The 550,119-nt window shown below is 35.7% G+C and overlaps 79 protein-coding genes, 3 long non-coding RNA genes and 2 other non-coding genes across 144 annotated transcripts in view; 49 read left to right on the forward strand and 35 right to left on the reverse strand.

Annotated features, from left to right (window-relative positions):
* Positions 1 to 2,051: 2,051 nt before the first annotated feature.
* LOC140802231 (glutamine-dependent NAD(+) synthetase) lies at positions 2,052 to 11,682 on the forward strand. 2 transcript variants are annotated; one of them, XM_073157675.1, is made up of 15 exons: positions 2,052 to 2,165; positions 2,462 to 2,673; positions 3,071 to 3,376; positions 4,580 to 4,803; positions 5,058 to 5,161; positions 6,091 to 6,225; positions 6,416 to 6,584; positions 7,530 to 7,665; positions 8,038 to 8,176; positions 8,314 to 8,490; positions 8,806 to 8,973; positions 10,170 to 10,265; positions 10,766 to 10,894; positions 10,988 to 11,257; positions 11,356 to 11,682. In XM_073157675.1, the coding sequence occupies exons 2-14, from the start codon at positions 2,480 to 2,482 to the stop codon at positions 11,216 to 11,218; spliced, it is 2,208 nt and encodes a 735-aa protein (XP_073013776.1). In that variant the 5' UTR covers positions 2,052 to 2,165; positions 2,462 to 2,479; the 3' UTR covers positions 11,219 to 11,257; positions 11,356 to 11,682. The 2 variants fall into 2 exon arrangements, with proteins under 2 accessions (XP_073013776.1, XP_073013777.1); XM_073157676.1 differs by lacking the exon at positions 2,052 to 2,165 and adding an exon at positions 2,235 to 2,303.
* Positions 11,683 to 14,049: 2,367 nt separating this feature from the next.
* Positions 14,050 to 14,472, forward strand: LOC140802193 (uncharacterized). Its single transcript, XM_073157636.1, has one exon. The coding sequence runs from the start codon at positions 14,050 to 14,052 to the stop codon at positions 14,470 to 14,472; it is 423 nt and encodes a 140-aa protein (XP_073013737.1).
* Positions 14,473 to 15,571: 1,099 nt separating this feature from the next.
* LOC140802278 (uncharacterized protein At4g08330, chloroplastic-like) lies at positions 15,572 to 17,858 on the reverse strand. The gene is made up of 2 exons (XM_073157747.1): positions 17,652 to 17,858; positions 15,572 to 16,229 (listed from the first exon to the last, which is right to left on the reverse strand). Exons 1-2 carry the CDS (start codon positions 17,675 to 17,677, stop codon positions 15,842 to 15,844), a joined length of 414 nt encoding a protein of 137 aa, XP_073013848.1. The 5' UTR covers positions 17,678 to 17,858; the 3' UTR covers positions 15,572 to 15,841.
* A 2,404-nt stretch (positions 17,859 to 20,262) lies between these two features.
* On the forward strand, positions 20,263 to 20,387 carry LOC140802467 (small nucleolar RNA snoR86). Its single transcript, XR_012111655.1, has one exon. It is a non-coding gene; the product is annotated as a small nucleolar RNA snoR86 (small nucleolar RNA).
* Positions 20,388 to 22,177: 1,790 nt separating this feature from the next.
* On the reverse strand, positions 22,178 to 23,645 carry LOC140802277 (shewanella-like protein phosphatase 2). The gene has a single exon (XM_073157745.1). It carries the CDS (start codon positions 23,479 to 23,481, stop codon positions 22,312 to 22,314), a length of 1,170 nt encoding a protein of 389 aa, XP_073013846.1. The 5' UTR covers positions 23,482 to 23,645; the 3' UTR covers positions 22,178 to 22,311.
* Positions 23,646 to 25,332: 1,687 nt separating this feature from the next.
* On the forward strand, positions 25,333 to 26,335 carry LOC140801960 (uncharacterized). Its single transcript, XM_073157360.1, has 3 exons — positions 25,333 to 25,542; positions 25,645 to 25,782; positions 25,910 to 26,335. The coding sequence occupies exons 1-3, from the start codon at positions 25,414 to 25,416 to the stop codon at positions 26,087 to 26,089; spliced, it is 447 nt and encodes a 148-aa protein (XP_073013461.1). The 5' UTR covers positions 25,333 to 25,413; the 3' UTR covers positions 26,090 to 26,335.
* An 813-nt stretch (positions 26,336 to 27,148) lies between these two features.
* On the reverse strand, positions 27,149 to 29,522 carry LOC140802042 ((+)-neomenthol dehydrogenase). The gene is made up of 4 exons (XM_073157451.1): positions 29,456 to 29,522; positions 29,080 to 29,341; positions 28,356 to 28,538; positions 27,149 to 27,646 (listed from the first exon to the last, which is right to left on the reverse strand). The coding sequence occupies exons 1-4, from the start codon at positions 29,506 to 29,508 to the stop codon at positions 27,251 to 27,253; spliced, it is 894 nt and encodes a 297-aa protein (XP_073013552.1). The 5' UTR covers positions 29,509 to 29,522; the 3' UTR covers positions 27,149 to 27,250.
* Positions 27,426 to 28,746, forward strand: LOC140802043 (uncharacterized). The gene is made up of 2 exons (XR_012111575.1): positions 27,426 to 27,536; positions 28,340 to 28,746. It is a non-coding gene; the product is annotated as an uncharacterized lncRNA (long non-coding RNA).
* Positions 29,523 to 35,890: 6,368 nt separating the features above from the next.
* Positions 35,891 to 39,352, forward strand: LOC140801716 (large ribosomal subunit protein uL18-like). Its single transcript, XM_073156963.1, has 9 exons — positions 35,891 to 36,050; positions 36,702 to 36,771; positions 36,858 to 36,949; positions 37,040 to 37,166; positions 37,263 to 37,342; positions 37,427 to 37,543; positions 38,208 to 38,342; positions 38,635 to 38,804; positions 38,962 to 39,352. The coding sequence occupies exons 1-9, from the start codon at positions 36,048 to 36,050 to the stop codon at positions 39,074 to 39,076; spliced, it is 909 nt and encodes a 302-aa protein (XP_073013064.1). The 5' UTR covers positions 35,891 to 36,047; the 3' UTR covers positions 39,077 to 39,352.
* A 1,084-nt stretch (positions 39,353 to 40,436) lies between these two features.
* On the forward strand, positions 40,437 to 48,359 carry LOC140801810 (uncharacterized). Its single transcript, XM_073157109.1, is given in 14 exon segments — positions 40,437 to 40,508; positions 40,738 to 40,859; positions 41,082 to 41,272; positions 41,274 to 41,534; positions 41,719 to 41,904; positions 42,163 to 42,255; positions 42,450 to 42,488; positions 43,507 to 43,596; positions 43,977 to 44,079; positions 44,197 to 44,277; positions 46,182 to 46,258; positions 46,441 to 46,521; positions 47,123 to 47,214; positions 47,904 to 48,359. Coding segments are annotated over 13 exon segments (1,527 nt in total). The 5' UTR covers positions 40,437 to 40,508; positions 40,738 to 40,750; the 3' UTR covers positions 48,028 to 48,359.
* Positions 48,360 to 48,545: 186 nt separating this feature from the next.
* Positions 48,546 to 52,519, reverse strand: LOC140801882 (uncharacterized). The gene is made up of 10 exons (XM_073157237.1): positions 52,105 to 52,519; positions 51,944 to 52,018; positions 51,355 to 51,422; positions 51,145 to 51,261; positions 50,717 to 50,811; positions 50,493 to 50,629; positions 49,454 to 49,527; positions 49,248 to 49,336; positions 48,978 to 49,134; positions 48,546 to 48,782 (listed from the first exon to the last, which is right to left on the reverse strand). The coding sequence occupies exons 4-7, from the start codon at positions 51,239 to 51,241 to the stop codon at positions 49,455 to 49,457; spliced, it is 402 nt and encodes a 133-aa protein (XP_073013338.1). The 5' UTR covers positions 51,242 to 51,261; positions 51,355 to 51,422; positions 51,944 to 52,018; positions 52,105 to 52,519; the 3' UTR covers positions 48,546 to 48,782; positions 48,978 to 49,134; positions 49,248 to 49,336; position 49,454.
* Positions 52,520 to 53,931: 1,412 nt separating this feature from the next.
* On the reverse strand, positions 53,932 to 61,565 carry LOC140801881 (integrin-linked protein kinase 1-like). Of its 3 annotated transcripts, XM_073157236.1 has the most exons (13): positions 61,458 to 61,554; positions 60,875 to 61,348; positions 60,701 to 60,775; positions 60,479 to 60,583; positions 59,592 to 59,677; positions 58,697 to 58,817; positions 58,275 to 58,354; positions 57,742 to 57,804; positions 57,510 to 57,625; positions 56,727 to 56,812; positions 55,626 to 55,750; positions 54,716 to 54,847; positions 53,932 to 54,134 (listed from the first exon to the last, which is right to left on the reverse strand). In XM_073157236.1, exons 2-13 carry the CDS (start codon positions 61,298 to 61,300, stop codon positions 54,128 to 54,130), a joined length of 1,422 nt encoding a protein of 473 aa, XP_073013337.1. In that variant the 5' UTR covers positions 61,301 to 61,348; positions 61,458 to 61,554; the 3' UTR covers positions 53,932 to 54,127. The 3 variants fall into 3 exon arrangements, 2 of the variants coding, with proteins under 2 accessions (XP_073013337.1, XP_073013336.1); XM_073157235.1 differs by having other exon boundaries at positions 60,875 to 61,565; XR_012111543.1 differs by lacking the exon at positions 55,626 to 55,750 and having other exon boundaries at positions 60,875 to 61,565.
* Positions 61,566 to 66,052: 4,487 nt separating this feature from the next.
* LOC140802116 (acetolactate synthase small subunit 1, chloroplastic-like) lies at positions 66,053 to 74,042 on the forward strand. Its single transcript, XM_073157552.1, has 12 exons — positions 66,053 to 66,322; positions 66,828 to 67,047; positions 67,988 to 68,071; positions 68,518 to 68,586; positions 68,709 to 68,792; positions 68,879 to 69,025; positions 69,189 to 69,275; positions 69,738 to 69,842; positions 69,922 to 70,044; positions 70,129 to 70,281; positions 71,190 to 71,255; positions 73,683 to 74,042. Exons 1-12 carry the CDS (start codon positions 66,084 to 66,086, stop codon positions 73,764 to 73,766), a joined length of 1,461 nt encoding a protein of 486 aa, XP_073013653.1. The 5' UTR covers positions 66,053 to 66,083; the 3' UTR covers positions 73,767 to 74,042.
* Positions 74,043 to 75,063: 1,021 nt separating this feature from the next.
* LOC140802062 (2-alkenal reductase (NADP(+)-dependent)-like) lies at positions 75,064 to 78,060 on the reverse strand. The gene is made up of 5 exons (XM_073157477.1): positions 77,741 to 78,060; positions 76,767 to 76,944; positions 76,000 to 76,166; positions 75,789 to 75,871; positions 75,064 to 75,603 (listed from the first exon to the last, which is right to left on the reverse strand). Exons 1-5 carry the CDS (start codon positions 77,789 to 77,791, stop codon positions 75,177 to 75,179), a joined length of 906 nt encoding a protein of 301 aa, XP_073013578.1. The 5' UTR covers positions 77,792 to 78,060; the 3' UTR covers positions 75,064 to 75,176.
* Positions 78,061 to 78,329: 269 nt separating this feature from the next.
* On the reverse strand, positions 78,330 to 80,817 carry LOC140802061 (2-alkenal reductase (NADP(+)-dependent)-like). Its single transcript, XM_073157476.1, has 5 exons — positions 80,509 to 80,817; positions 79,656 to 79,833; positions 79,332 to 79,498; positions 78,937 to 79,019; positions 78,330 to 78,869 (listed from the first exon to the last, which is right to left on the reverse strand). The coding sequence occupies exons 1-5, from the start codon at positions 80,740 to 80,742 to the stop codon at positions 78,488 to 78,490; spliced, it is 1,044 nt and encodes a 347-aa protein (XP_073013577.1). The 5' UTR covers positions 80,743 to 80,817; the 3' UTR covers positions 78,330 to 78,487.
* Positions 80,818 to 82,466: 1,649 nt separating this feature from the next.
* On the reverse strand, positions 82,467 to 88,284 carry LOC140802284 (2-alkenal reductase (NADP(+)-dependent)-like). The gene is made up of 5 exons (XM_073157753.1): positions 87,888 to 88,284; positions 85,629 to 85,806; positions 84,846 to 85,012; positions 84,367 to 84,449; positions 82,467 to 82,999 (listed from the first exon to the last, which is right to left on the reverse strand). The coding sequence occupies exons 1-5, from the start codon at positions 88,119 to 88,121 to the stop codon at positions 82,621 to 82,623; spliced, it is 1,041 nt and encodes a 346-aa protein (XP_073013854.1). The 5' UTR covers positions 88,122 to 88,284; the 3' UTR covers positions 82,467 to 82,620.
* A 1,839-nt stretch (positions 88,285 to 90,123) lies between these two features.
* Positions 90,124 to 93,312, reverse strand: LOC140801697 (2-alkenal reductase (NADP(+)-dependent)-like). The gene is made up of 5 exons (XM_073156929.1): positions 92,878 to 93,312; positions 92,194 to 92,371; positions 91,687 to 91,853; positions 91,482 to 91,564; positions 90,124 to 90,630 (listed from the first exon to the last, which is right to left on the reverse strand). The coding sequence occupies exons 1-5, from the start codon at positions 93,112 to 93,114 to the stop codon at positions 90,252 to 90,254; spliced, it is 1,044 nt and encodes a 347-aa protein (XP_073013030.1). The 5' UTR covers positions 93,115 to 93,312; the 3' UTR covers positions 90,124 to 90,251.
* A 9,500-nt stretch (positions 93,313 to 102,812) lies between these two features.
* On the forward strand, positions 102,813 to 108,051 carry LOC140802386 (FRIGIDA-like protein 3). Its single transcript, XM_073157894.1, has 4 exons — positions 102,813 to 103,037; positions 104,417 to 105,454; positions 106,655 to 106,824; positions 107,414 to 108,051. Exons 2-4 carry the CDS (start codon positions 104,428 to 104,430, stop codon positions 107,822 to 107,824), a joined length of 1,608 nt encoding a protein of 535 aa, XP_073013995.1. The 5' UTR covers positions 102,813 to 103,037; positions 104,417 to 104,427; the 3' UTR covers positions 107,825 to 108,051.
* Positions 108,052 to 109,428: 1,377 nt separating this feature from the next.
* Positions 109,429 to 121,744, forward strand: LOC140802097 (vacuolar sorting protein 3). Of its 3 annotated transcripts, none has more exons than XR_012111593.1 (14): positions 109,429 to 110,690; positions 112,094 to 112,369; positions 113,899 to 114,095; positions 114,252 to 114,393; positions 114,618 to 114,896; positions 114,992 to 115,064; positions 115,799 to 115,847; positions 116,966 to 117,254; positions 118,314 to 118,369; positions 118,488 to 118,556; positions 118,659 to 118,770; positions 119,593 to 119,645; positions 120,628 to 120,798; positions 121,129 to 121,744. XR_012111593.1 is itself a non-coding variant. In XM_073157527.1 (14 exons), exons 1-14 carry the CDS (start codon positions 109,572 to 109,574, stop codon positions 121,219 to 121,221), a joined length of 3,015 nt encoding a protein of 1,004 aa, XP_073013628.1. In that variant the 5' UTR covers positions 109,431 to 109,571; the 3' UTR covers positions 121,222 to 121,744. The 3 variants fall into 3 exon arrangements, 2 of the variants coding, with proteins under 2 accessions (XP_073013629.1, XP_073013628.1); XM_073157527.1 differs by having other exon boundaries at positions 109,431 to 110,690; positions 119,556 to 119,645; XM_073157528.1 differs by lacking the exons at positions 119,593 to 119,645; positions 120,628 to 120,798; positions 121,129 to 121,744 and having other exon boundaries at positions 118,492 to 118,556; positions 118,659 to 118,774.
* Positions 121,745 to 122,281: 537 nt separating this feature from the next.
* LOC140801663 (la-related protein 6B) lies at positions 122,282 to 128,930 on the reverse strand. The gene is made up of 10 exons (XM_073156884.1): positions 128,388 to 128,930; positions 125,467 to 125,548; positions 124,670 to 124,764; positions 124,445 to 124,516; positions 124,278 to 124,357; positions 124,098 to 124,194; positions 123,770 to 123,817; positions 123,611 to 123,679; positions 122,927 to 123,073; positions 122,282 to 122,833 (listed from the first exon to the last, which is right to left on the reverse strand). Exons 1-10 carry the CDS (start codon positions 128,796 to 128,798, stop codon positions 122,567 to 122,569), a joined length of 1,368 nt encoding a protein of 455 aa, XP_073012985.1. The 5' UTR covers positions 128,799 to 128,930; the 3' UTR covers positions 122,282 to 122,566.
* A 4,848-nt stretch (positions 128,931 to 133,778) lies between these two features.
* LOC140802014 (uncharacterized) lies at positions 133,779 to 136,038 on the forward strand. The gene has a single exon (XM_073157421.1). The coding sequence runs from the start codon at positions 133,806 to 133,808 to the stop codon at positions 135,744 to 135,746; it is 1,941 nt and encodes a 646-aa protein (XP_073013522.1). The 5' UTR covers positions 133,779 to 133,805; the 3' UTR covers positions 135,747 to 136,038.
* A 4,244-nt stretch (positions 136,039 to 140,282) lies between these two features.
* On the forward strand, positions 140,283 to 145,594 carry LOC140802399 (diacylglycerol kinase 2). Its single transcript, XM_073157914.1, has 8 exons — positions 140,283 to 140,410; positions 141,117 to 142,356; positions 142,843 to 143,218; positions 143,334 to 143,410; positions 143,847 to 143,966; positions 144,056 to 144,220; positions 144,411 to 144,548; positions 144,954 to 145,594. Exons 2-8 carry the CDS (start codon positions 141,220 to 141,222, stop codon positions 145,101 to 145,103), a joined length of 2,163 nt encoding a protein of 720 aa, XP_073014015.1. The 5' UTR covers positions 140,283 to 140,410; positions 141,117 to 141,219; the 3' UTR covers positions 145,104 to 145,594.
* Positions 145,595 to 147,782: 2,188 nt separating this feature from the next.
* LOC140801843 (uncharacterized) lies at positions 147,783 to 149,227 on the reverse strand. The gene is made up of 3 exons (XM_073157179.1): positions 148,648 to 149,227; positions 148,489 to 148,555; positions 147,783 to 148,271 (listed from the first exon to the last, which is right to left on the reverse strand). Exons 1-3 carry the CDS (start codon positions 148,729 to 148,731, stop codon positions 147,991 to 147,993), a joined length of 432 nt encoding a protein of 143 aa, XP_073013280.1. The 5' UTR covers positions 148,732 to 149,227; the 3' UTR covers positions 147,783 to 147,990.
* A 141-nt stretch (positions 149,228 to 149,368) lies between these two features.
* Positions 149,369 to 153,272, forward strand: LOC140801844 (uncharacterized). Its single transcript, XM_073157180.1, has 9 exons — positions 149,369 to 149,519; positions 149,684 to 149,768; positions 150,073 to 150,152; positions 150,264 to 150,366; positions 150,455 to 150,611; positions 151,181 to 151,309; positions 151,506 to 151,592; positions 151,879 to 151,923; positions 152,768 to 153,272. Exons 1-9 carry the CDS (start codon positions 149,441 to 149,443, stop codon positions 152,900 to 152,902), a joined length of 900 nt encoding a protein of 299 aa, XP_073013281.1. The 5' UTR covers positions 149,369 to 149,440; the 3' UTR covers positions 152,903 to 153,272.
* Positions 153,273 to 153,386: 114 nt separating this feature from the next.
* LOC140801840 (ubiquitin-like-conjugating enzyme ATG10) lies at positions 153,387 to 155,684 on the reverse strand. Of its 14 annotated transcripts, none has more exons than XM_073157172.1 (7): positions 155,563 to 155,684; positions 155,052 to 155,192; positions 154,887 to 154,937; positions 154,743 to 154,802; positions 154,267 to 154,369; positions 154,067 to 154,167; positions 153,387 to 153,679 (listed from the first exon to the last, which is right to left on the reverse strand). In XM_073157172.1, the coding sequence occupies exons 2-7, from the start codon at positions 155,094 to 155,096 to the stop codon at positions 153,485 to 153,487; spliced, it is 555 nt and encodes a 184-aa protein (XP_073013273.1). In that variant the 5' UTR covers positions 155,097 to 155,192; positions 155,563 to 155,684; the 3' UTR covers positions 153,387 to 153,484. The 14 variants fall into 14 exon arrangements, with proteins under 14 accessions (XP_073013273.1, XP_073013270.1, XP_073013276.1 ...); XM_073157169.1 differs by having other exon boundaries at positions 154,067 to 154,164; positions 155,038 to 155,192; positions 155,563 to 155,678; XM_073157175.1 differs by having other exon boundaries at positions 155,052 to 155,204; positions 155,563 to 155,677.
* A 497-nt stretch (positions 155,685 to 156,181) lies between these two features.
* On the forward strand, positions 156,182 to 160,007 carry LOC140802038 (6,7-dimethyl-8-ribityllumazine synthase, chloroplastic). Its single transcript, XM_073157447.1, has 8 exons — positions 156,182 to 156,392; positions 156,474 to 156,592; positions 157,029 to 157,124; positions 158,108 to 158,203; positions 158,448 to 158,526; positions 159,152 to 159,198; positions 159,572 to 159,631; positions 159,718 to 160,007. Exons 1-8 carry the CDS (start codon positions 156,257 to 156,259, stop codon positions 159,754 to 159,756), a joined length of 672 nt encoding a protein of 223 aa, XP_073013548.1. The 5' UTR covers positions 156,182 to 156,256; the 3' UTR covers positions 159,757 to 160,007.
* Positions 160,008 to 160,242: 235 nt separating this feature from the next.
* On the forward strand, positions 160,243 to 162,897 carry LOC140802037 (adenine DNA glycosylase). Its single transcript, XM_073157446.1, has 7 exons — positions 160,243 to 160,899; positions 160,982 to 161,041; positions 161,153 to 161,269; positions 161,348 to 161,445; positions 161,693 to 162,243; positions 162,341 to 162,447; positions 162,580 to 162,897. The coding sequence occupies exons 1-7, from the start codon at positions 160,366 to 160,368 to the stop codon at positions 162,667 to 162,669; spliced, it is 1,557 nt and encodes a 518-aa protein (XP_073013547.1). The 5' UTR covers positions 160,243 to 160,365; the 3' UTR covers positions 162,670 to 162,897.
* A 300-nt stretch (positions 162,898 to 163,197) lies between these two features.
* LOC140802110 (2-dehydro-3-deoxyphosphooctonate aldolase) lies at positions 163,198 to 172,618 on the reverse strand. 2 transcript variants are annotated; one of them, XM_073157543.1, is made up of 14 exons: positions 172,543 to 172,618; positions 172,165 to 172,222; positions 171,209 to 171,306; positions 171,025 to 171,121; positions 169,817 to 169,882; positions 168,540 to 168,599; positions 168,314 to 168,388; positions 167,367 to 167,451; positions 166,835 to 166,893; positions 164,410 to 164,454; positions 164,105 to 164,203; positions 163,710 to 163,757; positions 163,573 to 163,620; positions 163,198 to 163,486 (listed from the first exon to the last, which is right to left on the reverse strand). In XM_073157543.1, the coding sequence occupies exons 2-14, from the start codon at positions 172,198 to 172,200 to the stop codon at positions 163,430 to 163,432; spliced, it is 873 nt and encodes a 290-aa protein (XP_073013644.1). In that variant the 5' UTR covers positions 172,201 to 172,222; positions 172,543 to 172,618; the 3' UTR covers positions 163,198 to 163,429. The 2 variants fall into 2 exon arrangements, with proteins under 2 accessions (XP_073013644.1, XP_073013645.1); XM_073157544.1 differs by lacking the exon at positions 172,543 to 172,618 and adding an exon at positions 172,390 to 172,540.
* A 773-nt stretch (positions 172,619 to 173,391) lies between these two features.
* On the reverse strand, positions 173,392 to 179,796 carry LOC140801790 (uncharacterized). 2 transcript variants are annotated; one of them, XM_073157072.1, is made up of 6 exons: positions 179,511 to 179,796; positions 179,170 to 179,201; positions 175,685 to 175,873; positions 174,513 to 174,563; positions 173,818 to 173,882; positions 173,392 to 173,712 (listed from the first exon to the last, which is right to left on the reverse strand). In XM_073157072.1, the coding sequence occupies exons 1-6, from the start codon at positions 179,561 to 179,563 to the stop codon at positions 173,638 to 173,640; spliced, it is 465 nt and encodes a 154-aa protein (XP_073013173.1). In that variant the 5' UTR covers positions 179,564 to 179,796; the 3' UTR covers positions 173,392 to 173,637. The 2 variants fall into 2 exon arrangements, with proteins under 2 accessions (XP_073013173.1, XP_073013172.1); XM_073157071.1 differs by having other exon boundaries at positions 173,807 to 173,882; positions 179,511 to 179,793.
* Positions 179,797 to 183,828: 4,032 nt separating this feature from the next.
* On the forward strand, positions 183,829 to 185,112 carry LOC140802094 (uncharacterized). Its single transcript, XR_012111592.1, has 2 exons — positions 183,829 to 184,043; positions 184,425 to 185,112. It is a non-coding gene; the product is annotated as an uncharacterized lncRNA (long non-coding RNA).
* Positions 185,113 to 185,727: 615 nt separating this feature from the next.
* On the reverse strand, positions 185,728 to 192,980 carry LOC140801811 (ankyrin repeat protein SKIP35-like). 2 transcript variants are annotated; one of them, XM_073157110.1, is made up of 5 exons: positions 192,699 to 192,980; positions 192,213 to 192,379; positions 191,324 to 191,998; positions 190,688 to 191,120; positions 185,728 to 187,021 (listed from the first exon to the last, which is right to left on the reverse strand). In XM_073157110.1, exons 3-5 carry the CDS (start codon positions 191,983 to 191,985, stop codon positions 186,233 to 186,235), a joined length of 1,884 nt encoding a protein of 627 aa, XP_073013211.1. In that variant the 5' UTR covers positions 191,986 to 191,998; positions 192,213 to 192,379; positions 192,699 to 192,980; the 3' UTR covers positions 185,728 to 186,232. The 2 variants fall into 2 exon arrangements, with proteins under 2 accessions (XP_073013211.1, XP_073013212.1); XM_073157111.1 differs by having other exon boundaries at positions 192,581 to 192,980.
* Positions 192,981 to 199,234: 6,254 nt separating this feature from the next.
* LOC140802056 (MLO-like protein 1) lies at positions 199,235 to 202,680 on the reverse strand. The gene is made up of 12 exons (XM_073157468.1): positions 202,452 to 202,680; positions 202,199 to 202,315; positions 202,038 to 202,089; positions 201,858 to 201,949; positions 201,702 to 201,776; positions 201,533 to 201,621; positions 201,368 to 201,417; positions 200,794 to 200,834; positions 200,437 to 200,646; positions 200,223 to 200,290; positions 200,066 to 200,126; positions 199,235 to 199,596 (listed from the first exon to the last, which is right to left on the reverse strand). The coding sequence occupies exons 1-12, from the start codon at positions 202,590 to 202,592 to the stop codon at positions 199,369 to 199,371; spliced, it is 1,224 nt and encodes a 407-aa protein (XP_073013569.1). The 5' UTR covers positions 202,593 to 202,680; the 3' UTR covers positions 199,235 to 199,368.
* A 7,021-nt stretch (positions 202,681 to 209,701) lies between these two features.
* On the forward strand, positions 209,702 to 211,753 carry LOC140801976 (F-box/kelch-repeat protein SKIP20-like). Its single transcript, XM_073157380.1, has one exon. It carries the CDS (start codon positions 210,392 to 210,394, stop codon positions 211,505 to 211,507), a length of 1,116 nt encoding a protein of 371 aa, XP_073013481.1. The 5' UTR covers positions 209,702 to 210,391; the 3' UTR covers positions 211,508 to 211,753.
* Positions 211,754 to 212,218: 465 nt separating this feature from the next.
* Positions 212,219 to 215,415, forward strand: LOC140801975 (uncharacterized). Of its 3 annotated transcripts, none has more exons than XR_012111561.1 (13): positions 212,219 to 212,527; positions 212,672 to 212,809; positions 213,010 to 213,091; positions 213,232 to 213,308; positions 213,635 to 213,750; positions 213,857 to 213,974; positions 214,068 to 214,184; positions 214,267 to 214,358; positions 214,436 to 214,502; positions 214,610 to 214,691; positions 214,765 to 214,856; positions 214,933 to 215,086; positions 215,173 to 215,415. XR_012111561.1 is itself a non-coding variant. In XM_073157378.1 (13 exons), exons 1-13 carry the CDS (start codon positions 212,357 to 212,359, stop codon positions 215,317 to 215,319), a joined length of 1,443 nt encoding a protein of 480 aa, XP_073013479.1. In that variant the 5' UTR covers positions 212,219 to 212,356; the 3' UTR covers positions 215,320 to 215,415. The 3 variants fall into 3 exon arrangements, 2 of the variants coding, with proteins under 2 accessions (XP_073013479.1, XP_073013480.1); XM_073157378.1 differs by having other exon boundaries at positions 214,943 to 215,086; XM_073157379.1 differs by lacking the exon at positions 212,672 to 212,809 and having other exon boundaries at positions 214,943 to 215,086.
* Positions 215,416 to 217,825: 2,410 nt separating this feature from the next.
* On the forward strand, positions 217,826 to 220,053 carry LOC140801998 (uncharacterized). Its single transcript, XM_073157402.1, has 5 exons — positions 217,826 to 218,040; positions 218,130 to 218,400; positions 218,955 to 219,113; positions 219,224 to 219,373; positions 219,689 to 220,053. The coding sequence occupies exons 1-5, from the start codon at positions 217,967 to 217,969 to the stop codon at positions 219,806 to 219,808; spliced, it is 774 nt and encodes a 257-aa protein (XP_073013503.1). The 5' UTR covers positions 217,826 to 217,966; the 3' UTR covers positions 219,809 to 220,053.
* Positions 220,054 to 222,035: 1,982 nt separating this feature from the next.
* On the reverse strand, positions 222,036 to 226,743 carry LOC140801693 (E3 ubiquitin-protein ligase CHIP-like). Its single transcript, XM_073156925.1, has 8 exons — positions 226,372 to 226,743; positions 226,118 to 226,185; positions 225,980 to 226,043; positions 224,152 to 224,223; positions 223,023 to 223,156; positions 222,741 to 222,894; positions 222,539 to 222,649; positions 222,036 to 222,442 (listed from the first exon to the last, which is right to left on the reverse strand). The coding sequence occupies exons 1-8, from the start codon at positions 226,486 to 226,488 to the stop codon at positions 222,317 to 222,319; spliced, it is 846 nt and encodes a 281-aa protein (XP_073013026.1). The 5' UTR covers positions 226,489 to 226,743; the 3' UTR covers positions 222,036 to 222,316.
* A 672-nt stretch (positions 226,744 to 227,415) lies between these two features.
* Positions 227,416 to 232,677, reverse strand: LOC140801694 (glutathione S-transferase zeta class-like). Of its 2 annotated transcripts, XM_073156927.1 has the most exons (11): positions 232,620 to 232,660; positions 232,429 to 232,513; positions 232,254 to 232,310; positions 232,094 to 232,179; positions 231,914 to 231,985; positions 231,217 to 231,270; positions 231,032 to 231,107; positions 229,574 to 229,635; positions 228,317 to 228,399; positions 228,164 to 228,223; positions 227,416 to 227,816 (listed from the first exon to the last, which is right to left on the reverse strand). In XM_073156927.1, exons 1-10 carry the CDS (start codon positions 232,635 to 232,637, stop codon positions 228,184 to 228,186), a joined length of 633 nt encoding a protein of 210 aa, XP_073013028.1. In that variant the 5' UTR covers positions 232,638 to 232,660; the 3' UTR covers positions 227,416 to 227,816; positions 228,164 to 228,183. The 2 variants fall into 2 exon arrangements, with proteins under 2 accessions (XP_073013028.1, XP_073013027.1); XM_073156926.1 differs by lacking the exon at positions 228,317 to 228,399 and having other exon boundaries at positions 232,620 to 232,677.
* A 1,326-nt stretch (positions 232,678 to 234,003) lies between these two features.
* Positions 234,004 to 238,429, reverse strand: LOC140801696 (glutathione S-transferase zeta class-like). Its single transcript, XM_073156928.1, has 10 exons — positions 238,355 to 238,429; positions 238,172 to 238,238; positions 238,032 to 238,088; positions 237,872 to 237,957; positions 237,692 to 237,763; positions 236,994 to 237,047; positions 236,803 to 236,878; positions 235,309 to 235,370; positions 234,758 to 234,817; positions 234,004 to 234,415 (listed from the first exon to the last, which is right to left on the reverse strand). The coding sequence occupies exons 1-10, from the start codon at positions 238,370 to 238,372 to the stop codon at positions 234,311 to 234,313; spliced, it is 657 nt and encodes a 218-aa protein (XP_073013029.1). The 5' UTR covers positions 238,373 to 238,429; the 3' UTR covers positions 234,004 to 234,310.
* Positions 238,430 to 241,297: 2,868 nt separating this feature from the next.
* LOC140802426 (ferric reduction oxidase 7, chloroplastic) lies at positions 241,298 to 245,455 on the forward strand. Its single transcript, XM_073157950.1, has 10 exons — positions 241,298 to 241,400; positions 241,534 to 241,828; positions 241,915 to 242,005; positions 242,088 to 242,285; positions 242,407 to 242,641; positions 242,893 to 243,220; positions 243,307 to 243,553; positions 244,006 to 244,261; positions 244,378 to 244,810; positions 245,123 to 245,455. The coding sequence occupies exons 2-10, from the start codon at positions 241,597 to 241,599 to the stop codon at positions 245,290 to 245,292; spliced, it is 2,190 nt and encodes a 729-aa protein (XP_073014051.1). The 5' UTR covers positions 241,298 to 241,400; positions 241,534 to 241,596; the 3' UTR covers positions 245,293 to 245,455.
* A 766-nt stretch (positions 245,456 to 246,221) lies between these two features.
* LOC140802432 (protein FAR1-RELATED SEQUENCE 5-like) lies at positions 246,222 to 249,947 on the forward strand. Of its 3 annotated transcripts, none has more exons than XM_073157962.1 (3): positions 246,222 to 248,465; positions 248,742 to 248,964; positions 249,231 to 249,947. In XM_073157962.1, exon 1 carries the CDS (start codon positions 246,485 to 246,487, stop codon positions 248,459 to 248,461), a length of 1,977 nt encoding a protein of 658 aa, XP_073014063.1. In that variant the 5' UTR covers positions 246,222 to 246,484; the 3' UTR covers positions 248,462 to 248,465; positions 248,742 to 248,964; positions 249,231 to 249,947. The 3 variants fall into 3 exon arrangements, with proteins under 3 accessions (XP_073014063.1, XP_073014064.1, XP_073014062.1); XM_073157963.1 differs by having other exon boundaries at positions 248,854 to 248,964; XM_073157961.1 differs by having other exon boundaries at positions 246,223 to 248,465; positions 248,867 to 248,964.
* A 2,146-nt stretch (positions 249,948 to 252,093) lies between these two features.
* LOC140802425 (PHD finger protein ALFIN-LIKE 8-like) lies at positions 252,094 to 255,575 on the forward strand. 4 transcript variants are annotated; one of them, XR_012111650.1, is made up of 6 exons: positions 252,094 to 252,456; positions 252,571 to 252,603; positions 252,889 to 253,117; positions 254,733 to 254,856; positions 254,946 to 255,330; positions 255,525 to 255,575. XR_012111650.1 is itself a non-coding variant. In XM_073157949.1 (5 exons), exons 1-5 carry the CDS (start codon positions 252,354 to 252,356, stop codon positions 255,219 to 255,221), a joined length of 765 nt encoding a protein of 254 aa, XP_073014050.1. In that variant the 5' UTR covers positions 252,133 to 252,353; the 3' UTR covers positions 255,222 to 255,575. The 4 variants fall into 4 exon arrangements, 2 of the variants coding, with proteins under 2 accessions (XP_073014050.1, XP_073014049.1); XR_012111649.1 differs by having other exon boundaries at positions 252,154 to 252,480; XM_073157949.1 differs by having other exon boundaries at positions 252,133 to 252,456; positions 254,946 to 255,575.
* Positions 255,576 to 257,134: 1,559 nt separating this feature from the next.
* Positions 257,135 to 258,567, reverse strand: LOC140802424 (putative clathrin assembly protein At1g33340). Its single transcript, XM_073157947.1, has one exon. The coding sequence runs from the start codon at positions 258,488 to 258,490 to the stop codon at positions 257,315 to 257,317; it is 1,176 nt and encodes a 391-aa protein (XP_073014048.1). The 5' UTR covers positions 258,491 to 258,567; the 3' UTR covers positions 257,135 to 257,314.
* A 4,541-nt stretch (positions 258,568 to 263,108) lies between these two features.
* On the forward strand, positions 263,109 to 271,720 carry LOC140802452 (protein STICHEL-like). Its single transcript, XM_073157992.1, has 8 exons — positions 263,109 to 263,237; positions 263,327 to 263,460; positions 263,961 to 265,944; positions 266,388 to 266,607; positions 267,424 to 267,996; positions 269,750 to 270,545; positions 271,129 to 271,198; positions 271,286 to 271,720. The coding sequence occupies exons 3-8, from the start codon at positions 263,968 to 263,970 to the stop codon at positions 271,382 to 271,384; spliced, it is 3,735 nt and encodes a 1,244-aa protein (XP_073014093.1). The 5' UTR covers positions 263,109 to 263,237; positions 263,327 to 263,460; positions 263,961 to 263,967; the 3' UTR covers positions 271,385 to 271,720.
* A 4,973-nt stretch (positions 271,721 to 276,693) lies between these two features.
* LOC140801973 (GDSL esterase/lipase At3g26430-like) lies at positions 276,694 to 278,612 on the forward strand. Its single transcript, XM_073157376.1, has 5 exons — positions 276,694 to 276,973; positions 277,212 to 277,421; positions 277,516 to 277,676; positions 277,743 to 278,013; positions 278,222 to 278,612. The coding sequence occupies exons 1-5, from the start codon at positions 276,736 to 276,738 to the stop codon at positions 278,482 to 278,484; spliced, it is 1,143 nt and encodes a 380-aa protein (XP_073013477.1). The 5' UTR covers positions 276,694 to 276,735; the 3' UTR covers positions 278,485 to 278,612.
* A 1,455-nt stretch (positions 278,613 to 280,067) lies between these two features.
* On the forward strand, positions 280,068 to 283,722 carry LOC140801932 (NADH dehydrogenase [ubiquinone] 1 beta subcomplex subunit 3-B-like). Its single transcript, XM_073157323.1, has 2 exons — positions 280,068 to 280,351; positions 283,406 to 283,722. Exon 1 carries the CDS (start codon positions 280,129 to 280,131, stop codon positions 280,324 to 280,326), a length of 198 nt encoding a protein of 65 aa, XP_073013424.1. The 5' UTR covers positions 280,068 to 280,128; the 3' UTR covers positions 280,327 to 280,351; positions 283,406 to 283,722.
* Positions 283,723 to 289,571: 5,849 nt separating this feature from the next.
* LOC140802337 (methionine S-methyltransferase) lies at positions 289,572 to 299,362 on the forward strand. Its single transcript, XM_073157834.1, has 12 exons — positions 289,572 to 289,963; positions 290,833 to 291,026; positions 291,510 to 291,716; positions 291,849 to 291,944; positions 292,803 to 292,991; positions 293,205 to 293,393; positions 293,485 to 293,721; positions 295,169 to 295,303; positions 295,456 to 295,776; positions 296,114 to 296,293; positions 297,196 to 298,167; positions 298,655 to 299,362. The coding sequence occupies exons 1-12, from the start codon at positions 289,729 to 289,731 to the stop codon at positions 298,943 to 298,945; spliced, it is 3,246 nt and encodes a 1,081-aa protein (XP_073013935.1). The 5' UTR covers positions 289,572 to 289,728; the 3' UTR covers positions 298,946 to 299,362.
* Positions 299,363 to 299,650: 288 nt separating this feature from the next.
* LOC140801567 (B-box zinc finger protein 23-like) lies at positions 299,651 to 302,866 on the reverse strand. Of its 2 annotated transcripts, none has more exons than XM_073156733.1 (3): positions 302,718 to 302,866; positions 302,376 to 302,599; positions 299,651 to 300,419 (listed from the first exon to the last, which is right to left on the reverse strand). In XM_073156733.1, the coding sequence occupies exons 2-3, from the start codon at positions 302,574 to 302,576 to the stop codon at positions 300,015 to 300,017; spliced, it is 606 nt and encodes a 201-aa protein (XP_073012834.1). In that variant the 5' UTR covers positions 302,577 to 302,599; positions 302,718 to 302,866; the 3' UTR covers positions 299,651 to 300,014. The 2 variants fall into 2 exon arrangements, with proteins under 2 accessions (XP_073012834.1, XP_073012835.1); XM_073156734.1 differs by having other exon boundaries at positions 302,376 to 302,595; positions 302,718 to 302,856.
* Positions 302,867 to 309,906: 7,040 nt separating this feature from the next.
* LOC140801620 (22.7 kDa class IV heat shock protein-like) lies at positions 309,907 to 311,394 on the forward strand. The gene is made up of 2 exons (XM_073156818.1): positions 309,907 to 310,363; positions 310,954 to 311,394. The coding sequence occupies exons 1-2, from the start codon at positions 310,129 to 310,131 to the stop codon at positions 311,262 to 311,264; spliced, it is 546 nt and encodes a 181-aa protein (XP_073012919.1). The 5' UTR covers positions 309,907 to 310,128; the 3' UTR covers positions 311,265 to 311,394.
* A 9,552-nt stretch (positions 311,395 to 320,946) lies between these two features.
* LOC140802331 (zinc-finger homeodomain protein 2-like) lies at positions 320,947 to 323,665 on the forward strand. Of its 2 annotated transcripts, none has more exons than XM_073157826.1 (2): positions 320,947 to 321,421; positions 322,395 to 323,665. In XM_073157826.1, exon 2 carries the CDS (start codon positions 322,457 to 322,459, stop codon positions 323,366 to 323,368), a length of 912 nt encoding a protein of 303 aa, XP_073013927.1. In that variant the 5' UTR covers positions 320,947 to 321,421; positions 322,395 to 322,456; the 3' UTR covers positions 323,369 to 323,665. The 2 variants fall into 2 exon arrangements, with proteins under 2 accessions (XP_073013927.1, XP_073013928.1); XM_073157827.1 differs by lacking the exon at positions 320,947 to 321,421 and adding an exon at positions 321,528 to 321,784.
* A 623-nt stretch (positions 323,666 to 324,288) lies between these two features.
* Positions 324,289 to 330,202, reverse strand: LOC140802336 (uncharacterized). The gene is made up of 4 exons (XR_012111634.1): positions 330,064 to 330,202; positions 327,192 to 327,569; positions 326,610 to 326,962; positions 324,289 to 324,641 (listed from the first exon to the last, which is right to left on the reverse strand). It is a non-coding gene; the product is annotated as an uncharacterized lncRNA (long non-coding RNA).
* A 519-nt stretch (positions 330,203 to 330,721) lies between these two features.
* LOC140802332 (CLP protease regulatory subunit CLPX1, mitochondrial-like) lies at positions 330,722 to 338,938 on the forward strand. Of its 2 annotated transcripts, none has more exons than XM_073157829.1 (15): positions 330,722 to 331,847; positions 332,105 to 332,163; positions 332,285 to 332,385; positions 332,553 to 332,636; positions 333,975 to 334,021; positions 334,752 to 334,826; positions 334,909 to 334,986; positions 335,641 to 335,697; positions 336,745 to 336,815; positions 336,907 to 337,006; positions 337,156 to 337,260; positions 337,668 to 337,730; positions 337,810 to 337,932; positions 338,133 to 338,291; positions 338,633 to 338,938. In XM_073157829.1, the coding sequence occupies exons 1-15, from the start codon at positions 331,014 to 331,016 to the stop codon at positions 338,702 to 338,704; spliced, it is 2,028 nt and encodes a 675-aa protein (XP_073013930.1). In that variant the 5' UTR covers positions 330,722 to 331,013; the 3' UTR covers positions 338,705 to 338,938. The 2 variants fall into 2 exon arrangements, with proteins under 2 accessions (XP_073013930.1, XP_073013931.1); XM_073157830.1 differs by having other exon boundaries at positions 332,553 to 332,632; positions 333,971 to 334,021.
* Positions 338,939 to 339,377: 439 nt separating this feature from the next.
* On the reverse strand, positions 339,378 to 344,487 carry LOC140802333 (uncharacterized protein ycf45). 3 transcript variants are annotated; one of them, XR_012111632.1, is made up of 10 exons: positions 344,235 to 344,487; positions 344,050 to 344,112; positions 343,766 to 343,843; positions 343,380 to 343,600; positions 342,387 to 342,459; positions 341,994 to 342,278; positions 341,297 to 341,440; positions 340,368 to 340,418; positions 339,997 to 340,120; positions 339,378 to 339,670 (listed from the first exon to the last, which is right to left on the reverse strand). XR_012111632.1 is itself a non-coding variant. In XM_073157831.1 (9 exons), the coding sequence occupies exons 1-9, from the start codon at positions 344,427 to 344,429 to the stop codon at positions 340,049 to 340,051; spliced, it is 1,182 nt and encodes a 393-aa protein (XP_073013932.1). In that variant the 5' UTR covers positions 344,430 to 344,487; the 3' UTR covers positions 339,882 to 340,048. The 3 variants fall into 3 exon arrangements, 1 of the variants encoding a protein (XP_073013932.1); XR_012111633.1 differs by lacking the exon at positions 339,378 to 339,670 and adding an exon at positions 339,741 to 339,875; XM_073157831.1 differs by lacking the exon at positions 339,378 to 339,670 and having other exon boundaries at positions 339,882 to 340,120.
* Positions 344,488 to 345,329: 842 nt separating this feature from the next.
* On the forward strand, positions 345,330 to 348,946 carry LOC140802335 (uncharacterized). Its single transcript, XM_073157833.1, has 4 exons — positions 345,330 to 345,403; positions 345,482 to 345,695; positions 346,499 to 346,673; positions 348,601 to 348,946. The coding sequence occupies exons 1-4, from the start codon at positions 345,332 to 345,334 to the stop codon at positions 348,689 to 348,691; spliced, it is 552 nt and encodes a 183-aa protein (XP_073013934.1). The 5' UTR covers positions 345,330 to 345,331; the 3' UTR covers positions 348,692 to 348,946.
* A 1,009-nt stretch (positions 348,947 to 349,955) lies between these two features.
* LOC140802334 (chlorophyll a-b binding protein CP26, chloroplastic) lies at positions 349,956 to 351,733 on the forward strand. The gene is made up of 6 exons (XM_073157832.1): positions 349,956 to 350,212; positions 350,304 to 350,388; positions 350,530 to 350,580; positions 350,703 to 350,823; positions 351,117 to 351,251; positions 351,335 to 351,733. The coding sequence occupies exons 1-6, from the start codon at positions 350,017 to 350,019 to the stop codon at positions 351,593 to 351,595; spliced, it is 849 nt and encodes a 282-aa protein (XP_073013933.1). The 5' UTR covers positions 349,956 to 350,016; the 3' UTR covers positions 351,596 to 351,733.
* An 847-nt stretch (positions 351,734 to 352,580) lies between these two features.
* LOC140802118 (uncharacterized) lies at positions 352,581 to 369,316 on the reverse strand. Of its 2 annotated transcripts, XM_073157554.1 has the most exons (18): positions 368,948 to 369,316; positions 368,768 to 368,873; positions 368,503 to 368,610; positions 367,398 to 367,579; positions 366,994 to 367,189; positions 365,997 to 366,254; positions 365,698 to 365,844; positions 364,977 to 365,055; positions 362,944 to 363,057; positions 362,666 to 362,835; positions 359,109 to 359,227; positions 357,549 to 357,672; positions 357,381 to 357,452; positions 355,220 to 355,346; positions 354,888 to 355,002; positions 353,567 to 353,757; positions 353,380 to 353,492; positions 352,581 to 353,089 (listed from the first exon to the last, which is right to left on the reverse strand). In XM_073157554.1, the coding sequence occupies exons 1-18, from the start codon at positions 369,280 to 369,282 to the stop codon at positions 352,823 to 352,825; spliced, it is 2,823 nt and encodes a 940-aa protein (XP_073013655.1). In that variant the 5' UTR covers positions 369,283 to 369,316; the 3' UTR covers positions 352,581 to 352,822. The 2 variants fall into 2 exon arrangements, with proteins under 2 accessions (XP_073013655.1, XP_073013656.1); XM_073157555.1 differs by lacking the exon at positions 357,381 to 357,452.
* Positions 369,317 to 369,790: 474 nt separating this feature from the next.
* On the reverse strand, positions 369,791 to 379,465 carry LOC140802351 (agamous-like MADS-box protein AGL11). Of its 2 annotated transcripts, none has more exons than XM_073157852.1 (8): positions 379,317 to 379,465; positions 378,282 to 378,487; positions 375,300 to 375,381; positions 371,033 to 371,097; positions 370,799 to 370,898; positions 370,490 to 370,531; positions 370,350 to 370,391; positions 369,791 to 370,261 (listed from the first exon to the last, which is right to left on the reverse strand). In XM_073157852.1, exons 2-8 carry the CDS (start codon positions 378,461 to 378,463, stop codon positions 370,067 to 370,069), a joined length of 708 nt encoding a protein of 235 aa, XP_073013953.1. In that variant the 5' UTR covers positions 378,464 to 378,487; positions 379,317 to 379,465; the 3' UTR covers positions 369,791 to 370,066. The 2 variants fall into 2 exon arrangements, with proteins under 2 accessions (XP_073013953.1, XP_073013952.1); XM_073157851.1 differs by having other exon boundaries at positions 378,282 to 378,492.
* A 4,950-nt stretch (positions 379,466 to 384,415) lies between these two features.
* LOC140802350 (monooxygenase 1-like) lies at positions 384,416 to 388,076 on the forward strand. Its single transcript, XM_073157850.1, has 6 exons — positions 384,416 to 384,970; positions 385,080 to 385,226; positions 385,364 to 385,414; positions 385,545 to 385,713; positions 386,268 to 386,496; positions 387,373 to 388,076. The coding sequence occupies exons 1-6, from the start codon at positions 384,897 to 384,899 to the stop codon at positions 387,921 to 387,923; spliced, it is 1,221 nt and encodes a 406-aa protein (XP_073013951.1). The 5' UTR covers positions 384,416 to 384,896; the 3' UTR covers positions 387,924 to 388,076.
* A 436-nt stretch (positions 388,077 to 388,512) lies between these two features.
* LOC140802268 (GDSL esterase/lipase At1g33811) lies at positions 388,513 to 391,830 on the reverse strand. Its single transcript, XM_073157734.1, has 5 exons — positions 390,007 to 391,830; positions 389,769 to 389,893; positions 389,432 to 389,680; positions 389,055 to 389,331; positions 388,513 to 388,961 (listed from the first exon to the last, which is right to left on the reverse strand). The coding sequence occupies exons 1-5, from the start codon at positions 390,245 to 390,247 to the stop codon at positions 388,738 to 388,740; spliced, it is 1,116 nt and encodes a 371-aa protein (XP_073013835.1). The 5' UTR covers positions 390,248 to 391,830; the 3' UTR covers positions 388,513 to 388,737.
* On the reverse strand, positions 389,769 to 392,991 carry LOC140802269 (glucuronoxylan 4-O-methyltransferase 1-like). Its single transcript, XM_073157735.1, has 2 exons — positions 392,024 to 392,991; positions 389,769 to 389,893 (listed from the first exon to the last, which is right to left on the reverse strand). Exon 1 carries the CDS (start codon positions 392,912 to 392,914, stop codon positions 392,024 to 392,026), a length of 891 nt encoding a protein of 296 aa, XP_073013836.1. The 5' UTR covers positions 392,915 to 392,991; the 3' UTR covers positions 389,769 to 389,893.
* Positions 392,992 to 396,240: 3,249 nt separating this feature from the next.
* On the forward strand, positions 396,241 to 401,145 carry LOC140802353 (putative methyltransferase At1g22800, mitochondrial). Of its 3 annotated transcripts, XM_073157855.1 has the most exons (12): positions 396,241 to 396,520; positions 396,593 to 396,673; positions 397,211 to 397,289; positions 397,655 to 397,796; positions 397,943 to 398,012; positions 398,102 to 398,166; positions 398,260 to 398,338; positions 398,575 to 398,662; positions 399,912 to 399,976; positions 400,093 to 400,182; positions 400,396 to 400,541; positions 400,643 to 401,145. In XM_073157855.1, exons 1-11 carry the CDS (start codon positions 396,326 to 396,328, stop codon positions 400,507 to 400,509), a joined length of 1,068 nt encoding a protein of 355 aa, XP_073013956.1. In that variant the 5' UTR covers positions 396,241 to 396,325; the 3' UTR covers positions 400,510 to 400,541; positions 400,643 to 401,145. The 3 variants fall into 3 exon arrangements, with proteins under 3 accessions (XP_073013956.1, XP_073013957.1, XP_073013958.1); XM_073157856.1 differs by lacking the exon at positions 400,643 to 401,145 and having other exon boundaries at positions 396,252 to 396,520; positions 400,357 to 400,485; XM_073157857.1 differs by lacking the exons at positions 398,102 to 398,166; positions 398,260 to 398,338 and having other exon boundaries at positions 396,255 to 396,520.
* A 771-nt stretch (positions 401,146 to 401,916) lies between these two features.
* On the reverse strand, positions 401,917 to 406,494 carry LOC140801589 (probable serine/threonine-protein kinase At1g54610). The gene is made up of 8 exons (XM_073156764.1): positions 405,852 to 406,494; positions 405,386 to 405,670; positions 404,982 to 405,299; positions 404,365 to 404,592; positions 403,809 to 403,909; positions 403,554 to 403,656; positions 402,612 to 403,016; positions 401,917 to 402,312 (listed from the first exon to the last, which is right to left on the reverse strand). Exons 1-8 carry the CDS (start codon positions 406,347 to 406,349, stop codon positions 402,154 to 402,156), a joined length of 2,097 nt encoding a protein of 698 aa, XP_073012865.1. The 5' UTR covers positions 406,350 to 406,494; the 3' UTR covers positions 401,917 to 402,153.
* A 2,604-nt stretch (positions 406,495 to 409,098) lies between these two features.
* Positions 409,099 to 411,457, reverse strand: LOC140801720 (uncharacterized). Its single transcript, XM_073156967.1, has 3 exons — positions 410,919 to 411,457; positions 410,273 to 410,533; positions 409,099 to 409,450 (listed from the first exon to the last, which is right to left on the reverse strand). Exons 1-3 carry the CDS (start codon positions 411,315 to 411,317, stop codon positions 409,256 to 409,258), a joined length of 855 nt encoding a protein of 284 aa, XP_073013068.1. The 5' UTR covers positions 411,318 to 411,457; the 3' UTR covers positions 409,099 to 409,255.
* A 134-nt stretch (positions 411,458 to 411,591) lies between these two features.
* Positions 411,592 to 414,014, forward strand: LOC140801719 (pentatricopeptide repeat-containing protein At1g71460, chloroplastic). Of its 2 annotated transcripts, XM_073156966.1 has the most exons (2): positions 411,592 to 412,755; positions 412,855 to 414,014. In XM_073156966.1, the coding sequence occupies exons 1-2, from the start codon at positions 411,764 to 411,766 to the stop codon at positions 413,798 to 413,800; spliced, it is 1,938 nt and encodes a 645-aa protein (XP_073013067.1). In that variant the 5' UTR covers positions 411,592 to 411,763; the 3' UTR covers positions 413,801 to 414,014. The 2 variants fall into 2 exon arrangements, with proteins under 2 accessions (XP_073013067.1, XP_073013066.1); XM_073156965.1 differs by having other exon boundaries at positions 411,592 to 414,014.
* Positions 414,015 to 416,648: 2,634 nt separating this feature from the next.
* On the forward strand, positions 416,649 to 417,558 carry LOC140801721 (ethylene-responsive transcription factor ERF022-like). The gene has a single exon (XM_073156968.1). The coding sequence runs from the start codon at positions 416,869 to 416,871 to the stop codon at positions 417,391 to 417,393; it is 525 nt and encodes a 174-aa protein (XP_073013069.1). The 5' UTR covers positions 416,649 to 416,868; the 3' UTR covers positions 417,394 to 417,558.
* Positions 417,559 to 419,788: 2,230 nt separating this feature from the next.
* On the reverse strand, positions 419,789 to 426,775 carry LOC140802172 (uncharacterized). Of its 6 annotated transcripts, none has more exons than XR_012111598.1 (13): positions 426,533 to 426,764; positions 425,648 to 425,732; positions 425,476 to 425,546; positions 424,831 to 424,945; positions 424,568 to 424,647; positions 423,616 to 423,700; positions 423,438 to 423,518; positions 422,438 to 422,532; positions 422,254 to 422,304; positions 421,342 to 421,444; positions 421,075 to 421,147; positions 420,228 to 420,305; positions 419,789 to 420,005 (listed from the first exon to the last, which is right to left on the reverse strand). XR_012111598.1 is itself a non-coding variant. In XM_073157614.1 (13 exons), the coding sequence occupies exons 1-13, from the start codon at positions 426,637 to 426,639 to the stop codon at positions 419,973 to 419,975; spliced, it is 1,035 nt and encodes a 344-aa protein (XP_073013715.1). In that variant the 5' UTR covers positions 426,640 to 426,775; the 3' UTR covers positions 419,789 to 419,972. The 6 variants fall into 6 exon arrangements, 1 of the variants encoding a protein (XP_073013715.1); XR_012111600.1 differs by having other exon boundaries at positions 421,364 to 421,444; positions 422,254 to 422,315; XM_073157614.1 differs by having other exon boundaries at positions 421,364 to 421,444; positions 426,533 to 426,775.
* Positions 426,776 to 430,101: 3,326 nt separating this feature from the next.
* On the forward strand, positions 430,102 to 440,423 carry LOC140801923 (uncharacterized). Of its 10 annotated transcripts, none has more exons than XM_073157298.1 (20): positions 430,102 to 430,195; positions 430,766 to 430,877; positions 431,954 to 432,058; positions 433,304 to 433,360; positions 433,506 to 433,576; positions 434,189 to 434,288; positions 434,960 to 435,030; positions 435,189 to 435,289; positions 435,377 to 435,480; positions 435,571 to 435,624; positions 435,750 to 435,805; positions 435,921 to 435,959; positions 436,071 to 436,215; positions 437,025 to 437,206; positions 437,283 to 437,350; positions 437,509 to 437,581; positions 437,647 to 437,708; positions 437,785 to 438,709; positions 439,058 to 439,348; positions 439,936 to 440,423. In XM_073157298.1, exons 2-20 carry the CDS (start codon positions 430,800 to 430,802, stop codon positions 440,207 to 440,209), a joined length of 2,856 nt encoding a protein of 951 aa, XP_073013399.1. In that variant the 5' UTR covers positions 430,102 to 430,195; positions 430,766 to 430,799; the 3' UTR covers positions 440,210 to 440,423. The 10 variants fall into 10 exon arrangements, with proteins under 10 accessions (XP_073013399.1, XP_073013404.1, XP_073013405.1 ...); XM_073157304.1 differs by having other exon boundaries at positions 430,148 to 430,195; positions 435,206 to 435,289; XM_073157308.1 differs by having other exon boundaries at positions 430,148 to 430,195; positions 434,194 to 434,288.
* A 451-nt stretch (positions 440,424 to 440,874) lies between these two features.
* Positions 440,875 to 448,641, forward strand: LOC140802387 (tubulin-folding cofactor E). The gene is made up of 16 exons (XM_073157895.1): positions 440,875 to 441,241; positions 441,340 to 441,510; positions 442,648 to 442,694; positions 443,407 to 443,553; positions 443,643 to 443,717; positions 444,604 to 444,725; positions 444,833 to 444,969; positions 445,113 to 445,174; positions 445,663 to 445,770; positions 445,868 to 445,902; positions 446,062 to 446,130; positions 446,804 to 446,895; positions 446,974 to 447,050; positions 447,693 to 447,770; positions 447,903 to 448,009; positions 448,181 to 448,641. Exons 1-15 carry the CDS (start codon positions 440,935 to 440,937, stop codon positions 447,999 to 448,001), a joined length of 1,626 nt encoding a protein of 541 aa, XP_073013996.1. The 5' UTR covers positions 440,875 to 440,934; the 3' UTR covers positions 448,002 to 448,009; positions 448,181 to 448,641.
* A 1,789-nt stretch (positions 448,642 to 450,430) lies between these two features.
* Positions 450,431 to 453,235, forward strand: LOC140802230 (probable protein phosphatase 2C 74). Its single transcript, XM_073157674.1, has 5 exons — positions 450,431 to 451,008; positions 451,658 to 451,840; positions 452,109 to 452,279; positions 452,374 to 452,553; positions 452,639 to 453,235. Exons 1-5 carry the CDS (start codon positions 450,496 to 450,498, stop codon positions 452,786 to 452,788), a joined length of 1,197 nt encoding a protein of 398 aa, XP_073013775.1. The 5' UTR covers positions 450,431 to 450,495; the 3' UTR covers positions 452,789 to 453,235.
* A 594-nt stretch (positions 453,236 to 453,829) lies between these two features.
* LOC140802041 (uncharacterized) lies at positions 453,830 to 454,551 on the forward strand. Its single transcript, XM_073157450.1, has one exon. It carries the CDS (start codon positions 453,944 to 453,946, stop codon positions 454,409 to 454,411), a length of 468 nt encoding a protein of 155 aa, XP_073013551.1. The 5' UTR covers positions 453,830 to 453,943; the 3' UTR covers positions 454,412 to 454,551.
* A 392-nt stretch (positions 454,552 to 454,943) lies between these two features.
* Positions 454,944 to 455,016, reverse strand: TRNAK-UUU (transfer RNA lysine (anticodon UUU)). The gene has a single exon. It is a non-coding gene; the product is annotated as a tRNA-Lys (tRNA).
* On the reverse strand, positions 455,017 to 458,509 carry LOC140801548 (glycosyltransferase BC10-like). The gene is made up of 3 exons (XM_073156701.1): positions 458,064 to 458,509; positions 457,261 to 457,896; positions 455,017 to 455,994 (listed from the first exon to the last, which is right to left on the reverse strand). Exons 2-3 carry the CDS (start codon positions 457,783 to 457,785, stop codon positions 455,353 to 455,355), a joined length of 1,167 nt encoding a protein of 388 aa, XP_073012802.1. The 5' UTR covers positions 457,786 to 457,896; positions 458,064 to 458,509; the 3' UTR covers positions 455,017 to 455,352.
* Positions 458,510 to 459,626: 1,117 nt separating this feature from the next.
* Positions 459,627 to 468,000, reverse strand: LOC140802346 (uncharacterized). The gene is made up of 12 exons (XM_073157842.1): positions 467,848 to 468,000; positions 467,321 to 467,467; positions 467,051 to 467,233; positions 466,131 to 466,213; positions 465,790 to 465,988; positions 464,816 to 464,937; positions 463,307 to 463,373; positions 462,987 to 463,037; positions 462,721 to 462,773; positions 461,299 to 461,509; positions 460,354 to 460,524; positions 459,627 to 459,875 (listed from the first exon to the last, which is right to left on the reverse strand). The coding sequence occupies exons 1-12, from the start codon at positions 467,905 to 467,907 to the stop codon at positions 459,801 to 459,803; spliced, it is 1,422 nt and encodes a 473-aa protein (XP_073013943.1). The 5' UTR covers positions 467,908 to 468,000; the 3' UTR covers positions 459,627 to 459,800.
* Positions 468,001 to 468,698: 698 nt separating this feature from the next.
* LOC140802347 (uncharacterized) lies at positions 468,699 to 478,585 on the reverse strand. Of its 3 annotated transcripts, XM_073157846.1 has the most exons (13): positions 478,454 to 478,585; positions 478,185 to 478,266; positions 475,282 to 475,392; positions 473,927 to 474,013; positions 473,492 to 473,545; positions 473,201 to 473,346; positions 472,968 to 473,121; positions 472,755 to 472,892; positions 472,429 to 472,500; positions 472,273 to 472,346; positions 472,047 to 472,188; positions 471,337 to 471,415; positions 468,699 to 469,066 (listed from the first exon to the last, which is right to left on the reverse strand). In XM_073157846.1, the coding sequence occupies exons 3-13, from the start codon at positions 475,381 to 475,383 to the stop codon at positions 468,969 to 468,971; spliced, it is 1,146 nt and encodes a 381-aa protein (XP_073013947.1). In that variant the 5' UTR covers positions 475,384 to 475,392; positions 478,185 to 478,266; positions 478,454 to 478,585; the 3' UTR covers positions 468,699 to 468,968. The 3 variants fall into 3 exon arrangements, with proteins under 3 accessions (XP_073013947.1, XP_073013945.1, XP_073013944.1); XM_073157844.1 differs by lacking the exons at positions 478,185 to 478,266; positions 478,454 to 478,585 and adding an exon at positions 476,647 to 476,877 and having other exon boundaries at positions 472,429 to 472,497; XM_073157843.1 differs by lacking the exons at positions 478,185 to 478,266; positions 478,454 to 478,585 and adding an exon at positions 476,647 to 476,873.
* LOC140802345 (auxin response factor 7-like) lies at positions 478,322 to 485,425 on the reverse strand. Its single transcript, XM_073157841.1, has 14 exons — positions 484,274 to 485,425; positions 483,664 to 483,779; positions 483,253 to 483,348; positions 483,061 to 483,117; positions 482,704 to 482,856; positions 482,490 to 482,574; positions 481,772 to 481,862; positions 481,454 to 481,618; positions 480,954 to 481,073; positions 480,795 to 480,870; positions 480,397 to 480,565; positions 479,439 to 479,923; positions 479,134 to 479,324; positions 478,322 to 479,056 (listed from the first exon to the last, which is right to left on the reverse strand). Exons 1-14 carry the CDS (start codon positions 484,338 to 484,340, stop codon positions 478,921 to 478,923), a joined length of 2,007 nt encoding a protein of 668 aa, XP_073013942.1. The 5' UTR covers positions 484,341 to 485,425; the 3' UTR covers positions 478,322 to 478,920.
* Positions 485,426 to 488,419: 2,994 nt separating this feature from the next.
* LOC140802389 (CRM-domain containing factor CFM9, mitochondrial) lies at positions 488,420 to 491,419 on the forward strand. 5 transcript variants are annotated; one of them, XM_073157901.1, is made up of 6 exons: positions 488,422 to 488,579; positions 488,992 to 489,170; positions 489,259 to 489,577; positions 489,774 to 490,175; positions 490,288 to 490,775; positions 490,908 to 491,419. In XM_073157901.1, the coding sequence occupies exons 2-5, from the start codon at positions 489,064 to 489,066 to the stop codon at positions 490,726 to 490,728; spliced, it is 1,269 nt and encodes a 422-aa protein (XP_073014002.1). In that variant the 5' UTR covers positions 488,422 to 488,579; positions 488,992 to 489,063; the 3' UTR covers positions 490,729 to 490,775; positions 490,908 to 491,419. The 5 variants fall into 5 exon arrangements, with proteins under 5 accessions (XP_073013999.1, XP_073014002.1, XP_073014000.1 ...); XM_073157899.1 differs by adding an exon at positions 488,687 to 488,731 and having other exon boundaries at positions 488,431 to 488,601; positions 490,288 to 491,419; XM_073157900.1 differs by adding an exon at positions 488,687 to 488,731 and having other exon boundaries at positions 488,433 to 488,579; positions 490,288 to 491,419.
* A 511-nt stretch (positions 491,420 to 491,930) lies between these two features.
* On the forward strand, positions 491,931 to 501,032 carry LOC140801747 (uncharacterized). Its single transcript, XM_073157018.1, has 12 exons — positions 491,931 to 492,259; positions 492,921 to 493,067; positions 493,181 to 493,295; positions 493,372 to 493,463; positions 493,617 to 493,714; positions 493,792 to 493,829; positions 496,124 to 496,359; positions 498,789 to 498,882; positions 498,970 to 499,160; positions 499,443 to 499,662; positions 500,050 to 500,217; positions 500,549 to 501,032. Exons 1-12 carry the CDS (start codon positions 492,056 to 492,058, stop codon positions 500,719 to 500,721), a joined length of 1,776 nt encoding a protein of 591 aa, XP_073013119.1. The 5' UTR covers positions 491,931 to 492,055; the 3' UTR covers positions 500,722 to 501,032.
* Positions 501,033 to 502,615: 1,583 nt separating this feature from the next.
* Positions 502,616 to 512,824, forward strand: LOC140801920 (protein SUPPRESSOR OF GENE SILENCING 3 homolog). Of its 2 annotated transcripts, none has more exons than XM_073157292.1 (6): positions 502,616 to 502,851; positions 505,383 to 506,417; positions 507,883 to 508,177; positions 511,159 to 511,403; positions 511,809 to 511,966; positions 512,425 to 512,824. In XM_073157292.1, the coding sequence occupies exons 2-6, from the start codon at positions 505,410 to 505,412 to the stop codon at positions 512,645 to 512,647; spliced, it is 1,929 nt and encodes a 642-aa protein (XP_073013393.1). In that variant the 5' UTR covers positions 502,616 to 502,851; positions 505,383 to 505,409; the 3' UTR covers positions 512,648 to 512,824. The 2 variants fall into 2 exon arrangements, with proteins under 2 accessions (XP_073013393.1, XP_073013394.1); XM_073157293.1 differs by having other exon boundaries at positions 502,618 to 502,826.
* Positions 512,825 to 519,852: 7,028 nt separating this feature from the next.
* Positions 519,853 to 523,427, forward strand: LOC140801966 (protein NRT1/ PTR FAMILY 4.3-like). The gene is made up of 5 exons (XM_073157366.1): positions 519,853 to 520,456; positions 520,639 to 520,856; positions 520,961 to 521,401; positions 522,154 to 522,308; positions 522,413 to 523,427. Exons 1-5 carry the CDS (start codon positions 520,330 to 520,332, stop codon positions 523,293 to 523,295), a joined length of 1,824 nt encoding a protein of 607 aa, XP_073013467.1. The 5' UTR covers positions 519,853 to 520,329; the 3' UTR covers positions 523,296 to 523,427.
* Positions 523,428 to 524,410: 983 nt separating this feature from the next.
* On the forward strand, positions 524,411 to 525,332 carry LOC140802194 (pentatricopeptide repeat-containing protein At3g03580-like). The gene is made up of 4 exons (XM_073157637.1): positions 524,411 to 524,592; positions 524,634 to 524,795; positions 524,871 to 524,950; positions 525,088 to 525,332. Exons 1-4 carry the CDS (start codon positions 524,411 to 524,413, stop codon positions 525,330 to 525,332), a joined length of 669 nt encoding a protein of 222 aa, XP_073013738.1.
* A 1,129-nt stretch (positions 525,333 to 526,461) lies between these two features.
* Positions 526,462 to 531,927, forward strand: LOC140801967 (uncharacterized). The gene is made up of 5 exons (XM_073157367.1): positions 526,462 to 526,609; positions 526,807 to 528,020; positions 528,102 to 528,224; positions 530,249 to 530,467; positions 531,354 to 531,927. Exons 2-5 carry the CDS (start codon positions 527,856 to 527,858, stop codon positions 531,762 to 531,764), a joined length of 918 nt encoding a protein of 305 aa, XP_073013468.1. The 5' UTR covers positions 526,462 to 526,609; positions 526,807 to 527,855; the 3' UTR covers positions 531,765 to 531,927.
* Positions 531,928 to 533,352: 1,425 nt separating this feature from the next.
* LOC140801971 (phosphoribosylamine--glycine ligase-like) lies at positions 533,353 to 537,322 on the forward strand. Its single transcript, XM_073157373.1, has 5 exons — positions 533,353 to 533,577; positions 533,740 to 534,030; positions 535,147 to 535,520; positions 535,961 to 536,491; positions 536,775 to 537,322. Exons 2-5 carry the CDS (start codon positions 533,757 to 533,759, stop codon positions 537,177 to 537,179), a joined length of 1,584 nt encoding a protein of 527 aa, XP_073013474.1. The 5' UTR covers positions 533,353 to 533,577; positions 533,740 to 533,756; the 3' UTR covers positions 537,180 to 537,322.
* Positions 537,323 to 537,844: 522 nt separating this feature from the next.
* Positions 537,845 to 540,978, forward strand: LOC140802150 (prohibitin-1, mitochondrial-like). Its single transcript, XM_073157592.1, has 5 exons — positions 537,845 to 538,140; positions 538,721 to 538,837; positions 539,108 to 539,278; positions 539,408 to 539,620; positions 540,577 to 540,978. The coding sequence occupies exons 1-5, from the start codon at positions 537,958 to 537,960 to the stop codon at positions 540,775 to 540,777; spliced, it is 885 nt and encodes a 294-aa protein (XP_073013693.1). The 5' UTR covers positions 537,845 to 537,957; the 3' UTR covers positions 540,778 to 540,978.
* Positions 540,979 to 541,776: 798 nt separating this feature from the next.
* Positions 541,777 to 545,920, forward strand: LOC140802400 (transcription factor GTE1-like). Its single transcript, XM_073157915.1, has 8 exons — positions 541,777 to 542,115; positions 542,290 to 542,541; positions 543,162 to 543,239; positions 543,609 to 543,833; positions 544,016 to 544,114; positions 544,318 to 544,376; positions 545,008 to 545,158; positions 545,561 to 545,920. Exons 1-8 carry the CDS (start codon positions 541,963 to 541,965, stop codon positions 545,723 to 545,725), a joined length of 1,182 nt encoding a protein of 393 aa, XP_073014016.1. The 5' UTR covers positions 541,777 to 541,962; the 3' UTR covers positions 545,726 to 545,920.
* A 3,773-nt stretch (positions 545,921 to 549,693) lies between these two features.
* LOC140801962 (uncharacterized) overlaps positions 549,694 to 550,119 on the forward strand; it is a 4,790-nt gene continuing 4,364 nt past the window's right edge. Inside the window, exon 1 of the mRNA XM_073157362.1 lies at positions 549,694 to 549,858. The gene's annotated coding sequence lies outside the window, so the exon portion shown is untranslated. The remainder of the gene's footprint in view (positions 549,859 to 550,119) is intronic.

The raw sequence follows: 550,119 nt of genomic DNA on the forward strand, positions 1-550,119 counted from the left end.
AGATTAAATTTACCCCCAAGTTCATTGTAGATGTGCAAAAATACTAATTTAGTTGTAGTAAAATCTTAATCTATATGAAAATTGGTGGCAATATATATATATATATATATTATTATTATTAATGAAGATGGTGGTAATAGATAAGATGTTTTAAATGCTTTTTTTTAATAAAAAAAAGGATGTTTCCAAGTATTTCTTAATTGATATTTGCTATTTTATATAATGGTCTTGTCTTTTCTAAACGCTTTGAAAGATGACATAATTTGGAGGTATATTTTATAAATATAGAATGTCATAAGTATTCATATCCTCGAAAATTATAGATGGCCATTTCCAAGTATCCTAGAAAAAAGGCATGGAATACTTTAGTTATGTTAGGTATTTTAGCACATTTTAGAACAATTAAAATAATACAGCATGATTAAAAATATATGATGAACGTTTTAGCCTCTGTTTAGTATCATCATTTAGCTTAATTGGTCTAATTGCTTTCGTCTATAGATCAAACATACCTAATTGTTTTGATCATTCGAGAGTTCGAAAGTTAAATATAGACTTAACAAAGGTCCAAACCGTTGAGCCGAGCCATTAAATCATCAAATAATTTTTTTCATAATAATTATTTGAAGTCAATCTTATGACCTTGTTGATAGTAGGGAAGAGTACTGTAATTATAACCTTATATCGTAATGAAAGATTTGAGTGTTGAATATTGGGCTTCTGAAAAGCCCACAGGCCTAGCTCGCTCGAAAAATAAATGCAAAGCGCTATTGGAATTCACAAGTCGACGCATATTCAATGGCGTGCTTCGACCGATTCGATAATTTTAATCACTTTGCTCTGATCCTACGATTTATCTGAATTTATTTTTTAAGTGCAATTAGGACTATCAGATATACATGATTGATACATCTGTGTACATTCAAAAGTGCGACCGAAATTATCCCGTTGTGTTTTATTTCTAATTTGTATCTACTGTTGTTGAGCTATAAAGTGCTAATCATTTTTTTAGGATTTTTATAAATCGCACTTTGTATTTTTATTTATTTTATAATTTATACTCTATTTTTGTGGATTTTGTAGCCCAACTCCTTATTTTACTCTATAATTCTTATTTAATATTCTAACATTATTCTAACTAATTAACGTCGACTAAGTTACTAAAATATATCTACTATTTCCTCTTATTTTAATAACCCCTCCACCATTTTCCTCGTCTACTCCCCTCACCATCACCGCCGCCACATTTTCTCATATTCCCTCTCCCCCTCCTCTTCCTCCTTCTTTTCTCTGGGAAGGAAAAAGAAAACGAAGAAGACATGGGTAATTAAGTATTTATAAATTATTTCATATATTATAAATAAATATCCTTTTTGTAGTACCGTCTAAGTTAACTCATGGTGTTAAATGAGAAATATTAGGAAAAAAAATAAGGGGACAAGTTACAAAATCCTCCGGAGTGTGAATTATAAAATAAGTAAAATTTAAGGTGTGATTCATAAAAATCATTTTTTTTTTATTACGAAGGAAGAACAACAAAAGTTTTGGCCCATTAGGCTTTGGGCTTGGTCAGAACCCTTTCTGAAAAATATTTTCTACATAATTACCATTGTATAATATTAAAACTAAACTAAAATTGGTTAAAAAATCATTTTACCCTTATATAAATTACGTCTAAAGCTGCCAAATATTACCTAATATTATAATACAAGAAAAACTAGATATAGATATTTTCACTCATATATATGTATATTTATTAACTTTAACAACTATTTGTTATGAATATTTTATAAATATTCTATCAAAAACTAAACACAGTGGCAAATTATGAAAGAGAACGGATTCAGGGACAGTCATTATAATATTTAAAAAAATCAGTGGCGATTATGTAAAAATCCATTTCTGAACACATCTGACGATAGATAATAACATTAGTTCAAGGATCAAATTAAAAATATGAAAAGGAAGTTATAAATTATAATAAACATATAATATGAGGTGCAAAATGAAGAGGATAACCTTTTCCACTTGGAAGAATCTTATATATATATATATATATATATATATCCTTTTCTCCGCTCATCGGTTCCATTTGGATTCTTCTTCCCATATTCCAATTTCCTACCAGTCCTCCTCCTCCTCCTCTTCTGCGGTGCTTGGTAACGGTATGATGTGATCTATTTTTACCTTTCTTTTCACCAATAAAAGTCACAAATTTGGGGAAAAATTCGCGCTTTGATGCGTTTTCTGGTTCTAGGATTGCTTGCTAGTATTCAGTTTGCTCTTTTTGTGATTCCGAATTAGTACACTCTTGCTCTTATTTCTTTTTTTTCTTTTATCTCGTCGTCAGATTCTTGATGTTGGTAGAAGAGCCTTCTGAATTGAGAAAAGATGGTTTGACTTGTGTTCTTCTTCTTCTTCTTCTTCTTCTTCTTCTTCTTCTTCTTCTTTTGTTTTCCAGAGGAGGTGATTAGCGAGGATGAGGCTCTTAAAGGTGGCGACTTGTAATTTGAACCAGTGGGCAATGGATTTCGACACTAATCTGAAAAATATTAAAGAGTCGATCTCTATGGCTCGAGATGAAGGAGCTGTGATTAGGGTCGGGCCAGAGCTCGAGATTACCGGTTACGGTTGCGAAGACCATTTCCTCGAGCAGGATACAGTGACCCATGCGTGAGTTCTTTTTCGATTGGATTCACTATTTTGGATTATTACGTGTTGTTTTCTTGGGGACATCAATTAGACAACCATAAGAGCCGTTTTAATAATTTAAGATTTACTAGTGATAGTAATTGGAATATTAATATAGTAAAATAAATTAGCTGTTAGTTGTAAAGTTTAACATGTATGATTTGAGATCATAGGATTGAACATTTACTCTACTAGTGCAAATAAGATAACGAGCTATTAAGTTTGAAGAATGGATACAGTTGTAGTGCTTCTACTAATGTCTTTTTGTACCTAATTCTCCTCTTTAGATCCTTTAAAGCATTTTATTTTACCTACTTATAGCCTTGATATGTACGTAACATAGTGCTACCTCTAATGCCTTTTAAACATCTTTGTGCAGATGGGAATGCTTGAAGGATATTTTACTGGGTGATTGGACTGACAACATTCTATGTAGCATTGGAATGCCTATTATTTATGAAAGTGTGCGATACAACTGCCAGGTTTTCTGCTTAAACAGAAAGATAATAATGATTCGTCCTAAGATGTCCCTGGCAAATGATGGGAACTATAGGGAATTTCGGTGGTTCTCTGCTTGGACCTTTAAAGACAAGCTTATGGAACTCCAACTGCCAACTGATGTTTCTGAGGCTATATTCCAGGACTCTGTACCATTTGGTTACGGATACATTCAATTTCTTGATGTGTAAGCTCTAGTTACTGAACTGAAATCATAAATTCTTTGGTAACACCAATTGTAGAAACGTCCTTTATAATGCGTGTCATCATAGCTAACATGGTTTAAAATTAAACCTTTTAGGAGGTGAAATAATCTTCATATTAAATTGTCAAAATATGCTTCCTAATAATAAGAGGAAAGTTGATATTAGAAAGCATGTCCTTTTTTATTTCAATGATTTTTTGTTGATTGAAAGAAATTGAGTCAAAAGAGGTTGTTAGAATAAATCCCAGATAGAGGCACAGGTGTACCTTCAGTTGCTACGCAACTGTGTATACAAGATTGTTCAGGTGGAGCTACGAAAGTCCCTCTTGCCTTGTGTTGTTATGAGGTTATCCCCTCTAATTCTTATTTTTAGTAGACTGTGATCTTGTTCCTGGCCTTCTTGGGTATCATCTTCCTTATGTGTCTGCATTGTAATGCTCTCATGGTTCATAGGGAGTTTGAGCTCTTTAAGGTGAATTATGATATTATTGTCTTTGCAGTTGAATAAAATTAGCTGTTAGATAACATAGCGGCTAAAGCTTGAAGTTTCAATTTAAACAAAACATGAAATTATACTGGTTGATATTCAGTAAAGACAGACAGGTGGTATCTTAGAATTAAAGCACTGGTTTCCTGAGATTCTTTCTAACTTTGGTAACAGAGTTTCTGAAAACAAAGTTTGCATAATATAATTTAAAATTTGAGAACGTCAAGATATTATCATCACTTAACCTGCCAAGTTTATATTGAACCTTGATTAACTTTCTATTCATAAGCGTACAACTTAGGGATAGCTGAGACTCATTGAATGTGTGACTTTTAAGAACTTTAGTATTTCTTTTTGTATTTGGAGAAGCCTCTTCTATTGCTCTTGTAGGTTTTTGAAGATCCAACTATATCTTGGTCAGCAAAAGAAAAACACTTCTTATTTGCTAAATGCCACTTTGTAGCTATTGCATACGATGGGTCCTGGATTAGGATGACAATAATTTGGGGAAGTAGCTTGTCATGACAATCTATCCGTTGGTTTTCTTCCTACTTTCGTGGTATATGAACCACTCTTATTTGTAATTGCAAATTCTGGTTTTAATAGCCATATAGTGTATATTTTCTACACGAAGACATGAGTAACTTGTAGGCATTTTCTAGTAATTAATCTTGAACTTCTTGTTTTCGTCTTCTCAGATCTGTTGCTGCTGAAACATGTGAGGAGCTCTTTACTGCAGATGCTCCTCGTGTTGCACTTGCATTAAATGGTGTTGAGGTTTTCATGAATGCAAGTGGAAGTCACCACCAACTAAGAAAGCTTAATCTTCGAATTGATTCATTTAAAAATGCAACTCGCTTTTGTGGAGGTGTTTACATGTACAGTAACCACCAGGGATGTGATGGTGGCCGCCTTTACTATGGTATGATTGGGTGATTTGAATATCCATTATATTCTTGTAAACTTAAAATGGGTCTGAAACAGAAAAACCTAATTTTTATTATATTCATTTCCTGTCATTTTCTTATCAAGTTGCATATCTATTATAATAGAAATGAAGCATGACTTTCTGCCTGATTTATGAGATGTGGCTCATTTTACTAGGCCGATGTCTATCTCATACTAAATGATCAAATTAACATCTCACTTCTTATCTTCATCATTGATACTGACCAGATGGATGCTGTTGCATTGCGGTGAATGGAGATGTGGTTGCACAGGGATCTCAGTTTTCCTTGAAGGACGTTGAAGTATTGACCGCCCAAGTAGATCTTGATGCTGTGAGATATATGCCTCGTTTAAATTCATACCTGAAGAATTTTTTTCCAATAAATCTAAACTGAAACAACCTTGAGTTATTTGTGATAGTTGCATCTAGCAAAAACATGCTTATTTTTCTTTCACAATTTAACTGTAGTTGTACAAAATTGAGCTGCAACATTGATTTGTTAAGTTTTTTTTAATAATTTGTCTCTGTCTCCTTTATCAAATAATTGGAAGGAAGAGATGTAAAAAATATATGCTTAGGGACTGTAGAGTGAATGCAAAAAGATGCTAATTATTGATTACAGTAGTTGCTGAATAGAAAATCAAAAAGATATTAGATGGAGAAAGATTAAACTTTTCATGAAGTTTCCTTCAGGATTCTATTTTGAATTTTGGGAAACCTGATGTTTTTTACAAAGCAGATATCATCCATGTGAATTAACATTGAACTATAATAGTTTTAACTTTGTAGCTTTTAAAGATCGGTCATTTTTCCTTTTCTCGCTCCATAAATGTTCACTGATAGGTGTTAATCGTGCTTTATCTTTGCATCTGGCAACTTTATTCAATTTACTATAAATTTCATACTGGGAGCATATCTGTGAAAAATGTGGTTTCACAAGTTTTTCTTCTGTTAATTAAGCCTTTCTCTATCTTATTAAACAATGGTATACTCTCTTTTGTTTCTTTTATTCCTTTTTCTTGCCTAAGCTGTTAGTAATATGTAGTGCTCTATTGAAGGTAAGCCAGAAACTTTGGAGCTACTTTTATAAATTTTGCTGTTGCAGACCATGGAATAGAAGAATTCAGATTTTCAGACACAAGAATTACAACATTAATGACAACAGTACATAGTTGAACAGATAGTGATGCCTTTTCTTCTCCACAAGCACCTTATTAATGCATTCTTCTTTTTGTTCTCTTTTTTTCTCCATGTAATCAGGTTTCTAGTTATCGAGGATCAATAAGTAGTTTCAGGGAGCAAGCAAGTCACAAACAAAAGGTTCCCTCAGTAAAGGCACCATTTAAACTTTGTCAACCTTTTAAACCTGGAACTTCTCCTACTATTCCAGTTGAGGTTAGCGTTTCCTTAAGTTTTGAATTTAGATGGTGTTGATATCAGGCACAGTTAACCATGTAGAAGTAAAATCTGAACTGCATGCAGTTATCCAATTTGAACTTGTACTAATTGCATATGTCCATCCATCCATTAGTTGATGTTCCTAATAGTTGCTGATTATTTTGTTTTGACCCTTGGTCATATACAGATTAAGTATCATTGTCCCGAGGAAGAGATTGCATTTGGACCTAGTTGTTGGCTATGGGATTATCTGCGAAGAAGTGGAGCATCTGGATTTCTGCTTCCTCTATCTGGTGGTGCTGATAGTTCATCTGTTGCTGCAATTGTTGGTTGCATGTGCCAGCTCGTTATAAAAGGTCGGCTCTGCACTCTGTTTGATGTATGAGAAGGTATTAATTTTGGTCTGAGTGAATTAAACGTAGTGGCATTTGCAAAATTGGAGACTTCATTGAATGAATGAATTCTCTAGAAGTGTATATTATTCGTCCCAAATAACTGAAATAAGTCATCTTTAAGAGTGAATAGCTAAGTTAGAAATGCCAAACTTTGATTGCTGGATTTGACCTTATTTTAAGATAGTAAAGACCTGTTTATCATGTAAACTTTGCTATTTCTGTGAGTATCTTAAATCAGATAATAATAAGGCTGCACCAGATGTAAAATAGGGATCTGACATCATGGATTTGATCAGATAAACCACTCTACGGTGCTTATTTCTTGAAGTGTTACAAAGCCACAGCAAGTTATCATTGTCACCCCCATCCAATGTTTCCTTCTTAATAGTCATCACAGATTTTATTTTTTACTGGCGTCGCTTTATTGATGTATATTCATGTATGGTTTACTAGTTGTGAGGCCTTCAGAGTATTATTGTGAGACTTTTTCAAAATTATTTTCTTTTTCTCACTCTTTTAGAGCACAACCAAAAGCTCCATCCTTTATCTTCTGAAACTGATTCAATTTCCTTTTGTCAGTGGTTTGATACTTTAAGTTCTCTTCCTTACCCTTTTAAAAGATGCTATCAGTTCTCTTTCAGGAATAAAGTTATAGAATGACAATTAGTACTTGATTCTGTACTGCTGTTATTTTAGTTTGTGCAACTTGATGCTTGATCAGTTGACTAAGTGATACACGGTAATGAATATTTATGCAGGTATATATTATTCCATAAAGCTAAATTTCAGTTATTTTTAACAAGCTCTCTCCTCATAAGGTGCTGCCTTTTGAGTATAAAATATTTTTTTTTGGTGTACCCTTTTGTTGTCATTATACTGACCAAAATAATTGTGAAACTTATACAGATATAGAGAAAGGAGATGAGCAAGTAAAGGCAGACGCTCTTCGGATTGGCCAATACAAAAATGGAGAGCTCCCAACTGACAGCAAAGAATTTGCTAGGCGCATTTTTTATACTGTTTATATGGGAACTGAGAACAGGTAAGTAATCTAAACTAGTTGGAGAAATCATTAAGAATCAAAGCTTTGTCATAAAGTTACTTGATTTATAGTAGATAACTTTATATTTGATTTCTTGCCGTAGACTAAGAACACTTTTGCATCTAATATCCTACCACAGTGTTGCATTTCTATCGAATAAACTAGAATTGGAGAAGTTTGAGTCGTTTGACCCATCACATGTAATTCACGCTAATATGGGCTCTCTAGGTTCCCTTATTTATGAGTACTTTTTTAGGTGGCTTAGACCCCTGCTAATAAGTTCCTCTGCTTCAGTTGATGATAACGTCATTCTTCCGTAGATGTTTTACACGTTTACTATTGTTGATTAAACTGTTTTGTGGTACTTTTCAGTTCCGAAGATACTAAATCACGTGCAAAGAGGCTAGCTAAGGAGATTGGGTCATGGCACCTAGATGTGCCTATAGATAGTGTTATTTCTGCGTTACTCTCATTATTCCAGAAACTAACAGGGATGCGACCACGTTACAAAGTAAGTAGAAGTAGATTATTCTGTATGTAACATTGTAACTACTGTTTCACAATTACATGTCACTGAAAAATGCAGTTATTTTTAGTAAATTAAGTTAATACAATTCTTGTGATGGTAACTACACTGGTAAAGCATAGGTCGATGGAGGATCAAATGCAGAGAATCTGGGGTTGCAAAACATTCAAGCACGAGTTAGAATGGTGTTAGCCTTTATGTTGGCGTCTCTTATGCCATGGGTTCAGAATAAATCTGGATTTTATCTTGTATTAGGAAGCTCAAATGTGGATGAAGGATTACGTGGTTATTTGACCAAGGTAAAAGCTATATTTCTACTTGCTGCATGCTTATTTTATCCTGTTTGTTTCATTACTAACTTTGATAGACATGTAACTTTCTTTCAACTTTTACAAAATTATGTTCCACATGAGGGACAATTCTGGCATCAGGTGCATTGATAGTGCCAGATTTATTTATTTTTCAGTTTTCTTTAGTAATGACTGAATGCAAAAAATTTCAAATAAATTAATGCCCTGTGATAGTACATTTAATACATAATTAATATCTTATATTGATACAGACATCATTAAATAAGTATATTCAATATGCAAATATTTTGTTTGTTTTTGTAGTATGACTGCAGTTCGGCGGATATAAATCCCATCGGGAGTGTCAGTAAGCAGGACCTCAGGGCTTTTCTACGTTGGGCTGCTATTCATCTTCACTATCCTTCTTTGGCAGAAGTGGAAGCAGCACCTCCGACTGCTGAGTTGGAGCCAATCCGTTCCAACTATAATCAGGTAGTACTTTTCTCCTTAAAGGTTTAGAAAGACAATATTAATCATGTATATTTATAAAAGGAAAAAAGTGTGCATTTGAGGTTTTCTTTATATTTTTCTACAGTTTGATCCTATTATTTTTGTTGCTTCTAATGATTCTTGACTTACATCACCTTAACTGGCATATATGAACTTGATAGCTTAAAATATATCACCTTAACTGGCATATATGAACTTGATAGCTTAAAATATATCACCTTAACTGGCATATATGAACTTGATAGCTTAAAATATATATGGCTATATGCTGCCTCGAATTTGGTCCTACTGCATTGAGTTACATGAATAATGGTTGCAAGACTCTATGGATAGAGTTTTTATATTTGCTAATACGGACAAGTACTTATTTTCAGGGAAAATTATATTTAACAGCATACATTAGTGCAGTTATTACAATACACCCTATGTTTTTGACCTATCCAGTTCAAACCCTACATTTTTAGTTTATTTAGCAAAAACATGCAGCGAGTTAAATTTAACCAAATAACTCTTAACAGCTATGAATCTAAAAATTAACATTCCTAAAATACCCTTACGGTTTCCCTTCTTCCCATAGCCCTATGCCTACATTCCCTAGCAAAAACCTACCACTCCTAATCTTCTTCTTCTTCCCCACCATTCCTATTCTTTTTCTTCTTCTTCTTCCCTCTTACCACCCACCATCTCTCTTCTTCATCTTCTTCTTCCCCCTTAGTACCCACCATCTCCTTCTTTTTCTTCTTCTTTCCTTTTTGTCATTAAGGAGTTTTAGTTGAACAAATTGAGGGTATTTTTGTACGTATGATTAACTAAACCAGAGACTGGTTACTTTTTGTTTGATTATCATCAGTGTGTTTTTGGTGAATAAATTGTAAATATAGGGCTTATTTTCAGTTGTGCCTGAGTTGAAATGATTTTTAAGCTGTCTGAAATTCCATAAAGTTACATGGCTAATGCTTGCAGGATTCTTAGACGTAGGTTGCTTTGCCAGTCTCTTGAGATGCAATTTTTTGTTTGATAATATGGACAAATAGTTATTTTCTTTATGCCCTGGGAATATTGAAGTGATATTTATGCTGTCTGAGATTCCAGTAAAACAATTCTACTCTCTAGCTCGTCTAAGATTTGGAGATACAGAATCCTGCCTTTAATCCAAGTTGGCTTTCTGTGCATTTCAGTTAGATGAAGTCGACATGGGAATGACCTATGAGGAATTGTCTGTATATGGAAGGCTGAGGAAAATCTTCCGCTGCGGTCCTGTGTCTATGTTTCAGGTTGGCCACGAATCTTAATTTTCCTTTCCAAAAATTGAGAATCATAAAGAATTACCTTCTTTCGTTACTCATTTTGTTGATTTTTAAGACCTTTTTGGAAAAAAAAATTATACTCTTGAATGATAGATGCAATGCCCACCTCACTTCTAAATGTTATTAACAACAACAATGTGGGCACAAACTTTCAAAAAGAGAGACAGTAAGGTAGTTTGTTGGTTTGGATTTGACAGCTGCTGGTACTAAAGATTCAGTGCAATGGGACATGAAATTGTAAACGTTCACACTTCTTCCTACAATATCCCTGAGTAGTCATATATTCCATCTTTCACGATACATCTGCAGATTGTGAAATTGAATCTTTAATATATTAAATGGTGAAATTTGAAAATTCATGTCCTTGGTTCTGATTTTTCTCCTGAAATTGCTAGCAAAATTCTTTTTTGACAGTCCCTATCAGTTCTAATCATATTTGGTCCTCCTTATATGAATGTATGTTGCAGAATCTGTGCCATAGATGGTGTGGGAGATTATCTCCAACAGAGGTAGCAGATAAAGTGAAACACTTCTTTAAGTACTATTCGATCAACCGACACAAGATGACTGTCTTAACTCCATCATACCATGCTGAGGTATGTTCTTCCTTCCTGGGCTTATTGTTGTTTCATTTACTTAGCAGGAACTTCTAATTTCTGATTTTGTTGAACTATTCCTCACTTTTGCAGAGCTATTCACCAGAGGACAATAGATTCGATCTTCGCCAGTTCCTATATAACTCGAGATGGCCTTATCAATTCCGCAAAATTGATCAACTCGTCGAAGGGATGGATAAAGATTGTAAAGTTGTTAATTTCCCAGAATTGCAACAGAGGATAGACTCAGATGTCACCTCCGGGCAGGGTAGCGGCATGGGAGTTGTGGCAGCAGGATCAGGCAATCCTGCTGCTGGTCTTTAAAATCAATCACCACAGGAAGTTGATACAAGATATCACCAGGTTATTCTTCTTGTCCATCACATTGAGGTTACTGAGGTGAACTACACAAGAAGAATCTCTTGCCAAAGTTTTGTTAATTGGCTATACTCTCATTTCAGGACACAAACTCATCCTCTGGCTACAGAAGAATCTCTTGTCCAGTTTACATCTCTTTTATAGGTAATTGGTAATTGTATATTTTCTCCTCAGTCTTGTCTTAAGAAAAATCTGTCAGCCATGCTCTTGCCCCCTCTGCTAGATTTTTCTTGCAACTTATTTTGATCCTCTTGGCCTCAATGCAACATTTGATTTGTGGTGAATGTTCATAGCATTCTGCTGATCAATCGTTCTCCTCCTGTTGAATAAGTTGTATTCTGGATATCAGATTGTTACTTTAAATTGAAATATCTAACAATAATCAGTACCTACTTTTTGTTTCAAAATAATTAGAGTTTGTAAACTTCTCTGGTGGCACGTGCCGTATGATCAGTACGGTACTGTCGCTTCTCCGTGCTCGCACGTGCAGGTGCTAATCACATAGTGATTCGTGCATGCATGCCCCTTGATGATGGATGCATTAATTGTATCTATTTTTTTATTTTTTAAAATAATTGCCACGAATTTTCTTGGAATATTATTTTTTAAAATTATTGAGTTCTTTTAAAAATGTTCACAATTAAAATTAAAAAAAAAATGAAAACAAAGAATCATTTTTGCCCTTGTAAAAAAATATTTAGAAAAATGTCTGTGTTAAATATTTTAAAAAAAAAATAGAATCTTAGCATTTACAAATATTTATTAATTTTCAATAACATTGGCTCAGGTGGCGTTTCGTTGGCGTTAATATTTTCTATCAAAATAAATTATAAAGTGACCAAACTATTATTCCTACTAATTTCAAGTCAGACCAATATTTTTGAGAGAATAATTAAGCCTTCTTATGTCCAAATTAATAGTTGACTAATGTTTACAATTTAATTTGGACCATAGTAAAATTAAATGGTTAAATTTCAAATATAGAAGATAAATTAAAACAGAGCCAAACCACATATAAATAATTTATAATTTCTCCTAACTTTTTTTCTTCTTCTTCTTTTGAACATTATAACAGAGGAATTGCAGGTTTTGAAATGTCCTACATAAAGGACCCAAATGCATAATAATCATGTCCCCTTTTCCCTTCACTTTTTCCAGCCTTTAGACATCAGCCAACATCAATTTAATCATGATGCCATCCATTGGCAATTATGAATGCCTCAGGCTGTACAATATATCAACTCAGTGTATAGTGTTTTTGCCTTTCTGGTGGTCTTCAATCTTCCCAACATTTCCTACCAAAGCAATCAAATTGTTCCCCATAACTAGAGAAGGTTCAATATATACACACACACACACACACATATATATATATATATAGCTTTAGAGTTTGCTTGTTCAAATATCACTTCTTAAGGCTCTTTTAATCTTTACTTCCTATTATCTATTTTCATGAAGTATGCAAGAGTTCATATTTTTATTATTTTTTATCTATTCATATTTAATATATAAAACTGTATGTTACTCCACTTTTAGTTTTCAGATCAATTGATTATTTAAAAGAAATTAGCTTTTTAATCCTCCACCAATCATCCCTCTTACAGCAGTTATTACTACCATTATTCATCATGAACAAGTGGAGCCACTAGCTCTACTTATTGCCTTTTGTAATTCAAACTTAAATTTATTTGAAGTTATAATTGTTTTCAATCTCTCAATCTTAACCAATATGCCCAATTTTTTTTTCTTTTAATTTTCTTTTTTTTTTCTTCTTATCAAAAGGAACGACATTACTGCTTGTAAGATTCGAGCCAAAGTGGCTCCAAATTGGTCAAAAAGAACAAAATCTTTTAGATGGACAAAGCTACTCTCTCATATCAATGCCCAAAAAAAAAAAAAAAAAAATCTCTCTATATTGGGTGCCCAATTCACAGCTTTCTTATCTATAGGTAGGATTCAATTTGGCGTTTACAAAACGTATGTCTTTTATTTTTCTTTTTCACCAATCAAGATTCAAGATCAAACAAATAAAAAAATCTGTGTCTGTTGTTATGAGACAATGGGTCAATGGATTGACCCACCCAAGTACTTTTGTGGTCATTTCTCAACCAAAAAAAAGTACTTTTGTGGTACATTATGAGATCAAAATTCATCAAATACTTGTTGTATATATACTAATTTGGTGACCTCTTGTGTATTCAACTTTTTCCTCTTGGAGTTCAAATTAAGCTTCCTCTCTCTCTCTCTCTCTCTCTCTCTCTCTCTCTCTCTCTCTCTCTCTCTCTCTCATTGCAAGGAATCCTGCCAAAGCAAAAGCATGCTACAATAAAGAAAAGGAAAGCCAGGGAGGGGAAAAAAAAAGAAAGAAAAGGACCATATTGCCACTCTAGAGTCTGTTAACAAACTCTGGTTCTCAATATTGGCACACCACTCTCTCTATCAGATGATCTCCATTGTTCTCATCCTCCAATACCCACATGTTTCTCCACTCCCTGTTGATGCAAGAGCCCAAGAATCCACAAACAAGGCAAGCAATCTTCTCCATCTCCTCTCTCTTTCTCCCCCCCTCTCTCCCCCTATATATATGTAGTCCAGTAGTTATGCTTCATGACATGGTTCAGTATTTTGAATTTATTTGCGAGTATAATGTTCTTTTCCCAAGTGTTGAATGGATACAAGGAGTGATTCAATGTACATGTTAATCGTTCAGAAAGCCTTGGTATCAAAGAGCAGTAGAGGTTATAGTGATTCTATGGAAGCCTGCAACAAAGCCATCCATGAGCAAACATAGAGTGATTCCAGAGTACTGCAACAAACCAAAGCTAAGGAAGTGCACTTCTCTAAGGGTGGCTTCTTCATTCACTCGAGTCTGCCTCTGCGTGCCTATATCTTCGTATAACGAGGTTTTTCAGGCCGACGTGCCGCCTAGGAGAAGCTATAGCTATCCAAGATCGAAGTCCTTTGCCGCGCCACAAGATAGAATTGCAAACACAAGGACATCGGTCGAGTGTCGAAGAGTCTTCAGAGGGAAATCGCTGACGGATGACATACTGATGAGAAGATTCGTCGTCGAAGAGGAAGCAATGATGCAGCTGAGGAGGAGGAACCAGATGGAATTCATAAGGAGGAGGAATTCAATGAGGAGGAAAAAACTTGGGCCTAGTCCTCTTAGTAGGATGACAATGGCAGAAGAGGAGTAGCTCTTAGCATTCAAAAGGCATTAATGGTTGTGACATTTTGTATCCTTTGATGAGTTTGTAATTGCATATTTTGCAATGCAGCAGGGGCTTGTTCTCATTCTCAAGATTTTCTCTCCCTTTTTTTCATCAGATTGTAGTATAGAAGGTGGAAAGCAGTGACTGTATGCTGATGGCTTTCGTATGTTTCTAAGACTTTAAATTTTGAAAGCATAGAAGCAAATGGGGAGTGCCTAACCTATCTAATAACACTAAATTTGCTGATATATAATTTTGGTGAGTGCTGTTTCTTTAATTTACTTCACCATATATATATATATATATATATTTACTCTTTGGATAGATCCCTTCAGATCAATCAAAGTTGCATAGAGTAATAGCTGCATCATCTCTTCTCTTAAAAGCTTTTGGGTTGTAATGCTAAAGGTGCTGATCTCTTTAAAGGCTGTAAAAGTTAAAGGTCTACCAATCTGAGCATATGGACCATTGCAGCAACCAATGGACCAAGTTGCTGAAACCACTAATTAACTTTGTGGTGGGTTCCTCCTCATTTTGTTTTTGGCACCCCTGAATTAGGGTGGATGTATGCACTGGTGGACAAAATGAAATTTGACAACAAAATAAAACATACTAATCAATAATTGAAGTAAGCAAATGTGACACTACTTGTCAAATTCCTTGCATATGGTACTTTAACAAACATTCAAATCTAAATCAGCTCATCAGAGAAGAAAAGATAGTAGTCTCACTGAAGAGTAGGAAAACAAAGAAAGGAAAAGAATGGAAAAGAAAAACTTTGCCTTTGTGAATTCCTTGACTGAAATCTCTTTTCACTATATCAGCAGATTTCTAACTGAATTCAAAACATGTGAGATCTGTATGTACCATTGACTACGTGCTTTAGAATTAAATGATTGCCAATGCTTTTCACCGATGTTCATCAATCTCAATATGTCTTCCTGAAGAAAATGTAAGATCTGTGTGCGACGCCAGAACAACAATATAAATAAGGAAAAATAACCCTTGATCTAGAACATCTCAGATGGTTCAAAGCAAAATCAGGTAGCTGTCTGCACCAATATAAAGATATTGAGCCAAGATATGAGAAATGAGCAAGTAGCCTTGGTGATAATGGAACATACTCGTGGTAAAATTTTGGATCACAAGAGAATTGAAATTGTAATGATTTGTAAGCTAGACTATGAACATAGAACCAATTATGACAGGTTAAGTCAAGAGTATTTCTGCCTGTCTTAGTCTGGAGCTTCTGTAGTACAAGGAGCAGAATACGTTTGTGTGGATAGCTGTCGATGCAGTCCAAATGATTTTCCATTTCTCACTCTATACAATTACTACTACCAGTCTGCTCTGACTATTGTAGACCGCTACTAGTTTGCTCTGACTGCTGTAGACCACTACTAGTTTGCTCTGACGGTTGTAGAGCGTGGATCTTTATTGAGTACTTTTCGCAGGTTGAAGAGGACGAACTTGCAGGGTCAAAGCTACATAAGATAGGTGACTCACCATATCCATAGCCAATGAAGGCTCCACACTTCCGGCAAAGAAGCTTAGTTTTTGATCGATGTCGACCCCAACTAACAGGAAAACATTTCACTTCATCTACCTGTGTAAATCGACTGAGGTCCACAGAAACAAAGGAAATCACACCCTTCTTAAGAGACTTCTGATACTCGGAGCCTATGCCAGATGTAACTCGATTAGAAGATGCCAAGTTCAACGGGTACCCACAAGACCCACAACTGCATGAAGATAGACATGATTAAGTGTCAGTTCCTCATTACGCTATTAACATCACAAAAGCAGTAAATTGACGACTCTGGAGAAGATATTAGAGATCTATCATAAAACATTAACTCATAATTATAGGATCTCAATAACTTTCCGAATAAGAATATAGCCCATCAAATATGAAAGTTCCATACAAAACATAACTTTGGTGTAGACATCCAAAAGGTATCTGAAATCTTACTCTAATAGTGTAATTACTGCATGAAAGGTGAAACTACAAAACACTGTCATTTTTCATTAATTTCACAAGCACCAAGATATATTTTAACAGTGGAACCAACAAATTCTAAAGGTAGTTCATATTTGGAGACATATTGCAGACATAATCATGATGTCTTGGAAGTAGAGAAGGCAAGTTATGAAATCAACTAATCGGAAGACCATCTGTAGCATAGGTATATCAAGATCGGAAACCGACATGTGCAGTGTCTAGGAATTATTAGGATCAGTGGAACCTCTTATTAAGCTTATGGATCACTTTACTATTTACATATGTGTAGCTAAAGAATCAATTGAAAACCAAATATTAGTCAGCATAATGCTCCACCACTCCGATAGATTATAGAAGGGATACTACACTTAACAAATTCAGAGGTCTCCATTCTCATCTCTTCATCTGCCAAAGCTCTCTCATACTAAATAAAGATGACTAGAGGAAAAGGACATATAATTCTAGCCACAAATAAATGGGACTAAAGGCTTGGTTACTTTTCTTGCATAGAATCACAAAGATGGAGACTCCTACAAAATGTATTAGCTGCGTATGGAACATCAACGAGTCATTGGTTCTCCAATTGTAGCCTTTTCACTTCAAGTTTGCAGTTGACCTCTAAGAACTCACCTCAAACAGTATACGCTACCTAAAGAATCAAAATTAATGCAACGACAGGTGATTCCACTGCCTAAAGAATGATATCTAACGAATATCCAATGCCATACCTTTGTTGAAAACATTTTACAAAAATAAAATAAAAAAAGCAAATTGACGGCCCTCGAGTCTCCATCTCCTCACCTCAAATTCCTTAATACAACCAAAAAGCAACATCAAACGCATAATATAATCAGGTCCTTTACTAATGCGGCAAACTAACACGAAGCCAGTCAAAGAACTAAGTTCCGATTTCCACACTTCGACACAAACCCTAGGTCCTATTAAAATATCTGTAAATCACACCAAAATAAATAAATAAATAAATAAATAAATCTCTAAAGGTAGCAAAAGCCATTACCACAAGAACTCGCATCATAATCTCAATAACACCAGATAAGGATCAAGACCCAAGAGAACCCAACCCAAATGGATCCCAATCAAGTCAACCATCCCGGATCAAGACCCCTCAAATCAATGCCAAAGAAGGAAAAGAGAGGCATACCTGTACACGACGTCCGCCTGGGACATCCTCGAGCGCCAAGATCGGATTTTTATGCAGAATTACCATCGAATGATCAAAAATCCATCTCGAGCGCGAGGAAGAACGAGGAGACAAAAGATTAAGCGGAGTAAAGATGTTTCGGTCGATGAAGGGGAGCAGTTGAGTAGGAGAAGCGAAACGGAAAACCAACAAAAGAAAGTTGTTTCCTTGGTGGTTGCGCTGTTCACTATTTATAGCAAGCTATTGCCCATTGACTGTATCAAGATTGAGGAAAAAAAAGAAGTCATTTTACAAATCACACCCTATGATTTCTCTATTTTCGGATTAACATTCCGTCGCAATTTTATAATCCGACCCCTTCTTTTATTTTATATTTTTTTAAAGTAATCCAAATATTATTTTAACTACTTTACTGATCAAATTACTAAAATTACCTTAAAATTATTTGATCTAATTCATATTAGTAAAACTATCTTCACTAAAACTAAATCATATCATACAAAATAAATTTTACCTCACAAAATTAAAATACCTTCCTAAAAATAAATCTTCTTTCCAATCAGCAACTTTCTATAACCTTCGAGAACAATGGTACAGCTTAGAAATAAGCAAACCAGTATTTTATAAATTACTTACCATTTTTTAATAAAATATTTATTTGTTGATTCTCATTTATTTGGTTATAGTTAAGTAAAGTTAACTCAAGCAAGTTATTATATAAAATTTATAAAAAAAATAAGGGATTGAATTGCAAAATTTTATGATTGTTAATAAAACAAAATATAGGGTGTTATTTATAAAACCCCTAGGAGAGAGAGCGAAATTGGATACTTTCAATCTTGGCCGTTCTTTAAGATCTAAAACATTTTGGATGGTGAAAGATTCGTTGGGCTGCCATAAGTCTTTGGTGGACATCATTATCTAAAATGTCAACACTCTTTGATATTTTTATTTTTTGCTTAAATTTGTGTCAACTTAGCTCTTAAATGTGGGACGACAGACTTTAATGTATCTTTAAATTATCATCATCGTGTATACGCTCACATCTAATATGACAGTTTTTAAAATATAAAAAAATTATAATAATATTGTATAATATTAGTATTATAATATATATTAATAATCATTGAGATTTAGCTGGACCTCCACTAAAAATACTATTAATATATTTGGGAAGAACTGATAGGAGCGAAACTCAGATAGACCTTTTTGTTTTAAACTTTTTTAATTCTCGCTTTTATTATTTTAAATTAGCTAAAAGATTATAAATACTAATTTTTTTCCCTCTCTCTATCCATTTATTGAGTAGATATTATGGATTGAAATCTTTTATTATGCAACAACTACATAACCTTGATGGATTCCTCCATATATGAGTTTTTCTATCTTGAACAAAATTGAAGCAAAAAAATTAGGTAAACATCCTAATTTGTTCTTTCCTAGAACTGGGATCCTCTCCAGGTTGGAAGTGGGAACAAATGTGAATTGAGTGGATACATGATGTTTAACAGTTAAGGGATTAGGTTTGAATCAACACTCATTAATAATTGATCATGAAATCATAATGTAATATCTCTTTCATGGAGTCCAGCCTTTTGAAATTAGGGCATAGACCAAGTAAACAAGGCTGACATTTTTGTGATCAAGTTTGGTCAAAGAGGGGAAGCACTTGGTTTCATAACAAATAATAGAGTCTGCAAGCTTTTAATTAATTTATTTGACTAATTTTTGTGGTATTAAATTCAAAATTATGATCCATATATAATTTAGTTTTTTTAATCTATAATCTAAAATTAAAAACTTAAGCGCTTATCTCAATGGTCTCAACTAAGTTATAACCTAGTCAACTATTACCTGGGATGTAAAAAAACTTAATTACTTCCGACAAAATATAGCTCAATTTGAAGATGATAAAAATAATTTAATTATGTTAGAATTATTTATACAAAGAAAATATTGGTGCTCTTTTGATAAAAAAATCTAACAATTATAATTTAGTATGAACAATAAAAGAGTCAAGTGCTTAAATTTGAAGTACAAGAATGTATATTTAAATCGATTTAAACGGTAAGAATAAATTATAATTTAATAAATATTAAAAATAAAAAAAAATATAAAAGTAAGTAAAAAAAATCTTCTCCTTTATTCTAGAAGATTTTGTAGGATAGGAGCTGGGATTAAAAAAAATTAAATAAAAGAGATTTACTCCTTTATCTTTTATCTCATATTTTAGTTGGGATAAAAAAAATATCTCACTTTTATCTATAGAAGATTAAATTATAAATTAGCGAATTGTAATATATTACCTATTGAGAGGGCATTTTAGTCATTTTAAGGTTGCTCGGAGCCCCAAATTCTACTTCTCTAGGGTTAGGGTTTATTTCCCCCATCTTTCGTCTATAAATAGAAGGCGATGTGTTTACCAAACCATATGCCTCCTCTGCGCATTCGTTTCTCCTCTACTATCCTCGCAGATTTGATTTCTTTTTCCCCTTTCTATTCGCGATTTGGTTTTAATTGGAAGGATTTCGGTAAGGTTTTTGTTCGTTTTTCTTCGATCTATTTGTTGTTTTGAGAAAGAGAAGAAGGAACAATAGAAAGCCAATTTGCAGAACAAACTCACCGAATCGAGTTGGTGATCGTTGGATTGAAGGTTGGCGAAAGCGATCTCTTGCAGTTCTCCGTGCCTCTCGAACTCTTCCGTTTCGAAGACGGCCTCGAACAAGCTGCTACAATCCCCCTCCTCTCTTTTCTACTTCTTCTCGTAATCTTTGGGATAAAACTAACCAAATTAGTTTGATATCAGGATTCAACCTCCAAAACCTTTTGTTTATATTCCTTATATCTTCTATACGTATTTTGAATTTTAGGAGAATTTTTTTTTTCTATTTTGATCCCTATTTTTTCCCGTAACTTCCAAAACCTTTTGTTTATATTCCCTTATATCTTCTATACGTATTTTGAAATTTTAGGGGAATTGTTTTTTCTATTTTGATCCCTATTTTTCCCCGTAACCTCCAAAACCTTTCGCTTATATTTCTTATATCTTCTATACGTATTTTGAAATTTTAGGGGAATTTTTTTTAATATTTTAATCCCTATTTTTTGCCGTAACCTCCAAAACCTTTTGTTTATATTCCTCATATCTTCTATACGTATTTTGAAATTTTAGTGGATTTTTTTGTATTTTGATCCCTATTTTTTCTCGTAATTTTTGTTTCGCCTATCTAGAAAGGCGTAGATCAGTAGTTTCATAGTATTTCTCAGATAATTACTAGAAGGTAATAGATAAAAAGACGAGGACTATGCTGCAAAAATGAATACTATGTCTCAAAATTTCCTAACTAATAATATTGGAGACGAATCATGCATTATAATGAGAACCAACTAATTACATTCCTAATGCAAGAAGCACTTGCATTAGGAATTGTTGCAACTCTGATTTATTAACACCTAATGATTAATTTTCATGGAAAGCAATTTGCTTTTGTTATTGGTGGTTTTTATCACCAAGGACTGATTCAAGGAGAATTCAGGTTACAATCAAGGTGTGGTAATGGGTTAAACCAATCTGATGGAACTTGAACTATTCCCTAATTTGAGTTTAGGGACCCCATTGAACTGGTTTAGGGATTCCTAAATTGGTTTCATAATTAAATGTTTACTTTTATCTTTTTTATATTTAATTAAGGTTATTTTTTTTTTTAAATTAAGATTAAGATTTCAGTTCGGGATTTATCCTGAAACTAAACAAAGTCAAAAGGCTTAGACTCCCTGGAACTTTGGATTATATACCCTTTGAAAAGGGTATTTGCCGATCTGATCTTTTTATCTCAGTTTAGATTGGAATTAAAATAAGATTCTACGATCAATTATGGTACATATTCGCCAATGGTCAGTCTCTAATTTCATACATCCAAGTAAGTATATCTAGTGGGTGAAGTTATTTAACACGGTTTTAATCTCTAGACTAGGCTATTTATAGGAATAGATTTTTATTTAATTTTATCTAAGGCATTATTTTAGTTTGAAGCTAAGTTTTAAACTTAATTAGTTAGTTTTAATTTTAAGTTTTCACTTTTTTAAAAGAAAATTTGATTAGATATAAAAAAGATAAAGTGACGTTTAGTTATCGAACTATTTTTATTAATTTAATTAGATATGAAAAGAATTAAAAAAAGTTTAATATACTCATTTATGTCCCTAAACATAAAGCAAACATGGCTAAAGGATTATATCAATCCATTAATTTATTTTAGACTAATTAAAAGACATAAAATTTAATATCAAACAATTTGCTATATATAACTTGAAAGTGAATTAAACAAATTGCTCAAGGCCATGGCAAGGCTACTATAATTTGATGAGTTTTGCTCAGTTTTGAAGAGTGCTAGTCCCTTATATAGCCAATATTTAGTTTATTGATAAACTATTCTTTTTCAAAGTTTGAAAATATTAAACATTTTCTAGATAGATAATTGTGAGATTAATAGTGTTATAGTTAAACAGATATAAAAGAAACAAAAGATAAAACCTGTACCTTAATATAACTATAAAATTATATAATTTTATATGCTAAATGGACAATTCCAAGGCAAATAAATTGCAAAAGCCAAAGTTTTATGATGAATTTTGATACACCCCCAAGAAAATATTTGTCTTAAGCTTTGACCTCCACTTGCTTCGTTCCCCCTTCTCTAACCAACCAACCAAGCCCTGCCTTCTCCTTCCTCCTCTCCCCCTCCCCTTCCTCCTTATTCCTCACATCAAACGCCGGATTCGCCGTCAAAACCCTCATCTCCTTCCCCCCTCCAATTATCTCCAGCACCTCCGGGATCCCGTCCCCGCACCCCTTCGACAACCCCACGTCGATCCTCACCGCCCGATCCTCGCACACCGCGTTGATCCCTTCCGTCTGGATCGTGTGCCCCATCACCATCCTCCTCGCCCCCGGGATCATCTCCAGGACCCCCGCCAGCTTCCCGCAGTCGCACTCCGGGCCGTCTGAGAACTTCCTCAGCCACACCACTGATTCCTGCCCTCGGACGTACTCCGGCGTCTTTGGGGTCGATCCCAGGATCCAGCTCCTCACCTCGTCGTTGATTTCCTCGAACCCGTGGCGGACGTGCTGGTGGAGGAGGCCGCCGTGGACGAAGACGGAGTCGCCCACGACTGCGATCGTCGGGTTCGGCGCGATGAATCGAGTCGAGATCGGGCCGGAGGGGCGCAGCGCGGCGATCCGGGCGCGGATCCCTTCCCAAGATTCGACCTTTGCGCCCGGGAATGATTTGGGGATTCCATCGAACGGGTCCTTGGGGGGTTCGAGGCCAAGGCAGAGGCGCTTCATGGCGATACCGGCGCGGTACCAGCGCGCCCAGTTCTTGAACTCGTCGAGGGCGGCGGCGGTGGCGTAGCGGAAGTCGCCGGCGACGTTCATGACCTCGTGGTTGCCGACGATGGTGAGGAGGGCGCCGCCGGCGTTGGAGGCCTCGATCTTGAGGCGGTGGAGGAGGTAGAGGAGGCGGATCTCGTCGCCCCCTCGGTCGACGATGTCGCCGATCTGAACGGCGACGGCGGAACCGCCGGTCCACCGGCCGGAGACGGGGTCGACGAGGCCGGCGAGGGAGAGGGCGGAGAGGGCCTTGGGGAGGTCGCCGTGGAGGTCGCCGATGGCGACGAGGCGGTCGGTGGCCGGGAGACGGGTGGGAGGAGGGGAGGGGTTAAGGTTTCGGGGGAAGAAGAGGCCGCTGACGGAGAAGTCGACGAAGGCGTCGACGAAGGATGAGACGAATCCCGGAAGATCGCTGCAAGTCCGGTCGGACGATTCCATCTTTCTTTCCCCCTTTCTTTGGGTAGAAAGGCCAATCGGTTACGTTTTTGTCATTTGAGTTTGGGACCGAGAATTTCAATTTCATTTAAACCCTTGCATTTTTAAATATTAATTTAGACCCTACGTTTATCACTATTTACGAATCAAGTTCTTTGTCTTTTATCGCTTAATTATATTTTTTAAGGTCTTAGTTTGAGAACTAGATTAGCTATTCTTATTTCTTAGTTTTGATCTTGAATTAGGTTAAGAAAATATGATATTTGATTATTAACTAGGCTAAAATATAATTATTAATTTTATTGTAATGTGAAAAGTAAAATCAAAAATATTTTGTTTCAAATGTATGCAATCAGATCACTGCCAGATCTGATCCATAGCAGATTTGGGCTAAAAATATTATATAACCCGAATATAGTTATATGTCACCAACCAACCAAACTCTAATACCCGGTCATGGGATCGATTTCAACCCCAATATTGAATATTGATTTGGAGCAGGTTTCGACAGCGTTTGATTTGAAGTAATTGTTCGGCCTCACATATGGCTCAAAGCCTAGACTATTAGTTGGCCATTTGTCCAGCCCATTAGCCTTCAAGCTTATGAATGATAAAAAAATAAAAATATATAGATAGTTTTTGGCAACAAAAAAAAAAAAGAGTAATAGGTAGGGTAGAATTTTTTTTTTCAAATATAAATAGCGGATATTTGTAAAGAATAAGCCTATAAGTTAAAATTACATAGGTATACAATCCTATGACCTAACCTATTAATCCAAATATATAAACCTCATTGTATTCTGAAATTAAAGAGGGATTTAATGTGACTTCGTTAAGTTTTTACTTTTGTTTTATAAAAAAAAAAAACATTACTCCCTAAGTATTATATTCTATTCAAAGGGTTTAGTCTCTTCAGTTTTAACCCACGAGACACGACCTTCGACCTCTTCATTTTCGTATGCTAGTGCTACCTTTATTGACTCCCTCGCCCTTCACCTCCTAGTTGCCATTTTCATTGATCTTTTTCGCCTACCTTTGTTGAACGTCTATCTCAGACTTTCTAGATCTTTTTTTTTTTTCTCTCCCTCTGTCTTTTACATCTAATTAAATCTTTCTAAGCTATTGTGAGTGTTTTAAACCTAGTTAAAATCATCCAATCTAGTTGACTACCAAAGACTTAACTTCTTAATAAGGTTTTTGTAAATTAATTTCTGAATGGAATTTTTGTAAATTAAATTTCACATAATCTATGCAACTTTTGGAGTTTTTATAAATTAATTCCTATAATATTTGAAATTGCACAATTTCTGCTATGTTTGCAATTGCATTATGTATCAGTTTTATTCCTTTTTTTTTAACCTATTTTATGAGATATGCTTACATACTAATGTACAGTTTATTGGAACCATCCTATCATCTTTAATGCAATATTGCATGTGTAAATCAAAACTTTCATTTATTGATAAGTTTCAATTTATAGATTTTTAGTTCAACAATATTTATGCACCTTAATTGTATCTCTTTTATATGTAAGATTATATTATGATATAATATAGGTAGTGAAAAGTGAAAATGTAATTAACTCTTTGTAATATTGTAATTGTAGGAGGACTTATATGAAAAATAACCAGTTCGCCGCCAAAAAGACTGGTCCGATGCGGCGCAAATTAGTCTATTTTAAGTCCTCGTCGCAGCTGTCAAAGTCATCTTGGCCGTCCAATCCAATCAGCGGACTTCATCCTTCTGTCACTCGCTGCATGTCACCAAACGCCAAACATAGTCCTTTATCGTATCAATTCGTTCCACGCGTACAGCAAAGGAAGACCACCTTAAACCCTATTTTACACCCCGAGAACATCGCAACTCGTAAGCTAAAACCCTTCTCCTTCTCTTCTCGGCCGCTGCGGTACGAGAAGCGAGGTATAATCGGCGGACATGGATCACCTGGCGGCGGTGGAGGAAAAGATCGTAACGGATAGAATAAGAAGGAAGCTGGAGGAAGTCAACGCAGAGGCGCAGAACCAGCTCGCCGTCGTCCAAGATCACGTCAATTTCACTCTCCAGGTGATGAGACGATTCTAGTGCTCTACTTGTTAAAATTTCTTGCACTTATTTTGGGGGGATAATTTGTTATCATCTTGGGGTGTTTTTATGAAAAAATTGCAGCAAGCGTACTTCAGATGCGCGTACGAGTGCTTCGATAGGAGGAGAAGGCAGGAGGAGATTAACAATTGCGTCGAGCATTGCAGTGTTCCGGTGCTGAATGCTAATAATTTTGTCGAAACTGAGATGGCCAAGTTCCAGGTGCGAATGCTTCTTGTGTTATTGTGTTTCTGTTCATCAAAAGATGCTTCTTTTGGATTTCCATTTGAGATGGAAATAACTTATCTTTCTATTTCTGAGAAAATTAGTTCCTTTATTTGTTCTTCAGGAGCGGATGAATCGTTCTCTCATGGTATGCCAAGACAAATTTGAAGCAGCAAAACTCCAGAAGATCAAATCTGATGCTATGGATGGCCTGGAGACCTGCGTAAATCAAGCCATTGATGACAGCATTGGTGTCCTCCCTCTAATTGTCGATCGTATCAAGTCCTCCCTCTCGATCAACTGAGCGAATTTATAGAATTTGATTCTATGTACGATAAATTCACTCCTTACTTTGGTGGAAACTGACTGGCCAAAGTTCCATGGCTTGAATAAATATCATTTTAATGCCGACTGGCCATCTTTATAAACCTGGAGTCTTTAAGTATTGTGCCTTTTGTAATATTCCATCCATATATTTCACACAAACATCTTTGTAATCATTTTATTTCTTCTTTGAATCCTTATAGAATTCATATTTATTTTCTTGGAATAGTTATGGAGATTGTCTGCATACTACTGATGCGTGTTCTTGTTATAAACAGTATAGATATAATATTCTTCTGCAGATTGAATCTTCTTATACTGTTGCATTGCACAAAATTCAACTATTGCAACTCATTTGTGCTCACACTATATTTTACTTTTCAAACATTTGGTAATGAATCTCTTTATCTTTGAGCACGAAATAAGTTAGCTTATATAATGTGTCAAAAGGAACTATTGTACATTTTGAGCTTGGATATTTCTCAGCGAATAGTAAATATCAGACTTCATTGTTTCCACCTATATACTCAAATTATGGTCCTTAAAGATTGCACAATACTGCTGGATGCAAGTGTTCATATTTTCTAGAGCAGCACTTCATCTCATCGTGAAATTGAACTCTCAGAGAGAATGATCACTCTGTATTTGGATTGTTGCCAGAGAATTTGTTTGTCAAACTGGTAGAACAATTATTAGTTGAGATTTCCTATATCTCCTTGACAATGTGCAGTTGGCAGGGTTTGGAATTGCATGAGATACTGCTGAGAACATCGCGTCCAAGGAACTGAGCATCAAGAATGGTGTTATGCATCAATATCTGTTGTAGCTTTTCTGATTAATATAATGGTTCATTTATGGGAATTCAAATGTCAATTTTGGATTTGCAGGTTTACGATATTTTTGGGCAGTGGAGATAAGCTTATGTGGGCAAACCCCTGGTGAGTTGAGCATGATAAATGTTGCTTTAGTTTGACATGAGCTTTTGTTGTTCTATAAAATCATCAATAGGAATTGATTGCTTCTACTCTCTTTACCAATATTTACTTAGACACTCTCCAAATTTTCATTCAGTTATTTTCTTGTCACAATAGATGTTGCTTTACTATCAAGCGACATCGAGCATTAGTGTAACTACTATTTCCTACAACTTCGAATACAGTATAGGCGTAGACCATTTAAAGAACTTCCCGGTCGGTAGCTTGTCGAGAGGAAGCAATGCAAGCATGGCACCAACCTCTGCAGCCTCGTCTGCGGTCCGGGAACCCTGCCCACGAGTCATGGCTGTCCGAGTGAAGCCCGGGCAGAAGCAATTCACACTCAAGCCACGCCCTTCTTGTTGCTTTGCTAACCACCTTGAATAAGCATTGAGTGCAAGCTTTGACACAGCATAGTCAGTCCACACTTTTGGCCATCCTTCCTCTTTCCAGGTTCCATCTTTCACCTGACTAAGAAATTGTAACACCATCTGCTTGATCTTGTCTTCAGATAATTTCTCCTCGTCTTGAAGTAATTCTCTCAAAGCAGAATTCCTAACTTTCTGCAAGGAAGAAATATTAAATATATTAGCAACTAACTTTATTGAGTGCAACAAACTGATTGCAAAATAGAAGTCTCGTCCTTGTATGAAAAAAAAAGTGGTTGGAAGTAATCATCCTACAAAGTAGGTCAGCTTTCTAGCCATGTGGACTTTGTAAGCATACATGCCTGGGCATATTAGAAAATTATCATGTTCTCCACCTAGTGCAATAGTGATGCATGGTAATTCGCTTAAGGAAAAAATAGCACCGAACTTGTTTTGATCTTGGGTATGTCTAGAAAATTATAATGTCCTCCACCTAATTCAATAGTGATGAATGGTGATTCGCTTAAGCAAAAAGCCACAATGAGCTTGTTTTGATCTTTAGTATTGAAACAAAATGTTAATAGTGACATACAATCATTTAAAGTTCTCCCTTGTGTTCTTATCATTCCAATGGGCGACGATAGAAAGCAATAGGATATTTACCTATTAGTCTGTTCACATGGTATCAAAGTCCTAGGTCATTAAAAGAAATGTTGCCTACTATATTTGAAATCCATGTCTTCATGCTATAACTCCACAGATTGGAAGTTAAATGAGCTCTGATACCATATAAAACAGACTGCTTTTCATATGCGTAAGTAAGCTGTAAATTTGACATGTTACATATCTACTGAGTAAATTATTCTTGCACTTGATCTTCTTTTCTAGAAAGAGGCTTGCTTACATTGAGAAGGCCAAGCTGAGAGCTGACGTTGAGTATCCTGCTCGTCGCCGTCGATCGTCGAAACAAGGGCAGGAGGGCTTCAATCAGTAATTTGGGTCCAAAGAAGTTAGTCTGGATCACAGTTTCAGCATGGTCTACTGAGTTGCTATCTATCTCATTGAAGGAGACTGCAGCATTGTTTACCTGCAAGCATAACAGTTAAGACTTACGAGTATTTTAGATCCTACATGACCATGGCTAATATTTGACTGCCAGATTTGGTGGTGTATATACTTACCACAAGGAGTTGATTATTTTGTTGAATTAATTTTCTGATATACAGGAACAATCTTCTATAGAGCTAGGAAGGAGGGGGGAGTTCGACCTTTTGTTTTCCTTCTATCTAAAACAACCTCTATAATCATCTAACTTCAGACTTCAGATATTCTATTGTTTACAGAGTCATACTTCTCTAATAAACGTTTTTTTTCTTCTTATTTTAATCTTAGTCTTCTGAGCTCTGCAAACTGATTGTTCTCCCTTTAACCAATTCTAAGCTAAGGTATTTTAGTAGCAGTTGGTTTAGTAGACAGAATTGATCTAAATAACCCACAAAATAGAGGGGTTTACATTAGATTCTGTCTAGAAAACAATAACTTTTCTGACTAAATTGCAGGTCTAGATCCTCTACATCTAACATTTACAGGAGCAGAGAACAGAGGAAGGTCAAGCTAAGCAAACTCACAAGAATATCCAACCCTCCAAACTCCTTGCGCAGCCAAGAGACAAAGACGGCGATCGAAGGCGGATCGGAGATGTCCAACCGGCAAAACGCAACACTGAGGCCTTCCCTTCTAAGCAACTCAACTGCTTCCATCCCCTTCCTGCCATCCCTTGCAGTGAGCACCACCGTGAGCCCGAGCTCCGCTAACCGCCTCACGAGGGCGAATCCGATCCCTTTGTTCGCCCCCGTTACGACCGCCACCGTCTCCTTGGACCACCACGGCCTGCGAAAACGCAATCCAAGGCATATCAAGGATTCAATCTCGTAAATCAATTGCTCCACGTTGAAAGACTATATATATATATATACATATCACATGCATGGTTGGTATCTTTACATGCTACGTGAACAGGAGTGCTTCTTAGTGGCCATGCAATCCATCCAATGCATTGCCGAAATTTGTTGTCGAATGTCGAACTTGGAAGAGGAAATGCGGTTGGTTTCTATACATTTATAGGGAGCTTAGAGAGATCCAGAGAGAGAGAGAGAGAGAGAGAGAGAGAGAGAGAGAGAGAGAGAGAGAGAGAGGAGGGTGGTGGAGTTCCACTCTCCATTAATTAAAAGATTAAAGAATGAGGGAAGTGGGTCTTTCTTTATTTACAACTAACAGTTTCAAATTAAATAAAGTTGGGGTTGTGTGCATTGAATTGGTCTTCTCTCAAAGAGGTGGACTTACGACTAGTGAATTGGTCAATCAGGGGGGGCTCTGAGGGAGTTTGTAAGCCAGAGAAAATTACAATTAATTTATATTATTTCCGGAAGGAGATCATCTTTCTTTCTTCTTTTTTTAAAAAAAAAATAAAAATAATATCAAATGACTGTTTATTCTCACTTCTTCCTATAGCCGCGTAATATATATATATATATATATATATATATATTTATCTCTCATATGCGCGTGTAAGTTATATACAATTCAACAAAGAATTTTATGTCGATCAAATTAGAGAAAAATTCAGTCATTTTTTTGATTCTGTCTGTGATGTTAAATGTCTGAGGTATTTTTTTATAGTTCAGGGAATCATTATATATCAAATAATAATTCAGATGGTTATTATGAAAAATAGCAATAATTTAGGAGATAAAAGGAAAATTATCCTTTTATTTGTGTGAACAAAGTTGGTGTTCAATTAGTAAAAGTAAACAGGAGAATACTTTATTTGTAAAATAACCAAAATGTAGGGTAATATTTATAATTTTCTCTTTAAAATTGGTGCATGATTGATCCACATTGGGGCCACTGTGGTGGTGGGTGTTTGTTTACTCAATATAGCAGGTGGGATTAGTCTATAAGATGAAAGATTAAATATGTGATTAAAAGTCTGTAGGTCTGGAAGAGGGGATGACTTTGGAATCTAAGGCATGTGATTTACGTGATTCTTGTGCAAGAATTAGTGCTTAATTATGGGCATTAATTAGAGAGGAAGTCATAAGCATAATTAAAATACTCTTTTGAATGCAAGAAAAAATTGGACCTCACTCAAATATTAGACCTTTTGGGAATTCCATCAGCTATAGCTAATCATATTTTAAACCAAGGTAAAAGTCTTCCATTTTATAAGAAATAATTGCAGTTCTTCTTCATTCAAATGTCATTTTAAAAATTTATTAGTTATATGCAAGAAAGATTATCTCACATCTTAAGCTTTTAGATTAACCGGTTATCTAATAATAATATAGTCATAAAGATAAAAAATAAGATTTTCTTTGTAAAAAAATTTGCGCCGCTTGAGATTTATTGCAATAAGATAGAAATTTCTAGAGTTCAAAAAAATATTATTCTTTATTTTTTTTTAGTACAACTTAGAAATAGTTATTTATATCCAAATGTGAAACGTCTCTAGTATCAACCTAGCCTCCTCTTTTTTGTTTGTATACTAAATCAAAGCTATATTGCCATTAATTAAACTTCAAGTTGCAAACCCTAGGCTCTAGGTTTGGGCAACAAGTAATATTATCCTAAGTTGGTCGAAGGAGTGCTCATTTGGACACCGACTACCTCCCTAAAGTCGAAGATTTATAATCATCTTATTACTACCTTTTTAATGACGGCTCCTTGACCTTTGTGGTCAATAAAATGTCAAGAAACTTATGTCAATTTGTTCTGTTGTCACTAGTTCAAATCATGAAAATAACCCTTTCGGTAGATGCCTTTTTCAATATATAGTATTCTTTGCTCTGTAACTATCGAAATGGTAAAAATAAAAATTCATCTACTAAAAAAAAAGATTTAGTAAAAGTTCTAAATGAGACAAAATCTTCATGGGATCTTGATTCAAAGTAGTAAATAGTTCATGTCCTTACTAATCTTGGACATGAGGACCAACTTGTGGACCTAACCCTAGAAAGTTCTGTGTTTCTTGTCCTTCTTCTAATTTTTTTTTTTGGTCCTACCACTGTTGTCTAGTTTAGAGGTGTGAATGGATGGAAATTAAACACATGCAAATTATCATGGATAGAGACCCACATCAATTTCATAATCCAATTGGGATCCTAGTTTTTAGGAATATATTTTATATAAAAAAAGAGTTTTGAATGTAAAATGATATACATATTAAGTTTTTTTTTTAAAAAAGAAAAAGATTAAAACATAAGTGGTGATATTCCCCCTAAAAGAAATCTAATATAATTATCTAGGTGAGGTATAGATCCAACATCATAGTAGAAAACCAAAGTTAGCTAAAATAAAGTAGTTTATTATGATTATAACATCCACTAGGGCATACATGTCCAACATTATTTGAGTGATTGATACCTTCAGCTTGGAGTTCTAGTGCTTCTGGACCTTAAAAAGTTGAATCATTTGTTAAAACATGCTCATGTGTTACATGATCAAGAATAAATTGTTTTTTTAAGAAAGTGGCTAATTCCAACACTTAGAGAGAGAGAGAGGAAGATGGTAAAATATGGGCAATTATGAAGTTATATCCTTGTATAATTATAGGCTATGACTTTCATCACTTCTCAATGTTTGGTAGGAAAACAAGAATCTCTCGGATAGTTGTAATAATGTATAATAACTAGTGTTTGAGTTAGAATAAGAAGTTATCACCATCAGATTGATGGATAACCCAAAAATTAGGTCATAACTTGCTTGACTCTATGACTCCGATAACCCAAAAATTAGGTCATAACTTGCTTGACTCTATGACTCCGATAGTAATTTCCATCCTCTCTTACACTCTGTTTGAATAGAAAGAATATGAGAGAAAGGAAGAGAGGAAAAAAAAAACAGAGAGGAGAAGAGAATAGAAAATAACTCTTATCTCATTTTTTTTAATATAACTAAAATAATAAAAGAGAAAAATAAATTTACTCTATTTGGTTTAAGAAAATAAAAGAATAGAAAAGAATATGTTTACCATTATACTCTTTATCTAATCTATAAACTAGCACAAAGAAGTGACAGCTAAAGGCTATTTTTTCTTTTATTTTTGCTCCATTTTCTTCTAAAAATTCAATACAAATATGAGAAAATTATTTTCTCCCTAACTTTCTCATCTCTTCTCTCCCATTCTCTCTATACAAACAGGGTGTTAATAATTTTAGCTAAAGTAAATAGAGTATTATCCTATTCTAGAAGAAGAAAAAATAAGAAGGAATTTTAGGATTATTAGTAGATAAATACACAGTTCGAACGAAACAAAATATTCTCTTTTATGTTATCGATTCAAACAGTGTTAGTGTTAACCTAATTTAAAATATATTATGCAAATAATTTGTAAAATGCAACATGCAATGTGTAATTATTATGATGCAGGGTGTAAATTACAAATATGTAGAAAAAAGTCGAGCGTTAAATATATATATATATATATATATATATATCTTATTTGTTAATATGTGATTAACTAATAACATAGAGCATTTGCAATAAAGCTCTTTAGTTTTAAAAATAATAAAATTGGTCATTATGCTCATTTTTCATGAGAATTATATGCACTTTATTATAAAAGATGTGCATCTAATGTTAAAAAAAAAAGGCACATTTAGTTTTAGTGCAAATATCCCGAATAACACTTCACAATTTTCTAACAAACGAGATAGGCATAAAAAGCATCAATTATGTTATATTTTTCTTCTTGTAAACATATTAATAAATGTGATATGTGACTATCGATTAAATGTTACTTTGAATATTTTGATATTAGAGAAAAATATATATTTACCCCTTCATAAAGTTATAGTTGGACTAAATTTTGAAGTGTCTCTCTAAATTTTATTTGTATTATTTAACTCCTATGTAGTTCTAATATTTATGTATCATTAGTTTTTTTAATCCAAAACTAAAATAATTTCTTTATCAAAGCTGTTTGAGCTATAAATATTATGAAAATTTGCCTATGACACCCGGCCTTATAACAAAATTATGGTTTGCATTATATATTTTTACTATTTGTAAATCGAGCCATATTATTTAGCGAATGTATGTAGAAAACATAACTATTAGATTTGTTAGCTAAACTTAACGAAACCTCTATGTTAAATTATCTATACTAGAAAGATTATGAAAATACACTCAGCTAAAATTATACTTACCCAACATATATTCAACTCAACTCAACTAAATCCAATCTAATCTAACCTAACCCAACCTAATCCAATTTAGGGTGTAAACGAGCCGAGTTGGACCCAACAGGGCTCGACTTGCTAGTCATGGGTTGATTGAGCTTGGTATAATTTTATGGGCATAAATAGAGAAAAAAATAACAGACTTTGAAAGTTTGAAGTGAAGCTTGCAACAAACTTATAATGATAATTAAAAAATAAATCATTGATCACTTACCTGCAAGTAATAAATAAAAATACTCCTACAAAGATTACAAAACCATTAAATCAAAACCAACAAAAAGTTACCCCCACAAGAGTTACAAGCAAATGATCGCTCAGAAATTATTTCCATAAGGGTTACAACTACAAGCAATTAATTATTTAAAAATTATTCCCGCAAGGGTTACAAACAATTGATCATTTTAAAAATTTCTTACATGGATTACAAAATAAGCAAGACTCTATTACACATTTACACTCCATGATTAGTAGTGCTATCTTCCTCTACAAGTAATTGGAAAAAGTTAGTCAAAGAAAATAATTAATACGAATATAACCTAATTAAGCATCTAGCCGCACAACCTAATTAAGCACCTAGACCAAATGATACTGTGTTCCTTAATTTGCCCTCTAATGAATAAGAACAAATCTAAATCTCTTATCTATGATTATCAACTGTAAGATCCGTATCTAACTAGAAATTTTTTTGTCGAGATAATCAACTGACCAACTTGCTAGATTATTAACTAACTTTGGGCATTGGAGAATGAGATGGATTCAACGGTGAAGATGGAGATGGTTGCCATCATTGTCGCCTCGGCGGTGAAGGTGGAGATGGTTGTTGTTTGTGTTGCCTCGATGGTGAGGATGAGATTTTGGTGGAGATTGCAAAGGGTTGCCATCGATGCCTCAGTGGTGAAGATGTAAATGGTCGCCGTTGGTGATCAGTGGTGAGTAATGAGTTGGTGACCTGTGAAGATGAGTTTCTGTAGAGACTGGAGACTAGAGAGGGTCGCTGTCGATGCCTCGATGGTGAAAATAGGGATGGTCAGCGTTGGTGACTGGTGGTGAGTGGTGAGTTGGTGACCGGGGAAACTAGGGTTTCAGTAGAGACTAGAGACTAGAGGGGATTGATGTTAGTGCCTTAGTGGTAAAGATTGAGATGGTTGTTGTCAGTGATTGGTGGTGAATTGGTGACCGATGAGGTGGTGAAGATGGGGTTCCGATGGAGACTAGTGAGAGTTTAGGGTTGGGAAAGGTTTGGAATCCAACACCGATGGGAATGGGTAATGGGTTTAGGGAGAAGCTAAGGGTTTTTAATTTTTTTTTGTAGAAATCATATCAACAGTCAAATCTAAAATCCAACGGTGCAAATTTTTCTAAATATTAAAATTAAAGAAGCATAAGATGAAAACTTTCAAAAAAGAATTATGAGTTTTTACATAATTGTCACTAAAAGCTTTTAAAGTATTTATATTTTTTAAATATCATAATTATAACTAAAATACTTCTGCTCTTTCAAATTATCATTATGGTTAGTTTTCATCAAAATATTTCAAATAATTTAATATTAAATTTAATAAACATCTATACATAACTAAATGCTTTTTATTAATTTAAAATTTAAAATACTTATCAACAACTTGTATCTCCCATATTTAAAAAAATATTTTCATTGTACTGTGACAGTGGGGGTAAATATTGATAGATTTTAGACATGATTATCGGGTGGGCCGAGCTTTTTGGGTTAATCGGGCTTAAATATTTGTTCACAGCCCGACCCACCAATCACTCGGGTCGGACCGGGCTAGAATAATCTAGCCCGTTGCTGCCCGTCGGCCCGTGAGAGATCGGGCTAGCCGGTCGGGCCGGGCTGGCCCAACCCACCAATCATTCAGCCCAACCCACATTTTAGCTATTTTTAAAATTTTTCTTTACTATTAGCTTATTTTTTAAAAAATATTTATATTCCTCCATTTAAAAAAAATAATAATAAATTAAAAAATTTAAATGAGTGCTTAAAAAATATATATATAACGGTACAATATCAAAATTTTAGTTAGTTTTTAGTGTATCTGTAGCAGAACGGGCGAGCTTAGTTGCGAGCCAAATGGGCAGGTTTTTGGGCCGGGTTAGGCGGGCCCGTGCCGCCCACGGGTAGTTCGAGCTCGGGCTGGGCCGGAGGTGATTTGTAAAATTCCAAGGAAGGGTGCCAGATGATGTATTATCTTGATCCGAACCGTCCGATGACTTTAAGAAACGCTGACCGTCGATGTCGTCTTTAGGGTTTATAAACAGAGACCAGCAGCAGCCGTAAAACCTCTCTGCCTTCCCCTTCTCCGCTGTTCCTCGAGATCGATCTCGGTCGAAGGTGCGAGATGGTAAGAGACACTCATCTCTACACTCTCTCCCCTTAGCTTTCTTCGATTTGTGTGCTTTTTTTTTCCCTCTTTCAATCCCTCATCTATCTGAAGATTCTAGGTTTTTAGGTTTTGCTACTCTCCTTATTGCGAAAGATTCGTCATTGATCTATTTATGTGCAGTTCTATAAGGAGTTCTAGGGATTTCTCTTAGATTCTGTTTACTGCTGCTGTTGGGATCTGTAAGTTTAATTAGAAGGCCTTGAGGTTATGCGGAATCTAAGAGATAATCTAATAATAATATATTGCATGACTGCTAAGTTTTGTAATATTTTGTGAGAGTTGTGTAATTTGTTTGAAATATATGTTCTTATTTTGAGGCATGGATAGTTGCTTCGCATTTCCCTTACTTAATTGGTGAACTAAGAGAGAAGTGCTTCAAATTTTCTATGTGCATGTAATCTTGAAAGTTATCTATTTGTTCCACTTACACACTCCTTTCTTGCTCACCCTTAGCTAGTTATCTTTCGGAAACATATGATTAGCTTCCTTTTTTTGTTGTTATTGATAATTGATAATATGTGATAAATGTGATTTTATGATATGTCAAGACTATTGATAATCTGATACCTCAGTGGCTTTTGGTGACACACTATCGTATCTGCATGCCAGGTTTTTGTCAAGTCCCAGAAGAGTAGGGCTTACTTTAAGCGTTTTCAAGTGAAGTTCAAGAGAAGGAGAGGTTAACATCAGATTGTACTTGTTTCTTGTGTAATGTTTAATATTTGCACTACATTTTATAGTGACATTATTTCTTTTATTTGCCAGCTGGAAAAACTGATTACAGGGCAAGGATTCGTCTGATAAATCAAGACAAGAACAAATACAACACACCCAAATATCGTTTTGTTGTTCGATTTGTATCCTTGATGCTTCTGACTTTTTTGTATTTGTATACTGGTACTAATTGTTAATTAGAGAAAATTGCAATCCTTAATATGCTATGCCAGACCAACAAGGACATTGTTGCACAAATAATATCTGCAAGTATTGCTGGTGATTTAGTTCTCGCAGCAGCTTATTCTCACGAACTACCTCGTTATGGGCTTGAAGTGGGTCTTACAAATTATGCTGCTGGTACTATTCCACTGTTAACTTTATCTGTTTTCTTCTGTTATTTTATTTAGGTTGCTTATCTGCATGCCTCTATTTTGCTGATGTTGTAAACATTAGCTTATTGTACTGGACTTCTCTTGGCTCGACGTGTATTGAAAACACTTGAAATGGAAGATGAATATCAGGGTAATGTGGAGGTACAATATCTGCATCTGATGTTATTTAATTCAATATGTTATTACCTTTTACTGTATGCCAATATCCTTTTTTCTGGTTGTCAGGCTACTGGTGAAGACTTCTCTGTTGAACCAGCAGAAAGCCGGAGGCCTTTCCGTGCTCTCCTTGATGTAGGCCTTGTTAGGACAACAACTGGAAACCGTGTGTTTGGTGCTCTTAAGGTTTGTCTTTCTTCATTGACCACTCTGCTATGACATTGTATAGCAGATTTAACTTAGAAGTATACTTAAACATCTGTTGAACAGATCTTCAAAAGCAAGGTAAAGGATCCTATGACCAAATGCTTATGCTGCTTGGTTGCTTATGCACTAACACTAGAACTACCTCTCTCTCTCTCTCTCTCTCTCTGTATATATATATATATATATATATATATATATATATATATATATACAACTATATGTAACCTATGTTAACTAGTCTACAGCCTTTGTGTTCTAATCTTCTAGATGCAGTAAAACTCACATGAAAAGATTAGAAAAACAAATGATTACCAGACTCAAAGTAATATATCATAAAAAAAGGTGTCCTAGTGCACGAGGCTCCAACCTATGTGGGGTTTGGGGATGGGAGGATATCATTCTGAGGAGGCCAGCTTAAGATTTGGACTCGTGACCTCTTGGATGCGAGGTGCAAGCTTATTGCCATATCAAATGATGCCCTTGTCAATATATTATGTTTACATTACAAAATGCTTCTCTTTATGATATATAAATGTATGTAAGATATAAGTAATCATAAACAGAATGGATGATTGCTTATTGCTCTAAATTCATAACACCTTTTATACTTTTTGGCAAGTTAATTTACTGGTTATTTCTGCAGGGAGCATTGGATGGTGGTCTTGACATTCCTCACAGCGATAAGAGGTTTGCTGGGTTTAAGAAGGATGAAAAGCAACTGGATGCAGAGGTTCACAGGAAGTACATTTTTGGTGGACATGTTGCTTCTTATATGAGGGTCAGATTATAATACTACTCTGCCTTATTATTTTTCCCCTTCCTAGGATAGCATTAATTAAACCTAATTCCTAGGACTCAATCATTAAATGATACATGTTTAGCTGCATAGGTTGTATTCGTTGCCCCTTGTGTTGCCCCTTGTTGTTAAAGATCTATCCAGAGAAATATGAGCATTCCATCCTAATTTGATGAACCCTTAGTTTTAAGCTATTTCCCCAATTTAGTTGCTTATAATACTAATTGCCAGTTGGATTTGTATGCGGCTCTCTATTCACTGTGTAAATTATCAGATGCTGATGGAAGATGAGCCTGAGAAGTACCAGTCACATTTCAGTGAATATATCAAAAAGGGTGTTGAACCTGATGACATGGAAGAACTTTACAAGAAGGTCCATGCTGCCATTAGAGCAGATCCGACAGTGGTAAAATCTACAAAGCAGCCTCCAAAGGAGCATAAGAGGTAAGACCCCAAGTTGGCAGGCTCCATAAGCTTCTCAGTTGTGATGGTACTCCTTGCACTTGGTGCTTTAGAAGATAGAAATTTGGAAATATTCATACTCCTTGAATGCAGTTGTACATTTTCTCTTCAGCTTAACTAATATTAGTTTGCCTACTAGGTATACCTTGAAGAAGCTTACTTACGAAGAGAGGAAGGCTAGCCTCGTTGAACGTTTGAATGCCCTTAACTCTAATGCTATGGATGGTGATGATGATGAGGATGATGATGAATGAGAAGCTGCAACTAGCATAAAGAGATCAGGCTGTATTAAGCTCTATCCTCTTAAACCCGCAGATTCCTGGGTATTGCTGTTAGGCACATTCTATCCTAATGTTATAAAGAATTACTGGACCTTATCCTGGAGTATGTCTAAGTTGCAAGTTTTGTTCTCAAGACGATTAGGATTTTGCTTGTTTGTGAATTGTTAAAACTCAAATTGGCTTTTTGTCCTCTATTCTGGTCATATTACTTCTTATGATGAGTAATTATATTTTCAGATTTTGGTGAAATGCCCACCTGCTTTATGTGAAACTTGTTTACAAAGTAGGAAATTTTCATGACTCAGTAAGTGTTACCGGCGTTACTACGAAGTTTAATTGACCTGAAAATTTTAAATTGAAAACCAATTCTTGGACTTGGGTGATGAGCTAGAGTCCAATTTCTAGATTATTCTCATCAACCTCTTTTAGCTATTTTAATATAAAATACATTTGAGCATCATTGCATTGAAGATTTTCATAGTGGCATCAGTAGTTTATTCATCGTGTACCTTAGCATCTCGTGTGGATTTCGTTTTTAATTATTTTTAAGATTAAGAAAGGAATTCTTGAATGTTCCTATCCAATCCATGTGTTTTTTATTTTTATTTTTATTTTTATTTTTTGTGAGAAGTAATGGGCAACTAAAGGTAAGAATAAAGAGCTTCTTTCTTGCTCTTAAGAGTCCAACAACTCTAGAAAGAAATCCTGCCAGGGTCAATGCTCCTTTGCTAAATTTTTCTTTGTATGAAGTTTGAGAAGACCTTGACCTTGGATGGCAGGGAAAGTCTCCAAATGTTCAAAGATATACTTGATCGGAGATGGAAGAAGTTGAGAAAGTCATAGTATTGTTTGACCCCAAGTAAGAGAGAGGGAGAGACGATGACTTTGATTTCTCTCAGCTCTCAGGACTGCTCCAAAGCGACGCCCTCTAAATTTTCAGTGCAATTGCGGTTGTAGCCATCTAGATTCGACTTTTTTTAGTCGATCGGCGATGATCATGGCGATATTGAGTGATCTCTCCTCCTTTCTCGCCACCGATACTTAGCATTAGCAACCAACTCGCCATCTCTCCGGTCTCCGACGACCGTCGTCACACCGACCACCAGCACCTCTTTGATATCTACTTAAATAAACGTTAATGAGAATAATATATCGAAGTGAATGGATAGACACGATTTTTTAGGGCGTTACCGGACAAATTATCCGCATTATCCAATTCACTATCCATTATCCAATCCGCTTTCCTCTCCTACCACGGTGGCATGAGGATTATAATAATAATAATAATAATAATAATAATAATAATAATAACCGAGAAATTACCAAACTACCCTCGTAGGGTTTTTGGCGGCCCCTTTTCTTTGGCTCTCTCCAGCTTATTCGAGAACGCATCCGATCTAAATCCGTAAGAAAACGATCTCTTATTCCCTTTAAAATTTCTCCCGTGCTGTGATTCGAGCGAACGAGCTCTTCCTCTCTACCATTTCCCGGGTCCGTTTAATTCCTTGGACAAGGAATCAAGAAAACCTAATATGGAAATGGAATTGTGAAGAATTTGGTTTCGTTTTTTCGCTCTTTCTTAGAAATTTGTCTCCTTTATAAGTCTAGTGAATTGGCTCGTTGCTGGATTCAAGGGTTAATGTAGATATGGAGAAGAACGGTGAAGTGAATCATGCGGCGGCTGCCGAAGTTGGTTGGTATGTACTTGGGGAGAACCAAGAGCATGTCGGTCCGTATTCCTTCTCAGAGCTGCAAGGCAAGCTATGTTATTTTCTTTAATTTCTTAACTTTTAGTAGCCAACTATCTTGATTCATCGTGCACATGAAAATCTTGAAATCAAGTTGGCCGTTTGTAATTTGATCATTACGAGCTGTTTTTTTAGAAAGGACATGAAGTTCTTGTTGTAAGTAAATGTTGCATCTTTTTGGGGGGAATTATTGGTATTTGCTAATTGAATGCATTTCTTTCATTTGGCAGAACATTTTATGAATGGGTACCTCACTGAGAACACTCTCCTGTGGTCTGAAGGGAAAACTGAATGGTTGTCACTCTCGTCGATCCCGGAGCTGTTCACGGGGATTACAAATCAGAGAACTGACCATTCTGCTGGAGGTTTGGGACATAACGTTTTCAGAAAGAATGTTCTGAGAGCATTTTATGAGTCTTATTATTATTATTTTTGTAGATACACTAGAAAATGAGGATGATTTTGTGAAATGGCAAAAGGAGGTCAAGGAGGCAGAAGCGGAGGTAGAAGCAATGAAACATGGTAGTAGAGCTGATGTGTTTGATCAAGAGGTAGAGGGAGGAGGAGCAGAAACTGGTCTTGATGATAGACCAGCAACACCACCAGATGGTGAGGAAGAATTCACTGATGATGACGGAACAGTTTATAAATGGGATCGTGGTCTTAGGGCATGGGTTCCTCAAGTAAGTATGTGGAGGTCGTCATCTGACATCATGTAGATGCTGTCCTTGTATAACATGCCAAATTGATGTTTGGGAAGATATTCATGTATTAAATATGTCGATATATACCTTGTGCTAACATGTCATAACTTTGAATCTCTGATCACTTTACATCTTTTAATCAGCTGATTTATTTATTTTGCAGGACAATTTATCAAGTAAAAAGGAAGAATATGGACTTGATGAGATGACTTTTGCTCGTGAGGAGGAGATGTTTCCAGCACTGCAGGTTACTGATCTCTCTATACCAGAAGAAAATAATGCACCCAGTGAAATAGAAACAAAAAATGAAAAGAAGAGGAAGTTACCTGAGAAGCCAACCGAAAAGAAGGTATATTTTTCTTGAATTTTGTTAATCTATAATCTTTTCTGCTAGTTCTTGGAATCTTTGAAGAATATCTTCATGTTCACTTCATAAATTACTTGTTGGCTTAATCTTATTGTCTATTATATTTCTTATTCTTTTATTCTTTAGCCATTCTGGAAAAGGAAGCCAATTTCTTCAGAGTTATTGACAATGATAAACGACTAGTTAAATATAAGTTTCTTTAAGAGGTGCTGATGCTTTTCCGGACTGATACTTTGATAGGAAGCTGATAAACCTCCAGAAAGTTGGTTTGATTTGAAGGTCAATACACATGTCTACATCACTGGCTTGCCTGATGATGTTACATCTGAGGAAGTAAGTGCGAAGTTGACAACTATTGTTTCTTCTTCTGTTTGTCCATTATGTTCTAGTTAAGTTTTTTTTTCTTGCCTAGACAACAGCCATTTGTTGGGAAAAAAGGCCGATAATACATATAGAAGTAATTGAACTTCATATGCAGAATTTACTTCCACAAATTATGTAACACTGACATCGAACATGTCTGTCAGGTAGTTGAAGTATTTTCAAAATGTGGAATCATAAAGGAGGTGAGACAATTTCTTTGAACTTTCTATATATTTCTCTTTTCCACATGTTCATGATTTATTATGAATGAGCATGTAGTTAATTAGTACTCCCGATGCACAGGGACCTGACCTCTTTGCTTTTTTGTATGCACTAGCTTCCACTCTTGATGCATGAGAATATATGGGTTTTCTGTTGTTATATATCACTTTTTCATTGACCTAAATTAATTATGGTTATTGTATCTTGCTGGATATTATTGTAATTTGACATATTATCAAAGGACTTAGAAATGTATTAGACAAGATCATAAGTATTGACAGTTTGACACCTCATATTTTTTGTTTAATACCTTGTGTATTACTTTCTTTATGCGGTGGCCTTTTGCACAGCCGTGTAGTAGAAGATCCTGCTGTGCTATGCTTAATTACTCCATCTCTTACCCTTGGGGTTAGTAATTCTATGAACTAAAGATGAGCTAAATAGTTAAAATCATGTAGTTGTAGTAGTTCAGATAATATGCTTATCAACTCTATGTAATGACAGCTGTAAGCAGATACCAATAGCTTGCTCTTTTCTGACCCTACTTTTAAATTGAACTGTCCATTTTCAAAAGTACACAGCTTCCTTCAGCAATTAATTGCAGTTTGGGCTCTCGTTCTAATCATGTATTATTTTTATCCCTTCTACATTTCTGATGTACATTGGCTGTATAAAGTTCTTCTTCCTGTTAAAAGTCACCTTAATATGAATCTCTTTTCCGCTTACAGTGACATTTCTTCCCATCAGACATGACTTTTCCCACTCATTTCTGATGGTTTGTCTTGGATATTGTTGTTGAGATCATCTTACTATCATGTTCATGAGTGTTTGGCTTTTCCATTGTGCTGTTAGATATCCATTGCTTGTCTGGAATTAAGTATGGTGGAAAGCTTGTCATAGTATGTTACTAACCAAATAGGGTAACAGAAGATTAAAATAAAACTATTATACCTTCATTATTGGTATTATCATTCTGATTGTTGTTTTCATTATTTACAGGATCCTGAAACAAAGAAACCTCGTGTGAAAATTTATGTTGATAAAGAGACAGGTAGAAATAAGGGTGACGCACTTGTCACATATCTAAAGGTAACTGGTTCATCTCCTTTTAACTAGCAATATCAAGATTTTGCAAAATCATGTATGGGCCTTTTGGTTTCATGTATTTCAAGATGTATCATCTATAGTGTTAAATAAGAAAGTAATATAAACAAAAATCTTATATCTTCTCTTTGTTCTTCTCATTAAAGATTGAGATAATGTGTTTTGACCTCCACCTAATTGAAGTGGATGTCAAGTTGTTGCATGTGATACCATCTTAGTCTATTGAAAGGATATTTCATATGATCTATAAGCTAAAAGCTGATTTCTATATTACGCTTTGTCTATATAGATGTAGTCCTTTCAAATTCATGAAGCCAAATGGCCTTGTAGTCAATAGTTCATAACTTCTTCTTGTTCTTTTCTAGGAACCTTCTGTTGCCTTAGCAATTCAAATTTTGGACGGGTCGCCATTCCATCCTGGTGGGAAGATCCCTATGTCTGTAAGCCAAGCTAAGTTCGAGCAAAAAGGTTAACTATTGACCAAGTTATATGTCACTTATTCTCTCTTCAAATTACCCATCATCCTTTTCCCTGAAAAAGTTTACAACTTCTGGGAAAGGACTTACTTGGACATCTTGTACACAGGTGAAAAATTTGTAGCAAAGAAGCAGGATAAACAAAAAAAGAAGAAATTCAAGAGGGTTGAAAATAAGATTCTTGGATGGGGTAATTCAAATCTTGGCTTTCTAATTACTTGCTTCTCTATATGGAATTAGCTGTAGTTTGTGTACAATCATTGATGAGGTAAATGTCAAAATTCGAATGCATATTAGGTATAGCTTGTGTACAATCACTAATGAGATGAATGTCAACTAACTAAAGTTGGAATTCAGATATATCTTTTAGCAAAATGATAATTTCGTGTAATGAAGTACAATAAACTATATTTTTTTTCAAACTACAAATGATTTTAGAATTGTGGTCATCCCAAGTTCTAAAATGCTAAGCCCTTGTTCACTGCAGGAATAACTTTATTTATTTATTTTAGAATACAACTCTTTATTCCAGAATAATAACTTTTTTTTAGATTTGAGTTGTATTCTAGAATAATAACTTCATTATAGAATACAAATATTATTCATCAAAATTACATCTTATATCACACACTATTCAATTATTAATTTACCTTTAATATCTATCCCATCAACCTACTTTATATCAAATCAAAGGGTAATCATGGTAATTTCATAAAAAATAAAACACATTTTTTTTATCCTTTCATTCATTTTATATCACATCAAAAGTAATTACTACACCCTTATTTTAGAATATAAATGAACATATAAATAGTTATTCTTGGAATAAATATCTCATTTTGGAAATAACAAAGATGAATACATATTTTGGAATTCACCTTATCTCTAAAATAAATAAGGCCTAAAGTGCATTCCATTGTATTGGTGTTGAATAATTGATAAGAACAATGTATAAACAAGAAAAAATTGGTTTGGTGAATGGTTATTAACAATAGAAATTGAATATCTAGTCTTGAATATTCATGTGATGGCCTGGATAAGAATATCTCAATATAGGTTATGAAGAAGACTAACTGTTTACTACAGGCAAGTAAAAAACTACAACTAATAAATGCTCAATATCCTAATTACAATGTACAGATCTGTTTCTAAGTTGTGAACTATTGCTGAGTATTTTATAGCCTGAATACCAAGGGAAGGGGGGACCACTATTAGGAGAGCATAATTCGTAAATGCCGATGCCATCTTTGACTTTTTGGATGGTGGGTGGCGTTTCGTCGAGCCCTGTTTTGGTCTCTGGTTTGATGGTTGTGCATGCTAAAAATCTGGTACATTCTGTTTTGTTTCCCATCCCAGTCTTTCGCGACACTTCAGGTTTACTTCTTTTGTTAGGTCTCAAACCCATGTCATTCTAGTTCACTCCTGATTCCGGGGCGGGGGTTTCCATCCACTTCTATAGGTATAGGGCAGCCCATAAGCCATCTTCTTGGCCGGCGCCGCTAAACAAACGTCGTCTGCACATTGTTTTGACACACGAATCCAAGAATCTGGGTTGGGACTTTCTCTCTGAGGACGGTGATGATTTTTTTATTACTAGGAGATGCTTTGCTCCGAGTTTTTTTTACTACTATTTGTCTTCGTAACTTTCTCCTACTCAAAAGTTGAAATAGTTTTCAACCTCTCTCAGGAATTTCAATAGAATCTCTTCATCCTCTCGTATACAGTTTTCAGCCTTCTTCTTTAGAAAGTCTGGTGTTATTTTGAACTGTACTAATTCTTTTCAAAAAGTCTGGTTAGACATTTATCTTAGGTACCATCTGGAGATATGTCATATGGCCATAGTGACTATTTGTTAGGCCCATGCCAGTTTGGGTAGCAGCTATTCCTTGGGGATTAAAGAGAGTGGGAGTATTTTGAGAAGATTGGATTGGTTTATGAATAGAAGATGCATTTATTTATTTCTTTGTTTTTTTCTTGGGATCAGTATATTTTGCCAGTGCATGTTATCACTCAACTAGGGTCTTATTATAATCATCAAATTTTTTTATTAGTGTTTCTGGCTGTTTAATCTAATGTTGCATCTTTTGTCATTAGGTGGACATGATGACGCGAAGGTAACAATTCCAACAACCATCGTCTTACGGAATATGTTTGCTCCTGCCGAATTGAGAGTAAGCAGTTGAAAGCCTGCATTATTCTAAGGACCTTATGGGTTTATCCTAATTCAATTTACTCCTGCTTTTGCCGTGTAATTTTGTTTGAGGTTTATGCAGTAAATTTGTAAAGCGTGTATAAATTCTTTTTGTGTATACATATGTTGTTTATCTGAGTGGGCTTGTCTTATTATTTGCAGACTGATGAGAATCTTCTTCCTGAGCTAGAGGCAGATGTTAGAGACGAATGTATGAAGCTAGGTACAGTTGATTCTGTAAAGGTACAAACAATTCCCACATATGCTTTCGCTCCCTGATTTTGGTTGGTTGTAGTCCTCATTGTTGGATTATGCAATATAGCTCAAACCTAAAATTTCCTTTCATCCAGAAACTAGAAATTCAATTATTCTTCTTGTTAATTGATAGAGCTATCTTTTTTTGACAAAGATGTTGATACAGCTATGTTTTGACAAAGATGTTGTACAGCAGTTCTTTTAATCTGATCACATACTCAATCTGGTATGACAATCTGTGGGATCTTTTAATATATATCATCACAGCTACTTGTAATATTTTTTTCATTCTATCTTTTGCTATAATCATGTAGAAGGTTTTATATTAGTATGTCAATCCCATACTAAGGTATCAAAGTATACTGATTAGATAAAAATGTGTTGCATTGGTTGTGAATTTGTGATATGATTACTCACAAGCAATTAACATGTAGATTGCACACATTATAAGAACTTTGTGTTGTGTACTTGTGTTTGTTTCTGTTGGTAGATTGCAGCATCTAGAGGTATCTGGCAAGGAAGTTAATGGCCTTACAGTATTCTTCACTTCTAAGTTAGCCACTTTTTGTTTATTTAATGATCCGTGCAGGTGTGTGAAAATCATCCACAAGGTGTTGTGTTGGTCAAATTTAAGGATCGAAGAGATGGGACGAAGTGCATCGAGCTGATGAATGGAAGATGGTGCGTTCTCTATTCTATTAGTATTATAAATGTGACTCCTAGGACTAGAGAAAGTACCAACTAACATGTTTCATGCATGTGGGATCATCAGGTGCTTTTCAAAACAATCCTTTGCTGTCAAAAGAAAAGTACTATATGATGACAAACAGTAGTTTAACCTATAGATTGAGGGAGGAAGATCTTTATTATTATAATTCTAAAATGAACAAATGACCAATCTGTAGCGTAATCCTATGCCTTTTCCTGAAGGATGCGGCACAGTTTGGAGGCCGGATGGGCTTTCTTTGTGTGATAAAAGGTCAAATGGCATCAAAATGTTGGAAATTATAGATTTGTATTTCCCTCATCTTTTGCATATTCAAGTGCAGTCAAAGTTTGCATATAAATTTTCGCTTTGCAGCTACGATTTTCATAAGTATAATATTACTTTATTAGTGAAGAGGCTGATGTTAGATGAAATCTTAAAACTGAGTGTTCATCTAATTTTTGACGTTATCACCCAAAGAAGAATTTTATCACATCATAAATGATAACTAGTTTTCTAAAATCAAAGCTATCATACCGTGAAAAATATTTGGAACAATGACAATTATCATTTCGCATGTATTTGTGGGCATTTTCAAAAATTGTATATGTAGCTATCATCAATCTGTGCAGAGTTCCCAACTTATTGTTTTCTTGTCATGTAGGTTTGGAGGCAGACAGATTCACGCAGCCGAAGATGATGGCTCCGTTAACCATGCTCATGTTCGTGATCTTGATGAGGAGGTGTCGAGGCTAGAGCAGTTTGGTGCAGAACTTGAAGGGGACTGATGAAAATCCCCATTATCGCCCAATCGGCCCCTGCACAGCTAAATCTTACATTTCATTGCACAGTTCTCATTTAGCCCCCATATGTGGGTCCTGCTAATTTATATGTCTTAACACAATTTTGTATCATTAATCGACTCACTTACTTCAAAGTGGCTGTAGTGCAGTGAACCTTAGATAGCCGTTTCTGAGTAGTTCATTGCCCTAACAGTTAGCTAGTCCTTGCCTTCATGTAATTTATTAGATATAGTTACTTTGGTAATTTTCTATTCCTACTGCATTGCAAACATGTAGGATGGATAAATATGTCTCGACTTCTTTTCTTTTTTTTTAAATGTTTGTCTTCTATGGTTGTCTTAGATTCCACTGATCTTTAAACTTCATCTTCTGACTTGATATCAATTGCAAAAGTGGGTTATGTAAAACAAATACTTCCAGTTTCCAGGATATGAGTTGGGGAAGCTTAGATGTAAAGAAGTTTTAATTGGTGCTGAATTTATTCTAGACTAGAAATTACGCAGGATTGGATCATCTATACAAGCAGGCCAAAATCAATGTAAACTAGGAGATGTTGCATTATGCTGTTTTGTTGCACCGAGTTATGGTTCAAATCATGATCTAATTACACCCATTAAGGCTGCAAGAAGCTAGCATACTTGGTGCCAAGAATCTCTGGTTCTTCGTCACCTCTGTTTTCGTGATTTATAAACTTCATAATCTGATCCATAAGCAGCAAGCGAAAGTTGGAGATGAAGAATCTGCAACAGAATATGCAGGAGTTCATGAGACATATAAATGCACCTGACATCATCTCTTCAAGTAAAAAAAAATCTGAATGTAGATTGTGAAGAATAAGTGTCAAGTTGTGTCAGAAATCAGTGATCAATAATCATGCTAGCATTTGGTGTAGGACTGCACAATTATAACACAATGAGCAGATTCCGCGGCAATACCTGGAAATTATTCTCTTCAAAATTTGCAACACTTTCGTGCCAGAATCTGGGATCCTTGTGCATGGGGGGCCAACCAAGATTACCACAGAAGAACCTCCTGCTTAAATGTGCCGAAGGAACTTGGCCGTTGGATGCTATTTTTGAGCCCTTCTTCTAGCTGATTCAGTGCATCCAGCAGATGAAAATATATTGTTCTAATCATTAAACTTCTATGTCTCCATAGAGGAATGAGAAGATTCCATCAAGAAAAGGGAGTTCTGAAGTAATCACCTTTATGCCATAAGCCATTAAATTTGTTAAACAAGCATTAGACCATGTCTAGAGTCTATAACTCGTCGCCTCACCTCATCATTCCATACCTTTGGCAAAAACCAAAATCGACCATTTGAGTTCCAAAAGACCTCTTTGATAGCAAATTGCAGAAGGTCAATAAGACGATACTCACAACCTATGCAAAGTACAATGAAGTTTGTTACCTTATCTTTCCCGGATCCTTTTACTACCTCCATGAGTCTTGGTATTAACCTGGTAGTCTCCGAATAGGACACTGCTGCATCATAGAATGACAAGAGCCATATACAGAGGCAAGTTTCATGAAGGAGCTGGAAAGAATGATTAAAAGAAAAGCTGCATTAGGACAGTACATGCATCTACAAACAAGAAAGTATCAGTGTAATTCTGGGCCTAGACATCAAGCATGATAAATTACTTTGCAAACATAGAATAAGAGGATGTGTCTTAAGAAAGTGTTTTCCATCCATTTCCTTTAGAAAACTACAGGAAGAACTGTTGGACAAACCACCACATACTAGCGAGTGAGAACATCCATAAGTGGGGGTTTTATTATAAGAGCCCTTGCATTTTTTCCAGATAAATAAGAACTTAATGGTATCCCATTAAATACCGATATAAGAGCCCTTGTTAGGTCTTATATTCCACAGTATTTTGGAACGGTACCTGCATACTAATGAAATGTGTATGCATATGCGTAAGGTGATAACTAAATAAAAAGAAAAAAGATGCAGCACAACACTGAAAAAAACAGAGTATGTAAGTTTTATAAGGCATGTGAGAAATTGTCCATTCAACCGCAAAATAAAAGCAACTTTTCACTTTTTCAGACCTGATTTTACATCATTATCATCATTCAGATATGAATAATTCTACTTCAATCATTCATGCTGTCAAACATGAGGAAAAATAAGTGACTAACCGACATTCAAGCTTCCAAGAACTTATAACTTGTCGGAAATCACGAATTATACATGCAAAGATTTTCCAACTCAGGCTTCAGGAAGTCTAAACAAAAAAATTACACATATTTTGTATGCTTAAGGAGTATTATATAGAAGGCATTCAAAATTCCTAAGTGAAGATGACCAATCATGAACTAATGCACTATAGTTATGAATACTAAATAGCAAGTGAGACTTACATTTAGAATGACATCCTGAAATACACTTTAAATTAAAAGAAATTGGAGGACTGCTAGCAGGAATCATGCAATATGCTCACCTGAAGTTCTGAATATCCCTACACGTTACGTAACCAGGGTGCATATAGGTAAGGCCCTTCTGCGAGTTGAACTGATTGCTATATACAATGCTTCGTTGAATCTTGTAACTTTTAAGACTTTTCTGGAGAAGGTTCAACTGGAAAGATGAAAATCACAAAAGAAACCACAGTACATCACCTGAATAGAGTGCTGGTAGAGAAATCAAGGGAATAAGAAATTTTACACCATCTGTCCTAACGCAGTTTTCTCTAAGAAAATTGGCCAAGCCGATTACAGCCACTAGGATTGAACGCAGCTGTGATGAGATGGATTCCTCATCTGCAAAACAATATAATATTTTCTTATCATAACAAGAAACATATTTATTTCAACATTAAAATTTGAAAAGGAATAATCATCCGACCAAAGCCATAAGAAATAATATTGGACAATGGACATTATGAATATAAAAATAAGTGCAAGCTATTACAAAGTAACTAGACATGTATCTCCAAGATTTTTATTGTCCATATGTTTGATAGATCAAATTCTATCGAGTTATCAGGTTCTGGATGCATGATCCCTAAAAATGATTATATTGTTCTGTCTATTTCATTGAAATAGCATACCAAAGAAAATGGGCATCAAAATTGCAACTTACGTAAGAAATACCTGAGAACATAGCCACTCGACCAGACCCTTTAGCACATTTCCTGTGGTTGTAAACTTGCTCTTTGATTGTGAGATTCCCCATTTGGAACTCCACCATCTTGACTTTTGGGTCGAACACTGAAAACAGAGTAATTAGAATTTAGAAGTTAGATCATCTCATTTCCTAAGAAGGTCTACAATATTGGTGTTCTCAAACTGAATAGAAAGTACCTCGCGAAACAAGATAATATTCCACAGCTTTTTTCTTATCTTAACCATTTCTTTTTCCCGAAAGCAATCTGAAAAAGAACACGAACTATGAATATGCTTCACTTTTGAATGAAGATATGTTTAACTATCGAAAGAATAAGACAGTAAATTTCACTGCTGTAAAAACAACATAAAAGACAAGCTGCATGACCATCAATTATATGAACAATATAAGGTTCCAGATCATGTAAAAGGAAAATGACAATGAGGTACCAACTAGCAACTAGACTCCAAGGCCTTAAACAGACATCGCAGGGCCCTTTGGTAATACAGAAACTCATCCGAATCATGAAATCCGAAGGAATCTGATAGCCTACTATAGCTTGCTTAACTTGTAGAAAAAATTTAAAATGTTGAAGAAGATCGAGGTAGATTAATGAGAAATAAAATTTTAACCAAAGACGCCCTGTCAGAACAAACAACTTTAGATGCAAGGTAAGGCCCTAGACATCCTTGTCTGAATGTAAGACAGCATCTCGCTCCTAAAAACATTAAGAAAATAGAAGATGAGAATCTACAAAAACTCAACTGGGTTCCATTGAGAACTCAACTTAAGAAAGGCTCATAAAGATCTGAATTTAATAGAGAATTTTCATTGGAAAATTCATAGCCCATCTGAAACTTGCTGCAAAGAACAAGAAGAACTCAGTCATAGTGCTGAGTGAAATAACTCGTGATCCAAATAAGTAAATAGTGCATAGTTTTCCTAACCTGCAACCATTTTGTCAAGAAGAACAAGCACATAATATTCAACCGTTTCCTCCTTTGGGATGTGATTGTATGCAGTGCAGGATGCAGGAAGTTCGGTGCTTCGGGGCTGGTGGCAGTTGTGAATGGTGCCAAACCGGTTAAAATTTACCAGACGGACGATCTTGTCGTGTATAGGGTTAATTTATTTGTTTCTTTATTTATGTGTACTAAGCTGTACTACAAAAGCACTTAAATAATAAAATAATATCACTCACGAGCATTACCTAAAAACAAAAGTAATAAAATATTGGTGGTAATATGCAAAATAACCCTGGAAAAAGTTGACCAGGATAAAAAAAAAATTCAAAAAAAGACGCCACTCTTTCTTCCCTCTTTCTAAAACAAAACACCCAAAATAAACCCACTCAACTCTCTCTCTCTCTCTCTCTCTCTCTCTATCTCTATCTCCCTCTCTTCTTTCTCCGTTTCCCTCCTCCCTCGCGAATCACGATGCACTCCCGCCTCCTCTTCTTCTCCCTCTTCTCCTCTCTTCTCCATCCCCAAGTTTCCCCTCCTCCTCTCCTCCGCCGCAACCGTAGAGCTCTCCACACCTCCTTCTTCCCCAAATACCCCTCCTCCTCTCTCCCCCCAACCCAGCCCCCTTCTTCCCCGTCATTCCCGAAATATCCCTCTTCTTCTACTTCTTCCTCTGCCTCCACTTTCCCTTTCTTCCCAGTCTACTCCTCCCCTCCCCCTCCTCCTCCTCCTCCCCCTTCCCCCACCTCCTCCATCCCTACATTTCCCGCCAATTTCTACTCCCTCCCCTCCCCCTCCCGCCAATCCCACCCCCACCGCCTCTCTCCCGCCATTTTCTTCCCTCTGCTCTCCCTCGCCCTCGTCGGCCTCTCCCTCGCCCTCCTCCTCCACATCCGCCGCCGCCGCCGGGCCGCCGCCGAGGGATCCCGGGGAGAAAGCCTGCACCTTTTCCCGCCCGGCGCCGCCGCCTCCGACGGCCTCAAACCCCAATCCAACCACAGTTCGGAGTTCCTCTACGTGGGCACCCTCCTCAACTCCGCCGGCGTCGGCGCCGGCTCCCCGGAGCTCCGGCCGCTTCCGCCGCTGCCGCCGCTGAGGAAAGCCGACGTGGGTTTCTCCTCGGGGGAGGAGAAGATCTCGCGTAAGTGTAATGAGGCCCCGACGGCGATGGGTTCGAGCGAAGAAACAGTAGGAGACTACGCACGCAACCCGTTTGTTGTTGGTCCTCTTGAGAGGCAGAATTCAAAGTTGAAGCCTTTGCATTGGGACAAGGTCAGGGCGAGCTGCGACAAGGAAATGCTTTGGGCTGCTCGATTCCAAGAACAACTAACCAAGCCCCAAGACATTGCAAAGTGAGAGGCCACCTTGTTAGGGTATTACTTCGTTTTAGTTCTCTCCAAATCTTAATGTGCTCTTAGGATTTAGGTCGAACAGGTGTAAGGCACGGGATTAAATGCTACTCTTTTTCTTGTGTCCTTTTATTACTCTACTAGAAATTTTGGCTTCCATTTCCTGTTAAACTTGTTATTTTCGACTTGCATTAGAATGCAAGAACAATTTCGTTTATAGCTAGATCTTCAGCTCATATTGATAAAGCTCTTACTCAGTACCACTTTAACTATTCCTATTGTTCCTATTAATAGTGTCTTATGCGATATCCAACTCCTTGCTAATGTAAGCACACAAATACCAAATTGCAGATGGCATTTAGGACACAAGATCTAAGACTAACAGACATAGAGATTTGATGATAAATTCCAACGTGAAAGAGGAAGTATCTAATTTGCAACAGAGAAAATTTGACAAACTAAGTGGAGGAAAAAGTACCGAATAAAGGTTTATTAAGACGCGGTTTATTCATATAATACAGGAACATTGCCTGTTCCATAACAAGAAATATTATTGTCAAGATTCCTCATTAAAACAGGAGAAAATATATATTTTTTTTTTCCTATTAATGGTACAACAACGTCAGAGATGATTGGAAGACAGTCCATCCGCCTCAGCATTATTTCCTGTAAAAATGAAAACATATAGCTTACCTTAAGAGAAATAGTCACTGTAAACATTCTCAAGAACCAAGTTGTATTTTAAGGGAAAAAAAAATAATAACAAAAAAGATATAGCCAAGTGTAGCCTTTCTAATCCCCCTAGTTTGGAAGAACACTACAGCTGGGACACATGAGCAATTTGTGATGCTAAGTTGTTCAATAAGCAGCAGGATTATTGGATACCATGAATGGGGGGAACACAGAAGGCATGACAATTGCAGTTTACCAACATGTTTTCAATAAATTCACCTATATATTCATGTTATGGAGTACCCCCAGTATACTTGATATTTTATTTATCATGTAGGAGGAGATTCAGGAAATGAATGTACTAATGATTATTGCATCACTATATCCGTTTCAACAAAGATCGTCTGCAATGGAATGCATTTATACTCCTAGACTCCAATTCTATTTTGATGCATTTCCTTCTAATGTACGGATTTATAAAGAGTATCATTAATGTTTCAAAAATATTTAAGAAAGCATGAGGGCTTAAGATAAGCTAGGTTGTTTTAAGGATGAGTTAATAAAGAAGCACATACCAGGGGAACTTAAAGTTGTCCTTCCATCGACTCTGTTTGGCGCAGTTGGCATAAATTTTGTTCAAACGTATAATTATCTCTGCAAAACCTGGCCTTACTGCAGGCTGTGGATCCCAGCACTCCTCAATCAACCTGCATGGAAAGAACCATGACTGTTAATCTGAGTTCATTTAGCACATGTTCCTTGTTGAGTGGTGCAACAAGCTACTCAAATCAACAATTTGATGAAGGGTACATTTGCACTTGCAGAGACTTGAAATGCAAAGTTGACCTTGAAAACAGATATGTGAATCAACTTTCTAAATAAATATGAATGACGTAAGTTTATATAGGAACCCAAAAAGCTGAGAGTGGAGTTCACATTTTTATATTAGTGGTCCACTGTCCATACCATTTAGCAGTCCGTTAAGAAGGATCAAAGGCATGCCCACTAATTAAAGGAACAGTGAGAGTTGAATTTTATCGAACATAATAAAGAGACAACAAAAGCAATCTTCCTTCAGAACTTCAGTGATCTGGCGTCAACCTTAAAATATCAAGGTCAGACAAGCAAATAACTGAAATTTCATACTGATTCTTAAAAGACTTCAATTACACCTCTATTAGAAAGAAAGATATGGACCAGACACTCATAAGACACTGGATTGAAGATTTTGAAGGATCTTTTCCATCAAACTCTCAACTACGGATAAATTTCATTCCACTGGAAGTAAAAAGACACATCCAAAAAGTTAAACAAGAAATCTAGAATAATGCAATTTGGTCTTGTGACAACACGGAGAACCACTAGGGTGACAGTTCCAATAACATCTCAATTCTCAAACAAGGTCACCAAACTAGCACATCTTCACATGAATAACACTCCTAAGACATCAACCTCAGAGAAATGAATAACAAATTAATGACTTACTCCTTTAAATAAGAAAAGTAGCTTTTAGATTTATTCTTTATTGGTGGTCTCATTCCTTCCAAGCAAATCATCTTAGCAGCATCTTCTGGAGGCTTATCGTGGAAAGCAGGTGATCCATCAATCATCTGAATTCACAATTACAATAGAAAAAACTCAAAAAGAAAGAAATATTAGAGGAAATTCATTGCAGTCAAAGTGTCAAACCTCTTGGGATTGGCTATATGGATCCTTCTTCTTTCATTCAACCATATTTAATGTAAGGTGTGTGTGTGTGTATATGCAGTAACAACAAAGGTGCCTCTTGGAAGCACAAGTACTTGCAGTAACTGCCAAAGATAAATAACAATTGTGTGGCACGGAGGGCTACTATAAGCAATTGGTGGTGGATAAATGGAGATGGAGAGATATATGGAAGAATCCCTGGGAGCAACTAGGTGGCATTATCAACAGGGGGAACATTTTACGGGTAGATAAAGTGCAAGTTTGGAGGTGAGCTAATAGATGGATGCAACGTCTTCAAAGTTTGCAACAGAAAAAAGATGCAAAGCCAAGAATAACGGTTGAGGGTGGGTAAGCAATGACAAATAGGGCTTCAGGAAGAAAGAAAAATGAGATGGGAGCAAAGCTGCCTTCAGGGAATGAGAGTATTAGTCAAGTTTGTGATTCTGAATAATTTTATTTTCTTGTTTAGGGCGATCTGAGCCATGAGAGGACTGACTGAGTGAATATCTTCTCCACTTAAGAAGAGAGAAACCAATCTCTCCATCTCTTCCATCTCTTTATAGAAATTTTATATTGCAATAAACATACATAAACATGCTTGGCCTGACTTATTGCATCCCTTTAAGAAGAAAGAAAACTAAAGGAAACTTCACTGAATAAGTGTATAATTTGAATCACCTTTTACAATCATGAAATGCTTACTATTCCAAGAGAATCCCATAAATATTACAGTTATGTTTCAGTGACTGTTAATTGCACCAGAAAAGTAAAGGGTCCATAATATGCCTAATATGCACTGAAATAATTTATGCTTCAACTGTAAATGCATCAAAAAAGGGATTCTGAGACTCATTGAACAATGGGAAGATTTGGTTTTACCTCGTAAAGAATTAGACCAAATGAGAATACATCAACACTTCTGTCAAACTCTTCATTCCTGTAAACCTCAGGTGCCACATATGAACCTAAATACAATATAAAATTATCAGTGTTATAATGGTTAAAAAGTATAAAGCATTGAAAGCAAGACAATGAATATTGACATGAACGAAAAATCGGAAGAGATAATGGGAATCAAAATGGACCAAAAAAGACAAAGCAAATTAAATTGCATAGTTTTCTCTAAAATAAAAAGTGCAGGTCCTTACGAAGTTGATGTTTACACCAACGGCGACTCACTACTCCCTTTGTCCTATAATCCTCAAGTGTCTACCTATTTCTATTCAGTATGAATTAGCCTCTTTAAGGCAATGAAGAGTACCACTATCTTGATGATGAAATATTTAGGCTGACACATCAGAGTAGCAATCCAAGTAATATCTTAAAGCTCATCTACCCAAAGTCCGACTAAATCTGCACAAACACATCTCAACATTATTGGAATGTGAAGATAGAAAAGGGTGTCAAATTGGACGAGGCTCTCACCTACATAGGGTCTGAAGAGAGATTACATAGCTTTTGGCCTCGTTTCTAAAGAGGTTGTTTTTAAGAATCAAATCTATGACCTCGTGGACACAAGAAGCAAGCTATTTTTAATACCTAGATATGCTTCTAATATTCTTTGTTAGCCAGCATAATATACTCTTTGTATTGCAAAAAAAGATGGGAACATTTTCCACAAAACTTAATGTCAAATTAAAGGATGCAGAAAATGTTACTTACTATCATTATCAGGCATGGGATGCATTAGCTTAAATTTGTCTGGTGATACTTTCTGAATATTAATCAAGCCAAGGCCTGCCACCTTCAATTGGCCATCATCACCCCGAAAAATATTTCTGACACCTTAGCAAAAGAATCATAAATGTGGTACATAGCCAAACAGGCACAAAAACTGCAGTCTAAGAGTAACGTATGATGTACAACAACTAAATTTGTAACTTGGCCATCTTACTTTGGCTTTAAATGATAATGGATGATCGGGTCCGGCTTGCATTCATGAAGATAGTTCATGCCCCTGAATACAAAACAATCAATACTTCAGTGAAATACTCTTTTCTAACTTTAAGTAAAACTTTCCATCTCAGGGCAAGAGACTCCTGCCAATGCAGGAGCCTGGAGGGTGCTGATGTATGCAGGCACCAACTGTGCTAGAGTAAAATGTCAATAATATGCTTCAATGTCACCAAAAAGGAAGGTATGTTTCACTGATATGTTAAGCTGACGGGTACAAAAATCAGCAACTGCTTTTTTCTTTTTAAGAAGACTTGAGATATTTTAAGAAGACTTGAGATATATCGTTAGCATAAATCAGGTTATTTCTGAAATAAGGAGTAACATGTGATATCAGCATCTCACCAACTCAACAAATCACACAATTTCCCATAAAATGGATAAACGTAAGCTTAACTTCCTTAACAAAGTCATGTTGTCAGAATCACATCAGATTGACACAACTTAAAATTTTGCAAACCTATCACCACATGCCTGGCAATATCAAGGGCAAATGTTAGAGCTTTAATGGTCGGTATGCGTCCCTTCTGTTGGAGATAACTTCCTAAATCACCCTGAGTTGTCACAGAAGCATGAAAAGCCACAAGGTTTAGTCATAGTCTGCAAAAGCAGGATTTCTACAATAGATTGGCATTCAAGTATTTACTGAGAATCTATGGAAGCAAATGAATGAAATATATGGATGAAAAGCGGTTTAATAAAGGTAAAAGACAGAATTAGTGGATTGGGTATTTGGGTAAAATATATTGTTAAAATGACTAGACAATAAAATGATAAATTAATGCCGAAATAAATAAAGAGAGTTAAAAAGATATTGGAGAAAAAATATTATAGAACACAAGGGAAATGACTGCTTTGCCATAAATCATGTGATATGAATGACATAAGATACTTACTTTTGGAAGGTACTCAGAAACAATCATCATGGGTTGCATTTGGGTAATAGCTCCCACAAACTGGACCACGTTAGGATGACGAACCTTCTCCAAGAGAGTAAGCTCGTGCTTAAAAGCATTTCTATAACAGAAGAGAAAATGGAAAGGAGAATATTAAAGAAGAAAACAAAGATCAAAGAATGTAAGTTCAATAAGATAATTGCTGAGATAATAAAAAGATGATGCCACTGTTCAATGCTTAAGAAATTCTTAAACAGAGAAAATATTCCTATCGGGAAAATGGCAATAAACTTTACATTTATCTTTGTTTGTATTTTGTTGACATAACCTCCTATGAATAAAAAAAAATTAATACTGGAAAAAAGAAAAAGAAGGTAATGAAGAAGTTGCTTCAGCATAAGTTCTTGGTGGCAGCAAAATCTTAGTTAAAATTTTAAGGATACTTCATTGTTGTTTCTGTCGATGGCCAAACACACATGCACACACAAAAAGACATACAAAAATAAGGCTCTCTTGATTCTGTATTTGTTGGCTGCAAATATCACTTCAGTCACAAAAAAGAAGGAATAGGAGATAAGGATACTAATACATACATAGTTACATTACGACTCCTTGAGCAAGTTATAGTTATTATAATAAAGAATTCGACAATTCCAATATGTCGGGCAGTGAAATTATACTCGGTTGGCCAAACGGAGAGGTTCAGATGGTAATAGATATACCTGGTCATCTTGGCTGGCATAAAAAAATTGATTTGATTTACATCGTTGGTACAATAATATGACCGATGAAAAAAAAGTTCAATGTTATATCAGAAGTAATATTACCAGCAAAAAGGTCAGCCAAGAATCTACAAGTTTTTAAAGCACAAAGATTAAAAAGGATAAGCAGTTACATGCTATCTGGATCTGAATAGGCCTCCTTGTCAAACATCTTCACAGATACCCTTGTTCCATTCCACTTAGCAACTTGATAAACTCCCTGCCAAGGTTACAGAATTGGAAAGCACATAATAAAAACTATTGAACAAAAGAAAAAATATTGAAAGAGTGTCGATAAATTTCATAAGATGAGCCAGCAAGGAAAAAGATAATGAAAGAGCTCCTGCCGAATTCATGAATGGGTGAATCCGAAGATCAAAGAGATAGCAGAAGTTCAGTTTGCAGTAGGCATGCTGGGCTCAGATCAAAATTTCATAAAGTCATCTTAATTTTCTAAGATGAACATATAGCACTGAGTATTTGAATGGCAACAATCATATATACGGCAACGGTGAGAAAAGCATGTAATAGAGCTAATAGTACTTAAAAAAAGAAACAAAGACTCTTAAAGTTGTCCTTATAAGTGACACAATTTGGAGGTTAACTGAAATTATATGATCTAAACTATGGGATGCACTATTTAGATGGTCAAGAACCACATCATAGTTATGAGTGGAGAGTTTAAATGTTTTGTTCAGAATTATGTGGTTCCACTTCAATATATTTAAAAAAAGAAAATTTGTACTGACAACAAATTAGGAACAGCAACAACAAAGAGGTGGCAATAAAAATGTCCAATGAAGAATATGTTCTCCACTGATGAAATTGAGTTATCAGATCGCTGCACAACATTAAGAAGTACATTAGGCAGGTTTTGAAATTGTGATTGTCCCTTATTTCCAATTAAAATCACATTCACAATCATGTAAAACAATGACAACAGTAACATTCCAATTCTATCATTAGCAAATTCTTAGTAAAATTAGCCAAAATAAATTATAATCATTTCATAAGGACATGCCTTTGGGGTCTCCGGTCCTCTCCTGACCTCCAGATCTAATGGATTCAGCTCATACTCTGGAACATCGCGAGGATTAGATACAGTCATAGGAGTCCTTCTAGTTTTCTGGAGAACCCACCAATTTAAAAAAGAACGAGGGTTAATAATAATGACAGAACTTTCACATTCCAAAATTAAAATTTCAAGAAATCCAAATTATGGAGATGAAGTGTCATAGAATACCGGAGCTTTGGCTCCTCTAGATATCAAGAGGTTGTAAACTTCGGCATTTCCATAATGCTTCGCATCTGCTGCTGCCTGAATTCAAAAATAGAAAAATTAAACAATAGTCAAAGAGCTTAAATGATGCAACTTTGAGATACATGTAAGGGTGTAAAATCATAAGAAATTTTTTACCGTGCTTCCCCACCGATCCCTAGCGTCGATATTAGCCCTCCAACCGAGCAACAACTTGGCTACATCTGCATGTCCCTCGCACGCCGCAATATGCAACGCAGTCCTTCCATCAAGATCAATGCTATTCACATCGACGCCTTCCTTTAAGAGGTCTTCGACCCCTTTCACTTCCCCCCGGCACGCCATGAAGAGGAGCTGCATCGTGGCGTCCAAATTCTCCGGCACCGTCAACCCTGGCTCTCTCGAAGTGCTCCTCTTGTTAGGATCGAGCGAAGACTGCCGCCCAAAGCCGAATCTCGTCGCGTTCCCCCGCTTCGGATCGAGCGATGGCTGCCGCCAGAACCGGAAGCTCCCGGGCTTGTCCAAGGACGTTCCCAGCGAAAATTGCCGCGAAATCCCCCGCTTCAACTTCCCCATCGCCTCCATCTTCCCAATACCTCAAGAAAACACTCGATTGAACAACACGGAGGTAAACTACAACAAATTAGGCTTACCAAACGAGAGCAGAGCTCGAAATGGAGCTCCCGAGATCCCTAATTCGATGAGAACTAGATCCAATACACGGCTCAGAGATCTGGCTTACAGAGAAGAGTGCGTAAGAAGAGAGGGGTTCGGTAGACTCTCTTGAAACCTCTCGTAAGTCCTAAGGAAGCAAGGAAGAGGTCATATCTTTTTGCCACTTTCTCCTAATATTTATATATATATATATATATAACACAAAAAGGCGCGGTAAATGGGGAGCAATCAATTTAAACTATGAGAAAATGCGTCGGAGTCGGTGCGAATTGTGATTTTACCAAAATAGACATATTTTTAATTTTATTTATCAAAAATCCATTTCTCATTATAATCCTAAATAAAATATTAAACTAAGCATTTTATCCGGCCAAAAATAAGACGTTGATCAATATTTTTACTAAAAAAAATATTAAATAATTCAGCAATTCATTAGAAAAAAATAATACACAAAAATACTAAAAATTTAAGCGTTTTATTGTTACATATACTAAACAAGAAAGATATAGGCAAAAATATATTAAAAAAATTTGTCATGTAGTGATTTTTTGTAATTAACTGTGCTTAAAATTGCAAAAAAGAAAAAAAAACATAGCTCCTCCAAATTTTATTTAATTTTTTTTTATAAAACGTTCAATTTTTTTGGCGTTTTCTAAACATAAAGTGATGATTATTTAGCATCTTCTAAAATAAATAAATAAAAAAATTGGCATTTAAATCTAAAGGTAAAACGCTGAACCAAGGGCTACAGTGTCACGTGCCTATTTTGGTAATTAAGCTTGTGGTATTGTTTTCGTGAGAACTTGCCTAAGGACGCCGTTATTAATTATATATAATTTCTTACATAGTGGGGGTTCAAATAGTAAATAATTTGTATCCAATTCCGAACTTTTTTTTTCAAAGTGGCCCTCCCAAAATTTATTTTGACGCTCTAGTACGCATGGTGGGACAATTGAGAAGGATGGACCAAGCCCATATTAATAAAATATTCTGCAATCTTTCTTCTTATCTTTTTTCAAATCCGTCCACTCGATCATTGCCGACGTGATGTAGCTGTCGGTAGATTTTACGTCCATCGCGACGTTGTGATTTGACTTTGCCATCAAAGTCAAACACGAGTCTGATCAAACGAACCCTCACTGACTCTTTTCCACTACACTCTAAAATCTTAAATAGAGAACTAATTGTCTTTCATTACATCAGTAAAATCGCTGATGGAGATCATTATTTTTAAATAGAAGTCAATTTTTAAAAAGTAATTTATAAAAAAAGTTAATTTTGAATTCATATAAAGACTTATTTTTTATGATTTTTAAATTTTTATATTTTACTAAGGTGGCAAAATACACATAGGTTTGTATTTAAGCTTTGAAACTTAAACTAGACATGTAGAAGAATAACTAAAAACTCTATCCATTGTGTTATAGTTGACGTTCTTCAAACATAGAAAAAAATTAGGGTGAGAAAAAAAAGAGTAGTATCTCTGAGAGCAATTCCAATCGGACTCCATTGCTAGCAACAATGGGCTCCAAATTTCAAGCCCCACAAAAAAAAATAGAGCCAGGCTCCATTTTGTTTTCAACTTTTTAAAAATTTTAAATTTGCTCAATAATTATTGTATTCAATAATTTTAATTTTATCGGTATCTTTTATTAAATAATCTAATTAGTTAAACTAAGTATATAATTAGTTTTACTAATTAGTTTTTAAAAAATAGTACTATTGGAAATGTCTCATGGAGACCTTTAAATGAGTCTAATATTAAATTATTTTTGAGTGAATTTAAAATTTAAAATTTATTATTATTTATAAAAATGAGTATAATATTTTATTATTTACAAAAGAAATATGTTTATTATTATTTAAAATCAATGTGTCCTAAAATATAATTATTCAAAATTATTTCCCAATGTAAATATTAAATATTAAAATATATCAGATATGAAATACATTAAATATGAAATACATCAATATAGAGTAGGTGGCTACGGGACTGGAATTAGTGACTACGCAACCGGTGGCTATGGAGATGACTTACCAGACTATTAAATATCTATTATTTTTATTATGAAATATTAATTTCTGCTTATTTTATGTAATATATTTTTGATATTTTTAGTTAATGACATACTTATTTCGATGTTTATTTCATGTAATATAATTTCGATACATTTAATTAAAAAATTAGTAATTTAAAATTACTTCTAAAACTATTAGATATTAGTCTTATTTTAAAGATCTCGATGAGAGTTTTCTAACCATACATTTTTTATTAAAAAATAATAACATTAAGATGACATAATAACTAATATAAATAAATAAATATATATATATTATTTTAATAAATATGGAGCAAATATATGCAACGGACTCTTTGCTCTATATTGACTCCATATTTAGAGCCTTCCGTTGGAAATGCTCTTTTACCAAAGTCAAAAGGACGAGAAAGAATCGAGACCAAGTATGCCAAGTAGGAGAATGAGGAGGCTAAGGAGAGGAGATAAAACTCTCACGGGAGGTGGGAAGGAAAACCTCTACCCAATTGGGCTTATGTTGTACTTTAGTAGAGTAGTTTTTTCTTTGGTTGTAAATAAATAAAAAGGAGTAGTTTAAATGTCCATTATATAGCGGTGGTAAAAGTTAACTCAACTCGATAACTCTGACATGTAATCAGACTTTTAGACGGGTTTGGGTCATAACCCGACTAACCCTCACAAAAAAAAAAATATTTATAACCCGAATTAAATTCGTTTATAATCTGAATATAACTGTTGATAACTTGAATAACTTATAAAATTTTAAATATTTTTTGTGTAAGTCAATAATCCGTGTAACCTGTTTAATAAACGAGTTGTATTTGTGTTTAAAAATTCTAACACATTTAATAAATAAGTTGTGTTCGTATTTAGAATATCGTGATCTAGTCTAAAACCTAGCTTACATGACCCAATTACCACTTACACTATCATTCAGTAGGATTAGGCTCAGCTCGAAATTAGTTTCGAGCCGAAATTTAATGTTTAGGCTTAACTCGAGCCAAGCCAAATCAAGTCCGAGTTGAGCCTAAGTCGAGCCCAAGCTTGGTTAGAGGAGGAGAACGAGGCGACTTGCTAAGGGAGGAGGAGGCGGCTGCGACTTGCTGATAGAGGAGGAGGAGGAGGAGGAGGCCTATGAGGAAGAGAAGAGTAATGATGGCTATGAAAAATAAAGTGGAGGTCATATCAAGAGGAAAAAAAAAAAAAAGGAGGTATAAGCATTTAAAACGGTTTTGTACACTTAGCCGTGTGCATTCAATAGATTTTCTTTGATTATGTATGCGTGACTAAAAATAGCTTGATAGTAGATTGTCCCTATCATCCATCATTACAGGGTTGGCCATTTTGAAACTTGTGGGGCCAGTTAGAAGTAATATAGTTTATGGCCACTACCGACGAAACTGGAAAATAGATGCACAATGTTGGATGTAGTTATCCTTAATATCATCATATTGCAGGGATGTATTTGTAAATGAAAATACCTCTACTTTTACCTCTAAAAATTCTATGGTGTAGGCATGCATGGAATTTTATGGTAAGAAGGAGCTTTTGGAACATCTTCACTACGTTTTGGTATCTTCCTTACTATTCTACTTCTATTACATCCATTGAATTATCACTACTTTTTTAACATATATTTTCTAAATTCTTTTATTATCCATATACACTTTGGTTCTATTTCATCTCTTCAATAAGTTTAGATGGAGGGAAGAACTTATAATTATTATTTTGAGAAATTTCTAAACAAACAATTTCAACAAAATCTTTTAATTTTTTATTTTACTATGTTCAACTCTATATATTCCTCTATCCGGAGTACACTAAATATACATAAATAGCTTTAAATAAAAAATATTTATATTATATTTATATATATATGCACCCCTCACTTATTTATTTTTGGGTTAAATATATTTTACCCCTGTATTTATACCTAAAATTACTTTACCTCTATGTACTTTAAAAAATCTCAAGCAAGTCATTATACTTTTGACTAATATCAAAATGACTAAAATGCTCCTATCGTGTTTGTTAGAAAAGACAGACATATTTTAATATAATATAGCAAAATTATAAAAATAGCCATAGTACGCGGTTAAATTTAACAGAAAAATTAACAGTCTCAGTTTAGTCATAAGTATAGAGACTACTTTGAGACTTCGGGAGTAAAGCAATTTTGGACATGAGTACAAAGCGGTAAAATATATTTAACCTTTATTTATTTTTATCTTGTATCTATAGAAAAGGTATTTTTGGTAAAAATTGATTGTCATGTGATTAATTTTAGTTTTTATAAAGACTATTTGTATTTTTATTTTTGAAGGGAAAAAGTAGAATAAAGTTGTGATATTTTCTATGGAGACTACTAGCGGGTGAAAAGGTTGCACGTGGAAGTAAGTAATAATTCATTGGATCTAAAAGTAATAATCCAAAACATAATACATAGCATGTTAGCAGCCATACCCCCTTCATAGTTCATACTCTGCACCGGACCACACTAATTAAATTACTCTTTTATCCCCCAAGCTATTTCATCATCTAGCAACAAACACCACATCTCCCAAGGGCAAATTAGTCATTGACCTCTCATAAACCCTCTTCTTAATCCCCTACCACCCTCCATCTTCGTCTCACCACTCTCCTTAAGCTCCTCATCCATGGCTACAGCTCCAGCTCGCCCTTCCTCTCTCACGGCGGCGGCGGCGGCGAAGCCCTTATTTCGCTCCCACCGCGACGTGGCCTTCAATCTAGGGCTTTCGAGGGCGGCGCTTGGATCGAGGCCGAGGCGAAATGGAACCCTGGGAGTCGTCGCGAGCAGCGCAGAGAACCCTACTGGAGATGCGGCGACGAAGGCAGTCTCCGTGAGCGCTTCGGATGCTCCCAAGTCCAGGAACTCGTAAAAACTCTATCCTTTTGCCTTCTTTTCTCGCAATGCTGTTTAAGTTATGGATAAATCGTGCCTCTCGAGCTTAAAGTTGTCATTTTTTTTTCGTACACGAGATGAGCCTAGCCTTAGTCCTCACTGTTTATACCTGCTATTCTTGTTGTATTTAAGTAATTGCTATATGCTATAGAGATTTGGGCAATTGATACACGTGGATCGTGTTTAGCAGGAATTTATAGGGATAAGTTCACAAAAATGCTCTTTAATTTACCACTGCTTGATCCAGAAATCTGTCAGGCCACTGGCCGTAAACTTGAAACTATTATGAACTTATTGTCCTGTAGTTCCTTCATAATGCTGCTAATTTGATTGCATGATCGCGATCTCCTCCATCTTTGTACTTGTAGGAAGACCACGTTTGTCTATTAAGTGATACATTTACAGCATGCTTGCCTTTTATTTACTACTGTTGCATCAATTGTTAACATTGAATATACACCAATTTTCTTTTGAACAGATCTAGGATAAAGCGCCACACAATATCAGTTTTTGTTGGTGATGAGAGTGGGATGATAAATCGAATTGCCGGTGTTTTTGCTAGAAGAGGATACAATATTGAGTCACTTGCTGTTGGGTTGAATAAGGACAAAGCATTGTTCACAATAGTTGTTTCAGGGACTGAGAAAGTATTGCAACAAGTGGTGGAACAACTTTATAAGCTTGTTAATGTTTTGAAGGTTAGTCTTCCTCCATCGACGATCAATTGCATCCATCTAATGATGATAAGGCAAGCGGGATATGCATTTTATGTAGGTTTATTCTCATTAATTATCGGTATATACAGTTCTCTCCCTTTACATAGAGAATGGTTCTTCTTCTTTTTTTAATTTTTTTTCTCATAATATGGTAATAGACAATTCATTTTAGCTTTTGTTAAGTTTAGTCTTTTACTAAGTTCAATTGTGATTCAAAATGGATTTTCCAATTGACTGATCGACATTCATTATAAGAAACAGTAAAATGTTAATAAACAGGTGCTCTTCCAATATTTATTTTTTCTCAAAATTCTTTATCTTTTTCTTTTTGCTATGTTAAATACTTAGAACTACTATTTCTAATCCATTTTAGGAGTCTTCTGTCATACTCATGTAATTTATTAAATAAAAGGAAGTTTCCATTAGCCTAGATTATATTGTAAATGATTTGATGGTTGATGACTTGCAGGGATTGTTATTTTGGATTTCCAATCTGAGATTTAGATACTAGGAAGTAGGAACAGCAAAGTTGATGTCTTTTGATTTCTAACTTACTATATTAACTTTTCTATATACATACATATATACATTCATACAGATAGAAAATACATTTAAAGACCTTTGCATACATGTATAAACTTACACACAAATCTAAATCTAAAAAAAAAATTTATACAGCACGGGAAACAGAAAGTCTAATATATTTCATATTAGCAAGTTCTAAATCTACTAAGTTTCTCCAGCAAGATTAGTTACTAGTTACCCATCAGACGAATTCATATAGTTCTACATCTATGATTTCCAGATATCCTCCAATGCAGCAATTTTGAATAGCATAGAAATCTTTTGTCACATTTTGATCATCACATTGTCCAAATGGCTTCCTGAATTTGTGTACATAATGGTCTAATATGATTATCAGGTTGAAGATTTGTCTAGGGAACCACAAGTTGAACGAGAGCTGATGCTTATAAAACTTAATGTGGAGCCAGATAGGCGTCCAGAGGTAAAAGCTCATTCTGTGATTATCTCTTCACAAACATCCTTCTTAATAATTTTAAGTTTTTAACATCTTGTAAGCATCTATTCAACTTTGAATGTGCAGTAAGAATGTTTGAAATATGAAGAAATTTTGTATTGTGATGTAAAGCTGCTTACTGCAAAAATCTTGATCTGAGTTAAAAGACAATTATCATGTGTAAAACATTTGATGCTTAAACTTCAATTTGCTCCTTTATGAGCTGTTTTGGTTGAGAGTTAAGAATTAAGATGAGCCTAAACTTCCCTTCTCACAGGAGAATAGCTCTGATTATTTTATAGTAGTCTGTGACTGATAGTGAAATTGAGATTGAGCTTGGATTCCAGGCATCCACAGGACTTTTCTTAGGAACTAGATAGTTTCCATTTATCTTATAGGGCATGCTGCTTATGTTTCTCTATTTCAATCTTCAGGTCATGGGTCTGGTTGATGTTTTCAGAGCAAAAGTAGTTGATATTTCAGAAAATTCATTGACCATTGAGGTAAAATTTATGAAATATTTTATCTTGCATGGACCTGATGTCTTCGTTATCCTGATTTTTGCTATTGCCGCTATTTGAAAAAATAATGCCTCTTTTGGATGTTTGACGGAATGATTATGCAGGTAACTGGAGATCCTGGGAAAATGGTTGCTGTTCAGAGGAACCTGAGTAAATTTGGGATCAAGGAGATAGCTAGAACTGGCAAGGTCTTTAATATGTTTTAATTTGTCAAAACTACCTTATACAAGTGTATAGGCATAGATATATTCTCCTATGCTTTTCATTCTTACAGATTGCTTTGAGGCGTGAGAGGATGGGAGAGACTGCCCCTTTCTGGAGGTTCTCTGCAGCTTCATATCCAGACCTTGAAGGAAAAGTTCCTGACAGTCCCGTTTTAAACAGTGGGACTTTCAATGGCAACATGGAACAATCATCTGGGGTATGTATAAATTGTTGTTGTTTTTCACTTTTTCTTATAGTGAATGATTTTTGAAGTGCTGTTGTTGTTTTACACATCTTTCACATGGGATCATTTAACTTTGTACTTCTTATCATAACCTTTCATCCCATATGAGATTCTTATAGTTTCTCTTCATATCAAGGGTGATGTTTATCCTGTGGAACCTTACGAGAGCTTCTCAGTGAGTCAAGTTCTTGATGCACATTGGGGTGTTCTAGATGATGAAGATGTAAGTTTTCCTAGTCTTTTAGGCCTCATCAATTCATAAAAGTACAAAACCATTTGGTTCAAATAGTTTCTTGTATGATTTAATGTAATCTAGAGTTTTCCAGAAACATTTTACTTTGTGCAATATTTTTGAAGGTTTCTCAGTTGTGCTACAAATTTGATCTACTCTGAAGTTACATCATTTATACAATGCTCAAATATTAGAAGAACTTTCACATTCTAGATTTTCACTATGCCCCAGAGTAATTAACTTACTGAGTATAAAAGTTGATTTTTAATTTCATTGTGCACTAGAACTAATTTCATCGATATAGATTCTCCTATTGTTTGTTATAGTTCTTTACTATTGATTTACATCTATCTCTGCAATGTTTGGGTCTGTAATTTTGTCTCTTGTTATTAAAATGCAGTTTGCTACACATACAAATTACTAATGTCTCACGACTGTTTGCTAATTGGACAGTCAAGCGGACTCCGTTCACATACTCTCTCCATCCTTGTAAATGATTCTCCTGGTGTCCTCAACATTGTAACAGGGGTGTTTGCTCGTAGGGGCTACAATATTCAGGTTTCTCCTATTCAAGTATTCTGTTTCTTTCATTTGCTTGACTAATGCTTAACTTCTTGATAACCTAATAAATTGACAGAGTCTTGCTGTTGGTCCGGCTGAAAAAGAAGGTATATCTCGAATTACAACTGTTGTTCCTGGAACTGATGAATCTATTGGCAAGTTAGTACAACAGCTCTATAAGCTTATTGATGTTTATGAGGTAAATCACTTGTAGAAATTTTATGCAATTCTTTTATGATAAACCAGCATATAACCTGAAGACCAAGTCACATGGCATTGTCAGGTCCAGGATATGACTCAGTTGCCTTTTGCTGAAAGAGAACTAATGCTTATAAAAATTGCTGTAAATACTACTGCTCGGAGGGATATCCTAGATATTGCTGACATTTTCCGAGCCAAAGCTGTCGATGTATCTGATCACACTATTACTCTTCAGGTAATTGTTTTGTGTATGGATTCAATATATTATATTTTGGGAATTCTCATAATTGGCCTTATCTAATCTGTGTCACATCAAATCAAACAATAGCTTCTATTGCCAAATGAATGTGAAAACTGTATAACATATTCTGATAGTCTGGTGCTATAGACTATTATCTGGAAACTAATCTTCCAGGTAACTCTTCTACTTTCAATTAGAATTTTGACACTGAACTGTTAAGATAATATGACGCATGTTCTCTGACCTCTTTTCTTTGTTTTATTTTCAAATAAACTCTAAACAAAAGCAAGAATTTTGATATTAGTTGGTCGGAGTAATGAATTGCATATTAAACTAGTTAGCAAACTTTCTGCTTGATCTTGTAATTGTAAATGATGTTTCTTTATGAAACATCTTTATCCTATGCCACTTCATGTGCTGTTGTAGCTTATGCTATTCATTTGATTCTAATAGGTGACTTCCCCATCATCTTTTGTTTGGAAAACAAAGTTGTTAACCATTATAATTTATAAGATTGAATCTTATTGTAATATTCAATTAAGCATTAATAGTGTAAAGAACTAATATTATTTAGTGTTTGCTTTGGCTCAATGCACTTGCCATCACATGCACATTCTGCCATGTGCCATTAGACTCTGTTGCTGCTATTTACTTGCTGATTGCTATTGCAATACTGTCTGCAACACTACGGAACAACTGCACTGAATTACCATAATGGTTTGTCTAGTTCAGCAATCCCATATGCCTGTGATAGCGTGGTTTTCAATTTTATTACCCTAAGCTCCAGTACCAAGTATGGAAAACTTGCAGGATGAAAGCCTACCCTTCTCTTTAGTTTATGTGCTTTATATTATCTTTTGATTTGCTTAAGGCTGCAAGTAAAGTTTGGTAATTGAGTGCAGCTTACTGGAGATCTTGACAAGATGGTAGCGTTGCAGAGATTATTGGAGCCATATGGCATCTGCGAGGTTTGTTTATAGATTTGCAAGTTGCAGCATTTGAATTCATGTTCGGTGTAAAAATCAGTTTTAATCAAAGAATGCTCATAACTCAGAAAATACTTTTTTTCATTCTAATTTGCCTCTAACCATCAAACTGGAACTTGGTTAGCTGAGTTAGGAAAACAAAATGTCAAACATAAGATCAACCACCCTTTTGAACTCTTTCCTAAATGGTTTAGTACTTGCATTATAAGTTCCTTAATTGTTTTATCGTAGAATATACAAAAAAGGTAGTAGAAGCACCATAGCAGATCTGAATGTGGAAGATTCACCTAATCAAGCCTTATCAGTTGGGATATGTTTTCTTGTTGACTTCTATTTTTGTTAAACTTAGTGATGTCTGTCGTCTATGCTGTAGATTGAGGTCTAAAGTGGAGAGTCTGTTCACAGATTTATCTACTGCATATCGCAAATACTTCAATACCCCTCTAAAATTTATAATCCTAATCTAATGGCTATAATAAACAGTTTTCATATTTGATACTGGTTCCAAAATCACATTACATAAAATAAAGGTATATTAGTGAAGAAGATTAGATTATGTGTGCGAAACTTCGGGGTTACACATTCTTTTCTTTCATTAGAATTTTTCTCTCTAAGATATGATTATGATAAATATAACTAGACCTTAATTATAGGAGATACATTTAATACTAGATAATTTAAATTTGATTATTAACTTTTATAGGAGATATACTTCAATTTAAATTTGATTCTTTATCTCTGTATCAAATTTTAGTTTAAATCAATCTTAAACTAATAAGAGATATATGTAAATAACTAAAAAATAATTGACGAGATAGAATTATTAAGATATATGTCTTTCAGCAAGTTAATTATAAAAAGATATGGATATCCTAATTCTGATATATATACATTACTCTCAGTTAATGATATATGTCTTTTATTTGATAAATTATTAAGATAATATAATTGTCAAAAAATAACATGCAGGTAATATATTTTAAAAATAAATGATTACCTATTAAACCTTAAACCGGTAATACTTTCTAATTTTTTTGCATTTCTATTATACCTCTGACGATCTTAACCGTTAGATCCCCATTAGGCCGATTGATAAACACTTACCCCTATGGCACGGAAGAGGCACTCATTGCATATTCATTAACTTTAATAATGCCCAGAACATTTTTGTGAATGTTCTACAGTACATCTAAATTTAATGCAATTTTATGGAGGAAATAGACCTTTGGCGGTCCTGACTTGCCTTAATGGTGAAAAGAAGGTATTTGGAAGGAACATCTTAGTCTCAAGATAAAATGAGACTTGTAAATTCCATGCCGACATAAACTGGAACTTTCTGAAACTTTACAATGCGGTGTCACTTCTAATTTGCAGAGAGGCTTTTGTTCTTTTCATTATCATCTCATTCACATATTTGTGCACTTTAATATCAGCCTGTACCTAGCCTGGATAACTTGCATATGGACAATTTGCATTTAGAAATAATGGATACAATGAAAGAATTTAACTGTTGCAAGTATCAGTACCATATAGAACAGTTTTATGCCAATGCTTCCAAAGCTAAATCTGGTGATGCAGACATCTGCCAAGATCATCAGCAGAGTCCTCAAAATTCTCTCCACACCTGACAAGTTTATTACTGTTTTTGCTAGCCTACTGCAAACATCTATGTGTGCCAGACCTGGCATTGTGGTGCTAACCTTTTTGTGCAAGTGTTCAACATCAAGTCCTACTAATACCTGATGCAATACTTGAATGCCCCAGTTCTACGAATCTTTTTCTGCTTCTGTCCTGCTTTCTATGGTCTGAGTCCCTTTCTTTCTCCATATATACTATAGGAGCATAGTTCTAGAATTAAACATCATGCTGGTAGAGATTATAGTCCATATATACTAAGTTTATGGCATCCAACTCATTAATTTGTACAGATAATTCTGATATATGCCAGATGAAACTCTTGTTGACATGGTTGTTCAAATCTAAGGTTTAAAAGTCAATGTGATAGATGGTGTATAGACATTTAATATTAGGCAATAGATGGTTATTCTGGACCAATGTCTAAAAGTCGAGGCAGCTTGAAGTAAACAATGTAAGAGATGTGTGAACTAGAAATCCAAAATTAATTGATGAAACCCAATATTTAAGTCGTACTTTTCACTGGGAACTTAGCAAGCAACTACAAACCATTCAAATGGGAACATCTAGACATAGAATCCACTTATCTATATTATGGCATTTGAATAGTAAGAACGGATTACTTAATGTCCAAAGAGGGCCTTAATCTTAATCGGTTTGTAACATTGTTAGCCTGCTTATGTTTTAACTAATAAGCACAAAATGGCAGTTAGTCTTCCATGCAGAAGAAGCTCACTAGAAACTTTTTTCTCTATTCTATGGCATCAATTTCAGGTTGCACGAACCGGCCGAGTTGCACTGGTTCGTGAGTCGGGAGTGGACTCCAAGTACTTGCGTGGGTATTCTCTTCCAGTGTAATTTTAGAAGGGCCAACTTTCTGTGAAGACAGCAAATGCATTGTTGCTCGCTTACCTTCTTTTTTTAGTCATGTTCATAGCTTAGGTTTCCTTTTTCTTTCCTGGATTGGTTATTGCTAATTTGGTAGACTACAGACTGGAACATTTATATCTTCCATGCCGGCATGATTCCTGTATTCCTGCGTAAACAACGTCTACATGTTCTGATGTCCTGTTTCTTTCTAATGTATACAGTTGCAATGTTGCTAGTTTGGAAGATATCCTTTTCTTTCGCTGACATAGATCCAGCCATAAAAGTAGCAATAGAGTGTTTTAGGATCCAAAGTAAGATTTTCAATCTATATTGCAGCATTTATTCCAATTATACTTCCGCTGTACTTGACCTATTACTGATGTGGTGGTGGATATTTTCCAAGGTTGATTTGCCGAAGTGTGGTAACTGTTACATCGGATCGATACATACTTAATTTTCGCATCTTAGCATAGCACTGAGCTGTATCATGATTCTCAAATACTTTTTCCTTATACTTTGCATTTTTTTCCCCTTCTATGCAATCCACCTCCGTAACTATGATTAGCATCTTTTGTTGGTTATTTGTTTCTTGTGTTTGCGAGAGAAAAGATTGCAATTCAGTTTTTGTTCAGATTTGCAATTCCACAACCATTATCATTGGGTCATATTTGATCCGAAAGAACAATGTTTTCCTTGAGAAAAACTTGGTATTATGTGAAGGCAGGGGTTGAAATAGAAACTTCCATATTAAAAAATTGTAATAAATAATATATATATATATATATTTTAAATTTATATATTCAATGCAAGATTATAAATTCGCACTCTTTATATAAAATAACTATATACTAGATAAAGAGGCATTACGAGTTAATACAATGTTATAAGTTTGCATTGCGGTGTAACGTAAGGTTATGAGCCCTTAATGTGGTGTAATACGAGATTATAAGTTTGCATTCTACGTAAAATAACCATACACTAGAAGAAATAAATAGACACTATAATTAATACAAGATTATAAATCCGTACTGCGGTGTAATATGGGGTTATAAATTCGCACTGTTGCAAGGTTATAATCTGTGCGGGCTTCATTTTTATTATTTTTATTTTTACAGAATTTATTAGTTAAAAAAAATCTAAGATGACTAATATTTAAAAGAAGAGATAGATGAGAGATAAAACATAAACTGTAGTTGAGATGACTGATATTTAATAGAATAGATAGTGGAGAAAGAGAATCTCAATTGTAGCTGAGATGATGCGTAATTAAATATTATCTAATCTATAGGCAAAATAATAATTATGAATTATTATTTAATTATTTTTTAAAAGTTATATAGAATATCCTGATTATTATAACATCAGGATAAAAAGACTTATTTTAGAATAAACTTATTTTTATTCGATAAGTGAACTGGGGCTTACTCTTTTGCAACAACTAACTAACTGTTTGCCAACATTGCGACCTTCAAATAGCCCAACAAATGCAGCAGGAGCATTCTCAAGTCCTTCAGCAATATCTTCCACATAAGTGATCTTGCCTTCCTTCAGAAGTTGCACAACCATCTCCTCAAACTTCCTGTAACTGGAGATGTAGTCATAAGTCATGAAACCTTCCATTCGGATACGCCGTCCGGTGATGCAGAAGAGGTTATGCACGCCATCGCTGCGCTTCTTGCCGTCGTCCTTGTCGTCGTCGTCATTGTATTGAGAGATTGTTCCGCACGCCGATATCCGGCCGCGGAGCCTCATGTTGCGAAGAACGGCATCGAGCATTGCTCCACCTACGTTCTCAAAGTAGATGTCGATGCCTTCAGGGAAGCACCTGGAGAGAAGTTTCCTCAGATCATTGAGTGAAAGAAAAAAAGAAGTGATGTTAAGATGTAATCAAGATCCATGACATCATAACATGTTGCAAGATCCTAATTAGTAAGAGTGAAGCATAGATCTCAGTTGGTAGATCACCAAATCACCCATTTCAAAATAATTACCAGAGATAAAATTACCAACCTTTTTAATGCCATTTTCAAGTCCTTCTCTTTCTTATAGTTAAAAGCATCATCAAAACCAAGCTTATTCTTCAAAAGATTGACCTGAAAGAGAGCATTAATGCATCACAGCATCAGTAAGTAAAATACACCAGGAAACTACTGCAATCTTCACCTTTGTTTTAATCAATTTCCACCATGACATTTCCAAAGTTGCTATTGATTATACAAACCTTGTTATCAGAACCAGCACTTCCAACCACATAACATCCCATAAGTTTTGCAAATTGCCCAACAATTTGGCCAACTGCACCTGAGGCTGCTGATATGAAGACATATTCTCCTGTCTTAGGTGAACATATCTCATAAAATCCAGCATATGCTGTAAGACCTGGCATGCCTGGATACAAATGTTTTGCATATATAGTTAGAAACCGGAGTTTAATTAAACCTACTAATTAGCAATAGCTTCCTTCTTCACCTAGTTGGTAAACTACTAGCCTCTATCACTCTCTCTGTGGCTAGTTCTCATTCATCAACGGAGGATTGCTCCAAGTTATCAGATTATATTTTTGTAAGAGCTACTAATCTCTTTCACATCTGCTGACTAACTTCTAAGAAGATCGGGGTCGACCAAGTGAGGGGTTCTCACTCGTTAGCTTCCTTGCACCTACTGGATTTTCAAGTCCGTCGACTTGTAAGCATCTCAGACTCCTTCGTTTGTGTTTCAAAACAGATCAAATGAGAAGCTAGTAGGCCGGTGCCTAAGGCGCGCGGGTACCCCTAGGGGCATGCACGGAGGAGGGTAAGATTTGAGTATAGAGAGGTAAATTTGAACCGGGCTAAACCATGGAAATTTACCATATATACATTGTTGTTCAATTACTTAAAATTTCAAGTTTTTCCACCAGTTGATTACCTAACAAGTATTAGCTACAAAAATAGCTTGCTATGAGAAAGGAGATATATTTTCCAAAAGAGAAGATAAAAATGAACTCACCAAGAAGGCCTGTATAATATGAGAGTGGCACTTCCTGGTGATTGATCCTAATTAGACTCTCTGCTTCTGTGATGAGAGTGTACTCTTCCCATCCAGTCAATCCAAGAACAAGATCACCTGCCTTGAATTCTGGATGCCCAGAATCTATTACTTTGCATACACCCATTCCAGTTATAACCTGTTTCAGGACTTAGATTACAATTAAGCAACTGAAACATATAATCTAAAGAGAAATTTACAAACAATATATGCTCTTTTTGCATGTATACCTTTCTAAATTTTTTTTTGTTTGTTTGTATATTTCTCAAAACAATTTTAATTTTTGCATCGATACCCCTCCCTTAAAACATATAATCTAAAAATTTCATCTAATTGAATATGCTATGTATATGTTACTCTAGTTAAAGTTTTTTGTTTTCTCAGCTAAATTTCTAAGCTCTCGTTTATTTGTGAAATAAGAATAAGCTTTCTTATTTTGATATTATAACTAAACAACATATTTCTATTAGATAAATATATATTTAAAGAAATAGTTTATGATAAATTAGTGATACATATTAAAATTATTAAAAAGTAAACTAATTTTTGTTTAAACAGGTCAACTATTTTGAAATTAAAATGACACAAACACCGTTAACATTATATAGAAAGTCTGCAACTTAGTTAAAAGTGTATAGAGACATAGTGATACAAAATAATTATATATATATAGTAAAATAGGGTTGGGATTTTATCCCGGTTGGTCGAGGTGCATTGTCAAACGCAGGCCTCCGACGGCTCCATTAGGGCTCGCTCATAATTGAGTTAACGATCTAATTATATTCTTTTTCGTGCATGATCGGCCAAAAAGAAAAAGAAAAGAAAAAAAAACCTAATCTCCTACTTGAACTGTAACCTAGGAGGAATCAAGAAAGATAATTATTGAAAAGAAAAGGAAAAGAAAAAAAGTTGGGTGTTTAGTAATTATTGGGTACCGAGCCGGGGACGAAGTCGGGGAAGTAACTGGGCTCCTCGTGCCTGGTCATCTGAGACGCATGTACGGATCGCACGAGAGGTACAAGTTCTTGACCATCACAGCCGTCGATCCTTCGGGGACTCTTAATCGGACGGTGTCAGTGGCCACCACTTCCATGTCGCTCACTTTCGGGAACCCGGTTACGTAGTTTCGCAGCACCACTTTCTTATTCCACTTCACTTCCTCCCCCATCTCGATAAACTCTCTCTCTCTCTCTCTCTCTCTCTCTCTCTCTCTCTCTCTCTCTCTAGCTTCGGGTAGCATACCATGAGGTCGCCTAATGCCTAATGCCTAATGGCGTGGTTTTATAGTGGGAGAGGGGGGGAAGATAATTTGCGATCAGAACCCTGCATTTTCATTATTTACATATCACACCCTATTATTTTTTAGTATAAAACGAAAGGATTTTTGTCATTGTGACCCTCCATTAATGAGTGTGTTAGTTCAGATGTGCCATCAAATATGTTCCAACCTACACTATCCATTCCGACCTAAAGGACACTGGTGTACCATACTGTCTACTGATCACCAACAAAGACATAGGTGAGTGATCTTGACATCGGTGGCCCTCAGAGATTCTCAAACTCTTATTATCTATCAGTTGATCTGATTAAACTTACTAACATTATGATAGTAGATGAGGGACTTAAATAAATACTATGATATCATTTTTCTCCAACAAACAGATGCATTAATTCCATGGAGTTTACTCTTCTTTTGCAACGACAACCAACTGTTTGCCGAGATTGAGGCCTTGAAAGAGGCCAACCAGTGCAGCAGGAGCAGCCTCGAGTCCTTCAGCGACGTCCTCCACATACGTGATCTTACCTTCTTTCAGGTACTGCACCACCTCCTCCTCAAACCTCCTGTAGATGGAGTAGTGATCAAACACCAAGAAGCCTGCCATTTTGATTTGCTTCGTGATGAGGCAGAAGAGGTTGCGCACGCCCTCCGGCGTCTCCTTGTTGTACTGGGAGATCATTCCGCACGCCGCGATCCGGCCGTGAACTCTCATGTTCAGGAGAACGGCGTCCAGCATTGCGCCGCCGACGTTTTCGAAGTAGATGTCGATGCCTTCAGGAAAGCACCTGGCAAGAAATTCTATGGATTAAGTTAATAGATATATAGGACACGTTTTGCCATTAGATTGCAGACCTTTTCAATGCTATGTTCAAGTCCTTCTCCTTCTTGTAATTAAAAGCATCATCAAAACCAAACTTGTCCTTCAAGAGATTGACCTGAGAAGAAAGTTCCAATGATGAGCCAGAAGAACATTACATTATGAGACGCTATGTACGTATTTAGGGAAGATATATAATAGAGTCCATTCTATAGTCAAATAAAGATGAGATGATCCTCTTGTAAGTTCCAGACTTATATCAACTGCTACTCTTTAATCTATGTTAACCATATGACATAAAATTAAATAAAAAATTTAAGGAGAAGCTTTTCTATCTACCCATCAATAGTTTTCCTGAAAAGATCCTTCACCAAACATCTATTTCACCTACTAAAGAAAAAGGTAGTTTTCTGTTGTACAAAATGCAAACCTTGACATCAGAACCAGCACTTCCAACTACATAACATCCCATAAGTTTGGCAAATTGCCCAACAATCTGGCCAACAGCACCAGATGCTGCTGATATGAAAACATAATCCCCTTTCTTAGGTGAACACACCTCATAAAATCCAACATACGCAGTAATACCTGGCATCCCTGGACACAGATGTAGTAGTAGCCTTAAAAAGGTTGTCAGAAATCAAAGAACAAAATCTTCAAAACTTCTATCTCTAAATATTTTGTCGTAAACTTTTAATCATGGTTTCTCTAATAAAGCAGCTTGTTAAGTGATCAGATATATAAAATAACTTACCAAGAATACCAGTATAATATGAAAGTGGTATTTCTGGATGGTTGATCTTAAATAAACTCTCTGGATCTGTGATGAGACTATACTCTTCCCATCCTGTCATTCCCCACACAAAGTCATCTGTCTTGAAATCTGGATGCGTAGAATCCACAACTTTCCCCACGCCATAACCAGTTATAACCTGTTTATTCCAAAATATAGACTAAAATTTCATGAACAACTAAGAATCATAAGTCCACACAGGTCAAAATGTAATGATATAGGCCTCTAAACTCCTTTTCTTCTAGTTCCAGCTACAGCTCTCAAATGGAAAATGGGCCCATTTCAAATTTCTACCTTGGCCTCAATTCGTTATTGAGACGATCTTGTGGTTGACCTATGCTTTGCAAGTAGGAAGAAAAGAAGAAAGAATAAAGGAGTTGACTTATTGCCTGTGTACGGGTAAAGACATGATGTGATGTATCTATCCCGAGAGATGTGTATTTAATTACGATTAATTGTCGGTAACATTCCAACTGTTGCAGCATTCGAATTACTCAATGTGATACATCAAATCTAGTATACACACTTGCACTTTGAACCATGTATTATCATAATTTACAAATCACACCCTATTTCATCAATTTAATTACGAAAAGATAATTAGAGAAAAAATAGAATAAGGGAACTGATATTTACACAAGCGAAATGACTATTACTCCCATACTCTGTCTATCTGAGAGATTTTTATGCTCGTTTTACAGCACAGGTAGTGAATCACCAAAAGTGCAGGGTGTCAACTGTAAATCTCCATTAAAGAAGAACAAAAAAAAGAGCAGCAACGAGAAGAGAAGAGAAGAGAGGAGGAAATGGGTACCGATCCGGGTACGAAATCGGGGACGTAGCTCGGCTCCTCGTGCTTGCTCATCCGGTTCCGCATGTAGGGATCACAGGAGAGGTACAGATTCTTCACCATCACAGCCGTCAATCCCTCCGGCACTCTCAATCGGACGGTCTCCGATGTCACCACCTCCATGTCGCTCGCCTTCGGCTCCCCGGTCACGTACCCCGGCAGCACCACCTTCTTATTCGACTTCACCTCCTCCGCCATCTCTCTCTCTCCCCTTCTCTCTCTCTCTCTCTCTCTCTCTCTCTCTCTCTCTCTGTGATGGAGTCTTACCAATATGCAGCAAAATGGCAGAGTACTTATAGGATTTCAAACACATTTAAAATAATATTAATAAGATTCTAGATGGCATAGATTATATAATAAAAAATATATTTAAAATTTTATTATTTAAAAATTAGATTAATATTGTTTTAAATATGTAGAAAATATTAATGATTTAATATTTAAATAATATTTTATGTGAAAAAAGGTAACATGCCATAAACGTTTTTGGTGGATTTTCTACATTATTATGTGTTTATTACTATTTACACCTTGCTTTTCTCGCTATTTTTAATCAACCCCTGCAGTTGTTATTAGAAAAACAAAAGTACTAAACAAAACCTCAACTAGCCGTATATTTGTCGCTGGATTCTCAGAAAACCCTCAACAATGTTCCAAAATTTCAAACTCAGTCATCATCTTGCTGAAAATTCGCAAAAGATAGGGCGCAAACTGAAAATAAACACCAAATGTAATGGGAGGGAACCAGGGGGCCACTTGACAGTCGACACGTGACCCGCTGACGCCTTAATTATTGCTTTATCTGCCTATCATCCTCACCTCCTAAAAATTTTGACAGATATACCCCTAAATTATTTTAAGGGATTTTTACAAATTACACCTTATATTTAATTTATTTGTAATTCATACTCCGTCTTTAAAGATTTTTGAAACCTTATTTTTTTTCTTATGATTCTTATTTAATACCTAGATATTATTTTGACTAACTAACTCCCAGTCTTTAGTGCCCCCTTTCTTCATCTTCATCCCTCCCCTCCTCCTTTTCTTCTTTTCTTCTTTTTTTTCTTTAGGAAGAAGAAAAAGAACGAAGAAGGCGTTATTTTATATATTATAATAAAATATTTCTTTTTTAGTATTGTTTAAGTTAACCAACAGCGTTAAATGATAACTATAAGGAAAAATAAGGAGTGTAGTTAAATACAAAATAAAATAAGGAGTGTAGTTAAATACAAAATAAAATAAATATAAGGAAAAATAAGGATTACAAAATCTTTAAATACAAAATGTAAATTATAAAATAAATAAAATATAAAGTGTGATTCGTAAAACTCTCACTTATTGTAAACTTAAGAGAAGAGAAAGTAGGCCTCAGCGTAGGAGGGCCAACTAAAAAAGACCCTTAATTTAAACATGTAGTTAAATTTGCTCCCTAAATGTTTCAATCTTTCACTATCTTTCCATTATCTATATCATTCTTCTCTAATTTTAAAATTTATTTCTAACGAAAGAGAAAAAGAAAATAACAACATTTTTATCTAAATAACTAGTTAATTAGAATTTTAAATATATTCTAAAGTAAATTTTAAATAAAAATTATTTTTTAAAAAAAAAAGTTTATCTATTATCGAAGGGGAAGCCCATGCTCTCTTCACGATCTCACCGTTATAATTGTCTTCACGGATTGTCTAATAGTAGCAAAGGCTTGCAACTGATTACAGGAAGATAAAATTCCTTGGTCCATACGGCCATAGATTCTTCAATGCCAAATGTGGTTACATCTTATTCCTAATTTTTTCTCTAAATAAAAAAAAATATCTATTTGTCTGGATGAGATTATCCTCTTGCAAGAGTATCTCCAGAAGAATATTAAAAAAAAAATCTATTGAACCAAAGAGTATCTCCAGAAGTTGCAATTTCTCATGTAGAAGAAACAAAAAAAAATAAATTCTATTAGCATCAAACTCATGTCCATCAAACCAAATAGTCTAAATTTTTTAAAAAAAAAAACGAAATTTAGCACCATTTATTTTCTCAACCATAGATGCATATATTACACATATATATATTCCATGGAGTTTACTCTTTTGCAACGACAACTAACTGTTTGCCAACATTGCGGCCGTGAAAGAGGCCAACAAGTGCAGCAGGAGCATTCTCAAGTCCTTCAGCAATATCCTCCACATACGTGATCTTACCTTCTTTCAGGTACTGCACCACCATCTCCTCAAACTTCCTATAGATGGAGTAGTAATCAACCACAATGAATCCTTCCATTCGGATTCGCTTCGCGATGAGGCAGAAGAGGTTGCGAACGCCCTCCTGCGTCTCCTTGTTGTATTGGGAGATCATTCCGCAAGCCGCAATCCGGCCGTGAATTCTCATGTTCAGGAGAACAGCGTCGAGCATTGCGCCGCCCACATTTTCGAAGTAGATGTCAATACCCTCAGGAAAGCACCTGGCAAGAAACTCCATGGTTTATTCGGTGATCAACAAGGCAACTCTGCTAAAATCTAAAGAACAATTAATTTGCCAAAAACGAATGCAAAGATCATTGACGTATAAGTATTTTGGAATAATTAGTAAGTTAGACATAATTTAAAGCAAAGATTCGGAGTTCGAATCTCATCATGCACACCTCTTGGACATGCTTTAATTCTAAGTTTATTTTTTAGGCTTCAATCATTATTTGAGAGATTTGGAAATGACTTCCACTAGTAGCAAGTTATGCCTTAACAGGGACACCCAGAGGCTATTTAAGCACATAGCTGGAATTTCCATGCATCATAAGAAAAGAGTTTGCCAGTATTATGTAAGTGACCTAGACCTGAATACATTCACAAGTAATTTTGTGATCTTTTTCTTTTCTCAGTGTTGGATAGTTTTGACCTTCAAGCATCTGTTTAAAATTTAAACACATTTTAAACACACACACACACGCTAAGTAGCAAGGCATTAGTAACTATAGATAAATTGTTGCACCATTCTAAGTATCGGGATTAGAATTAAAATCGACCGTATGAAAAAAAAAAAAAAATTTGCATCGACTGTATCGGCGATATCAACTATCCATACCGGTCTATATTTTAAAATATTTTTTAAACTATAAAAAACAATAAAAATTTAGAAAAAATAATAAGATATAAATATAATTTATTTATATATAAAATTTAAAAATAAAAATATTGTTTTCTACCACTCATGTACTCTCTCCCCTCTCGTACAAATATTCTTTTTTCTAATTTTCTCACTAACTCTCTAACTCTATCTCCTATTATCTTTTCCACTAACTCTCTCCTACAAACTCTCCCACAAACTTTCTACTAACTCACTCCTATTTACTTTTCCACTAACTCTCCCACTAACTCTATCTCCTATTAACTTTTCCACTAACTCTCCCACTAACTCTACTAATTCTCTCTCCCATCTTCTCATTATCTATATTCCCAATCCCTCCCTCTCTCTCTTTCTCTCCCTCCCTCCCTCTCTTTCCCGTGCTCTCTTCCACGCACTCATCTTACTATGATGAGCTTTTCACTTTTTTTTTCTCTTTTTCTCTCTTTCTTGCTATCTTTCCTCTTTTTCTTCCTTTCTCCTGATCAATCTGGTTTGTTTCGGCCCGAACAGCCAAAACTTGGCTGATTTGGCCGATTCAACTATGACTGATCCCGATCCGTTTCAACTGATTCAGATCGTGATCGGCCGAAACTGGAAACCATGTGATACACAATTAGTGATACTAAAGCCCAAAATGTCAATTCATAAATTATTAATTCACCCATCCAGAAACAATTAATAGATAAGACATGTCATTAGATAACAGACCTTTTCAATGCTATGTTCAAGTCCTTCTCCTTCTTGTAATTAAAAGCATCATCAAAACCAAACTTTTCCTTCAACAGATTGACCTGAGCAGATAGTTCCAACGATGAATTTTAGATTGTGAGACATGATGTACATAAAGGGAAGATAAAAGGAGGAAAAGTAATATGAGAATATGCATGTCCATCCTTAGTCAGATAAGATGAGATGATCCTCTTGCAAGTGCCGGATTTATATCAACTGCTACTCTTTAATCTATGTTAATCATAGGACGTTAAAAAAAAATTCAAGGAGAACTTCCAAAAAATTTCAATCTACCGAAACATATAGCACTGGTCTCATAAATTTGCATAGGGAAAGCCATCAATGGGTTTTCTCGAAAAGATCCTCAACCAAATATCTATTTCACCTTCTAAAGCAAAAGTAAGTTACTTTGCAAGCTTGAATTTGCAACCAAAGTTTCTGTTATACAAAATGCAAACCTTGTCATCAGAACCAGCACTTCCAACTACGTAGCATCCCATAAGTTTAGCAAATTGCCCAACAAGCTGGCCGACAGCACCAGATGCTGCTGATACGAAAACATAATCCCCTTTTTTAGGTGAACACACCTCATAAAATCCAGCATATGCAGTAACACCTGGCATCCCTGGATACAGATGTAGTAGTCTTAACAGATTGTCAGAAACTAAAAAGAAAAATCTCCAAAAAAAAAAACTTTCTCTGAACAAGGTATTACCAAGTTGATTCTAATCTTAATGGAGTCAGTGCTTTCTGGTAGACCTTAAGTAGCTATCAGATATAGATCACATCGGCTACATTAGAAACAATATTTGGATACAATTATTACTTCTTGTTCTTATACAGGTACCTCCCATGTATATCTTCTGCGATACATGATGATAATAGATGAGAAATTGTACTCTAATTAACAAAGGCATAATACACACTGACGATACTTTCATGTTATCTAACATACTACAGGATAGCTCTAGAACACATGATATAAAAGCTACTAATAAATAAAACGTGATGTTACTTCTAGATTAGAAATGTACAACTTTGACCTGCCTATCCCTGTATTAGATCAACTTGTAGTAACAACTTATTATCATGGCAGTTTTGATTTGTAATCTTTTAATCGCGCAAACCAAATATTAGCAGCTTGTTAAGTGATTAAATGTGATTGTCTGGACAATTTCAAATAGTATGCTATTTACTATTTCTATGCAATTTGCCTTGAAAATGAAGATAAATCAACTTACCAAGAATACCGGTATAATACGAAAGTGGTATTTCTGGATGGTTGATCTTAAATAAACTCTCTGGATCTGTGATGAGACTATACTCTTCCCATCCTGTAATTCCCCACACAAAGTCACCTACCTTGAAATCAGGAAACGTAGAATCCACAACTTTGCCCACGCCATAACCAGTTATAACCTGTTTATCCCAAAAGATAGACTAAAATTTCATGAAGAAGAAATAAGAATCATAAGTCCCTAATAAAGAACTGATCCAAAACTTTGAACCGGTCTCAAAGCATAGTCATGCAAAACAATCACAAGTTCCTAAGGCCCCAGATCCAAAAATCTCAAAAAATAATAATAAAAGTCTCAATCATAAATAAGGCCCCTAAATCCAAAATTCCTATCTATACCACCCTTTTATCTAGTTTCCAGAGCCCCTAAATGAAAATATTTGCATAATGCCATAATCATATCCAAGATCTACCCTCCCTGAATTAATCTCTTCTCTACTCATTCCCACTCATGTTACACTGAAAAAGAAATCATTGCTATCAAAAATAAAGAAAAATAATATTTGAACAGACTTAAGATAAAATATAAATATTAATTATAACGTAAATGATAATATCTTTTACTATTAAAAATTTCTCATCTGAAATTTCTTGCCCAGGGCCTCAAAGATCACCTTGTGGTTGACCTATGTAGAGATACGCCTGATTGCATGTAACAAAAGAGAAAAAGAAAAAAGGAGTTGACTAATGCCTCTTTATGCCTATGTATGGATAAAGATATGATGATCTATCCTGAGAGTGTATGTTTTAATACAATTGTAGTCAGTAAGCTTGTTCTTAGCAGTTGTTTGTTATGTTCTCTATTCCATGTATTGCAGCACTCGAATTACTCAGTATTACATCAAATTGAAAATAGAAACCAATTATTTCATCCTCCCCAGCTTCCACCTTCCATCATATCATATATATTTGGCAAATATTTCAATACCCCTCTAAAGTTTATAATCTTAATCTAACTGTACCGATTTTCCTGTATTGTTTTCATATTCAGTACCGATTTTCCTGTACTGTTTTCAAAACCATATTAGGTAAAAAAAATACATATTAGTTAATAAGATTTAATTACTGGTATCTAACTTCCGGATCTTTTTTCAGTTAAAATTTCTCTCTCTTAGATATGATTCATGAATCATGATAGATATAATTATGCCTTAGTTATAAGAGCTATCATTTAATACTAAATAATTTTAATTTAATTTTTTGGAGATAGACTTTAATTTAAATATGATATTTTATCTCTATCTGCTACTAAATTTAATTTAAATCAATTTAAACTAATGCTAGATATATGTAAATAATTAAAAATAATCAAAGAGACAAAATTTAATTAAACTTTTATCAAGTTAATAAAAAGACATCAATACTCTTATTCTAATATATGTACATTACTATCGGTTAAAGCTATATATGTCTTTTACTTGATAAATTATTAAGATAATATAATTGTCATAAAATAATATGCCAAGTAATATATTTAAAAATTAATTATTATCTATTGAACCGGTAATATCTTTTAAATTTTTAGCATTCCTATTATACCTTGAGCATCTTAATTATTATATAATTATCATAAAATAATGTACAAGGTAATATATTTAAAAAATAATAATTATCTATTCTTCTTATACCTTGAAGATCATACAGTTAGATCTTCATAAAAAATTTAAACCTTTCCATAATTTACAAATCACACACTACTTTGCCGTAAAATAAGGAGAAAAAGGCTCTGATATATATACCCTTCTGATATTTGCCTGTATACGGTCAAACCACGTCTTTTCTTACAAAGATACCCAATACAATTCTCGTTTTAATTTGATCAATTTAACTTTAAGTTGTTCTTGTTTCTTCCTCTGTTAAGGGTATATTTATCATTTTTATTAAATAATCGAGATTTGTCCGAAGGGTTTCCACTTTTCACCCAAAAACCTTGACTTTGGGTGGGGGCGGAGGTGGGGGGAGATGCATGCAAATATAAAATCTTGAGCATTATACAGTAAATAAGAGAACACCCCATTAGGAGTTTTCAGAAGAAGCCAGGCGATTTTATGCTCATTTTAGAGTACAAGTAATGGAAGGAAGGGCAGGGAGGCGTGAATCACAAAATCACCAAAATGCAAGGTGTCAACAGTAAATCTCCGTAAAACAAAAAGAGTACCAAAGAGAAGAGAAGAGAAGAGGAATAAAATCGGAAATGGGGTACCGAGCCGGGCACGAAATCGGGGACGTAGCTCGGCTCCTCGTGCTTGCTCATCCGGCTTCGCATGTAGGGATCACAGGAGAGGTACAGATTCTTCACCATCACAGCCGTCGATCCCTCGGGCACTCTCAATCGGATGGTGTCGGATGTCACCACCTCCATGTCGCTCGTCTTCGGGTACCCGGTCACGTAATCCCGAAGCACCACCTTCTTATTCGACTTCACCTCCTCCTCCATCTCTCTCTCTCTCTCTCTCTCTCTCTCTCTCTCTCTCGGTCGGATAGTGCACGGTGAGGACGGATAAGGGCCTCATTTTATCGGGGTTTACGGCACTATCCTCACGCTCGTAAGTGGAATCGATGGGTTTACGACAATCGGGAAGGTTCGCGCGAAGATGATTGTTATGCGAAAAGAGAGTGTGAGTATATCAAGTGTTGCATGCTTGTTAATTAGCAATGTGGACTCTTATCTACCGTCCACGTGTCTAAGGATATGATTCGCCGCTTAACAATTTTGTGTGTAAATTGTAATGTGTATGTGTTTATTTCAGTTTACACCCTAATCTTTAGGAATTTTCAGCAAAATGATAAAAAAAACAATGTCCAGGGAAAGCTGTCTTTGTGCCTCCCTCACTTTTCTACTAATTCTAATTTGAACCCTTGCTGAGCGTTTTCAGTTGCGGGTGGTTCAGGGTGTTTGTTAGCATTTCTTTTGACAAATGTAAGTGTTGGATTCAAATAATAAAAAATATGGGTGTAAATTATAATAAACATAACGAAAAAAAATATTTAAAGGAAAAGTCCACGATTTTGTATCTCTGCAACATCGATCGGTGTGGGCGTAATAAAAATTGACGTGATAGGGGATAATTCCATTTTGAACCCTTAACTAACTATAGAGCAAAAGAATGTGCAGTCATCCAAATTGACTTGCAGTTGAAAGATATATTTAATTGTAAATAGTGAACAAGTTTGGGTTTGAAGCGAAAAAGTATGGGTTCGAATTGTAAAATTGTGTAATAGAATATATTAATTACCAAGCAGGATTGGAACACAATTTTTTTATGGGAAAACCGTGGATAAGATAATTCATTAACGACCGACGATTATAATAGAGTATGGGAGATAGAGCGATGGCTCTTTTAACAGCTTAAGAGATTCCTAGGAGCAAAGAGCTCATGCTCAACGTTCAGCCTAATAGCTACATATTTTGTCAATTGAGTAACCCAAGACATGGCTCTAAGAATCCATAAATGCAGAAGAGGCGAAAATTACTCACCTAAAACATAAATTAAAAAAAATGATCAACAACACCGTAATACTATTGTAGAGCAAAACAATGTTATATGGCTAAGAACCACCAAAAATCAAAATATCTGGCATTGTAGTGAGGCTTGTCAGGCATAGGGCACTAAGAGCGAGAGAGAATCCCTAATGGTTGAGCTACTATACTAACAGCATATCGAACAGAGAATTAGTGAAAGGGTGGTGACAAGTTTGGAACTGGCAAGGAAGGGGAGGATAAGAAGAGTGGCAGCAATGGTGGCGATAAAGAACGGTAGTAGGGAGTGGCAGCAGCAAAGGGGTATTGGGTAGATTCTAGCCTGTATGGGAGGTGACAATGGGTAAGGATGCAATAAGCTCAAATCTGACAGAAGGGTGGTGACCAAGCTCGGATCTTGTGAGGGAGAGAAGGAGAGGGTTTTGGTGATAGGAAACGACAAAGTTGAAATGGCGACGTCGGGTGTAATGTTGAATATCAGCGGCACTATCTACAATGTCGACCTATGTGAGCATAATATTATCGATCTCCATTCCCACTAGGTACATATTACGGCTTTCTAAAAAAGAGAGTACATATTATGAGGGATAATTTCATTTTGAACCCTTAAACTATCTTAGCAGTTAAAAGATATATTTAAAGGGAATTTGTATATAACACTTTACTTTTTAACAAAATTATAATTTATACCGTATATTTTTACTATTTATAAATCGAGTATTATAATTTAATAAATTTGTGTAGAAAATACCATGCGTTAGATTTGAAAACATCGTAAAAATATTTAGTTATATAGAAAATATTTTATTTCTAAAATAACTAAAATGATAATTATGTAAAAAAAATTTAACATTAATGCTGCATTACTTTTGCTAGATTATAATTACTGAAACATTTGTACAAACAATGCTATCAAACAAATCGAACCCCTCAGATAATCTGAAATCTGCATTCAAAATCACACAAACAACTAATCTTTAAATTGAAAAGATCAACATTCTTATTTCAGATATCACTTTATTGATATTGGTTGAAGCAAACCAATAAAGCAAATGCAGAAAGGAGAAAGGATAGCTACTCAATACATCAGTCGCGAGCGATGAGGACAACCTGTTTACCAACATTACGACCTGCAAAAAGACCAATCAATGCAGATGGAGCCTGTTCTATGCCTTCGATAACATCTTCGACATAGACAATCTTCTTCTCTCTGATGTACTGAATGACCAACTCTAAGAACTGAGGATATAAGTGCTTGTGATCAGGTTCAATGAAGCCTTGCATCCGAATTCGTTTTGTCACCACGCAGAACAAGTTGTGCACACCCTCTTGCTGGGTGAGATTATATTGTGATATTAATCCGCAAACAGCAATTCGACCATGATTTTTCATGTTTAGGAGTACTGCATCAAGCATTCTACCTCCAACATTCTCGAAGTAGATGTCAATTCCATCAGGGAAGCACCTAGTAAATGTACACTCAAGTTATCTGAATTGTCACAGCTACAAGGACAGAATATGATTGAATATACCAATCAATTAGATAAAAGTACTTAACTGTGGGTATGCACAAAGGAGATACAAGGATCCAAATGAAACCAAGAGAGATTTACAGTGAAGTTATCTGTTTCCCGTTTCTCTTCGTTGCAAATTTATTAAGGAAGCGTTCAGAAATTTATTTTTAATTGTTAGACATCGCTCACTCTAACAAACCCTTTCATTTAAGGTATTTGGTCTTATTCGTACTACCTCACAGCATTCTGGACCTTCTGGCATTTTTGGCATAATCACCATCTCCAACATGTTTCCAGACGATTTTTGGTATGATTCCCCAAAATTCATCTTGCATCATGTGAGAACTTTTGCTAAAGCCCTGATACGTACCCACCCTTATTATGTCAACCCTTTGAATTAACAGTTACAAACTGAACTCATCAAACAATCAATGACCAGAACATTTACTCATCACCAGAAGAAGTTTAAGGAGAAACTGGGAAAGGTTGGAGCATCAGAAATTAACAGTCCTACCTCAAAGTTCTTGTACATGGTGATATGGAGTTGGTACAAGAAGGCCTTAATTGTTGAACAAAGAAGTGGTTAATGATCTATCTCTATCTAAAATATGGAAGAGATATGCCGAATATAAGGACATGAGCATGCTCAGATAATTCCACCTAGTTTATTCTCACAAAGTTCCTTCTGATGCCTGTGTAGTATAATTTGTGAGCTTCACTCACTCAGTCCCGAAAATGTAAACAGAAAATTTGAGGAGTTGGAATAAAGATGGATAAGTGCACATTAAAAGTTTCTCTTCACCTTTTCAAGGCAGCAGTGAGATCTTTCTCCTCCTTATAGTTAAAAGCATCGTCAAAACCAAACTTGTTCTTTAAGAGATTCACCTGAACAAAAACATCAAGGAAAACAAATATTCAGTTCTTTTCCTTTGATTCTTTTGGACAAAGCTAAATAACCAAATAAGCATCATGATTTTAGGGTAATACACTTCTCACGTGCAGCATACCTTCTCTTCACTACCAGCACTCCCAACAACATAGCATCCCATCAACTTAGCAAATTGGCCAACTAACTGGCCAACTGCTCCTGATGCTGCAGATACATAGACTGTTTCCCCTTTCTTTGGAGAACATATTTCATGAAATCCAACATAAGCAGTGAGCCCTGGCATTCCTGAAAGCATTGCATAAAAAGTTTTTTAAAAAAAACGCATTTCTTATAAGGAACTTAATGACATATTACCAGAAAACACTACAGAGTTTGTATTCACACTTCACACATGATTTACTCCTGTTACATCTATCATGATAGCAACCAAAATGCTTTGGAATTTGGCCAATATCAGTAACTTATGTCTCAACACAAATAAATTATAAATTTAACACATTAACTTCCTTCTGAAGTACCCCTGGAAATAATTCTCTTAACTTGATTACATTTATCAGAAAATAATTGTATTTTTGTCATTCAGTATTATCCAGCTTGTTAATAAGGCTGATGCATCAGAAGATACCTAGAATTCCAGTGTAATAAGAAAGTGGAACATCAGTATATTTGATCTTAGTCAAGCCTTCAGGAGCTGTTATCAGACTGTACTCTTCCCAACCAGTTACTCCTGAAACTAAGTCTCCGGCGCTGAAATCTGGATGTCCAGAATCAACAACTTTGGCCACACCATAACCAATGATGACCTGCAGATTGATCAGAAGATCAAATTTATGTTGGATTTTGGAAACATGGATATAGAAAAAGGGAAGAATACTCCACCATAACTTATAAAAGGCTTCAATTCATTGCATTGAACAACATCATCCTTTGAACGCTAGTTCGGCCTAAAGATTAAACTAAACAGCTCCATCTACCAACCAATGAGTATGATTTGTTTGCTAACTTCTAAAGTTAGAATATTACTCAAACTATATAAAGCTGTTAAAAAATTCCCACTTTTTAGAATTGTTAATCAACTTAGCACAACATCCTAATCAGAGCAAGATAGTGATGCTCACATAGCAGAAACACACCCAACCATACATTTCTTAACATGACGAAAATACCCTTTTGAAAGGGATCTTTGTTCCCAAAAAAAATTTCAAAATGTCAGCATCAATTACCAAGACGTAATCAGAGGAAAGAAGGGTCTCTCAAGAGATCTAACAGGAAAGGCCAAAAATTAGAAGATTAGAGAAGGTGATCTCACGGATCCGGGGGTGAAGGAGTCGGTGTAGCTCTTGGTGATGGGCTTCGACATGCGACCTCGCATGTAGGGGTCGCAGGAGAGGTAGAGGTTCTTGACGAGGACGGCGGTCGACCCCTCGGGGACCTTCAACCGGACGGTGGAGGAGGTGATGATCATGTCCTCCTCCTTGGGGTAACCCACCACGTAGTCCTTCAGGACGATCCTTACGTTGCTCATCTCTCCCATCTCCGTCGCCATTCCTGAGCTTCGTGATTGGCAAAGAGGGGAATAAAAAAACCAACTTTTGACACTCCTCTCTCTCTCACACACTCTCTTTTATAGAGGCCGAGTGAGATGTAGGCAGCGTACGTGGCAGTCCATCATTGGCAACCAAAACCCACGGGAATCGCGTGGCACTTACATTTACAGTATATTTACTACATTCCAAATTATATCAATCTAATACGCCGGCGTAGCATTGGATCTTATAAACTCATAATTAGGGGTGAAAACTCGTATAAGCATGGTAACGAAGGTCGAATAGTGCTCCCGATCCATATTTTTAGTTCGGATACGAATTTGAATACGAATATTAAATGAATAGTAAAATTTAAAACTATATACTAACTAAATAGATAGGAATAATTTTCGGATAGAGAATTAAATCTTAAACGGATATTGATTGAATTTAAAAAAATTATAATATTTTATTTAGATATGATTAATATAAAAATATTAAAAAATTTATAACAAATACATTTTCTATATGTCAATTATGTAAAATCAGATAAATTAATTTCTATAAATAATCTATAACATATTAATAATAATAATAATATTTCTTATTTAAATAAGCAAACTAAAAACTGTAAATTATTCTAAAAAATATGCGGGTAAATGAATATTCGATATCCGTATCTGAATCCAAAAAATATATCCGACTCATATTCGAATGCGTATCCAAATCGGATAAATTTTTTTTATTTTTTTTATTCGAATCTGATCGAATATTCACCGTACTCATAACGAAGGCTATGGATTTGATTATTTTGTAAAATGTATAGCGTTATATGCCCAATGGTTTTTTTAAGGTGGGAGTTAACCCAATTTATTTTGCTATAATCTATATAAGTTTAAAATTAATATAAGATATTGGAACAATATCCTTTCATTTTCTTTAAAATAAATTGTTTTTATTCTTCGGACGAGATCTGAGCAAATATTTAATGCAAGGTAACTTTAGGCTCTACACGGAGGAAAGACATTTGTACATATCAGTGTATCAATTGTGCGTATCTGATGATATTTATCGTTCTCAAAATTAAATATATAAAAATATATAAGATTAGAGTAAATGCACACAGTTCTTATCGTGCTCAAGATTAAATATGCAAAGGAAGGGTTATAAATTAGAGTGAATACAATTAGTACTGTCGTATGTGCGTAATTAATAAACAAATTGGCAAACACAGGGTTAATAATCAATTATCATAAATCTTTATATTGTCCTTAAAAGACTGTTTAAAGTAAATTTAGAATTTGTCATTCTGATAGCTGCTAATAAACCAAATGCCAATTGCCTAGAAAGACCAAATTAACAAGTGATTGGATTTGTTTTTTTTCTGAATACTATATATGATAGATACTTTATTGTCTGATCTGATCAGCACTTTGTTATCCTTCTTTTCTTTCATTCAAATTATATCTCAGAAAGATTCTTCTGGTCACCCACCTACTTCAATGATCACCGAGTATATAACCACATTTAAAAGATGATCAGATATCAAGCATCCATGTGTGGGAATGAAGGCTCTGTTTCAAAAGATGTACATAATATTTAATTTTGGGATTCAACTAATTTAAAAAATTACTCCTTTTCATATTGTAAAAGCTCTGGATTCAAGACCCAGCTCATCTTGTTTGAGGTGGAAGCATGGTAACAAGCTCTGCTACAATACATTAATGTAAGTTATAAAACAAACAATATCTAAGTTTGGCTCGGCTCATTTAGAACTCAGGTCAGATCTCGAGCTCTCTGCGGCTTAGCATCTAGGACTTGTGGAAAGCTTGATTCTCAAATACTATAATGAGTTTTTTTGATGAAATTTGAGTCAATGATATTAGACTGTTGTATTAAGATTTTTTGATGAACAAACTATGCATGCAAATCTACTTGAAGTGGGTATATTTACTAATACTTCTTTTGAGCTGGCCTAGCCCAGTCCATTAGCATTCTCTTGATGGACAAGCCTTAGGTATGTTTTCCAATACTATTAATCTCTATGGATTAATGGGCTCACTGATGGACCTAACGGTATCGATTGCATGCATCTAACGACGAGCAAAGATTTAATGTGAATTTTCTTTTTGCCTTTTTAAACATATGTTTAAAGTTGTGCATATTGAGAATATTTAAGCATTGGGAAGAGATCTTAATGAGATAACTTTTGATATTAGGCCAAGTAATGATCTCCAAGTTCATAGAAAAAAAAGAAGAAAGAAAGAGAAGATAATTATGCTCTTAATATGAGTGTCACTAGTCACTTAAAAAGTTAAATGTGAACTATACAAAGTCTACCTTTTGCTTTAATATCCCTTTTAAGCTTTTCCACTACAACTCTTCATAGGTTTTATAAGTCATTCTACAATAGTTGTTCACTTGTTTCTATAATCTTTATATCATTTTCCAAATCTATTGCAACCCAAAATTCTCATCTGAAGATTTAAAAAGAATACAATGATATGATTTACTATTTCAGGATCTGACAAATAAAATGAGCCATAAGTGCATAATATTCTTGCAAGCTGCAGCAATCAAGATCTTTGATATCCACTTCAGATTACCCTGAAGAATCTCAAATATTCTACTGAGATTACCCCCCAATTAATTGGTTCTGTCAAATTCCTGAACCCCATAATAGAAAGTTGATAGGAATCAAAACTTTTCTCATGCCAATTGAGTTGACTTAGAAATAGTAGAATTCAAGTGACATCCTAAAATTAATGGAAGGAGCTGTATCAAGTTGGCACATGAGGAACTCGAAGTCGAAACCGCAGAGTAATTATCATTCTTTCCTTCATAAATTCTTCTCCACTCTGAACCTTCCAGAAATATATTCTACTTGAAAAAGATCGCTTCACCTAGCGGTCGAAAAGTAAGGCTGAAAAAGGCCAATGCAGGCGTTAAAGAGCGCGTTTAAAGCACTGTCGCAGACCGGTACAGAGCTAGATATGTGGCAAGAACTGTCTGATCTCTTCCCTTGCCCACATTATAGATACATGTGAAGCAAATTAAGCATGAGCAACACAACCTGAAGTCCAGAAGATGAGTAGGGAGAGGTCTTACATGGAGATTAGAATCTATCTCTGGTAGCCAAGAATGACTTGCCTATGTCCTTCAGTAGGTTTTCAGAGCTTGGAAGCTTGATTTGGCTTCATGGGCCAGTCTTCTTGGCTATGCAAAGTGACTCTTATCTCTCATGCTAGACCTATTTCACCTTGCTATGAGCCTTATGTGCATCTCCCTAAGCTATGTAAGTATGCAGTGATTTGATCTCAATATGTCTTTTGGTTGTCTAGATTATTATGAGTGCAATATATATATATATATATATATATATATATATAGAAGGATCTTTCATTCACTGTATGAGTGATCCAACTATTGCAATTTATTCACCATCAAGAAAGTGATGTGTGAAAATAATTCTCAACTTCCACTTTCACTTTGATTATGAAAATTTTGGATATCTCAATCAAGCTTCAATTATCAGGTAGTTTAAACATATTTAGAATAAACTTATAATACTTAATTTCCTCTTAAGATTGGATGGCAGATATTAGTGATATTTATGAATATTCTGAATCCCTAAATCCGAGCTTAATTAGGTCTACATTGATTACTTGGATAGTCCTATTTGTTGTGGATAACAACACCTAGGTTTTAAAATTATGAATACTCTGCCGAATTCGGGAGAGAGAACAAGATTCGGCGCAGATGGTGCCTCAATTGCTACCAAGGGGCTACTTCGCCGCCGACTTCAGGAAATAACTGAGAAGTCGGATGCACGCGGCCGTCTTCTATGTGGTTCGTATATGAACGAAGTCAGCGTAGTCCCGGTATACGATGAGAGCAAAATTTTATTTCAAACCCCACATTTTCATGAATTTATGATTCACACCTGACCTTTTTATGAATTTCTACAGATCACATTCAACTTTTCAGTATTTAATTTTAAGCTCTCAGCTTTGGACTTTATTCAAAAAAAAAAGCTGCTTGTAAAATAAACAAAAGTTTAGAAAAAGTTATCAAAAACATAATATTTCGTCAACCAACGCATACTTTTTGTTGATACCTTTTCATTAGCAGTATATATATATATATATTTTCTTTTTCTTTTTCTTTTTCTGTTCGTGTAATTTCTAAGAATAAAGTTCAGAAAATAAAATAAAATACAAGGCTCGAGGTGTAAATACTGAAAAGAAAAGGCTTGAATTGTAATTCCTGAAAATGTAGGGTGTAAAATATACTTTCCCGAATAAGAATTAATTCACCCTACAAACTCCCCCATTTCTTCCTCTCCTCATGGTATCAGTGGCATGTAGTTCATATATTTATTATAAGAGTGAAGACAAAAGATTAGTAAATGGAAGCAAAGGTAAACAAAACTTGTTTTTTTTACACATCTTAAAGAATGTTGTCCAGTTTCTGGGATTCAAAGATAATGGTTTAATGATTATTTATTATAGAGTTTATTCTTTTTAACTCTTACCTTCTGGTATAAAAGGATTTTGAGGTTCATGCAGATAGGTGAAGTGGGTCTTGATGATTTTTGTTGGCTTTCATTTCTTTCATAAAATACTTATTCTCATATCTGACTACTGAGTACTGAGTATTGTTTGGTTCTTTTGGGAGAAAGAAATCTTCTGAGCTGACCAATTAAAACTACCTTAATTATTAGCATTACAATTTAGATTTATTAGGAGATCACTGAGAGTAGTCAGTACTTCTCTTTTAGGATGATTCTGATGGATTACACACACACACACACACACACACATATATATATATTGCTTTTATCTAGAGTATTTAGATTGAAAAAAACAAAAGAATGTTCCAAAGCATAAATAAGAATTGGAAAGCTGTGACTTATAACATTAAATCTTTATTTCTTTGCTGGGCATGTGTTGGGGGGGAGGAGGGAGAGGAGAAGACTAGGAGTGACTTGTTTTACTTATCAGGTGTTTGTTGTTGCTTGGGTCAAGTTTGCTGATAATTAATCTATTCTAGAAGTAATCTTTTGCTGAATGATTATGAACATGTCTTGCTTTATGAAGGTGATGTAGTCTTTCTGGCTCAGCAAAATATTAGACAATTTCTTTCACTCCTTTGGCAGTAGATATTCCACAGTAGTACAATGTGCTTATGAAATTGAAGAATTGTTTTGGCTGATTGACTTCAAGTCTTCTGCTTGTGCTGAAGGATTTTTCTCATTTCTTATCTCATCACACTAATTTCCAATCTGGACAGTAGCCAAACACTTGGGCTTATAAGGGCAGATTTCAATATAGACTTGGTCAATTTTTCATACTGAAAACTAATGCATTCTAATCTACGAAACACTGTTACTTCTGTACTCTTACTGTATTCATATTGGATACATATTAGATACTTCCTTAAAATATCCAAATTATTAAAAATAAAATTAATATCTTAGATACTTCTCACATACTTCTTGATACTTCCGATATTTAAGTCAAATCGAAAGAGATTACACTTTTCATTTCCTCTCAGATTTTAAATGTTCCTTTTTGTAAAAAGATTGAGTTTGTTTGTGTCACGACCCAAAATAGGAATCATGACCGGCCATGCATCTCAATATGCTTGAGATGTACGGAGCCTTATTAATACTCTCTACGTGTACGATGGCAAAATAAATAAGCAAAATAAGAATGTGCTTTATTAAATTGTATAACTAATTACAATAAAGATAAAAGCAATGTTAAAATTTTTGAGTCTCTAAACTAAATAAATAAAACTTCTAATCTAAAAGAGCGGAAAGGTAAATAGGTGAATCCTAAGTGGAGGTGGAGTCCGGGTACATCTCGCTCAGTCGCTCCGCTGACTATTACCTGAAATAGATAAACAAATACAAAAACAAAATAACCCATGAGCCAACAACTATAGCTCAGTGGGTGAAATCCACTCACTAACTAAATAATTTTAAATCATATTAATGCTGAATAAATTAAACTAAAAGCAACAATATCCATGATGATACGCAATAGACATACTCTCTAAATAATAACAATAATAACAATGGAGAGATGTCACAACTTGTAACCTTACACGGTTTCAACATATTAATATATTTTCAATATTTATGCTGTCATATGTCTCAATGGGTCTAAACCCTGTGGATCCACATCAACTAGAAGTCACCTCGAGATGACGCTCGGGACTTTTCTTCATAGCTGATCCGGTTAGGGTCATCAGAGGGTATCACCCTGTGATCAACACACTCTGCCTTTTCCTCTAACCGTTGAGAGAAGTTAGAATCACCTAGGAAATTTTCTCATTCATCCTAGGACTATTCCCTAACCCCGCCAGAGTCACCTAAGAAAGTCACCGCAGTGATCTAATTTAGGACTTTTCCCTGGACTTCCAGATAGACTTGAGTCACCACGGAAAATCGCAAGCGATTTATACCGGGATTGTTTTCTAAGTCGTACAAATACTAGTCTCATTTTTTTCTTTTCACAATTTTCAATATTTGCACGAAGTATGGTGATGCACTGAATATAATAATTAAATGTACACATAAAATATAACAATTAAATTTTCGCATGTACGGATGAAATAAATAGATTTGCACACAGAAATTGCAACAATTTAATTTTTTTACACGTAAGGGTGAAATAAATAAATTGCACACAGAAAATTTATATGGTCTGACTAAGATACGAAATACAATAAAATAAATATGTGAGTGAATCCACTCACCTGAGTCTAGGTAAGACAACCGAAATCTCAAATCTCTAACTCACGTACTAAAAATCACCACCTTAAATAATAAATAATAATCAAAATTTTAATTTGAATAATAATAATATTTCTAAGATTTAAAAAAAACTAAAAGAAAAACTAAAATGGGTTTTAACCCACCCATTGGATTGGGCTGGGCTGCTGTTGGCCCGGCCCAATCCAAAAAGAAACCAATTAAATCGGGTTGGTCCGAGGCCCAGCCAAATTAATTGAATTGGGCTCGGGCTAACCTGCAGCCCACCAAATAAGTGGTTCGGTTCGGGTCAGGTTTGTGGATCCGAAATCCAAACCCGAATCGAACCCGACTTAAAAGGAAAAAGGAGTTGGCTCGGGTTTAACCCGAGCCCAGCCAACCCTTTTCTTCCCTTTCACGACCTACGCGAGAAGAAGACTGAGGGAGAGGGTGACCACCGGCGACCCCTCACCGGCGACCCATTCTCGACCACTTTCAACCTCTCCTCTCCCTCTCTCTCTCTTCATCGTCCTCACGAGGTGGAGGAAAACTCATCACCGACGGCCGACGTCGAGGTCGGCATCGATTGGAGCCACGAGGGCTCCCAAGAAAACATCACCGACACTGGCTTGGAGCACGAAGCCTCCGGTGATGATGCGATTGCGACCCGAAGCCGCCGACCGGCCTGATTTGCCGACGAGGCCGAAATTCCTCGAATTAGGTATTTCTAATCTATCTCTTTAAATTTAAATTAAACTAGAGGGATGAGAGAGGGCTCACCAGGGAGGAGTGTGGTGGTCCTAATTTCCTCCGGCGATGCTCCGGCGATCCGATTCCACAGCAACAACTCCGACGGTGAGAGCAAATAAGAAAACAAAGGAGGGGAAGAAGGAGGTTGGGGGGTTGAGGAGAGAGAAAGAGAGGATTATGGTTTTATTTATAGATTAGAATGGAAATCCAGACCTAATCCAATCCGGATTAGGTGCGATTTCTCTCCGCGCCTAGTCGCGTGCCGGAGAGGGAGAGGGGAGGGGTTGCACGTGCAGAGCACGTGCACCCTCCTCTCTCAACCCCAAATTCTTTTTTCTAGTTCTGACAGTTTGTTTCTTTTATTATCTAAGGAAATCATATTACAAATTATAATGGCTAATTTCTTTTGATTCATAGAATGGATTGTTTGTTTCTCTTACATCTTATTTAAGAATATATTACGTAATACTAATTCTTTGTTACCTTCTAATAAATTAACTATATATCTTCTTGTATAAACTATCATACAAAAAAACATCAATTAATAAAAATATATATATAAAGAGCTACATATCCTAGCGTATCGTATCCTTATTTCTAAACATTTATTGCATTGGCATATTCGTATGGTATCATATTTGTATCCTATAACTATGTCTGTGCTTCATAAATTTTGATTTCCTTCGTAAAAGGATATCACAATTTTGTATTATATGCTTATAGAAGTCAGAGTAAACTGTAGTAGAACTTTGAAAGAAATAAAATTTCTTCTCACTGTGCATATCTACGACTGATCTTTTCCACATTTAATTCTTCAGCTTAGTTACTAATCACTACCTACTGTTATAACTCAGCCTTATTTACCATTAGATTCTCCTTTATTAAGCTGAAGTGCAGTTCCAATGTATTAGTCCTTGAGTCTGTCATATGGTTTAAATTCGCATATACAAGAGGAGATAACCAATTCTTGTAATTCTTTAATATTTTTACTAATGCTTCCTTGTGTGTTCTTCAGAGGTGTTGAAAGATCTCTTGCACTTGTTTCCCTGGACTAGCTATGACCACAAACTCATTAATCTTGCTGGTAGTTGTTTCATATAGTTTTTTTTTTCCCTAGAAACCTATTGCCATATAAACTTGAGGCTTATATCTCCATCTCATAGGAGAAGACAACCTATCTGACAAGAAGATGAATCCATGTCAATAAGCTTAAACACTGTGACTGTTGACACCTTGAACATGAAAAGAGAAGCTTAGTTTTGGGTTTTCAGATGATTTTACTAGTCGATTTTTGTTGGATTGTGTTAACTCTCTGTCTTCATGTTGATCAAATTCACTGAATTCATGGGATGCTGTGCTTTATTGTGCTCTTCTCCTCTTGCAGATACTGCAGGCTTTAGTATTCAATGCAGTTAACAGAGTAGGTGATATTAAAATTAAACATGGGGTGCATTTCCAACTCTACATAAAATCACTTTCAGGTTCAGCAATTTCTACATACATTATTAATTGGAAGATTGATCTATATGAAAACAAAATTCCCCTCAAACTCAATAATTTTTGAGTGATTTTGAAATTTTCACATAAGTTGCTGAATCGAAAAATGCTTCTACTTGAAAATCGCCGATTAAGACAGTAATTTCAAAGCGCACATAATTTTGTGAGAGTGTTAGTTTGGTTATTAGAAGTTGAATTGTTTAGGCCTAAACAATGCAATCAATTTCTAATATAATGATTGCTGTGCTCATTGTTACTATAGCCTTTGCAGCAGCTATATTCACCATAACAGATGATTTAATTCTCGGTTAGACCTACATCGCAGATAAAACTTCAGAGGCGAGAAAAATATAAAACACATTGATTTCACTAAATTACGAACTTCCAACCTATGATAAAGATTATATGGTCGATACTCCTAGAATATTAGAGTTGATATTTAACGAAATTTTCATCAATGCATCTATATGGGTGTAATTTAGCGAAACTATTTAGCCTATTTTCTCGCATTATTGATTCAATTGTCAAAATTAAATTAACAGAGCTCTTAATCTATTAGAAGAGAATTAATCCATAGCCGGCAAAATTTATTTTTATTTTTTTTCCAGAAAAGAGAAAATTGTAGGCTACTAGACCTCCACCACCATGATATAGTCCACTGTTATTCTTCCTGTACAGCAACTGCATATAACCCGTAGATGCTAAAGAAAAGGGAGTGAAGATATCAAAGTAGATACAACGCTAAACCGGTGTGTAGACGCTTTATATTATATGCCCCAGAGAAACTTTACTCTTTTTTTCTTCCATCGCGCTATCTTTTCTCTCCGTCTCTCTCATCCGATTCGATGATGCTGTCGGCTCGCTTCCGCTCCCACTCCCCGCCGCTTCTCCTGCTCCCCTAATCCCCAACCCACCGATTTCCTCTCGCCAATTCCTGTAAGATTCGCGCCCAAGTCTCCACCTTTATGTAGATTCGTGCTTCTGTGATGTTTTCTGAGCTGGATCCGTCTTTTCTCGCCAAATTTGTTGAATTCGTGATGATGGAACGAAAAATTAGGGCGCTTTGGTTGGTGGGTCTTGGTTCTTATGATTCGCTCTTGTTGTTTTGGTCTCATGAGTCGGATTTGGGTGAGGGTGGGGGGATAAAGTTTGGTTCTTAGTTCTTGGTGTTTCGATATTTGGGGGTTTTTTTAGGGTTTTTAGTGTTTTCCCTGTGAAATGGGAGTGATGCGAGTGTGGGAGGACGGATCTGGACGCCGGTGGATACGTCTTTGTGACTTCGTTTTTGAGTTGGTTTTCTTAAGAGAAAGATTTGCGGAAATTGAAAACTTGTATAGAGGGTTTAAAAAGAGAACTTGGAGAGAAATAAGGGTGGGGAGAAGATAGAAAAGTGAGGTGCGATCTACTAGAATGCTACAAGATTTCCTAAAATGATTTATTATTCCTTAAATGAGAAAGAGAGACCTTATGATTTGTCATATTTAAGGGCGTTTTGATCTTTCGCAAAGGTTCTTATTTGCATGACATCAGATGATTGTGATCTACCTTCTATTTTGGTTGCTTATCTACATGCCTTTCCTCACATACCTTTGCATCTATCCAGCTCGTTTGTTTTGTAAACTTTCACAATAGTTCCTATCTAGAGTAGTCCACTTATACTAATTATTCATATGAATCTTATTATGAGCATTCGCATAGTTTCTACGTGGAAATTGTGCAGAATATCAACCTGAGTTTTCAATATTTTCATGTGTTCTTTTATTTATCTATCATGTTATCTGGTAGAAATTCTTAAAAGCGTAGATCTTTAAAACATCTTTGCATTTTTCAAATTTTATTGTTATTTAGTTGAGTAATATAGCATCATTTTTATCTCTTTTCCTCCCTCACTAATTCAAGCTCATAACTGATATGTTATACCAACAAAGCTTAATGAATTTGACTGTCACATTCACTTCTGAAAATCATAAAGTACAGGCTGCTTGTAGATACTGACCGGCATAGAGAATCAAGACATCCGGATCATATGATCTGATTCTGGTAGAAAAGCTGTCAGTATAACAAGCAGTCCTTATTTGTTAAGCCTGCTAATCACCAAGTGGAGTTCCTTTGCATTTGAAGTTATGGCGCTATGACAATTATCTATGGTATCTATGGTTATTATAGTAATAGTTATTTGGTGAACTTGGAATCTTATTTTTAAATTGTCAATCTGAGGAATATCTTGAGATGTATTTTGAAGAGATCAGTTATGAACGATCTTTCTTTTAGCCAAATAATTGATTCATGATCTAGCCTTAACCTCTTTTTGCTAGAGACTTTCGTCATGGCTGATACACAGTCAGTTGCCACGCTCATCGATTCTACGACCTGGAAGATACAACAACTTCAGCAAGCATTTGCTGAACTTGAAGGCCACAACGCTGTATCCTTGAATGTAAAATGGAAAGAACTTGAAGAGCATTTTCACGGGCTTGAGAGTTCACTGAAGCAGAGATTCAATGAGTTGGAAAATCAGGAAAAGGAATATGTAAGTAAGGTCATAGAGACAGAGGAGATGTTGGAGAAACAGGAGGCTGTCGTGGTGGCTAAGGAACTCGCTTCATTGGAGCGACTCCAGGAGAAAAGAGATGCTGCACTGTCTGAAATATTTGGGAAGTACCAGGCATCTCTTTCAGAACCCATCTCTTCTGGCACAAGCAGTGGCTTGACTGATGCAACTTCAGAGGAAAGTTCAGATGTTACGGCCGCCAAGTCGGATCTAGAATCTGTTGAAAGTGCTAATACAGATGTCAAACCTCAATCGGAACTGATGACTCTATGTGAAGAAATGGATGCTGAAGGGCTTCACCAGTTTATATCGGACAACCGCAAGAATCTGACTGTCATCCGTGAGGAAATCCCAATTGCATTGAAAGGTGCACCTGACCCTTTTTCTTTGGTACTGGATTCCTTGAAAGACTTTTACTCTGGAGAAATTCTAGGATTAGCTGGAAAAAAGGATGGGAGCCTTCTGGGTATGCGTAGGACTTGTCTTATGTTAATGGAGTCATTGGAACAACTTTTGGCAGATGTTACTTGTTCCCTTTCTGAAAATTCAATGGTTACATCAAAAATAAAAGATCGAGCAAAGTTGATCGCATCAGAATGGAAGCCAAAGTTAGATGCAATTGACATTGATGCCAGTTGCGGGAACTCGTTGGAAGCACATGCATTTCTCCAGCTTCTTGCTACTTTTGATATTGCTTCTGAATTTGATGAAGATGAAATCTGCAAATTGATTCCAGCTGTCAGCCGGCGTCGACAAACAGTTGAACTATGTCGATCGCTTGGGTTGTTACAAAAGATGCCAGGTAGGCATTGATATACCTTTGCCCTACCTACTTCTCATACATATTTCACTGATTTTACTTATACTTATATGACAGATATGATGTATGCAATATATGCCTATTATATCCAATTATGTTTAACTTGATTGACCTTATTCTTGAAGTTTGTCATCAAGTTGCTAAAAGTAACATAACAGGCAAGTTTCATATTATTGTAATTTTGGACATGGTTTGTGTTGTCTTCCATAGATATGCATATCATCCAAGTGGTATGTGCCCTCCTCTTTTTTAGCTTTTCACTATTTCAGTTTTAGCATGACGATTCTCCAGGAAAGGATGTTTTAATCTATGAATGGTGTACTGAAATTATTGGACTGGTCATCGCTTCACCTTACATATTTGACTTTGATTAATCTTTGCAGGCATCATTTCCCGTAGGAGTTTGCTTTTTGTTGGAGTTGCCAGATATTTACTGATATTGCAATGCCATTTCTTACACCAAATTTTGTACTAAGGAATAATATATGGATGATTGCAAAAACATTTATTGTAATTTATATTAGAAAGTGTGGACTGTTGGAGGGCTTGCAGTTCTATATAATAGCTTCTGCATTAGTTCTTGATGTAATTATGTATTAAAGTAGAAGAAGGTCATGAACTCCTACAGACAGACTTATGTATAGTAATTTCTCGAAAATTAGGTGAATATAGCTAGGAAATAGGTGTCATTGTGTTTTGTTTTGCTTTTAGTTTAAGATGAACATGACTTCATATAACAAAAATTATATTCTTGCTTTATTTAAGTCCTTTCATTGTCTTAGGGCTTGAATTGTTACACCTTTGTTAGATAAGTGTAAGCTGCAGCCAGTAATTTCAATCTTCCTCCTTGCCAGCTGATCTTATAGGTCTGATGTAGTTGATGTAAAATTGCAATCTTGTGATTTTGCACCTCTGTTGGATCAGTTCGTCTGCTTGACTGTCAGAACTTTTGTAATGTCATAAGCTTGTTTCAGCCTTTCAGCGGTATATTGCAAACCTTGATATCCGTCCATTTTCGGGATTTTTTTTTGACTAGTTTCCATATGTTTGCCTGAAGTTCTGAAGTATTTCAATTTATTTCACTAACTCCCTTACAAATAATCGTTGCACTTTTGACATGCTTAACATGCTTCTTTTTATGTTGCCTTTTCTTCTCTTCTGATTGAATTCTTAATTCTTTAGGTGTTATAGAAACTCTTTTGCATACTGGAAGGCAAATAGATGCCATTAATCTGGCATATGCGTTTGGTTTGACAGAGCAATTTGCACCTGTCCCATTACTTAAAGCTTACCTGAAAGAGGTAAGAAAAGTATCGCAGGTCAAAGCTGGAAACATGTCTCCCGGGGTGCAGGTGGGTTTTTGATCTTAAGCAGTTCTACTTATTACCTTATTAATTTGTCACTATCCTTATAGAATAGGTTAAGTTCTTATTATAGAGGATCCCAATCCTTGTACAAGATCGTCACAAATGTCTCCTGTGTCCCCAGGGGAATTATATTTTTCATCTGGTTGTATGTACTTTTTCCACATTTTAGCCAGTATTGGTTTTAGTCTCTGCTCATAGATTTGGCACTAAGTGGTGACTTATGGATCAGATTAAACTTGGAGAGTTTGCATTTGCCAAATGTTGGAATATCAGTTTCCATGCTTGTTTTCCAATTTAAAATATGGATCCTGTTCTTGAACCAAAGGGTCCCCATAGTTTGATCAATTGTATATTTTAAGTCCTGCATACCTAACAGTACCTTTGGATATTTCATGGTTTCCATTTAGGCTTATTGCTATGAGGTATGACCTCTCAGTGTCTAAATAAGTAGAATATTTTGTCAACCTAGGATAATGTAAATATTTATGTTAGTTTTCTTTTGTCAAGGTGATAGAGTTTCTTACTTCATATTTCAAATGTTGTTCATCGCTCTATTGATGAATTCTCTCTTCAGAATGAGGTAAATGAACGCGAGCTGTCAGCCCTTAAAGCTGTTATCAAGTGCATTGAGGAGCACAAACTTGAGGAGCAGTACCATGTAGATCCACTTCAGAAACGAGTTCTTCAGCTGGAGAAAGCCAAGGCTGACAAAAGGAGGGCTGCTGAAGCAGCAAAACCGCAGTCAAAGAGGGCTCGAGCCAATGGGGCTACTTACACTTCCCGTGTTACCAACTTTCCTGAAAAAAGTTTCTACCGAGCAACACCTGAAAGATATTCATATCCTTACGACAGGCAGTATGTTTACCCTGTGGAAAGTCATCATCCTACGATGATAGGCTCTGCTCCATATACTATCTCTCCTCCTCATACCACATACTATGGAAATGGGTACCAGGTCCAGTACCAAGCCCCCTATTTACACTAATGGAGAGAGATGAGCAGTGATATTTCCTAACTGCTAGCTTTTAACCCACTGGGTACTGTAATTTATGGGTAACTAGTCTGCCTAGCTTAAAGATGATCTGTTTCTCACTTTGTTGTGTTGTAAGCTTTTCCCATGACGAGTGGTGAAAGGCTATTATATTTTATCCTCTTGACTGATGACATATGCTACTAATGTTTAGTCATAATTTCACTGCTTTTGCTTGTCTACTTTCATGGCATGGTGCACCTTGTGCCATTGCCGAAATGCGACTTACATGATCTTAGGGTTCCTATTTTGTGAGCTTTGAAATATTTTGGCAGTTTCTTTGTTGCTCAACATCGGATTAAGCTGCTGGAGTAAACCAAGGATGGTTTTAAATCTCCAATATCCGGTATAATTCCAAGGAAAGAGGCTTGTGCTTTCTTGAATAGTTTACGGATTTTATTTCTGAGATGTAATGAGGTTTTCGGATGGCACAAGATCTTTCAGTATTTGACTAGCAGATGTTTGTTTTCCTTTATTGGGATGATCATCTGTGGCAAAAACTAAATCTCCTGGTTTCATCTGAAGATTTTGAATCAGCTTCTATGTTCTTGCAGTTCTCTATGAGATTTTAAATCAGTTGCTCTTCAGGTTTTGTATTCTTTGGGGATGCATTTCCCTCACAAAATTGTCTTATTTTATGACTGGAATTCTTTGTACATTGCAAAATGTGCACTCTGGAATGATATGCCTGATATATTAGAATATTTCAAAACCTTCAAAATTGTTACATAGCTTTTACCTGATTTCTTCATATCCTTCAGGTGGGTGCAGTTTGAGTGAGAGATTTTAATCTTATAAAGTTATTATAGATTGCATCAAAATCCCTGTTGTTTGCTTCTTGCTGATGAATAATTATTGAATAATTATTGATTAATTATTGAGTTTGGTGCTCTGCTAAATAAAAGAGCACAACTGAAACTGATCACATAAGATTTCACTTCCTGAAATGTATGTAGAAGCCATAACAAGAGCATGAAAAAGTAAAATGCCAAGTAATACCAGTGCATATATATACACATTTAAGGGGTTAATTATATTTATACCTCCGAACTATAGTATATTTATTTATTTTTTATAACACTGGATCATTTAAATTTTTTAATAAAAATAATGAGAGATTTATATAAAAATGAGCACTAATTTTAAAAGTCTAGATATAATTATTCTTATATTTTACTAACACAGGTAATAGCAGGAGCGCAATCAAGCCAAAATGTGAATTTACTTCGAAACCTTATCTGCGTTTTTATCCATCTCATATGTTATCGGTGTTTGATTGCGGATAAGTTCTATGGTAGGGATGAAGTGATGCAATTTATCTATAAATGGTGTATACTTTAGATTTTTTTACGTTTTACTCCCTATGTTATGTGCTTATTATGATATCTTATATTTTGACTATTTCTAGTTTGATCCTTGCATTTTTCATATAATCTGTTCCTGAAAAATAATGAAAAGACAGGATGTAAATGAGAATAAACTAATGTTAGGGTGTGAAGTGAAAATGTTGCCAGTCCGGAGTCCCCTGCAGTCCAAATAGCTGTCTTCGTCCCTAAGGTTTTGAACAGCCTCTTCTCTCTTCCCTTCGTACTTCCAAGTCTTCTCCTCTCGTCTCATCTCAAAACCCTAATCCTTCTCCATTTCTATGGCGATTCTCCCTTTTCGTGGATTCTACAAACCTTAGCATTCACCTTCCTGCCCAATGGAGACGCCCCGATCCAGTGATCGGTCCGTCATCGAACCCTTTGCCGAGCTCGATCCGGCCAAATCCGCCGGCTTCCCGCCGTCCTCGCCCCTCACGATTCGATCCGTCGCCGTCTTCTCCGCATCCGATTCACAAACCCTAGTCTACGTCGGCACTGGTGGCGGCAAGATCATCTTGTTCTCTAGCAAACACGGCGATGATTTGCCAAAAGAGGTTGAGTTTCTGAGATTGACATCGGTTGGGAACCGTTTGATCGAGTCGATTTTGGTTCTTGGAGAGATTGGAAGGATCTTGGTGCTCTCGGATGGGCTTCTGTTCTTGGTGGACTTCTTGTTGTTACAGACGGTGAGAAAGATAGGTTTGGCTAAAGATGTGTCAGCGGTTGCAAAAAGGATTTCATGCCCTGAGATGTCGGATTTGGATGACTTAGGAGATGGATCCTCTAATGGTGAGATTTTGAGCCCTGGGAAGAAGATACTTCAAAAGTTGGGTGGAGCGAGCAGGGAAAATGGTGTAGGGCTGAAGGTTTCTGGGTCTCGTAGAGAGGGCGGGCCGAATTGCTATGTGGTGGCTGCGGCAGATAAGAGATTGATCTTGATAGAGCTGTTTTTGTCTGGAAATCTCGAAACGGCTTCAGAGAATGGTGGTGTATCGGTGGTTTCGAAAGAAATTCAAGGAATCAACGGTGTCAAGACTGTCGCTTGGCTTGGTGATTCTGTGATTGTTGGCACTATAGATGGTTATACACTATTCTCTAGTAAGACAGGGATAAGTAATTCTGTATTTGCACTTCCAGAATCTTCGGGCCCCCCTCGATTGAAACCTCTATCAAGGAGCAAGGAGGTGCTTTTGTTGGTCGACAATGTAGGGGTAGTCGTTAATTCTTACGGCCAGCCTGTAGGTGGGAGTCTGGTTTTTCAATCTGTACCAGAAGCAATTGCAGCCATGTCATCATATGTCATTGTTGCCAGTAGTGGTAGGGTTGATTTGTACAGAAGAAAAACGGGTTCTTTTGTTCAGTCACTTTCACATGCGAAGAGTGGCTCTGGTATATTTGCAGTGGCTAATGATGATCAGGGAAAAGCAGAGATGGTTTTGGTTGCATCACCTTATAAAGTAGGTAGATTATGTATTTATATAATCTTCTTGCTTGTTGTTTACTTTGGAATTGATTTACTAAATGTCAGATAGAAGTTCTTTTAAGTTTCTGTCTTCTATGTTTCTAGTGGAAGGTGAAGGTGTCTGTGTTGTCACATTGGTTGCTTGAGATCATTTGTTATTTCAAGGGGAGCTTTTGTTTTTAGGATGTATGATAATCCTTGGTTTTGGCCTTCTAATGCATGTTACTTAAAAGCCGTAGCGAGAGTATTCACTGTAACTTATGATGTAATATTTAATGAAATGAACTATTACTTTATAAAGTAGAATTATTCTCAAGTAGTTTCTTGTCCTGTGAAATGTTGCATCATCGAAATGTATGAAGCCATCAATTGGAAGCAGTTTATGGCTTTCTGATGTAGAACATTTTCATGAATTGATCATTAAAGATGAGCATTCATGTATGTGAGATGTTGAAGAGATGTTATTTTGAGAAACACTCTTCAGGAAGGAAATGATGGATTATTGTTTGCAAAAAGCAGTTGGAGCAAGAATAATTAGATTGGTGAACATAGAGCTCTGTGTTATTTATTACCCAATTGAATTTTGAGGACAAGGTTAAGAAACTGAGGAAAATATGGAGGATAGAGAAAGACAGATGCTCCATTATGCTGTCCCTTAATGTAATTGTTGACCAGATCAACTAGCTCCAGTGAGGCTTGCAGAGGAACAAATAAATTCATATGCTGACTTTGAGAAGTTTGAAAAGAACTTATGCAATGGATTATTGTATTTGGTTACTTTGTTGGTTCGAACCACTTGGAGTATTTCAGAGTTACATGAGAAGATATCAAATAGTTGGCACTTGGTAGAATTTGATAATTAAAATAAGATTTATGGTCTTATATTTTGATGAGAATTTTTTTTTCTTTGTATCTGCGTCGGTCCTTTGGTTTAGATTCAGAGAATGATCAGCAGTGAATCTTTTGACCTAAGCATTTAATTGACTGGATTGTAAGTAGTAAGTAAAGTTTACAGACATAAAAGTAGAAGAATTTGTTTGTTTGCCATATTAATGACAGTGGAAGGTAGGCAACCTACCATCCTTAAGCTAATATAATGTAAAAAAAAAAAAAAAACTAGTAGTAGAATGTATAGATTGCTGGTGTCAATCACTAGTAAAGGTTTTTTGTTCATTGTGTCCGGCATAGAATTTTGTTTGCATTGTGTATTACCTAATTATGAAAGGAGTCGCATTGCAACTATCAGGACGGAGGAACTTTTACGCCATGAGTAGCAGATGCTGGGAAAAAATTACAATTGGCCCACTTGTAGTTTGAGTTCAAATATGAAATGTACAATTGGTTTTCTGTATTTTATTTATACTTTGCAGTGATAGGTATATTCTTTCGCTTTTGCAGGTTATATTTTACCGTAAGGTGTCTCCAGAAGAACAGATTAAGAGCTTATTGAGGAAGAAAAATTTCAAGGAAGCCATCTCTTTGGCAGAAGAGCTTGAGTCAGATGGTGAAATGACCAGTGACGTGCTTTCTTTTGTGCATGCACAAGTTGGGTTCCTGTTGCTTTTTGATCTGCATTTTGAGGATGCAGTAAACCATTTTTTGCTCTCGGAAACTATGCAGCCATCTGAAATCTTTCCGTTCATTATGCGGGATCCAAACCGTTGGTCACAGCTGGTACGTAAGATATTGAATTTTGCATATTACATAGCTTTTGAACACTCGTTCCTGAGAAAGTTTGTTATAATTATTACTTGTTGATCAGGAATTCTGTATATTGCTGTCAAAATTATGGATAAAACCTAATAAATAATTCATTTTGGTATTTAGTTTTATACCAATTAATTCTGTCCTTGTGAGAGTACTAGATTCTTAATCAGATCCTTGTTACCACCACAAGGGAGTTTTACTTTTGTGGCATGGATATGGGTGTGGCAATGAGTTGTATATTGTTGACAATGAGTTGTGTATGAATAGCATCTTGCAAATCATAGACCAAAAGTAAAGGAAAGACTGGCTGCCAATAATTTCAAATCTTGGATATTACTTCAGATGCTGCTGCATCATTTTAAGAACCGGTCTGCTATAGGAAGCATCCTATATGATCATCTCATTCCACCTATATCTATTGTGCTACAACAATGCAGCAAAGCCTAATTTAAACTAGCAACTATGTGAGTATGTGTGTACACACACAGGAGTGTCACTTTTATATAGCTCGGTACTTATAATTTTCAACTTCCTCATATTAACAGCCCAAACTTGAATTGCATTTCTATTATGGGAGTTTTGTTTGGTTGGTTTAGCTGGTTTGATATATGAGGCATCAATTGGTGTTGTTGATGGTAAGCCTTGTCCTTTGCGCCCACAGAAGACATGAGTTCAGGTCATGAAAACAAACCTCTTGGTAATGAGGATATGGTTGCATACAACACCTTTGACTAGACCCTGCTTTGATAGAATCCTAGTGCACTAGTACGCCATTTATAGTTGTTTTGAATCTTTTGATTCATGTGACTAACTTTTGTTGATCTTATTGTTCTCCTAAACATGTCTTACATTCTCAAAGATGCAGAAACCACTTGTGGCTCTTTTAATTCTTTATTCTAATCATCAAATAACATGGATGACAAGCAAACCATTCATTTTTACTATTTGTTCAGGTAGTTAATTATATGAAGCTCCATTTTAATAGTTCTCTTAACAATAGTTTTAGTCAAGTTGTCATGCTACTTAATGCAGCTTTTCTTTATTTAATCTTCCAATTGCTTATTATAAGATATAGAAGTGCATCCAGGTGTAGTTGCATGCCTCCAGCAACTCATAGTTATATAATTATCTAGATCTAATACGTGATTCAATTTCCTATATATATCTTTATCTTTATGTTTTGATCGCCTTTATACAATTCCTTTTTGTCATTGTGTAATTATACCGAGACTATTTTCTCGTTCTTATGATGCTCATGTGGCACTGTACTCTTATAAATATGGGAACATCTTTATTGTTGGCTTTGGCCTCTTTATGATTCTCTCTTATAGATGACCACAGAAAAATGTTTCCTAGTTGTATCTATACAAGACAAACATTTATCAGATCATCATATGCAGCTCTTGGTTCTTGTCAATTTATTAGATGCATACATTTTGTGCATGCCATATTTAATTCTGTGATTGCTATTAAAAGAAGAGAATCACATGTTATAGGTACCAAGGAATCGCTATTGGGGTTTGCATCCTCCGCCAGTTCCTCTTGAAGAAGTTATAGATGATGGGTTGATGGCCATTCAGCGTGCTGTGTTTCTTAGAAAAGCAGGTGTAGATACAGCACTGGAAGAAGATTTCCTCTTACATCCACCAAGTCGGTCTGACCTATTGGAGTCAGCAATCAAGAACATTATCAGGTTCTATTTATGACAAATATTGATATCTTTCTAAATCCTTCTAAATAATAACCCATCAGCAATGGATAACCTATACTTGAATCTACTTTTAAAATCTTTTTTTTTTGTGTGTGTGTGCTACATACTTTTAAAAAGTAAATTCATCCAATGATTTAGGTACCTATGTGTTTCCCGGGATAAGAGTTTGTCTTCCCCTGTGAAGGAAGGAGTTGATACCCTTCTGATGTACCTCTATAGGGCTCTTGATCTTGTTGATGATATGGAAAAGCTTGCATCCTCCCAGAACAGCTGTGTTGTGGTATGTCTTACTGCATAACATATTTCCAAGTCTGTATAAGATACATCATGAGGTTTATAGGTTTTATTAGTTCCACTGTCAAACTTGATTTGGCCTCAAGACCATGCTGTATTTATTATACTTTTTAAGCAGTGGAACCTAGTGTTCCTATGCATTCAAGGCAGATATGCCCATCATCAGAAAGCTGTTGAAGGATGACCCTGCAAATTGCCTGGGCAGTGCAGGAGGAGTTAGAAGCACTGTTAGATGATTCTGGGCATTTACGGACGCTTGCATTCTTGTATGCCAGTAAAGGGATGTATTCCAAGGCTCTTGCTATTTGGCGTGTCTTGGCAAGAAATTATGGCTCAGGTTTATGGAATGATTCTGCATCTTTTGTGGAATGTGATTCTCTGGGTATGCCCATATGTTCCATCTCCAGCACGAAAGTTGCTGCTAGCGAAGCTGCAAAGATACTTGAAGAGTCATCTGATCAAGATCTGATTCTGGAGCATCTTGGATGGGTCTGTTTTTCTAACTCAAATCAGTTGAATCTTATATAGTGAAGTTATTTCTTTTCTGTTTCTGGCTAATCTTTGCCACTGCCTTTTTTCTCCAGATTGCAGATATTGATCAGGAACTTGCTGTTATAGTTTTAACATCTGAGAAAAGGGTCGATCAACTTTCACCTGGTAACTGTTAGACTTTTACTCAATTAGTTAAATCTAATGTCATTGTACAGTGACAACTCATCAGAAAAAAAAAAGATTGAACAGATTGAAGTTTTTATTTTTTAATGTTTATGATGCCATTGCTTAGTGTTGACTATGTGGTTTGTACTCATGTGATATATGGCATGGTTACGAGTCAGGATAGCCTCATTCACCATGACCTACCCCAGATTGGATAGCCTTGTTCACCGTGACCTTTTTTAGTCTTCATATCTTTGTCACAGAGATGATGGATAAGAATGATCAATATTACTAACCACAAATAATTGGGACTAAAGGGTCACTCTTGAATTTTGTACTTGTTGATAATACAATTTGTCCCAGATCATTGTAATCAAGCTTTATCATGGATGTGAGAGCTTGTTATTAGGATATTTACATAGAAACTATTCATATTCTGCTACTCTCTACTCTCTATGATCCTGTTGTGCTGTTAGATATTATCTGAAATTAGACATTTGGGGGTAATGAGTTATCTCGGTACAAGTATCTAGTGTCTGTAGCCAATTTAGATGTTTAGGTTTGCCATGTTTTGGACTTTCAGGCATGAACCCCTCCTTATTTTTCTCTTTAGGGCGTCATAAGATGGTGGCAACCTGCTATATTCCCTTACTATTTGTATTGTATAGTGTTAATTAAATATTCTTGAATAGTGCAGCTCGTCCAGCTAATGATTTATTATGTGGTTTTTGCAGACAAAGTACTTGCAGCTATTGATTCTGAAAAGTTTGGAATTCATCAAAGGTATCAATTAGTATATCCTTGAAATCTTTTGAATGTTCATGGAAACATACATCCGGAGAATATGTATGTGTGTGTTTACCTCATGGATAATTGTATTATTTGTATATATCAATTTGATGGCTATAACCTACATTGGGTGTAAATTTGTGAGCTTACACCTAGCGTAGAGTAGATGCAGATGTAGTAGGTGGAAAAAGCCTTTAAAAAGTATAAAGAATAGCTTTACAAAAAATTTATGATGCACCAAAATTAGTCTTGATGGGGACATCTCTACACTTATACCACTTAATAGTTAATGCCCAGGAAATAATGCTTCAATGCTAATGACTTTTTATGTGAAAAATTAAAAAAAGTTATTTTGGTATACAGCCACTATGCTTGAATTGTGCACTAGGACAAATTCTTCAGGTAACACCAATGCCATATCAAAATTTTCCCATAATATGCATATAGTAGTCATACTTGATGAATATATACAGACACACACAATTCATATTAATAATGATGCAAGATACACACACACTAGAGTACAAAAAGATTACGTTAAGTGTTTGTAAAATGATGTAACAATCGTAGCCATTCAAGTCCAACTTTATGGATATATGCTGACACTAGGAAAAATCTAGCTGGTTATTCTTTCTGTTGCCAGAATATGATTGATAAGAAGATGTGGCTATATCATTTGGAAATCCAGACAGCTCTTCCTCGGTCACTTGACCTTCAGGAGAGAAAAGGGTTTCATTTCATGTTTGGTTCTTCATTCTTGCAAGACTTTCTTTTTCGAACAACTTAAGGAACATTTTGTCTTTTTGACATGTAAGTGGATTTAATCCTTATCACGTTTTCCTTTACTTTTAGTTGCATTTAATTTGTAGAAATGCAAGGTTAGCTACTTGCTTACCAACTAAACACTTTATTTCATATTTCTTTAATAGTTTTCTTCTTAAACATATGTGCTTTTAAAGAACAGTTGTATGGATTGTATCATGCATTTCTTTTACCCTTCGGCATAGCTTTGGGATATTTTCCCTTTTAATATCTCTGTATGACAATGTGCCTATGTAAAGGTTGTGTTTCAACCTAAAGTTCTAACTGGACTTCTATAAATTCTTCATTAGATATTTGCAATGGTTAATTGAGGATCAAGACTGCGATGATTCTCGGTATCATACACTCTACGCCCTCTCTCTTGCCAAGTCAGCAATGGAAGATGTCTTCAGGAACTCTTGCAACGTGAAAAATGATGATAGTGGAATCAATGAGATAAACAATTTGAATGTTGACACTCAAAATAATTACAGCTATTCAGTTAGGGAAAGATTACAGTTGTTTTTACATGCTTCAGACTTGTATGATCCAGAAGAAGTGCTTGATGTGATAGAGGAATCAGAACTATGGTTGGAGAAGGTTTTGTTGCCCCTTACGACAACCTTCTTTCTTACTTTTGGGACTACTTATTACTTTAGTTTATTATTGCTTTATGTACAGAATTGTTGTTTGCTAGAATATTTACTTTTAACTTTGAAGAGTTCATTCTATATTGTGGAATCTAAACTAGATTCGTTTTTTTCCTTTTCTTTCTATATCAATTTTCAATAGCTATAATTGATCTACCTTCATCATAAAAATATCAGGATGAAGAAGAATCTGAACTCTTTTAAGGTAGCCTCAACTATGTAAATCTGCAAGCTATAGCAATTATTTTCCTGGCAATTCTTTGCGATGGCTCTTTTGATAGTACCTAGGTAATCTAGTTCATTTTGGTAGAACTATTTATGCTTGTATGTGTCCATTATTATGTTGCATATCTATTTGCACAGGCATGACTAGGCTTGTAATTGTGGTGGATTAAATTTGTCGCACACAGCTGATGACTTAAATTCTTTTAGGTGCAAGTCTTGTCTGATGGCAGTTAAAAACACTCAAAGTCTACTTTTCAAAACTAACCTACACTCTGCAGCCAAATTCTGGATTAGCTATTCTTGAGATGACCTTTGATCTAAGCCCATGAAATTCAAGCATGGATCGCACTCTATATATAAAGGATTGTTTTTTTGAAATCATATATTAGCTAGTGATCATCTGTGTATTGAGCAATGAACATAATTACAATTGGATTGGGAAAGACAGACTACTTTGATTTGTTCCTAGGTGTTATCTAGTTAATTCTTGATATATATGAGAACAAGCAATTTGAAGAGTTTTTTTGTTGCAGGATTCCATATATACTTTCACCAGAATTCTAACTAGTTGTCAAGAATTAGTTGAGCTTGTAATTTGAATAAGGATTAGAGATACAGTTTTCCTTTGCCCATCCAGATTTAGTTATTTGCATTTTGCAGTTATGTTGTTCTAATCATATTGAATGATGTTAAGAATTGTTTCATGCTATAGTGATTTAGCATAGAATTTTCTTTTATGGACTTAGTTTTGACTTTTGAACCTGGTTCTTACATTTTATGGCAGGCAATCTTATATAGGAAGATGGGGCAAGAGAACATTGTACTTCAGATTCTGGCCTTGTAAGACTGACATTTCAGAACAATTGAGACTGAAAATTGTAGCATGCCTTTTGATTTCTTACAGATACTTGTTCTTTTGCTTGACATTCTGTTTGCGTTTGTGATTTCTTTGTTGAAGGAAGCTGGAAGACAGCGAAGCTGCTGAACAATACTGTGCAGAGATAGGTCGAAATGATGCTTATATTCAGTAGGTTTTTCCTATTTTCTAGATTTAATTCTTTTAGGTGATAATATACCATACTGTCTCTGCCATAGTTCATATATCCTGTTCCTCTCTCTTCTGCCTCAGGCTGTTGGATTTGTATTTGGATCCACAAAATGGGAAAGAACCCATGTTTACAGCTGCAGTTCGTCTTCTCCATAATCATGGCGAATCACTAGATCCTCTGCAAGTTTTAGAGGTACTTTTTGTATTATTTCTGTATTAGAAAACATTTGCATGCATAGAATTATAAGTAATCTTGGCACCTATATGGATCAATAAAAAATTGACCTGCGTCAGCAAATTTGTGACTATGACTTTTTTTTTGGTTAGTTCATTGTCTGGTGGAAACTGAGATCTTTCGGTTGAGAACCCTTCTGTCTGATGCCTAGTTTTTGGATCAAGATCGAGTTTGAGTGCTTTGTTATCTGCTTTTAGCAAGTTTTAGAAAGTTTTGAAATTTAAGGCTTAGAAGAGTGTAGTACCGTTGACCTTCATGGCAATCAATTTAGAATTCCTCTTATGTTTCCTTCTTAGCCATAGAACAAGGGGCAATAAACTAGTACCAATTAGAATGTTGTAAGAACTTTTTCGCTGGATTTGATATTTCAAGCACCTAGTTTAAGATAACTGTGTTCTTTGCTATCTCTCGTAAAAGGGAAAACTGCCGTGCCTATGACATGAACCTTATTTAAATGAACATTGCACCTAGACATCTTCATCCTGAAAAATCATCTGGAAGAATGTAATTTTGTGTCAGCCAAAATATGGAAGCACTGAATGATTTGACAGGCTTTACAGTCAAGTGAGCAGAGTTCTTTCTAGAAAAAAGTCGGTAAGAAATTTATTCATTAATAATCATAGTACAGTCAAGAAATACTACTTGCATTTGCATTCTTCATCTGCGAGTACACAGATTCAAGGTTCTGCAACACCACATGGCTCCCAGAATAGTTCTTTACGTGCTCGAAGTTTGTATTGCAGAAATTGTCACCTGATATGCCTCTTCAACTTGCATCAGATACGATTTTAAGAATGTTGAGAGCACGAGTTCATCATCATCGCCAGGGACTGGTAAGCTTTTTTGTTAACTAGATTGTCGCTGTTCTGATATTTTGGCGAAACATCCTGATCTCCATTATTTGGTGCTTGAATTGATTACTACCTTGAATATAGTAACATTTTATAGTCAAATACTATCATACTCATAGATGTTCAGACCAACACGGGCTAATGTTTTAATGTAAACTTGGCTCTAATCCATTGCTATTTTCAGTTAAAATATCCTGCAACATACCTTTTAGGCTTTTATGAAATTAAAAACACAGTTAAGAATGATTGATTATTAGGAAACATCTCATAAAGGGTATGAAATTAAAAACACAGTTAAGAATGATTGATTATTAGGAAACATCTCATAAAGGGTATGATTTCATTATTAATTTTAATAGTTGGGATATTAGTTGAAATTTTAGATCATGGATTTCCCAGCAGAAATTTGATATCCTTGTATGTTTGGTGCACAATTTCAATATTCAGAGTAACTTTAAAGTATAATTCCCAGTCAAAATGAATCATGTGGGCAAGCACTATGTGCTGTAGAAATTGTGGCAGAATCGCAGAGGGGCTTGCTGCGTCATTCCAGAGAATGTACAAGAAGAAAGTTGTAGTGACTTGTGTTGTCACTATGTCAATTGCATTTTGTGCCTTTCTTACTAAAATGCTGTTAAATGTAAGATTTGAGCTATGTTTCTTTTGTTATATACTTGTATGATGTTACCAGTTATACAATCCACAGTAAGTTATTTCTGAGTGCAATCATATATCCTCTGTGCATTATTATGTAAATTCCTATGAACAAAATAAGTGGTTTTTCATTGCTGCTAGTCTTACAAGTATTCTTCATTTTTTCAGTAAGCACATTGTGCTAAGATTTTGATAATCAAGGACACATGGACAACACATCCTTTGTTCATCTTGTTTATTTTTAAAGCTGCAATCATCTTGTACTCTGCTTAAGCAAGCAATAACATGTTCTTTCTTTTCGTTTTGGTAGATTGTTCGCAATCTCTCTCATGCGATAAACCTGGATGCACGATTGACAAGATTAGAGGAGAGATCAAGGCATGTTCAGCTAAATGATGAAAGTATCTGTGATTCTTGCCGTGCTCGCCTTGGTACCAAGCTTTTTGTGATGTATCCTGATGACTCAGTCGTCTGCTACAGGGTATGTATTGCGCTAAAATTAATGGTCATCATAATATTTTGGTAAATGCCCTTGCAATTTGTCTACAAACATTGAACAAGATCTACTTGATGGCATCCACATGAGCAGATGCATTAATGTACGATATGAAACATATGGGCAGGCTGCACATATATGCATGTCTTCGTTAGAATGAACTTGGCTACATCATTTATTCACCTCCTCATAGTCCAAGTTAGTGGCTTTGGCTACTCAACACGCATATGCATCTACCGACCTCTGTTTTGACGAAGTTTAGTTTTGTCCATAGTCCTCTAGTACAAATAACAAATTAACTCTTTCTTTTGGCAGTGTTATCGTAATCAAGGTGATTCAGCATCAGCTCATGGTCGTAACTTGAAGAAGAATATTATTTTTAAACCAGGGTGGCTTGTTAGCAGATAATCAAAAGAAAGTTATTGCATTGGAAGCTCCAGGCAACATTCCGGAATTGTGCAGGGCGATGATCGGCATGCTTCACTTTGTCCATGGGCTTTTTTCCCTATGGAGGATGTCATTTCAAAATACAGTACATGTTAGCAGGTTCTCCCTTTTGAATGGACGATCCCGAGGTGTTTGCTTTGTTGTGCATTACTAACTACTTAACATGGCACAGTTCGTGATGGAAGCCATACAGCCATTATTTCTTACTTGAAACATACAGAAAGTCCGAGGAACAGCGTGCGGATGAAGCCCAAAGAATGACTAATTTTAGCACCAATACAGAGAGCCAGCAGCATATTTAGTTGAATGAGGACTTTTTAATTTTTTTTTGTAGATAAGAATGGCAACGTGTTTATTGAGCAGTAGATTGGAGAAATTGTTCTTACACAACTAAACCAGTGAGATTACACTCTTCTGTTGACTAGATTTCAAAGCACAATGCCTGTACCATTTATTCATATTTATTTTTCTGAGGGTAATCAAATTCTCTGTGTCTGCTAAGAAACAATATCTAGATTTTTGTTTTTGTTATTTTTTTTTTCGAGATTAGGGAATATTCCAGTAAGGATTTCATCAGAAGCACTAAATTTGTGGGGTGTTTTTATTCTTTGAGAAAAGTGGAAACTCAACGGTGTCATTTAAATCGAATCGATATCGTTATGAATTGAACTCATATATATATATATATATATATATATATATATATGTGTGTGTGTGTGTGTCTGTGTGTGTGTGTGTGTGTGTGTGTGTGTTACACAGCCTTTTAGCCATCAGAGCACTATCCTCATTAGCTAAATTCGAGGGATATCACTTACACAAATACAGGGTAAAATAGGGAGCGAACTGTTATTCCAATATAGGTGCTAAAGATAAGAGAAGAGCCGAACATAAGAAGCCAATGTTGTAACCACTGATGCTATTCCACAATCCCAAAAAAAGCAAATCAAAATATTCATCTTCTACAGAATGACAGTGGTCTTAAGGTTAGAACTCGAAGTGGTGAGACAGGAATACCATAATATTTACCAGAAACTTTGGTGTACTTTATAGCGTACGAAAGTTTAGTTTTAGCATTATGCCAGTTCTCCTGTACCAATTTTTCTATTCGTGAAAACCACAAATAAGAATTAGAAACCAAGTACTCCTCAGAGGCCCAAAGTTTAGCACACAAACACAGACGACTCTTTAACCTCCAAAATCTGAGACAACATTTACCAAGCAGACAACCGTGACTGGTAGGATGTTAGACCATTCTATTGACAAACATACTAAATAACATGAGGTACAATATTTGTGACTGGTATCTTCACTCAGAACTTGCAGGCGTCACTGGTTTTCCCCGACCCATTGTGAATCCCCTTGTCCCATCTGGCATTCGAGGCCCAGGAGGTTGTTTGTTAGCTCCAAGCGGCTGCTCAATATGGATCACATGGCTCGATGGTGGAGTGCCAACAGGATGGTTTCCTCCATTCCGGTTATTGTTGTGGTAGTGCCCGCGTCCTCGACCCCTCCCTCGGCCCCGACCCTTTCCTCGCCTAGCGCCTACATCCTTCTCAGTGAAAGTCTCATCAGCCTGTTCAAGAATGACGGGTAAGATCCTTCTCTAGATCAAATACTATGAAATAGAAAGAAAAAAAGAAGTAAAAACAAGTAGACAATTCTTTACCACATTCTCATAGAATGCTTCAGATGGTTGGCGTGTATCCTCTAGATGCTTCTCATTTGGGTGGTTTGACGTGGAGACATCATCCTCCTCCCCATTCCCATCACCTTCATGCCCTCCCTTTCTTCCTCTTGCCGCACCTTGCTTCGTCTAGATTCAAATTAGGAGACCATTGAGTTGCAAGTACAGGTATAGAAACTTCAGGTCAACCTAGGTTGTTCCAGCTATATAGTAGACATTAGTTGCAACTGTCCCAAAAATGTTGTGTGGAATATCATATCTGGAACTCTATGAATTTGCATGGAAACCAAAATGAAATGATACTTCAAACACTTGCGCCTAAAGATCTAGTGGAATAACATATGCCAACAACATAAATAGCTAGAATGAAAATGTTGGTGGTGTATCAGTGGTTTATGTCCTCATGACTTACAAGAGAGGCAATAAAGCTAGAAGGTGATATTATTATGGCAAATCTGAGAATTACAAAAATTAGGACCTCTACCATTCGTTGTAAGCTGAGATAGAGGTTCTTTACAAATTAGCCCCGGCGCCATCTCAGGTCAAACAGTATTTAGAATATGAATTGACTAAAAAACCTATTCAGCGGCAAGACTGACATGTAGTAGATTATCCATCATAGTATAAACGAAAGCAGATGAACAAAATGCAAAAAGCTTTAGTTACCATGCATCTATGCAGCAAACGAACTCTGAGCCCATTTCTCCAGTTCCTCTCATCATTGAGCTCAGCAACCTGCATCCATAGAACCAATAGCCACAACATAACAGGATTAGGAGCAGAGATTATCTACAGCTAAAACTTCAAATTAATGTTCAGACTTACTGCTTTCTCAGCATCCTCAACAGTCTCATACTCCACAAATGCATGCAACTGTCCATTAACATTATCAAAGGGAAAGAAAAAAGAATATTAACTCCAAGAGATAATAAATGGAAGTTTCATTCACTTGCATAGATATGATCTACATTCCAACGGAAATTTGTATTTAACACACTGTTTTCCAGGCTTATTATGATAAAGGAACGAAAAAGTCTTTGTTCCTGAAATCCATCTCCTTTTAATATAAGTAGAGAAAAATAAACATTAAAGAAAGAAAAACAAAGTGTTGCCAACCCTCAAAAGCATGGCAGTCAATTTTCAGAATACTGACCTTGTTTGCGAAAAGCATATCCAGTTTCGCAGATCTATTAGTTGCTGGAGCAGTGCCATTAGGAGTCTGAGGATAGCAGGTACGAATTGTCTTTACACTGTAGTATGATATCATCTCAAGCCATTATTTCTCATAAAAATGGAATTAACAGCAAATGGAGACATGTGCATAGAAACCTACCTGCCGACAGTAGAGAAAACTTTCATAAGGTTTTGATAACAATGATCCTCTGGTAGATTTTCTGCCACAATGATTCGTGACTAGAAGGGATAAACAAATCAATCAGTGCTTTTGTCGGAGCAGAAAACTTCATGGAGTAACCAAGTGCAGAAATGATCAGGTGATACCTGCAATTCTTCTACGTCTGATTCAGTAAAGGGCTGCTGACGCCTGACTTTCTTTCCATCTTCACTAACAACCTGAAGCAATTATAGATCATAGAAGAAAATATGTGCTTATATATGGTCACAGCATTTAAGTACTTCTATAGTACAATACTGCATAGTTTTTCAACACAAGGCAATACATGTGGAAAGTGAAATAAAACTAATTTAATCATGCCAACAACTTACAAGTTTCGATGATGTCCGGAGAGCCATAGCAAGCAGTGAGTTGTTGTGAACGAGAGCTTTAATTTTCTTAAAAGCTGCAATAACTGATATTGGCACTGCACATGGAAAGAGCAGTATATCTTAGTTTGCCTTAATTAAAGATTGATAGTAAAAGATTATCCTTATATAGACCATCAGGTATACCAAATATATACAGAAAAATATTACTATACTTTTAACTTTTAACCGCTTAGTCAGATCAATGGCATAAAAAATGAAAGATTCTAGAAAATAGAGACTAAGCCTTCTTGCCCATTCATTACTCATATGTGCATATCAAGAATGAAAAAAAATGCGGATATAGTTGAAATGGAAAATTTTCTCTTTCAACAAGGAGAAGATATGGGTTTATCCCTGCTATTAACTACTGTTTTAACTGCTATAGTAAATAGTCTGACCGTTCTACGATCCCCTCTCTTTGCCACCCATCTAAAAGCAAAAATGTTAGATAAAATTCTGAGAATTAGCAATTAACAAATAACAACATTTCTGTTTTAGGACAAGGGTTGTCTTAACAGGTATGAAAGCTACAAAAAGCCATAGTTGCAAATCAATGACCATAGTTTACTAATTGGCCTAAAAGATTCTATGTCAGGCCAATCCTTGATCCTGTTATAATATGTTAACAGAATTTATTAATTGACACATAACTGCTTAAAAAAAATCATGCAGATCAATGATACTAAGTAAACATACGCATAACCAACAGAAAATGGTATATTATATCATTATTATGCTTAAAGATTCAAACAATTTACCATATCCTTCTGGATCTTTAGTAATAAACCTCATCAAATGTTCAGTGGTCGCCAGGTTTGCATCACTGAAATAGTACTCCACCTGCCAAATTAAGATTAAGAATATGAGAAAGAAAACATTAAACACACATCAAAGCAATTATATATGCAGCCAAATCACTATAGAGGCACATGTACCTTGAGTTGTAATCGTGTTCCAATTTGTTATTTAATAATATGAGAAGTATAAAGTTCTGTGGCATGTTCAGTAATCACTACACAATTTTTTAAGTGAAAGCAAAAGAGGAAGAGAAGAAAAAAAAATCAAAATATAGCTAAATGAAGTTCTTAGATACAAGGAAAATATAACAGGAATAAACGTGCAGTTAGAGAAGGAGACATGCAAAGATTCAATCGGGCATTCAAATGCCAATCAGGCATTGAAACTTCAAACGCCCTTCTGTGTTCCGCCCAAATCGTTTGAATGACTTCATGATGCTCTAGGCCAATAAGTTCGTCAATGCATTCGAACACCCTCCAAATGCTCGCTGACACAGAATTAGGGCTTAAATATTTATTTTCAAGAGTTTGTTTGGTTTGAGAGTTTGTTTTTTTCATAAGTAAATAGTTCGATTGGGAGACTATTTGTAAGCTATTTTACTTATGTGTAGTAACCAATAAAGTATTTTTATATTTACCTCTTCTCTCAAGTCTAGCCAAGAGGCTAGGGTTTGTTTAGTTTTTCTCTTTTTATTTATTAAAACTGTCGTGGTATAACTTGATAGATATGTTGAGTCAAGTCTATCAATTGGTACCAAAGCTTTTGGGGCCAATTGGCTAAAATCTACTATTCAACTCGCTGCAAGGTTGTGGAGGATGTCGAAGACACGGGGGGGCTATGACAATTGGGGACCGCCTCAATGCTCTGGAAGTAAGTCTCCATCAACAAGTGAGGATGCAAGCTAAACACAGGGAAATCATACAAGTAATGAACAATAGCATTAAGGAGAGGGAGTAGATGTTGTGGATCACAAAATGCTGACTCGACAGGAGGGCAGGCTGACTACCATTCTTAATGGGGTAGTTGAGGACATCTAGATTGGGGGAGTTCAACCCCAAATCACCCATCTAGATTTTTCAAAGTTCTCGAGGGTAGATCTTCTATGTTGGATATTCAAAGAGAAGCAATTTTTCGCCTATCACATAACGCAGCCACAAAAGCAGGTTAGACTTGCCGAAAATAGGTTGGAGTGCGCCTATAACTTTGTGAGCAGTAAATTATCGAGAAGTTTTGATGTAAGATGGAGTATGCTATCCATTTTTCATATTGAAGGCTAACGAAAATATGTTGGAGCGTAAAGAAAACTATTGTAATGTGGAGATCCAATTGCAGGACTGTCGCTTTCTCGTCAATGTGCATCCATTAGGATTACAAAGCTGATATGTCTTAGAAGTGTAGTGGCTACAAAGTTGTGGAACGATCACCTTTGACTACAAAAGTGTAAAAATAAAATTCGAGACGATGGGATAAAGGTATCAGTGGGAGAGAGTTAGATAAGAGAGAGAATTAGTGGGAGAGAAAGTTTGATAAGAGAGATAACTAGTGGAAGAGAAGGTAAGAGATAGAGATTGATAAATAATATTTATTTTTTTAATTTTTAGACTTTATATATGATTAACTTATATTTATATCTTATTATTATTTTTTCTAAAAAATTTTAAAATTTGGTGTATTTTAAAAATTATTTTAAAATATAGGCCGATACCGCCGATACATATCTTTTTTTCGAACAATTGATTCCAATCCCGATTCCGATATTTGAAACCTTAATTTGAACGACTTCATGATGCCACAAGCCGAGAGCAAAGTTCACCTATGCGTTCAAACACCCTCCCGGCCATTTGAATGCTTCATGACGCAGAATAAAGTTTTAGGGGTTTATTTTCAAGGGTTTGTTTGGCTTAGGAGTTTGTTTTCTTTCCTAAAAATTATTAGTTTGATTAGGAGACTTTTTATAGACTGTTTTACTTGAATTTGGTAAGCAATAAAGTATTTTTTCTCTATCTCTTCTCTCTCAAGTCCAGACATGGGATTAGGGTTTTGTTGGGTTCTCTTTTCATCCGTTAAAACTTTTGCAGTATTACTTGATAGATTTGTTGGATCAGATCCTATCAAAATACTACATCTAGCAAAGAGATCATGGACATGTTTGACCCACTAATAAATGAAGTTTGCATTAGATAGAGAGTTGAGCTAAATAGTTCTCACAACCAGTACATATCAGAGCTACTAAAACAATCAAAGTGCCAATCAGATAGACATGGGATTAGGGCCACCAGCATATGGTGTCGGACAGGTCCAACGATGGTTTCTAAATTATGTTAACTATATCAATCTACAAAAGTCCATACTAGAGGCTTATGAGTTATGATTACACGTAACTCAAACTACACTAGTACTTGTACGTCCACAAATTTATGCACTGGAAGTAACCACATTCCTCATTAGAGGATTATGATTTCGTGTAAGTATAGATTACATAAAGAGTGATGACCAATTATAAAATCAGTAAGCCATAAGCAACCAACCAACCAACTTAACAAGAAGAAAAGAGAAAAAAGAAAAACTCTTGTACACTATAAATGATTATAAAAGCCAAAACGAGGAATTAATATCCAAAGTAGCATACTTTTAATAACAGCACTGACAATGCCAATTTGTAGCCAAGAATTATATACGCAATCTTATCAACGTAACATAAAACTGATGTCTTTCCATTCAAGCAAACGGCTAATAACTACTAAATACAAGATTAGAGCCAATGCTTAGTAAAAGGCTTCCATGGTAGAATGAACCCTCATCTAATTTAGGGTACAATGAATTGAATCAAGGACCCAAAATTTGAAACAAATAAGTTGGAATTTTTAAGAGGGCGGCTCACCTGCTTCGTGATTTTCTGAACAACCTCCTCCGAGAGTCCATCCCTCGCCGGCGGAGCCGGATCCGGCTCAACCATCCCCTGGACCACCTCGTTCTCCCCAAACCCTCCACCCCCCACCCCGTAGTACTCGAACCCCGCATGGATCGGCGGCGGCGGCGGAGGCGGCGCGAAGAACGTCGGGCTTGCCGGCGCGGCGGGGTGGAACACGTGGATCACCGCCGGGTGCACCACCGGCGTCGGCGGAGCCGACCCCCCCGGCGAACGGGGGACGAACTCCGCCGCGCCGGCGTTGAGACGGCGGGAGGATCCGCTCCGGGAGAGGGCAGGATCGGCGGTATCCGGCGGCGAGGAGATCGGATCGTCGGGGATTTCTAGGGTTTGACCTGAGATTTCTTGGGGCATTTGCCGCATTTCGCTTTTCTTGAGGGTCTCTTTTGGTAAAAGCCCGCGAAAGGTGGGGTGAGAGTAGCGGAGTGGAGAAAATTTTCTTTTCTCGAAGATAGATCGGAGAGCGGAGAGTTATTTTATAGGCGGGATGTCGAGCTACGGCGATTTGTGGCGGGGTAACTGGAAATGGCCTCCTTTTCTGCAGCTATTTACGAGAATGCCATGTATGAGTGTTCCGCTGATTCAGATGTAGTACGACGTCGGAGCTGATCAGCTCATTGGTGGGAAACAGGAAAACATGGAGTTGACTGAACCACTAGATCTCTGACACGTTATCTTTAATTTTCTAAACTACCGTGTAAAACTTCCTAAATACTCCGGTTAGTATGGAGTGATCGACCAAACTATTCGTATTCTGAATTTTATTTAGCAAAATAGATTAATCATCAGTCTTACTACCAAAATGGATCTATTTTATAGTCCTAACTAAAACTCTAAACCAATAAGTTATTTATATTTTTACCCAATTACTGATTAGTTTAGCATTTTTATCTCACGCGAAAATATTAAAATTTTTAGTATTTTATTTAGATAGGTTCGATTAAATTAGTATTTCAACAGCTTAAGCTAAAATTTTATTTTTATATAAAAATGCTCATCTTAATAGTGTTTTATCTTTAAAAGTAAAAAGTTTATGAGTTTAAATTTTTTGTTGGGCTATAGTAAAATAGATCATTTTTTTGTAATAAATTTGAAGAATAATCTATATTGGTAAATAAAGTTTGGAATACGACTAGTTTGATTAAAAACTCGACTATTTGCACTAAAAAATTCTTGAAATTTTGTAATAGTAACATAAGGTGCGACTAGTATATTTCTATAATGGAATGCATGTAATATTTATACGAGGTGCGCACAAGAGTTCTTTTAGAGCATCTCCAACCGGGCTCCAAAACTTCAAATTTGGAGCCCGGTGGAGCTCCAACCGAGCTCTATATGGGGCTCTAAATTTGGAGCCATGAATAATGGGGCTCCAAATTTGGAGCCCCACCATGAAAATGGAGCCGGGCTCCATTTGTCACATCAACTTTTTAAAAATGTCAAAATTGCCCAATAAGTGTTATATTCAATCATTTTAATTCCATTTGTATCCTTTGTTAAATAATTTAGTTAGTTAAGCTAAGTATATAATTAATTTTACTAATCAGTTTTTAACAAAAATAATACCATTGGAAAGGTCTCATCGAGACCTTTAAAAGGAGTCTAATATTAAATTACTTTTGAGTTAATTTTAATTTTAATTTTTTATTATTTATAAAAATGAGTCTAATATTAAATTATTTTTGAGTTAATTTAAATTTAAATTTTTTTATTATTTATAAAAATGAGTCTAATAAATTATGTATCCTAAAATATAATTACTCAAAATTATCCCCAATGTAAATATTAAAAATTAAAATACATTAGATATGAAATACATCAAACATAAAATAGAAGGTGGCTACGGAACTGGAACCGGTGGCTACGGAACCGGAACCGGTGGCTACGGAGATGACTTACCAGAATATTAAACATCTATTGCTTTTATTATGTTTGGTTAATTTCTGCTTATTTTAGGTAATGCAATTTTGATATTTTTAGTTAATGACATGTAATCCTTATTTCGATATTTATTTCGTGTAATGTAATTTCGATGCGTTTAATTAAAAAATTAGTAATTTAAAATTACTTCTAAAACTGTTGAATATTAATCTTATTTTAAATATCTCGATGAGAGTTTTCTAACCATATATTTTTTAATAAAAAATAATAACGCTAAGATGATCTATTAAGCAATTTAAAATAGCTAATATAATAATATATATTATATTATTATTATAATATATATGGAGCCCAGTGCATTGGAGTGCACGGGGCTCTTGCTCCATTTTTGGCTCCATATGGAGCAAGCATTGGAGATGCTCTTAGTGCAAATGCTCACTAAATATTATTAAAAATATATAATTTAATTATATTTCTAAATAGATATAATTTTAAGAAAATTAATAAATTTGATGGATATAATTTAGGGGAATCAGCACGACCAACGGGTCATGACCCTGATGCATTCATATTAATAAAATTATAATATATAGAAAATAAATAAGGAATAGTTTTTTTCACTCCTAAACTATCACTCATCTACGCAACAGCCTCCAAAACTTTTTTTTTGTACATAATGACCCTTTGAACTATTAAAAATGTCTCACTTGACCTCTTCCGTTAGAATTTCATTACCTATTTCTGTCCAAAAGATGTCACGTGATAATCACGTGACAAATATATGCCAATTTAGCCCTCATACATGTGCAAGTCATGAGAAAAATTAAGATGGATGAAAATACCCCTCCTCATCCTCTCCTTTCATAGCTGCGGTCACCTATTCTTACGTAGCCCACCACCATAGCTACTACCTCCATAGTGTTGATCATCGTCTCCTTCTCCACATCCCATTACCACAGTAGCCGCCTCCACGGCATTGACCACCGTTGCCTCCTTCGCAGCCCATCGTCTATCGGGAGAGGCGTGCTCAAGCTCGGATCCGACATGCTCATCTTCTACAACTCCGAGATCATGAGCAAGATTCGCATCCTCTTTGACTTCAACTCTGTCGAGGAACCATGCCGGAGCTAGATCTTAGATTGGCATAGCTTCGGCAACTACGCCGCCACCTCGAGTGACTACGATTGATCAAGGCAAGATAGATCCGCGCACTGCTCCTCGACCACTTATGCATCCACTACAGCGGTCGCGTCATCGTTGATGAGCTAGAGAAGAACTCACGGCTCCTCTCTATCCATGTTGAGCCCTTAAGAGGCCTTTTACTAGTTTAAGAACACTTCCTTGAGCTCCATCTAGTACGAGTTGCCTACATTTGGGGTGAAAAGAAAATTATCCCAATAAATAAATTAAAAATCTACATAAAATTGTAGAACATACTTTATTATATACTTATTTAACTAATTTCATAATATTGAAAATGCTAATTATATTATTGTCTATTTTCACATAGACTTTCTCGTTTATTTTTGGTAACACATTAATTTTTTTTACTATGTAAAATCTCCTAAAATCTCCTAATGCCTCTAACTTTAAGTACTTATTTGATTTTTTTTGTAAAAAATATCACACAATCAATTTTAGACTATTTAGGGATCATTTTATCCTTATTTTAGAGACAAATTTATGGCAAAATAATTATTTTTGTTTTCCATTAACTCTATTAGAGGTGTGAGAGATTAAAAAAAGCTATAGTTAACGAATCAAAATATAATTAACTTAATTTTGAAAATACATAGGATGATGGATTCAAATTGAATAATATTCTTTCACTCTCTTGCCTTAGTGTTCTTGCTAGAGCCAGTTTTGTTAAATTGTTTGGGCCTATCAGGCTTTTTGCTATGGTGCTGCTGATGATAGCTAAATTGAGAGGTTTATTTTCATAATCAATATTATACCTAATTTTCTCCTAGTTATGCATGAATGTTTGTAATTGTTCTTATTTGCTTGATATTTTGTCTTATTAATATTCAATCTATTTTCAGCCAAGTGCGAGACTTATGTCTACGATGTTACTTTATATATTTTCTCATATCGTATATCAAGTTGTAAAATGAACATCGATTCATCGAACCATAATATAAATGAGGATTTTCTCACTCACAAAAAAGAAAATAAAAAGGTGAAATTATATTAGGTCTAAAATTTCAAATGTCTAAATTCACCTCACCCCATATAAGTTTATTATTTGTGTCACTTTACCTTCTTATAGTTATGTTCAAATTAAAATTGTTACTCTTTTATTATTAGAGATAAAATTATAGATAATTGTGTAAGCATTTCAGCGTATCTAAAATAATAATTATAAAATTTTAGACAAAAAAGGTGGGACAAAAACATCGATATCTTCAAATATATTTATCTTTTGAAATCTAATCGATATTATTTTTTATGCACCGGAAAGTTTATTTAATTATCTATATCTTTATATGTAATCAGTAGTATTTAAATTCAACTTATAGGTCAGTTAGATATAATGAAAAGAGTAATAGCTTTACTGGTTTAGGGTTTAATAAAAAATAATAATTTTAATTTAAAGTGACATAAATAAAATAAGAGGGGGTGAAATAAATTTAAGGAAAATTTGTATATAACAGTTTATCTTTTAACAAAATTATGATATACATTATATATTTTCACTATTTATAAATTGAGTCTAATAATTTAATAAATATATGCATAAATAACTTACTGTTTAGATCTGTTAGTTAAACTTAACCAATCATCTAGGTTAAATTAACTATATTATAAAATTATAAAAAATACTCTCAACTAAGTTAAATTATGAGTATTTTAGTTATTTTAGTTATTTTAGCAATAAAATATCTTTACTTAACGGATATTTTTATCATGTTAGTTCAAATCCTCAGCATTTTTTCTGTATATATTTATTAAATTATTCGGACTTAATTTATAAATAGTAAAAAGATAGGGGGTAAATTAAAAATATGGTACGTAAATTTCTCTAACAAAGAGAGAAAAAAAAAAAAAAAAACTATCATAATTTTGGATTATTCGATCCATTTTGTTACACCATCCATACTCTAAAATAGCAAGCATCAGTAGGATTCTGTCGGATTCGAAAATTGGGGTTTATCCATAAATCATCTCCCAATCCGCAGCTGAGCGTAGGAGACTCAAATCGCTAATGGTGATGGTTTGGTTTCTTCTTCATCTTAGGAGGGAAGAAGTATTCGTATCAAGAGATCCTCACCCGTCCATTTCGTGAATCTCCATTAATCAGATCGACGATGGCGATGCCATTGCCAACGTTAAACTGTTAAAGCAATAAAGGCACGAACTTTGACGAATCTCGAGGGGCGGGGGACCCCTCTTCAATTCAATTCAAACGAGAAATAAAAAAGAGTTGTTTTTAACCCAACGGATCTCTCTCTGTCTGTACTCACGGGACGGGGAGGAGGAGAAGAAGCCATGAACAAGCCATCCAAGCTCGAAAGGAAGACACCAGCAACGAAAAAGAGGAACCCAAGCCCGAGGAATCCGTTAACGGAGATCAACAATGGCGGCTCCAGTGAGGCCCCGAGAGGTGGGTGCCTTAGCTTTCTCTTGTCGAACTCCTCCTCCTCCAAGGATTCCTTTCCGCGTGCCAAATCGATCGCGAGAGCGCCCACATCGGCTCCTCCCAATCCACGGGCCCCTCCGTCCAAAAATCCAAGAAACGCTTCAAAGGTCTCCCAAAAGAAGCTCGAGTCGACGAAATCGATGAAGTCCAGGGCGCCAGATTTGCTCGAGAGGTGGAGCCGGAGAAAACCCAGTTCCGGGAATCTGGTTACAGACGCCGTGGATGTCCGCAGAGGTAAGAGTGCTTGTCCTGAGCTCAGATTTGAGGCAAATGGTGAAAGGCCCAGTTTTGCTACGACTCCGGAGAGGACTCTTCCTGGGTTGTCTCCTTTGGTTGAATTGGAGGGGAAGGAAGGAGAGACCAAGTTCTCCGTTACTCCCACTTCGGGTACTACACCTCCAATCAAAGCTTCTATCTCGCCGGAGGTCGCCTGTGGGTCATTGGTGGCTCCTACGCCCGTGTGCTTCGCGACAGGCCATGTCATGACCGGAGTTCACGACCGAAGGAAATGTAAGCCGAGAGGGATACTAACTATTAGCGGAGATGAGCCGGAGTCGGTAGAGATCCAGAATGCGCGCAATGATGGGTCTTGGAGTTCTTCTTTACCGCCTTTGCTCGCAGGAGCTTCGATACATTGGTTGTCTTCCCCTTCTGGTAATGGAAATGGGGATCTAGGGAGTAGTTTCAGTTCTAATTCTAGAGCTCGGTCGCCGCATTGTGCCGCTGAAGCTTCGGTTAATTGGCTTCTATCTCCTTGTGAAGATGGAGAAGATGGAGAAGATAAAGATGATGTGGCTAAAGAAGAGTTAGTCTTACCAAAGAGCACTCCTTTGGGGACGAAGTATTCATCTGATGATGTATTTTGGAGGTTTTCTCCTAGTGAGTATGGCATTACGAAGTCTGCTAAACTTGGAGGCTTATTGAATCTTGAATCTTCAGTTTTAGGAACGCCGTCATCTGGTTTCTCATCTGGCTTTGGATTTGAGAAAACTCCTAGTAGTAACAGTAGCATTAGTCCTTTTTCAATGATAATGAAAAGGGTATCGGCATCCTCGGCAATTAAGCTCCCTATAGTTCAGCAAGGGGAACGAATCAACCGCTATGCTGAAAGCTCGCCCCTTTCTGAGGAGTCCTGGGTTCATGGCATTGGCAATATGAGTTCCACACCACCAATGTCCTTCTCGATGTTGAAGAAACTAGGCAATCTGTCAGGAGTTGAGTTGGATTCTGTGGCAGAAGGTTTTGAAACCATGAGGTTATCTTCTAAGTTGGAAGAGAATGATGAAAATGGCCTTTCATCATTGCTTGGGCATAGCTTCCAGTTTGGGCGCCTACCGACGCCTTTAAATTCTATAGACTTAAGCTTCTTTCAAAAGCCGATATCCAGTCGGATCCCTGCAGAAAAAGAGGTGTGTCATAAGAAACAGGTTTCACCGAGTTCAGAGACAAGGATATCTTGGCGAGAAGGGCTAGTTAGCAGGATTTTCGAAATGGGTGATTTGGACTGCTGCCAATTGCTGTCAGATGATGAGGATGAGCATGCATTAGAAGAAAAAAGAACAATGAAATTTGATCATAAACTTGAACCAAATGATAGAATCACCTTATCGGAAGATGGAGGCGACCAACATGCAACATGTGCTTTTGGTTCTTTTGAGTTCACTTGCAATGAGAGTTCTCCCAGACCCATTCCTTGTGCAGAATCCATAAGCACAGAAGGACTTGAGCTGATCTCTTCTGATGATTCTGATTGGACTCTTTTCTACAAGAACCATCTGTTTGAAGTATGAAGTCAACTTGTCATCTCAGGTTTTTACTAACTTTTAGAGATCATTATAATTGTGGAAAACACTTCTAGATGTGTCTTACGTACTAAAGATTGTAGCTGCAGTCACTTGGAGATGAGTTTGATTCTAAACTTCTGGCATTAATAGTGGCAATCTTCTGAAAGGTGTATAACTAGAATTCAGGAACCTTCTCAACTTTTAAGTGTTGTTGTATCTCACAGTGCATTGTTGTAGACAAATATGCATTGATGGTGACTAATATTTCAGTGAGCACTTAACAATCACCTTTCCGAAATTTGTACTTGCAGTTAGGGAAGTGTTGCTTGCCCTAATATTTTTCCATTCTTACTTGATATTCTGCCCTCATTTGATGCTACCGAGCATAACTACATCTGTAAAAGGACCAGTATATTGCTTTGAAAAATATAAGTCTGTCCTCATTTATTGTAAAGTTCTATACCAGCTTTTCTGGTTCCTAAAGAATACCATTGTCCTTTACATAGTCTGCTAGATTAATCTGAACTATACAATTATCAACTAAAGATATTTTGGTGTTATACTGAATGACCAGGAACACATGGACCGCTGTATATCTGTAGAATTGGTTGTGAACTTCATCAGAGTTGTACATTCTCACTGCTATTTCTTGTTTGGTCTTCATAAGTTTTGCCTTAAAAGTTTTGTGCTGTCATAGTTTAGATCATTTGATTACTTTGTGGAACATATGCATGTAATATCCACATGCAGAAAGAGTTGGGCCTAACTGAATATTGGTGAGTTCCTCTTTATAAAGTATGAACCATCTTTCCCTTTCTCTGATGATAACTGCCAAGATGAATTGCAGGCAGTATTAGGGAGCCTTCATATTCTCGTTAATTTGGATATCTATGTATAAGGCATGTGGTTGTTTTGAATTTCAGATCTCATTATCTTTAGTTCTCTATCTTGTATATTTCTAGGTTCTAAAAATTACTTCTTGTTTTCTGCTACCTGATTATCTTTCAGCTTGCAGTGAGAAGTACATTCACAATACAAAGATCTAGGCTTCTTGCCTCCTTTAATTACTTAGGACAAGCACTCTAGCACTACATTCAGCCACATTTGAGAGTTGGATGGGACTAGGAAAGCTCAGGTAATAATCTAAACGCTATGTTGTTAATGAAATTATGCAAGCTCGACATCTGGTCAAACAAGTGAAAGAATGCACAATAAACTGTCCTAAACAAGAATCCATGATGCACTGCATCTGCATCTGCATCTGATACGATGTTAATCCTCATTGGCGTCCAATAATTAGATGCGTTAAATGTACTAGCTCTTTTTTTTTCTTGCTAATTACTTCAGAAAGGTTGGTTGCCACCATGATGTTTGATCTACTGAGAAATGAATGGACTTTTCTCATTATAAGAGCACTCAATTGAGCAAGTCAGTCTGAGCAACACTTTTCTCTATACTATGTGAATCAGTTGAGTTTCACATGAGAATTATGATCAAATAGTTGGAGTTAAAGTTCAGGAAATTCCAACAATTTCAAGGCTTGGCTCGAACGCTCAATTAAGCTCAGTATAAACGAACTTATTTGCATATAAAATTATTACTCAGTGGACATATTCTCCTCTACATGTAGGACATTACACGGAGTCACGAACAGAACAGTTTACATGTCAATTACTTGTAACTCCTATTAATGTTTTCATTATCAAGTCCATCATCATATTACAAGTCAAGAAAGAGAAGTGGATGTAACCATTCTAGATTTTTATTTTATTTTTTTGGTTGACATGAAGTTGTCGGTATTACGATGAAGTTTATTTTCTCTCTTTTGGTGCTATATTCTGGAGAGTGGCATTTCTCTTCCTCATTCCCAGTTCAACTATGGTCAAGTTCTGTTTCAAATTTTTTGTAGTCAAATGGAAGAGATTATCAGCAGAGACAAATGAATTTGTTCAATTTGGTATTGAATAATCAATAGTCAATTTATTATTTATACATCTGCATTTTGTACAATGTACATAAACAATCAAAGGATACATCCAAACATTAGTAAATGATATATGTCAGTTTCTGGAATGAGATATACTTTGCAGCTTGCTCAAACTTGACTATGTCATCAATTCGAGAAACAAAAAGTATCTAATATCATGAAATTCATGCAGTCTTGCTTCTTTCCACAACTCAGAATGGAGCCAAAAGCTACAAATTTCTGGAAAGCTTACTCCTTTTGATTTTGTCAAAGATCAGTTTGCACAAAGTCAAGCAAGGCTTCCATTCTCAGTCCTTTCTGGTTGTCTACTGCACAGCCTACATAAGTGGACCACATTGAACTACCTGATAATCTTGACCAAGCTTCAACAATTTTGAGCAAGTCCTGGTCATGATCCATTGAATTTTTCTTCAGGTATCTCTGCTTTCTCTTTCACCTCCTCATTTGACAAACATTCTACAAGAAAATAGTATAGATATGGCATCATCTTATACATTGATGGTGATAATTGTACAGTAAAGAGCGATATTCGAGCAACTGACACGTGTGATTGGATCTAATTTCTTTCCTAGGCAGAGAAAAAGAAATCTTTCTTAGGATTCTATTTTAAAGGGGAATACTATGGATGACCTTCTTATACTCCATCCATGAGCCCATGTGAGGAATCACATGATAACAGATGGGCATCCATGTGCATATAATGATCTAAAGCAAAAGGCCCTCTTTATAATGTAAACAATTCCAAAGACTTCCAATCTCATATCATATTAGATAGCTAATATAATTAAGAGAGATTAAGTTGCTTAATTAATAATATATTACTCATGATGGATTCCCTTATTAATTATTAGGTTGCTATATAGTCAGAAAGTGTGCTTGATGTTTTGTGATGGGCATTGTCTCATTGCCCATACTCTGCAGGTGAGAAAATTGTAACCAAAATTAATTTTCCTTTGGATCCTAAACTAGGTTGGTGAAAAACATTTAAGATAAAAAGTTTAGTATAATTAAAGCCAACTAAAACCCAACATGAAAATGATTTGTAGTTGTAAAGTTGATAATCTAAGTCATTATTGAGATGGCTATGTATTTTAGAATTAATGAGAATATAAAGACTTAATTACTCCCAAAAAATATAATATAGTTTGAAGATAGTAAGGGTATTTTGGTAATTTAATAACTTACTTGTGGTGAAAAATATACCGATTATAAATAATATGTATATTAGTTATATATATATATAAAACCCATGGAGTATTAATTAATATGTTATTAAAAATTATAGCATATAGTAGATTAATGCATAGATTAATGACATAATAGTAGTTAGTGAAGGTCCAAATGGGTTGGCGATGTGCCAAGTTTAACCATTCGTGCTAGGATTGCATTCAAATTAGGACCAAGACAAATGCATTATTTTAGGGGAAAAAACTAGTTTACTTTGTGGTGTTAAACATAATTAATTATTATTTTTTTGCATTTATACCCCTTAAAATCCTTATTCTTTTTTGCATAGGTATTCCTTAAGATAAGCCATAAAAAAAGAAGAAGAAATAACCTGATATTTTATCTATCTCAATGTAACCTATGAAATATTTGAATTGTACTCATGCTGACATGTAAATAAGAAACTTTGGAGGGATGTATATGAAAATAAGACCTTATAAATTGTTTTGGATTTTAAATTGTAAAAGAATAAAAATATTAGCCTTTAAGACCCAAAAAAGAAGAAGAAAAAGAATAGAAAACAATAGCATTTGACTTTGATTCATAGTAGCTGTACCACCGAGAAGAAAAAGATTTATATCTACATTTAATTGATTGAGGTGGTCGATTTAAGATGCTGAAAGATAATTAACAACTGATTGATTTAAACAAGGCTATTGTTTTCTTCTCCAATGGTCTATTAGGATGTCCATTCACAATTAAATACATCCTCTAATTAAACGAGAAAATAACAAATAACTCCCTATATTTTAACTATATTATAAATCATATTTTATTTTATTATTATTTACAAATAGAGTCCTGGTATTTTTTTAAACCCAGACTATCAAGTTAGCTTAATTATAAAATTAAATTAAATCTTCAATCAGTTTAGAGACAAATCAAAATATATAACAATAAAAAATAAGAAGGATCTGCACGTCAAAGTTAGTGATTTATTAATCCAATCCAAACTCGACCCAATTAAGAAGCAAATTACGAAATTATGGAATTAAATCGTAGAGATTTGATATGCCAATTATTCTTTACTATTTGGCAAAAAAATCCCATGCCCTCGGAATTCCCTCCCAAAAAGAGTCGCTTAAGAGTTAAGAGTTAAGACCGCGTGAAAATAAAGACTGGAATCGTTCTTTTCTTTGCAGAAAAAGGCCAATTAGAGCCGCCCGAGTGGCGGAGAAGTATAAGAATAATATAGAAAGTAAATATGCGATAAAATTTTTTAAGGGGTAAATTTAAGCAGAAAAGGGCTCAAAATTTTCACATATAACGTAGCGATCCATGCTTCTCCTCTGCCTTTTTAAACCCCTCCCTCCACGTCCGCCTTTTTCCACCGTCACCTCCTCCTCCTCGACGACGAGAAAAAGGCGCTGCTTTTAGGGGGTGGATCCTTCCCGAGATTTGGAGGGAGGAATTTGGTCCTCACTGCGCCGGGGGCTCTCGCAATCCGATCCCGGAGGTGCGTGTCTCTGATTCGTTTCGTTTTCTTGGATCTCGTTCGCATGTAGGATCACTTTCGCGTTCTTGATCGTTTTGGTTAGGTTATCCGGTGGCGGCTTGCGTCTATTGAGTTTCTTGATGGATTTAGGGGTTGAGTCGTTGGATTGGCGAAGAATTTGGGTTGTTTTTGGTGCAATTGCGGTTGTGTGGGATTTATAGACTCACAGTCAATTACACCGATTAGATCTTTATATTATGCTTCCATTTTTATCTGAATCTTTGCATTTAATAGACATTTTCCTAGCTAATATGTGGGAATTGGGATCTGTTATGTACTACCATTCCTCACCTATGTGTTTTCTATTGCAAGGAAGGAATTTTGCCTGTTGGAACAATTTTTTTATCTTATGTGAGGGTTTCATGATTCTTGATTTCTTTCTTCTGTTTTTTTTTTCCTTCATTTTAATAAGAGAGATTAGGTCAAATTATTGCAAAGAAGTAAGATGTAACAATCAATACGAACACAAGTGGATTTTTTTTTTAAAAGCTAGACCTGATTATTATATGTTCATTCAAGTACAGAGATAGTCTCAATATTCCTCTTAGACCTTTTGCACCATTTCGTGTGCATTGAAAAAAATGTTGATTTCTGTGATCTTGGAATTAGAATAGTGCTACTTAACTTTTTCTAAGAGATACTGGATATTGTCGCTTTCTGGTTCCAGGTCTTGCTAGGTGCCCTTCAAAGCTAGTGCTGCTTGACTTTTGTTGGCGGAGTTGGGCTTTCCAAGTAGCCAATACGTCGAGGAGGAGTAATCCATAGTTGTCATGGATTTGGGTTCAATGCTTTTCAAGCTCGCAAATGAGATTGATGTTGCCGGTCTTAGAATTTTTGGATGGCTTCTCACAGCTGGATCTTTTGGGCTGTTAGCAATTATCTATGCTTTTTCAAAATTGGAAAGACAGGCATCCCTTAACTGGATTAAAGCTGCGGCTAGAGAAAAGAAGAAAGTATGGAAGAAGTTAAAATGCCCAATTTCACGCCATACATGGACAAAAGACTATTTTCGTAATGGTCAGCCTTCCACATGTTGTGTTTGCTTATCTTCTCTTGACTCCCCACAAACCCCTGGCATAAAGAGCACGGATATCATTCCTTTTCATCGTTGCTCTGTATGCGGTGTTGCAGCTCATTTTCATTGTTCCCAATATGCCACAAAGGACTGCAAGTGTGTAGCACAAGCTGGTGCATCACAATTGCTGCACCATTGGTCAGAAAGATGGGCTGAACTGAATGATAACCCTGAGATGTCCTCCTTTTGCTATTACTGTGATGAACCGTGTGGTATACCTTTCCTTGGTGCTTCACCTGTATGGCATTGCTTATGGTGCCAGCGCCTGATACATGTTGATTGTCATGCCAAACTGTTGAAAGAGATAGGTAATATCTGTGACTTGGGTCCACTACAAAGACTCATTCTTTCTCCACTCTCTGTGAAAGAAGTAGATGGACAGGCAACTAGTGGAATGCTGAGTTCTATCAAGGAAAGCATCCTTACTTCATCAGTTAGGGGCCGTATTAGAAGGAGGCGTAGCCGCAATAAACTTATAAACAACCATTCTGCATTATATGGAGTTCCCAGTAGTAAAGTGCATCCAACTTTAGATGAAACACCAACCATTGTGTCTATACTTAAAGGATTTATTGGACTGTACAAGTCTAACGAGAAGAACATTGGAGTTTCTCAAGAGCAAGATAGTCATTTAGCAAGTCTTAAATTGAATGAAAATGCTTTTAAACAGAAAAATGGATGTGTCACTGTCAGTCAGGAGAAAAAGAAATATAGACTGGTGGATCTGCCGCAGGATGCTAGGCCACTTCTTGTTTTCATTAATGCCAAGAGTGGAGCACAGTATGGACCTTCTCTTAGAAGAAGATTGAACATGCTGTTGAATCCAGTGCAGGTCAGTGTTCATTTTGTTTAAGCTCATAGTTTATTTAAGAACTTCTCTTGCACCTGGTCATATAAGATATCACTCACATAGCTAGAATGTCTAACCTTGATCACCTATCTATCGTTCAAATGGTGAGCCTTGTTTAATGTTTGAAATTTGTTTGTTTAAGTAATTAGAAAAGTTTATTTTTTGTCATAAAGGAGATTAAAACAGAGTATTTTTTTGTGTTTTGTTTCATGCATTTGCGACTTAGTGAATCCTCTCATGATTCCACTCTGATCTTTAATGGCAAGAGTGATCCTACATTTAAATAAATTCAAATGGCCTGCTGTCTTCATATCAATCTTTGTTTATAGATAGATCTGCTTATTAGTGTTTTATGTAATAATTTTTTTTTAATATCATGGCAGAATAAGAGGTAATCAAATTCAGTAGATGCTATAGGTTTTCTAGAAAAACATATTTTGAAACTGACCTTGTGAAATTTATCCTTAGGTTTTTGAAATAAGTGCATCTGAGGGACCTGAAGTTGGACTGGAAATGTTCCATCATGTGAAATATTTCAGAGTTCTTGTTTGTGGTGGAGATGGAACTATAGCCTGGGTTCTTGATGCCATTGAAAGGCAAAACTTCGAATCTCCTCCCCCTGTAGCCATACTTCCTCTTGGAACAGGGAATGACTTGTCACGTGTTTTGCAATGGGGAGGAGGTTTGTCTTCTGTTGAAGGACAAGGTGGTTTGTGTGCACTGCTAAATGACATTGATCATGCAGCAGTCACAATGCTTGACCGCTGGAATGTTGCTATCAAAGAAAATAATGCAGAACAAGGTCAAGGAACAAAACAAGTGAAGTTCATGACCAATTATCTAGGTATGCTTTGTTCTCTACTGCCCACTTTCTTAGTCATTATTTACACAGTCCTTAGATCACATAAGATTCTCTGGAGTTCTTATGGCTTTGGTCTATCCAACCTATTCTTTATTAGGTGTTGGATGTGATGCAAAGGTTGCTTACGATTTTCATATGACTCGGGAAGAAAGGCCTGATAAGTTCTACAGCCAGGTATTGTTTATTTCCTTTTTCCTTCACTATGCACCTTCTTATAGTTGATGTACCATAGATCACTTATTATCTGACAATTTGTTCTGGTAATTTTGATTTTGATTTTGCTTTTGCTTTTAATTTACTACTAAAATTTTCTTTCAACTTCATCGTGGTTTTGAAAATACTAAAATGACCTTGCATATTTTATTTAGACAATTGTTTCATTGAAAAAGATGCTCTCATTTGCCACTTATTTTTGGTCCTTAGATCATACCTGCATTATGCACAAAAATATCAAGTGTAAAGAATTATCTTATAACATTTGAAGCAAGCATTTATCACAGTAAAGGTATTTCCTGGTAGGTTTCAATATATAAACAACACCTAGTCTACATGTCATTATCCACACACGAACAATGTATAATTTTATAATTAGGAATGCTCTGATCTACAGTTCGTCAACAAATTGCTATATGCTAAAGAAGGTGCCAAGGATATTGTTGACCGAACTTGTGCTGACTTACCATGGCATGTGAGCCTTGAAGTTGATGGTAATAACATCGAGATACCAGAGGTAAATTTGCACTCTCCTCTTCAATAGTCATTATCCCAAATTTTGGCTCCTTTTTGAGGTCTTGTCTTACTCTGTCACATCTTTATCAGAATGCCGAAGGCATACTTGTTCTAAATATTGGTAGTTACATGGGAGGCGTTGATCTTTGGCAAAATGACTATGATCATGATGATGACTTTCATCTGCAATCAATGCATGATAAAACACTTGAAGTTGTATGCATATCTGGAACATGGCATCTTGGAAAACTTCAGGTCTAGTTGCTCTTCTTTCTTTTATTCTCCTCACTCCATGAAATTGTAAATATCTGGAGGTGAAGTTACAAATGTTAATTTGCAATCATGAGTTGATCTTCGACTTTGACATATCATTTGGGTGGTTGTCAGGAATATTTATTTGTCTCTTGTCACGAGAGGAATGACAACTTTGCTCTGTGGTTGACAGGTAGGACTTTCACAGGCTCAAAGGCTGGCCCAAGGCAACGTTATAAGATTACACATCCGCTGCCCATTTCCTGTTCAGATCGACGGTGAACCATGGATCCAGCAACCTGGCTGTCTGGAAATAACGCATCATGGTCAGGTAGTCCTCTTTCTTAGAATCTACATGTGTCTGTTTATATCCTATCTTAGCGAAGATGTTAGTTCGCATGATGAAAGGATAGGCTAGGTATTATTCTCCTTCCTGTGGTTGGATGAATAAGCGTTCTACTTTTAGTTCCATTAGTTTTTATATATGAATCTGACATTGGAGTCTCCTATATCAGATGTTAAAATCAATGCAATTCTTGCAAGTATTAACTATCTTTTTTCTTTTCTATTCCTAATGAAGGATAAGAATGAAAGTTGTTCTGTTAAATGCTCCGAAAATGTAATGGATATGGCTAATGCTTTCCCTCTAATTTTATTTTGTTACTTTGACTAAGTTATAGTACACTTTTTATGCAAGATAGATGTGAATATAAAATGATGCTTTGCCTGGGTGCAGGTGTTCATGCTGAGAAAGGCATCCGAGGAGCCCACTGGGCATGCTGCTGCAATAATGACTGAAGTTCTTTTGAATGCAGAGTGCGATGGCGTCATTAATGCTGGTCAAAAAAGATTGCTTCTCGAGCAGATAGCACTCCGTCTGTCCTAATCCAACATTCAACTTTTGATTCACCGTATCATCCAATCTCTTAGCATTCTATCCCCTACAACATTTTACTTGTGACAAAGTATAAAAGAACAAAGAAGTCATCTTTTGGTGTTGAGAAGGTAACCTTCGGCTTAAAGGATATAGGCCTTCTGTCAGCCATATACAAAGGAGGAAGATGTGAAAAATTTCCTCTTAACATCTCAAACTTGGTTTGAATAGTTTCTAGGGCGATGAGAAACGACTCTGCAACAAAGCAGGATTTTGTAACCTGTAGAGAGCATTATATAGCTGCGAAGAAAATACTAATATATACAAGAAAATTCTCATTTTATCTTTTCTATTTGAAGGAATAAGCTACTATCCTTCTTTCTCTTTAGCAGTTCTTTTTTTCTAATCTTTCATTGTAACCTGTATATTTTATTTTTCTTGTGATTGGTATGAATGTGGTTGAAATTGGACTCTTAAATTTCATGGAGGTTTGCATTCAACAATCCCCACAATAATCCCCACAATGTTTATTGTTATCTATCACTTCTACTTGCCGTCCAATTGGTTCTTTGGTTGGTTTGATTGTAACTGTCATCCTAAACTTCTGATAAGAGATTCAATTCTGAAGATACCATAGCTTTTGGCTAGTTTTTTTTTTAATAAATTTATGTTTTCCTCTTCTTCTTTTGAAAATTGAGTCAGTATGGCTAGGAAATAAAGTTCCCTCATCATATTGGCAGGCTAATTTGACTTTCATAAGATGTCCCTAAGCAATTGCTCAACATTAAGTGGCCATATTTCTCTCAGAAACAAAACAAAAAAACTCATTAAGTAGTCATATTATTCTTCTATTAATTGTGTATACCACATGATCCACATCTACAGCAGCATCCAGCTCTTCTATATAATATATATATATATATATATATATATATATAATAACAAAAAAAAGAGAGTTGAAGAAGGCATCAAGAAGAAAAGAAAAATAAGAAGAAAAAGGATATTTTGGACCTTTTGAGATTGTCTGTTATGCAAAAATAATGATTGCAATGTTGAAAACATGGCTTTGTTCAGAAAAATAACATTGGAAGGAAGGCCTGCAATAGGCTTATGCCCTCCCTTGGTGAAATTAATATAGCTTGCTCTACCTCATGACATTTAAAGCTGTTTCAGTATGCTAAATTTGCTGACTCTTATGGTGGAATTTCCCTTAGGACATTGTTCTTGGAAAGTCAGATCCTTCTAGTGATTAGGAAAGTAATTAAAATCAGATCCTTTCAGTATACTACATTTTTATTTATATGACAGGTCAATTTTGTGAATTAATCCCACATAAGAACTGACAAAAGACAGTTAGGATGTAGATGGATTACGAAGTTTGCTAAATCCACCAAGACACACCAAAGGAAGAGCTTAACACATAGTGTTTATCTCAATGCAGCTTTGAAAATGATGAACACCAAAAAGAAAATCACAACATACAAAGATATATACAAGTACTTATCTAAGATGACATAATGAAGGCACAAGGACTACAATCCAGATCAGGAATGGAAAGAACTTATGCGATAACAGCAAAGGAAGTGCGTGGCCATATAAAACCACATTTGAATTCTGAATTACATCTTTAAAGTGAACATTTCTTCAGAGAGTAAAGAGGCCAAAAACAGTTGTTTTGCAATGGCAAGATTACTGTACTTTCAGTTGGTGATCTTGCTGGGTTGCCTTCTTCTTGCCACTGCAGAGAACTTTCAGTATGCTACCAGTGCTCTGCTTGTGCTGCAAGCCAATGCCCGCCTAGTGAAGCCTATCCTCACGAGGATGATACTTTGGTTGCTGGTGCACTGCAATCAGACTATGTTCCTATCGATGATCGTGGAGTTTATGCTGTTCCAAACATAGTAGGAGGTGAATCAGAGGATTACAATGCATATTTCGGTTGGCAATCTACCTCAGGATCCACCTCTGGCTTCCATAGGTAATTGTATCATTCTTATGACCAAGATAGAGAGCACAGATCTTATGACTATTACTCTCATGCATAGGTTTAGCAACTATATGGACAAATGCTCTGAAGGACAGAACTATCTATCTGTGGACAACAATGGTTTAGTCGGCCTTTGAGCACTGCATTCGCTTAACAGCCTGGCCCAGGCTGACTGGAAGTCGATCAACCCACCGCCACAGTTCAACCATCGAAGCTTCCACTTCTAGCTCAATGGGAGCACTGGCAAATGCTTGACTGTGATCGATGGATCAAACCCGTTTCAGCTCTTTGCTTTCAGATTTCACTACCATAAGGCCTTCTGCTGCTGTGGCCTCCACAATGAATGATCATTTCATCATTCAACAATATTGCCAATGATGATTCAAAGTTAGGAAATTGAGGCATAATAAAGCAGCTAAGATATTGCATTTTACAAATGCTCATTATGTAATAAGGATGATGGACCAGTGAAACCATTTCAGGAGGAAATTTCCTTAGTGATCTCAAAGACTTTTCATTCAAGCATTTCATCAAATAGGTTCCTAAACAATAAATGTGCCAACAAGAGTTTGGTGAACCAACAATGTCTAGCAGCAATTTCTCTCCCTAACTCTCTAACATTAATTATTTCATCTTTGAAAAACTCATTCCACATACTCATTGTGTAATAAAAATGGTACCAATGAGACCACTTACACAAGGAGTTTTCATAATGATCTCCATCACAGCATCACTTGTATTTCATGCATTCAGTCAAATAAGTCTCAAAACACTACATAATCATTCTATTCTCTCCCTCACTCCATACCATAAAAATCTAATCTTTCAACAACTTATTTCACATGACACTCCGATTCTTCTCAATAACTTAGGAATAGCCACTCTACCAAACTGAGCTCTTCATATGCTCCTCTAGGCTTTGGCCTCTGAGTAGAAAGTGAGGTAATACCAAGCCACAAATGCCAACCCAAGGACAAGAAGAGGGAGGAGGTAGTCAAAGAAGGTGTAGGATGGTTGATTGCTCTCTTGCATTCTCTTGGCTCTAGCTGCTTCTCCCAAATCCATTGTCTTCCGGCCTCCCTCACTCTTCGCCGTGTAACCCTCAATGGCGCCGATTAAATAATTCTCCATCATGCTGATGGCTGAGGTGCTGTGACCCACCTCCTCAAATGAATTGGTAGCATCTCCAGAAGCTTCAAAGTTCAAACCAAATGCAATGAAGCAAAACTAAGATTTAGGCATTGTGGTATTAACAATCATATACCAACTTTTGATGTTTAGTTATCCACATATAACATCCCCTAAAAAACTCATTTTAATCTAACAATCATGTAACAACTATAACAACAAGAACCAAGCAAATGCTAAATATATATTAAATTAAAGATTAAAGAAAAAGAACAGTGATACCTGAAGCTTGTAGGAGGGCATCCTCCCCTCCAGGATGATCTTCTAAGAAGGTGGTCACATCATAAACCTGAATTTAACATAAGGAGAACAACACAACAACAAATGTAGTTTAAAGGGCTTATTCAGAAAAAGGAAAAAATGGGGGAAACATTCCCAGACCTTGCCATGGATGACCACCCAGCAATCTTTCTTTGAGGTGTGGATGGAGACCTCAGATTGGGAGTATTTCTTGGAACCATGCATCTTTCGTTGCCAAATATGGGAAGAAAAATATGGGAGATGTAGCAAAGGAACCAAAGATATGGAAAGAGGTGAAGAGAAGCTGTGAATGAGTTATTTTATTTATTTATTTTTGATAAAGTGAGTGAAAGTGAAACATAGAAAGAGAGAGAGAGAGTCTGTTTTGAAGTTTGGTGTGTGGTTGGTGGAACTGGAAGAAATTTTATTTTTTTATTTTGGAGGTTGGTGGAAGATGTTGGAGTGGTGAGATTAAAAAAAAGAAAAAAAAAGGGTCATTAAATCATCATATGGGAAAGTAGATCTTTTGCAGAATCTAATTCAAGAAATCCTATTTGGCTGCCAAATCATTTTTAGTACTTAAAATCTTTATGAGTTTATGGTAAAAATCTTAGTGCAGACTATCTATACCCATCATTGTGAGTTTAAAACAAATAGAAATTTTAACCAAATTCAAAGAACAAAGAGAAAAACAAGTTGACCTTAAGAGAATCAAAGGGATAATCCGGGACTTCCTTCGGCTCCTAGATGGTTTTATTGGGTATAGACTTCTGCGTGTATAATTTATAATTACTTTTATCGGGTTCAAATCTGCCGACCCGACCCAAATTAATCTTTACCCGATCCATACCCAGTTCCCAGCCAGACGGGCGCAGGGATATCCATACCCAGTTCGTCACGAATCGAAGTAGAAGAAGTAGAAGTAGAAGTAGAGATGGCGTTGAGGCTTCCGATTTCTCGCTCTACGGCGACTTCCTTCTTCTCCTCCTCCATCAATTCCAGTCATTTTAAGCGTATGAATCCCTCCCTTTTTCTTTTATTACACCCATCTCCCTTCTTCCCTCTGATTCTTTCTTCTATTGTTTGGTTTCTGAGGTATTTTTCTCGAAATTTCCTTAGATTTGTTCTCTTTTATCACATTTACCATTTTGCACCCTTTTTTTTTCCTTTTATTTAGTGACATGGGTCGGCAGGGAATCTAATTGTCATCCAATCAGAACATTTGCGATAGCAAAATCTGAGAGAAATCAAGTGCCGAAGAAGTACGCTATCTTTGCTCTTTCTCTCTTTCCCTTGATGTTTCTTTTCAGTTCACCAGAAATTTGGGAAATCTCTTATGAGTGAATTAATGAAACCCTAAACCCTAGTGTGCTATGGAATTATAAAGTAGCAAACAGGAGATGGGACTGAAATGGCCTGACTTGGGATTGAGAATGGATTATGTGGGAGATTGTAATGTAGGACGCTAAGCAAGAAGAAATAGAGAACCATTTATTTGCCATTATATTGTCTACCGTAGTTGTTTATAATGCTAATCTAACTCCAAAGGTTATATCTTTTCTTCAGAAAGAAGAGATTGGATGAGGTATGCCTTGAAAGGTTTCAACAATATAGCCGAACCTATATCCAGTCATGGATTCTGCAAGGTTAGTTTTGTTAGATGCTGTTTTTGCATAGATATTTATGTATATATTAGTTTCTGCATGCATATTTCTATTTGAACATTGTGATTTTCCTTTTTTTTATGGCCTTTGTAGGCAAAGTTCTTGTGGATGGAAGAGTAGTAAGCAAAGCTGGAACTCCTGTATCTGATAAGTCAATTGTAGAGATAAATGCTGTAGTTCCAAAATATGTATGTAGGTGATGCTTCCCTATAAACGACCTATATTCATCAGTAAGAACTGTTTATAGGCTGTATAATTATCTGATCCATTTTCGTCAAATTCAGAGCAGGAAACAAGCTAGAGGCAGCTATCAAACAGTTTGATGTCGATGTTGTTGGAAAAGTAGCACTTGATTCAGGATTATCCACAGGTGGTTTTACTGATTGTTTACTTCAACATGGTGCATCATACGTTTATGGTGTTGATGTTGGCTATGGACAGGTTTGCGTACTTCTCCCAGTTCTTTTTCCAATAAATGGATCCTTATTGGAATTTGATATGTTGGAATTAATCAGATCTGATTGGATTGATCAAATCCAATTGGGAAATGGGAATATTTGTATTAGTAATATGTTTTGCCACCGTTTTGTGGAAAGTTGATTGGATGACTTCCCTTAAATTTGATCTGAAAAACAGCTTTGACGTTCTTCTATACTAACGAAAAGTATAAATTTACCTTATGAGCTTGGGGACATTCTCCAAACTCTGTTTACAGAAGATATAACTGGATCTCAAATGGAGGAAATATTGTTTCTTGAAATTTGATGCATAATTTCTGCCTTTATGGAAACTAGAGTTTCACGTCTTAATCCAGGAAACCCTGACTGATAATTTGATTAACCTACAATATTATGAGGCATTTCATTAAACTTGAAGAACCACTCTCTGGAAATGGAAATTGTATGTGACATCTGATATATGGCCTTTCGACTAACATTTCATTTGCTTTAATTGTGGTTGATTGCTGTGACATGGACTTCTTTCTTATCCAACATACATTGGTTTTGTAGGTGGCTGAAAAAATTCGCCGAGATGAGCATGTATGTATAATGGAGCGGACAAATTTAAGATATCTTTCGGAGTTGCCACAACTAGTTGACTTAGTTACCCTAGACTTATCATTCATTTCCATACTTATGGTATGTTTTCAATCATCAGCAGCTAAATTCTGTGCTGTTTCAGATTAGGACGCATTTCTGAATTTCTTATTGCTATTTGGTTCCCTAAGGTGCAATCAGTTTATTGTACTTTTTGGTTCTTCTGACTTATCATCTGCATGATTAGAATGAGATGTAAAAGAATTATTTGAATGCAACTTTCATCCGTACAATGTAGGTGATGCCTGCTGTAGTGAAAGTTATGAAGATGGAGTCTATATTGATAACATTGGTGAAGCCTCAGTTTGAGGCACGCAAATCCCAGGTTTGTCACTATGATGATCTTTAAATCATTGAAGGTTCACTTATAGCCTAAGATGCTAAACATAAATTAACTAATTCCTACTATGGGCTAATGTATGATTCACTTGTTATGCAAAGCCTTCTACTGCTCTAATCTTATTTTTGAACTCTAGTTCTGTTCTACCAAAGATGAAGTTAGAGGATTTTTATGTAGAGAGATGAAGATGTTCATTTGTTCTGATATAATTGTCTGATTCTGTCAATGAAGGTTATCATTGAATAAATTACATCTTTTCTTGTCTTTTCAGGTAGGAGGTGGTGGGATTGTGAGAGACCCTCAGGTGCACCAAGAAGTATGTATTTGCCTCATTTTATGTTGGTTACTTACTGGTATCCATGTCCTTGTTGCTTTAATTTTTCTGTTTAATCACCTTTTAGGCTTTAGTAATATGTATTAATACTTGATCCCTTATAGTCATTCTATCTTTATTGATATCATCAGATGTAGCCAACTTTATGCAATACAACTAAGTGACTCCAGGGGTAGGATTGTTTACTAGATAGCTCTGGATTTGTGTAGCTGGTAAATTAACCAGACTTGTCCTATTAGAATAATAGGGTGATGAATTCTACTTCAGAGATCCCATTGTTGTATCTGGGGATTATTGCTAATAAATCTGTTAGTCCTCTTTTGTCCTTGACACATGGATGGAATCATTACAATTTACAGATCAACGAAAACCTGCTTGCCTCCCAACCCATCAGGTTCTTTTTTAATTGGGAAACTTTTAGCATTTAAATGAACCTCCATTTCAGCTTGTGAGGTTGAAGGGTGATATGAACGCTGCCACACCTTTCCTAGGCAAAGCATCTTTCCAGTCTAGAAAACCACATCACCTTCTATTTGATACTACCTTTAATTATATTACTGCATTTTTTCGTAGAGGTTCTGCAAGAGTTAACTGAAATGGCATACATTTCTATTCTGAACTTCTTTCATGTGATTGCATTCTTAACTTGTAAGTTGCTGTAAGTTATAGATGCATAGGAATTCTTGTATAATGATGCCAATTTGAAGCAATGCAATTTGAGTAATTTCTTGCTATGCTAATACTATAAAAAGTAATTGTTGTGTGTAAAAAAGAATTTTTACCATTCTATCAGTAGCTTACGATATAATTTGAGTACTGCCTACAGGTTCTTGACAGGATAATTAAGGGTGTAGAAGAATTTGGATTCTGCAGTAAAGGGTGGATAGAATCACCAATAAAGGGGGCAGAGGGAAATACCGAATTTCTCGTTTGCTTTCAGAGAACACCAAAGGCAACATGATGCTGCACTGGTAGTAGATTTTGGCTGGTTCATCTCTAAGATGGCATAGCACCTAACCTTTAGACTGCAAGATGACCATTACACTGGAAGGGCTGGAACTGTGGAACCAAGTGCATTTAGCACCATCATTTACAGGTGCAAATCATTGCCAATTGTCACAATTTGGAAAAATAGCTTTAGATAAATGTCGCATGTACAAGAAGACAGTTTTTTCTTCTCTCCTTTTTAAATGTTCGGTGATTTATTATGTGATCACAGTTAATGCAGAGATGTGTCCATCTGCAGATTCCTGATTGAATTTGACAAAAACTTATGCTGATATTTTCATTGGAAAGGAAATACAAGCAGGCAACTAGGGAATCATTTTGTATCTGTTTCATTTTGGTTGTCTTAGTTCTGATGACTGAGTTAGGTTGTCATCCCAGTCTTCTAATACAAGTATATATATGTACATGATACATGACAACAATTGTCAAATAATACCTTCTGGAAAAGAATAATTATGACATTAAATTCTGAAAGAAATGACTAAATGCTCAGGATTTCCAAGTTAAACAAACATTACAAATTGGCCAACCAATGTCACAAAGACTTATGACACAGTTCAATGGGGATTCGCAGTCCAACTGCTTGGCCAACGACAGATAACCACGCAGTTAAATAGTGCAGGGTCTTGAGATCTTCTCTTGGCTCATCACCTCCAACAAGCAACTTCATCCAATCACTAGTTCCACAGGGGTGCAACATGTACCATGGCCTGCTCAAGTAGGGATGCTCCTGCAAGAATCACAAAATAATCATAATCTTTTCAGCAAAAATAAAACTTGTAGTATGTCAATGCTGTCCCCCAGAAGTGAATGTTGAGCTAGTCCCATAAAACTCTCCTCTTAAAACAACAATTAGGAGAAATGGCAACCGGGAATGGACTAAGAAAGCAGCGGACGGAATGGACCAATATAAATACTTTAGCAACCAAGTCTTCCAAACATGTCAAGCAGCATGGTTCACATGCTATCCCAATATAAAGAATTACCCGGTCTGTATTCTTCATGCTCACAAAGTGCTACTCTGTGGAAATAAATCTATACGATGATAATTCAGTAGTTTTGCAGCTTAAAACTTAATACGTTCTATATCAACAAAACAATGTCAAAGTGCATGTACCTCCTGAGTCATGAAAGTCCATTTTGATTCGCTTAGGATTTTAAATGAATATGGAGGCAGGTCCTTTTCAATGTCATCTAAGTTCAGAGGATCACCATCTACTGAAAAGAAAAAGGTGAGATGCCAATCTTCATTTTTTTGAAGAAACAGGAAAAAAAGAAAGAATTAGCCTGTGCACAGCTATTCCAGAAGAGACATACCACTTGTATAACCACGAAAATATAGTACCGGAACCCTGTAAGAGAAACTGTAAACTATGTGGAAATCATAGGCATGCATAATATCCTCATTGTTGCTCTGGACCTAACAACAGAATGAAAGCTGGCTAAGTCTTAGCAGACATATTATGAACAACAAAATGTACAGAAACATTCACAAGAAAGACCGAAGGGAAGCTGAAGTTTGGAAAATCTTAATTACATGCCAAACATGTTAGGTTTCTACACGATATTCTATGAGAACTACTAAGAGGCTTGGATGATTCTATTACTTACATTCATTCAGAATGTCAAAAACAAGACTCACCCTACTCCCAGCAAATAAATTAATGAAGAACCATTCCTTTGCAGATACAAAAGAGTGGGTGCCATTGGCGCGCTAGTAAATGATCATATTGTTTCGTCTAAACACAGAAAAATACTAACAAGATGCCAAATTCTGCAGTGACAATGTATACCAAGGTAGCATCATCGACGAGCTCTTCACTAGGAAAGCAGCTGTTATCACTATTCTGTTCCTGAGAAAATAAACCACCATTGACAAAATCAGTTTGAAGAAAACAGTGCATATTTATTAGCGGTAAACTAGCAAACATACTGACCTCGCGTCTACTGGGATGATACACCTTCTCTAGTACCAAATACCCCTCTGCCTGAGCATAATGAGATGAACATGGAAACAATCAAGACTGAGGAATTGATAACTTAATGGTAAGAAATTTATGCAACAAAAGAGAGAGACCAATCACCAACATTAGATAACACACCCAATCTTCGACAAGGCATCCATATCCACTGAGGAAGAGTTGCATCAATCTCCTTCCACCTCTTAGCAAGAGCTACTGCAGATGCATTGAAGTCATCAGGTGAGAGAGCCCCATTCCACGAGCAACAGCTTCCCATCATCACTAATAGTGAAACTAACCAAAAGTTATTATAAAATCAAGCCATTAGATCATGATAACAACACTGCCCTATCTCAAATTCTCAAACCGAAAGAGAATCCAAATTAGACAATAGCTATTAGCTCATTCAAGCATAAAAAAATTACAATAAAAGAACTGCTCAGAAGAAATCTGGAAGCATCAAACAAGTCTACCGACCGGATATCCGATATGGGTATTCAATTATATGATACTTACCATCAATAATCACCATCAAGATGGAATTTTTTTTTCCCAAGAATTTCCATCCGAACCAACAAAGAAAGACGCAGAAAGAAGAGCGAAATCAAACAGCATAACAGCATCTAATAGGGAGTAAAAAACAAGAAGGAACCTGAATAATTGCAGTATAAGACTTTCTTAGAAAGGAAGAGATGAACTGAATCAGAAGAGGAAAAGAGAAACGGAACCCTAAAATTGCTGCGGAGTCTTTGGAAAGTTTTGCAAGTATACCCTTCTAAAACCTCTTATTTCCGTATGACTTTAGAATAGTTATTATTATTATTTATTATTTTTTGCATATATTTCCTTAAATTTTCTTTTATTTACTTGTATACCTATCTAAAGTTGATATGATATTTGTATGTATAGTTTGTATGCCCCAAAAATATGTTTTTTCCATGAATACTCCTTCTTACTTTTCAATAAATATAAGGTTGAGTTTTAATAATTTAAAACTAATATAGGCATTATTTTTTTTATATCTAAACTTTTAAAAATATTTATATGAATAAGAGTTTAGAGAATGTATATAACCAAATAAGAAATTTTTTAAAGGGTATCCACGCAAATATAAAACTTCAAAGGGTATACGTACAAAAACCTATTTAAACTTTTCGGCACGTGTGGCATTCGTGAATAGTTAACCTCTTTAGTTAGGAATAACGGATCCTCTGCATCTCCAACTGTAGGAATTTCCTACATCCGTGCTACTGATCGGCTTTCTCCTTTTTAATCTTAGCCTCCTTTTTTAACCTTAGCTCGTCGACGACCAGAGCTAACAGCGCAGCAAAGCAAGCAGTGAAGCGATGGCCTCGACTGCCGCTACGGCCAAGCTCGCCCACCTCCTACCGTCTCTCTCCCTCTCGACTCCTCGGTTTGCTCCGAGTGCTCACCTCGGCGCTTCTCCCAAGAATTTAGTCTCCTTCCCTTCTTCCATCTCTGGTGCGTAATCACCTCTCTCCTCTCCCATCCACTCCCCTTTCTTCATCCCCTCTCCATTTCTGGATCTCTTTATCTTTGTAGTTTCCTCGAAAACCTTGGTGTCTGCAAGGAGTGGGAGATCCCTCTCCGTCGTCGCGGCCGCGGGGCCAAAACGTTTGTTAGGCTCGCTGACGAACACCGAAGGACTGAGATTTGCAGTGGTGAGACTTAGTGTTTTGTTTATTTTGCTTTATCAGAAGTGGAATGCGTAGTACTTGTTTGATGAAATGCCACTTTGGGAATTGGCCTTTTCGAGTGTCCAACTGGAAATTTTAGTGTTTTTTTTCCTCAATGTAGGTAATCTCGCGCAGGAGGTTATGAATTGGTCATGTTATCTTTTGTCGATTTTCTTAGATGGGTCAATTTGAGGCTTGGAGTTTCTTCTTTTTTAATAGTAAATACAAATTTATTAGATTTTCCAAGAATACAGTCGATTTATTTGCTTTATTTCTACTTCTAATTTATGATTTTTGTGTTGGTTGTAAGCTTAAAATCTGATGAGGTATAAAAGTATATCTTTATATATATGACATTATACGTTTTCATTTTAAAATCTAATGTATCACCCTTAACTTTATTTGGGTTCTCGTTCTGCAGGTTGTAGCACGGTTTAACGAGATAGTGACAAATTTGCTGTTGGAGGGAGCTCTAGAGACCTTTAGGAGATATTCCATTAGAGAAGAAGATATAACAGTATGAAATTTCAGGGCTTCTTCTTTTTGTCTCAATTATATGTTTCCATCAGAAAAATGGTAATTTTGAACCTTAGCTAGAATCCTCTGTTGATGTACTAAAGGAACACTTTAACTAGATTATTGATCAATTTTAATCTATATATTTTGTTGGGATAATTTACTTTTCATCCTCCGAACTATTAAAGCTTTTGCACAATGACTTCTTGAACCTTTTTTTTTTGATACATAATGGCCTTCAAAATTATCAGAATATCTCATTTGACCTATTCGATTAGGAGGTTATTATGTACCAAAAAAATAATTTAGGGGTTGTTATATATCAAAAACAATGTTTAAGAGGTTATTGTAAAAAAAACTGATAGTTCAGGGAGTGAAAAAGGAAGTATCTTTATTTTGTTTTACCTTTACAGTATTTGTATGAAACTTCTTTCTTTCTTTCTTCTTTTTCATTTTTATCTAGTATGGGTCTACAACTAACATATTTCTGTATATTGTTTTTGAGATGATGTCATTCGTGCCATAACATATGATGGATTACAGGTGCTCTATATCACAGGCGTAACAGGCATAATGAACTGATAGCAATTCATATTCAAGTTGTAGTAGATTCCTCAGAAGTGTACTGGCTGATATTTATTTCCACTTGTATGCTGGCACTAATGTTTCAGCTGTCTTTGGTGAATTAGTACTCTTTGGTCGATAATGTAACATCTTCTAGAAATTTATGTTACTATTTACTGCAAGTTCTTCATTGGGAAATTTTTGGAGTTAGTTCTAGAAGTGGACTTAATAAAAATTGAACAAGTTTGACCATTAGTTCTTCTTATTAGAATCATACGGATGTCCTTCCTCTGTACTCAACTTAGCAAAATTAAGTAATTAAGTTGCAGGCCTACTTTCCTTCAGATGTTATTGTCATTATATAGCATGTTATCATTTTCTTTTGAACTAACATGGGACAAATTGATTTTTGTCCTCTAGGTTGTAAGTGTTCCTGGTAGCTTCGAAATTCCTGTGGTTGCACAAAAACTAGCAAAGTCGGGAGAGTTTCATGCAATTTTGTGCATTGGAGCTGTGGTAATCCCTTCTTTCTAAACTCACTCATAATTGTATATGTTGCCTGACTTTGTTACGTTTTCTTTATTCAGGAATGTAGGTGACTTTTTTCTTTTCAATCATTTCTTCTCTGTACAAGATGCATTTTTCTGTCTTTTATGTCATATTACAACTTATAGAAATTGTGTGTGTCTAACTTTTAACTCCTTGATGTTAGTTCCCCTTTTTCTTTGTATTTGATGATTTGATCTTCTTTTATCTGTAGATTAGAGGTGATACAACCCACTATGATGCCGTTGCAAATTCAGCAGCATCTGGAGTACTTTCTGCTGGACTCTCTGGAGGTATGTCAGTTAGTATTACCAATATATATTTCCATTTTTATTCTATGTTTACTAGAATATTTATGCTGTAATTACTGAGATATCGCTTTCTCTTGTTATTTTTATCAGCCTTCTCTTAGAATGTTCCCTTTATAGTTCCTGAGTTACTTTGATCACAATTATCTTGGTGTTCTAGTGGCCACTAACGAATAGCTTAGAAGAGGCTTCTTAGTACATTTATGGCTAACTTCAACTTTTCTTTATAGGGAAGTTGTCCAACTGTTGTTTGCTTCCATTATCATTACCTTGTTAGAAATTTTTAAACAACATTTGTGATATTTTTTCATCCATGCGTTGCAACCAGAATTTTGCCATTTTACTTCTCACAAACTTCTCTCCTGGATGCAGATTTTGACTGAATCATTCTTCATTATCCTTCTATTTATATCTTTTTCATCTTTTTGGTTGAGTAATTGTTTATTTTGCTTCTATCATGATCATTTTGTACCCATATTATTGTCAAGTTGTTTCACACCTTCACTGTTTCCAGCACTTGTTCTCTTCTTGGTAGAGCTTCCTCATAAAGTGTTTCAATTTGTAAAATCACCTTGTTGGACAAGATTTAGCTGTTTCTATTTTGTTGCAGGAGTTCCATGCATATTTGGTGTTCTCACGTGTGATGATATGGATCAGGTAATTCAGCATTTTCCGTTAGTTTTGATTTGGTTCAACAATAACTTAATACACATATCCATCGCAAAATAAAACACATTCGTTTCTTTTTTGCATCATACATTTGTTTGACTCTATATATGGACTGAAGAACTGCAAGCATCAGTGAAGACAGGATTTTCATGTATTTGCTCTTGCCTGTCTCATTCTTGTACACAGATGGGTTAGCTTATTTTGTCCATCATAAGAATAAGTAGGTGATGTATCCTACATGAGAATTGTGAATTAACCTGATACTCGAAGTTTGCCTGCTGTGTATTGTACCTCTCATTATTTAATGATTGCATCAATCTTTATATACAGTTTTTAACGCCAAATTGGGCAACATGTACAGGCTTTAAACCGAGCTGGTGGTAAATCAGGAAACAAGGGTGCAGAAACTGCTCTCACGGCAGTAAGCACATTTTTCATTTAATTTACGCTCTATGAATTTGTATCAGGATATCTAATGAGAGATTCTCTTATTCTTCTTCCATGTAGATTGAGATGGCTTCACTATTTAAGCACCACCTCAACTGAGCAAACCAAGAGTAGAAAATTCAGCCTGAATGCCGTCCCCGCTTCTCATTTCATTTTCCCTTCCTTTTCTCTAGTAGAGTTGAATGTTGTTTCAGGATTTCACCCTCCTTTTGAGATCTTTGTTAAGGACCTATCTGTAGTTTGGTCACTACTATTTATTTCTGTTTAACTTTCGTGAGGGTGAGTTAATAATTTCAGGGGTTGTTCTTCAAAGACGAATAATGGAATAATGGATCATTTTTTTTTTTAAATATTAGTCATTGGAAGATGATAAGCCTTCTGTATTATCCTGTCTCTGAGTCTCTCTTCCTGAGCCTCTAAACTCAGATAGGTAGCTCCTTTCTCGGGGCATTTAACCAAGAATTTTTTTCATATATAAAATATAGCTATCTCATAAAGAGAAGAAAAATATACGTAAATAAATAAATCGTCGAGAAATGCCCCCTATGATAATATTATTAAGCATCTTTTGACACCTTTGTTTTTAAAAAAAAAGTAGGGTGTGATTTGTAAATAGTAAAAACGTACTGTTTAAATTGCAAATTTGCTTATAAGAAGTAGGGTTAAATATGCAATTTTTCTTGAGAAAAAAGAAAAAAAACTAAAGAGATGGTAAGATGGGTCAATTTGCAAATAGGCGATCTCCTTCCAATCCCATCAACCCCTCTCTTGGCGGCAAAACTCCCCATCTCAAATTCGAACCCTAACCCTTCCATCTTCCCCTCAATTTCATCCATGGACTCAATCGCCAACAGACCAAAGAGACGAAATCGGCGCATAGAAGCCTTGGCAATAGCTTCATCGGATGATGATTCGGATCCACCACCACGACGGCCAGTACAAGCCCACCTTAACGCCGTCGCCACCGAAGACATGGAAGACTTCTCAAGGGTAGAGTCCGAAAGCATCAGGGCTTCCCTCCTCCAGTGGTACGACCGCCATCACCGAGCTCTCCCATGGCGAACAGAAAGCAGCAAGGGGCAACGTGGGAAGAAGAAGGACGGCGTCGACGAGAGGGCATACGCTGTTTGGGTCTCGGAGGTGATGCTGCAGCAAACTAGGGTTTCCGTTGTCGTTGAATACTACAATAGGTGGATGGAGAAGTGGCCCACCATTCGCCATCTCGCCTCCGCTTCCCAAGAGGTAGAGAAATTATTAATTTGGCATGATTTCGAGAGAGGAAGAAGAATGTTACTATTTTGATCCGTTTTCTTTTCTCTAAAAGGAGGTGAATGAGATGTGGGCGGGATTGGGGTACTACCGAAGGGCTCGATTTCTACTAGAGGTGCAAATTTTGTTATATTTCCGTTGCTGCACGCTTTGTGTTTGGTATTTTTCCCAGGAGAGTTTAAAATGAGGTTTTTGAGATCATTATTAGCATTGTTTGTGAATTTAGGGGGCCAAGGCCATCGTCAAGGTAGGAGAATTTCCTCGAACGGCTTTGGCACTTCACGAGGTTCCAGGGATCGGAAATTACACAGCAGGCGCCATTGCTTCTATAGCTTTCAATGAGGTGCATATGTTGGAAATTTTCATTTTCTGTCTTAGAACAGCAGACCATCGAATTATCTTCATGATTATATTGTTCCAGGTGGTGCCCGTCGTCGATGGGAATGTAGTGAGGGTCATCAGTAGGCTTAAAGCCATTTCTGCCAACCCAAAGAGATCTGCAGCTGTTAAAGGCTTCTGGTGAGCATCTACATTGTTCCTTCTCCAATCTAAATGGCAATTATGACTATGAAAATATGATGGTTATTATTAATTAGGATTTTGCCTGTTATGGTTTAGGTTTTTTAATATATTGAAAGATATGAGTAATTCTAAGATTATCATTCATGTTTTATTCTCACTGCTACCTGTGTAATCCACTTCATCCAATCTTGACTTGTGTTGAATTTTCAGATCTGCCTTATGAAGTAGATGGTTAATATTGCAGGAAGCTTGCTGGACAGTTGGTTGATCCTTCCAGGCCAGGGGATTTCAATCAAGCCCTAATGGAACTTGGGGCAACCTTGTGCAGCAAAACCAGTCCTGGTTGCTCTAGATGCCCTGTTTCGAACCAGTGCCGAGCATTCTCGCTCTCTAGAGGAAGTGAACAAGTAAAGGTTACAGATTTTCCAACAAAAGTTTTGAAGGCCAAACCGCGGAATGATTTTTCTGCTGTTTGTGTTGTTCAAATTGTAGAAGTCTCTGAAAAAGAGATGCTATCTGGGACAGATAAAAGGAATGCTTTTCTTCTAGTCAAGAGGCCAGAAGAAGGATTGCTTGCAGGGTTATGGGAATTCCCATCAGTTCTACTGGATGAAGAGCTAACTAATGTAATAACTAGGAGAGCAGAGATGGATAAGTATTTGAACAAGTTGCTTAACCTTGATGTCAAAAGGGATTGCAATGTGGTCAGTAGAGAAGATGTTGGAGAGCATGTTCACATATTCTCTCACATTCGTCTTCGAATGTTTGTTGAGCTGATGATTTTGACTACGAAAGGTTTGTATTTGTTTTCTTTCTGTTTTGTTGCTTGAAATCACAGCATTGGTTTCTCTAGATGTGCTATTATTCATTGCATTCTTGTGCTGTTTTAAAGGCAATTTAGATAAATTGAGCAACAATCAGGAGGAATGCACTCCACAATGGAAATATGTTGATGAAAATTCCATTTCATCCATTGGGTTGACGTCTGGAGTAAGAAAGGTAAAATCTGTACAGCATCTACTTTGTAACATCTTATACATGCCAAATCAGAGACAACGAGTCTTTAGTTCCTGAATTCTTGGACTATATGTTATCTCTAGAGTTAAATTTTCAAGTATTTCCTTAATGCAGGTTTTCAATATGATTAAGAGTTTTAAGGAGAAACAGCCGTCGCAAGGAACAAGAACATCAAGAAAAAAGATCAAAAGGCTGAAGTCATGAACAGTAGTCAAGCAAATTGAGATGGGATCGGCTTTATGCGTAGCATATGATAGTAAGCTTGCTTGCAGTATCAGCTGGTTGTCCATAAATTATTTGTCAATTATTTAAAGTACATAAATTTTGTGCCCAAGTTGTTTGAATTATATGGTTGGTAAGGGTGAGGCTGGTTTTGAATCATCAGCATGTGAAATCAATTTTGAAAGCAATATAGTATTTTACTACTTTTCATGTTCATGAGCAATGTCTCACTTGTGAGAGTTTTTGTCCAAACTAGCCCTCCCAAAAATATTGTTTACACATCTAGTACACTTAAAAACTTAAATATCAGACAAGGTGAGTTGAACTGGAATATCAATTTCTAAATATTAATTGACATGTTCCTTTTTTCGTACTGAAATCAATTGATAGCTAACATAAAATTTGAAAGCTGAACAAATTAGGCAGCAGCTTCATCTTGTGCAAAAAAACAGCAATTTACAAAGGGACCAGAAGCTTGCTGAATGAATGCAATCTAATGTAGAGGTTTACTTTCCAGTTAGATCAGCCAATCAATAATTATAATTAAGAGTATGAGTACAGTTCTCCGATAAATAATAGCATGAGTTTTGATATTTAAATGTTTGATGATAATAATTGTGGCATGACTTGTGGGTACCGTAAAGGAATTTTTCTCAGATAAAAGGAACACCAAGCTGATCCAAAATTGATTGGGCATACCACACCGCAAACTTTTGGCGCTTGTAGTGCTAACAATTTCAGGTCAATCACGAACTGGACTGAGATCAATTTTGAATGGTTTTCTCCCCTTGGTGACCCGCTTCACAAAATAATGTTAGATATTAGCGGTAAATTATTAGAATTCTTATGATTCATCCGTCGACGATGAAGGATGAGAAAACTTACAGCTATGGCCATGAGTTCCTCTAGTAGCTCTTCTAAATTGCGTAACGGCTGAATCAAATAATTCATAATCCAGATCAACAAAGTTTTTTCATGAATACGAAGTACATTGAAAGGATATCATAGTGATGAAATCTCACCCATTGTGTTGGACCATCAACAGGTGCATTTAGGGGGTCATCATGTACCTATGATGCAGATAGAAATATATTAAATGCTAGCAGATTGATATTTGTGCTTAAAAGGTAAGAAATTAGGATCCACAAAATGAAAACTTCAGATAAATCATCTTTTCTGCATTTGTTGACGTAAGTGATGGATTTTCTCAGTTACTATATTCTGAAACTCTAATCTAGAGCTGAAGCATCACAAGGATTTTAGTTGGGGCTCAATCCCCACATCTTAAATAAATGAGGAACATTTTCTATTGATGTCAATATCTTACAAGCATAAGCTTCAGTCCTTGATGATGCCTAACAATGGAAATATTAAAAGGATTGATATAAAGAATCATAGATGTTATCATAGATGTTACCTCCATGAAAATTCCATCAACACCTACTGCAACAGATGTCCTTGCAATACATGGTATTAGTTCACGCAGACCCCCACTTGCAACACCTCCACCTTCAAGCTATATAGAGGATAAATGCTATCCTTTTAGGAATGCAACCTAACTTTTAGGAATTTCATAGACTATTATTAAAGTTGGAAAAAGGGATTATTCACACTAAAATGGTAACTTAGAGGATATATGTATACCAGAATCACACACTAAAAATATATTACACATGACAAATGTTGCCTAATGCACTACATGAAAATTATGCAGTTCAGCACCTTTTTCCCAGCAGGTTGTTGCAGGGAATGTGTAATATCTGCAACCTGTAATGAAAGAATTTGCCCATCAGTCACCAGTTTAGTAGCGAAAATAACTTCTTTAAAACATCATCTGCCTTCCATGATCATGAAGGATAAGAGAGTACAACACAAACATCAGAAAAACCTGAAGACTATCACTTTAATTTTATAAGTTCTATCCGTACCAATTTATTAGTTAAAAAGCCTTGAAACATGATAATAGTTGAAACATAATGTTAACTTTGATGACAAATTAATCAGATGCCTTAAAATTTTCTGAAGACTGTGTTCAACTTTCTGACTAAAAAATACAGAATAAATGCAGTTACTTTGAGACTTATTGTTAACAAATTTACAGGGCTTTCTGGAGCCTTTACTTTTTCACAATTCAGTTTTAGACCAGGCTTTTCCGTATAAGTTCCACCCATCCATTTGATTAAGAATCAGTAAGAATAACAATGCCTCCATACAATCTAACAAGCCATTGAATTCTCATCCCTTCCACATGAAGTTTGAAAAGGCACAAGTTTTTTCTTCTCTTTTTGTTGGAGAGAAAATGGCGATTATAACCCAATTAAAATTTGAATATGTGCGACAATTTATATTGTTATTTGTAATCAACGATGGCTGTGCCACAAGCACGATCCGTGCCGACTATCGACCGTGCCGTAAGAGAAGAGAAAAAAGTAAGGGATACTCACCAATGAAGCACAGACACCCGTGGGACACGTGTCCAACACGTGCTCGGAGTATCTAAAAAAAAATTATCGGACACTGTTGGGACACGGGCGATATTTTGGATAATGTTTAACGAGTTGGGTCGGGTTCGGTCAAATATTATTAACCCGGATCCAAACCCGATAATAAAAACTAAAACTCAAATCGTCGTCCTCACCCTTCACTGCTGAGCGATGAATCGTCAAATCGAAGACCTAAAACTCTCGAGCAGCTACCGAGCGACGATCTAAGGCGCGATGGGTTGCTGAGCGAGCATGATGGCCGACGGGCTGCTGAGCGAGCGCGACGAGCTGAGCACAACGAGGACGCAGGTTCTTCTCTCTCCCTATCTCTTCCTCCCTCCCTCTCTCACATACTCTCTCTCTCTCTCTTCCTCCCTCTCTCTCTCTTTCTCTCTCTTACTCTCTCCCTCCCTCTCTTATTATCTCTCTCTATCTCTCTCTGTTTTCCTCCCTCCTATTCTCTCATTCTCTCTATGCCTCTCTCTCTCTCTGTCTCTTTCTCTGTCTCTTCCTCCCTCCCTCCCTTTCTCTCATTCTCTCTGTCTCTCTCTCTGTCTCACTCTCTCACTGTCTCTCTCTCTCATTCTCTCGCTGTCTCACTCTCTCTGTTAAATTATTTTAATTTTCGTTAGTTATTTTAATCTTTGTTATTCAATTGTTAAATTATATTAAAGCTTCTCTATCTGTTAAATTGTTAATCTGCTAATACATATCTCTTTACTAATATAGTTTAAATTAGTTCTTACAGCTTTATGTATACTTAGTTTTTTGAATGATACTTCTTAGTTCTTATAACTTAATGTATGTATATTTAACACTATTAGATTGAAAACTTTTACTTTAGATGTATCAATAATATTATTTTTTTTTTTTATTTCGCCGTGTCCGTGTCCTATATTTTCAAAATTTGTCATGTCGCCGTGTTCGTATCGTGTTGTGTCCATGTTCCGTGTCCGAGTCCGTGCTTCATTGATACTCACCTCCGCCTTTGCAGTCACTGTTGCCCGAGCTTCGTCGGGTGCCTTAGCCTGAGAGAGAGAGGGAGAGAGTGAAACAGAGAGAGAGAGAGAGACAGCAAAGGCGAGCGGCAATCGGCGACGGATAGCTCGACAACGAGTGGCAAAGCTATTAGGAGGGGTGCCGTGCAGCACCCCTCGTGCCACGTGCCGGTACGCTGGCGGCACGGCCATCCATGTTTGCAATAAGTAAAGGGTGTTCCAATGCATGATGTTCCAACTATGGTAGGGCAAACAGAAGCAAGACTCACACAACCTTACCACCTTATGGCTTGAACTCATGACACTGGGAAGCATGGATCGCCTAAATGTAATGATAGGTAATGCCCTCTAATTTCAAAAGTGCAGTGATATTTCAGAAACAACTCTGTGCAAGCCTTTGACTAGAAAATTCAAGCATGATATGACTCTTTTATATAGGTCTGATCTTGATTTGAAGTACTCGATCTATTGGCCTATTATTTCTGTAAAAACAGGCTGGCAAAATATCATTCAACGGATTGTATGTCATGTCAATGCAGCATAACATATTGAACTTATTACTTAAATATCGCTCACAGCAGATAATTAGCGAAGTGATAAAGATGTCATACAACTCTTCTAATAGGAGGTTGATCAAGCAGTTATGAGCAAAAATTGGATACTTACAACAGGGCAATTTGCTTCCCTCATCCACTCGAAGTTTCTTGGATCAACAATCAAATCATCTACATATTTAAGATGAATAGTCATTAAAATTCCAGGAATAGTGATACTGAAGTTTTTCTGGATGGTCAACTACTAGTGAACAGTGGGTATTATCTACAAATGCAAACTGAACTTTTTCATTAAACAATAATCTTAAAACAATATTCAACTCAGATTGAAGCCTTCACTTATTCTACTAGAAATTTCTATACAAACAGATAAATTTGTGTTTATGATGCCAGCAAGGAACACTGGTCCACAATAGATTCCACTTAATGAGGCAATTTTTATGATATAAAAACATTGAAATCAAGAATGGGCCGATTGGCTCATCCCCAGCCCAAAATCTTCTTCCCAGGAGGAAAAAAATATCGAAAAGAAGAAAAGTTCATGTGGCCAGGAAAATTCTAGTTTAACTATCATGACAGGCATAGCATTTCACCTTTTTTGGACAGTCAGGATGTTGGAACCTAGAAAAAAGATACAAACTTACTGTAACCAAACATGGTGCCACGCTCACAAACCATCACATTTTGGTTCCCAGCAAGTCTAATTTTCTCTGCAGAATTTGCCATGACCTGAGAAGATCCCAAGACATCATGAGAAGTTCAGAAATTCAGATATTACATAGATGAGAAGCATGGAATATATGGGTCCAGTGTTTCTAGAACTGAATGCTTTGTTTTGTTAAAAAAATTTCTGAGGCTTGAGAAGAGCAAACTAACTCAGAACACGTGAACTTGAAAAATATGTTTGGAAGATTAACTAACGGACAATATTTGCTATGAAAGCAAAGGTTTTGAATGTGTAATTACTTGAAACAGAGGAAAAAATGAATCATGGAACAGTACAATTGCTACATCATGCAGTGAAATAAGGTTAACAGTAGTAAGAAACTGCAGGAAGCAAGGAAGATTATCAATTCCAATAATCAACTTAAAGGTGAAATGAAGGCCTATTGTTCTTCTGATGTTATAGCTCGAATATTAATTGGTTTGAACAGGAATTGAAAGGGTGTTCTAGTGGGTGAGGCTTCTAACAAGGGTTCAATGAACTAAAGTGAAACTCAGACTGTGATGTCCAATTTCCAACTGCCGCAAATTCCTTTTGCTTGTTGCAACTTGCAACTAATGAATGCAACTCTGAGGATCAAGGGAGAAATTTAATCAAATAAGTCAGTATCTACAACAATAGCAATGGGAACTTTTAATTTTTAAATTATATCTTTTATTTTCCTGATAAATCTGTTGTCATATATCAACTAACAGTAAGCATTACAAATATTGACACCATTCCACATTTGAAATTTCTTTACTTAACTATCTCTTCATGATAAATTTAATACCTATGCACTAAATAGATAATCCTAACAAATATATCAGACCTCAGTGATATAGAACATTGATCTGATAAAACACATAATATTCACAGATAACTTACAGAAGGAGCACAAAATTGGCCTTTCTTGATATTGACTATTTTCCCAGTCTTGGCAGCAGCAACCAGCAGATCAGTCTATTGGAATAGATCAGCAATTTAGAATGTCTCATGTCAGACAAGAAGAATTTCTATTGTCACTAAAATCAACAATTTAAATGTATATAATTCCAATGAATGCTAAGCCAAAACAGTCTGCTTTGGAAATGCTGATATCTGTAGTCCATACCTGGCGGCAGAGGAAAGCTGGAATTTGGATAATGTCGGCAACTCTCCCAACAGCTTCACACTGGATTCAGTGAATAAGTAGAAACCATGATTATACATCTTTCTTCTATGATAAATCACTATATGCTGCTCAAATGGCTAGACCCAGAAATGAGAAAATAACATTCAGTAGAATAGAAAAGCCAAAGGAATTTAGAAGATCACACATTCTGCAGACAAAGAAGCTTCTGTCAAGTAATAAGCCCATTACCTTTTGAAGTCTTGTTTCTGATTAAACTTGTCGCATCTAATCGAGAAAAACTTAATGTTTCTCTCCCATACATTTATATAGAATGATAACTAGAAATTTCCTAGTCAAGTCAAACAATTAATAGATTAAATTATTAATATATAGTAATATAGATTTGGAAACATCATAGTGAACAAGTAAAATGATTTAGGTTTGGCACATGTGAAGAGAAAAAAAATGGCGTTCACAATGAAAAGAAAATGGTAATGTTGCAAAAGCCTATACAAGGAACAACAAACTACACAAGAGGACAATGTTAAACTTAGATTTGCAGTCTTTAGATTTTAAACAATCCACAAGCACCAAAATTTAGTGTGACCATGCTCACGGGGGCACAATGTTTCCAAGAAATGGTGGAGATGAAATTGACTTATGTTATGGATGATGTCAACTTACAGTATAGTAAACAACGCACTTGGGAGAGATGACTTCAGTAATATGGTTCTCACTTAGAACAACCATGACTTGTAAAAGATAGTTGTAAATTCAAAGGTTCTATTTCAGTTTGAGGCATGAACAATACTATAGGGACCCTTTGGAATAAGAGAATAATAAAAAATATATCATCCATTGACTAGAGAACATTGATAACCAAAAGTCACTTGGTTAGTGAAGTTAATTGTGAGAATTTTCTTATCAGTTTGGGGTAGTCGACTTAATATATGTAGCTGCTTGTACATCACTGTCTTGCTGCTGTTCTCCCCTTGATTTCTTAGTAGTAACAGCCTAACAGGTGACATCACTCTCATTATTGCTTACCAGTCAACCATGGATTGAAGGAGAAGAAAATCCTCATACATTGTATGTGATTTCTTGAAAAAAAATAGAAACATCAAACAGGGAGTGCTACATACATCTGAGGAGATAATTGGAAACAGCTCAAGGCAATGTTGATATGAAATTATAGAAGAGCATCAGAATAACTTGTCAAGTGAATAATATTAACATTCTTGTAGTATTGCAAAATTGTAGATGAATTAATAAATCACCTGGCTGCTTTCATGCACATCAGTAACTATTGGGAGGTCATATGTCATTTTGACCTTTTCAAGGACCTGCACTTTAATAAACATATGTTAAGTTGGGCCAACTCTACTTGCAAATATTGTTCGCACTCAAAGAACCTCCTAATTGAGCAGTCCTATTTGAACGCAGAAAAGTTTTTCAAGTCAATGATAAGGAATTAATGAAGAAATGGGGAAACTGTTATCCAATCCATAAGTCAAAACTTAAGTATTGCATGGTCAGAATTGCAGTTAGCAGAAAAAAAATGTCTAAAAAAGGATAAATCACTATGAAGCTAAAGAATATAACCTTGAAATGCATTGACAATTGAGAATGAGAGAGGCAAAATTTTGAAAATTAGGTACACTGAGTCATTGACAATTTGTCGGAAATTCTTCTTTGTAAGGATAATCCTAGAATCCCGTCTGTTTTCTGGATTATTACACAGGAGCATATTCATTTATAAGATACTTTACTCCAAGAATAATAAAATATATTGATTACCTCAACTTAATACAAAAGGATTTTATGCATGGTTATTTCATCGAATTTTCAAAGGGAAGCCCCATTTCTGATCGTAAATATTTCCTAGGTAATAAAGAGAATAATGTAATAGTGAAATCCAAAGTGTAATGAACATGAAACAAATTTGTTATTGTTATTAGAAAAGCTAAATTTTACAACTGTTACCATAGAACCTCCCATGTAAAAAACAGCTTGGCTAATTAGAAAGTCCTTGATAGCTTGTCTCCTGACATAGATAGAGTGAAGCACTGGAGAAAAATCATACAAACTAAAATCATTAAGCTGAGTATAACCCTGACAATAGCAGCATATGCCTTCATATAAGTGCCTTAAGTAAGTACAGTTTAGGAGCATTTATAGAAAGAAATAGCAAATCACTTCCACTCTGAATATATTAAAGGTGAATTAAGAACTTCTGACGCGGAATTATTTCTCAAGGAAAACATTTTTTGGGAAAATTAGAATATTGGACATTTTGACTATTAGAAAAAGATCAAGAGAATTTAGAAGGAGAAAAGATGACTAGCTCAATATCAAGCTAACAATACATAACGAGAAAAGGATGCTAGCTACAATCGCTAATATTTTCCTGAAGTAGAATATTGATATTATTCAAGATCTAGGGAGCGCAATTTCTCTGATAATCAAGAGTAATAGCAATTACTACCTTCAACCCTTCTTCCAAACCAGGACCACGAAAAGATTTTGAAGATGTACGGTTTGCTTTATCAAAACTGGACTTGAAAACTAGCTGCAAGCCTAACCTGTTATTGGAAAAGGACAGGTGAATAACATGACATTTTCAGCGCAACTATTTTAATACCGCTAAACAGAAGTAACTGTCTACTTACTTGGATGTGACATCTTTTATATGTCTAGCCATCTTTAGAGTATGTTCTTCCGATTCAATGACATTAGGGCCTGCTAGTAGAAAAAATGGCTCCGCAGCCTGTTTGGAGATCGCAAGAAATGGAAAAACAGTGTCAACAAAACTAAGTACTGAACTACTGATAATAAAATGGCTCCATGGCAGCCTCCATGGATCTAGAAAAAAGTGCAAGCTTGTGTTCTTGGCTGCACCTGGAAATACATCAATCCAACTGGAAGTACAAAAGAGTTTTCTATGCGGCATTTTAATGAATAGTTCATATGAGACATCTATCATTGCTGCATCCTACTAGCAAGTGGAAGGGGAAATTGCAGACAAGCAATAGGGATGAATGTCCACAGAAAATGTCATCATCTTAAAGCAAGGGAACCTCATTTGTGCATCATGATGCAGTAAATGAATAGCTCTTTTGTGTATAATTGAGAATTACCTAACCCAATTACATATCCTCACAGAAGTTGATCAGCATGGCATATCGTCCTATTTATAGGAAACTGAATAACATAAAGGTTCATATGTCATTTACTAGGATTATTACTGCTAAATTAGAGCAAACTATACCAACTGCCAAACTGATTTTCTATACCTTATGTTGGACAGAATCGTCATATTTCTTTGCTTCCTTTCTTAATGAAAAATAAATAAATCAAGATACAAGTCATATCGAGTTCTAGTATGTTTACACATGCTCGTTAAACAGGAATCAGAGAAAGATATACAATGTAAAATGGACGCCTAAATCACACATTTTCCTCCAGTTTGATATTTAGCCAATTTGGCAGCACATCTTAGCATTAGGGTGCATATCCTGCTGCACGAGAGGTGCTCGACAGAATGTCTAAACAGCAAAGGTTGCACCTTTAAATGCGACAATTCTACGATTTCTTGAGCTGGTTCTGTAACCGAGAAAGTAGTTACCTTGAGCTGGTTGTAAAGTGCCACAGAAGATTCCATCTCTTGCTGGAAGGGGAGAGACCTGTCTCACAGACCCAACAGAAGAGAAAAAGGAAAAAAAAAAACAAACAAACATAGGAGGATCAATCTAGCATCTCAACAAGCTACTAAAACAATCAAAGCTTTCGATCTAAGAAACTAGGAAAAAAATGATTCAATCTTCCTTCTTTCCCTCTAAATAGATCTAACCGGCATCAGCGAAAAAGATCCATGTATCATGAAGCGAAATGGAAATGCAGAAAGAAAACCCCCAATAAAAGAACAAGTGGAAAGATTGATACTAAACAGTGTAGGATCTTTCCCTCTTTGTGAGATTACTATTAAATGTAATCAGAAGCTTACCAAGTAATCGTAGCAGAAGCGAGAGGGAGAAAGGGATGGGAGATGTGTACAGTATATATAAAGAGATATCCGTACCTGTTTCAATACACATTTATGGCGTGTTCCATAAGAAGATTAGAATACTACGAGGAAATTACATTTTACCCCATTATGTACATGTAGTTATGAACGAGTTTTGGGAAAAATTATATTTTAGCCCTCGCAGTTTGCTTAAAATTTAAAATGCACCTCTGAACTTTTGTAAGCAGATTGATTTATATTGACTGTTTTGCCCTTCGTAAAATCCAATCACCAAAATTTAGAAATGAGAGGATGAACATAGAGTGAAAGAAGAATTAAAAGCTCATAAGATTTTTTTTTTCAAAAAAATAATTATATTAATATTTGTGAAATATTTAAAGGGATTAAATGCTACCGACGAAAGCTCGGAAATGTTTATAATCCCCATAATTTAGAAATAGGAGGATTTTGTGCCTGTGCAATTCCATCATAATACCAAGGATAATGTAATGTGGTAAGAGACCATCTCACTCACTAGTTGAACAAGTGAATCAATCAATTTAGTGTTAAAACGCATATAAGATGCAAATGGAATACCTCCAATGTATGGGAGCCTGCCATAATTCGTCTAGCCTTCTAGTTCAAGCAAACTGTTTATTGTAGCATATCCTCTGGTGAAAGACAATATTGTTGGCGTATAAAAAAGACATTGGCTGAGCTAAACAGGCAAAACTTCTTCAGATAGCAAGAACAACAACATTCTGTCACTTTTAATCCAATCTTAGTAGCCACTCTACTGCATGGATATATTATAAGCAGTTCTCAAGGTTACAGTACCCATGATAATAGTAAGAAAGCGATACTCCATTAATTTGTAAAGTACACGATTCCACAAGTCGAGCATGAGAAACACATGAGGTTTGGTTTACAGTCTCTTTGTTCTGGCTACATTAAAACAACCATCTCCATACCGAAGATGCTGGAATTTATATTCTCTGTAGATAGTACATAACCCTCAGTCCGAAGATTAATATATGAAAAGGGTTCCCTTCAGAAGATTCATTACACTAGTCGCAAGAACCGTTTACAAATCAGTTAGTTGTCGCTAGCAGATGGAACACCGCCAGCTTCAGCTTGCATTGCGCGCCGCAATTCTCCCAGAAAGTCCATCTGCCCACAATGAATGCCAGAGGATGATTAAAAAACTGATATAAAAGGAAAACGAGAGCAGTGGAATGGATGCAGATTAACTCTAACTTCTTACGAGTCCCGTACTTGATGAGGAAGTTTCAGGTGAGCCCATGATGATCCACTAGCTCCAGAGTACATAACAGGCTTTTCTGATTATAAAGCAAATGAATAGGATGAGGATAGAAATATAAATGTAGGAAATCCTAATAAAGATGTAGGAGTTAGGAATGCTGATCACAACAAATCCACATACAGTTAGGTGTGCACCGAGTTCAGTGTTTATTTAAGGGGTCCCTCTCAGTGCAAAATATAAAGGGAATTATAAACTCAATGATGACTATCAGAGTCATTAAAACTAATTATGTCAACGCCTGAAGCATCTGAAGAATGTCTATATTTAAAAAGAGCACTCAGGATACAGTAGCATGTGTTTATATGATGTCATCAGAAGATTTCAAGAAATGATGAGTTGTATATATATATATCCTGTTGTAAGTCAGAATCGAGAACATAAATAGGTAATACCCCAATTAATAAAAGCACAAAGACAAGTCCAGTATCAACTCAATTGGTTTCCTTGTGCTCATATGACTACTTAAAGGAAGACAAGGTACTCAGGCATAAGGCAGTGAAATTACAAGTTAGCAGAAAAAATAAATGATAACTTGGCTGAATCTTCCTCCAAGCAACTTTTTGACCAGAAATTTAACAAGCATGGCAAGTTACAATACTTATGAGTAGAAAAAAGAATACAATAGGCATTTATGTATCCTGCTCACCAGATGAATCAACTGACGGGTCATTGTACAAGTGCATCGCAGCTGCCCAACCTACAAAAAGACAGAAAGAAACAGAAGTCAGAGAATATATCTCATTAACATCAATAAAGCAAAGTTAAATCTCAGGCTACTAGAAAGTTCACTTGATTCAGAACTTCCATAGTAACATTTTTTCTATAAAGATAACTGTCACTAATAAGTGAAAAGATTAAAAGGTTCCTCTACTTAGTATCCAAAATCAGAGGTCCTTAAAAGAGAAAAGCAATGCTGGGACAGTTTTACTTCTCTGAAAGTATGAGTACATGGGGTGTGCTATGGGTGAGAAAGAAGGAATTATTCACTGCACTATTAAAATGGAAGATGTGATAAAAGTAAATTTGCTGGATTAGGCCTCCTCATGAAGAGTCCTAATCTGACTGATAATACTAGTTAAACTCTCTTTAATTTCCTTAATGGAATAGGAGACGGTTAGAGCTATTTGGTTAAATTGAGATTTGAGAGATTGTGAGAGATCTCCTAATGGGATTAAGGACGTAGACTTTGAATGCCTATATAAAGACATAAAGGGCCTTTCAAATGGTGAATATAGGCCTGTCTTGGGTGCTAGTGAATTGTCATATAAAAGGCCCATCGAGAGCCAATTTATGAACAAAAGTAAAATATGTAAGAGATTCTCTCCCATAATCTATTGTGTATGAGTTTTGCTCTAGCCGATTATGTACAATGCATTGAGTTTTTTTGGATAGGTTTATCTGATATGCTTTAGGATCTATGTACTATGCATCTTGCATAGAGGTTTTGTTGTTGACCTATGGTTTCTCCCTGTTGAAAGAGTTTTCTACGTATATCTTTATATTTGATTTTACTATGATTAATTTATTTTCTTTTGGTATTTAGTGAAATTGGATCACATATGGTGCACGAGAATGCATCTGCTAGTTGGTGTTAGGCGAATACACTATATAAGCAATGATGAAGATAACTTGAAACTAAATGTCGATATCTGCTTTCTTTCTTCTTCATCATATTCACTATCAAGAGTATCAAGTCTAACATTCTAACTTCTAAGTCAACAATTTTAGCTAGAAACCTCAAATTCAGGAGCATAATAATATAATATAAGATGATGGAAACCAAAGGGATTGCTTCAATAATCAGATACCAATACATACGCTCAGTTAGAAGGTGTGCTGCCTCACTTGTGCAACACCCCTCTATAGGTATCAATCTTGATCGAGTACTTCCATTTGGGATGTTGCTGCCAGCCTCTCCATGATCTACTAAAGGGAAGTTTCTTGAGTAAGATGCTTGACTCTTCTCCCCATCAACCCCATAGGAGTAACTAGTTTTCTCAAACCTATCTGCATGAGAAATTCCAATTGCAACATAAAAAAAATTGTACATTATGTTGTAATCCTTTGTAGATTGGAGCTTAAAAAACAAAAGCAGCATTTTTGCACATAAGACATATTTTATAAGCCATATGATATTGGTGACAACAAAAGAACATTAGATTGGGACATCAAAAAAATATAATAAGAAGCCCATCTTATGCAGTATTTCTGGTGATTGTATATAAATAAGCACTATAAATATGTCTATAATCGTACGGATGCGACATGCAAGAGGCATTTAACCAAAATAGCTATTATTCAGCTGAAACAAAAGCTAATTGATCAGAAAGGAAAGATTAAAAATAGAAAAAGAATATAGTGTGATAACAAAAAGTCAAAACTAAGCTCAAGCATTTCCATCTGGGAGGCTACTAAGATTAACATCACTGAATGATTGATTCAGAAAGCTACCTCAAATGCAGATATTAAGAGCAAGAGTTACTTCCTTTGAGTCTTGAAGCATGCATCCTTAACCACCAAAAGTTGGAAAACATTCTACAAAAATAACAACTACAGAGGGAGTCTGACTGCATTAACATACAAAAGAATAACCTGAACTTAGCAATAGTGATAGAAATATCATAAAATTAGCATGGACAAATAGTTAGAACTCCGAAAAATAAATGTACAACATTTGTGTTGTACTTGCATCAACATGCAAATACTTGGACATTTGAAAAAAATTGGAACTTGGAATCCACTCCATCTAATAGAACAATATGAGCCACAGCTTTATCCCGCATGAGATATTTCTAATAGTTACATGTGCTGATACACAGAAAACAGAAATTGAATTGACAAGCTCTTCTCTGCAGACTGCATCATTAGAGCAACTAGCCTACCCTTTCGATAGGAGAACTTAGAATGACTATCTACCAATGATCTGAGAAAACATAATCTGCCTATAAATGGTCTGCCTATAGATGTTCAGCTGAACTTATTGAGGCATTATTACATTATAATAAAAAGTGGCACTGAGCTTCAATTTTATTGGTAGTTTAGATGGTTTTCTAAAAAGAGTAGAATGAGAAGAAAAAAAGCGAGGTGGAAGCAAACTCAAGTCCAATTGCTTTAGAACCCAATAAAGATACCTGAGTCACACTTGAATCATAGTAATAAAACTATATTATTATCCAGGTTTTATGCTATGAATTTCCAAAAGATATTGCATGGATGGTATACCGTCTACTTGGAACATACCAGATAAATTATTACTAGTTTTGAAAATTTTAGTTCACATAATCTATTTCATACCCTTATCTTTTTGTTGCTTATTTAAGAGATCAAGTCCAGATAACTCATAGTTTCCCCATTCTTTAAGGAGAAGATTCACTTCACAAAATTGCAGATATAAATAGTTCTAACAAGTGAATCAAGATATTGTGTCCAAAGGTGTCAAAATATTTCTGTAATATTATTATGCTATAATAAAGAATGTTTTAAATTTATGTGATTTTATTTTCTAAATAATATCAATTTCATGTAGTACTTAATGTCAGAAACATATGAAGAAAAAAGATGACAAGTACAAAAATAATTGGGCAAGCTTCCCGGTAGCGATTTCCTCTATACGATTGTTATTTTGTCTGTGAATACGTTTGACAATTCATTTATTCAAACAGAGAATCTTTGCAACCAATAGATGAGCCAAACCAAAATACAAAACACATGATATTTAATATCTATGACTAAGATACAAAACATAGGATGTTATTTTTCATCATACTAATTTTATCATTTACCAATAGCAAAATAAACCCCATACGCTTGGACCTTGAAGTATCAGTATCAATCAACTTATAAGAGGTATGGTGGTTTCAAGCGCTTATTTTAACTAAAGTTCTCATCTCAACTGAGAGATCCAACTTCATAGACTTAGTTATAAGATAGTTGAGCACTCAGCCCCACCATGAAACCAGTGAAACGTTTCCTTCCCAAGCTAGAAACCAGTTTGTGAAGGATACACCATCATCTTGTGTGCTAATGATGGCTCAAATGCACAAATTAAACCGCAGAAGCATGTGTGATTGCGCTTTAAAGTCCCATCATCACCATACTATATACTGCTCTAGTCATATCCACACAACACAAGTATAATAATTTCACAGCTAGCAAAAAGCAATTTATACAAAATGACCACATTGCATGTGAAACCCTGCTATCTACTCCTCACTTCCCTTGCTTTCAACCCCTTCTAGCCCTCTTTCGTTTTAGTGCCACCTTCCCCTCCTAATGCTTCAAACTACCCACAAAAAGACTTGCCTCTTGCCAGCAAACGGATCCCATTAACCTTCAGCAGTAAGTTAATCTCTTTCTCACTTCCCTACATGGTGATCCTCAAGCCTAAAGCAGCTAAGACAGCATCTTCCTTTAGATGGCCAAACTAATAGTTTTCCTAATATAGTCTATTCTTAAACCCTGATGAAATCTATGCTTATCATAAGCAACTCATTCCCTAAACTCCCATGAATTGTTTTAAAAAAGTCTGCCTTAACATCTAGGCTCCCACCTTAGATAAAATATAACTAGGCTCCTCTTAGATTCTGCCTAAATGACAGCCTTAGCATCTCGTATCATATTTTAGTATGTAGATTGACTCTGAAAATCAAAATTACTATACATGTTGATGAGTTAGTGGATTATAATAGCTTACTATAGTTTTTTACAAGAATGCATTAACATATTGTTTAAATTGTAGATATTAATTTTAACTTCTTCTCTAAATACTATTTCTTTTATTTGTTTTTTTTTAACTGCAAGTGCCCACCTAGGCACCTGCCTAGCGCTTAGGCACTACACAATCCCTTGTCCGCTCATCTACCGCTTGCTGTCGTTTAAATCCTTACTGCCATTCCTCAAGCAATTACTTCTTTTACACCTATTGAAGATGACGAGTCCACATAATGTTACTAATAAAAAAATGATGATTGAACTTTAAGAGCCTCAACAAGCTCCTATTGAGGTCATGTTTGCCAATGCTTAACAGATAAGCATAGAACACTTTGTGCTGACAAAATATGGAGGTGAAGCTTCTTTCTATCTTAAGAATGAAAAGAATTGTAGAAAGCTGATGCTTCTGTCAGTACAATTTCTATAAAAGTTTTATGCATGATAATTAATAAAACTAAAGTACATCTTACTAATTTTGGAAAATAAAAGGTCTGCTCTGCCAACAGAATTAACTGAATGAATGTACCCACAGTAAGATTTTTCAACACAAAACACTCTTAGTTACAAGAAAAGAAGACCAAAAATGGAATTACCTCCAGATTTGCGCCGGTTGAGGACCCGGTTCCTGATGCATCGACCAGTAAACAGAGCAATAAGAAACCAAATAATATCCGAAAGAATCTACTGATAAAACAGACAACCAATACCCAAACCAAATCATCCAAAACCCACAGAAAAGATTAGTGTAAATAAAACAAACAGCTGGTAGGCATTTAAAAAATAACACAGATCAAAAAACTGAAGTATACCCAAAATTCCAAGGAAATCACAAATTACAATTTCTAAATTAAAAAGGTACAAAATTGCGCGTATGTCCTTCTAATGACAACCAATTCTTGAGAAAAGAAAGACATCGCCACGGCCAAGATCGTACCTTTGTACGGGAGGAGCGTACCGCTTAGCGCCTTCGGGGTTGCTATCGATCATCTCAGCTTCCTAGAGAAAGAAAGAGAGAAAGAGAAAAGAGAGAAGAGAGAAGAGAGAAGAGAGAGAGAGAAGCCTCCTTCCTCTCCTTTCTCCTCCTCTTCCTTCTTCTAATGGTAGGTGGAGAAGAAGAGAAGAAAGGAAAGGGCGAGAACGAGAGAGAGAAGGGGGTTGGGAAGGATCGGATCCTCCGCTGTTGTGTTGGATAATAAATGGAATTAGAACTTTGAGATAGCAAGCATAACGCGGTAAGAGGTACCTTATGATATCACAAGGTGAGCGTAACGTCAAATTTCAACCTTCCAGGACCAAGGGGCACAATGAGGACTTATCGTTGACCTTAAATTGAGTCCGATCTGCTTCAAATCATATGCGATTAGTAAGTTTAGGTCGAATTCGGATTCAGGAGCTCAAATTAGTATCAAGTCCAATAAGACAATAGAGATTAATCTACATTTTCATCCCTTCAATTAATACAAGCCCATTTTAGATCAGCCCATAAAGGCCATAAGGCCCCATAAGAAGGCAAACTAGTAATATCTAATTTAAGAATGCCAGGGTAAGTCGTCAGATATGTGTGATTGATGCTTTAGCACATATCAGATGAAAAGTCCGAACTGATCAATATGGGATGGCCTTGCACCAAACCCTATTCGCTCATCTTACGCGCGTGCAGCGACCATTTCAACATCTAATCTAATGAAAAACGTATATAGCGGTTGTAAACTCAGACAATCTGAGTGATCAGAGTAATTGGATGTACGTTATCGATGTATTAACACACATTCAATAATATGCGCTGTTCGACCCGTGCGAGATCAATCCACACTGAATCTCATTTTTGATAGGCCTATTTGTTGATATTTATCATTTATAATTAGAGGAAGACATAAATTTTTATTTATTTATCTATCTACTATAATCTATATAATTTAATAAGATAAAAGAAACAAAAAATACTCTATTTAAAATTTCAAAAAATATTATTGATTATAACCTACTAAGATCATCAAAGATAAATAGAATAAGAAACCAATAAAATAAAAGAAAGAATAGTCAACCATGTCAGGTGTGTGGTAAGAGAAAATCTAGCAATGAACAGTTGTCTGATGGTACTAAATTATATTGAAAGCTAATATTTAACACCACAACCAATGGTACCTCCATGTACTATTTTGCGTTATAACTTATGGTACACCCACCCAGGCCACATTAATATATTATAAGGTCATTTTTGCATATAACTACCTATACTTTTACCCTCACTTTCTCTTTCCCATTAAATATTGGAAATTTTGTAATAAAAAAACAATAATAAATTATACTTAGACCCGCACAACTATCGCTCTTTTTTGCATATTTTTTTTTACTCAACATAGATTCAGACCTACCTTACCATTTTATTTATTTAACACTTGGATTAATTTTAATTTTAATTCAGCTTACTTTAACATAAAAGAATCTAAATTTATTCGATGTGATATTTAAACTTTCCAAGTTACCCTTGTTAATGCTCATAATTAGTTTTTGCTTCATTTCAAACTATTCTTACCTCAATGGATATTTCGATAATTTAGGAAAAATAGTTATTTAATATTTAGTATGGTAATAGGGTGAGATATAAATTTATTAACCTAACTATCAGAGTTTTTTAGTCTGTGAGAAATGCCACGTAAGAAAATATGTACATCGTCTAAAATTATGATTTATACAACCGATTTAAGAATAAGGAGAATTTTAGAATAAATATTTATATTTATTAATTTTGAAATGATGCCTCTATTTTAGGAATAAACTATTTCTATGTTCACTTATATATTAGAGTAAAAATATAATAACTAATTTTAATGTGATATAAAATAAAATATATCTTTCGTTTATATGAAATTATAACAAATAATATTTGATTCGATATAAAGTAAAGCTGCGGGATAGATATTAATAGTAAATTGATAATAGAGTTAGTGTGTGATATAGAATATAATTTTAATAAACAAATATTTGTATTATAGAATAGCGCTATTATAATTTTATACTATTCTGAAATAAGAAAAATAATTATTTCTAAAATGAACGAAGACTTATTAAGTTAATTATTTTTATTGAAAAGAAATCTATCTACCGATCTAGGTACAATATTTGGTATGCAGACCTACAATAATTTTTTTTTAAAAAAACCCTGATAAAAATTCAGAATTAGCAGCTTACTCTTTGGAGAAAGGGAATTAGATTGGCTGTCAATTGAATTAATAAAGGAGGAAGGCGTGTGCAAGACCGGCTAATACATTGGGTTTCATTATTTATTAGGGTTAGGGTTAGGGTTACTTAATTACTTACTTACTTACTTCAAGATCATTATTATATAAAGCATATGATACGATGCTTTGGGAAAAGAGAACAAGAGCTTTTTAGATCTCAATGAGGAGATGAATAATAATAATAATAAAGTCCAAAACTGCAACTTGCTTTGCAATCCCAGCTAGACATCCCCCCTTTGTCTCCTTTTCTCTCTGATCCATTTTGGCTCTTTCTTGCACCAATCCCTTAGTTAACACTCTTTCTTTTCTTTTTTTAAATTTGCATATAACATCCTATTTTTACACATTCTAATCTTATAATTTAGCGTAAAAATATTTTCTTAGGCGAATTATATATAATAAAAATATAAGGTGTAAATTATAATTTTATTAAAGATAGGGTGTTAAAATGCAACTTTTACTTTTTACTTTTAAGGATGGAAACAGGGGAATATATATATATATATATATATATATATATATATATATATATATATATATTATTCATGTGTGTAAATTGGCCACTTGCTAGTGCAAGTGTTGCAGATGGCATATTATTTGTGATTGGTTATAGATCTTTTATTAGATATTTTAGGTCTCATTTTAGATTAATGAAATATAGGATTTATTTGATGTAATATTACAACTTGGAGCTACTATTTCAGTTAGATCTTCTAAACTATTATTATTTTTTATATATACTTTAAAAAAAAATTTACCATATATATAATGGTAATAAAAAAAAGTATAATAATAATAGTTTAATGGGGTCTAAATAAAATTATCGTATTATTAATGTCTAGTTATGGAATTTTATTTTTCTTTTCAGATTAAAGTTTTTCTTTTTGAAAGTAATAAAATATTTTTATTCTGTGAGTTGTTGTTTTAGATTGAAGTTAACTCAGACTAAATTTCAAGACATTAAAAGTAAAATGGAGAGCCAAATGGTGTAGGGTGCTTTTGAATATTATTTTCAGAACCAATAGAAGTTATTGGATGATTAATAAATAGTTACTAAGTCTGAGAACTTTGAAACAGTTTGATTCTTGCTTTAATTGTATAATGCTACTTGTCATTAGTGGTGGTTTGTACTCTGTTAGTCAATAATCTATGCAAAATTAATATACACAAGACAATAAGCATTTCATAATTACACTTCATAATCAAACAAATGAATGATTCCAATTTGCCAACTTTTGACCTTACAAGTTGGTCCTTAAGTTTGAATTGACACAGAAGATGATTAATCCTTTCCTTTACACAAAGTTGGCATATATTTAGTCTATGTATATATTCCACACACACACAAAAAAAATGGAATAAAAGGTAAAACACAAAGAGAAAAGGTAACTTGTATAAAATGCATGCATCAAATTCTTGCTTTATTGATTATGATTAGGCTCCACTAGTCCTAGCATTAGAAAATGTAGTTAATTTTCTATCTATAAAATGATTAAATACTTCTTTTTTTTTCTAAAAATGCACATAATTTTGATCAAGGTTGAATTCTATTTTTTTTAAAACTAAGTTGCGAAGATGATTGCATCGAGTACAAGAGATAGTTGAAAAGAATTTATTTGCGATGACAATAGTACTTAATGCATCGTGAAAAGAATTTATTTGCGAGGACAACAGTACTTAATGCACTGTGACTTGAGTTGGCTCGTTGTAACTCATTTTAGTCGAAGTTAGAGTTAGTCTAGTTATATAACCTAATTACTAGAATAAAAAATGATCCGGTTGTTCAACCTATAGTCTATCGACTTTTGATCTAAGAAAAGAAAGAAGAAGAAAAAAAAAAACAGTGCAAGAGGCCCTTTTGAGTGAGACAAGGATCAAGAAAGGAGACCAGGGGGGGGTGATGGGAAAAACCCACCAAGGCGGCCAGGGGAGACGAACCTTAGACAACAAACTAAACGTACCTTTCCATAAGAAAGAAAGATAAAACATAGAAACAGGTATAAAAATTCCACTTGCATGGTGTGTGTACCAACTTTGGCATTAAATGCATTGCATCCAACCCCCATATTTAAGTCACAGAAACCTCCTCTCATCTCCTCTCATCTCCTCTTCTCTTCTTCTTTAATACCTCGGCCACAAGATGATGCATAGAATCATCCACCAAACCTCATTCCTCTCAGCACAGTAAAAGAGAGAAGCAGTAGTGACCCATTTCAACATCAAAGGTACTGATTTTGAATCCCCATACCTTTCCTCTTCCTGTCTTGATATTTTTTTCCCTCTTTATAACTTAAGAGAGAGGAGTATATGACCCATGTGTGCTTTTGATCATCTTGGTATTATTGGGAGGCCAGCCAAATGGGGTTAATTGTTTTGCTTAGGAGGTTTCTGATCTTATGCACTTTATTAGCTAATCTGATCATTTTTGTTTTCTTTTTCTTGGTACTATGTGTGAAGTATATTTAACTGCTGAAATTCTTCAATGAATCTCAAAGTTATGGAACTTCTTACTCATATACGTGCATAGATAGACTGATAGATAGAGAAAGAGAGAGTTTTGTGTTGTAACTTTGATGTAATTGATTCATTCTTTTCCATTTTGCCAGGTTGAAATTGATGTGATATATATATATAAATATATTGCAAATCTAGCCATGCTGTGCAGAAGAAGAACTCCAATATCACCACAAAAGCTCTTTGACATCCACTGATCACTGCTTGAGACCAAAACCCAAAAGCTCAAACTGATCATATAATTAAGTCCTGATCACCAGACTGGTGCAATGGAAGGGGGATCCTTGTCTTCAAATTACTTCAGCATGGAAGCCTTTGTGGTACTCATCTGTGTCACTGCATCACTACTAATACTTCCACTGGTGCTGCCGCCATTACCGCCGCCGCCTGCGATGCTCCTCCTCCTTCCATTAGGCATGCTGGTTGTGCTCATGGTGTTGGCATTCATGCCGTCCGACGTGAGAAACATCACCTCCTCCTACTTGTAAATATATAAGCCTCCTTTGATGGTTGATGCTGCACGACATATAATCTTGTGATGACTTGCAACTTGAGAAGAATATATTGGTTTACAGTGCACACAAGAGGTGATGTGTTCTTGGAAGTTAATCATCTTGTATCCTTATCTGCGTGATATGAGCATATAGTTGTTTAGATGAAATGTTTTGCCTCCAAAGAGAGGTCAATAAGAAATTTGAAGTTTCTTATGTCTATTAATGTTGATGTATCTAGAGTACTACAAAGGGGATTTGTGCAAGCAAAACTATTCTTTTGCCTAAAGTGTTTAATTGCTCATTGGCGTTGTGATGATGACCTTGGTGAAAATAAAAAGACTAATCAAATACTTATTGGGACTGTAATGCGCACAATCAATGCATTGATGTACATTCAATAGCGTGCTCATATCATGCTCATATCATCCGCACATGAGTATCATAGGAGACATCTTACTCTTTATCCATAATATCAAGCAATTAAGAAGGATTAAGAAAAGTTGCTTAATTAGCCTCTCTAAAAAAATATGAATAACAATAAAAAAAATTATATTATATTATTATTATAGATTGGATAATACCAAACTTAGTTTTCCTCAGCCATTTGGGCTATTAGGTAATAGTTTGACAACTAAGGTGGAGAAGCTGAATTAACTTTGTAATTTTTTAGGCTTCTTGCCTCTTGTTTAATGAATTTCCTTTATGGGATAAAAAGAGTGTAGAAGCTGATCAACAATTCAAATATTTATAGTTGTTCTGATAAAAGAGTTATAATAGTCATTAGCCCAAGCCCAGAAAGGAGTGATAGAGTGACTACAAACTTCATATTAAGACAAATATAGTGCATTCATGCAATATTCATATCTATTTTTGACTTTCCAAAAGGTCTTACAAGCATAAATCCAACCAAAATATTAAGAGGAAATTTGGTAAGAAAGGAAAGATGATCACATTGTAGTTTATTACATCTTATCATCAGAACAGCAGATAATAATATTGATATTGACTCTTGAAATTCTCAGACCTGATCATAGGAAAGGCAACAAGAAGATGACAGAGTATTAAGTTTTACTGGGGCTTCATTTCAAGCTGCCATGTAAGTAACATATCTCCACTTAATAGTAAAATTCTGAGAAGGAACTGCACTTATATCAACCATGAAAGAGGGCTATGATTTGTGACATATAGGAGATATATGCGGTAAAACATAACGCAAAACTATACTCTCATCACCAGTCACCACTTCACAAGGAGGTGATCAAGATTAAACCCTCAAGTTACTACCATTCAAATGTCACAGACACCCTCAAGTTAAAGAAGCCCTACTACTCTCCAATACAGGCACATTTCTGTCACTTTCCTTTCGCTGCTGATACCTTCATAGGGTCACGGGCAATGCTCGAAGGTTAGATCAAGAAGGATGGCAGGTGATGCTCCAAAATTGCCAGGAGCTCTTTACCCTGGCTACTCATGTCCACTGGCCTGTTTCCAAGCCTACTCACTGCCTCCACAAGCTGCCCTCTCAGTCTCTGCGGCAACAATGGCCCACCTGCCTCTAAACACTCCCTATACAGTGACAGGTAGGCCATTGCGATCACTAGAGGCGAAGGAAGGTCCCTAAGCCAGATGGGTGAACCACCCCTTTCGAGGATTCTCATGAAGTTAACAAAGTGGTCCTGCCCAGATCTCACTCCCTCAGCAAATGCCGCCTCCGACCAGTGCTCCTTTAGGAAAGCCCTAAGCTCTGGAGCAACAGCGTCATCATCAGATCTTGCAATGCTATCAGCCACGGAGTATGTCGCAGCTGGGTCACCGAGGAAGTCAGACCGAAGGAGAAAAGCAACACCATCAAGGGATCCACTGCTCCTCTCCCCAGCAGCTTTGAGGATTTCAATGCTGAGGGCTGCAAGAACATGCTGGGGGACATGGGGAAGCAGGTAGGCAGCAATGCCAACCTGACTGCTGGAGGTGGCCGCAGTGAGGGCAAGACAGAGCTCCATGTCCCTGCATCCCCGGTTGACAAACCACTGGACTACTTGAATGCAACCACGCTCAGCCGCTCGCATCAGAGGGCCCAGAAAAGCACCAGCATTTCCCTCTTCAACCAAGCATTCCATCGTTCCAATCTTACAGTAGTGAGAAGCAAACCCAAGAGCAAGATCAACATCCACATCCAAGCTATTCCTCTGAGCAATCTGAGTAAATGCAATGAGGTCATAAGAATCATTGATGTATAAAATTCTGGCTGTATCTTATATACTTATGTCTGTATTATCCTAAAGAAGAAGAAGGTGTCCAAACAGGTCATAGTTTCTCTCTTTAACTACTAATTATTTTGTATTAGGTAGCAGCTGATACCATGACAACTGAGAAGTTAAACTTGCAGAGGAAACATGCTTCAAAATCATATAGTTTATGCTACAGAGATACAGATATAACTTGCACAAAAGCTTCTCAATACAAATGTGACGAATCATCAGTTGATGCAGGAAATCTTGTCACAAAGTTGATTAAAGCAATATTACACAATCCAAATATGAATAAGCTTCTCTTACTTTTATGATTCGAAGGCAAACTAGCACTCCTAAGTTCAGAAGCAAATTCAAGTGTTCAGGACAGTACTTAGCCACAAAAGATTAATAAAAAAATACGCATTTAAATTGTAAGTTCACAGTAAAACTGAGTAAAGTTGACAAGTCAAAATGATAATAAGTTGCTGCTGACATGGCAGCTACTACATCAAACATGTTGATCATTCTCACATATCCTCCTGATTACTTTACCAAGAAGCTGCTTCCTCTGACCCATAAATGGCATTCTGAAAATCTTTCAAGTTTTTAACTCAATAGAGGACTTTCGATTACTTAATCTAATACTTCTTGAATGATGCTAAAACTCCAACTTGTTTTCACTGAAAAACTTCTGTTCCCTAAATTTTAACCAAAGGTTTTACAATAAATTAAAAGATACACTGAATTTTGTCTACTTGGCCTATCAGGAATTGTTACATTGCATAATGCTTATTCTCATATTAAACTGGGACTACCTTCACTTTTTTCTTCTCATGTAGGGGCTGTTTAGTTGAAAGCTTTTCTAGATGCTACATTAATAGATGCAGTATCTAATCCAACAATCATTATTTAATTTGGTACATCAAATCTGAAAAATAGTATTTTAAAAATGTAATTAGACTCAGATGCAGTCTTTTAGACTCCACTTAGATCAAATGGATGCCAAAAGACTACATTTAACTGTCCCAATTTGACCTCTCTTTCTTATCTCATTTCGATTCCAACCCAATCCCAACCCATCTTCCTCCACTCATTTTGATCCCAAATTCTCAAGCAATCCTCTCTTCTTATTTCTATCCTCAATCCTAACTCATATTTCCTCTCCTCTCTTCTATTCTCCTTTAACTAAACACTTGTTTACTAAATACGTCATTATAAAATATAACTAATCAAACATACATTTCACAAATAAAGTGTTATTAAATGCAAACAACCAAACAAGCCATTCGGTTATCTAGAGAAACATATATCTCCTAATACACGTGTATTTCTAAATACAAAAAACCATACAATCCCGTAGTGACTCTTATGTGGTACTCTTTTTAGGCATTTATTTCAGAATGACTTCTTGATCAATTTCATGGTGACTACCAAATTCTTCTGACAAAAGGAAAGAGAAATTGCTTCGGATAAATACATATTAAAAATGGATATCTGTCTTCTTATGTTGTCGGAAGTCAACATTTAAGACTGTACCAGCATATGGTTCATTTATAGGGTATACACTAATTAATGATTGAGTAATCTATGATTAGTTGTCATACAATGAGACTCAACAACATAGTTAGCTGGAAAGAGAATCTTATAAGGAGGGAAATCTTGGGAATTGACTCACAACCTAAGAAACCCATACACTCTCCTATCTCTCCCCTCTCAACACCAACCATGCGTCGTACCGAGCAAGACGTTGTCAGTTGTCAGCAATCAAGATTGAATACCTCAATAAGTGTAAGTAGGCACTGCTGAGGCCCAAAAAGATCACCATTTCCACCACAGCATATGAAATAGGTTGAACTGTGCATCCAATGCTGTCTCATCTCTTCCTAACATTGCTAGCAAGTTTCTTAAATGAAGTTTGACAAGCCTAAAAGGAGGATGCAACTTCCCTTTGTTACATGTTATACTAATCCGTGCATCACTTTGCACAATAATCATCCAACTTAAATTACCCCTTTTACAGAAGTGATGCTCACACAAACCTTCATTCATGCTATCATTCCATACCAAACTCTGGGTTCCTCCATGAACCCAGGACAACACCGTCAGCCAACATGCTTTTTAAAAAAATAAAAAAACCTCAAACTACCTCTTGCATGTTGCATGTATCCAATTGTCATTGATACCAGACAAAAGATATTTCATCTAAATCATTTCAAATTCTCTTGAAAAATAAAAGAAAATCAACGGTAAATGGAAAGAACAATAGATTGGAAAAGCAGAAGGTAGAAGGGAGAGTAGGAGAAAACAAAAATGTCTGTCACTTCTTATTAAATGGATGGAAAGTTGGAAACATAGCAAGCACAAATTGGACTACAAATATATGGAGGACATTCTCAAAGCAATCAATTAATGAAGTAGAATAGTAATGTCTGGCTACCTTTTATTAAAATTAATGGTATAGAGAACACAAATGGACTAAAAAGATACGGAGAAGGGCATTCTAAGAGATCAATTAACAAAATAGAATAAGTTGTTTAACTAAAAATTGTGAATTGAAAATATGGATTTGATATGGCTGAAGCTAATTCTATGATGCAACTGATAAATGCAGCTCATACTGAAAATCGAGTACATGTCTACATATATTCAAACAGTTTATAATTGATAAACAGATTTATGTTTCATCCAGCACAGAAGTAACCTGGTCTAGAAATAATTATATCTACACAAAACATCAAGACAACTGTGCTTTTGTGAACACTAAACATATCTTCCAATTAAATGGTTAGACACAAAAATTGCACAAGAATAGCATAGGGTAATATCATCAAAGGCGCCAGAACATCAATCTCTTAAAAGGATAATAAAGAAAGATCCAAAAAGGCAACCAGTCAGCAGATGCAGATAACCCTCTAGAGGACACATCACAACTGTAGATAGACACATTTATCCCTGTTAATGATGAAATATTATCATATATCAATGTCAGAGATATGCATTACACCAAGAAAATCACTGAGCAGTTAGAAGTAAAACAGAAAAAAAAAAGGTAATATATAACATATAAGTTACACTCCATAGCCTCTTTCTCTCGTCCAGGATCCTTAACACATTCAATCACTTTTTTTTTACTTGCTTTGAACATCATGTAACCTCCCTTAAATATTAATTATTACTCTATAATAGTGTCCAAGCTAAAGAGATGTGCAGTATCAATACTGAAAAATACAACAAAAGGGAATATTCATGCTACCACAACACAAGAAAATACATTAGTCTGAGACATCAAAAGGGAATTCCTGTGCACGAGGTCTGCGGATGCAAGATATAGGCAGCCTTAGTCTTACAATCATAACCAAGGACCCCCTCTACTAGATGGATATAATGAAACATGTATATGCAGTACTTAGCATGTGAAAAGCTGACAACTTGGAAGATGACAAGAAAATTAACAGATCTTGGTATTCTGTGTGTATATCACACCGACAACAACTTCTCATAAGAACATAAACTTTTCAATGTGCAATACTGTGTGACAATGCAATCCGGAAACTCACCATTTACTTTATACTTATCTATAAGGTCTTGCCTATTAAACATATGCATATCCACTAATACCATTTAAATTACCTGCAGCAAGATGCGCACAAGTTCAGTACTTCCAAAGCGTGAAGCTTCTAAAAGGCATTGGTTGACATTATCCGCACCTCCCTCCACCAGCATCCCCAAAAGCCCCTGTACTGCAGCTGCTGAAATCCCTGATGCCCAACCAGGATCAAACGAGCTAGAAAATAGAGTAAGAGGGAAGCATGCTGCATCAAAAGCCTCAGTGAAGTCCTTCCCTGAGAGATGATTGCCCGCAAGATCCAAAAAAGTCTTGAATGCTGATAACTGGAATTGGACCTCAAGGATCGTGCCGTGATGTGATCTACCCTTGTTATCCTTGGAACGAGAATGGAAACCGATGCACTTCAAAGCCCATTCCGTAAATTTCTGGACCTTGGCACCAGCTTCTGCCTTAAGAACCTCATCTCCATGACATTCTTGGAGGCGTTCACGCAACCTGAAGAAGAAGAGAACAAAGAAATGACTCACAGATCATCCATGGGACATCAACCTACACATTTTTAATCTAATTTGCAATATGAACCAAAAAAATCCTAATTGATAATTGTACAAAGAAGAAAGCACAAATTATTTTAGTGCAATTCGGACATGCATGCAGCCACACACAGCATAACAGGAATCTTATTAGACTAAATATACCTTTGGGCCATGACATTCACAGTATCAGCTAAACTCATTGTCTTGCTCTGGCATGCAGAAACGCAAGAAGCAAGAAATGATGTCCTAAGGGCTGCCCTCGTGAAATCATTCGCACCACCTGCAACAATCTTCCTTATCAACCCTGTAATCCCATGCAGCTCTTGGCGGGTACTCAAGAACCATATTGAGTCAACTGCGATGCATAGCGCGTCATTAAGAGTCTGCAGATCAGCCAACAGAATCAAGCTTTCTGCGAGTTCCCAATCATGAGAACTCACCGCCACTTGAAACGACCGGCCCAACTCAATGCGGTCTTGCCTAGTGAGTTTCCTCTCCTGCTTGTTCCTATCTTTCTCTCTCCTCTGAGCTTCAGATTCCTCCATGAAATCAGATGCTCTTGATCTAGGTTTCTTGGTGCCACAGACGTGAGCCTTGGAGGTTCGAGATTCCTTGGTCAGCAAGGGGACTTCCCTTGTGAACACCACATTGCTACCTTCCCCCTTCTCCGGTGACAGAGCTTCGCCGTTGCCATCGGCACTTGCAATACCTCCAATCTCGTCCATATCCATCTCCGAGCACATCGGATCTTGCGATTCCATCTCCTTCACCAGATGCATGCAACCCTTCTCATCGATCACCGAGGGCTTGGTCTCGTCCTCCATCTCCTCTCCCCCCCTACGAAAAAAAAAAAATCCAAACTCTGCAATCAAAATAAAATTACCAAGCCTCCTATGAACAAATCGACAATTTCCATAAATAGAAGAAACAACCCTATGTCTTTGACAAGGCAAATCAAAACAAAATTCACCTCCAATATTTGTCCTCGCCAAACCCAAATGGCAATTGATAAGAACAAGGGAAGAAGAAAAAAGAATAAATCAAAACCCACCTCCTTAAAATTCGAAAAGATTCGATCTTCAAAGCCGATTCCAAACCTCCTCCATCAGAGGCGCCTCAACGATAAGAGACCCACGAAATTTCTCGCTCCGCCCATCAACAGAAGATGGAACCCTAGATACCCATCAGACCCACGAAGCGAAATCGCCACGGGCACGCCTGGAATCGAAGAAGAACAATCCAAAACAAAAACCCAATTCAGAACATCCACCTTACATAGCAATTAACAAGGAAAGACGGAATTTTTATGATAGAAGAAGGCACCACGATTATTGATCATACCAGCCCAAAGGGAACAACATTATTTTTTTTTTTAAAAAAAGAGGATTTTTAATAACAAAAATAAGGGGAAAGGACTACCAAGCTGTAGCAGAAAACAACAGGAGATCGACAGAGGAGAGAGGTGGGTTGGGGGGGAATAAAAGGAGAGGAGAAGCAAAAAGGAAAAGGGTAGAAAGTGGGAAGCGATACTACTAACCTTGAGGTAGAGAGAGAAACTCTCAACCATGGACTCAGGAACTCTCTCTCTCTCTCTCTCTCTCTCTCTCTCTCTCTTCTTCTTCTTGGGGAGAGATGAGATGGTACGATTTTTTTTTGTTCTTTATTAATAAATTTCACTTTCTAAGCAAAATTAGATAGGAGAGAGAGAGAGAGAGAGAGAGAGAGAGAGAGAGAGAGAGAGGAGAGGAGAGAGGGGAAGTGGGTATCTAAATCTTGGGTGGTTTCCTTTTTCCTCTCTCTCTTTTTCCCCTCTTCCAATGGCAAATTGATAGGAGAAGACTTTATAAATAGAGGGATAGGGGGAGAAGAATATGATGTGATTATTATGTGAATAAATATTTTTCCTCATTTTCTTTTTTCTCTTTTTACTCCACCCCATGAAAGTGAGAGTCACCAAACGCAAGATCCCACCACCCAACATACATCATTTTCTATGGTGGGACCACCCCCTTCTTTAGGTTCCCCAGGGCCCACCTCAATCATTACAATACCTCCTCCCCCCTCTCTCTCTCTCTCTCTCTCTCCATTGTTCATGTGGACCCAATCTTTCATCCACCACCACCACCACCTCCTCCACCTCCACCACCACCACCACCACCACCACAATCCTAGATCTTTACTCTTCTTTATTTGTTTAGTCTTGCTAAATTTAGAAACACTAAATTTGTCGTAATTAATCGACAGAGCATGCCCTTTTTATGCACGCTGGTGCATTAATCGCGCATGTTCGGTAGTTATTACTGTCGTGCTTAAACTCAAATTCAGTTTAAAAAAAAAAAAACTAATCGAATCACCGAAAAATATCGGTATAATGCTTCAAAATTATTAGGAAATTCTATGATGGATCTTTAAGTGTATGTAACTTAAATTAGAAGATTGTCATCTTAAGTATCTACTATTTGAATCAGGGTTTTCCTTTTCTTTTTATATAAAAGATTAATATAAGTCTATGTATTCGGCGAAAATTCGGATAGTTAAATGAATCCAGTCATATACTAAGTAAACTCCAAAGATTTGAGTTAAGGTAATCATACATTTCATACTAATTCGTTGTACTTAATTATATTTAATATACATTAGTTTACTTAAGATAATTAATCTACTTTTTTTTTCTTTATTGCAAGGGGGTCCTCGATGGTTTTAGGATCACGTGATTCTTGCTATTGTAAGTTGTTACCTATAAAAAGTTTTACGAAATTTACCAAAAACTCCGCGTCTTTTAATTTTATTATCATTTACACCCCATCGTAAAGATATTTCTCTATTTGATTTTATGCTAATATAAAAAAAAATATTTAAGGGTATTATGATCATTTTGCGTTTGAAGGATGATTGACAAAACTAATGAGAAAATATCAAATAATAATTATTCATATGGCAGAGTTAAAAGTAAAAATTAAAATTAACACACATAGATGTAACTTTTCCTTTGCTCATTTCATTAGTCATCATCATAAATTGGGTAGTGAAGGATTGCATTAGAATATATTTTTTTTTTCAAAAATAATTGCATATAACACCCTATTTTTATTAGATCAGTTAGTTAAACTTAACTAAATCTCTAAGTTAAATTAACTGTTCTAAAAAAATTATAAAAATACCCTCAACTAAGTCATAGTATTTTAATTATTTTAGAAATGAAATATCTCTACAGTGTTAGTTTAAAATATAACTCAGATTATTTTTTACACATATTCTCTAAATTATAAAACTTAATTTATAAATAATAAACTAATATTATATTATAAAGCAAGATGTTACATACAATGCTACTTTATTAGATAGTCTGTTTATTTTTATTTTAGTTACCACCCTGCTAATATTCATATTTATAGTTTAAATATTTAAAGAGATTCTTATTACGAATATAAAATTTGCCGACGAGACAAATCTATTTGAATAGATTTATTTCGTTAAATACGACGATAATGACAAGTATTCATCGTAAGAAAATAATGCTTTAATTGATCTCAGTTTACCTCTTTATTATTATATTTAAGTCTTATTATTTTTTTATTATATTAGACTAATATGCACGTCAAATTTTAAAATTAGAGATAAAGTTGTAGATAATTAATAAATTTTTTAATACATCTAAAATAATAATGATAGTATATATATTTTAATATATTTGCCATATTTTTATCATCTTAAATTTGATTTGTAAATATAACTATAAGAGGAGATAAAATTATAGAGGGGGTAAAATATAAATTACGCCTAATATCGAGGTAAAATGTAGTTTTCGGAAAACAACTCGTAAAATATTAGATCTGGTGCTTCCCATGCGTACGTACATAAACCGTCTTGCGACACGTGGGGCCTACGCATTTGTCGGCGACTGGCAGGTCACACGTGTGACCACGTGGCAGACTCCCGTACAGCCTTCCCACGTATGCACGGTGGTCCCTCGCTGCGATCTCTCACGTGTGATAAAAATAGAGATGCGGAGAAGTCGGCAAAGCAAAACCGACCTCAAAAATATTAAATATTTTCTCGCAGTAGATAATACTTTTAAATCGCTGCCAAAGGAGTTAGTTTGGGAAAATTTTACAATTTACACCCTGTATTTATTTCTTGTTAGAATTTTAATTGAGACTCTTGCATTTTATTACTATAAAAGCTGCAAGGAGAAAATTGTCTTAAAGTAAAATGGGATAACCTTTAGACATTTTAATTTTAATTTATTTTTTTTCAAAAGAGATGGGGCTTTTATTAAATGCCTGTGCAGGGAATTTTGTAATTTAGTTATATTTTATTTTAATTAATAATAAGGGCCTCTAGCTTACATTTGCACTCAATTTATTGTAAAATATGTATTGATTATTTTAAAAAAAAAATATGCACTCAAGTTTTTTAAAAACTTAATCTTGGCAATTACAAAATAATTATAAAATAAATTATAAAAGTCCATGTATTGGTAGCTATGAGGTTAAATTTAATTTTGACGTATTTTTAAGATAATAAAAATAAAAACACGGAGCACAAATTGTAAAATATTTTCTCTCAAAATTTATAGCATGGTATGAAAATAGCATAGAATCCACATTAATACAAAGCTTGCGTACGTCTAATAATTATAATTGTAACCGTCATAAATTTGCGGATCCCATTTTAGTCGTCAGATGTCTTCGGTAATACTTTGGCGTGTAATTAGCAACTTAAAATCGTGATCCGTCCCCCACCAAATCCGCTCTCTAAATCGAGATATTTTTTAAAACTAAAGAAAAATTAGCTAGCGAAAAGGTTTAATAAGTTGCCATCTAATCTAATTTGTGAACAATTTGTACAAGTGATTATAACTTGTAAGCATAACATTACATTGCTAATGGGGATGGTCAAGCAACCTAACTCTTTCTTTTTTTTCTTTTAATTTCTTCAATGTGACAGCACACATAGTCATTCTACCCAACACTCCTCCAAAAATGATATGAGAATCATTTTCCTAGTGGGGGACAACTAATTGTCTAAATCCATCAATAATTTAGAGTGAGGAAAACATAGGACCACACTTTATATTTTTTGCATTGGCATGATAACTACTACATCAAAAAGTTTGTCACCAATTTTAGTATAAGATACTAGATGTTTCTCATATTAATATTCCTAATCTTTTAGTAGCATCAATCTTAGGTGAGTAATGTCAAAGCCTTTTTATCTTTCTTTTTTTCATTTTAAAAGAAATTTTTAAATAACACTATGTATTTTAGTGATTTGGCGGTCGACATCCTACTTTTCGGCTACTTGTAATTTGACCTATTATTTTTTTATATAATTTTTATGTAACACCGTAATTTTCTAACTTAACCATACTAACCATATTTATTAAAATATACCGGAGAAAAATGTACTTAGTGATGTTTAATTGTAACTTTTTGATGAGAGTGTTTTAAGTTTAATTAATTGAAAAAATAAAATATGGATATATTTGATATTTTAAAAGATAAAATTTAGTGTCTCTAATAAAATATTATTATTTAGATGACGTTTTGTTAGAAATTAATTAGTTTAAATTAACCTAGAATGTAATATGAAAATTATATGAAAAAGGAGGGGATTGAACTACTTTTTTTCCACTTGTTAGAGAGCTTTTGATCAAACTAGCCCTCTCAAAAGATGTTCACCAATCCCAAAATTTAATATAAAAAAGAGTTTATTTCACTGTAGCTATCGATAAAATGCTAATAAAATTAGTGTTTTATTTTTTAGATAGAAATTTTAATAAGTTCAACGTTTATATATGTAATTCAACAAAATAAAATATTAATCTTGTCAGCGATTTATATATATAAACTGCTAATAAGTTTAGCGGTTTATTTAGAATTTTTTAGATTTACGCAGATATATTCTTAATTGCTAAGCATAAAAATTTAATACAAGAAGAAAGCGTTGAAAATATTTCTATTTCTTAGATAAAATGCTGATAATTCAACGTTTTACTCATAACTATATTGAAATGTATCACTTTTGGTATTAAATTTAGAATGCGATCAATTTTGATATATAAAATTTAGAAGACAGACTAGTTTGGTAAAATTTTAAAAAAAAACTCCTACCAAATTAATGTAGTTCTAACTCTTAGGCCCACTTAGACATTTTGTCTACTTGATAGATAGTATGTGTAATTGACTTGGGGCCATACATGGTTATTCAATACTTACTACTTATATTCAATTATTCATGTCAAACTAACATTGGTACCTACAAGACTTCAAGCTTATTTATTGCTGCAAGATCGAGATCATATGATCGATTAGTAGACCCCTCAGAGTTTTCATGTGACATTTAACCTCACGATGGTATGATCTATTTGTAATCATTAATTTTAAGGATAATTCTCTTTTTATTCCTTGAACTATCATTATTTTTTACTAATGACTCTCTGAACTTTTTTTTTTGTACACAATGACCCCCTAATAGAAGGGATTAAATAAGGTATTTCTGGTAGTTTAGAGGATCATTATGTACTAAAAAAATTTAAGAGGTCATTGTGAAAAATGGTGTTATCCTAAATTTTGTTATCTAAAAACTATTAAATCTTTAACAATTTTCGCTTAGGAGTCCAAATTTAAGAAATGAAAATAAAATTCGAGAGTGGAAGTAATATAAAACCCATATATTTTCATAAAGAAAAATCTATCTTTTCAATTAACTTTGATAAAACAAAGAGGTATTTTGCTTGTTATATTAAACCTAGGGTTGCATAGTTATAGATAATTCGGAATTGTAAATAGGTTGTCATATATGGAAATTTAGGAAGGCTTCTTATTTTGGCTCAAACATAATCTCCAATAAATACCATAATTTCTTTCTAATAGATCATGAAGTATAGGTTAAGCAATTATAGACTAATTATAGGCAACATAATAACTCTAGTACTTCCCACTACCATAGGTTAAGCAATTGAATTAACCACAGGAAGTTACGCATAGCAACATCCAGTAAAAGATCTACAGAATATCAACTACAACATCTATGAAGGGAATCAAATCCGCGACATCTATTACGGGCTGTCAAGACTCGACTACTTGGCTACAACGATGATCTTAAATATCATACTTTTGTCTAAACAAATCTGACCAACTATATTCTATATTCTTGGAAGCATATAAGATCCAAATGCCAAGGCCAAGGGCAAGGGAGAGAGAGGACAAAGTCTCTTGAGCCATTCTTGAAATTATTTGATCAACTACTTGGATTGGGTTGGGTCCAGCCATGTTAACCTCCTTTGTGGTTTTGGACCTAATTAACCATGGTGGGGAATAGGTTGGTTGGTTCACCATCATAATGGTATCTTTCAAATGATTGAAGCCTGAGATGGATTCCTCTCAACAAATTGGAGATCATGTCCAAATCTTACAACCAGGGGAAATAGACTAGGCAAAATATATAACTCACCCCTTTTCTAGTGAAAAATTTAATGTTACTCCTCCTACATTGCATTCAATGAGTTGGGCCTTATTCTACATGAAGGGATGCCCTAAATATATCTAATTGGGGTATTATGCTTAAATGGGGGGTGGCTCTTAGGTGGTCTAAGCTTGTTAAGAGAATCCACTTCAAAAAGAACTCAATGGAAACTATTAGAATATTGCTAAATTACTTCAAATTCTATGACCTACATATCTAATAAGGCGATCGAATTGACCCACACCGAATCTACGCTGCAGTCTCTCGTATTACCTCATTAAAAAGAAAAGCATACAATCTACCTCCTAAGTATCTAAAACATTGCAATCTCTACTTGTTTGCATTGGTGTAGATTATTACCTTATTAATAGTATAACCAATGAATTATGCATTTTATTCTTCATGGGTGTAACGTGGTGAGACCCGATACTAGGGTAAAATTGTAATTTAGCCATTCTAATGTTGTATTCTCCGACAAAAAATTTGTTATCGTAATGAAATATTATCCGTTTATGATTATAAGTAAAATGACTATTATACCTATGCTTCTTATCTTTCAGACTCCTCCGCTCTATTAAACCATACGAGAGTAATTTTGTCCATCCAAACATTTTTTCGCTATGTAAATATCATTTCCCCCATTCATTTAGGCCTAATGTGAAATTAAGAAAAAAAAGTTATATAATTACATCAAGAATGAAGAAAAACATGAGACTTTAGTTGTAGTTGAATCCATATCAAGTGTTTGATGAATTGCCCTCAATGAGCTTAGCCTCTTCCAGTGAGGAATCCTTCTCCACTGCTAGATTTCCCATCTGAACTCCACTGATTGGTTGTGTGGTGCTTGATCCACCCTCTCCATTGATCACCCTCTTCCCCTTGCGTTTCTTCACCTGCTGAGCCCAACCCACAAGCCCTTCTTGCACATTCTCCTCAAATACAGTTCTCTTGAAGGAACTCCCCATCTAGATTTCACATATCATAATAAATATGGATTTATTCAAGAAATAAGAATATTATTTGCAATCCGGGCATTCCGGCCCTTTTCTTTATCTGCAATTTTCATGTCATACCCTAGGTTAACTAAAGCCGACCGATCTCTAACAAAACCGCATCTAAAGAAGAATATCTTGTTAGCATACTAAGTTTACATTTTGAAATACCGATATTACTATTGTTTTCTCTTTTCCTTTTTTTACCTTAATTTCTAAACATTCTCTGGTCAAAAGTACTAGAACATTTTTCTCAACAATATGCGATTTCAGTTGTATAACTAAATATACATTATTCGAAGGTTACGGATAGTTAGTCAAAGTAACAGCAGAGTGAAATAAAAATTATAGGCAAGCTGCTCAAAGACTGGGTGTTAGTCACAAAACTACTAAATATCGGTAAGAAATAAAACATAGCTAACTATGGAGCACTAGAACTCACCTGTGTCACAATGGCATAGAGTGGCAGAGTGCTATAACTGCAGAGCATCTGAATGAACACACTGAAATCAACAAGAATGCATAAGAGATGAATCCCCTTTAATCATATACTTTTTGTCATTTTTTTCTTTTTTGTGTGGAATAAGTTGCTCTTTTACCTGATAATTATTCGAGGAATTACAAACTCTGCTCTTCCCATGATGCAGGAATTAAAACCATATGTGGACTGCATGAAACAATTTAGCACCAGAATTAAAATGATGGTTGTATGAAAGCCATTCAATTTATGGACTGGAAAAAGCAGAGGATTTGCAAAAGGAAAAACCAACATAGGAAGTGATAAAAGAGGAAGATATAAGTGGCAATGCATACCAATATCCAGAAGAAAAATGCAATCTCAAATGCATTTTGGAAAAGGATGAAGTGGATGAAGAAGAGGACGACTCGAGGTCGGCGAAACCAAAAGAGACTGTCTGAAGGAGTAACTACTAATTCGCCTTCGATTGCAGAGTGCTTCTCTGCAACCTCATGAGCCAACTGAGTGAAGATATGCTCCAACTTAGTCCCAACAACAAGCAGAAGCTGTAATTATATAGTTAATTAGCACCTTTTTAAGGGATAACAGGAAAATAATAATAATAATGTAGGTATTAATTATACATATGTAAATTCATTGTTCTATATAATGAAATGAAAGATCTTGAAAAACATGTACTAATATATACTTACAGTTAGAGGAATGAAAGATATCCAAAAATATGAATGCCATCCTGCATCAAGAAGATAGGTTAGTCAATCAAGGTGTAAATTTTAAAATAAAATTACAAGACAATAAAACAGAAGTCTTAATCCAAGCAAATGTTCTTGAGACCTCACTGTCCTTAATTGGGTAATAAGAAAGGAAGCTAAGTTGGGAATGGAAGGAAGGATTAAGAAGGCTAAATGAGCTCAATATGAACAAAGGATCATCATAGAGAGAACTCAGTAGATCAAGTTGATTCAGATAGTTTCCTAAATACAGCTTCAGATCTTTCAAAAGATACCTAGTAGAAGAAATGAATGAATAGGGTAATAGAACAAGATGATTGTGATGAAGCAATACATCAAGGATATAAGTAATCAAGAACAATTAACATGCTAAAACTTTTAAGTTGTACTTGATGTGATAAGCTACTAATTTGTTATCCTTATCTTCATGTAGACTACTTTGCAAGATAACTCTACACATCTGATTTTTCTAATTAAAGGTTTTGATTTTCTTCATCTAAAGAATGGAAACCACAAGCATGGAGTGGAAACATACCATCAACATTCAGCAGCAAGAATACCATCACAAAAACCCAAAGGTACCAACTGCAGTGAGACAAATTCTGCCGCTATGAGAACAAAAATTTGAAGCATATTCTTTATAACATATATATCCTAGTTGTTAATTCCAAAAAAGATTGATATATATAGCAATAATCACCTTATACCCACAACTTTCTTAAAATCAGCTTCAAGGGTTCTTATCATATACTTATAAAAGTTGAATTTTGGATTTGTCCTGCAGTGAGTCTGCAAAAACGGCACATTTACACGCATGTCAATGCAAATGGAAGAACTAAAAAAGAATAAGAGAAGAGTGCCATGCTTACCATGATAAAACCAATCCTCATTGTAGTGTAATCTGATTTGCTCACTGGTTCATAGAACTGCTTGACAAAGGAATGCTGAAAAGAATGATAATAATGTAATAAGTGTATGATGTTGTCAGTGTAATGCATGCTCAAAAGCAATTACATTATACTTACCAACCAACGTAGTATCGACGAACATCTATTGATCCCTTTGAAACGATCCTGAATGAATTCAAATTGCCCAACATGCATGATCTTCTTAGGAACTGCAACAATTATTATGTATGAGTTACCACCTCATGTTTAAAGCAAGTAATGTATTAGCTCAAAAGAGGCTAGAAAAAATAATCATACCACTTCCCTCCTCTTCTTGGATTGCATTCTCCCAATGCTTCCATATGCGCATCTAAGATTGGCGAAGATGAAGTAAAATAAGCTGGAGGACTGCTAGTATACAGAGAGAAAAAAATGAACACCAAAAATGAATTAAAGATGAGAGATTTGTTCTCCATTACCTGTGCACTTCCTAAAAGCACAGTGAGTAGGCTGAGAACTACATGAGTGACTGCCAAAACAAAGATAAAGATGTGTATTTCGTGTATTGCTTGAAGCGAAAGCAATGGGACCTTTCCCTGAAATCATTGTAAATATGACAATGGTATCATGAAAAAGTTACAGTCTCAGATCACGTACTATTTTCCTTTTATATCGTTGCATATTGCCAACTCTAGTTTGTGTTCATGAACCATATGAAAATGATCAATTTACCTTCTTCTGACAGTGATCTGATCCTCCTCCTCCCCCGGCCAGCAGCCGCCGGCGACTACCGAGGACCCCGGAGGAGAAGCCGACGCTGTAATGCTGCTCGGCGGCGGCGGCGACGTTGGGATCCTTCTTGCAAGGGAGCATGTGGTGAGTGAAACTCACTGGTATGCATATCTTCTCTATTATTGCACCCTGGAATACGGTGAGCCAGAGCGATATGAATCCCAACAGCATCAACTCTGCCAAGAAAAATAGGAACTTTTATCTCCACAAAATTCAAAAATGTCAGGGTGTGATGTACAAATTTGCCGTACCTTCTTTTACTTTGAGGAGGGCTTCGAACAGCGGCTTCTGGTTCTTCCTCTTCAAAATCTACACGTAAAAACATAATATATGTAGACATTCTTGGATGTTTCTTCTCAGAATTAAAAATTTAATAGAGGAATTCGCGTCCAACCTTGCCAAGGTGATGGAGGCCGCGTTCGAAGAAGAGAGAGATGAAGACGATGAAGGAGCAAACGACGGCGACGATCCACGTCGGCGTGTACTCGAACTTTAGCTCCTCCGTTCCTCCTCCTCCGCCGGCCATCTTTTACTCTCTCTCTCTCTCTCTAGCTATGGATAGCAAGAAGAAGAAGTTGGCGACGTGCTTAATTAATCCAAAGATTTGTGCTGGTGGACTGGTACTTATGAAATATTAATGGGTTTCATTTTCGTTTAATTTTTCAAATGGAGATTTTTTTTCTCCTTTAATTTTTTTCAAATGTTTTTGAGATGTATACATGCGGTGGTTTTTATTAAAGAAAAGAGTGTATTAGAGGACAAAGAATAAATCAAGATATGGGTTTTGAAGGACATCAAATTTAGAGGCATAAATATATATTTTTTAAAATTTTACATTTGGGATGCGCTTGAACGAAGTCAAATGGGCACACGAGATACGAGAAAGGACGAAGAAAATTAAACTGGAGACGAGGAAGGATTCAGGCAACTGGCTCCCACGTTCTCTTTATAAATTTTCTTTTTCTTTTTTCTTGTATTGAGATAATCGTTGACATTGCACACGTTCCATTTTTTTTTAAAAAAAAATAAAACTAAAAAGAAGGCATCATGCAGGATAGGCTTTAATATTCCAAACCTTGCTATTCCATTGGAGTGGTTGACAATTTATTTTTCGAAGTTGGATTATCTTTAGCAACCTCTGTAATGGGCTGACCAAATCATGTACTGCTGAAGTAAAAGTTTAAAAGCTAAAACTAATTTATAGAGGTTTAGCTTAGAGGCCGAGTAATTTAAATCCTCGTGAGGCTTTTAATTGTTGGGCTTGGGTTAAAATAGGCCTAATATCTTGGGCCCAGAGGCCGAGTAATTTATTAAATCCTCTATCTTGCTAAACATTCATATGTTTCTTTCAGCTCCATAGAAACATTCACTTGTGGAATATATAGCTTAAACAGAAGAAGGCAATAAACTTATTTAATGAGGGAAATGTCCTTTATCTATTTCTTATTTATTTAGCATTAAAGACAATTAGGAAATAAGATTAAGAATCCCATCAAGTCACCCAAAAAGTCTCTCTCATTAACTTGATTGATGAGTCTTCCACACCATTATTAATGTATCATGCCAATAAACTTTAGCATCTCTTAGCTTTGATCAGTTTCTAGGTCACATCAGCTTAACTATTTTGGTACCAATAAATCTGTGGTCTCTCTCTCTCTCTCTCTCTATTTATTTTTCCCAAGTGTCAAACTTTGGTACATATTTGTTCTGTTCCTATTTACTTCATGGCATGCCATTTTATTTCCAATGGCTTGTCTCCATCAGAGAAGCTTGCAAACATTTACTTCCTAGTCACAATTATCAATTAAATATTTGGTAAGTAAATGAATATTAATTTGTTATTATTGGAATGTAGTATTTTTTTTATTTAGAAGACCTGTAATCCTAACTTTTGTCCATTGTATTTTTCCCTCTTTTGTTGATAACAAGTTGAGTCAAATAATGTGTAAATTATATATATTTTGCCCAAATTATAATATCTATTCACAGAGAGATTGAAAGGAAGAAACACACAGAATGTCCGATGTGATCCCAAACTACAAGAAAAGCAAGAGTATTTTAAATACCATATTTTTATACCGATTTGCATACTCAACTGTGCCCAGAGAATTAAATACTCGTTGAGTGAAAAAAAGAAGAAGAAGAAGAAGAAGAAGAAAGAATGCTTCTCATCTTAATTGAGATTAAAAAAAGAAGAAGACAAATTGCAAAAGAAGTCTTTCCATAAACTAAGAGGATTTGCAAATACCCACTACTTATCTTAAAAAGAAAAGAAAAAAACATTTGCAAATACATATCCTCATTTTATTCTTTTTTTTAAAAAAAAAATTGCAAAGATAAGTTCCTTGCATTCAACGATTGCAAATTTGAAACTATATATAGCTAATGATGCACGCAAAATTCTGACAGACCATTAAAAAGAAAAATCTTTTGCAATACCTCTGAAAGTTATATACAAACACCCTAGTTAATGAATCCTCATAACAGCATACAAAAATTATTATCATATATATATATAACATCCTAGTTTGGGGCTTTGAGCTTTCTGTAGTATTAAATCTTTATCATTATGAGTTATGCCTTGAAGCTCAATCATATTCCAAACTAAATGACAAATGAGTTACTGCAAGATTTCCACAAGATTAGCACCGACCTTGTCCTGAGACCTCCTTTTCTAAATCTCATCATCATCACTAGCTATCAACCAACAGTGAGAGGTGATGCAAAACATAACTATACACTGCATAAGATGAGCTTCTAGAGTTTTTCTTTTCTTTGTTGGAAAAGTGAACAAGTCTTTTTCTCCTTGACTCCCTACCCTTTCTTTACCCCATATTTAAGAAGTGCAATGAAGTGCTCCTACTGTGCAATTAACTGCCCTAAAAGCAAAAACTCCATGAGGTAGCCAAATAGAATTTTAATTAGAAACACCACCATAGCCTTTTGAGTCACACTCACATAGTACCCACTAAGGATACAAATTGTGGGACAAAAATGATACACATGGCATTGATAAATATCCCCTTTGTCATCTTCCATGGCATCCAATTCTATGCATGCCATCAAGTAGGACCTCCTCTTCCTTTTTACAAAGAGGAGAGGGGTGTGGCTATGGAAATATGGTGGTAGAAAAAAAAGGTTAAAAGAGGTGACAACAACATCTCAAAAGTCCAATAGGGGCATGCACAAATATTTCACATCCATATTATCATAAACTTATGATTCACACCTTCGAGAAAATTCAAATATCGAGCCCCATAGTCTAGACTTTATTCTTCGGAAAATTGTGTAAGTTAACCATAACAAATAGAAAAATACCCTATCCTATCTTTCTAAAAATAGAAATCATAATTATGAAAATAGTATTCTGATTTTGGTATTTTAATATTCAAACTATGAAGTTTATAATGTAAAACACTAATAAAAGAATTGTGCAGACAATAAATTCATTAAAATGCAGGTTGTAAAATGTTATCCCAAGAAAGAAAAAAAAAAACAAAGTAAGCATGGGTGCAGGCCGGGCACAGGAACAGACAATCTCAAACAATAAAATGGAATAAAGTTTTCTTTTAGAAAAAGAAATCTCTCCTCTAGTGGCTTTTGTCCTAGCTCTTGGCCCTACAATGATCTGCACCATTAGCCTTATCTTCTAGAAGGTCACATGGAGAGCTTTTCTAGATGGATTCTTTGGCACAACCTTTTTGTTTCACCCTACTACTTATATCCAATTTCTATATTTCTGGTTGTGAATAATCATGAATACTTTATCAAGAGATAACTATGCTGGTATAGACAATTAAATTTTATATAGCTTCAATTATGACCAAAGATATTATAAATTGGGACCATACAAGAATTAAATGTACAGTAGTATAGTTCTATATGTTTTTATATAGAACTCAAAGTTGGGACCACATTACAGTTCTCAAATGGAAGAGACTGAAGAGTAGTACTGAAAGTAAAATTCATCTAAACTAGTAATAACAAAGTCGTAAGAAAGTAAAAAATAGAGTTTTACCTTGTAAAACAATAGCAAATCACAAGTTCTCAATTGAAAGGTAAGTCCAATAGAGGACACAACTATCCAATAAGATACTAGTGGAGATTGATGTGAAGTTACGAGATTCAATTAGATTTCTCTGGTAATTATTGAGGCAAAGGGCCAGTCTAGTCAAAAACATGTGCCTTTCTAGTGGATCCAGGTCATTGTTAGGTCACTACTTTTGTACTAACACATTTGGATAGAAGACTCATAACTCATTAGGACATAAATTATTTATTTATTTACTGGGAGAATACGAGAGTTTCCAAGCTTTTTCCTATAATAGGTTGATCCACTTTTGATGAAAGCAAATCGCTCTCAAGATCACCGGTTTTTAATAGTTACAATTGGATAATGACATTGATAGAATACCCAAGTAAAGAATCACCAATTTTAATAGAAATTCGCTTTCATTGAAAACAGTTACCCTGTTCCTTTAGAAAGTTCGGAAATTCTTCAATAAAACATAAATGGGCTTCGCCCACTTTTCTCAATAAAAAAAAGTTCAGAAACCCAACCATTACTTCAATAAGGTAGAAAAAGAAAGCTTCCAGAGAAAAAGTCCTTTGGATTGAGCTCCCCTCATAGGACTAGGGGTTTCTAGCCAAATTGGGTATGAATATTGAAGAGCACTAATTACTTAATTATATACACACTACTTTAATCTAACATTGGATGAAATATACATTTATACTCCACAATGGGCATGGACATGGACAGATGGAAAAGGAATGATGCTTGTTTGACAATATTTTGTAAGTAATACTTATACTCTTCATAAACATCATTGAATGGTTCTTGACTACCATATTAGTCTGACAGTTATCCACTCACTACCTATTAATCCTCAATCTCCATTATTCATATACTGTATCTATGTACCAATGTACATCATCTACAAGCCCACTTTTCTCTTATCCATCTAAAATAAATTTGATAAAATAAAGAGATTTGAAGTTTCAAGAGTCAATAGATACATTTTGACCCTAATAAAGAGGTGCATTTGCAGCTCTTTATTTACTATAAAGAATTAAATTAAAATACTGAATCTATATGCACAGAATTACGAGATGATTTTCAGAAGACAACAGTTTCTACAGAAAAATTCCAAAGTGATATTGTTAACAAAGAAATCCAGCATAATTTAAACATTACATTTGAACTTTCCAGTAAAAACGCCGCCCTAAACTTTATTTTGACGTCGGGAACAGAAGGATAAGAATGATATATTAGATAAAAACAACTTATTAATGTTTAATTGTGATAGTTACTACAATAAAAGATAAAAATGATCAAATTGACCTTATTATCTTTTCTTTTGATTTGATGTAAATACATAATTATAATTTTATTTAACTACTATTATACTTAGTTATGATTATTTTTGGAATTCCTGCTTGAAAATTGATTTGACTGAATTCACTACAATTAACACAATAAAAAAATACATCACAAATGGACAGCACATATCAATACATTTCCATTACATACATATTGTAAAATATTACTAAGTAAATTACAATATTCGACATAGATGGAACCTTCAAAATGTGGTACAATATATCACCGTAAATAGTAAATAAATAAATATTCAAGAAACAACGTGATAGAAATCCCTTTATTAGGTGCCAAAATGTTTTTAGAAGGGCAAAGTTGTTATTTGCCAAAATGAGATCACCCCTTTATCTCAAGCCGAGAGCCAAGATAAAGAATACATAATAAACCTCACTTATCACATGTTTGGTTTTAGTTTCTCGCGGGGGGGTTAATAAAGAAAAGAGTAATATCAAACCAAAACGCACAGGATTCAGGACGAAACAGATCGGGTTTCGGCAGAAACAGATCTATGGATCAACTTTTGCTTCTACAACTCATTAGCACAAACTTCATTGTCTTAAACTCTTGTGAAATGGGTCTGCAGGTCTGCATTTGTATCCACAACCTATTAGCCCAAACCTAATTGACTTTAAACTCTTGTGAAACGGGTCTGCTTCTGCATCCACAACCCATTAGCACAATCTATTTAGCTTAAACTCTTGTGATCGGCAACATAAAAGATATAGGACCCATTTAATTATTTTTTTATCTTTTTCATTAATTTTTAATTCTCGTCGTCTCCTTTTTTTTAAGTTCATTCCAAATCCACGATCTCTCTGATACATAAATAAAGTGAGTTATTAAAAGCTCTCAAATCTCATGAAAGAAATTAAGAGCTCTCTCAACTAAACCTCTCTCTTTCTCCAAACTATTGTCCTCCTCGATCCATAATAATTATTGATTTGTTTCTTCATAATATATGAGTAATAGATTTATTTGCAATATATCTTAATTTCTATCATTTTTAAATTTTATGATATTTTTCTTAAATTTCCTGCTAGTTTTCAGAATTTTCTAGAGTTTTTTTTATTTAAAAAAGACAAAAAAATCAGAAATCTAATCCAAAACTCTGAAACTTCGAAACACTTAATTTTTCTCATAACCGAAATCAAAACTTCAAAGAACTATAATTTCAACCACCAAACAGGGAATAGGCAATTACCATATAAATAAGCTAAATTAATTACACATACAAAATGAACTGAATACCCTGAGTAAGTTTGTAAGATTAAATAATTCGTTTATAAGATCAAACGAGAGATATTTTATAAATGTCAATTATGTTTATATTCAAAATTAATATAATATTTTATAAGATAAATTTCAAACTATCTACCTGTAGGTTATGCCTAAAATCAAACCACCCGACTAAGCTTTTATTTGTATCACTTTACTTTCATGCGTTTAAATTAATGTGAAATTATCAACTTTTTCATCTAGACTAACTGAGAAAGTGTAAATTACCATAATACATCTATAATATTAATAATCTCATTGTTTAAATAAATATAAATTTTTAATCTAAAATTTTAAGATGATTGAAATTTTTTATTCCATGATCATATATTCAAAAGAATATACATTGTGATAGTTGGATAATAACTAAGATGTGAGACTTGTAATTTTAGATTGGAGAAGATAAAGGTCAAAAGTGCATTTAATTTTAAATTTGAAGAACAGGATATGGTAGGTAAGTTAATTTAATTGAAGGAGAAGAGCAATTTTGATATAATTATGGTAGAAAAATTCCCTCTCATAATTTATATTTTTTTTTGTACTTTTATTATAAAATTTGAATAAAATTAAAATTTTCATATTAATATAAGCCATGGAAGGGGCAACATGATATAAATAAGGAGGAGATTGATTTTAGACAAAACCGGGAGAGAGGAAATCAATTTGTAAGTTACCTTATTCTAATAATAAGTGACCAAATTATAGGGTGTGACTAATAATAAAGGCAAATTACAAGGTGTTTTCAATAATCTTTTTTAAATATTAATTTATTGTTTGATTTTGGAATGTAATTTGAACATAAAAAATGGTCTCTCTTCCTCCATAATCTTATCTTTCTTCTAGAAGCAATTGAGATGTATACAAGTTTGGATTTTATGGCCCACTTGGACACTGGTGATCAAATTGTGAGAAATTTGCATATGACACCCTACCATTAAACAATTTGCTAACTATGGTCCATCTTCTCCAATAATTACTATACATGAGGTCAACATGAAGTCTATTTGCCCCAAATGGGCACTGCCACCCTTATCCATATCCATCGTTATCCCCCCAAACATCTCTCGTGCCATCTAATACCCCATGAACGCTTATCCCCAGATTGGTTTTAAAATTAAGATAACTCACTGTTCGCAGTCCTCTCCCTACTTATACCACCATCTATTACCCAACCTTATTCACACACATCAGAATAAATAAGAATAAGAATAAGAATAAGAAAGAGATGCAAAAGAGAGAGAAACTTGCAGAGATGGGAGAAGAGAAGGTTCTCATACCGGGCTTACCTGATGACGTGGCCATCGACTGCCTCGCACGTGTCCCTCACCGCTTCCATTCGTGCCTCCGCCACGTGAGCCGCGGGTGGCGGGATCTGGTAACCGCCCGAGATTTCTTCCAACACCGCGACCGGATCGGTGCGGCGGAGGACCTGATCTTCCTCGTCCAAGCCAAGGATGAAGGAGACGGAGGCGGCCGTGTCGCCTCTGGCGAGGGTGGTAAGGCCGCCGAGAGCCTTCCGCCGGTTTACGGCGTCACGCTCTACAACGCCACCGACGGAGAGTGGCGGCGCTCCCCGGCGCCGGTGCCGCTTTTCGCGCAGTGCGCGGCGGCGGGGGGCAAGCTGGTTGTCGCCGGCGGGTGGGACCCGGCAACGCTGGAGCCGGTCGCGGAGGTTCGGATCCACGACCTCTTCTCCGGGATCTGGCGGCGCGGCGCGCCGATGTCGTCCCCGCGGTCCTTCTTCGCGATCGCCGCGGCCGGGAGCACCCTCTTCGTCGCCGGCGGCCACGACGGGGCCAAGAACGCGCTCCGGACGGCGGAGGCCTACGACGTCGCTGGCGACGAGTGGACGCCGCTGCCGGACATGGCGGAGGAGAGGGACGAATGCCAAGGGGCGGTGGTCGGGACGGGAGGGTTCATGGCGGTAAGCGGATACGCCACCGAGAGGCAGGGGCAGTTTGGGGAAACAGCAGAGTGGTACGACGAAAGTGGAGGTGAGTGGAGGAAAGTGGAAGGGGTGTGGGAAAGCGGAGGCGGCGTCGTGTGCGGGGATGGGGTTAGGGTTTGGAGAGTAGAGAAGGGAGGCGTGAGCGAGTACGACGTGTTGGGGAAAGGGTGGCGGAAGGTTGCGGCGGCGCCGACGGAGTGCATGACGGCAACTGCTGCGGCGGCAGCGCGCGGCGTTGGCGGGGAGGTTAGGGTTTTGGTGGTGGGGAAGGAGGGGGAGGAGGGGGGTAATGGGGTTTGGGTGATGGAAGCCGGCAGTGGGAAGTGGAGGAGGGTTGAGATGCCGCCGGGTTTCCGTGGGTTCGTCTTCTCCGCCGCCGCGATTCGGCTTTAAATAAAATTACCTCAGTAATTGGGTAAAAAACCCCCGGAATCTTATTAATTTTCGGGGGCTATTTTAGATTATAGTATAATTTTGGGTTCCTAGTGTATATTTTGCGGATAAGAAAGAGTAATTGGGAGAGAGAGAGAGAGAGAGAGAGACAGAGAGTATCCAGATCCTCTACCTCTAACCCTCTCGTGTGAGACATATGGTAAGGATTAAAAAGTAAATATTTAATGCTACTACTTTTTTTGTGAATTATATGGGTGTCTTTTTGTAAAGTTTATTTGCTTGATGTGGCGCTTAATTGGGGAAGATATTTATCTGCTAATGAAAAATTAGCCATGATTAAATCCATGAAGCCAACCATATGAACTCATTTTCAGGACCAGAGACACCTAATCTAAATAAAAATGTACCTCAATAAATTTTACAATTTATTATATTTTATTTTGATTACGATTAGAACTATTAAATATACATGATTGATACATTGACATATATTAAATATATATCTAATAAAGAATAAAATAAGCAGAGAATAAAATAATTTCCTTATCGTGCAACCAACGGTGCGTGTGTAGTTCTTCAAATCTCTCACCATTTATTTATCCACATCAATTAAATTAATATCCCAAAAGATTAGGAGTCAAATGAAGCCTAAACTAATAATATTTAGATATTAAGCCGGCTTTGTCTATATCTCTCGTCTTCTTCCTCGTACTCGGAAACAAATGGTAAGAATCTCGAATATTATGTACTACTTTCTTTTCTACATGGAGAAGCTATTAATATGCTTCTATTTTTAAAACCTCCCACTCTAAGATTCTTCTGGTCACTAAGCTGAGCTATAGCTGGAGAATGGAGGAGGGGAATGAGAGAGAGATTATTACGGCAGCAAGAGAGAGAGAGCATGCAATTAATATAGGAGGTGATCAAGAGGAGAGCAAAAGAGAGCAAGTAGTGGAGGCTCCAAGTAGGAGCAAGAAGAGGGCGGCATGTTTGGATGCCTTTAGAGGACTCACCATAGTTGTATGTTATTCTAAATATAGTCTTCTTTTTTGTCCTTTTTCTTGTTTCTTGGATATATATATATATATATATATATTTTTTTTTTTTTTTTGCATGATATGGTTTTGGTTATATATAATTATATATATATATATGTGGATTTAGATAATGATATTGGTTGATGACGCCGGGGAGGCGTACCAGAGGATCGATCATTCGCCGTGGAACGGTTGCGCGTTCGCAGATTTTGTCATGCCTTTCTTCCTCTTCATTGTTGGAGTTGCCATCACGCTCGCTCTCAAAGTTCGAAAAATAATAAATAGAATATTAAAAAAATATCGAGCTAATTTATATTTTTATAATTTATAAATGAATATTCTCTTTTTATGCCATCTACTGGAATTGAACTAAGCTATAAACCTAATTAGCCTGTGTATTTGTAGCTCATTTGCAAAATTTACCTTCCCTATTAGAACTCTTTTGAACCTCTTTCTTTGATGCAGAGGGTCCCAAGAATCGTTGATGCAATCAAAAAGATTGTTCTCAGAACACTGAAACTTCTCTTCTGGGGTCTGCTCCTCCAAGGTGAGTCTATAAAAGTTTAAATGCTTCATTGGTAAATTAATAGATTATAGCTTTCTTCTATTTGTACTACTTTGATGCAATACCAAATTTAAAGTTGTTTTTGTAATGCTATGTTGCATTTGGGTCTTGATGCAATGAAGGTGGATACTCTCATGCTCCTGATGATCTCTCTTATGGTGTGGACATGAAGTGGATAAGATGGTGCGGCATCCTCCAGGTTTTGCCTCTTCATTCATGACATAATTTTTTTGCAGATTTTTGACATAATTATCATTGAATTTTTTTTTCAGATAATATAGTTACACCTATATTATAAAAAAATATAATATCATACTCTGTTGTTGTAACCATTTAGTTAAATAACTTTCTTTCTCAAAGTTTAGAATGTTAAATATGTGTCACAGACTCGTTTTTCTTCTACAAGATATACTGAAGAATGTGACAAAAATTGTGATATTTAAGAAGTTTTGAGCCACAATTATGCGAAAAATCCCTTTCTCTGTCTTTGATAAATCACTTCCTGGTTAAATGTTGGATAAGCAGAGAATTGCATTGGTTTACTTAGTGGTGGCTCTGATAGAGGCTCTGACGACAAAATACCAGCCGATCACCGTCAAATTGGGTCCTTTCGCCATCTTCAATGCGTACCGTTGGCAATGGTACAGACCCAATTCACATATTAGCAAATATTTGCTTATACATGACCAGTTTCTTGAACTATTAATCCTTACTAGATGTGTTGTTTATGGTTGACTGATATGCCAGGACTGGTGGGCTGATTGCATTTGTCATATACATGGTCACCACATTCTCACTTCATGTTCCAGATTGGAGTTTTGTTTTCCACAGTGATGGAGATGTGAATGATGGAAAGAGATTTGTAGTATGTTAGATCACATTATCTCTGCTTATTTGATGTCTACTATAATAGATTGTTTGTAGTTATTTTCTAACTGATGTTTTATTTTGATCTCAGGTCAAGTGTGGTGTTAGAGGACATCTGGGTCCTGCTTGCAATGCAGTTGGTTATGTAGATAGGCAAGTTTGGGGAATAAACCATCTCTATTCACAACCTGTTTGGATTAGATCCAAGGTAGGGCTTGTTTGAGCTAGAGTAGCGATAAATAAAGTATTCTGTGTCGGAAAATTAATATCCGTGATCACCTCTTGGCTAGGCATGTACGCATAGTTCACCGAGAATGGGGCCACTTAGAGAGGATGCTGCTAGTTGGTGTCTTGCTCCGTTTGAGCCAGAAGGCTTGTTAAGGTTTTTATAAATATCAGCAGTATATATTCAACTCCATGTTCATCTTATACTGAAAGTAGTATTCACTTTGTTTTCAGCACTATATCAGCAATCCTTTCAGGAACCATTGGAATTCACTATGGTCATGTATTGATTCACTTCAAGGTTATCCTGCAACACTAGAAGAAGTTATGCAGAATTTCTTTCCTATATGATGGCAATGATGATCTAAATTGAACAGAGTTCATATTTAATTTTCTGAATATTAATAGACTCATTTTGAGAGACTTAAGCATTGGATGTTGATGGGGCTTGCTCTGATCACTTGCGGCATCATCCTGCATTTTACAAATGGTATTCTTGTCATCGTTTCGACTAATGTTTTATAATATCTTATCACTTATTGATAGTAGTAATCTTCTTGCAGCAATTCCTATCAATAAGCAGCTCTATAGCGTGAGCTATGTTTGTTTCACTGGTGGAGCAGCAGGAATAGTTCTATCAGCATTCTATATAGTGGTACTTTCTCAATTCGCATCGCATTATTTGGATTTACCTTTCGCATGTATAAAAGTTACTAATTTGTTGCCTTTAGATTGTGATAGATTGATGTCTGGGGTTTAAGAATTCCATTCTTGCTTCTCGAGTGGATAGGAATGAATGCAATGCTTGTTTTTGTAATGGCGGCTCAAGGCTTATTCCCTGCGTTCGTCAATGGATGGTACTACGAAACTCCTAATAGATCACTGGTAAGTAATTTGTCATCTTATCGAACACTTAATATTGTCAGAAATACCGATTTTGTAATACTGAAAGCCTATGATTCTATCTGCAGGTCCACTGGGTCCATAAGCATGTGTTTGTAAATGTATGGCATTCTGAAAGACTAGGGACTCTTTTGTATGTATTCTTTGCTGAGATTCTCTTTTGGGGAGTCATAGCAGGGATCTTGCACAAATTGGGAATCTACTGGAAACTCTGAAACATAAATTTGTGTTACAGAATGTAATCAAATCATAAAATTAGGACTTTTCTTTTACTTCTCATTGAAGAACTTTGAAAACAAGTTCATTTGCAAGTTATCTTGTACTTGTAAGTAGTAAACTAAAGGTGGATCATGTTCATCCTGATCATAACTCTTGAGTAATTAACAAATTCAGAACTAATTATTAGTATATATATCACTCTTTAAGAACTAATTGATCAAGAAAGAAATAAAAATACTTGAGCGGAAAAGAGAACATTACTGTGTATGTCATATACTTGGTAAAATTATTTCTTCCTTGGTGAATCAAATTGAAATGAAGGAATGGTTGTGAATTAGAATATCGAAAACAGAAACCTACGACAGAATTGACATTCTACCAGACAGCATCGAGCACTTATCATCCGCGATATTCATACAAGATTCATGTGAAGACATCTAAATAATGAGAAAAAACAATAACCTTAGACAGGAAAAGGTTGACTCATTTGGAGCTTTCTGCAGATCTACAGACAAGCTTGCCTGTAACCACAGGCAGAGCTTTGAATGCCACAAGACTAGATCCTAGCATGTCGAAACATTGACTAGAACTGGCCGACAACGTGCCAATCATTATTCTTATCCTACCTCTTGCATCCAGAAAGGAGTAGTACTTGGATCTCAAGCAAAGCAAGTAGCACAAAGCAAGTAGCATATGAAGGTGGCATTCTTATCCTTCAAGATACAGACATTCATATACTCTTATCCATCTATGTAAACTGAACTTTCTATACAGAAACATTCAGTGTTTAAATCTGAATAATAACTCTGCTTATACTCAGATTTCAGGTTATTTTTTGTTCGTTTCGACGAATTAGAAGTAGGGCATTGTTAAATGATAGCTCTCAAGTTATTTTAGTGGATGCAATTATATTAGCTAGCTATACATTATTGCAGTCAGAAATGAATTTGATCATATACTGTGCTATCATGATAAGAACAATAACAGCTAGCATTTTGTTCAGATCTTGCAGTGACAGTTAGATCACATCAAATTTAATGATGTATGTATTCATCTAACATCTAGTTGACTCATATATATATATATATATATGAATCCTATGGAATTCTTCTGATATCTTATTGTTAAACTTAAAATTAACAATCTGGTGAGTTTTTTAATCCCTCTATAGTACAATAAAAAGTCTTTTTTTTTCTATTTTTTTTTCCTATCCTTTTTTATTTTTCTTGTTTCAAAAAAGGAGGTTGGTCTTTAGCTTTCTCTTTCACCAGAGATTGGAATCCTTTTGTGCAAGTGTGGGGTATAAAGTTAGAGAGACATCTTTCATAATTTAGCTTCACTCATAAGTTTCAAGGACCTTTAAAGCTCAAAGGAACTGATGCAAAGTAATTGCAATGAAATTAGTATCAACTTTCTTCTATTCTTTTAACACAAAATTGAATTCTCAACTAAAGAGAATAGTAAAAGAACAGTGGGGCTGACCTAGATTATAATCTCCACCAATTAATTGTGCATGATATGAATAATTTCACCTTACTTTGATTTGGTAATTTCGGACCAAAAACAATTGCCAATTGCAAAATGGATCAGAATGTTCCTCTGTTCTCTTTTTCCACTTTGCATATATTTTTACCTGCAATGCATATTTTCTGAAAGCAGTGCGCGCTATTGCAAAAGTAAACCCCAACTTGGCCTGCTTTCCTGTTTTTGCAATAGAAAAAGATATTTTTTTTTATTATTCTGTAAATATATTTGCAAAATTTGATGCCACCTTGTGAGAATTGGCATATGATTATTAAGAGCTAGGCTTATATAAGAAATAATTTGTAGATTAATTCCACTTTATATTCTCATCAGCAAACAAGGTCTACTAGATGCAATTATATGCATTAATATGCATTCCATATAAATAAATAATAAAGTGCATTGCCAGCAAAAACAATTGCATTACTCATTAAAGGTACATATTTATTAATGTGATTATAAAATGGAATTGCTGAAGATATCACATACATAAATCTCAGCTGGGCTTATCTTGTCAATTAAATATTTTAAAAAAAAATTGCCCTCCACTCTTTTTTTTTTTTTTTGCGAAATCCTAATATAGAGTTTTTTCTAATGCATAAAATATGATATATTATCTTTTCTCTATAATTTTTTACATCCTCAAAAAATAAAACTAATAAATTAAGTCTCTCAATTCGCAAACCCTTCGGGGAGTTAGGTTAAACATAGGTGAACTAAAAAAATATCGTTTTCTAACGGCTAACTTAAGCTTTTAGAGTAATTAACGACGAAAAGAGGCATAGTTTAACCTTCTTCTTCTTTTTTTTCTAATTTCTTCTCTTTTATCTTTCTCTCTATCCATTCTTTCCTTGTGGGTGCAACCAACAATCCATGTGCTTCCCCTTCCCCTCTCTTTCTCTTTCTTTCTCTCTCTCTCTCTCTCTCTCAAAGAAAAAAGAATCTCTTCTTTTTAATCCCTCTTTCTTCAAGATATCACGTGCTCTTCCAATCATGGAAGCTCTTCCTCTAGCCCACTTCATGTGCTCCACTCTCTACTCCAATGCCCACTTCTTCATCTATATGGGTATATATATATATATATAAATCACTACTCCTTCATGCTCGATCTCTTCTCAGATGCCCAAAGAAACTCCTACGACATTCGATATCATGAGCAATACTCGGATTTCTCCTGCATGCACTCGCTCTTGGTAATTATTCAAACAATTCCTATCTAAGTAGATATGTTATAGAAGAAGAAGAAATGAAAGATATTTTGTGTGTGTGTGTGTGTGAGAAGGTCTATTAGTGAGGACTCGTTGAGGAGGTATGTGAGCTACGCCAGTGAGAGCTGCATACAGGAGCTGCTGGCCGCGTCGGCGACGGACTCGAGCCGCGGCGGCGGCGGCGGCGGCTGGGATGATGGGTGGAAGGCGGTGGGGTTGGAGAACGGCGCAGAGATATCGAGGCGTTGCTCGGGGTCGCTGCACGTGTTCAGAAGCCGGTGGCGGCTCCGGTCGGTCTCGCCGGAGCAGTTCATCACTGTCGCCAATGCCATTGATGCTGCTAAGGTAATCTAATCTAATACATGTAACAAATTGTTAGTGTTTTCTCTACTTTTAGTATAAGTCCTAATTTAGTTTAGCTATAAGCCAGTTTAAATTAATTTAAACTAATATGGTGTTAAGATGTAAATCCATAATAGTGGTATAATATTATGTTTAATGTGACACAAAAAAACTAATAATTTCTCTATTTGTAATTACTTTAAAAACTTTAAGTTATTAGAAAACTATAATTTGTGTTCTTTTTATATTCTAAAATTACATCCACTTTACGAGCCGTTATATTTGGATTTCGACCGTACGCATTGGTAGTTGGTGGAATTAGTTAGTGGTCAATCATGCCGGTCGGAAACAATAGAATGATTACAACCGATGGTTTGACGGCTTAAAAGGACAAAGCTAAGTAAATTTTAGTATTTCAACTAATAGATTATTCTGCAAAATAGGTTTGTTTTTTTAATTTATCAGAGAAATGGATGAAAAATCCAACACGGTAATTAGAGACTAAAAATTTCCGAGAATATCATGACCAATGCTCTGTTTTGATTTCATTTTTTCAGCAGTGGGATTCTGACTTGATTGAAGCAAAATATATTAAAGATCTCGATGACAATCTTAATATTATCCACCTTAAATTTGGCGACGCATCAAAACCGCTCTTCAAGAAACGAGAATTCATCGTCTATGAGCGGCGGGAGACGATGAACGATGGAACACTGGTAAATCTACTCTCTTTTAGTCGAGGAAAAAATTCAACCCGTAGATCTTACAATCTTATACAATAATGTGAATAAATGATTGATTCTATGTAACATTTGTGTATGGTTAGGTTGTTGCTGTGGCTTCTCTGCCCAAGGAGATTGCTGCAGGTTTGCTGCCTAAGAAGAGCAACTCAATCCGTGGGCTTCTCCTACAGTCCGGATGGGTGGTTGAGAAGCTTGAGGATGCTTCATCATGCATGGTGACTTATGTTGTTCAGGTGATTGGTTACTTTGTTGTGCAACTAATCTGGTTAGTTACCTGTGGTTCGAAATTTCGGTTTCGGTTTCGATTGATTTCGATTTCAACTCTGAGAAGAAAAAATTGAATCACATTTTAGTCGATAGCGGTCCAAACAAAGGTCAAAACAAACAATCTTTGCCGGTTTCAGTCTCAACCATACTGTTATATCATGTTAATAGATATTGTGAGAAAATTATCCGATAAAATTTATTCGATTGTTTGATATATATATATATATAAGCAACAAAACAAAACAACTAACATTCTTCTTGTAAAACTTTTTGTGCTGCAGTTAGATCCTGCAGGATGGTTGCCTAAGTGCTTCGTCAATCGACTCAACACGAAGCTCGTCATGATCATCGATAACTTGAAAAAATTAGCACAAACTTGTCCAATAAATGCTGCAATATGAGCATGTAAATAGGGCAGCAAAACAAAAAGTAAAAAGAAAAAAGAAAAAAGAAAAAAGAAATCCTATATGCGAGTGATATATCTTATTTGTATATGATGATAACAAAGATGATCTCTAATTGCTGGATTCATTGCATGCTTTCTTATCACAAACAGAGCACATCAGAAGGAAGCAGATAGCAAAGAATATATGATAGTATAGTCAAAATGTAAATGTAGCTTGTTATTTGTAATTTTTCTGGCAAATATATTATCATTCCCCTGTTTCATTCATAAGAGAGAAGGAAAACAATGACACATTCTTTACTTACTGCCAATCCATAGATTATTCATATTGAACGATAAAGTTTTGTTTCAGAATTAACACATCAAAAGTACCTCATATAATATTCTGGATCCAAATATCCCTGTAATAAGCTTATGAGTTATTCTGTAATCGGAGAAGCACATTAGAAAATTATCAAAGCGAGCTATGAATTTTCTCAAGGATTGATGTCAATTCTTTTGTTGCTCTTTTCTCCGTTTCAGCCAAGGGATAACAATTGCTCATTTACTTGTTGGGAAGACATGAAACAAATAACCTTATGTTCAAGTAAAGGATGCTGTTACATACAACTGCTTGCAATTAGTTAGCGTATCCAGACCAAGATTAGTTTGGTCAAATAAGGGGATTGGTTCAGAAATCTCATTGCCAGTAATATCTAGCCAAATTAGTGTTAGACAGATTGCCAAGAGAACCAGGTAGATAACCATAGAAGTGATTTGAGTTCAGAGATCTATTTTTACTCTCTGAACTATCACTAATTTTTATAATAACTCCCTGAACTATCACCCATTTTTAATATACTATGACCTCCTGAACTATTAGAAATATCTTACTTAACACTTTCATTAGGGTCCCGTTATTTATTTCTATTCATAAGTTGTTATGTGCTGATTACGTGACAACTAAATAGCCGGAATACCAATATGTGCTAACTTAAAAGAGACTTTTATGATGACGAAAATACACCTAGTTTGTTGTACAAAACCCTTTGCCCTCTTCATCTCTTCTCTTGAACCAATCCACCGAGGGGTTAATGTCGGTTGGACCATGAGGACAGTGTGAACTCATCACCATATGATAATTTATCTCATCTTATTAGAATTAAAAATAAAAAAAGAGTCACCATCACACCCATTAAGAGTTCCTACCAAAGTAAAGATAAGTTCGCTCTTGATTTCTCTCTTCTACTGTTTTTTTACTTTTTCTTCTTTCATTGTGGGTGTGCTTTCATTCTGTTTCTTTATGTTTGAGTGTGTCTGTCTGTGGAAAGTCCTTACCTGCCTGATAGACGGTTCTAATAGCACTAACAGCAGATATTGCCAGTGTATGACAAGAAGATTGTGCATAGATGAAGGACATATATACCTTAGGTTGGCAATGCCATTTGGAAGAATGATAGTTAAATGGTAATAGCAGACACAATGACTGGCATATCAAGCTTTGTGAAGTATGAAATTTAATGATTTTTCTCCATGTATGAAGTTAGTATTGTAAAAGTAGTGGATGGCATCTTATTGATGACAACTCTGATAATGAAGTTGCTTACTGTAGAACTTTTTTTAGCATAACAGTTTACTGTTTCAAGTGAATTATTGGTTTATTACCTTAGTGAAAATTAGATTCAGAAGGCTTTGTGTACTGTAAAGTGAAGCATAACACCAGTTGACGCTGGAAAAAACAATCATACTGAACACAAAATAGTAAGTGATGAATGTAATAAGACCAAATCAACTGCACATAAATAAGACCATTTAAATTGTAAACCATTCGTATGCACAACTGCAGTTGAGTAAGATGACAGAATGTGTATGCTTTCTAAATCAAAGTTAGCAACCTTGTTAGGTACTATCATAGGAAGATCAAAACAAGGAGTATTTTTACATATTTACCAATGAAAATAAAATCAGATGTTCTAAAATATATTAAGCTTACCTTCCAAAACATTGGAGTTTTTCAGAGGCAAATTATTATTATTAAAACCTAACAATAGTAAGTTCAGCTTAGATTCACAGTGATCTACTTAACCAAATTATAGCAAGATGCAGGGGACAAATAGCTTAATTTAGAAAAATAATGAAGTTTCTCAATTGAGTGATTAACTCAGCACCAAAAATGGCATCAACTTGATCTGAATAATGAAGAGAAATTGCTGTAAGATAGATTAAATAAAGAGCCCATCAAATACCGTTAGCAAATCGTGCTTCTTGAGCATCTATTCATTCATATGTACAAAATGAAGTGTCTCAAGTAACCAAATCAAACTGTACACTTAGAATATATAGTTATCCATTACAATTGATCATATAGTAAGAACTTCTCATAAAAAATGTGAGAGTTCAAATGCAGCTAAAATAAAAACATCATTCTAACCAAAGCCCAGAATAGCATTAGAAGAATGCAAAGGTACATATCATCTACAGCTTGATAACTCAGTTTGCAGGACCCATTTCTGTGTGCTGACCATCAGCTCGTCTTGTAAGCCCAGCCATGCTCTTTCAGGTAGGCATGGACTGCTCCCTTGATTGCCAGGTTTGGCACTAAATGGTGTTCTTCGAGAGGCTCTCGTGTTACTGGATCAAACTTCCCCACCTATGATGAATGTTTTACAATCAGCTGCAAAGGATGTACATCTAGAAAAAGAAAGAAGCAGAAGATCCAATATAATGAGATAAAACAGAGAATCACCTTGTGAAGATGCTGAAGAAGCACTGCCCTTTCGTATGTAACACCACTTGGAGTGATCACAGGATCCCGGAAGATATCAAGAGTAATCTTGCAGCATAGGTAGTCAGGCACCTAAAATGTCAATAATTACAACATCTTAACAGAAGAAAAGACAAGGGTACAAAAGGAATTATTCAAGTTGATGTAATAACACAAATCTCACATCTGTTGGTGTATCAGCTTGAGTAACTCTATTAAAGACTTCCTCTAGAAGTTTGAGTTGCTCAGAGTGGTCATTTGCCGCACCTTCTAAACCTTCTTCCAAATGAGAGCCATCAAGAAAATGATGTTCTTGTAGAGCATTTTCACAGGCCTCCCTAATGTATATGCACTATTTTGTAAGGTTAAGACAGAAGAATAGGCACTTACACTTAAAAACTACTTTCTATCCTTTTCCATCTGGAAAAAGTTGGTAATAGTTCACTAAGTGAAAAAAGTAACCCACTTCAAATTCTGCAGTCTCCAGGATCGTTTGCTAGATGAATGTTCCCATTCCATGTATTTTGCTTTAGCAAGAATCTGCCAGATCTCTTCCACCATGTAGCCCACAGGATCCGCACCCCTACCAAGATTGATTGCCTATTTCAAAAGTAAATTAATTCATGTATCATGACATACTTATATATGTGTATAGGTGTGTGTATACTTTATATGAGAAACAAAATCAGTATTGCTTTCTTTCTTCATATTTATAGTTACAGGCATGCGCGCACACACACACAGAGTTAGAGTACAAACTTTATTATAAAACTTTAAAAACGTTTACCACTTTTGGTAGCCATTGAGTACATAATAGAATTCAGAAAACCTCATTCCCGAGGTGAAAAATGTTGAGAATAATTTTCCCTCACCATCTTAGTGTTAGTTTCTACAATGCTGAGGCACAATGAAAAGCTATAAAAATGCTAAAGATTTTTTTCTGAACTTTTAGTATGAACTTTGTACTTTGTACTACAACTTGTATATGCATACATATAGTGGGAAGGTAGTCTAGAGCATCACCTTTGATATACCAAAATGTAACGGAACTTTTGTTTTCTAGGTTAATCCAGTTGCCTACATTATTCTTTTTCCTCAAAAAGATGCCTGAGATTGAAACTACCAAAACTGTTGAAACAGTTACAACCAAAACTCAATAAGCTTAGTTGAAACCAATGCTGAAATCAATACATCAAGACTTGCCTGACACAATGTGGTCAAAAGAATACGAACCTTACTGTAATGCTTCATTACTCTTTCTACAAATTGCAATGCTTAAAGAGCATAAATTTAAACTTCCAAATTATGATATTATATTATCATCAAAGTCCAAGTTACAGAAATCTGGTTACCAGTTACATCAATCAAAAGTTATGCCATGGCATATCTCCAGCAAAAATTAAGGAGCAAGAGGAAGTAATTCAGAAGATTTTCTTTGTTAAACCTGAGTAGCTAGAAAAAGCAATTAGCATTGTACTGGAATTAAGCAACAGCTAAATGCCATGAAACCTCATAAAAGATATTTATGTAGCAACTGACCCTTTAATTTACTTAGTGGGAATAGAAGAGGGAGACTACAGTAAAATGATAATAACCTTCTCCAATTCTTTAATTCCTCCAGCATATTCTTGCCTCTCAAGCAGTGCAAGCCCCAGCATATAGTGAGCCTGCAAACGCAAAGAAAATAATTTGCTTATGAATGATCATAGGTGAGAAAATGCCAGCATGCTTCATCATAAGATTCATAACACACAAATAGACAACATTCATTAATAAGAATACTTATAACAAGAAGCTGAAGCTTAGAAGTTCTCAATACAAATATATGTTTCAACGGAGAAAAAAACCAAAGACCTTTAAATACATCAACTTCAATAAAACTGCAACTACAATAACAAAATTCTGCTAAGACATAGTATCCCTCAGCAATTAGTAATAGTGTATCACAAATAAGAAGCAATTGCATTAGGAAACATCACATGCTGGATTAGCAAAGCTCCTGGTATCAACAATTGATATGCTCATGTCTTAACAAAGTCCTAACTCTTAAGTATAAGATTCCGTCTCTCCTAGTTAGGGCAACTTCAGTGCTCAAAATTGGGAATACTAGATGGGCTAACAAATGGAGGAACTCATGTTAGCCTCTTGTATCAGGTGAGTTATAGAAGTCAGAGAAAAGCATCTTAAAAATTTTGAATTTGGGAATTCATAGAAGACTAGCATTGATTGGAACAACTAATACAAAATCATAGTTCTACTTATAAATAGAGTTGGACTACAAACATTACAATAAATCTTTGGAAGAGGTTTGGACTTTTAACACTTCTCTAGCCTTTGGTTGCTCCTTGAGATTGTAAAGAAACAATCCCAAGATGAAGAGAGAAAAGATACACTCAAATTTTTGCACCTTGGGGTAAGATTTTTCAAATTCTGAGTTGTACTCAATGGCTGCACAAGTGTTAAAACTTGGTTCCAAGTTTTAATATAAGATTTCTAGTATTTCAGTGCATAATTGTTAAAGTTGGCTATAAATAATGTTTCTTATAATTTAACAATATCTTGGGCTTATGGATAGGTGTGGAACCTTCTTCAAGAACATTTTATAGTTTCAGTATATAAGTCTAAAAAAGTTCAGATTACACTGACATGAACAAGCTTCAAATTAAATATATTCCAGCTATTGTTTTGTTTTTAAAAGTTGAAACTCTACCACAAAATACTCAGCTCAGGTGCCTCCTAAATAACACAATGATGTTATATATAAAGAATTAAAGGAAAACTAATGAAAGACAAAGATACATTTTATTGTATGTTATATATTATGGTCCCCATTCAACCAAGCTTGGCCACATTAAGAAGACAACATCTTACAAAGACCTTATCAGCCTATATCAAACTATAGCCAATTAAAGTGCAGTTAGCTTGGGGAGTGATTCAGAATTATAGCTTATACACACCAACCTGACATTGTGTTACTGAAGTTGACTGATGAAAATTCATAACGAAGCAATCAACTACATTGCGTACATAATTCATGCTCTGGAGATATTAATCAATTTTCCTTATTTCAGCAAAGTTAACAAGCACAGTATAGAAATGTACATCCATATGACAAATTTGTACGATGCAATTGTACATGTGCAGTTCATGAAGTGTCATCCCTCTGAGGAACTCCACATGCCAGGAATTAAAAGAAGTGTGTGTAAGATGTGAAATCAATATTGCAAAATTCAGACACAGTCTGCAACTGCCACCCTATATGAAATTTCTGATAGTGAGCACCAGGGCTAGATTTCAAAACAATCTTCACTCACAAGAGGCCAAAACAGATTTAATAATTCTCCAAAGAAATATAAATATTATATCAAGAATTAGATGCAAAGCATTGAAAAAATGAAATCATCTGGCAACATTAAACAACACCTTAACCGAACCACTGTCAAGTTCGAGAGCTTTTCTGCAATCCTCTTCAACTCTTGCCCACTCCCTAATAAAAAAATAAAATAAAATCCCATCAACCAATCACACGAAACAATACCAAAATAAAATTAGTAGACGTACTTCCGCTTCCGGAAACACAGAGCTCGGTTGGTCCAGTACACCGCAACATTCGGGCATAGCGTAATCGCCTGACAAGATAAGACCAAGAAAACTCAACTTCGACGAACATGTCCACAATTGACTCGGTCAAGAACAAGAAAAGAAGGGATTGACTGCGGATTGACTTGGAGAGCGAATTATATCAGACATTTCCACAGAATCGAGAAACGGATCGCCAAGAAGTTAGGGACAAAAGTTAGGGTTCTTAGAATTGCCTCGGTGTAGGCGTCGATGGCGGCGCCGAGTCGCTCCTTCTTGAAGCAGGTATTGCCGTCGAGCCTCCGGAGCTCCGCTTGCTTCGCGACGATATCCGGCACCGGCTTCGCCTCCATCGCGAGTCGTTCTTCTCTCCTTCCTTCTAACCTTCTCTATCTCTCTTCTTTTCGAGTTAATTCTCGACGAGGGAAATGGAGGATGGAAGAGATCGCACGAATTCGGGCACTACCTTTGTGCTAGGGTTTGGAATTCTTCTTCCCTTCTTCTGTATCGAATCGAAGGGCAGGAGGGAAAGCGGAGACGAGGGAGGAGGAGACGAGAGCGTCTGGCTTTTCGCATAAAAAAAAATAAAAGAAAGGTGAAGTGGGGGAGGAAGACGAAAATTTTGGTTTCTTTTATTGAAAAAGAAAGAAGGAAAAAAAAAGGGAAATTTGCATTTAACGTCCTTTCTTTTCACCTATTTGCGATTTACACCCTATATTTTTAATATTTTTATCAAATATTATAAGTCAAATTAACTACCTAACCCAAAATACCTTATCCAGTCTTAACATACCCTTATTAAAATATCTTACCCAAAATACCTTACTCAAGTAGAGGAGAAAAAAATTACTCCTATTTTTATCAGGATTCAAAATAACATAACATCAAAATTTATTTACGATAGGTGAGTTTGTCGAGTCATCAAAACTGATATACTCGATAGCGTCTTGTAAGTATAAATCGTTTTCTAGTTCAGCGAGTTATGGACTATGTGATTTATGCGAAATAAAATTTCCCGAATACTTAGAAGCGATTTTCAATTTTTCATATAAATGACTGAACTGAACGACGACATATATATTATTGTCTAACTCAGCTGTTTTGATGACACAGAAAAACTCACATAATAGTCTTGAATTCAAGTTGTAATATACTTGCTCAGCACTCACAAAGTAAGAAACAGCCACAGGAGAGTAGATTTTATAGCACAAATGCTTTTGTCACAAGAGTACGTAGATGTAGATGCCATGCAAATATGCAATCCAATTGGATCATGGATGTAGATGCCAGAAGAGAATATTTTCATTATAGAAGTTCCAAAAACACTGTTTCATATGGGCAAAGATCAGTGCTAGCATCTCTAATTTATACATATATATGACCTGCATATATAACCTGAACAGATCTAAGCAGCAGTAAAGGGTCTTTGGTTGGCTTAGTAGTTCTTTCTCTAGATTTGATACAAATAAATCCATAACTATAAGAACAAAAGCAAAGCCAACAACAAAGAGAGCAGAAGCAGCATTTGCCTCTCTTTTATTATTGATCACCTACGAGAGTAAGTGATCTTGACCTCTTAGGATGATGAGTGTGCATCTGGCTGTCTCTCCGGGAGCGCAGCTTGAAATGCAGGAATCTCCATGTATGCCTCATGTAGTCGTTTTAGAGTAGGATATTTGGACTGCAAGAAAGCAAGGAATTCAAAAGATTTAATGAAGCGACTTCATGCAAAAGAAGAAAAAGAATTTTTTTTAACTATGACTAGTTTTAGTATGAAGTTCCACAGAAGGATTAAAACACAGGTCTGCGGAATCTTTTGTTATTTCAAGAACAATGAAACAACTAATGTGCGACAATAGTGCATAATTCCTCGGTTTCTTAACCTTGTAATGGAAGCCATTTTTCTCACTTCTAGGACTATTGGATGAAACGAATTGCATCATATTCTAATTGGTGGGACTCTTGATTAATATTCTTACCAGGTAAAAGAAGTCAAGAATTTGATACAGCAGAAACAAGCAATCTTACCATGTCAATTTGGAAGCGTGTCACTCCTGAATAGATTTGGGGCTCCAGAAACACATCTCCCTGTATATGACATAAATCAAGTTGCAAACTTTCATTACATCAGTATAATACTGGTAAAATTACCAGTCAATTAAGATACCAATTGATTTGTACCAGTGAAATATTAACAGTTGACTTGTACCATTGAAAAATTCTTCTTTGACCCCCTCCAATATAGGATTAACCATGCCTAGAAACTAATGATGAAATATGGGAAAAGAAATAATCTGGTGAGCTTTGAGAAAGCAAAGTCTATGTAGATATACAGGGCTCATGTTAGAATATAAAATATGAAAATTATCGTTATCTAATAGCTTAAACTTTTAGAGTTAGTTAATTAACATGATATTAAAGTAAAGTCCTGAGTTCATATTTTACTAGGCTCATCTGTCATCTAAAATATAAAACCTTCACCCATTTAAAATAAGTTACTTCTTGTGCTTATCAATATATTTCAGAAAGTGGGTGGAAGTGTTAGAAATACAAAATATAAAAATTATTGTTCTCTAATAGTTTAAGCCTTTAAAGTAATTGGTAAGTTCACAGCACATACTATACCATCATTTTGCTAATTGTGGCCTGACCAATGAGTTTTGGTTATGGCCATATATATAGAGAGAGAGCTCATACTAAGACATATATTTTGTAAATCATAAATGAACCTAATTTCTGAGAAGAAATGTCTATCAAATATCAGTGTCAGATATATGACTAATCATTTCATCAAAAAGAGAACTTCGGCACTCTATGATATTGAAAAGATTTTGACTGATCAAATCTATAAGAAGTTTTAAAATCTGCCAACAAGCTACAAACAAGATATATAATACAAACAGAATGTACAGCGCTATGAAAAAGTGAAGTCTATATAGACGATCAGGAGCTAGCAAAATGTACATTCCTTTATCTAGTATTGAATGGAGAGATAGATCAAGCTATATATACCAAAGAAGATCTTGATGGAGTAGGTGATTTCAGATGTTATGCGGATAATATAGAACAAAATAAGATGAATGTTTCTTATCAGAGTGTTGAGATAGTATGTGGTATAACCCATGAAGCAAAAAATATACTACATACAGAATTCTAGGTTTGCATCAACAAATGTCAAAGAGTTGTAAAACTGATTTAGATAGCAAGGATCTGGATGAGCCGGGGTAAATATAAGGCTTTGATGAAGGTCGTCAGAAAGAAACTAAATGCTTGAATAGCATGATGGTGGCTATTGGAAATGGTGGACAATAACAAACAACATTAGAAAGGACATTTTCAAATGTTGAGTTTTTCTCCAGATGACTCTTTTGTTGTTAATGTTCCCCAGAAATAGAAACATGTCTTAAGAAGGAAACAAGCTAAGCTTAATATTCGAACCATTTGGACTTCATCTCCTGTAGCATATTTCCCAGCAGAATCTTTCACCAAGTTCTCAAGAGCTGAACCAGAAGTAAAGAAAAAAGGATATGATTAGAAAGCGGAATGTAAAGATAGATAAAATCAAAGTAATCTTGAGCAGCCACGACATCAAGAAACAAGGAAGAACAATATGGCTACAAATGACTGCAAAAACAAGAAAATGCACCAATCCAGTACTGAACTAGCAGAATTGGGACCTAATTTTGGAATATGTGTGCATGGGAAGCACAAAAAAGAAAAGAAACAAAATAAACTTAGCCTAAGAGAGTGCAGGACAGATTTCAGAGTGCTAATGGAGCAGGTACTGAACCTAACTGAAGCTAATATGTATAGCATCAACCGATGCTCCAAATAGGCAGAACATGCAATCTGGCAAAGATTATCCGTGGGAGAAAAATAAAATTGGATAACCATTTTATAACAAATATCCAAGGTTAGGAGTTAGTCCTCGTGCTTTTTTGTTTTAATGTATTCCAAAATATCCTAAATTTTATAGGATGGAGAAAAGAGGATGATTTTACTATTATTTAGAGGAACTTTTACACCAGTAGAATGCCTTCTGATTGTAGAAAGTAGATTGTTCTCAGCTGCTATAAGTTCGTAAATTGTAATGTTGTAGGACAAGGAGCAGTTAGGAATCTACAAACAGACAACTTTCACCATCTCTAGCAAGAGATAAATTATGTGAATTTGGTGATTTGTGAAATTATGCGAAATATCCTAGAGCTTGGACAAAGGATCATAGTAGAATTGCATTTTGGAAGGCTGAAAAAACTCATCTAAGCATTTCACTAGTGCAGGAATAGATGGAACCTAACGTTAGGATGAAACATGGGAGAACACCATATTAACACCAAATAATGATTATCAAAAAGCCAAATGAAAGCATAGGCATAGAAAAAGGAGGCCAAGTTCTATGAACCTAGAATAAACAAGACATGGAACAATATGTCTGCTTTGTAGCGCCTTCAAGTTAGGACACTATATGAGTTACTCAGACTTTCTCTCTTACTATTTTTCTTTCAGGACTTGAATTCTGGATGACAAGATCCTTGTGGACAGCTAGTACACCTTCAGACATACATGGATGACGGAACGTGCTAATTCACCACAAATACAGCATTCTGTTAACTACTTTAACCATTCTTATTCTTTTTTATAAAGAGATAAGATAGCTCGCCTATCTTCAAGAATGGTTTCTAGTAACTGCACCAGTTTGTACATATTACTTTGTCGCAAGAATAATCATGCATATCAATGTAGTCTATATGAATGTGTAAAGGCCAAGTTCTGGACCAATTACTATGAGATGCATTTCTAAATAAGACAATACTGGGCAACAGTAGGATTACATATATTATGACTCTAATTCTTTATAAAATAATATTAAATTAGTAAATTTATAATACACCTAACCTGCGAAGCCTTTATTGACATGACGTTGAGCCCATGCAAGTTTTTCATTCGGGCCAAACTTTTCATCAATGAAACTCTGCAACAACGTAAAGAAAGCAGAGTCTTGTATGACATCTCCCAAACAAGAGTACTTGTTCTTGGAAATGAAAAAACCATTTCAAGCAGTACTTAAATCCATTACTCACCAGGACAGGAAGATTTTGAAGAGGTTGAATGCTTGAACTAACAATACTTGCAATCTGTGACAAGAAATTCAATATAAATAATTAAATACTCAAGACTACTTTGAAACATAGATTAATTTACTTAAATAAACAGAAAAAAAAGCATGCTCATCAAGAGGAAAGACAAGAACAAGATAAGGAAAAGATTTAAAGAATCCATGTGTGCGATTTCAGTGGTCATTAGACTCAACACCAATGTCCTAGGCTTCATAAACAACTCTCAAATTTCTAAATCATACTAATGTTTACAATAAGGTAAACAGAAAGCTATAAATTAATTCAATTGCCAACTTTCTAAATCACTCAACAGATATTCAACAAATAAAAGATACTGATAATTTTGGATCCTTCTTCATTTTCAAATGGAGCAAACACAAAATCAGACTCGACTTTGTGTTGTGCAAATAATTTAAGGTATAAAATTTGAAAGAAACAGCCTATGTAAGATGCCATATCTGAAATGAACTTCCTGCTCTTTGAAAAGGCATTGCTTTTTCTATTAATTGATACATAGTGATTCGCGAGTAGCCAATTAAAATTTTGCAGAAATGTACGACCTGTTTGACTATTAATTAATTACCTCATATGAAGAGGCAATCTTTTTCTGTTCTAAAAGTAAAGAGATTCACTAGAATGATTTGCAGCACCATATTTTTACCTGGAGATTCAAAGCTTTCTTTTTAAGATCCTTGGGTAACAGAGGATGCTGAGGATACTTGTCTTCCAGGTACTGCTCGTAACAAACCAAAGAAAAACTATTTTACTAACAGATACTGAAGAGGAAAATTGCACAGGTACCATCACTCGTAAGTTACAATCAAATCTCAAGAAAAATTACCAATATAATTGCGAAAGAGTCCGCAATTACTGCATCTCCATCAACCAACGCAGGGACGTATTTAATCGGATTAATCTTCACAAATTCTACAGTTCAAAATAAAGTTTTAATCACCATATTCCACATGTTTTAAGTTCATAAAACATGACATCCTCCCTACCCGGATTAGACTGCTCGCCCTTCAAAAGATTCACAGCCTTGTACTCGTAATCCAACCCTTTGACACACAGAAACTAATATTAGCGCGATTTCGGCGATTACCCAATAAAAAAAAAATTCCACCTTTTGAACGAACCATGTCTAATTTGATTAAAAAGGAGGGGAAAGAATCGGACCTTTGAGATTAAGAGCTATTCGCACGCGCTGTGAGCAGGAGCTACGCCAGTAGCTGTAGAGTGTGAGCTTAGGCAACGAGAGGATCTGCTAAAAGGAAGAGAGGAATGTAAAAATTGCAGAACAAAGGAGCTCAAAGAGATCAAAAGAGAGAGGAGACTGGGATTTTGGGGAAGAAGATTAGCGTGACTACCTTCGATGGGGACGCCATGACTCGGGGGGGGGGAACTTGTGAGCGGCGTTGGATGTAATTAGTTATCATTTATATATGGGTTTCTTTTTTGCGTGTATACGCTTCAATAGATCTTTATTTACTTGTATATCCCTCGATACATATGGATACCATCAATTACTTGTATATACCTTCAGTTTTTTTTTATGTCTAAATTATTTAAATTTTATCCTTTATGTTAAAAGTGGGACTGTGAGAGGCATAAGAAAGGATTGAAAAATATTATATTTAAAATTAATTCTAAAATTTTGGTCAAAGTCTTACGGCAATAAGCTCTTATATCTTAGCAAATCAAATATTATAACTATTTTTACGGTTCATTAGGTGGGTTCTCTACCATCTGGACTTCATAGTTTGGGTGTATAGAGATGATTCATGTATCTTATTAGATACCTGAAGTTTTGAGCTTGGTGAGATATTAGTTGCCAAATTTATCAACAACAAAAAATTTATATACGCAAATATGACATTTAGAGGGGGTTATACAAGCAAATATAGGATTTTTTGAAGGGTATATGTGTATATATGTAAAAAAAACCTTCATATATCATTTTTGACTTGATTTTAATTGCATCACGAGTTAATGGTAATAAGGTCAAAATGTAGGGAACTATTTATAAATTTTCCGGAAATATAAAATAAAAGTTGTAGTCGTCTCATCTCATAAGTTTACTACCGAACCCAAAATTCAAAATAACTTATATCTAGTCTAATGTACCCTTATTAAATCAACCAATTATAGTAGAGTTTGTAAGTACTTTCAGGTTATAGGTTCAACTCCAACACCAAATAATATTATAAAAAAATTATTTAGTTATTTGGTAGCTTGGCTCGATTCAATTGATGGTTTTACAATGTGACTAGCTCGGACGAATAGCTCGGCAGCGCGACGACTTAGAGCAAATCTTGACGGCGTTTGATTCGGAGTAATTATGCGACAACACATATAACTTGAGTCCTAAACTAGAACAAAATAAAAACTTACCCTTATTAAAATATCTTATGATTTTTTCATGTATTTAATTTACCTCAAAATTAATATACGACGGCTGATTCAATGTTTTATGGGAAAAAAAGTATTCCCCCTAATACTTAGCAGCAATTCTTAATTTTTCATATAAGTGACTAAATCGAAAAGCTACTTGCTGTCTGATTCAGCAATTTCTGCTGACACGGCAAAACTCACATAATAGTTTCATATTTAAGTTTCAATATACTTGCTTAGCACACCAACAAAGTAAGAAACAGCCACAAGAGAGTAGATTTTATAGCACAAATGCTTTTGTCACAAGAGTATGTAGATGTAGATGCCATGCAAATATGCAATCCAATTGGATCATGGATGTAGATGCCAGAAGAGAATATTTTCATTATAGAAGTTCCAAAAGCACTGTTTCATATGGGCAAAGATCAGTGCTAGCATCTCTAATTTATATATATATATATATGACCTGCATATATAACCTGAACAGATCTAAGCAGCAGTAAAGGGTCTTTGGTTGGCTTAGTAGTTCTTTCTCTAGATTTGATACAAATAAATCCATAACTCTAAGAACAAAAGCAAAGCCAACAACAAAGAGAGCAGAAGCAGCATTTGCCTCTCTTTTATTATTGATCACCTACGAGAGTAAGTGATCTTGATTCTTGACCTCTTAGGACGATGAGTGTGCATCTGGCTGTCTCTCCGGGAGCGCAGCTTGAAATGCAGGAATCTCCATGTATGCCTCATGTAATCGTTGTAGAGTAGGATATTTGGACTGCAAGAAAGCAAGGAGTTCACAAGATTTAATGAATCGACTTCGTGCAAAAGAAAAAGAAAATTTAACTATGACTAGTTTTAGTATCAAGTTCCGTAGAAGGATTAAAACACAGGTCTGCGGAATCTTTTGTTATTTCAAGAACAACGAAACAACTAATGTGCGACAATAGTGCATAATTCCTTGTTTCCATAACCTTGTAATGGAAGCCATTTTTCTCACTTCCAGGACTATTGGATGAAATGAATTGCATCTTATTCTAATTGGTGGGACTCTTAGGTTAATATTCTTACCAGGCAAAAGAAGTCAAGAATTTGACACAGCAGAAACAAGCAATCTTACCATGTCAATTTGGAAGCGCGTCACTCCTGCATAGATTTGGGGCTCCAGAAACACATCACCCTGTATATGGCAAAAATCAAGTTGCAAATTTTCATCACATCAGTAAAATACTGGTAAACTTACCAGTCAATTAAGATGACAACAGCATACTTTGATCATCAAATAGGAAATTAATGTGTTTGTATCAACTTGATCAGACAGAAATATTAACAGTTAATTTGTACCAGTGAAAATTCTTATTTGACCCCTAAAATATAGGATTAACCATGCCAAGAAGTTAATGATGAAATATGGGAAAAGAAATAATCCGCGAGCTTTGAGAAAGAAACGTCTATATAATAGATATACTAAGCCATGTTAGAATATAAAATATAAAAATTATTATTCTCTAATAGCTTAAATTTTTAGAATTTTGAGTTCTGAAGTTCGGATTGAAGAATTTTGAGTTCTGAAGATTTTAAGTTGTACGAGCGTTCGAAAATCCAGAGACAGATTATTCGATCGCAGCCTGTAGGCATTCTTAAGAAGGAAACAAGCTTTAATACACGAACCATTTGGACTTCATCTCCTGTAGCAAATTTTCCAGCGGAATCTTTTACCAATTTCTCAAGAGCTGATCCAGAAATAAATAAAAAGAAGGATATGATTAGAAAGCTGAACACAAAGATGGATAAAATCAAAGTATTCTTGAGCAACCAAGATAATCATAAAGTAATATCAAGAAACAAGAACCAACAATACGGCTACAAATGACCGCAAAAACAAGAAAGTGCACCAATCCAGTACTTAACAAGCAGAATTGGGACCTAATTTTAGAGTATGTGTGCATAGGAAACACAAAAAAGAAAAGAAACAAAAGAAAGTAAGCCTAAGAGAGAGTGCCGGGCAGATTTCAGGGTGCTAATGGAGCAGGTGCTGAAGCTAATATGTATAGCATTAACCCATGCTCCAAGTAGGCAGAACATGAAATCTGACAAAGACTATCCTTGGGAGAAAATTAAAATTGGATTACCAATTTATGACAATAATATCCATGGTTAGGAGTTAGTCCTTGTGCTTTTTTGCTTTAATATATTCCAAAATATCCTAAATTTATAGGATGGAGAAAAGAGGATGATTTTACTATTATTTAGAGGAACTTTTAAGCCAGTATAATGCCTTTTGATTTTACGGTGCTTTTGTAGAAAGTAGATTGTTCTCAGCCACCATAAGTTTGTAAATTATAATGCTGTAGAACAGGGAGTAGTTACAAACCTACAAACAGATACAGCTTTCACCATCTACAGCAAGTGATAAATTATGTGAATTGTTGATTGGTGATTGTAAAGCTTCTCATGCCAAATAGGACAAGCGGATCCCAGAGCCAGCACAAAGGATCATAATAGAATTGCATTTTGAAAGGCTGAAAAGGTCACCCAAGCATTTCACTTGTGCTGGAATAGAACATAGATGGAACCTGACTTTAGGATGAAACGTGGGAGAACGCCATATTAACACCAAATAATGATTATCAAAAAGCCAAATGAAAGCATAGGCATAGAAAAATGAGGCCAAGTTCCATGAGCCTAGAACAAGCAAAACATGGAACAATATGTCTACTGTAGCGCCTTCAAGTTAGACCTATATATGAGTTACTCAGACTTACTCTCTTACTGCTTTCTTTCAGGACTTGAATTTCTGGATGATCCTTGTGGATGGCTAATACACGTTCAGACATACGTGGATGATGGAACATGCTAATCCACCCACAATACCGTGTTCTGTTAACTACTTTAACCATTCTTATCCTTTTCTATATACAGATCAGATAACTCATCTATCTCCAAGAATGGTTTCTAGTAACTGCACTGCACCAGTTTGGACATATAACTTTTTCACAAGAATAAGTGTATGCATATGAATGTGTAAAGGGCAAGTTCTGGACCAATCATTTTGAGATGCATTTCTAAATAAGACAATATTGGGCAACAGTAGAGTTACAGATAGTATGACTCTAATTTTTTATAAAAATAGTATTCAATTAGTAAACTTATAATAAACCTAACCTGCAAAGCCTTTGTTGACATGATGTTGAGTCCATGCAAGTTTTTCATTTGGGCCAAACTTCTCATTAATGAAACTCTGCAAAGAAGGAACATAAAGAAGGCCAGTCTTGCATGACATCTCCCAAATAAGACTACTTGTTCTTGGCAATGAAAAAACTATTTCTGAAGCAGTACTTAAATCCATTACTCACCAGGGCAGGAAGATTTTGAAGAGGTTGAATGCTTGAACTAACAATACTTGCAATCTGCAACAAGGAATTTAAAGAGAAACTTACACTATTAATATAAATACTCAGCACTATTCTGAAACATAGATTAATTTACTTAAATAAAAAAAAACATGCTCATCAAGAGGAAAGACAACAAGAAGATAAGGAAATGACTTAAAGAATCCCTGCGTGTGATTCCAGTGGTCATTAGACTCAACACCAATGTCTTGAGCTTCATAAACAATTCTCAAGTTTCTAAATCATACTAATGTTTACAATAAGGCAAACAGAAAGCAATAAACTAATTGCCAGCTTTCTAAATAACTCAACAGATATTCAACAAATAAAAGATATTGATAATTTTGGATCCTTCTTCATTTTCAAATGGAGCAAACACAAAATCAGACTCGACTTTGCGTTGTGCAAATAATTTAAGGTATAAAATTTGAAAGAAACAGCCTATGTAAGATGCCATTTCTGAAATGAACTTCCTGCTCTTTGAAAAGGCATTGCTTTTTCTATTAATTGATACATAGTGATTCGCGAGTAGCCAATTAAAATTTTGCAGAAATGTACGACCTGTTTGACTATTAATTAATTACCTCATATGAAGAGGCAATCTTTTTCTGTTCTAAAAGTAAAGAGATTCACTAGAATGATTTGCAGCACCATATTTTTACCTGGAGATTCAAAGCTTTCTTTTTAAGATCCTTGGGTAACAGAGGATGCTGAGGATACTTGTCTTCCAGGTACTGCTCGTAACAAACCAAAGAAAAACTATTTTACTAACAGATACTGAAGAGGAAAATTGCACAGGTACCATCACTCGTAAGTTACAATCAAATCTCAAGAAAAATTACCAATATAATTGCGAAAGAGTCCGCAATTACTGCATCTCCATCAACCAACGCAGGGACGTATTTAATCGGATTAATCTTCACAAATTCTACAGTTCAAAATAAAGTTTTAATCACCATATTCCACATGTTTTAAGTTCATAGAACATGACATCCTCCCTACCCGGATTAGACTGCTCGCCCTTCAAAAGATTCACAGTCTTGTACTCGTAATCCAACCCTTTGACACACAGAAACTAATATTAGCGCGATTTCGGCGATACCCAACAAGAAAAATTCGACCTTTGAGGTTAAGAATCGGACCTTTGAGGTTAAGAGCTATTCGCACGCGCTGTGCGCAGGAGCTACGCCAGTAGCTGTAGAGTGTGATCTTAAGCGACGAGAAAAAGAAGGAGAGGAATGTAAAAAGATTATAGAAGAAAGTAGCGCAAAGAGATCAAAAGAGAGATGAGAGTGGGATTTTGGGAAGGAGATCAGCGTGATTACCTTCAACTCGGACGCCATGGACTTGGGGGAAAACTTGGGACCAGTGTTCGTTGGATCTACGAGTTTATATAATTTGTGACCATTTATACGTACGGTTTTTTAATATTTTTTATAAGCTTCAAATTTTCTTTATTTACTTATATACCCCTCAATACATATGTTTTTTACATAAAGACCATCATTTACTTTTCAAATTGTCTGCATAATAAAATTAAAATTAAAAACAAAAATAAACTTAACAAATAAAAATTTATAAAAACTTTTTATCTTCTTATGTCTAAATTAAATTTTAATGATTAATTAAATTTAAAGATATCCATGTAAAAATTAAAAAATTTAAAGATATATATATAATCATGTGTTTTGAAAGTTGTAGATGCAAATATGACATTAATTTTTATATAAAAAAAACCCCTTTGTATATCTTTTTTGACTTAATTTTATTGCATCGTGAGTTTAGGGTAATAAAGTCAAAATGTAGGGAATTATTCACAAATTTTCCCGAGTTTTAAAATAAAAGTTGTACTCGTCTACTATCCCGAATGTAGAAATGTACTACAACCAATCGTCCAGAAGATAAAACACTAAAACCTCAGCAAATAACAGTCTGCCGAGTATTCGACTATACCGAATTCCTGCATTCCGTATGCAGATAATCTTACTCGGCCTGGCCTAGTGGGGTCCAAAATCCGGCTTAAGTGGAAAATAACTTCACTAACCAACTCTAGTAGAGTTGGTAGGTATCTTGCTCATAACTAAGGAGGTCATGAGTTCAACTCCAACCCCAAACAATAATATTGTAGAGAAATTGTTTGGTAGTTGGTAGTTAGGTGGCTTGGTCCTACCTTACTCATAACTAAGGAGGTCATGAGTTCAACTCCAACCCCATACAATATTGTGGAGAAATTATTTGGTGGTTGGTAGTTAGGTGGTTTGGTTCGATTTGATTGATATCTCGGCAGTGTGGTTAGCTTGAAAGAACAGCTTGGCAACACAACGGTTTGGAGCAGGTCTCGACGACATTTGATTCGAAGCAATTGTTCGGCGACGCATATGGCTTGAAGCCTAGACTAGACAGCTAAAAGTTCGGTGGGGCCTAAAGTGCCTCTGTATCTATGGAGGGTTAGCCCTTTGTCCAGCCCATATCTAACCTTCAGGCTCATAAATGATCAAAAAGAAAAAAAAAAAGTGGAAAACAAATTCCACTTAACTTCCCCAATGTTTTGCTGGATAACAAAGGATAGTTATACACTTATTTGTAAATTAATTATTAAAAACAATCTAATATAAAGAAGTCAAATACTTCAATACCCCTTTTTTTAATTCTAAATATTTAGTTAATCATAATAAAAGATCTTTAATTCGTGAATAAATTTCCTTATTAGTCATCCAAATTGGAGCTTAGTTTATAAGATTCAAATATAATAGATTGATTCTTTCTTAGTATTTAAAATAATATTCGAAATAGCGGTATTTCTCTAGTTAAACACTCATATAACTCTTATCAATTCCTAGCGAGTTTGGTTGATAAGAAATTGAGAAAGAAAGTGATTTCTAATAAGTAATTATGATTTATTAGTGAATAACGAAAGTATTAAATGAAAAGAGGATTAAAAAAAGGCGATTAATAATAATATTCGATATATATAAAGTTGTGAAGAGAAACTCACTTTCCAAAATTGCCTTCCTCTATTATACGTGAACTGACTTGAACCCAAACCTAAAATAGTCAAATCAATTTGGCACCTTTTTTTACCAAAGTAAGTTTATGGCCAAAAGAATATACATATAAGTAAATTATATAATATTTATCAGAGTAGGTGGATTATATATATACACACAGGATGATATACGAGAAATAGAAGTAATTTAGTTGAACAGAAATTATTAATTAAACAACCGTAGATATGAGTGATTTAACTCTATTTTTTCAGCTATGAATATTAGAATTTGCTTGTAAAATTAGAGATTTATACTAAATATATCTACTAGTTTTATAGTGTGGGCTGACTCTTTGTGGGTCTGTATAAGCGCATCGTCAGATATGCGCTAACGCATCAATTATGTGCATTTAATTATTATTATTTTTTTATAATTAAAATCGTTAGATGGTGTGCCCAAACTAGTCTAGATAAACCAATCCACATCAAATCTCTATATTTGTGATTATTTATATTTTCGTCTTATAAGCTAGAAGTCATCTACTCTCGTACAAAAAAAAGATTATGAGTTAGATTTTTTGTTTTACCTTTTAGATAATTCTACTTAGAATTTTTAACTAGCGCTCATTTTAATTATCAACATTATTTTGCACATAATAATTTTAACTTAAAAAAAAAGCCTCTCGTCCCCCTTAACGAAAATAATTAAAAAGATAAATATGCTCCTATAATCTAAATATAGGGTATAACAAATATTTTGATATTTTTCTCTTTTTTCTTTTAAAAAATTTAAAGGTATAAAATCACAACGGTGTGAGTTATGTGATAAGTAAATAAGCGAACAAAGGGAAGAAAGATTTGAACATTTTCAAATATAATTTATATCAAAGAAAATGTTACCCTCTCTTTGTAGCCAAGAACAAGTAATCTGTAAGCAGTGAATAAGTGGTCCACCAATTTCTCCACAATAGTGTGGCCTCCGTTCTTGCAACCAATGTGGCATCATGTCGTCTGCTTTCCCTGTTCGCGCGAATTCCTTACAACCAGCTTCTGGTCCTTGCAGCTCTCTCCCCAGTTTGGTCCATAATACTTCCACGCGTTCAAATGTAGAAAATTTACGCATCCGTTGCCGCGTGCGATCCCCTAGCTTCCAATCATATCTCTCTCTCACTCACCTATGATGGCATTTCATTTTCCATTTTGGGCCCGCTCTCTTAAATTTTTCTTGCGCCTTTACTAAAATGAAATGCCAACCAACCACTGTTGAACGGATCACGCATTCACGGCATCCTCCACTCCACACCATTTGAATCCTAGAGGACGATAAATTTTTGTGACAACTTTTATCTTGGAAGAAAAAGATGCAAACATCTGCGATCAAGATGGTCAGCTTGAAATCATAGGGTGTTGCATGAATGTTTACCTTTTTTTTTTTTTCTTTTATCTATTGGTTTTATCCATATATTTTGTGGCAATTAATAATCTCGGGCATCCCAACTAATAAGATTCTTTCACCAGGGGTTTTCTGCTATAAGAAAAGGAACATAGTTGTTGTAACGTGTAAGCGTTGGAGAAGAAACCATGGCTGAGCTCTCCACTAACAGACCACTTCTATCTGAAGAACTCCAAGAGAAGGACTACTCTGGCAAAACACCTCTCTTGCCATCTTTGTCCAAATGGGTGCTCAAATCTTTGATCTGGGCTCTTTTCCTAACCTGGGCTGTAGCTATCTTCTTCTACTCCAGTGAGTTTGTGAAGGACTTGCAGAAGAAATGGATAAATCTCACCCAAGGAACTGTTTTTGGGATCACAGGTACCAATTAGCCGACTTTTTAAACCAAACTCTTCGTTGATATAGTAAAGAATTTGTACTCAAATTGTTGAATTTGATACATGCAGGAAGTATATTTCTTGCTTTCAGTGCGCCAATTCTGGTCGTTGCATTTCTGGCTTTCATATATGTTGCTGCCTTCTCAGGAGACAATTTCAAGTATGGAAAATTTTCTATCTTTTCTTGTATTATGTTAGATTTCCATGCCATTTATCTATGTGGATGATCGTTCTGATATCAGGAAGAAGAATTTGAAGTCTTGGTGGTTTCGCCTTTGGACATTCCCAGTTCTTGTTGATGGACCGTTTGGTGTTGTCTCTGCTGCAGAATTTTTCGGCATACTGCTGTTTGTCATATATGTTATCTGGACAATTACTGCTTATACTTTAGAAACCAGTAGCTTGATTTCAAAATTTTCATTGCCCTCAATGCAGAAATGGTAGGCAATCCTATTCTATATCAATGGAAAAATATTCTATATTGATCTCTAGACATATACTCACTCATCTCTCTGTTGATTTATTTTTCTCTATGGTTCTAATACTAATACAAACTTGCAGGTATTTGATGCTAGAGTTGACCGGGCTTCGCTTCGGCTCAATTGGACTATTCTGTATGATATTCTTATTTCTGCCAGTCGCGAGGGGCTCAATTCTGCTTCGTTTAATAGATATTCCATTCGAGCATGCCACCAGATACCATGTCTGGCTTGGACATCTTACGATGATTATCTTTACACTCCATGGACTGTGTTACATGATCTCGTGGTCGCTGCAGCATCGCTTCAAGCAAGAAGTAAGTTCACATAAATCTATATGTTTGTTTATTATCCTTTGACATATAACCAAAATAGTATCCGATTCTCTGGACATCAAAATTCCAAAATTTTGTGTCAGACATCAATTGTATGTATAGTTATCAGTAGTGTAGATCATTGATCTCCTAGACCCAGATATGCATATCATGGAGTTATATATAAACAAGAACCCATTTGCAAAGTTTATTGCCAATATTTATCATTTAAAAGAGCGAAAATTTTCATGCAGATGTTAGATTGGAAGGATATTGGTGTGGCTAATCTTCCTGGAGTAATTAGCTTGATAGCAGGTCTATTGATGTGGGTAACATCACTGCATCCTGTAAGGAAGAATTACTTCGAGCTCTTCTTCTACACCCATCAACTATATGTGATCTTCGTAGTATTCTTAGCACTGCATGTTGGAGACTTCATTTTCAGCATTGCTGCCGGAGCAATTTTCCTGTTCATTCTTGATCGCTTTGTGAGATTTTGCCAATCTAGAACTAAAGTTGATATCGTTTCAGCAGCGTGCCGTCCATGTGGAACAGTGGAGCTGATTCTTTCTAAGCCAGCAAGTATGAATTCTTCTCCAAAATAATTGTGTTTTATATTGTCATAAAATTATAACTCTGCAATCCAACAATTGTTTCATATTCTGCAGATCTTCGATATAATGCTCTCAGTTTTATTTTCCTTCAAGTACGGGAGCTGTCATGGTTGCAGTGGCATCCCTTCAGTGTATCATCCAGTCCTTTGGATGGAAAATACCACCTCTCTGTTCTTATTAAGGTGCTCGGGACATGGACCAGTAAACTGCAGGATATCATCTCTAATTTCACTGAGAATCCTGGTAAAATAACAGCCTCTGTTGAAGGGCCATATGGGCATGAATCACCTTACCACTTGATGTAAGTCTTTCCTTTGTAGCTGCCTATAGGCAATTTAGAAATATATGCTTTAATTGATTGCTTCAATCATGGTTACGATCACGAAGGAAAGGAATCTTTCCACCTTCTTCATCATATCAGAAACCATAACATGGACACAGTATTGTGTAAATTATATTTGTAATAAAGCCTAATTGAACCGATATTAATATACACAGGCGAAGATCCACGTAAAATCTAGAACATAAATACTGTTTAAGATAAAAATCAATTATACAATTCTGTTAGAATTCCCCTTTTTCTCAAACTATAGTTGAATTTACATGTAATCTTCTCATCCTCAAAGACAACTGCAGATTCTGACAAAATGATACTTTGTTCGATGGCATGTTAATTCAGGATATGTTGATTTGTTGCCCTTGCTGTGAGATTTCTCATCTTGTCATCTTTTCCTTCACCTTTTGTCCTCTCAGGTATGAAAATCTTATTCTAGTAGCAGGGGGCATTGGTGTATCGCCATTCTTGGCCATATTGAGCGACATACTTCACCGGATCAGCGAAGGGAAACCATGTCTGCCAAAAAATATCTTAGTTGTTTGGGCCGTCAAAAAATCTAAGGAGCTCTCTCTCCTTTCAGCGGTCGATTTTCAGACGAGTTGGCACTCTTTCTCTGATAAATTGCATCTTGACATCCAGTCTTATGTAACTCAAGAATCAGAGCCTTCGTTGGTAGGCATACATAGTTCCAGCATTAACTATCCATTATCTTTCAAGTTTCAGTCTTTTTTTAATCTTTTCTTTTCAGAAAGAACATCTGAACTCTGATAATCTTGTATTAATTTCAGGAAGAGGGTAAGGTTGATGGCAGCATGAAGTCTCCTTCTATCTTCATAACAAATGGAAGTAGTATGTCATGCTTGGTTGGCACAGGGAATAATATCTGGGCAGGAATTTATGTTGTTGTATCTACTCTTGGCTTCATTATCTTATTTGGCATGGTGGAAGTTTACTACATTCAACACTTCAACATATATGCGTGGTGGTATCGCGGTCTCCTATTCATCTTATGCATGGTTGCAGGAGTTGTTGTCTTTGGTGGAATTGTTGTTTTCTTGTGGCATAAGTTGGAAAATAGGAGTTCAAGCTATGAAGAATGTCCATTTGACGATGAGAAAAGCTCAGGGCGACGAAAAGAACAAACAGCAGATAATGAGACTACTAAGACAGATCTTGCAAGTTTTCAGACAATTCAATACGGATACAGACCTGATTTCCGAGGTAAATTTCCTTTTTCCAAGTTCCTCCATGCAGAAGACAGCTTAACCTCTCCATGATATGTTCTTGTGCCGAAAACTAACCAGTAAGAGTTTCAATAAAGCTGAAATCTGACATGCTTGGATCCTTCAATTTTGTTGGACTGACATTTAACTCATCCATTAAGTGCCATTGATTGCCAATGGTATTCAATCTAACAATTTACTACGAAACCGCAAGAACAAACAAATTTAACTTTTTATGCTTCTTTCTTGTATCTATCTATTCTCTGATCTTATGAGATGACTCATTAATATGTTTCATATTTTTCTTCAGCAATATTTGATTCCTTCTCGGAACAAATAGGGCGCACCGATGTCGGTATCATTGTATGTGGACCACCAAGCCTTCAGTCCAGTGTTGCAAGAGAGTGCAGATCACAGAACCTAAGAGGAAGAAGGAACAACTCAGTCTTCCACTTCAACAGCCACAGCTTTGATCTATAAAAATCTCAATTTGGTGTACTGTAATTAAATCTTGCCATGGCAAATATCTTCTATAACTTTAGCATGTGGAAGATATATTATTAATTGTATATATCAAAAACTACTCTCTCTCTCTCTCTCTCCCTCTCTCATGTATAAATATTGATACATATATGTTCCCAAATATTTCAGCTTATCAGCATAAATTCTAAACATATCGATGAGAGCCGCATGCACTAAAACGCCCTTAAAAATGATCAAAACTTCGATTTCCCAATTGATATCTTCGACGGATATTGCTCAATTTATTTTGCAATAATTCCTTTTTAAAAAAGTATCTCGCGAAAGTTCTGAATTAATCTGACAGTATCTTCCATAAGTTTATGCGTTATACATATATCAAACTACTCTCTCTCACTCTCTCATTTATAAATATAGATAAATATATGTTTATAAATATTTACAAGCATAAATTATAAATATCGGTGAGAGCTGCATGCACTAAAATACCCTTAAAATGATCGATGAATTCTAAGGCTGACGTCTAAAAACAAATATCTCGCAAAAGTGCATAATTCATAATCATATTTTTTGTAGGATTAATATTACTGAATGTTTTGTTTTGTTACTAATTGGAGTGAGTTATTATACGAGAAATCAAAATGTCATCATATTGAAAAGATGAAAATTAAAATTTGTGACCATAAATATATGAAAATTATAATTGGGTTATTTATAATATAAAAAAAATGATTTTTGTGTTTTTCTTACAATTTTCTAACAAATCCTACCTTCTTCTTTTGATCCGCGACGAATGATAGAGAAAGTTGGGTTATCGGATTACCTCGATCGTAGCCGTCCAAAGTGTGGGCTCCTCTACTGGGCGGCCAAGATCCATCCTCCTTTGAAGCCGGCACTGGTTAGTTAACTCCAAGCAGCGGAGCACGTGCCTACTCTCACAGTTTCCGCCATCGTTCTAGGGTTCCAACTCCTCCGCCCCCAAATCGATGCTGAAAGGCGCAAAAATCTCCCCAATTTGATCGAAAATTTTCCTTGAAAGATCGCATTTGATAGAAGAGCTCGTGAGATAAGTACAATCCTATATTCTTCTCGTTTTGCCCCAGTAATTTTGCTTCGATTTGCTCGCGAATTTCAAGATTTGAGTGGTAAAAAGAGGAGCTTTGTTTAGCTTCCGTTTGGTCTTCTAAGATCCATGGAGAATGTCACAACCCTAACCCCAACCATGGCCTTCGACTCCTCCGAAGTCGAAACCCTAATCCCAATCCAACCCCAGGAATCTCACCTCAATCAACCCATCACCGTCGAATCCACCTCCTCTCTGCTCGCCGTCCAATCGGATCCGGCGTTAGTATCTGCTCCGCCGGCGGATTACACCGGTGATCACCGGGATCCGGAGGTCGGCATGGAATTCGAGTCCCCAGACGCTGCCCGCGCCTTCTACTCCGCCTACGCAGACCGCATCGGCTTCCGCGTCCGCAACAGCAAGTCGTTCACCTCCCGAGTCGACGACACCGTGATCATGCGCCGCTTCGTGTGCTCGAAGCAAGGCCGGCCGACGAAAAAGGACCCCTTTGACCTCTCCAAGAAGCGCCGCAATCGTCTTTCCTCAAGGGAAGGCTGCAAAGCCATGCTCCAGGTCAACCGCCGGGAAAACGGTTCGTGGGGAGTGTCAAGATGTGTTCTTGAGCATTGCCACCCTCTCGGCGTAATGCAGAAGCCGTCCGTCACCACCCAGAAGAAGCTGACCAAGAAGCCATGGGAGCTTCTCGTTAGCTCCACTGTTGAAGTTCATCAAAACGGCCTTGGACCTGGTGGTGGCGTCGCACAGAGCTTGTTGGAGTACTTCAAACGGATGCAGGCAGAGAATCCGGCATTCTTTTATGCAATTCAGCTCGATCAAAGTAATTGTGTAGCCAATGTGTTTTGGGCGGACGCTAGGGCGAGGATGGCATATAGCTATTTTGGGGATGCAGTTGTGTTTGACATGAGTTGCAAGAGAAATAAACGCATGGTGCCATTTGCGGTGTTCACTGGCATGAACCATCACAGACAGGTGATTGTGTTTGGGTGTGCTTTCATGACTGATGAGAGCGAGGATTCATTTTCTTGGCTTTTTGAAACATGGCTTGCGCTGATGAGCAGGCGGAAGCCGGTGTCATTCACCACTGCCTATGATCATGTCCTGGAGGCAGCCGCACTGAATGTGTTCCCTGATGTGAGACATAGGTTCTGTAAAAGGGATATCTTTAGCAAGTGTAAGGAGAAGTTGAGTAATGTATACTCTGCGCACCCGTTGTTTAAGGTTGAGTTGAAAAAATGTGTAAATGAATCACAAAGCTTTGAAGAGTTTGAGTCAAGTTGGAAGATGTTGATGAATAGATATAATCTGGTAGAGAATGGTTGGTTGCGAACACTATATGAGATTCGTCATAAATGGGTTCCTCTGTACCTTAAGGACAAATTTTTTGGTGAACTCTTTGGGGCTCCGAAATTGGAAACAATGTACAAGTTCTTCCAACGGAATTCCATTACGACAACTACTCTGCGTGATCTGGTTACTCAGTTTGATAAGTCCATGGCAGGGCAATATGAGAAAGAAATTCAGGCTGACTTCACATCCAGTAATACTAGACCTGTTCTAAAGACTCCATTGCCAATAGAAAAACAAGCATCAGAAATATACACAAGAACAATGTTCTCCTTTTTTCAGGATGAACTGGCTGAGTCCTCAAGCTTTATGACAGAGAAACTTGAGGATGGTGTGACCAGCAAATTTCGTGTGACTAAAGTTGAGAATGTTAGTAAAACATACATGATCCAATATAATGCTGAAGAGAAGAGCATAATTTGTAACTGTTGCCAGTTTGAGTATACAGGCATTCTGTGCAGGCATGTGTGCAGAGTTTTGACAGTACTTGGCTTTCTTTCACTTCCTGACAGTTATATTTTAAAAAGGTGGACAAAGAATGCCAAGAGTAGTATCTTGTCAATAGTTCCAAGCAACAGTAAAAAACCCTTAAATTGGAGGTGCAATGATCTTTGTCGTGATGCCATTAGATTTGCTGAAGAGGGTGCAACTTCTGCGGTGATATATAAGGTTGCTAAGGGAGCATTACAGAAGGCTTTTGCAGAAGTTTTTTCTGCAAAGAGAGGTTCTTCATTATTATGACGAGGTATGATGATGTTTCCAGCTAGATGGAGATGGTCATATTCTATTTGGTAGCTGCTATATATGGGAGTATAATAGTTTGGCAATGACTTCATAGTTTAGCTGATATAGCATTAAGCTCAGAAGTTTCCTTTATCATCTAACATAAACCATACTCTTTTTAAAGAATTTGATTGCCATGTAACCTTAATCTTTATGATTAAGTTTTCTAGGCAATGCATTAATGGGTGTTTTAAGCATGTACTGTTCCATGCCAGTGATGAAGAGTTTGCTGGTGCAGATTGGTACGCCTGTGAGATGACTGGTGTTGGGGATCACAATATCTTACTACATACACTTCTTATTTAGCAGTTTGTTATGACCACTTATATATGTTTCTGAAGTTCTTCCAGGAAATTTCTGCAGGTTGTTGAGACCTTTTCCATATTTCCTGGTTATGAAGATGTAGCTTCCAATGGTCACCTGGTCGTGTTTCCGTGCACCTGATTACTGGAGTTAATCATGTAAGATTATAACTGAACATACATTGTCAGATGGATCTTTTCCTTTTAATAATTCAGTCCACGTAAAACAGTCTTCATCAGCACTTGTTTGTTACCTGATTGCCAATTTATTGAAGATTTTGTTTTTAGGATTGACGTTCTTTACCCGAGAAACCTGAGTCTGTTCATTTCTTCATATTGATATATGGACCCATTTGTATGTATGTGTGTTTTTATCCACACATCAATATATATGTATAAGTATTGATTATTTTCTATTCGTTCAGTGATCTTTTTCAACTTGCGAATGGCCGTTATTGACGCATATCTTGAAATTTGTGGAGACCCATGGGTGAAGACTAAAGAAGAGGCAGTCGGCTGTAAATATCAGAACCTCAAAATTTTACTGTTTCATGGTTCCAGCTTCAGTCCCCGCGGCCCAACTGTCTGATGCTGAATTGCTGATACCCCAGAGGCACATCCAAGTGACGGCAAATGATAGCATGGAACATTACAATTCCTCATATTCAGAAAGGAGATTCATAGTCCTCCATAGCCACTGACTCTTTGGGGATGGCTTCTAAAGAATCTAAACTACTAATCTTTTGACACTCGTGCCTCTGAAGCTGTGGCTTGTTGGCTTGGGTTTACAGAGGACCATAGCATCTAAAAAATTGCAGATTCACCAAATTATGGTTATGGAACATCAAAATTTGTGGCTTCAGATCAAAATTCAGGGGCATTATCTGGAGTACTCTGGATTCTTTTCTGATAGATGTAAAGGCCGCCGTCAGAGTGGTCTACTCTATATTCTTGATATTCAATGGTGCACTAAGGATCCTCTAGTGAATTTTTATTTGGATTATATATTGTATCTTCTGAACCCTACACAATGAGATATCTGAAGGACTTGAAAGTAACTGTTGTCTTCTCATGCTTACAGTCCTTTGGTGTGTAATCATCAATTTTCGTTTCTAAGTTTTGAATTTTCACTTTTTTTATTATCCTTGGTTCTTTCGGGACTTATTTAGAAGAAGATTCAGTATTTAGATTACTGATTACTTCCCTCTTTCTTTGTTATGACATAAATCCCGGAATGTATTTGAGCATGAAGTATTGCAGATTTTATAGTAAAAATTATAAATACTCTTGTTGCAGCTTGATCTTGATCATTAAGCCCAGCTTTTTACATAGTAAGACTGTTAAAAAAGCTCGTGGGTTATGTTTGTTTAGAGCTCGGCTCGATTAAATAGTAGACTAGCAGTATATATCAATATAAAATATTATATTATATTATATATGGTCACATGAATTATTAGAATTTTATGTTAATTATTTATTTGTAGCATTGTATGTCTGTATGAGCTAAGTTTACCTTATAGGATTTATATATTTTTTTATTGTTTTGCTTTCATAATTCTTTTTAATCAATATTAGTCTTCAGTGCATCAAGCTCAAATGAGTCCATTGAGCTATCGAGCCGAGCTCGAGCCTTATCGAACTGAAATTGAGCCTAGCCGAGTCATTTTTTTTACCTTGAGATGAAATTTTTTGTATACATTTCATTTTTTTAGCATTGTTCTAATTAATACCCTATATTTGATGATTTTATAATTAGATTCTTTATTTCCGTACAATTTTAATATAGCACTTTATTAATATTTGACTAATTACTATTAACTATAGTCTATGATTTATGTAACTGTACTGATTAAATTGGTAAGATGCTCTTAGAAATTTTTTAATTTTTATCCCAAAATTTTAAGTCATATCTCACCTGAATAAGAAACAATTTTGTGAATCTAACCACCCTACCCATCTCACCTTTGTCAATTACTATTCTACTCTTAACATTTATCACTTTAGTTGACTATCATTTTAATTATTCTCTATTTTTTTTTCTCTCTTTTCTTTGTCCTTTTTATCTATTCATTAGAAAAAATATTTCAATTATTTGCTAAAATATATCTACTTTTTATATCACATAAAGTGTAATAATTGTACCACTATATTAGTTTACAACCACAATAGTAGCACTCTTATGCAACTTTAAATAATAAGCATAACTAAACTAGCATGAAAGGTATTTAGTAATCATAAATGAGTGCCCCCTAGCAGAATAATCATTGGTTGATACATTTTTATTTGAAAAAGATTAGATTTTACTTAACTTAAAGTGTTATAATTTAAAATTAGAGTGAAAAATAAGAGGTAAAATTTCAAAATCTTCAGAGGATGGTTCCGTTACTTTATATATTTATCTTGTCTGTGATTTAGTAATCCCAAAGTTTCTTTCTTATACGATCAAATAAGGAAAAAATGATCTTTTTTTTTTTCATTTTCGTACTCTTTCTTTCATAACATAATTATCCGAAAGAGACTGACTTCTAGTGTGGAAGAAAAATGGTTTGTGACGCTGAAATGTACTTCCGACACATAAGATAAAATCGGAAATAACCTTTGTTTCATACTACTATTTCGATACAAAATTTCATCTCATGAAAAAACAATAATAATTTGTTCAAGTGTTAATTACAAAAAATAACAAAAAAAAGGCAAGTGTTAATTACAAAAAATAACAAAAAAAAGAGGGTGTTATTTGAAAATATTTCCTCTATTTATTTATTAATGCTGGCATAACTATAAGCCAGTGATGTTTGACTTTAGACTTCATAGGCATTGGATAGACCCCATTCGTGGGGCCCACTCTTCTCTGACCTGGTACTTCCCCCTATCCAATTTTATTCCTCGTTCTGGTCTCAGCCAATGCCACACTGCCACGCAATCTTCGAAGGTCGGACATACTATATTTAAGCAAATTTATCATTTGGGCCCTGTCTTTTTCATTATTTAGAAACTATGCTCTGCCTTCTTTGTAAAGCCAGCAGAAGAAATTTGTTTGAATTATTGTAGGGTTTAATATGCAATAAATTACCTATTTTAGAAATGTCAGGGTTGAATGGGTTAAATTCCAAGAGATTTCCGAAGCGGTGAGCAGACCGCCATTGCCTGGTACGCGCGTTCCTTTAGCGTAGTAGCAAAACGTGATCCCCTCACCGTCCGTAAGCATACACTCCGCTTTGTTGAGTTTGTTCACAGATCGAACCAGGTCACGTGACCAAACGACACGGGCACACGACAACGAACGGCAACCGTCGATACTAATAAAAAATAAAACCAAAGGAAAGAAGAAATAAAACGGGGGGAAAATTTAGAGGAAAAGAAATCCTTTAAAAACCCTCTCTTTTCTCGTCCCTCCCAGCTCCTACTTCTAATCTATCTCTTTCTCCTTCCTCCATTCTCCAATTCGTTGGAGAAAACTCTATATCTAACTCTAATCTCGCTCTTTTCTAGGGTTTCGAGGGCGAATTCCGTGCACTCTTTCACTTTCTTGCTTCTTGCAGTGGGACATGGATGGGGGTGGGGGTGGTGGCTACAATCCGCGGACGCCGGAGGAGGTCTTTAGGGATTTCAGAGCAAGAAGAGCTGGAATGATCAAAGCCCTCACTACTGGTTACTACATCTCTCTCTCTCTTGGTTGTTGGATTTTTTGAGGTTTTGTTGGTTCTTTTTTGTTTGTTTGTTTGGGTTCGTAAGGGTTTCTTTTGGTTGTTAATCTTGGTGCAGATGTCGAGAAGTTCTACCAGCAGTGCGATCCCGGTGAGTTTTATCCTTCTTTCTCTATCTCCTTAGTTCTTGGAAATAAAAATATAAAAATGTGATTTTGGAGTGCTCTGTCTTCCTTTGGAAAGTGGCTTTCCTTGCTGGAAGTAAACTATGTAGGAGTTTATGAGTAGTGAGATGGTTGATAATTGATTAAAGGACATTCTTTCCTCTTTTTTTTGGCGTTCATTTAATTTACTCAAAAGTTACTTTATTGTGATCTGTGATGATTCCTATCATGGTTGTGCCATTGGATTGCTGAGGGAATTTTACTGCTTGTAGAGAAGGAGAATTTGTGTCTGTACGGACTTCCTAATGAGACTTGGGAAGTGAACTTGCCTGCGGAGGAAGTGCCTCCTGAGCTTCCAGAGCCGGCATTAGGGATTAATTTTGCTCGTGACGGGATGGATGAAAAAGATTGGTTGTCACTAGTTGCAGTTCACAGTGATGCTTGGTTACTGGCTGTTGCCTTTTACTTTGGAGCACGTTTTGGATTTGACAAGGAATCCAGGTACTTCTTTTGTTGTTTTATGTTATTAATGAGATAAATCGCCCTTCTTTGAGAAGCACATACTTATTTAGCTTATGTTACCGTTTGTGTATCAATGCTTCTGTTAGGTACACTTGGTAATGCAATATGTTGACTACAAATTGTTCCCTCTGTTGAACTTAGTGCTAGATGCCAACAACTAACGATGAGACTTTGCATTAGTTTGTTTCTTGATGGTTCCTTTTTCTGGTTGTTTCTGTTGTTTTAGGTTTCGGTTGACTACTTATTCCATGGGCCATAAGCTGATATGTGATTGATTGTTCAAATAGTTATTAACTTTATATTTGAGCATGTGATGTGAAATAAAACTTTTACACTTTGTTCTTTTGTATTATTAGACTAATTAGGATGGCTGCCCATAAAATAGTGAATCCTGAAAATTATGTGGGAAATGATAATAATGGAAGTGAACAATGATTATTTTTTTATGTTGTAATAAAGATGGGTGTAATTTCTTCAAGTATGGGCTAACTTGCACCCCATGCTTGCCTGTGAGGTGGCAGCAAGATGGACTAATTAGCACCCATGCTTTCCACTGATATATTGAATCTTTAGCATGGTTTGAAGTTTAGTCCAAAACCAAGATGCTTTGCTGAGATGTTTCGCTGGAACATTTCACATTTTGGTCCTATCCAATCCGAAACAAGCATGACAACCTAGTAACAATTTTTTTAATGTATGTTTCTAATTTTAAGTTGGATTTGACTTGAATCCAAATTGTACTAATTCAATATCAATCTGATTACTTAAATGCTATTAGATTTTGTGTGATGCATTGAAAAATAAGATAAATGAGACTATTTATTAAAAGAAGTCTGAAACACATACAATAAAACTGACTGAAAAGTTTCATTTCTTAACCAAGATGTAATCAAAACTGAAACTGAAACTTTGAACTATGACTATTAGTGATAGTTCTCACTTGATGTACTGTTAACTAGCATTTTGTTCTCCCAGTTTTTTATGTGTCCTTAGAACAGTTAATAATCCCTGCTTTTGCGGCTTTCCTATGCTGTTGATCTGTAGTGCTGTTTGTGCATTCTAAAGAACAAGTAATTTCCTTACTAATTGAATGTTGATTTGTAGTTAATCTTTAATATCTATGGTGCAATGCATAGTTACTACTACGAAAATGCTAGTCTCTTAAGTGGGAATTGAAATATGAGATGACAATCACAGAGGTTCATTTGGAGGTGAAGCAATCTTCCCATGAGTGTCAACTGCTATGTTGCATCAGATCTGACTAAAGATTCAACAATTGCAGTTGCATCAATCCGGATGTTATAGTACTATTCCACAAATAGTATACCTTCTGCCTATTTTTTAACCTCATTTGAATCTTAAAATTTTAATATGATGCTATTCACCACGAGATGTAGTGGTTTTATGCTGCCTGCACAGCTCTTATATAAAGCCAGATGGTGACATTGCTTAACGGAGAGTCCTATTTATCTGCATTGTTGCCAAAAAGCATTATTGGAGCAGCAAATATTTTTACTTTAATATCCGAGTGCCAAGAGGCATAGATTTAGACTCGGATGCTTTACTTGTTTTACCTTGTGATCTATAATTGCAGGAAGCGTCTCTTCAACATGATTAATGGTCTTCCCACCATATATGAGGTTGTGACGGGAACTTCTAGGAAGCAGTCAAAAGAAAGAACCCCTAATAGTGGCAAGAGCAACAAATCAGGCTCCAAAGTTAGTAGTTTACATCTTATTTTTTTCCACTTTCAAATACTGTATCAATTAACATTTTATCTGCTTTTGTTGAACAATTTTACTTTTAGCAATCTCGGCAGTTAGATTCCCACCCTAAGGCCTCAAAGTTGCCACCAAAAGAGGAGGAAGAGAGTCAAGGAGAGGATGAGGAGGATGAGGAAGAGCACGGGAATACTTTGTGTGGTGCTTGTGGAGACAATTATGCAAATGATGAGTTCTGGATTTGCTGTGATATATGTGAAAAATGGTTCCACGGTAAATGTGTAAAGATCACTCCTGCCAGGGCGGAGCATATCAAGCAATACAAGTGTCCTGGTTGCAGTAACAAGAGGGCCAGAGCTTGAAATGTCTGGAGAGCTTGTGGTTTATGCCTTAACTATGGATCTTCAGAAACTTACGGGAGGAGAACCTTTTTGGATGCTGCAGCCTTGGAGTCTGCATGCGTGTCATCATGTCAGTTTAAAACTAGTTTAGAGTTTAGTTTGTGTTTTATTGGACTTACTTTTTTGTTGACTGAATGGTGTCTATATAGTTTAATGTGTCTCCTTGATGTTAACAAACTGTAACTAATAGGCTGCTTCTTTAGTACACCTCTATGTGCTGTGTCTGGACCAGTGATCTTAAGTCAGCTATCTGTAATGTTGTAGGATAGCGATTGAAGGAAGTGAATCAAAAGAACCCCAGTGGCTGCACCTTGATGTTTTGGATATTCCTTTAAATGCTTTGATCTACTTGTGGTGTAAAGATGTCTCTTTGTGAAGGAGCAGGGACATGGAAGATAATTTAGCATCACTTCCATTAGGCATTCCAGATCTCATTGTCAAGTTGTTCCATTTATTTGTTTTATTGTATACTAGTACAAGGGATTGAGCTGATAGTATATGTGTTGATATCACAAAAGCAATGTATTCATTTTCTTTTAGATCTGTAAAGTTGGTCCTTTATTGATGGTTTGGCTCCTGGAGCTTTTAGGTTGACTGGTTTAGGTACCTTATAGAGATTATTCAGGGTAGTGTATGAGAAACTGAGGAAACAGAAAAGAAAACTTTTCACTATTTTGATGCATAGTTGTGACGCCTTGACTTACCATCGTTTTATGACTGATGTTTATACTACAGAATGTGACTAGTCTGTTGAGAAGCTTAAATGTTTTTCTTTTTCCAATTACAACAGTGTATGATTTCTTTCGCGCGCATTGTAATTATGTCAAAGTCTTTTCTGTAGGTTATCCATTATCATTATGCTGAGAAAGAGATGAATGTCAGTCTACCAGCAAATGGATGTCCTAGAAAGAAAAAGACATGGGGCCATCTAATTGCTGGTTGCTATGTACAAAGGTGTGCGGTTCCCTTGATAAATTACTTGTTCATATCTTTGACATTTTTGGATTCCTTATTGTCAGAACTTTATTATGCCTTGTTCATTATATATATTTTACTAAGTAATTAGATTGTATATGTTGGAAGATGGCCTACCTCATACAGTAGGAAGCATGGCCTCACATGGTCTGTCGCTGCAAATGGTTTGGATATCTCTTCCCTATTGGAGTCATTGACTCTATCTTTGATTCTCACATCTTTGTCTTCTCTATTGTGAAAAGTTCATGTAGAAAACTCGCTCAAGAATATATCCAATCCATATTTGAAGTGCAAATCATCATACACGATACATATCAAACATCTCCAAATCTAAGTTGGATTTGGTCATCATCTCTTTATAATGTGGGCCCAGTTCCACCCAGTCCAAGAAGTTAATTGATTCAATCATTGAGTTCCACCATAATGACGAATAACTTTGTAGATCAGTGATATGCCTCTGTGATCATTGAGGCTTTGACATTTGTGATATTAAGAAAATAAGTCTCATTTGAACATACGTTGGAATTTCATCTTTCCTGGATGTTCCATATTTAATTGCTTTTATTATTATTATTATTATTATTATTATTATTATTATTTTGGTAGAAAGGCAAATTACATCAAAAAGGGCACAAAAATACTTCAGGTATTTAGACGAATACCCTGAGTATCCCTATACAGGATTGCTAACTGATCATAAGAACAACAATTATGTGAGCTACCGAGATTGGCTAACAAATCTTGATCATATATATTGCATTCCTCAGAATATATATATATATATATTTTATAACATTGAATCATAACTTCTTATAGGCAATCCTCAGAACAATATATATAACATTTCAGGAGATGAGTAGGAAAGTTGTTGCCAAATCAAGCATTATTTATTGAGCAAATAACATGTTACTATGGTTGAAAGAATATCAGTATTAATATCAATTACAAAACCACCTCCATAACAGGAAGAAAACAAAACAAGTTACAGAAGCCAGCAAAAGGAAGCCAAAGAAAGCCATATATACTTCAGAGAACTATTATTTTGGTCTAGAGCTCAGACGAGAAGCCCATATTCTGGGTTATAACAGCGCCGTCGCTTGCCTGGTTGACGAATTATTCTCTTTGGTGACTATATTATCAGCAGCTCCTACTGAACGAACATTAGATTCTGCAAATGAGAAGTTTGAAGTTTGTGAGTTTTCTTCATCAAACTCAACCCAAACCGTGCTTATCGTAGTCTCCAACCTTCCTGAAAACAGATTGTTTTGATCGATTGCAGCTTCTTCTCTTGCTATTTTACCTTCTTTTATCCTGTCATCCTCAGGGGCTGCTGAAGGCTGAAGGTTGCGTCCAGTTGGTAAGAACTGTTCCATTGCTGAGATATTGGAGAGAGTAATGATTTTAACAAAAGGGTAGTCCAGACTCTTGCCCACAATGCTTCTCTTGCAATTGTGATAGAATTCTTGAAGGTTGGTTGTTTGGGTGCATGCTTTCTCGAGGATGTTGAGGGCTGGAACTCTTAAAGCTTTGTGGAGGTCAAAGGAAGATCTCACCATATCTTCTATTCCCTCGCGGAAGCTCTCATAAACTCGAAAGCTTTCTCTCAAGATAATGCTGATCGCCGACTGAATGACCTGGCCAGAGCTTGAAATATCAATAAGTGAACAATCTAAGACGCGATCAAGTAGGTCTTGGCACTTTGAGAGCCTAAAAATCAACAATTCGATGACTTCTTCTTCGTAAGATTGCGATATGATGATGGAAGATGGCCTACTTGGCTCCAGATTGCCAGCTTGATTTATGAACCAACCCATCCTCTCTTCAAGAAATGATGAGTAGCTTCTGAGAAAGGCATGCAAGTCATCTGAATGGTCCAAGCACCATGAGAGATCCAATCTGAGGTTCCTCGATGACCACAGGTTGCGTAAATCCTGCTCAAAGTACCGATCGCCGCCACGAAGGAGACGGTGAAGTAACACAAGACATTTGAGAGCAACCATCGGTTCCCTCATGCTATCAAGTCGAATGGAAATCCTTCTAGACAAGAAAGTGATCGACCCAGGAGCGTTTGAGACGAGGAAAAGGATTTCATGCACATACTTATCGTCGATGGACATGTCATGGCGGTCGGTGCACCTTAAAATGGCGGTCTCGATGTTGGTGAGGATGCTCCGGTCGGTGGTTGCAGCTTTGCTAATGGTGGTATGATCCATGAATGTGCCAAGAGCTGCCCAAAGCTTACTCTTCACCTTCATCACTCTACACTGTCAGCTTCCAAGTTCTGAAAAGGGGGAGAGAGAGAGAGAGAGAGAGAGAGAGAGAGAGAGAGAGAGAGAAGCTGCATGAGATTCATACATGCATACACTCATCAAGAAGAAAAAAAAGATTAGCCTTAAGGTCTAGAGTTGCACAAAGAGGTTCTTAAAGTAATTAATACTTGAGCATTACTCGTACCGTGAGGGAAAGAGCTCATGTCGTCTTCACCAGAAATAGTGGATGTGTTATTTTGGACCAAGAAATGTGTTGTTTGCCTTATGACTTGAGGAAAAGGTGTAAGGCAGTAAAGCTTCCACTTTGAGATACTTGTAATCATATTCCAAGGTCAACCCTTTGTGGGCTTCATTGGTGGGAGAATCACATCCTCTAGGAATAAGGTTCCTCATGCATTAACATCTTCCTCCATTGGCAACCTTCTAATGGGTTTGACTCTCTGCAAAGCACTCCTCTTTCTCCCTGGATGCCCACATCAACATCAACAACTGCTTGTGGGGGAATGAAGGGGAACAAAGTTGAAGTTGTTTACTTCCAACTTGAGAGTAGAAGTAGCACAAAAGTTGGTCATACTATTCCCCCTTCCATAATCTTTACAATCTATATTTCTCCTCCCCCTCCCCCCTCTCTCTCTCTTCTTTATCCATCTTTATGATGTGCCATGTGAACATGTTTAACACTATAAGTAGTAGACTCTTTGTCATGCATACTTGATTTATAACACTTCAAAGGTAGCATTTGTGAGAGGTTTGAAAACTTTGGACTTTGAATTATCTTGCTTAGAAAACATCGTGTCGACATGTTTTTTCTTCTCTTCTTTTTGCTTTTTTTTTCCTTGAGATAACTTAAAGAACATATTATGCTGTTCCCTACTTTGAATTGTTCCTCTGATGGTCTTCGTGATATGCATTTTTTGGTACGCAACGAAATGCATTGCAGGTGGTTCGACCAATCACATTGCGAAAGGTGTCATCGGAATAGGGAGATGACTTAAAATGTTGTGATGAGAAAAGGAATTCATGAGAAAGAAAGGTATCAAGATAGAAAAGGAGAAGAGGTAGGATTCTTGCCATGAAAAAGGTCCACCAAGGTTCATTTCATGTGCATTCGCTTGAAAGCTACTTTGACATGTTCTTTATAATGTGATAGCTAATGTGGATGAGATAAAGGTTGGTGAAAATTTATGAAAAGATTCAGATAATATATTAGGAGAAAGCAAAATATTCGAGTCATGCATTGTTTCTAGGCGCGAACTTTGATTAATTCTACTCTCAACATGCCCTTTGAAGAACTTTTGGTTAGTGACATAAGTGGTAATAGTCCAAGTGGAGTCAGGAACTTGTTAACAAAAATGTTTTGGTGATCTCCGATCATGCTACATATACATACAAGCATTATGATACTTATACTGTGTGTACCATAATGATAGCAAAAACATGTAAATTAGAGCATTAATTTCTAGCTTAATTAGAATCAAGATATAGAAGATATAATCTCTAAAATGCTTATACATGAAGAATCATAAGTTTTACCCTTTTTCCATTGAATCATTCCAGGAAACAATAATTTTACTACAAATGAATGCAGTACTTCTGAACATATGATTTTCACATGAGCTTTTTACACTTATATTCTCGAATTTCATGTGTTAACTCCTTATTAACTTTACCCTTTTTCATATATTATAGTTAGATGTCAATATAGTATCAGTAAGTGATTCTTGCTAAGAAATTTCAACTACTATAAAGCCACACTAAATTGCTTTTAATTTCCTAATGTAATTGAATCTGATTCTTTGGTAAAGTTGCACCCACTTGAAGTTTTTTTATGTCCTCTTCAGAAGCTATGGAGCACACACACACACAGTTTATCCCTAGGCTTTTGATGATTAAAATAAATACTCTTTTTTTTTTCCCTATGACATGAAACAATAAGATAATGTTAAGTGGGGGCCCTATTCCTAATGGTGCTTCACTAGAGGCCACTAAGACAAGGTTCCATCAAACAGGACTCCTCTCCTTTAGTCATGTCAAACATTTATCTTCCAACCTTCAGAATGTTCTTTTGGCACTAGAGTCTAGAAATGACATGCAAGCATAAACTAATTAAATAAAAATCTTATAATTTGTTGGAAATTATAGTCTTTGTAATTTTTTTTTTAATTAAAAGTTCTACAAGGGTAAGGTTACTTAGTATAATCAAGTCACTTACACTTCCATTATTAGTATAAACTTAATGCTAAAGTTTCTGCCAAGCTTTCTTTAATCTAAATGCACATCAATCTTTTTTATCTTAAACATGAGATAACTTGATGATTTAGATGATATTGCATTAGCAGCATATTCACCTTGAATTGCACTTATAAACTGATATCTTAGGTATCATCCAAAGGAATAAGAGAGGTATAATCTTTCTTTTATATGCTTAACTTTCTTTTCTTTTCTTTTTTTTTACTTTCTTCACCAAGAGAGGAATCAAGAAACCAGATGTATCATGATCACAAAAAGGACATTTTTTTCTTCTCTTATTTGCAGATAAAACAACTTCTAACCCTGCAATAATTAAGAAAACTATGGAAGATAGTCAACTACATGATAGAGGTTTAAAAAAAAATCTCACAAGTAAAATGAACATGCACAGATATGTAAGCTCACATGGTGCTAGAAAGGCTATGCATACTAATCTCTAATCTGAATATATTTTCTTGTCTTCTTCCACTGATCTGATATCATATAGTGACTAAAGAAAGGTTCTTAATATTTTTGTGAGATTGCCTCATGTCAAGGAGACATGCATGCATGTGAAACCAAAAGGCTCAATGTCTCATAGACAATAATTGTCAATAGGGGGACATATATAGCTCAGGCCAAGAAAGCTACTGCAGAGCCTCATGATCATCTTTGTCCTTCATATGCATCCAAGTCAAAGTTTCTTCATTTACTTGTCTTTATATGACATCCATTTATTGAATTCAGAAAGAGAGAGCAACTAGCATAAGAAAATTAAAGGGTTCAAAGCATCTACTTTTTATTTTTTTATATTTGAAATGCTTAATGGCAAGACTACTGCCTATGCTCTTTGTTTCTAAAATAATTTCAGGGCTTAGCTTCTTTTTCTAGATCAGAAACATTTTTCACTTCAATAAGAATTGGAAAAAGTTGGACCTAATGCAAACAAATACTCAAATAACAATTAATATTTATATATGATCCAAGTCAAACTTTTTCTAGAACTTGGATCATATATAAATATTAATCGTTATAGATCGTTTGGCTTCATGTAATTAAGAAAACTACATCTACACATATAACGTGTAAAAATAAAATTCAGTTTTTAGTTTATAGATCCCATGAAGTATCCTTTTCAAGGACTAAAATGGGTTAATATGCAGCATCTTAATTTTCACTTTAATTAAGTGGATGTCGCAATATATTCTCTCTATAAGCCTATTGTTTTACATTAGATTTTTATTTAACACTATAATGTTGCATTTTTAAATACACAAAACAAACACCTCTTTTTTTAACCTATAATTAGGTCTGCATCAAGTTGCAACGACTGAATTTTGCGAACAAAACTAATAATATAAATGACTAAACTATTCGTACCATACTAGACGCTACTATTTTATGTCGTAAGTAAGTTATTAATCAGACCGTATTTTTATAAGGGTAATTAAGTCTTTTTATATTTTTATTAACCGTTAACTAACATAGCAACTTGGTGGGGTTAAATACTCAAGTTTAAAATATATAAGAACAAATTAACATTGGGCCAAATTATAATTTACTCCATCTCTAATTGAAAGAGAATTCCATAAAAGTACAAGCTTAAGCCACACTATAAGCACACTAAAAAGGGTGAAAGGATGAGTTGTAGAATATATGGCACATGAGTGTATGCCCCATGCAGCATCAATCTTAGTCATGGATAACATTAATCTTTGCTTTAATAGTGGTGCTCAACTTCTCTCATGGCCTTGGGGGCCATGCAAGAATGAGTCCAATTGCATGGAGGGCAAAGATGTAATCTTGCATGGCTGCCAGATTCTTGAGCTCCATTTTTGAGAATTTGATTCATTCCAAATGGAACTTGGCAACCATTTTGCAAGGACATGGATAAAGTCCATAATGGTAGGGAATATAAATTAATGTAACTCAGATTGGATAATGGCTGTAGATAATTTATTTCCATTTGTAGACCCCTAATGCTAATGTGAACCTAATTTAGGATTTTTTAAATATTTATTATAGAGAAATTAATGGAATCTTTAAGATTTTATGGCAAGTAAGAATATTGGTATTCGAATTTGGTGCCTCTTCAACTTTAGAGTATGAGCATTAAAGAAAAATATCATAACAAAATCCCCAAAAATTAAATAGAAATAAACAAAAAAGAAAAAGGAAAAGAAAGAGAGATGATTTTGGGCATTTAAACAATGTTATTACCAAAATCTAGTGAGAAATTTTCGTTAGGGGCAAAAGAAAAAAAGAAATTTGGTGAGAATCTCGGCGGATTTGGGGGGGAAAGTTTTAATTTCGGCGCGTGCGGGGGCGCCAGCTCAAAACCCTAAAATTAATAATTAATACCATAAAACCAAAGCATCCACATGCTCTCCACTGTGAAATTTTTTTCCACCATTCCAAGATCTCTTCTTTCGTCTCTCTCTCTCTATACCCTCTCGCTCTCGATCACATTTGTTTCTTTTCTCTCAATTCGGGAGATTTTTAGGTAATTTTCCTCTCAAAAGGTGCCTCATTTTCTTCTCCTACCGCTTGATCATTTGAAAAAAAAAATGATCTTTTGATGCTACAATGCAGGAGGTTTTCGGCTTCATTTGTTGCTGAATCGAAAACCCATTTCGGTTTCTGATGGCTATGCATGGGTGGGAGATGCTTTTCTGATTCAATGTGGTTGGTAGCGGTGGTGAACGTTGCTGCTTGTGGTTGCTCTGGTGCGTAATTTGCAATGCCCATTCCGTTTTTATTTTTATTTTTTATAATTACTCTGGAGAAATTTCTACGTTTAATTTCATGTCAACTACCGAAAGATTTCTTCATGTGGTCCTAATTATGATAATTTTGTTACTCTTGGACCTTAGTAGTATGTAATCAGTGATAAGATCCAAACGTATATTTCATGTACTTGAACTTGGTATGCCGCCCCACCAATCATACGTTGGTGGCTTGGCATTGTATCCTGTGCTAAATCAGCATGATGTTGTGCATTCTATTTGGATCTTCATGAATACTCTACTTCTATGGATCTTATGAGTCTTAACAATGAATCTGAATTAGAGACAGTTTTAATTCCTATCTTCAGACATCATCATTTTCTTTCGACTATGATCTCTCATATCTAGGAGATGGTGATTTCTTCTATATCTTTTTTTTTTTCATACTTTGACCCTATTTTTAACTTTTACCGTCTGATAATGTAACAATTTCTGTATAGGTACATAATGGTGGAAGGTTGTGTTGGTCCGAGTGAGCTTCACTTGAAGAAGGAGCTTACTGCCCTCCAGAAAGCACGCTTCTTGCGTGACCCTGAAACATGTTCATCTTGGAGGTCCCCTCTGAGTTCTAAATCTCTTGCTGCAACTTCCACTGTTTTATCTGGAAATGGTGTTGGAGGGAATAAAAAGAAAAAAGGTAGTGCGGAGTCTCTTGTATTACCTCTGAGAAGTGAAAACAAAAGGAAAAAAGTTTATCTCTATAATTGGAGGCATCATTCTAGCAAATCTAGTGACAGTGGAATAAAGTTAGATGAGGATAGCTTGCAAGTATCGGTTGCTGGAAGTCCAGAAAGTGTAAGCAGTCCTCAGGATGTAGAATCCAAGAGTGACACATATCTTGAAGTTCCTATGAACATTTACAACATTGAAGGCTCGAATTCTGAGACTTCAGTCAAAAGAACTGTTAGAAGGTTGAGAAGAAGGTCAATTTTGGAGAAAAAAGCAAGTAAGCGTTTGGTGAATCAAAAGTTGGTGGATCTCCCATCCAGCTCCTTAGGTATTATTAACTCAGATGATCAGTCTGATGATACTGAGAATTGCACCTCTGAGGATATACGCCAGTTGACTCATGAACTTGCACGAAAAGCTGGTTACCTTTCTCACTCTGCGTCACCGCTCTTCTCTGGATCTGGATGTGGCAATTGGTCAAATTCCTCCAAGATCCTGAAAACTGCTAGAAGAGAGGAGTCATCTCATTCTTGTACTCCTGCATCAACTAGCTCCTATTATAGATATGGATGCCGGAAACCGAGTACTGTTGGTTCATCAGATGGAACTACTTCTTTTGATGGCGATGAATCGGATCAACCAGCTCTACCAAGGACTCAAGGATGTGGTCCTTGTTATTGGTCAAAGAGAACCAAAGATAGGGGATGTGGAGGTTGTTATTCTCCTTCTCTATCTGATACTCTAAGGAGAAAAGGCAGTAGCATCCTTTGTGGTAGCCAGAAATTGTATAATAAGAAGAGGTCATCTGATTTCAACAAACACAAGTATCTGGAGAAATCTTCTCAAGGAATACCTCTACTGGTTAATAGCTGTGATGGAGGTCGTTCAGCATTAGATTCAGCAAGCGATGAGCTTTCTACTAACTTTGGGGAACTTAATTTGGAAGCACAGAGCCGGTTGGATGGAAGGAGATGGTCAAGCTGTAAAAGCCAGGAGGGAATGGAACTAGCCACACGTGGAGGATTTGATTCAGAGATGCGAGAAGAGAGAAGCTTGAGCCAAAAGTATAGACCAAAGTCCTTTGATGAGATAATTGGCCAGAAAATTGTTGCTCAGTCACTTAGTAATGCCATCTCAAGAGGAAGAATAGCACCTGCATATTTGTTTCAAGGTCCTCGTGGGACAGGGAAAACATCAAGTGCAAGAGTATTTGCAGCAGCACTAAGTTGTCTGGCTGTTGAGGAGAACAAACCGTGTGGATTTTGTAAGGAGTGTACTGACATTTTCAGTGGAAATGCAGCAGATTTGGTTGAAGTTGATGCTACCAACAAGAATGGAATGGACAGAGTTAGGTACCTACTGAAAAATATTTCAGCAGCTACAACTTACTCACGATACAAAATTGTTGTTATTGATGAGTGCCACATGGTATCTTCCAAAATGTGGTCAACATTTGTAAAATTTATTGATGAGCCATTACCACGTGTTGTCTTCATATTCATAACAATCAATCCGGACAACTTGCCACGTGCCATCACATCACGGTGTCAAAAGTACACATTCTCCAAACTTAAGGATATTGATATAGTGTGTCGGCTGAGAAAAATTTCTCTTGAGGAAAAGCTTGACGTTGAAATGGATGCTTTAAATTTAGTTGCTATGAATTCAGATGGATCATTACGGGATGCAGAAACCATGTTAGACCAACTGAGTTTGCTGGGCAGAAAGATAACCACTTCTCTTGTAAATGATCTAGTAAGTTTGTTCTCCAAATTCTTTACTAATTACATTTATGGCTCCTTTCTTTTACATCATTAGGCTCAAGATACCACTTAGTTGTTGCTTATTTGGAAGCCTTTTGTATTAGCTTAACTAGCGGCCAAGCCTGCAGTGAGTGATAATGACCTAATATATGGATAATTGGCAAGATAATCAGATCCTAGAATATTAGTGATGGTTCAACATGGTGGGGGCTACTTAATTAATTGATAGATTCTTGATAGAACATTTTTTTTAGCTAAGATACTGATTTGCCAATATGTGTTATTTTATTACAAATACCCACTGATTTATTTATCTTAATCTTCCAAAAAAACAAGATTTGTTGAGTTACTTTCTGGAAGGAGCTTAAGATGGTTCTCAGTAGGTGCACATGTTGTTCTGCAGCATTTCTCACACTCTATAATATAAAACTCCAGGTTGGTGTTGTCTCAGATGAGAAGTTACTTGACCTTCTGGAGATGGCTATGTCTTCAGACACTGCTGAAACAGTAAAAAGATCCAGAGATTTGATGGATTCTGGTGTTGATCCAATGGCATTGATGTCTCAGTTAGCTGGGCTGATAATGGACATTATTGCCGGCACTCACCGGTTAGCCAACTCTAGATGCAGTGGTACAGCACTTTGTGGGCGAAGTTGTGAGTACTTCCATCATACTACATGCTTTCTTCCCTAAACCTGGTGCTTTTTAGAATAGTGCATTACATACGAGGAATCTCATCCTGATGCATAATCTCACTGGGGCATGTTTACAGAAAAGGGTGTAGTTAAACTTTTTATTATGTTTATATGCATTTTCTTTTTTTTCCTATTTTTTCCTTTTTCTAGGGTTAGGTTGGGGTGGTTGTTTTGTTGTTGATGAGCCTGTCAGGTGCAGACATTTGTCCATGTAGTGCTGCTTATGGATGCTGAATTGTCATCCTAAAATGAGTTTTGATTCGATCATTCATCAGATCTTCTAGAGGAAAATAATCCTATTAAAAACCAATCTTGAAGATGTTAATAAGATGCTTCTGATGGTTGCCGCATTAGTTCATTCGTTTTGGAGCTTGAGAAGTTCTGTGACAATAGCTTTATCTTCAACAAATTTCTGCTGCCCAGAAATGCCAGTTTATTAAAGATGTAATTGATTGCTTTATTTCCTCATAATTATTGATGGTGCTGATCTGCAAACTATTGACTGTTCCTACCTGACACTTTCTATCTTGCAGTAATTGAGATGCAAGATTTTTTTTTGTCTTTAGTTTACAAATCTTAACCTGCTCCTCTTTCTATCCATGGCCGAGTTCAGCTCATATGTATGCTTATACTCTTTTATCAAGTAGCAATATTCAAGTTCTTATTCCATTTGTGTACTTCTTTGGTTATACACATATATAATTGTCTGTTGCCATTAATATTCTGGGATAACTGAGCTCCCATATTATTTCCTTTCCTATGGGTATCTTCTGTAGTGACTGAAGCTGAGTTGGAGAGACTGCAACAAGCATTAAAGATTCTTTCTGATGCTGAAAAGCAGCTAAGGCTTTCGAGTGAGCGATCTACATGGTTTACTGCAGCTCTACTACAGCTTGGTGGTCAGAATTCAGAAGTAAATCAATCAAACAGTAGCAGCAAACAGAGTGCTAAAAAGACTAATGATAGTGCAACAGAAATAGTCAGAAACTCCTCTGTTGGCAGGAACTCTTCTCATCCTTTACACATGCTTCAGGAAACAAAATCAACTTTGGATTCCATAGCAACCAACGGGCGTTCAAGCCCCAATGGCCTTTCTTCGTCATATAGGATGCAGACAAATGAGAAAGATTGTGAAGTGTTTTCTGCAAACTTTAGATCTATTGATAAAACCATACTAGATTCTGCTCGGATAAGTGAATGTGAATCTTCTGAGAAGAGAACTGTCAAATGTTCAAACCCAGACAAACTAGCTGAAATTTGGAGAAGGTGTGTTGAGAGATGCCATTCGAGGACATTAAGGCAATTGCTTTCTGATCATGGAAGGCTAATATCAATCAACGGAAGTGAAGGTAATATTTACTTCAATCCTATTAACTATTGCCTGCTAGTAGATTTTACATGTAGATGACCTTATTAATTTTTTTTTTGCCTGTTCACACTTCTATTGCTTCATCATCTTTGTACCTGTCCTTGGGAATATATTTAGTTCTTGACGACCAACAATCATGCTTTTTATGTTATCTATTACCATCATTTATGTAGTATGTGGTCAACAATATCATTGTAAATCATATTTTGGATCTACGGAGTAAGAGTGTATGAGTGAGGACATTAGTTCACCCGGTGGCTACTTTTTTATTTTATTTTATTTATTACAGATAAAGAGAATCTCCTTTATTACTTAATCAAGTCATGATTCGATTGGCTCGGTAATTCCTATTGTGGACAATGTTTGAATCAATGTATTCAAGATGAGTGCCCTATTGTAGATTTTAGAGGCATTAAATATAATGGAATTATGTATCAGACAGTGGATTATGGGATTGCTTTTCTCAATTCCTTATGATATTAAACTAGTGTACAAATTTTAGAAGAACTATAAATGGAAATAGAGAATAATTTATGTTGATGAAGGCGCAAATCATAAAATAAAAGATACATATTTGCACTTTCTACATCAAAAAAGTATACTTGGTCATCCCTAATTGAGTCCCACATGCATACACAAGCATTGTAATGCCTTGATATCTAGAACCACTTATCATCTTTAGATACTTCTGTTTACTGTACATGTGCTATGCTCATATAATTGTTGTGCAACTTAATCGATCTTACAAGCATTTTCTTCTCTTCTTGCTCTCTAAATTCGTAAGGAGGTGAACATTACTTGAAGTATGAAATAATTCAGCGACATACCTATTTGTAATTATGAAGTAGAAATCTTAAGGGGGACTAATATTGTTGTACAAACAACTTATAGAAAGAAGCAATGATGGTTGTGCCATTATTGGTACAGGGCGTGCCAGTGGTACACATTTATAATAAAATTTTAAGATATCTAGATATGTTTTTGGGTCTTCGGTATATTAATATTTGATTTTTGATTTAAATATGTGGATTAAAACATACATTATAGTGTTTTATCTTTAGATTATTTTTGCAAACAACTTATTTTATTAAAAATAAAGCAACAGTTAAATATAAATATTATCAACACATAATATGAGTGAAGCATTCATTAAAACTAATAATAATGATTGAACACATTATATTATGATTAAATATTTTGTAATATAATTGAATACATAATAACATTTAATATATAATGTTAATTGATAATAATTTAATAATTAAAACTAATATTTAGTTGAATGTAGTATGACGAGGGGAATCAAAGATTTTATTTATTGGTATAAGAAAAATACGAGAATGTTGCACTAAATATTGCCGATAATTTTTAAAACTCATTTACTGATAGTATTGTTTGTTATAATGTTTCATGTAGTCTTTATACAAATAAGAATTTTGTAATTCTTCTATAATATAATATGAATAATGAACATGCACAGAGATTAAAGTTGATTTGATGATTATTGATGGAAATAGAAAATTTTTAATAAAAAAATGTACCTAGATGCCCAACTGGACGACAAGGGGCATGTTGAATCACAGTCCAAATGACAAATTGCACATCATCTTGGATAACTGCTATACCTTTCCTTAAGCTCTTTTTATACATTTAACTTTGATGTCACTTCTCTTTCACTTGTGCCATTATGACCTTCCTTCATTATTAGGAGTTTCACTGCCCACTATTTTCAGGTGCCTTAATTGCTCTGGTAGCATTTGAAGATGGTAATATAAAGTGTAGAGCTGAGAGATTCTTGAGCAGTATCACAAATTCAATGGAGATGGTCTTGAGACAATGCGTGGAGGTTAGAATAAGCCTAAACCCTGACATTTTTTCTGAGGGACTGGGACAAGAGCAAGAATCTCAAGCGAACAACCTGGCAGAAAAGCTAAGATGCTTGGACAAAGAAAGAAGAGTACAATCTGAGTTATTGACTGGGTCATCCAATACTGACAGGGTCAAGGGATCCTCTAACTTGCCTAGGGGAAGTTTGGACAATTCAGAAAGAACACTGCAGAGAGCACTCGAAAAATGTGACAACCTTCCCACAGCAGGTGAACGCTTTCTGGTTGCTGGTGTCCCCATGCTCCTTTCTGAAGGAAACAGTGGAGAACCTAGCACCAGACTAGATGAAGTTTCAGCGCAAACGACAAAGGCCGCAGCTATTGATGAGCAAAGGCTGGAGAGTGCATGGCTCCAAGCTGCGGAGAAGTATACACCTGGATTGGTAAGTCGTTTGAAACCTGAGAAGAATCAAGTTCTGCCACAAAATGGTCTTCGTCGCAATCAAAATAAGTCATCCGTATCACTTGATGAATCCTCAAATCATTGGGAAGAGGAGTTGAATCATGAGATCAAAGCTTTAAAAATTAGTCATAATCATGGATGCCAGAAAGATCAAACAGGAGTAAGAACCAACGGATATGCCATTTCACCAAGTTTGTTGCATAGCAACAGCTACAAAGCCAATTTTGACCAAGAGAACTTGTAAGTTTTCATTACTTCTTGCAGTCTTAATTAAAGCTGCTGCATCATTTATTTCATCATTCATTTAGCTCTCAGAGAATGCTGACTAATCTAGTGCTGAATTCCAATTAACGTCTTGGGTCTATTGAGCTTCCATGAAATTCTCATAATCATCTTGCTAATACATAGACAGCCAGTTTTGCTGTTTTGCTCTCTAATAAATTTATGCCTTGAGGTTTTAAGATCTAATATGTTAGAATTGTCAACCATAAGTCTTTTCCTAATGTTTGTCCATGCGTAATAATTTAAGGATTAGAGTTTATTTGACAGGAATTCACTAGTGTTATTGTTGTCTGTCGATCTAAATATCAGATAGTGCTAGATCCTGGCATTTGTAGACAAGTTAGCAGGTTGAAGACCTACTCATTGGGCCTGGCTTATTTTGGCTTATGTAATGAGTGAGCTCCTTTTTCAAAATCAAGAGTTAAATATCGTCTCCCAGTGCAAACTGTAATCATCCAGTTTTCAACAGATTTCAGTACCATCTCCAATTTATCCTCACTTATTTTACTTACCTGGGTTTAAACTGTGGTGAATTTTACAGAGGTTACGAGTCTGGACCTGGTTGCAATGGTTTCTTTTGTTGGAAAACACACAATTCACATGAAAGAAAGGTAGGAAACTAAAGTTTGTTGCTCCATCTATATCTTTCAATCGCACCATAAGACTAGCAACTTGACCAAGTTCTTTGCCAATATCAGATGACGAAAGGAGTGCATGTAAGATCAAGAAAGTCCCGCTGTCTTTCATTGTTTGGACAATGTGGGAAGTCAAAAGCAGAAAGCAGATTCAAGAAATGACTGAAGAAACAGAGGAGTTTGGGCCTCAAAATGCATCAAAATTTCTGTACATGCTCCACAAATCCATTCTTCTAGTATAGAGCTAATTGCTTTCCATTTGCTGGTTTTGAGGTCCTCTGGTGCAAAAGTAAAGCCTCCCATGTTCTCTCTTGAGGTTTGGCCATTTCCAATGGTGGGTGAATAATAGAATAAGAGAGTTAGTAAGAAGGCTACTTGAAGATAATCGATACAAGTTCTTGTGGGTGATGTGGTTAGAAATTTAATGAGAACATAAGACACTAGCAAGTTGGAAATAGATGCCATCACAGTTGAAATTCATATACATTTCAGATGAAATCTTTTGTTTTCCTGTGTCTGGTGCACTGAGCATATGCAGTCCCTGCCTTTGGTTTGCTCTCTCATACATGCATGTCATGTTCTATTCAATATGTGACAGATTGAGACCATGTAAGTAAATTTTGGAATCTGTGAGGGTGATTAATTACCTAATCAATACATAGATGAGTGTAATCAATCCTTTGTTCAAATATGAATCAAAATGAAGGTAAAACCTATAAATAGTTCAAAAAAGAATCAACATGCTGTCATGCAGAAGTCTTTTCAATTATTTTTTTCATGAGTAGGTATTAGTTCAAAGACATAGTTGTTAAGCCTACATTTTGGTCATATTATAACTTAAGCCTTCACTTTATTAACAGATATTTGACGGGATAGAATACTAAGTAGAATGTTTCCTTCATTTCAAATGATATTTTTATGTTCACCTAAATTACTCAACTCTTTTTTCTAATATGATCTTTTTAACTTTTGATTCTATGGTTAAGTTAACTTAATGGTTGGATTAGATTATATCTGTCTTATGGTGTGAGACTTGATACTATTTATCAAATTAAGGACTCTATCTATAGCAAACGAAGCCCTTAAGCTATGTAGATTAATCAATAAGCAAACCGCGTTCGAACGACATAATCTTTGTTTCATTTTCTTTATTTTTCTTGCATTTTGAGCTTTGCCTTGTATCATTATAGCTGTGTAATTATTACACTTAATATGACATAAAAAATAAATATTTTTTCATAAATGACTAAAATATATTCTATGATAATTTACTTATTATACTAGTACAATGAAATGTAAATAAATTTTTTGTTATTTTATAACGAGGAATAAACCAATATGCTTTCAAGATCCATATTCATCTTAATAGATTTCATTCGGATAATCCACATCTAGTTATATTTCTTATTATCATATCCTACTTAAAGTGACTCTAACATCTACTAAGTTCTAGATTAGGATTCTCATAGACTCTACTAATTTATTAATGGATACTAAAACGATCCACCAAATGTCTAGAATTATTCTATCCTATTCTACTCGGGCATAATAAATTAGAAAATTTTAACATAATTATCACTGAAATTTTCTAAAATATTATAATAGCCACTTTAAAATATTATAATTATCATCGAAATAGTTTTGAATTCTTTTAAAAAATGTCATTCCATCAATTAGCATAAGACCAATGTATAAATTACAAATTACTCATGTAATTACGCCTAAAATCAAACTATCACACTGAATTTTTATTTTCATCATTTTACTCTGTGTGGTTTAGACTAATATTAAATTGTTAACTCTTTTATTCATCTAAACTAATAGAAAAAGTATACATTACCATAAGATTCATATAGTATTAATAATCAATGAGTAAATATTAATCTTGTACCCATATTAGACAGATGAATATTTAAGGAAGCTATATTGTGATACCTAGATTTTAACTTATATTTGAGACTTATTATCTTAGATCAGAGATAGAAGAGATTAAGAGTGTATTTTATTTTAAATTTGAAGCATATGTTAGTGTGGATAAGTGCAACTCTAATACTTTAATATGTATTATGGTGAGAAATTTTCTATAAATTTTTTATAATTTTTAAGTTTAGGATTTAAGTTTAGAAAGTAGTTTATAATTTGTAATTTACTCTTATTTAAAAATTCATTCGATATTTATAATTTAGTGGCAACTATGATATTTTTAAGAATAAATAGTAATTTAATATTTTAAAAGTTTTTTAAGACAACTATCTAAAAAGCCTAATAAATTAATAATGTTAAAAATTACATGTCGCATTAAAACATTCAACAGAGGAAATTATAGTTTATCCCCCTTTTTGGTTAGGCATAAATTTATTTTACCCCCACTTTAGTTTTATTTCTATCACTTAGCATCCTTATTATTAATTAAAACTAGTATTTAATGCTCTCTAACACATTTAAAAAAATACCGATAACAAAGATATAATAAAATCATATATCTGTTCAATATATTTATCATTTTTTAGATGAATCACAAATATTATTCAATTATTTACGACAAAAAAAACAACGATTATATTTTAGTCTAAACCATCGGGCGGTAAAATGATACAAATAAAACTAAATTTAAACCTAGGTACATAAATTAGAATCTAATTTTCCATGTATGTAAATTAGGCATTTTGTCAATGTGAAATCTTTAGGTTCTCTTTCTCCAGCACATCTTGATAGCATTCAAAAAGAAATCTATAAAAAAAAAATGTCTTCCAATTGTCTTTTGACAAGATTTGAGGCGTGCTAATATGCTGTCATGAAAGGTTGAAAACAACCTCATTGGGGAGTTGACTTTGAAATTATTTTCTATCATCAATTGAGAGTTTGTACTCTTCCATGTCACTTCAAATATGAGGACCACTTGTTTATTTTTTTATTTTATTTTTTTCTATGCAATTAAGAGTACATTATGATATGTGGAATATAATAACTAAGTATAGAGTGCCCCTAAAGTAAGGTTCATTTAGTTAGTGGCTAAAGATTTTTGTTTTAAGAATTATTTTGTGCACATCTATCACATATAAATTAAGTGTATTTATAACTCTAATGAGTATCTTGAATAAAATTTATGTTTAGCTACTAAATTGTAGTTAAGTATGTTAATTATAATAAAAAATTTATTTACAGAACGTGCATAATTTTATACGACCGGACCTCTCTACATTCTACATGCGATCAGATTTTGTGTATAATTTGTGACCTGACTTATTTTATACAGGGTTTAATTAGAATATACATAAATACGTGTTTAGTTGTAAAATATATTTCAGGCAGACGGGAGTGACCACCACAGAGCTTCTAACGATGAAATCGAAGGAATATGGGGAAGGATATCATAATTACTAATATATTATTTAGAATATTATAATTACTATTGAAATAAAAGAAATTTATGTCTTACATTTTATATTTTACTATTGAAATAAAAAGAAAATAAAAAAACATAAATATAACAATAATTCTAAAAGAGTCAAAAAGATTATTATAAAAATTTCCATCGGCAGCTATATATATAAAAAGAATTCTAATTATGATTTACACCCTATATTTTATTATTTATAAATTAAAACTCTATAATTTAGTGAATATGCGCAGAAAATACTTTATCGTTAAATCCATAACCTAACTCTACCCAACCCAACTAAACTAAACCTAACATATAATAAGGGCATTTTAGTCATTTAAAGAGTAAAACATCTATATTCGCTAAATTATAGAGTTTGATTTATAAATAATAAAAATATAGGGTGTTATACGCCAAATGGTCGATTAGGATAACGTCACCTTCGTACATCCCTTTTAATATAAGAAGTAAATGCCGACTTCTTAAATAGCCGCCAAAATGGCATTACTTTATCGTGTGCCGCTAATGTCCTAGATTATGCCCCTAATGCGATAAATTAGCGAGTAAACCAAATGATTTAGCCCTCGTTAACTAGTATTCTGATATAAGCATTCTTATATTATTATAGAAAATAAATAACCATTAATCTCAATAATACTATTGCTATTTCTTTATTCACTTTTTTTCTCTCTCATCTTTTCATCCATCTATTCTAAATAATATTTAATTATTTATCAAATGATTATTTCAACCTTATATCACATTAAGTATAATAGTTTATACTAGTATTAAAAAATTTAGTGACAACTATAATTTTTTAAAGAATTTAATAGTGATTATAATATTTTAAAAGTTTTGGGTACATAAACCTTCTCTTCTCTCTCTCTATATATATATATATAGAGAGAGAGAGAATAAACAACGCTAGATAGGTGTTAAGAAAAAAAAAGGAATACGGCACCGACATTGTCCAAGTTATTGGAATACGACATCTCATCACAAGATGAGGAGGACTTGATTTTAAAGAAGCAAGAACAGGCCAGGGAGATTTTGACCAAATTACACCTCTTTTATACTTTATTTACTCAAATAAATTATACCAAAAATTTAATATCAAAAAGATTATATTTCACTCTAGTCGTAACAAAAATACTAAACTGTTAAGCGTTTTATCCGCTAATATGACCAACATTTTTATTGAAAGAAAATATGTGAATAATTAGAAAAAGATGATAGATATAAAATACTGAAAACTTTAGCGTTTTATATAGGGCGACAGTGCAGTAGATCTATTTTAGTATTAAATTTAAGGTAATTTTTACTTAGAAAAATAAGTTTTAAAAGAGGGCTAATTTGGTTGGAAACTCTCAGCTTAGGATTTTCTTGATGCCACTCAAACTATTCGCTGTCACAACTCACAACTCTCTCTCACTGCCACTCAACTCTCCTCTCATATATATAGTTTTTATATTCGTACTTGTTATATTGATGGGTGAACTAGAGTGCAAACAAATCACATCATTGGTGGGTCTTGGCAAAACCTTTAGAGAAGCAAAAATTTAATTGTAGATGTGAGGATTGGCCAAGTCAAACTAAACTTCCTTTTGCTGTTAGTCAACTTGTCTTTAAAAAAAAAAGAAATTCTGCAGTTTAGATCTGGTGTCTAGGCCCATGTTCAGCCCCAATTCCAGGAGCAGTTTGGCAAGATTGACCTAGAAAGGTCAATAAAACCCTAAGTTTCATGTGGTTATTAGTTTCTTTTTGCTTCCTTTTGGGGTTGGGGGTTTACCATTTAGCACCATGAGTTTTTAGTTTTGTTGCAAGGATAATGATCACTGCAATAGATTTTTGGAATTCAAATTGAGGATATTCTGGTTTCAAAATTTAAGCCGATAGAGAACGATGATTTTTTTTTAATCGGGCTTAAGACCTCTTGATAGTAACTCATAAGCTACTCTAAAAACTTAAACTTTTAGCAGATATGATGGTTTTTAATCTTAAAAGATCAATTGAATCCTTTTTTATTTTTATTTTCTCTTCTAATGTTACTGTTTTATCTCTCTATATAAACTGACTCAACCACCAAAACAACCTCCTTTGCTCTGTTCCAGCTACCGGTAACTACTCAGTTATGAGACCTCTTCTTCTTGGCCTCCTCTTACTTCACCCATTTCTTCTCCTCTTCCTCCCTGTTTCATCCTCTCAATGCAATTTCCCAGCCATCTTCAACCTCGGGGACTCGAATTCCGACACCGGCGGCCTCTCCTCTTCCTTTTCAATTGGCCCTGTCACTCTACCATATGGAGAGACCTTCTTCAGGTACCCGGCCGGAAGATTCTCCGACGGCCGCCTCATCATCGACTTCATCGGTGCGAATTCATCTCAACCTTATCCTATTGACTATGTACTCTAGTTGGTAATTGAGTAGATATGGCAATTGTCAAGCAATCACAGTGTGAATGCGAAGTTGCATTGCTTGCAAGTATCATGCCATATGAATTAGTGGCTATTATGGTTTTGTTGGTGATGCACATTAGCCTGATCTGATACCACTAGTGCATCTAATCATCATATTCTAATGGATGGAGTGTTGAAAAAAAATTTCAGCTGAAAGACTTGGATTGCCTCGTGTTAGCTCATACCTGGATTCACTAGGCACAAACTTTAGCCATGGTGCGAACTTCGCCACCGCATTATCGACGATTTCGCCGCAGAATTCGATACTTCCTCTCGGTTCTTATAGCCCTTTCTCTCTAGATGTGCAACTGAAGCAATTCTTGCAGTTCAAGTGGAGGTCTCAATTGGTCTACAAACAAGGCGAGCCACTATTCTTTTATTTTATTTTTAACAGTAACTTGGTTGTAATGTTCTAAATTTATCAGTGCTTTTGTTGCAAATGGATTGCACATAGGTGGAATTTTCAAAGGTTTGATGCCTAAAGAGTACTACTTCTCGAAAGCATTGTATACGATCGATATCGGGCAGAATGATCTCACTGCACTATATTTCCTCAACAAATCAGTGGAAGAGTATCTCCCAAGTGCTCTGAAAGAGTTCTCTGAAGTGATCAAGGTATGTATGTCATACTGTGCAATGTCTTCCATTCAGTAGTATGAACTAATGCAATTAGTATTGCAGAGCATATATAGAATAGGAGGGAGGTACTTCTGGATTCATAACACTGGTCCCCTAGGCTGCTTGCCTTATGTTCTTGTCCAGCTGCAACTCAAACCTACGCAATTCGATCGAATCGGATGCAGCATTTCATTCAACGATCTGGCTAGAAAATTTAACAAGATGCTCAATGAAACAGTGATCCAAATCAGAAAGGATCTGCCTCTCGCGGCGATTACGTTAGTCGACATTTTCTCGGTCAAGTACTCACTGTTTAGGCATGCTAAGGAGTATGGTAAGAGTTCTTCAATCTTTTTCTTTCAAAATTTATTTTCTATTGATGTAGTGTAAAGGAAATGTGATCTGGAATCAAGGGAAGATCTAAGACTTATGCACTGAGGTGGTACTATATTATTAAGCTGGTTATTCCTTCAAAGATTATATAGGTTTAAAGAAGATTCTTATTCTTTATACATATGCTAAGAATTTTCAGATCATTTCAGGATTTGAGCATCCACTTAGAGCTTGTTGCGGATTCGGGGGCGGTAAATACAACTTTAATGCGACCGCGAGGTGCGGCAAAACCGCTAACATCAATGGCATTGATGTTTTACTAGGAAAATCATGCAAGGATCCTCTGAAAAGAATCAATTGGGATGGAGTTCATTACACTGAATCTGCAAACAAATGGATCTTCGACCGGATATCTGCGGGTCGGTATTCGGATCCTCCGGTTCCATTAGGGTTCGCTTGCCATCTGAAGTGATCCAAAAGAACACAACACTGTAGTACTAGTCTAATACTTACTTACAAGCTACAAAAATTGACTCAGGATTGTTGCCTACTTTCTTGTAACTGGAATAATGCACAACAAATTGGCTCTTTGCAATCAAACTTTGGATAATTTCAGAGAAGACAGAATGACAGGTTGGGGCAGGTAGATACAATCATTTATTTCTTTCTTGCTCACCTAACTTTAATAAGTGAGGCTGAGTTATCAAGGATGGTCAGCTGGAATGGGGGAAGCTTCCAAGCTATTCCAAGAACTGGAATGAATTTATAACTTGCAAGCTAGCCACTTTGATCAAATTGATCCAGAAATTGATAGTTTCAAACAATTTATTTGTTGTGTCTGCGAAAATGATCAATAAGAAAACACTCGGCCGAAATGAAATAAATCGAAACAAAATAGTAACTAAGATTTACGCAGTTCGACTCTAGGCAAGTCCTCCTATTAGATTCTCACCACCTAACTTCAGATTGTATTTGAGATAAACGCAAAAAGACTTCCACTATTATGATCGAACTGTAGCAAACCAACATAAGTAGAAAACCTTAATTTTTTTTTCTTATCCTTTTTGGATTCAGACTTTAATGAGCGATAATTTATAATATACACACACATCACAGTTCTTGCCTTTATATGATTGTTGTCCTCAATCAATGAAGTTTATGAGCATTACTTTGCGGATCAACTCACAACTGAGGCAAGCAAAGTGTTCATTTTTTATGGAAAAAAACATAGAAACCAACATTCTATACTACAGTTGTACTCCTTGAATGCCACAAAGAAGTCCTCTAATCTTGCAATCATCAAAAGCAATGAGTCCCTCTCTCTCTCTCTCTCTCTCTCTCTCTCTCTCTCTCTCTCTCTCTCTCTCTCTCTCTCCCCCCTCTTTTTGTGAGCAAGATCAAGATCAAGTTGCATTATGAGAGGTTACATCTTGGAGAGAATCCATGAGTGCAACTTGGTTTATGCATCACTGCAGGGTAACCAGAACCTTGGGAGGTGGAAGGATTGGTCAAGTGAGTGTGAGTGTGAGTGTGAGTGTGAGGCACACTTGTTCCACATCCCAACAAAGTATATATATATATAATAGTATGTATACTTTTTTGAGTTTTATCTAAGGCAAATTGATATATTTTTAGACCAATAACTCCCAGGTGAATCTGTGTACCATTGGGAAAGTTTAATCAAGATTTAGAAGGAAGTTTAATCAATTTAAACATCTCCTTTTTCTTTCTAAACTTTGAACGTGGATTAAGTAACCTAGGGGCATATTAGTCTTTTCTCGCCAAAAGTCGTGTCTGAAACGTCGAGGTATTCTATGTAGAAGTTTTGGCTCGGGGGTAAAATGGTAAACTGAATTTTTTTCCCTGTGATTTTACCATAGTACCCCACAAATATTTATTAAGCCCAATCTGGTCAAGGCCCAATGGCCATATGTATATGGGCTAACTTTGCATTAAAAGGCTAACTTTGCAATTATGGGCTCATAGGCCTATTAAAGGCCCAATTTTGCAACGGGCCATCTCTATTATTAGGCCTGATTTGATTGTTGAAAAAGATCGAATACTTGCATCCAAGTCTCGTTCGAAGAATCTTAGAGATCGGAAGAGAGGGAGAGAGATGGGGAAGCCATTGGGACCAACGGGGGAGTTCTTCCGGCGGCGAGACGAGTGGAGGAAGCATCCGATGGTGACGAACCAACTCCGCCACGCGACCCCGGGGCTCGGCATCGCCCTCGTCGCCTTCGGGATCTACCTCGTCGGCGAGGCCGCGTACAACCGCATCTACCAATCCGATCCCGGCTCCACCCATCACTGAGAGGGAATCCAATCACCGGAGAAAGGTATCTTCTTGCCTTTGTTTAAATCGTTATTGTTTGATGCTCTTGTGTTTCTCGAAAAATCTGAGTTGGGTCGTCGCCCATACTGGTGTCGAGGGGAAAGATCTAGTTTTTAAATGGGTATTTGGTCGATTTTTGGGTTATCTGATGCAGATGGAGATTTTTGCTGCAGTTCTATTTTTTTTCGGGGTACATATGATTCTTCTTTTAGGGGAATGGATTTCTTTTGTGGAAAATGATGATAACTTTGGGCGCTTCGTTTCTCTATAGTTGATCAGTTCCTTGTCTTTTTTGTTTACGTGTAAAATTTGGATCTTGTTTCTTGTTTAGGGATTAGGGTTTATCTGAATCTTCCTATTACTTCAAATAGTAGCTTCATCCCGGCCTGCTTATAACTATTTATATATATATTCTAGAATTACATGCTGCTGAAGAAATTGGGGATAGTGCTTTGCATTTATATCTAGATTAGGAAGTTATCACAAATTGATATTTTATCAAGTTTCCCCTTTTGTATCCCTTATAAATGATTGTGTTACAAGAACTGATGGGTTATATGCAAGAGGTTTAGGGGCTGTTTGGTTTGTTGTATTTAGATATACATGTTTCTCTAGATGTTATTTCTAGAGAAACAAATAAATTGTTTGGTTGATTGTATTTTATAATGCTGTATTTGTTAAACGTATGTTTGGTTTGTTGTATTTCATAATAATATACCTGGTAAATAATTATTTGATTTTTGTATTTTATAATACTATTTTGATATTATAATTATAAGTATTTTGTTGTATTTCTTAGAAACAAAAGACTGCAACTATATTCTCAACTAAAAGAAAATTAAATTTCAGTTGAAATAAAAAATTAAATTTCTGTTGAAAATTGAATGAGGAAAGAGATGGGTTAAGTTATATGCTAGATGCAATCTTTTAACATCCACTGTATTTATAAAAAACTTCAAACCAAACAGCTCCTTAGTTATAACCACAACGTTTAAGATAGAGACTCTTGTTGTGGTAGGAATACTGAAATTTTGAGATTGAAAGCTTTCATTCTCTATAGTATATGATGCCAGGTTTGATCTTTGAATGTGATGTCTATATTTGATCTTGGAAAGGAAACTATCTTTGGTTTTTCACTTTTCCTGGCATATTTGTCAGCAGAGCTAGCAATTTTATAACCTAATTAGTGTGGATGCTCTGGAGATTTCCTTAAGAATTATCCTGATTAAAACGCTTCACGCATTTGTTGTGAATTGCAGGACTACAAAAGTTCAATCTTTTATACATTTTAGTGCTGAACCAATACTTGGGAAGTGAAGCCACCAATATTGTGAAATTTATTGGCATGGATAGGCAATCAAGTGAACATGCATATTATTTGAATTATAATCAACTAGTTCAAGATATTCTTATCCATCTACCAACCATGTTCATGATAGTTTGGATGGTGTTCTTATCAAGCAAGTGTAAATCTGGATGTGTGTATCTGCCATGCCAGTGAACACATAAAGACTCTACAATGTCTCGGAGTTGAAAAAGATGACAAATTTGCCTAACTGATATGGTCATGAGAGAGCTAATTTAGGGATTTACAGTGTTTTGAATCCTTTTGCCAAATTTACATATTGGTCTATATAAAGTTGTCCAGTCCTAGGAGTCGGTTCATATTTTACCCAAATTATAGCCACACAATCCCTTATTTTCATATTCTCATTGCCCTTCCTTAATTCTGAATGTGTTGACATTTTTTTTTCTAGAAAATCTGTCACTTGGCACCAGAACAAGTGAAGTAGGTGAGTAGAGGATTGAAGAGTACAAGAGTTTTAGATGGCCACTCTCACTAGGTTATGTCCGTTATCTAGAGTTAAAAGATTTTTTGATTGAAAGATTTTAAAGGAATCTCCGTGTTCAGGTTTTTGTGTGTAACAACTAATGAATAGACTTTCCTCCTATAATCCCGAAAGCTTTAAGTATCCTTAGGATATTGTAATCCTGATAAATAATTCACATCAGCTCTTAATTGAATAAGTTTCTGCAACATAAGTTAGATGTACCTTTTATAGTGAAAGATCTAATGGTATAGAACCATTGTTAAAGAACGAGAAAATTGCAAGGTATGTTCATAGCACAATAGAGGGAGAAAAAGGATATTAGATCTTGCTGTTGCAAAATTACACGTTTATAGCAAAGCTGATTCAGATTATTATCAATTGTTAATTAATAATATCTAACGTGTACTGTTCCCATTTTGGTCTACTGCATGGGAATTCGCCTATGGATGCTTTGATGTAGATGGAGCTATTGGACCATAAACCTAACCATGATCAAAAGGTTCAACTGTCTTTGGTTGTGTTAATTGATTTCCAACCTATTCAGTTCCTTTTTAGGTGATGTATTATTCAATGCTTACAAAGTAACTAAGAACTCTGTAGATATGGTCTGTATGATCTCTTTAGACGACAAATTATGTAGTGTTGGAAAGCAAATATTGATTGGGTGTGATTTTTATGAAGTTCTGGAACACAAATAGGACTTCTCAAGTACTAAGTTCATTCTTTTCTGTAATCAATGGTTCAGGAACAGCACGGTTAGGTTCATATATGTGGGAGCTTAAAGGTCTCTTTTTCTAACGACAGTAACTACAAAAGAAGGGAAAGTAGGGTACTAGTTGATGCAGTAAGGCCTTATGATAATATGCATTTGCTTGATTTCATGTGTGGTTTCCTCTGTGATATTGTTCTCTTACTATCGTTCTTTTCTCACTTCGGCTATACAATGTTGCCATCTGTTAAATGAGAATTTCAAGTGCTTATATAGAAATAATGCCACAATGACGGTAACTCCATCTCTTTAGTTTTTTCTCTTTCAGGTCAGCAGTATCATTGTATCTTCTACTATGGGAAACATATCTTCTTTTTAGTTTTTCTTTTCTTTTCTTTCTGGGAGAAGAAGTGGGGACTAAGCTCCAGTTATTTTATAGTTATCTTTATCATTCATTAGGTTGACAGTTTGTTGCTGAAAATGATATATTTCTACTAAGCATAATAATGTTTTGCAGGTGGAATAACTGAAAAGAAAGTTTGTCATCTTCTAGTGTTTCCTGCTTCCATCTGAATGGCACACTATCATTGTATCTGAAGTTCTGAACTAAGTTGTTTCCCTGAACCAGCTTCATAATCACCAACCAGGGACAAATTACTGGTTAACTTAGTGAGTTTATCTTCTATCAAGCAAGATATTTTCTATTGTCATGGTATGTTGTTGTGTTCTTCAGTTCTGCATAAGGCTTGTGGCGCTCGATATTTGGCCAACCTTGTATTCTTTTCAAGGAATCAGTTAAAGTGTTTATGTGGTTGAAACTTTTTATCGTCTTAACTGCTAAAATTTTTGGCTCTATCTCTGTCATGTTGCTTGTGCTAATCGGTATTCCGCATGTCGTTCGGCTTGTGTTACATGATGCATGTCTCAGGGTTTCACCTTCCTTTACCCCCTTTCCTTTGTGTCACACACCTGCTTCCTCCAAAAATTTCTTTGGAGAGAATGGGAGACCTTTGTTTAAGTTGGAATTAGAACTCCCAATCTTTAAGAACACTGCTATGCTTGCAGATACTTTAAAAATATTCTACAAAAAGTGATGGTATGATATATTTATACTTTAAAAATATTCTCACAACCATTATACTCTTGATGTCACACTGTTACTCTTGGTCCATTTGTAGGTATTCTTGAGCTAGGAAAATGAAATATGCCCAAGGCTTTCTCTTTCATGACACTAATTAAGACTGTTTTACCATTAAGATTTTTGAGAGCCTAATATTTGAAAGCACCATTCATTGTACCTACTGCTGGAAATGCCCTTTACTTAACTTTGGAAGCCTGTTCACTGCCCACCTTTTATGCTACAATTCCATCATTGATAAAAAGCTCAGCTTCTGAAAGATGTAGCCATCCATGCACTCATGAACTGTTGAAAGAAAACATTGAACTCATTCAACGCGTGCTCCCATTGCATAATTTTTGTGGGTCCCCCTGGCAGCAAATTTGTGAGGAAGGAGATGATGCTTCCATCTCCAAGTGGACTGAGCTGTCTGTGTCTTCTTCTCTTTATGTGGTTAGTATCTTGTGCACTTCTATGGACATAGAATTTTCTTTGAAAGCCCTCAATTATACATATGACCTTATACTTAAATTTTGAGTGCGTTTGGTTGATAAGAAGTGGAAGAAAGAGAGTAATGAAAGTTTTTAATGGGGAATAACTTCTAATAATTAATCTTGATTTATTGGTGTATGGTAAAAATTGAACGTGTTTATTGAAATTAATCATTGCATGCACTATATATAAAAACGTGATTTTTTTTTACTCTCCTTATAGAATAGAAATGAGGGAAGTAAGGTAGTTCTAGAAAAATTGAAGAATTTACTTCTCACTCCCCTTTGTCTATCCGATTTAAATAAAATAGTAGACTTCTATAAATTATTTTCTAGTTAAATATACTCTCTTATTTATTTTTTCTAGCATCTTGACCCCATAATTTTACTTTTGATTTTAAGGTATCTTTCTATCAATTTATACTCTCTGAGGACTACTTTGCTTTTGCTTTAGCCACCTTTTATTTGTAGAATAGGAATATGTTTATTTTAAAATAAGCCTCTTTATTCTGGTGTAGTAATTAAATAATATCTTATTTTATTTTAGTATACTAATTTAATATTCTCTCTCCTCTTATTTTATACAACTTTTTAAAAATTATTTATTAATAACCTAATATTATTATTCTACTTTTGGAGATGACAAACACATAATTATTAGTCATATCAGCTTCAATTACTATTTCTTCTCTCTCTTTTCCAAATGCAACCCCACATACCTACACAGAGCGAGGTAATACCCACACATCCGAGTGCGGAGTTATAATCAGAATGCGGGTGCATATCTGAGTGCAGGGTTATAATCCCATATAATCACCCAGTGTGAGATTATAAACCCACATACCCTCATAATGCGAGAAAGTTTTTGAAATATTGTTTCCCTCTAACTCAAATATCAACTTTATATCATATCAAATATAATTATTACTCCTTATACTAGTATTGAACTAAATATTAAAATAACTTATACTAGTATTAACTTTTTTTCTAGTATTAAAAACTATAATAGTTACGCCTATTCGACCTTTATTCTACAAGTGGGCATAGCTTTAGAGAAAAAAAGAGAAAAAAAAGAGAGAGAAAAATTAAGAGTAACGTGGTCTTTTGATATTTTTATTAATATTGTTATGAGAGCTAGAGAATTAAATGGTTGAGAAAGCCAAAATATCACACAAAATAGAGAAGAGATCTATGTGAAAAAAAGAATAGTAAAATTTTTGGAATAACTCACTCACTTATCTAAAGACCTAAAAAATGATTCATTTGCCTTCTTACTAATATAATATAGTAATATATTGTAGTTTTATATTTGGTTGAACGACAAAATGTGACAATAATATACTTGATAATATATTAAAATATATTTGCAGTTAAAAATTATCATATTTTTATTCTTGCACTTATCTATTTTTTTACAACTAAACACTAAATTAGAAATAAAATAATTTTTTTCTTTCTTCTAAAATAAAGTCTTGTTTTATTTTAATTCTAATTTATTTTAATATTATGTAACCAAAAGGAAGGTAGGTTGGATGGCGAAAATTACTTATTCAACAGATAGGTTATTCTAAGTCTTAGTTAATTTTTCCTCACTATACTCCTTTGAATCAATATATGAATTATGAAATCAAGTGGGCTAAGTTCTAATCATGGTCCTTTTCTGGGTTCATATGAATTTCTCAAATTAAGTTGGAAAAATTCCCTTGAATAATGCTAGCCACATATCATAAACACTATAACAGAGAGATGAAACCCTAGAAAGGGGATAAATTATTGCCCATTTCCTCACTATACTCTTTTAATTATGTAAAACTTTTAAAATGCCCGTTATGTTAGTTAGCTATTTATTAGATTTTTTTTTCATTAAAAATTTGCACCCAATAAAATTTAAAATTTTGGAGATCATATTATTAGAGGATTGAGGAAAGAGGAAATTAAAAGAAAAATTATAATATAATAAAAAATGTGAGGGTTATTAGATAGTTGAGAGAGTTAGAATATCACAAGAAAAATGAATAAAGATGTCTATATAAATATAGACTTTAATTCAGAGCCTAAATATACTTAACTCAAACAAAAACTCTATCAAACTAAACTTATCAAGAGAGAGATATCTCTAGCAAATAAGTACTGATAGAAAGTACTCAAAAAGAAAAAGAAAAAGAGAAGCCAAAAGTAAGTAACCAGTGGGTCCTCTTGCTTCTTCCAATTGAGCCTTTTGTTTACCACCAAAAGGAGAGTTTTTGCTTTAGTGCTGCATGGGCTTCTTCATCATGGCATTACCATCAACTTAGCACTTTATATATTCCTTAATGTACTTTTAATGAAGGGATGGGAGATAGGCAACTTTTTTTATATTATAAAATATCTCTATCAAACTACCCACTTTGTACAAGATTAGATTCAGAGGCCCATAAAATATTTCCATGTGAGATAAAACACCTGCCATTGTCTAGCTTTATTAAGCCAGCAATGTTATATTAACAAACTATTTTTTAACATATTCTTTTACATAATTTTAAAGGAAATACTATTTATTAATAAATTTTGTTTACATATAACACTCTGTCTTTTAACAAAATTTTAATTTTGATCTTATAATTTTACTATTTGCAAATCGTGTCTTATAATCTAACGAATATGTGTAGAAAATACCTCGCTGTTAGATCTGTTCGTTAAACTTAATTAAACCACCTCTGAGTTAAGTTAACTATACTAAAAAATTATAAAAATATCCTCAACCAAGTCATACTTAGTTATTTTAAAAATAAAATATCTTTACTTAATGAAATATTCTTATGGTGTAATTTAAATCTAGCCGTTCTCCATGTATTCTTTTGATGAAAGATAATTCAGATATTTAATTTTTTTTTCATTTTTAAAATTAATGAAATATTCTTTATTTCGTCGTGTGCTATCAAATTAACTATAACTTAGAAATATTTTTGATGATTAAATTCATAATAAAAAAGTCAAATAATAAATACCGATAAGTTATGATATAATTGACAATAAAAGTAAACTATATGGTATGCTTTAAGGAGTTCGCGAGATTCCAAATTATCAGTTATTAAAATTATTGGACTCTTTTAGAAAATATTATTTCTGCAGTTTCGAATGTAGCTAAAATTTAAGCGAGATTGCAAAGTTATTATTTTCATCCTTATGTAAATTATTATTAGATATTTTGATGTCATACTCTTCCCCGGGAGGCAATTCTACCATTTTTTATCTTTTTTAAATAAAAAATAAAAAATAAAAAATCCTCCCGGGAAGAGATGACATCATATTTTCCTCTTTACGTGGATGAATAAAATTCCCCAAGTTGTATAAATTGACCTAAGTTTGACTTTGGGCCAAATTATTAAGGTTTTTATTTATATTTTTTATAATCACCGCTATATTAGAAGATCTTGGACTAGTATAAAATATTACTAAAATTTTGAACACGTTTTATTATTTTCTATTACTCTAATATTTTAATTTTATATAACATCAAATATAATTATTATTCCTTCGTATGTTAATATACAACTAACTAAATATTAGAATAATTTAACCTGATAATTAGCAAGTTGGCGTAATTTTCTAAACCAACCGCTTAAACGTCTTCGTCGTAAGCCAATAGAATTCAGCCATGAAATTATTGGGTGATCTAAAAATATTAAAATAAATTGGCTGGTGAGTAGTGACCAAAGGATCAGACGCTCCAGTTGAGCTTCTCGATGTGAGAGCGGGGCCCACAGCTCACCGGCCCACGTGGCCATACCGGACTGGTTGTGGGCTTGCCGACGAAACAAAGATTCGCATACCTACGTAAAAGCCAATGAGGGAGTAAATAAATGAAATAAATAAAAAGTGGGGACCTATTTCACTGTTTACCCCCTACAATTTCAGTATTTGCAGAAAACTGATTTAAAAAGAAAATAAATAATTATTTATTCCAAAGGGTTGTAATCGAGTAATCGCCTATATGATAATACGATATTCGGCTCACGAGTTTTTTTTAAGAAACTTTTTACCAAAATGCAACTATATTTAATTTATTCCAATATTACTATAATTTTTATGAGCACAGCATAACGTAAAAAATTAATTTTAATAATCGATTTATCAATCTTCTAATACAATAAAAAATAACTTTTTTTTATGAATAAATCAGCAGTTTATAAGTAAATCTCGTCTCATTTTTTATTCACATTTTCGTGAGTGTAATTTATTAATAAAAAATAATAATTTTTTTATTATTTTTAAAAACTAAAATATTATTAGATAGCAATTTTTCACGTAAATATAGTAGTTTTTAATAAGTTTGAAAATTATAGCATTGTATAAAATATTTACAGTAGCAACAGGAATTTTTATCAAAAACTATTTTTTATTTACCAAACTGAGTTTCCCGATGAACTCATTAAATAGCCCACCCAAAAAGTTAATATCTAAATAGTTCTTCACCAGTTTATGATGGCATATAGGCTTATAGCTTGGACCAAGGAGAGTTGATTCTTTATCTAATCATAAATGCTCTTAAATAATAAAAAAAAATTCATTATTTTGATAACACATCTCCTTGGAACTTATGTGGAGTCTTTATTATATTCTTTATATATATATATATATCACACTTTTTTTTCCTTGTGATTTGGATTGAAATTTGATATCTATATTTTAGTAGCGTGTGTTTAAAATTGTAGTCATTTTTTACTTATGCAATTTCAAAATTTTATTTATTAAAAAAAATTGCCCCTTAAATTTATTATCAAAATTGTTCTATTTTGTTGTAGCCCTAAATAAACTATTGAACTCGAAGTATTTTACTTATAGAGTAAAAATGCTACTTAAATATTTTGGTATAAATTTTTTAACTTAAGTAGTTGAAACAATAACTTAAATTACAACTAAAATGCTTAAATTATTCGGCGTTTTAGCGCAGATAAAAATAAACAAACTAGTTTCGTAATAAATTTGAGGGAAAAATTATTTTGATAAATAAAATTCGGAAACATAGGATAGTTTGGCCAGTCGCTCCTGTATCCAACCAAACTGCCCTCGGAGGTAACCACACAGCGGTGACGCGATACCTCTTCAATCTTCTCCTCTCTTCAGAACTCAACCCCTACTACAACTCTTCCATCCCCGCCCTTATATATAGATATAAAACCTTTCCTCCCCGTTTATTGAATCCACCAAGAAGAGGAAGTCCTACTCCTAAATCCACTCCTAAATCCACCAATGGCGATGGAGAAGGAGATGGCGGCGTTCCTCGCGGAGTGCGAGCGGTCCGGCGACGCGGCCTACGGCGCCCTCAAGTCCCTCCTCGAGCGGCTGGAGGAGCCGAGCACGAGATCGGAGGCACGCGTCTTCCTCGCCGCGGTCCAGCGGCGGTTCGCTACCAAGGAGTCCGCCGGCCGATGCTTCCAGACCTACCACTTCCGGATCCACGACGTCGTCCTCAGCGATTTCAAAGGTCTCCATCTCTTTAATCGGTTTCACTTTGTCCTGCTTTGTTTCCTGGATCGTTGATCGGCTCGTGGTTTTGATCGTTGCTTTGGATTAGATTCATCTGAGCGCTTCTTGCGGATTTTTGGTAGAAACATGATGTTGACGTTGTTTAGTTTTGGATGATTTATATAATGTTAATTACCACGTGATTCTATTTTTGTGTTCTTTTTGTAGATATAAAGGTACATAGAGTTCTGAATCGTTTTGACTATATTTAGAATTTAGAATTTAGAATTGAATCGAAACGTCAAACTCTTCTCCAACTCTTGTATTGCGGTTATTGATCACTTCTTTTAGGAGCTTGAGAGTTATCACTTGAATATTACCGCTTTTCTAGTAGTTGAATTGCAACTAACACAAGCTTGAGAGAGACAAGGGCTGGATTATTGACATTAGTGGACATACCGAATGGTTGATGTAAATTTAAGGTATATTATATTTGCATTTTGCTGATGTATTTGGTGTAGGTACTCTTGGCAAACATGAGTTAGTACTATTCTGAGGTGTAGGTCAGCTGGATATTGGGTCGCATAGAGGTCATTAGTTTCTGGTCTTAATTGTAGCTTTTGTTGAAAATAAAAAATGTTACAAAGAGGAAAGTAAATTATATCCGTGTGCCATCATATGATCCTTTCTCTGCATTCACGTTTCATTACTGTTGGATAGCTGCATTAAGAATGCACGCATTCTTATAACTTAGTAAATTCACTATAAATGGAGGATCTTGGTAGTTTGCTTTCTCAAACTTCAGAATATGAAGTGGATTTTCATGTTCACTGTGCTCTAGTTATTCTGTTTTCAAGTCTTTCACTCGCAGTTATCTATCACATGCAGGCTACCAGAAGAGGAAGAAACTGACAATGATGGAAATCCCTAGTATTTTCATCCCAGAAGACTGGTCTTTCACTTTTTATGAAGGCATAAATAGGCATCCTGATTCCATTTTTAAGGACAAGACAATGGCTGAATTGGGTTGTGGAAATGGATGGATCTCCATTGCAATTGCTGAGAAGTGGTCCCCTTTAAAGGTTTGTAATTAATATGTCGTACTAACGAAGGATTCTCTTCTTCAAGTTCACATCACTTGGATTCTTTTTTCTTTAGTTAAATTAGTAATAGGAAGTTGTTTTTTACCTGGAAATGAATCAGAGTCCTATGGTATCAGCTTTAAATTAAGCACTGCTAGTTAGTTAAAGCATTTACAACTGTTAGAAGTCTAATTCATTTGTAAAGATCAATTCTCTAGCAAGTCATGCTAAACCACCAATCTAAACGGAAAAAAAAAATTCCAAGGAAAAAGAACAACTATAATTTCCAGTAATTGATGGTTAACAAAGATGTCCCATAATGAATTATGTTGTGCATCAAATGTTGTCGAACTTCTCTGGAAGATTTATTTACTCTCTATCTATTAGTTTCTTATGTTGCATGCTGAATCCTGCACAAGGATGCATTTGATCTTTCATTATCTTCTTCAGACTACTTCAATCACTTCACATGACTCTTCACAGGTATATGGGCTTGACATAAACCCAAGAGCAGTCAAGGTTGCATGGATGAATCTATTTTTGAATGCATTGGACGAGAATGGGCATCCAATCTATGATGAAGAAGGGAAAACATTACTTGATAGGGTGGAATTTCATGAATCTGATCTTCTAGCTTATTGTAGAGATAATAGAATAGAGCTTGAACGTATTGTTGGATGCATACCTCAGGTAATTAGAGATCTGAATACAACTATAGTAGCTCCACAAATTTGGAATCCATGCTAGCAGGTCTTGTTTTATTTGAGGCCAAATTACTTAAGGTATCTTTTGCTCATATTCTGGATCTATTTTGTTGTGCAGATTCTCAACCCAAATCCAGAGGCTATGTCCAAAATGATATCTGAGAATTCAAGTGAGGAGTTCTTATATTCGTTGAGTAATTACTGTGCTCTTCAGGTTAGAATACAAACTCCAACTATAACTTTTGTTTTGTATGTTAAGATTGACTGTTGATAGATAGTAATTAATCTAGTTCAGATAAAAGAAGATGGATCTGCAAATTATCCCTAGCTGAAGTCAAGAGGTCTACAAAACTTGCCTCTTTCCTCTAGACCACTTCACCTATAATTACCATTCTAATAGATTCTGTATTTCTATGTCTAAAACAATCATGGCTGCAAGCCCGCAAGTCTTTTCATAATCAAGCTTTTGTTCCTCCACTGTACTCTCTAATCATTATTACTGTGACAAACTTATACCCAAGCAACAATCTTAGATTCATAAATCTGATACCACTTTGTAGGCAACTCCAGTTAATGCCAGTATACTCTATTTGAACCAGTATCACCCTCTTATGTCGTAATGCTATAAACTTATCATATCTAATACTTGCCACATTTAATATTTGGTGTAATGCATGAAGGAGATAGTCTCCACAACCAATTCTCCATAATAAAAGGACACCTTTATTCTTATGAATTGGTAAAATCTCAGAAATTCAAAGATGGAGGCTAACGTTACCAGTATTATGCGTATTTCTGATACCTACTGGCATGGCTCAACAACATTGTATTATATGAGAAGCTGTATGAAGGAAATAGTATAGTAATTTTCACCTGGATAGATTCAATAGCATAAAATTATGCGATTGATATTGTTTCTCTTGTAGCTTTCAAATCCATTATAAGCTGAACCTTGTTAAGAGATTTTTGCTTTCCATTTTAACTTTTTGTTCGTGCAATTTTTGCATATGTGACTTTTGTATATATGCAGCTATCCATACTTATTGACTTCTGCATATTTCATTCTATTCAGGGTTTTGTTGAGGACCAATTTGGCTTAGGCTTAATTGCTCGGGCTGTTGAAGAAGGAATTGCAGTCATAAAGCCCATGGGAATTATGATCTTCAATATTGGAGGCAGACCAGGGCAAGGTGTCTGCAAACGCTTATTTGAACGCCGTGGATTTCGTATTACAAAGCTTTGGCAGACAAAAGTCATGCAGGTGTTTAGCATTGAAAAGCCTTAGTGATTACTGTTAATCTAGTTTCCTGATTTTGTCCAGAGGATGGTTAGAGGCATATATTAATATAGCTACTGCTGAACATTGGTTTTCCTACTTTGTCATAAGCTTTTCTGACTGGCTGGGTTCTTCACTTATTCTTTTTTTTTCCATATATTACCTATTACTTAGTACCATTTAAATGAGTTACTGCAGGCTGCTGATACAGATATATCAGCCTTAGTGGAAATTGAGAAGAACAGTCGTCATCGCTTTGAGTTCTTTATGGGTCTAGTTGGCGATCAGCCTATTTGTGCACGTACTGCCTGGGCATACGGGAAATCTGGTGGCCGTATTTCACATGCTTTGTCTGTGTATAGTTGTCAACTTCGCCAACCAAATCAGGTACATCATGTGCTTGGTTTTCTTTCATTAGAGACATTTTTGTAGAAAGGCATGAAAGGTAGGATTCTAACGATGCAATGAGAATTTACAGGTGAAGAAAATTTTTGATTTCCTAAAAAACGGATTCCAGGAAGTCAGCAGCTCTCTAGATTTGTCATTTGATGATGATTCTGTTGCTGATGAAAAGATACCATTTCTAGCAGATCTTGCAAGTTTCTTGAAAGAAAATTCCTTTCTTCCATATGAACCTCCAGCAGGATGTGTGCATTTCCGCAATCTTGTTGCTGGATTTATGAAGATATATCATCACATCCCACTATGTACTGATGTAAGAAGTTATATCCGCTTTAGTTACACTTCTTTTATAGTATGTGCAGTATTAGAGCTTGTCATATTTTAGATGGGAATTATTTGAGGTTTTTACATGCTTCAATTATGATTATACATTCATTAACCAATTAATACTAGATTATACTCTTCTTTTCACTCCCTAATATAAGTAAAAAAATTCTGAGTAGTTAGCTTATTATTTGGTTAAATTTTTTGGGTATTCCTAGTCTGGCTTTAAGTTTCTGGAGTCTGGATAGTGATATATTTTGCAAGATGAGTTTCATTTGTCTAAAGACACTAAATATTAATATTTATTATTTACATCCTAAAAAATGGTCTCACTCGTACCACCCTCAGAGATTAGGCATCATTATCATGGTTTTCTTTAGGGATGGAGATAATCATGATTGTTTTTTACAACAGAAATATTTATTCATCAATATCTGAAGAACAATAAAAAGGAAATTTTGAAGAGAAGGCTCAGAAATATTACTAAAATGTGTACGGTATTAAAATTCTGCAAATTGAGGTTTTGCCTATTTACAAGAATGCTTAGAATAGTATAAAGTCTCTTTAATTGTTGTTTCCTTGCACATTTAGTGAAATTGTGGGGATTATTGCAGTGTAAGCATGTAACCTATTGTTTGTTTGTGCAAATTTGAAGATGCTGATGCTTAAAATGCCAGCAAAGGGACTAAATTGTGATATTGTTGTCTTTGCACATAATAGCCATTCCTAGGTTGACTAGTTGGCTTAACAACTTTGCTCAAGTTGATTTCCTTTCCTATTGGTTCTTTATCCAGTCAATTTCTCTTACCTGCTGCCAAAAAGTTTGCTTAATTGATTTCTGCATATAGAGTTCCCTACCGTCGAGCATGTGTAGAGTTTAAATTTGAACAGTAAAATAAGACTTGCAGTTTCCTTTTTTCGTTCAATTTTACTTGCCACTGGCAATCAACTGGTGCTATGCACTTGGCTTTAATAATATTGAGGCATACTACATGTCACCTTAAATATTCGTTATTGAATTTTATAGAATTGTTTTGTTGGTCAAGACTTGATGTTCATTTGCAGTGGTGCAATTTGCAATCACTTTTCTAATATTTGGTTTCTCATATAAGTAAAAGTAACTCTATTTATATCTGGATTCAAATTATGACTATTGAATGTGCAGAATAACATCTTCTTCTGTCAGAAATCTTTGGCTGATCACTTAGAATGTTTTATGAAAATTTTGAATCCAAATACTTTTATGCAAATGATAAAGTTCCATGAAATTCTGATATACTAAGAGATTCTGGAAAATTTTCTTTTGGCAATAATGATATTGATCACTGGATTGAAAGCTTTCATACCTTTGTCCTTTGAACTCTTTTTGAGAAAAATGATTGCTCATAAGTTGAAGTAAAGGCGGTTTCTGACATCTAATTTTTCTGATTCACAAGAATGTTACAGTATTTCCTTCAAGAGCTGTGGCAATAGAGAATGCTCTCCGATTATTCTCACCAAGACTTGCTATTGTTGATGAACATTTAACGAGACACTTGCCCAAGCAATGGCTAACGTCTCTAGCGATCGAGGTAGGTTACTAGCTCAACTGCTCTCTCTCTCTCTCTCTCGCATATGGGCTCTATTGGATAGATTTTAGCATGACAATATTGTTGCATGGAGCTCTCACGATAAAAAGTTAAGGCAATTTATGGATGCGTAACAGAACATATTTCTTTTCTAGGGAAATGCTGATGATGACAGAGCAGAGGACATTCTTACAGTTATTGAGGCTCCACGCCAATCAGATTTGTTGATTGAATTGATCCGGAAATTGAAACCACAAGTTGTTGTAACAGGAATTCCTCAATTTGAGGCAATTACCAGCTCCGCATTTGAAAATATATTAGATACAACAAGAGACATTGGTTCACGCCTTTTCCTAGATATATCTGACCATCTTGAGCTGTCCAGTCTGCCAGGATCTAATGGAGTATTGAAATATCTGGCTGGAAAGACTTTGCCTTCTCATGTAGCAATCTTGTGTGGTCTAGTGAAAAATCAGGTATGTACTACTGGATTGGTCTTCAGAGGATAGACTTGAATCATAAGTCCTTAATTTGTCTAAACTACCTTTTGCCTTGATTTTTTGATGATCATATACCTGAATTTTTGGCTGAACTAATGAACTTGACTTCCTTTTTAAGAAGTATATGTAGTGGTAGATTAACCTGAAAATCGACATCATATACTGAATATCTATTAATTCATCATGGTGAACTCTTTGGTGTTTATAGAGTCAGACATTTGGTAAAGTTGAAAAGAAACTGTAACAACTCAAAGCATCAATCAAATTATGTGTCTGCATATTATGTTGATCAACATTACTTTTTACTTTTCAGGTTTATTCTGATCTGGAAGTTGCTTTTATCATTTCGGAGGATGCAACCATCTATAAGGCATTATCAGAGACTGTTGAGCTACTGGAAGGGCATACACCTTTATTTAGCCAGGAGTATTATGCTTGTCTATTCCACGAGCTGTTGGCATTTCAGATAGCTGACCGTCATCCACTAGCAGAGGTCTTCCCAACCCCTTTTTCTCCCCCTGTGTGCCATGTGTGTGCACGCGTGCATACACATCTAAATATATAAATGTGTATATATGTATATACATATATATGTGTGCGTGCGTGTGCGTGTGCGTGCGCACGCGCGCATTTTGGCTAGCTATCAATTGATAAAATCAGTAAAGATAAGAAATCAAGTATACACTCTCTATATTCCAACTGTCAGGTTGAATAGTGTAAATCATGGACCGCAAAGTGTTGTGCAATGTATTTTTTTCACTAAGATGCTGATATTTATTTAATGATATATTGACCTTTATACTGATTGACATTTAAACCATTATCCTGCCACTCTAGCATCACCACCAGCAACAAACTTTACAATGCAAATTGGGATGACTATACTTACATGATAAGACATCTTCAAATATCATAATTTTCAAATCTATCAGTGTGTGTAGTCGTACTAGAAATATTCGATTGTTAATCATTTGTACAGTCTTCTTTAAATATTTATAGGTTTTTTAAGTCTCTTTAGAAGTTGAAAAAAAAATAATGTCAGCATGCAACAAAACATGTCTTGATGAAATAACTTTCATCAAAAGAAAAATGTATGTTATGGGTGATGAGTTTTACCTCATCCAATATTAAGTTGTTGGCTCAATGGTACTGTGATTGTGGAACTTATGAGAGCTTAGAAAATCAGTAGTAGATGAAGCAAACCCACTAAAGATAGAACATTGGAGTTTGAATGGAGACAGACAAAAGTGTTGTTCTGTTTATTTATATGTGAAAAACTTTTTAATAAACTGATAAATTTATTTACAAAGTTCAATCTCATTGTGCTACTTAGTAATGAAGCAACATCTGAATTTTCTTTATATTGTCTTCACACTGCTAAGCTTTTCTTATCAGAGGGAATGTGCTGAAGTAACATCAGCAGAGATGATAGGCTTTTCAAATTCAGCCATTTCAACCTTAAATGAAGCTGAGCTCTTCACTAATGGTTTCAACAAATCTCCAGTTCCAGTTATTCACATGGATATAGATCAAAGCTTCCTACCTATACCTTCTGCAGTGAAGGCCTCCATTTTTGAAAGCTTTGCGAGGCAGAACATGATTGAATCTGAAACTGATGTCCGTTCTGCAATTCAAAAGCTAGTAATGAATAGCTATGGCTTCCCATCTGACAGTTCTTCAGAGTTTATTTATGGTAACTCTCAGCTTGCCCTCTTCAACAAGCTTGTTCTTTGTTGCTCTCAAGAAAGAGGGACTTTGTTATTCCCCTCTGGCACCAACGGCCACTATATCTCAGCAGCAAAGTTTATGAAAGCAAACATTATAACTATTCCAACGCACTCAAATGCTGGTTTCAAGGTTGTGCCAGAGACTCTTGATGACTTACTCCAGACAGTAACAAGACCATGGCTGTATATCTCCGGTCCCACAATTTGTCCAACAGGCTTTCTTTACAGCGATGAGGAGATCCAGGAGATACTTTTGGTTTGTGCTAAATTTGGAGCTCGGGTGGTAATTGATACCTCCTTTTCAGGTTTAGAATTTCAAACAGATGGTTGGAGTGGATGGAATTTGCAACAATGTTTTTCTAGGCTAACTTCCTCGCAACCTTCCTTCTGTGTTTCCCTTCTTGGTGGTCTGTCATTTCAGCTGCTGTCAGGAGGGCTTGAGTTTGGGTTCTTAATTTTAAATGAACCAGCTTTAGTTGATGCATTTTATAGTTTTCCAAGCTTGAGCCGGCCACACATCACTGCAAGATATGCTATCAAGAAGTTACTGGGTCTTAGTGATCAGACAACTCAACATGTCTCTCATGCCATAGACAACCAAAAGGAGATTCTCAAGGATCGATCCAACCACTTGATGAAGGTTAGCTTTTCACAGCATTCTGGATTTAAAACTCTTATCTTTTAAAATTTTTAATGTTTCAGACTACATAACTTGGATACTTTTAATTCATACAAAAGTAGAACTCATGAAACTAAAAGGGCTCTATGTAAGTATGTCGATTGCTAATTGGTAGAAGTAAAATATAGACGAGTCCTTCATGTTTACCTTTGGACAATATATCTCAATTTAGCACGAAGATGTGTAGAACTCTTATAACATTTCTCTTATGTATAATTTTTGGAGCACGCGCTTTTGTAACCCCAAAAGCTAAGAATTATTTTTGTGGATGCAACCATATGTTAGTTATGTAATAATAGAATTTTTCAAAGCTTGCCAGACAGCCTGTTAAATCATAATATCTTTACAAAAGAAGAGATCATAATTTGGTTGTTCAGCAGAAAAATTTTATGCCTTTCCCTTTTTTTTATGTCCTCTGACTTTGCTTGATGTTGATTATTGGTGACAGACACTAAAAAGCTGTGGCTGGGATGTTGTTGGATGCTGTAGTGGTATCTCTCTGGTGGCAAAACCTACAGCCTATCTAGGCAAAATGCTTAAAGTGGAAGGTTTCGAGGCGAAGCTCGAAGACACTAATTTCAGGGAGGCTGTTCTTAGAGCAACGGGTTTGTGTATTAACAGTGGGTCATGGACTGGAATACCCAACTACTGTCGACTCACCTTCGCGCTTGAGAGTGCCGAGTTCGAAAAGGCATTAGAATGCATCACTCAATTTAAGAAGTTGGTTCTTGGGGATTGAGTTTGACAGCACTAATGTTATATCCAGCGCAATGACACTGGTGTTGCAGAAATAATTGAGTCTGTACAGGTTCAGCAGATCTTGCAGTCTCTTGTATCTATTTTTCTTTTTTCTTTTCTCTTTGTAAAATAAGAGCTGAAATCAGGCAGTTACAAAACCTGGCTGACTAACCATCAGAAACATCAAAAGGAAGGAGATTACACGACATCACATAACTCCATGACAAACCCATCTCCTGACCAATTTACCCCATATTGGCAACCCGATCTCTTTCAATGTTATTTAAAGGGTATGCATGAAGGTTGTTTCCTCAGTAAAACTACTACTGTTGCTTGGTTTATGACTGAATCAATAGCATTTATGTGTTCGTAGGGAAGTATAATAAAAAATAGCTTTTACTTTTGAGAGGCTGGTCAAGCCGTGTTTCCTGGTGGTTGTGGTTGGATGCTCTTTTCTTTATTAGTTGAGAGAACATCTCTTGTCTTTCTTGAAGAAAATTTCGTTGTTTATTCTTGACTTTCTTTTTCCCCCCTCTAATCGATGGTTGTCAAATTGATCGAAATGATCCAACTATTCACAAATAATTCAGCGTTAACCTTGACAAGTATTTGGCGGCTTATGAATTGTTATCTATTTGAGACATGTAGTACTCATTTATTTTTATTTTTTTTAATTCAAAATAGAAAGATATAAACCGATAGAAAATGAAAAACAAACAGGAGCCAGTCTGATTATTTCCAGAATCCATTGCAAGCTTCTACAGATATGGTGATGAGAAATATTCTATACATGCTTGACATGTAAAATTACTCCTAACATAATTATGTTTAAAAATTCTTGGGAGCTTAGGGCACTTTATATCTCAAGAAGCCACGCCACTGTAGAGCATGTTAGATGCCTTGATAAACTGATCTGTATGGCTGAGACACTAGTTGGCTTTCTTTAATGAATAACGTATTGACACACGCCATGGTAAATAGCTCACTTAATAACAGACTAATATATTTCCTTGTCCTTAATTTCTTTCTCTATGCGATGCAAGAAAGGAAAACTGAACTCTTTCAGCAACTTAACTGGAAGAGCCAGGTTCTGAAATGCCATAACACTGATCGAAGTTAGCATTTTCGAGGACATCGTTCCAGGGCCACTGTGACGTGAAGCCCTCCGCCTCGTCTGCAGCTAGATTTGTTGTTAGGTTTTCTCGCAGCTTTTTGCGAGCTAACAAATTGCTCGGTGCGAGAGAATCCAAAGGGTTGCTGCTACTGCTGTTGCCATTGCTACTAGAAGTGTTGCCATTACTGCTGCTGCTATTGTTGCTGTTATTGTTGAGGCAGTGTTGAAGCGCGACTTGCACACCGGTTATTAAGAAGCGCTGATGAGTTGATGCATAAGGACTTGCAGTGTGAACAGATACGTCGCAATGCCTACATAGAAGAGCCCGGTCCTCCAAACAGAAGAAATATCCAGGTTTCTCCTGTAAATGGTCAGTACAAGGATCAGTAACAATTTGCAACATAAGAGCTAATCTGTTTCTTTTCAGACATATTTTTCCTTCCAATGCCAAAAACTCAGTCCACCACTATTTCTTTCAAATACATCCTTCTTTTGTAAGTCTTACTGATTAGCATGAAACAGAACAGCTCTAATTTGAATTTGCCGCAACTGCTTAGTTGTTTGAATGTGCTTACTTTATTACAGAATAGTAACTCCTAGACACATCAAACATTGAGTGGTTATCCCTCTATGGTATAACACAAAGATCAAAATATATTAAAGACTTCAGATGGAATGAAATTGAAGCCATGATTTATAATTTAACAAATTCTTTTTTAGAAAGTAACTTTTCCAATCCTTATGGACAGTAGACTATTTTCGTCTGATAAAAAAAGCCTCTTCAACCGACCTAAAAAAGCTTAGCTCTCCAAATGCACCTAACAAAGCACTTCCAACATTGAGCTTTTATTATCATTATACAAGCGAAGCTATTATTGAATTATTTAGATGGACAAGACTTTTCCTAATCAAAACTAAATCATTATTTTGTAGGTGAGAAAGTACTTACAATATTCGAAGATTAAAAAATGACAGAAACATAGCTGGTGAGGTCACTTTTCTATTAATTCATCCATTAAACAAGAGTTCACCTCTTCATAGAGGAAATTGGTCACGATAAGCTCATGAATGCAGTGGTCCTCCACATAATCATGCAAAACTAATGATGTGTCAAGTGTCAACCCACAATAAAAACCAATCACGGAAAGGAACAGCAACATATCCTTGTCATCTGTGGCTTTCTTAGATGTTCCATAGCTATCAAGAACAGTGATTATGATGAGGAAATCTTTTGTAACGACAACTGTGATCCATCCACCCTATTCTAGAGGATGACATGAGAACAATATATGTTTTAGATAGTTTCATATGAAGAAATTGTGCGTAGATGGGCTCCTAATGCATCTAAACAAGAAAACCAAGTAATTTCTATCATATATCCTCTTTTCTTTTATTGGTAATAGTCAATGGAGCTTTAAATATGCTTAATATTATCAATTAAGCCAAAAGATCTAATATTCACAATGAAACAGAACATAGTGACATTTCACCAAATTGATGACACTAAGTACCATAGTTCAAATTTTTAGTTTTGGTTTTGGCTTGGTTTAAAAACGAAATATTTTGGTCAGTTTCGATTGGTTTCAGTTATAATTTTGTTATATTAATTTTGAACTTCTTTGAATAAATAGTCTTCTTTATCTAATTTTTCAATGCATCACATAAAATCTAATAGCATTTAAGTAATGAGGTTGACATTAAGATAAGTATAAATTAGATTCAAGTCAAATCTAGCTTAGAATTTAAAATATACATTAAAAGATTGCCATTAGAGTTGTTTCGGTTGGATGGTGGTTTTGTGGGGCAGTTTCAGATCAGATAGGACTCAAATGCAAAATGTTTGGCGAAACTTCTAGGTCTTGGATAACACTTCAAACCTAGCTAAGCACAACCTACTCATCTCGAAATATTGAAACATCCTCTTCTCGCAAGATAAAATTACCTTAATTTTCGCCAATGGGATGGTGCTCACATAGCTAAAGGGGCTCATGGTGTATGGGTGCTCTTGGGTTCTGACTCCCAAAGACATCCCTCTAACTGGTAAACCAGTAAGTTCCTAATTATCTAAAAAAAAACTACCTCAATTTTCCTCTTTGGACTTGATTATATAGCTAGATGTCACACCTCTAAAAATATTAACCATGTTTCAATGCTTCATTCTCATTTTCCACACAGCATCCATTTGCAAATTTGCTAGATTACAAAACTATCTTCGTTCTTGTTTCACAACAATAGGTTTCCAACTCAAATATTTCAAACAAAAGCAATAAATTCCTAGACTTTGGCAAAATGCATGATTTCCCCAATTCGCTATTACCTGGCAAATATCGCAGATGGGGTTGGAAGAGGAGGACGAATTGGGCGGCGCCCGGGGGAGGAGCGGGACCCGCTGGTGCTTTCCGGCGAGCTTGTTGGCGGCGTGGACGGCGTCGTCGCAGCTCCAACAGAGCGCCGCCTCGTCAGCGCAGCACAGCACCGCCGCCTCCGCCCGCTCGCACACGTCGCACTGGATCTTCATCTCTCACTCGAATCCCAAGCTATCTTCCATTGGAGGAGAGAGAGAGAGTAGAACAGAGAAAGGAAAGAAAGAGATATATATTGCTAAATTTAATAAATAAGAAGATCCACAAATAGAATATATTTATATATGTTTATTTACCTCCGACCAATCCGCTTATTTCCCTTTCTCCACTGTTCGATCGTGAGAGTAGAGAGTAGAGAGAGAGAGAGAGAGAGAGAGAGAGAGATTTGGGAAGTGAGCAGGAGGGATTGAGTGGGTTATTTATTATGGAGAGTAGAGGTGGGGGCGGAAAGTGGGTTTCGAGGGAAGTCGGCGGAGGAAGTGAGAGGGAAGGAGAGAGAAAGAAGGAAGAAAGCTAAAGAGATATTTTGTTGTCTATCTATCTATCTATCTATCTATCTATCTATCATCTTTTAATTTTGTATTTGAATTTGAATTTATGGAGTTTTTTTTTCTTTCTTTCTTTCCTTCTTTTGTTGTTGTTGTTGTTGTTTGAATAAATTTGTGGTTTTAAGACATGAGAGGACTAAAGCTATTGACCATTGAAGGAGGATAATCTTTTAAAAATGCTGAGGGGATATTCATATTCTTACTAATCTTTTAGAAATGCTGACGCGTTGATATCTGATATTATAATAAAGAATACAAATATCAGGGAATATCTAAAGATTGTATTCTAGTGGTAATATATTAGTTCTGTTATACCACCTTTCAGTTAATAATTACGGTATATAAAATTATAGGAGTATAAGAAGGATAGAAAAAAAATATAAAGTAAATATTATAATTTTAAAAAAATTAAAAACAAAATTAGAATAATTCTCTTTCAAATTTAATGACACTAATAAACACCCTAATCTTACTATTGGCATGCCAAAACCCAAATGGATATGGCAGTGCATTAAACAAGATAACAACAACACAATCCATAGAATATACTCATCAAATGAATGGCTTCTTTTAGAAACGTCTGAGAATGGATTGGTTCTATTATTGAATTCTGCTCAAAATAAACTTCTTTTTATCACCTGTCTAATTCATCTTAAAATTTAAATACGAGATTATATGAATTAAAAAAATTGATGATTGGGACAGTGACTTCCAAATATAAGTAATGACTTATATAAAAATATATAAATTGCTAGGAAAAGTACTAAGTCCTGGGGAGAAATTTTCATTTCATAATCAATGACTTTCATATTAAATGATTTCAGATTTTTATACTGGAAAATTTGTGTATAACACCTCTCTTTATATTATAATTATGGTTTACACTCTAAATTTTTACTATTTATAAATTGAGTCTTCTGATTTAGCGAATGTATGCAGAAAATACTCTAGGTTATATTTGAACTAACACCGTAAAAAATATTCCGTTAAGTAGAGATATTTTATTTTTAAAATAACTAAAATACCCTTAGTATGATTTAGTTGAGATTATTTTTATAATTTTTTTTTAGTTTAGTTAACTTAACTTAGAGATTTTGTTAAATTTAACTAACTAATCTAACGGCTGGGCATTTTTTTTGCATATATTTGTTAAATTATAGGGCTTAATTTATAAGTAGTAAAAATGTAAAGTGTAAATTATAATTTTATCAAAAGACTGGATGTTATATGCAAATTTATCTTTTATATAAGATTTATTAGCAAACCCATCAAATTGATTTTTTGCATACGAGGACACTTAATGAACTTAAAAATTTAGGAAAATTTCCCCCAAAAAAAATTAGCCTATATTTTATCTTTATTATTGTTCACCATATTATATGAATATATATTATTTGATCTCTCCTTTTTACTCTTAATGTCTCTTAAATATTCTTAAATTAGTTTTCTTAATAGACAATCATTAGATATATGAGTTAACTTAACTATCTATACAAAATATCCTTAATAACTTGAGTAACTTTTTCAAAGTTAAGAAAAAAAAACCAGAAGAGGAACCAAATTTTAAGATCAGATGAGAAGTATTTTGGATAGTTAGTTTTCCATTTTTCAATGTAATAAAAAATATCTTCTATTCAATATAACAGTTAGGTTGGTATTTTTGAGATATTAAATAGAAAACATAAGCATATATATGTATGCCAATGATGTGAAACTTTAATCTTGATAGCAATGCGATATGCATCACTATCATGTAGATCATCTACCTACCAACCTTCCACAATGTCCCAAGCTGGATTTTTTGGTTGGCTTTATCTTTCATTGGGTTTCCCTCTTTATGTTTATGGCTTTATGGGTCATCTGATATTATTGTCCTCATGGATGCCCTACCAACATATTAAATGCATTTATTACTAAATTTAAGATGCCTTCCAACTTCTTCTATGGAGTGTAGATGTTCTACTGAATCATATAAATATTAGAGAATCTATTTTATAGATTTAAATATAGCTTTCGTAGTTTTAAAAAATGCGCACTCTTCTCCCCGTCTCTCTCTCACAAAGATCTCATAGTTTTTAAGGATTAGCACAAGTGCTAACGCCTAAGAGTAAATTTTATCGCACAGTATTAAAATTGAGTGCGTGAGGAGGGTTTGAAACACCTCTAATATAATTTGTTATGTGGCTCTCACATTGAGATTAGAAGAGTTAGCAATATACGCATCATCACTATATACAATAAAAAATAGCGGAAACAACATAAAAATTTGCATGTCAAAGCAAATTCATCAATAGTATAAAAATAGGTAGTGTCATCAAATACAAGAGTATATGCTGAAAATAATGTACCAAGGAAAAAAATATGTCCATCTACACTATTATAAACTTAGTAATAAATAGACATATGCATTTACCCCCCGACATGATAAGTGCATGAATAACCCCAAAAAAAATGTTGTTGAGCAATTTCAACTCTCTCCATGTTATATGCAGCTCATGCTAAAGGATCAACCAAAGAAATAATGTATAAATGATGTACGCATCTTCATTCATCTATATATACGACATAAGATATGCATCGACTGATATTAGCTAGCACTGTTCGACTCAAGTGTATGCTAACTTTCACTATATTCACAAGTCCATCTGATTCACCTATCACTAGGCCTATCGACCAACATTAGGCTCATAGATAGACATCTGTACTCGTCCTAAGTAAAAGCTCCCAAAAGAGATAATATACTCTAGAGGTAAAATCACATGCTTATTATCAACCGAACAACTGACTGACCGTCTGCCACCAAAGACTAGGGACCTTAATCATCGACCCATATGCTCATCTCCATCATCACTGTCACCGCGAGATAATCACACTAAGAGAAAATAATGAGTCATCACTCAAGAACAACATAACCTTATGTTATCAGGTACCACTAAGTCTACCATATCATATCTTTAAATCTCTAATATGAATACCCCAAATAATTTGACTATTATCACTCCATAGTATAATTGCTCGTTTAAGATCAGAAACAACATGTCTGATTGTCTAGGATCCACAAACTTAGGCCTCAAGCATAGTAATACTATAATATAATACCATCTTCACTTACTCCGGGCTAGAGAGGTGTCAAGTACTGTTAGAAAGTAGAGATCATACCCCTAAAGGTAATGTATGTGTGCTAGTGGCATGCTATCATGTAAGCATGATATTAATAGCAAATTAGTAAATATGATAGCAACAATATTATCATTTAAGTATATATAATCACTGTAAACTATGCTATCATAAGGCCCACAACCATCATGACTAATGCAAGCAATGTGAAATGTGTGAGGTTTAGAAAAAAGGAGAGCACCAAAGAGAGAATCGCATCGCAGGTAACCCATAATAGCCAAATGATTAGGTTTCCCGACCTCAGATGAAAAGAAGGTGGTGCACCCAACCACCTTTGATGGCACGGACAACCGACTCAATGATCGATCGACAAGAGAGAGATAGACCCCAACAACCTGTAGGGTCTCGTAAGGGCAAGTTTTTCGTTGCAAGGGTCTAGGGCATGTGTTGGGGGAGGAGGCATTTTATATCGAATGTATTGTAATTTTCTAATTAGAGTTAGCCTATTATGGCTCACTTCTGTAGTGGGTAATTAAATTGTTCATCCTAAATTGTCAAAGAAGGGTTCACGTCATTGTTCCAACCTATAATATTTGAGCTTTAAATTATATATTAAAAAAGACAAATTTATGAAAGACAGTATGCATTTTACTTCTTTTTTTTATCTAACACCCTACCATATGAATATTATCACTCGAACCCTATATTTTACTTTTCATGCCTAAAAAATAACCTGATGTTAGTCTTTTCTAATGGGCAATTACCATATTAATGAGTTATGTATAGATGCAAAATAATCTTAATACCTTTGAGTAAGTTTTTCAAAGTTATTGAAAAAATAAAAGAGAAACCAAATATTTAAGTAAAATGAGAGGTATCCTTAGATTTTGTTTCCAAAAATAACAAAATATTCTCCATTTTTTAAGCTGTTGTTAGATTAAACTTAACTTAAGGTGTTTTTAAGATATTAAAAAGCAAAAAGAATAATTTCCTTTTTACCCCCTGAACTATCACCGATTTTCACATTGACCAGACCTCTTGAACTTTTTTTTTGGTACACACTGACCCCTTAAACTATCATAAATACCTCATCCCCCTGACGTCGTTGACAAAATTAATAAATTGACCAAATTACCCCTCAATTTATAATGACGAGATAATTAAGTGGATTAACTAATATTAATTTTTAAAAATTTTTAATTCCTTCATTACCCTCTCCCTCTGCCTTAATCCCCTTTCTAAACAATCCTTATTTCCTCTCCTCTCTAACCACATCCCACCTCGCCGTTGATTTCATCTCTGTCGTCTGATCCCTCTCTTCTCCTCCCCAATAGCTCTTGCGACCTCTTCGGTGACACTGGGCTTGGAGAAGAGGGCGACGTCGATGCCGAGCTCGGAGAAGAGGGACGCTAAGCTCAGAGAAGAGGGCGTGAGGCATTTGGAGAGAGAGAGCTTGGCGAAGAAGGCAACGGCGATAGTGGGCTCAGAGAAGAGGGTGACAAGGACGCCAAGCTCAGAGAGGAGGGTGATGGGGAGAAGGATGAAGGCGGCAATGTGAGCAAGGCATTTAGAGAGAGAGAGAAAGGGCTCGGAGAAGATGGTGACAGTGACGTTGGGTTTAGAGAAGAAGGCGACGCGACGCTGAGTTTGGAGAGAAGGGTGATGCCGACGCCGAGCTCGGAGAGAAGGGCGACGTCGATGCCGAGCTAGAAGAGAAGGGCGACGAGGAGGAGGATGAGGGCGGCAATTGGCCGTAGGTCTTAGAGCAGTGGACGGATCTATCTTGCCTTGATCGGCTGCAGTTGTCGGAGGCAGCAGCATAGCTGCCGAAGATCTAGCTCCGACAGGGTCCTCGACGGAGTTGAAGTCAAAGAGGATGCAGATCTTGCGGTGGATCCGAGCTCAAGCGTGTTGCTCTTGATCGACGGTAGGCTGCAGAGATGGCAGTGGGTTGTGGAAGAGGCGATGACGGTAACGTCGTGGAGGCTGCGATGGGTTAGGTTGTGACCGCAACAATAGAGGGAGAGAATGAGAGGTATTTTCGTCCGCCTAAAAGTTTCTCATGACTTAGCATGTGTCTTGCACATCTATAAGAGTAAAATTATCATACATTTGTTAGGCGATTATCACATGAATCTTTTGGATGGAAATTGGCAATGGAACTATAACGGAAGGAGTCAAGTGAGATATTTTTGATAGTTTAGGAGGTTAGTGTGTACCAAAAAAGTTCAGGGGGTCATTGTGGAAATGAGTGATAGTTCAGGAGGTGAAAAGAGAATTATCTCAAAGCAAAACGCATAGGTTGAACTATAAAGTAAAGTAAAACGTAGAGCGTTTTTGATAAAATTTCCTTAAAATTTTTTGATAAATTTCCTTAAAAAAACATAAAATTTTAATAAATTAACAAAAGAATAGAAATCAATAGTAATTAAATAGTATTTACACCATACCATATGTGCATGATAAGAGCTAGAGATCGGTTGTAGATGCATGTTACTATTTAATGAGGTTGGCACTTTTGGTTGCACTTGCACCAAGTGGGCGACGCCATGGAAGAAGATCTTTCCTCCATAAGCTGTAAAGGTTTCGGAGCCTCATGCAAGTTGTGGCCATGCACATTAAGAGGACCACGACACTAATAATGGCATGGACTGCTACCATACAATTGACCTGAGGACATGCATTGCATGTATATCTCTCATGGAGTCATGGGCATGAGAGTGAAAGAGAGAGAGAGAGAGAGAGAGAGAGAGAGAGAGAGAGAGAGAGAGAGAGAGAGAGTTTTGTGGTGACTAGGTTAAGCAAGTAGGATCTTTAATCGACTGCTTCTTACTCTTTCTATTTTCCTATGTTTTATTTTTATTTATTTATTGTTCTTTTCTGATATTTTGATTGCGATAGGTAGAAGATATTAAGATTTACTTCTCTTTTCTTTTCATTTTTATTTTAATAGAAATATTGAAGTAGCCTAATATGACTTTTAATTCTTTTCTAACTTGTTATATATGAGGAGGAGGTGGGTGAGTTTTTTTTTAGCACCCCTGTATATTTTAGTTTGGTCATATTTTGGGATATTAATATGATAATATGGGTTAGATAGCACAAGTAACCTTAGTGGAGTAACAAGATTACTGTTCTTTAATATACATATGGGCCAATTCTAATAAGAAAGTGCATATGATGCAACTTCACCGAATCATACAACATGATGCCACACAATTTCATTGAGTTGGCTCGGCTGAACTCATTTGATTTTAATCAGACTAAGTCTGGCCCTAATCTTGTGGGATCGACCTAATTTAGGCCTCAGATAGTGATGGGTGGTATGAGCAGTCTTTTCCCATCCGGCTCAAAAGTCTGTGACCTGCTATGCCCACCTGTGGCACGATCCATTAGGATCGATTAGCTTAAAAAGCTTAGACCCAGCTCGTCGGATGATCACCTCTAAGTGTCATCGAGCAGAGCTCTAACTAATCGGGCTTAGACGAGCCAATACCTAAGCAGATTTAAGGTTGAATCAATTTAAACTTAAATCGAGCCTTATCAACCTTAAAAATAAAACATGATTTAACGACAAAGATATAATAATTAATATAGTAATATTATGAGCCTTTAAATATTAATCTAAAAATTCATATTAGTCGTATATATTAGATATTAAGCTTAAAATTGGCTCACCGTGGAGGGAGGCTATAGCCCGTTTAAGTCCAACCCACTTGAGTCTAAAAAGGACATGTATGCATGTCACCCTCCCTTATTCTGCCACGTAAGATTAATATGAAGAATTGTTATATTTTTTAGAGAGAGAGAGAGAGTCCATAGACTCCCAGAAGCTCCCAGAACCCTCTCTCACTCTATCCTTTCCACAAACTTGGAGAGAACTCTGGAAAGAACTCCTCCCCCATCCTCCTACTATAAAACCCCACCAACGCCATTTCCCCTTTCCCAATCTAAAGATCCAACCAAGAAAGAGAAGAAAAGAGCAATTTTGCGATAAAGTCCAGTCCAGTCCAGTCCAGTCCAGTCCATATTATAGACAACTATGAGGGCCTCGTTGTTAATTTTAATGGCGGTGGGCTTCTTGGGCCTGGCTCCCGTGATGGGCCTGATGCCGTACTCGAGGAGCCTTTGGGATACGATGTTCCCCAGCGACGACCCGTTTCGGGTTTTAGAGCAGACCCCGCTCACCGTTCCCAAGGCCATGGACACGCTCGCCCTCGCTCGTGCCGATTGGAAGGAGACTCCGCGGGCTCATCTTATCTCCTTGGATGTCCCAGGTGGCCTCCTCCTCATGTTTTTATTAAGGGATTTTTTATAAATTATACTGTACATTTTACATATTATGCCATTCTCATTCGTTTTTAAGGATTTTATATCTCAATTTTTTTATTCTTTATATAATTTTTATTAAATACCTTATTACTATTTTAATTAATTAAATTACTAAATATATTTATTATTTTCTCTTATTTTTTTATTCCTCTACTATCTTATCTATTTATCTTTTTCACTATCGTCATCGTAGTCGTCACCATCTTTTCTTATCTTTCTTCTCTTCCTTCTAAATTTAAATATTTATAAATTAATTTATATATTACAATATATTTTTTTTTAATACCGTCGTCAAATTAACTTAAACAAAAATTATAAGAAAAAGAAAGAGGTTGTCTTATAAAATACTTAAATATAATTATGTGAATTATAAAATAAGTAAAATATACGGTGTAATTTATAAAATTCTCTTTTATTATTAAGTTAGGTATCCTATAAAATATTTATTTATTTAGATAAAATTATTATTAAACTATTAGTACAGTGAAAAATCCAGGGTTTAAATTACAAAATTACTAAGAAATATTTGATTCAGGGGTGAAGAGGGAAGACATCAAGATAGAAGTGGAGGAGAACAGGGTGTTAAGGATCTCAGGCGAGCGGAAGGCTGAGGAGGAGGCGGAGGGCGAGAAGTGGCACCGGGCCGAGAGGACGACCGGCAAGTTCTGGCGACAGTTCAGGCTTCCAGCGAGCAGCGACATGGATTCTATTAGAGCCCATCTGGAAGACGGCGTGCTTAGAGTCACCGTGCCGAAGTTGGCCGCCGAGAAGAACAAGAGGCAGCCTAGGGTGGTGAACATAGTCGAGGAGAATAGCAAGGGTGAGGATATCAAAGCTGAGATGTGATTAATATTAGTGTTTTAATATGAGAGATTACTGGGTTTTTAATTTTAAATGAGAGATCCTTTGCATGTATACTCTACTATTGTCTCACCTGAAATAAACTACCAAGTGTCGAATATCTATTTATAAATTGGTCTATTATGTTTATTATTTTAATATGTTAATGATCTTCCCTATTCCTTATACTGGGCTGGGCCATGTTGATCATAATTTGGGCCGTAAGACAAAGAGAGGCCCGTTGAGCCTTGGGGACGATTTGACCGTGGTCGTGACGAGGCCACCGCGGTGGAGAGGGAGGGGGATGGGGCCACCTGGAAAGGATGCTGCACGAGAGGTACACGTAGCGTAGTCACAATTCGAGGTCCACTTTCCCTTTTTTCTCGGTCGTCGGATGATGTGACAAGACCGCGGTCGGCTTGCGGGCCCCCCGGAGGGCATCGGATTCAATAAAGATTTTGTCGCGTAGCAGATAAGGCTTCGCCCCTCCCCTCGAACAGAGGTGGCGATGCACGCGCCGCCTCGGATCACTCATCGGCCCCACCGCACGTCTCTTTGGGTCCCACTCTCTCCCCCTTTGGCCCCCCTCTCTAATTCGCCCAATTGAGATCCACTCTCTCTCGTATTCTAAGAATGATTTTATGATTCAACACCCGATTTATTTGTAATTCTATTTTATAATTCTTACTTAATACACTCATTAATTTAAATAATACCAGTAAAAAAATATTTTATTACAAGTATATAAAATAATTTATAAGTACATAAATTACTCGTACCTTCTTAAGAGGAGAAAAAACAATTGTGAGAATATTTTAGTAATTTAGTTAATATCAGTGAGTGTTAATAAAAATTATAAAGATAAATGAGGGATTAGATTACAAAATAATCCAAAACGGAGTGTGAATCATAAAAAAGATAAAATATAGGATGTGATTTGTAAAATACCTATATATATAATAACTTTTTCTATACATAATTTAAAATATCATAATTATTAATATGTTCTTAACAAATACAATAATTATTAGTAAACTATTTAGGCTCTTTCAAAGTAAAAATTTTCAAATTTATATAAATGACTTTTCTTTGAAATTTATTTTCTGGCAAAAAAAGATTTTTCTATACTGCAATATCGGTAATGTTATATGGCTTTAAATATATTTAAAGTAATTTATACAAGAAGAAAATAGTCTTATGTTAATCTAAATAAGGTGATTAGTTTAGATTTAACTGATGGAACTATGTTCCATGATTTTATATGGCAATTATAGTATTTTTAAAACGTATTTGGGTTTTTTCTGCAACTGATATATAATAGGGACATTTTTGTCATTTTGAAAAGACAAAAGATTACTCTATTACTCTATTATTTTCCTTTTTATATGAATTATACCCTCAATACTCTCCTTACTAGTGTGTGCCTTTTAAATTTTTTGTAGTTACTATTATACTTTTTAAACCTATGATTTTGCGTAAATGGACTAAACAATATGCAAAAAGACACAAATGCCCTTAGCTCTTTTTTTCAATATTTATTTATCTCTTTCTCCCTATCTGACTATAAGCATTATTCACTGGTTGTGGGGGAAGGATTAAAGCCAAGGTGGGAGCCAAATTGGCATGCTTTCGATCACTTTACCATGAAATGCAATTATAATGTCTAATCTAAAGTAAATTTCTAAAATAACATCCAATATATTAAGGATATATAATTAGTCCTCTCTTGTTAAAAAATTAATGTCAAATATATCTATATTTTACTTACTTCCCCCAAGTCTTCACAATATATTTTACATAGAATTAATATAAAAAATGTACATATATAATAATTAATTGCTTTGCATCTCTCCTTTTAAGTAATATCAGTAAGGTGGATTAGGACCATGATAAAGTTATGCTCAAAAGCTTATTTGGAAGAATGTTTGCTTCTCGTTTTGTGAAATTTTTAATTATTAATTATTAATTATTAATTTTTGGTGCAAGGTATGATGTTTTCCTGCCTCCTTCCCTCCCTTTGCACTTTATTTGGGTCCTCTTAATTAGCCTTTAATATATTCACACCCAATTGTAAGATTTGTCTGATCACATAAGTCAATCAATTGAAATAGGAAAGGCAAAGGTCTATTCTTTGACTATTCTTTGGCAAACCCTTGGGGTCCATCTTTCCTCTTTATTTCTCTTTAGCCCTTTATTGGATCCCAACATAGAAAGAGGACAGGAGTACTAGGTTGAGGGGCAAACCACTATAGTCTATAGTAGATGCCATTAGTATTTGATTCCTGTTTTTGAAGATATTCTAAGTCAAGGGAAGGCATTTGGAGAATTCCCCATGGATGGACCCATTTAAAGACTCAATTTATTAAGTTTGATGTTGACCTCCTAATCTTGATATTCTTTTGTGTTGATTTTACAAAATATTGAGAAAGTTTTGATGATCTCATCTATGTGTCATCTCTTTCTTTTTCTTTTCTTTTTTAATTTATGAAAAAGCTCGTAGGCAAAATATTTATTTAAACGTAAATAAATTTATTATAAATTTGATAAGAAAAGAAAAAGAGAGGGGAGAAAATAGAGAAGAAATTATGTAGTGTAGCCCTCTGAAGTCGGACATTGACCCAATAGCTAAAAGCGGGTATAAGATTAGAGGTGTAACTTGAGCCGAGTTTGATCAAAATGAGCTCAGCTTAAGTTTGACCTAAAATTAATTTCGAGTCTAAGCTATGAGAGCAAGCTTGAATAGATAAATTTCAATTCGAGCCTATTTAGAGTCGCTTGTCAAGAAAACTTAAGTCTATTTTAAATAATCAAGTTTGAATTAAATTGATCCAAACTAGTATGATTTTCTTCTTCTTTATAGTTAGATAAAATTACGACCACTCATCCAAACTACCCCTCTCCTCCAACTAAGCCTCACCGACCGATCCAATAGAGGTCGGATGGGCTTTAGGAAGAGAGAAGGGGATAAAGAGAGGAAATGTAAGGGATCTAGGAACCCTCGAGGAGAGACGGGAAAATGCCTTTGCTATAAAATTTCAATCCTACTATGAGTGATGTATTAGTAAATATCCCAGTAATTAATACTCAATTTCTCACTGAATTCGACGAGATATTGATTATAAAAAAGTATCATTGAATATCCTATTTTTTTTTATGTATAAGCATTTTTGATCTAGTATTTGACGCTAATAATAAAAATTTAGAAAAGAAAACTCTTTATGGTCCTTTGAATCTTGCCATGAAGAAAAAGAGTGTCTTTTCCATCTCAAGACAAAATTTTAAAAGGTGGAAGGAATTTCCCAAAGTATATTTTGCCTCTCTCTTTTCCCTTGTCACTCACTTTAGCTTGTTAAGAGAGCCCAAATTAAGGAAATGTTGTTTGTGTAGGGAAAAGGAGAGAGAGAGAGAGAGAGAGAGCATCTTATACCATCTTTATGAGGTCTAAAATTTTCCATTCATCATCCTTATTTGTAGTCTAGTTCATCTCAACTTTGTGAAATATAATTTGCCAAATTTCCTAATAGGCTTTTAGAAGGTAATTGGAAAATTTGCATTTAGGATATTATTTATTATATATACTTGGTTATTTTGTCATATGAACTTTATTGAGCTAATGCAACATAATCTTTTCTATACCCCTAATTAACTATTTTTACTTGTTCTTCCCCTAAACTACTTCTACCAATGTATATATCAAGAAATTGATGGAGAAAACCAAAATGTGAAATAGATGAAGAAGCTACAATGCTTCATGATTTAAAGGTGAGAGAGAGATTCTTCCTGTTATTCCACCTCTGCCATGAGATGGGCAACCTTTTAGAAAGAAGATTGTTTATTTTAATGCATAATTGCATGCTGCTAAAGTGAAAAAAAAAGGGGACTATTGAAGAGTGACTAGTCAAGAGACCAATCTCTGACATCTTAGAGAGGGATTGCAATTGGTGTTTTGCTAGGGCTTTGAAGAATATATTCTTTTGTAAGGGTACTTAATTATGTCTTCTGTTCTTTTTTTCTCTTCCAATTTCTTCTCTTTTAGCTCTCATTTCCTCTTATCTAAACTCAAGCATGCAAGTCTAACCACATTTTGAAATTTATTCTCTTGATGTGAAATAAAACACCAATAAAAGAATGTCTTGATTATCCATCAAAATATTCTTGTTCTTATTTTTATACATTACTTTCGGTTAAGGATATTCATGTCTTTTTATTTGTTAAATGACTAAGATTTTACGGAAGAGTAACATGAAGGGCATGCATGTAAAATCTATAATACACACAAATAAGGAATTTTGAATATATATATATATATATATATGCCAAAAATCCTATATTTAATCTATTATCAAATATTTGGTTGACAAAGTAGAATTCTATATAATAATTGCTATGTCAAAGACTCGAAATATATGAGGTTAAGCTTTTAGAGTGAACTAATTAACAAATATTTTTGAGAGAAATAATTATTTCAAACTAAAGATTCACTTCTAGCTTCTACATATAAACTATAACTACTAGACTAGTTAAATTGATTTTAATTTGAAAAATATGGAGAAAAAATATATATAATAAACTAACACTAACACTTTAACTTAACAACTGCTGACGGACTAGAATTTTTTAAAAAAATTTAAAAACAAAAAGTAAAGTTGGTTCATATGTATGGTAACTATATATTAGTTAGGGTAATTGTGAGATATTACACACAACTAAATAATGCACACTATATATATATATATATATATATATATTGAATAAAAATAAAAAGTAAAATAAATGTGGCTTAGGAGATGGCAACTCTTCTACGGTCTTCCTAGTGATGAGTGGAGAACCTTCCACTATGACACCCATTAGCAGCCAAAAGCCTGAGACAATCCAGTGACTTCCTCTCTGTCTAAGCTAGAAGAAAAGCATCAAAGCATACACATATACACACACTTGTGCAGTAAAAAGAGCAGTACTGGGGAAGGGGGGCAATGGGCATAATATAATTGATTGCTATGCCAATGGTGCAAGTCTGAGAGGAGAAGATCGACTCCCATATGCATGTATATCTTTGTGCAGTTGATTAATTACAAGGCATGAAAGTTGGATTTGAATGATAACAGAAACAGCTCAACAAAGCAACAGTGAGTGCTTGGAAGATTACTCTCCAAGAAAACGGAGTCTGTGAGTGAGTTTGTGAGTGTTTTCTGAATCCATTTCAGAGGATTTAATGAGAGAAGGTATGGAGAAGGAGGAGTAGTGGGGTTTTCAGCATTATGGCATGGCAGAGGGCCAAATGCATGCAATACTGTGCGTGGGAGCACGTGCTTTAGAATGTTGTGCTTCTTTTTTACAATTGCCCTCCTTTTTCCCATATATTAGAAGAAGAAGAAGAAGAAGAAGAAGTTATGCTTCATTAAAACCTAGCTATTAACCTTAGGGACATTTTTAAATAAAACCCTCTATTTTTGTTATTTTCTGATCTTTGAGTTTTTTTTTTAATTTTTTTTTTTAATATAACACCTTACTGTTAGCTATAGTCCAACCAACAGTTCCCAACCCCACCATATTTCTTGGATGATACTCTTCTATTTAAAAATAGTTGAATTTAATTAACTCATGATGTTTTATAAAAATTATAAGAAAAATAAAATAAGGGTACAAAATCTCCGAAGAAGAAGAGAGGTGTTAATAAAAGAATGATGAGAACGAATTTTATTTATTATCATTCACGCCCTTTCATTTGTAGATACTAATAATTTGAAAATAAAAGATAAAAGTATCTAAAATGTTTTTTTTTTCTAACCTTAAAATTTGATACCTCTTTTATTTAATATTAACTTAAAGAACTTACCCAAGTTATTTAAGGTTATTTTCTTATCTATAAGTGTTTTAGAAGTATTAAAAGTAAAATGGAGGGTCCCAATGATAAATTTCCGTACAGTAAAAAGATAAAACTTAATGTATTTTTGATAAATTTTCTATATATTTTTTTAAAAATTTGTTGTTTTCCTGCTTTGCAAATATATCTCCTGAAGAATATTTTAAAAATAAATCATATTCTGACTGTATTACCTAGGAAAGTGAGTTTTTAATAAATATTCTCATAAAAGAAGGATTTCTATTCCAAATATCTAAAACGGAGGAGGATTTTAGCAATAAATCAGAAGTTTAGGTAGTTATTTACAAAAAACCCTCCGATCATATGAGGTGGGTTGTACAAACGAGAGAATGATGCCAACCGACGTCACTAGAATTCACCGTAAACTCCTCGAAAAGACTAAATTAACCTTCGCACCCCCTATATTATAATATTATATTATACCTCTTTTATTATTTTAATTTTCAATAGTACCTAAAAAATAACCAAATTAGAAGTTTTAAAATTACAGAAAAAAGAGGGTGTAAATATAATAACCATATAAAGTAGGAGGTGAAATGCAAAAAAAGAAACCCCCCCCAAAAAGAGGCCTTTTTAATTAATTCACGTCCATCTATCAAGTAAACGGAACAGGATGTTTTAGATATAACATCACCTACTAAAATTTAAAAAATAAATTTTTTTTACAAATTACACCCTATATTTTGTCTGTTTTATAATTCATACTTGTATTAAAAAATTTTGTAACCTTACCCTTACTTTTTCTTAATAATTATCATTTAACACTCTTTATTAATTTAAATAGTTAGTCAAAATTATTAAAAATATAAGATGTGATTCGTAAAAATACCCTTAAAAAAGCAACCCCAAGCAATCCCGATGAGAAAATTAATCTTAATTTAACCCCCAAATCGACATCCCTTTTGTCTCAAAACAAGTACCAAATCACAATTAAAAAAAATGATTAAGGTGTCTTAAAGACAACGGAAAATCCAACTCAAAGCTCACTGCTGTCCACCGTTCCCTTCCTTGGAAGCAACCCTTGTACTTGCTTTGCCTCCATAATTAATTAATTAATTAATTAATTAATTCAGTACTTTTGTAGTTTAGATTTAAAACTCTTAATTGCTTTTGTTACAGCAGACAAGTATTAAAAAAATCTAGCAACATCGTTAAAGTTATGGAGGTACAAAATCCAACATACCAGGTAAGAGCTGCTAGAAAAATGGTAGCCAAAATGACAAGTTCCAAAGAAGCTTTTCTAATGAGACAATGGTAGTTACGGTACTATGCATACTAAAAGGAACGCCAAAGATTAAGAGGAAACAAAAGAGAACACCTAAAGGAGGGGGAGAGGGGGAGGGATGGAGAAAGAGACCTATGGATGGATGGGGACAAGTTAACAGATTGGAAGATGATACAAACCCTAGTGTGTTGCATGTTGATCAAGTTGGTCCCAGAATCCAATGCCCTAAGGGAACACCACTACTGCTAATCCAATCCCATCCAATGATCCCCAGATGGATTAGCTTCCTTCCTTCCTTCCTCTCTTCAAGGCCACCAAGATCATGGAGAATCTGATCATGGTCCACTCATAAGTAGTACACCTGGGATTGTGGTCCAAAGGATATAGGGGTTTTTTTTTTTAAAAAGTTTTTTGAATTTTTTTTTTAGCAAAGTTTATAGATTTGAGAAGGTGAGAAAGGATTAGGTTAAGTAATAGGCATGGCTTTGATTAGGGTTTGCTCTGGCATGAGTTCGGGTATGCACTAATGTATCAATCTGTGAGTTGTGATGGGTATGCATAGATCGAAAACTAGGGCAACATTTTTTAGTTTTTATGAGTGAGTTATTTGTCCCATTTAATCACATTTGAGGATGTTTTTTTTTTGTGGGATTGAAAATCCATGGAAAATAGGAATTTAAGCTCCGATTTTCCCTAAGAAATAAAATGAAAAGGATAAAAAAATGAATGGACAATAAAGCAAAGATAATTTTATTCTTTGATCGGTACATATTTTTTCTGATAAATTAAATTTTATTAAAAATTACACCAGGTTTCGGTTTGTTTGCATAATAGTCTACAAATTTAAGACTTAAAAGAAATAAATAAGACAAACAACCCTACCAAACCTTTTTGCTTTCTTTTCCTCTCCCACATTTGAAAGAGTTACTAATTATCATTGAGATGTGTGGAGGAGTTAGGGTGGTGAGGGGATAAGGCATCTAAAACATAACCAAAAAGAAGAAAGAAAGAAAGATAGATAGATAGATAGATAGATAGATAGATAGATAGATAGAGGAGAAGAAAAGAGTCTATGGCTTGGCTTCTGCTGTCACTGATTGAGATGGCATGTATTTGGCTAAGAGATCCTGAGTTGGGTTGAGAGCCTTTGACATGTGTGTGATCAGTGAGTCATCAAAATCCCATTTAATTTGCTGCCATCTCTGCCTCTCTTCTTCCCTTCTTGCAGGCCATCAAAATTAATTCCCCACCACATGCTTTTCTATCCTAATCCCCCCTTCTCTCTCTCTCTCTCTCTCTCTCTCTCTCTCTCTCCACACAGAGGAGCACATCTTTTTCAATTGGCATTAAATGTGTAAAGCCAACAAAAGCTTGTGATTTATTCAATGGACAGGGGCACTTTCCTTTGATTGTAGGGTCTCTCATATCAAGTTTTTAGTTTGGTATCTTTTTTTTATTAGAGATAATAGAGAATTTATGGCGGTCCCAATTATAAACCTAAATTATCACCGAGGAAAGTCGAACTCCTGATGTTTCTATAAGGAGTGAAGCAATTTTGGCGGACCTAATTAAACCCTAAATCATCACCGAGGGAAGTCAAACTCCTAATGCTTCTATAAGGAGTTTGAACTTTCAATCTCTTAATATTGATGTTTTGATAAGAAGTCTAAGAAATTCATAATAAAGTAGTATTTGCTTTATTTTCTTTTGTGATAATCTAGACCTTCTAAAGATTCCAATTACCATCAAACATTTGAGTGTTATGTTAGGATGAGTTAGGGCAGAATAAAGATGAAGATAGTGAAGAATAAAGTGATGGGGATGTCAAGGATGTGTAACAAAAGAGAGAATAGTAATTTAAAGGCACAAGTTTGTTAAGACCTCTTTTCTTTGAGAAATATTCAAGGATCTCCCCTTATCTCACTTTGAAGCACAAAGTATCTAAAATGGTAGAGAGAACATTCTTTGAGGATCAATGAGACATTCAGATGATAAAAAGCTAAAAAGGTAATGTACCTTAAGGATCATTCTATCTGCACTTTGTATGGCTTACACTTTATTCATCAAGAAAGTGATTAAGACCCCTTGCTATCCTTGCCTCATCCTTCATATATGAATCTAATAACCCATTAAAATCAACTAATCATAAGATGTTTGAATATGACTCTCATCAAACTATGAATCTCAAATTAGCTACCCTAAAGTACAAAGTACCATTGGCTCAAGCTAGTAAATGTAATATAAAGTAATCAATCTTCTAGTATACTCTCTCCTCTCATATTATGGTCTCATTCATATAATCATACTTACCGTCAAGCTAGTTACCTAAAAACTTAAGTTATTAGTGTCTGAGTGTAGTGTTTAAATATAAAAGAATAGCTTTAGCATTTGGAATAATTTGGTGGCCTTAAAAACTTAAGCAAACAGTATCTCGAGTTTTAGAAGATAAAGATTTATGGTTTAAACTTTTAGAATAGTTAGTGAGTTAAAGGGGAATATAAAATGAGATTGTTTTTAATTCTGCTAAGGGCATTTGTGTATTTAAGTAGATGTAGATCTTATTTTATCTTTTCAAATTCTAGTGTGGGGACTAACTGTGTTTCTCCCCCTCCTCTGCACCTCTCCCCCTCTCTGACACTACAGTTCTCTCTCTCTCTCTCTCTCTCTAACTATGGCGTAAGCTTGATTCCTGATAGTGCAAGCAAAGCAAACACCCCACGCTTTATTTTTTCTTTCTTTCTTTCTTTTTTTTACTTATTACACCCTCCTAAAACTCCCTCTGTTCTCTTTGTCCTGCAAAAAAAATTTCCACTTTTCTCTTTCCATTTGTTCCTGCCTTTGTGCTTCCTCACTATTGTTATAAGCCTCTTGTTAAGTGTCTCACAAGCACTACTTCTCCACCAAATTCTCCTCCTTCCTTCCTCTCTCTCTCTCTCTCTCTCTCTCTCTCTCTCTCTCTCTCTCTCAAGTCTCTTCAAGTCTCTTGTTTGTATATTTTTCTCATGGGATGCAAGATTGGAGGATTTATTGAGTCTTTCAAAGAGAGAAACTGATGTGAGTTATCTCAAGCTTAGATTAAATATCCATATGATTTCCTTTGTTTTTCTTTTTTGTTGCTTTCAGTCCTCTGCAGGCTTTGTAGTAGTTGTAGTAGTAGTAGTAGTAGTTAATCTCTGGTTTACCTTTGAGCCACTAAGTCGCCATCTTCCTCTTGTCTCTCACCACAAGAGAGAAAGAGGAAGGTGGGGGGTTCGTTGTGTCTTAGGTTCTCCAGCATTCTGCATTGCTGCATGACTCCAACCATTACATGGAGTTGTTCTGCCTTCCTAAGGTTGTACTTTGGAGGGAAATGAAATGGGCATAGAGCCTATTAGGGGGTCCCTGGCCACTGTAGAGAATGTTGTTGCTTTCTTCATGGTAAGAAAAGAAGTTTTTAGCCCTTACTAGGTGTCTTCTATTGTTATAATTCCACTGTTCCTGTTCCTCTCTTCTTCTTCTCTACCTCTCTCTCCAAAGAGGTTTTGCAAGGAGATGTCTCAAAAGTTTGGAGAAAAAAAGAAAAGAAAAGAAAAGAAATAGTCCAAGGTTTACTGTTTTGTTTCACCCTCTCTCCAGTGTTCTTTCCACCTAATTCATCAAGAAGCCCAATGATCTGAGCCATAGTGCTTGTTATCTAGTTTCCACCTCTATCTTGCTCCACTGTTTCCTCCACAAGGTTGGAAAGTAATTGACTAGTGTCTTCTTGATAAGGTTATCTAGAAACCTCAGAGCTTCCAATTCCCCAGTGTCTTTCTGCCAAAAAAATAAAAATAAAAATAAATAAATAAATAAAATAAAATTGCACAACAGCACAAGTGGGTTCCATTATTTTCTTTTACTATTATTCTATTTGGAGTCCCAAGAAACTCAGACTCAAAACATTATATCTGATTAGTTATATAATTTTCTTCTACATTTATGTTGTATGAGTAATTAATTTGGGTGGTGTAATTCTCTTGTCCTTGACCTTTTTCTTTTTGGTTTCCAGGCCAGAAAAGAGCAGGATAGGAAAAAGAAGTAGCACAAAGATAGAGAGAGAGAGAGAGAGGAATGGATCTTTCTGGCCATGAAGGAGAGATCCCAATCCCAATAACCAGCACATATGTTGGTGGACATGGTCAGCCCCATAACCATTCTACCATCCATGACAACCCTCAGCTCCACCACCACTCCTCCAATGGCCCTCCTCCTCCTCCTCCTCCTCTCTCCACAGCCAGCTCAGAGGAGCACCACCACCACCACTCACTCACCACCAACCCCTACAACCCCTACAGCAGCAGCAACAACAACAACAACAACAACAACAACAACAACAACAGCAACAACAACAACATTAGCAACAAGAAAGTGGTGGTGGCCAAGTACAGGGAGTGCTTAAAGAACCATGCAGCCTCCATTGGTGGGAATGCCACTGATGGCTGTGGAGAGTTCATGCCAAGTGGTGAGGAAGGCACACTAGAAGCCTTGAAGTGCTCTGCTTGCAATTGCCACAGGAACTTCCACAGGAAGGAGGTAGAAGGTGAGCCATCTCCATGTGAGTGCTTCCATCCATTCAGAGGAGGTAGGAAGGTGATGGGCCAAAAGGGTCTCTTGATCTCAGGGTCAGATGCATTTGGGTACAGCCCAGGGAGCAACAGCCTCATCCCCAGGCCTTCACCTCACCACATGATCATGCCCCTGGGAGCCATCCAGACCTCTGAATCTGATGAGATGGAAGGGGTGGGTGGCATCATGGCAAGGCCGCCCATGGTGAAGAAGAGGTTCAGGACCAAGTTCACACCAGAGCAGAAGGAGAAGATGCTGAGCTTTGCTGAGAAGGTTGGGTGGAGGCTTCAGAAGCAGGAGGAGGGTGTGGTGCAGCAATTCTGCCAGGAGATTGGGATCAAGAGGAGAGTCCTCAAGGTGTGGATGCACAACAACAAGCACAATCTTGCCAAGAAGAGCCCTCTACAGCTTGAGTGACCAAAAAATAAAAACAAAAAAGTTTAATGTCAGATTACTTCCTCCATGGCTAGATGCTGATTCTGAGAGGTGGACTTAGGAAAAAAAAAACTAGTAGAGCATGTCATGTCCATCTCTTTCTTGTGTTACTGTTGGGATTCTCTTTCTATGTCATGTCTCAATTAGCAAGGTGATGTAGGTTAGGGAGGTTGGTTAAATTTTAAGACATTGATCCTTTTTGGGTCTAAAATTAGGCACAGTGGTTTAATGTACCTTTTACAGCTAATGAGTATGCTAGATCTTAACTTTCTTATCCTATGTAGAGATGTTTATTATGGTTGTACTGAAATTTAATAGAAGCAATTAGGTTTCTTCCAGTGAATCAAATCTAATAAAACTGGCCCATTAAAAAACTCAGCAGATTCTGGAATCTTGCTTTATTGAATTTAACTAAGTCTGAATGCTAATCCTATTTGGCCTTTATTTTAATGTCTGTTTTGACTAGTAGCTACAAGCCCAAATCATGAGCTCTGATACTACTTATTGGACAGGTAAAGAGAAACTGGCTTTGACATTCATATTAAAACCCAATTCATCAAAAGTATATGCTGTTAGAAATAGAGACCTTAGTAATTCTATCTCTATGTAAGGCTTTATTGGTTCACTGATACTGATCCAATGCAACAGTGTAAGCTCTTGTTAGTTCATAAAAAATTCCATCATTCCAGAGCATGGTTTATGTAGACAAATCTTAGTAAATCTGCGCAGTTACCTTATTTTGTTTTCTCCTCATACTAGTCTCATGAAGCATAGAAATATATATAATATGAAAACTCACCATTCAAAAGCCAAAATACTTTTAATAGATCTGCCTGTTCACTTAATTTCAAATTTAATGGTTATAAAAGATTGAGAGAGAATAACAAAATTTTGACGGGCTATTTAATATGGTTATTCTGAGATGAGTTTATAGGCCACAAGCAACAAATATATAGACAAAACATGATCCAGATGCTCACCCTTGACCATCAATTTGCCGAGAAAATTGTGATAGAGATTCATATTAAGCAGGCAAAAGGTTGATGGAGAAATAGGAGCATAGCAGGGGCTGCAAAAGGATAGGAATCACCAAAGAGTTGAGGAGCAATTATTTGATCTACCAGCCATGTCTTTCCCTGCAATAAAACCTTTGCCATCTTTGTTCATAAAAGTGTCTCCATTGTTGTAAGAGCTTCATGACTAGTTCAAAGGAAAGCCATGTGGATGATGTTGCTGTTAAGGCAAGCCTGCAGTCCTGCATGTTCTGAGCATGAGGCTCATTCTAGGTAAAGGGAAATGGAGAAGTAAAGCAGCAAACTACCAAGCAGTACAAAAGATGAAATCCTTTCTTCCCTATTAGGTCAAGCATTTAAAAGAAAACTGATGATTTCATATAGTATCATAGTGAAGATCCTGAGTTCAAATACCGACAAATCATCTATGTAAGAAGTTCGATACACGAAACCTCATCGACTTCTCTAAAAGCTTAAGTTGTCAGAGAACGGTGATTTTCTTTTGTTAACTAAATCTTTCGACACAAACCTCTAACAAACTCTAGGTTTTCCCCTCCTATAGCCCTTGGGATGATAAGTACTGGATTTCTGCCCCAATCCCTTTGGAGAAGCATAGCAGGCATGCCATGCATTTAATGACATTTATAACAAAGTATATAGACAATGGTGAGTGCCTGAGTGCCAACTGCAGAGCAGCTGCTATGGTTGGCAATCACCTTAATAAATGGACCAAGAGTGGAGGTCTAATGTAGCCAATATGAGACGACCCAAAGTGTGACAAGTATGTACTGTTTCTCAAGTCTGAGCTTTGAGTGATCAATGACCTCAGAGTACCCTCATCAACTCCCAACCATAGAAACAGACTGTCATGCATCTCAATTTCAGCAGTGTAATGTCTTTTCTGGCCTCAAGTGCTCAGTAGTAGGAGCACATGAAGAACTATGTTGCATGTTGGCAGGAGTTTCTGACCTTTCTAGGCCTACACATTAAATATTGTATTAAATAGCTGAGTTCAAAACTTATTTACAGAATTAGATGACTGATTACATCAAGGAAAATCGATTTTTAATAGCTGCATTAAATTAAAATGTTATCGTTGAAATCTGTCGTAATACTTTTTTTATCTACGCATACTCAAAATCACTCACGGAGATAACAATCTAATGTTAAATAAAATCTCAAACTCATAACGCGAATTTTATATGTGAATAATTATGTTACGCGGCATAAACATAGACTATAAGTCATATAGCCTTGTAAATAAGTTTGTAACTTACCTACTTGCTACATTGTTAGAATAGTCAAAAACTTTGTTTAGGGAGCAAAGCATGAAGAGAGAAAGAACAGAGATTAATGTAACAGTTTTCTGGATTGCCCCCTCCAAAAACTTAAATATTTCTTGGTTTGATAGTATCACATATTTTTTTTGTTTTACTCCGCGGGACATAAAAACTGTATCTCAGTCAGAAATTTTTTTTTTTTGCCGCTGGGATTCAAGCCTAAGAATTTTCAAACATTATGAGACTCATTGATCATCTGAATTTAGAGAAATTGTTGGTTAAGAGAATTTATATAAGAAGCATCAAATTGGTTGGATTCTTTTGCCTACATAAGGTATAATAAATGTCACAGAAATGGATGGTGGATACCTTACATGGGATATGCCTACTGGGCGGTGGGCATTCAATTGCTACCCCAGAAGGACATGATTTATAAGTACATCCCTAGTTTGTGTTGGTACTTCAACCCTGGGGAAAATGATTCATCTAGAGACAAAGGATTTAGGATTTTTGTGCATGAAATTGTTAAATATGTCATCAGAAAGCTTAAGTACGTGGGCCATGCGTTTCTAGGTTGCATGAAGGATCATTCTATGTGGCTAATTTATCTTAAAAGACCAAAAGGAAAAGGGAAAAAAAAAATCATATGCATTACATCTTTCCAGATTTTGTTTTTAAATTTCTGATTGCACAAGTTCTTCTTCTTATTTTCTTTTTCCAATTTGTTTCATTTTGAAGTGTTTTCATAATAACGCAAAAAAAAAAAGTCTTGTAAAAAAGATAATAGAGCAAAGAAAACAATAAAGAACCCAATGATGCCAAATACTTCCTTCCTTGCCTTTCTAATATTAGATGAGAGGACATTAATTGTGCCTGTACATCATATTTCTTTTGTGCAGTTTTATTCATAAAAACTTTTCATGCACTTACATTGTTACATACCCTGATTCTCTACTTTGTAAGAAGCAATTCAGTGGCCTTCAAAAAGTTGACAGAAGAATCAATCTGTTGTCCATTCTTGATTGCAATCCTTAAAAAAGGCTTGTCAAATGAGAGACCAACAGCATATATCACAGGGAAAAGAAAAAGAAAAAAGAAAGAAAGAAGAAAAAGCTGCTTACATGATGATAATAGATAAGCATGAGAAGTAGAATGCAGTCTAGGGGACAATAACCTCCTTATGCTTGGACCACTGGAACCAGTTACCTCTCAAGTTGCAAATTTTCATTGTTATGGCATGAGCTATCAACAGAGAGTTCAGTAACCAGCTCCATACAATTTGACTGCAACATCTAGCCAAAAAAATTAGTCACTGTTAGGCATGCCTCTTTCTTCCTTCATGATATTTAGAACTTTTTTGTATACATTACAACTTGATAAGACAATTTCTTTGTTATTGTGTGAATCTTGGTTCTTCAAAAACTTTAAAAAATTTCAAATAACCTCCAAGAGTAGGATAATATCAATCAATTTCTTTAGTAGAATAACTTGGGCAGGTTCGACAGACATAACCTCCGACAGCCATGGAGAAGGGACAAATGCAGTTGGATGTTCTATGTACACATTATATCAGACATTACTCAAGGGTCAAACCAGTTCAATTCATCCATCCAACTTAGCCAGTTCATCTGAATCATAAAGATCTTGTGTGCATGTCTGAGCAAGGGTCAGAGCTGGTGGTCCATTGGATCTCAGAACAAATTCATAACAGATATGTGGGCACACAGCTGGGTTTGCAGCCCGCTCCTAGGAGAGAAAACCCATTTGAAAGTTACATCACAGCAGCCGATGTCACCGCTGTATCTGAACCAGACATAGGTCCACCATCTTATGTCACCACTGGGACAAATCAACCACAGCCCAATTGAGGACTCCAGAAGATAATTTCACCTGTATGCCATTGCAGAATTAGTTTCATTAGTTTGTTTCCTTTCAACTGAGTCAGACAAACTTACTTTGGCAACTTGTGCAACTAGCCAACTATAGACTATAGGAAAGAAGAATGAAGAGGCTGTGATTGTTTTACACTTATTTATGACAATCAGTATAGATTCCCATGGTATCAAAATCAAATTGTAACTACTACTGCTGGTGGAGGAGCGTCAGTAGGAAAAACAAAAAACTTGCATAGTATCAACCATCAAGGTAAGATATCACCCATAAAAGAAATGCCACAAATATTAAATGCTTATCGACATATTCAAAGCTTTTCTTTTTCAGTTTATTACACAAATAATCCTTCTCTTCTTTTGGGTTGCTTATTACTCATGGTTCATCAATTATTCTCTGAAAGAAGCCCAAAGTGAAAAATTACTAAATTATTTTGATGTTTGTAGCAGAATGGTTATCTCCCTGTAGCAACCATATAACAGTAATTGATGCTTAAATGTTATTCCTGCAGGCGCTAATTATCTTATAAATTTTGCTAGTTTTCATAGTTTTCCAACATTTTCAGTTAAAATCTCCTATGAAGGCATACAAATTAGAAATATCTTATATATTAGAAAACATAAGTACTAATATAATGATATGTGGTGCTTCATTAGCATGTGTACAAACATGTCTTATCTTGAGAGCATTGTAAAAATTGTCTCTATTTACAATGCATAAGCAGTACTTTACTCGTGCTACATAGTAGATAACCGGTGCCTCTAAGTGTATACAACAACCAACTTCTAGCCAGATGCACATAGAGATGGATACAAACAGTGAATGCACTCAATTTACTTCACTAAAGACCACACAGAACTATCAATCATTTATTGTTCAAGGAGAGAATTGACGTAAGTTTCTTTTAATAGTCAGCTTCTGGAAAACTGCACTGTTGACTATTCCATAGATCTCAAATAACATATTGTGGAAAGGAGAGGAGTTCCAGATGGATAGGGTAATAGGACTTCAAGAACCATAAAGCTGCTTTGGGAAGAAGTTGCAGCAAATATAGCTATCGAACTTCCGAGTTCTGGTTCCGTTTGAATCAGACCATACAAAAAGGAGTCTTCACTAGTCTACATTGATAGGTCCGATAAAACTGGAACAGAAAGAAAACTGAAACCACTGACAGTAGGTTCTCTGCCTCTTTCAATCAACTATTAAACTGAACCTTCATATTGCATCAATACATACTTAAGTGAATTATTCATGAGAAAACAAAAAGAAATTTACATATACTATAACCAAAGTTTATCTTGCTTCCACTGAGAAACAGAAAGATCCCTTTTGTATGTCAATAGTAAAAACACCCAAATGGAAGAAAGAAAGAAAGAATGAACGAAAGAACGAAAGAAAGAAAGAGCAAGCAACCTCTCTCCAGAGACTAAAAGCTTTCATTGGCAAATCAGAATGCAACTGAATTGCCGCTTCAGAGGCCAGCAACTGACTTGAATTACTTATAAGGTCCAGTTAATGCTAACAGCACTTATACTAGCACTATTCTTATTTTCCCAAAGAACACAAAAGTGTCTGTGTTTCTATACAAAGAATTGCCGGATGGAATATGAAGGGCATTGGCATAACATGAAAAAAAATCTAGGGAATGGCAAGTGAAACACATTGTTTATATTTGAAAGTCATTAATGCATGCCTCAATTATTAATATTATGATATTCTACACCAGTACTGAATGTCTTAATGCATACCTTTGGTGTCAATTCTCCATATGTGTTCCACCGGGAGCGGGAGCAACTTACAGAAACATTTAAAATGACAAAATTATGTACAGTAGTGAACTATAAAGTTCTTGAAATGCTATAAACCATCGGACAGCTAATTAAACAGCTAAGTAAGTGCCACATGCCTATTCTATATTTTTGCTGGGAGATCATAAGTAGTTAAGTACAATATCATATATGTCATTTTTAACTTTTATGTGAAGGATTTTGTCTGCAATACTGATATTTAAAAATTTGAAATTTAGAAGAAAATAAAATACTTGATATTCTTTCTATTAACAGTCATTACTGAGCAACCATGCAATTGATTCATAATTCTTTGACACACATATTCAGCTATAGACTGTGTTAGCTCATGGAAGAACAAACCCTGGGGTACCTCGGAAGTCATTGCAAATTTCTTTCACAGGACTGATGAGAATAATCAACTTGTTTAGCATCACTTGGTCTCAAAAACTAAACTCCACATTCATCTAACTATGAATTCCTACCAAATTTCAAATGACAGGATGGATTTCATTTCTGTATCGTTATTCCCAAAACAGTGGAATTCACTTCCGAACAAAATCAATTGAATTCCATCCAGAATCGCTTGCAAACGTACCCAGCGCATTGGGTTTTGATCATCAAAATACAACCAAGATATTGCAACTCTAACAAACGCGAAAGAACAAGAACAAGAACAAATTATTCTGGCTGTCAAATTTACTTACGGATAGATGCGCAGAACTCCTCCTCTTGATCTCTTCTCCAAGAACCCTAGTCCACCGCATCACCCTTTCCCTTCTCTACCCGGCGCTAGAAGCGCCACCTCATGCAACCGTTAGAGAAGCCGCTGGTAGAGTCGGCGACGATTATATGAGAAACGCCGGTTAGGCGTCGCGCGCCAAATTAAACATAGTTATACTAAGAATAGGTGACTTTTGCGTAGTAGTAGCGAGAAGATATCGGCCATTTGCAAAAAGAACCAGAGTGGCGTTTTTTATTTTGCAGTCTCACATACCTTATGTATATATATATATATATATTATTTAACTTATTGCATCATTAACTTAGCGCAGTTTTGATGCAGAGTAGATTCATGCACACATGCATTTAATTGCTTTGATTGTGTTCGAAAGAAATTAAAGTGAGTGCAATCCAACTAATCATATTACATTTTAATTATTTAATTTCTAACTATTTAGTCAATAATTAATAAATAATAGAGTGACGATAGACTCTATAAAACATATTGGGGAGATGTCTTGCCCGAATTAAATACTTATATATATATATATATATATATATATATATATATATAAAGATAGATATACGAGAATAGGTGACCTTTTGCAAATTAGGACCATAGGGATGTTGGTCATATGCAAAAAGTAATCAAAATGGTATTTGATTCTTGGTTCGAGGGATCCAATAGTACGATAAGGTGACTACCAACTATCGACATCGAGTCTAATCCGAATACTCGCGTCTGATCTGAAAACTCCTTGCCAGCACGAATCCCAAAGCGTCAAGGGCATCAATCTGACGGTCCGTGATCTACCTCATCCGGACATCGGTAATTCCAGGCAAAAAGCGGACACCGCAATTTTCCCAACTCACCTCCCCCCCCATCTACCCTTCTTTCTCTCTCTCTCTCTCTCTCTCTCTCCTCGATCCCGATATGATGTCGGGAATTCTCCGATTCAAGAAGCTTCGAGACCCCGTTACGCGCTTGGCCCGGAAGGCCACCGCCGCCGCCGACGCATCCGAATCCCTCCACCGCTATCGGACATCCTCCTCCTCTTCATCTGCCACGCCATCCTCCGCCGCCGCTGCGCACCGCCACCAGCAAGAGCGACATAAGTGGGATGGTGGCGGTGGTGCTGGAGGCGGATCATCCGACGCGTTCCCGACCCGCCGTATCCGAGCCGAGGCGCACTGCCCGCGATGCTCGAAGCATATGGACGTCATCTTCTCCAACCGTCCACCCCCTACGCCCGATCGGGGCGGGGGATACCAGGCGCTTAACCTTTGCCCTAGCTGCAAGACCGCGTACTACTTCCACCCCAACAAGTTGGTCCCCCTCCAGGGGACCTTCGTGGAGATCGGCCGCGTCCGGAGCCCCGATCCTGACAAGGGTGAGGAGAATTGGGGGAGAATTAGGGGGTCTTCGTCATTTTGGGAGGCGTTGAGGTCTTCGTACGGTGGAGAGCCACCGGATAATTGGCCGCCGATGCCGGGGAATACGGTGGAGGGAGGCGGGAATGGGATCGCGGTGCATACTCCCCCTGGGCCGCCGTTTCCGCCGAATTTGAACGTTGTTAGGGTTTCGGGCCCCGGCGGTTCGGGCGGAGGTGGAGGAGGAGGAGGAGGGGGAGGGGGAGTGGGTGGTGGGGGTGGCTTTGGGGTCAAGGAGGGATGGGGTGGATCAACTTTGGGGAAGGATTTGCCGACCCCGAAGGAGATCTGCAAGGGGCTTGATAAGTATGTGATTGGACAGGAACGCGCTAAAAAGGTAGGATTTTTATCGTTTTCCTGTTCATTAATTGAAGTTTGATTTCTTAAAAGAGTGAGTTTTATCATCTTTGCGGGTTAGCAATTTTAAAATTGAGTGCTTGGGAATGGAAGGGCAAGGTGGAGGACAAGTAATTACTATAAGGCTAATAAATTCGAACAGAAATTAATTTATCATTTGAAACCCTGGAATGAATATAATACATTATGAATTTTCTGGGTTTTCTTATCGCAATTTACAGATACTCTATACTGCAGGTGCTCTCTGTGGCCGTGTACAACCATTACAAAAGAATATACCATGGATCAGTGAAAGGGTTAGTTCCTAGGGAGCCTTGGTGTACACTTTGTTCTTGTGTATGAATCACCTTTTATTTCTGGCTGGTGCTTTTCTTTGATTGCTACTAGTGAGCTTAAGTTCAAATAAATAATGCGTAGGTCTGGAGCTGATTCAGGTAATTTTGAGACAGAAGCTGATGATGACGATAACGTGGAGCTAGAGAAAAGCAATGTACTTTTGATGGGTCCTACTGGCTCAGGTACAGTATCTGCCCTTTACTTTTTCGTATATTCTGTGCAGAGGGATTCCTACTTTCCTCTGAACAAAAATGATGTTTAGATTGTATCTAGCTTAAGGAAAATGATTGGGCAGTCTTCTGAATTTTTTTGGTTAGCTGACCTTATTTGATTCTTTCTGCAAGGACAGGGAAGACATTGCTCGCCAAGACATTAGCTCGGTTTGTGAATGTGCCATTTGTAATTGCTGATGCAACAACACTGACACAGGCAAGTCTCTTGATATTTTAAATTTTCTAGTATAATGCTATATGTTTATCTATTCAGTTCTTTTGCCTTTTGTCTATTGTTCTTTAGTAGTACTTGCAGGGACCTCGTGTACTTCTGTATTCAATTATTCTTTGGTAAACGAATTTGCTTTTCATCTTAAGATCTTGCATTTGGTTATATAACTTGTAAAGTCACTATCTACTGCAAGATGACATTCTTAAATTTAAGTCACTATTCTACAATAACGTAGCATATAACATTTTCTATTGGCTTGCATTGACTTTATATTTTTTGCTTGCACATCTGTAATATCTTTTTGTCACCTGTAATTCTATAGAATACACATGATTTCTGATGCTTTGCCTTGTGTGTAAGGCTGCAATATAATTGATGGATGAGATCATAGGCTGTTCTTGTACATACACAACTTTATGCCTGCTCGAACTTCTGGACAGTTATGTAGTCTAAACAAGTTGCTTTTAATAAAAGCAATCCCAAATGTTTTAATTAGAAAAGAGGATTGGTATTGTAAAATTTCTTACAGTTAAATACATTTTATCTTCTTGTATTTTGGACCAAAATCACTGTACTCCTATAAACTTAGTTTTGTATTAGTACGCCTTCCTACACTTTTGACTAAATTGTAAATACAAATACCATTAACAGAGATGACAAAATGACCATGCTTCTGTTAAATAAATATGTATTTAAAAAGAATGTTCAGGGTAATTTATGTACAAACTAAAATGTTTTATAGAGGTAAAGTGATTTTTATTTAAACCGACAAATAATTTTAAAATTAAAAATGCACGAACATTGTTAAACAGTTGCAACATAATAAAAAATGCAAGGAGGCTAATAATACAAAACAAACTTCAGGGTAGTAATTTTGGTCCAAACAGGGGTTTAAAATAATAAAATATTTAACCTAATTTCCTATCATTTGTTCAGTTTTGGAACGGCCTCCAAAATATGGACATGCCTGATATTTAACTTAATACTGGAGTACCTTGCTGTAAACCAACAGATAATAGGACAATTGAAGTATCTTTTTCTTCAAGATGAAGAACTTCCTCTGGGTGTGATCTATGATGCAGTTTGACTGAATGAATTTAATAATTTCTAAATAACAAATTTATTGATACTTTGATTGCCAAGTCACTAACTTAATATATATAATAATTGAAAATGATGAACAACTATATATCTATGATTGGATAATTAAAAAATGAACTTGTCTATTTTTGTTATCTTGTGCATACTTGTTATCTCGTGTGTGTCTTCTTATGATTTTATTCCTTTTCTATTACCAAAACTGAATATACAATGTTCTTGTAGGCAGGCTATGTTGGAGAGGATGTTGAGTCCATATTATACAAGCTACTGACGGTACACTTCTGAAACATTCCTCATGCATAATTTGTATCTCGGTTCTAACTTCTAACAATGTCCTTGTTATAAAGACGGTGGAATGTGTTACATGATGAGTTGCAATGCTTGAGTTTCTTTTCGATTCACATGCATCAACTTTTTTCTTGTGGCTGCATCATTATAGATCCTTTAGTTGTTTAGAAGATATTGTGTTTTTTTACCACCTTGTAGAAAAAATTGTGCAATCCACTAATAGCTCATACAATTTGAAATATGTAGCATTGTGGGGTGTATGCAATCAGATCTACAAGCTGAAAAGTTCCTCAGTGTAGTTGTCCTTGTGATCAGGGCTTCCTTTGCTTTCTTAATATATGCTAGGAATATTAAGTTGTAGCATCAATATGAAATAGGCCTTACTTTGTTTAGGAAATTCTTTTTCCCCTTTCTTTGAACCAATGATGATCCGGCGATAAGATGTTATGCTTCAGTTTTGATTCTTTTTCCAGAAATGTCCTAACAACTGTCAGATTATTTTATCTTATGTGGATTATTATGAAGATCCAAGATTCTAGTCCGAATTTTGGTGCATGCATTAATGATAAATTCTTTTGGCTGCTAGTGATATGTATTTCCCTTCCATGGTTCTGAACTTCCAATATCACCTGCTACTAGTTGATTGATCTTCTAGTTTTGCTTCTCTTTGAAATTTTGTATTTGATGCTTATGGTTTTACTTTTGGCATATTTAGGTTGCTGAATTTAACGTGCAAGCAGCTCAACAGGGAATGGTGTACATTGATGAAGTTGATAAGATAACAAAGAAGGTTTGACTTGATTAGATCTTTGCTTTCAATACAGGTTTATTTACTGGGAACAATCTTCGTCATTTTTTCCTTTTACATGCAGGCTGAGAGTCTTAATATTAGTAGAGATGTATCTGGCGAAGGTGTTCAGCAGGCATTGTTAAAAATGCTAGAAGGCACTGTAAGTGATACATTATATTTTGTTTTCAGTTGATGTAGTTTCTTAACTTATACTTAAATATTAGATGTATATTGCTTTTAGGATCTTTGCTTTGGATTTATGGGGCCCTTATGAATAAATAATTTCAAGTCCTTAAACCATGCATGCATTTTCCTGTCCTTCAAGAATTTTCTACAGGTTGTGTACTTCCCAGTGGACTATATACTCTGCATTTATTAAGAGAATCATCACATGTAATAATAGTGCTACACAGAATTGCAGTAACAAATGGATTTTTTTATCATTTTTTCTTCTAATTACTTTACTGAGTAGTTGTACTTGATTATTGCTGCTCCTCTTTTGATCTTTATAACTGTGAGATGGACAACTTCTCGTGAGGCTTGTTCCTGTGATTAGATGAAGTATCTTGTCTGTGAACAAGGGCATCAATAAGCTATGTATTATTCTCCCATGCTTGAAAGAAGGCATCTGAAATCAAAACATGGGCCTTTCAATTTGCTAGTTTGATTGTAAATTGTTTCATATGCTTTTCAATGTCGAATGTAGATAAATCTGCTTCTTTTGCTAAAAACAGCTGTCTCATCAAGTAACATAGCTCTTACAATATTTGAACTTCAGATTCTAATTCATTTTTGACAAAATTCTTGTTTGCAGATAGTCAATGTACCAGAGAAGGGAGCCAGGAAGCACCCTCGGGGTGATAATATACAGGTAACCAAAAATGATGTGTTTTGCAAGAATATGTAGCTTGAATCATATATTAGTTTTTGAATATTGAGGCTTCATATTATATGTTCTGTAAAGTTATAGTGCCACATTTGATCATTTTTATTCTATAAAGTGATCTCCATGTGTGCTTCATATTTTTTTTTATTGTACTTGTGATTTTCAGCTAGTGAAGTTGTGCAAGTCACCTGCAAGGTAAGAACATCTCATGAACATTCCCAGGCTTGCAGTCTAGAGAATTATCAACTTTAAATGCCAATTTATTTCCACAATAAGGCCTATAATCTATATGCATCCATAAGGTAGTAAGGTACACAAGTGAGAGTAATCAACTGCACCAAATTTGTCCATTTTTGAAGTTTTATGTTTCTGGAGGTAAGGCTCTCCTAGTTCCCTTGATGTTGATGTGTAATCAACTGCACCAAACTTGTCCATTTTTGAAGTTTTATGTTTCTGGAGGTCAGGCTGTCTAGTTCCCTTGATGTTGATGTGGTATGTTGTATCAACGATGGTCGTGCCGAGGGAGAAGATGAGATCCGGATCCGCAACTTAAATTTTAACCGATAACCTTATCTCTCTCTCTCTCTCGATCTCATCTTCTCCCTCGGTCTAGGGCACCCGACGTGCTCGGGCGACGGTGATCGGCGATCGGCGATCGGCGACGGCGATCGGCAACGGGTAGCTCGACGGCGAGCGGCGGAACTATTAGGAGGGGTGCCGTGCGGCACCCCTCGTGCCATGTGCTGGTACGCCGCCGGCACGGCAAGTGCCGACTGGCACGGCCATCCTTGTGTTGCATATCACCAGATGTAAAACAATAAAGAAACTATTAGGTGCATTATTTCTATAGTTGACACGTAAGTTTTTATCTAGTCTCAATCTTAAAATTGGAGGGAGAAAGAGGAAGCACTCAGTGTTGGTTTGATATCATGCTTTTGAAATTTATAAAATACCTATGTTTAACTTCTTTAGGTGTGATGGGTGTGCTTAAGTAATTTCATTTCTTTAACCAATGCTTGTGTCAATATGCAGATCGATACAAAAGATATTCTTTTTATATGTGGTGGCGCTTTTGTTGATTTGGAGAAAACAATTTCAGAGAGGTAGCATTATTTGAACATATATGGGCGTTTTCCTCATTATTTCACTTAATATGCAGTTTTGAAGGTGGCCTGACCTTTAGACCTGAAACAGACGGCAAGATTCTTCTATAGGTTTTGGAGCACCAGTACGTTCAAACATGAGAAGTGGTGGCTTAACAAATGCTGTCGTGACATCATCCTTGTTAGAATCAGTAAGCATAGAGCTGATAGGCTCTCAGAGGCCAACTCTTGAAAACTGTATCACTTCAAGATATGTTTGATTTCAATATAGATGTGCATGTTTAACTCTTATTTCAACTGTGACATATCTCCCTATGATACTTCTATTCTGTTTTCACAGGTTGAGAGTGCTGATCTTGTAGCATATGGCATGATTCCAGAATTTATTGGACGCTTTCCTATACTAGTTAGTTTATCGGCTCTGAATGAAGAGCAACTTGTTCAGGTATAAGACAGTTGGAGTTTTTTTTTTTTTTTTTTTTTTTTTTTTTTTGTCTTTAAAAACTGATCTGAGGTCCACATCATGATTTGTAATTCTGTTGTTTTATATGAATTTTCATTTTCCTCCACTCTGATGTTTTATATAGCAAATGGTCTTATTGGTTTACACTGTATGTTATATCTCTTCTTTCCACATGCAAAAATAATTCTTGGTTTCCTGCAATAAATGTCGTATTCAGCATAGTCAAGCTTTTATAAAGCTTATCATACTCAAATTATATTTGTAAACTTTTTTTTTTTAATTTTCTATTGGTTACTTAATTGTTTGCTGTAATCTGATGATTGGAGGTCCTTTATTAAGTTTATATATTGATTTTTGCAACACTAAGAACTTATGTTTTTCTAACTTAGGTCTTGACAGAGCCAAAAAATGCCCTCGGCAAACAATACAAGAAACTATTCAGCATGAACAATGTGAGCATGCCTATTCCATGTATCATTCTGTGTATGACTGTATGTCCAAACCATCTTTAGTTACACCAGTTTCTTCCAGGTTAAGCTACATTTTACAGACACTGCTCTTCGGTTAATTGCAAAAAAAGCAATGGCCAAGAGTACTGGTGCACGTGGTTTAAGGGCTCTTTTGGAAAGTATTCTTACTGAGGCCATGTATGAGGTATGCTTCTTGACTATCTAGATTATTTCTTTCTCCTTGTTGAGAATTAAATTATGTAACAAAATCCTGAAAATTTAGAAATTAAAGTTTGAGAAAGAAGCATGAACTATTCTCTAGACTCTTTTGCATTATTATTAGTTATAACAAAATTATCTCTATTATTTGTTATTGTCTGATTGATTGCAATGATCCTCCATCAGATTCCAGATATAAAAACAGGAGATGAGCAGATAGATGCAGTCGTTGTTGATGAGGAAGCTGTTGGCTCTGTACATCGACCAGGTTGTGGAGCTAAGATTCTTCGAGGTGATGGCGCTCTCGAGCGCTATATCTCTGAAAACAAAGAGAAGGATACTGTGGTATGTTTTATTTGTCTGTGGAAGTTACTACTAGTCCAAAACATGATGGAAGCTTTAAGTAGAACTAGAAGAACAATTTTGTAGATACAATATTAAATTTCAAATAAGGTTTTTGGATAAAATGTAAATATGTAAGCTACCTTATATATATTACAGCTGAATGGAAGAAATTTATCCATATAGCAGACTCTAGATAGATGGGATTTATCTCGTTCTATATGCTTGCTCTTTGGGTCAAACAGCTGATGCAATCCAGCTTGCATATCTAAGTTTATTATTTTGGAATGATCCAAGACTGCAAATTTCTAACAAACTGTATGCTGATTGGCGAATCTTTGCAGGGGAAATCTGATGTACCCGAGGGTGAATTGGAAGGAGAAGCTGAGCTCTCTTCGAGAGCCATGAGCATGTAATTCATATAATTTTAATAGGGTGGAAGGAGAAGCTGATCTCCGCAGTAGAGCCCTGAGCATGTAATCCCCACCAGTGTTGATGTATTGTGAAATCTCCAAATTAATTATGCTAATGTAATTACTTATCTCTCAAAAAAATAATTGTGCTGATGTAATTATGATCCTTGTAAACAGCTGTTCTCAATGAACAGCACTTGCTAATTTAAGCTCCTACGTGTACTGTGTTCCTATAAATATGTTCATAGCTAATTTATCTATGGTTAGATTTTCTAGTAGAAAGGTTTATAAGGAACTCTTGCAAAATCAATTGTACAGGGACTGAGGAAGTAATTTTGGCCTTGGGTCATAATTACCTAAAAGGTATGTGGCCTTGCAATTTTTCTTTTTATAATAGCATGTTTAATGACCTACTTATATGAAACTAATCATTTTATAAGCACAAATTTTTTGTTATAAGAAACAAATTTTTTATAAAACGTACCTCTTGTTTTGCTAGTGATAGTGAGTTTTTATTCAAGAAAAAGAATATATATAATTTTCCTTTCTTTTTCTGTAAACTAGACTGTTTATTGGAAGCTCATTGTTAAATAACTTCCAGGCAACTCATAAAGCATTCAAATTTTGTTGAAGAAAGACAGCATATTCCACGAGCTATAAGCAATAAGACTATAGATACCCAAAGTATAAGACTATTTTCTTCACCTTTAATAAACCATACATAAGAACTTGACAATGAATTATTTGTAAAACGCTATCACGAAGTGAAATGCTATATTTTTTTCACTTCATTCAAGGTACTCTCCATCTGGAATGATCAGATGTGACATGCTTTCTTCTTTAATTGCTAAAGTTTGCCAGGGAACAAGGCATTGCTTAAATTACTTCTAGCAGCTATCATATTCCGAGCAAATTTGAGTCTTCTATCCCTTGCGATCCTCTGAGTTGCTTCTTGCAATTATGTGGAACCTATGTTTTGATTACATTAGGCAAACTGGATCAGAAGATCAAGCTAACTTTGAACTTCCAAGTGAGCTTACTTCTCACGCTGAGCAGCATAGACTATACTCCAATTATGGTCTTCACTATTCAGCATATAAAGTAATAAGTAGGGACAGTCCACTTGAAATTTTAATGATAATATTGTGGATTTTGTAGTCATTGAAGAGGCTATCTGAACTACAATAAAAAGATCAAGAATGATAGTAACAACATTCAAGTACATCAATCCACATTATTGGAAGTCGATGTCAGCAAAGACACTGGACAGATCAGATCAAACTATAAAAGGTTACCTCTTATTGTGCACGGCCATACTTTGGCTAAACTCAGTTACATTTAAGCTCCTTAGATCCCATCTCCATCATATGTTTTCCATCTTTCAATGACAACATTGAACTGGTTATCCCTTCTCCTCACCTGTAAGATATGCTCGTCAGTTAATCGATCTACATTGTAGCTGGAGTGGAAATCAACGAGTTCTAGAATCAGACATCCAGCATTAACTTCTAAGTAATAACCACATCTATTTTGGCAATAGCTCATGTTACATAGCTAGATCTTATCAGGAGTGAGAGTAATATGGTGTGGCGAAGATACATCAAGAAACTAGTTTATTAAAGATTAACCAGAGGACAAGTTAAAGAACTTCTGCTCAATGGCATACCTCAACCAATGGCTTCTTACCATGAAGCAACATATCAACACTCCTCTCTGTCTGCACAAAGGAAGTAGCAAAAATATTAAAAATTATGATAAGTTTGCAGGATCCAGTAAAAAATCTCTATTTCATATTTAATCTAAAAATAATTTGGAAAAATTAGCATGATTACAGGAGACCCGATTTATCAGTATTTTATCTAAGATTAACTGAATGCTGCAGATTTGCAAGCTGAAACATTTCAGTCAAGGCATGTCTCTGCTCTATTATATGTGGGAAGGTTTATCATGCTCCACTCAATGATGTGAACCCTAAGTTTGTGAACTTTCAAACTTTAATACACTAATCATGTAGCCACATTCTAAGGTCACTTGTCTAATTCTACACGATCAATTTTGAAGAAGCTATGATAGTGTAACAAAGAGAAGATTCTGAAAAATAAAGCATGTAAATGTAAGTGGAAAGCAAAAAAACAAATCAACACCAATATACAGGGTGGTCATATGAAAGACCAGTAAAAGCAAATTGCAGTGTTTGCCAAACAGATAACTCAAGAACATCTTGATTTAGGGAATTTTCAATTTCCATTATGCCACTCCAGCTCTTGCCAATTCCAAAAAGTCTTCTTCACACTATCAAGACAGCCAGCTTTATTAACGTCCGGATGCAATTCTCAACAAACAATTTTGTTCCAAGCATCCAATATAATTAAACCTCCACTCAGCAGTCTTAATCATCTAATACGGAGAGCCATGTTCCCAAGAATCTAATCAAGCTTCACAATGAAATGCCCAACTCAGTTGTGGATAGTTTTGAATGGCACGGTCTTGCTCTAATGCAATTGATCCTACTAAAGCTCCCCCTTACCATCTTTAAGTTTCCATTTGCATAGAATTGAAACATCACATTTTCATAATGAAAAAGCACATACATACCCGATGAGTGACCCAGTAGTTTCGTTCCCTCATCTCAATAAGAAAAGGAAATGTTGGAGGAGCCTTCCTCTCAAGAATGCTTTTCTGGCTACGTCTAGCCCGAGCTTCATCGTCACCTAAGGTAACAGTTTCCACTCCCCCAACCTGCAATTTCCAACGAAAGAATGACAATGACATCATTGCACTTTAACTAGCTAGAATCCTAAGCTCAAAAACTAAAAATATGATCAACAAGGGCATGGCTAGACAACCTTCTGACATCTCAAATTCAAAGATTTGTAGCTAATGAGTCTACTACATAGACATGTAGAGTAAATATGGTCAATAAGTTTGAAGCTTGTTACGTGTTGTGATGTTGCTATAGAGTAGAGATCTGCATTAGGAACTTAGAGTAATGCTCTCATATATAGTATGCATGTGTCAACAGATCATTATGGGAAACAAAATCCTGAACACGGAACTTTTAGGGCATGAAAGCAATGAAACGTCCAAAATAGCTACATATTAGCCATTCAGCCCATGATGTTCAACAACCAGTTGTATCAGAATCTAAAAGCTAAAAGAGATGCATAACAAGACAAATTGAGCCATTTAATACCCTTAAGTACATATGGCGATGAAAGCAATGAATAATTAGGAAAAATATTGTGAAGATTCAACTTGTAAGGTGTAAAAGGTTGCATGTCCACTGTTATACCAAATCAGATAGAGTGGGATTTTTTATGATGTTTCCCAATCTTTCTCCATGGGCAGTGCCAATAAGCATCACTCCCCTTTCTGCAATAGACCGACAGGCAAGGGCCTCAGCTTCTGTCCCAATCTCGTCTACGATAACCACCTCAGGCATATGGTTCTCGACTGCTTCAATCATGACTTTATGCTGCATTGATGGTTCAGGAACTTGCATTCTTCTGGCACCTCCTATTGCTGCATGAGGAATATCCCCATCCCCACCGATCTCATTGCTTGTGTCCACAATTACCTATGCTAATCATCATAGACTAATGAAGAATACAGGGCATCACATATTAATTAGCACAAAAAAAAAAGAAACTAAAGCACTACCAAAATGGCAAGCAACTTATCTTACCACTCTCTTTTGAAGTTCATCAGCTAAAACACGGGCAATTTCACGCATAACAGTCGTCTTACCTACTCCAGGCCTGGTAGATAAAAGGTTAGAAATACCCCATTCTAATGCTGATGCTAGAATAGAAATAATTAGATCAGCCGTAGGAAGGTAGAACTTCAACATGCTAAGATATTCAATAATGTCAAAACAATGGCTGGCAGCCTGGGAATCTCATATTATTGGCAAATGACTCCCCCCAGCCAAGAAAGGGCAATATAGGAATCCTCACATTACCCCTATTGCTAGAGAGGTTATGACATTGATTCCAAACATAGGTCAATAGGATGAATGGTGGAATATAATGTTCCTCTTCCTTAAAAAGAATAATATGTTTACTACTTCAAACTAGTAACAATAACATAAATAAACATGAACAAAGAAGTTAGAATCTTAAGAATACAAAAACTCAGAATCTAATTTGTGTATCTTATTTGAAATATATGATTGAAGATGAAGGTTTCTCAATGAAAAGAGGACATCCAAAAATGGGTTCGTGTACACAGTCAACAGGACTCCAAAACAGCCTCTGTTCAGAGCCAACATACAGAGGGGTCTGGTTCTGATTGTACCACAAACAAAGTCAGACCAGTTATTCTGATCGCACCCAAAGTATAAGATAGGTCATGATAGATCAGATTCAAACTTATTTTCAGGATTTAGGCCAAAATCAAGTCAAACTCATACTTCAATATGCAACGACAGACACTGAGTAACAGATGAAGAGAGCAGCAAGCAAGGTGAATTCCATGAACCCTGAATAAAGTTTACATCATATAAGATATAACCCAATTAGAAATAGAACTTGATAATCTCATATCAAAGAATAAGCTACTCAGATCACAAGGCCAGTAAATAACTGGAGAAAAGGCAGAGAAGAATGAGGAATACAGATTAACAACCATCTGACAAGTCCTCATCTTATATCAGGCAAGAAAGATAAGAGCAACACACCTTCCTAGAAATAGGATACTTTCTTTGTATTGAAGGAGATCACGAACCATGTCAACATGACCCGTAACTGCTCGGCCGACTCGACAAGTCAACCCGACAACGATCCCTTTCCTGCTCCTTATTGCAGATATCCTGTGTAAAGTACCTTCAATTCCTGCTCGGTTGTCTCCTCCAAATTCTCCAAACGATTTCTGAGCCTCCTCCAACTCTTTTAGTGAAATCTAAAACAAAGAAATAAGGCAATCTATCAGACTCCTCCTCTTAAGCTGAACTAACAGCAATGAGAGGTCAGGATAAAATAATTCAAGTGCTTACCGAGATCAGATGACCATTGTAATGGAAGTACAGGTAATTAAAGGAGCCATACCTTAAATTATTTATGTTACCTCTGTATTCCTTAGATACTGGCCACCAGATTCACCAAGGAAACGTGCTTCAGGCCGACGACCCAAGTCCAGGACAACCTAATAGCATGAAACAAGGGCAAAATTTAAGCAGCCGCACATAAATTTGAGACCTTGTAGGACTATTCTGTATATTTTTAACAGCCCTTTCATATCAAAAAATGATGGAAGATGAGAGCTACGATTCTTAAATTGAATAAAAAAAAGTGGCTTTTTTTTGTTTCAATTAGTACATTATCAAATCAACAATATTATCCCATGTTTACCTCCAAAAGTTGAGATCTTCTAGGTTCATTCTGTAGATTCTCTCGCAAATCTCCGGGCAAAATCTGCAAAATACAACTCAACATTCCCACGCATTACTCAGCAACAAACACCCAAAATGGCACGATCCAAAGCCGAATAACATCTCCAACTCCAAAAGATAAGTATAAGAGGGTGGGTTGCTCACATCGAGAAGCGCGTGGAGGTCGTCCTCCACGACCACAAACCCATCGTCAGTAGCCTCGCAGGCGGCGGAGCACCGAGCTCCGGTAGAATTCCTCCGCCGCCGGAGAAGGGAATGGGATTTGAATGGCTTTTGGAGGTGGAATCGAGAAGGAATTGTTGGCGAACAAGGCCGAGGATAGAGCGCGAGCACGTCCATTTGATCGCGCGCAGCTAGAGAGGAAGAAAGGCAGTGCGTGCTAACTGCGAAGCGATTGTGGATAAATACCTCCGACCCGGACGGACCCCAACTTAGCCCCAAAAATGTTTGGACTTGGCCTTGGCTCACAAGTACTTGATTCATCGTAAATTTGTCACTTTTTTTCAATATATATATATATATATATATATATATATATATATATATATAAGATCATAAAATGCATTAAACTGAAGCCATGGGTTGCCTCAAAAATTACACTGTTGTCGTCGGTAGGAATAAGTCATTCGGCTGCTCGATTAGTCTCTCTATATATTCGAAATAAAATTTATAAAAATATATATATATATATAATTTATACTTAAATATAAACACTACATCATAATTTTTGTACCGCTCATATACAAATAAGAGTTGAAGAATAGTATCTGAATTAATATCTATATACCTCGATAGTATGAAATAGTATAAAAAATAATAATATAAAAAACTTTTTATATTTTTTAAATTAAATCTCTACTCTGTTTTTCTATATATTTACTAATCGTGCTATAAATTACATTAATATCATAAGTTCTTCCGGATTCAAAAAGGAAATACCAAATTGGAATATAATTTTACTACTATCCGAATTGTGATTAATTAATTTGCACACTAATCCCTTTACTATTCCAAGATTATATATATATATTTTTTAAAGCATGAACAGATATATAAATTAATCAAAAGCTATAGAAATGATTAGATGTGGACTAAAGATGAGAAAAAATAATAAATTATTATACTAAAATAAGTTAAGATATTATTTAATTATTATATCAGAATAAACTAAGGGGCCAAAGGTTTTATAGTGACAAATCCCATCAAACGTGGCAGAAAGTGACCTATAATTGTATAAATCTATGGTGGTATTAATTTTGGAATGTAGCATTTATAGGTTGCCCAGTTTGTTCAAAAACTCGGACCTTGCAGAGGTAATAGCGTATACACTAAAAAGCCCTCTCTATAAAATTCTCTCGTCCGAAATCGGAATCATATCATATTCTTGCTAGGGTACGGTTGTTGAGGTATTGAGATTGAAATCGGAATTGGAAGCATCCATCGAGGAGAAAGCGGAAGCGGAGGAGATGGCCAAATCGGCGGGCGACGAAAGGGGCCTTCTTTGGAAGCTCCCTGAGTTGAAGTCGAAGGATCTCGGCAAACTCGGCCCCGCTTTTGGCATAGGCGCCGGCTGCGGTGTAGGCGCCGGCGTCGGCCTTTTCGGAGGTAAGCTTGTAAGCCTCTCCTCTCCATCTCATCCCCGGCCCCTGTCTCCGCCTTAACTATAAAGTTTTGTCTTTACTACCACTTTCCTGCACAGTATTTGTTGCACGTTACCAACTCCATATTTAGATTCGCCAATAAGAGGTAGATAGGCTAACCTTTCCAGTCTTGGGTAAAATTAGAGGTGAAAAGAGGAGATGAGGATGTCATTTATGTCGAGTTTGAACAATAAGAGGACTGAAACATGAACAACTGTTACCTAAATTTGGAAAAATTCAAGTCCTAAAGGTGTCTGCTTTGTTTTCTCTTGTGATTTGAAAGAGAAAATTAAGGATAATGGTTAGGTTATTGTCTTCGTGCACCTTATTGTAACCTCTAAATGGTAGAAACCATTGATTGGTACTGGTACTTTGCTTCATGAGCTTTCTTAGCTGGTCTTCTTAGGCAGTCAATATACCAGCAAACATTATTAATTGGTGGTAGTCTAGAAAAGTTGTCTCTTTTCTCATTGTTTGACCACTTTCTCCCTCTCTCTCTCTCTCTCTCTGGGCTTCTTTTTTTAAAATTTAGTTTTCATTTCCCCCCTTTTGCCAATCTTCTATAATTTATTGTTTGATTTGCTTGACTTATATTAAGGCATGCAAGTGAAGGAAGATGTCTTTGAATCTGGAGGCAAAAGAAACGCAAATAATATTCTTGCATTGCTGCTTGTTGACAACAATGCAGTTCATCTATGCTTATGCAAAGATTGTACTGTTTGTTTGGATGCCGGGATGGAGGCCTTTCATTTTCATTTATCTATTCAGGTGCAGGCCTTGGGGCTGGATTTCCTGGTCTACAGATTGGCTTTGGAGTTGGTGCTGGATGCGGTCTAGGTTTGGGTTTTGGTTATGGCATGGGTAAAGGAATTGCTTATGATGATAAACAAGAGTACACAAATGTTGGCAAACTATTCCAGGGGGCAAGAAATCTGCCACCTCAGTAAGTACATCATGTACTCTGACATGGGAGCATTTGAATTTGGCACGTTTTGATTGCTTCTTATGCATAAATGTGCATGCGCGCATACATTTTCAAATGAAATTTGTTGTCATATTTCTTAAAGTAGTTTTCCCCAATGCATCAGTTAGTGTGGTTGTAAATCTTGACATTGTGTGCTCTAGTTTCATGGGTTCCTAGGCAGTGTTGGGAGTAAGGACAGTAGGACACATTACATTTTTCCATCAGATAGAATCCTTTTTTTCTGGGATGCCATTTAATAATGTGATCCAGGTCAGATCAGACCATCTTGTGGGACATTGGACTTGTTGGGTTGAATCACTTATTTTAATTAGCCTAATTTTATCTTAGCATTAGTCTATTCCTATTTCAGCACATAAAACTTAAGTGGTGGGTTGATAATGTGCGCCTAGACCAAACCCAAAGAGAGACTGACCCACCCTAGGGTAGTTTTTAGTTGATTTGGAACCATGGTTTAATTTAATAAGCTTGTATTTCATTTTAAACCCTGAGGTTTTGTTATTTGCACCCAAGTCCAGTTAATTATCAGTCGGTTTGCTGTTTTGTGATTGAGTCAATTCGATCGAACTGAGTCTAAGAGTAGCCACCTTGAAATATTGTGGAGTGTAACCAGGTTAGACATGAATGGAATAAATTGATCTCCTTAAGCCCTAGCTCTCTTTCTCTATTTCTCAACTCTTGTTCTCTTGACCCACAGCAGCAGCCACCCACAACTCTTCCACCTCTAGCCCTTGTTGACCGACCAACTATCCTAGTCCCTTAGGGGTGGCTCACTCTTACCCCTTCTTCTCTTCTCTCAACTGATGCACTATCTATTTTCACCATCCGTAACATTCCACTACCAACATCCCTATTGGCGCCACCCCGCCACCTCCATCCGACACTTGGGAGTATATGCCTTCACCCACAGAATCCACAAATCAACTCAAGCTTCAACCTATAGGTTTGCCACCTCTCCAACCTTCGATCGCAGTTCAAACGATAACTCCATATCTAGCTAACCAAATCTTTAAACCTTGGATTCATTGGAAAGCATTCTTCCAGAGCGACCAAGGATAGATCGTTCAAAATCGCCCTTGCAAGTTCTGCCCTAAATTCTGTCTAGAATTGGTTGCGGATCGGATCGAGCCGCTTCGAAGGGAGTTTGTATCATTTAGCTTGCCACAACTTGGATAATTAATAACTAATTTATGCATCTAACATTCTTTTAGAATTTGTGAACTACATAACTTCATTAATGTGTTGTATGCATGGTTTTAGTGAGTTAGGCAGATTAGAAGCATCCGGGATTACCATAAATAAGTTACTTAGGTGAATTTTATTTGAATCATTAATGGATATGATAATCTTTGAGCAACCCATAGAAATTGATATACTATACTGAATTCTCTAAACAAGAGTTAGCAAACAGTGGGCCCTCTAAGTTGATCCTCCTTGCAGAGATCATCATTTTCTAATGCACTTGTCTTATAGATGTTTCCAAGTAAAATTCTTGCTTTTGTTATATACTTATATTACATTTTCCGCATACCCTCTTTTATCTTTTTGCTCTTTCTAATTTATTCGCTAGTGAGAAAAATTATTTGATGAGATTTCAAGTAGGAACAATTTAAAATCTCATCATTAATGCTCATTTTATCTATCTGGTACTCATAAATGTTTTATTACATACAATTTAGAGACCATGTGAACTATGATATTTTTCAAAATTACATCTTTCACGCATGTAAAATCTGTGCTACGTTCTTGATTTCTTGTCCTTGTCCATATTAATCATCGCTATCAATCTACTTGTGCATGCATGACTCTTTTCTTACAATATTTGCTTTTGGTACAAATATGCATGTGTTGACACCTGTTTTTTGGTTTCCTATTTTACAATATACAGAGAGCGTATTGCTGCATTGGTTGATGAGATTGCCATTAGTACCAAAAAGCTAGTCAAGGCAACTTCTAAAGAGATTGAGAAGTGGCGATGAGGGATCACAAGCTCTCATCACTGTTCACATAATTTGGTGCCTAGATTGTCGTCAACTTGCCACATTAAGCTTGCTAGCTGATGCAAACTTTTATAGTGCCTTAGGATACACTGATCTGTACATGGGTCTATTTGCATTTTTCATATATTTGGTGGATATAAACCAAGTAGTATACTTGATAATATTTTCTCCATCTGTAACTTGTGGATTAAGTGAATTGTTATAGAATAGATTTCCATGCTTTTTAAGTTGCAAGTCTGGTGTTCTTAAGCCACTCGTGAGGACTGTGAAATCTACAAAGCCAGTCTATGGATTGGGATATATGTGGTCAACTTGAATCATGGCTTAGCTGTTAGCCCTTGACTGAATTTTTCGACCTTCAATGAATCTCACATTTTCCATGATGTGCTGCTTCTGGTTTTCTCATTCTTGATCTGTTCTTTATCGGGGATTTTGATTTACAGTTACTCAGGATTGTGCCATATTAATTGTTTTCCGCGACTTGCAAAATGCTTGAATTTTTTATGTCTTCGATGATTAACCGTCGCCCCTGGAGCTGCAACCTATGGTTTGGTTGATGCTCTATTGACTAAATATATACACAAGCATATCAAACACTTTGACTTTTTTTGTAGCTATTGTGGAGAAGAAAATGACGCTCCTTGTGTTTGCTGCTGCAATCTGGACTGCATACTTTTGACTCGTTTTATGAGTATTTTTAAGGTGCTATAATGTGACACTTGGAAGGTGCTTGTGATTAATGATCAATCAGATAACATTACAATTAATTTGATGATATTATCTTCATGATATAGCATGCATGTAGATGATAGATAACATATGCATGAGGTTTAGATTGGTGATCAGTTTTGGGCATCATCATTCTCTAAAACTAGTATTCGAGTATGATAGATACTTTTAAGACCTTCAAATGAGCAAATGGCAATACTTGTTTGATGTTATTGTAGTCTTTTATTACTAGCTGTGTGGCGTGGCTGTGGCTGTGGCTGTGGCTGCTGATGCTTCTACCTTTGGGTGGTGTTGGATACTCCTCGTTCTATCCAACCAAAGTGGACCACAGGCAATGACCCCGCCACGTCAGCACGTCATCTGCCACGCTATCACAAGCCGCCCAACCAAATCCCAGCAACAGATCCCCATCCTGAGCACTCACCAATCACAGCCCTTCGGGATACATCCGACGTGGACCCACCACATCCACCAGGCCAACCATTTAGTCTCCCTCTCCTTCACTCAACGTTCATCAACTGCTACTCTCCTCCTCCTCCTCCTCATCCTTCCTTGCTTCTCGTCGGCCGGCGACCATGGCTTCCCTCGGCATGTCGGAGATGCTCGGCACTCCCATCACCTTCAACGGACCGGCCCGCTCGGCGCAGCCGGCGACCAACGCCGCGTCCCCGAAGATCGTCGCGCTCTTCTCCAAGAAGAAGGCGGCCGCTCCGGCCAAGGCGAAGCCCGTCGCAGTGTCTCCGGTCAATGAGGAACTCGCCAAGTGGTATGGTGAGTATATCTAACCCCCTCCTTAGATGAATTAGATTACTTTGATGCTTAATTCTACTTGCTTAGTAATGTGTTTGATGTTTTGTCTCAGGCCCTGACAGGAGGATCTTCTTGCCGGAAGGACTGTTAGACCGATCAGAGGTGCCAGAATACCTCAACGGAGAGGTCCCAGGAGAGTAAGTTCTAACATTTGTTCTTCTGGCTAAATTTTCTATCAACCTAATGATGAATAGCAGTAGTGAAGTGGCATTAATATATAAAATCACTCTATTAACAACTCTGCATGCTGAATGGCTTTTGCTCTCATTTTCTTGTAGCTATGGTTATGATCCTTTTGGGCTGAGCAAGAAACCAGAGGACTTCAGCAAGTAAGTGAATGTAAAAAAGTGCAAAAGAAACTAACCGGAATAGCTACCTCTTGTTTTTTTTTTTTTTTGCCAGAATTCCTTTGATCTTCTTTGTACTTAACTTCTATCAAATTTACATGCAGATACCAAGCTTATGAGCTCATTCATGCAAGGTGGGCCATGCTTGGAGCTGCAGGCTTCATCATCCCAGAGGCCTTCAACAAATTTGGTGCTAACTGTGGCCCTGAAGCAGTCTGGTTCAAGGTATCAGTTACTCGAAAAGCTTAAGTTATTAGAGAATAAGAGCTGAGAGCACTTAGCTTGCAGAACCTAGTTTAGCTCATGCATATCAACATTTCTCTTCCATATGATACTCTTTAGTATTTCTCTATAAAATTAGCTCTTCAGGCTCATCCTGACTACAATGATAAATGACTGTACATTATGCCTGCTAATTAATTATAAAGATGGATACATATTCTACAAGTATTTCTCTTCCATTTTTCAACCTCTGTAGTAAGTGTCTCTAAATTTGGTGGTTTGATCCAAATTTGCAGACTGGAGCTCTTCTCCTTGATGGAAACACATTGAACTACTTTGGAAAGAACATCCCCATCAACCTTGTGCTTGCTGTGGTTGCTGAGGTTGTGCTTGTTGGAGGAGCAGAGTACTACAGAATCATCAATGGCCTGGTAACTGAATCTCCTTACTAACATTAACTGCTGTACAAATATATCTATAACTAGATAACTGAATTGCCAAATACTTGTTGTAGGATTTGGAGGACAAGCTCCACCCAGGAGGACCATTTGATCCCCTTGGCCTGGCCAATGACCCAGACCAAGCTGCACTGCTCAAAGTGAAGGAGATCAAGAATGGGAGATTGGCGATGTTTGCGATGCTCGGATTCTTCCTGCAGGCCTATGTCACTGGAGAAGGGCCTGTGGAGAACCTCTCAAAGCATTTGAGTGACCCATTTGGAAACAATTTGCTTACTGTGCTCTCAGCATCAGCTGAGAGAGCTCCAACTCTGTAATACCTCTATATCACCTTCTTCTCTTCCCAGAATTGAGCTCATTGTTGGCCATGTAAATCTATGAGATCCTTCTCACTGCTATGTAAAATGTGTTTGGACTTCTAAGGAATGCTTGGTTTTGCAAGACCTTTCGAAAAATGTTCTCTTTAAAGAATTATCTTGCTGAGTTGATATCGCACTCATCCTATCGGTACCTCCAATTCGATATGATTTAAGCAATCCTTTTAACATAAAAAGGTATGGTGTTAAATGCAATTTTGTTTTACGATAATTAATTAGAAAACTAATTTTTACATAACAATATTTTTGTCTTATGCGTTTTTAGTCTCAATTTTTCTTACTTTTGAATATTAGAAATATTCTAAAATGAACAAATAAAATAGTAAAAGATTAATATTTTCACATAAATTAGAATTACAAGGGGCTAAGTGCCTTGGGTTCTTCGACACATGGAGTATCGTTCCCTTTCTTTTTGAACAATCCCTTCTTCTCCGTTATTCGAAATTCAAATTTCAAACCTTTTCCTTTGGGTTAAAAGTTTGTAGGACTAATTTCTGTATGTGATACATCATAATTTGGTAGATCTCTCGTTTAGGTTAAAAGTTAACTCGTCTTGATCTAAAGATTTCTCTCTATTGTGTTTGTGGAGGTGGTGGGTTTTGGAGAAGATGCTATTTATCGATTGATGTGATGTCAAGTCGTATCTTTTCCTTTCTTTCTTTTTTACTGATGCTATTTTATTGAGATGATGCCGTAGTAGGAGGATAAATGGCGTGTTGTAGGTGTTGCTTGGTTTTGTTATTTGTAAGTTTTGCTTTTTTAGTGTGTTGATTAGATTAATAAAAGATTAGTATACTTAAGAAAGAAACGTAAATTAATCATTGTCATGCATTTTGTTAACTTTAGCAGCTGCCTGTTAAAAAAAATATATGAATATTACTTTAAAAATTAACCACCATGTTGATTCTGAAGTAGAGCCAAAAAATAAAAAAAAAATTACGTGGGATTCACTTTGTACATTACATTATTTTTTTTACAAAAAAAAAAAAGTGGCAGATTTAAAAGCACCAAGCTTCCCACATTTTTGCAACTAAAATGTGTCTATAAAAAACTAAAAAAAAGTAAAAATAAAAAATAAAAACTTAAAGTCTTATAGTAGTGTTTTTTTTTCATATAGTTACAAGAAATTTTTTTGACATAGATACCATAGATAATAAAACATATCTTTCAAAGGGTACAATAATTTTTCAAGACCTGCCTTGCAAGATCTGTTGCTCCACTTTTCTTGTAAATCAAGTGCAAATTGTAAGCAGCCTCCCTTCCTAGGTTACAATAACCTGACCTCTGATCCTGCGGAGTATTTGAATCTTCGTAAGGGAGCTTAGGAATTGGATGGTCCTCCTCCTTCAATGTCAGCACCTTCTCGTAATAAGAGGCTGCTAAAGTAACAAGGCCTACGTGCTGATATGCTCGGGCAATGTTGTACAAGGCTTCCTGCAAAAGAATATGTTATGAGATCAACCTGGAAATCATCACAAGCCAAAAGATCGGTTGCGATGCTAAAAATGGTTGGTCTACATTAACATGAAAGCGTGTAATATTAGCAGGTTTCAACTGAGCCATTTCACAGTACTTTATGGTCAACCTTGCTTTGTTCAATAGAGAGAAAACAGAGAGAATTCTCTAAAAGATGCACAATAGAGCGGATGGAGGAGCTCGTAGAATTTTAAAGAACAAGATGCAGTATATGAAATCCGAGGGAAGAACTAGAGAATAAATCAAACCTGGCTATCACCACAGATACGTAAATAATTATAGAGGAATGCAAAACCTTGAACGACACACTGGTGCTTATTCTGTAGCCTAAAACCGAGGGCCAAGTTAATCAAAGCAGTGCCTGCAAGGAAAGAGAGAAAATGATGTAACTATCTTCCAAATGAAAACGATTGACCTGAGTACATAATACCATACCAACACAAAGACTGATAAGAGGATTCTCTGGCTGCAGCTTATAAGCTTCCAAATAATCCCGAGCAGCTGCCTGGTGCTGGCTAATGAGAGTGAACTGATGGCCACTTATAATTATCGGTGGTACACAATCTCTCCTCGTTGCCCTCATATAGTGTAGAAATTTAACATGTCTTGTATACCGATTCTCTAGTCTGTAGAAAGGATATATTACTTGTATGCAGTATTGTAGTAGAATCTCATATTGACACACCAACAGATTATAGCCAAAATTATAATGTTTACTATTATTACTAAGAAAATATAAGATTCATGTGATACAGATTGATTTGTGGAAGATAAGAAGCATAAAGGATCAAGAAATAAAGATGAAGATAACAAGCAGTAGTATCTATTATGGTCATTATCATTCACCTTATTATGTTGATAGTAGCTTAGAGGTTGCCTAGTTTTCACTTCCCATCAAATTTCAATTAAGGAAGACTTTGATCCATGGCTACATCAGCTCATGCTCTACTGAGAATAAAATGTTATCCACACTATTTCCTTTACGATGTTCCATGGCAAGCCAAACCCAGGTGGATCTTAATACCTTATCACATCAGATCTTTCATTTGACTTGATGATTCATATATGCTACATTGTCCAAAGAGGCTGGGCATTGAGAATATGATACACAAAATTTCAAGTTATCTAAATAATAACAATATTGTTCGTCAAACCCTACTTATGCAACAAATTGACAAGACAAATTGTAGAGAATATGCCCGTGCTGGAAAACATAGATTAAGTATACCGATAGATTATCCATGTGACAGATGAAAACCGATAAATTAAAAAGATATAAAAACTTTTGGGGTCTCATCTAGAACATGATGACATGGTCCAAGATCTTATAAACAACTTCAGTGAAAAGATCTAACTATCTGACAAGTTTTGCGGTTAACTATGTGAAGTTCAACTGATATAATGCCACATTCACATGGAAAACTCACTGGCAAAATTCTACCCATTTAACTCACCAACACAGACTCATCCCATTTCAATAGCAAGTTATCAACAACTAAGCCATGTCATACATGAAGTACAGAAGTTTTTAAGTTCTAACCAGTCAAGCAGTGCATGTCGAAATCAGAAAACCATGAAATTTGAGAAGAATAAATATGTTGTGGTTAAGGAAACAATTTGGTCCAAAACAACATAAAAGTACATATATTTAGGCCCAAAGACTTAAAATTATGCATAAAACATATGTTGCTTGCTTTAAGAAACTAATTTATTTGTATTTTCAGACACAGTAAAGTAGAGCATCAACATCAATTACCTTGAAACGACCTTGTAATAGCAGTTCCATGCAGCGATGCTATATGGATGTTGCTGAACAATATAACGAACATAATTGAACCCATGTTTAGGATCTCTGGTACTATATGCTATTTCTGAAGCGGAAAGGGACAAAGATATCAATAAGATATTATCTACAAGACATCCAAAGGAAAAGAAGACAAACAAATTCTTCTTAGAGTAATTCCAGGAGCCGTGCATTGTAAAATTAGAAAATTCTATAGCCCATAAAAAGCAACCAATAATTGTTAACACTTTTTCTTATTAGTATAACAAAATTAATTATGAAAAAGAAAGACTGAAAACTCTTACGTGCTCCCAATGATCGAAGCTCCTCTTTTTGATCATTAGATACTGCATTATATGCTACTTTGAGGGTGTAGTTGATTATCTCCAATGTCTCCCAATATCGCCGCAAGGATGCCAATGCTTTGCAAAGCTAAAAAATGTAACACCAAAAGAAAAGGAGAGATTTTGTTATCCTGATTTTCAATTTTTTTATTTATTTAATAGGCTATTCAAGGACAATGGGGAACTGGCCCTAACCAATTAATACAGGGTCATCAATGCCCAAACTTGAGCAGAAAAATAAAAATATAGAGAACTAAGTGCAACCAAACAAATGCAGCAGGGAGAGTTTATCAACTCGTTTAGCAAACATGGGCATGTTAGTCATGATTCTATACTAAATTTTCAAAGAATGAAAATACTAGGTAATTTAACCAACTACAAAAGGGTTTAAAATAAACACAGACTATGTTTTTAGGTATGTTCTGTTCAGCAGGATGTGAAACTACAGTATTGTCTTATTCTTACTCTAATGTACCATAACATAGAGGTACTTAATTTAAGGGTGTTTGCTGCCATATATCGGCCATGCAATCTGTCATGCAACTATATGTTAGAAGATACGAAGTTAGTTTAAGAAACCAACCTATAATCTGGATAAACTAATTCTGTCTGTCTTGAAAGGATGTATGTACATAGATTTAAATATGTTGGTTATAAACACATACATATACATATATACATATATGTAGTTCATCTGTAAGAATAAGCATAGTTTATGGTTTTAAATTTTGTACAGTAAGGAAGCAACATATCCAAAGCAAGAATGTACTTGAGATATGAATGCTTGAATATATGACTTCTATTAATAGAAAAGAGGGAAGAGAAACAATATCTTTGTGGTAAGTAGAAGTAGCAGAATTTAGGATAAAAGGTAAAAAAAATATATCTAACCAGCTGAAAATTGATATAGATCCAGTACCAAATCATGATCTTGATAACTTTAATACTTAAGTTCATCATTGAAAGGGCAATTAATATCTTGGAAGGGCAACAACCTATATTGGACAATAAGTGGAAGCTAGATAGAAACAATCAAGTATTTATTAATCAAGGAGATCCCTTCCAGAGCTAAATTTGATCCAGATCAAATCCATTTGATTATGGATAAAGATATAGGCTTATTTTTATGTTTGGGCCATGTTTTGTTCCTTAAAAAACTGAACAATGTTCAAGCAATCTGAAAACCCTTGGTTTCAAGATAAACATCTGAAAATATCTAACCTAGTAGGAAGAAAGTTCTTAATGACCTAAAGAGACTGCTACTTGTTATGAATCATGATGGTTAAAGGCTTGTTCCATGTATTATGTATCTTGTTGGGTTCAAGCCATGAAATCAGCCTCTCCGTCTCAGTTAATGGGACAAGGTTGCACATATTGACCTATAATGGCAAGAGCCACATGTACTGAGATGTCATTTTGTAAGAACTCTGGATCTTCAGTTGTCTTATATGATACCAACAACTGCAAAGAAATTCTGAACATAGAGAAAACTTCAAAGTTCCCTTATATTGTTCATCTCATAATTCTGAAAGATCATCTATAAGATAAGACTCAATGAATAAAAAATCCTTATATATGTCACATCTTACCATTGCAATTTTAAAACACAAATTTTACATATTTTGGAGACTAATTATGCCCAGTCGCCCAGGTATACTAAAAGTGACAATAAAACGTGAAAAACAAGCAGGTTTATACATAATTTTCGCATACTCTGGACCTTATATACCTGTAAATTGTCGAGAATCAAAATATTAAATTGCTTTTTTCCACCAATATTATATGTAACAAAAGATAGGTTTAATAAAATTTAATCTATGCACTTGTGAGTTAACCTATTAGTTAACCTTGTTTTGTCGTCATAAGCTATTTTTCAAGTTTCATATATATGACTCAGTTATCCCACCATTAAGACCAACAAGAAAATTCCATGTATCAGGCCATCAGACGCAGCTATAGGAACATATAAGATAAGATACATATTGGATTATAGTCTACCATAATTATCCATGTTGGATTATTCGCTATCTCGGTCAATACTTCCATGTGAAGCAGTGGTTTTCAAATATGTCAAAAATCAACAGGCAGACGAGCAAATAAGAAGTTAGGGAAAACTACTAACATCTAATATAAGCTGATGATGTTCCGGATCCTTCAAAAGTCCCTCCAGAGGAGGTTTTTGTACTGCCTTCCGCTAGAATGTCAAATTTAAAAAAAAAATCTGAATAAGTCAATATAACGGGAAAAATGAGTAGCAAATATATAGAAAAAGGCAGATTATTTTTTCTACCGGAGCTTCATCTTCAGAGTCTTCACTTTGCCAATCTAAACCAGCTGCTATGGCTGCTGCTTTCCTTTCTTCCCTCAAAGCTGCCTTTTTCTGTAGAGATTTAATTGCTCTTGTTGCTTTGGCCCTAACATCATTATTAAGGGGTCAGAAAAATGAAATAAAAATACGATAAGTTCTGAAGAAGTGAAGAGATGTCATCATGATTAAAGATCAAGTATACAGCACGAGGACATCCATGCATTAATAAGCCATAAGCATGATAAATGCAGATTGCGCAGGTTGGCACACCCCCATTCAGGAAAATGCATGCCAATTCGACATGTAGAGACATGATCTTATGCAAGGGACTGTAAAGGGTCAACACGGGAGAACATCGTGATATTTCCATGTATTGTGGAGCAGAAGAAAGTATTGACATGGTACATGCCAATTTATGCCAACTAATGTTGATCAGTAGCTGAACATGGAGAATCCATGATCATGATAATTAAGCGAATAGACTTGAATATGTACTATGCATACAATGAAGCAACACAAAAACAAGGAAACAAGTAAACTAAAACTTATATACATAAGATTCTATGAAATAATAATGATTACATTACATTTGCTTTTCATGACCAACGAATATAAGACTCGCCCTCTATCTTTTCAGGAGCAAAAGTTACCTATTACTCACTCTTAGAAAGGAAACAATTATTACTGTCTATTTATTATCCTCGTTACTATCCATATTATGCTAAATGAAACAGTCAAAGGAACATACTCAAAATTATGATTTTATTAATATGTTGCTTTTATCCTTGTTCCTTCCTCATGGGATTTCGCTTCTCTTAATATAAATGATCAACCAAGGAATAAAGAGAAACTAATTGCAACATTTATAGCTTGCAATTAATCTAATATCATTTAGTCTTTAGTAGGGAACATAAATTGTTTGTTTCATACTGTTTTTATTACAAAAGTTAGAGCAATAGGATTCGCAGGCCTTGGACTAGAAAATTTTCATATGTACCAGAAAAAGGATCAATACAAGTTCAGAAATCTCGGAAACTGATAGGAACTGCTGATTACAGTAGATTATTAGAGAGATAAATTTGACACTTGGAAGTTCAAAGATATGAGAAGTGCTTATTGGCATAACAGTGCTTATGGTTTATCTACCATGTAAATATGATGCTTGAAGTGTTTTTAAATGAACTGATGGTCAGTAACACAGGTATTCTTACATTCTGAAATCTGAATAGCATCATTAGGACAAGACTGCTTTATTCATTAAGCAATATTACATCAGAGCATGTTAGACATTGACAATGAAAATTACACCATGAAATACAATTAAATCAGTCTGAGAAAATTGTAAGGACATATTCAGCCCTTTAGCCACATAAAACAATAAAATCAGAAGCAAAAAAGAAAAGAAAAAAATATGATATTTTGCAGTTAATAACTTTAGTCTGCTTTAAGTAAACTAATTCATAGTTGAAGGTGCACCACTAAACATTTAAGTCCATTGCATCTTAAATGTAAAAGATAATTCAATAAAAATATAGTACTTACAAATCTGCTGATGTTGCAATTGGTTTAAAGCCATGAAATACATTGTCAGGTTGTTGTTCACTCAATAACTTTGCTCTTTCAAATAAAACAGTTTTCGGGAGCTTTTTTGCTGGTCGAACCTATTTAAATAAAATGTAAGCATAAACTAAACCATGAAATAAAGAAAACGAAAAAAGAGCAATCAGGAAATTCAAATAGTGCCAAGGTATACACACCATGTTGATAACCTAATCAAGATAAAGGAGGAAAAAGTAGCGTCAGTAAAAAAAATAGTTAAAAACTAACTTTTACCACATTTGTAACCAGAACAGTAGCCTTTATCTTGACTTGGAACTAGAAAATTTGGGTACAGTGGAACAGAGAGGAAAAATGGTACATACTTGTCTTATTGACTAATATAAGTAACATAAGACATTAGAAAAACAAGAAATGCTTGAATTATGCTTGTTCATGTATAGAAATCACCAGATAGGAATGTACAATTTCCATCTTCAACACAATGCATTCCAAACCTGCAGGTCACTGCTGGCACTGTTTTTCCAGGTCGAGCTACAAAAAATATTCCTGCCTCAAACATGCCATGGCATCAGAGAGTGTTATTTTGATACAACTAGAGCTGGATCAAGTTGTATCAGAAGAAATAAATTTTCTTTAGAAAATAAGGTTTTTTGCTGGAGGGTGTTCGAATGCATGGGACCGCGTTCGGACGCATAATGCGAACGCCTGCACGCGTTCACAAAAATAGAGAACGGAATTTGTGCATTCGAACGGCCTTGGGCCCATTTGAATGCGTCCGTTCGAATACCTGTATGCGTTCACAAAGACAAAAATCGGGATTTACGCATTCGAACGGCCTTGAGCGTGTTCGAACGCGCCGTGGCGAGAACGCTTGGTTTTTAGAGCTTATTTTTGTTGTTTGGGTCCAAAATGTAGCCTCTAAGTATTGTGGAGTACACCCTAGTTAAGTTATGTTATGAATCCATCTTTTTTTCCCTATCTCTCTCTTCTTCTTCTTGCCCTAAATTCACATCATCCCCTAGCCTACATTGGTTAAATCCTACTCCTCGTCTGGCGCGGCCCCTACTTCTTCTAGGAGCGACCCTTTTTTTTCCCTTCATCTTATTCTCTTCTCTAATCGCAAATATCCCTATCCCTATATCATCCCTCTAATAGCAAATATCCCTATCGACGACTATGGCGAAGAGGCTGAGGGAGATGTCACAGAGAAGGTAGTCGAGAAGGAGCTTGAGGAGATAGTGGAGAAGGATATGCAAGCCGAGATCTCAATGCATGCATACTTTGATACTAGCGCCCCAAAGACCCTACAGGCGGATGGGCTCGTCCAAAAGCAATGTGTACACATCCTCATTAACACGGGGAGCACGCATAACTTTCTGGACGAGAGATTGGTACAGAGTATAGGACTCAAGGCCCAGCCTACTATCAAATTTGATGTGACCATCGGCGATGGCACCCGCCTTAGAGCCGACAACGTTTGTCGAGGAGTGGTGGTACGGGTGTAGGGACATAGCTTCACCTAGGACTTGTACCCGCTAATACTTCGAGGAGCTGACATCGTGCTAGGCACTCAGTGGCTATAGAGTCTCGGTCCTATCACATTTAATTTTTCACAGATGACTCACATTTCAGAGAGATGGACGTGTGTGGTACGACTCGAGGGAGTTCGCACGCAAACGAGCCCCTCCTTACGGCTGTTGGTTGGAACTCCACGGATAGGCAAAGTTACCTACTTCTTTCAATTGGCACCTACGAAGCCTGGGATCGTCTCTAACTTAGGTACTCGTCTTGATTTGGATTGCTTATTAGCTGACTATTCTGGACTTTTTGAGGCTCTACAAGGGCTGCCACTTGTCAGGCATGCGGATCACAAGATCGAGATTGTACCAGGGGTCGGACCTGCCAATGTACGGCCCTACCCCATCCAAAAAGAAGAAATCTCGAGGCTGGTTGCGGAGATGTTGAAGCAGGGCATTATTCAACCAAGCTAAAGTTCCTATTTCTCACCGATTTTATTAGTGAGAAAGAAGGACGACAGCTGGCGTTTTTGCGTCCGCGCACTGAACGCTATAACCGTCAAGGATAGACACCCGATAATAGTCATAGAAGAGTTGCTGGACAAGTATTGTGGAGTGCACCCTAGTTAAGTTATGTTATAAATCCATCTTCTTCTCCTCTCTTTCTCTCTTCTTCTTCTTCTTCTTCTCGCCCTAACTTCACATCGTCCCCTAGCCTACATTGGTTAGATCCTATTCCTCGTATGGCGCGGCCCTATTTCTTTTAGGAGTGACCCCTTCTTCCCCTTCATCCTATTCTCTTCTCTAATCGCAAGTATCCCTATTCCTATATCTTCCCCTTCGTCCTATTCTCTTATCTAATCACAAGTATTCATATTCCTATATCATTCCTCTTCCATCACATCAAGAACTCCCTTCAATCTAAATACCCAATCTAACTCTCTAATTAGTTTAGTTCGTAACATATTTGAACACAGACTGATGTTGTAGAAAAGCCAGGACGACAGATCATATAGTTATGCATACTGTTGGAGGAGGAAACTTATGTTAGGTTGTAGCATAATAAAATACGCAAGGATAGAATACTCGAAAAAGTCTTTTGCCAGATGGACTAAGAAGCTAATAAACACCTACTTTATAAAGATTATAGAATAGAGAGTCTAATCACACATAACTTGGACGACTTACAATATGGCCATGGCAGTGGCTAAATTTTCATGTAGATTTTTGTAGTTTTGTACAGTTGATGAAATAACTTATAATGAGATACAGTGAAGCACAATGCTATGAAACAAAGCATAGTTGTATGAGAAGTTGTTCTAAACCATCCTATTCTGTTATGCAAGTATGGCCATGCTGGTCTTCGTACTGATATGGAGCCTTTTTTTAAAAAAAAATTTATATTTTTCTCAATCATTATCAAATCAACTTTAGTCATTTTCTTAACAAATATAATATAATATATAGAACAATTTTTTTTTACTTTTTCTTAATTCTACCAATCATCATCAATCAATTTTAATATTATGTGTTGAATGTTAATATTATGTCTTCAATTATGAATTATTCAATTATATTATAGAGTATTCAATCATTAATATTAATTTTAATAAATATGCTCAATCATATTATATGTTGAATAATATTTTTATTAAAATTATGTTAAATGTACGCTAATGACACGTCGCGTGCTAACCCGCACATGCCGTGCACAACCATTGTTGTTGTTATGTACCATGAGGATAAACACAATTTAACAAAGAGATTCAAAGTTATATTTCCCTAATATAATCCATTGACATAACACACAAACATGCAAGAAATGCAGCAAAATTACTATCCCCTTGATGACAAACATGTGGAAAGAATACTGTCTTCAAGTAAATTCCAAGATTTTCTATTGTGATTGCTGTAAACAAAATAAGGTTATAATAGTGCATGGTTACCTTCCTTTGGCAGCAAATATATATACATCAACCAGAAAGATGTTACAATTTTCAGTATATTGCAGCATTAGTTTACCTTTTGATTCTGAGATTCAACAATTAATGTCTCACGAATGGATGAATAGATTGTGTCAGCAAATTTCTCCAGCATTCCTTTGTCACGATAAATTTTGGCAAGCTGCATTTTGATTTTCCCATTAAGCCACCAGGGCTTCGATTGTGCAGAACATAAAGCAGAAAATAATTCTACAGTGCACATAAAAACGTGACTATGAGAACAAAAAAAAAAAAAAAGTTGATGCCACTGATCTCAACAACCATTTTGGCGCTCATATTACCAAGTGAGTGACTTACCTGAATTTTTAGGAGGTGAAAGCAAAATAATAGCTTCATCACATTTCTCTTCTTCTAGAAGGAGGGAGGATAAGGTTATGCGGATATCAACATTGCCTTCCATTTTGGATAAAGCTGAAACATAAATATGTCAAAGTTGCAAACATGTTTGTAAAAAACTATTGTAGAACAATGCAGCAGCTTACATTCTGCATCAAGCATTTAAATCAAATCTTCTTAAGATAACTAATTAATAGGTTCATTATCAGTACAAAGTTGGGAGTCAAATACTATTTAAGGAAAAAATAGAAAAATTAGACTAGGTTGCATCAATATAAGGAATATAAGGAAATGCAATAAGAACCTAATAATCAGGAGCAAAAGGAAAACATTTTGAATTTTCTAAATAACATAAGAAACAAGAATAAGAAGATTGCCACTTAGAATGACAAATTATTCAAGATAACTCCATCATATTAATCCCATGTAAGAGAAGTAATAAAAAATATATAGGCAAAAATAAATCACAAGTATCCTTGAAAAATCATATCTCTAGAAAACATTTAATAATCAGTATTCCTATCTTCTTCCAAAGATTAATATGAGAGAAATTCCTAATGATTCCTTTCGATCATGAAGAAAAAGTTGAACAACATCCAATTTCATTATGGAGCAACCATATGAAGTTGGGCTCAGAAAATTTATATGAAAAGATAATGCGGTAGATGATAAAATAACAGATTGAGAATTTGAGATACATGAGGTAATCTCCAACTGCTCTACATCTAGTTTCATTGATCCCAATTTCAACCGATCCCAAAACACATCATGATTGGCCGTAGTCAATCCCAATCTTGACCCGAAACTAGTTTGGTGACTGATTTCGGTCTAATATTTAGGATCACATTATTCTAGCTTAGGTCTGTGAGCAGTCAACCTCTGTTTGATCTAGCTTAAGCATGAAAGCATGTAAATGATATATATATGATGTATCTATTATATATATATGTTTAGACTTTTGTATTATCAAAAAATAAATTTTCAGAAAAAAGGATTTCCATTTGGCTTTCACTAGCATGTCTCTCCATTGCACTACTACACATAGAGCCTCATTTAGTTCAAGTGATAGGAAGCACTGCCTTCCTCTTGTTGCACCCTCCATTGAGATAGGGTATTTTGTATCCAATCACAATATAGTCAGTGTCGCCAGTAGGCACATTGTTTTCTGTCTTCCCTCACTGTCTTACCATCACACCTACTAAATTCTCTCTTCCTTACCCTGTTATCTGTGCTGTGATTACCTCTCGCTGATATCTTACCTTTCTTCCTCACCATCCTTATTTATACAACCCTTTACCTAACAAATGGGCTCGCTTCTGCTCCAAGCCATAGAAGAATATAAATAAGTTTAATTTGATCAATTATGTTTATACTTTCTAGTGCCATAAACCATTTCAAATTTATTTTATGCAGACCATCTTAAAGCACTATTTCTACTGCATGATACATAGAATGCCAGACTTTGGAATAATTATTGTTTTCAGTCTGTGCTGGTTAGTTACTTAACATAAATCCATTTTGTCCTAAGGCAGTCAAGACAAGCATCATGACAACCTGTACTTCTTCTGATCAAAGTATCAATTTGAGAATAGGTACAGATATGACGTGCCTTCACAGTCTTGACCAAATAATAAATTCTCGAACCCTTAATATAGTGTGGAAGAAACTTGACTGAATAATCACATATAAACACATTGTCAAGCTAAGGATCTTACTAGAAAAATTCTCGTGAAATTTTTCTACTTGATGGTTGTAATGATGCTCAGAATGTACTTCTCATAAGTGGGACATACAACTAGAATTTTCAAACTATCCGTTTCAATTAATGTTAGGGATAGTGTGGAATATCTTCGAAGGGGAAAATGAATATATAAAGACCAGTGCACCAAATGATTTCTCTACTATTTAAAACAAAAATATTAACATTTAAGAACAATCCCAATTTGTACTCTTTACTTCCATGATAGAGAAAGCTGTAAAAGAAAAAGAAGAACCTTTATAGAAGAAGGGAATAGCTTTTCCTCTTTCCTTCATGGATATGTAACACTGAGCAACTTTCAAACATAACTGACCCTGTAAATATTTGCAACCACTAAAGTTAACAAAGGCGATTGGTGGAGTACAATAAGTATTACATGCAGAAAAAAAATAGAAAAAAAAAAGGATCAACTTCTTTATCTTTTCTCCATGATCAAACTCGTCGGTAATGCTTTTTTAAAGACGTTTTGCAACAAGCATTAATCAAAAAGGAATAATAGCGGACTTGTATAAATGTTTCTTAATTCATACTTGCCCTGATACATAATTATTTCCTCAACGTTGTGATAGGATCTGGAAGCAACTAAAATTACAAATGACGGCTTAATAAGTTTATAAATTGTTCCAATTCTTCCTTTCTAGTTTTTATAATTTCAGTTTCAAATTATTCCTATGTCAATTCACTATTCACTACTCTCTCAGTAAGGGTACTTTGTAATTTGGAAGTACTGTTACCTAATTTATGATGGTGATAATAGGGTTTTTAATTAAATATTTTTTGTAGAAGGCAGGGTTTTCTTTTCAGAAAAAGTGATGAGGTAAGATTCAAACCATAAAAAGTACATAAAGTAGGAAGGGTTTTGAAAAAATTTCAATAAATTACTTCACTCACCACCTTCTAGCAATCAAGAGTAAGAATGTATTCTACATAAATAAGCATGACAGAGCTCATCTTACATTGTCATCAGCAGCAATCCCCTCTAGCATTAAGTAAAACTTTAGTGCACAATCATATTGCGCAAGATTAGCAAAGGAGTCAGCAACTTCAGCAATCAAATCGCCTTTATCTGGAGAAGATTCCCTTTGCATATCCTGAAGCAAGACCTGGAAAGAGGCCAAGGATCAAAAGGATAAAATATCTGAATTAGATATGAAGAAACAAGATAAGAAGATCGTTGAAATCAAAACTAGGTTATTTTCTTGCTTCTTAAGAAAATTAATAACTGTAATGCAGAAAAAAAAAAATGACCACAAACCTCGGCATGTTCCATATTTCCAAGATGAGCATGACATATCACTGCTTTCACTTTCAGATATAGAGGCAGTTTCTTTTCAGAGCCAAATGCTGAGAGTACATTCTCAATCTGCCTAAGTGCTTCATTATGTGCATTGTTGTCCATATACAGAGAAATGAGAAGATCTACAACACTTAAGTCAGCTTTAGAATTATGAAAACTGGTATAATCCTCCATTACATTTATAGCCTTGTCAATTTGACCACACTTCCTGTGCATCTGAAAGAAAGCAAAGCGAGGGAAGCAAAACTCAGGAAAAAAGTCCACATACCATAAAGCAGTCAACAAAACAAATATTAAGTTTATTTTGTTTTTGAAGAATATACAAGGTAGAACATATGCAAATATTTGAAAGTAAGGTCACGCATGTATTATGTAGGGCTAATACCATGAGGATCATATACCTTCATCAAAGTATTATTATGTTGCATGAGTTATGATCCATGAGATGAAAACGGATCGAATACGGATCGAATAATGCTCAACTCACATCTGAATCCATATTTTTAATCTGAATACGGATATTGGTCAGATAGCAAAATTTAAAACAATACCCTAACTAAACGGATACAGATAATTTTCGGATAGAAGATCGGATCTTAAACGAATGTTGATCGAACTAACTATTAAAGTTTAAAATCAAGCTACAAAGTTCTAGATTCCTATGACAGGCATATCATGTTCTTAGAGCACAACAAAGTATGATAATGCAAAATAACTAGCAGTCAAGTGTTGCACAGACACCAGAAATCAGCAGGAAATGTAGTGTTAAAGTATCAGCTCATTTATTAATAGTTTATAATAATGCCAACCACAGGTAAGCAACCTGGCCTATCATTTGGGTTCCTCACCTCTTCCTGAGGTGAATAACTGCAAATGATAGTCAGATGACAGTTTACAACTATTACCAGAATCAGATAAGTAATATCATTAAAATAATGAGTGGAATAAGTGTGACCTTTGCAGCCATTTTTCGTGCTTCAATGTTGGCAGGTTGAATCCCTAATATCTGCTCATATGATTCTGCTGCTTTCTGATACTCCCCAAGTTCAACATATAGTAATGCACGGTCAAACTTAAGGCCTACATCTTCAGGATCTGCACTTATAGCTTTTGAAAGACAATATCTAACTTGGCCAGTATTTCTCTGTTCACTGTGTCAAAACAAAACGAAAAAAAAAAAAAAAATCAGAGGTATTGCAGCAAGTAGTTAGTAACATTAATTAAAACAACTAGTGGCAGAATTGACATCATGAGACTGCAAGTTGAAAGTGTGGATATTACAGACTATATTTTATTGCCATCCAAGCCTGGACAAGAACTTTGGAGAAGCATAACAAGATATGAAGAAGAAAGGCTTACATTGACCAAGCTATGAGCTTCTTCCACAAAGATGGATCTTTTGGTGTCAAATGTGCAGCAATCATATGAAAGTTAAGAGCTTTTCTTCTGTCACCCATAGCATCATATATTTGACCAAGAAGATAATATGCATCAGACAGATTTGGTGCAAGTAGCACAACCTCTTCCAATAAATGAATAGCCTGTACCAGTAGAAAGATCGGCATTACACATTGGCTATAAATTTGGTTCCAACACTAATGGCATCATTCCTTAAGAAGAAGAAAAAGAACATCGGATGATAGTTGCACTGACCACTGGTTAGTGTCAATGATGGCCATGTCGACCGGCATGCCCTGTGCCGATCAACATTTGTCATGTTGGCACAGTACCGACACATGACACGAGAGGTGTTGCACGGCACCCCCTCCTCTCGCCTCTTATGGTTCAACGCAAAGCTGTCACTATCGTCGAGCTCCAAAGTTGCCCGATCGACTACTTAAGTTAGATCCGTAAAGACGATCTTTTTATTTTCGACCCATTTGGGTCATCGTCTTCCCCATTCACTAGGGCATCATCAAGAGAAGGGGGAAGGAGGAGATCAACAATGGTAATGATGACAGAGGAGCTCGACAGCAGTGGCCATGACTCAAAGGTGGCACAGTATAGTCTTCCTCTCCTCTCTCCTTCTCTTTTTCCCTTTTTCTTATGGCACAGTCGGCACATGTCATAGGCACGACTATCCTTGGCTAGTGTAATGATTGTCAACTGATGAAACGACAGAGAATTGATTGATTGACTTAGGTATATTGATCATGAGTACAACAATATTATATAGCTTTTATCAGTGACAGTTTTGTTTTCTCCTGAAAGATGGTCATACCATTTCATAACCAACTCAAGATTTTCTTGAATCACTCTTGTAATATCCTCTTTAGTGATCCAATATTAGTTAAATGAAAGCAGCATCAAAAATATGAATGTCTATATAGCTCATCCACTAAAAGGAGAAAGTTCACTCTATTCTTTTATTGGGAAATGAAATCTACTTTTCTATAGAATTTTCGTGAGAATTGACGGCAGAAATATATATTAAAGCAATGCGCTAAACTTCAGAAGGTCAAACCTCATCGTACTCTCCAGATGCATAATGAAGAGTAGCATCACCAATTCTCCGGCTGACTTCAGGGCTGAGTTTATTCCTTGATCCCTTCTTTCTTCCCTTCTTCTTAGGCTGAACAAAGAACAAAATTTGCCTCAAGAATCCACAAGAGAAGAACATAGAAACCTCTCTCAATACATTCGACCAATACTAATTCGTTCTGATTTCAAGCAACTTAAGAGAAAAGGAAACCCTTAGATGAGAACAAGATCAAGGTATAAGATCATACACCGCGTGATCTTCTTCTCCGCATTCCAAAGTTCATCAGTTCATTGATCTCTTCAATCGTCGCACCCAAGAATTCACCTTGTCTCGGCTTCTTCGCGGGCTCGCCGCTACCATAACCACCAAGAACGACCAAATTAGCTACAGATCGATCACTGCATTTAGCGAAATGTAGGGTTTTTACCGGTCTCTTTGCTCGTCGAGGGCCTTGCGCTTCCTCTCGGCGAGCGCCTCGTATTCCAGCCGCTCGAACTGCCGGTAGAGTTCGACGCCATTGGAGTCGCCTTCGACTAAGTAAAGAGGGTTCGTTTCCTCATCGAACTGTAATATATACTCCTCGTCTTCCTCCTCCTCCTCCTCCTCCTCCTCCTCCTCCTCCTCGGCTTCGCCTCCGTCGTCGTCCTCGCCGTCGTCTCTTTCTTTATCGCCTCCTCTTCCTTCTTCGCCTAAATTATCTCTTCCGGCTTCGTCCACCTCCATCTCGTCTTCCGGAGCGGAGGGAGAGGGCGGTCGCTTCATCCACCATAGAAGCGCTCGAGGAGGGTTGATCAAGAATTAAACGGGGGTTTTAATAAGACATCGGAAGCAATACGATATCGGTGGTTTTCTTACTTCACCGCCGACTTCGGATAGTCTACACCTAAACTGCCGTATATAAGCTACACGGCTTTGGTTCATATTTTTGCCTGCATGAGTCCTGTGTAAGTGTACCACACTGTTTGGAAATCCCAAATTCATACAATTCAAAAAAAATTAGAAAAAAATAGCTGTTTCAAATTAAATTCAAAAATATTAATTGATTTGAAATTTAACTTGTTTCAAGAGATTTCAATTGATTTTAGTGGATTTCAATAGATTTTAGCAAGTGTAATGAAATCCAATAATTTGATATCTTGTTTGACTAAAATTCATTTCTCACTTAACTTTTCCAAATCTAAAAACTAGCCTTTGTTTTGTTATATTCTAATTGATGCAAAAAAGGTAAATAAAAGAAGAAAGAAATATCACTAAATGAATTCCCACTCCATTTGCAACATGTTGCATGGTATATATTCATGTGAGTTGACCAATCTTCATTGATCCATAAAAGTTGCACTTTGATACATTGCCTTTGCCACAAAACTATTACTAAGCACACCAAGATCAAATTTGGTTCCTTGTAAATAGTTACTAGACAACAACAACAACAACAACAACAACATTCCCAAGTTTGCAAGAGGAATACAAAATCAGATCAACAAAAGTGTGTGACAGTACTCGCTTACTAGACTGCAAAGCTCTTAGCTGAATGTCCACTCACTTATTATGCAACTGAGTCAGCTTTCATCTCGAAACCTAGATGCAGTGTCGTCTGATCTTGACGATGCGAATAGTGCGGTGTGGCCTCCAACATATTGACATGGTAGTAGTTCCTGGAATCAAATGTTGGAAGAGTATCAAACTCAGCTGTGGCAGATTGTGTTATACTTAGTTGCTGCGCTCGCTCATTCTCCGCAATCTGAATGCATGAAAATTTCAGAAGAGAATTTTTTTGACATCAGAAGATATGTTCGTCCAACTAAAGAAGGATTCAGATTAACGATTACCTTAGCTCTGAGATACATATTGTCATTTTGAAGCTCCACTTCCTATGATCATACATGGAAAGTCAAAATGGAAGGGGTAAAAAGAAGCAAATATCATCTTAAAAAGAAGGGGAAGTTAGATCATGAATGCACAGCTTTACCCTTCTCTGCATGTATTCAATTTCAGCAAACAGCAACTCATGCTGACAGAATCAAAGTAACAAGAAATAGTTAGCTAGAGATAGATCAATCTGAAAGATAATGAACTACAACACAACTCATATCTTAGCTTAGACTTCAATTGAGCTCACTCACAACCGAAAAATGTTTTATTCCTTGGCTTGTTCTTCTTTTCTATGTTTTGAGGAAAGTTCTTATACTTAGGAGTAGTTTAAAGAACAAACTCTTTCTCACTTCAAGCTTGTAAACTAGTGCCAAAGCTGAATATTGATACGGATAATGATGCTCACCTTCTTGGATCTGATCCTTGTGATGCCTCTTTCAAGCCGGTTTTCGAGCTGTTTGAGCTCCTTTACAGTCAGAGAACTCAGAGCATCACCCATCAAGTGCCTGAAAACCAATATAGTAAGGTAGAAATTGTGATCATAATGTGTTACACTGCAATTGTGGTATTAGCATTTTATCCACCTACAAATAGATCAATTATAGAAATGGATCTAATGCATTATGTGACAATCACTCACCGATTAGCATTCTGCAAAATTTGGATCTGATGGCGCAGTTTTGCAGCTTCTTGCTGATAGTATTGCTTCAATAGATAAAAGAAGAAAAGGAGAAGGAAACAACAGATGATCAGATGAACGTTTCGTTCGTTAATGTAATTCTATGAAGTCATTATGTTCTACAATCCTAAGACGTAGAATATTAAAGGAAAGAAATTAAACAGCATAGTTGAGAGAAATAGAAACATAATGATGTCCTCTTAGAAATTAATGCACTTTAGTTCTCATATCAAGAGAAACTTCTCTAATATTTATTAGGTGCGTGAGAAACAGCATGTCAGAGCAATGTAATAGTCTCTTGTCTATCCCTTCTACTGGTCCACATATATCTAAGTATTCTAATCCAAATATCAACAAAGTGACATGAGAGCCTAAATTTGAAAGCGGACGTTCTTCTTTTTTGAAGAAAAAGTAAAGGAAATATGGCTCCCGTTATAAGCGGTAACCATGGTGTTACACAATCTACTCTTCCAATATTTGGTGGAGAAAATTATGATTTTTAGAAGATCGAGCTGAGAATTTTACTACTCCAAAGTCTATAGAGTAGAGTGGAAGCAGGCTACACAAAACTTGAAGATGAGAGCCAACTCAAATGCGGAGAAGGATATACTTAACGCAAATAGGAAGAAGGATGCAAAGACATTGTACCTCATCCAGGGATTATTAGAGTCAAACATCTTTTTATCTTTTTTATATCTAACCAGGTTCACTCTCTAAAAAATCAAGACTAAACAAACCAAACAAGACCTTACTGGACATGCAAGATCCAAGGCAGAAGAAGACCAAAAATTAGTTGGGACCACAAACACTTATCAGGCTGGATGTCTTGATGACATGAACATGAAGAGCACTTCTGATTATGTCTGTACTCTTGGATTTGGCATATGTTCGCGAGTGTCTAAGAAGCAAAATATTGCGGCACTTTCATCAACAGAAGCTGAATATGTAGCAACAGCAAAAGTAGCATCACAAACTATACGGTTAAAAAGGATACTTGAAGACATTGGTGAAAAGCAAGGGAGAATGGTATTATATTGTGACACTAAGTCTTCCATTGCTATGGGGAAGAATCTGGTGAATCATTATTGAACCAAGCATACAGCTATAAAATAACATTTTATCAGAGAAGCAGTTGAAAGTTAGAATATTGCAGGACTAGAAAACAAATGGCCAATATCTTCAACAAAGCACTTGCCAAAAGAAAATTTCTTCCATGTATGAGAACTCATTGATGGAGTTGTGAAGAAAAATGCATTAAAGGGGAGTGTTAAAAATTAATGCACTTTAGTTCTCATGTCAAAGAGAAACTTCTTTAACTTGTTTATTAAGTGCATGAGAAATAAGCATGTAAGAGAAACATAATAGTTTATTGAGTTAATATATTTTATCTCTTTGTATTTATGCGTAAAATTATTTTACTTTTTATATTTTAAAAAGTCTTAAACCAGTCTCTAACCTACGATTAAAGTAAAAACAATCAGTTTTTCTGTCAAAGTTAAAAGGAGCTCACCCAAATAATCAAAATATCCCTCCTCATATTTATTAGGCAAAATAGATCGATTTTTAACCTATATTTGTCTTGTTCTTAGATATAATATAACTATTAAATTTTATAAAAAATTAGGTTTAATAAAATTTACTATATAGTTGGCACAATTTAAAAAGTAAAAAAATAAAACATGTGGGTATTTTTTGAACAAAAAGAAATACTTATATAAGAGGAGAAGGGCATTTTTGTACATAAAAAATTTAAAAAATGTGGAGACAATTAAGACCGCCATTTAATTTTTGAAATTTTTTTGGACGTGCTCTGTTAATTTGGATGGAAAAACTAACGATCTCATTTTAGTATTAAATATAGGAGCCGATTTAAGACTTTTTAAAGTATATGAGGATAAAATAATTTTAAACATAAATACAGTGAGGTAAATTATATTTAACCCTAGTTTCTTTATGAAAGAGAAACACAAGTAATTATCAAGTTAATTTGGGTAGCATTTACTTGTTAGAGAGCTTATAAACGCAAGCCTTCTAGTATTTGTAAATCAAGCCAAATCATCGAAAGCAAAGTTTTATTAAAAGCTCATAAAAGCAAGTCTTCATTTCTTATCTATCCCTTCTATCGATCCATGTATATCAAAGTTTTTCAATCCAAATATTAATCCACTAAAAAAGATGCTCGCATATTCAATGCTCCATTTGGAGGGAGGAAATTCCATATTCTCAAATCTCTCTAGCAAATCTTTGTTATTGTTTGTTGAGATTTTTTTTTTTTAAATGTAGCATGCTATATTTGAGATATTAAGTTATTTCCAACTTTTCATGTCATTGTGGCATACTTTGTTAGAGTATAAATATATAAAAGCTTTTAGAGTTGTTAGTAAGTTATCATGCTATCGGATAAGAGGCCTCTATTTGTTCTGTTGTATTATTACCATCTCCCCTCATTACTTTTTGGAGTGTCCCTAGGTGGTTGCTATTGTGACGTCCTCCTCTCACTCACTTATCCTATGTACAGTTGTAGCTCGTGTTTGTTAGTGCCTTAATAGGATATAAGGCATTTGACATTTTGTGGGATGTTTGTGTTTTATTTTATTTGTTTTGACTCTACTACAAGGTTACAGCTCATTCTTTTATGTTTCAAATTAGGTTGATGATCTTTCAATCTTCTTAACTTCAGAGATTTATGAGGCCCTGTCTGGGCTTAATAGAATCTATAAGCTGATTTGAGATTCTCCACTCTTGTGAATCCGTCGGGACACTTTTTCACTCTTGTTTCTCTTTTGCCCACAGAGTTGATACTTTGTTCTACAGTAATATTAATTGTAAACTAAGTATAGATCTCATATCAGAAAGTCATCGCTCTATCTTCTTTTTATTCAGTATATCAAGTTTCGTTAGTGTATTCTCTGAAGTTAATAGATTGTGCTTCCCTACGAGCTTTTTCTAAAATAAATGTTTAGAATTGAAACCATGCCAAGCTCATTTATTATTTAAAATATAAAATATAAAAACTATCGACCTAGAATAATCTACCATAAAGAAAATCCCTAATAATTTGTCCCTTTTCTCACAAGAAACTTAAAGATGTTTCCTTATTATATCTTCTTTTCGATCAATAAAAGTACAATTAGCTATTTGGGAGCGAGTTCTACAATCAAAGGAAATTTACAAAAGGGCCCCTATATGATGGGCTTTTTCTATTTTGAACCCTACCTTATCATTCTTTTATAAAAATCCTATTTTATGCGAAAAATATTTAAAAAAAAGACCCTAGTTAATTTTAACTCACATTAGCCAACAGAATAAGAATACTCTGTTCTATTTATCTCTTTATCTTATTATGTTTCAAGAGTTTTAAATAAGATGACGACAGTTACTTTAGAATTTTAAAAATATTTATTTAAATAAAAGAGCGTATTTTGGTTTTATTAGGCTAATGGGAGTTAATATTAACTCATGGGCTTTTAAAATATTTTTGGTAAAAGATGGGGATTTTTTTAGAAAAAAAAAATGATAAGATAGGGTTCTAAGCATAAAATGTCTATAATGTAGGGGCTTTTTTTTAGCAATTTTTTTTATAATCAATCCTACTTAATTATTATTTTTAGATAATTATAATTAACTTTATATATTCTTCCCGATTTTATCTCATCTACTTCAATCTTAAGCACTTAACCTCTTGCGTAGTTGAGACGAAGTTGCAATTGTAAGTTAACTATTAACTACAACATAAAAAAAAAATTAAATACCGCTACAAAATTATAATCTGATTGCAGATAGTAGGGATAGTTTGATTATTTTATAAATTTATTCATGGCGGAAATTATTAACGTGAACAAAATACCGTTATTTTTGGATGAAAAATTTAATGGTTACAAGTTGATTAAGACCATAGGGATGATGAGTGCTTTAAGTTTGAAGTGCAAGATAATAGGTTTAAACTTTGACTTAAACTACATGGAAAGGCCTCGGATTGATTCATTCCCAATGAAAGACAAAATCAATACTTAATATTGTTGGAAGCTGCTAGATACATCAAGACATCATGATAACATTTTGTTTATGTTCCATATGAAAGAAGTACAAGAAGAAAGAAGATGAAGGGCAAAGTTTGTATATTATACTGTCAGGCTGAACTTTGTGTCTTATGACACCGAGAGATTTCTAGACCTAAGAAAGAAGTTGAAAGAGCTGGAAAAGAAATGCCAGGCTTAGAATTGCTTACCTGAGAATTGACTTCAATCAAAGGACCTGAGTTTGAACTGTCAGCACTCACCTTCTTGTACCTATCAATTGTTGATTTTATGCTGAAAAATCCAAATCAGATACATGGACAGTAAGAACATTTGCAGCATAAAAAGAGAAATTTTTTTTTTTTGATATAATATTATAAACTCAAATATCCTTGATTTGATATAAAAATTTAAGTTCAAGTGTTAGAAGATAGAAGAAAAAGATAGTAGAATGGTATTTTAGTTAAACTCAAAGCTACCAATAACCTAGAAGATTAAAACATATCAAACATCAGCAGAATGGTACAGAACCCATGCTACCTAGCACCTAAAAAAAAAAGGCTACTCATAACCTAATAACCAATCAAATGACACAACGATCTTTCTTTCCGCTTCTTTCTGAGCAAAAGCGATGTGTGCTCCTTTTTCTCCAGGATTCCAGCAGTGATGTGATATGATATTGCTTCTCTTCTATCATCTCATATCATCTAGACATCAACCACCTAACACTCATGGGGATCACGTCTAGGATAAATCATAAACTATGCAGGGTAATTGGTAATATGAAGAGGTAGCTACGCAATCATTTCTACAAAAGGAGAGCCTCTCCATGCGCATCTTATAAGACTTTTACGTACAACTCCGAAATATATATATATATATAAATAAATATATAGGGGAGTCTGCTGAAACCCTCTTATCCTCATTGGATGACTATAGTTTTAGGAAAGGCACAGAAAACAATGGTGCCTCACTAGAGAGGAGTCTAATTCATATTGTTTATATGTCTAATTCATTCTAAAACTTAAATACCAGACTAGTCAGCAACTTCTAATTTATTTTTATATAAACTATTTTCGATGTAATAATTTCTAAATATTATAGAGAAATGTTTTTCTCAGATTGAGTAATTTTTTATAAAATTTTAGATTTTTATATACATTTAGAGATCGTTTGGTTTCATGCATTTAAAGAAATAGCATGTATATATATATATATATAGTAAATGCATTATGAGAAATAAGTTTTTGTTTCATAGATGCCATAGCATAGCCTTTCCGGGTGTTAAACAACGCTCAGATGCAGCATCTTGACCTACTCTACATTTGTCTTTTGTTCATGTTAGTTTCTCATTTAGACTATAGACATAACAATTTAAAATACATAACAACAGAAACCCCTAAATGTGTTAAGAAACAGTGCACTTAATTCTTGTACAGCTTAATCCGAAGTTGAATTCAATTCACAAACCCCAAAAAAAAAAATCAGTATTCTAATAATTAAGCAATCTTTTTAATATCTCTTCCACTCCAATCTACCCCAGGTAGCAAAATGAATTCAGTTTTAGTCACCTTACGACCTTAAATTTTATTATCTAGTGAATGATCAACCATCCATCAAGATAAAGAAAATAGCAATAAAATGAAGAATTAATTTCTACCCCATTGTGATTAAAATCTATTTGATTTATTATAACTTATTCAGTGTAGCTGGTTTTGCCTACTTGACATGATATACCTATAGATTAGCATGTCAAAGAAACTAAAAACTATACAAGATTGGACAAAAACAAAAAACAAGAAAATAACATACGTAAAGCTTGAAGTTCACATGCAAACAAATAGCAACAAGGGAGAAGGAAAAAAGTTCCAAAACTTTCAATTATCTAACCTTAATGTTAAACAAATAATTATCTCTATATATATTAAGGTTTCGTAATTTCAAAAGGTCCCTTACGTCAATGCAATCATCACCACCCAGTACACATATCCGAAGAGAAAGATAGGAATTAAACGACAGTACGTGCAACGAGAGAGATAATAGAGAGGGAGATATGAAAGGGATATAGCACTAGAAGAGAAAGATAGCAGGGAGAGGTCACGGTTTCCCTACTGGCATATAGGAAGGCAAATGTCCCCAAGTTACGATGACTAGAAAGATTAAAACAAAAAGGTAAGAGTGACTCAAAAGAGTCAAAGGTGAAGGACTCGAAAATTTTATCTTGCATGTGGTTTGAAAGGCTTATAGCTGGAAATGGTAGAGGTACTTATCCAAGTAGCAAATAAACACCTTCTTGTTATATATCCAGACACTAATAAAAAGGAAAAAGGAAAATTACTTTCAAGATTTTGGTTCTTGAGATATGCTTGAAATCTAACTACTAAAAACAGATATGTAGTAAATGGATGGAATCACTGAAACCCAACAGAACTATGCAAGAGAGAGAGAGAGAGAGAGAGAGAGAGAGAGAGCATGACCTAAGCATTAACACAAATGGAGGTATGTCAAAGAGGAAGGAAGGAGGAAGAGAAGACCCTAAATATAAAATCACCATAGATAAGCTTCTATCCTACTAGATTTTTCTGCTTGTGAAACCAAGAATTTGTTTCCATCCTAACAAGAATATTAAATGCACGCGTAAAGTTTGAGAATCTCTAGATGATATCAGAAAAAAAAAAAACTCAATTATCTCTATAATAACATTCACCAATTAGGAGTAGAAGATCACAAGACACAAGAGAAAGCCAAACAATAATATATATAAGCTAATACTATTTATATTCCTTCTCTTCTTTATCCATTAATACTTCCATATATATGAGATCACCTAATCCATTGTCAGAATGCCATCAGGAAACAAAAAGGTGGCCATGCCACTCAAGCTTTACTTGTAACATCCGTTCTCTTTCTCTTTTTCCCAAAAGACATAAAAGTGAAACCACAAGCAAGTTTGCAAAGCTATTCAAGAATATCAACTGGCTGACTAAGATCTTACGATAAGATTTCTCAAATCGAGAGTCCACTCCTTAGGTTACTAGTACACAACTTCAAGATCAAGAACACCACGAACAATTTAAAGAGGACTGATCGTTTCATTCTTATTTTTTTCATTACTCATGAGATTGTATTTCCTCGACATAAATCACACATTAATTAGGATGGATACTTCGGTAAAGATCACAGCGAAGCCATACCTGTTATTGGAGTACTCGTAAAGGCGTCCGCGGCTCGAGAAGACGATGAGGGCGACCTCTGCATCGCAGAGAACGGAGAGTTCATATGCTTTTTTCAGCAGCCCATTCCTCCGTTTGCAGAAGGTGACTTGGCGGTTCGTAGTGTTCTCAATTCTCTTGATCTCAATCTTACCCCTTCCCATGATCTTCCCTTCTTCCTCTATGAACTGAGCTGATAAAAATAACTACTTTGCTTAGATACATATGTATATGATTGATGCAGAAACATTTGATCGATGTAAGATATTTACATTTCATGGAACAATTACCTCATTTGATTCAAGCAAAAAAAAAAAGGAACAAAAAATCAAGAAAAGTAGCCCATTTGGATAGATCTTAAAGAGAAGAAATCCATGAATTATAGTGATATCAACTCATTCTTTGTAAATCATCAGCTGAAATCCATGCCATGCATATAATTATGATAGAAGATCCATCTAGCAACAAAGTTATTTTAATGAGAACAAACCACAAATACTCAAAACCTTTGATGGTTAACAAAGAAAAGGAGACTGGAAGACTTGGTTTCTAACTAAATGAAATCGTTGCAACAAGCATCTATATAAGCAAGTGGAGAAAGAATGATAAAAAAGATGAAAGGTAGGGCAAACAATTAATTAGATTGGAAACACTGGGGAATTAGACTTATTGACTTAGTACTCATGCTTGTTCTTATTACTCGAAATTTTTTACTCCTACTTACTACTTAATAAACCAGAAACTTCAACACCGAAATTTGCCGAGGAGGAATAAAAACTTCTAAACAAAAATAAAAAATAAAGACAAGGTATTGGTAGGAAACCGACATAAAGAGAGCAGCAAAGACTTCCAAGAGACCCTCACAATTCCTAAACCAACCCAAGAGACGAAAAAGTAAAGCATGAAGACCAGTATATCATGAATACTAACTCAAATCCCAATTCAAGAAGACCACCAGAATCATCAAAATAAAAAAATAAAAAAGAGAGCATAATGAACAAGTATATATATTATAACCTCTAATCAATTCCCTGAAACCCCTCCTCTTCCAAACCCGAGTCTTCTCTTTCTTTTCTTGATCTTAGACTTCCAAAAGCTTCATTTGCTCAGAGAGAGGGAGAGGTGAGAAAGGAAAAGCTACTGCATGGCCGCTGGTGAATTGTGGACCAGACGCTGTACCCTTTTTAATGTGGCTTGACGTTATCTTGTCCCTCGCATCCTCGGAAAAGCTAAACCTAAACCCAATCTTTCCCAAGGAAGCATTTACACATTTGGTGCTTCTACTGTGTATAAATTGTGCTAGATATAGACATAGATTTGCATATCTATCTATCTATCTGTCTTCATTTCTAGATTTCGGTTTAGATTAATTTGGAGAGTCTACTTGTTATACAAATAACCAATTTGTTTGAATCTATATTATGTATTTATTTACAAGTAAATAAACAAAAAAGTTTAATAAATTGAAGGGGGCAAGCATGCAAATATAATCCAAGCATATAATCTATCAACATATGTTAATATACAAAAGAGAAAACTAAATACAATTATATATTGCTATCCTCCAATATTTATGAGAGTGCCACTTAGCTTGACGGTAAAATTTACGCCTTTGCACTGTAAAAAGTTAAAAGGTTTTAAGAAGTTTTGAAAGCAATCTTCCGAAAAAATAAGAATAAATCTATAATTTTTAGGAAACAATATAGATAAAGAAGTGCGGACGAAGAGAGTAATGCTACTAGTAAGTAAGAATGTGTTGAATTATAATTTAGTTATGTTATAACGATAGAAGTATATATAGTAAAGGCTAATTAAGGTGAAGCAATAATACATAAAAAGGATCAAATATGTTAGTTAAACAATAGGATTAATTTTTGCATGTATATCCTTTAAACATCTCTTGTTTATATGTACAATTCTCAACAATTGATATTTGTATGTATACTTCTCAAAACACACTGTTTATATATATATATATATACTCCTTAAAGCTCTTATCTTTTACATAAATACTATTTAAAGTTAACTAGCAGTTAAATTTATATATAAAAAGATAAAACTATTCTTATTTGCTCCTAATTAAGTTATTTTAGTATTTTTTTTTCTATTAAATAAATGAGATTAAACTTTACATTTGTTAAAATGTAAACCAGAGTGTTTATGTGAAAAATAATATATATTTTGAGGAGTATTATAATATCAACTTTGGATAGGTAAACACAAAAAATCCCTAAACTTTTTAAAATATTATAATTGCCATTGTGCTATTAAAAAATATCAACTAATCATAATAAAAAAACATGATTTATATCCAAACAAGAGTATTTTCCCTTACATAAATCGTTAAAAATAGTTTATAAGCTATTCAATATTATACTCAATACACTGAAATGTACCTTATTTTATGTGAGACAAAAAATTATTGATAAATATCTTACATTCTAAACTTAAAAAGGGGAGAGGTATTTAAGTTATTTATATATATTTATTAACTTTAGCAATAATAAGCTAGGAATATTTTTATTAAAATAAATCATAATAGCAATTAAAAAAAAAAGCATAATGAATTCAATGGCATTTATGATATTTAAGAAATTTTCCGTGGCAATTTAAGTGAAGTTCCTAACTTTATATTGATAGTTCTATTCTCGCTCCATAGGACAGGCTGGAGGGGTAATGGTGCGTTCCAGTGTCCCGAAGGAAACGTCAAGCTTAACTGGGGTAATCATCAGGTGTGGCCTGTGGGTGAATCAGAGCCGTCCGCTCGTTGGACAAGTTTTGGCTAGACCACGGAATCTGAGCTAGAGACCGAATTCGGTTAAAACGGGTAAGATGATGGCAGTTATGGGAGGACGTGCGAGTCAATTTATCGCCGAGATTAGAAGCCAGAGTTAAAGAGATCGGACGGTTTGGATTGGCTCGGTATCACATCACTTGACGTCAATAATTCCAGGGATTTATTAGAATTGCATGCTTGTTTTCTTTTTAATTTTTATTATTATTTTTTTGCCGTATAGGGCGGCATAAATTGAACAACCCGATAATTCAACACGATAGCTTGAAATTTAAATAAGTTTATATTTAATTTAATCGGATTTGAATCATAAATTAGATAACTTATCAAACTTGTGTTTATAATTACTTTAATTAATTTAACTTGTTTATGATCCGACGTGTTAATTTGTTTATGATATGGTAACTCATTTATAGCATAAAAATTTTTATAATTCAATTGACTCATTTGTTGATTGATTAACCCGTTTATAATATTAAAAATTATAAAAAATCTCGGTTAATAAATGGGTCGTGTACGTGTACGTGTTTGCAATGTCATAACCCAATCCAACCCAATTGTCATACCTACTATTAGCTTCTATTGGTCATTTATTACAAAATCTTATTATTTTTTAAAATCAAAATGTCATGCATTGAGACGGACTGTATAGTCTAGTGATCATGGTTTACTAATCCATAATAGAGATTTCATAAAAGGTGTTGATTCTGTGCGAAAATATTGGGGTCGATAATTCCTAAATTTTCTAGTAGAACGCTATACAAGAGTGTGGACACAAGAGTTTATTGGTCTTTGATAATATCCATACATATATTTATTTATTATTTGAGTTATATCGGGTCGAACATGATCAAGTTGTGTACTCATTTATTAAACAAATGAGTTAATGCTGAACAAAATTTTGAGCCGAAAATGAGTAGTTAGTGAACAATGAGATATATTGATAACCCTACTGCTATATGTGTATTGTTTAGGCTCATCATGATCCATATTGTGAAAGATTGCCCTAGTTATTCAATCTATCTACCCGGATGAGCTAACACTTTAATATAACTTATGATTAACTTACAGACTCGTGATCTATAAAGATAAATGCAATATAATAATCCTAAATTTGAGAGTAACTATCCTATCTCATGTGATAAAAGAAAACTGGCAGAAAAGAACATAATTTAGGATTATTACTTGCAAATATGCATAATGTTCAGAGCCTTATCTTCCTCAGTACTCTAATAAAGAATATTTTCATATTTGCTCAAGAATTGCTAGTGATAGCTTTACTAGTTCTGTTCATAACCCAAAATGGGACTCAGTCCTCAACAGTCTGGCCCCCAAAATTTAATTGAGTTGATCAAAGTCATGCCCAACTATAATAATATCATTAAATATGTGGGGATTAAACTGTACCCAATAGAATGACCCACCATACTCCATGAATTATGAAAGCACCTGTGTTATGTTTTGAGCTACAAATGTTCATGCAACAAAAAAGAATTCATGTTAAGATACCACCCTTTCTTGTAGAATTTCTTAATAGTCAATGCTCAAGAATTTTAATTTTGAGAAATTTAGAAGAAGAAAAAATTCATCATATATTTACATAAAATACCTCTCAATAAAATTGTCTATTAAAAGGACAACCATACTACAGATTAACTTACATAGATGCTCTTTAAAAAAAAAACCTACATAGATGCTTCATCGATAACTATCCGTTAAATGAATTAATGTCTGAGTAATTTTAAAGCGGAGATTCGAATGATAAATATCAACATGGTAAAGTTTTAGTAAAAATGAAGCAAAATATAAGGTGTTTTACAAATTCCTTCTTCTCTCCATCTACCATGATCTAAAACTTTGGACCACTTCCAACTTCCATGAATTTAATTCTAGCTATATCTTTCCTTCCACTTGAGTGCATATGAAGGAGAGCCCATTACTAAACACAGGCCATGCCATTGGATATAAGTCACCATGAGTACACCTTAACTTATGCAAGATATCTCTAATCCATGCAATTAAGGTAGGCAGTTCAAAGACCCCATCCCTACTCATTTATTGCACATGCCACGGTATTATGCTGCTTGAATGCTACTGGACTTACCTTCTTGCTCTGTGGTCATTAATGGCAGAGGTGGAACATTCCATCCTAGTGAAACTTCTATGATGGTGTTAATGTAAACATCCATCTACCTTACTAAGTGATCTTTTCATGCTAATGGCAAAAGTAGATAGATATTTTTATCCTCCTTTTATTTTTCTCTCTTTTTCTTTGATGAGACTGGAAGAATATAAAGAACTACAGTGGATTAGAGTGATGTATTGACATTAATTTGAATGAATGTTATATATATAGGTAAGAGGAGAAACTTTGCTTTGTTACTTAACATTTCAGATGCAAGGTTGAATGTAGCCATCCATCTCATTTACAGTTCATCTTTAGCTGAACATCCCTCCTCAAATGAGACCAATGTTTCCTTAAACAATTTCTTGTGAGTTGAAATTTCAGAAACCCTATGCTGCAGCTTCTTTGCAAGCTTCCATGCATTTAATTTCAAGTATGGCTTCAAATTGAACAAGGATCAAAATCAAAATGATATGTTTGCTTGAATTGAAACTTACCGCAACCTGCAGAAAAATTAAGAAAAAAAGAAGTTATTTGAGCATGTGGAAGAAGTTTCTACACCCAAATGGAACAAGAATAGATGCACAAATAGTTGCACTCTGTGTCAGCAATTCAATTGCAGGTAAAAGCACTGCAAGAGAGCTTGTGGTGTCTCATGTCTACTAAGTCAATTTGTTCACCGAACCACAAGGATAAGAAGAACAACACCATAACTAGATTCACTTTCACATACCACAACAACCACACTAGAATAATTATCCAGAAATAGCAAGACAAGATCTTGAAAAGATTCACTAATCTACAGATGTTATACAGTGCTGCATGCTCTCTCATTTAATCTGCTTCTTTCTCTAGATAAAAGGAAGGTTGGAAGAAATAAAGTGCTACAAAAGTTTTTTTGTGGGCTACAATTGTTCCCCACTGTCTTGAAGGTGATCAAAGCATACAAAAGGATAGGAGTGTTCTTCTCTTGTCCACAACATCAAAAGAACAATCAAGGAAAGCCACTAGCACTCAGAGCATTACAAGAATAGGAGTGAATTAAATAAAAGAGCAAACAGTGTAAGGAATCCAAATGAGCAAGATCCATAGTTGGTAATAGAGTTTTCAAGCACACCAACTCATAAAAAGCAAAATTCTAAACACTTATAACAAGAATAACTTGAAGAATATATTGATTGTGCTTTGCTTGCTTGCAGGCTTGTATGTTACTATATACCAATTTTAATTTTTACTTGATTTCGGCTTCAGAGTTCAGACTAATGTTGATGAACTTGTCTTCCTTGGGAAATGGAGCCTCCCACTTGAATATAGACACACTTTTTTTGGTCTAATATTTTGTGTTCTTCTTATCCTCTCTTCTCTCTCTCTCTCTCTATCTATATATATAACATATCTTCTCATTTGTTTCACAATCTTGCTATTCTAGCAAATCAGAGTACATGCGAGTCTTCTTCTTAAATCATCTAGTTTTATTTGGTCAGGTCACGTAGGTTATTTCTGGTATGCATAGTCTCTGCTTATGATCTTAGTTTAAGGAGCTAGCTCTATGTTATCATATGATCACATACTGTAAGTATGTAGGCTTGCTCTGTTTGATTTGATGTATGATATTGCCTTCTTCCTTGAGAATATACTTCTTAGATCATTCTGAAGCTACTGAAATTTGCCAAATAAGATGGAGGAGATTCATGACATAGTTATAGTTGGTGGAGGAATAAGTGGACTTGCCACTGCATTAGCTCTTCAAAGGTTTGAAAAAAAAAAAAAATTTACAATACATTGCAACTGCTGTAGCTTACTAAGATTGAACCAAAGTTCTTATCTGACATTATGCTATCAATTTTCTTTTTTAATGCAGGAAGGGGATAAAATCCATAGTTCTTGAGAGGCATGAAACACTGAGGTCTAGTGGAGCTGCAATTGGTATGTTCATCAATGGTTGGCGTGCTCTGGACGAGCTTGGCGTCGGTCGGCGGCTCCGAGAGAAGTCTCTGGCTTTGATGGAGTGAGTTTATTTCCTGCACTCTATGCTGATGCATGAGAAGTAACAAAGAACACTAATCAGAGTGGTTTCTTTTCAATCTTTGCTTATGAACTATTTCTCAGTGGTGGTCTCCTCTGTTTTGGTTTGTATCCATGCAGAATTCAAGATGTGTGGATTCACAAAGATGTATCAAGAGTGACACCATGCAGGTAGTTAGTACCTCTATTTCTACAAATTTATAGGAAATTTTCAATTTTACACCTTAAAATTAAAAATAACGAAAAGAGAGGGTGTAAACTATAAAAAAAGTTAATAATTAGAAGTTATTTTAATTTATAGGAAAGAAGGACTGCGATGCTTACGGAGAAGTGATCTAATTGATGCCTTGGCTTCGAGCTTGCCGGCCGAATGTATTCGTGTCGGTTGCCAAGTGGTGCGAATTGAGCCAGATCCTCTCACACTCTTCCCTACTCTTTATACCCGAGAGGGTGAAATTATCAAAGCTAAGGTAGATAGGAAATTTTCGATTTCAACCCTCCTTTTCCTCTTTACATATCTATTTAACAAAAGCAGAGCCATTAAGTTGTTTTATTGTCTCGGTTGATGATATTTGTAAAGCAAAGATTATAAAATATATTTAACCTTTAAAAAAAAGAAGGAGATATTTGCATATAACACCCTACTTTTTAATAATATTGTAAATTAAACTCTATAATTTAACCAATATGTGCAGAAAATAATCTGGGTAAGAATATTCTGTTAAATAAAAATATTTTGTTTTTAAAGTGATTAAAATATACTTATTTCTATAATAACTAAAATTCTCTTAGTAAGTCTTGATTAAGGGTATTTTTATAAAATTTTTAGTATAGCTAATTTAATCTTACTCAGAGTTTTAGTTAAGTTTAACTAACGGATCTAATAGTATTTTTTACACATACTTATTAAATTATATAGCTCAATTTACAAGTAGTAAAAGCATAAGATGTGAATCATAATTACCTTAAAAGATTGGGTGTTATATACAAGTTTCCTAAAATAAAAACATGTTCATATGTGCAGGTTCTAATTGGCTGCGATGGCTGGAACTCGGTGGTTGCCAAGTGTTTGGGGTTAGCGGAGCCAAAGACGCTCCGAAATCTGGTCATCCGAGGCGTCACAGAATTCTCGAAAGGCCACCAATTTGGGGACTCCTTCGTTCGCCAATTTGATGACAAGATGCTCTTCGGAATGATCCCAATCGATCACCAAATCATCCATTGGTTCGTCGATTGGCTTCCTACAAGCACTGGTAAAAAAAAAAGAACTTTTTTTTTTTTCATATCAGAGCCTGCGTTTTAGGATTATTATATACCACCTCCTTTTTAACATCCAATGGAAATATTTTTCATGCATTGAAATGAAAACAAAGGGCAATTTAGGTCGACAAAGTTAAAATATTATTAGAGTTTTTCTTTTCAGCGTGTATACCCTTGTTAAATTTCTTATTTATATTTGTGTGCTTTTGTTGTTATGAATTTTTTCAAATCATACTCTATATTTTATATATTTTATTTTCTCTACCCCTCCATTAAAGAAGATAAAAATAATTTAGGTATTTAAAAATAATTATGTATATTATAACGAAATAGTTTTTTGTTAGAATTTAATCTTGAATATTAAATGAGAATTATAAAAAAAAAATGAGAAGTCGAACTACCAAATAATCAAAGACGAGGTGCAAACATAAAATAAGTAAAATATATAGTGAAATTTTTCCAAAAAATACTACATTATTTTTTAAAATTAAAATTACATAATATATCTTTTACTTAGACTTTAGAATCTAGTTCTCCATTTATTTTTATTTTAATATAAAATTATTTAAGGGTATCAAGTTTATTCTGCATCGGGCTTGATGATAAATATCCAGGTGTTAATATTAATAAAGGCAAAATAAAGGGTCTTTTTCATAAATTTCCTAATATTTTTTGACAAATTTACTGATGTAAAGATAAAATTACTCTTATTCTTATTTGTATAAATTCATATTAGGGTATAAAGCAAATAAGAAACTTTCGAGATGTATTAGACTTAAAAGAAAGAATCGATCTACAGGTCTTTTTTGCAAATAAGAATAAAGTGTACGTGGTAATTTGCAAAAATCACAAGTCTTAATCTTTACCAGATATGGAAACCTCAACAAGGAACCCCGACATGATCAAGGAATTAGCAACTGCGAAATTACGAAACCACCCTCCTGAAACCCTCGAGATGGTCCGGAACGGCGAGCCGGATTCCCTGAGCCTGGCGAGAATCAGGTACAGATCTCCCTGGGATCTACTCCTCTCCGACGCCTTCCACCGCAGCACGACGTGCCTCACGGGCGACGCGATGCACGTGATGGGGCCCTTCCTCGGGCAAGGAGGAGCCGCCGCTTTGGAGGACGCCGTCGTGCTCTCGAGAAACCTGGCAATGGCGCTGCGGAAGGGCGAGGAGGACGACGGCGAGGTGACGGTGTTGTCCGATGAGGAGATCAAGAGGAGGGTGGGGCTTGGGATGGGGGAGTACGTGAGGGAGAGGAGGAGGAGGATCGCGTTGCTTGGATTGCAATCTTATCTCATGGATTTGATCTATTCGGGCTCCAACGTTTACAAGTTGGTCGGTTTGGTGGTTTTGATGGTATTTTTCCGAGGAGAGATGCTGAAGCACACGGAGTATGATTGTGGGAGACTGTGAGGACGAGGCTTGTGTTTTTCTCTTTCAGATAATTGCACTAAGACCCCTAAACTATTACCTATTTTTATGCGTACCTTTCCTTAAAATATGGAAAACACACCCTTCCTTTTGTTTTTATTATAATATACACCCTAGTGGGTATTTATTATTCAACCCTTGTATTTTAGGTTTAATTTTCAAAAATATTCCAACACTAGTTTTCTTTTAACTGAAAATAATCATACACATTAATTAATTTAACTGTATGTGTAAAATAAGTCAAAAGAGGAAAAAGAAATATTAAAATTAATGGATTTTTTTTAATGTCATGTGCTGTCAGGTTAAATTAACAGGGTGTTTTTAAAGATTAAACTCGTAATATAGGGTTGAATAATGAATTATGATAAAATATGGTCTAAATAATAATAAACAAGTTGTTTTCGATCAATTTCCTTCTTCTTCTTTTTTTCAATATAGAGTATCTTTTAGCAAGATGAAAGAGGTATATTTTTGGAAAATCTAACAAATTTTTTTTTTCTGTATTTAAAGTGTTTTTCTGAGAATAAATTCCAAAATATGGAGAAACGTAAATGTGTAAAAATGCAGGGTGTGATATGTAACTTTCCATACATATAATTTCATTGATGTAGTATCCACTCCAGGAGAAGATTTGAACCAAGGAAGAAAAGACTTCTATTACAAGAGTTCATGAGTGCAGAAACAAACATTGATGCTGAAAGCTACAACTTATAACAGCAGAGAGAACAAGCATTGGTGTAATTAAAACTGCAAAATTAATATGATAAACAAATTCATATCTCAAATTTGATCTCACTCAGGCCATTGCAAGCTGTCGTATGTTCATAGGACACACATCAGATGGAGATGTTGAATTGTAAGCCTTGTTGGCATAGACAATGTTTGCAGCATCTGTAGGGTGGAATGCATCCCAAAACAAGTAGCTCGATCGATCTTCGCAGGGTGTTTGGAGTGGTAGACATGTTATTTGCCCATTGTTCCGACCTACGCCGCAGCATCCTTTGTCGATCACACTGAAACCTGATTCATTCACATCAATCTTAGTAGTAATCATCAAAATTTTATTGATTCAGAACTATATCTAGTTTAGGCTGGTGATCGTCGAATGAATACCGTAAGATGCTGCATTTCCAACGATATCTTTTGAGCTCTCGTAGGTGTTAATATAGATGAACTTGGCATCAGGAAGCTCGCTGTTGAAGCGATTAACCATCTGAACAAGGCCAGTGTTGAACATGCTGATGGCTTTGTTGATCTTCTCATTGCAAACGGTGCCTTTAGTCTTTTTATTGTTGTTTCTATTGCTGTTCCGAGCTAGCTCATACGGTATGCAGCCGATCTGTCCAATGCCGGCAATTGCTATTTTACGAGCACCCAAATCATACATGTCCTGAAATCAGATTAAAAGAAAAGAAGAAGAAGCTATAATCTTGTAATGTTTCAACTTATATCTGTTTGCTGAAAAATTTGATGAGATACTGAATGCTTACTGTAAGTTGTCGCGAATAATCTTGGAGGAGAAGAGTAGCATAAGTTCTGGGGCTGTATTGATAGCTAGTGGTGTACATATCTGGCATGAAGTAGTTGTTTAGATAGTCATTGCTGCCCATTCCTACAAAGTAAATGCATTTGCTGAGATGATCACTAAGCCTAGTAGTGTTTCCTCTGAATATTCTCCTCATCAGCTGCACTGTGTTGCGAAAGTGGTCTACTTGCTCATAGAAAGGGTAATGCTGACCCTATTGTCAGATAAATAACGTCGCGAAAATTAATTACAAAACTAATTCTGAATATGTTCTATAGACAGATAGAATCATTGAAACTTACCAAGTTGTTTCCAGTTTCTTCTCTAAGTCCAGCAGCTCCTGATGCAAAATTCAGGCCTCTCAACACTTCAGCACCGCGCGCTACCGCATGCGGAGGAATTAAGTCTCTGAAACCTAGTAATTGCGCTATCGAAGCACACAATACATCAAAAATTAAGCTAAGTAAGACAAAACATTTTGAAACATAGCAACAATGGCATTGCCATATATGAATCTAACATATTGAAAAGGACTTGAACCTAAGATATCGACCATGGTGTGGCCATTAGTGAACCTCCCTGGTGCAGCTCGAGGGAAGTCAATGCCATAAGGCCTGTAGTTAGCCCTGGCAAGAGTTAGGATGTTGTTGTTGTTGCCATTGTCAACCAGAGAGTCTCCAAAGATGAAGAAGCAAGGCACCTGGGGCTGGACAACTGACCATGCCATTGTAACTCTTAGCAAGGCTAGAATGACCAGCATTACCTTTTTAACTTCCTCCATCTCTGAAATGGCTCAAGAACAAATCGATAAGAAGATTTCTGTGACCTTGTAGGGATATATAGAGTGTTGGAGTTGGAGGGATAGTTGTTTGGTGTGTTACAATTGATTGAGGGTCGGTTGAGATCATGAAGAAAAAGAGAGAGAGCTCGTGAGGAGGTTGGGTTTTATCCAATTGGAGAGGTGGATCATGCACCTCAATTGGAGAGGTGGGTTGCAATAAATGCTAGTGGTGACGATTGTTTTAGTGCTGGAGATGCAAGAGTTGCACATAGATGAGGTCCCTGAAGCAAAATCTCTACTATTTCAGGTTATATTTGCAAATACCAAGTCATAATGAATATTCTAAATATTTTTTTCTCTCTTTTTTCCACCATGTAAATAAGCTCTTAACTGGACTACATAGACCCTTTTATTTATATACTTGGGGTATAAATACTACGAAAAATAGGGAAGAGTTCATGGTCAAAAAAGAAATATATTCTGACTATATTTCTAGGAGGGTGGTTTTTATGAAAATATATCCAAATAAAGGATTTGATTTGCAAATATATAAAATGAAAGAGTTATTTCATAAAAATTTCGAAATGTAGGTGGTTATTTTGCAAAAGGAACCCTTCATAATACTTAAATGCATTCACCTCTCTCTCTCTCTCCATAGAAGTTAAAACTTAAATGGGAAAATGACAGTTTAACCCCTGTAATTGGTGGCCATTTCAACCGAGTTTTTAACCAAACTAGCCCCCTCTAAATATCATATCCCGAATTAGACCCCCACCATAAAATTAATACCAAAAGCGTGCTAATTTTGCCACATCAGCATCCATATCAGTACAACACTAAATTTATCACAGTTATATCTAAAAGATAAAATAATAATTACTTCAGCATATACCTATAGAATAAAGTGCTATTTTTTTTAATATTTTATGTAAAAATAAATAGTTTTTTTTTAAACGATGAATTATTTAATATTTTTCTTTCACTAAACATAATAGCATTCGCCAATTGTTGATCAACCATTACAGGGAATGTGAAAAATATTAATTACTCCATAGAAATATAGTCAGCATTTAAAAATACCTTCTTAGTTCATCCATAAGGCATACTATTATTATATTCTATTAGTATGCTATTGTACTGAGTTCCTACTTTACTGGTGCATCTTTTACTCAACCAATTAACAAGACCTAATAAGGTCACCATGCAATGATTTGGTTCTATACCTAGATTCTCTCCATAAATATTGAAATTGATATCTAATAATATTTTTTTTTTATCTCAAAATTATATGCATATGATTTGAGCTCATTTATTGAGAAGATTAGTACAGTTGCCTAACCTATACATTAAAAGATTAGTCTCTTTATTTAGTTTATAATAAACTTATGAGTGCATAATTTATTTTAAAAAAATAGTAATCATTAATAAAACATTGAAAATTAAGGGTTGCCATAGAAATTAAGATATATTCTAACTTTGACATTTTCACTTCATGGATCTCCACTCTTCAGAGATATCTATCACTCACTTTTATCCTCTTTTTCTAAAAAAAAAGAAAAGAAAAAGGAAAATACTATCTAAATGAACCACATATATATATATATATATAGGGTAACAAGTGAGTGATTGATGCCATAATAAGACAAGCACTCAATTCTCCAATAAAAATAAATACTATTGCTAGCTTTTCACCAATCAATCCAAGTACTTAAAATGAAAATATAATCCACTCATGAAATAGTAATAGGATTGAAAAAAGAAGAAGAAAATTTAAACCTATTCTTGCATGAGAGGGCAAAAAGGCTTCCCCTCATTAGCAGCTCTATGGCTAGGAATGGCGAAATGCCTCAACCTCCCTTCCTGCTCCTTTAGATACCCATCACATAAGAATGCCATGGAGAACTTATCCTCCACAACCCTATTCACATCATGCACAAAGACATCGGTGACCTCCCCCTCTCTCCTCCCCCTCGCCGCCATCCCCGCCGTGTATATCGCCGCCATCCTCCCCGGCGCGTCCAGGAAGTACCCGGTCGGCGCATCGACCATGATCACATCCCAGTCCACCTCGTAGAACACGCTCGGCAGCTCCTTCAGGGCCAGCTGACACGTGGAAAACCTCGTGTCCCCGACCGCCATGCACTCCGGCAGCCGCCCTAGCATCAAGAGGTCATCGGCGTCGCGCACCTTCGTGCTGTACTTCACGTGGTACGCCTCCAACGAGGGCTGCTTCTCCCGGATCGACTTAATCCACGCCTCGTCTTCCTCGAGGAAGATGGTGCGGCCGCCGTGGTTGAGCGCGGTCCACATCAGGCTGTCGTGCCCGAGGCCGAAGACCAAGAAGTTGCACGGCGACCGCTTCTCCAGGACGCGCGCCGTGACCGCTATCTCCTTGAAGGTCTGCTGAGGAGTAATGTTCGAGGTGGTGTAGTGGATCACGGTGTTTGCCAGGGACTGCGGGACCTTCGTGCATGTAGGTGTTGATGCAAATGCCTTCGAGCTAACCGGCCGGCTTCCCTGCGGCGACGAAGACGGTTGCAGCGATGGTCTTAGTACGAAGAGGACAGTGAAGAGGAGAAAGAAGCCGAGGAGGAAGAGTTTTAGGTTGAGAAAGCTCTGCATCTTGGCCTTCATGGCTAACAATTTAGATGCCTTCCTAGAATGCATTGTGGCATAACAAAGTTTTAAAGTTTTAATAGAAGGAGAGAGGTATAATAAGGTGGTGGTTGAATAATTGTCTCAAGGATACTTGAGGATGCAGTAAAGGAGGAGAGTGATGAAGACAAATGACCTAATTAAAGGGTTGGTGCATGAGATTAGATTGTTCTCCAGAATACTTGAAGATGCAGTAAAGGAGGAGAGTGATGAGGACAAGTGACCTAGTTAAGGTTTGACACCCATGATGAATGATTTTCTTTGTCTTCTTCTTTCTGTGAAATATCTTTATTTTTTAAATTTATGGGAGGAATTAGTAGTTAAAAAAGATTCTGATATAAGTTTTTTTTTCATAAATTAGAATAGTGTATAATAATTATATTTCATGTGATATAAAGTTGAAATATAAGTTACCAAACGATTAAATTGTCTGTTATAATGGATGAATGAGAAGATAAAAGAAAAGAGAAAGATTGAAATAATAATTGATTAAAGTGATACTGTTTTAAGAGTAGTATAGTAATATTAAATATAAAAATATTGTATGGAAGAAAAAAGAAGTTAATATTGAGATGAATGATTGTTTAATTACCTGCTATACTAATATAAAAAAGCTTATAACAGAAGAAAAGTTTTCTTATTCCCTAAAAGAGTATCAAAGTAGAGAATCACTAACCTTGATAATTATTCAGCAACAGGGAGAACTAATGGAGTTCCAACAAAATCATAAATTTTCTTGAAAGAGAGATAAGAACTCCGAAACTCTCAATAGAAAATTCAAGTAATCAACTACTAAGATATCCTTCAACAGATCATTAAAGAAGATTTAAGAAAGGATCAAACCTTATTATAGTTTTTATTATAAAATCACCAACCAACCAACCACCAAAACTGTCCCACTTGTTGGTGATGGTGGGGCCTTGATTACTTTTTATTAGGTAATAATTTTACTAGTCATGTTCTATTGAAACTATACTCTGAATCCAAATGAAAAGGAATCGTCATTTTATAGAATCTACCTTTCTATATCATAGATTTGTTTTGGAAACTAGATTGAGTTTTTCTGAGAACCAGGAATACATTGAATTATTTCTCAGATCCAAGGGGGAACAATTGGTGGCATTAAATAGAAACTTGTTTACTATGATTTAAGAGGATATTAATAATTTGGCTATCTTGGCCCCCTTAGTATTACTGGCTTACTGCACTCCATCTTTCTTAGATTATATAAACATTTATTCAAAACATCATACATTTTTCTTCAAATATCTTAAAACACCATGTCGTTCCTTAGATTTTTTTATGAATAATTTTTTTTGGTTCAAATTTATATGAATAATTAGATTTTTTAAGTCAAATATGGAATGTTTGATATTTTAATTAATGAAATATCTCTATTCTATTGGCTATTGTAAAGATAAAATTAACTTGAGGTATTTTTCAGACATTAAATACAAAATGCAAATGATAGACATTCATATGGTAGAGTGTAAATGATAATAAAAATAAAAACTATAGTGTTTTTTTTAATCTATTTTCCTAGATTTTGTTTATTCATAGATTAAAGTGAGATAAATGGGGACTTATATGTGAGGAGAATGGTAGTGTCTGTTAGTTCTCACATCATGTCAAGAATTAAGATTGTTGTCCTTTAAGCACATCTAAACCTATCTCTAGATAGTATTTATAGCGGTCATTTAGTGCCACGCATATTGCATTTATAACATTAAATGAGAAATCATCATAAACAAAATAAATTAATACATATTTTTGATATCCACTTAGTTTAAATGGATCTCAAGATACTGCATAGCCATAGAACCCCTGATTTAGAACATGAAAAGAATTTCTATAACAAAAAAGTTATAAATTTTTTTATTATTTTCTTATCGCTTAAACTTAACATGCATCATTGTTAGTTCATCGATCGATCGATCAACTGAACTAAGTCGATTTAATTTACTTCCAAATATTGTGTCCTTTTAGGGCTCAAAATTAAACCAATCAATACCAAAGACATTTGAATGACAAGAAACTAAGGTTTGGCCACATTGGAAGCAAAATATCAACACAAGGAGCAAAATAGAGGACACCAAAAGACATGGACACTGGAACAACCAGAAAGGCCAAGAAACTATAGACGCTAGCGTAAGATATCAACTTCAACTATTCTTCTTTCTTTCAGCTATTCTACTGGGACGTAGTCATGGATAAAAAACAACAACCTTATTCTTTTTAGTGTAGTATTTGTACAACAACCAATGCTTATAAACATTGGTGATGCCACATATCAACTACCATTCTCGTTTTCCTAAAGGTTGTTTGGCAGACGGGAATAAAACAATCAAAGGTTTACATACATTTTATCCGGATTAAATTAGTTTACTCTCTTAAACTTTATTTTATATTTTACTACACCTCTGTATTTTTGACCGAATTACAGCCGTTTGATTTTCCTCTAATGTTGACAATATCGATGTCTTTTTCTAATTTAAAAAGTATTACTAGTTTAAACAAAAATAAATTTATTCTCCTAAACTTTCCCCCAAAAGACGTGTGTTTAATTTATATGTTATTTTATTTTATTCATTAACGTTGTGTATATTTACAATCTAGGAGATTTAGTGATAGCAAACAAAATTCATAACGTAATGATTTAAATACGGAATTATTATTATTATTAAGACTCAACCATAGAGGTATTTATTATTCGACCGGTGCTCTTAGTTACTTGACCGAAAAAAGATCTTACTCTAGTGGATTAATAAGAACTATTAACGGACAAAATGATGCCACATCGTTTTTGTTTCTAAAGTATTTATAGAGTGTTTGTGGTCGTAAGATTACTCTTAAATTATTAGGTCTTTTTTATTTCTAAAATACTTACAATAACTTTTTTTCATGTATAATAAAATAAACCATTATTTTTTAGCTCATAAGAGATATGGCCAATAAGGCAAGAGTACAAGCTTTACATTTAATCCTTATAAAAATATTTAAAAGAAAAAGGTATAGTAAAGAATAGCATAGTGATACTCATATTGATAAGCTAAAGATAGAAAATGAAGTCCCATTATATTTTAGATATTAAAAAAAATATTTTGCAATGGATGGAAATTTTCTTTTTTATGCCAACCAGCCATCGTGATAGTGTTAAATTAATCCAGGGTATTTTCTGTAAAATAGTTTGGTAAAACGTATGGCTTAATTTGAAACTATTGAAAATACTGGGCTTAAACCACAAATAGGTGAAAATGGCGGGGTTAAATGCAAACTTTCGCCCATGAAATTTTTTATCGGGCCTTAAATGGGCTCAACAACCCACCTACTAATGGCCCAAGCCCGCGTTAAAGATTACACTATCGAGAATTCGACGGCGGCCACTCCGACGTCGTCGAGGGATCGAGGATTCAGGAAACGGCGATGGCTCTGAGCGCCGTGATTCGGGAATGGGGGAGGAGGAGGAAAGCCTACCACTCTCTTCTCATTCATCGTCTTCTTCCTCCTCCTCCTCCTTCCTTCGCTTCCTTCTCCACCGGCGGGGATGGCAATGGCGATGGAGATGGGTTCCAGAGTTCTCGAGTCGAAATCTTTGACAGAGATCTCAAGAGGAAGCAGGTATGATCTCCGTCTTTCTCTATCTTCTGTTCTTCCTATATGCTTGGTTATGACGGTGGATGGTTATTGCAGAGGGATCGAGCTGCGTGGTTGATGCGAGGTAAGGACGACTTCGCCGATTCCGTTGCCGACAACCTCCTTGATCGGCTTGAGGTACCTCTCTCTCTCTCTCTCTCTCTCTCGCTAAACATGCTGTATCTACCGATCTCACATTTGTCCCCTTCTTGATTATTAGGTGATTTTTGGTGGATTAAACCAAATTCAAGAAAGCAATATCGAGAATTACTCGAAATAATTTGGGATTAGAGACGTTTAGCCTCTGAGCAAATAGAGGGAATGAGATACAGAGAACTGTAACAGATGCTTGTCTATGTAAAGAATGAGGAATATTAGCGTAGGAACCGAAAGAGGGTCTTTCATCCCTCCTTTTTATTTCAAAATAGAAAAGGTCGAATAGAGAACTCTTTTTTCTTCTGAAAATGTTTTTTTTTCCTAATCTTAATATAATAGAACTGTAAGGTGGAATTTAAGAAGAAGTATGTAGATCATATGGGCCTTTCATGGCCATTATATTGAAGTAGTTTGAACAGTCATTTTCTTTTGCAGCATCTTTAGTTTCACAATGTCACTAGACTTTGAAGCATGTAGTTTGCAAAAGGATTTGTTATGGAGATATTTTGTGCCTTTCAGGATTGCAAAAAGATGTTTCCAACAGCACTGTGTTTTGGAGGCTCTTCTGGGGCTATTAGGCGTTTGTTACGTGGCCGTGGTGAGTTGATCTTGTTCATTGTATTTTAGTGTCTTCTGTTGGGATTATCTGTGCCTCCACATTGTGTCCTCAGCAAGATTTTGTTACATGTTAGTGCATTCCTGTTGATATTAACTCAATGCCTCTAATCTAGAATACTTCAAAAGTATGTTATTAAGATTTTATTCCTGTCACCTAGGAACTCATCTCTCTGTTGTTGATCTTCTCATTCTTGAATGATGGTAGTGATACTGCATTTGTATTTTGCACCTGCATCTATCTACTCATATTCTTATTTGACTAGAAACAATTGAAAGCTTGAGTTTTCCGAGTAAAATTTAGGGAAGTATGTAGTTCAACTTTCTGAATCCACTCCCTGATATTAGGTGGAATAGAAAAGCTGATCATGATGGATATGTCATTTGACATGGTTAAGAAGTTGAAGGAATCAGAGAATGACAGCCCTAATGATAACCTTGAGACATCATTTGTGGTTGGAGATGAAGAGTTCCTGCCGATAAAGGAAAGGTAAATATATTTTGCCATCCTGATGGAGCCACATTGTACAAAGCATACTGTTAGATTTGGTGTGACATTGTGTGCTTCAGAGATAAATTTTATTTATTGAAGTTTCTCTTATCATTTACAACACTTTATTTTTTTGGCTTTTGAAGCTCAGTGGACTTGGTGGTCAGTTGTCTGGGGCTTCACTGGACAAATGATCTCCCTGGAGCAATGATACAAGTATGTCACATGCCACTCTTGTATTATTTCAGTTTTGTCTTTGAATTAGGAGATTATAGTTGTTGAATAATGATTTGGTATTATGGCAGTGTAGATTAGCATTGAAGCCTGATGGCCTATTTCTTGCAACTATTCTTGGTGGAGAGACTCTAAAGTTGTTATTCAGTCATTTTAACCTATATGATTTTGGACATTGAGTATATCTCTGCTTACTCTTGTTTCTGATAAAATGTATTCTAATGAGCAGAGAACTGAGAATAGCTTGTACGGTTGCTCAAATGGAACGAGAGGGAGGCATAAGCCCTCGACTTTCTCCATTAGCACAAGTACGCATTTTGAACAAGATTCGAACTTTGGCTTCAATAGTTCAAGTTTGATAGAATTTGAGGTCATCGTGTTGAAGTTTTATTATAATAGACTAGACTTGAAGAAATATGATTTCTTTACTTGTTTTACTTCCGAGGGACTGTCTACGAACTAATATCTTTATGCTTTTTGTTTAATTCATTCTGTGCCCAATGCTGCCACTGTTCTGTCTTACTATTTTTGTTGTATTTGTCAGGTGCGTGATGCAGGAAATCTTCTGACAAGGGCAGGCTTCACTCTCCCTGGTGTTGATGTAGACCAGTATACAATAAAATACAATAGTGGTTGGTGCTAGAGAGATATCTCAATTTTATCTAATGCAAAATCCTTACTTTTTAATTTTGATGTTAATCTAGCTTGGTGCCTTCTTAAGATAATAAATTCAGTAGTGATCAGACTCTATTATTGATTTCTGACAACCGGATCCCCACCCACAAGCAAATTGTTGATAAAAATCCAAATAGCATTTTAGATCTCGTATTAACAATCGAAATATGATCAAAATACAAAAACAATATTTGATGGGTTTTCTTCCTATATCTATGAACTCCTTCTTGGCAGGGTAATCTTATTATAAGGCTATAAGCCTAAACTCCTTTTATCTCTGTAAAATTGAAGCATTGTCTAAATGCTTAGTTGCAAAAAATGTGATTAACTTTTATATTGTGGAAGTTCATCCCATTGTTAACTTTGCTCTATCATGTCTAATTGATCTTTATATTTGGAGATTGCCAGAATAAAATGCATGACTTTGTAGTTTGTAGGTAAATTCAGGAGTCAGCCTGTAAAGAAGATGCTGATTACAATCCTATGATTTAGATATATAGAAATACACTGATGCAGATTTTTGTTTCTAGTTTGCTAGATTTTATATCAGTATATATTATTTATTCCCTTATTCTACTTGTTGCCTGTCATTGATGATTGTCATGTATTGTGTAATTATACTGACTTTTCTTATGGAATGTTTGGTGGCGACAAATATCTTGGCGTGAATTTCAGAAGGGTACTTTGAATTTGTTATAAGCAAACAGTTTTTTTTGGGAAAACAGAAAACGAACATTTAATTTTGCATATTTCCTACGTACTTTCCTTTTCTGTCTGAGGCATGAGTGAGTGTTATTATATTAACGATTGATTGTGGTGCCGCTCTTTCCTGTCACTACATGGTAGGATGTACCATGCAGATCACATATGGAAACCAGTCTGCAAGACTATTGACGATACCCTCGTCAATCAATACTATCTAGGTTTTATGCCACTTATGATCAGGCAAATCACCTTCCAAGCTCATAAATCATTAAATGCATAGGTGAGTAGAAAACCAAATTTTTGAAAAGAATGACCTAGAGGCAAATGTTTTTCCAAACATCTGAGAAAATGTACTTATGATCGTTGCAATCACTTCCTCAATGAACAAGCTTATCAAAATTTAGGTCAAATTTTGGTTTTGTCTAGAAAATTTTTGGTAACTACCTTCATGCTTTAGTGCTTGTTTCTCCTTACTTCACCTTCTATATGATTTTTGTGTAGCTTTGGAACTTGTTGAACATCTCCGAGCAATGGGTGAAACAAATGCTCTTTTTCAAAGAAGCACTGTAAGTGTTTTCCAAAAACAATTGCTCCTTTTACCCTTTCTTAAGATTGTAAAAGTCCAACTACTAGATTCCACTCTTGTCTCTCATATTACTAGATGTTTCTTTAATGTTATCAGATTCTAAAGAGAGATACAGCTTTGGCGACTGCTGCAGTTTACCAGTCGATGTTTGGTGCAGAAGATGGAACAGTGCCAGCAACTTTTCAGGTACCTGTACCTATACAAGTTTGAGCTCTATTTGTTTCCTAGTTGCCTGCTCGTGTATTTAGATGTCTTTTGACCGTGCCACTGATCTACATATTTATCTAAACATATGCTGAATACTGCATTGAATTATTAAACTAGATTCAGACTTTGTGCTATTTCTTCTTTGGATTTCAGTGGCAGATTCATACTAATGACTGTGACTTGGGAACATAGGTTATTTACATGACAGGATGGAGAGAGCATCCATCCCAGCAGAAGGCCAAGAGGAGGGGCTCTGCCACCGTATCATTTAAGGACATCCAGAAGCAATTTGGTAGCAGCGGCTAATGCCCTGTTGAACTTAATGACTACAAACAATGGTGTGTTTGGTTTCTTAATCATTTTCTTTTTGAAATACTCACAGTGCCTGTTGCTAAGAAAATGTTTTAGCTTTTGATGCTATACTTTCTTTTCTGTGTAGGAGGAAGCCAGAAATAGCATACAGGTTGATATAGAAGAAAACTGACAGCCAGATCAATAAAGTGCGTCAAACCTGGACTAGATAATCTATCCCCAGGATAACAATTGCCAATATCTTGTTATTTATTTTCCACTCCACATCCTTGTTAACTAGTATATTGTTCCATGATGTTGAAGACTTTTGGGAGTCAATTTTGTTGCCCATTTTGGTCGATGATATGACTTCCTCCTGAGATGACTAGAAATGGATGGATCTTCTGAGAGAAGATTGACAACTATGTTTCTGAGTTTTCACGGAGCTGCATTATCTTTCACTTTTATCCGCAACTTCTTCCACATCAATTTCTAGAGCAGATACTATAGCTTCTCCAGACATGTATTTCACAAGTTTAGGGCAATTCTTTTGCAGTTTTTGGAGATAGCTCGTATACAGCTATTGAACAAGGGACCTCATGCTAATAAGTAATGACTATAAGGAAGTTTGTTTGGGGATGTTGATTGTTACCATTGCCTTTTCTTCTTCTTTTTTCTTCCTTTTTTTCAGTTCTGGTTGTAGACAGCATTGCAAAGAATGCATACTCAAGATCAAAGCTACTATTTAGGTTTAGCAAATTATGGTGCCTTATCTCAGTGTAATTCATAAGGATGCTGTGATATTGTGTTTTTATCATGTACAATTGTGTTAGGAAATAAGAAGCCATTTGGTTTGATGTGGTTCAAGATTGTAGTGTTAAATGAGAAATTAGTGTAAATAAAAGTCCTATATCTTTCCTCATATCTTGCCATAAAGGTTGAGTGTATATTGACATCTATTTAAATGTCAAGATGAGTTTAACTTAAATAATTCGAGAGGAATTCATAGGATACATAAGCTAAAAATTAACTTGTACAATTGCAAACTTGAATGAGAGAGTTTAAACAGGTTTAAATTGAAGTGATATCTTTTCTAAATGTAAAATAATATTTAGTAAATATAAAAATATTGAATGGAAAAAAAGAAGAAGAAGAGAGAAGTATTAGTACACCAATATTAAGATAAGTCATTGTTTAGTTATATATTAGTATAAAAAAGGCTAATACTGAAATAAATTTATGTTTATTTCACAAGTTAACAAAGTCATATATATAGAAGCAGTTTCCCTGAAAACCATCTGTAAATTTAATATACATACATCTATATATATATATATATATATATATATATATATATATATCTAAAGATTAAACAAAATTCTGGCTTTCCACAACCAATTTTCTTGCTCTACACGCACATGATTTAAAAAAAAATCAACATGCTTATCAAGAAACAAGTACACCGGCAATTCTGCTATAACTTACAAGCTAACACAAGTCTCTAACAAGACAAACTGTCACACTGCTGAATTCAGTTTTAGAAGTAGCTGCATCTGTTAGTAGACCAACTTTGACAGCAGTGCCCAAATAATATTCTCAGCAGCATTCTCAACTGCCATTCTATATTGAGTCATGCAAGTCCTTTGGAGTGTTTCCTTTTCAGATCAAGTTCTTGTTTGTCCTATCTTTATCAAGGCGTGCTTTACGTACTGCCTGCCGAATCTGCCTCTCGTGCTCTTTAAGCATGTCTTGGATATCCCCTCCGGGAGGCATCAATGGTCCAGAATAGTGTATTCTCTTGTTCTCATCTCCATGACCCTGAGTTATTAAAACATGAAACGATTATTAAGAATGGAAATCAGTCAACTGCAAGAAGATAGCAGATTCCAAAAATCTTCAAAGGTCCAGCTTCTGACTATTCCAGATCAAATGCAGTCACACAATATACATATAAGATGCATACAATGAGTGCATATACAATTGAGGTAATTCAGATGGCATAATCTGTATCTGGAAGCTGCAATGCACTCAGTATTTTTGCTTCAGATTTAACTAAAACAACTGCCATTTACTTGATAACATGAAAAGAAACAAGCTATTAGAATTTAACAACTTACTACTGTTGGGTCCTTGATTCTCAGTTCTTTCTTATGAGAAGAGGCAGGCCTGCCAAGAACATGCTTCTCAGAAGGATCAGTGGCATCAAGCCGATTGTATCGAGAAGTAGATGTGCTTCTTGTTACCACCGCCATGTCTGTAGCCCTATATTGAGGGTTATACGATCTCTGCTTCCTTAATTGAGGTCCAGTTGACACCCTTGAGAAACTGTATGTGCGACCAGGAACTCTCTGGCGATCATCCCGGTTCCCTTTATACCATGAGGATCCAAATCCATCAGTATGCATTTCTGCTGGTAATCCAGGAGGCACAATTGGGAATCCTGACCCACTATCCTCTTTTGGATTATACTTGTCATTATACTTGTCACTGCTGCTTTTGTGATTCGCTTGTACCTGTCGTTTCTGCACATGAAGTAGTTTATAAAAGATAAAAGAAATGTTTAAATTGAACACACAAGTATAATTTAATATAGACTACATAAATATAACCATGTTAAATAATTTTCCAGTTTGACCCAGCAGAAAATAGCTAAGCCTCTATAGTGTAAATCTTTTATTCCCTTTGAATATACAATGTAAAAAATAAAATGTTCACCTAGTGATAGTTATCCAATAGGACCAATACTACCCAAAAGCTTCTATCAGGAACTTCCTTTCTTCATATATTTTTAGCACAGGTAGAACTTCGTATGAACTGCTGACAGTTGAGAATATCTGATCAAGTAACACGTTGAGTGAACTAAATTATACTAGATTGCATTTACATACTAGCTTGAATTTAAATCCAGACATTTGTTGGGTAACAATATATATACAATAGAGGAAGAAATTGCAGTTAAATATCAGAATGGAACACTTTCTGAAGGTTCCTTTTTCTCTTAATAATTTGACAATATAAATGAGAAATCATTTATTCAATGAAAGTAAATGTGCCAGTACCTGCAGTTCTACATTGGTATCTGGAGCTGCACTTGCTTTGGATTCTTTTCTCCCTGATCGCTGAGGTTCAGATCCTCGGCCACGGATAGCTGCTGCTTTTTGCCTATATGTTCCAGGCCAAAAATGTGAACATCAAATTGTCCAACATGCTATATTATTTCTTCTATACTTCCAAAAATGTCCCATAAGTTCATTAACAGTTAATATGGAAATAAAAACTCTGAAAAGTATCCATGTCGACATAAAAGAAAATACCTCCTAGCTTCCTCTTCCCGAAGTTTAACATCATACTCTTTGCTTGGTGGATACTTGGGCAAATCTGAGGGTTCACATGCGAGTGGGTTAACTCTGAAAAACTGAAAATTTTACGTCATGTGTTAGCAAGCAGTGAACAGAACAGGATAAAAGACAAACGAATTGATATCTGGATTTAAGTTAATAGAATCAATAAAAAGAATAAATGTTATAGTCTATAACAAAATGCATGATCGTAAACAAAAGGATTGCAAAGTCAATTCTTCTTGAATAAACAAGATATTTATTTGTAGATGAAAGGAAGTGGCATGAGCTAATATAAATTGTTTGCTTGGACATAATACTTCTGAGATAAGCAATTAGATCCAAAGTCCTCCAGTATGGAGTTATTATAACAAAGAGTACACGCAGGTTAACTTTAATAAAAAGTGAATAATTTTTTATTATATGAGCATTAGAGTACATGTACAAGAAGCCAAAGTTTAATTAGTAGAAGAGTATTAAACCATCAGACAAAAATTTCAATTTCAGAAGCACCAAGAAAAGTACAGCTCACTTCACTCTGAAGAGCAGAGGTTGTAGTTCCCCTGGCAGCAGGTTCTATTGCAAGTAAAGAATCCAGGAGAGCTAATGCTGAAGGGGGAAAATCTTTATATGTCTCAGCAAAACAGCGCCTGTATTGGTGCTGAGGCCTGAAAATAGTTGCATGTGGCAACTTTGATTTCTTCCAGTATCCATCTGATGGTGATCCACAAAGTTTGAAAATCATGTGAAGTTGCTCCACCTAGACGTGGGATAGTGAAAAAGATCAGTAAACAAATCCAATTGTTAGAACAGGCATCCATCATTAGTATTTATCTCAGAGGCAAGAAAGATTAGAACTCAAGAAGGAAATAGAGGCCTTCAAGGAGAAATGTTCCTCTCAAATATTCAATAGAACTAAAACTATCTAAACTCAGTTAATCTACTAGTCTGATTTATTTAGTTATTATACTTCTTTCATATGGCCACAAGTCTGAGTTCCAATTTAAGCAATTTCACAAGGTCTAGCTTTTAGAAACTAGGCAATAACAACTAACTACAGAGAGGATCATGCATCCCATTATCATCTTGCAACAGTACTTGACAAATTCAATGAATGAAATGAATATATTTTGCAATTTCGGGTTATACCTCAGTTTGTCCTGGCATGATCGGCTTCCCAGCAAGCAATTCAGCAAGGATGCAGCCAGTACTCCATAAATCAACTGCAACACCATATTCCATAGCACCTAGCAAAAGCTCTGGAGGACGATACCACAATGTTACAACACGACTTGTCAAAAGCTCCTTCTGATCAGGACTGAAAAATGTTGCGAGACCAAAGTCTGCTATTCTAAGGATGCCATTATTATCGATCAGAAGATTTGAACCCTTAATATCTCGATGCAAAACTCCACGACTATGGCAGTGATCAAGCCCACAAAGCAACTGCTGCATGTAACACTTGACCTAATATTCACATTGGTGAGAATGTGTGTAAATAAATGGAAAAAAGCTCTATAAAGGGCTACTAAAATGTTGATATAATTTAGTACCTGTGGTTCAGTGAACTTAAGACCTGGAGTTGCTGAAAGTCCAGCAAGGTCATGCTCCATATATTCAAAGACAAGATACAAGCTGCATGACATCCGGGAAGTAACTATTCCTTCAAGCTTTATAACATTTGGATGATCAAGACTACGCAGAATATGGATTTCTCTTGCCATAAAACGGACACTTTCAGCATCCGTATTAGTAAACCGCACTTTCTTGAGAGCAACTATTTTACCAGTTAAACGATCACGGGCTTTGTATACATTACTATAAGTTCCTTGTCCAATCTGCAGAGAGAATCAATTATTTGATAAATAATAGGAAATGGTTAAATCACAGTTAAAATGAAGCAATTTGAGCACAATACTAGATTCCTGCAACAGGTAAAAGAGCAATTTGCACATAGATGGACAACGAGACATAACCTCATGAAAAAGTGGATCATACAGGACATCTCGCATAGTTTACCTTGTCCAATTTTTCGAATGAATCTGCTCTCCGTGGTAACCAGCCTTTTACTGCTTCCCCAGCCACAGATATGAGCCAAGAAGGCCAACCTGCTACAACATGCTGGCCTGAGAAACCATTAGGTACATCAACAATCCCTGGCTCCTCCTTATTTGCTTCATCTGCAACTCTCGAACCATTTCCTATCCTATTTCCCCCGACATCCACAGTAACCTGTCTTTGGTGCCCACTCACTTTCCTGATCCTATCGACGACAAGTACCACCTTCTCTGCTTCATCCGATGGTAGAGGCACAGAAAGGACTCCATTTTCCTTCAGCTTCGTATTAACTCTTGTTGTGGTCCTATCAGTTCCAGGCACAGCATCAGCACTTGGTACCACGGCCTCCTTCCTTGACAGGGTAACAAACTGCTGTAAGGACTTGCTTGGAAGAGAGACTTTCCGGAGGTTCCCAACATTCTCGTCTGCAGCAATTCCTTTGGAGCAAATGCAGCCCATAAGCACAAATTATAGCATCCCTTCTGTAAACTACAAATTGAGAACTTAGTCACATGAATTCCAGCCCAGAAGGAACATTTAATCAAACACCTTTGCCGGAACCATCAAACTCTGAAGAAGACCGGAACTACTATCTATGTTCCCCTCTAATCCCTCAATGCCCAAACCCAACATTTTACAAATCAAAAGTTCATCTAGCGCGCCGATCTAATCCGTCCGCAAGATGTAGAGTAAAACCCAACACCTCAATCTCGATATCTGATTACTCTGAAGACTGGAAACCAAATGCCAATCCCACCGAGACCCAGATCAGCAGAAATCGAGAGATAAACACCAAAATCATATCAAAATCCAATCTTGGTGGAAGCGCTCCGACCAGCGCCCATGGAGTGCCTCTTCCATATAATATTCAAACATGGGAACCCTCCCCTCTCACGCCTTCCACTCCGTTCTCAGAAGAAGCGGAGGAAAAGACGGAGAAGAAGAGTAGAACGGATAAAGTTAACGACAGAATCATCAATGTCGGATGTTTTATTCTAGAAAAGAAGCTATCGTTATTATTACAACAAACGAACACAGAGAGGAAGTTTCGCTGACCGCAACGCTGAAATTGCGCCGAGCCGAGGATTTCGATGCGTTGGATGTTACCCCACAACCACGATATGAGTTGTAGAGAGAGAGAGAGAGAGCACGAAGCATTGCGTGAGAAGGTGGGAGAGGAGTTTACAGTTAACGTGCGCGCCAAATACGCAGTATTATATGCCGGGAAGGGAGTCGAGAGATTTATAGAATGCCGTTTGAATGCAACGGTCCCAACTAGAGACCACCGTGTACTATTTTATCCTTTAAAAAAATTTATGAAAAATATCTCACGTTTGCCGCCGTTATTATCATTCGCACACTATTTATATATAGATACTTATTATTGGACTCATAGATTTCATTTTTATAGTCTCAAAATCACCCCAATTTAATTTTAACCTCTCTGTACTCTTTTATCCTAAGAAAATTTAAGAACACTTCTACTTGGGCTCATAAACTATTCCATATTTCTATGTACATTTCTTGAAATGTTCTTTTAGTACCCATGGTGCTCCTAAACTATTAATATTTTTAATCCATTAAGAAAAATATGAAATGATGAAAATGTCCCACTATATTAACACTCATTTTTTTATTCCCCCCCCCCCCCAAAATAAGGGTATAAAGATTTTTTAAAAAAAATCTAAATATAATGGGGAACCAACGGAAATTTGACCGATAATTTTACGAGGTCTATGTATACCGAAAGAAAATTTATTCAAAATAGTTTACAATTTGGTTTTATTATTGTTCACACGATTACACTCTATTAAGTGAATATTTATTATTCGACTCGTATATTTTAGTTTTATTGCCCGAAAGACACTCAAATTAATTTTAACCTAATAGCAGCTAACAAATATAAAAATATTCTATTACTTCTTAAAATACAAAGTAAAATTCCGCTAGTTCGATCTTAATTAATACCCATGCAGGATTCTTCGTTAGTCTCCCCTCCGAGTTTCAAATTTTCCATTAATTTTGAATATTAAAATATTAAAATCTGAATTATCGTAGATTTGCAGTTGTAACTCAGATAGGATAGATCTTGCTTTTGAACCAATTCCTGAATTATTTTCCTATCTCGTAGACACGATCCAGAGTTCCAAACCACTCAGTTCTTCATTGACACATTGCATGACTATGAGTCTATGATAGATTTCATTTCAGATAAAGCTCAAGAGCAATACTCATGAACAACTTCATGTTCAATTCGTTGTGAGGAGGACACCAGCTATCATATCCATCATTGGTGTTTCAAACCGATCACAAAGTGTGCTTGCTCAAAACAACAAGAGAACAAAAGAGAGCAAAGAAAATGTTAAGAATCCTATTATGAAAAGTAACTCTGGAGAGAAAATAAGAAAAGGAAGATCAAGGAAAGTAAGCAAATTCCTAATACCGTTAGTATACGACATTAATGCCATGTCGAGTAATTTCAAGTACTCAATGGGAAAATAACATCTGATCCAAATCATCAGCTCCCAAGAAAGTTTTAGCATAGTTACTTGTTTTTAGTCCTTGAAAACATCTCGAGGTTTGCAAAAACTCATCGATTTAGACAAATATTTGCAGAATAACGGTCTTCGAGAGCGGTAGACAAGTAAATAATGAGAAAACAAGATAATTGCTGAATAATGGTGACTTCAGTAAAATTTTAATGTTTGGAGTATCTAAATGACAATTATCAAAACTTCTTTTTAATTCTGATTATGAGTTTTTTTTCTTTTATTGTATTGAATATGTCTGTCAAATCTCAATGAGTATGCTTGGTTTTTCCACAAATACTTTCCAAACTGCATCTAATTTCAGATAACCAGTGACTGAAATAAGTTAACAGAGATAACAAGACAAATTTGATCCAAGTGCTAATTACAAACTTTCACTTAATCAAGAAAACCAACTCTCTCTACCATTTGATCATGAAATTTAATCCTACATCATTTGGCACCAACGCAACGATGATTACAAGACTCTGTAGATGTTTCAAAGTTTTGGAGAATATTAACCAACAATTCATGGACAAAACATGGGAGATCGCAATGCTCGCATTAATGTCCATGGTATGGAGATCGCATGAACACAACATGATAAGGAATCTTGGGAAAATTTTAAACTAACCATCTCCTAAATGATGAGAGAAAAGAAAGTTTAAGCATGGCTGGGCTGCAGGCAACTCTGGATCTCTTGATTAAAAGAGAGAATCAGATGCACTTCTACTCGTGTTACAATAGAAGAAAACAGCTAGAAGAGAATATACCTTCTAAAGCTCTAAATATGTTTGCAATTTTGTACCCCTTTCAGAAGGGAGGAAAAAAGAATGTCTACAAGGAGTTCAAAGCCTTCGATGCTGCATATATGAAGTCCAAGAAACCAGTTCCCTTGAGTAGACCTTTCCCAGTTAATAATTCAAAATCTATCAACAACAAAAATCCGATAATAGCTGCTTTCCCATTTATCAGCTCATTTTTTCCAGTGAAACCAAAACCTTCAGAATCTTCATCAACAACCATTCTCACCTGAAAAGGGCAAATTAGGATGAAACTCAGAATAGCATCAATATGCAAGCATGTCTAGAAGATAAATGAAACTGACTAACCAGATTTTTCAAAAGTCTCATGAGATGTTGGGAAAAGGAAAATGCTTTCCACCATTGAATAGGTAGACAAGAATAAACGAGTGTACAGAATGCTTGCCAAGGATGTTATGGAATTCAAGTCAGAGAAAACAGAAAGTAAGAGGAGGATTAAGGACCTTCGATTTGCACCTACCACCTTGCGACTTAATCAGAATATACTCTAATTTTAGGTTTTTGTGAAGTCAAAATTTGATTCAGTTTTGCTATTGTTAGAATGGAATTACTTGTGATGCTTCTAGTCTTCAATAACTTACTAAAGATAAATATATAATTTCATCAAACATTTACGCTTCGTTTTCCTCTCTGCTTATTTGAGCCTTCCAGATGAGTGCAACTCTCTAAAAGATATCATTTTTCCTACTGGGTTAAACAAGTCTAGAAAGCCATCTCAAAGGAAGCTGTGCATTATAAGTAACGCTTTCATGAAACACAGTTTCTTCCTTGATTTCCATTTTGATGAAAAATGGAAAACCAAACTCTGAAAGGTAAATGTTTGATTGCCGCTAGTGGTTGTAATTTATTGTATCATCTTATGCTAGATTTTGAAGGTCTACCTATTCTAGTTTCTTAAAATGCTCCACAAATCTTCCAGCACAATATCACATAAGTTACGTACTATGTTATTTGAGGACAATATATGAAGGTTCAAAAGAAAATAAAATTGTAAGACAAAATGAAAATTGACAGGAAGAGAGAAAGTTACCTCTTCCACATTGACATCAGATGCAGTAGCTCCAGGTTGAGCTCTGCCACTAAAAAGGATCTCCGCAGATACTCCAGAATCTGTGGCTCCTCTCATGTTAATATATATGTTCTCATTGTCTGTTTTCACAGGATACACGAAAAGTGTCCTCAGAACAGGTGTAAGAACCCTAAGAACAGGGTTCTTTGGGTACCAATCCTTTATTGCTCCAGTCCGAAGATCAAACGTGCTATCTGTCGACGGGCAAATAATACACCCATCCTGAAAATAAATAGAAAAAAAAATAAATTTTTATTTGTCAAAGGGAGCTTTCTCAAAGAATTTGAGTATCTTGATCAATACTGAAATGAAGCTAAAAGTTCTTTCTTTATGCCTCTCTACATCTACATGCAAGTTCTCAGAAAACTACTGCATCATCTTTTAGTCCCTGATGCATTTCAACTAGAATTGGAATGCCAAATGACAAGAAGAATAGGTAACATTCTCGGTCAAACTGGGCGAAATTTCAAAACCCCAAATTTCTAACTAGAAGCTCTAGTTTAGACAACAATGTCAACAGTTCCATTAAAGTTAAATTCTTCTAGATAGTTACAACTATAAGTTCTGAAAAAAATTAATGAATAACTGGTAAGGTGGTAAGAACCACCTGAGTGAGTTTAGCATTGATAAGGCCTTCGCTGTACGCCCCCTCGGCCGGCGACCGGTTCTCAATCGCAAAAACCTCATCTTTGTACCAAAGCAACAAGATGGTCTCCCCATTTTGCACGATCACCCGTCGCTCCCCCTTCGGCAGCGCCGCTATCGGAACGGGCACCCAATTTCCCCCATCACCACCCCCGATCCCGCCTCCGGGCACCGCCGCCTTCTGCTCCCCTCCCTCTATTTGTGACAGCTCGGTGGCCTTGCAGATTAACCCAAGAGCTCTTGGAACATGGCGGTGGGAAAGGAGGAGGTGCTGCTTGGGAGGGAGGAAAGGGGAAGAGGAGAAGAGCAAGGTAGTAGCTGTACGGGAGATCTTGGATGCTATGGCCATTGCCATTGCCATTGCAATGGAGAAGAGAGAAATCAAAACCCAAACCCTAACCCTAAGAGGGAAGATGAGGTTGGTGGAGGAATAGAGAGGGAAGTGCAGCTCATAGCCACAAGATTGGAGATAAAATGAGAGAAAAAAAAAATTGGGGGATGGGAGTTTGGGGAAGAGGAGGTGACACATTTATAGGTTTCTGTCCAGTAGAGTCCCAGTCAGCAAATCTAAATGGGATTCAGGAAAGGATATATATTTAAATACATTTGGAGTTTTTGACCAAACTAGCCCAGTCTCAGATTAATTTTATGGAAATAAATCACACTCCAAACTTAGTACCAAAAACTTTTATCTACTTTTTGGTACCAAGTCCGGAAGATATAATGTAAAGTTTAAACTCCATCTGTGATGATAATTCGACCGTTGCTTCTCCTCCCATTTCCCTCAACTTTTCTCCCTCTCCTTCCATGGCTTCTTCCACTGCTCTGCTCGCCAAATCCCTCTCTCTCCAATTCCAAACACCAAACTCCAACCTTAAACCGATCCAATCTCGAATACAATCCCCAAATACTCCATCGCAAATCCTCCGAACGCATCCTCCCAAAACCCCCAAATTTACAGAATCCCAAGCCTTCCCCAACTCCCTCCCCCTCCACTCCAAGAACCCACATGTCATCTACAAGGAAGTCCAAAACCTCGCCCGCCTCGGCCGCCTCCGTGAAGCCCTAACCGTCCTCGATTACCTCGAGCACCGGGGCGTCCCCGTGAACGCGACCACCTTCTCCTCCCTCCTCTCCGCTTGCTCCCGGAGTAAAGCTCTCGCCTTTGGCCGCCAAATCCATGTGCACATAAGAATCAACGGCCTCGAAAGCAATGAATTCGTGGTTTCTAAGCTGATTGAGATGTACGCCTCCTGCGGCGCCGCAGAGGATGCCGCGGCGGTCCTCTCGGTGCTCGCGCCCAAGAGCGCGTACCCGTGGAACGCGCTTCTCAAAGGACACGTGGTCGGCGGACGGCGGTGGAGCCAAGGTCCGGTCGCTGTGTTTCAAAAGATGCGGGAGGCTGGGGTGGCGGTGAATGAGTACACGTTCTCTTGCTTGATTAAGAGCTTCGCGGGATCGCCGGCACCTACTCTAGGGATGAAGGCGCACGCACTTTTGATCAAGAATGGGTTCGCCGGTGCCCCAGTGCTTCTACGGACTTGTTTGGTTGACATGTACTTCAAGTGTGGGAAGATTCGGATGGCGATGAAGATGTTTGATGAAATTCCCGAACGAGATGTCGTCTTGTGGGGAACAGTTATTGCAGGGTTTACGCATAGTGGGTTAAAGAAGGAAGCATTGGCATATTTGAGGTTCATGGTGGAAAATGGGTTAGAGCCAAATTCAGTAATAATAACGTCGGTTCTGCCAGTGATTGGAGAAATATCGGAGCGTGATTTGGGTCGGGAGATTCATGGGTATGTGTTAAAGAAGTTCCACGATTATGGGAAGCTTGTTTCTATCCTATCCGGATTGATTGACATGTACTGTAAATGTGGTGATATGATATCGGGAAGGCGGGTGTTCTATGGATCTGCTGAAAGGAATGCAGTGTCATGGACTGCTCTTATGTCAGGGTATGCCTCAAATGGCAGGCTTGAGCAAGCACTGAGATCAATCATTTGGATGCAACAAGAAGGCATCAGACCGGATGTTGTCTCCATTGCTACAGTTATTCCAGTCTGTGCTAAACTGAAAGCATTGAAGCAAGGGAAAGAAGTCCACGCTTATGCCGTGAAAAGTTGGTTTCTGCCCAATGTTTCTATATCCACTTCTTTGATAACAATGTATGCAGCGTGTGGAACCTTAGAGTATTCAATCAGAGTGTTTGATGGAATGTTGAGGAAGAATGTCATAGCCTGGACAGCGTTGATTGACTCCTATCTGAAAAATGGCTGCCCATCTAATGCTTTAGATGTGTTCAGATCTATGCAGGTAGCCAATCGCAGGCCAGACGCTGTTGCCATTAGTAGGATGTTAAGTGCTTGTGGTGAATTGAGTGCTTTAAAACACGGGAAGGAGGTACATGGCCAAGTACTAAAGATGAAGTTGGACCTAATTCCTCTTGTTGCAGCAGAAATAGTCAACATGTATGGTAGATGCGCAGAAGTTGAGATGGCACAAAGGGTCTTCGATCGAATCCAATCAAAGGGATCATTGACTTGTACTGCAATAGTAAAAGCTTATGGATGCAATGGTCGATATATGGAGGCACTAAAACTCTTCGATTGGATGCTATCGAATGGTTTCATTCCAAACAATTTCACTTTTGATTCAGTCTTTACGATTTGCGACAAGGCAGAGCTGTACGATAGAGCTGTTAGGATATTTGATTCCATGGTTCGGGAGTATGATCTGAAGCCATCGGAAGAGAATTATGATTGCATGATCCGCCTGCTCACTCGTGCAGGACAGGAAAGGGAAGCACAGAGATTTATCTTTCTGAAATCTACTCTACTCTAACAGAGAATTATGATTGCATGATCCGCCTACTCACTCATGCGCATATTTTGCTTCAGAGAAAGGTAAAGATGTTGATTCTCCTCTGCTCAGTGTTCATTAATTATTGGTCCACTTCATGTCTGAACAACTTAGAGGGGAGAATAATTAGTTTCTGCTCTGTAGATAAACATCTGAGATTAATTCTATTGGGCCATTTCTTTGGTGTCTTTTGTTCCACTGCAGTTTTTCTAGGATTATGATTAATAGATCATATGCAATTACTTGCAAGAAATATAAGAAGATGCTGTAATGGCTAACGAATAGAATGTTTGATGCAATTATGTAGGCGTCAAGTAGTCTGGTCAAGACCTCAAAGATGAACATAACAGTCCAACCCAATAGTGCAAATCGGCCCAAGATAGATAAGATTATGTACAGCATTTCAAGCATTCCCCTAAGATTAGCTATTTCTAACTATACTTTCCTTGTGTGATATTTTCTCAAGTATTTATTGGTAAGCAGATGGAAGATTAGCTACATTGGACGAAATTTGGACTCTTGATCCTTAGAAAAACTAAAACTAGCTATGATAATATGTTAGATAAATAATTGACCTAAAAACTTAAGCTTTTAAGTAATAGATTATTACTACATATAATGTCTTAATGAGATTGGGATTCTAACCTCGCACGATCATGGACAATGCGATCATCTGATGGTCCCATCATCATGCTTGTTCAAATTCTACGATCTCTTGTGATGCATCATGTATTACTCTGTAACTCTATCATTTATGATTAGAGAAAATTATAAGCTCTGTTGAATAATTGCTTATTCCCAATGTACCAATGTGAGATTATGCGTTATCTTTGATGCTTAATTTTCTTTTATAAATCATGAACTCGTAGGTTAATTATAGACCTTACTTATATAAACTATTGGAACAACTCTCCTGGTAAACAAAAAATTCTATTAAACATTAAACTCCAACATCCACAAGGGATTCAAACCCATGAAATCTGTGCTAGTAGAATTTGAACCCCCCTGTTTGGCCTCTTAAAAGCCTAAGCTGATAAAAGAATAATTACTTAATATTAGAAGTTATTATGTTTCTCAAAAACAAAAACAAAAAATCTCAAAAATATTAGAAGGCACCTTACTCAACCGATAACTGATTCTTAGACTTGAATTAAGCAATACGTATTAGTAAACTCCCACTTTATTATTATTATTATTATTATTATTATTATTATTATTATTATTATTAAGAATACATACATATAGTCTCGATTTCGATTTTATCCTTTTAAAAAAATAAAATAAAATTGAGTCGAAACAAATTTAGTTTAAATCCATATGATTCTGAAACCAAAGTCAAAAGCAGCAACCCCCAACATAGGTTTTCGGATAAATAGCAGCATAAAGAATTCGGATAAGTAACAAACTGTCATCTTATTACTTATTCATATGCGTATCTATCTATCCAAGCTGGCTCCATGGCTCATCTCATTAAAAATTAAAAAAATAATTAAAAAAAATTAAAAAATCCTAATTTAAAAAAAAACACCATAAAATAAGATCCCCAGGATCAGAGTATCTGGGCCCCACACCTGTGCTTCCCAAATCCAGTATCGGTCTCCCAGGCGTACACGTAAGCGTCACTGTGCGACACCTGGGCCTCAATACTCGTGCAAGCATCCGACAAGGATCCGGACCTCCCCCGCGTGTATCAAGCTCCCACCAACTCGGTACGGCCTGCGTCCGTGCTACGGCGCGCCTACACGTGGCGGTCACCTGCCACACACGAGATTCGGACACCCCCCCCGCCCCCCTCTAGTCCTCTTCGTGACGTAGCTACCATATAAAAAGTTCATTAATTCAATATTAAAAATTGTTAATTAAGCAAATTATAAAAATTATTTTTAAGAAATTGATACCTCTTTATCATAAGATTTGTTTTTAATCTAACTATATAACATTATTAACTCACAGAGCCATTTTTGTATCACCTAATCACTAAAAATAATTTTTTTAATTCACCTATTTGAGCATATTGTTTTAATGTGCAGATTTAAAATAGTCAAAGACTCCTCTTTAAAATTTGACTCCAAATTAGGTGAGCTGGAAACCAATTTACAAAGAGCAATGTGAGTTAATTTAAATAAATAAAACAGAAAATATTACTACAATTAAAAATATATTGTACAAAAAAAAAATGAATCATTTTATTTTTATAATTTATTCTTGCCATGTCAAATTAGATACTTTGATATTTGTTATAGTTAATGGATCAACTATATTATAAGATTAATCTAACTAGTGTTAAAGGAGGGCGTTCTATTATTCTATGACAATAGTTTTTATAAAATTCAATACAAAAGTAAAATATTTAAAGTTATAAAAAAATGTTAATTATTTATAAAAAATTTTGTGTTAATTATATATATATATATTTATCTTTTTTTATTAGCCAATTGGGATAGGAATATAAGATTTGATTGTCCCTGGGAAGGGACCTTCCATAGACTCTCTGTCAAATTTTGGTCGGGTGATCTATGGGAACCATGGTGACTAAGTAATAGAATTATATATATATATATATATATCATATATATAATTCAGATGAGATAAAATAATTTATTAAGAAATTAAAAACTCATTCAAACCTCAACCTGACGTACGTACGTCTTTAATGGAAGCCAGCCCGTCCATCTCAAAGCGTGTGATGGCGACCTCTCTCTCTCTCTCTCTCTCTCTCTCTCTCTCTCTCTCTCTCTCTCGCTCTCCCTCTCTCGTTCACTCTTACAGCTGTACACTTCCAGCTCGATATAGCTACTCACTGCCCTCTCTAACTCAAAACATCCCCCACCATATCCTCATCCATCTCTCACCTTCTTAAATTATTATTATTATTATTATATATATTCATCACTTCCCAATCTCAGTAGCTACCAGGAAACTCAATCACCTCTCATCTCCTCCTATATATATACACACACACCTCACACTTCCCTAACACTACTTGATCGTCTACTCGATCTCGACTACAAACTACAACAATACCCAATATTTTCACTGTTTTCGTACTAATGTCGACCAGAGATAAGGAAAGTCCCGAACACTTGCCGACGACGACTGATGCCCTGGTCACTTACCGGGGAGTCCGCAAGCGGAAGTGGGGGAAGTGGGTTTCCGAAATCCGCGAGCCGGGGAAGAAGACCCGGATCTGGCTCGGCAGCTTCGAGTCGGCGGAGATGGCCGCCGTGGCGCATGACGTGGCGGCGCTGCAGCTCAAGGGCCGAGCCGCGCGGCTCAACTTTCCGGGATCGGTCGACCGGTTCCCCCGGCCAGCCAGCTCCGAGCCGGAGGACATCCGAGCCGCCGCGCTCGAGGCGGCGGCGCGGGCCCGGGTCGGGTTCGGTTCGGCGTCGGATCCGGCTCTGGCGGGATCCGGTTGGGAACTGCGGGGCGAATGCGACGAGTTGGGCTTGGAGTCGCCTGCGCTGTGGGCTGAGCTGGCTGAGGCGATGCTGATGGACCCACCCGTCTGGGGCAGTGCCTTCGCTGACGTGGAGGACTGGGGACACGTGTCTCTGTGGGACCCGCTGCTGTGAGCCTCCCTGGCTGAGTCCCCCACCCCCACGTCGAGACGTGGGCTTGTATTATTACTGGGTGTAGCACGTGACAAACACGCGAATACAAATGAATGTATTATTATTATTATTATTTCTACAGTTTCTACTTAATGGGTGGAATTAAAATAAGCAAGTATTCGTATACAGCATTATAGTATACGCGTGATTCTATTATATATGACTAGATATTTAAATATTTAGTCTACTCTAAATTGGATAATATTCCTGAATTAAGTTATCTCAAAATTTATTTCTTATTCTTTTAATTTGAGTACTTTGATTCAAATTAAGCATATCTCGTAAGTCTTGGAGAACTCATTAAATTGTTTGTAGTTAACATTAATGGCAGGCCAAAGTCTGGCCTTCTACATTCTCAAGTGGGTAAATGAAGATTGAATCATGAGCTAAAAGGAAATAATATGGAGAAATAGTTTATAATGGTGCCCAAGAAAATAAAATTATCATCAAAATAAATTATTTTTGTTTTTTTTTTGGGACAAGTACAGCTTTACCCTTCTTTAGTTTGCATGTACTTTAGATTTAAGTACTTAACAACACTCAGCATCATTAGTGTCGATATTTTGTAATGCATGCGAGTTGCTAAATGATTATACCTGTGGGGGTAATGAAGTCTTTTCACATTCTCACTAGCATTTTATTATAAATAAATAAATTTAAAAAAAAAACTTATAACAAAGTCGCCACCTCGTAGGAGACACGTTGATCGACGTAAACACTAACATTGTCGGAATCTCTCTTTATTTGTTTTTTGTTTAAGGATTGTCGGAGTCTTTGGAAGGGAAACCGCGTAGGGTTTGTCACATCCCTGGGATTTGAGATGGATTAGTGAAATATTATAACACTTAAACTAACCCACCAGAATAATACTTTAATCCATGCATGCCCAAAAATTATTCTCAGCTTCCTTTTTCTTTGTTCTTGATCAACCTGCATTCATATCTTGCTCAATCTTTTTGACGATCCATTACAGAAAACACCATCACAACTTTGACTTCCAACGGATAGATATATTATAATTCCCAACTTGACTAAGTAAAAGAAATGTGGAACTCGTGGAGCCATGAGTGCATCATCTCTTTCACTCTCAAAGACAGCTAATTGAGTTGCAAAGAAAACAGAGAGATGCGAATTTTTATTTTTTTTAATTTATTTTAAGCCCAATAAACCTCATGGTCTAGATGATGGATGAGAAAGAAAAAGATAGTGATGGAAGATTTAGGATATATTCCAATGGGATTTTTGGGTGTCGGAGAAGGATCAAGCGATGCTGGTGGAACGTCAAACAGCTTCATCCTGCCAAATTTTTGCATGCAAAGTGTCAGATTTAGGATCTGATCTCTGTGGTGCGGTGCGGTGCGGTGTGATTGGTGATTTGGTGTGGAGTAGCACATCTTGACTAGTCTAGTCAACAGTGTGAGTCAAAGACTTCAAAGTTACTGGTCAACTGGCCCATAACAAATAGGAGTGTTGATGGATATGGGAGTTGGTTGATGAGTAAACAAAATGGTGGACAACTGGGAGGATGTGGACTTCATGGGATTTTTTTCTTTCTTTCCAAGAGTTGTAATACCACCGTCTGCAAAATTATTATTTTCTTATGCGGAAATATTAAGGATTTAATCTTAGTTATATTTGTGTGTATACCTTGAAATTTTTACTTTTTTATTTTTTTTGTGTATATCCCTCTAAATTTGATATTTGCACATGTAACTCTGAAACATATATTTTCTAAATTACTTTTCAAAATTAATCTTTTTTTTATAAAAAAAATTGTCTAAATTATTCAAATTTTAACTGTTTGTTAGCTTCAATACTCCTAGAGGTATCATGGCAAAATAAAGGTCTAAAAGGTGTACATGAAAAAAATCGTATGTTTGAGGGGTATACATAAGATTAATATTAAGAAGGGCCAGGAGATTTTTGAAGGGAATAAATCCACACAGACAAAAAAGAAAAAGAAAAAAAGAACGCCCTTTAATCCTAGTGAGCCCTATCTTGACTATTTGGAAAAGAAAGATAACAGTAACAATTTTGAGTAATTTACAGAGCAAAGAAGGACAAATAGCACAGGCATAGCATGATGAGATTAGACACAAGGCACACCAAAAGATCATCGATCACACAAATATGCTGATAGATTGCTGGCACATACAATGACATCAGACTTAGATCCTTTAGATGAAGAGCAAATGATTCTACCAAGAAATATATAACGAAATAAGATGAACAATCTCGAAAGCTTCGATGGTTAAAAGGGTTAGAAGTTGAATGAGTTTTCCCACTCTACCCTCGTACAGGGGAGTGGAACACAAAACTGCGTCATAAGAAAAAAGAAAAAAAAGAGCACTTTCACTGAAAAAGAAAATATTACTTTCTTAAAAATTTGTTAAAAAAATTTCGGGACACACGCATCAAATATCACATGCTTTATGTAATGGTTGTAAGTAAAAAAGCCAATCTACAAGCTTCTAAATCTCTCCTGGAAGTTGCATTTTGAAACACAGCACATACTTCCATCGTTTCCATCCAACATCGTTCTAGTGTTGTGGTCGTCGGATGAGCCCTGGTATCTGCAGAAATGCATATAAATAGGAGAGAAAAATCATATGGCTGTTGACATATAGCACATCCTTTAATTTATTGAGAAAGACAACAGAAATACCAGGAAGCATAAAAAAGAGAAAGTCCTAACAAACAGGAAGCTAATAAAGAGAGAAATATATCTCTAGAAGTTAAACATGGAGAAAAACTTGTGCTAGCTTGCACTACTTCAGCTGTGGTAGATTACAAACCTCAACACCATGAGGGCCTATTCGATTGCGAGATATGAAATTCAGTATGAGTGATGCAAATTCCTCTGGTACATCTTCCTGAAACAAGCAATTTAAGCAAAGCATCAATTAGTGCACTATAGTTAAAAGCCCAGAAAAATTCATATTTCAACATCCATCATATGCCAAAGGCCAGAATTCAAGTCCAAATTCCATGCTACTGGATTTAGTTTAGTAATACTGATAATTATAAATTACGTGGTATCAAAACCATGCCATAGTTCACAAGATCTTCCTTAATAGTTTCTAGCTATTATCAAACATGTTCTGACCCTTCAGAAATTGCAAAATTCGATTAAAAAATCTGTTGATTTCTATCAGTTTACTTCTCAGGTGCAGAACTAAGATCACAAACAATTGCAAAATCTATAACATTCTGTCTAGTGAGCTTTAGTTTGATTTAATAAGCCTGAAAGACCACAGTGAGACTTCGGTCTAAGAAGAAGCATAATTCAATGTTTGGTATACTTTCCAGCATCTTGTATTTGGAGTTTTGATGACTTGCAGAGGAAGTTTTGTGCATTAGTTTAGGGTATTACTTAAAGCTCAATAATTTGAATGATAGAAATTAGTTTCCAACCAGAGCCACTTTCATCCACATACAGTTTGACTTCTTGAATATGTCCAAGTAAGCAGGCCATAATCATCTTCACTACATGACATCTCACTTCAGCATGGTGTTATACAAGTGCTAGAGTACATTTACATCAGCCTGTTGGATGCTGCCAAGTTTGAGTTTCTTAAATTTTCAATATATGCATCACATCTGTTGCTGGCTAGACAAATTGATATTGAGAAAAGAAGTAACCTGAATTGCATGTCCAGTGGCCCGAACAATAATCATTTGAAACTTGCCTTGCATTTGACCAATTGTTAGAGCTCTGTTGCAACATAGCCAACACGTTACACAATCGGTGATAAAAAAAGGTTTAACCAAGCTATACAAATTGATGCACCATCCATTAAACTCAAGGAAAAAAAAATCGAACTTTGACATAAATCCAATTCAAAATAACATTCAAGAAAAAAAAAATGAATGGTCTTACAAGAGAAGTTAACTAAAAAGAGCATGTACCGACAAGTGATTTAATTAGAACCTGTCTAATCTGTCTGTTCCAGCTAATAGCAAGAGTTTTGGAACTGGACATGATAAGAACTTATCAGAGAGGCCTTCATACCTGAAAGCATGTAAATACTAAATAATGAGTTCCTCAATTTATGATCATGCTGAAAATGAATTCATGAAAAAGTAGGCTGAATCCAAAATCTTGTCAGTAGATTTTCTAGAAAAATTAATTATCATTTTGAAGTTTGTCTACAAGAATTCAAAGTAGGACTCAATAAATTAAAATAATAGTAAGTTATTTGCTGAACTTGCTATTTCAGAAGTTAAATTGGTCATCTTGGGAAGTAATTTTTTATTGATCCCACTAGCCGGCTAAAAAGATTAGGCTATACATTCTATGAATGAGAAAACTTTTTTGGCCACATGAAGTTCTTTATCCGTCTCTATATCAATTCCACTACTGCATAGTAGGTCTCACTCATTTATCATGCATCTAATTTGTATTGAAGTGTATTTCATAACTGTGTATCATATCGTTCCTTCCTTTATACTCTCTCTCTTGCTTCATTTGTTCTTATTCTTTTCCCAGGGTTTCCAACCCTGAACTAATCTCAAGGTTTCACATTTCCGCTACATCATTAGTGTAGTAAATGTGATTTCACAAGATGTGTTGTTGAATAGTGACCATAGCAAGCTTCATAAAGTTGGGTACTTGGGTAGTCATCTTCGAGCCAATGCAAGATACTGATCAATGATACCGATGAACACTACCTTACACTCTGATTAATTCTTATTCATGATATTTCAAATTTAAACGACACGAGTGAGCTTTTGTGTTAGAACTTCAATGTGTTAAGAAGGCATTATGAGGTGATTTTCCATAAAGATGTTACCAACTTTTCTGCAAAGATACGGACATACCAGCCTTTCCAATACTTTTCTGATTCTTCAAGAGGTGTACGGTATGTATAACTGCAAAAAAACTGAGGTACAGTTAGTTCATGATAAATCAGAATATATGAGCTGCAAAGTTATTGCTGTCATTGATTATTTAATGAAACTGCAAAGCAAATAAAAAAAAAGGTTGTCAGATGGAATTGCTTACCATTTTTTTGATTCAACATACTTTAAAGTTGATGGAACAGATAGACGGGCAGATTCAGCATTCCTCAATGGGCCACCTCTGACACTCCATTCGACCTATGAAAGAGAATAATATTTCCAAATTGTATAAAAGATAAAGAAATAGTATTTATTTTTAGATGCAAATCAATAGTTCTGCACATCATATATCAGATATGGCACCTCACTTGGCTGTATAGATCGAACTTAATTTGATAATTCCACTTGCCAAATAATAGTAAGCAAATGGTATTGATATTAATAATCATGAACTCCCATTACATATGATCAACAAGAAAACAATATCTACTAATTTATAAATAAAAATATCCCAACAAAAGTAGATTTTATGTTTAGGCTTCACTTTCCAGAGTGCCAAAATAGCAAGTATGTTACTGCAGTATCATATTGTATTTGAAATCAATATTAATCCCATAACAGTTTCACTGTTTGCTAGCGGAAAAAAATTCAATCAAATGACATGCTCTATCATGCAGTTTTGGTATGTATCAGATGTTATACCCAAGATTATTTAGCTCTTTGATACTCAAGAGTCAAGACTACATATCAAAATTTCCTAAGACCCTCAGACAAAAGATCTAGGAACTCATACTAGTATCAGTACTTGCAGCAAAAATAACTCCAATAAAACATCTACTCATGAAGTGAGCATCTATTCCCTGATAGGGAACTCAAGAGAATTTCACACATCAAAGGGACCAGCACTTACTGTTAAGGAAAAATTAAATTCAAGTAGGCAAGAGATTTGTTGCTATATAAAGGGTTGGCTTCACATTAGAACCAAGGTCAAACCTTGCCATGAACCCTCCAAAAATTTGATGCAAAAATCCATAAGGAAAAATACAACTATTCTTATGCTGAACATTTTTGAAAGTCAGCCAGCAGCTACTATATAAAAAGAAGCATCAAATAATTTCCGCTGATATTTGAAGAAAGTTGATAGTAGATATTGCTGAACATACTGCTTTTTCAATAGAAGAAAAGTATTGCATTCGACTTGATAGAATCTTCTGCATATGAACCAACGATGACATGGCAGTTCCCTATTTCAAAAGTTAAATGAATTAGAACTAAATGTGAGCAGTATATGAAATGAAAATGGACCTCATGCTAAGAATATTTTCGAGTGTGAAAACGGACCTCAACTACATCAACGACAATAAGTCCTGTTATACTGGAAATGGCTTTTCTTGCAGCCACATGTACAGCTACTGAACCTCCCATGCTGAATAGGAGGAGAACAAAACCAATAAAACAAGGAGAAAAAGGAAATAGATTCATCACTTGCAGATTATGGCACTACAGATCAGCAAGTATGATATGGATACATGTACAAGTTTATTTCATGTACTTGTGGCAAAATAGCTAATGTCCAAAAGGAAAAAGAGATTATTTCTCTCCAAGATCAAAATAGATGAGCCTTTTTGCTTATTGTGGTGTTAGTTTGCATGTAAAAAGGTTCTAACATAGTGACAAACCAAATGAAAAAAACACCAGGGAAAAAAGGGAGGAAAAAGAAATATTGTTCGCTCCTCACTTTTAGCATGTTGTTCACACACATTTTAGCATAGAATGCAATTATCATATAGGATAGTAACTAGTTGTCTAAGGAGACTTCCCTCGTCACATTTTCAATAGCACTTCCGCTTTCATTTTTCTTTTTTCTTAATCTTTACTAATATCCTGTGGTTAAGAAATCAGGCTGACCACTCTTCCCTTGTTGTAATGAAAATTTAATTGCTTCCACTGTACTGTTAAGCATGGATCCACAAAAGACAGTCTAAGAAGAACACTATCTCATGCATATTGTCCCCAGATCTAACGTGAAGAAAATGTTCTATAGGAACTTTTCTTCTTTTTCAATGGTCTTTTCTTTCTAGTCTTCTAGAGGTTGTGGAAAGGCGTCGAGGATGTTCATCATTACAAACTTATAACATAGAGTTATAAACCACAATTGCACGATGCACATTCTGCAAGAGACAATATGAGTACATCTGTAACTCAGAAAATGCAATATCAACTTCAGTGAAATAAAGTTGATGATTGATAAAACCAAAATAATTCAAGCAAACAATGTCTCCAAGTGGAAAACCTGTGGCCAACAAGTATGATTGCTGGCGCAGAATCTCCATACATAGTCCTCAAAACATCCAAAACATCGTTGCACAGAGTCTGTGAATGGAAAGAGTTGCAAAGCAAATTTTAGAAGGATGTCGCTTAACAGAAAAGGATTCTCAAAAGGCCAAGAAACCTAAGTGATTAACAGAGTGATGGAAACAGATCTCACAGAAAAATATTTAGTCAAAAATATGAACTTGTTCTACACAAACAATTACCAAGATTCAAGGAACATACTTCAATAGATAAATCCAGATTATTGTCAGTAGAGGACTTTCCATGCCCTCGCAGATCCATTGCAACAACACGAGCCTTTTCCTTGATTCTACTTGCTGATAATGCAAAAGAAAGCCTGGAGCAGAATGAAATTTTAATAATCATATTGAGAATAGCAAGTAAAAAATGTCAAGAAATATTTCCTTCTAACCTTTTTGTGAAAGGTTGGACATATCATATACTGTTTCCACAATAATGCGTTGATAAAATTAGAACTCTAATAACAGATATCAGTAACATATTAGGTACACTAAAGATCTTAATAACATGCAGAAAGAGATCAGAAATCGTCCATCAGTGACCAAATTACATTGAGATCCATTCTAATCACAAATTAACCTCCACTGATATCTGCAATAAACTCTCTAGAAATTTAGTAGTAATGCGAATCATATTGCTTTAATAGACTATTTAGAATTACAAGCAACAATACAACCATCTGCATTACATAATTTGCAAGGAACCTGAACATTCTATTAAGATTGTAGATGGTCAGATCCAAAATTTACAGATAGTAATTGCAGTGAATTTGAGGAAACTAGAAGTGTCAATCTTCAAGGGCATCCATTAAAAATTAACAAATTACTCAATTCGGTACAGGCATACCCTGAATAGCCACCTCCATGCAAACAAAAAACAACTGGTCCTTCTGATCCAGCTTTGTAAACATGAAATACCTGAAAGTGAGAAAGTGAAAGAGATACAATGTGATTCAACTTTTCATGCAATAAAAAGCATAAATTACGATACTAATGGCGATAACTATAATGTTACTCACATTGTCTGATCCCTGAATTCTTACATCTTCTTCTTCATCAAGATAACCTGACCAGTCTAGAGGTGCATACTTTTGGAGTGAACTACTGTAGAAACATTTCAGAAATGCAATAGCTTCATTCATTTAAAAGCATGCAACCAAAACTATTGGCATCGATCAACAAGTCCTTTCTATATCTAACCAAGTAAAAATACACATAGCGGATGTTGCAAGAACCTCCTAAAAATTATTACCTTGAATAAGTTTCATATCAAAAGCAGCAGTGAGTTTACAACTTGACAAAGTAAATTATAAGTAGATTAGTTAATTAATAATTACACTTTTACGTATCAATACATGCTATTTTCTAATTAATTTTGCTATCTATCTGCAGACTGAAACTACACTTTTCCACGATATGGAAGGTATCACTATAGTTGGTATGGCAAGAAGAGCTAAATCTCTTTCAGTCCTGACAGTCAAAATCTAGATGGACAACGAGTCTGGAGAGATATACTTACAGCATAGTCATGATTTTTATATCAAGTTATAATGTTTGTTAATTATTCATAAGGTAAACTTTAGAAGCACAAATACCAACTAGAATATAATACTTTTCACGCACTCCTTTCACTGTAAAGACAAATCCAAGTAACTAAGAACCCTAGTTTGCCTATTCATCAACTAACGATACAATTGAAAAAACCAGTTACAAGTTCCACCATTTCAGAAAACTTTTGAAGCATTTCCAGTTCTCCACTCGTCTTGCATAAGTTTCTTCCTAAAATCATCTCAAGTAACTATAATGCAACATTGCAATGTAAACGAGTCCTTGATTTCTCCGATCCAACTAATAGAGAACCAAATCGAGGAAGATAAGCGATGGATCGAGAAATGGTTTCTCACCGGGAAGCGGGGCGCGGGGGGACCGAATCGGGAGAGAATGGCGAAGAAGAGCCGACAACCTCTTCCGGCGCGTCTTCTTGGAGGGAGGAAAGATTGGAGGGCTCCATGGATTTCGTCTTCTTCTAGGATTCAATTCTTCGCGAAGGAAGAGGCCGATAGAGATGGGAGGAGTGAGGAAAGGAAGAAGAATGAAAGAAAGAAGGAAAGAAAGAAGGTGGCATGCACCGCTCGTGCGGAGACTGGTGAGCGAGAGAAACTTCTTGATGGAGTCCCATCACCAAGTGGCAGGATCCATGTTAATTACGCCTTACCTGCGGTCTACCAGACAATTTAGTAATTTTGTGTTTAACAACCCCATTTAAAACTATTTGTAACCTGACCCCTACTTTTTGCTTCATCAGAAAATTATTAAATTATAGGAAAATCTATCAAAAACACTCTACTTTTTCTTTATTAGCAAATTTTTTTAGATTAATAAAATAAATTGAGAACTATGTTAAGGTCAAAAGTAACGAACAATAACTAACAGTAACTAAATATTTTCAATTTCATTAACTGATAATATGGTATGTGTTTTGAGGCATTTAAAACAAAATGCAGGATGGAATAATAAATAATCATATAGCAGGGTGTAAAACAATAATAAAAGTAGGAAAGGGGTATTTTTGATCAATTTCTCTAAAAAAATAAAGGTGTTATCTAGAAATTAACTTTAAAAGGGTAATTTTGTCATTATAAAATTATATAATAGGATTAAGGGTTAAATATATTTTATCCATTTGTACTTATGTCTAAATTTCTTCAAACTATACTTACAACTAAAGGATATTGTTAGATTTTTTATTTAAATTAACATAGCAAAAACTGAATTGCAGACTCATTTTCTTTATTTTCTAATTTTTTATGGACAAAAATGCCCCTCCCATATCTAAGCACTTTTTTTATTTTTAATACCTAACTTTTTTTGTCTTATTTTCTTTTTCACACATGGCCGCTTCGTTACGAATTGGCCTAATTCGATTCGCAATGGTTCTGGACTCGATGAAACACGTAATTTTTAAGGGAATCTGCGAACAGTCTAATCAACGGATCCTCTTGAATTTTGGATATGTTGTTGCTCTTGAAGAGAGCTTTCTAACAAATCTAAGATCACGGAATTCGGACAGTTAGATCTCAAGATATCGACCAAACAGTGGCCGAAGGTCAATTAGATCCTATCTTGATAGCCTAGATAAATGCTAGGTTTAGTTTTTAGTATGAAAGGGGAGAAGTTATTGTAGAAGAGGGAGGTTAGAAGCTGGAAGAGGCCGACTAGAGACTTGGGTAGTAGAAAAAAGGATGTGAGAGAATACACCAATGGCTGGAGAGAAGTAGAGAAGGAGATAAAAACACCAAAACTAATTCCAATATCATCATCTCACTCCAATTAGGATTTTCTCTACATATATATAGACTTACCCCCAAGAACTCCTCAACTAAGTTAAACAACTCAAAACAACCCAAATCCTAACAAAACCCACCCTTTCGCCGCGGTGCGTTCGAACACGCCTGATCGCGTTCGAACGCGAAATTTTCATTCTTTGTCAATGCGAACGTTGTGCAGGCGTTCGAACGGTCGCATTCGAATGACCCGATTCCGTTCGAACGCGCCATTTGCATTCTTTGTTTTTGTGAATGTGATGTAGGCATTTGCACCCCCTATTCGAACGTGGTCCTTGCGTTCGAACGCGCCTCGACAAAAATAATTTTATTGCTTTTAACAAACTCAACTAGATAAATAGGCTAATCCCAATAAACCCAATGTCATGCGTGGAGCTAATATGAATCGAATTGTATCATCTTCCAATGCCTAAATGCTTAATAAAAAAATTAGAATAAAATCCTGCCAAATTTGTCTAATAAATCGATACGGTATTTCGGTCATTTAGTCGTGTTTCATTAATTCAGACAGAAAATTTAAAAGTATCACAAATTTGAGATTTTTTTAATTACAGATGGATAAAATAATTTTGGACATAGAGTAAAATATATTTAACTCTGGGATTAAAGAATCACAATGTTTGTTCATAAGAAATATTTCCATGAACATCATGCATGACGAACAAAACCTCATGCACGCATGAATATCGAAGCATTTCGTATATTATTCATGTCTACGTGCTTGTCATGATAACGATATGTAAACATACAAATCGAAAACATAAAAAAAAAAAAAAAATATTATATATTTTGTTGTTACTATTATTATTATTCATATCCTACAATATTAATATTTATCATTTTATCCATACAATTTGCTTAGAATGCCTTAAAAGATCACGCTGTTAATTTTCTTAATAATCAACTATCACACAAATGGATTAAAATAACTAAAAATACAATATTTTCTTAATATACTTGAATAAAATTTTAAAGTTAAGATAAGAACTAGATTTTAAAGTCAAGTAAAAATATGCTAGATATTTGTTTTTTTTTTTTAATTTTGAAAGTTAAACAGAATCTTCGTTATGTTAGATTATTGTTGGGATTAAAATTAACTCAAGAATTTTTTAGATTTATTATTGGGAAACTATATTTTACCTCCACCTAAATTTACTTAATATTCTCTGTAGTTTTATTTGTATCACTTTATTTTATTATATTACATTCAGACTAAAATAACATATTTTCTTTATTATAATTGACCAATCTATGTCGCAAATTTAAAAATACTTATTAGATACAAGGTTGTATAAGATTATTCAAAATTCTCAGTATATTGAATTTCAAATCACATAAATATTATAAATATTATAAATATAAGGTGGTACTAGGACACAAATAAAACTATAGGAGTGAAGTGAATTTAGACTTAACTACGAGGGGTAAAATATAATTTGCCATTTACTATTTCTTAAAGACGACGACCATGCTTTCCATTATATATATCGTGATCAATTCATGTCATCACGTTGTTTACCGCATTACCAGAGTAAACATATATACGCATAGGAATCAGAGGATTAGCTGACTGAGAAAAATAATTAATATATAGAGAAATTAGTGCATGGTTTTGGACTCTAATTAATATATGAAGGTATCTTATGCATTTTACGCCCTACATTATATGTTTATTACGGAGTAGACACACAATACGGGGTGTTGATTGAAAAACAATCCTAACGAATAACGACCTCGCAGTACGGTATACGCCACGCTTCGTCTTATTTACTACCAATCGTGTACGCTTAAACCCCTCACACCTCCGAGGCCTTTTAAGTTCGGACTTAGCACTTACCACGTGTCGGATTTACCTTCGTCGATGCGTACCAATTGATTTAATCGGACGGTTAGATTTTTTTGTACGAGCGGGTTTGACTTTTAAAGGCAGCCAGAAGACGACAACCAACTACTACCCAAAGAGAGCGAGATCCACAGCCGTCTGATTGGCCCCTGAAGCCTTCTTATAAGCCGTCCGAGTTCGGACCTCTAATCGGACGGTTAGGATTGATGGAGTGTTACAAACGAGAGATTCGTACGTCTCGGATCATCCACTGCCAGATATTTTTTTGTTTTTGGGAATTATGCACCTCTTTTTTTCTGTCGTTAAGAGCACGCTCCATTGCCATCCAAATCGTCCTCGCCTTCGAATTCTCTCTCTTTCTCTCTCTTTCTCCCCCGCAGGTTAGGGTTATTGTTCTTGATTTGATGTTATCATTGGATATTTTTGCGGCATTGTGTGGATCTGGGATCGTTGTCTCGACTAGTTTGATCCTTCCTTCCTTCGAATCCTTTTAATGCTGTAGAATGCACTGCCATTTATTGGAGTAAATCGGGAATTTTGATTGTTATTTTCTTCTTGATGTTGGATTGATCGATCTGGATACTGGATATGGAAGCGTTTGGAAATGTTAGGAGTTGTTACTTTTTTCCCATTGTAAAATAGTATGTGATTATGATTTCGTCCTTTCGTCCAACCTGAGGTTCCTTAGATTTATCTTTCGGTTTACTTTGCGATGTTGCATTTGTATTTGCATTGTAAAAGAAATTGTCGACGAAGTATTAATCATATCAACTGGACATAATCGTGAGAGGTGTAGTGGTAATTTCTCTTACTGTAGCACAAGAATTTCTTATAATGGATTTGGTTCTTTGATTAGAGTACGTGACATTTAATGCACTCAAATTAGTGGCAGTTTTAACACAGCAGATTCTTTAAAGTTGTACTCGCTTAGATTTGTAGTTTCCCTGTAGGTTTCTCCAAGCTGTCTGATTTTGCCTTGAAAAAATGCCTGAGGATGGAGTTGATGGCGCAGAGAAGGATGTGTCTGGCTATTATCCAAATACTGAGGAAAATGCCACTTTGGTAAGCTGTCCTTCATATTTCCATCAATTTTATATTGAGGTGCTACTTGCTGTGATGGAAGCTCCGTTAAAATGTATTTTGAGGCCTTGTCATCAATTGCCTCAATCTTTAAGTATCTTTTCTCTATTTTAATCATTTCCCTAATGGTGCACTGTGTACTTATCACCACAATCCTTCTCAACTTTTCTTGTGTTTTTAAAAAAAAAGAAAACCTCTCTATTTTTTCCTGTAATGTGAATCTGGGTGCAAGTAAGATTGGATAGCAAGGATGAGCATATCAACTATCAAATGTTTCAGCTAAGAACTTGCCAATTTAAGCAGTGATATATGGGATAAAAGATCATGATGCAAATGGGGAGTTTGAATGTTTTTTATAGGACTAATGACCTTGAGTTTCTTTTTAATCTCCTTTCTTCCCAAAATAGAAGTAATCTCCTTGCCCGTATAGCCATATATGTGTTGCACATCACGATTATAACATGTATTTCAGATACAATCCTTTCAATTATCCAACTAGCTAAAAACATCATCCACTTTTCCTAATACTCACACAAGATCTCTCTATTTGCACTTTTAATACCATAAGCTATAAGATTTATTGCTATGAAGAGAAATTATTTGAAACTGTAGATCAAACATGTAAAGGCTGTTATTATTTTTGTCTATCACATTCAAGATTTCTATATCTGTAGTATCTTGCACATTGGATGTCCTAGACTAATTCTTCATCTATTTCTTGCTTTTTATTAAGCTATTACTTTATAGTCCAATGACATAAAATAATTTCTAAGTATTTCTTTTTCTTATCTCGATTTTATTGCCTCATGTCAATCAGAACAATTTTAACTCTGTTGATAAGAATGCACTGGCTCCAGTAGACTAGGACTCTTTCTGGATTTCTCCATGATGGGTCTACTTGAGGAACTTTGACAATTGCCCTTTCCTCTCCTATTTATATCATTATGCTTCTTCTTTGGATAAACATATTAAACTGAGATATGCGTTATGAAAAAGCTTTCTACATAAGTCCATTTTATACTTAATTGTACTAAGCACTTACCTTCTTGTTGTTAAAGGTGGATCCTGCACAGCATCCACCCTTAACATGGCAACGACAAGTGAGCAATGAGGGACACCGATTGCCAGCATTTACTTTAACCCTGCTAGAGAAGCTGCAACTGGTATCTTTCGAGTTTTGATGATGTTTGGTATTTTCATTCTTGTTAATCTCACATATAGGCATTAAATGATTCTGCTAAATAGTTTATTAGTTTTCATAGAAGTCCATCTTACTGTAAAGTTTCTTGGTGGTTGAATTGGAGAGATTATTATTGAATCTTGCCTAGCACATTGAAATGTCAGTTCACAGTTCACAACAAGAATTGAGTTGGGAAAAATGGACAAACTGGATTACTGCTGATATTGACTTACATGTCTTTGGTCTTTTCTTAGAATCTGAGGGTGTTTTAGGATGTTTATGTGAAATGTCATAAAAAATAAGGGGAAATTCAAAATTGGCTGCCTTTTCAGGGGGACAGATGGAGTTGTCAAGAAGTAAATGTAAAAGGGTGTTGTAAGGTAAGGAGGACGATTTGAGGGGGTTACGCAAGAACATAGCACAGAAAAGATTAAGGTGCTGGAGGTGCGGTGAAGCATATGTTATGACAAGCTCTTGCAGAAATTTGAAATAATAAAAATATAAGATGGATCCAATGTAATATCAAATGGAATTACAAACATATTTGCTAAAATGGATATTGCAGAATTAGCACTTAATTCTTTGCAATTCAGTGTGCTGTTGAAAACATATGATCTGATTCAGTAGATATTATGTGGGATGAGGTCTTTGAACAACAAATGAGATGGCATATATGAATAATTCACATGATGATGTTGATCAAGTTAAGATTGGAGAAATAATTTCACAAAAAATGTATAAAAGTTGTGAGGAAAGATGAAACACCTATAGTAATATGGGTGGTGTATAGTAACTCTGAAAGAAATGAAATCTAGAAATTACATGAGTCTCATGATCATCTTTACATGGCTGATCAATAAGCTGCCTTCTTTAAATGCTGAAATGGGAAATTATTTATTTGAAGAGTAGAGAAATAGTTGTCTGCTCTCAGTTGTTGTGACAACCCAATTCACCTTAGGAAGAGTGCAGCCTGCAGGTCTTGGTAAGTAGCATGTATAGTCTTTTCATATTCTTTTATTATCTGGCACTTAGCTGTCAATTTATTGCAGAAAGAATTTCCTACTCAACTATTTAAGCAGACAAACTTAAGATATTAGGATGCTTAATTCATGACCTGAAAATATCAAAGCCTTAGGACATTCACCGCATAGGACGGTCTGCAGCATGTGGAATGACTTCACTGCTCTCACTTGTTTGATAACTTCAATTCTTTCTTTTATTTCTGCAGGCTCATCTTGGTATTCGACTTGGGCGACACATCATTGAAGAAACCTCAAAAGGAAGAGTATGTTTTTACATATAATCTTGTCAACTGTGCTATTTTACAAAAAGAAAAAAATGTTTTGGCATTAAAGGAAATTATAGATCAAACTCTCATATCATAATCTTCAAGAATTTCAGACATCTTATTACCTAGTTACATTTTACAGCCTTCAGTTATTGATCCTATGAAGAAGCGTGTTGCCCAATCTTCTCAGGGAGCTCCTTTGGGTGGTATTGGGTATGTTTAGTGCAACATCTCTTGGCAATAAACTTGTCAGCTGTACTATGTTCAGCATCCATTAAGCTTATCATAACTACAGTCAGAAGAAAAGTTATATACTTATTTAGGCTGGCCTTGCATATCCTTATTTATCTATTATTATTACTGAGGACTAAATCCAAAATGTGAATTTATTGAGGATGTGACAGCTCATGAACTAATTGCTTGCCGTATTTTTTCAAGAGCTCATGAACTAATTGGAATTATGTTATCGCCACTTACACACTAATGCAAAATAATTGATACATTGGACATCAATGCTGATTTCAAGGACATTTACTTATAAGTGGCCTTTCTTTTTTATTTTATGTTCTGTTTTATTTTGTTTTGTTTTTTTGTTTTTCATTGTTATGTTGAAAATCATTATGCTCTCTGTTGCACTTCAGTGAACATTTTCAATAATCTTTTGCTCTTTCATATCGCTCTACAACTCTTCTCACATTTCTTTTATTCTATATAGTGGAATATCTTATAAATTTCTTTTTGCATAAATTTTTTTCTAGCTATTACTTTTAGTTGTTGCTGGACCTGTACTATATTCCTCATATGCTTGGAAAATTCTACTTTTAGTGCAGGAAGTATTGGGAGAAGTTACAAAGGTGATTTCCAACGGTGGCAATTGTTCCCTGCAACATGTGAAGATAAACCTGTACTAGCAAATCAATTTTCTGTAAGTCTTGCTTAGTCTTCTTCCTTATAGTTCTGCTAAATAAATAAATAGTGAGCCATGATAGCTGATCAAAGAATATCTTACAATAACAACTATTAGGAAAACATTATGTTGAAATTTTTATTATTTGAGATGGTCGTTAGTTGTAAATAAACAAATCTTTGGAATGTCTATAGACAAGCAATTTCTCCTTTGATTTAGTGGGTAATATGTATCAGGGAGGCGTGTAAACAGGTGATGTTAAATAGAATTGATTTCTGGTCATAATTTGAATATAGACAGTTTGAATGCATAGAAAGTCAACTCGATTCTTTCAAGAAGTCAACATGCCCCTTATTAGTGAGGCATATAAAGAGGTGATGTTATAAAGGATATGCATCTTGACTAACTATTAAGTTAGATGCCACTTGTAAACTATTTATAGAAAGCTTATCTACTGGATTTTTTCAATTGGTATACCGTTTTCTTGAAATGCAATGAAACTTGCTCGTCAACAGTTCTCTTCCTCTGTGATGCTAGTTAACTGTCATTGGTATATTCTGATCAGTTATACCTTTAAAGGAATTAAAAATACTTGCCAATTTGTGATTATCTGATTATATTGCAAAGCCTCATCTAAGCATGATCTCTTTGTTCTTTAAATAAATCGAGGATGCTATTTTCTGCTTCAGGTTTTTAGTTCACGCTCAGATGGTAAGAGGTATTCCACCGTACTGTCCCCAGCAAATCCAGAAGTGCTTAAGTGAGCAAAAATTTTCTGTTCTGTTTGTTTCTCCTTGACATTCAGGGTACTATTCATCAATTTTTAGAGTATTTATATTCTATGGTAACTATAAGTCTCTGTCTTAAAATCAAAGAATTTGGAAATTTGAAAATCTTCTTTATGCTTTTTATATTCAGAGGAAATAGCATTTCAGGAGTTGGATCCTGGGATTGGAACCTGACTGGAGAAAATTCTACTTATCATGCTTTATATCCGAGAGCTTGGACCATATATGATGGTAATGTCATATCACTGAATAATTCTCGCAATATGTCAGTGGCATTGCATTTGTTTTTCATAATCATTTTCTCTACATTCTTGACAGGGGAACCTGACCCAGATCTTAAAATAATTTGCCGTCAGCTATCTCCAATTATTCCCCACAATTACCAGCAGAGCAGCTATCCTGTTGCAGTGTTCACTTTCACGGTAGTAGATACATCGCTTTGTCATGAATTACATTTGGCATTCAAATAGATTACGTATTTTTCTTAAGCAGCTGTTGTGTGATTCCTTCAGCTGATCAATATGGCGAAGACTACTGCAGATGTAACTTTGCTTTTCTCATGGGCTGTAAGTTCAGATACTGACATCATTGTCATTGTGGAATCTAACCTGACAGAAATGCTGATTCATTTTATGCTTCAATTCTTAATACTTAATAGGAAGATCTTTATCTATCTTCATTTAATATGCAGAACTCCATTGGTGGAACATCTGAGTTATCTGGATATCATTCCAATTCCAAGATGAAGTAAGAAGACATTGTAAATAAAGAGCTATCTTGTCTTAAATTTTTATATAAAGTTACCAGTTCAACCTTCTCAATTGGCTGAAATCTGCATTGAGATGAATTTATTAATTTGCAGAGAAAAGGATGGTGTGCGTGGAGTACTTTTACATCACAAGTATATTCCACTTCATAACTTTTAAATAATAAGTAGCATTCTCTTGCCATATATTACCATATATTATTGTCATTTTGTGACGTATTTTCTGAAGTATGTATGTGAAAGCAGGACTGCTGATGGACAACCTCCGGTAACCTTTGCAATAGCAGCACAAGAGACAGCTGATGTTCACGTCTCTGAATGTCCCTGCTTTGAGATATCGGGGAAATCTGAGACAATTACAGCCAGAGACATGTGGCATGCTGTCAAAGAGGTTTTTACCATTTATTCTCACCATATTTTCCAATTTGTGTTATTGAAAATTTGAAACTAATTATCCCACTTTGTTACATACCTGATAGTATTTCACTATTTTATGACCCTGATAGAGAGAACTGAATCAAGTGTTTCAGTGACACATTCAACTTAATCATAGTTACTTGCATTTCGTCACAAAATATCACTTGGTGATTATTTGAATTGTCATCCTGCCTTTCTGTATATAATTTTCTCATGTCATGGCTCAGTTGTAATGTTTTTTTTAATGTCTGGTGGTACTTTTATGTCCTCATGCTAAATCTTTTTTCTTTTCTTCCCTTTTTTTCCTTTTGAAGATTTAGAGGCCAGTAAATAATTTAACATTTTTAGTGTGTCTAGGTTTTGTGTTAGAAACATGCATTATATGTTAGCACTTTGTTTTCAATCCATCAGACACCTATAGAGTATATGGTATTCATATATATCTTGGCAACTTACTGCGAGCGCCGAGCAGTGAGTATGTTCACCTCTAAAATCATAGTAAAGATACCTGTGGTAGGTGATATTGCTTCTTGCATATTCTATTCTTTTATTAGTTGTTATTCTTTTCTTTATTTCACTGTACGGTGGTTATACTCATTTATCCTTTGACTTCTGTACTATTTATTAATTTTCATTTATGATATAAATATCTAATTAATATTATCTGCCAAAAAAAGAAACTGCTATGTTTTCATGAGAGAATTCCTATCATAGAAAAAACTGATTCACATTCTTAATAATTCATAATATTGCTTCTAACTGACATACATTTGATTGTCACAGCATGGATCCTTCAATCATCTAGATCTCAGCAACACATCAATGTGCTCCAAACCAGGTTCATCAATTGGAGCAGCTATTGCAGCTTCAGTAAAACTTTCTTCTCAAGCAACCCATTCTGTGACATTTTCTCTCGCATGGGCTTGCCCTGAAGTAAAATTTCACAGCGGAAAGATTTATCACAGGTTATCTCATCCACATTCAGACAATTTCATAGAGAAACAAACCAGTTACCTGTGCTGATTCACTCTATTTTTGCAGGCGCTATACGAAATTCTATGGCATCGACGGTGATGCAGCAGCAAGTCTGGCACATGATGCTATTCTCGGTATGTCTTTAACATCATTAATTTCCATGCGTGCAGGACTGTGATGCTATTCTTGGTTCCTTTCTTCAGTTGTAATCAATTCCAGTGTAACTCTGTCTATTAATACTCTTGATGAAGGAATTTTGATATTAGTATCTGCTTTCGTCTGAAAAAATTAGAGCATGGTTCCTGGGAAGCCCAAATTGAAGAATGGCAAAGACCTATTTTACAAGACAAGAGGGTTCCACCATGGTAAAGCTCAACTATCAACTCACACAATAGCTTGTAGATATAACATATCATCAAGAATTTTGCAGGTACCCTGTCACTCTTTTCAATGAGCTATACTACCTTAATGCCGGAGGAACTATATGGACAGGTACTTATTTCATTTCATTTTATTAAGTAAAGAGCACAATTACATTTATAATGCATGCACGACTATTGATGCACAGATGGATCACCACCAATTCAGAGTTTGTCAACAATTGAAGAAAGGAAGTTCTCTCTTGATATGTCGAATGGAGAAATTAAGAAATTAAGTGAGCTCGCCCCAGGAAACAAAACCGCAGTAGACATCCTCGACAGAATGGCATCAATACTTGATAAAATGCATGCATCCATTGCATCAAATTCGGCTTTTGGAACATCTTTGCTTCAGAATGAAGAAAATATTGGGCAGTTTCTCTACCTTGAGGGGATTGAGTATTATATGTGGAATACATACGATGTCCATTTCTATGCATCCTTCTCTCTTGTCATGCTGTTTCCAAAACTTGAACTTAGCATTCAAAGAGACTTTGCTGCTGCGGTAATGATGCATGATCCTGAAAAGGTTCGAATTCTATATGATGGCAATTGGGCTTCAAGAAAGGTTCTTGGTGCTGTTCCTCATGATCTTGGACTACTAGATCCATGGTTCAAATTAAATGCATACACTCTTCATAACACAAACAGATGGAAGGACCTTAACCCCAAATTTGTGCTGCAAGTTTACAGAGACACAATAGCCACTGGCAATAAGTCCTTTGCACGAGCAGTTTGGCCATCAGTTTATATGGCAATGGCATACATGGATCAGTTTGATAAGGATAGAGATGGTATGATTGAAAATGAAAGCTTCCCCGATCAGACTTACGATGTGTGGTCAGTTACCGGTGTAAGTGCGTACAGTGGAGGGCTTTGGGTAGCTGCTCTTCAGGCTGCTTCAGCGATGGCACGTGAAGTTGGTGACAAAGCTTCTGAAGAACTTTTCTGGGACAAGTATCAGAAGGCAAAATCTGTGTATGGAAATCTGTGGAATGGTTCTTACTTCAATTATGATAATAGTGGCAGCAGGACAAGTTCTTCTATCCAGGCTGATCAATTGGCAGGACAGTGGTATGTGATGGCATGATCATAGAGTGAATGTGCACCAGTTTATTAGCTTTATGGGGTTTCATTTCTTAAAGTGCACATCAGTAGTTTAATCGCCATTTCATTGGCTATAATTGAACTTTGATATTAATTGTGTCTTATTTCTTATAATAGCTTTTTTCTACTATTTTATGAGAGATATGAGAAATTGCTAAAGTCTGGTCTTTGAACCCCTTCAAAGTTTTTTTGTGCCAGAAGTTTGTGCAATGAAAATTGTTTTCTCTATTTAACTTTTGGATATAGCTCAATCTTGATATGTTATTATACTCATGAGTCATGAACGTTCTCTCTAACAACTTAACCACATTCCAGGTATGCTAGAGCATGTGGTCTCTCACCTATTGTTGATGAGGAGAAAGCACAAAGTGCACTAGAAAAGGTTTTCAATTTCAATGTCATGAAATTCAAGGATGGCAAAAGGGGAGCAATTAATGGGATGCGACCAGATGGCACTATTGATACGTCTACCATGCAGTCAAGAGAAATATGGCCTGGTGTAACATATGCAGTTGCTGCTGCTATGATTCAAGAAGGCATGGTAGAACAAGGATTTAAAACTGCAGAAGGGAGCTATAAGGCTGCCTGGTCTCCAGAAGGACTCGGGTGAGTATTGTTTTCTCCTGCTTCTGTTAAACTACAAGTTGTTTACGAAATCAAGAATGGAATGTCTCTTCTAGAATTTTCCTCAAAAGTTCACATTGGTACACGTGAACTTTTCCAGAACATTCTACATGAAAGTAAATCTTCTTCTATATTCAGAGCTCCTTATGTTTTTATGATATGTGTCAAGATATGTCCTTCAAAATACAGTATTTCTGTCTATACTCCTCAAGTTAATTTCTTGACAAGCAAGAGTTAATCTGAACTACTTAAGAACAAAAAGAAAAGAAAAGAAAAAACCTTAGCTGAAAGGTACGTGTACAAAAAAAGAATTAAGGTTTTTTCTCATCTTTTATCATTGAAATGTGTCATACATTGACCGCCCGTTATTGAAAGGTAACTCTATTGTACATTAGAATGGCAGTAGACTCTATTGAACAACTTAGTGGTGTCATTTGGTTCATGCCGAATTCTCAGCATTTATTTGGATCTCAATTTCCTGTTATGTTCCTCGATAAATGATGTTCTTCAAAATTTCTTCTCCATTGATCTCTCTCAAAAAGTCTTACCATCTCGACTTTAATATACAGGTATTCTTTTCAAACCCCTGAAGCTTGGAATAATGATGACGAATACCGGTCTTTATGCTACATGCGACCTCTTGCTATATGGGCAATGCAGTGGGCATTGTCACAGACGAAGCTCCACAAGGAGCCACAAGCAGATATCAAAGAAATTTCTGTCTTAAAACATCAAGCATCTTTCGCAAGAGTTGCAAAACTTCTCGTTGTTCCTGAAGAAGAAAAAACAAAAAGCTTTCTGCGAGTTATTTATGAAATTACTTGCCATAGGCTGAGGTCATGATGTGGGAATCTTCTTGATTGGTGGATGCATTATTTCTAGTACTAATATATCTAAAAATCACATTCTTTGTGATTCTTTCCATGGCTGCAGTTGCTGGCCTGCTGAGAGTGTCAAATTTCCACCAATATCAATTTGATTTGATTTGCAGCTCCAAATTCCTTCATTTGTATCTAGTGACTTCAGTACATCTATTAAGACAGCGGTTTCATCAGTATCCTCTCCTGTTTAATATTTCTTTGTGATCTATGCAGCAATGTCACATTACTCTGTTTCCAAGCTTGCAAATATTAAGAAATAGGTTTCTCTAGTTTGAAGAAACCATTTTAAATCATTAAATGTTTACTAGTACATAATATTCTTCACAAATGATTAATGCCACAGCAGCAACTAGGTAATGTCTTTGTCCTTAATATCCTTTTGCCGCTCATATTCTTGGTGAAGCTTTTAATTGTTTTCAAATAAATTTCACGATTCCTTTCTGTCCTTTGAATCATCTGAAAATTCTCATTTGACTCTGAAACTCAAATGAGTTCAAAAGATGGTCCATTTTTAGAGGAAAGTAAATATTTCAAAAGTTCATGCTAATACATCCAATAGATTTTTTTTTATGATATACAATTCCTTAAAAACCTTTTTTTTAAATAATAATATTAACGACCATCGTCAACTCTTCGCCCTACCAATTATTATAAGTGCACCTCGAAGCGGATCGTTCCTCCCAATCCATGGCGGATCCGCTCGAGACCCCCGAATTCCACGTGGGGCAAAGGGTCCACGCCGTTGGAAACCCTCGCCGGACCGGCACGGTCCGGTACGCCGGCACTGTCGAGGGCCACACAGGTTCCTGGGTGGGTGTCGACTGGGACGACGGCGACGGCAAGCACGATGGATGCGTCGGCGGGATCCGCTACTTCGCCGCCTCCGGCGAGAGGTCCGCCTCTTTCGTTCGCCCCAAAACCGTAAGTGCCGGGATCTCCCTTATCGATGCGCTTCAATGCCGCTATAAAGGCGACTCCAGCAAGGAAGGACAGGGTAAGGCTACGGTGATGCTATCTTGAAATAGAAACGTTTGGCGTTTGCTAGATTTGATTTCTTTGGTGTTTCATATTGACTATGAGGCATGCATTCAGATGAAATGTATGTTCTTTCGACGAGTAAGAAGCGTGTGTCTATAGAACTCGTCGGGATGAATAAAGTCCAGGAGAAGTTAAAACATTTCGATGAACTGCTCAGTGCATCAGTTTCTTATTTGGGAGTCAGCTCAATAGGACCTCCACATCAGATCAGTGCTCTTGTTCCAAGTAAATTCCTTTTCTAGTTTACTAAACTTGTTTTCATTTGTGCACAGTTCTACAAGATTGGTTTTGTTTCTTACTGAATACATGTTATATTTTGATAGTTCTTGAATTTAATATTGGATGTTGAGATTATTTGGCTTTTGGTTTGAGAAGACATCCAGTTAACTTTATCTGTTTCCTTTTTTGTTGGAACTTACAAGTAATATAACATATGTTGTTGTGCATACACAATGGAATTGCAGAAGTATATTGATTTGCAATCTAAGACAATTGCAATGGGCCATCAGGGTTTCTTACTGCTCTATGTGATAAAATTCAATCCAATCAACCAAGTCTCTCTACTGTTCTGCATATTTAAAGTGAATCATGTAGTCAATTGTCTACATGTTCAGGTTCATGACTTTCTCAGATCAATTTGAAGTCTTCTTTGGAAAAATGCATACTTGATACTGTCAAAAAAATGCTAGAAATGCCTTTTTAAAACTCAATATCACTAGGACTACAATATTATAATCTCTTGAAGCATTTAGTTCAGTAATAAGATTGGATAGCATGTGAGAATGAGATTGTTTGGAAAAGACTAAACTCTAAAGAAACATGTGGAATAACCTTGCGATTAGTTATTATTTTACCCTTATACCTAAAATTTGCAACTGAAAGTTTCAATAGGTGAATGGTTACCATCTCACATTTGATAGAAAAGTTATTTTGCATAGCACTATGATCCTTCCTTCTATCTGTTTAATTATCGTTCTTAACCTTTATAAATTGTTGATCTAGATTATGTGAACACGAGATACTGTTCAATAGTTTAATCAGTTGCTTTAGGAGGTACTGTGGCAAGCCATTCATATGATGTCAGGAGTCTTCTTTACATTCAAATAAGTGCTTAGGTGTTCCACTGTTTTTTTCCCCTGTTCTATAATTGTATCCTAGCATGAAAATCTTCAAGATCCATATCTTTTGATTCTAATATTTGATACCAGATTAAGAAGATTTAGGATGTTACTTTTTTCATTAAATTATGGTAGCTGTCCTCTCCAACTGAAATTTGAGTTGCATATTATTCAATGAAACATGTGCTAATTCATGGTTCTATTTGCTTCACCAATACTAATAATGCCTTTCTCTCTGTTTCAGATCTTAAGGAGCTTGATTTGACAGGAAATTTGCTGTCAAATTGGGAAGTATGTCTTTGTTTCTTATGTAAATTCTCCCAGTAGGAGTGCTTTCATAATTTCTGACCTTAATGAAAGATTGTAACTCAGATTATGTAATAGATATATTCCTTAAATTAATTTGTATGAATAATGGATTTTTATTTATAATTTTTACTATAACCTCAAAGTTGGCGTATTTTATGCATCAAAAGTATAATAAAATAGAAATTTGTTGGTGTTAAAAATGCTTTCTATTTTTGCTCTTCAAATTTGTTAATAGCACAAGAATTATCGATGAAAGTTTTCTCCAAATAAAAATTTGAAGGATCCTTCTAATTCTAGATCGTTTAAGTAATCCTAGATTGTTTTTATTTGATAGTATGGATGGGTTCAGCGACGAACCTAGACTTGTAGTCTTGTAGAGAACATCGTATACTAAGACATCACAAGTTAGTGATCCATGGACTGAAATTTTATGCTGAGATAGTTTTTCTGCATGTTTTGAGTTTTTCTGCAAACTACTGAGAATATATCCTCAATTGATTGTGATGAGTGATGACAATATGACAAATTTCTGAACTTGAGAAGTTTGAGTGCCATAAAATGAATTAGAATCTTGTGAATTTGATTATGCTGAACAGATGCAATTTGATGTAATTGACACCATATATAAGCAGGATATGTATGATAAATTCATCTAGTCTAATAATTCTGTGAACAATGATGTCTTTTCTTGCAGGATATTGGTTCCCTTTGTGAAGCCTTATCATCCCTTGAAGTTCTAGATTTGACGAACAATATCATGGAGTGTGACGTAATGGAGCTCCCCTCACTTAAAAGAATCAGGGTTCTGGTACTCAATAATTGTCATGTGACATGGGAACTGGTAATATTTTTAGCCTTTTATTTTGATGCTTAAATTATTCCTCATTTGCCAAATTTCTATTCTAAATTCATTGATTTCATTTGGGTCAGGTTGAAAAACTTAAAATTTCACTTCCTGCTTTGGAAGAACTACATTTGATGGCAAATAAGTTGAAGACGATCACAGTAAGCCCTGCTATCCATTTTTGCTATGAAAGTTCATCTTTGACTTGCAAAACTGCCTTTTATGGCGTATATACTTTTATAGTCAAGTAGCATATGTGGCACAACCCTGTATGGGCCACATGAGTATGTTCCCTCAAATATTGGCCTGGCCAAATATGCTCTATTTTTGGATATGCTGCATCGGCTACATATTGACTAAATATGTGTTGACAGGTCGCCTATGCATATGAGGATGGATATACATAATTACATTTGATTGTAATTTGTATAGTTGCTTTGAGATATAATATATTCAGGTGTCTCTACACCATCATGTGTTTTGTTGTTTAGGAATTATTATTCATACTTCCTATTGTTTCCTTTAAAGATTTGTTATAAATCCTTTCCAAGATAATTATTTTGTTGGTGGGAGAACTGACTCATAGTATTTGTTATAGAAACACTAGCTTGTCAGTCTACTCTAGTAATTATATAACTCTTAATTATGCTGTGGCTTCACTGTCCACTTATTGACAGTGCTTTTTAAGGACTGGCATATATTATCATTATGGGAGATGAACTCTAGGGTTCTTTCTCATCAAGAAATGAATATATTCATCATACAAGGTATGTTGTCCAGCAGATGCAATATAAGGCAGATTTGATATATACATCAACAGTTGTCATGATTTTTTATCTGCTGTTTACTAATAAATTGAAATCCAGAATAATTTGACAAGCAAGTTAGCAGCCCCTCTGCTTCATTGTTTAGTAATTCATCAAAATAGGAAATTTTACTGTTGGAATTTAAAATATTTCTTACAGGATGAGTCCATTTGGTTTCTGTTTTATGTAAAATGCTATCCGTTGCTACGAAGGACTAACTAGAACCATATTTTTCATATAGCCTGGGCCATCTGCATCAGTGACAACTTTTATCGAAGGATTTAGTTCATTGCGGCTCATAAATTTAGAAGATAACTGTGTTGATGTGTGGGACAACATTTTGAAGCTTTCTCATCTAAGAAGGTACGGATGGATGGTGTATTTTGTTATATTATCTGAGTCTAGTGAATTGATGTTTCTTCTCGACAACTGGAAATATAAACATAGGTTTTTTTTCCTTTCAATTTCAGCTTGGAACAGCTTCATTTGAACAAGAACAATTTGAAGCATATATTTTATCCATCCAATCATCCAGGGATACTAAATTATTGTACTAGCGATGATATATCTTCTGTGCCTTTTGAGAATTTGCAATGCCTTCTTTTAGGTAAATTTAGAAGCCTGTTTTGGTATGCTTTTGTGGAAATAAAAGTAAATGGTTCCCTTTGAATTTTACCACTTATGACTAGTAGCTAAATTTACAATTTTATTGAATCTTGTGACTTACAACTAACTACTTTAAATCCTCAGGATGTAATGAAATTGAAGACTTGGCATCTGTAGATTCACTAAACTTCTTTCCTAACTTGACGGTGAGTTGATTTTCTTTGAACAATTTCTAAATTAGAGTATCATCTATTAGACTATTACTAATATACTGATGTTTGGAAGTACAACTCTCTCAGTGTATAGATAAACATTATTGACTAAGTGCTCCTGCACGCAATTGGCCTCAGTAAAATGTAGCAGTCCATGGAAGCTCCAAATTTGTGTTTTGTTCAATGTGCCAAAGAATTGGGAACATTGAATATTTAACCACATTCCTTGATTCCTCAAATGGACAAAATATTGATACTATCATCAATTTCATCCCTTTTTTGATTGAACTACGTTCACAGAAATAATTTCTCAAGGATTAATATATGCACCTTGTAGGACACAACTTTGTGCAGTAGACTTAAAACAGAATGTTCTATTAATTATTAAGGAATGGTTCTATTAATTATTAAGGAATGATAATTATGTAAGAAGATTGTATTCAGCATGTTAATACTTGATAGCGTTTTGACATTTCTTGAAGGACATCAGGCTTTCTCAGAATCCTATAGTTGATCCAGCTAAAGGTGGTGTCCTGAGATTTGTATTGGTTGCACGTCTAGCCAAAGTTAAAGTACTAAATGGGAGCGAGGTACCATGTGAATTTTTTTGACTTCCAATTTACTGAATTTTAGATGATTTTCCTAGAGCTTTACTCCATTATATAACTTATACATGTGAATATATAGGTAAGTTCACGCGAGCGGAAAGAATCAGAAATCCGGTGAGTTGATTTTTTTTGCTTATAATCTTATATCAAGTTCTATCCTGCCTCTATACATTTGTTTTTGTTTTGTCTATTTGTTACCTTCTATGGGCCATCTTTTGTTCTTGTCTTCTTTTGCTTTGTCTGTTTTTTTACCTGTGTCAGTAACTGCTGCAGGTACATACGCCTTGTTATGGCAAAGATGCAAACATATGATTCAGAGGAGATCAAGCGACTACACCCTAGGTAATTTTGCTGGTTTAAACTTTTGTGGCATCTATAATTTGTTTTTAGTAGTGAGGTTTAAACTTTAAAGGGAGGCGAGGGCTGCATTAGATTTGCTCTATTTATTATTTTGTATGCTTCTCATTTTAAAGTGTACATATGTCAATGTTGACGAGTTACTATATCATCATGGAGATGTTACTTGTAAGATAGTTTATTGCTAGCTCATTATGGTTTGAGGTTGTGATGAGCATGATTTTGTGTCCTTGCCCCTAGAATGATTGGCTGATGCAAGCATGTCACACCTGAGCCAGCTCTGTATGAAGTAATGCTGTTGGATGGTCATCATCAGCAGTTTTGATGTAGGACAACAGTCTCAATCAGGTTTAGAAGTACCTACACTTGCTTGGCCAGGGAGGCTACGACCTGACCCATTACCTGTGACTTTATATATGACTTGTCCTACTTTCAGTTACTTTTGAAAAACAATTAGGCATTATTGCCCACATGATCTTTCACACTGCATCATATAGTTTGCTTGGCTACTTCCACCATCGCAGCTGCCAGATCTCTTTTGGCATTTTATCACTTTTCTCCCAAATTTCTTTTAACAGTGCCAGTCTTCATTGCATCAGTTTATCAAGGTGACGATACTGCTGTAAAACATTTATGTAATGACCAATAGTTAATGCAGGTTTGCAGAATTGAAGACACTGCATGGGATTGAAGATGAGAAACCACATTCTGTAGCATCGGGTCCACAGAAAATGTCTTCTGGACTTATCAGTATTATCCTGAACATTACCTAAGTACTGTTTATAATGGTTATATCCTGTCTGTAGAAAATTTCCCTTTTGTATGCAGGTATCACTTTGAAATGTGTGGGAGCTTCCATGGGGGAGAAGCAGCCATTGACCAAAAAACTGCCTCCTACAACTACTGTATATATCTCTTCATATCCTACATATGAAGTCTTATAGTTGCATTATATTTTTCATATCTTTTGGGAGGCTGGGTTGGTGGACGACTTGATAGATTATTATCCTACATATGAATTTGAATTTGATTCAGTGCTAAGTTTTTCCTTGAAACTAAAGATAGGCAAAGATTATTTTATAAAATGTTGTTCCAGTGTATGAGGCTCCTTCCTATGTACCGCATGGGAAGAGTCGAAGAGAAGGTCCCTTATCTTCAATTCTTGAAGCCACTATTTCCATGACCTGATGCATGATCTCTTGAATGTCGTACACACAGATTAATAATTTCCGGAGTAAATTGATAAGAGTTTGACTTACAGAGTAAAATCACCTTTTTCCTATTGTTTCTCTTTTATTAGAGATATGGAACATGGATATCGATACGTGGTGTGGAAGTCTTGTAGTTCTCACTATATAATAAGTTTTTTAAATTAATATCTAAGATATGATAGCTTATATATTCTGAAAAGAAAAGGCTTTCAGGAAATAAGCATTCCCTCTATAATATATCCCTTTTACAATATAGATTGTAATTTATCTCTCTTCATTCATCTAAAGCAATATTGGCTCGAGTCGCAGCAAACTGATTTCTGTGTACCTCCACAGCTTGGAAAGTTGAAGGTTTTATGTGAGAGTTTCTTTAAAGTGAAAGACATCAAGTTGAGATTGTTTATTGAGGAAGAGGTATGTCCTTTTTTATGTTTATCTTATAATATTATGTGAGGTTAACAACATATATTCTTTAGCAAGATGTTATTTAATACTTACTTATGGACTATAACGAGGTTTGAATTTGACCTGCGAAAATTATGGCAGGGATCTCCTCTACCCCTAATGCTTGATGAGGATATGGCATCTCTGATGGATCTTGGTATCAGCACAGGAGCAACCATCCTTGTGGATGAAGAAACTTAACTTCCAAGGTACACAGTCTACTTTTTGTGGCGTCATTTTGAGAAACTTGACGGATGAAAATATTAGATTGTTTGAAGGGAAATAAGATAACTTAGATTAGCATCTGTGGCACTTGCTAGTGCTCCATAATGATCTATAATGGCTTTAGTTTTGTTATAACCTAGTTTATTTTCCTGTAGAGATCATCACGGTTGACGAAGAAGTTGGAGATGATTGAGTCTTGACTTTCCTTTTGGCTGGAATACTCTCCAAAATTGGTTTTTATCATTGCCTAAAAATCTGTACTCCAAATCGGAACCAGAGAGAACTGTTTGTTCTTTGATCAGTTACAAGCGGCGTCAACTGTTTGTTCTTTCGATCTGTTACAAGCTGCGTCAACTGTTTGTTGTTCTTTGATCAGTTACAAGCAGCGTCACAATGGACTTGGAATGTTTTGGATGTAACTAGTACAAAATCCTTGCTTTGTTTTTGTCTCTTTGATGAGATATTAAGTCAAACTTCTTAGCATTAGCAACGTGACAAAACCTATTCACACAAGCATCACAATTGTGTCGTATTATTATCCAGTCCAGATTGTATTTGGAAAGCTTCAAAGCAATTATTATGATAAATATTGAAACAAGTGTTACAATTCTTTAAATACGATGGTTGAGAGAAATGCATCTAGAAATAAATGATGACGGGATGAATTAGTCAATGCTAGGAGATCAGAAGGATAGGCTTTAGACTGATGCTAACTGAAGTCAACGTTGAAGTGTTGGTACGATCTAATCCACAACTCCCCAATAAATATAGACTTAATTAGATCATGGCCAACTACTTTGAAGCCACAGGACTCGGTATGGGTTAAATCCAACGAATGCTTCATCCCTACTAGAAAAAGTTCAAAATTTAAAAACGTTAAAAAAATAAAACCAACGACCAAAGCGTTGACCACTTCACCCCAACGCCGTCATAATGCGTCCCAAAGTCAACGATCGGAACCCTTCTCCTTCTCTCCCCGATGGATTAGCTGCCACGTCACGCAGCCATTATATTTTCCACAAATCCAAATTCCTCGGAGTAAATAATATATTTTTTTTATACGGCGGAAATATTCGCACATGATATACACCTTAGCTTAGCTTACTGATTCCAATACTTGGTCTAATACTTTAGTGGCAAAAAGTAGCCACCAAATAAAATAAAAATAAAATAAAATAAAAAACTCTAAATTCTAGAAGAATATTAGTAATGGAGATATGAACTGGTCTAGTCCACAGACTACACTGATGAGTTGTTAAGAAACATGCCGTTGCTTGCTCTTTATTCTATATATATATTTTTATTCTTTTTCTTCTTCTTTTAGATTCCAGAGAAGACTTTCATATGAATATGTCTATATTTTCTTTTCACAATCTAAACAGATGAGTCATATTACCTTATTTTATTAAGAGTAGACGAAAAATCATTCATTTCAATCAGAAGATTATAATTAGCAAGTTATAACCATTAGATTATAAGCTTGATACATTAAAAAAAAAAATCGTTCGATACCGAAAAAGCTAGAGAAAACCTAACAATTATATACCGAAAAAGGCTTCCATCAATTCTATCGCAATCCTAACGGATCAAAACCAATCCTGAAGTAAACAGGAACATCTTGTTTAGATGTGATGTATGTAACCCGTCTAGTGTTGAAAAAACTCGGCTAAACTCTAAACCCTAAATTATAAAGATTACCCGTATATTCTTCCAATCTTAGCATCTTGTTTGTTGACAAGATCAACTGCATGGAGATCACTTTTGCCACGCAGGAATGAACTACTTACACCAAGTCTCCATCGATAATTAATTTCGTCAGCGATCAATTTTGAGACATATGAACCTACTTTTAAATTCAAAATATTTCCTTAAATATTCACAGTGACTAAGTCACTGCCTAAATCCTATTCACTAGCTCCTTAATAGGAGTATTAAGAGAAAATGACCTCTCATTTAAATCAACTCCTTTTCAAATATATCTATTGAAATGAATATCGTCATTGTATATTTACTATATTAATAAATAAATAAAAAGAGAAAATTTTAGTAAAAAAAATACCTTTTTTTACCTCGAAAAATAAAATGTTGGTTTTGTTTGCATTCTACTACTCTAGGCAAGGCGTTGACCATAATATATATATTTTTAGGGTGTAAAGTGAAAAAAAAATTCCCTAAGCGAACCATTCCTTCGTTCGACCGATTCCCACGTCCTTTTCCCCCTCTGCCGTCCTCCACCTTGAAGCCTTCCAATCTTTTCAATCCTTTCCATTACTACTTCCAATAAGATTCAAACAATTAGCACTCCATGCCCCACTTTGACTTGGACAACTCCTACGATCCTAATGATCTTCTCCATCTCGACCGATCGTATCCTTTATATTATATAACCCCGACCAGAACCTTTTACGAATCCTCAAACTAATTAATACGATGGACGAGATCGAGAAGCGCACAACATACTAATTCTACGATGGTTGATGATTTGGTTCAGTTCTTATACTCCCTCGTACCTTTTCTTGAGCACCACTTCTGGATGGCTTTGTGCTCTACTTCTTCTTCTAGCCATGCAAGTGTTTCAGTTTGCTGGAAGCGGCACGCCGAGCCGCCGCACGTCGGTCATAAGAGATCGACGAAGGAGGCGTTCGAAAGGAACGTGCAGTCGACCGACGGCGGCGACGCCGAAGCTGAGAGGACCGAGCACGGGGAGAAAGCTCATTCGCTGGTGCAGATTAGGCAAGGATTAAGTTTTCCGTCGGTCGGAAAAGCGAACGAGGCGAAGGCGAGGCGGCGGCCGACGATGCTAGTCATACCGCAGTCTTGTGCGGGGTCGGATTTCAGAAAGGGGAGGAAGGAGAAGGAGATGGTTGAGAAGGATTTGGAGGTAGAGGGAAGTGGCTTTTGCTTGCTTAGTAGAAAGGGAGTGAGACATGCAATGGAAGATGGTTATGGTGTAATAACTGACATCAATGGGAATTCCAAGCAGGTAAAACTTTCTACATCTACAATGTTATTTCATCTTATAACCAAGTAAGTTAGCTAGGATGATAAATATAGAGAGTTCCATTAGGCTTCAAGCTTGCGTTATTCAATTCTATGTGTAAGTCGAAGTTATCTAATGGCTTAAGTTTTTACAGTAGTTAGTGAGTTAATATGATTTTAAAGCTTAATTTTTTTAGAGTTCTAGACTTCAAATCTCGGTCTCTATTTTTTTTTTCTTTTATCTATTTTCATACGGTGTGGCATATAAGGGTTGCGTGTAAATAATAGCTTAAAGTATTAGAGTAGTGATGAGGTAAAAAATGTGAAAAAGTCCCTTAATTAGTCTGATTCTCTATTAGCGAAAGCTAATGAATTTGGTCTACGAACTTTAGAAAAGATTTAGAAATAGAAAGAAAAAAAGTTTGAAAAATGGTTCATGGCAAATCTTGGTTTCTATGATGATAGATATTGGAACAAACTATAGAGTATCAATGGTGGTCCATGTGGGGCTAGTTATGTAATACAAGTGCCAAGTTGCATACAATTATAAATGGAGTATATATATACTCTCATAGTCTATGGCAATCAATTGCATCATAAAGTTTAATTTCTACCTAATTATTAATCCTTGCTCTTGTTTGAATGCTTCACAGGCTTTCTTTGGTGTGTTTGATGGGCATGGAGGGGTTGCAGCTGTGGACTTTGTCTCTGAGAAACTAGGGCAGAATATTATAGCAGCATTGGCTGAGGCAAAGAAGCTGCATGGAGAAGAAAACCACCTAGAAATAGCAATCAGGGAAGGCTATTTGACCACAGATAGAGAATTCCTTAGCCAGGTACCCAGCTAACAAAATTCCAACTCCCAACTACCAATCACTTTATATATATATATATATATACTCCTGTGAATCTTTCAACTTGCCTTAAATAGAGGGTTTGTGTTTGACTTGATTTAGGTTTTAAATATTTAAGAAAGATGAGCTTTTAAGCAATGCATGCAGAAGAAACTGTCAAAAAATTTCAATACTTAAAAGATTACAATGTAATTATTTTGCCTCTAATTATTTATGGACTAATATCAACAATCCATTTGCTCTTCTATAGGGTGTGAGCAGTGGAGCTTGTGCAGCTACTGTTCTATTGAAGGATGGAGAGTTGCATGTTGCCAATGTGGGTGACTGCAGAGTTGTTTTGAGCCACAAGGGAGCGGCAATTGCCCTAACAAGTGATCATAGCGCCAGAAGAGAAGACGAAAGGATCCGAATCGAGAGCTTGGTAAACCCTAATTTTGCTATTATATTGCGCTATACTATACTATACTATATTATACTATGTTATGCTAACTACTATCATGATTGATTCATCTCAGGGAGGCTATGTGAGTTGTCGAAATGGAGTATGGCGAATCCAAGACTCGCTTGCGGTATCGAGAGCGATCGGAGATATCAACTTGAAGGAGTGGATAATCTCTGAGCCTGAGATTAAGAAGCTACATGTAACTCAAGACTGTGAATTTGTGATAATTGCCTCTGATGGGCTGTGGGATAAGGTATATAAACTTAGTCTAATTAGGATAATGCTTAGAACTTTGATAGAATTTTTCTCTAACATAGTGGATCTTGTTTGATGATTAGGTCACTAATCAGGAGGCAGTTGATGTTGTTTTGAGGCACAACAACAAATCCATGAGATCTTGCAAGGAGCTAGTTGAGATCTCCTGCAGTAGAGGCGGCAGGGATGACATTACAGTCATGGTGGTGGATCTCCAAAGATTTATAGGCTAAGTTGTTCGAAAGAAAAAAGAAAAGAAATTTGCAACCAGATTAGAGAAGTGGAATTTAAACGAGAAGATCTAGAGAGCAAATGCTGGAGAGATTAATTAAGATGCATGGAGTAATCTCATGGGAAGATTATTAACAAAGTGGCACCTTGCAAATATATCCAGTAAGTAATTACATTTTTCATAAAAAGAGAAAATTCTAATTTCTCTATGAACTTCTTCAGAACAATTTGATGATTGAAATGATAGGCAGATCATTCAAGAACTAGATAGAATTGGTTTACCTTTCTTTCTTTCTTTCTTTCTTTCTTTTTTTGAGGGGGTATTGTATTGATATAAACCCTGATTAATATCTGCAATGATGTAAGAGAAATTTGCGATAAGTATAAAAGAAATAAAAACATATTGTAATATTATTCGATCAATCTAAATTTAAAATTATCACATTGGACATTAATAGTTTAAGGAGGACATTAATTATGGTACAACACTTGTAATTGGATTGATCCGATTAGATTTCACCGGCGATACTTTAATGCTTTTCTTATAATCACTTTGGGTCTTGTTTGGTTTGAGACTAAGTCTCGAATTTAATTAGTTAGTCTTAATTTTTAATCTTGATATTTTGAAAAGTAAATTTAATTAGATATAAAAAAGATAAAAAGATGTTTGATCATCGGCCAAATTGGCTATCACCGCCGGAGACTTGTTTAACACTCTGACTTACTGTTCCATTGATAGGATAATGTTGTAAGTTTGAATCTTAATTCTTACGTGTTAGTTTAGTAGCAGTAGTACATGAATTTGGACGGCCGATGATTTGTTCATACCATAATCATGCCTTTTTGTAAATAACCACCTACATTTTAGACATATTGCTAGGTGTTTACTTGAAAAAAAAATGAAAAAAAAAACAAAAGAATCTTTTCAAATTAGTCCCTTTTTAACCGGATATTCCTTTAGACATGAAACTTGACCAAGTCTATTTCCAACTTAGAACTAAAAAAAGAAAAAAAAAATAGAGACTTAGAAAGAATATATTCCAGGAATATCTCTCTCTCGCTCTCTCAAAAGAGTCAAAAACTGGCTCCTTTCCTCAGAGATACACTAAAGATCCCATCTTTGGCTAGTAATTACCGACAAATTAACACACACCACCATGGCGTTCTTAGTGTTCCTCTTGATCTCGTCCCTCTCCATGGCCTTCGCCAAGACCCAACTCTCAGATTCGCCAACTGCCTACCAGATGCTGGAGAGATTCAACTTCCCCAGGGGAATCCTCCCTGAGGGAGTACGGAGCTACCAACTGAGGCAAGATGGCTCCTTTGAGGTGTACCTGAGCAGCGACTGCGAATTCGAGGTCTCTGGCAAGTACCTCCTGCGTTACAAGCGAAAGATCGCAGGAAAAGTGCAATCTGGGTCGTTGGAGGAGTTGAATGGGGTGAGTGTAAAGGTCCTCTTCCTCTGGATTGGCATCGATAAGGTTCAGAGGAATGGCGACGAGCTCAGCTTCTATGTTGGCCCGCTGTCGGCGTCGTTTCCGACGGATAACTTCGACGAGTGCCCGGAGTGCCGCTGCGGATTCGACTGCGCCGCCGCCGACACTTCCTTGGTTTCGGAGTGTTAGGATTTAGTTGTTTTCATGAAGGAGGATTGTGTCTGTAATAGATTATATATATAACTGAAATTTCCGCATATGAATTGGGAATTATAGTCAAATTCTTATACTGCTAGTCAACACGATACAGTTAATTATATTTTCATAAAGCTAATCACGTTGCTAATTGGTTGACTAACCGAGAAGATTAACCTATAAAATCTTTTAATTTTTTTTTTAAAAAATTTAAGTATATTAATTTCTCTTCATTCACACTAATTTCACCATTTACACGATAGAGGATTTTAATTAGCAGTTATAACTCAATGTGAACTACTGACGATTAAATGCTTAAAATTGAAATGTAAAAAGTGTATTAAGTTAAACTTGGGCCAAAATTATCTAACAATTGCAACTTACTATGAATCACAAAAGATTAAATGCTTAAAATTTATATGTAAAGTCGTAATAAGTTTGAATCGGGATAAACTTTGTACCACAAAAAGTAAACTGTAATTTAAATGGTTAAATTAAAAATTAAAAGGATTAATTAAACTGTAAACGCCGTCTGTGGGAATCGAACCCACGACCACATGGTTAAAAGCCATGCGCTCTACCAGCTGAGCTAAGACGGCTTGATGTTTGAGATGATTTCAAGACAAAATTAAATCCATATATAAGATCATTTTCAGAAAACTGGCAAACCAAAGTTCGACAAATTATTGCATACATACCAAGGAATCTCCCAAGTTTAACTGACGCATATCGTTCATTTGATTAATCAACTACCACACCTCCCTAATAATTAAACTGTGTGCTACTTGCTTTCCACAGCAGGAGAAGCAAAAGATGATTTGGAATGCATCCTTTCTAGCATTATAAGGTCCTACCTGCCTCCTCTAACCCAAATAAGCAGAAATCAAGAAGCTGTACACCCTCAGATCAGTGGAGAGAAGTCGAGAATAAGGAGATCAGAATCTCATTACAGCTGAAGAGATTTTCAGAAGAGGTTCCAAGGCATCAGGAGCGAACTTCGTCGCAAAAAGGAAACAAAGAGATGTCGGATGGGCGTTATACATGCAGATTGTCCCATTATTTCTAATGGACTCGATGAAGTCCTTAGTAGTGTCTTTACCGCCATATGTCGCCGGATGTGGACCTCCCCTCGACCAGTCAGCCCACATCACACTCCTGTTTGCAATGGAGGCACCATGAAACATGTTCAAGTATGTCGGGATATAGTGCTCATCTGGGTTACAAGCAGAGTTGCAGTACTTTTTAAAGATGGAATAGTACTTCCTCTCTGCAACTATATCCACAGCCAATGATCTATTGAGTTCAACCCACTGTGACCCTTTCCTCCATTGAGATAGCATGATGTCGGGGGCCATGCGGTCATTATAATGGTCAGTGCCATGGGGTAAGTTTTCATCAAAGGATTCCACAAAGCTATAGGATGACTTCATGAGGTAGTCATAGACGGTCGGGAAACTGAAGACCGGAATTGAGCTCTCCGATATCAGAACAAAATGTTCGTTTGAGAAATCCAACAATGCATTGGCCATGAGACGTTTCTGTGCATCAACCATCCATATAGATCCCCACTTAACTTTCTGCACAAGGACAGCAAATAAAAGACAGGTTAGATAAGATACAAACAGCAAAAAATCATATTCAACTAATTCCATTTTGAGATTCAATTGTTATTAGGGAATTTTAACATCAACAATTAAGGTTAATAAAAAATGTTCTGTGGACTGTCGCATAAAGTAATTACTACCCCATGGCCAACAATGATGCTGAGGAATTGGCACACAATAACAGAAAGAGTGAATGATATCTTTAGATAGAGTATTATCACTGAATATGAAAGTGTACATTCTTAATCAATTAGAGTCCAATCCTAAAGTCTAAGGATCTAAGAAAGTTTTTATCCAAAAAATAAAAAGGATCTAAGAAAATTTACTCATATAGGGAAGAACCAAACAGAATGGCAATATTAACAAATTCTGAGAACAATCACAAAAGTATGTAAAAGAATAACACCGTGAAAAGTAGTTGCCAAAAATGAGGATGAGGATGAAAAAATAGGGCCCTGATCATTTTGAGACCATTAAGGGTCTAAACTGTAACCTAGTTTGAGCATGAAGTAAATTCATAATCTAGTAATCCCAGATTAAATTATAATTGGTGCAGATCATCCGCACCTCAATCATTTAGACTGTCAATGGTGCGAATAAAATTAGTCATTCAGAAATTTAATTTTCCATTGTTGAAAATCTTAAGACTAGTTATGAAATTCTCCTACAAGCTAATCAGACTGTTGCACTTACAGACCACAAATTTGCTTCTTTGTGTTAATAAATAAGACAAATCCCTGCAGCTTCTTCTAAAGGATAGTTTCGAAGAAGCTAATAGGAAGCTTGTCAGCTAGTTTGCCATCAGTTACAAACAAACTTGGAAGGAACAACAAGTCTGAATTTTGTTCAGAAGCTTAACTGTGGAAAAGCACAACGTTATGTCTTTTCCAGATTCTTTGGCTCAGATGAACCTCCCAAGTTACCAAAATTTATCCTATATGGTGTTTTCTTCAAGACATTACAAAAATGAAATATTCTGATATCATTCATATAAATTTTGCTCAAATTTATTATATGTATCAAATGAAGAATTCATAGAAACTTAATATAGATAATCCCAATAAAAAAGAACGGATTGAGAATTACTCTACTCTACTCTAGTCTTTACCTCCACATGCTAAAAAAAAGGTTTCATGAGAATAAATCAGGATAGAGTTCATGTTCACAGAGCTAGCACATATTGTATGGTAAGCAAGAACCAAAAAAAAAAAGTTGAGGAAAACTATATGCAAGTTATACCTCACTCGGAATATGGCGGTCATAGAAAGGAGATCCTGCAGACACATTAAGCTCGTAGTATGGATAAGAATGCACGTAAATTGTATAAAACTTGTCATGCCCTTTGAAAAATCGTTCCCACAATGGCAAGAACGGTAGAGAACCCTTGATCATGAACATGAATGCTACTTTCGGTGTTTTCTCGAGTGGGTACTCCTCTTTCTTGGGAACCATTGAAGCCCTCCAGAACAACTCGTCATCTGTCATAGCATGCATCAATTGGCATGGTTTCGCGAAATACTTTATATTCAAAGGATCCAGCTCGCAACTTGATGTGTAAATCCTGCTGGGAAAGAAGAGTTCTGTCTGCGAGGTGAAATACCGAGAGAAATGTGTATTCAGCGACAAGCCAAGAACTAGCCCCGCCATGAAAACAATTATACCCCAGATGATCTTTATTAGCCGAACTAAAAAATCCTTTCTTGGATTTGAAAAGAATAATTCGGTCTCGTCCTTAAAAATCTTATTCCTCATCATGGACTTCATCTCAGACTCACTCCCAATCTGAACACCACTTCTGTCTCTATACCACTAAACAGACTTTGCATCAACTAGTGTCCAGCAAGCAACCGTAAAGTAAGCCAAATCCAGCTCACCCTGAAACGATTAGTTACTAAATTAGAGATCCAAAGCGCAACCAGAAAACCTATGGATCAATGAACGTATCCGTAAATGGAGTATTCCAAATCAAAATCTCAAGACCCAGAAGCAAGCCTCAAAACTACATCGCACCTATAAATTTAGAATTGAACCAAGAAGCTAACCTCCAAGATGAGAAAGGCGAGGTCTTGTCCCACCCACCTCGCCTCCTCCGCCCTTCCTGGATCCGGATGACCTGGTGTTTCCCGAACTCCGAAACAACGATCTAAGATTCCATTTTGAGCCACACCCAGATGCCGAAATGCCTCGGATTGCTCGAAACCAACAAGAAATCCGACATCTTCGACCGCCAGAGATGGCAAGAATAAGAGGACAGGAGAGAGTTAACTTACAGAATCCTCAAAACTTGGATTCCAGATCTTCCTAAGATTTTATGGGGATCACATGGAGGAGGAGAGGGAGGAGTAGAAGAGAGTAAACGAAGATGAGGAGGAGGAACCTTCGAGCCTTCTGTTGATGTCTAATGGATAGAGATGAGTTGGTATAGAAGACAGGCGTCACAGGCTCTTCTCACAAAAAAAATAATAAATAATAAATCTTCTAAAGAGACGAGGTGGACACTGGAGAGGCTCAATACTCTATTTACTTCAGTAATTGTTCATTAGTGATGAAGTTGAGAACTATGTTAAAAAGAGAGAGAGAGAGAGAGAGAGAGAGAGAGAGAGAGAGAGAGAGAGAGAGAGAGAACTATGTTAAACAATAGGTGAGAAAAGAAAAGAAATATAGAAAAAAGAATCTCTTTTCTTATTTGAATAAATAAGAGAAAAGTAGAGTTTCTCACTGTTGCTCCAAGAGTTTATTCTTTCCTAAACCTATTATCCAGACAAAAGAAAATAATAGGCTTTGACTTCATTTGGGCTTCATTTTGATTGATTCTACAACAAGGCTTAAAATAAATTTCAATTCAAACTGGATCAGAGCACGGCTTAATTACAACCCCTAAATGTAAGAGTTAATTAATAATAGATTAGAACAAGGGGGCGGGGATCCTCTACTCCCAAGATTGCAGGAATTTATTAGCTATTTTGGAGCTTCTCTTTTTTTGGTCTAAAATGGATTAATCTCAAACATCATGCTTCTACTCTTCCCTACTCTCTTCCTCCTAATCCTCTCTCTTCTCTTATTTTCTCCCTTCTTTGCCAAATTCTCTCTCTCTCTCTCTCTCTCTCTCTCTCTCTCTCTCTCTCTCGTCACCGACGACCTCTTCCTCGACACTGCTGCCTCTCCCTTATCACTGCAGTTCTCTTTCTCTCCTCCTCTCTAGGCATCCTCTCCTCCTCTTTTAATGTTTTTGCTCTCCCTGGCTGCTGGCTCCCACCATCGCCATCCCCTCTAAGATCATAGTTGTCGTCCTCCTCCTTGGCTACCGCCATTGTCATCACACATGCATGTGTTGGGATTTTCATCCGGGAACGAGACCTGCATGCATGTTCTTGACAAAGCTGGCCATTCTTTGAAGTCGATCGGGTGGTGATCTAGAATTCGAGTATGATCGCGAGGGAATATATCTTGATATATCCTGAGAAGGGATTCCCTAAATCCCCTTGCTTGGTTGATGCATTAGAACACCATAGTTTTTGTTAAGATAAAGTAGTAGAGCACTAGTTTGATCTTTTGATGGTAGGTACAAAGCATTCATGTGTTCTTGTATATATTGGGACTCGATAGAAGGAAAGTATATATTGAATTCCTTAGGAATCACTGGTTTGAATTTACATAGATTGGATTAACATTATCAATTAAGCTGTACAAATTTGCAATTAACATCATGCATTAGAGTAGCCAATCTTGGAACAATTAAATACGGTGGATGCTCTATTTACAAGCTTAAGAACTTCCTATCAAAATATAGGCTCAGATGCAATTCCTTCTTTGAAGGGCCCAGAATCATGTAGTATCTTGATGACTTGCTTAACCTGCAACATGGAGACAGTACATCAAGGATATAGGGAAAAAAACATGAATGAGCATGAAACTACATCCTGAAGGTGGCCCAAGAATGATTTAAATAGGATTGTTATCATGATATTCGAAAGGAAATGAAGTCTCCCTGTTTCAATTGGAAGACCAATGAGAAATGTGAGATTGTTCACAGTGACTCCAGCAATCTAACTATGTTCAAGGACAAATCATTAGAAGTGAATATCTTAGAAGATGTAAAAGGCAGAGAACAACGATGAATCAAGGAAGATGCAACTGTATCTAGAAGAAAAAAGAAACAAGTTATGAAAGGGTTCAGTGTAATCAACTCAAGATTAGGTCTGCATCTGTCATTCACTTACTCTTGTTCCGATTGTATTGGAAAGAACTGGGAACTTGAGATTTAAAAACATATTCCTTAAAAAGATATTCCAACAAGGCTTTGCTTATGAAGCTAAAAGAATACAACAATACCTGAACAGTCTCGTGTAGAAGAAAACTTTCTATGGCTTTTCTGAAACCATCATCCAAGATGTAATGGCAGCTGTAGGTTGCCACAGGAAGGTAACCACGTTGTATCTTATGTTCTCCTTGAGCACCTGCCTCCACCTTACTTAGATTTAACTCAATGGCCGCTTCAATTGCCTGAAGAAAATCAAATTCCCATAAGCACACATAAACAAAGTTATGATGTATGAAAAGATTAATACTTCTTTCGTTACAGTGGTGTTATCACAAGTCATCACATGAAATCTGACTTTTTGCAAGTAATCACAAATGGATGTATTGCATCTTTTCAATAAATGAGCAGAAAAGTGGATAATAATTCCTTCTAAAAGTCATCCCATGAAATATCCTTTTCTCCTAATCATCACCAAGGAATTATTGGAAATTTTTACAAAGGGAGAGAAGTGGTGTTACAATATCATGACACAAACGTGCTGGATGGATTTAGAAAGCCCTTAGACAATAGTTTGCATCTGCATAGTTTGCTAATGTTCTCCTAAAACCGGAGTTTAACTTTTAAATGGTAGGCCATGCCTCTAGGAAATAGGACTAAAACAACATACCATGAGTTATAGTCTACATGCTGGCACTTTGCATAATGAGGCAAGATCACCATATTAACAGAGTACATCTTCGATCTTCCCATTACAGGTGAAAAGATGAACAGCAATAATCTAACAACATTACTATTCTCCTCCAGAAAAGGGATGGAAAAGGGGGATGCTGCTCAGGTGTTTGCAAGTGTATGGACAGAACAAAGTGTAAGATAAGAGAAAAAAGCAGTCTCAAATCTCAATCCGTTGTTCTTCAATTAACAATATTGACTAAGAATAAAAGTTGATTACTAAAACTGCTGCATAAGTATGATTAACCATCCATATTTGCAAACTTTTGAGATTAGTATATAGTTACCTGGTAGTAACAAGCTTCAAAATGTAAATTTGGAAAGTAAGCATGTGGTAAACACCCCCACAGGCGGCCAAACAAAGTATCACCTCCAATAAGGTTAAGAGCTCCCGCAACAAGTTCATCCCCATCTTCAGCAACAATAAGTAGCACTCTGTCACCCATCTTGGATCCCAAATTGTGAAAGAAGTCTCTCGTTAGGAAAGCTCTACCCCACCTACACACTCATAAATAGCCCATTTAAACATCTGGGAAGAAATCCTGGAACTGCAGAATTATCGTTAACCATTATATCCAAGAAAGTTGCAAGTCATGACATGTACAATTGGATCCCTGAGAAATCATTCATCCTCTCACAAATGATATTACATATCAAAGAACACAGCAAATGGGCTAACATAAGTGCCGATAGATGCCTGCAGAGAAGTGTCTGTAAGGACTATGGTAGCCCAAATTTCATCTAGCAAAGAATTTCTACATATACTTCTCAGCCTTCTGGCTAAAACCAACTTTTAGCCTTTTAAAACATTGTATGATATCTTGGAAGCCTCTTATGCAAGTGCCATGCAAAATTTGGCAGTCTCAAATTCATCAGGAAACTCGAATTATCAATTATAGCATTGTAATTCCATCTCATATTCACAATGGTATATTTGTGATGTACTAGAGCATGGCGCAGGTTGCTAAGAACAAAACTGGGGATGAGCATCAATTCCTCTCAAACAAGGAATTAAGCTATTTTATAAGTTCATTTGAATTTGATATTAAATACTTTCTTTTTGAAGTTGCCTTCTCCACAATCATAGCAGGGCCCTGCATTCCAACTAATTGCAGTAGGTAATAGCAATGTTGTTCCTCTCTCCACAACCATAACAGGACTGTGCATACCATTAATTGCAGTAGGTAACAGCAATCTTGTTCCTCTGTTCATCTCTTTCATGTAATAATGTCTTCCATCAATACAAGGCCATCTCTTCTTTTCTCACAATTTCTGTCCAAATCATGTTAGGCCTTCCCCTCCCTCTTGGCACCACCTCATATTCGAATTATATCAGATATCCATATATTAATGAAAGGTACATTTTCCCTTTGACATATCTAAACCATCTTAAAATATTGATCATATATTAAATTATTACATATAACTGACACTAGTCCTAAGTCACGTGAGGCAAACTGAACATCTGAGACACACCCAAAAGAAAAGAAAACCCACTCCATAAGACAGAATAACCAAAATTTCTATTATGTTTCTAATCTTTGTAGCAAGCATACAAAATCAGATGCCGATGGTATGGGTTCATTCGGATAGCATATCATATTGAAGATCACCCAAGTTGAACAGATTTAGAAAAAAGGAAGACAGGAATCTAATCCACCAAGAGAGTTAACAAGGCAAAGAAAATGAGAAGTAGAGAAGAACTGAACTTATTATCAGTTGTGTTCCTATAGAACTTATAGAAGGAGTCCCAATGTTCAGCCTGCAATAACACAATCAGGAAAGATGATGTAAGAACTTAATGGACACAAGTATTCATCAGTCTATGCAAGAGAACAGTGATTCTTTGCCTAGCAGTAATAGAGAAAAAAAAAAGGAGATGAATCTGCAAACTAGTATGCTATAAAGAAGACATCTGAAACCTAGTGACCTTGGACAGAAGTTAGCAATTTCATCACAGTATAGAATTGATTACCTTTATCTCATCCCCACGGAGACGCCTCATTTTCAAATTTTGGAGAGAGATCTGCAACAGAATCCCAAGAGATCAACTTTTACAAACCACGAAGCATAGCAATCGCGTCTCATATCTAACTAGGAAGCAGACAATAACTGCAAGTGAATAGCTAAAAACTTCACTGGATTGAACTAGTGAAAGTGTGAAACCTCTTCATATGGCAGTTAGAAAACATATTAGCAAGAAATACTCCAGAAACCATGTTACCAACAACAGTAAAATAAATACACATATTTATCCATAAAGGAATATATGAATAAACAAAACAACAGCTTTACCTTTTTCCTTTCCTGCCTGATATTTTTCCTTTTGCTTTGCTTCATATCCATCAAGAACTCATCAAAACTACGTGCAACACAAAAATTAAGTTCAGTAAAGGCCATAAATACTGTAGTCAAGAATCAAGATATGAGAAGTGTGCTAAGAATCATATGGAAAAGGCAAAAATCAATTATTTTCTTATGGGATGTCAATAGTTAATAATTGTATTTTCCCTATTACAAGAAACTAAAGGAAACTAAAATATTTGCAGTGTTGACCTGAAAATTGTCAACTCCTATAAAATCATAATTACAAAACTATAGCATCATTAGCCAATACTATAATCTGCCAGATAACGGTGGCGAACATGGGTCATATGTAATAGGTTCCTGGATCATTAGGTAAAAAGTATTTTGCATTTGAGAAATGTTGGAGAGTAACATATATATAAGCTTTTGAAGCAAACATAATTTCCAGGAAGGTTAAGAATCTGAGAAATATTAAGGGTACAAAAAGAATGCCTACTACCTGTTTAGTGTCTGAGAATTTGATAAACAAATAAATGAAAAGTTATGTCCAAGAAATCCAACCGGAAGTTAACCAATAATAAAATCTCCTTTTCTTTTCCATCACACAACCGTTGCAACCTTATGCTGGATTATGCACTCAAAGAATATCCAGATGTAATCAGTACCAAACTGCCACAAGTCCTTGCGCATTTTATTTGGCTATTTCAATCTTCTATCTATGTATAAAAAGTTGTAACTCCATAGATTGGATTTGCCTAAACTTAATGAAAATTAATAATTGCCAATTTGAATATCAGTTTTTAACTCTTCGGATTCTGCTTAGTGTTCTTTGTAACAAGCAAATAGAGTGGAGGTAAGAGTAGGAGTCAAAACGGATCAGATATGGACTGGATAGTGCTCAACCTATATCCGGATCCATATTTTACTTCGGATACGGATTCGGATACGGATATTAGACGGATAGCAAAATTTAAAACTATATCCTAACTAAACGGATACGGATATTTTTTCGGATAGAGGATCGGATCTTAAATGGATATTGATCAAATTTTAAACGAATTATAATTTTTTATTTAGACATAATTAACACAAAAATATTAAGAGTTTCACAAAAAATAAATTTTGTGTATGTCAAAAATACACATAAAATTAGAAAAATTTATCTCTACAAATAATATATAACACATCATTAGTAATAATATTAATATTCACTATTTAAATAAATAAACTAAAAATTGTGAATCATTCAAAAATATATACGGGTAAATAGATATCCGATATCTGTATCTGAATCCGAAAATTATATCCGACCCGTATTCGAATCTGTATCTGAATTTTTTTCAAAAATTCTACCTGTATCCGAATCCGTATCCGAATCAGATAAAATTTTTTTATCCGAATCCAATCTGAGTCGGGTCGGATAGCGGGTCGGGTCAGAGTTAATCCGACCCGCTTTCACCCCTAGGTAAGAGTCAAGATACATTCTGAATAGCTTACTTCTTATAATTGCGATTTTTCCAGTGATATTGCATTCCAATTCTCTGCAGAAACCCGTCATTCTTCAACTTGTGCCATTCAGTTTCAGATGGAAAAGTCACATGCAATGATGAGATTTGGAGCTGTCCAAGAGATTCAACAGTCAATAGCCAATCATAGAAGTATAACATGCAAGAGGTCTATCAACATGTCCAAGGAAATGACATGATCTTTAATGAAAATTAGTTTCCAGTGAAAGCATTCTGGAAACATAAAACCAATTCAAGTATTTACTAAAGTAGCAGTCATTTAGTATATCTATATACTCTAACAACAAAAGATAACAATTTAAGTAGCAACCGTTGTAATAACATAACATCATATAGCTTAAGTAGAAGCTGGCATAGAAGAAAGCTAGTAAAACAACACAGAATGTGGCAGAAAGGATGTAATTCCAGTTCTTCTATCTTACAATGATCTTTAATGAACTCCTATACCAGCTCAGGGTATTGACAGTGACATAGTAATCGAGCTTTCATTTTGATAATCCCAATAAGCATGCATTTTGGATGACATAGATATGTATATTTGGAGGCCTTATACACATATTTCTCCCCTGCTTAAACCCATTCAAGCCGTTTTTGCATAGGTTTCTTTCTCAAAAAGGATCCAACAAAATTGTGAAAGGTTTTATGACCAACTGCCTACCCAATGTCAATCCTTAAGAAATTAGCATGTAACTCCTGCTCAAATAAAAATTAGGCAAGAGAGGAACTTGCTATGAAACTTATCAACTCCAGTCAGCTGGTAAGCAATGTAATTCACAGGCAGCATTTTAAAATTCATACACTTTAGACAAAAGAAAACAATGATAAAAGAACATATAGGGCTGTTGTCACCTTTGATGTGCACATATATCAAAGAGCCCAATGAAAACAAAATGAACTAAACTGCAGATAGAAGCCGATATTCTAATATCAGTATCAGTGGAATACCTTGGTGGTCAGGTCCTTCAATGCAGTGACCAACATATCAAACACCTGATCTCTATAGCAAGTGTTACGAACCAATATTCTTTGGCCTGTTACTGGAGTGAAAGGTATGCAAGATTGTAGCTTTGGATAGTACTCGGAACCATATCTATAGTATGCATCAGCCCAAGAATGATCAAAAACAAACTCTCCATAAGAATGGCTGCAATTTCAGAGTACAATAATTCAGAAAATTGTGAATATAAAGGGCAGCTAGACTATTTCTGATGAGCAGAGATTTCTTTTGGAAAATTTTCTTTTCTTCAAAAAAGAATCAGATAACCAAAAGATTCTTGATGCTAAACCTTTTAAGATAAAGTGGAACAACACCTATAACACTTTTATTCTCATCATGAGCAACAATATGCTGAGGCGACCATCCTGTTTCCTGAAATCGGTAAGATAAGTTACCAAAATTAAATTTGGAGTCATGTTAATATTGTAAGGTACCTTATAAATGCAAGATAGTGGGCGTTATGGTATGAAAGGCTAGAGAACCATGTAATGTGATGATCGTTGGGCCTATCTCTTTGTTGATGTAATCTTTTGGCATTCCATTAAACAATAGCAAGAGCGACCCAGAAAGCACAATACATGGTCAAGTTCAATTATATCAATTGCCTACTACATCAATCTTGAACTAGGTCACTACCTTAACAGTACATTCAACATGGTGCAATCTCTAATTCTACTTGGTCCTGAAAAAGAAAAATTGGAAGCAAGTGAAATAAGGATGTGCTGAAACCAGTTCCAAACCCAAGAGTCCAAGACCGAAAGAAAGACCAAACCAAATGTTTCAATAGGAAAGTTCATTGAAGAATCAATATTTTTGTTTGTTGACAGTCAAATCCTCGTGATCAGTACAAAATTACAAATATCTTATTTTGGGATGCATGTGTTAGTATCATAAGCATACTCATGCCATTCAGATTGGCACAATTACATTTATAAATTGAAGATTTCAGGTAATATGGAGAGGTAATCTTTGCTCTAATATGATTTAACTTAAAATGTGTGATGCTCAAAAGGAGAAAATAATAACCTACAGTATGAAGAGTGGCTAATCACTCTATACAAGAATAACAACAGCCAAGCCTTTAGTCTCATTTATTTAGGCTTGGTGACAAATTCAGTGAAGTGCATAAGCTAGCAAAAGAAATGAATCGAGAATTAAGACCAGCAATTAGCAAGAGCGGAAAAATAATATGTTAGATAAGTTGCAAACCTTCACTGCACAACCTGACTCCTCTAAGCTTGAGAGGAAAGCATGAGTAAGAAAAGGATTAAACTTTTGATGGCCAGTTGCATCAACAGCGCATGCATCCCAATCGTCCGATGAAATTTCTAAGATTGAAGAAACAACTGAAAGGGATATTTTCTGCTGCTTCACCTCATTGAATGATGTGTCCTACATAAAAAGATGTATAAAAGAATGACGCACGAGATAAGAAAGTCCTCGATAATAAGATCTTTAGAACAAAGAAAATAAGAACACCTCTGAGGCTGACCCTGTCAGTGTGTATGTACCCAAGGAAGGATTCAGGTCATGTAGCCCTACAGCCCTCTTGGGCCGCCAAAAAATTGCAGTGACCTTACGTGGAGACCTCATATTGTGTGAAGTTCGCCTGCAGAATGAACTTCGCTGCAAAATAGTTTTCATGCAAAAGGTCATAAACTTAATGAATTGGAAATTAGGCAAAATAAATAAGAAAAGACCATAAATTGGCTGATAAATTCAGGAAAATGGATGAACAAGACAAATTAGTCAGCTGACAAATAGAGCTTTAGTTCTTATGCTCATGATTTTCCAATCAAGGTAACATAAAATGCAACAACTCTCAAAAATTTTGGAAATAGACGTACTAGGAAACATAAGTTAAATATATGATTCCTACTCCAGAGCTTAAAGCCAAATCGTGCATACGAATCACAAAGCCCAAACACAAGATACCGAATCGATCGGGCAAAAGGTGATAGCAATTAGCACCAAGAACGGGTAGATGAAGTAATGCAAAGTTTTACCGTACGGAGAGGAGGTAAACCGAGGAACGGAGAAGGGTGAGGGGTCGCAGAGGCCGCCATGGCTGAGGCGACCGAGCTCTCCCACTGTTCTAGTGAGAGGGTAGAAAAAAAAAAGAATAAAAATAAGAGATTCTTGAAATAAAAGTTGCCGGAATATACTGAGGACACGTGGAGAACTGTTGATCACCGAGGCTGTGGGTGCTAATCTTTAAAATGTCGTTGCGGAGACTTTGTTAAAATAATACCAGAGCCGGTGGAAGCCTTAAACCGATGCCGACTTTTTGGCCTCCGAGGGCAGGTCTCCTTAGATCACCAGGGACTTATATTTGAAATCCATCGTCTCGTATTTAAGCACACTAGATGCATAAAAAACGTTTTCAAATTTACTATTTGCCTGTATTTTAATATTATTCATTATAAAATAGTCTCTATACCAATCGGATAATGCTCAATTAGTTAAAAGAAATGCTTTTACGGAGCTTCAATCCCAATAGTATCAGTTTAATTGAGACATTCTCACTCCCACCCTGATATAGCTACGGGCATGAAGCTGAAAAGATGTCAAAATAGGATATCGCATACCATTTCCCAGCCCTTAACACTCAAAATCAATAGATGGCAAGACATTGGCTGCAAAACAAGCTATAAGAAAAGGAAAACATCTCTTTATGCTTTAGATGTAGTATCCCAAATTTGCAGCTTTCATGCATTTGCACACAAAAAGGAGAACAAAAAAAAAAACATACCAGAGGAAAATCGAGCTCGAAAAATAAGATCGGTCACGTAGAGCCAAAATATCACAGAGATGGTTACCACATAAAGACACAGCACACCATTAGATGGGTAGAGAGTACTGCAGCGTATATGTTAGCATCTCTTCTCATATCTTATCGGAAAAAAAAAGAAGGTTGCCAACTCATCTGCATATACTTAAAAGAACATGACAGGTACTATTAAGAGTCCTCCAAATGGTGGTCAAATGAGCTACCACATGGAAACAACTTGGAACTGACTATTGTCTGGCCTTGTTAGGCAAGCATTACAGCTAACGAGAATGTACAGAATACTTGAAGTAATGAAATCTGTATCATAAAAGAGGAAATGGGCATCCATATGATAGTTCATTCCAAAGATTTGAGTAGCCTGAACAAGCCAGCAGCTTCTCTTATCCGTGAAAACTCGATGCAGAATGCTTGGACTTCAATGAACAGATCTTGAACTGCATAATAGTCAGAAAAATCCTAATGTCAGGATGTGGAAACTTGAATTACCCACTTTATAACAAGAAATATGCATGCAATGAATGTAGAGGCGCAAGACTTATCACCAAAACGTGCATTCAACCAGCGCATATAGATGCTAATGCACATGGCAGGGTAGTTGAAACCAGCCCATGATCAGTCAGTGGAAATATCTAGAAAGATTCATTTTACTATCCTCTGATCAAACAACCAAAAATTCAGGCACCATAGTCCACTGTAACCTAGCATCAGTCATCTAGGTGATTTCCCATGACATACAAGGTTGGTATCAGAGCAAACTTCAAAGTTCAAGAAGCTTCATGGGAAGATTTTACTCTATGATATAACAGGTGATATAGATGGCATCAACCCACTACATAACATTGAGTAACTTCTTGGTATGCAAATTCAAGAAAGAGATAGGCCTACTACATTGTCGGTCACATTTTGAGCTCATGCAACCGGGGAGCAACTACAGTTGTATTCTTCTAGGCATGAAAAAGTATAGAAGGTGAAAGATAATACTGTAATGCCTTCGGAAGTGAAGTGTGCTTTCACCTCTAGGGCATAACTGTCTTGTGTACTCTTCTATAGCTGCTAGTTCATGCTGTGCTTATTTTGCAAATTATTTTAACTAAAATAGAAAGAGAGAGTTCCACTTAGACCTCCTAAACTATTATTCATTTTCATATACTCACTGCAATTTTTTTTAGTAGGCCCCTCTAAATTATCAGAAAACTCTGACCCCGTGACGCCTTTAACGGAGAAGGTGATAGGTAGAAATGTTCCTGTATTTATAATGGTATTTTGGTAATATTAGTACCTTTTCCATTCTTCTCTCCAAAGATAAGGGTATAAAAGTCAAAATTTTAGTCACATCTAAGTCAAGTAACGTTATGGAAGAAAAAAGATAACGAAAAACTAATGGAGAGATTAATTTAAAAAATTTCAATAGTTTAAGGAGTCTTGAGTACCAAAAAAAAGTTCAGAGGTGTATATAAAAATGAGCAATCGTTCAGGAGTTTTAAGAGGAATTATCCAAAGCAGGAACATTAAAACATATGCGGAACCTACAACTTTCCGATCCTAGAGAGGATTTAGGCTTTAGTTCTCTCAGTTACTAAATGCTAGTGATGTAAATAATGGTCTAAACCGGGAATCCTGTTTTTAAGTGCTTTGAGAAAAAGAAAAGAAGAGAAAAAGCCTCACGTACGCTGCTGAGTGTTTAACTATACACAATGGGCATGATCGATGTTCCAATGCACAAGACTCTGCACTGTGCAGGGTCTAGAGACTGCAAGGTGTACTCACCCCTATCCCCATTATTAGAGAGGCTTTTCTCACAACTCAAACTCATGAGAACTAGGGCACAAGGAGGCAAGCCTGACTGGAAAATGTTAGCTATAACATGATGTAGGCAATGTCGTCAGAGATTTGACTTCCATAGGATGAGAAGTGGGATTCTTAACTAGGAATTTTTGGCTATGTCTTGTAGACCTGCCATTGGTAGACTGAAGAAACTGTTGGCATTTCTGTAATTTGTTTACAGATGAGTTATTACTCCCTTCACATGGACACCATATTGCAAAACAGTTAATAAGACAATGAGTTTCCTCCAGTATTACGAGTCTGCAGAACTGCAAAATTGAGTCTGGTGGACATGCAGACACTTACACAGCAAAACTATAATCCAGAGAATGAAGCTTGTTCTTTAGTTAAATAATGAAAGTATCCAAATTTTTCTAGATAGACGGACGGAAAAGAATCAAGGCCTTATAAAGAAATGAAGAAATGCAGTTAAAACCCACATAACTCTACAAGGCAAATGGTACAATAAATGACAATATGTCCGTTTATGTGTGTGTAATATACTAATATGCAAATAAATATGAAAATCCATCTATGAAAACTAATCAGTCCAATGTTATGATAACATAGGAATAAAAAAGTCACCTAGAGCAAAGAAAAGAAAGATGTAATACATCACTTATTAGTGCCAAGTATATTGAACATATGATTGAGCCCATCAAATTAGAAAAGAATGCTGAACGTAAAGAAAGGGAAATTCTATTAAATGTCTGGCAATTCATCATATACTTCAGGTGATAATGAAAGTATGAAACAAGTGAGTATGGGTATTTAATTCATCTGCAGGCAAGAACATGCCCAGACACAACCACCTTGAGGGATACTCTGATTAGATGTAGCATCACAAGTTAAAGATAATGATATTGACAAGCTTACTCACCATTAATGATCTTGCTTCGGATAAGACTCTGCAGAAAGACGCACACCAATCTCACAAGTCTGTTTTGCATGTACTTATCCTGTAGATTAATATTAATCCATATAAGCAAATCCACATTTTCTTTATGTGCTCAATGAAAGCACCATTGAAATGCAAAGAGCTTCACTTTGATACTAAGAAGATTTTAGCATAAAGATTTGCATGTACTAGGCATGTACCAAATTTCCCCAGTCTATAATAGGGCACTTGAAACTGACAGGAATTGAAGGACGAGTAGATATTAGCCGTAGAAGATATGATTTAGCATATTTAAAATTTTAAATGGGTAAGCTTAACACAAATATTTGCCGCCAAATGTCAGAAGTTCATGCATATACCTAATAGTAGGAAACAGCATAATTACCAAGTAAGATATATATGGTAGAACTGAACGTGATAATTAAAAGTTTACAGCTTCATACAGTAATGTTATAATGTGGTAGTATGCCAATTCTCAAAAGGCATTTACCAGTTATGTACAGTTGTTTACAAGTGTCTGGTTGTAAAATACTTCGATTCTGATAACAGATTTTAGTTCTATAGTTAGTTTCTATGTGCTCAATTTTACCTAGCATACCTAATCCTCTGGCAATGACGGATTCCACCAGCAGTGACAAGTTACCACCTTTGAAATCACATGTTTAAAAATATCCATAAGAAAAGAGAAGTACCTTAATGTTTTCGCATGAAGCTATACAATTTCTTATGTACATATGAACGAACTCTGTTGGGAGGTCAACTACAGCTGTTAGCCTGTTTACAACCTCCATAGAGTGTAGACTCATCTCCATATTCACAAGAACTGAAAAGTACCTGTGACAACACATTTTGGGCCTTAAAACTAAAATACTGTAGGACATTTGCGTTGTTACTAACCAAATGATTAAACAGGCTTACTCAGATATTTCAGGAGAATTCATCAATTTTGAAAGAACTTCAACGGCAATAAGTGGGTTGTGTTCAACAAGGTCCTGCAATAATATGCAGTTCTTTCAAATCCAGGTCATGGCGGTTGTAAAAGCGATCAAGTATGGCTAAAGAAAAAATACATACCGGTAGCTTCCTTGGTGTTATCCCACAATGATAGACTAGCTTTGGGTCCTTTGCCAGTTCAAACGCAACCTGCTACAATAAGCTGTATATAGATTAGACCTATTGTGTCCTTTAGGAACAAATTAGGATAAAACAGAAAAATAATATTTATGGGGTGCCCAGCAAGTCCCCTAAGTAAAAGAAATAGAAATTGGCTTTAAAGAAACTATAAAAAACTCCTAGCAGTGAGCTAATTTAAAGGACTAATAAATCTGTTCAATTCATGACCCCCTTCCCTCACACGAACTATAACTTTTATTGCATTATAGCATGAATTAGAGTGAAACCTCCTGTTGGGCAGGTAAAAGTGGACCCCTTAATGCTCTTGCAATCAAATCGCGAACAGCAGCTCCTCGGCTGGTGTCAGCACACATGCTATAGTCCCACAATGGCTCATGGTTGTTGTCAGGGTTAAGCCACACAAGCTGTAAAAAGATCCAAACAGACTAAGCACACAATCAAAAGAGAACAAGATATTGACTCATCCCCGACAATCAAACCTCTCCTTCAAAGACTGGTAGCCTTGGGGGAGCAGGCCTGATCCATTGTGGACTCAATCCTTCCAAGGACACATTCTGTAGCAAATCAGTAAGAGCAGATTCTCTCTCTTCAGAATCATTTCTTGGTTTAGCTCCTGCTGGTGAAAGTTTTAGCCTGACAATTAAAAAATAAGCGGTAACCTATCAACAAAGTGAGAGGAATTAAGGCTCTGTTTCTCCCATATTTTACATACTCTGATGAATTTGCAACGCTATCCTGAGGAACATCTGGGTCAGGTATGACATTCCTAACAGTCGCGGTTCTGAAAATGCTAGCATAAGGCTGAGCTTGTGGATCATTGCAAAGTTGCTCTTCAAGTTGTTCACGTTGTAGTAAAACCTGAACCATCACAGAATGAGCTTTGTTTTCAAAAGTCTACCAAAAGTGTGAAACCAAAGTACCAAACTATTCAATTAATATAGCATGTTTTTATCCAAGTGAGTCTACACTTGATTGTCGCTCCTCATGAAAGGCACAGACCTACCTGAGAAGTTGGATCAAATCCTTTGATGTAATTGACAGCTGACTGGCCCAGAATCTGAGCATAAAACCAAGATAAACAAGTTAAAGTAACTCACCAGAAGCAAAACTTTTACATTGTGGTATGCATTTGTCATACCATCATTAGGTGTTTACTGAATGCTGAGTCCAATAGAAAAGGACATGAAGAGAAAAACAATAAATAAAGGAAACGGAAAACCATAGCAAGGCCATTATTGTTTGGAGTTTAGACCGACTTTTATTATTCATAAACCCCATTTGCACTTCATTAAGAACCAACATGCCTCACAATCAACATTAGAAATACATAGAGGCTTGTAGATGTGATAGAACATAAGTTCCACTATACGTTTTCAACTTCTCTATATACGTGAATATCCCTATTTACATAAGTTCCAAAAAGGTTGTGCACAGGGACCTCTTTACTACTATTTCCGCTGTCTGGACCCAACAACAGTTGAACAAAAGCCAATTCAGATTTCTCAGAAGTTTCATCGCAAGCTGCCTGTCAGACACAATGGATTCATGTAAGAATTCAGCAAAAGAGTAGCATTATATGTAAACACCAACATCACAAAAGGAAATTGTAATATTCAAGTATGGTAACTTCTAGGATCTAAAAAACCAACACATCTAAGCCCATAGAAAAGCTGCATGGATAATTCAATGTCAAATTCACTTATTTTCAAGGAAACACTTCAACACCACTGTAGTTTCAAACTTTTAACATAGTAAGCAATAAATCATGCTAGACAAATGGGAACTCAGAACAACAGTAGCCACACTGATAGATTTTGGCAGGTCATACTTATCTCCATGTAGCCTAGCATGTGACATATGTAAGAATTATAATAAGGTTATATTCCTACTGAGGCCACACAATAATATCCTTAAATAAAATAGGACATGCTGATCTGGCAATTTCTAAACAATAAAAAAAATGAAATCTTATCATCCTTGGTAGTTGGTTCAACTTGCTATTTGACTTAAACTACATTCATATCATTCAAGATAATAAATGGAAGCAACCAGTCTATTTAAGATTAGTCTCACATTTCTTCTACATAAATATTTGTCTACAAGAAGCCTCATGTTGAACATTTTCTTGATTAAGAATCTGATAGAATTTTGAGTTTCAGATGATGAGTACATAGCTCTGCTAGCAAAGGAGAAATTCACTCATCTTAAATTTTAAGTATCAGCTTACATTACATTGTATTCTTTTAATCATCCATCAATCATATTTTCTCTAGATGTTTTAGCTTCCAATCACTTGCATCTAATTGTTCTTATCCCAGAGAGCAGCAGAATGTCTAAGTGTATTAAACAAAAAAGGTATCAGCAAATAATTCCCTCATGCTTGGTTTCACTGATATAAGCACACAATAAACTGGCATCTAATAACAATTATAATGAGCGAAAAAAGAAGCTCAAGACAAATGTGCATATGAAAAGAATAATTTACACACATGAATAAACTGGAGTCCTCCTTAGACACACATTTCATAATGACAACTAAAATACTAAATGATATCAAGTAAAAATCATGAGTTCGAGTAAACACATTAAAAATAGAATGTGGAGAGCAGCTAGAATAACTCTAGTTAACAGTAATGATTTAAAACTGCAGCCGTATTCAATATCACAAGATTTCAATGGTTCAATATACAAGTAAAAGATTAGCAGGTTGAGAAAAAACAAAAAACAATTAAAATTTTGTACTTTGCAAAACTAAATATAACAGAGCATAACTGGCTACATGTGTAGTCTTACATCTATTAGGAAGGACAGAAATGGGTTTGAAGAGAGTGACTGAGACGAATAGGTTTGGTGCAGGATGGCAAATGCAATCAAGCGCTGGCTGAGTTTAAGCATTTTTTTGTCCTGGCCAAAGAAATTAGACAAAAAAAAGAAAGATATTAGATAGGTACTTCATGAGAAATCAAAATTAACCAAAATCCAGATATTGAAAGATAAAACAACAAAAACTATTTGAATTACTGGCACAAAATGTGCACATGTATTGTAAGAACACATGCATAGCAAAATAACAGTTTTAAAAGAAGTGGATGAACAGTAATATCCATCACAAAAGGAACTTAGGTTGTCTCGACTTAACAGGACACCGTGGGATTGTTGTTGTGCTAGACTTAATGATGCCGCATCCTTGGTAACAGAAATTCAAACCATAATATGGTGTGTATGACTTGGCATATATCATCATTTATATCCAAATTGTGAACTTGTGATTTTCCTGTGTTAGGAGGATTTTGTTTGAAAAAAATATATATACTCTCCTGCATCTCTCAAGAGATAAGCATTACGTGGCAATCATCACAAGTACCAGACGATGGTTCTATTAAGCATGGAAAAAGATAAAGGATATGAATATGATACAATATGGATATACTGACACATAAATCGTGAAAAATCATGTTCACAGAGAACTGTGTTCTTTGACATAGAGAACGATGCATCTATTTGCCCAATATCTTGTCCTATTGTCCTTATAATGTCATAATACCCACAAATTGTGCTTGCTAAGGGCAAGGATTGTCATCAAAATCTACTCCCTAGACACTTTCCAAGTCTGTCAAATCAAACCACATTGACAGATACTACTCCATTTATAAAGGCTTCTTACAGCTCAGTGGCGAAAGATCTAATTTTTTCTACAAGTAAATCAAAGGTACTAAAGAAATAAAAATAACCACAAGAAACCAATATAACTCAATAACTTAGGAAGTAGGACATAATTTAACCATCGTACTCCACTCCGCACACTTCCATATTCTACGAAACTCGCCACAACCACAGATATTGTCATCAACTGCAACCTTTTCTGTAGTCCAATTCAGCACATTGCTTTACAGTTTATACCACGTTTCACTACACTCGATGGCCAAAAGATCCAATCTTGACCCGCGTAAGTAAAAAATCAAGAAAATGATGAAACAGAAATCATCGTAAAGAAGTCAGTTTAACTCGACATCTCCTAGTTAACGACCCGAACCCTAAAAACCGAGGCGGTAGCCCTAAGAGCAAGAATCCAAGACACCGCCAAGACCTAGAGCAAGAAAACGAAAGGATCACGTAGAGAGGCTTCGAGGGATAGAGTCTTCGATCGCTCTCGCTCACCTCTAAGAGCGCGGCGAGGGAGCAGAAGGCGCGGAAGTGGGAATCCCGAGGGAAGCGGGAGAGGAAGTCGGCGACAACATCGGCGAAGGGGCGGGACTCGGCGTCGAGGAGGGAGAAGAGGGTTTTCGATTCCTCGATTCCGAGCATGGTGAGAAGAGGATGGAAGCGATCAAGAAGTCCGGAGAAGAGAGAAGAAGAGGAGAGAGGTTTCTTTCTTCTATTCCACCACGCGTAGCCTTATATTCCTTTGCTTGAGTCGACTATGAAGGAGGGGAGACGGGTTACGGGTTGCGGGTTGTCGGGTTGCGGATTGATACCATGAGTGAATTCGCTCTTTCCTATATAATATTGATCAGCCTTATATTCTTTTTCTTTCTTCTAAGCTTTTAGGTGATTAAGTCTCAAATTCTAGTTATGTCAGTGTAAGCCTGAACTCTATATATAGGAGAGGTTGGTTTACTTTGTTTAATCATCCATAAAATTAAAGCACTAAGATTATCTTAACATGAGATTATCTTAACAGTAATAGTAGTATAGAAATATCCAAAATGGTAACCTAGGAGAAGAAGTAGAATAATCTTCCTACACCACCGCCACCGCTTTCATCCCGCCTATCATTCAAGATCCATCACCTTCCAACATCTCTCCGCCAACCATCATTCTCTATGAGCTCAATGAGAAAACACTAATATCTACTCCAATGAGCTCAAATTTGGGTATATAAACTCCATGAAAATTTCACCAAACCCTAATATCTACGAGAAAACCAAACTCATGACACCACGGCTCATTTATAAATGAACCGTTCTTGAAATTTAGGCTAAGTTTGACCTAGTTTAGAACGTCGAATCAAGATCAAAAGATTAATATCTACTCTCTTAATCAATCTTAATTCAACTCAAGCATGATTTAATAAGCTTGATCCAAGTTTGACCTAATTCAAACTTAAATTAAAATTGCATCAGGTTTCAATTAGGTTTGATTTTACTCATCAGACAGGTCAAAGTGTCAAAACAGTAGAGCCAGTCCTCCCTGCCATTTAGAGAAGAAAAGAAAAAGTATAGTGTGATTGATTTTATAGAGGATGTGAATGTGACCCGAATGATCTTTCTTGTACTTTTGCTATACAAGAAAATGATTGCTCCATTAATTATCATCCGGAAAAGTAATTATGCAAGCAATTAGTACCTAGCTACTTAGTCTTTCATGATAATGTTTCAATGTCAGTAGCAAATTATGCCCTTTCTTGCATTAGCTAACTTTGAGCCTAGATTTGCCAAATTGCAAGCGATACAAATGTGCATAGCTCTTCTCCAAGCTTGACAAGAAAGAGATAATTAATTATTGGACCTTCAAGTTAATCAGCATGAAATTAACAAGTGATTGTGAATTTTGTTGATACAAATGCACATGAGTCTGCCTCAAAACTGTTGGTATGATCAAATAACAAGAACAGTAATTGTAACAATAACATTTATAATATTAATAATGATAACAAGAATAACACAACTGATATCACAGAAAGTTGATTTCCATACTCCTGGAGAATATGTCAAAATTTTGTTGATATGACCAAAAGAGTGCTGCAATCAGACAGACCAGTAGATGGGCAATGGCTACCTTCCAACAAGCAAATGCAAGTAAATTTTAATCAGAATAGTAAAAAGAATGATACTGGGATAAGAACACACTGAAGCTTATATACATAAACTTTTTCCTTGGCAACAAAAAAGACGATACAACATAAAGAAAACAAACCAGCCGCCAAAAGCAAATACCTACATATATTTATATACTATTTACTCACGAGATGAGGAAAAGAGAGTGACAGAGTTCATCACATCTCTTGTAGTCTAATTAGTTATCCTCCTCTCAACAAAGGTCAGACCGAGTGACCATCCCCTTATCACCAATGTCATCCACCTGCCGACTTCGATCCGACCTAACGGAAAGAGAGAAGAGGAAAAAAGGAAAAAAAGGAAAAAAAGGAAGGATGATGATGTTATCCAAGCAGTATGGCAACCATTAATTACATGCACTGCCTTCTTCCATCTTTCTTCTTGCTGCCATTTAGGTTAAGACACAAGCCCCCAAATCCAGCAAAAGCCAAACAGAATCGGGCCCACCCATGGGCCTACAACATACCAGCTAAGATCAAAGAAAACGAACAGAATCATCATAGGCACTACTATTATCCTACTTGGTCAACATAGGTAAGTTAGCAATCCTTATCAGCAAACAGGACCCGGCCTCGCCGAGCAGTTAGGTGATGCATCAGGCATCAGATGAGTCTTTCTTAAGGCTTGGCTTGATGACCTCAGTGAAGGCCGGCAGCTTCACCTTTGGGGACAGCCTCTTGGCCTCCTCGCATGTGTAGATGTATATCTTTTTCACCATGTTGCAAAACTCACTACATTGCATATAGGGAAATAAAAGTTAATGTGAGTAATAAACACGAGAAAAAGAAATTAATTGACTCGAACTTACTGCCAAGGGTCATCCCCAACCAGCATCATGTCATCCTCGTCATCAGTGTAGATGACCTGCCATTTTTTTAAAGGACCGGAGAACTCCCCTTTAATGTTAAACATCTCTTCCAGCTTGCAAAGAAGGTCCTCATACCCATCTAGTCTTGTCAAGTCTACAGCCCTCCCAACAGCCATTCCTTGCATGTGAACCTGCACGATTTCAAGTCATTCTAGTTCAATTCTCATTCTCATTCCTCCAGAGCAGCGAAGTTCAATAAGATAGCAGTAGCATCACCCTAAACATAAAAGATAAGCTGGAGTCACCTTGGTGCAGCTCCTTAGCTGCCTGCTCTGAGACTCTTGTGGTGACTGCTCGCTACTGATTGCAGGAGCATCAGACCTGTTGACATTTGATGGCTGAGATTGTCGATCAGAATCCCCATCCAAGATGGTTACCGGTTGAACTTCCGCCATAATACCAGAAAATGTTCCCACTGGTGAGGTTTCCTCCATCGCAGGACCTTCTACTAGCTGGATCCCAAACAGTCTGCAGCCACCACTACCTTCCTGTTTTCTTTCATATGTTTCCTTTTTTATGCTCGAGATGGAATCAGTTCGTGTATCTCTGCTCGGCCAGTAAAGGTTGGAACTTGCAGACAGTCCATTATTTGCATTGAACCCAACTGATCCAGTCTTTGATGTCAATGAGAAGAGAGAGGTGGGACTAGATGATGAATATAGCTCCCTACTGTGTTGTAGCCCCGAGAAGGAGAAAGTTTGTGGAGGCTCAACTGAGGCTTTCCACAGACCTAAATTTAAGTAAATGAATAAGTAAAAGAGTATAAAAGAATTCTTAAATGAACAAGTAAAAAGTTAAAAGGTTAAAATAATTATTCCTAATTCCTATGAAGAGAAAATGGTATCCATTACTAATAATTGTACGCAGATCTGATGGTGACAAAATGTGTACTGTCCTAAAACAGGTCTTGATGATAACAAGAATGGCTGCAAATTCATTAACTCAATTAAATAAAAAAGAAATTGATAAGAGAAATAATTGCAAAAAGATATTAGAGATACTGAATATAATGTGTCCAATTATGTATAAACATGAAGAATAAGACTGATAGACCACTTAAATCAATAAAGCCATGAATATGGCAAAAAAGGATCCAAAAGGCATTATAGATAAATTATTAAAAACAACTACAATAGAAATCAATTTAATTGTTCAACACAAATGAAGGTAATAGAAGTATGTCATCGCCAGCAAGGGGCATACCAAAAGCTGGAGGTAAATCTGTTTTCACAGTAGGTGTAGATGGTGGTCTTGCACGTTTATTCCTTGATGCCGGTTGGACAGTTGGATGATTACTTGCAACAATTGGCTCCAGTTCCCATGGTGACACTCTGTCTGGACGTGGAATTGCTGATGGTTCATCCCATTGGACCTATGCAACAATCACAGCATGAATTAAAATAAAAGAGAATGAAAGGAAATGAAGAATTAAAGAACAGCAAACATAATGACTATATTGGCAGTTTCAAGCAGATGGAAAACTTTAAGTGCTGAACGGAATTGTAGGAAGTTTAAAACTAATTAGCAAAGAGCTTGGTTTTCATCAAGACTTCTCACTAGCATGATCCCTCAACATACTAATACCAACAGTAACATACTACCTTCAAAGATCTCCACTCGGAACCTGTCCATCGAGATGTTGGCATGTCTCCAAAACCAATAATAGTACCACTGAAACTGCAAAATTGTAAAATAAAGCATTGATAATGAATCTTAATTGCATATCCAATTTTAGATCAAACCCAAGTGACTAAACAAACCTTCTTTCAGGAGCTTCATCACCCTCAAATCTCATCTTAAACCTCATTCCAACAGAGAACTTATGATTCTTGGCTTCAAGATACTTGTTGAGGCTTACAATAAACTCAGACCTACTTGTTCTGAAGAAGAAAGAAAATGAAGATTTTACTTAGAAGTCCACGGTAAACCTTACCTTGTTGACTGGAAGAAAAAAAAAACAGACATGAACCACTGCACTAGCTAATAGAAGAAGAAATTATGAACTTATATGAAATGTTAAAGCTGTCTATAACTGAACAAAGAAGTTTGAACTCAGAACTAATCATCTTCTAAGTGTAATTATGAAATGAAGGCATCACATTTATCATCTGACAATATGAGATCACTGACGCAAGTTATTAAGCATGACTGGAGTGTCTTTTTTATATCTGTTTTGGTGCTTTGATATTGCATATGAATATATTACATCTATTGAGGCAATTTCAGAAACTATAATGCCCAAATTCAATAAGAATCAAACCTTGGCTTATAGAAAACAGAAAAGAGGGTTCCAGTGGAGATAGCATGAGATGCAGTTGCCAAAACTCCAAGATGCATGCTGTGACTAGATATGACAGACGATGGCATGTTACTCAATTGCCTCATAAGCCGCCTCACACCGACTCGCAACTCGTTATTCTCACCTCTGCCATGTAGCAAATATAAAGATAGTTAAGTGCAAAGTCAGGAAACAGTGCATCTAGTGAGTTCACTAAAACAAGAAACTACCCTCTACAATAAGGTGGTAAAACATTGAGTGAACGTCCTATCAAGGATTCAAGATGACCTATTTACTAACCTCAAAAAGATAAATGCATCACCAGCCACCAACCGTTTTGAGCTAACAAAGACACTCCAGCCTGTGGTGAGGAGATGCCTCCTTGGTTGACCTGAAAGAGAAGTTGATAAAGTAATGTAGCAATGTCGCCAATTTCAGCTATGTGAAAGAATGGCGAAAAGTGACATACATCAACAATGTACAAGCCAAAACTAATCCATCAAAGCCAATAAATCTAGATTACATGAGACTAAACTGGATAAAACATGTTTACACATCCTGTAGCCACATGAAACTTCTTCTCATTCTTCATTGATCAGTTCCTTAGTTGGCACTAAATAACCATGCAATCAAAAGTGGAATAGCGACATCTATTATATGATATTCCGCAGGAAAACTTTTATCATATAGAGGGTGACACTCAATGTGATAGCCGTGGGTTCAGTGTTGGAAATGGTCTCCTCAGAAATGAGATTAAAGCTATGCGCATCTTATCTCCCTAGACCTCATTTGGGAGCCTCAGCCACCGGGATGCTTTTTCAACACTTCAATCATATAAATTTCACATTTCAAATTTTGTGCGACTGTATTAACAGTAGAGTGGTATCTTGAGACTTGACACATGTTGAAGGAAATGAAATAGATCTACTAAATTAGAACTGAGATGAACATTAAATGAAAATGATCTACTAAAGACCAATTCAAATTCCAATAAATGACAAAAAGGCAATGAACCAACCTCGAAATATGTGACGAAAATGCCATTCATTTCGATGCAGATCTTTGGCAACCAATTCTTGCCATGGTGGATGTTGGGTCATATCCTGTACAAAGAAGAAAGGGAGTTGGAAAGATGAATCAAAATAGTAGGAATGAAAATTAGAAAAACCTTGGGCCAGCTTAGTTTAGAAGGTTGATTGCCAGAAACTCAGAAAATGTTTCATATAACTAACCAGAGGAGGTAGACATTCATCTGCATGCCTCCGAAGAACTGAGAAACCCCCATGGGTGCTCGTATCTGACGCAGTTAGTGTCTTACAAAAGGAATGGACCGTGCACCTTTCAGGTTCCGGGAGTGGGGGATCTGGGCTGGTCACCTCAGCTTGCTGATCAAGAATATAGCTAGAAGCAGTAAGTATGAAGACCAGAAAAAAGTAAAAGAGATTACTATAAAGCATATAAAAAAGAAATTCATGACTTCAAGCAACTTTTCTACCTGCCAGAGTAACATCACTAGAATTATTCAACTAATACGAACAACAATAGGGAAGATTTGATAGACAAATAGGAAACTTTAAAGGTAAGCTTACATCTGGTTCAGGTAGTAAAGTTATCTGCGCATAAACTTCATCGGTATCTGATTCGGCCTACATGCAAAAGACACATCATTAGTGAACCTTGTAAATAGGAATAGCAATTTGACCCCACATTACATCAAGCAAGTGGAAGAACAAAACAGAAACTTCGAAATGTTGACAGGCAGGACACCATAATGAGCTTACTTGAAGTTGAACATGGACAACCCTGCATAGAATCTTTGATGGTAAATCAAACAAGGGCATATGCTGGTCCAGCCCTTGATTGGTAGATGCTTCAAGCTACAGAAGATCAGAAACAGCAATCAGTTTAGACATGAAAAGCTACTATGGACAGATTGTATTAACCCAGCAGAAATGCCATATAACTAAATAACTATTTACTGCTCAAATCTAATCGTCTTCACAGTATTAAAGAGGATCCAACCCAATAAATTGCAATTGACTAAACAGAAGATCTAGATGCATCAAAATTTCCCACAATAAGGAGAAGAGAAATTCACTGAATGGAAACTTATGACTGGGAATGCAATATGATTCTTGTTTTAAAGTTGCACAAGAGTAACTCAAATAGTTTTGAATAAGAAGTTTGAAAACCTGCTCCATATGACCCTGAGGAAAGTAATAAACCCGCTCTCCTTCACGAGGTACTGTGACAAGAGGTCCTGCACATGCATGCCAGAGTTCCTTGTATAGGACATCACTGGAGTTCCCTGTAGGCAGAGAAGTTCAAAGAAATGGAGACAAAAAATAAGGCCCGAGATTGTGATACACCAACAAATAAGATCAAATTAAATATAAGCCAATTGAAAAAGGGATATGCAAACAACTTGAAATAAGAAAAATAAATAATTGAGAATGTACAAAATCTCACCGGAGCCGAACAAAAAATCAAACGAGCAAAATAAACAAAAAGAACGAAAGAGAAATCAAAATCAGAAAATGGAGCATGTCCAACATTTATGTATAATCAAAATTAGGCAAAAGTGAAAGAGAAACGGTAGAATCATAGACTCATTCAACCACATGAACTTAAATTTTGGTTGTTAGAAGCGTGAAAGGCTACAATCATGGAAGAAGAAGTGGAGAACCAATCGCCAAATTCTAGGTTAGCTTCAAAATCAATTACCAGTTCATAATATCAATATTCCTGTCCCAAAAAGGCCAAATCAAAGAACAAGATCACGTAAAGCTTTCGAAGTTAAACCTGATCCTGATCCTGCTAGTCCTCCTGGCGAATTACTTAAAGGTGTGATTGCCATCGGCGACGCCATGAGAATTCTCTCCAATCTCTTTCAAACAGCTCGATCAACTGGACTTGAAGCTTGAGAAAAGATGAAGACAAGCAACAGCAGCGGCAGCAGCAGCAGCAGCAAAAGAAGGAGACTTTTTCATCTACCCCATTTCGTCAGAGATCTCTCCACCATAATAAAGATCAGTCCTTTGGCTGCTCAGCCAACTGGTCCACGAATCAACTCCAAGGCCACTCGAAATCCCCCGCCCTTACCAACCCTAGTAGCAACCCTAAAAAAACGAAGCCTCGCCTAGACTCGAGAAAATTTCCACTGCCCTCCTATAATAGCACCTGCGGCCTACTACTCTCTCTCTCTCTCTCTCTCTCTCTCTCTCTCTCTCTCTCTCTCTGCCAGTTGCCGCTTTTTACTCTCTTCGGAAAGCGAGAAGAACCCTCCTCGAAACGCCCCCTCGTCTTCTCTCTCTCTCTCTACTTTTTGAAACGGAGACGACAACCTTTAACGGCCCAAGGCAGCGTAAAGGCACATCTCCAGGTCCGACAAATCCCCACTTCTCTCCCTCCTCCGGATTCACCAACGGATGGATACGGTAAAAATCCCGCCTTGGAGCCACGGATCTGACTCCCAGGAAGAAGAAAAGACGACCAAAACTCAAGCCTTCCCTCGCAAATCCACCAATTTGCGCAGGAATCCGCGGATTAAACGCCTCCTGGAGCGAATCCTCTTCCAACGCGACACAGAATCTCGCAAGGAGAATCCAACGCCAGAAACTCTTAGCAACTTCTAGAACAATGAGATCTCGCTCGGGGGGCACCAAAAGCCACGTCAATCCCCAAAATTCTCCACACACACACACACAGAGAGAAAAAAAAGAAAAAGAAAACCTTCGAGAACCCCACAATTTCGGCCGAACCTGAGCTCTTCCTGCCGCGCTTCTTCCCCCGATTCGAGAGTCCGACGCGTCGTTCGGGATCTGCGGGAGTGCGAAGGGATCGGATAGAGCCTAGAAAAGAAGGGAAGGGAAGGGGGAGAATGAGAATGAGAATGAGAATAGGGAGGGAGCCAAGAGTCGAGGAAGAAGAGCTCCTTGTCCTTTTAACGAAAACGGAGAAAAGTGTGGGGTGTTTTTTGTAAGTTTGGAGATTATTTCACGTCATTTCTCCTTTGTGTGCTTGCCTCGGCTCGACCCTACACGGAGCCCCGCCGAAACCGCTGTCCGCTGTTGCTTCCCTTTTCGCTTTCCAGAGCGACACGGTACTATTTCTTTGTCCCCGCGGACCACAATAAGTATCCCACACCATCCCATCCAACGTCTTACATCTCTCCGCGTCTCCATCATATCATCTGCCGTGACCGTGATCGAATGCTCCGTTCCTCCCGAGGGATATCGCAACCGGAAGCTTTAATTTATTAATTACGTGATTGTGATTCGAGAATCCTTTCCCGCTGAGGATGTGGGCGGGATCGCCGACCCCTGACCGTTGTGTTCCTCCCGCGTTATTTCTTTTCTTATCGTAATCCATGTCCCCCAAAATAAATTTTATTTATTTTTCTTTTCTAAAATTACTTTGCTCATAAGAATAAAATATAGTCTTAAATGACATTTTACCTACTTATAAAAATAATATTAAAAAATGGTATAGTATATTTAATGAGCATAGCTTTCATGTGAGTATGTTTCGGTACCCATCTGGTACACGCTAAGTAATCATGTACTCACGCATATTGAACTGCTAGGATCACGTCCGTTACACTCTATTTTGCCTTTGCATCTTATTTCACTGTGGGTCTCGACAGATAAAAGCCACCTACATACTGTGAGGATAATTGCTTTTGGAGATAACAATTTTGTTTAATAAAAATTACTGTATGTATTAAATAAAATTACTAACTTATTGAGGTAAATAAATTTATAATTCATATTTTAAAGTACATTGTTTGATACGCAGAGCACTAAAAAATTCTCCCATTACTACCACCTGTTGTACAATATATCATATTTTGGGATGCTCAGGATCAATATTATTACCAATGTATCATCACATAATGATACGATAAAATAAAAAATAGTTCATTTTTAGGGGTGATATAACACTTACTTACAATATAATTTTTTGCATTTAATATATTTTAAAATTTTAATACAAAACTATGTAAGTTTTGTTGCATTGATAAAATTGCTAAACCGAAAAAGCGACGTATATTTAAAAGTCATTGTTCAATTCAATAATTTTGTCAAACACCGTAAAAACTCTTTTAGTCTTACATTTAATTTTCAAATGAATGAGACGCATTGAAAATAAAATGATGGAAAATTTTCTACATCTAATATTTCCTTGTAGATATATTAGCATCTGATAACAAGACCAAACACACCCAATTTTTATTATCAAATATATGTGATTGATACATTCTAGGTCAGCGAAGGTTCGGAGTTATGGTAGATTTAGGATACGCTGAGCATTTCTCATTAAAAAAAGAAAAAGAAAATCGAATGCTCATCTTTGAGCCTAATCTTTATGCTAATGACCCAACTTTGTCTTTTATTTAATCCATGTCCTGGGACTTAGATAGTGATTAGCTTTGTTTATTTTATGTGGTAGTTGTTGTTTTAATCACTCTCTTTGTGGGAGAAGATGATGTCCAAGTCATTAGTCTAAGTGCTGGGAAACAAAAAGGGCACCTCCATTAGTTTAATTGTTTAAAGCCTTTGGTTGATTGCTGGTGTGAAACAGAGGAGCAGGCCTGGAGGAGGAGAGGCATTATTTTAAATGTGGTTGGGTCTTTATTATTATATATACATTCGGCTATCTATCAGTGAAAGCCCCCTCCTTGGACATATTTGTATTTGGACTTAGCACAATTTTGATACTTTCAAAAGGAGATTCTTTGTTAGATTTTTTTTCATTAAAAAAAACACTAATGTTTCTTTATAATGTCACTGTAAATGTTATTGATGCAGGTCGCTATTATAGCTCAGTAGTTGAGTTTCTGCTGGCCCACGACAAAGGTTATGAAATTGCTTCTATTTATAATTTTTTGATAAATTATCTAAATATTTTTTTTTAAAATTACAATACTAGATTCTATAGTAGTACTCTTAATTTTTTTTTAGCAATTTGACCTCCTATGCAAGGTGATAAGAGAGTGTCAAATTGCAACAATAACAAAACATAAGTGGGCATAGTGATTTATTTATTTTATAATTTAAAAAAAAAAAAAAAGGCATTTGTTTAACTAGTCATATTGATGTTGTTGGCAAGTGGCAAATGATGAGGAAGAAGAAGATTCCTTGTTGCTCTCTTTTGTATGACTACAAGATTAAAAATAGACATTATGTAATCCAAACAAATCCCCATGGCTCTTTCCTTGTGTTTGGGGTTCATATGGCTGCCATTGGACACCAATGTATGAGCTTCCTTGTCCTCATTGCCATCCTAAGAAATTTAAAACTAAAGTATATATAGAATCTAAAATATTTGGAATTATTGGTCCTAATAAGTGCTGGACTTGTTTGCATGTATTTTTTGTAATGAATTATTTGCATTATTTATATTTTGTTGCACTCTCTGACTTCAAAGTGTGAGTTTTATAGAGAGCAAAAATAATCCATAAAATTTGAAACTATGTGCATTTTTTGATTGTTTCAAATGTTATATTGATGCTTAGTATCTTTGACAAATCAAGATAGGGCTCTCCCTGGATTTTTGTATTCCTTTTCTCTTTCGGATCGGTTCTTCGTATCTACTGTAGATCTTAATTTATATTTAATTATTATTATTATTATTATTATTAGATTCTTCGTATCTGTCATAGATTTTGATTTCTTTGAAGTTTGAATGTTTCTTTTAATATGGATATAATTTGAGCTTATTATTATTTTTTTTCTCTTCGAATGGTGTAGTTGTCTTCAAGCCAAAACTAGTCTACATAAAAAAGATTTATTTTAGCTAAAATATTTTTATTTAACAATAATGAACCAATAATAAAGTATTTATAATAGACCCTAAACTTCCTAGCGGATCCGGGTCGGCCACCGGGGATCCGGATTCCTAATGCCAGGCCCAGCCCGAAAAAGCCTTCGGATTCGGGCTTAATGCGTGCTCGAGCCCAGTAGTCTTTGGTCCAATCCCTACCTTTCTCTTCCCTAGTCGTCTTCCTCGCCGGAACCCTACTGCCACCACCGTCTCCAGCGCTGCCGTCGTCGCTTCGCCACCAGAGCCTATTCTTCTTCTCCGTTGTATTTATGTACGGTCGAAGGTAACGAGCCCTATGGTTAGGGGTAAGATTTTATGCTAATTGCAAAAGAATCTAGGAAATACCTGGATTTCTTCTGCCGTGTTAATGGAGTATACCCGTGGCAATAGGAAAAATCGAGGAGTTCAATGTGGTGTTCTTATACGTTGTGCAAGGTTTGGTTCTTCCACATTGAGATGGCTCTTTTTCGAGTGGAATTCATCGAGAAATATGCCAGCTTTAAGAGCCTCTTATCTTATTCACTTAGAAAACTTCGTTGCGTTTTACTTTGATTTAATAGATGTTTGCAAAAACATATCATAAGAATAGCATTTTGTTATTTTTGATTCAATTTAGTCTCAAATTTTAGTTTTATCATTCTTATTTGCCATTCAATTTGTGTGCTCAATTCATCTTGCAGCATTTTGTTTATCAGGTAAATTGTAGACAATAAGGTCACGATATATGGAGGTATGGATCCTACCTCCCGAGTTATAGGTACCAAGCAATGGCGTGCCGCTTCCTCTTGCTTCAGAGGTTGAAAAAATTGACTCCTGCTGCTCTCCTTCATATATCCTCTCGGGCAATAACTTCTTCTCACTCTGTCCCTTTTAGGTAGCAACACCTTGTTCCACATTCTTCATTCTCATCTCTTCCTTCTATATGACTAATTGCCAATTCAATATCTTATTTGTTGAATTAGGGTTGATCTTTTTCCATGTAATAAGACTGTAAAATCCCTTCATCCATGGGAGTATCTAGGGGCTGCAAGGAGTATGGGCTATGGGCAGGTCAATCTTATCCTGTCTGATGGGAAGCCAAAGTTTGAAACCCATGAGATAGAACCTCCCAAGAAGAGGAAGTGGTTGACGAAGAAGCGATTGAAGCTCCAAAGGAAGAGGGAGAAGAGGAAGAGGAAGGAAGCCAACAGAAATGACCCACGGCGTATCAGGCCTAAGGGAAAGAAAATAAAGCAGAAATTTCCTACAGCTGAGGCTCGGATCAAGTACAAGATTGAAAAGGTAGAAAACCTTGAATTTCTTATAGTTTCCTTTATTTGATTTGTTTCTTTAGACTATCATGAACATCATTTTGGTCATACTAGAGTAACTAGATGCATATAAGTGAGGCAATAAGCTTCACTGGTTTTTAGCTTTTTATATATTTGTCACTTATTTATATTAGTTTATGTTCATGACGAGTTTGTTTCCATTGTAGGCTAAACTTAAGGAAGCCTTATTGGTTGAAAAGCTAAAGAAGTATGAAGTATCACAAATTCAGGGTCCAATGCTAAAACCAGAAGAATTGACAGGTGAGGAGCGGTTTTATGTAAAGAAGATGGCTCAGAAAAAGTCTAATTATGTGCCAGTTGGAAGGCGAGGCATCTTCGGAGGTGTGATTCTTAACATGCATTTGCATTGGAAAAAGCATGAGACTGTCAAGGTTATTTGCAAACCTTGCAAACCAGGTCAAGTTCAGGAATATGCAAAAGAGATTGCTAGGCTGAGTGGTGGAGTGCCAATTCAGATTATTGGAAATGACACAATAGTCTTTTATCGAGGAAAGAACTATGTTCAACCTGAAGTTATGTCACCTATTGATACTCTATCCAAGAAAAAGGTAATCTGCTTGTTTCTTTGACCACGTAATTACTGTATAAAACAGAATTCTTGTATGTTCAGCTAAAAATTACTTAATTTGAACTGATGCTGTATTCTGGTTCTGTTTCCAGGCACTTGAGAAATCAAAATATGAGCAGTCACTTGAAACAGTTCGATGCTTTATTGCAATATCTGAGAAGGAACTTGAACTTTATTACCGACACATCACACTTTATGGTGATCCACAATCTCGGAATGCAGATTTAGTTTATGGTGATGACAAAGAATCCCCTGCTAGTTTGAAAGTGAAGGGATCACGCTTGCAGGAGGAAGAAAGGGTTTGTTCAACTATTAGTGGTGTATCTAGAGATATATTAGATGATGAAACCATTTGCTCAACTGATTATGATACGTCAGAAGATCTTTTTGATTCAGAAGTTGGTTCTGATGATGAACTAGATTCTAATGATGAGGAGCTTACAAAAGCTGAAGTTGATTCTGAAGGTGAGGAAGTGTCTGATCCTGAAGAGGATTTAGAGGACGAAGCAAATGAGTGCAAAGTGCCAAACTAATGAGTCTATTGTAACTCTTTATCAATGTCATGAAATGGACTCACAAGGTATAGTTGTTACATCTAGCATGGATAAGGTCATTGGCATCTGATCCAAAATCCTTAGGTTTTCCCTTGACATTTCTTTGATAATGTGGATTCACGGGATTAGATCATTTATTTGGCAATTCAATATTTCAGGTGAGACTGGGACTTTGTAATTCCACACTTTGGATTATCAGAGGCACATTTTCATTTCCTATTAAGGTGCACAAACATTCAGGGTTTTGAAAAATGTGTCCTTTCATTTTGCTCTCTATACTCTGTGAGATGCAAAACAAAACTGGAAGAAAGGGGAAGTCAATGTTAAGCTACATCCTTCTCCAGAAATGTGGCCTTGAACTTGAAACAGAAGGCACAAAAGGTTGCAGCAAAGAGAGCAAGTAAACGGGCCCTCCACAATACTTCTCGTATTATTTCTCACAAAATTGGAGCTTGAGAATATGTGGAGGGCTTAGTCATATATTGCTGTTTATCTATTTGTTCTACAGGCAGGCTTACAGAGGAATTCCAGACAAGTCCTAATATGTATCAAATTGATCTTTTGTAAAGAGGGTAATATGTGTTTCTGAGGCTTATGGAGCATAGCTACTGAAACAAAATTTGGTTCCAATTTTTTGAACATATTGAATAAAATTTCAGATGCTTGGCTATGTCATTGGCATCCCTGTTGATAGTGATCACATGAGAGATTTGATGATAAATAATATGGTTTTAGAAATTGCAGAAACTTATCTTCTGTTGCACAAACCATGGAATAGAGCTGACGTTTGATCAAGGCCAAAATTGAGCAAGTTGAACAGGTCATGCCTCCACTAAAGCAAAGTGTATAAGTTAATTAATTGGGATTAAAGGTGTCATTAAAAGACATGATGAAAAGAAGAGCCTCATGCCCTTCAAATTAAAGCAGCAGAGCAAGGTTTTGCTCTAGATCTATGTACGCAGACATTTAAAAGAGTCTAAATTATAAAATGTTAAGGTGCTAATATGATTATAAAATGCCCAAAGTGGCAAAGTAGCCTGGTTTGCAAGTAACAGATACTTCGGTCCATATTTGCTAATAGGATTATAAAGAAGAATTATTTTGCAAATCATTCTTTTATGAGTCATTTACCCTTGTGGCCTTGCTGATGAATGATAACGACGAATCTTAACCTATAAAGATATTTATAGGTCAAAAACTATATGTTTCCTCTCTCTGGGTAGCATCGTATATAATCTTCGCTTCGCCCTCTCTCTCCATCTCTCGATCCGTCCGTACTTGGATCGGATCCTAAGCGGTGGTGGAAATGTCGGAACCGGCAGGGACGGCGGCTGTGGCCGCGGCGGCACCGGGGGCGGCGAGACGGCAACAAGGTGGATTTGGGCAGTCGTTGTCGGGAATCATACGGATGGCGGTCTTCTGGTACTTCGCCTCCAAGTTCTTCTTCCCCAAGAAGCCTACCGAGCCCTCCGTCCTCATGTCCAATCTCTTCCACAAGGGCGAGCCCCTCGTGAGTGATGCCCTAGATCGTCTGATCCCCGTTTCCCCTCTTTCGATCTGTAAAAAATAGTACCTTGTATTGTAGATCTTTGATATTTTTGATGTATGCTTTTTGGGTTTCATTTTTTGGTGTTTGATTCTTTTTCTTTTTTCAGTCCTCCACAGATAAACTTCTAGGGATTTTATGATATATCGATTGGGTCAAAGGGTGTTTTTATTACTCTTTTACTTGTCGTGGATAACTTGTTTGTTTTTCGTTCTTAATTATAGACCTGTGTCGTAGTTCTTGATGCTGCTGGTTGGGGTGCCCTTCGTTTGATTACGATGTTCTATATTTTATATTATGTTGACTTTCTTGGATCATTTTGGTTAGTTTGGAAGACACTAATGTCGAAACTCAAAAGAACCTGTTCACTCATATCTTCCTTGACTCAAGGTTGTTACCGATATGGGCCCAAAATTTGATTACCACTCTGAGAAAATTAGATGATAGAAGATTTCTGGACACCAATTTTAGGTGGAAATTGATAGTTGGAAAACTAGCATCGGTTGTCACACGGTCATTTGTGGAAAATTCCTTTTTCATCTGTTTTACTATGTTTATTCTTGTTCCTTTCTCTTCTAGGCATGCTCCAATATACTCCTCATAGTTATTATTTTCTGTTGCGCAGGATATGTGGCTCTATCTATCAGCAGATGAAAAATTTAACGACTTCAATAATGAGAATGCGCTTGTTTGGCACGAGTCAAACATTCCTTATGCTGTTTGGGGGCCATCTAGTACCAGATCTTATTCGTTGAAGTATTATCCATCTGAGGTATGACTGAAGTAGATTATAGATAATATAGAACTTCAATTATCCTAAACTCAATAGATTGGTTCTAAATATTTATCTGCTTTTAATATTAAGTTTATCATCAATGCATCTAGGCTTTGAAACACAATGGGACTCTTTATGCCCATGTTTTCTGTGCCCGCTCTGGTTACCCTCCAGATCCTAATGATCCTGAGTATGAGCCAAAATCTGTCTTTTGGAGGACACATCGTAAGACTTTTGTATTCTAATCTTTTTCGTAACATCTGTTAAGAATTCTTCACTTATGCTTATGTCGCTCTTTTAGCTGTTGTGGCATTCTTGCCCAAGTCAAAAGCTGATAAAAAGAGGAGCTTACTGGGAGATTCTATGGGTTCCGAAGCAGAACCACTTTTGAAGGTTCTCTCTCTCTCTCTCGCATTTGATTGTTGAATTAGTCATTATCACATACTTGAATGTCTTAGATTCTCTGAAGGAACAGACTTGTCCTTGTCCCCATTATTTTGTTGTGGTTGATATATTTTTCAATCTATTGTTGCTATCATGTTGCAGGATGATATACAGATGGAAGTTAAAGATGAAGGTCCTGTAGAATTTGTTTCATATTGGAAACCAAATATTACCATTAATCTTGTAGATGATTTCACCCGGTATGCGTATGACAAGCTATATCTCTTTCATTTGTTGGTGATACCTACTTAACTTTTTCCCTTTTCTTCTAATGCAGATACCCCCATAATAATATTCCTCCAACTGTCATTGGCTGTATCCTGAAACTTTTTAAGTTTTAGTGTGTTTCATATATACCCGGAGACCATTATCTAGAAAGTCTAGTCATGTTTTGTTACTGGTAACATGGAGAATGCTGACTTACTATTGAAGGTTTGCCTGCTCTTGATATGTAGTGTCTGCAATCAGTTGATTATATTTTTGACATTGCAATTCCACTATACTCCTATATGTTCTTGTAAAAGGTCTTTGAATATTATTCTCATCTAACTTTAGAACAAATTATACACAAATTCGAGGTTATTGCATCTGTCCATTGTATACGTATCTGTCATTTGTGAATATGAAAAGTTGAAGCTGCATTTTTAACCTCTTTTGCTTATTATTCTTTTATTTGTTTGTCAACAGAGACAAAGTATTGTTGAAAAAAAATGTGTTTATTCTCTTAGGATAGAGAATATATTATGTTACTATAAAATGCCTACCTTGATGAGATTCGTATAGCACACAAACGGTCCTCTTAAGTCTCCTAAGGCACTCATACAATTTTGCTCTTTATCTACCTGCAATAAGCTATGGTGCTTGAAAAATTAAAACTGTTTAAACTTTAATCTTCAATATCAATGTAGCTATACTGTTTCTATGATCAACCTCTTGCCATTTGTTCAGATTTCATGTCTTCTCAGTTATTTATGCCGAAGTTTTAACTTCTAACAATATGATCTGAGAGTGTACACCATATCCTTTAAAGTAGTACACATATATCCCTTTTGTCAAAAAAAAGTAGTACACATATATCACAAGACCATCTTATGCATATGCTGATTTATTACTTTGCACTTTCAGTTCAGCATATATTACTTTCTTGCATGGTAATATGTCCCACATTGTCAAAATTTTACCTATGCCAGGATTGCTGGTTTAGTATGAATGTGCAGAAGCAAGATTCTATAGTTTCTAGTCCCTTCCCCTGATTTGGAAATCAGCACTCTGCATGCCAAACTATTTTTTATTTATAGCAATATCTCTCATCCCTGAATGCCATGGCAATCACTTTGCGACTTTTGACACTGCTATATTCTTTATGATCTTCCTGTTGCGCATGTATGGCAGTAGCATTGTAGTTTAGTTTCTTGTTATGGAGTTCCATTAGTTGTGAATGATTGTTTCCTCCAGCCTCTGTTTAGTCTAGGAGTGATTCCTCCCATTCTTAGGTATTTCATGTTGGCTGTCTTGGTTAACATTTTGGTGCCCTTATCTGAGAATTCCAGTTAAAGCTTGCCTGTTATACTTGCATCCCCATGGTTAATGCTGGTAGCAGGACCAATCAATTACTTGCCTTCATTGCTTATCTTCTTTTGACATTAGCAGTACCATCCTGTGATTATTATACTTTATTTGTGCGCTTTACTTGTGTATTTCATCCTCTGAGTGTATTTTTCTCCCATCATACTCTGATGATTCATTTTCAAGCAAACCAGGGGCATGTAGATTCTAGAGACCTTCAGGATTCCATATAATGCTTCCAGAGTTCTTTAGCATTCAAATTGAAGTACTCTCATACTTGTTGTTCACTGGTGTTTCATATGCTGGGATTGCTTATATAAGGAAATCTCGTAGGTTGAAGCCTTTAAAATGGTTCCTTGAGTAAATTACTAGCATGGTGTTCTATCTTAACAGAAGCTTTATGAAAAGGAAGAATCTTTTCTTGTAGATCCTTGTAAATTAAGTAGATGATGGTCTTGTAGAGTGTTGTAATGTCCTCAAAAGTCAAATCTTGTAGATCCTTGTCTTCAGGATAACCTTCTAAGCCTCCTAATTGTTAGGTCTGATAAAATGGTAGCTCTTTCAATATATCATTTAGCTTATATGATCCTTTTGTTAACCTTGTATTGATAACTTTCTCTTTTTCTTTTTTAACTGTATAGTGGTATTCCGATTTCTTATTCTCTCTGTACACTGCCTTTTTCTAGTTTCCTTCAGGAAATTGATTACCATCTCTTGCTTTCCCATTAAGCCATATACATAGAAAAGGAAAGATGAAATTAATCCGCTTACACAAAGAAAGAGATATTTGGGAGAACTGACTCTGTTGAATTTTATCCTGTTTATGAGTTTCTCCATGATAGTTGGGGCTATTCCCTCTTCCTCATTAAAACACAAAATTTCTTCCTTTTCGGTTACCTGGCAGTCTGGCATTTAATGCTCTGAAGTGTTTGCCATCTGTGTGAGAATTGTCTTTGTAAATAAACTGAGGTTTGCACATTTAGATGACAGCTAGTGTGACAGAAAGCAAAGTGAAATTGTTTTCCTTTACATTAGATATGCAGATCTGAATGTGGAGCCTACTACGGGGAACTACTATCCTACAATTTACTTCAATGACTTTTGGCTCCTGAGGGATAAATTGATACAGTTGAATGACACAGTGACAGAATTGCCCCTTAACCTTGATCTGGGTCCCATTAGCCTGACAAAATGGCAGCTGTTTCTACAGATTGAACAATCATTCCAGGTTCATCGTAGTTATGGAAGTATGCTTGAAGGCGAGGCTGACGAACTCAAGGTATGCTTATATGTTGAGATTTTGGTTGATAGCAATAGAAGGCCAAGATTTTGTATTGCATTTTATCTAAATCAAGAAAGTCTCACAAGAGAAATATACTAGTGTGGAGAGGGATGTGCATTCTCTTTAGTAATTTGGCTATTTGCAATGTATTTATGATTTCTGATTTGCTCTAATGATAGTTGGTAAATTAACTAATCTATTCTCTTTATTATGCACTTCAGAGTACTAGATGTATGGATATCATCTAATTAATGGTCTTCTTGACTTAAAACAATCCTTTCTTTTAGCTTTGGAGGAAACCCCATTTATTTCTTTCATCATATGTTCTGATATTTTTTATCTTTTGTTCATCTAATGTTAGCTGACAAGATTTGCTCTTCATCTTGCACTCAGTTGGTTGGATTTATGTCTATTTTATTTCTTGGCAAGTGAAGCAGGATATTTCAAATTTTAGTTTATATGAATTGTATCATTCTAGTTTAGTTTGACACGGTTCCATGATAACCTATAAAAGATCAGCTATTCTGTTCTAGGACCACCACAGTTCTAGATTGAAATTTTATAGAGTAATTCAATGCAAGAGATCTAAGTCCAAGAAACTTATTCAGTGTTGTGAATTGTATATGACTTGAGATGTATTTTGAAGCTGTTGTGCTGATAAGTTTTCTAAAGACCTCTTACAAAAGACGGGCGAACTTTCTAAGACAAGGAAAAGCAAAATCAGGACACGTTAAATATAAAATGCATAGCTGCGAGGATCAAAATGGAATGAGAGTAAAGAAGGGGTGGAAATTCATGTGGGTCCTAGAGATAGATAATCCAGGTGAAGTTGTTACTTACATGTTAGACAAAAGTGGGGTGCCTGAAACTAAAGTTACAAAATATGAGATGAAGTGAGGAATTGATGTATGGTATTATGATAATCCTACCAGGTATTGCTTTGAAAATGCTAGATAGTTAGAGAAATAACATTTGAATACTTAGGAAAGGGACTTTGGAACTGTCAAATTTTTTATCAAACTCTGTGGTTGCAATTGATTTCAAAATATCATTTGTGTAACTGCCTAGATTGGAGTTAATTGCGCATTGACTTTTCCTTTCCATGATAGCATGGGAAAGTAAATTCTGTTGAATTCAACAAATTAAGTTTTATCCCCAACAAGGCAATCAAGTAATACTATGACTATAACCTTGCTTATCTCTTAGGGATCTCTAAAAATCCTTGTCTATCACTTATCCTGTCTAGCTGACCGGTAAATAACATATAGAAGTTTCTCTCCTTTGAATTGTTTCTCAAGGATCATTGGCACGGGGTGTGCCAAGGTTGGCACAGTGTGTATTCGTTGGCATGTGTCGTGCTGATGTGTCGTTGACACACGGAATGATCTTGACAGGCTGAAAAACAATCTAAACCATTCTAGGACCTTAAAATAGGTTTTAGGAGCCAAATTAAAGTCTTTCAACACTATATATTAGTGTAACATATGCAATTAGATTCTAATCTTATGACTTCCACCAATATTTCTAAGATCCTCTTTGTTGATGCAAATAACTTGGGGAAAACTGAAAATGTTTTTTGGTTTCTGAAATTTGAACTGTAATTTATATAGATCAAGCACTAAAATACAAAGAGGTAACAAAAGGGATGAAATATACCTCAAATTAGGTTCCTTTAAAGTAAGATAGCTCAATTCTAATGGCACACATCGATGAGTAGCCATGAAGGAGTATCTAGATACTCCCCCATACCGATACTGATAATCCACAGGCATGATACATATCAACCTTGCCGACTGACACATCGATGAGTGTGTTGTGTGATCATCATGTACCCCTTAACTAACTGAAAGGTAACATTTTCGGAATGGATGTCAGATCAACAATTATTACATCTCAAAATGATGAATGAAGAAGGAATCATCTTTAGGAAATCAGTGCAGCTGAGATGCAAATGGTGATATGGATGGATGTTATGAGACCTATGGCTATGAAAGATGGATTATGAGATCAATTTATCCATAGCAAGTCAGGAGTGATGCCAATTGAGGGTAAAATAAGACAATACGTTTAAGATGGTTTATACAGGTTGGAGGAGATTATCGGACTACAAGTGCAAACTCCAAACTAGTAAGGACTGACATAATATCAGGGAAAGGAGAAACAAGGGGTAAGAGGAAGATATGAAGACTAGAACCAGAAAGAAAGATATGATGATCCTTAGCTTGATTTTGGTCGACACCTCTCAGAAATATAACTGAATTGTGGAAAAGGATGCATGAAACTGGTGTTACCTAATTGTGAGACAAGGCTCTGTTAATATTAGGTTCTAATTTTTGGAGCAATAACCTTTCGTAGCATTTTATATCTTATTTTAATCCTTGTTGGCAATTTAATTTCCATGTTTGATGAAATATTTCCTGTCACAGAGGGTGTTCTTGGAAGGAAATCCATACTTGCTGGTAGTAACAATGATTGTTTCTCTACTACATTCTGTGTTTGATTTCTTGGCTTTCAAGAATGGTATGTCCAACCTGATAAGTTCACAATTGTAATACAAATATCACTGCAAATTTTTACAGTTTGGAATAACCACTTTTCATTTTGCAGATATTCAATTTTGGAATAAAAACAAGTCTATGGAGGGATTATCTGCTAAATCAGTTGTTGTGAGCTTCGTTTGTCAGCTCATTGTGTTCCTTTACCTTCTTGATAATGAGACTTCATGGATGATCCTTGCTAGTTCTGGAATTGGTTGCTGCATTGAGTTCTGGAAAATTGGGAAAGCCATGCATATTGAGGTGTGTTCCTTGTATAGCTTAATTCTTTTCTTCTTGGGGCAACGACAGGGTTGATTTTCGTCGGCTTGAAAAGTAGAGGCACAATAAAATGGAGGAATTTATGGATATCTACACATACTTTTGGTGTTTATCCACAATTAAGAGATTTGAACCTCATTTAGGAACTGCATTTTTGCAACTTTATTTGTATAACTAATATGGCTTTAGTTGTTTAGAGATTTGAAATTTTTACCTATTGTAGTGCTTCTGATCACTTCCTGCCCTATTATTTCACTTCAACAGATTGATCGAAGAGGAAGAATTCCCTTATTGAGATTCAGAGACCGCGATTCATACACTAGTAATAAGACCAAGGAGTATGATGATATTGCAATGAAATATTTGGCATATGTTCTTTTCTTCCTCGTTGTATGTTCTTCCATCTATTCTCTCAAGTATGAGCGGCACAAGAGCTGGTACTCCTGGATACTTTCTTCTCTCACTAGCTGCGTCTACATGTTTGGTAAGCACAGCTTTGTAGCACGACCTGATGATAGTTTAAATAAGTACTTTATTCTATCTGTTTGGTTGTCAATAATTGTTAAGAAACAGCACCTCAACATTTAGTAGAGCCTTAAGCTAATGTGAATCGCCTTGATCAAGACTTCAATATATAATCTTCATCTAGCATACTGTTTATGTGATTAACCACATCATTTCTCAGTGGACAAGTAGAATGAACTGACCTCTGTACATTCTTGTTTTATATTGTTTGAGTATTTGAAATTTCATTGTAATCAGGAAAATTGTGTTAGTTTTCCTGACTCTTACATCATGATAATTTTCTTTGCTGCAGTAGTTTATTTTGTATATGATGCAATAGTAACAATTTCATTTTCATGATGTGCAGGCTTTATCATGATGTGCCCACAGCTGTTTATAAACTACAAACTTAAGTCCGTAGCTCATATGCCTTGGAGACAAATGACCTACAAGTTTCTTAACACGATTATTGATGACCTTTTTGCATTTGTCATCAAAATGCCAATACTGCATAGGCTATCTGTTTTCCGAGATGGTGAGTTTTTTGGTTCACAATCATAATCTAATTCATTGCAGTTCGCCTTTCACTTTATTGCCAACTCCTCAGATTTACTCACGTATAACTGTCAGATCCGAAACATCTACTATATCTAAAGTCAGTTAGGACTTAGGAGACTAGCTTGGCCAATTGTTAGCTTCAGTTCTTCTCCTGTATACCTCCCTTCCTCGCCCAAACACCCCACCCCACCCCACCCAAAGGAAAAGAAGAGAAAGCTCTTAGAAACTATTTGTTCTTGGTTCATAATGCTTTTTAACTAGTTCAAATATTGTGAGATATTTACCTACATTTTCATATGTGCATGCAGATATTATTTTCTTGATATACCTATATCAGAGGTGGGTATATCCAGTAGACAAAAAACGTGTCAACGAGTATGGCTTCGGAGGTGAAGATGCAGACCAGAGTAATACGGCTATTACTGAAGGAACCGCAGCTCAAGATGATGATGTTAGGGATGAAGACAAGAAGAACAACTGAGCTTGGAAATAGCCATTTTGCTTATTGTCAGGAGAATTAGACACTTCCAGTTTGTTTGCTGTGCGATGTCTTTAACCCATTCCTTGGGTTGCGCCATCTTGTGCCTAGGGCAATATTTTTTTGGCTAAATTAAGATGGATTTTAAAACTGCAGTCTAACCATAGGATAGCAGTTTTAACACAGTATTAGTAGAGTAGTTCCAAGATATTTTTTTGGTAGTATTCTACTTTATCCAAAAGCATTACTTCAAATGTATGAACATAGTTGTTGGTATGTTGTCAGTATTCTATTGATTTGGTAGAATTCTATTATTGCCAGTGTATTCTTTATTTTAGTGAAGTTATTGCATTGTAGTTTTATTTTCTTCAGAAATAAGTTTTGAGGGTCATATCATTGGCCGTGATGATTTAAAGGTAAGAATAGAAAAACTGTTGATAAGGTGGTCATGGCCATGTTTTGCTTGCAGGATGCTAAGCTTTCCTTACTAATGATGGTGCCTTGCTTATGTGTGTTGAAGCATGCTGATACTATTTTCTTCATCTGCCTATATGAATCTTTTATTTATACGTGCACCCCTTAAAACACGTTCGTATTTTGTATGACTATATTTCTGGTTATTTAACAACTACAAGTTAATATATTGTCTTTTTATTGTCAATGGTTATTTCAGGTTATTTTTTTTAACAACTACAAGGTAATATATTATGTCTTTTTATTGTTAATGGTTAGGTTTAAGGGCATCCATCCAAATTGTTGGAGTATTGAAGGAGTGAAAATAGATGATCTTAGGGAGAATTACATTTACATTTAGACTTCTAAATTTCTCTCATACTTAATAATTTTTTCTAGAGATCTCGAAATTTCTATATAAATTACTGATTTAATCAATAATTTATATTTGAAAATTACTTACTGGCGGAGAAGTTTACACTTAGTTTTGTATTTAAGTTTCAAAATATACTAGGCAAATAAAATAATATTAAAAATATTTAAGTTTCGAAATGTAATAGATACCTAAAATAAATATTTGGGGTTAGTTTGGTCAAAATTCCTCAGTAATACATGAAAAGAGAAAACACCCCTTTGATTTTCCAACTGACTCCGGAAGACTTGATCAAAGTCAAAATTGACTTTGGTAGGAAACTTCCATAAGATTTTCAGTTATATTTACAAACCACTAATAATAAATATTTTCAGTTATATTTACAAATAAATCACTTTTAATAAATTTTCTACTTATAATATTTAGTTGTAAAAAAATAAAATAAAAAAGTGATTTTTTATCTTCAAAAATAGGTTCATTTTTTTTAAAAGAATATAATCACTTCAGTACAATGAGACACTTTATTAAATTTTTAATTTCTAGTAACTAAACACACCATAAAATAAAATCACCATCAGTTCTAATTTCTACTGGTATCATATTGCATCAACTGAAATGAGATTGTATCAAACTTTTGATTTAGTAGTTTATTATTAGTTTTGGATGCATTCTATCTACGTTAAAGTATTAGTCACACTGTCCGTTTTATTTCATTTGATAAAGTTAAATTTTAACGGCAAAAGTCTTTCAGTTTCAATCTTAATTTTTCTTTTCTTAGATGCATGAATCATAATAAAATATTATAGCAAAAACAATGAAGGATGATTTAGAACTAATAAAGAATATTTCTTTTTAAAATACAAGTGTTTTATAAATATGCGATCTGAGTGGGCGAATTTGCAATAAGGTTAAATATAGGTTGTGATATGAAAATAACCAGAGAATATTAATTTTTCATTTTGGTACCTCGGGTTTCGTACGTTTGTCGTAATTATACATCATATTTAACTTTCTATCTCGAATCCGGACTTTAGAATGTTTAAAAAAGCGTCCCAATTTCTACTCTCATCTCTCTCTCTCGGCTCTTCACTTCTCTGTACTTCCTTCTCCGCTCTTTCTCCTCTCTCTCTCCAGTGTATAACTCACGCTTTCCGAGGTCCTCGTCCTTCTCCGACGCCGGAACCGGAGCGATCAGCTCATCCGGCGAGGCTTCGCAGCTATCCCACTCCTCTCCGGAGATCGGCGGCGGCGTGGGGTCTTCCGGTGTCGTTTTTGGTCGGAGGTGGACTCCTCCCTTCGTTTTAGCTGTAATGTTCCTTGTTCTTGAGCCGCCGTCGGTTCTTGATGTCTATTTGTCGCGATCTTTCTACTTGTACTGCAAGTTTTGACTTCGTTAGTGGTTGTCTCGGATCTCTCGTTTGCATGCATCAGATAGTGACTCTTCTTGGTTCTTGAGATCATACAATCTTTCCTTAAAGATGCAAGGAGATGCACATTTCATCTGAGTTCTTGAATATCTTTTTAAATTTGATTGATTTTTCTATTTTGCTGATGTTCATTGATTTATTTAATCTTCTTCATGACTTATGATCAAGGAGAAGGAATTCTCGCGGTGTCTCTTGGTTCTCAATTTTCTTCTTTTCTCTTTTAGAAAAAATGACTTAAAATGGAAAGATGAATGTATGAAGGAAGCAAGAAGGAATGTTTAATGGCATCCCTTTTTCTTTTTCCTCTTCTTTCTCTTTTTGCTTTACATCTTATATTTCGATGTTTCTTTTATCTTCATTAGGTTCTGTCTCTTCCAGATTATTTCTTCGCCGCCTCTGAGTAATAATTTTGCTATATCTGCTGTTCGTTGTCACATTTGTATATTTGTATTAGGTAAAGAATAGATTAAATGCATTTAATGAATTTGCTTTTCTGCTTCAGCATTTACGGAAATTCTCATCCTTTTCACATTGCCCAGCTGTTTTTTTTAAGCCAAGGAATAACTAACATTTCATAGAAAAAGAGTTAGAAGGTACACTCAAGTTATCAAGAAAAACAACAATAAACAGGTTACTGCTTAGAATCTTCTGGACTGTTCTATTCTCTTATTATTGCATAAGGTTACAGTTTCATTGGTTTTAGGTTGAAATGATAACAAGCATGAAGCCAGGCGACTTACTAAGTTGCCAATATTGCTATGTAGGATGTACTTAGCAAAGGAATAATAGAAAATTGAAATAACGAAAAGATTCTCATATGAATTCGATAATTTCTACCCTGAATTATTTTCCTATTCTGTCTTACTTGGATTGTTCAAAATCCTGATTAAATCTTCAGAAAACTGAAAAATTTTGCTAAGTTTAATTTGTCTATCATTGATGCGCTTTTGTGATTATCTCTAGTCAATGACTCAAAACATGTAAAGATTGCTTTTCCTGCCTAAATGTGATAGCATTTGGGTAGTCAAACTTGCTTATTAAATCATGACACATGATTGCTACATCTACAAATACTTATCACTATCACTATTGTCGTGATATTATCTAGAATAATCATGTTCCTGTTTGCCAATCCATCATCATTGCTGTCTAAGATGATTATCTTTGCATATTACCCTTAACTCTTAAGAACATCCTAACATGTTAATACTTAGATGCTTATTCAAAATGATGGAGAACCTAGTTAAGTGAATGAATAAAACTGTATACTATATAGAATGACCCAAACATGTAAATCAATTCAACTTACCAGAAAATGTCTTAATGCGTCATAGTTTGTCCTGCATTGTTATTAGCATTCATAAGGAGCCCCCTTTTATTACATGTCTATAGCTTTTTGGTTCATAGATTAAAGTACTATCCTGGCCTTCGTGTGTACACATTCTGAACACTAAATATTGTTATCTCCCCATTAAAGTTCATCTAAGTATGCTACATGAATAAGCTTGTAGGGAATAGAAATTATAAGATTGTGCACTACACTATGCATGGTTAAAAATGAGAAGATATTTGTAGGACAATGAGTAATTACTTTGCATGATTTCTAAGGGATTTTCAGGTTTACATTTTGCTGTTAGCTTTACGGAACTTCTTCATCTATTCAAATTGGTTTTATGCTTTATCCCAAGTTTCTCCATAACATCAAATTCTTATCATTTCTTATTACTTTCTCCAAATGTCATATCTGGGCTTTCCCTTCCTCTTAAGACTCCTTCTACTTGAGTTTTTCTTCTTCTTTTTTTCGCTCCAAATTAGTGTATAGTGAAATCTATATGGGCATCACAACTCTTAAGCCATCTCAATGAATTCAAAAGTCAAAACTCTGCCTCTGTGCATGTATTCCTAACTTGGGTTGGACAAAGAAAATTTAATTATGTTATCTTTCTTAGTAATCTTTGGCTTCCTAATTTTCTCGCAATTCATAGCTATTAACTCATCAACTGTTTGAAAAGCTAAAGCTATTACTCTATTAGAGAATGGTTATTTTTATATTTTATATTCTAATATCTTCCTCACTTCTACATTTCATACAATTCAATAGGCCCAAGAAGTGGACATCAAATTAATTGGGTGGAGGTTTAATCTTTTTACATAACAGATGGATCTGGCAGGATTCAAACTTGGACCTCTACTCTAATGTCATGTTAATTCACCAACTATTCACCAACTAAGCTATTAGAGAACAGTAGTTTTTATATTTTATATTCTAATATAGCTACAATTAGCATGCATTTATTGCAGTTAATGTCATCAATAATACACTCCCAATATGTTCCCTTCAAATTATGGTGTTGTGTATAGTTGACCTAATACTAGTGATTCCTTAGACCTAGTCATATCTGATGTTGCAGAGACGTGAATTGTGGTATTGAAAGATAATGAGCTCAAGAAAGGGTGGAGGCAAGGGCTATCATGTTTTTGCTGCTGCTGGCCCTGACACATCAATAAAGGGTAAAAGCATTAGTGAGTCTGGTTCTGGCAAAGGTAGCCTGAAGCTTGATCAGCTGAATCATGACATGGCAGATGTAAGCATAGACTCCCAAGGGGGTGTTTGGGAGGTTGCTACAAAGAAGTCTAGGAACCGAGCTGCTTCAGCTACTGGGAAATCATGGGGATCGTCAAATTCTGCACCGAGGCAAGGATCAGGTGCTAATACTTCTGGGAGGGGTTCCGGAAATAGTTGGGTCCAAGCAGTTGATTCTCGCAGGCCTGTTTGTAAAGGAAATCCTATGCGACAATCTGAAAATAAGGGTAGGGAGGTGGGGGTTATCCCTCCACCTCTTACACATGGCTGGCAATGGGCAGCAAGAGGTCGGACACCTGGTTCTCAAGTCAAGAAGGAAGAAGCACATCCTCCGCAAGATGGATCAATTGGTTATAATTCTGAGCCAGACACGACGTCTCAACAACCTGATGATGTTTCAGATGACGACGATGATGATTTAATTGACAGCGATGACGATCTTAGTGATGACTATGGTTCTGATGCAAGTCAAAAGAGCCATGAAACCCGAAAGAAGAACAAGTGGTTCAGTGGATTTTTTGAAGCCTTGGATAAATTGACAGTTCAAGAAATAAATGAACAGATGAGGCAGTGGCACTGCCCGGCATGCCATAATGGTCCAGGTGCTATTGAGTGGTACAAAGGGCTGCAACCTCTAATGACTCATGCAAAAACAAAAGGAGCCACAAGAGTTAAGCTTCATAGGGAACTTGCTGAACTATTGGAAGAGGAACTTCGACGGAGAGGAACTTCTGTTGAACCTGCTGGGGAGCAATATGGTAAATGGAAGGGACTCCGTGAGACCACAACTGATTATGAGATAGTTTGGCCTCCAATGGTTGTGATTATGAACACTTTACTTGAGCAGGATGAGAATGATAAGGTGAAATACTTTCTATGACCTTTTTCCAGCATTATAATTGTTGTGCAATCTGTTGACACTTTTTGCTGATAGAAGTTGACAAGATCTATATCTGTTTTAAAGAAACGATCATGGAAATTTGGAAATGTTTTATGATGTCTCTGGAAATAAATTGACCCATAAATGCTGAGAGTAGCTGTATCTTTTTACATGCTTGGCTTGCAACTGGATTGCCTTTTGGAGATGCAGTTTAATACTTCTTAATATTTGTTATTTTCTGGTTCTAGAGAGAAGTTAAAAATTCCGAGTTACAAGTATTCGCTCAAGCTGATTCTCTCGATAACAGCATCATCCCATTTTCAGCTTTTGCAGTTGTTAGTGCAGAACTATAAGGCGCGGGTAACACTAGCTATAAATATTTTGGATAATAGTAGAGTTGAATAACTGTTCCATAATTTTCTCATCAGTGTACCTTTCTTTGGTTAAAGAAAAAACTTTACTCTGCTTAGAAGATCTGACAGGTTTTTTGTTTTTGTGTGTGTGTGTGTGTGTTTCTTTGTTTTGATTTAACTTTTAAATTTTAATCAACATTCTGTTTTCCTGTTAGTCAGCCTTAGTCAAGTTTGCAGAGTTTAGCAACACTAAGATATAAGATAGGTTTGGAGGAGATCAGTCTATCCAGGATAATGATGTATGGGCCCAGATTCTACTATGCCTATAAGCTCTCTTTTCTGGTGTTATAACATCCTCCTGCAATAAGTGTGATCTCAAGTTTTCTGTAAATTCTGCTATCTACAGAAAGATAAGTGCAAACTGTTAGAGCTAGCATTTGCTTGTTTAGGGCTTTAGGTATTGTTCTTCCAATGCAATTTTTTTCCAATATATGCAATTAAAAGTCTTGCATCCATATTCAACTCTGTTGCTTCTTACATTATTTTGTTTCAAGCCCAATGTCAAAATAAATTTTCTGCAATCAGAATAGCCAAGCTCTACTGGATCAGTAGCTCTCTGTCCTATATGCAATGATGCCTCTTTCTTGCATCAAGATTAATTGTCTGCTACCTTGAATGTCACTTTATCTCTTTATCTACTTGTGCTGCATATAATAGAATACTACATTTTGTATAGAATAGAGTGACATTGATCTGCAGCTTTGTAAACTTTGTGATTATGTAGTATTTAATTACTTCGGACTGAGGAGGCCTTCCAACTATGCATTAGCTTGTTTTTTTAATACTAAATTGAAAATAAAGGATAAGAAGAGAATAATTGATGAACAAATTGATAATTGGACTATCTTGTATCTCTTACTGACAAGAAAGGTTGTGGTGCTTTCCTTTAATGAAGTAATTTAATGAAATATATATGTAACTGTCTTGTCATTTTATGATGATTTGTCATGCTATTTTAGAGTTTTGTTCTTTTAGGCTTGTCGCTGTAAGTTCCTCTTTATTCCAGTGACTCTTTCTTGTTTGAAAAAATGTAGTGGATTGGTATGGGAAACCAAGAATTGCTCGAATATTTCAACACGTATAATGCAGTAAAAGCCCGCCATTCATATGGTCCTCATGGGCATCGTGGGATGAGTGTTCTGATATTTGAATCAACTGCAATGGGCTATTTGGAGGCTGAACGTCTGGACAAGCATTTTACAGACCAAGGAACAGACAAAGATGCTTGGGAACGTCGTAAGGTGCTGTTCTTACCAGGTGGTAAACGACAATTATATGGTTACTTGGCACGCAAAGAGGATATGGAGACATTCAACCAACATTCCCAAGGTAGATTGATTCTCTTAGATATCTTTTCCTTGAATTCTAATACTTTTCTATCCAATAGTTATACCTTGGGATCTAATGCAACCTAAAATTGCAAACAAATGTTGGGGAACATATGATCGAATGTAGTTTAAATGAATTCAACAATACAGAGAACAGGAGTAAATGATCATAAAGCCTTCTATTAAAATATAAGTGAGATAAAATTTAGTTCAGCTTAAACTTAACAAACCAGCAAATCTGAGATTTATAACTAAAAGATAAGGCCAAAGAAAATAATGGATCGACTACTAGATTTAGACTAAGATAAGAATCTTTAGGAGCTCATAGATTGTTGCAGAATATAGATCCAAAATAAGGTATATAAATTGTAACAAAATATTGTTGAATCTCACCCCATGTGAGGGATAGTGTTTAGCCTTAGGCATTTGTCTTCAACTCTGGGCACCAATAGTCCTTGTTCTGTTGCAGGAAATTTCTCAAGACTGCAACAAATACATGAAAATAGAGCAAAAGGATAAGGTAGACTGACAAGAAACTCTCAATAACTATGGGAGGTTGTAAGATAAATAAACAAAACCCACAAGAGCTGTGTGAGAGGGAGTGTAGAGTGAATATTAGAGGAGAGATTTCTCTGAAAATATGATCTCCCTCTAGAAGCTGCGTAGAGTTTATAAAGAGGAGGGGAAGATCAAGGGTTAAGAGGAGTTATCTTAGGAAGTTCAAAGATTTTTTTGGGGAGGTTCAAAGGTTGAGAAGAAGTTTATGAGTCTTTTTTTGAGTATTTTAAAAGGTTGAGGCAACCCACTAACCTGACCGAATAACCGAATAATGGAGATTGAGAAGGTTTCCACACTTATGTGCATCGTCAAAAGAAATATTCAAGTCTCTGAATGTGTGACGACAAACATATTTTATCAAACAATGGCTAGGATGCAACTATTTCTTTTATGCTTATCAATTCAATCGTTCTCAGATCTGAATTTGATCTTCGATTGAATGGATGCCTAGAATGATGTAATACGTTTCATTTCATTGTTGGGTCAAATTGGTTTTCTTGTAGATTTGATTTGGGTCTATTAGAGTCACTTTATGTTTAATTCTGGTTTATTTGTAATAAGACGTATAAGTCAAGGGAAGCAGGTCATAATGGGAATAATAATTTTATAATTCCGATTTAAGGAAATCCAATTTGTATGAGATATTATTGATCTAGAAATAAAGAAAGAGTAGGTAAAAGTTTTCTCCAATTTCTTCGTGTGAAGTTTTGAATAATGAGGTGTGAAACCCTTCGAATCAAATCTTGGTTATCTCTTTTCCTGTTATTGCTCTTTGTTGTTTCTCGAGGTTTGGCACTGTAGCACCATACTGTCGGGTGTAGATTTCTCAAGATACTGAGATCCTACCAAATGCTCGATGTGATTACACTGGGTAACTATTTTAATATCTTTATAATATTATTAGTTACTCTATTTCTATCTAATTTTCTTATTGCTGAATTTTATTTTCCTTCTATCTTTACATCATATAATTTACATCTCATATAACTTAGGACTTTTAGGTTATTCCCTCTGCATATCTCAGTTTCATTGCATATTTAATTGGGTGCATTTGGTTCATATGCATTAGGTCCAACTTCTAGCTTGTCCTACACAACCTAACCTAGCCAAAATTGATCACCTTGACTAACGACTGATCTTAATGGCTGAGCAAAATGGGGCACCCCCCACATTAGGTTAATATTACAACTGTTCGAATAAAATATAGTAAATAATTTAATTGGAAATTTATGTCACATCGGGTCATAGAGAACTAACCCTAAAGAGAGAGAGAGAGAGCTCAACATTTCTGATTCCAAGGTGTATTGAATGGCTACAGAAGTGTTAAATATAATGTTAAAATATTTAATATATAGGTTGTAGTCTAAACCTATATATTATGGTTGGACTAGATATACTTTGTTTAACATTTTTCTAGCTATTCACTGCATTTTGGATTGTGAAAAACTAGAACAAGTTGGAGAGACAGAACAAATACTCGCACCTTATTCACTAGGGATAAGCTTTTATCAACTTGGGGTGCATTCAAGCTTTAAAAGATGTTAAAACCTTTGCCAAAATTTTAATGAGAAACTTGTAGTCATTCTTACCGACTCTAAAAGTTTGGACACGTTTTGATAAGATAAAAAAAATGGATTTGACTTTAACGAGTGGAAGTTTGACATTTTTAAACCACAAATGGGCTGACCTGATTCAAACATAAGACATCTGCTTTAATACTATGCGAACTCATTAACTATAAATGGTTAGGCTATTAGAGGATGATGATTTTTTCTTTTATATTCTAACAGCAGTCTATTATATATATATAATAGATAAATAAAAACTTTATATTCTAACTTTGTATATAGTATACTCACGCCGTAGACACATTCTTATACTGCAACAACTCTTTTATGTAGATTCCGACCCCACAATATGCAATCAGATATAGTTCCAAATCATCTTATCAATACCTTAATTTTCCTATAATGTTTAATATCTGTTGTAAAACCTTGATGTTCACTGCGGATTAAGAAAACATTGTGGTTTGCACATCTACTCTGCTAAGAGTGTTACCATACTTCATATTGTTCTTGATTCAAAAACAATAAATGACTTTGTCTCTTTCTTAATGAGAATATAAATGTAATCTCAAGTCTTACCTATGTAACCTCACCGGTCAACATTTGTTGTTTCAATTCATCTGAAAAATGAACTTAGTTACTTCTCGATTTAATGAGTTTTAACTAAGCCTCAGTTTTCATCTGTATTCTGATCTTTTTATTCTGATTTTATTCTGATCTTTTTATTGTTTTTTCTTCCCCTTTATTTTACACCATACTCAGTTTCAGACTAACAAATACTGCTATTGGAAAATTGTGTACTTTATTCTTTTAGCAAGAATAACTGACTACTTTTGTCTTTCCTTCAAAATTCAACTAGGAAAATCCCGTTTGAAGTATGACATGAGATCATATCAGGAGATGGTTGTGAACCCGATGAAGCAAATGAGTGAAGATAATCAACAACTAATTTGGCTAAAGAACAAAGTTGTTAAGCAAGCACAACGGTCTAAGGCACTTGAAGAATCTTTTGGAGTGGTGAGCCAGAAACTTCGTGAGACGATGGATGAAAAAAGGATTGTGAGGCTGAGGACAAAGATTCAGCATGAAGAAAACAAGGAAGAGGTAATAATTCTTTGCAGAAATTTTTTCCAACAAGGACTATCTCATAGGGATATGCTTTTCTTGTAGTTTGGAAATTCAGCACATCATTTAGCTTTTGAGATATCTTTTAGTGAATGATGTAATTATGTAGAGTAACATTTTTTGGAAAATATATTGACATGCTAAACCCTTAATGTACTTCTGGGCAAATATAATTGTGATTGCTTGGTTATGATTTTATTTACATCGGAGACCTATTTTTGTGTGGCCCAACAACTTGCATGAGCATTATAATTTATTAGATCATCTAGTTCGCTGCGTAACTGTTTTTTTGGGTTAATTCCTTTATTTTGTTACTTTTGTTGGCTATCTTTGTATGTTAGTGTTGACTGATATCGTTTCTCTTCGTTAAATTATCTTTTCTAGATGGACTTCCAAGAGCAATTTTTTAAAGAACAGATGGACAAAGTTTACAAGGCTACAGAAGAGAAAGAAAGAATCTTTGAGAAGTTGTTACAGGAGGAGCGTGTGAAGGCAAGACAATCTGATGTAGATTCTGGAACCAGTGAAGATCGGAAACACAGGTGGTTCCATACATTTGCAACTTATGCTATTTGTTCGTGCGCCTTGGTATCTCTTAGGTGGCATCTCATCCTGTTCATACTAATATTTTGGGTTGTGATAATGCTTTTGATCATTGACATTAGATCATCTATATTTACCAAAGATAATGTATATTTTGTCATCTCAGATACTATCATCTGCAAATTTGGATGCACGATTTTCTGATCTTGATATTGCCTCCATGATGCATATTATTTGCCTAGTAGTTTCAGTCCACTAGTAGCTGGAATAGGTATCTCAGTCACGAATTTGATCACCAACAAGGATTTCTGGCATTGTGCTTTACAATAGACCTCCTGAATATTCCAAATCCTTCATAGATCTGATTCTGCTCTTCTGATATCATGGTCCGAGAGGCAGGGGTTCGAATAATGCAATCATTTATTGGTCACTATTTTCTCTTTCTTTTCCATTGCAGGAAGGAAGAAATAGCAAAGTTTATTGATAGCCAGGTGAAGGGAGTTAAAGAGTTTGAAGAAGAAAGAGAGGAGCTGATACGCTCACATGAAGAGAAGAAGGTGGAACTTAGACGCGAGTATCTGGCTAAGGAAGTTGAGCTAGAGAAGGAATTTGATTCTGACCTCACCAAGCTAATGGAGAAGTACAAACCTAACACCTTCCAAGCTTTGGGCAACACCTAAAAAGTGAATGCAGTTTAAATGAGAGGATAGGGAGCTTTTCCTTATTACTTACGAGATATCTGTCCAAAAGACAGCCATTTACATTTACTCTCATGAAACTTAGAAAACTGGAGTTTCATCTGTTTAAAGACTTTTAACTTTTACAGTTATACAAATTTCCTAGAGTTGTTGGCTTAAGATGATAGATGAGATGATATATGCAGCCATGTGCAGAGTGAATTAGGGCTTTGTTAGCTTTCAAAATGTTCAGTTCTATCTATGTAACTGCTTACTTTATTAGCACCGGTCTAGTATTTATTATGTTATTCTAAGCTATATGCTAATGGTTAGAACGAGTTGACGTGCCAAACTGGGGGTAAATGAGCTGAGCCTGAGCGCGCCAGATGAGCCATATTGAGTTTGGGTCGAGCCCGAGTTTGATTAGAGGAGGGGGTGGCTTTGCAGAGGCTAGAGGAGGATGAGGAGGCCGGATGAGAGAAGGCGGTGGAGGAGGAGATGAGGCTGGAGGAGGATGAGGCCGACGGAAAGAAGGCGGTGACGGCTTGTCGATGGAGAACGAGGAGGTTGGATGAGGTGGAGGAGGAGGCGGTGGAGGAGAAGATGAGAAGACCGACGACTATGGAGGAGGTCGCAGGAAGAGGTTGGAATAGTTGATCAATAAAGGAGGAAGAGGAGAGGAGATTGGGTGGGTTTATGGGATATTTTTATTACATTAAGAATTAGGATTAGTATAATCAAAGATTTAATGGTAGTCATTGGATAAAAATCTAATAGTTAATTTATATGTAATATATATTAATATATATAATATTAATAAATATTATACTTAAGTTGAGCTTATTGAGTTGAGCTTGAACAAGTTGGCTCCAGCAAGTCGGCACAAATTGAGCTTTAAAAATAATGCTTGAGCTTAGCTCAAGCGAAACCGAGCCGAGCTCGAGCTGCTGTTTATTTGAATACCCCTAGTGACACCGGCTTTGCCATACATTTTTATCCAATTTGATGCCTGAAATATTTTACAATCTCTCCTTTTTATGCTTTGTGTAATACTTACTGGTTTCAAAATCATATTTTCTCAGTTCTGTTTGTGGAAGCACATCTTTTCTTTTGTAATCTTTGTTTGTCTGTGGAAGTAAATTGGTTATTTTTGCAGTAAAATGGTAGCGTTCTTGTTGCTTCATGGATCGACCAAAGTTGCCGTGGAAATCCAAGCCATGTCGATTGCAGCTGCAACTTTTTCTTGAATCTTGATCAGCTGTGTCTTGCTTTTTAAATTATAAAAAGCGCGTTGACCTCTCCTTTGTGCTTATTGAACATGATCCATTCCTATGCTCCACTTGTGGTGATACTGATATGGTGATTGATGAGAAAGCAAGAAGTCAAAATTTGTGGGTGATTGGAACGAACACGTCAAGCCGCTCGGCTGACAGGATTAAGATTTAAGTAGATGCAGGGCATAGATTCAAACTTGTGCAGTCACCTACCAGAGAAACTGAATCATTGTAAAGTATATGGAAGAGTGAAATGTAGAAAGATTATGATAGATTTTCTTTTTCTTTCAGAATAGATACTATGTCAAGTGTGTTTGCCTTGGGATATAGAATCCAGAGAACTGAAAGAAAGCAATTGGCACGTCCTCAATTTGGTGCATGCCCATTATTAGTGTTAATAGGATGGATGATGCACTGAGTTAGATCTCATAAAGGAGAATATATGGATCAAATCCTCAAAGGTGGGTGAACTGCTTTATTGCAGATGGATGAAAGATTGAAATGTGAAGAATAAGAATTTCTTTGCTAGAAACTTCCAACTGGATGATGCTCGGTGCTCAAATTAGTGAACACAGAATGAGCACTTGGCATGGTTTCTGGCTATGTGATATTGGTTGCCACATAAAAGTCATCTCGAAAACTTCTCAAACTTTGCTGGGGCTCTTAGTCCATACAACCCTTCAGTGCTGCTGCTGTCTGACTCTGATGCACTCATTTTTCTACATAAAAGTTTAAGACTATGCTTTCTTTAATTCCCTTTCAAATCATAATATTGTGGTGCTTATAAAGGTTCAAGAGGAGCCAACATATATGAAGATTAGATTCTCTGCAATTATATTAAGTAAAACAGTGAAGAATTCCTCACAGGATATTATTAGTCAACATGACATGCTGTACAAGTTTACAAATTGCTCCTCTCTTTTCCTTCTTTTTGTAGATAAAAGGTTGAATTAAAGTCCCACTTATTAGATAAAGAATGCTAAGTAGATTTCACACGAAAGCAAGCACTAGGAGATCTGGTCAAATATATGTATATGAAGGTTGGCATGTGGTTAATATTCAACATAGTGCTTGCTTTACAAATGAAAAAAAGAGAAAAAGAACTCTTTATCCAACTATTTCTCTCTTTTAATCTACTGAGCAAAGAATACCTTATTCTCCACAAGTCAGTGACTAAGTGCTTCAATATTGGGTATGTATCTAATCAATTTGACATTTTCTCAATCCTACAGTCAAATTTAGTAACTTGCATGATATATTGGTATCATGACTTCTAATTTGTAAATATTATCCCATGAATGATTTGACACAAACAAGCATAAGGTCAGATGAATGATCTAAATGGGAGTGGATAAATATTGTCAACCTACTTTACTTTACCTATACAATCAACATAAGTCAAAAGGTGTGCATACATAGTGCACAACAACTTACCCATGAAGTCCAAGTTCTTCACCAAAGTCAGCAAATTCATAGTCCACGAGGTTTTGATGTGTTGAGATTGGAATGTGGAAAGACACAGCATTGCACTTTTGAGTGTGACAAAAACTGGAAGAAGAGGTGAGACCTTCCAAGAAGATGCAAACCCACTTTGTTAATTACTTCAATGAGAAGCCAACTTCAAAGTAGGAAAAATGCAAGTTTGGGCAACTCCATTACAGAAGGAATCTACCAAGAATGTAGTCATGATCTTTAAGCTATTGATGGATTTAAAACAGATATCATCTTATATATATATATATATATATATATATATATATATATATATATATATATATATATATATATATATATATATCAGATAAAAAAGATATCATATATGTGTATAATTATAATAGAATCAGCTTTTAAACAATTCTACTGTAACATCATGATGATATTTATCAACATGTCAAATTCATTGAATGTCAACCAATTTTCCTTTATATGCATGAAATTGCAGGCAAGCAACACTAGATATCACCAAATATATTTAGCTCTACTTCCCTCTGAAATTGAGGCAAGCAACACTAGATAGGGTCTACAACAAGCAGTAGATTAGTCTTTGAAAAAAAAAATACTTGTAGGTTTTGATTAGAGACAAGAAAAATGCTAAGATGTCGGAGCTCCAACACACTTGGCAGCCTAATGCTTCTTTAACAGCAATCAGAAATGGAGCCTTTGAGTGGTTCACTCCCCCTCTTTTCTCTCTTAGGCTTATGTCCCTACTCTTAATGCTTTTCTTGTACCTTGTAAGATAAAAAAATTGCACATCTAGTTGAATCCTACTTGGACCTCCAATTCTCCCATCTACATGAGTTGTAACTTGTAATTAAGTAAACTAATGAAGATATTGGAGGACATTGTATATAAATTAAAATAACGGATGTCGACGACTTTATATATTATATATTTCTAGACCTCTCATAGGCTTTTTCCATGCTTACGAGTATCAGAGGTTTCTACAAAAAATTCTAAAACATGAGGATTATGTTCCTTGTCATTTGAGGAGACTGCCAATCTTATGTTTAAGCTAAAAGAAGCTAGAGTATCTTTCTTTTTGAAGGATCTTGCCTAACCTAAACATAGATAGATAGGGTTAGAGTTATATTTTGCACTAGTTTATTAGTGACAAAGATCAAGTTTAAGCTTCATTTATGATCAAGTTCATGTGGATATCCACTAGATTAGCTTTGCTCATATCTATAGAGTAGGATCTTGTCGCGCGAATTAGGATATATTTTTTAAACGGCATCCTAGTGCACGAGGCTCCTGCTTACATCACTTTGACTTTGTTATAGTTGTATATGATAGAATTAGATTTAGATGTAACAAATGAATTCAAGCAAAAGAGTGATGCTCCCCTTTGAATTTGAACTGACTTTTGTTTGAAAGGAAATAGAAAGAGATTAAAAACTAGAAGAAGCTTAAAACTAATGTGGTCTCACAAGTCACACATAGAAAGCATATGAAGACAACCATTTGCATTGCTCTCCACCTTCAACTACTAGAGCATGCGTTTGCATATGCTAAGTAGATAGTTTCTAAGTGGACTCTTTAGCCTTCTTTGTACTAAATTTCTCAACCACTTGAGGCAAAAGAGTCAAATATTTCTTCTAGACAATAGCATTGTCGGCAAATGCCACATGTAAACATTCAATCAGCTGACATCATAAATTCCACTAAGTTCTTCATTAATCCTAAGACAAATCATATATATAATGTTTATAATCTATTACAAAGCAGTTAGATCAGTGAGATAAATTTAGAAGAATATATCATTTTAATCCGACGATAAAAGTAGAGGCCAGCCTTAAAATCCGAGGAGTGGTTGCCACTCGTCGACTCTATGCCCCGCGGGGCACTCCATGTGATCGGGATACTAAATCCCGATCGGAAAAACCATCAGGATCAGGAGCCTTTCAAAATAAAAGGAAGGGAGAAAGAAATCTTTGGATATAATGTAGCACTTTTGGGGTGCTCAAAGACCAACAAATCCAATTGTCCTTTGACCTTTCCTAGTGAGAGAAGCAATGGAAAGTGCTGCACTGCAGTTGGTCGGTAGGCTGTTTCATTTTTTTTTATATCTTTTTAACCTTTTTTTTTTTTTTTCTAAACCCAGTTTAAAGGTTTTTTTTCCTCCCTTATCTACTGGTATTTTTTTGTTTTTTTTTTTTTGAGATAATTATATTACTATCACTCTTTTTTATATATTTTTTTGAATTTTTTTTGATGTATAGACTTTCTAAACTATTGAAAATGCAGCATCCTCCTAACATCGTAAATAGAAGAAAATATAGGCGTCGTAAAATTAAACTCACGGACCTCTAATTCTGATGCTAATTGTAACTCACCGATTACTTTGAAAGCTTAAGCCGTTAGAGAACGATTATTTTTATATTCTAACAAACATATTATATAGCTACTCATGTGACAACTAATGTGTGAAAAATATAATAAAACCTTACAGAAAAGGATACTTGAAATATTTTTAATAGTTTAAAAAAATTCTTATGAACTAAACGGAGGAGGAATTGATTTGTAAATTGGAACTTTGGTAGATAATTATTATTTTTTCTGTTGACAAGGTTGAAATGTTAAGTGATTATTTATTTCCTTTCAGTGGGATGATTGTGCCCCCAGTAGACTTTTGTAACCCTAATGAGATCACCAAAAATTTCAAACCTGGGTTGACTTGGAAAGGTGTAAGTAATGATGGTTGTTGGTACACCACAACAAAAAGAGAAGGGTAAAAAAGAAAGGAAAAAGAAAAAAATCCCACCATTTGATTCATTTTGTTGCTATCCACCGCAAGTAAATCCAGCTTAAGCCTAACACACTAATGTCAGCTTCCATTAAGATATTTGGTGTCCCTTTCTAGTGATAACAACATTACAAAATAATTAAGCCAAATTATTACTTCACTACCATATGATCTCATGGTAATTAAATAAATGGTAGCAAATGTCGTTTTTAAACGATAGTTTTAATGGTACACGTATATTATCTAACAGTTTAAGTTTCTAAATTGCTCGATTATCTAATATAGTATCGGAGAGTTTAAGTATGTTTGATGTTAATTGACCGATTGATAAATGAAAATAGGGATAGAAAAAATCTTTGATCTAATTCCTAACTACTTGGGTCAAATCTTTAGATCCATACTTCCTAAATTTAGTCTTGGAATAAGAAAGTTCACTACTTTATAGCTTCTACATGCAGTAGCCTCTGGATCATACAAACCCTAAAACAAACATATAAACATCAGATGACCATGACCTATAATACTAGTGAGAAAAAGTTTGGATACATACTTTTTGGCCTTAATGGATATGGGCATGGGCTATTTTGTAAAACTCCCACTTACCATGTTGTGAACCATGAGGTTATGGGCTCCACTTCACCCACCGCTCGTGCGGTGGATTCAGGTCTCGTTCAGGTTGATTTAAGTGCACTGTTTGAATATACAGTAAGTAGCGCATCGATCTTGCATATTCAACGACCCTGATTACTAGCTCTGATCCTATGACATCATACACAGATATAAGTTGTGGCACTCACCTCTATTCCCTTATCCGTCTTGACTTGAATTGGGCCCACTTCACCTGCTGCACCGCTCGTGCGGGTGCTGCCCTATTTTAATCATGCCCATCTAGAAGACCAAGTAGATAAACCCTAATGAATCAACCTTCATTTGACCGTCGATTCCTCATTGGATGCCCGGATCAAGCTCCAGTAATTTTGCTCAGGGGCCCAGAATAGCTATTAGATGGAAACTATTGCATTTCAATGATGTTACGAGAGCAAGTGGTAATTGGTAAAGTAGGGCCACTTAAATAGTGGGAGGTAAAAAAAAAAGGAAAAAAAATAACACCACCAGGAGCAACCAAAGGATAGTGATGAAAAAATTGGGAGTAGTGGGAGTGGTGGTGATGGCATATTTAGTTAGTAGGAGCAATATGAATCAGCACTAGTAGCACCACTACGAAAGTATTAACCAATGCCATCCAATGCTAGGGAGGATATATATATTTAATCATCCATCAAAACACTTTTGAATTGCTAATTTCCATTTGTAAACATGCAGTTTATTAACGTTCACATCTTACTAATATGAATATATTGTTGATTAGTATCGGGTGTTCTTGAGACAGTAGAAATCAAATACAGAGAGTCGAATAATAAATATCCATATAGTAGGGTGCGAATGGGTATTAGAATTTCCTTCTTTTGAGACTTGTTAATATGCAAACTTAGCCTTTGATGATAGCTCACAGGAAAAGGATCACATTGTTCTCTTGCATCTGTCCATATGTGAGCATATGAGAATAAAAATTATGTCATGATAATAAGATCAATTATGTGGTTGTGTGGATAAGTATTAAATTGGCCTTGTGGGGAATGCCATCTTTCTGCCTCCCACTCCTGTTGCACATCACCAATTGGCTCATTTATCTCATATTTACCATCCAGTACCAAATGATGTGATTGGCATATGCCATTTTAACAAGATCTTACATGAGGGAAACTTCTTCTTCTTCTTCTTCTTCTTCTTCTTCTTCTTTTTTCTTCCTTTTTTTTAAATTTTTTTTAAAAAAAATACATGGGTGCTGATCTACACCCACTTGGGCTCACTGAAAAGCACAACAAACTCTGACCCTCTAACAGAGACCTGCACTATCCAGTAACTGTTCATAGCCCCATGATGCTTTTCACCAGAGGTGTAAACTTGTTCCTCTCAATCAGAAACTATTATAAATAACTGCACCAACTTGCCTTAATTTTACCAGAGTTGTATGTATGTATGTGAGGTAGTCTCGTAGTTGGTTGTGAGCTCTCTCCAAGAGATTCTTTCCTACTGAAGTCCATAAAAGGTGTGGTTGTGTGTGTGTTGAAGAGGAGTAAGAGGAGTTTGAGTAGGAGGAGGAGGATATGGATATGGAAACAAGACAGAATTGCAAAGCAGACTCCATGCTTGCTGAGGTTTCTGTTGATTGGAGGGGCAAACCAAGCAAGCCCAATAAGCATGGTGGCATGAGAGCTGCTGTCTTTGTACTAGGTCTCTCTCTCTCTCTCTCTCTCTCTCTCTCTCTCTCTCTCTCTCTCTCTCTCTCTCTCTCTCTCTCTCTCCCTTACTAATTATTTGATCTAAGTATAATGATTAGTTTGGATGAGGATTTATCTGAGGATTGATAGAAATTTTTTTATTTGTTATTGTTTGTTGCTGCTGGTTGTTTACAGGAATCCAAGCATTTGAAATCATGGCAATTGCTGCTGTGGGGAACAATCTGATCACATATGTGTTCAATGAGATGCACTTCCCCCTGTCGAAATCGGCAAACGTCGTGACCAACTTCATAGGGACTATCTTCCTCTTGTCTCTGGTTGGTGGCTTCCTCTCAGATTCTTACCTGGGGAGCTTCTGGACTATGCTCATCTTTGGATTTGTGGAGCTCTCTGTAAGTCTTGTGTTCTTCTTCTTCCAAGGCTTTATTCCTACACTATTTCTTCTTCTTGTTGTTGTTTTTTGACATGTTTGGTTGTTTGTATTGGATTTCATCAGGGATTTATACTACTATCAGTTCAGGCGAGTCTTCGCCAACTGAGACCGCCTCAATGCAACATGATGTCCAATGTAGAGCACTGCGAGGAGGCTGAAGGATTCAAGGCCACCATATTCTTCATTGCCCTCTACTTGGTTGCCTTAGGGAGTGGCTGCCTAAAGCCTAACATGATTGCTCATGGTGCAGACCAGTTCAGAAAGGATGAGCCTAATCAGTCGAAGAGGCTTTCGACATACTTCAACTCTGCCTACTTCAGCTTCTGCGTCGGCGAGCTCATAGCTCTCACTGTACTAATTTGGGTCCAGACCAAGTCTGGCATGGCTGTCGGTTTTGGTGTATCAGCAGTTGCCATGGTGATGGCTCTCACTAGTTTAATTTGTGGTGTGTGCTTCTACAGGAATAAGCCTCCTCAGGGCAGCATCTTTACTCCAATTGCAAGAGTAAGATTTCATCACTTTATTCCTCTGTGTAGCTATGACTTGGATTGATTTATCTGGCATATATTCTGGTGAAAAGTGCAACAGATAATGCCACGAAGATTGCACTTTCCTTTGGTAAGTCATTATATTTTCATGAGAACTGCACACTGAGGATTGTTTCAACTTTCAAGTGCTTATGTGTGAAGATAATTGTCTGCTTATAATTTATGGTACTAATTGAACAATAACTCTCCTTCTAGTCTACTCTGAGTTGTAGACTGTAGAGTGGACAAATCTTCCTTCTTTCAGCTCAGCTTTTTATTAATGTCAATGAAGACATAACAGTTGGTTAGTGCTTATGACAGTTCTTGGCAGCGTGCATATTAGATTGCAATTAATTTTGTTAGACTATGTTGACTTGTATTTGCTCAGCTTCCATGCTAGTGATTAAATTTCCCATGACTAACATAGCGAACATCATGAGCGAGATCCCGCCTTTTTTTGTTCTTATATGAATTAAGGATAAAATTTTCCTCTATAATTTATACTATGATGAATATTTTTCAATGCGCAAAACAGTTGGATAACTATTAATTAGAGCCATCCTTGTATTCTACTGAGTAGTATCTGTGCCAATGGAGATTTGTATCAAAATTATCAGACTAGTAATTTGGCATGGTTTGTATGTTGCTGAATCAACTAGTAGTCTGAAACAGTGCAAAAGAATAAATACATATTGTGTCTAATTTGATTTGATCTTAAAATAATTGCAGGTATTTGTTGCTGCAATTACTAAGAGGAAGCAAGTATGCCCATCTAGTTCTGAAATGCTGCAACACAGCCAGAACAATTTACCGAGCCATGTAATCGTTAACGTTTCTGAACCGCCTTCTCGTGTCAGAAACATTCGACATACCGATAAATTCAGGTTAGCATCTCTGTCTACCGTAAATCCTATGAACGCGACAAATTTCTTCGTTACTAGTGCAAGTAAAATTAAAATATGCTTCATGAATTTTGCTATGGATTTAGGTTCTTGGACAAGGCATGCATCAAAGTTCAGGATGGGACTAACATGAAGGAGAGCCCATGGAGGCTATGCACTGAGACACAAGTAGAGCAAGTGAAGATACTCCTCTCAGTGATACCTATCTTTGCCTGCACCATAATCTTCAACACAATCCTAGCTCAGCTCCAGACATTCTCAGTGCAGCAAGGGAGCTCCATGAACACCCAACTCACCAAATCTTTTCAAATTCCCCCTGCTTCCCTCCAAGCCATCCCTTACATAATGCTCATAGTTCTTGTCCCTGCCTATGAAGTAGGATTTGTGCCTCTGGCGCGAAGGATCACCGGTAGGGAATCCGGTATCACCCCTCTGCAACGCATCGGTGTTGGGCTGTTCACGGTCACCTTCTCGATGGTCGCAGCGGCGCTCGTCGAGAAGAAGAGGAGGGATGTGGCTCTTGAGTCAGACAAGCTCATAACCATCTTCTGGATAGCACCACAGTTCCTCATATTTGGGCTCTCAGAGATGTTCACTGCTGTGGGTCTCATTGAATTCTTCTACAAGCAGTCATTGGCTGGCATGCAATCTTTCCTAACTTCCATGACATACTGCTCCTACTCATTTGGATTCTTCCTCAGCTCCCTCCTTGTCTCATTGGTGAACAAGATCACTTCTAGCTCATCAAAGGGTGGCTGGCTCACTGACAATGATCTGAACAAGGACAAATTAGATCTCTTCTATTGGCTCTTGGCAGCCATGAGCCTTCTCAACTTCTTCAACTACCTCTTCTGGTCAAGATGGTACTCCTACAACACCTCAACCAATCAAACAGATGCTCTCAGTGGTGATCAGCAAGAGCAACTCAGCTCCTCCAAGCATGTTGAAACTGAGAATATACTCCTGTGACAAGGCATAATTAAAAATCCACCACCCTCCCCTTTTTTAACATTTTTTTTTCCTTCTCTTGACCTTGTATTAAAAGAATCAAAAGTTCTAGAAATGATAATTATGAAAAAAAAAACCCATATATTTCTCTTACTTATAGAAGAACGGCGGTTTTTATATTTTATATTCTAATAACAACAAAACAAGTTAGGTCTATTTCCATCTCTTTCACATCCTAATTCTTTCTTTTTTTTTAATTTTTTTGTTGTTGTTGTGTGAAGTTGATGTAGTGGAAGGGAACTTTTCTTTAGGCAGTTAAGAAGGGTCCACATAGGGATGCATCATGCATCATGCATCATGGGGGGGATGAATGGATGAGTAACCCCAACCCCACCATGGTGGTGGGTGGAGAAAGGCTCCAATTTCTTTGTCTTTGTCACTTTTTAATCATAGACATGTCACATAACATGCCTCTCCCTGGAGTCATGCCATTCCATAAAGATAGATGAAACTAGTGTTCCATCTTTCCATAAAGAGTATTTGCTAGTGAAAACCCCCAGTGGGCCTGTTTAGCTTTTGTGTGAAAGCTGCATATTCTAACCACCTGGAGATGCAATAGATAGGGCCAGGTCTTATTTTCTTCTGAAAGGTGCTTCTCTAGTGGTCTAAGTTTAAATGGCATCTTAGGGAAAAAGAATGATGGCAGTTTTGATACAAGAAGGTTGCCAGAGAACTAATTCCAAAAGGAAAAAGTAAAAAGTAAAAGAGGGAGAAGGATTCTCGAGTTTAGATATTAATTCCTACTGTCTGGGAATTGTTCAGACCTAATGAGCATGATATTTGTGGAGATTAATGCTATAGTTAAGAAAGTAAATTTATATGTAAAAATCCGCGTTGGTCGTTAGAAAGTAGAGTTTAATGAAATTACTCGAGTTTAGGAAAAATTACCAACTGTTCCCATCTCATTTCTTTTCTACGTGATTCCATTGCTTGTGGATCCTTGCGGTCGGCAAAGGTTGCGTCATGCCTTTATTCTACGATCTGGGTCGGAGTTGAATTTGGTTTTGTGCAACGATCTCCTTCATTTGTATCGGATTTGTGGTTTAGAGCGACATGCACTTCACCTTTTTGATGTAATGCCTGCGAGGGATGTGGTTTCATGGAACACTATGGTTACTGGGTTTGTCGGGTCTGGATTATTCCCAAGTGGGTTTTACTTCTTCTGCCAGATGATGTGGGCTGGAATCCGGCCGACCCAGGCGAGTTTCGTGTCCTTCGTTGTTGCTTCAGCTAAGTTGGGCGACTCCAAATATCTACGGCAAGTTCATGGCCTCATTTTGTGTTCTGGGTTTTTGATAGATCGTTGTGTTGGGAATGCGTTGTTGAAGGGTTTTCTGTTGATTCTGAAGGAGTTGAGGAATTTCAGAAATTGTGGGAGGAAATGTGCAATTTTGATGATGCTTCAGTTGAGATATTGTTGAGGGGTTACTCCCAACAACGATTGTTCAATGATGCTTCTAAGTAGTTTACATATTGTTGCCAAGTTGGTGTAACTTTCAGCTTCTATGCAGTTTCTAGCTTAATGAGTTTGCGCAGATCATCTGATTTGAACGATTTTGCAATCCAGCTCCATGACTACGTTATTAAGGTTGGTTTGGAGACAGGACATTTCTGTGGTTAATTCACTTATCACTATGTACTCGAAATTTGATAGTTTGGATGATGCACAGAATTTGCTTAATTGGTCTAAATCATGGGATATCGTTACATGGAACTATTTGATTAGTGATGAGCTCTCTGTCTTGTTGTGTAGCCCTTACTATTACTGAGAATGCAAAGAGCGTGCATGTTCAGATATTGAAATTGAGAGAACATGTTGATCAAGGGACTGATAATATTATCCTGACAATATATTGTAAAAGTATGGGTTTGGAGGATGCGAAGAATGTACTTCGATGCATGGAACTCAGGGATGGGATATCATTCAATCTGATGATGAATTTATATAGAAATATTGGCATGTATGAGGAGTCAGTCGAGCTCTTCATCCAGGACTAATTAGAGGGATATTGGGTGGATGAAGTAATGCTGTCAAGTGCCATTTGTAGCTGTTCAAACCTCCATTGTCTATAATTAGGGGAACAAATTCATGGGTCTGTTGTAAAAGCTGGTTTTGAAAAAGTTCCTCACTCGACCAACTCTCTACTTGAGATGTATTCTCACAGTGGTGAAGTAAAAGAAATGGAGAAGATTTTTTATGAAATTGAGAAACCAGATCTTTTCTCATGGAACACATTGCTTATGTGTTTTGCTCATTCTGGATTATGTAACATTGTCTCAAATTTGGCAGAAAAAATGAAAGAATCAGGAATTGAGCCCAATGAATACTCATATTCAGCTTTACTAGATAGATGTAGTTCTGCTGGTATATTATTTATTGGCAAGCAATTTCATGCCCGGGTTAACCGTTGAAACAGCTCTTGTAAATTCCTTAATCACAATGTACTCCAATTGTCAAGTGATGGAGGATGCTTTTGCAATGTTTGAAGACACCTCTTCCCCTGATAACATCTCGTGGAATGCTATGGTTTCAGGATGCACAGAATGGGCTTGCTGAAGAATCTGTGAAGTTTTACATAATTATGAATAGAAACGACATTGAAGTTAATCATATAATCTATGCAAGCATTTGCTTGGCTTGTGCAACACTCTCAGAGATCAAGTCGGGATCTCAATTTCATGCTCATGTCATCAAAAGAGCATGTGAACAGATGCGGCACTTTTCAACTCGCTCATAACCATGTATTGGTAAGTGTGGTCACATTCATGGATCTGCCAAGATATTTCACACAATTGCACGTAAAGATGTTATCACATGGAACTCTTTAATTTGTGCTTATGCCCATAATGATCATGTGACAGATGCGATTAAAGTATTTGAACAAATGACAATTGTGGGATTCAAATCTAACAATGTCATTTGTTTGTGTCCTCTCTGCTTGTAGCCATACAGGCTTGGTGTTGGAAGCTTGGAATTATTTTAAATCCATGCATGCAGATTATAGCATTGTTCCATGTGAGGAGCACTAATTTTGCATGGTTGACACACTATGTCGAGTGGAATATTACGAGAAACAAAGAGTTTGATTGAGAGCATGCCTTTTGATCCCTGTTCACTAGTTTGGTAGATACTGCTAAATGCATGCAAAGAAAATGGAGAATCTCAATCTTGCTGAGATTGCTGCAAAAAGAACTATTTTGTTCAGATGGCGTTTCAATTTATCAGAGCCAAGTTCCACCAGTTCTTTCACATGACTAATGATCCAGCAATTCAGGTATGGTCTGGTAGTCTGGTACTACCATCAGAAGTTCTATTGCTTCTGAAACTGCGAATTAGTGAAAATAAGAAGAAATTCACTTAATGGAGATTGATAGAAATTCGCTCGACACTAAGACGCATTTTAGCAAGCTGTTTATCGCCGTTTTTTTTGCATCAACAAGCTTGATATCCATGTAATGTTTGATTTTGCAGATATGTTCAGCAATCTGGAATCATTATAACAGATGAAAGGAGGAAGTAGAACACAATGATACTTGCAGAGATGACCTTGCAATTCAAGTGGTGGCTGAGGATGGTGATTACAGTAAGCATCCAGATTTAGATTTACTATGTTATGCATTTGACTACGCAACAACAAGATTCCAATCCATGCAGGCAATATTTTGAGTTCCACTAACCATATGTCATTGCAAGAACACAGAGTAACCCCTGAATTCAGAAGCTCTGAGCATTATTATATAACTGGATATCTCATTGCTGGTGCCAAATCCTGTCCATTTTCTAATCAACAAAACAGAGAGAAAAAATCTAGTCCATTTGGTTCAATGTGTGCAAAGATGCAATACACAATACATGTACATATACTACTATATGCGGATTTGTTATCCAGGTTAGTATTTCTTTCTTTCTTTTTTAGGCTGTACAATGTAAAATAATTAATAAATAATTCTTTTGGATTTTTTTTCGGATTAGTAATATATATAAAAAGTAAGGGAAATTTATCAATAACACCGTACATTTTGTCCTTGTTATTATTATTAACTCCCTTAGAATATTAATATTTATCTTGGATCCTTCCATTTTACTTAAAATGTCTCAAAAATACTTCATCATAGATAAAAATAATCTTAATATCTTTGAATAAGTTTTTTAAGTTAAAATAAAAATAAATGGAGAACTAGATTTTAATGTCAAATAGGGAGTATTTTAGGAGTAATATAATATTTTCTATTCTATTAGTCATTGATAGAGTAAAATTAACTTGTTTATGAATATAGCGATCGAATGATAAATATTTATATGATAAGATATAAATATTAGGAGTGGAACCTGGTCGGATCAAACATTATCCGACCCGTTTCGCTCTCGTACTCCTCCCTTGCGGGTCGGAGTCTAGGGTTGTCTGAATCCGACCCGGGATTTGTACTGTTCAATCGTATTAACGTTGTCACCCCAAGAGTTGCTTCCTTTCCCCTCTTCCTCCCTCTCGAATCTTTGCTTCGCGAAGCCTAGGGTTAGGAATGAAGAAGTACGGACTCCAGCTTCGGATCCCGCCGTCGCAGTCGAAGCCGGCGGCGGCTCGGCCTCCTCCTCCGCCGCCGGCCTTCGCGTTCGGCGGAGACGACGACGACGACGTGGAGAAGGAGATTTCTCGCCAGGCCTCCAAGAATAAGGCCCTTAAGAAGGTAAAAGCCCTAATTTTTTTTCCCCCTCTTAACTGTTCGTGCTTCGAAAGCCCTAAATTTTTTATTTTGGCGCAAGAATAGGTTGAGGAGCAGTACGCGAAGGCGCTGAAGGAGGACCCCTCGGTTTTTGACTACGATGGGGTTTACGATGAGATGAAGGAGAAGATTTCCCGCCCCAAGACCCAGGATCGCGCAGAGAGGAAGGTTAGTTGTTTCTTTGTTTTCGTCCTCAAATTTTTTTGTACATCTACCGCTAATTAGATTTGTGTTGAATGTTCTTATTGGTTTGATGAACTTGTTTTATGTTTTTGGGTATTTCTTTAGGAGCTTATTAAGGAAAGGAGAAAAAAAATCAATGCGTGTAAGTAGGGGGTGTAAATGAGCTGAGCTTGAGCGAGCTAAGCCCAGCTCGGCTCAATAGCATTATTTTCTCAGCTCGAAATCGGCTTGAGCTCGAGACGAGCTAGATAAGTCTAGCTCAGCTCGATAGCTCGATTAATCATGGGGTTGATCGATCTAGGCTCCTCCATGTACCCAATCACGCCATGGCGTTCGTCGCCGATTGCATCTGGAGCTTGATGGAGCCTGTGGTCCAAAACATTTTGGCAACATAAGAAGGTGACATCATGCATCTTCTTGGAGAAGAACTATAAGACTTATCCGAGAAAGAGGATGATCTCAATTAGAATCCGAGCCTGCAAAAGAGGAGATCATACTATAAACTATGGACTCTCACCTTAGTTGTGTTACCATGATCAAAATAGTTGTGATCCCCAACTGATGTTGGTAGACCAACCAAACAATCTTGAGGTCTTAGAGAATTTGCTTCTTTGCCTCTGTTTGGTAAGGAACTCGGCTATTGTCTTAGAGAAGTCAAAAGTCCTTGACATGCATTTGTTTTCATACTTTGTAATTTCTATAATTTTGACGGAAGAAATTGTAACTGGCAATATAAAGGAGGAGGAGAAGGTAGAAGATAGGGGGCAAAGAAGATGCAACAGAGAACACTATATAAAAATGAAGCCGAAGAGATCCAAGAAAATTTCACTGTCTTGCACACTAAGTATGACTACCTGCCCCAGTGCTTCTTCAGCCTCAGCCGTAACCCTCTCAAGCAATTCCATGCTGACAAGCACAGTCTCTGATAAGCTCGACAAGGGCGAAAAGCTAATAGAGAGGAAGAATAGCTTTACTGTCTTACCCACAAGCCATGTGCCACTCTTGTGAAGCCCTTGGATGTGAGGAAACACCTGGTTTGCCAGAAGGCAAGATAGCGATGAGAGGATTTGAGGGCGAGTCCATAAGAATGAGAGTGGTGAGATGAGTTTTTGGAGTGCGACATGCTTAGGGATTTAAGAAATTAGTTGGATCTATGATCCAATGGCTCTTAATAACTCAAACTATTATATGTATATATATATATATATATATATATATTAAAGCTAACTGAGTCGAGCTTGAGTGAGTCGAGTGTGGCTCGACTCGGCTTGAGCCTGACGAGTCAATAAGCTTTTTGACAGCCCTACGTGTAAGACCACTTTCACTGTTGTACTTGCTCATGTTGTAACTTGAGTTTTAGTAATATTTGGTGTGTACAACTGTTAATTGGGGACATTTGGCAATTGGCGTGCATGAGTTATTTGGTATTCCACTTGTTCAATATATGAAGACAAGAAGTAAGGAGCGAATGTGATTGGATCTTGCTGTGGGGATGATTAGGTAATCCTTTAGATGTGAATAATTTTGTAAGAGAACAACTTATTGAAGAGGACAGGACAACCGGTCGCAGAATAGAGACTTGAACATAGTTATTAACCTGATATCAAAATATATTCATTTGTTGTTTGGTCTCTGAAGAATTTTGGTAACTCAGAAGCGTCATATCCTTATAGATGGGTTTTGTGAAATAAAATGGACAACAGAGTTGGTGGAGATAAGTTTTACAGACTGGTTTATTTATGCTAGGTTTTAAATCATGCTGACCTGTTTTTATAACAAAAGCAGACTTTTCTAGTATGTCTCTCAGACTTGTATTTTATAATCTTTAATTTTGGATTCTATCTGGTCATTTCATCTTTGTTGTATCCCGAGTTCTCATATTGAGCATTTCTTCTGTTCTCATGCATTTAATTTTTATTTGAGTGTTTATGTTCAACATTGTGTAAATTTTCTTCATATGTAAGGATCTTAAGTGATTTTTGACAGCATCCTTTTATTCTTCATTTCAGTCAAAATACATTGAGGTGCTTATGGATAAAGCAAAAGAACGTGAGCGTGAACATGAGATAGTATATGAGAGAAAATTGCTAAAAGAGAGAAGCAAGGAAGATCACCTCTTTGCGGAGAAAGAGAAGTTCGTCACGAGTGCCTACAAAAAGAAGCTTGCTGAACAGGCAAAATGGTTGGAAGAAGAGAGGCTGCGACAACTTCGTGAGGAAAAGGAAGATGTAAGTGGTTCAAGGAAATTTTCTTGTCATTATCTTATATCTTATGCATTATCTGTCATGTACTAATTGGCTAACTGAATTGTTTCCGTGAATATTCATGTAACTGAATTGCTTAGAGTTGATATTTACGTATAACAATCAGCATAGTAATAGAATTGCTATAGTAAGAAATATTCAGGTTTTTCTTGTTGAAAATAGAAGAAAATCATGCAGCCTAATGCAAATACTAGTTTTGGATGCCATTGTTAAGTGCATGCTTTCAATTTTAGTGTACATAGATCCAGCAATAACTAGGGAGTCTTGTGCATATTGACTAGTTGTTTTGCAATGACAGTTTTGAAATGAGATTTGAATAAATAAATGGTGCGTGAGCGTTGATATTATATATATGTTGATTTCCCACACTTTCATTCTACTAGATTCATTTCCGAGAAGGCGAGGGAAGAAAGGTCGTGCTTACATATACATATAGTTGTTTATTTTTATTTTTGTAGTTTGTTTATACTGATTAGTCAATTGTGCTTAAAGAGTATATTACATACTGTGTGGTGTTTAAACTGGTCCTTAACTTGCATTTCTTGCTACGTGTTAACTCCAGAGACAAGTAGCTGTTGCATAACTTGTCTCTTTATCACAACCCTGTTTCTAAAATAGTGCAATATAAACTAGTCTTTTTTTCTCGGAACCATAAACATCTTGTGAGACCATCTTAGCAAGTAGGGAGTAATTTCCATCTTGCACTTGTATATAGTATAAATTTTGCTCTCTCTATGTTTTGCATGCATGTACTTGTTCTACCTTTTTTGTTATAATCCCTTTTATGTAGCTAAGAGTGATGTCTCTCCTATTTTCAATTTCTCTAACTAAAATATATTTGTCATTCAAGGTAACTAAGAAGAGCGACTTGAGCGAGTTCTACTTTAGCCTCAACAAGAATGTTGCTTTTGGTGCACGGACGGAAGAGGGCAGAAAGCCTAGGAATCATGAACGAGCGCATGAAAGCAGCCAAGAAGCTGAAGCTAGCACGTCAACATCTAAAGCATCTGCACGCTCACCTCAAAAGAGAGAGGAAGCTGACACAAAACCTGAGAGCTCTGACCATGCTCGGAAAGGTTCTGAAGATGTGGTTCTAACCACAACGGAGGTGCCCACGGTGGTGAACATCTCTTCAGAAGACAAACAGGCTGCAGAACCATCCGCGATTCAGATAACACCCGAACACTATAAGAGAAGTGATGATGCCTTAGCTGCAGCCCGAGAACGGTTTCTGGCCCGCAAGAGAGCAAGAGAACAATAATGAAAAAGGACATTCTTGTAATGTTATGCTATCTCCTAATATTCTTTCATGCTTAATAGTTGTGTGTACAATACTTTGATCTTGTCTCTCTTCTTACTATCATGCTAAATTGTAGGGTATCTGATTCATTTAAACAGAGAACATGTCACCTTGCCCTTGCAAAGCTATTCTGCTACTCTTGTGTTTTTTTTTTTTGGTGGAGAAACTATTATTTGTCACCATAATTGTTGGCAAGTTGTTGACTTGTGTGAGTAAGCTCATCATCTCTTGCCCACTTGATATGTGAACTGTGATATTAAACTGCAAGCAGATAAATGAATAAAAGCTTGGAGATCTTCTTGATAATCTTAATCGTAAGCTGGACTGGAGACAACATCTGAGAAATAAATACCTTTCTATCAATCCATGAAACTAGCCTTAAAAAGTATGTAAATATTTCGCACAAATTCTAACTTCCAATGGGCTTTGTTTTATCCAAAATCTAGTCATCGCAGGCCTATGCTTACCAAGCATGATACGACATGAGAGGTATTTATGGATCATCACATCTTCCTAACACGAGCAAAACAAAAATTTATAAGACATAAGAACTGATCACCAAATCTCCATATTAAACAAAATAAAGTAGTCTCTTCTAACTTTGGCAATATGGTTAGAGGAGACGTCCTCACGTTGCTCGACGTTTTGCTTGACCCAAAGGCTAAACTGGTGACCAGCCCCTGGTCTTCACCAGCCCAAAGTCCCCCAGTTTGGAGAAACCGGTAGCCCCACTGGTATCCCCCATCCCCTGGTTTTACCAAGGAAAATTTGCATGTAACACCTTAAATTTTCATAAATTCATTGTTCACATCCTTTTTTTTTTAATAGTTACAATTCATCCCCTTATTTTAGATCTATAAGACAGGGTATTGTTCAATATTACGATCTGTGGCTAACTACAATTAAGTTTTCCCAGTGGAAGGATGGGTAATCAATTAAGTTTGAATAAAAAAATAATTATGCTTGTAATTTAATTATAGATTTTACAGTTATTGAACATTTGTTTTTGTTTCACAGTTTTTTATTTTATGTAATTCATAGTTATGACATATTTATATTTTTACTAGTTTCATAATTTTATTATGAAATTCGTAGTTATTAAATATTTAAATTTTTTATTTAACAGTTTTATTAGGAAATAATACAAAAGTTAGATTACACTAAATATACAATATGCTTCTCTTTCTTCACCAATTAACGAAATAAAATTGTAAGAAAAAAATAAGAATTAATTCATCGTTTTCTTCTTCAAATCAAGTCCAAATTCTAACTGCTAAAATGGCAGGTTTTGATCCGTAATATCTTGACATATAGCGTGTTAAATATAATTTTCCCCAAGATTGCTTCGAATATGGGACCTTAACTGTAAATTTCTCAAATGTGAGGTGTTGGATGCAAATTTCCTTCTAATCCACTCTTTGACGATGGAATTCTCACTTCGGGATAGTCGCTCTCACGTGACGCACGGACGGGTGGAGTGTAAGCAGCAGCGGCGTGGCAATATCATCTTTATTATTATTCTATATATACTCCTCCGTGCTATCCGATAGGGGAAACGATATACCGCTCCTTAAATCCTCGTTTCCCGAGTTCTGTCTTGAGCGTTTCCGCTGTGGTAGCCATTTCCCTCCTCTTCCCTTCAATCCGCTGTGTGGCTACGAGGATTTGTCCATTGCTCTTCTTGTCTCACTTTGTAGTGCTTTCAATCTCGCTTTGTGTGGTTGTTTCCTTGAAGTAAGAGGAGTAGACGCCAACTGTTTGATAAATCTCCTCTGTGAGTTGGGTTGGAGTTTTTAGATATTGAAGCATGAAAGTTATCTCTTTTTCCTTATTTTGGTTTTGGATTGTGTGTAAGATATGTCAAAATTTTAAAAAGATCATTTTTTTTTCCTCTCCCTTTGTTGTCCGATTGATTCATATTTTTCGTTAAATGCAGGAGTAGGAAGCCGATCAATGGCTTGTGCTGCTTATAGTGTTGGGAACTCGCTGAGAATTGTTGGAAGCCGTGCCACAGAAGCGTTTCTCAAGAATAATCTCTCTAGTGGCTTGAGCTATTCAATCTCTTATCCTGGTTATCAGACATGGGATCGTCTTTCTTCTTGTAGTATTGGAGGATCTCATGCATCTTCTCATTGGAACTTTGTCTTAAGGGCTTCTAAGAGTAATGATGGGACCTTTGAGGGAGATGTCTTCTCTGGCAATGGAAATAGCAATTCGAAAGATTCTGGTGAGAAATTGCTGCACTCATTTACACTGTTTTAGGCTAAGAGAAATCGCTTTGTGATCATTTGTTTCTAAAAGACATTAGGTTCAGTTTCAATTGGTAACCCATTTATTTTGGTAGCAGGCTAACATACCTTCGTAATAATATATTATTTCTTGATGCTTAGGCATAACAGAACCTTCGTAATCTTTGGATTTACACACACACACACAAATCGTGAGTAATATCTCGATTTCCTCTCTGTTCTTGATTATTAATGTCCTTTAGTTACTTTGATCAGTCTGGTTGAGTTTTTTACATAATAACTTGAACTTTCGCTTCTTTAAGTTACTGTTGATCAGAACATGAATTGGAAAAGTAGTTCTTGTTTTCCTGTTTCGAGATTTGGTACTTGTGCTTTAATCTGAAGTAACAGAGTGGTACCTATTTATTTGTCTAATTTTAGTTATGAACATGATTTTCTGTTTTCTCCTTCTATGAATTTTTTGAAATATTATATTTAGAGGTATTTTTTGCATTAGTATAGGAATGTTAGGCAATTATAAGTTTATATAACATGCCCAAAGAAATTGAATATTGTTGACAGAGTATATGAGATGGATTAATGGCATTACTGAAGTAGATGATCGCATATGTTTGTATTGATTTTCCGAAGTTGTCATCGAGAGAACTATGAATCATTCTATGCTGCACTCAGGTGCATTAGGAGTTAAGAGGGCGAGGAGTGCTAAAAGTCGCTGAGTTTAAAAAGTGTGAGTAAAAGAAGTGCTCGAGTTGAATTCACTCGTGATATGTTGGTAAAAGAATCCTTAATATTGATGACATGTCAAACCTCACTCAATTCCATCCAGATATCATTGAAGCTGATGCTTCTCTAGGAGACACATTTGTAAAAATAAATATTGATGACTTGAAAAGAGTGCAATTTGAGATACTCAGGGTATGTATGGAATCATTAGTGTTGATATTTTCATGCAGGAAAAGGGAAAAGGGAAATCGAGTCAGTGAATGCAAGATATTCACTTCCATGAAGTTCTTTATAATGCTTCATGGTAGTATATTGGCAGATGATGGTGAACTCTTGATTAAATTTGTGTTTTTGTTGTTGGCTTGTTGCAGAAGATAGGGTGGTGGTGTTGGTCATTGGTGGAGGTGGCAGGGAACATGCTCTTTGCTATGCATTGCAGCGGTCTCCATCTTGTGATGCAGTTTTTTGTGCCCCTGGTAATGCAGGGATTGCTCAGTCTGGATATGCCACCTGCATTTCAGACCTCGACATTTCTGATAGTGCAGCTGTGATCTCCTTTTGCCGCATGTGGGGAGTTGGACTTGTAGTAGTGGGTCCTGAAGCTCCTCTAGTTGCTGGTCTTGCAGACGACCTTGGCAACGCTGGGATTCCAACATTTGGCCCATCAGCAGAGGCTGCAGCACTCGAGGGCTCGAAGGACTTCATGAAAAAGTTGTGCGATAAATATGGCATTCCGACAGCAAAGGCATGATCTCTCTTCTTGTTCAGCGATTTTTATCATTATATCATCAGTTACTTTGCACATGTCATTCTGTTAGAGATGCAACCACTCTATATTTCTGTGGATGAAAGAATTCTCAACCTACTTTATATCATCAAGCTCGTCATGCTAAATTTGCTCCTGAACTGATGAGGATTTGTTGATTCCCCAATCTAGATAAAGTACAAAAGACTAATGTTTGTCAACTCTTTAATGTGACATAAATGAAATGGAAGGAGGATCACTTTGTCTTTGCTTCTCTTGTTCCAAATATTTATTCTCTTTAATGTTATGTCCTTGAACAAGAAACATCGATACATATTCTGTTTCCCTTTCAATGAGCGATTTTTGTTACCAATAGCCTTGACTTTCAGTGAGGCATGTAAATGAGGAGAAAGTGACCTTTTCTTTTTCTTTGTTTGCAGTATCAGACATTTACGAACCCTTCTGAAGCAAAACAATATGTCACAGAGCAGGGAGCTCCTATTGTTGTCAAGGCTGATGGCCTGGCTGCTGGGAAGGGTGTAGTTGTTGCCATGACCTTGGATGTGGCGCTTGAAGCTATAGACTCTATGCTAGTTGATGGTTCTTTTGGATCTGCTGGTTCACGAGTCATCATTGAAGAATTTCTCGAGGGTGAAGAAGCTTCTTTCTTTGCTTTGGTAGATGGTGAAACTGCCTTGCCTCTTGAATCTGCACAAGATCACAAAAGAGTTGGTGATGGTGACACTGGTCCAAATACGGGCGGTATGGGAGCATACTCCCCTGCACCAATATTGACAAAGGATCTTCAGGATGTAGTCATGGAAAAAATTATTCTTCCGACGGTAAAAGGGATGGCAGCCGAAGGCTGCAAATTTGTTGGTGTGTTGTATGCTGGGCTTATGATTGAGAAGAAAAGCGGGCTGCCTAAGCTCATAGAGTACAATGTACGTTTTGGTGATCCAGAATGCCAGGTCAGAAACTGTTAAATTCCTATATTATTAGCTCCAAACTCTTTCTACAGTTGCGTATTTGGACATACAAAATCAAAATTTATACCCGAGTATTGTGAATATTGTAGACATCTTAATGCCAAGTAACACTTATTGAGCTGCTAGTAGCAAAATATTAACTGTGTCTAGCCCAGGTTAAACTCTCCTGAAAATCGATCTCTGTCATTTCCTTATCCAAATATCATCTGTAGTCCCCTCATTTCTGTCACTACTGCTAAATTTTCTTTCTCATCTCTATAAACAGGTTCTTATGATGCGATTAGAATCCGATCTGGCACAGGTTCTGCTTGCAGCTTGTAGAGGAGATCTTGGCAGGGTCTCGCTTAGCTGGTCGCAGGAATCAGCCATGGTGGTTGTGATGGCAAATCAGGGTTATCCAGGGGACTATAAGAAGGGGACTGTTATTGGAAACCTTGAAGAGGCAGAATTGGTTGCTCCAATGGTTAAGATATTCCATGCAGGGACTGCTGTCGATGAAAATGGCAACTTCATTGCGACTGGAGGTCGAGTGCTCGGGATTACTGCAAAGGGGAAAACTATAGAAGAAGCAAGAGCAAGAGCCTATGACGCAGTCGAAGTGATCAACTGGCCTGAAGGGTTCTTCAGGCGAGATATCGGCTGGAGAGCTCTCACACTGGCAGTTATCTAGTTATCGGTGATCGGCGATGATCATCCTTCTTTTGTAAACATTGTTGAATAATCATGCTATGTGAAAGGGAGATGGATGGAAACATGATATGTGAAATACTAGTTTCAATCCTTATATATGAGAAATGAAATAATTGATGCTAACCATTTTGCCTAGAATTACTTATCATTGAACTGGTGAGGTTTGTCAATTCAAATTGTCTCAAACCAAGTAAGGCTTTAGGTAGTCTGCTCTCTGTAGCATAGAAAAGAACCAAGTGTTGATTAGATTCAGATGCATATTTCTCTTTTCTTTCGTGATATAGAAATAAACTTCTCGCCATCACTTATTATTTTATAAATCTATACTTATTTTGCGAAAATATGCATTTGTTGCTCTTAATCTTGGATTAATATTAGATAACTTTTGAACTATTTTAAAATTATTCATACAAGGGCAAAATAATATTTCTACATTTTAAGTTTATTTTGGAAGAAGCACAATGATTTGAATAATATAATCTTAATTACGAATTTTTTTTAAAGTTTTTAGGTTTTTATTATTTTCTTTCCCTAGAAACGTTATTGACCATCTAATCCAAACATTCCCATCAAATCAAAACCATCTCCACCGTCCATCACAACACCTCCCATTTCTTCCTCCCCAATTAAACCAAACCCCACCCATGACAGTCCTCTATTACAAAAAAGACCTCATCTCTTTCTAAAACCCGAAGCCCTCCTCATCTCGCGATCTCTCTCCTCGTCCTCCGTTAGGGTTTTAGTGGTTTATCGGAGAGATGAGCTTTAGGGGCGCGGGCGCTAGGGTTCCGAACCTCCCCGGCGGCGGGGCGGCGACGACGGCCGTGAAGCTGGCGGTCTTCGGTGGCGTCGCGCTCTACGGCGCCGCCAACAGCCTGTACAACGTCGAGGGAGGCCACCGGGCCATCGTCTTTAACCGACTCTATGGCATCAAGGACAAGGTTTCTTCAAATTGTTATTGTTGTCAGTTTGATGTGTTTTGCTGCTGATTTCGTTGATAGATTTGGTTAATATTTTATAGAAGAGATCGGCGAATATGGAATCGGTTTTGTTTCTTTTTTTTTTTTACATCATCTTCTTGTGAAGTTATATTTGGTTAATGAATGTAGGATGATGGAACACTATATGCGATGTCTTTTGATGCAGGGATTAGTGAGTAGTGTGTCTCTCTGTTCGAGAAGTCGATCGGCAAATGACACATAGACTTTTCTAATTTCGCTCTGTAATTTTGTTTATAGATGGCGTATGAGATGGTTGGACGAATGGAAGGTCTAGTTTTCTTAGAAAATGTGGAGTAATTAATTTATTTCTTGCTTGATTCCTTAGGTTTCTTTGTTGCTGGAAATATAAAAGGTTGTGGTAATTTTTTTATGTCATTGGTTCCGTGGATATGGAGTAGGTTCTCACTGAAATGTTATGGAGAATTTTATTTCTCATTTTCTTTAGAGCATGCGGAAAGAAACATAATTGTTGGATTTAATTTTTAGGTTCATGTATTTTGAATGGATCTTTTGTATGCAGGTTTATCCTGAAGGGACACATTTTGTGATACCATGGTTTGAGAGGCCTATTATCTATGATGTTCGTGCTCGACCTCATCTTGTGGAGAGTACCTCTGGTAGTCGTGATCTGCAGATGGTAAGCTACTTGATGAAATTGTCTTTTTTGTTGAAGTTTTAAATATAATTTATTTTGCTTGATCCATTGTCAAATTTTAGCCAAAATAACTATTAGTTGGAACTTCTGGATAATTGGTACATTGAGCAACATGTTGACATATAACACTTGGAGACCATTCTTTCATAATTATAGACATTAATTACAGGTGGACAAGTCATTCTACCTTTTCTCAAATTAATGTATCTGGTATTGTCATCTCAACTGTGTCTAATCTGAATACTTTCTCAGGTGAAGATTGGGCTTCGAGTTCTTACTCGTCCATCACAAAGCAGTCTTCCTACGATTTACCGTACACTTGGGGAAAACTACAATGAGAGGGTGCTGCCATCTATTATCCATGAAACATTGAAAGCTGTGGTAGCACAGTACAATGCTAGCCAGTTGATCACACAAAGAGAGGTATAAGATCCATCATAGAAAAATAAATTTTGGTAGATCAATGGTTCGATCAAGTTGGTCTATGTGCTAGAAGAATTAAAAATATGCAGTCCGTGGGGAAATGTTCTTGAAGACCTTGATCTTCTGCAGGCTGTAAGTCGAGAAATACGGAAGGTATTGACTGAGAGAGCTACAAACTTCCACCTTGTACTGGATGATGTCTCCATCACAACTTTGAGCTTTGGGAGGGAGTTCACCCATGCAATTGAAGCTAAGCAGGTGGCAGCACAGGACGCTGAAAGGGCAAAGTTTATTGTAGAAAAAGCTGAGCAAGATAAGAAAAGTGCTATTATCAGAGCACAGGTTAGCAGAACCTCAATTTTTCATTTGTTCTTTTTCATGTATACATATTAGATCAAGAAGCCATTTTATGATTTAATCCAGTGGATCATATTAATTGGTATATTGGCAATGAATGTTATGCTGACCATTATCCTTGATGGTTTGATTGTTTTTATATAAGCTATTAATCTTCCAGGGAATATGTTTTTATCAAGCAGAGGAGTTATGTTTAAGGCTTTAAGCTATCTAGTACTATTAATTTCACGTTTGACTTCTTACTGGTGAGTGGTGAAGGTATAAAAGTGGTACGAACCAACAAATTTAAATCCTTAAATGGCTAAAAGATAACAGAAGAAAATTGCATGGGATGGGAATGGGATACTTGTTACAAGGCATAGTCTAGAATTTGACTTCTTCTGTTATCATTGACAATTCACAATTGTAGTGCCTATTATGAAATTGTTATTGTACATAAATTCTCAAATTCAGCTCTCTTTTGCCCTTGATTGTCTGGATTAACAAAATCTAGATCAGTGACAGCTCTATTATTAACCAGTGCGGATCTCCTTCGGCATGTTTCTTATGGCAGTTTTCTTTTGAAGTAGGATTTACTGGCCTGCTTTATTTTGATATACTTAAGCAAATAGACTGGTTCCTGAACTCTGGTAGAAATATTAAGGATAGGACACTGCCAACTCGTTTGAAAGCCTGATTCATGTTCCATTGCTTTGAAATGTGAAATTGCGTATTCTTGCATGGACTGGTGTATCTTTTTGACAACTATTGGACTTGCTCCTACTTGCGATTGCATTCGACTGATGTTGAACTTCCATGAGTCATTTATCTTCACATTGAATGACTTTGAGTTTCTATTATGTGTCCCTGAATTCCTCATTGGAATCTTAATGCCTGGTTTATTCGATTTTGTACACAAATTTTGCCAAACTATCTCACTCACAACTTATCTTCATTTTCAGGGTGAGGCAAAGAGTGCTGAACTTATTGGTCAAGCAATTTCAAGTAATCCAGCATTTCTTGCTTTAAGACAAATTGAAGCTGCAAGGGAAGTAGCTCAGACCATCGCAAATTCCACCAACCGGGTGTACTTAAATTCAAAGGATTTGTTGCTGAACCTCAATGACTTGAAGGTTGATAACATAACCAGATTGAGGAAATGAGTGGAACTCCCATATACCTATTTTGAAGGGAACCACCGCTTTTCTGGATAATTTGATCAAATTCCTGTTTTCTACAGAGAAAAATAGGACAGTAGTTCTTTTTAATAATTTCACTGCGAGCTCACTTGAATATTTCCTTGAACTTGTCATGTGGATTTTGATTTTCCAAAGTATCAAGTGTTAACAGTGACTTTGTTACCAGTCATCTTCCACTGTATTTTTCATTACATTTGCAAGATGCTATCTTTTCCCTCTGCCACATTCCTTTATCAGACATGTCCCAGGTGTGATCTTGAACTGAGAAGTTGTCTTTTCTTGTAAAACAAATGCTTGAACTGAGAACATCAGGTTGATCCAAAGGTAGAAGGGGTTATAACTTTGTTTCTTCTTGTTGTCCAGTTAGTGGATTGCATGATCTTTACGAGGCATGACTATGTTAACAAGTAGGTTGCTTTTGAGTTCATTTTTCTTGTATCCTTTTTTCTTTCTGAACAGGAACTGGGAGGCAAAGATTTATTATTTGGTGGTAGCAAGCATTTAACAACTAACTCCTCATTAATCATAAAATTTTCAAGGCAACCGAGGAGAATTTAAACTAGTTGAAGGGCAACCCCCTTCTTTTTCATTCATTCATTTTTTTTCTTATTATTTATTGTTGATTTATTGTTCTCATACTTTTTGGAGATAAGAAGGTTTGCCCAGGATCCCTACTCAATAATTAATTTTTAGGAAAATTTATAAATAACATTCTACATATTTTCAGGGAATTTTGTTCTAATTATCATTCACACTATATGAAATAGTATCATTCGATCAAATCTACACGTCTTCTAATATCTCAAAAATACTCTAATGTTAGTTTAATGATAAATATAAAGACAAGAAGTGAGAGTGTTTTTAATAAATTTCACTAATCCATCTTCAAAAATCCCCAATTTATTGCCAAAATTAGTACCAAAACTGTTCGGGCTCTTATCGGGCCTAGCCCGTTAACAATCCGAGCTTCCTCATTGTTTATTCCCAATTCCCAAATTATATTTCGATTAGAAGATTAATTGGCAGGTAAAAATCTCGTGGAGCTCTATATCTGAGCAAGAATTACTTTCCAAAACCAATACTCTACCATTTCCAATCTTCGGGTTTTTTATTAGTTCTCCATTTCAGTAGAGAAATTTTGTAAATTTGATGGAGGAGTTAAAGATGGCGGTTGAAGGCGAAGCAACGGCGCCACCTCTGCCTCCTCCGCTGCCAAATCCCGCACCGGTGCCCGTGAGTCCGGAGACCGAGGTTGAGGCTTTCAAGCGTCGCATCGATGGCATCATCTTCAAGGCCGACGAGGTTTTTCTGATCTATTCTTTTGAAATCTCCGATACCCACATTTGCTACTAGGGTTTTAATCGAGTGAACAGCTACGATTCTATCTTCCTGCCTTCTTCTAGGGTTTTAATCAAAATAATAGCACAAGGTGTTGTCTTTCTGGTCACTCTGAATAAATTTGGAGTTTTTATGCAGCTGGAGAAGATGGTGAATGAGGTTGTACAGTTTTACGCGAGCAAGAAACAGGCAAACAATTCGAAGGGGAGCTCCGTGGCCAGAGAGAAGGATAAGGATAAGCTGGTTGGGGTTAGTAATAGTAACAGTGGTGTTGATAATAGTGGAGGCAAGAGTAATGACAAGATGCAGGCGGATGGGTGTCGAAATGTAGTTGGCTGCTCAAGGAGAATGCAAGAGCTCATGCGGCAGTTCGGCACTATTTTGCGTCAGGTTAGTAGGGATTCTCATTTGGTGTTCAAAAGCTTTAGAATAAGTTCCTTAAGAGTTGCCTCTGAGATTTGATATTGAATGGGGGATCTGGGTGTTACTATTTGATGAGGGGAGTTTTTCTTATATGTTCTAAAATTAGGATCATGAATCTTATGCTCTCTCATACTGTTATATTAGATATTGACTGATTTGATTATAAGATGGTTCATCTTTTAATATTCACATCTAATGGTATGCATATGCTTTTATGCGATTTAGGGCTCACCTCTTCTTACATTGAGAAATTTTTTTCACTTTAGATATTTTGATATCTGGAATTTAGATATTTTCTTGATAGTTGCACATATTAAAAATGTTTAATTGATGACAGTATGACACTAGTTCTCATGTATGGTCAGTTAGAATTACTACCCATATTACGTTATTTGCTCCATCATTTAACTTGTTTGAACAGCATAACACTACAATAGCAGCAACAGTCTACTTGGTTGGCACTTGGCAACATGAATAACTTTTTTTTCCTTTTTAGCCTTGTCTTGCTTATTGTTCTTATCCTCTTTTACTTTGCCTTTCTCATTTATTTTTAGTTAAGTTATTGTAACAAATGTACATTTTTCCAGATTACCAATCACAAGTGGGCTTGGCCATTTTTGGAGCCTGTAGATGTTAAAGGCCTTGGTCTTGATGATTATTATGAGGTAGTTCTGTTTTTTGTTTTTAATCTCCATTTCTAGCATTATTTTCTGATTATAAATATATCGTCTCTGGAAATTATGAAGCTGCTGAATTTGTTCGTATGTTTTAATGGTATTCACTTGAGCATATCATGCTATCCAAGTTGTAGCAGGTCCTTTGTATATTTCTACAAAGTTTATGAAAGAGTGAACTTATTCAACTCCTTGTCATTGTAGGTAAATATTGAAAAAATTCGCATTACGGTGGAATGAAGATACTTTAATTTTGTACCAGATCTGATAGTGGTCATTAATTAATTTACGTGATGTACAGAAAATAGAGTATAACATGTGCTCTTTGATTGATTCACATCTCAATGTTGGTGTATTCAGGTTATCAAAAAACCAATGGACTTCCATACTATCCAAACTCGGATGGAAGCCAAGGATGACACTAGATATAAGAACGTCCGAGAAATATATTCAGATGTGAGATTAGTTTTCACTAATGCAATGAAATACAATAAGGAGCGAAGTGATGTTCATGTAATGGCTAAAACATTGTTGGATAAGTTTGAAGAGAAGTGGCTTCAACTACTGCCCAAAGTTGTTGAAGAGGTAAGGCATAACTTGGTCATTGTTCTAATTTTTTCTTGAAGTGACAAAGATCCCCATAGTCTACTGTTCCTGAAGCCCTTGGAATCCTTCTTATTTTCCTAGTAACTGAGATGCTAACTTTTAAAAAGTCACATCTTACATGCTATTTTCTTATTTAATTATTGACTGCTTTCTTTTGTCAGGAAACAAGAAAAAAGGAGGATGAAGCACAAGAACTTGTCAATACACACATTGCCCAAGAGGCAGCTATTGCAAGATTGGCAAGAGATACTGATAATGAGGTGGATATATTTCTTGGAGCAATTTTAGGTTTAAAGTTCTAGTATTTTCTTCTATCCTTTATGTAGCTATTTATTTTTCTCCAACATAGTTATAACGTTCTTAATCTGTCATCATCTAATCATCATTTTTTGGGAAGGGAGTAGTGTCTCTTTTCACAAAGTTGATAATTATCTTATAAGTTTTTTTCCTTCCTGTTTTTCAGCTCAATGAGCTAAGTTTGCATTTGGAGGATATTCGGAAAGTGGTGGTTCAAAGATGCAGGTATTTCTTATAGTTGCTAAGTTTCACTTATTTAGTTCTGATTCTTTTTTCTAGTATAGAAACATTGATCTGTTCATATCTGATTCTTTTAAATAGAAATTCTACTTTCGTGGTGGCTCAGAAAAAGAATGGTGTTAATTTGTTTCAGAAATAGAATTATATTAGTGGTTCAGAATATTATTACATGTTGCTTGAAATACACAAAGGACTAAGGCTTACAAAGCATGTTTTTTATGCTAAGGAAAATCACATGTAGCCTAATAGAGAAATAGGACCCTGATCTGCAACATGCAAACACCTGTACTTAAAGCTGGTACAGCGGCCTGTAGGTGATTCAGATTTGGAAGTTTCTAAAGCTTTCTAATTACTTTTTGATGTTTCTGTTATCCTGCATTATTTTCATCATTTTATACGCTTATTTGTCATAATGCCGGTAAAGTTAGAGGTCAATTAGTCTTCCTCTATCTATGTTCTTTCAATAGTTGAACCTCTTAAAACTTCAGAGCAGCAACTGATGAGCTGAAGTAATGGCTGTATACATTGTCATTTCGTTCTCTTACTGGCTTGGTATATCTAACATCATGGAAATGGTATCAGTAGAAGCATGCTAACTTTTGAAATTCTTTACAAGGAAAATGTCCACAGATGAGAAAAGAAAACTTGGTGTGGGTCTGAGCAACTTATCTCCTGAAAATCTTAATAAGGCACTAGAGATTATTGCTCAGGACAATCCAACCTTTCAATCTACAGCGGAAGAGGTGGACCTTGATATGGATGCACAGGTAATTTATCTACTGGTGTTACAGTATATTTCTTTCTGTTCACTTGGAGTGCCATCAAATGTAGATATCTGTTTGCAATGAGAGACATGCATTGCTTTGTAAGAGTCAATATAATTTTATTTTCTGGGAAAGAAAAGAGCTACTAAATCAAAAATTTAATAATAAAGGTGAAGTACAGCTTATTGCATTGCCCTATGGTCTTGATGTTTCTAAAGCAAACTACTTGTTGAGCAATCTTATGATTTAATAGTTAATATTTGGGGTTTTGGGGCAATATTTGCATTTCTTTATAAATTTGAAGGGATCATACACTGGAAAGAGAATTCCTATCATATTGTTTATATTTCTTCTTGTATAGGTTACCACTGATTTGTTATTGTATTTCCACATGTTTTCTTGTAGAGTGAAAGCACCTTATGGAGGCTTAAGTTCTTTGTGAAGGAGGCATTGGAACTGCAAGCTAAGAACAATGCTAGCAAAGGCGATGACAACTCAAAGCGGAAGAAAGAGATATGTGATGCTCTTGCAAAGACGGCGAAAAAACGAAACAAAAGGCTATCTTCATGATGTACCTTTTGTGTCCATTGGTCCATGCTTCAAATCCATATCTATGGGGTTTTCTTTTTCCAGCTTGCCAAAGTTCTCATTGGTGGGTTTGTTGTAATGAAAACATGATGCTTGTAAGTTGTAACTTGTGAATACCTGCTCATTTTGTTGTAATAATTTCATGTCAATGATAAGGTTTTAGATTAGAAGATGCAATTAGCCATCTCGAGCATTATAAGCCATATGATGTGTAAGATTCTGATAGATGAATGTATTCTACTATCAAAGGTGCAAACAGCATCATTTACTGTGAATCAAGTTAAAAAGGATAAAATAAGAACCTTGAACCAAGCCTTTCAGATTGTTTCCATTCTAGTTCAAGTAGTGATTCATTAAAGATATTTTTATATATATATATATATTTGCAGATATAAACTTAATTGTGAGGTCCCTATTTTATGGCCAATTGCTAATAGTAGGTGTCTTCTATGATGGAGCTTGCTAATTTATAGCCAATTCCATTACAAGCTTTTGGGCTCCTCCACCAAATCATTATCTAGAGGGACACTTACATTTCACGCCCAATATTTTAATGAATTTATGGTTCGCAAACTATTATTTATCGGTATTTAGTCGAAAAAAATATTTTCCCACTGATATCTTTTTGTTAGCCATAGTTAATGTATGCTCTATTTTTTGAGAATAAAATCCAGGACTAGGGCTTGAAATCCAGATGCAAAAGGATATAGGAGCTATGCCTTTATCTTTTGCTTGATAGATTTGTTGTGAAAGAATATCCCACTATGAGTGCATCTTTGCAAATGGTGGACCATATATGATTTATCTTTGTCCACACTTGTCATACCACACAACATTGTACTCTTCTCCTGTTCCTCTAGAAGAATGGCAAATCGATGCATTGTTGATAGACACTTATCACTATTGAAAGAAACACCAAAGAAGCACTCCAACAAGCTAGTGCCCATATGGAATGGCCAAACAAAGACATCAACATTGGCAAGGAATCTCATGTGGTGAGTGCATCATTATTGCTTCATTCAATGCACTTCTTCTCATTCCTTAGAATGTGACAAATTTTGTTGTCCATTATAATCTCATTCATATTAAGTAGAATTACTTTATAAAATATTGTATGCTATTTTTCATTCCAATTTGGGTGGTTGGTGGTACTCCTATAATTGAATATATATATATATATATATATATATCTTTCAAAACCAATTATATTAGCATCAATACCATTTAATAGGCAAAAAGATGGACACAACTAAGAGAAGAGTATGCAAAAAAAAAAAAACATAAGGGTACTTTTTTTTACATTTAAATGGATGGAAATCTAAAGCTATTCTCCATGTATACCATTAGCTTCTTGAACTGCCCTAATGTTCAGAGGGGGTGTTTACATCACTATATATCTTCTATAATAGCAAGTAGTAAGGTTGTATAAATATCAACATAATAAAAATCCAATTGCCTAAAGTATTCTTTAAAAAAAAAAAATTGTGCTTAATTTTACTCATTAAAAGGTTAGAAGATTCCATGGGGACCATTGAGGATTGTGTTGTCTCTCTTCTTTGTCTCACCAAAGGAATAATAAGCTTTTAAAACACTAGTTTTATATGGTGATCTCATCACCCTTAACACAAAGGGCCACATAACAACAAGCTCTTTTTTATCCCACCAACTTTTTTTTTTCTTTTTTGTAAAAGAAAATTTTCATTGGTTGCCAAATGCAATTTTTTTATGTTTATATGAGTTAAATAGACATAGTTTCCTAATTATGTGAGATAGTCAATTTTTAAATCATATTACAAACTCGCTTTACTCGTCTTATTTATTTATTTTTCATCGACCGGTAAATATTGAATTAATTCTATATGGGTTTCTTTATAATTTTTTTGTTATTCTTGCTGGGTATTATCTACTGAAAAATACATAAATTTATCAAATTCCTAGGTCTCATCATCCAGAGAAATATTTCAAATGCATGTATTATTCTAATACCAAATTAAAGGGTTCTCATCTACTACTACTAGTGGAGAGAATAATTTGGTCTATTTTGCTAGTGGTGTATATACTTGAGGAGTTGAACAAAATTATCAGTGGATTCAAGAGAGTGTGACATTGATTGGACGGTCGTGATTCATTTGGCGGTGGGATTAGACTCAAAATATAAAACAAAAAAAATATATATTTCATGTTGATGATTTCATGACTTGCCTGCTTTGTTCATAGGATACAACAATTGGAGCATCATCACCTTTGTCTCCATGGACAAAGTTAGTGGTATTTAACACGTTACAAGGAAGTAGTGCACATCATTGTAATTAAACTTGCCAGCCTTCCTTGTTCTATATTCATACATTCAATTAGGATTTCAATTTAGACATGGATTAGATAAAATCGTAAAGTGATCGAAGTTATTTTTCTAGATAGATCATGCATTTGTAGGTTATTCATAAATGATGGGGATTCAGTACTGGCTAACTTATTTTAATCAGGTTGAATGTATCATCAGATGTGCATCAACGCAATGCACCTATTTTTTTTGACTCAAAAAACTAACTATAATGAGTCAAATTGACTACATGCCCACTACTCGCAATCCTACCACTGCAATTGTTAGAGTGACGGGCATAAAGTGGTCCAATTTGATCAAACCCTTTCTAAAAAGAGAGGAGAGGGGATAGGATCTATAAGCACTAACCCTATCTGAACACTATATAGTTTTCCTATTCATTCAAGACTGGAAATTATTTGAATCCAATCAGCTACTAGCTAAGGTGGAGATTGATTCTCAAATTAAGTAATTGGTGTCTTTAGAAACCAATAAGAATACAAAAAAATCTAACCTAATTTTTATTCACATTCTATTTTCTTTTCTTCTTCTTTTTTGGGTTGGAAGATTTAAAGGATAGAAGGAGATGACAGTGAGAGGTGTCACAAAACTTTATTAGTTAGCTTGCCGCCCTAGAATTAAGATCATGTCTCCCATTTTGGATCTTTTGGAAGATCCCAAAGATCTCAATTAATTGGGATCTGATAGACCCTTTTGCTTTCTTTATTTCTTTGTTGCTTCTCTTCATTTATCTCCTAACTAATGCCCTGCATCTTCTATCATTGTTTCCTTTTGGAACATCACCATACTGGGCTGGGTACCATATAAATATTTATAAGAAAATTTGTATTTAACCCCTTGTCTTTTAACTAATCTATGGTTTACACCCTCTAATTTTAGAAGATACCTTTGCTAGTAATATTTTTAGTTTAGTTAATGGAATATTTTCTCCGCATATTTGTTAAGGCATAAGACTTAATTTGTAAATAGTTAAAATATAGATTGTAAACTGCGAATTCATTAAAAGGCAGGGTGCTAAATATAAATTTCCCATTTATATAATGGTCTTAGCTTTGGATGATCTCTGATAGAGTAGAGGAACACCCCAAGTGTTCACGTGACGAAAAGGGGCAAAATATTTTAGGCTAATTGCAGTTTTGCCCCTGCATATGTTGCACTGTTGAAGAAATATAAGCATGTTTTTCCTTTTCTTTTTAATTTTAGGCTCCGTTAGCCACTCAAATTAAATATATATACTAACTGCTTCCGATTGACTAAATATATATTAATTATTTATGAGCCCGAAGGCTAGATATAGATTAGACGAAGGGCTAAAGCTAATATAGTAAGCTGTCTAATTTAGTGTTTCAAACCATGTGTTACCGAGTCATCAACAAAGTCGAGCCATTGAACTAAACTACGAAACAATTTCTCCATATTATTATTTGGGGTTGGAGTCGAACCTATGACCACCATAAAAAAAAAATAGTAATATATAGTTTTCAAACTCATCCACCATCGCGTTATCTCATCACCGTAACATGTAGCTTTCCGGATCAGGGGCATTTCGGTACTTTCACCCCAACAACGGCCCTTAAAATGGATTTATACAAATTAATCCCTCTCCGTTGTTTTCTAATCCCCTTCCCTCCCACTTCCTCCTCCTCTTCTTCTCCTTCTCCTTCTCCTTCTCCTTCTCCTCGAGCGAAGATGGGTTAGGAATAAATCTTCCCTCGCTGCACGGTTTTTGATGCACGCAGTTGAGCGCGTTAATTGGGGGGGCGTGATTTTAGAGGTAAACATTTATGCAATCCGCACCCTTCATTTCTACATAATTTCTTACGCTTTCTCCTTTCCCAGCGAGCGGAGTGTTGCGGAACTTATTCGGGTTTTTATACCTCGGATAAGTTCCGACTATCCGAGGGGATCATGCGGCCGGAGATTGGCCGGTTTTGCAGATTACACCCTACATTCTATTGTTATCACAATAAACGTTCTCTTTCTCATATTTATCAAATCGGCACCTCTTCTTTCAGATTGTTCTTTGTTTTTTCAT

Source organism: Typha latifolia, chromosome 15 (genome assembly GCF_019914945.1).
Source record: "Typha latifolia isolate L0001 chromosome 15, TyphaL0001v2, whole genome shotgun sequence".
Taxonomy (NCBI): Eukaryota; Viridiplantae; Streptophyta; class Magnoliopsida; order Poales; family Typhaceae; genus Typha; species Typha latifolia.

Bases quoted from the DNA above. Each gene is read 5' to 3' on its own strand.
- LOC140802231 (XM_073157675.1), top strand. From the start codon at position 2,480: ATGAGGCTCTTAAAGGTGGCGACTTGTAATTTGAACCAGTGGGCAATG. The intron at 5,162-6,090 runs GTGAGATATATG...CCATGTAATCAG, and splicing joins CCCAAGTAGATCTTGATGCT to GTTTCTAGTTATCGAGGATC. The intron at 8,491-8,805 runs GTAAAAGCTATA...TTGTTTTTGTAG, and splicing joins TACGTGGTTATTTGACCAAG to TATGACTGCAGTTCGGCGGA.
- LOC140802193 (XM_073157636.1), top strand. From the start codon at position 14,050: ATGAGCAAACATAGAGTGATTCCAGAGTACTGCAACAAACCAAAGCTA.
- LOC140802278 (XM_073157747.1), bottom strand. From the start codon at position 17,677: ATGTCCCAGGCGGACGTCGTGTACAG. The intron at 16,230-17,651 runs GTATGCCTCTCT...ATCTTCATGCAG, and splicing joins CAGGCGGACGTCGTGTACAG to TTGTGGGTCTTGTGGGTACC.
- LOC140802277 (XM_073157745.1), bottom strand. From the start codon at position 23,481: ATGGAATCGTCCGACCGGACTTGCAGCGATCTTCCGGGATTCGTCTCA.
- LOC140801960 (XM_073157360.1), top strand. From the start codon at position 25,414: ATGGATCACCTGGCGGCGGTGGAGGAAAAGATCGTAACGGATAGAATA. The intron at 25,543-25,644 runs GTGATGAGACGA...AAAAAATTGCAG, and splicing joins ACGTCAATTTCACTCTCCAG to CAAGCGTACTTCAGATGCGC. The intron at 25,783-25,909 runs GTGCGAATGCTT...TTTGTTCTTCAG, and splicing joins CTGAGATGGCCAAGTTCCAG to GAGCGGATGAATCGTTCTCT.
- LOC140802042 (XM_073157451.1), bottom strand. From the start codon at position 29,508: ATGCATTGGATGGATTGCATGGCCACTAAGAAGCACTCCTGTTCACGT. The intron at 29,342-29,455 runs GTAAAGATACCA...GCGTTTTCGCAG, and splicing joins CACTCCTGTTCACGTAGCAT to GCCGTGGTGGTCCAAGGAGA. The intron at 28,539-29,079 runs GTGAGTTTGCTT...TTATGCTTGCAG, and splicing joins TTGGAGGGTTGGATATTCTT to GTAAACAATGCTGCAGTCTC.
- LOC140801716 (XM_073156963.1), top strand. The intron at 36,950-37,039 runs GTATCCTTGATG...ATGCTATGCCAG, and splicing joins ATCGTTTTGTTGTTCGATTT to ACCAACAAGGACATTGTTGC. The intron at 37,544-38,207 runs GTTTGTCTTTCT...TTATTTCTGCAG, and splicing joins GTGTGTTTGGTGCTCTTAAG to GGAGCATTGGATGGTGGTCT.
- LOC140801882 (XM_073157237.1), bottom strand. From the start codon at position 51,241: ATGGTGGAGTTCCAAATGGGGAATCTCACAATCAAAGAGCAAGTTTAC. The intron at 50,630-50,716 runs GTAAAATTTCTT...TCATCTTTCCAG, and splicing joins ACTGCGTTAGGACAGATGGT to TTGAACCTTCTCCAGAAAAG. The intron at 49,528-50,492 runs GTGAGCATATTG...TCTATGATGCAG, and splicing joins AGGGATATTCAGAACTTCAG to CAGTGTCCTATTCGGAGACT.
- LOC140801881 (XM_073157235.1), bottom strand. From the start codon at position 61,300: ATGGAGGCGATGGGGAAGTTGAAGCGGGGGATTTCGCGGCAATTTTCG. The intron at 60,776-60,874 runs GTAAAAAATTTC...TTTTGAATTCAG, and splicing joins GGGATCGGTGGGGAAGCACG to GCAGCAGCAGATGCGAAGCA. The intron at 57,626-57,741 runs GTAAGATGGCCA...CTAAGGTGTCAG, and splicing joins CATTATCATTTAAAGCCAAA to AAATATTTTTCGGGGTGATG.
- LOC140802116 (XM_073157552.1), top strand. From the start codon at position 66,084: ATGGCTACAGCTCCAGCTCGCCCTTCCTCTCTCACGGCGGCGGCGGCG. The intron at 67,048-67,987 runs GTTAGTCTTCCT...TATGATTATCAG, and splicing joins AGCTTGTTAATGTTTTGAAG to GTTGAAGATTTGTCTAGGGA. The intron at 69,843-69,921 runs GTTTCTCCTATT...ATAAATTGACAG, and splicing joins GTAGGGGCTACAATATTCAG to AGTCTTGCTGTTGGTCCGGC.
- LOC140802062 (XM_073157477.1), bottom strand. From the start codon at position 77,791: ATGACCAGGCACGAGGAGCCCAGTTACTTCCCCGACTTCGTCCCCGGC. The intron at 76,167-76,766 runs GTGAGTTCATTT...ATTTGTATCCAG, and splicing joins ATATTATACAGGCCTTCTTG to GCATGCCAGGTCTTACAGCA. The intron at 75,604-75,788 runs GTTGGTAATTTT...ACTTCTCTCCAG, and splicing joins TTGAAAATGGCATTAAAAAG to GTGCTTCCCTGAAGGCATCG.
- LOC140802061 (XM_073157476.1), bottom strand. From the start codon at position 80,742: ATGGCGGAGGAGGTGAAGTCGAATAAGAAGGTGGTGCTGCCGGGGTAC. The intron at 79,020-79,331 runs GTTTGCATTTTG...CTTTCTTCTCAG, and splicing joins GTGCTGGTTCTGATGTCAAG to GTCAATCTCTTGAAGGACAA. The intron at 78,870-78,936 runs GTCTGCAATCTA...ATTTCTTGCCAG, and splicing joins TTGAACATAGCATTGAAAAG to GTGCTTTCCTGAAGGCATCG.
- LOC140802284 (XM_073157753.1), bottom strand. From the start codon at position 88,121: ATGGAGGAGGAGGTGAAGTCGAATAAGAAGGTGGTGCTTCGGGATTAC. The intron at 85,013-85,628 runs GTAAGTTGATTT...ATCTGTATCCAG, and splicing joins GTATTATACCGGTATTCTTG to GGATGCCAGGTGTTACTGCA. The intron at 83,000-84,366 runs GTCTGTTATCTA...GTTTCTTGCCAG, and splicing joins TTGAACATAGCATTGAAAAG to GTGCTTTCCTGAGGGTATTG.
- LOC140801697 (XM_073156929.1), bottom strand. From the start codon at position 93,114: ATGGCGACGGAGATGGGAGAGATGAGCAACGTAAGGATCGTCCTGAAG. The intron at 92,372-92,877 runs GTGAGATCACCT...ATCAATCTGCAG, and splicing joins ACTCCTTCACCCCCGGATCC to GTCATCATTGGTTATGGTGT. The intron at 91,854-92,193 runs GTATCTTCTGAT...CAATGCTTTCAG, and splicing joins TTATTACACTGGAATTCTAG to GAATGCCAGGGCTCACTGCT.
- LOC140802386 (XM_073157894.1), top strand. From the start codon at position 104,428: ATGGCTGATACACAGTCAGTTGCCACGCTCATCGATTCTACGACCTGG. The intron at 105,455-106,654 runs GTAGGCATTGAT...TTAATTCTTTAG, and splicing joins GTTGTTACAAAAGATGCCAG to GTGTTATAGAAACTCTTTTG. The intron at 106,825-107,413 runs GTGGGTTTTTGA...TTCTCTCTTCAG, and splicing joins ACATGTCTCCCGGGGTGCAG to AATGAGGTAAATGAACGCGA.
- LOC140802097 (XM_073157527.1), top strand. From the start codon at position 109,572: ATGGAGACGCCCCGATCCAGTGATCGGTCCGTCATCGAACCCTTTGCC. The intron at 118,771-119,555 runs GTACTTTTTGTA...TTTGTATTGCAG, and splicing joins ATCCTCTGCAAGTTTTAGAG to AAATTGTCACCTGATATGCC. The intron at 120,799-121,128 runs GTATGTATTGCG...TTCTTTTGGCAG, and splicing joins ACTCAGTCGTCTGCTACAGG to TGTTATCGTAATCAAGGTGA.
- LOC140801663 (XM_073156884.1), bottom strand. From the start codon at position 128,798: ATGCGGCAAATGCCCCAAGAAATCTCAGGTCAAACCCTAGAAATCCCC. The intron at 125,549-128,387 runs GTGAGCCGCCCT...TTAATTTGGCAG, and splicing joins TTCAGAAAATCACGAAGCAG to GTGGAGTACTATTTCAGTGA. The intron at 122,834-122,926 runs GTAAAGAATTGT...ATTCTTGAACAG, and splicing joins AAGCATTCTATGAGAATGTG to GCTGATGAGACTTTCACTGA.
- LOC140802014 (XM_073157421.1), top strand. From the start codon at position 133,806: ATGAACAAGCCATCCAAGCTCGAAAGGAAGACACCAGCAACGAAAAAG.
- LOC140802399 (XM_073157914.1), top strand. From the start codon at position 141,220: ATGGATTTGGGTTCAATGCTTTTCAAGCTCGCAAATGAGATTGATGTT. The intron at 143,411-143,846 runs GTATTGTTTATT...TCTGATCTACAG, and splicing joins CTGATAAGTTCTACAGCCAG to TTCGTCAACAAATTGCTATA. The intron at 144,549-144,953 runs GTAGTCCTCTTT...GCCTGGGTGCAG, and splicing joins AAATAACGCATCATGGTCAG to GTGTTCATGCTGAGAAAGGC.
- LOC140801843 (XM_073157179.1), bottom strand. From the start codon at position 148,731: ATGCATGGTTCCAAGAAATACTCCCAATCTGAGGTCTCCATCCACACC. The intron at 148,556-148,647 runs GTCTGGGAATGT...TGTTAAATTCAG, and splicing joins GGGTGGTCATCCATGGCAAG to GTTTATGATGTGACCACCTT. The intron at 148,272-148,488 runs GTATCACTGTTC...TGAACTTTGAAG, and splicing joins TGCCCTCCTACAAGCTTCAG to CTTCTGGAGATGCTACCAAT.
- LOC140801844 (XM_073157180.1), top strand. From the start codon at position 149,441: ATGGCGTTGAGGCTTCCGATTTCTCGCTCTACGGCGACTTCCTTCTTC. The intron at 150,367-150,454 runs GTGATGCTTCCC...CGTCAAATTCAG, and splicing joins GTTCCAAAATATGTATGTAG to AGCAGGAAACAAGCTAGAGG. The intron at 151,924-152,767 runs GTATGTATTTGC...TACTGCCTACAG, and splicing joins ACCCTCAGGTGCACCAAGAA to GTTCTTGACAGGATAATTAA.
- LOC140801840 (XM_073157164.1), bottom strand. The intron at 154,370-154,742 runs GTATACATTGTC...TTCTGTTGTTAG, and splicing joins TCGTCGATGATGCTACCTTG to GTCCAGAGCAACAATGAGGA. The intron at 153,680-154,066 runs GTACATGCACTT...TGATTCTTGCAG, and splicing joins GGACTTTCATGACTCAGGAG to GAGCATCCCTACTTGAGCAG.
- LOC140802038 (XM_073157447.1), top strand. From the start codon at position 156,257: ATGGCCTCGACTGCCGCTACGGCCAAGCTCGCCCACCTCCTACCGTCT. The intron at 157,125-158,107 runs GTATGAAATTTC...TTTGTCCTCTAG, and splicing joins TTAGAGAAGAAGATATAACA to GTTGTAAGTGTTCCTGGTAG. The intron at 158,527-159,151 runs GTATGTCAGTTA...ATTTTGTTGCAG, and splicing joins TTCTGCTGGACTCTCTGGAG to GAGTTCCATGCATATTTGGT.
- LOC140802037 (XM_073157446.1), top strand. From the start codon at position 160,366: ATGGTAAGATGGGTCAATTTGCAAATAGGCGATCTCCTTCCAATCCCA. The intron at 161,446-161,692 runs GTGAGCATCTAC...TTAATATTGCAG, and splicing joins GCAGCTGTTAAAGGCTTCTG to GAAGCTTGCTGGACAGTTGG. The intron at 162,244-162,340 runs GTTTGTATTTGT...GCTGTTTTAAAG, and splicing joins GATGATTTTGACTACGAAAG to GCAATTTAGATAAATTGAGC.
- LOC140802110 (XM_073157543.1), bottom strand. From the start codon at position 172,200: ATGGAATCTTCTGTGGCACTTTACAACCAGCTCAAG. The intron at 171,122-171,208 runs GTAAGTAGACAG...TTCCAATAACAG, and splicing joins ATAAAAGATGTCACATCCAA to GTTAGGCTTGCAGCTAGTTT. The intron at 169,883-171,024 runs GTAGTAATTGCT...ATTAAAGTGCAG, and splicing joins GTTTGGAAGAAGGGTTGAAG to GTCCTTGAAAAGGTCAAAAT.
- LOC140801790 (XM_073157071.1), bottom strand. From the start codon at position 179,563: ATGATCGATAGCAACCCCGAAGGCGCTAAGCGGTACGCTCCTCCCGTA. The intron at 179,202-179,510 runs GTACGATCTTGG...TCGATGCATCAG, and splicing joins TACGCTCCTCCCGTACAAAG to GAACCGGGTCCTCAACCGGC. The intron at 173,883-174,512 runs GTGAGCAGGATA...CTTTATAATCAG, and splicing joins CCCGTCAGTTGATTCATCTG to AAAAGCCTGTTATGTACTCT.
- LOC140801811 (XM_073157110.1), bottom strand. From the start codon at position 191,985: ATGGAGGACGAGACCAAGCCCTCGGTGATCGATGAGAAGGGTTGCATG. The intron at 191,121-191,323 runs GTATATTTAGTC...CTTCTTCTTCAG, and splicing joins GTGAATGTCATGGCCCAAAG to GTTGCGTGAACGCCTCCAAG. The intron at 187,022-190,687 runs GTAATTTAAATG...GCATTTACTCAG, and splicing joins TTGTGCGCATCTTGCTGCAG to ATTGCTCAGAGGAATAGCTT.
- LOC140802056 (XM_073157468.1), bottom strand. From the start codon at position 202,592: ATGCTCCCTTGCAAGAAGGATCCCAACGTCGCCGCCGCCGCCGAGCAG. The intron at 201,622-201,701 runs GTAAGCATGGCA...CCGTTTTTGCAG, and splicing joins TGAGGATTGGTTTTATCATG to ACTCACTGCAGGACAAATCC. The intron at 200,127-200,222 runs GTAAAAGAGCAA...TGTTGATTTCAG, and splicing joins ATTCCTCGAATAATTATCAG to TGTGTTCATTCAGATGCTCT.
- LOC140801976 (XM_073157380.1), top strand. From the start codon at position 210,392: ATGCAAAAGAGAGAGAAACTTGCAGAGATGGGAGAAGAGAAGGTTCTC.
- LOC140801975 (XM_073157378.1), top strand. From the start codon at position 212,357: ATGGAGGAGGGGAATGAGAGAGAGATTATTACGGCAGCAAGAGAGAGA. The intron at 214,503-214,609 runs GTTATCCTGCAA...GAATATTAATAG, and splicing joins ATGTATTGATTCACTTCAAG to ACTCATTTTGAGAGACTTAA. The intron at 215,087-215,172 runs GTAAGTAATTTG...TTCTATCTGCAG, and splicing joins AAACTCCTAATAGATCACTG to GTCCACTGGGTCCATAAGCA.
- LOC140801998 (XM_073157402.1), top strand. From the start codon at position 217,967: ATGCCCAAAGAAACTCCTACGACATTCGATATCATGAGCAATACTCGG. The intron at 218,041-218,129 runs GTAATTATTCAA...GTGTGTGAGAAG, and splicing joins CCTGCATGCACTCGCTCTTG to GTCTATTAGTGAGGACTCGT. The intron at 219,374-219,688 runs GTGATTGGTTAC...TTTGTGCTGCAG, and splicing joins TGGTGACTTATGTTGTTCAG to TTAGATCCTGCAGGATGGTT.
- LOC140801693 (XM_073156925.1), bottom strand. From the start codon at position 226,488: ATGGAGGCGAAGCCGGTGCCGGATATCGTCGCGAAGCAAGCGGAGCTC. The intron at 222,650-222,740 runs GTGAGATTTGTG...TTGACATTTTAG, and splicing joins AAGCTGATACACCAACAGAT to GTGCCTGACTACCTATGCTG. The intron at 222,443-222,538 runs GTGATTCTCTGT...CATTCATCATAG, and splicing joins TTCTTCAGCATCTTCACAAG to GTGGGGAAGTTTGATCCAGT.
- LOC140801694 (XM_073156926.1), bottom strand. The intron at 231,271-231,913 runs GTAAAAATATGG...TTCTTGTCACAG, and splicing joins AGAAAGCTTTGAATCTCCAG to ATTGCAAGTATTGTTAGTTC. The intron at 229,636-231,031 runs GTTAGGTGTATT...CTTCTGGTTCAG, and splicing joins TGTCAATAAAGGCTTCGCAG to CTCTTGAGAACTTGGTGAAA.
- LOC140801696 (XM_073156928.1), bottom strand. The intron at 238,089-238,171 runs GTCCGATTCTTA...TGTGTGTCAAAG, and splicing joins AATAGCTCTTAACCTCAAAG to GGTTGGATTACGAGTACAAG. The intron at 237,764-237,871 runs GTAATTTTTCTT...TGTTACGAGCAG, and splicing joins ACTCTTTCGCAATTATATTG to TACCTGGAAGACAAGTATCC.
- LOC140802426 (XM_073157950.1), top strand. From the start codon at position 241,597: ATGGCTGAGCTCTCCACTAACAGACCACTTCTATCTGAAGAACTCCAA. The intron at 241,829-241,914 runs GTACCAATTAGC...TGATACATGCAG, and splicing joins AACTGTTTTTGGGATCACAG to GAAGTATATTTCTTGCTTTC. The intron at 242,006-242,087 runs GTATGGAAAATT...TTCTGATATCAG, and splicing joins TTCTCAGGAGACAATTTCAA to GAAGAAGAATTTGAAGTCTT.
- LOC140802432 (XM_073157962.1), top strand. From the start codon at position 246,485: ATGGAGAATGTCACAACCCTAACCCCAACCATGGCCTTCGACTCCTCC.
- LOC140802425 (XM_073157948.1), top strand. From the start codon at position 252,354: ATGGATGGGGGTGGGGGTGGTGGCTACAATCCGCGGACGCCGGAGGAG. The intron at 252,604-252,888 runs GTGAGTTTTATC...TACTGCTTGTAG, and splicing joins CTACCAGCAGTGCGATCCCG to AGAAGGAGAATTTGTGTCTG. The intron at 253,118-254,732 runs GTACTTCTTTTG...CTATAATTGCAG, and splicing joins GGATTTGACAAGGAATCCAG to GAAGCGTCTCTTCAACATGA.
- LOC140802424 (XM_073157947.1), bottom strand. From the start codon at position 258,490: ATGAAGGTGAAGAGTAAGCTTTGGGCAGCTCTTGGCACATTCATGGAT.
- LOC140802452 (XM_073157992.1), top strand. From the start codon at position 263,968: ATGGTGGAAGGTTGTGTTGGTCCGAGTGAGCTTCACTTGAAGAAGGAG. The intron at 267,997-269,749 runs GTAATATTTACT...CACTATTTTCAG, and splicing joins ATCAATCAACGGAAGTGAAG to GTGCCTTAATTGCTCTGGTA. The intron at 270,546-271,128 runs GTAAGTTTTCAT...TGAATTTTACAG, and splicing joins AATTTTGACCAAGAGAACTT to AGGTTACGAGTCTGGACCTG.
- LOC140801973 (XM_073157376.1), top strand. From the start codon at position 276,736: ATGAGACCTCTTCTTCTTGGCCTCCTCTTACTTCACCCATTTCTTCTC. The intron at 276,974-277,211 runs GTGCGAATTCAT...AAAAAATTTCAG, and splicing joins CCTCATCATCGACTTCATCG to CTGAAAGACTTGGATTGCCT. The intron at 278,014-278,221 runs GTAAGAGTTCTT...AGATCATTTCAG, and splicing joins TAGGCATGCTAAGGAGTATG to GATTTGAGCATCCACTTAGA.
- LOC140801932 (XM_073157323.1), top strand. From the start codon at position 280,129: ATGGGGAAGCCATTGGGACCAACGGGGGAGTTCTTCCGGCGGCGAGAC.
- LOC140802337 (XM_073157834.1), top strand. From the start codon at position 289,729: ATGGCGATGGAGAAGGAGATGGCGGCGTTCCTCGCGGAGTGCGAGCGG. The intron at 296,294-297,195 runs GTCTTCCCAACC...TTTTCTTATCAG, and splicing joins ACCGTCATCCACTAGCAGAG to AGGGAATGTGCTGAAGTAAC. The intron at 298,168-298,654 runs GTTAGCTTTTCA...TATTGGTGACAG, and splicing joins GATCCAACCACTTGATGAAG to ACACTAAAAAGCTGTGGCTG.
- LOC140801567 (XM_073156733.1), bottom strand. From the start codon at position 302,576: ATGAAGATCCAGTGCGACGTGTGCGAGCGGGCGGAGGCGGCGGTGCTG. The intron at 300,420-302,375 runs GTAATAGCGAAT...GACCATTTACAG, and splicing joins CCATCTGCGATATTTGCCAG to GAGAAACCTGGATATTTCTT.
- LOC140801620 (XM_073156818.1), top strand. From the start codon at position 310,129: ATGAGGGCCTCGTTGTTAATTTTAATGGCGGTGGGCTTCTTGGGCCTG. The intron at 310,364-310,953 runs GTGGCCTCCTCC...TATTTGATTCAG, and splicing joins TATCTCCTTGGATGTCCCAG to GGGTGAAGAGGGAAGACATC.
- LOC140802331 (XM_073157826.1), top strand. From the start codon at position 322,457: ATGGATCTTTCTGGCCATGAAGGAGAGATCCCAATCCCAATAACCAGC.
- LOC140802332 (XM_073157829.1), top strand. From the start codon at position 331,014: ATGATGTCGGGAATTCTCCGATTCAAGAAGCTTCGAGACCCCGTTACG. The intron at 334,022-334,751 runs GTACACTTCTGA...TGGCATATTTAG, and splicing joins TATTATACAAGCTACTGACG to GTTGCTGAATTTAACGTGCA. The intron at 334,987-335,640 runs GTAAGTGATACA...TCTTGTTTGCAG, and splicing joins TAAAAATGCTAGAAGGCACT to ATAGTCAATGTACCAGAGAA.
- LOC140802333 (XM_073157831.1), bottom strand. From the start codon at position 344,429: ATGGACGTGCTCGCGCTCTATCCTCGGCCTTGTTCGCCAACAATTCCT. The intron at 343,601-343,765 runs GTAACATAAATA...TCTTTGTTTTAG, and splicing joins AGTATCTAAGGAATACAGAG to ATTTCACTAAAAGAGTTGGA. The intron at 340,419-341,296 runs GTATGTATGTGC...TCCTTTGTGCAG, and splicing joins ACTACTGGGTCACTCATCGG to ACAGAGAGGAGTGTTGATAT.
- LOC140802335 (XM_073157833.1), top strand. From the start codon at position 345,332: ATGGTGGTATTAATTTTGGAATGTAGCATTTATAGGTTGCCCAGTTTG. The intron at 345,696-346,498 runs GTAAGCTTGTAA...TTATCTATTCAG, and splicing joins CGGCGTCGGCCTTTTCGGAG to GTGCAGGCCTTGGGGCTGGA. The intron at 346,674-348,600 runs GTAAGTACATCA...TACAATATACAG, and splicing joins GCAAGAAATCTGCCACCTCA to AGAGCGTATTGCTGCATTGG.
- LOC140802334 (XM_073157832.1), top strand. From the start codon at position 350,017: ATGGCTTCCCTCGGCATGTCGGAGATGCTCGGCACTCCCATCACCTTC. The intron at 350,824-351,116 runs GTATCAGTTACT...CCAAATTTGCAG, and splicing joins CTGAAGCAGTCTGGTTCAAG to ACTGGAGCTCTTCTCCTTGA. The intron at 351,252-351,334 runs GTAACTGAATCT...TACTTGTTGTAG, and splicing joins ACAGAATCATCAATGGCCTG to GATTTGGAGGACAAGCTCCA.
- LOC140802118 (XM_073157554.1), bottom strand. From the start codon at position 369,282: ATGAAGCGACCGCCCTCTCCCTCCGCTCCGGAAGACGAGATGGAGGTG. The intron at 367,190-367,397 runs GTAAGCCTTTCT...GTTTTGACACAG, and splicing joins AAGCTCATAGCTTGGTCAAT to TGAACAGAGAAATACTGGCC. The intron at 362,836-362,943 runs GTAAGTCACTCA...TGTGCACTGTAG, and splicing joins TTCACCTCCTAAAAATTCAG to AATTATTTTCTGCTTTATGT.
- LOC140802351 (XM_073157852.1), bottom strand. From the start codon at position 378,463: ATGGGAAGGGGTAAGATTGAGATCAAGAGAATTGAGAACACTACGAAC. The intron at 375,382-378,281 runs GTATGGCTTCGC...TGGATTTTTCAG, and splicing joins TACGAGTACTCCAATAACAG to CATAAAATCAACAATTGATA. The intron at 371,098-375,299 runs GTAAGCAATTCT...TATCTATTGAAG, and splicing joins TGATTGAAGTCAATTCTCAG to CAATACTATCAGCAAGAAGC.
- LOC140802350 (XM_073157850.1), top strand. From the start codon at position 384,897: ATGGAGGAGATTCATGACATAGTTATAGTTGGTGGAGGAATAAGTGGA. The intron at 385,227-385,363 runs GTGAGTTTATTT...GTATCCATGCAG, and splicing joins AAGTCTCTGGCTTTGATGGA to AATTCAAGATGTGTGGATTC. The intron at 385,714-386,267 runs GTAGATAGGAAA...TCATATGTGCAG, and splicing joins GTGAAATTATCAAAGCTAAG to GTTCTAATTGGCTGCGATGG.
- LOC140802268 (XM_073157734.1), bottom strand. From the start codon at position 390,247: ATGGAGGAAGTTAAAAAGGTAATGCTGGTCATTCTAGCCTTGCTAAGA. The intron at 389,332-389,431 runs GTAAGCATTCAG...ATCTGATTTCAG, and splicing joins ATTATTCGCGACAACTTACA to GACATGTATGATTTGGGTGC. The intron at 388,962-389,054 runs GTATTCATTCGA...TGAATGAATCAG, and splicing joins TGGAAATGCAGCATCTTACG to GTTTCAGTGTGATCGACAAA.
- LOC140802269 (XM_073157735.1), bottom strand. From the start codon at position 392,914: ATGCATTCTAGGAAGGCATCTAAATTGTTAGCCATGAAGGCCAAGATG.
- LOC140802353 (XM_073157855.1), top strand. From the start codon at position 396,326: ATGGCTCTGAGCGCCGTGATTCGGGAATGGGGGAGGAGGAGGAAAGCC. The intron at 398,013-398,101 runs GTATGTCACATG...GTATTATGGCAG, and splicing joins TCCCTGGAGCAATGATACAA to TGTAGATTAGCATTGAAGCC. The intron at 398,339-398,574 runs GTACGCATTTTG...TGTATTTGTCAG, and splicing joins GACTTTCTCCATTAGCACAA to GTGCGTGATGCAGGAAATCT.
- LOC140801589 (XM_073156764.1), bottom strand. From the start codon at position 406,349: ATGGGCTGCATTTGCTCCAAAGGAATTGCTGCAGACGAGAATGTTGGG. The intron at 403,017-403,553 runs GTACTGGCACAT...CTTCATGTGCAG, and splicing joins ATACCAATGTAGAACTGCAG to AAACGACAGGTACAAGCGAA. The intron at 402,313-402,611 runs GTAAGTTGTTAA...TTAATAACTCAG, and splicing joins GAATCAAGGACCCAACAGTA to GGTCATGGAGATGAGAACAA.
- LOC140801720 (XM_073156967.1), bottom strand. From the start codon at position 411,317: ATGGCAATGGCAATGGCCATAGCATCCAAGATCTCCCGTACAGCTACT. The intron at 410,534-410,918 runs GTGGTTCTTACC...ATTTATTTTCAG, and splicing joins TCAATGCTAAACTCACTCAG to GATGGGTGTATTATTTGCCC. The intron at 409,451-410,272 runs GTAACTTTCTCT...TGCCCTTTTCAG, and splicing joins CTGATGTCAATGTGGAAGAG to GTGAGAATGGTTGTTGATGA.
- LOC140801719 (XM_073156965.1), top strand. From the start codon at position 411,764: ATGGCTTCTTCCACTGCTCTGCTCGCCAAATCCCTCTCTCTCCAATTC.
- LOC140801721 (XM_073156968.1), top strand. From the start codon at position 416,869: ATGTCGACCAGAGATAAGGAAAGTCCCGAACACTTGCCGACGACGACT.
- LOC140802172 (XM_073157614.1), bottom strand. From the start codon at position 426,639: ATGGAGCCCTCCAATCTTTCCTCCCTCCAAGAAGACGCGCCGGAAGAG. The intron at 425,547-425,647 runs GTGAGTAACATT...TCTCACTTTCAG, and splicing joins GAATTCAGGGATCAGACAAT to GTATTTCATGTTTACAAAGC. The intron at 424,946-425,475 runs GTATGCCTGTAC...ATTCTGCTCCAG, and splicing joins CATGGAGGTGGCTATTCAGG to GCTTTCTTTTGCATTATCAG.
- LOC140801923 (XM_073157298.1), top strand. From the start codon at position 430,800: ATGCCTGAGGATGGAGTTGATGGCGCAGAGAAGGATGTGTCTGGCTAT. The intron at 435,481-435,570 runs GTAGTAGATACA...TGATTCCTTCAG, and splicing joins TTGCAGTGTTCACTTTCACG to CTGATCAATATGGCGAAGAC. The intron at 435,625-435,749 runs GTAAGTTCAGAT...TTTAATATGCAG, and splicing joins CTTTGCTTTTCTCATGGGCT to AACTCCATTGGTGGAACATC.
- LOC140802387 (XM_073157895.1), top strand. From the start codon at position 440,935: ATGGCGGATCCGCTCGAGACCCCCGAATTCCACGTGGGGCAAAGGGTC. The intron at 444,970-445,112 runs GTAAATTTAGAA...TTAAATCCTCAG, and splicing joins TTTGCAATGCCTTCTTTTAG to GATGTAATGAAATTGAAGAC. The intron at 445,771-445,867 runs GTACCATGTGAA...GTGAATATATAG, and splicing joins AAGTACTAAATGGGAGCGAG to GTAAGTTCACGCGAGCGGAA.
- LOC140802230 (XM_073157674.1), top strand. From the start codon at position 450,496: ATGGTTGATGATTTGGTTCAGTTCTTATACTCCCTCGTACCTTTTCTT. The intron at 451,009-451,657 runs GTAAAACTTTCT...AATGCTTCACAG, and splicing joins TCAATGGGAATTCCAAGCAG to GCTTTCTTTGGTGTGTTTGA. The intron at 451,841-452,108 runs GTACCCAGCTAA...GCTCTTCTATAG, and splicing joins ATAGAGAATTCCTTAGCCAG to GGTGTGAGCAGTGGAGCTTG.
- LOC140802041 (XM_073157450.1), top strand. From the start codon at position 453,944: ATGGCGTTCTTAGTGTTCCTCTTGATCTCGTCCCTCTCCATGGCCTTC.
- LOC140801548 (XM_073156701.1), bottom strand. From the start codon at position 457,785: ATGAAGTCCATGATGAGGAATAAGATTTTTAAGGACGAGACCGAATTA. The intron at 455,995-457,260 runs GTATAACTTGCA...GTCCTTGTGCAG, and splicing joins ACCGCCATATTCCGAGTGAG to AAAGTTAAGTGGGGATCTAT.
- LOC140802346 (XM_073157842.1), bottom strand. From the start codon at position 467,907: ATGGCGGCCTCTGCGACCCCTCACCCTTCTCCGTTCCTCGGTTTACCT. The intron at 466,214-467,050 runs GTTTGCAACTTA...TACCGATTTCAG, and splicing joins AGTCAGGTTGTGCAGTGAAG to GAAACAGGATGGTCGCCTCA. The intron at 463,374-464,815 runs GTAAGCTATTCA...TGTTGCACGTAG, and splicing joins AAAAATCGCAATTATAAGAA to TTTTGATGAGTTCTTGATGG.
- LOC140802347 (XM_073157843.1), bottom strand. From the start codon at position 476,793: ATGCTCGGAATCGAGGAATCGAAAACCCTCTTCTCCCTCCTCGACGCC. The intron at 474,014-475,281 runs GTAAGACTACAC...TGTGTCTGACAG, and splicing joins TTCTGTCCTTCCTAATAGAT to GCAGCTTGCGATGAAACTTC. The intron at 471,416-472,046 runs GTACTTCTCTTT...ATTAATCTACAG, and splicing joins CTTCATGCGAAAACATTAAG to GATAAGTACATGCAAAACAG.
- LOC140802345 (XM_073157841.1), bottom strand. From the start codon at position 484,340: ATGGCGTCGCCGATGGCAATCACACCTTTAAGTAATTCGCCAGGAGGA. The intron at 483,118-483,252 runs GTAAGCTCATTA...TTTTGCATGTAG, and splicing joins TTGTCCATGTTCAACTTCAA to GCCGAATCAGATACCGATGA. The intron at 482,575-482,703 runs GTTAGTTATATG...TTCTTTGTACAG, and splicing joins ATGAATGTCTACCTCCTCTG to GATATGACCCAACATCCACC.
- LOC140802389 (XM_073157898.1), top strand. From the start codon at position 489,064: ATGGCGTGCCGCTTCCTCTTGCTTCAGAGGTTGAAAAAATTGACTCCT. The intron at 489,578-489,773 runs GTAGAAAACCTT...TTTCCATTGTAG, and splicing joins TCAAGTACAAGATTGAAAAG to GCTAAACTTAAGGAAGCCTT. The intron at 490,176-490,287 runs GTAATCTGCTTG...TTCTGTTTCCAG, and splicing joins ATACTCTATCCAAGAAAAAG to GCACTTGAGAAATCAAAATA.
- LOC140801747 (XM_073157018.1), top strand. From the start codon at position 492,056: ATGTCGGAACCGGCAGGGACGGCGGCTGTGGCCGCGGCGGCACCGGGG. The intron at 493,715-493,791 runs GTATGCGTATGA...CTTCTAATGCAG, and splicing joins CTTGTAGATGATTTCACCCG to ATACCCCCATAATAATATTC. The intron at 498,883-498,969 runs GTATGTCCAACC...TTCATTTTGCAG, and splicing joins TTTCTTGGCTTTCAAGAATG to ATATTCAATTTTGGAATAAA.
- LOC140801920 (XM_073157292.1), top strand. From the start codon at position 505,410: ATGAGCTCAAGAAAGGGTGGAGGCAAGGGCTATCATGTTTTTGCTGCT. The intron at 506,418-507,882 runs GTGAAATACTTT...GAAAAAATGTAG, and splicing joins AGCAGGATGAGAATGATAAG to TGGATTGGTATGGGAAACCA. The intron at 508,178-511,158 runs GTAGATTGATTC...AAATTCAACTAG, and splicing joins ATTCAACCAACATTCCCAAG to GAAAATCCCGTTTGAAGTAT.
- LOC140801966 (XM_073157366.1), top strand. From the start codon at position 520,330: ATGGATATGGAAACAAGACAGAATTGCAAAGCAGACTCCATGCTTGCT. The intron at 520,457-520,638 runs GTCTCTCTCTCT...GGTTGTTTACAG, and splicing joins AGCTGCTGTCTTTGTACTAG to GAATCCAAGCATTTGAAATC. The intron at 520,857-520,960 runs GTAAGTCTTGTG...GGATTTCATCAG, and splicing joins TTGGATTTGTGGAGCTCTCT to GGATTTATACTACTATCAGT.
- LOC140802194 (XM_073157637.1), top strand. From the start codon at position 524,411: ATGCCTGCGAGGGATGTGGTTTCATGGAACACTATGGTTACTGGGTTT. The intron at 524,593-524,633 runs GCAAGTTCATGG...GGTTTTTGATAG, and splicing joins GGCGACTCCAAATATCTACG to ATCGTTGTGTTGGGAATGCG. The intron at 524,951-525,087 runs GTTAATTCACTT...CTTGTTGTGTAG, and splicing joins GGAGACAGGACATTTCTGTG to CCCTTACTATTACTGAGAAT.
- LOC140801967 (XM_073157367.1), top strand. From the start codon at position 527,856: ATGAAGAAGTACGGACTCCAGCTTCGGATCCCGCCGTCGCAGTCGAAG. The intron at 528,021-528,101 runs GTAAAAGCCCTA...GCGCAAGAATAG, and splicing joins AGAATAAGGCCCTTAAGAAG to GTTGAGGAGCAGTACGCGAA. The intron at 530,468-531,353 runs GTAAGTGGTTCA...TTGTCATTCAAG, and splicing joins TTCGTGAGGAAAAGGAAGAT to GTAACTAAGAAGAGCGACTT.
- LOC140801971 (XM_073157373.1), top strand. From the start codon at position 533,757: ATGGCTTGTGCTGCTTATAGTGTTGGGAACTCGCTGAGAATTGTTGGA. The intron at 535,521-535,960 runs GCATGATCTCTC...CTTTGTTTGCAG, and splicing joins ATGGCATTCCGACAGCAAAG to TATCAGACATTTACGAACCC. The intron at 536,492-536,774 runs GTCAGAAACTGT...CTCTATAAACAG, and splicing joins TTGGTGATCCAGAATGCCAG to GTTCTTATGATGCGATTAGA.
- LOC140802150 (XM_073157592.1), top strand. From the start codon at position 537,958: ATGAGCTTTAGGGGCGCGGGCGCTAGGGTTCCGAACCTCCCCGGCGGC. The intron at 538,141-538,720 runs GTTTCTTCAAAT...TTTTGTATGCAG, and splicing joins TCTATGGCATCAAGGACAAG to GTTTATCCTGAAGGGACACA. The intron at 538,838-539,107 runs GTAAGCTACTTG...ATACTTTCTCAG, and splicing joins GTAGTCGTGATCTGCAGATG to GTGAAGATTGGGCTTCGAGT.
- LOC140802400 (XM_073157915.1), top strand. From the start codon at position 541,963: ATGGAGGAGTTAAAGATGGCGGTTGAAGGCGAAGCAACGGCGCCACCT. The intron at 542,116-542,289 runs GTTTTTCTGATC...GTTTTTATGCAG, and splicing joins TCATCTTCAAGGCCGACGAG to CTGGAGAAGATGGTGAATGA. The intron at 543,240-543,608 runs GTAGTTCTGTTT...TGGTGTATTCAG, and splicing joins GTCTTGATGATTATTATGAG to GTTATCAAAAAACCAATGGA.